Source organism: Homo sapiens, chromosome 6 (genome assembly GCF_000001405.40).
Source record: "Homo sapiens chromosome 6, GRCh38.p14 Primary Assembly".
Classification (NCBI taxonomy): domain Eukaryota; kingdom Metazoa; phylum Chordata; class Mammalia; order Primates; family Hominidae; genus Homo; species Homo sapiens.
The window spans coordinates 55910935-56395515 of record NC_000006.12 but is presented as its reverse complement, the minus strand read 5'-3'; the positions used below and the strand labels follow the sequence as shown (position 1 = coordinate 56395515).

General features: G+C 36.7%; 1 protein-coding gene, 2 long non-coding RNA genes and 2 pseudogenes across 16 annotated transcripts, besides 5 other annotated features; 3 read left to right on the top strand and 2 right to left on the bottom strand.

The window, feature by feature from the left end:
• Positions 1 to 1387: 1387 nt before the first annotated feature.
• Positions 1388 to 338926, top strand: COL21A1 (collagen type XXI alpha 1 chain). 14 transcript variants are annotated; one of them, XM_011514925.4, is made up of 32 exons: positions 147936 to 148129; positions 164382 to 164455; positions 169605 to 169656; positions 212860 to 212985; positions 215387 to 215938; positions 224388 to 224556; positions 224651 to 224867; positions 227219 to 227392; positions 228533 to 228610; positions 230694 to 230702; positions 231010 to 231093; positions 238567 to 238629; positions 253533 to 253586; positions 253678 to 253731; positions 269367 to 269420; positions 269896 to 269949; positions 271224 to 271277; positions 271401 to 271454; positions 293991 to 294044; positions 317943 to 317987; positions 319984 to 320037; positions 321231 to 321284; positions 324718 to 324771; positions 326399 to 326470; positions 328186 to 328221; positions 330894 to 330938; positions 333835 to 333867; positions 334479 to 334625; positions 334721 to 334775; positions 335298 to 335498; positions 336274 to 336351; positions 337672 to 338926. In XM_011514925.4, the coding sequence occupies exons 4-32, from the start codon at positions 212898 to 212900 to the stop codon at positions 337857 to 337859; spliced, it is 2874 nt and encodes a 957-aa protein (XP_011513227.1). In that variant the 5' UTR covers positions 147936 to 148129; positions 164382 to 164455; positions 169605 to 169656; positions 212860 to 212897; the 3' UTR covers positions 337860 to 338926. The 14 variants fall into 14 exon arrangements, 11 of the variants coding, with proteins under 11 accessions (XP_011513226.1, NP_001305681.1, XP_011513227.1 ...); NR_134850.2 differs by lacking the exons at positions 164382 to 164455; positions 169605 to 169656 and adding an exon at positions 286704 to 286728 and having other exon boundaries at positions 238567 to 238621; XM_047419383.1 differs by lacking the exon at positions 164382 to 164455.
• Positions 115761 to 116262: an enhancer, noted in NCBI's record as "NANOG hESC enhancer chr6:56144052-56144553 (GRCh37/hg19 assembly coordinates)". NCBI's record gives its function as "activates a minimal SCP1, AML or CMV promoter by ChIP-STARR-seq in naive H9 embryonic stem cells {active_cell/tissue: H9 hESC(naive)}" and the evidence as "EXISTENCE:reporter gene assay evidence [ECO:0000049][PMID:30033119]".
• Positions 116984 to 117491: an enhancer, noted in NCBI's record as "NANOG hESC enhancer chr6:56142823-56143330 (GRCh37/hg19 assembly coordinates)". NCBI's record gives its function as "activates a minimal SCP1, AML or CMV promoter by ChIP-STARR-seq in naive H9 embryonic stem cells {active_cell/tissue: H9 hESC(naive)}" and the evidence as "EXISTENCE:reporter gene assay evidence [ECO:0000049][PMID:30033119]".
• DHFRP6 (dihydrofolate reductase pseudogene 6) lies at positions 118721 to 119086 on the top strand (annotated as a pseudogene).
• Positions 148036 to 148535: an enhancer, noted in NCBI's record as "OCT4-NANOG-H3K27ac hESC enhancer chr6:56111779-56112278 (GRCh37/hg19 assembly coordinates)". NCBI's record gives its function as "activates a minimal SCP1, AML or CMV promoter by ChIP-STARR-seq in primed H9 embryonic stem cells {active_cell/tissue: H9 hESC(primed)}" and the evidence as "EXISTENCE:reporter gene assay evidence [ECO:0000049][PMID:30033119]".
• Positions 148536 to 149037: an enhancer, noted in NCBI's record as "OCT4-NANOG-H3K27ac hESC enhancer chr6:56111277-56111778 (GRCh37/hg19 assembly coordinates)". NCBI's record gives its function as "activates a minimal SCP1, AML or CMV promoter by ChIP-STARR-seq in primed H9 embryonic stem cells {active_cell/tissue: H9 hESC(primed)}" and the evidence as "EXISTENCE:reporter gene assay evidence [ECO:0000049][PMID:30033119]".
• Positions 348631 to 348925: a silencer, noted in NCBI's record as "tiled region #6371; HepG2 Repressive non-DNase unmatched - State 24:Quies". NCBI's record gives its function as "represses a minimal TATA promoter and a strong SV40 promoter by Sharpr-MPRA in HepG2 cells {active_cell/tissue: HepG2}" and the evidence as "EXISTENCE:reporter gene assay evidence [ECO:0000049][PMID:27701403]".
• On the bottom strand, positions 376150 to 382708 carry LOC105375100 (uncharacterized). The gene is made up of 3 exons (XR_926894.2): positions 382677 to 382708; positions 377826 to 378238; positions 376150 to 376429 (listed from the first exon to the last, which is right to left on the bottom strand). It is a non-coding gene; the product is annotated as an uncharacterized LOC105375100 (long non-coding RNA).
• Positions 382709 to 411403: 28695 nt separating this feature from the next.
• Positions 411404 to 437332, bottom strand: LOC107986539 (uncharacterized). The gene is made up of 2 exons (XR_001743880.1): positions 437000 to 437332; positions 411404 to 411523 (listed from the first exon to the last, which is right to left on the bottom strand). It is a non-coding gene; the product is annotated as an uncharacterized LOC107986539 (long non-coding RNA).
• On the top strand, positions 454796 to 455763 carry NPM1P36 (nucleophosmin 1 pseudogene 36; annotated as a pseudogene).

The following is a 484581-nucleotide window of genomic DNA, read 5'->3' as shown; positions in this document are numbered from 1 at the left end:
TTTCATCTGCAGATATGTTGGTGTTCCAAGTAGACAGGGATTGTGGCTCTACCCATGTGCAAACCTGAACCTATGGGGATGCTGTTATCCTGAAGTTTTCCGGAAAGGCTGTCTATGGGTGCACCCATGCCGACCTCCTGTGGGAGAAGACCCAGCTGTGTCTGTAGTGGTGGATAAGGGGGAAAATAATTCCCCTTCTTCAAGACACTTCATGAGCACCAGGGCTGCCAGACCATTGTAGAGTCACAGGCTTCTCCTCAACCTCCTTAGCCCAGCACTTCACCTGTGCCTCTGCTGAAAGAGATTTTCTACAAGCAGAAAAGTTTTGGGACTTAAGGCCTGCCACCTGGATTCTTTTGTCCCATGGGGTGTTCCCTTAATGTGGTGCACTCCCCCTTCCCCTAGGAGTAGGAGTCCCTGAGAACCAGACTACTGTGAATGCTGCTGCTCCTCTGGGTCTAGCCACCCAGTGGAGTTGCCACACTCAAGGCTAGTACTGGGGAATGTCTGCAAGGGATCTAGTGATGTGATCTATCCTCAAGTCTCTCAGTAGCAGGTACCACCAGCAGCACTGGTGGAGGTGGCAGGGGGGTGACATAGACTCTGTGCGATTCCTTGGTTATAAATAACCTTACTGTGTTGGCTTTCTCAAATGCCAGTTGTAGTCATGATGAACTGGTCAAATGGACACTCAGAACTTCCTAGTCAGCCCGCTTGTTACAGGCAATGGCGATAGCTGAGGTCATGTACAAGTTTTCTCCTTCCTGGGCACTTCATTATGCTACCCGGAGATGCTGCAATGGATTGTGTCAGTTGGCCTCCAAACAGGAGGTGATGCTTGCAAGAGAACACCAGCTGAGGTGGTAGTGGTGGGATTTGTGCTTGCCTTATGTTACCCAGGAGAGGTACTTTGGTCAGTTTCAGGCAATGGGCTACCCCATAGAGCTCCCACAATTTCTGTCCTTTGTGTTGAGCTGCAAAAGCAGATAGAGGGGTAAAGCCAGGTAGGTGCTGGGTCAGGCAAGTCCATGCTCTAGCTCTGCATGTGTAAGACAAGCAGAAACCCCAGTGGAGGTCTGTGGCCAGCTCTCTGGCCTCTGGGGTTATGTTCCAGGAAGTAGCACAGCTGTCTCTGTTGCACAGAAGTTTACATCGGTAGTGGGGAATAGCAGGTAGAGGTAAGCCACACTCAGCTCCCACACACTTGGCAAGGCAGGCCTCACATCCGCAGGGTTCCACTAGCAGCAGCTAGCTAAGTTCCAGGCAGTCTGGGGGCAGGACTCAAAACTGCCACAGGCCATAAGCTTTCCCAGTGGAGATAGCAACCATAGCTTTCAGGCCACGCCCCTCCCACTCCGCCTATGAGGCCAGGGCACCCAGCTCCTGCATTGTGGCTGCAGCACACTTCCCACTCACACCCCTGGTTCTGGCCAAGGGAGTTCATACCCACTCAAAGATTATATTACGAATTTCAGATGGGAGCTTCTCTCAACCTGCAGCCACCACATGAGTTAGCTGGCCGACTTCTGTGAGGTTCCCAGTGAGGTAGGATCAAGAATGGCTTCGGTTCATACGGGTTGGAGATTGGGCATGCATGTGAGGCTCTTCTCGCCGTTTCTACTTTTGTATTTCCCACCGCTCTCTAAGTCAGTTCCATTACTGGGTAGGGTTCAGGCCTACTCCTGTGGCCTGTATTGCCAGGTCCGCCAGTAGGAGTGTGAGTCCTGGAGGCAGTTTATCCCTCTGGGGACTAGCACACTCTGGGGACTGGCAATTTTCTACCTGCCTCATGGTGTAGGCTGCAGCCTGCCGCTTATTTCAAAGGGCCTGTGGTTTCTTTCAGTTTTCCTGTTAAGTTTGTGTTGCTCCTTGGTAAAATGTTCACAGCATGAATCTCTATACACTATTTTGTCTTTCCAAGTGGGAGACGCATGCTAACAATTCCACCAATCCACCATCTTCCACTTTGTTGATTGTTTCCTTTGCTGTGCAGAAGATTTTGAGCTTAAATGTGACTCCATTTATCCATTTGTGCTTTGGTTGTCTGTGCTTTTGAGGTCTTACTCCAAAAATCTTTGCCCAGACCAATATTCTGGAGAGTTTCCCCAATTTTTTCTTTGTGTTGTTTCATAGTTCAAGGTCTTAGATTTAAGTCTTTAATCTATTTTGATTTGATTTTTGTACATCGAAAGAGATGGGGTCAAGTTTCATTCTTCTGCACATAGATATCCAGTTTTTCCAGTACCATTTATTGAAGAGACTGTCCTTTCCCCAATTATATTCTTGGCATTTTTGTTGAAAATGAATTGACTATAAATCTGTGCATTTATTTCTGTGTTCTCTCTTCTGTTCCATTGGTCTGTTTGTCTGTTTTTGCCAATACCATGTTGTTTTGGTTACTATAGCTCTGTGGTATAATGTGAAGTCAGATAATGTGATTCCTTCAGTTTTCTTTTTTTTTTTTTGCTAAGGATTGCTTTAGTTATCCTGGGTCTTTTGTGGTGTCATATAAATATTAGGACTTCTTTCTTTTTCTGTGAAGAATGTTATTTGTATTTTGACAGAGATTGCATTGAATCTGTAGATTTCTTTGGGTAGTTGAACATTTTTAACAATATTGATTCTTCTTCTCTATGAACATGGGAATATATTTCCATTTTTTGTGTGTCCTCTTCAATTTCTTTTATCAATGTTTTATAGTTTTCATTGTAGAGATCTCTTACTTCATTGGGTAAGATTATTCCTAGGCATTTAATTTTATTTGTAGCTATTATAAATGAGATTACTTTCTTGGTTTCTTTTTCAGATTATTCACTGTTTTTAGAAGTGCTGCTGAGTTTTGTGTGTTTATTTTGTATCCTGCAAATTTACTGAATTCGTTTACTGAATGAGTTCTAGTAGTGTTTTGGTGTCATCTTTAGGGTTTTCCAAATATAAGATCATATTATCTGCAAATACGGATAGGTTGACTTCCTCCTTTCCAATTTGGATGCCCTTTATTTTGTTCTCTTGTCTGATTGCTCTTGCTAGGACTTCCAGAACATGTTGAAAAAACAGTAGTGAAAATGGGCATCCTTGTCTTGTTCCAGATCTTAGAGAAAAGGCTTTCAGTTTTTCCCCCTTCGATATGATACTAGCTATGAGTTTGTCATATATGGCTTTTATATTGTTGAGGTATGTTCCTTCTATACCCATTTCTGAGGGTTTTTATCATGAAGGGATGTTAAATTTTATCAAATTTTTTTTGTCATCAATTGAAATGATCATATGGGTTTTGTCCTTTGTTCTGTTGGTATGATATATCACATTGATTGATTTGTGTATGTTGAATTATCCTGGCATCCATGGGATGAATCCCACTTGATCATGATGCGTGATCCTTTTAATGTGTTGTTGAATTTTGTTTGCTAGTATTTTGTTGCGTCTATGTTCATCTGAGTTATTGGCCTGTAGTTTTCTTCTTTTGTTGTGTCTTTGTCTGGTTTTGATATGAGGGTAATAGTGGCCTCACAGAACAAATTTGGAAGTATTCCCTTCCTGATTTTGGGGAATAGTTTGAGTAGGATTAGTATTAGTTCTTCTTTAAGTGTCTGGTAGAATTCAGCAGTAAAACCATCAGGTCTTGGGCTTTTCTTTGCTGGGAGACTTTTTAATTACAGTTTCTGTCTTGTTACTTGTTGTTGGTCTATTGAGTTTTTGTATTTCTTCATGGTTCCATGTTGGTAGGTTGTATGTATAAAATTGTATAATGTATCCAGTTGTTCTATAACATCTATAAATGTATCCAGTTTATCCAATACATTTATACATCTATAAACATATCCAATTGTTCTAGGTTTTCCAACTTATTGGCATGTGGTTGCTCATAATGGTCTCTAATAATCCTTGAATTTCTGTAGTATTCGTTTTACTATCTCCTTTTTTATCTCTGATTTTATTTATTTGGGTCTTCTCTCTTTTTTTCTTAGTCTGGCTAAAGGTTTGTCAATTTTGTTCATTTAAAAAGGTTTTTAAAAAACTTTTCATTTTATTGATACTTTGTGTTTTCTTAGTCTCGTTACATTTATGTCTACTCTGACCTTTATTATTTCTTCTATTAATTTTGAATTTGATTTGCTTTGCTTTTCTAGTACTTTATGATGCATTGTTATTTGTTTGAAGTTTTTCTGCTTTTTTGATGGAAGTGTCTATTGTTATACACTTCCCTCTTGGTACTGCTTTTGCTGTATCTTGTAAGTTTTGGTATGTTTCACAAAATTTTAAAATTTCCTTTTTAATTTCTTCATTGACCCAGTAGCCATTCAGGAGTGTAATGTTTAATTTCCATGTGTTGGTATAGTTTCCAAAATTCCTCTGTTACTGATTTCTAGTTTTATTCTATGGTGGTTGGAAAAGTTACTTGATATGATTTCAGTTTTTCTGAATTTTTTGGGACTTGTTTTGTGACCTACCATATGGTCTATCCTTGAGAATGTTCCATAAGCAGAGGAGAAGAATGTGTATTTGGCAGGTACTGGATCAAATGCTCTGTAAATGTCTATTAGATCCATTTGGTCCATAGTGCAGATTAAGTCTGATGTTTCTATGTTGATTTTTTGTCTGGATGATTTGTCCAATGCTAAAAGTAGGTGGTTGAGGTTCCCAACAATTATTGAATTGGGGTATATCTCTCTATATACCTCTAATATTTGCTTTACATATCTGTATGCTTCAGTATTGGGTGCATATATGTTTACAAGTGTAATATCTTCTTGCTGAATTGACCCCTTTATCATTATATAATGACCTTGTTTGTCTTCTTCTTTTTTCTTTTTTTTCACAGTTTTTGTCATGAAATCTATTTTATCTGACAGTACAAGTGTAGGTACTCCTGCTCTTTTTTAGTTTCCATTTGCATTGGATATTTTTTCCATTCCTTTATTATCAGGCTGTTTGTATCTTTATAGATTGAATTTCTTGTAGGCAGCATATAGTAGGGTCGTGTGTGTGTGTGTGTGTGTGTGTGTGTGTGTGTGTGTGTCCATTCAGCCACTCTATGTATTTGATTAAGGGATTTAGTCCAGTTACAGTCAATGTTATTATCGATAGGTAAGGACTTACTACTGCCATTTTGTAATTTGTGTAAAAGTGATTTTCTCTGGTAGTATGTTTTAATTTCTTGCATTTTTGTATGTGTGTCTCTGTTATATGTTTTCATTTTGTGGTTATCATGAGGCTTGCAAATAACATCTTATAACCAATATTTTAAACTGATGACAATGTTGATGATTGCAAAACAAATAAACAAACAAACACATAGCAGAGAAAACTAAAAAAACTCTGCACTTTGTCTCCTACCTCTTGACTTTTTGTTGTCTCTATTTATATCTTTTTATATTGTCTATCTCGTAAAAAGTTGTTGTGGTTATTCTTTGATTGTTTTGTCTTCTAGTCTTTCTACTAAATATATGAGTGGTTTACACACTAATTGTAGTGTTAGAGTATTCTGTATTTGTTTGTGTATTTACTATTACCAGTGCGTTTTATACCTACAGATGATTTATTGTTGTTTATCAATGTCCTTTTCTTTAAGATTGAGGAACTCCCTTTAGCATTTCTTATAAGACAGGTCTGATGTTGATGAAATCCCTCAACTTTTGTTTGTCTGGGGAAGTCTATTTCTCCTTCATGTTTGAAGGATAATTTTGCTGATATAATATTATAGGTTGGAAGATTTTTCCTTCAGATGTTGAATATGTTATCCCATTCTCTCTTGCCCTGTAAGGTTCCACTGAAAAGTCTGCTGTGAGATGTATCAAAGCTCCTTTATATGTTATTTACTTATTTTCTGTTGTTGCTTTTAGGATCTTTTATCCTTGACCTTCGAGAGTTTGATTATGATATGCCTTCAGGCAGTCTTATTTGGGTTGAATCCACTTGGTGTTATATAACCTTTTTGTACCTAGATGTTCACATCTTTCTCTAAATCTAGAGGGTTATGTGTTGTTACTTTTTTGAATAAACTTCCCACCCCAGTATCTCTCTCTACATCCTCTTTAAGGCCAGTAACTCTTAGATCTGTCATTTTAAGTCTACTTTCTTGATGTTGTAGGCATGCTTTTTTTTTTTTAATTTTTTCTCCTTTGTATATTTTTTGTTTTGTTTTGTTTTGTTTTTTGAGATGGAGTCTTGCTCTGTTGCCCAGGCTGGAGTGCAGTGGCGTGATCTTGGCCCACTGCAACCTCCACCTCCCACGTTCAAGTAATTCTGTCTCAGCCTCCCAAGTAGCTGGGACTACAGGTGCACGCCACCACACCCAGCTAATTTTTGTATATTTAGTAGAGATGGGGTTTCGCCATATTGGTCAGGCTGGTCTCAAACTCCTGACCTCAGATGATCCACTGCCTCAGCCTCCCAAAGTGCTGGGATTATAGGCATGAGCCACCACGCCCAGCCTCCTTTGCATATTTTTATGTAGTCTGTCTTCAGGCTCATTAGTTATTTTTTCTGCTTGATCAATTCTGCTCTTGGGAGACTCTGACACGTTTTTCAGTTTGTCAATTGAATTTTGCAGCTCCAGGATTTCTTGTTGTTTGTATTTCTCTTGGTACATTTTTTCTGATAGAATTCTGAATTCCTTCTCTGTGTTATCTTGAAATTCGCTGAGCTTCCTCAAGACAACTGTTTTGAATTCTGTCTGAAAGGTCACATAGTCTATTACTCTGAGATTGGTCACTAGTGCCTTATTTAGTTTGTTTTCTGATGTCAAATTTTCCTGAATGTTCTTCATGCTTGTGGACATTTGTCAATATCTGGGCACTGAAGAGTTATTTATTTCTATCTTTGCAGTCTGGGCTTGTTTGTACTCATCCTTTTTGAGAAGGACATATTCAAAGAAGATTGAGTGTTGTGATTTAAGCCTGTAGTCACTGCAGCTGCAGCTGTATCAGCACTGGGGGCAGAAGAGGACAGGGAGTTCCCCAAATCCAGAAGCACTGTCACTCTTGCCAACTCCTAGAGGCACAACATTGGACAGCATTGGTTGACTTGGGTAAAATAAGGGAGAATTCCTAGGTTATCCTGAAAAGTCTCTTGCTTTTTTCTCTCTCATTCCTCCAATCAGCAGGAGTCTCTGACCATGCTGGGCTGCCTGGAATTGGCAGAGGGGATGTAAGCACTCCTATGTCCACCACAGCTGGCACTGTGCTGGGTTACACCTGAAGCCAATGCAGTACTGGGTCTCACCCAAGGCCCGTAGCAACTACTGCCTGACTACTACTGATGTTTATTCAAGACTCAAGGGCTCTTTAGTCAGCAGGTGGTAAATCCTGCTAGGACTAGATCCTTCCCTTCAGGGCAGTGTATTTCCTTCTGGCCCAAGGTGGGTTTAGAAATACAATCCAGGAATTAAGGCTTGCAATCAGGGGCTTTGGGAATCTGCTTGGTGCTTTATTTTACTGTGGCTGAGCTGGTACCCAAGTTGCAAGACAAAGTTCTCTGTACTCTTCCCTCTCCTTTCCCCAAGTGGAGGTAGTCTCTCTTGGAGCTGAACTGCCTGGAGCTGGGGGCGGGATGATGCAGGCACTCCCTTGGCCTCCACAGCTGGTATTGCACTGGGTCATGTGTACCCCAGGTCCACTGCTTATCAGACCAGGTCAGCACTAAGGCTTGCCCAAGGACTGTAGTTTTTGTGGCCTGACTGCCACTCAAATTTATTCTGGGCCACAGGTCCATGAGTCAGCTAAAGGTGGAGCCAGCCAGGACTTCTGCTGGGGATAATTTCCCTCTGGTCCAGGGCTTATCTAAATGCTCCCTCCATGGGTACCAGCAGAAATCTGTTTTGGGTTGTGTTTCACAACACTGTGACAGGGCTACAGGGAGTTCCAGTGCAAAGTCCCACACACTCACTTAGGTCTCTTTCTCCCAAGCACACAGATTCTCCTTCCACATGTATAGCACTGAGGAGGGCTGGGAGAGGGGTGGTGTAGGCAATGCAAGACTGTCTTTCCTACACTATTCAATGCCTCTATCCTTAATATTATGTTAAAACCAGGTACTATGATTGCTTACCTGATTTTTTTTGGTGTTTGTGAAGGTGCTTTCTTGCATGGATAGTTGTTCAATTAGATGTTCTTTCAGGGGGACAATTGCTGAAGGGTTCTATTTGGCCATCTTGTTCTGTCCTCCTCTTGCACAGACTTTAAAAAATAATTCTCATTGGAATCCATATTCCCAAACAGCATGATAAATCCCTGGTGCTTGACTTGTGGAATGTTATGTAAAACAGGGTGACGAATATTTAGAGGCTAACATGGTTTAAATTAATTCAGTTAATTAACAATTAATTTGTAAATAATGAGATTGAATTGTTTTCATTTAAATTTTGTCCTGTCTCAGCTGTCCCTGAAATCAGAGGAGCTTATCCTTAGAAGCATTTAACGCATGCAACATCAGTTTTAAGGAGCCTTGAGTAAATTTCACTTGATAAACCCTTTTGACATTTGCAAGGTGAGTTCACTTTTAAGAGGGAATGTTTGTGCTGGGAAGCACTCTAGGCCATCTGGCCTAACCCTTTCATTTTAGGAATGAGGGAGATGGAAGGGCTTTCACTTCTCCCTTTCTTTCAAACCACCACATTCAGCTGGCTCCAAATTCTTACAGTTTTACTTTCTAAATATTTCTCCAATTCATCTTTTTTTCCCTTTCCCTACTGTTTGTTCATGAGGTCATCAGATTTAATCTGGAAAACTGGCTTTTCTACTTTCTTTTTGCTTCCTTTAAAATCCTTCTTACATACAACCTTCAAATTCAGTTATTTAAAAAGAAAATCATAAAAAGATGCTCAGAATCATTAATCACTAGGGAAATGCAAATCAAAGCCATAACGAGATCACTTCACACCCCTTAGGCTAGCTATAATATAACTTAAAAAAAAACAACAACAACAAGTTTTATCAAGAATGCGAAGAAATTGGAACCCTCATACCTTGTTGGTAGGAATGTAAAATGGTAAAGCTGCTGTGGGAAACAGTTTGGGGGTTTCTTAAAAAGAACTACTACATGACCCAACAATTCCACTCCTAGGTATAGTAAAAAAATCTGAAAACAGACATCAAACACTTGTACATAGAAGAAACTGAAAGAAGGCACCCAAACACTATGTATAGCAGCACTATTCACATTAGCCAAAAGGTGGAAACAACCCAAATGTTCATCAACGAATGAATGGATAAACATAATGTTTCATAGCCCTACAATGGGGTATTATTCAGCCATAAAAAGGAATGAGGCCAGGTGCAGTGGCTCATGCCTGTAATCCCAGCAATTTGACAGGCTGAGGTGGGCAGATTGCCTGAGGTCAGGAGTTTGAGACTAGCCAGGCTAACATGGTAAAACTCCATCTCTACTAAAAATACATAAATTAGCTGGGCGTGGTGGCAAGCGCCTGTAATCCCAGCTATGGGATTGACTTATGGAATGTTATGTAAAACAGCTTCCTGTTTTACATAACAGGGAAGCTGAGGCAGGAGAATCGCTTGAACCCGGGAGGTGGAGGTTGCAGTGGGCTGAGATTGCACCACTGCACTCCAGCCTAGGTGACAAGAGCGAAATTCCATTTCAAAAAAAAAAAAAAGGAATGAAGTACTGACACATGCTGCAACATGGAAGAACCTCAAAAGCATTATGCTAAGTGGAAGAAGCCAAACACAAAAGGTCACATATAGTGTAATTCCTTTTATAAGAAATATTCAGAATAGGTAAATTCACAGAGATAGAAAGCAGATTGAGGGTTGTCAGGAGCTGGGAGGAAGGGAGGGGGAGTGGCTACTCAATGGGTACAGGATTTCTTTTGGGGTGATAAAAATGTTCTGGAACTTGATATAGATGGTGGCTGCACAACACTGTGGATGTACTATATGACACTGAATTATATGCTTTAAACAGTTAATTTTATGTTATGTGGATTTTATCTCAATTTTTTAAAAATGTCAGAAAAAGTGGAGGAGGAAGACTAAAAAAAAAGAGTCAGAGTGATACAATGTGAGAAGGACTCGAATTGCCTTTGCTAACTTTGAAGGTGGAAGGGGCCATGAGCTAAGGACTGTGGCCATGCTCTAGAAGCTGGAAAAGGCAAGAAAATGGTGTCTCCCCTCAAGCTTCCAGAAAGGAATGCAGCTCTGCCAACACTTTGATTTTAAGCTAGTGAGACCTGTTTCAGACTTCTGACTTACAGAACTGTGAGATAAGTTGATGTTGTTTAAGCAGCCCAAACAAAACGAAGCAAAGCAAAAGACCTGTAATTCTTAGCATATGACATCACCTCCCACCAAAACTTTTCCAAGATACTTCATTGCTACTAAAAGACAATACACCATGAAAGCCACACTCAGATTTGATCCCTACTAACCTCTCCACGAGTCTAACACGTCACTCCTGTTGGCGGTGCTACCCTTTCTAGTGCTTCCTTTCCATCACCCTTGGCCTGATTTTCATCTGCTTCTGCAGGACTCAGTTGAGACTGCTCCTCTCCAGGTCATGTTAAGTTTCCTTCCTCAGTGCTCCATAGCATCTCGGAAGTGTCTCTATCCTTGCAATTGTGACCTTTGGCTTATGTGCTGATTATGTTCTCCTGGAGGTCAACATATATCCTTGAAGCCTCAGGACCTATACCACATCCTCCCTCAATTCCTGCAGAGCATAGTGCTTATAAAAGTTTGTTGAATGAACAAGTGTACAGAATTTAGTCCACAGAGGAAAAGTGGCTTATAAGTGTTATTAGCAGAAGTGGGGTTGAGTCTTCTCTCCAGGCTGGTGCTCTTACCAGCCGCCTAAAAATATTCAGAAAAAAAAAATTTGCCCTGTAATATTATCAGATAGTTCTACACAGAATCTGTTGTTTGTGGGCCAGAATACTTAAGAAAATATTACTCTTTCTCCTTGTACTTTTCCTTTCCCAGTTCCCCGAATGTAACCAAACCCTTTGGTGTTCTTTTGGCTTAGAAAAAGTTTTTATTATGGACCAGAAGCAGAAGTTGTCAGTAAGAATTTATCTTCCTGGCTTTTCTTTTCCTAAAGCCTCAGCTTTGACAAGTTTATGCAAAACATTTTAAGGACAATTAGAAGGAGATAGATTTTTTTTCCCACAGATCAAAATAAAAGGTCAAAGACATGTAAGTATTTGAAGTAGATGAAAGGGGAGAAGGAAAACCCATGCCCTATTGCATGGTCAAGGCCTGTGCAATTGGAAGGACCTGCCAGGGAGGGTGTGAGAGTGGTAGTTGTACCTTAGGTACTGTACCCCACTCATGGTGCAGAAGCAAATAAATGCCTGTTCAAGGAAGCACTCTGGGCTTGGCTAACGAGGATGACAGGGCACTAGGGAGACACCAATCATTAAGTGTCTTTCCCCCAATTTCCATGCACTGCCTAGCCTCTTGGACTCTGGTGTGACTGTATGCTGAGAAGGGGCTTTGGAGGGATGGATGCACCACAAATTAGTGCGAAGGGGGCTAAGAATTGTGCCTAGTTTAATCTAAGGAAAAAAATTAATCTATATTTCTCACATCTTTGGATTTGTGAACTAAGATTAATACACACTTAAATATTGATAAATGGATGAAAGCCTCGAGCTATAGAGGAAAGGGGGATCAAAACGAATCCCTCACCCTCAAATATCTCTTCTCGAGACCTGTTTTATTGCCTGAAATTATCACATTTTGGTTTTTTTAAAACTTATTTTAATAAAGTCACTGAAGGAGGCAAGAGTATATGTTGCAAGGACTGTTGAATAGAAAGCCAAAAACCTGGGTCAATTCCTAATGCATTGAACCAGACTGTGAAGGAAGTAGTTTGACTTTGATGTTAGCCCTCTGGGTGGTGCTTCTGCCCACTTCCTCTGCCCATCTCCAGAATAAGCTGTGTTTTCAGGCCTTTTCTTTCCTTATCAGAATCTGTGAGAATAACCCGGGAAAGTTTCAGGAGACCTACTCTGTCTTCAGGTACCTACCTGGGTTAGGAGAAGGAGAAGAAATGAATGTGACACATAAAATCATTAACAGACATCAACACTGTAGTGTGGAATAGTTTATCAGATCATCCAGTCACCTAAGAAAACAGTTCTTGCAATGGAATGAATATTTGTGTCTCCCCAAATTCATATGTTGAAACCTTAATCCCAGTATGATAGTGCTTAGCAGTGGGGCTTTGGGGAGGTAATTAGGTCATGAGGGTGGAGCCCTTATAAATGTGATTAATGCCCTTATAGGAAGGGGCCAGAAAGCTAGCTAGTTCTCTGTCTGCCACGTGAGGATCCAAGGAGAAGGCAGCTGTCTGGAATCTAGAAGAGGGCCCCTATCAGAACCCAACCATGCTGGCACCCTAATCTCAGACTTCCAGCCTCCAGAACTGTGAGAAAGTATATTCTTATTGTTTAAGTCACCTAGTCTATGGCAATCTGTTATAGCATCCTGTATTGACAATGTTTCAAGGGAACAGTGGTTAGAAAGGAGAAATTCTGATTAATTGGGAGGAGGAGGAAGTTATTAGCAAAGGTTAGGACTGTGAGTACTGTTGAGGTATGGGTCGGGGGACTATGTGAGGAAATGTGTGGCTGCAGAGTAGACTGTTCACAACCAATATGGCAGAAGCACCAGAGCCTCTGGTCTAAGGAGAGGCAGTGCCTTGGTTTGGGCTGCCATAACAAAATACCATAGGATGGGTGGTGTAAGCAATAGAAATTAATTTTCTTAGAATTATGGAGGCTGGACATTTGACATCAGGGTGCCATCATGGTTTGTTTCTGGTGAGGGCCCTCTTCCTGGCTTCCAGCTGTTTTTTTGCAGTGACCTCACAAGACCTTTCTTGGTTCCTGAGCCTAGAGGGTGAGGGAGAGGAAAGGATCTTCCTCTCTTCCTCTTCTTATAAAACCACCAATCCTATCAGATTACTGCCTCTCCCTTATGACTTCATTTAGCCACAATTACCTCCTAAAAGCCCTATCTCCAAACACAGTCCCTTTGAAGGTTAGGGCTTCAACCTATGAATTTTTGGAGTGGGCTAAGGGGGACACAATTTAGTTCATAGCAGACAGAGAAAGAAGGAGGTGGGAAGAACAGAGAACCTATCTCATAACTTCACCTCCAGTGATATTCGTTTCTTCATAACGCTTTCCTCTTTAAAGAACAACATATCCACTTCATTTTTCTAATGGAATTATGAGAATATAGAGAGTACAGTGCTTTTGTTTTTACACAAAAGACAAATGTTTTCTAATAACCAATGGTGAACTAGAAGGGAGGCCTTGAGCATTCCAAACACATTTCTAGGGCACCAGAACTCACAAACGTGGGATTAATCACCAGACACTGAAAATTCAATGGTACTATTGTGTAGATGACACATAATAAATCTCACCAGTCCTGACAGGCGTGACCTATTTACTGCCCTAGTGGTGGTAAAATCGAACCCTTGTCAAACAGGATGCTTTTGTTAGTTCCTTTTTACAGTTTAGTATCCATGTCATCAGGAATAATTTGCATCTAGGTCACAGATTCATATCTGTTGCTGAAGTCAAATTACTGGTGAGGAAGATTGTGGGTAAGGAGAGGCTTTTGCGTGGTGGCATTGTGCAAGAGTGTTGCTATCAGAGTCTGAAAATCAACCTTCACCTGAGATTTGACAAGTTGAGGTGCTGGAAGTGTGACTTCCAATTTGGAGTCAGTTTGTCACTTTCAGCTTCATTAAAATACAACTGTGGACAATCTTAGCTGATAATTGACAAAACATTCCTTATTTTGCTAGAAGGTTGGTTCTCATTCTTTTAGGGATGCTCCCAGTCAAACTTGATTAAAGGGAAAGTTTTATATAATTGTTAAAAGCAACTTTTGTAGCTTATGTTCGGTGAAATTTAATGTGACACCCAAAATATAACAACACCCTTGCTGTGTGTTTTGTAACAGGAATAGTGAAAGCTTTCATGCATTTCTTTGTAACTGAGGCCATGGGCTTATGCCATCATCAAATAAATATTTCAAGGATAAAGTGAAATAGTACCCCAGAGAGTCTAATTGTGCTCCTTTGAAGTAACAGTCATATAATCTCTCTTTGCCTCTCTACCAGGTGGGTTTTATTTGAGCGGATGGAGAGATAGCTTGTTTCTGCTTGGGCAGAGGTCCACAAACCAGATGGCAGGTAATATCTGAATTTAGGTGTCTATTCCACTCATTCATTTTTTCCCCTTTCTAACTAAATCACAACAACCAGAGGCATATAGTAAATATAAATTCGTAAACTCGACCACATAAAAATTAAAAAAATTCTTGCCCCCAAAATAAGCAAAATTAAATGACAAATGACAAACTGGACAAGATAATTTCATGGTATAAACAAAGAGTTAATTTCCTAAATATAGCAGATTGGCATCATTTATAGAACATAACATAGTTATGTTCTATAAAGTCACTGAGAAACCTGAATTAGCGACTGCTGAACTATTGCTCCTATGGGAAATAAAGGGTTAGTTCCCTGTGAGAGCCTTTGGTCACAAGATTTTCCTCAACCAATCAATATGTAACGTTGTTCTGTATGTATTTCTATTTAAAGACACCTTACCGAATACATATTATTGTTATGTATTTTTTAGTATATAATGTTCATTAACATTGAACTCATGGCCAACAGTGCTATAACTCATGCATTAAAGAAGCTTATCTAACACCTGGATTTTCTCCATAGGCACACCACAGCCTTCTCACCCTTAGGAACACTAGACAGCTCTGCAGCCCTACATTTAGGGGCCATTTTCAACAGCAACATCACCAGTAAAAAGCACAAAAATGTGGAAAATGTGGAAAATATGGCACTAAATAGACCATGAAAAGGACACTTGTTTACAGTATGAGAACTGGAACAGGAAGGCAGAGAGTCACCTTGTTTGACCTCAGCTAACAAATGTTTTGCTGCTCTGTGCCTGTCTGTGAGTGACCACGAAGGCCCTGTGAGTATTGGTTTGAAGATTACAGATAATTTTATTGAGTAGATTTGCAAAAAAGGAATTCATGAATAATGAGGATCAATTTTATATTTAAAGGGTTTACAAAAAGCAATATGAAAAAGACCACCTGCCCATTAGAAAAAATGGGCAAAGGCAGTCATATTAGTCCATTTTGCATTGCTATAAAAGAATACCTGAGACTGAGTAATTTATAAAGAAAAGCGGTTTATTTGGCTCACAGTTCTGCAGGTTGTATAAGAAGCATGGTGCCAGCATCTGCTCAGTTTCTAGTGAGGCCTAAGGAAGCTTATAGTCATGTGGAAAGAAAGGGGAGCTGCTGTGTCACATGGCAAGAGAGGGAGCAAGAGAGAGGGGAGGAGGTGCTAGGGTCTTGTAAACAACCAGCTCTCGTGTAAACTAGAGGGGGTTGCACCAATTCATCACCAAGGGGATGGCATCAAGCCATTCATGAGGGATCTACCCCAGGATCCAAACATCTTCTACTAGGCCCTACCTCCAACACTGGGGATTGCATTTCAACAGGAGATTTGGAGGGGACAAACACTCAAAGTATATCAGTAATGAATAGACAGATCTCAAAATAGGAAAGACAAATGACTCCTAAATATATGAACAGATGCTCAACCTCCCTCATAATAAGAAAAATTATCACATTAAGTTAAAATTATATTGAGATGCCATTTTTAAACCTATCAGATTATCAAAGATAAAGAATTTTAATAAACTATTGTGTTGAAGAGATAGTGAGGAAATAGGCACTCTCATACTTTGCCTATGTGTGTATAAAATGATACAATATTAAATACGAAATCCTATGCTCTTTCCCATGACCACGTCTGGTACTTGGGGATACCAGAGTACTCTTTTCCCTACCCCTGCCCCTTTAAAATTACAGTTTTTGATGTTTATGTACATATGTTTCTAGGCAGGAACGTAGGATGAGGAGGAGGTAGAAGAGAGTATGCAGTATTGCTTTATCCTACTTCTCTATATTCATCTATATCTTATTTATATTTAATTATATCTTCCTGCTAGTGGACACCAAGCATTCCTGCCCTGGGTCTTTAATGATAAAAATCTAGGTCTTGCATTCTCCCCATTTCGGATCAGCCTCAGGCTATTTTCAGATGCCTCTCCTTTTTTTCTGCTGTTAAATTTATCTGATAGAATTCTGAATTCCTTCTCTGTGTTATCTTAAATTTCTTTGACCTTCCTCAAAACAGCTTTTTGGGTTCTGTGTCTGAAAGGTCACATATCTCTGTTTCTCCAGGATTGATTGGTCCCTGGTGCCTTATTGCATTTGGTGAGGTCATGTTTTCCTGGATGGTCTTGATACTTGTAGATGTTCATCTGTGTCTGGGCGTTGAAGAGTTAGGTATTTATTGTAGTCTTCGCCGTCTGGGCTTGTTTGTACCCGCCCTTCTTGGGAAGGCTGTCCAGATTTCTGAAAAGACTCAGGCGTTGTGATCTAAGCTGTATCTGCTTTAGGTAGCCTCCCAAGCCCAGTAACGCTGTGTGGTTCTTGCAGACTTGTAGAGGTACTGCCTTGATGGTCTTGGACAAGATCCAAGAGAATTCTCTGGATTACCCAGAGACTCTTGTTTTATTTTCTTACTTTCTCCCAGACAAACAGAGTCTCTTTCTGTGTTCTGAGCCACCTGAAGCTGGGGGTGGAGTGACACAAGCACTCCTGTGGCCACCACCACTATGACTGTGCTGGGTCAGACCTGAAGCCAGCACAGCACTGGGTCTTGCCCAAGGCCCCCTGTAACCACTCTCTGGCTATTGCGTATGTTCGCTTAAGGCCCTGGGGCTCTATAATCAGCAAGTGGCAACGCCAGCCAGGCCCATGTCCTTCCCTTAAGGGCAGAAAGTTCCCACAGGCCCCAGGCAGGTCCAGAGGTGCTATCCAGGAGCCAGAGACTAGAGTCAAAACCTTGGAAGTCTACCTGGTGTTCTATTGTACCGCAGCTGAGCTGGCACTGAAATCACAAGACATAGCCCTTCCCATTCTTCCTTCCTCTTTTAAAAGGCAGAGAGCTTCACCTGTGGCCACTGCCTCGGCAGGCCCACAGGGAGTACTGCCAGACTACCTCCAAAGTACCCTTAAAGTCCAAGCAAGGGCTCCTCTATCAGCTTGTGGTGGATGCTATCTGGCCTGGGACTCATCTTCAGGGGAATGGGCTCTGCTCTATCCCAGGGCGGTCCAGAAATGTCATCCAAGAGCTGAGTCCTGGGATCGGGGACCCCAAGAGCCTGCTTAGTTCTTGGGGCCCCACTGTGGCCAAGCTAGTACCTAAGGTGCATGTCAAAGTCTGCTTTTCTTTTCCATCTGCTTTTCTCAAGCAGAAGGAGTCTTGCCTTATAGCCGCCACAGCTGGGCATGTGCTGAGTCTCACCTGAAGCCAGTAAGTCTCAGAGTCTCACCTATGGCCCTCCACGTAGTACCTGGGTATCGCTGCTGGTTATTTGGGGCCCAAGGGCTCTTTAGTTAGCAGGTGACGAATGCTGCTAGGACTGGGTCCTTCCCTTTAGGGAAGCAGGTTCCCTTCTGGCCCAGTGTGTATCTAGGAATGTTGTTCAGGAGCTAGGGCCTGGAACGGGACCTCATGACTCTGACCAGTGCCCTATCCTGCTGTGGCTGGCGGTATCCAGGATGCAAGACAAAGTCCTCTCTACTCTTCCCTCTCCTTTCCTTCAGTGGAAGGAACATATCTCTTTTGGAGCTGCAAACTGTGCAGCCTGGAATTAGGAGAAGGGTGATTCCAGTACTCTCTTAGTTGCCGCAGCTGGTGTCTTAGTAGGTTGTGTGCCTCCTCAATCCACTGTCTCTGGGCCCAGTTCAGCCCTAGGACTTGTCTAGGAGTTTCAGCCTGGACTGCCTTTCAAGTTTATTTAGACCCCCAGAGTGCTTTAGCCTGCTGTGGCGAGGCTTGCAAGAACTCAAGTTCCCACCACTGAAAATGGTGATTCCCCTCTGGCTAGGGCTAGTTTAAATGCTCTCTCTATAGGTGAATGTCAGCTGAGTTTGGTTTGGTTTTCCTTTCTGCTGTAACAGGACAGCACTGAGTTCAATGGGTCATGATTGCTGCACTTTCCCTCTCCCAGAGCACTGAAATGCCCTTCTCTCCACTCACACCATCACTGCTGGAGGAAGGGGGAAAATGGGGGAGAGGGGAGTGGGGAATCGGGGATTGGGGAGGGATGACATCTGTGATTTAAGACTGTTTTTCCGGGCCGGGCGCGGTGGCTCACGCCTGTAATCCCAGCACTTTGGGAGGCCGAGGTGGGTGGATCACAAGGTCAGGAGTTTGAGACCAGCCTGGCCAGCATGGTGAAACCCCGTCTCTACTAAAAATACAAAAAATAAATAAATAAATTAGCTGGGCATGGTGGCACATGCCTGTAGTCCCAGCTACTCGGGAGGCTGAGGCAGGAGAATTGTTTGAACCTGGCAGGTGGAGGTTGCAGTGAGCTGAGATTGCACCATTGCACTCCAGCCTGAGAGACAGTGTGAGACTCTGTCTCAAAAAAAAAAAAAAAGACTTTTTTCTACCTCTCGTGTGACTCTTTTAGTGATATGAAGTTAAAACCAAGTACTGTGGGTGCCCACCTGATTTTTGGTTCTTATGAAGGTGATTTTTTTCTATAGACAGTTGTTAAATTGGTGTCCTTGTTTGGGGGGGGTGGGGGGTGGGCGTCGATTGGTGGAGCCTTCTATTCTACCATCTTGCTCTGTCTCCTCCTTTTTATTTTCTGTAACTATTCAAAATCTCAAGACCCCTATCCTATTTCAACACTTCACATCAAATTTTCATAGCTCTTAACTTATGGAGAAAATTGAAGCCATAAAGTATAAAATGTCTTGACTTCTCCCCTATCTCTAAAAGATTTGTCTAGATATCTACTTAGCCTTACTTTTCCCCCTTATAGATGAAGGATGAAGTTTCTTGAATCCAAGTTCAACTTGCTAGAGCCTGCCTCTCTTTGTTCTCTGGCAGGTTGAAACTCTCCTTCTCTACTGATTTATTCCCCTCTGCATATAAATATTCTCACATTTCATTAAAAAAAAAAAAACTTTCTTTACCTTGTTACCACTCTGGTTACTGGTATTTCTTACTCATGCTTCTTTTCTCAGCCAAGCTTTCCAAAAGCATGTCTTCTCATCCTGCCTCCTCTTCCTCCGTTTTCTCTTCACTGTGGGTTTCACAGTAAGCTGGTGTCCACAGTCCCACTCCTTGGAAACTGTTATGCCAAAGGTTATACTTGTCTTCTCAAATGTTGCAGCCAGTGGAGAGGTTTTAATCCTTATCTTAAGAGACCTCTTATTGGATATACAGTGTTAGCTAGCTAGTTTTTTCCTCTTAAAACCCTCTACTCCTGTGGCTTGGGTGACATCACTCTACTTGTTTTATCCCACTTCTTGAGCACTCCTTGTCAGAAGCGAGTCTTCCTTTTACCCATTAAACATCTATGTTCTGGAGAATACGTCAGCTACCCGCAGCTCTTCTTACCCTATTGTTGTTTCCTAAACAACCAAATCCACTAGTTTTATTTACTTCCAACATGTTAAGCACTAAACTTCCATCTCTAAAAGTGAACCCTCCAGCTATGAACATATTTGATATCTATACCTGGAGGCCACATAAGAACATGTCTAAACTGAATGCAATATGTCTGCTACCCTCATTCTCATTCAACTTGCTTTCTTCCTGCCTTTAATTTCCCCATGAGCTCTCCCCCACACCCACCCCAAGCCACATGTGGTCAATAATGAAGTCTTTCAGGGAATATTTTGATTTGATTTTGCATCAGTCGTGGTCCTGGCAGGAACCTGATGGCATGAACAAATGATGTGACTAAGGAATATGAAAACCACTGTGTAAAGGGACTTGTTACAAAGTGTGGGCAGGGCTTAGGGGAACCATAAAATAATGGCACCATGCACTGGACTAGAACAGCAGAGAGTGCCCACCACCCTCATCCTGACAGGGCAAGAAGAAGGGGAGGTGACTAGAACCTGGAGGCCGTGCCTTTCCAGAGAAGACTGCTTGGTGAGAGCTGTCATCTGGCCAGGAAGGAGGCAGGGAAAATAATCTCAGACTCACTTTCCTCCTATCCTTCTTCCACGGGTGCCTACCACTGGCTGAACTCAATTGGAAGCGAGTGGACAAGGAGCTGATTCAGTCAGTCCATACGGTTCAGCCTCCTCAGTTAGAGAGCTGGGTGGAGAAGTGAGGAGGGTGGATCTGGAGGGCCAAGTGGAAAATATCCAGGACAGACTCCTGTGGGGACTCAGCATACAGCTGTTACTATTTATACTAGGGTTTTGCTGACCTTGATGTAATTTCATACTTTTCCTTTCTCGGTCTCTAACATTCTTTCTCTTTTTCCCCTTTGGCTCTGGCGTTCTCTCACTTTTCTTTCAAACTGGCTTTCTGCCTCTGGCTGAGTCCATATGTCCCAAGAGTTCTGGCATCATGTAAGGCTCTACTCAGGCATGTGGTGGGATTCCTGTTCTCTGGGACAGTGACACTAGATGAGGGTTGAAACTGTTTATTTCCCTCAGCAAAGTTTCCTGGCAAATTTCCACCTGGAGAATCATCTGTTCATGAGAGTCTAAAGAATCTCACCAAGTTCTAGGTGACCAGAAATGAGTAATTAGATGGGAGGGAGGGAGGGATTTTGTTTAGAAGCAGTGATTTCCTAATAATACCTAGATGTTACTGAATGTCTTTTTTACAAACATTCCAAGGTTTGGAGACATGAAAATATAATATCTTTTTTTTTTTTTTTTTTTTTTGAGACGAAGTCTCACTCTGTCACAAGGCTGGAGTGCAGTGATGCGATCTTGGCTCACTGCAAACTCCGCCTCCCGGGTTCAAGAGATTCTCCTGCCTCAGCTTCCCGAGTAGCTGGGACTCCAGGTACGCGCCACCATGCCCAGCTAATTTTGTAGTTTCAGTAGAGATGGGGTTTCACCATGTTGGCCAGGATGGTCTCAATCTCTTGACCTTGTGATCCGCTAGCCTGGGCCTCCCAATGTAATATATCTTAGTTTGAGAAATCCTACACACAAGATCCCTTTTACTTATCATATTTCTTGGTTCTTTCACTTTAAAATATCCTATTTTGTTCTACTGGGGAGGTAGAATTAGCAAACAAGATGTCTTCAATTATTTGCAGCTTGGCATTTGTGGCTGTCAAAAGGCTGGTAAATAGGAAAAAAATTCTATGTAAGAGGAAAATGCTTATCATGGATGCCTCTTTTCTTGGGGAAATGTCACTTCATCCATTCCGTAAGGTCTTTGTAAGGTGGTCTTCCATGAGCTCCATCATCCTTAGCCATAGAAATGGATATTTCATACAAGTCGTGCCAAAAAGAAAGTATCCTTCCTCTAGCAACATGTCTGGGGTAGAAGTGAGCATGTGACCCTTAAGAGATCAATAAAAATCTTTTCCTGGATTGATGTACACACTGGAAGAGACACACTCCTTTTAAAATAGGGTGGCTAAGTTGGGAAGGTGTGAATCTGGGGCAGCTATTTGTAGTCAGGTTCTTATTTGGAAGCTGTAGAAATCCACTCTGGATGATTTAAGCAGAAAATAAATTTATTAAAAGCCTGTTTACGAGGAGATGTTGGTCAAAGGATATACAATTTCCGTTACACAGAAACAATAAGTTCAAGAAACCTATTTTAAAATACCCTCACTGGTTAATAATAATGTATTATATTCTTGAAAATTGCTAAGACAGTAGATTTGAAGTGTTTTCAGTACAAAAAAAGTATGTGAGGTAATGCATATGTTAATTGTCTTGATTTAGTCATTCCACTATGTATACATATTTCAAAACATGTTATACAAGATAAATAGGTACAATTTTATATGTCAGTTAAACTTTTTTGTTTGTTTGTTTTTTGAGACAGAGTCTCGCTCTGTCACCCAGGCTGGAATACAGTGGCCCGATCTCAGCTCACTGAAACCTCTGCCTCCTGGGTTCAAGTGATTCTTCTGCCTCAGCCTCCCGAGTAGCTGGGACTACAGGCATGTGCCACCACACCCGGCTAATTTTTGTATTTTTAGTAGAGGCGGGGTTTCACCATATTGGCCAGGCTGGTCTTGAACTCCTGACCTCAAGTGATCCACCCGTCTTGGCCTCCCAAAGTGCTGGGATTACAGGCATGAGCCACTGCACCTGGCCTAAACATTTTTAAATAAAAAAATTAATTTTTAAAATAGCTTATTAGTAAGTAGCAGATGGAATCCCTAGGGTGGCCAGAGCATCAGGTACTATGTTCACCAACTGGAATATGGCTCTAAATTATGCCTCAGGCCTGGTCCGGTGAGGACACCATTGCCATCATGGCTGAGCCCTAAGCTCTCCAGCCCACAGACCTGACACTGAACCTGGGATGCTGGACATCACATTAGTGCAGCAGCTGCTGCTGTTGCCCCCAAAATGTGAGTTCAACAGGGACAAGACCTCAAAGTTTCTTTTTTTTTTTTATTTTGCTTTCTAGCTCCAAATTTAGGGGTAGTCTGGGTTATATGCCAGATCCCCAGCTGCAAAGGCATATGGGAAATCAAACATCTGACATTTTCAGTTTTTATACTGGGAGGGCACACGCCTCACCAAGAGTTATGAGGCAGGAAATTCCCTAAACATAGAGAGGAGTTCCAGATGCTACAGAACAAAAGAATGACCAATACCATTACAACAGCCACCTTCCCTATCATGGGAGAACTGGACTGCAGAATTAAGCCAACATAAAGGAGGGAGAAAAACCAAGAGATGGAGAGACAGACAAAGCCCAGATGACATTATTGAAGCCTCTGAATCTAGATGTTCCTGAAGCTTTTTTCCCCCCACTCCAGCCTTACATAAGCTGATAAATTCCCTTTTTGGCTTTAGTTACATACTCCCTTATGAGTTGAGCGTCTGTCACTTGTAAACAAGAAATTCCTGCCTTATATGGTGCTGTGTTCATTATTAGTGTAGAAATCATATTCTTGCTTCTTTATTGGGGCATTTTTACAGAGTTCTCCCTGCCAATACTTTCTGAATACTCTTGATGCGTTGACACATGGACAAGCCTGAGTGAGGAGGAAGAGAACCACCATTCCTGTCAGCCAGCCTGGTAGGTTGGCCAGTCTCTCCTTGTCCTGTGTAAATGCTTTCTCAGATCAAATTATCCAGATTTTCTCTAATTTTGCTCCTGTCTCCTGTATTTCAAGGAATACTGTTCTCAGCTAATGAGAGCATGAAATCCATGCTCTATGTCCAGTTGCAGGGTCAAAGTGTCTGCTTTGACTGTCTCTAAGATTTGTGGATTTGTACAGGAATCCATTTGTAAACATTTGATTAGAAGCCGGCTCCTTCCTCTCCAGGAGTTGGCATATCTCTGGCCCTGTTGAATTAGTGTTCTGGTGTAGGACACACCTCAAGGATTTATTCTCTGGGGGAATAAACATCTTGGAGCTGTCCCCTCATTTTCTGGGGCACAATACTTGTTGCCTTGTCCCCCTTCACTTTGCTAAGCACCTCTGGCCTCCCTGTTTCTTGGGTCCAACCCAGTCACAAGGGGACTCAGCCCAGCTCTGTGGAGCAGGGACTTGGGTGTGGATTCTGGAAACTCCTTTCTGCTTGTCCGATCATCTTCACTTCTCTGATGGCCCAGGGAGCTGAGGCCTTTAGGGGTTTAGCCCAGGAGAAATAGATGAAAGGTCAAGGAATTCAAATAACATATGAATGGAAAGTCTAAGGTCTTCTTGGCACCCAAAATGGTACCCACTTCTCCTGAATGGCTCAGACACTCCTGTGGATATAGTGTTCTTTCATCTGATGTCAATGAGAGGCTGAACTGCAGATTCTGCATGTCTCTGGCACTTCTTGGATTTATGAGGATGGGCCCCTCTACTCAAACTGCCCTTTCCTGGGGAACCCTGAGAAGTTCCAGTCTACCCAGGAGCTGGTGAACAGGCAGAAGAGGAAAGGCCTGGGATGGTCCACGTGAATGGGGGGAACTTGGGTTGAAGGCCGATATCTCTTCACCTTGGTTGCCCCTGAGGTGGGGCTGGGCACCTGACTCTCCTGGCATGCCCTTAAGCTGATAAAGCATTGGTCATCAGAATGCAGCAGATTGGGCTGTGATTCCTTGTCATTTAGATGAGCTGAAGCCAAACAACTCATAAGATGTCTCTTATCTTACCCTATCCCAGTGTACAAATGTAGTCCCTAAATCCTCTTTCTGCATTAGGATTTTCAGTGAATCTACTGAATAAATAGCAGATGCTGAAGAACTGAGTGACGATACATTTTTAACTTTTCAAACAGCAACTTGATGGCATTTAACTTCTCTTGAAGCTTCCAGACTCTGGAATATATCACACTTATTGGCTGAATTTCCCTTTGAACCTGGAGGGTTTTCAGCAGACATGAGTAACTGGTGAGCAGAAGTTGTGGTCAGCATGTGGTGCAGATCCTAGAGGAAGGGAAAGCAGGTTTTTAAGATGATCATTCAATTCTTCAAGGCATTTCCTTTTTCCATAAAAAGATTATATATTAACCTGATTAGAAATATGTAAATAAGCTGCCTCCTTCCTTTTATTTTCATCTGTTGCTCTGCAAAATCCATTCTTTTTCTGGGAATGGAAGGAACTGATGTAATTGTTCTGTGTGGAGGACAATGAAGAGCTATTGGATCTTTGCCAAGTACATTTCCTGCCAGGGCCTGTTCCTGCACTCAGTTTAATTATGAGCAATTGTTTGGGCTGTGATGTGAAGAAATATTAGAGAATGGAAAAAAAGAAGACCAGAGTTCAGAATATTATGCTACAACTGATTCATGTTTTGGCAAGAACTCTTAACTAGATTTTATGCTTTCGCCTTGTGATGGTATCATAGGGAGCAGCTTTGCCATATAAGCACATAAAGCCCAATTGTACGGTTTATTTTGAAAAGGTCCAAGTAAAAGCATTTGAAAAATGCAGGAATAACACCAGCTATAGGATAGAGTTCTGTGTTAATCATGTGCAGTGCCCTCACAGAGGGACCGCAGTTATTTTAAACTGCATGTTAACACCACCTGTATTTAGCTGGTGTGTCAAATTTTATTGCTTAGCTTTTCATATATTTGACAAATCTCACATTTTACAGAGAGGCTCTGATTAATTCTCACGGTGTGTGCTCAGAGAGGGACGTGATGCCGGTGGAAGCTGAACTCTGAGGAAGGCCGGGAACAGAGACAGGTTTTTCCAGATCGGGATCTGAATCAGGCAATCCAGGAGCCTAGTGTCCTCAAGCGGCCACTGCTGGGAACGTGAATGTAGGCGAGGACCTGGAGATCAGACTCCATGTGGGCCGTTGACCTTTTCTGTTTTTTTGATTAATAAAGGAAAAGACAAATACAGAAAAGCATAACAAGAAATTTAAAGTAGCCTAAAATCTCACCACCTAGAGATAACGCCTATATGGCCTCAAGTCTTTTTCTAGCTTATGTTTACACGTAAGCATATATTTTTGAATAATTACAACCATTCAACATAAACTGTTTTGTATGATACTTTTCCAATTAAAATATATCATGAGCATTTCCCTTGCTTTTAATTCAAATGAAAGAAGTTTTAGTAGCTGAGTGTGATTACCTTTAATAGCTGTACATTCACTCTGAATATCAATTGGTTTTGTATAAATATTTACTGTGGCTGTTTTAATTAGTTTCTGTTTGAATATCATTGAGGTTGAGCAATTTTTTCGTATTTATGGCCATTTATGTGATTCTTCTTTGGCGAATTGGCTATTTACATCCTTTGCCCATATTTCTATGATGGAGACATTGAATTAATTCTAATTGATTTAAAAGATCTCTCTCTGTTGAACACATTAACTCCTTTTATCATATCTTATAAAAAAAGTTTTCACAATTGTTTCCTTTCTTATCTTGTTCAGGATTCTTTTAAGATGGGAAGATTTACATTCTTTTGCAGTCACATACATCAGTTTTTTTTCTTTATTTTTTTTCTACCTTTATGTCCAGAAAAGCCTCTGGGTCTCAACATCAGACACTTTTTTTATCAATATTTTGATTCTTTCATGGACACAATTTTACATAACACCCTCTCACATCTTAGATTTCTTTTGCTGTGTGATATGTAGGATGGTTTTTGATGGGTCCTGCGTTTATCTAGTATTCATTTTGTTTTGAATTGACTTATGGCTATTCTTACCCTGTTATCAGACTGCTTGAACTATTATAACTTTATAGTATGCCTTCATTATCTTCTAGGGTAAGTCCTTCCACTTTTTACTAGTATTTCCATCTTTAAAAAGCCACCAATGATTAAAATAACACTTTTACTTAAGTGTTTTGAATTGAATTTTGTCTTTTGGCTATAGTTAGGAAAGATGACCAAAACAATTGGTTCTCGATATTCAGCTAATAGTAGATACTCTGGATTCATACTTAGTATTTATTTGCATTGATTTCTAAGCAATCTGTACTCCACCTAGCTTGTTTCCAAAGATGGCAGAAAATACCATGCTGCCCATTCTACAGATAGAGTCTCAGCAGTGAGCATATTACATTTTTAATGGAGAAATTATGTGGACATTTTTCTACTGAAATAGTCACAGTTAAATAAAATGAATGGTATACCAGCATCCAGCATATATTTGAAGACTGCTGTAGAAGATTAAAAATTAGAGACCATTGAAAATTTCTCTTCCTCAGCACCACTGAGAATAGGAACAGGAAATGTCCCAAGCGACACTTGCTCACAGAGAATTAATGATAGGAAGTGACCTTGAAGCTTCGTTCCCAAGAAATATAAACAAACTTTCCCTGGCAGCCAATGGCAGATAACTCTGAAACAAAAGGAATGTAAGTGAATTTTAAGGGGGGTGAGGAGAAGAGGTTGTGGAGTAAGAACCTGGTTCCAACCATGACCAACTGGAATTTTAATCAAATAACAAAGTGGTCACTGCCCTGGATAGCCACTGTTGTGCTCTTAACCGAGATTTTCTTCTAACTGTAGACAAATCAAGCCATTTCACATTGAATTTTTTCCTCTGCAATGCATGAAGCTGTGTAATCATCCACCTAAAATTATCTTATGAAAGAAGTGTCATTTCAATTCTTTTTGATTTGTCCACATCTCTGAAGAACACACTTTTGATGTGTATAGGTGCAGAGATTTAAAATTTTATATTTGTCTAGTATATAAAAATTATAGCTCAACAAATGAGAGAATAATTTAAAATGGTTAGGTTGTCCTAGAATAACTTATTTTAATGTTTAGAATTATTTATGAAATAAAAAATTACAAATATTCTGCAAATACCCCCCTGCTTAGTTGAGTCAAAGGACAGCTTGTTGAATAATTTCTGGTTAGAGTGCTGAGATTAGCACAAATTAGAAAAGGTTAAAATTTTTTTTCACAGTAGTTTAATTGAAATGATTGTGCGCAAATGCTTTTGGGTGTTTATGATATACCTTTAAGAATTGTTTCTTCCAGGTGCAGTGGCTCATTCCTGTTACTCCAGCACTTTGGGAGGCCAAGGTGGGCAGATCACTTTAGTCCAGGAATTCAAGACCAACCTGGGCAACATAAGGAAACTCCATCTCTACAAAAAATTAAAAAATAGCTGGGCACAGAGGCGTATGCCTGTAGTCCCAGCTACCCGTGAGGCTGAGGCGGGAGGATCTCTTGTGCTCAGGAGTTCGAGGCTGCAGTGAGCTGTGATTCCTCCACTGCACTCCAGCCTGGGTGACAAAGAAATACAAAAAAACAAAAAATTGTCTCAGTTCCAAGTAATAGAAAACTAGATGAATTAGCTTAAACAATGAGGATATTTACTAACTTACATAACAAGGAATTCAGAGGTTAATGTTCCAGAGAAGATGAATTCATTGGCTTGGTCATTTAGGTTCCTACTTTCTGCTGCTCTGCCATTCTCAGGGTCTGAGAGGGATTGGTTATCTCCCCTTATTGTCTCAAAGCGTCCTTTGTAGACACAAAATTATACTGTAGAAGAGTGGGAGTGTTTTCTCTTGTTTCTCTTGAGAGGGAGGAAATTTTTTCTAGTAGTCTTCAGAAGACTGTCCTTCACAGGTCATTGGCCAGATCTAAACCAATTGCCCACTCCCAGACTAATCACTGGCAAAGGAAATAAACTGACTGTAGTTGGTTCAGACCAATCAGTTTAGACTTGGATCACATAGGGAAGGCGTGAACATGCAAGCAAAGAGTATTGAGATTCTACCAGCCAGGAGGAAGGGAGAGGCTATTGTGTAAACAACAATCAGCATTTGAAAGTGATTTCCCATATATTATATATGAACAGTAATCAGTGAATAATGGCATTTTAAATCAATTCTAAATATTTTAAAGTTGATTTTAACTAAAATGGAAAAGCTACTAAATTAACATGTTTCTGATGAGCCATTAAAACTTGTATTTATTTGTAAGATCACAGAGACCTTACATAGTCTTAAAATATTTACCATTCTAGTAAAGGTCTAACTCTGAAAAGATTATATTTTTTGTTAAGTAAATTGAGGTAAGGTTTAGACGGATGTGTTTTTAATAGTACAAAGGACACCCTAAAATCTTAGAAGTACAGTTATACTTACATGGTTGAACAGTTCTGCTAAGCACGCAAACTGGCCCAATGGGAATGAAACCATCTTACAAACTATTGCTGCAATAGTTGCTAAAAGTGTTGTGCTGTTTTTCTTGCTGTGAAACAGTTTTCCACTCGTGGAAGTGTGGAAACACTCATCTGGAAGAAACTTGAATTTATCCTTTTGAGAGGTGTTGGCCTGCAGTTCAGACCAAATCCCATCAACCTAATTGCTCCTGCCACAGGGCCTCAAGAGTAGAGAATGCTCCCTTTGTAACCTGACAGAGGGGGCAGAGCTCCACAAGATCTATTGCTTGCAAGAGAAGAGAGAAATATGACTTTACATGACATCTTCCTCCCAGCTAGTTGCTTTTTTGGCACTACTTAGTTGTACATTGGGATTTTTTCTGCATTCTAAAAAACATATTTATTTTCAAATGGGAGTAGCCCATTCTTACTCCTGATTCTCAGCTTCTGAGAATTGACATGATCCCAACCAGACACTCGTCAGATTTTCCTGCTGCGGTACTTGGCTGTCAAAGCTAAAAGTCAGTCCTAGTATAAGACCAGTGATCTCTGACTTGCAGAGAGGGTTGTTATGGGAGGAGGGAGAGCACTGCTCAGGCTCAGACTTGGCGAGGCTGTGTTGTAATCAGGGTTTTGTATGTTGAGCGAGACTGTCTCACCTTTTAGTTCTTTTTTGCACGTTCCCTCCTGCTGTGGCTTCAGTGTCTACATCCTTTTTATCTCTTTCCCTCTATCAAATCTAATTGCAGAAAAGGAATCCAGTAAACTCCATAACATACAAGGGTAAATGCTATAAGGTGAGAGACACATTTGCATTAACCTTTTCCTTGAATTTTCAAGTAAGACAAATCTCTAAGTCAAAGATTGCATTTCTAATTGTGACATTTGGGTTTTCCAAAAAAGCCAGGAAGAAAGGTTGTCTTTTTATTCTTTTTTAGGGATTAGAATTCTTCTTGCAGTCCTAAAAAAATCCTTCCATATACTGAGGTGGCATCTTAATCTATAAGGGGCTATAGTGAAAGGAAAACAGGCTTGGAAAGAAGTGGTTGTTATACATGGTGTAAAGATTCAGAGTTAAACCCATCAGGTCAATGAAACTGCTCGATGTCATACCCACTCACCACCCTCCCAGTCTGTGAGGCATTGACATATAAGAATGGTGGGAGCATTTTATTACCACATTGGAACCCACAGTTTTATAACTTTGGGAGGCCTGGTAACTTTAGTGCATTAGACTATTGGGAATAGAATTGAGACAGGAATATTTTAGAAAATTATAAACACTGAATTTATGTCCTACCTATAGCTAAAGGGGAGGGGAGGCAGCTTACATTAAGACATCCTAAGCAATAAAATAGCAAAACCACGAAAAAAAAGATTCAAGAACCAAGAAGTTAAATGGTAAGGGTAGGATTATACCAGAAAATTATTTATATTAAACTATTCTTTGCAGCATATAAGTTAGTGCTGAACTTAGAATCAAGAAGAAGTTGAAAGGTACACAGGTCTGCTTTTCTTCCTTGTCTAGCCATTAGGGGAGTAGAAGAATTCTAGTCCTCAGTTTAGGAAATAATCCATTATGCAAGCTTTTATGTGGGGGAATATTCGACAATACAGAGGATAAGATGATTTATTCCTGTGAGTCATTTTGGTCAAGTGTAGATAGCTATTTAAGATTAATAGAGATTTGAAAATGTGGGGGAGAGGTTTGTGGTGAGCTGTAATTGTTTTTATTCCTGATAAATTTGATTCCTGGTGGTTTAGGATTCCTGAGATTAAAGGGGTTGCCTTAATCCATGTTAGGAACCCCAAGAAGTATGTTTCCTGGACATGTTATGTATGAAGCAAAGTTCTGGGGCAATAACATGAGCATCCCAGAGTCGTCTCTTGGGGAAAGGATTTTACACATGCTCACAGAGTTCATAGAGTATTCAACTCACCAGTGACTCAGAAACAAAAATGGAACCAAAATACTTTCTTGAAACTCATATAATCCTTCTTGTATAAGCCTTAAATGGTGCCCAATAATAGCTGTGGTAAAAGAGACTGTGTCCTCTGTGTGAGAAAATAGACTGCTTAAATTTCTGAATCTTTTTTTTTTTTTTTTCCTGGGCTCTTTACAGAGAGAGATAACATCTAGCAAATTGGGTAGAAAAAAATCATAGCTGCTCTTTGTAGTCTTTACTGAGGGAGAAGTAAATTGTTGCCCTAAAGCCAGGCAAGATAAAATGAAGGGCACCAAGCTCAGCTGTCTGAGAACCAGGCAAGGCTTGTGATGGGAAAAGCAGCATAGCACAAAGCCCCTTTCACCAGCTGCCTGTGCCATTCAGATGGTTTGCTATGGATGGAGATAAGTTGGATTTATGGGAGAGGGTCTCCCCAAAGGGTCTAGCACACAATCCTCTCTTCTAGACAAATGGGAAACCTTATTCATCTGTTAACAGCATCCAGGAGAAAATGGCCCTTGAAGATAATATCTGTGAAAAAGCATTGTGTGCTAGTCAAAGAAACTGTTTGTTTCCATGGAGGTAGAGGAATCATTGAGGGTTTTAATTTTTGCCTGCCTCTTTTCTGAAAGGTCGCCGCCTAGGTTTTCTCATTTACAGCACCTGACACTGCTACTTCTGCCAGGATCCATTAGTACTGTCTCGATGGTTCCCTCTGCCAATTACAAAGAATTTAACATTAATGAGGGGCTGGGGCACTAAAGAGCTCATCAGCAGCAACTCAAGGGACAACTGGGAGAGGCACACACTCCGTCAAAGATGTAGATATTTGTTTTTTCTATTCTAATGAAATCACACAACACTCATTGTGCTCATAATGCACTTATCTTGGCAGCTTTCCAACCTATTGAACGCTTGCTGATTATGTCAGCCATCAAATTTGCTGTCCAGTGCAAACTCTGAGTTTGTCCAGGTCTGTCTGTCCCAGTAATTACCTGCCCATTGATCTAATTTTTGTTCTGACTTGTCACCTATTAGCAATATAGGCATTCTTGCTTTTAAATCAGAGGTTCTCAGATTTCTGAAGTAGTTCTCTTCCAAGGAAGGCACAGTCCCCTTGGGGGTTGTTTGGGAATGTGTCGGGGGGTATTTTGGGTTGTCCAGTCAGATTTTATCAGGCAGAGAGCAGTGATGCTAAGCTTCCTGAAACACACAGGACAGACCTGTTCAGTATAAGATCTCCTCACCCCAAATGTCCAAGGTGAGTTTAAATGGACAAATATTACCCAATACCTCCCTCTCAGTCCTGATGGCCCCTCCTAGGAACTTCACTTATCTCTGGATGAAGCAAATCTTCTGAAACACACAATCACCTGGTAATGCCACAGGGTGACTGACCTCAAAATGGCTCCCACAGTGATCTGTGGCACAACAGGACCACCTAAATGAGTCCAAAGACCTGGATTCAAGTCTCATTCTATCATTTCCTAGTGGTGTGGCCTCTGCTGAGTGACTTAACCTCTGTAAGCCTCAGTTTTCAGATCAGAAAAATGAAGATATGAAAACATACCTCACAGGGCTGTGCAGATTAAAATAGACGATAAGTGTGCAATCACTGCAAATAAAAAGCTCCATACACATGATACTTATTACGTGTATATGACCTGCTGCTTCTGCTGTCTGAGACACTTAGGAGAACGAGGCCTAAGCCTGGTTCCCAGAAGGCTAGGAAGTGAGCTTTGCTCTCCAAAATCATGCATTCGTTTATGAGTTTAGAGAGGACAATTTGTCTCTCCATTTCTTGGGCACATATGTAGGACACTCATTTTGAAGGCTGTGCATAACAGATGTCAAACATTCATGTTTCTAGGAAGAATGCCCCAAAGAAGTTACTGATTGTCTCTTCTGGCTTTTGGTAGTGCCTGGCCCTGATGGAGATTCAGGGCAGAGATGTTGCAAAGAAGGTGGGAGAAAGGCATCATTGTGATAAGCCCTGGAAATATAAGGGGCAATGTGGGCGTGGGGGGTAGGGTTTGCTGCCAAGTGGAAGAATTAATAAAGTTTTCAAATACGCACCGGCCCGGGACCTGGGATCAAACACACAAACAGCTAGGGACTTGCACAGCAACAAGAGAAGGCTGCTGAGGTTCTTAACAGAGGGGCCTAGGTGGTAGAGGTGGTGGGAGTGGGGAGGGCTGATCCAGGCAGACTGTGTATAAATGCTGGCAGGAATTCAGGAATGAGAGGGGTTGTGCCCGTGTGGAAAGTAGAGAGAGGTGTCTTCATGGTAAGTGGACTGGGGGAGGAGCATATCTTTGAAGGAAAGGCCGAGAAGGAGATGTCAGAGGGAGAGCCAAAATCAGCGTTTCTTAAACATGGGGCCACTGCTACTTTGAGTAAATTTAGTAAAATGTATTTGAACAAATTTAGTAAAAGTCTCAATATTTTAAACCATTGAGTCCTTTACCTACTGGTCTATTTATAAATCAGGGATCCCAAATTATTGGCTTGATCAAATTGGCAAAATTACTTATTTTATTTAAAATTAAAAAATAATACATACTTATTGTAGAAAATTTAGAAAATAGAGCTAAGCAAAAATAAGAAAACTTAAGGCACTCATAGTCCCACCACACAGAGATAACCATGGTTAACATTTTAGTGAGTTTTCTTCAGACACGATTATACATTTAAAATATAATAAATGAGATCATACTTTATATAATTTTTTTCACTTGCTATACTGCTAGTATCTCTCTAGCTTGGCTGAACTTGCTACTTGTCAATGGTTTGTCATCTGGCAATTTCAGGGTGCCCCTGTGGTAGTAGGAGATGGTGGACGGGTCGGGGGTGGATTGGGCAAGGGTTTCCAGGGGCAAGCGCTCATTGTGTTCAGTTAACCTGGAGACCTGATTCATATCCTCTTAGTGACCAGGAAGGTGACTGTTCCTGATGGAAGGCCAAACAGCCAGAGAGCCAAAGGAAAAGGTTACGTCTGTTTGAAAACAATGCTTGATATCCTTGTGGATGAACCATGGACACTTTGAGCTGTGCTTCCTTACACAGGCTTCAGTAGAAATGCTACTTAAAGAGATATTGGTTGCCTTTGTGTTGTTTATGTTGTAGAAAAGAACACACACACACACACCACACACACACACGCACACGCACATACGCAGCCATCACTCATAACCCCACAGAGATAACTGCTTTGACTTTTTGATTTTTTTTTATGCTTGGATCTTTCGTTCCTAATTTAAAATAATTCTGCCAACCAGAGTTTCCTATTATTACCATTTTGGTGCCATTATTTTTAAAACCAAAATTGTAGTTATTCTGATTTGGAGCTTCTTTATCTTCCTGTAGTAACCAAGTGTTTTCCTTAAGCCACTGGATAATCTTCTACATCATTTCAAACAGGTACCTGATAGTCCACTGAATGGATTATAAGGATGAAAAATAATCCTTTGTCACTGAGCATTTAGGTTATTTCCAACTTTAGGCTTGTTTTCCAATAATGTTTATAATATTAAAAATAAAATTAAGCAAATAGTTGTGCAACCTGCAAACAAAATCATGATCACTGAATACCCTGGTTATTCTTTTATGAGACGGAGCATGACATGGAAGAAACTCAGGAGACGGACATCCCACTGGCTCTGCTTTTGAGGATGTAGTTTAGTCTCATCCTCGTTTTACAGTGTAGAGAACTGAGAGTCAACAAACTTGAGTTACCTCTCCCAACCACAGAACAAGCAAATCATAAAACCCGAAAGTCTCTGACTTGCTGTCTTATGCCCTTTATTTGGTTAATATTGATTGATTGATTGATTGAGACGGAGTCTTGCTCTGTCACTAAGGCTGGAGTGCAGTGGCGCAATCTTGGCTCACTGCAACCTCCACCTCCCAGGTTTGAGCGATTCTCAGCCTCCTAAGTAGCTGGGATTACAGGCACGCGTCACCACAACCTGGCTTATTTTCGTATTTTTAGTAGAGACGGAGTTTCCCCATGATGGCCAGACTGGTCTTGAACTCCTGACTTCAGGTGATCTGCCCACCTTGGCCTCCCAAAGTGCTGTGATTACAGGCATGAGCCACTGCGCCCAGCCTATTTGGTTAATATTTAAATCCAATATTCTTAGATCTAAAAATACAAATAAGAAAAAAGGTGAGGGTTGTTGCTGATAATAATTCCAGCATCCTTTCTACCTGAGACTTATAGAATCATATTTCTGTTATTTAGATACATTTCCACTTATTTTAGGGATGGTGCCCTGGAAAGATACCGTATGTATTTGGTGTTGTCAACCTACACGATTTTGGTTTTAAATCTTTTCAATGCCTTTTTAAATTCATGCTGGCAACTTTTTGCAAAAACGTTTTTACCTGTTGCTATTGCATTATTCCATCCCCTTCCATTTTGGTTTCTATTTCTGTTAACTCTTGCCACCACATCATCACTCTGAGTCCTCAGGTTCACAGTGTTTATTATGGCTTAGACTCTTCTCATATTTAATAAAAGGGCCTGTTCATGTCTTTCATCGGGTTTGCAATAATCTCAGTATCATGCACATCCCTGAGTCTAGCATCTGTTCTCCCTGACTTTGCAATTTTGAATTCTGCTATTGTAACCTTCAAAGTGGTCCACATCACATCAGTGTGAAGTCGAACAGATGCCATGGCACAATGCAACTGGCTTTACTCTCTTTATGTGCTCAACCTATTCGGTGGTAGATGTGACACGACCCTCCCTCCACTCCCCTGTCACTTTTAGTAGTCTAAGCCTTCTGCTTTCTCATCACCATTGTATCTTCAAGGACTTCCAATTCCAGGAGAATGATTTAAAATCCTGTGAAAAAGAATCAGTGCTTCAAAACCTCTCTCTGTCATTCTTTTTAGGTCAATAGAAATGTTCATTTATGTGATTATTTGCAGTGCAAATACGATTATTCAGTGATGTTTTGAGCACATCATATCTTGCTAGTTTATTATTCCACAGTTTGCAATGACTCTTTGCAGAAGGAAGATCACAAATTAGATTAAGGAATATGTTTCATTTCCTTCGATCTAGGACACGGATAGGACTTCAGAGACTCCAGCAATTCTCCTTTGTCTTGCTTTTCAGACTCACATAATAGAACATCAATCTTGCAAAGGATCTCTCTGCCAAAACCACTGAGTTTAATTTAATGCACTACTTGGTCAAGACTGGAAGTCTTTATCTTCCATCCTCCATTAATATATCAATCTTAAGCATGACTGAAAAATGGGTACATTACTCGTAAAGATAAATTTGTGCATGTGCTCAGAAATGTCTCCTTTAGAATAATCAATAACAGATGTCCGATTGCCTCATATTTTCAGGTTTGAAATGTGACTTTATTAATGTAATAACGAATTACAGGACATAAACAGAAAAAAACCCAAACCAACCAACCCCCACCTACTTCCATGATCTGATTCAGGGAACTGAGTTGAAGAAAGGTATTGTGAGGTGCTTTGGTGCCCTCTGGTGGGTAATCATCTGAACAACACAGACGGTGTTTTAGTCATAGTTCATTTTGAAGGGGCCTTGGAAATCTGTTCCAATCCCCAAACTATAGGAGACAAAACAGAGCCCACGGGGCCCAGTGACTGGTGCAGAGTTCCAGGAAATCGTAATCCCGTGTCAGTCTAACTTGAAGCATTCTTGTTAAGGTTACTGGATAAGTATATAATTATCATATATTTGAAATTGTTTTCAGAAAATATTATCAGAAAAATTCTTCCACAGAGTAATTTTGGTGTGGAATGATCTGATGTATTTTATGATAACTTTTAGACAATGAAATTATATTTTAGAAGTGAATTATAGTCAGTTTAAATACTTACTAAATTCTATGAAAGTTTTGAGAAAAATTATTCAATATATTATAGATAGAAAATGTGACATTGATAAAATAGAAAAATTGCCAAGCTTTAACCAAACATCTGTTGAATGGAATTTTTTTTTTAACCATTGGGAAGGGAAAATACACCACATTATACTGTTGGATAAGACAAAACTTCTACACATATTCCTATAGCTCTATTTATCCATTTGACCATAACGTGCATTTTCATGCAATTTAAAATATTAATAAATGTGACTTTTCCAGAATATTTGGAGATTTTAGGCTTTTTTCTTTCTTCTTTAATTTATATTCTTTGAGTATCTCTCCTGACTTGGGGACATGTTTGGTAGAATTCCATATTTTAATGCTAAACTTTTCTTCTGATACAATTTAAATTCCAGCAAGATTTAATCAAAACTGCTAGAAGCTTAAAAACATACAGAATTGAATTATGGATTGTGTATACCAGTGGGTTGGAGTTGTTTTAATTTCTATTTTTCTTTCTCTTTCTGCCTCCTTAGGCTGTTGAATTTTACCATGTAGACAAGAGATCTAGGGAAAGAGGAGAAGGGAAGATATAAATCAAATTACACTTTGCAATCATCGTTTGAAGATTCAAATTCAGACGTGAAATCAATTGTTTAGAGAGGACATTTATGTTCAAATTGTAATATAACATCGTCTGTCTCAAACTTGGTTTGGGGTTTTTTTTTTACATATTAAAATTTCAGATTATCTTCAAATGTTGCTTGATTTGATTCAATCAGATTTGGCAACTAAAAAGTCCTAACAACAACAGCAAGAACATCTACATCTCGTTGAGAATGGACTAGGTGTGAGCCACTGCACTTGGCCTTCTCTATATTGCATTCCCTGAAACCTAAAACCGTATCAAAAGTGACACATCATCATTTTATATACCCCTTAGAAAAAAAGTGCAACTGAAATATTGCTAAATGATTTAATATCACATAGAATGTCATTGTATATATATTGAAAGAGCTGTATTAGGCTTAGCTAGACATTGATTCTTTTATCAGATATCACTCTTGTGCATGTATAAAAAGGTAAGTACGAAGAAATTGAGGTATTTCTAAACGTTTTTTGCATTCAGTCTATCTTCACTGAATCACTCTGACTCAGAATTGTTGAGGTTCTTGTTTCACTACCAGTATTGTCTTCTGTGGGTAGCACAGCATTTTTTAGAAGATGCCTATTATCTCCCATGCCACTGATACCTCTTCTGCAAGGCTTGGCATGCCGTGAAGCATTCTTGAGGTGTCAGCAGAAGGTTTCCAGAGAATAACCAGGACCCAAACTCCTTTCTCAAATGGTTCTGAGAACTTTGTTATTGTTTTCTGTCATTGCTGAAGATAATTAAAATTTCTCCGTGGCAGAGCCCTGCTGCCCAATTACAAAAATAACATCAACAGATCAATCTCCACAATCCTGAAGCAATCATGGCAGCTTTGATGATTTTGGTACAGGATGTGGTGAAAAATGTTATGGAATTCATCTTTATTTGTTTTTCAGAAATCACAATCAGAGCCCACTTACATTTTATGCGTACTTTCACACATTGTGTAGTGTCTTGTGTATTTCTTTCACCTCCACTGGAAGTTGAGTTCCAGTCATGCTACCAGTGTTAGCGAGTTTGTGCATGGACAGGCGATGATAGCTACATGCAGCTACACTCTTACGGATGGCAATTGTAAGATGCTGTAGATTGTAAGATACACTTCCATTTTGGAGATGTCAGACATGGGGAGACATAATTTTTTGAATCAGTGAAGTATGATGTGGTACTCTTTAATTTCCATTATAACCTTGTGAGGTAGATACTGTTTTCTCTAATTTACGGATTATTCAGTGAAACTATAGCACTAAAGGAAGATTTAAGAATACAGAGAACAGACTTTGCAAGAGGAATGGTTGCTTTGAGTTAGTCCTTTCTAAGCAATTAGAAGAAATGAGGAGTGATTGTTTCAGTTCATGGGACCTGGTATTAGGTATGTATCCTATTTACAAAGAAGTAAATTTATGATATATATTGTCTTTAGTGGGCCCAGAAAAAAAATGCACAGAATACTGAAGAATGTGTAAAAGTACTGATAAAATGTAACTGACCTCTAGTTTTGATTTCTGAAAAACAAATAGAGATGCATTTCATAACATTTTTTTCATTGTCTCCTGTACCAAAATCATCGAAGCTGCTGTGATTGCTTCAGTATTGTGGAGACTGAACTTTTGATGTTATTTTTGTAATTGGGCAGCAGGGCTCCTCCATGGAGAAATTTTAATTATTTTCAGCAAAGATCCAAAAGCTTCTTCAGAGAGAAGTGCTTCACAGCAGGAAATGGTGGCTAAGAGATTCATCCTATCGAAACAAGAATGTGTCAACAAATTTTCCCAGGCGTGTGCCAAGGAACTGCCTAAGGAATTTAAGCTGCCTGCAAGTTGTCACCATCTGGCCACAAAGGATACCTTTTATGAGAAAATCATGTTGTTATTCCATAAGGCAGTCATTATTTTATGTTGGCCACATTTCATGCAACTCAGCCCTCTGTTTTTAATGTGAAGACATTGGGTAGAAGTAATATCTTTTTGTCTCTTTGGGGGGCAGAGGGGAGTGAGTACCCCTGACATATAGTGGGTAGAGGCCAAGGATGTTGCTAAATATGTCGCAGTTCACAGGACAATCACTGCCTCTCTGTCCCCGCCCCCAACCAGGAATGATCAGGCCCAAAATGTCAATAGTGCTGAGATTGAGACATCTCAGTCTAGCCCCTTATAGTACTTCAGCTCCTACAAAATAGCATCTCTTCTGGAAAGCCTTTTGGGTGCCTCTTCCATGAGCTGCCTGGCATCCTATGCTCACTGCCTTCACAGAACTCATTATTCTGTTCTTGGTCTCTATTATGTCCTTAGAAACTGGCATTGTGCTTGAATACATTACATTGGTTACAAATGAATGACAGAAATTTAATTAGAACTAGCTTAGGCAAAATAAAGAATCTCAGGAAATATTGAAAAACCCAGCTTCAGCAAGGTCCGAATCCATTTCCTCCTCAGCTTCTGCATCCTAGTCTTCCACTTTTTTGGGAGCTTCAGTTTGATGGCAGAGCCTCAGTTGAGGGCATATATGTTTAGGAGAGTAATGAGTTCTTTTTCTTTTAAATTGCAACATACAAGATGAGAAAAGGTCTTTATATTGTTACAGGGAATTGCCAACAAGAATAGAGAATAGTATAAGAATATCTTTGGATCCATCAGCTGGCTCCAACAACCCTCAACTCATGGTTTATCCTGCATCATTCATATCACTACATGCTTCCTCCATCCTTCCCAAGCCCCTGGAGAAATTTTATCTACAAAAACTTGTTTCTGAAAGACAGGACTCTTAAAAATCACAATACCATTATCATACCTTAAAAATGAGCACTATTTCCTTAATAACGTGAAATATCCAGCAATGTTTACATTTTTATGATTTTTAAAATTTATCCATTCATCCATTTATAATTTACAGGTTTTTTGGAGGCAGGATTCAAATAAGGTTTATGTGTTACAATTGGTTGATAGACCTCTTAGGTCTCTTTTTAATCTACAGGTTTACCCCCCACCCCGTCTCTCCCTTTTTTTTCCTTGTAATTTCCTCACTGAAAAACTGGTTATTTGTGCTCTTGTGTTTCCCACAGTCTGAATCTTGTTGATTGCACCCCCATGGTGTGGTGCTGATTAATGAACTTCTCTGTCCACTGTGTTTCTAGAAATTGGCAGTTACATTTAGAAGTATGATCAGATTCATATTCAATCCCCTTGGCAGCACTATTCCATAGCGGGTGTCAGTACTTCTATCTTAAGCTTTGTAATGACTGTCTCTTTTTGTGATATTAGTAACCATTTACCTATACTTCATTAGAGATTGCAAAGTGGTGATATTCCAATCCTATCATTCCTTCTTAGTTAATTAGCCAGTATAATCTACAACGAGAACCCCCTGAGTCAATTCTTAAGTCCCTCTGAGGTTTAATTTGTATAGGAATGGCAGGATAAAGGCCCAATTATTTTCTTAAAATAGTAAGTTGAACTTTTTATTACTGTCCAATGGTGACCAATGAGGATTACTTTTTTTCATAGACTTGAACTTGTTGGATATGTTTTCTTCCATTGTATATATCATCTCATTTATTTATTTGTGAAAGTCTCACTCCATCACCCAGGTTGAGTGCAGTGGTGCGATCACAGTTCACTGCAGACTTGACCTCCCAGGATCAAGAGATCCTCCTCGCAGTAGATGGGGCTGCAGGCATGCACCACCATACCACACCATTTTTTGAGTCGGGATCTTGCCATGTTGCCCAGGCTGGTCTCAAACTCCTGGACTCAAGTAGTCCTCCCACTTTGGCCTTCCAAAGTGCTGGGATTACAGGCATGAGCCGCCATGCCCAGCCATTGTATTTATTATTTTTATTATCATTAATGCTCAAGTTAAATTCTTCTATCTGTGGCCAATGGGAATCTAGTCATGTCAGCTCCTGTGTCTTTTTTTGTTTGTTTGTTTTTCTAATTTCAGCAGCTTTATGATTTTATTTCTAAAATGGCTACTCTTTTTGTCATTAGTTTTACCTAGCAATATAAATGCATGGGTTGATTTTCTCCTTTAATTTTTAAGATACATTTTTAATTGAAATATAGCATATATTCAAAAAAGCACAATTTATGAAAGTATAGCTGGAATATGCATGGGACAACCACACCTGTATAACAACTATATCAAGAGACAGGTTTTATTACCAACACACTGTTTGCCCTTTCTGGTCATTATCCCTTCAAAGATAACCACCACCTGACTTTTAGCCCCACAGATTCATTTTGCCTGTTTTTGACTTTATGTAAATGAGATCACACAGTTTGTTCTTTTTAATGTCTGGTTTCTTTTACTCAACTTTATATTTGTGAAATTCATCCATGTTCTTGAGTGTAGCAATAGTTCATTCTCTGTTATCAGATGTCACACCTCTTGGACAGATTCCCTACTTTCAAAAATCTTTTAAAAGCATTTAAATTATGTTTTATATTTTGTTTTTAATTGACACATAATAATTATACATATCTATGGGGTAGAGTGTGATATTTAAATTTAAAAATTATGTTCTCTTGTATTTCTCATGTTTTAATTTTTTTTGTTCTACTTTTTGTTGATTTTCTCAGCTTTATGTTTAAGTATTCTTCTGTTCCCTGTAGCATGTTTGTTTTGTTTGTCCTTTTTGTTTTTGTTTTTCCTGATGATTTTGGTCTTTGTCTTTTATTCTATTGGCATTCTTAGGTAATTTCTAACTGGTTATTCACATTTTGATATTAGGGCTAAACAGCCATATGGAAACAACTATTGGATGACTGGATGAAGAGCCAAGTTTTACCTAATTGATTCATAATAAACCACTCCAGGCTTAGTGTTATAAGACAACACTAGTTTTTATTATCTCGCATGATGCCAAGGGTTGAATGAACTAAGCTAAGCTGGTTCCCATTCAGGGTCTCTCATGTGGTTGCTGTAGGAATGTCTGGGACTGGGTCATCTGGAGGCTTCTGACCTCACAGAAGCTTCTGGAAGCTTCTGGCTCCTGGGCCAGGAAGACTCAAATAGCTGGAAGCTGGAAGTGGTGGGGTTCTTCAGGCATATCTCTGTCTCTCTGTGGTCTCTCCAGTCTGGCAGCTGTGGAATAGGTAGACTTTTTACATGGTAGCTCAGGGTTCCAAAAGCATGTGTCTTAAGGTGGACAGAAGCTGTAGGAATGGCCTCTTCTTATCTAGCTTCAGAAATCATGCAACATCACTTTCTATATAGCACTGTAGTCAGTAGAAGTGAGCTACTAAAGCCAGCCCATGTTCATAGGGAGCAAAATTGAACTCCACTTCATGATGGGATAAATTCCAAATAATTTGTAGGCATGTTTTAAAACCACTAGAGTCACGATCTGAAGATCTTTTCTTCTTCTTTTTTTTTCTTTGAAACAGAGTCTCGCTCTGTGGCCCAGGATGGAGTGCAGTGGTCGATTTCGGCTCACTGCAACCTCCACTTCCCCGATTCAAGTGATTCTCCTGCCTCAGCCTCCCGAGTAGCAGGGACTACAGACTTGCGCCACCACGCCCAGCTAATTTTTGTATTTTTAGTAGAGATAGGGTTTTGCCATGTTGGCCCAGGCTGATCTCAAACTCCTGACCTCAGCTGATTTGCCCGCCTTGGCCTCCCAAAGTGCTGGGATTACAGGTGTGAACCACTGCACCTGGCCTGAAGATCTTTTCTGTAAGACTCTTGAGTTCTTCCTAAAATAAATTCTCCATTATACTAGTGAGGATAGGAGGCAGGTCAGAGTTGAATAGTTGTCTGCTAGTATACTTAATGGAGGAAGGAAGGCGATTACAGTTTGCTTGTGACTGTCTCATGATTTACTATACAAATTTTCATTTAATCTCCCCTTCTTCAACTGCATTTTTTCTTTTTTTTTTCCTTAGTTGCATTCTCTGAATTCAGATTCCCTGGGAGCTCTGGTGTTTTGCTGCGTGGAGCCAGGGAGTTTAACTGTTCCAGCCGATCTCCATTTTCTGACATACACCTATTTGACTTTTTGATACTTGGTACCTGGGAACCATGAGTCTTTCTGGGTGTTCTGGAAACCTTCCTTTGCCACTCTAGATTTACTCTCCATTCTTCTCCCACTTGTCCACAAGACCGACTATGTGGACTACACCATGGGCCTCCCTTATGTTCTGGCTTTCAGGATTAGTAACAGTGCTGTGCTGAGCCATAATGGAGCCTGAGGAAAAAGGAAAAATAATTCATAGTGATCCTGCCCTTATTTAAAATTGTGATATTTTGTTCATCATGGATTTTTTGCATCAATTTTGATTTTAAAAAAATAATGCAGTAAAATATGTTTTCTTTTTTGAGATAAGGTCTCACTATGTTTCCCAGGCTGTCTTGAACTCCTGAGCTCCAATGATCTTTCTGCCTCAGCCTCCTGAGTAGCTGGGACTACAGGTGTGTACAACTGCACCTGGCCATTAAAATATCTTTTATATTGATTACTGAGTTTTTTGGTCCCCCTATCTTTTAAATTTTGTGTCCAAAGTGAGTGCTTCATTTACCTCACACTAGTCGCAGCCCTGACATTTAACATATCATGTTGTAAGACTCTATGTCTTGTTAAAATCATCTGGAGAATGTTGATTTTTGTTTGTCTGTTTTATTTTTGTTTTATCAAGCAATCAGCCCCATTAGGCTGCAAGGTCTATTTCACCTTCTTCCAGCAGTGGTTCCAATGTCAGTACAGACTTCAAAGAGGCCTGCCTCTGGCCACCCAGGATTAGTTTGGGATGTGAGCATGGAATATGTTGCACAGTTCAGTTCTTGAGGCCTTTGCTCTGCTTCTTTGGGTGCATTATACACATGTGCAGCTTGGGCTGATCCCAGGACTTGGGTTGGTTCACATGCAGATTTAGGATTCCCCTCTCCAAAGTCTCTCCTCTCTGAGATTTCAGCAATAGTCTCTAGCTCCCAGGTCCCCCATTTACTGGTTCTCTGTCCAGAAAGATGGATTTTCTTAACAGTTTTAGCTTCATGTGCTGGTGTGCAGTTACATGTGACAGGGCCTGCCCTTAGGAGAAGCTGGGAGAGACAAGAGAAAGGAAACAACGGAAATTCCCCCTCCCCGTACTCTTTTCACAACGGGGACCCCCTTTTCTGTATCCCTCTCAGCATTGTTCATTGCACTACAAAAATATTTGTTAAGTGTATCACTTTCTTTGGCAGTGGCCTTCAAAGAATACAACCAAGAACCCAAAGAGAGTTTAGCAGTGCTGCTAAAGTCATACAAAGCATGGGTTCTTTGCATCAAAGTGGGCAGCTTATTATTTGCTTAGAGCCTAGAGTCCTTGCTAGGTTGTTAGCTTCATGCCTGAGTTGTCATGGCTCTGTCTCTAATGCATGGCAGAAGGCCGGGCACAGAGTAGGCATGAAGCAAATATTTGCTAAATGTTAGAGAGACAGACTCCAGCACCATAGCCATTTAAAGCTTGACTACAGCAAATTATGTTTCCAAGTTTTAAATATTCAGCAATAAGCTAATGTTACATTATGCAAGTGTCTTTATTTGTCATGACAGAAACGGGGACCTCCGGTAGCTGGGTTGCTGCAGGAATGGGCTGAGTCCTAGGGTGTGGGCATTTCGCACTAACGCTGTAACTTGGCTCTGTGCTGTTCTTCTCTAGTCCAAGGCCCTAGGTTACTAACTTATGGAAAGTAGCCCCAACTGGTGGGGAGTCTCAGAATACAATTCTGGTACACATCGGGCAATGCTTATATCTTCTTCTTCTATTAATAGATCCCCAAGTCATCCAGGAGAGAGCTACTAACACTCAAGGCCCCTTATGGAAGGTCTAGAAAACAAACTTAACTAAAAAGTTAGCAGTGTTCTTGTTGAGTATATTTTCCCCGAAATGTATTTTAGTTTACCTTTTGTTTATTCATTTAGTAAACACTGCTTAAAGTCTGTTTTGTGAGCAGCAATATTTAATACGCTTTTGAGGGATGAAAAAAAGGATCTATTGAAAAAGATATAATCACTGCCCTGTCCTCCCTGTTTCTCCCAGCTAACATTCTTCTGGAGGCCAAAACCTATAACCTCCCATGTAGTACAAGTGCCTAAGAGGTCACCAATCCTCTATCATCCTCTCTGTTGCTCCTTCACATCACCCTTTTCACCTGCCCATGCCATCATCTTGTGCAGTCTTGACCCTGCTAAGTTAGTGGCAGGCCATGTGACCTTGAGTACACTTGCCCCTGCTCCCCAGTTTGGAGTGGACTGCAAGTGTATATTGAATCCTAGCTGGTCAATTAGATTCCTTCTGATAATTTTGACTGGGGGCCATGTTCTGAATTGGCTAGTCTAACATGCTGATGTGCATTCAGACATAGAAGCTGCCATTTTGAGCAGACTTTCGGGAGTTGGTGGCTAATTAGTAAGGGAAGTGCACTGCTCTGTCTGCTACAGAAAGACAAGGAAAACAGAATGCAGACAGGATCCCAACAGAGTTCACATCAGCCCCCAAGAGAGATGGAGAGAGAATCCTGCTTGGTTCCTAATGATGTCCCAGGCCCCCATCAGGCTGCTGTCCTCCTGCCCTTGGATTCTTTATGATAAAACTCCCAGTAGTGGCAACTTGAGGAGATTTCTAGGTTGTTTGCTTTCTTTTGACAACAAAATGGTCTTTCATTAAAATGACAAAACAGAAGGTAAGGCAACCTAAATACAAGTATAAGCAATAATGTAAAAGAAGAAATAGAAATGATTTTGATGGGTTAGTTTAAAAGACAGGCATGTTCATTTTATACCACTTCTGACTCATTGCTGTGCCTCTTCTTACATTTCTAAGAATAAAAATTAAAAATCAGTGTCCTGCAATTTTAAATTATTTTATTTCTGATTGGTGATTTTAATGAATTTAAACATGTAGAGATATACCTATTGCCACTTTGGTGATAGCTCTTAACATCCTTCATTTTTTTGGTCAAAAACCACTTTCTGGCAAGAATGCAACTTCAGATAATTATGGCTTTGCACTCTGAGTTTGCTTTTTAAGAGTTATTTTGATTTATGATGACTCAACATCTCAGTCTATGTGGTTAAATTTTTTTTTTTTTTCAGGGGGGCGGGTCTTTATGGTTTAGCCAAGCTTTCTTTATTAAAAACATACAATTAAAAGAAATGTGGTTTCATTTCTTACCTCAATCCGTTTTACTTCATTTGGGTTGTTCAGTATTAAGTTGTCCAACCATAAATTTCCCGTCTCACTAAATTTATTTTATCAGTGCAGTGGATTATTTTCAAGGTTCATTTTCCTAGTGCCCTAGCCAAGGCCAGAAAGAGGGTATTTTAAATTTCTCTTCTTCAGAAGCTATTCTTTGCTCTTTTCTCCACTTTAAGGACATTTTTCCCCTTTAGGAACACTCTAAAAGGAAGGTCAGTGTTCTGTCCTAAGTGACAGAGACATGTTTAGCATCTTCATCACTCAGTTTAACCTGTCTAAACTTTCACATTGAATTTTTACCCCATCTTGGTCCATCTGCTGCAAATTAAGTGGATACACCTATCCCCTTTGCTTTTTCAATTTCAAAGATAAATGATGTGAGGATTCTAATGATACATTCTGGCTAAAACAAGAAAGTCCACTTATATAGGATTGGGAAAGATCCCACTTCCTGTCTTCACAAAGGAGGACAATTGCCCTGTTATCTAATCCCAGTGTTCTGAGAGAGGCTGGCCCCAGCTTGAACAGAAAAGCAGAAAAATTTGCTTCCCCTTCCTCCCCTCACCTTTTGGACCAGGATTCTTTGTTGACTTCTGTTATTGGCTCTTTCTGGTCTCCCAGCAAGTTGTCGTCTCCCCTTGGCCTCTTTTGTTGTCCTAGAATTCTTCCCAGCCACCTTCCCATGCTACAGAAGAACCTCTCCCTCCTTATTCTCATTTTACCAGAAATCTTACCTCTGCTGGAAAAATTTCAGTTGATGGCCAGGTGGAGCTGAGCCTGTGTTTCCCCTAAGACTCCTGTGCAGTAGCTTATGTGGAAAGTGTTTCCAGGGGACAAAAGTTGGGGTAATGGAGAAAGTGAAATGAAAAAGAGGAAAGGGCAATTCAGAGGTGTGCCCTGAGTTGGTCCCCACATATCCTGGAATTTTCACTTCACTGAAAATCCTTTCTCAACTCACCGAGCCACAGCTATGTGCCCTTATGTCTCTACTTCAATATGATCACCTCCCTCTCTGGACTCTTAGCTTCTTAAGGGAAGAAAGCAGATTTCTCCATTGTGCCCTTCCTACATGCTAAAGCACATGGCCCCATGTAAGTACTCAGAAACGACATATTTGTTCAATAAATGAATGAATGAAGAGGGCCCTCTCTTGCTGCTCCAATCACAACAATCATGTGACTGCGTATTCCTCCTCTGTATATGCTGGTCCTGCCTACTCCTGTATGTAGTAATGTGAGCCATAGTGAGTGCATAAATGAATGCACAAAATAGAATATGAAATGATAATATTTTTTAAATATTAAATTGATATGTTTTTAAATTTCTTTAACTTATAATACTTCTCAGCTACCTGTACATAGAATCAATGGGTTTTGTTATTTCTGAAAAATAATAGATACTCCTACTCCAGAGCAGAGAAGTTATTTTTTGGTTTTGGTTCTCAGAGCTGACATTCTTGAATCTTTAGTAATACAATGTCTTATCATCAGAAAGAGATTTTCTAAATCCCAAAAGCTTCCCTTTACTCATCAAGAGTCAGCCTGATTCAAATCAGAGTTTAATTGCAATGAGTGGGTTCTGACCCTGGTTGTGTATCAGAATTACCTGGGGAGGCTTAGAAAATACTAATGCTCAGGCCTTACTTCTAGAGACTCTGATTCAATTATCTGGTCTGAGATGTAGTTCAGGTAATACTGCTTTGCTTTTTTTTTTTTTTTTTTTTAAATGCTTCCTAGGTGATTCTAATGTGCAGCCCAATAGGAGAACACTTCTGTAAACTGTATTGTTTGAAGGCTGGATAAAATGACTTTTGGTAAGACCCATTGCATGCAGGAAGGATAATAGAAGACCAGGGCAAGGAGATCAGACAGGAATGACTTGATTCCCTTGTGAGAGTTGAATCCCGGTGAGGGGGTGGGAAAGGGCCAGTAGGAACACCCAGAAAGGTTGGGGGATTCCTGGTGTGGGTCTTAGGCATGGCTTCTCAGGTGTTTCACAGGAGACTCCCAAGCCACAGAGGGAAGCCATGAATTCAATATGGTGCTGAGTATAGGGCTGCCGGGAATGTCTGGGGAATGTCTGAGGAATGTGACTAAGTAGATGGACCAGAAGGCAGCCCGACAGAGCGCATCATTCTTCAGTTTGGTGCAGCAAAGGCAGCTGAGTGTTCCTGGGACCCAAAAGCAATGCAGAAGTTGTGGTAGACTGTTAACTGGATAGACCTGGAGTTGAGATGGGGAGACTGCTGAGTGCAGGGGCCTCCTGCAAGAGGCTGTGGCAGGGACTGCTGAGTGCTACAGCGAGTGACATCATGACACCCAAGAGACCAGGAGGGACAAGATCCTCGCAGAGGATAGAGGCTCACCCACTGGAGACCAGCACAAACCTGAACATTGTTTTTTGCCTGAAACTCCATCTGCTGCTACCCTGAGTATAGGAATGCCTCCCTCTGCGTTCAGGCATGACTCTGAGAGGAGCGGTACAGCTCTCACTGGGAGGTGGAATTTTGAGTGGGATTAATATTCATTCCAAATCAACTTAGGCCAGTACACACTGTTTTACACCATACTGAACTACTTTTTATTTTTTAATGTGTTTTTCTTCTGCTATCATTGAAAGTAGGAACGAGAGGGCTTATAATAAAGAAAGCTATGCTTCTTGTGTGTTTGGATTGTGGTATGTAAATTTGTGATATGCTACAAAGAATATAAGAGATGAGTTTAAATATTGACAAGGTAGAGCCAAATAATTTCTCAGTACTATTTCACATAAAGTAGCTTTTAGTACAACAGAATGATATTCAGTAGTAAAAAAGAGACTGCTTATTGCTATACCTGCAACAACGTGAGTGGAACGCACAAACAATGAACAAAAGCAGCTAGACCCAAAAGAGTACATGCTGTATCAATCCACCAAATAAATTTGAGGAATAGGCAAACCAATCTATGGTCAATAGACAAACCAATGTACAGGATTAGAAGTCAGAGTATCAGCAATTGCTGCTGGTGGGGGTGTAGTTATTGAGTGAATGGTCCTTGAGGAAACTTTCTAGGGTGATGAGTAAGTTCTATATTTTGATCTGCGCATTGGCCACATAGATGTGTACATATGTGAAATGTCATTGAGTTGTCCAATTTGAAATTGTGTATTTTACTGTATATAAATTATAATTTAAAAAATACTACAAAAGGTAGGAGGTAAATGAAGAAAACAGTTCTACTCATTTTTCACCCAAAGACTTGGGCTAAATTGTCAGAGTATAAAGCCAAGTGTTGAAAAGTGAATGGTGACAGATAGAAATATACGTGATGCTTAAAACCACCGAGGGTTGACTCAGTCTGGCCCCTGAGTAGCAGAGAGAGAAGACAGAAAGTTTAGACATGAGCAATGAGGAAAATGTGTTTTACCAGAAGGCCCCTGGGCCTCCTCTGACAACTTCATTCTCTCTTGGAAATTTTTAGATCCCATTATATTACCACAGCATATTTCCAAAACTCTCCTGGAATTGATTTGTTGAAAGACACACTGGCTCCTTCAAAATAAAAACTTAGCTGTCAACACATCCTAATGGCATTTTGGGGGAAGAAAGAATGGTGACATAAGGGGCCCAGGAAGATGTAGCGATCAGGCGTGTGTACGTTCTGAGTCCTTGGGAAAGCTGCTTCATTTCATTGTCATGTAGTGGGAAGAGCATTGGTTTCAACATCAAAAACGTCTGAGTTCAGCCACTGACTTCTCCATTTCTATCTGGGTGATCTTAGAGAAGCTACTTGATTTTTCAGAACCTTTGTTTCTTCATCTATAAAAAGGAGATAATTCTTGTACAGATAGTACTATGAATATAAAATTAGATCATATATGGGCACTTGGTATATGATAGACCCTCAACAAATGGGTATTTATTGTTATTGTTCTTAAAGGACTGCAAAAAGCCACCTACTCAAATATCTCCCCCCAGCAGTCATGCACCTTATTTCACAGTTGCATTCTTTTGGGAGTGTCTTTCTACTCCTAACTCAAATGTTTCCTATTGTTCCCACCCAGAAGTAATCCGTGTTGCTCTTTGGTAAGATAAGGATTATAACCATCATCAGGATAAACCAGATTCTGCCTTTTGTCACCCTTGTTAACTGGTAAGGTCTTACAGGATAAGTTCCTTGTTCACCTGTGCATCCCACAGAGGTCCAGCAGTGTTTCATGTAGGTAAGCACCTAATGTTTGTGTAATTCGAAGGATACTTGTATGAGTCCATCCTTGCATTGCTGTAAAGAACTACGTAAGACTGGGTAATTTATAAAGAAAAGAGATTTAATTGGCTCATGGTTCCACAGGCTGTACAGGAAATATGGTTAGGGAGGCCTCAGGAAACTTATAATCACGGTGGAAGGCAAAGGGGAAGCAGGCACGTCCTACATAGCTGAAGCAGGAGGAAAAGAAAGAGAAGGGGGAGGTGCTACACACTTTTAAACAACCAGATCTCATGAGAACTCACCCACTATCACGAGAACAGCAAGGGGGAAATCTGCCCCCATGACCCAGTCACCTCCCCACCAGGCCTGTCCTCCAACATTGGTGATTATAACTTGACGTAAGATTTGAGCTGGGACAGAAATATGGGGTAAATGAAATAACGAATGAATGTGAAATCTGCTATTATTAACTGAACTCTCATCCAACTTATTATAAACAAATGACATGAATCTTAATCTGTTATGTAAATATACACATGATAATACATTGTTTATCATTAATGTACAGAAAAATGTTGTTTTGTAGTTAGACAAATGCTACTTTAATTTTTACTTGAATATCTGAAAAATTTAGTTTCATGGAATTTTTTATGATATTTATTTGTAAAACATCTCTTTTCTTTTTCTTATTTGTATAGCATTATCATGAAAGAAAATAGGACAACTGCAATTCTTTTGGAAACATTAATTCTGGAAATAGAGTTTTTGGTATTTTGATTATAAGAGTAAGTTTTAAGAGATTGTTAGTATTATATGATGGCAGGCATACTGTGGGTAAATGTCCTTGGTGAAATATAACAAAAATTCAGTTGCTTTATGTTAGCGATTATAGGAAAAATAATCCTTTCTTTGATTCCCTGTGCTATCTAGGAATGCATTTCATTTGAGTAACATTAGCCACAAAAATAAAATGTAGAAAAATTTTGAAGGCAAATTTGAATTTTGAAATTGGAGTCACTCTTCACAATGAAAACTGGCCAAAATAGTCAAATATTGTTATCCATCACTGTCTCAACTTCCCATTGGTTTACATTTTTGTGTGTGTGAGACAGTGTCTTTCTTTGTCACCCAGGCTGGAGTGCAGTCGTACAGTTATGGCTCACTACAGCCTTGACCTCCTGGGCTCAATCCTCCCACCTCAGCTCCCCCACCATCGAGTAGCTGGGACTACAGGTGCATGCCACCACGCCTGGCTAATTTTTAAATTTTTTTTGTACAAACAGGATCTTGCTATGTTGCTCAGTTTGGTCTCCAACTCCTGGCCTCAAGTGATCCTCCTGCCTGGGCTTCCCAAAGTACTGGGATTACAGACATAAGCCACTGTGCCTGGCCTACAATCAATTATTATTGTGAAGTTGACTTTGCTTCTAAATCAGAAAGAGGCATCTGAGACAAGCTGAAGTAACTTCTAGCTCTATCCCAGCAAATGAGTAAAGAGCCACAAACAAAAACAGATAGTCATTCACCCAGCAAGAAAGAGCCACATGTGGTCGAAATAAAGTTTCAGCATTTAAATTATGATGGAAGTTGACAGTTATTGCTTCCGTATGTGAGAAGCATGCAATTTTTTAAAAGCTTGGCAATAATTATTATTGCAGGTTCTGGAAGTTTTTACAAGGACAGACTAGGAAGGCTTCTCAGGCAATGAAACTAGACTGAAAAGCCTTACCTTGCTCAGGTAAACTGCTACTCCTTAAAGCAGAAGGTAAAATGTAACTCAAAGAATTGTAAGCTTTTTTGTGGATCTTTTCAAAGACCAGATACAGACATTTAGTTGCTTGCTAAAAGGCCCACATGTCTCTCTGGGTGGTCCCTATGGTGATTACTTTTAAAGGAAATCTTTCCTCTAAACCTTGGGGTATTTTACAGATGGGTCCCCAGGAATGCAAACATCATTTTCCTGGGACTGTCTTGAGAAATAATCTGAGGTTCTACTTGATAAAGGCAAGGATTCTGCTCACATAAAGATGATTTGTAGCTTGAAATTTTATTTGAATTGATCAGCTATGAGTTGTCTGCAGTGGTCCCACAGTACCAAGTAACAGGAGAGTCTCTTACCTACTGAGAAAGTGACTGGAATCCCAGGAAAGTTCTAGCTGAACATATTCTGCTGGATTCCTGCCCCACAAGTGCACAGACCTTTCAGGGTGGTGCGTTGGCAAAAGTATGAGCATGGAAGAAAGAAGATTCAGATCGTGGTTCTCTCAGTCTCTTTAATTTGCAGAGTTGGGCTTTACAAAGCATCCATGCCTTCATTTCCTTTTCCATTAAAAGGAGATAACAAGATTAATTTTGAATTTCTTTTTCCAGCCCCAGTGTTTACTAGCCAAGCCATTTTGTGCAAATCACATGTGAGTGTTTCTCATCTGAAAAATGAAAGCAGAAATGACATATATAGTCGATGGTAGAATTCTGATATATGTGAACATGTTATATAAAGCATAAAGCAAGGCATTGATTTTGTCTTCTTAGTGTAGCATCAGTGAGGCCAGCACACAATTCAGTTGTCCTCCTCTGCAATCCCTTTGCCCACTCCTGAAGAGCATTAATGGCTAAGTTTCATCCTCAGGTCAGTGGGATTTTTGCAAGAACAAATAATATGGGAGTTAGGATGAACCGCATTAAAACAACAATCACTTACATGGTCTGTTTGGAACCCAATGGTGCAGTCATAATAATCCAGAATGTTTAGAGGAGTTTTTGTAATAGAAACCATGTATATACATGTCCAGAATCAAACTTCTGTTTTCCAGAAGTTTGGCTGCTTCTGACTTACCCGCCCTTTCCCCGAGGTACAGCAGAAACCACGTTATTCCTTTTCTGAAGTTTTTATTTGCAAAAGCTAGAACCACAAATTACAATGTATAAGCAGAACTTCCAAACCAGCACCAAATACAAACTTTGTTTAGCATGAAATACAAACACTGGAGCCCAGTCACATGCTATTTGGAACAGGGGAGGGAAAATGATCATTTTTAAATCTAGTGACTATTAATGACATTTCAGTATCATTTTTTACAAGTGTAATTTTTTTAAATTTCAAAAATATTTTTATCATTATTTTTTGTGATTTTTAGATTTAAAAACATAGACTTTACCTTTGAGAGCAGTTTAACATTCATAGCAAAATTGAAAGGAATGTGCCAGAGGCCTCTCATATATGCCCTGCCACCATGTATGCACAGGCTCCCTCACTATCAACTGCCTGCACCAGAGTCGTCCACTTGTTACAAGCCATGAACCTACACTGACACATCATTATCCTCCAAAGTCCGTGGGGTTCACTCTTGGTGTTGCACATTCTATGGGTTTAGACAAATGTATAATGACACATATCCATCATTGTAATAGCATACAAGGTAGTTTCACTGCCATTAAATCCTCTGTGCCCCACCTATTCATCCCTTCCTTTCTCCTAATCCCTGACACCACTGATCTTTTTACTGTCTCCATAGTTGTGCCTTTTCCACAATATCATATAGTGGGAATCATAGAGTGTGTGGTCTTCTGGTCTTCTGACTGGCTTCTTTACTTTCATTTATGTTTCCTCCATGTCTTTTCATGGCTTGGCAGTTCATTTCTTTTTATCAATGCATAATATTCCATTGTATGGATTTACCACAACAAATGTAATTATTATTCCATCCTTGAATAATGGAGTTTATTGACATTATCTGAAAATAAATTCCATCATACCTTATCAAAATTTTCAAATGTGCTGAGAAAAATTTCTTGGATTTTCTGTTTCCCACAAATGTATTATCATAATTTTCCTTATATACCGATATTCTTTTCTTTCATTCAGTTTTAAATTTCTTATTTCCAAATGTATTCTCTCTTCTCTTCTGGAGCATGGAAGTCTAATATTGGGATCCAGCTTCCTGTCTGTAAATAGAGCAATGTAGCTCCTTGGAGATGAGTTTTGAAGTGGTGACCATTGCACAGACCACAAACGTTATGACTCTATCATGTCCTGGAAGTATGTTTCACACACCCATGAAAGTGCCTAGAGCCCCTAGTACTGTAGGCATAAGGAGACATGAATGCTGATTTTGTGTGTTCAATCAACAAAGGGGTCTGATTTCTTTCCACTTGCTGACACCTTGGGCTGACAGAGAACATAGATTACTTGCTCCATGAGCTAACAACTCCTCATGGAAAAATATGCAGGTAATTTTAGACTGGAATCCAACCCAATCTAAAATCACTTGTGGATATTAACTAATTTATCATGATTTTCAAATGACTCCAGTGTGAGAAAAATATTGGAAAACGTCGTTCATTGTTAGGAAGGTGTTCAGTAAGGTATTAACACTAGGGAAAGCCAAATTGCTACTTGAAAATAAACACAGCCAACAGAGAATCTCTGAATTTAAAGGTCTAGTGGGAAACTGATCAAATAAGTGTCTTCAAATAATTATATATGAAATATTCCACTAGTCCTTAGACCTAGCTGGTCCTCCTCTCCCCATCAACCAGGAGAAGTGGTGAAAGCATTAAACTTGGCCTTGAAAAGCTGCTGTCCTTCCCCAGCTGTATGACTTTGTGGCAGGGCACAAAGTCTCCCTCTCCAACCTCTGTATCTGTTTTGTCTCCTCCTCCCTGTGTGCCTTGCCCCAAGTCCCTGCCCCACCACAACTTCTCCTTCAAGTTTCCTCCATGTCTTTTCATGGATTGATAGCTCATTTCAGTCCCATGATCTCTGTAGTCCTCAAGGAGAAAGACCACAGCCTTGTGCTGAGAATGGAATGGAGGAAACCCAGAATTGCTCCCAGGTGACTGATGAACAGGCCACTGAAGCGGGAGGGGTGAGGTGGGGCTCAGGAAAAATAAATCTAGATCAAATAAGAGAGGAAAAACAATGTATCTCTAAAGAAAAATATTTTTAATTAAGATGTGTTTGGCATGTACGGTTCTGAGATGGCGTTTTTTTTCCTCTCTGGGGTATTATCCAGTGCTAGGATATTGAGCCTCTCCAATCCTGACTTAGATGTCCAAACTACTGGCACAAGTAATCCCATTTTTTCCAAAAGTGTGATATTGACTGCATCATATTATCTTTTGGAGGTTTTTCATTTGTGACTAGCTGCTTGCATTTATATATTTTTTCCGGTATTCTCCCTATAAACTTATCCATTATACAGAAAACATTAAAGAATGATGACAAAACCAGATGTGGAAGGTATACTTTCAGTTGAGTTAAAGGGAAATATTTTTCTTATGATTCTGGAAGTAGCCAAAGCTGGTTTAGATTCCACTCATGGTGTCTGCACAAGCTTTAGTTCTCACTTTAACTAAACACTGGTGAATATAAATGTCTGGAAATCTACTATAAAGTTCAAAAGAATGTGGCTTTCAAAAGTGAACTGAGTCGCTTTAATGAAGTGTGTGCTACCCGGAGTTTTTCCTTCACTAACAGAGAGAAAACCAAAGATTTGGTAATATTGACTATCAACAACATAAATTCATATTCTAGATCAGTAATTCAAAACTCTTTTGTTTTTAAGACTATTTCAGGGGTGGAAAACCACATGAATCCTCATTATACCAACAAGAACCACAACTACAAAATAATTCTGAAAGACCACTAGCAAAATAATAAGGGTAGTACTACTTTCAGACACTGTAGGAGGTTTTTATTAAACGCAGTAATAAAATTTATGTTGGATAATAAAACATAGACGTTGCCATCTAATAAACCTTTACTAATTTTAGGAAACCAGCCTGTGAACTAAAAACAAGTCCCTCTGACCACCAAACAGGCTCCCATAGCCTGCAGGTAAAGCAACCTGATGAAGGAAGAAGGCTTTGGAGCCAGGTCTGGGTTCCATTCACACCTCTGCCACTTGATAACTGTGGTTCCTGGGGGGAAGTGATGCAGCTTTTCTAAGTCCAGTTTCCATCTGAGAGGATGATGATGATGGCTAATATGTAATATGCTATGCTTCATACATGCTACAGAGTAGTTCCTATTGGCTTGGGAAATGGCTACTAGAGACAAGAAATACTCCCTTTTATAAAGATAGTTACAAAAAGAGATCTGCTAAGCAGTCTTTTTAGGGATCATAAAGAAGCATGTGAGCTGCTTCTGCCACCCCAACCATCATGGGACCACCTTTCTCCCCAGAAGTCTATATAAGCAGGAGACAAGAAGATCCAGGGACTCATTCAAGAGAGGAGTTGAGAATCCAGTATTTATAGTGAGCCATTACTTTCTCCCTTCCTGTGAATGTGTCTTCTCCCACAGACAAGCAGAGGCTCCAAGAGAATCTCTTAAAGTTATTAGAGAAGCCCCTAAGATGGAGCCCTGGCCTGTTATACAACTGCTTATGTAGCAGGCTGGCTGGTCTTCCGCCTGAATCTTTGATCAAAGGGAGAAGAGATAGAGAGGGAGATGGTTTGGCTGGCAAAGGTGAATGAGTTTTCACTTGGTCCATTGGACACTGTTGAAAGTACCTGGGCTTAGGCCACCTTGCAGGGACCCCACCCCAAAAGCAAGATGCTGAGGGGTAGATGGCCAGGGTGAGAGGGGGCAGGGCTCAGAAAGGGTCAGGGTGGAGCCTATCTCCATTGTCAGAGAACTGTGCAATCAGGAAGCTCCAGTGCTCTGGGAAGTATGCTGCCTTCTAGAGAGTATGACAGCCAATAGGTATGGAGCACTACTAGCTGGGTTAGAGAAAAGTGCCTCTTCTCCAAAGCGCTGGAAGAGAAATAAAGTGGGGTGGCATAAAAGAAAAAACCCCTCACGCCTGTAATCCCAGTGCTTTGGGAGGCTCAGGCGGGCAGATCATGAGGACAGGAGTTCAAGACCAGCCTGACCAATATGGTGAAACCCCCGTCTCTACTAAAAAAATACAAAAATTAGTCAAGCATGGTGGCACACACCTGTAGTCCCAGCTACTTGGGAGGATGAGGCAGGAGAATCGCTTGAACCCGGGAGGCGGAGGTTGCAGTGAGCCGAGATTGCGCCACTGCACTCCAGCCTGGGCGACAGAATGAGACTCCCTCTCAAAAAAAAAAAAAAAAAAAGAAAAGAAAAGAAAAGAAAAAAACCCCTTTTCTTCCTCACTTTGAGTGCCATAAGCTAAGGGAAGAGATGAGCATTACAGTGAATGTGAAACTATGTTTTTAAAATCGATCTGGTCTAGGTAAGGCTTTTAAATTTGAATATCTGCAAATAATCCCAAATCAATGGAATCGCTCCAAAATACGGTAAAAGAAAAGTTTGATATAGCACACAAGGAAGACAGCCTATGAAGAGAAAGGAAAGCTTTTCATGTTTGTATTCCACTGAGTTTAGACACAGTTACACATGCATTATCCCATTTTATCTTCACTAGAATTCTGTGAGCTAGATGTTATCTCCACTTCACAGATGTTAAGACTGAGGCACTGAGGGAGGCCCAAGATGGGCCTCAATATGGCCAGGGAGAGGGATGTCTGACTCCAGAGCTGAAGCCCTAAACCAGAAACCTGGATTGGTGGTTGAGAATAAGAATTAAGAACCGCAAAGGTCTAAAGCATTTTGATCATGATAGTTTTTAGTGTGGTGTGACACTTTCATATAGGCCTAATGGCTATTTATAGGCAGACCCCCTTGAAGAAATAATTTATTCTCAGAGGAATATATCCTTTCATTCTCCAGCCTTGCAGAGTAGGACTATAGCTGGAAGATCTTAGAACATTGCAGGCCTTCAGTAAATGGTAGAAGTTGCTGTTGATACAGCAATTTTCATTATTATGTGGTGGAGCCCTTCAGATACCCATTCTAAATTAAAAAGGTTCATTGTCCAGAAAATGTTTAAAAATAGGGGTGTCCAACATTGTCATGTCCACTCATAGTTGTTATTTTGGTGGATCAAGAAGAGCATCCAGGAAAAGTGAGTTCGTAGAGCACATTTGAAAAAGAAATAGATATGAGACAAATATCTTGGAAGAGTGAGCTAAGGTCTGAGCTAAGAGCAGTTCCATGAAACAATTAAGGGTGGCAGGGGAAGATTTGTGGACATTTAAATGTGAAAAAAGGCATAGAGAGTATTTACTTAGTCAAAACAAAGCAAAAGTGCCCATATTGGTTTTGCCAAAATAACTGGATGAAAAATGATCCACCCATTGTTTTGGGCTAGACAGTACCAAATAACTGGTTTGACGTATTTCTTTTTCCCACTGCACTGACCAAAATTTTGGTTGAGCAGACACAACCTAAATCACAGAGCAGTGAGAATACCAGGAGGATAATTTTACAGATGCTGCTATTGGTCCTAACAATAATGACAGTAACTTGAATTTGTATAACTCCTTAAGAAAAACTGTTTTCACATAAATGATCTCATTTGGTTGAAGCTGATTTCAATTTGTGTTCTTCAGTAATTCACTGTTACATATCCTTGAGGAAAACATGGCTGCAGGGAAAAATAGTTAATCTTGGTGGTTTTGAAGGAACTCACAAATCTCTAAGGCTGGCTTATATGCCCCCATTTTCAGGGATCTGGGTAAAACATTTTTAATATCAGAATATTTTCTTATAATCTGTTTTTGTTCTACCATATTTAGTTAAAATCTCCTAAAGTGAATAGTATCCACATAGACTAATTAGATTAAAAATAAAACAGGATACTCCATATCTTCGGTTAAGTTACTTAACTGCCCTAGGTATGCTTCAATGTTCTAAACTTAAATTATATAGGAATTAGAATTCATGGAGTATTCCAGTTGTTCTCAAACTTAAGCTGAATCAGAATCACCTAAAGGACCACTTAAAACAGATAGCTGTGCCCCAGCCCCAGAGGTCTTGATTTGGTCAGTGGGGAAGTGGTCAGAGAATTTGCATATCTAACAAGTCCCCAGCTGAGGCTGATGTACTTTGAGAAATCTGGGGGTCTTCAGTGAGTTAATTTATGTGACTAAAGTGCTTCTCAAAGAACTTAGCACACAGCAAGTGTTTTGTAAATGTTAGCTGTTATTAGCCTTGTCTGTTGTCCTCATTATTGTTGCAATTCTCTTAGTCATCATCATCAACGTCATGGAATAGATGATAATGCAATGAGTCAATAGCAGAGAGTCCCCCAGACTCTCACAGTTAAAATAATGCAGTAACACAAAGTGGAGACTGTATCAGCATTCCTTGGCAATTACCTTGGAAGAAATTAAACTAGGTATCCATGGCAGGCCTCCCTGTAGGTAGCTCAGCCTGGCTTCTCCATACAGTTGTGGGAATAAATAAAGCCCAAACAAATGAGAAAAGCAGAGGCCATTTATTCTGAAGTTGCTATAGCAAGGGAATTGGCCATTGTCACTTGTGTTTTGGCAAGGACACAAAGGCAGGCAGAGGAGTGGGAAAACTTTAAAGTGGAAAAATGAAGAGTTTAGGTATGCCCCAGTTAGAGACTGTTCACATAGTGGGGCTGTAAGAAGGCTAACTAGAAGTGGGGCATCCTATGTGATTGGTTAGAGATGCAAATTTGGTTTTCTCTGGTTGGTCCTAAGTTGAAAGAGGGGACAAAGATTAGAGAAGCTGTCAGTTATAAATTAAATCCTGGCTATTTCGGGCCGATTGTTACAGGAGCTGTGGCTTAATTTCTGGGATTGTCACTAGAGATAGCAATCTGATTTCCTGCAAGTTTGACTTGTAGCAGGCTGATCTGGGCTGTTCATTATAGGTAAGGGGGTTGGTTCCTGGGAAGCTTGCTGCAGGTTGTGAGTGACAGTTTAATTTTTATATCTAGCCTGGCCATTGTCCATTTGTATATTTAGTCTTTCACAGTGCAGAGACCATCTATAGAGAGAGGAAGTTCTGACTGCACCAACCAGTGGTCCAACTCATGTGGTACTTATAGCCCTTATGACAGCTCATAGATTGACTCATTTTTGCATCATCTATCGTTAGCCCAGTTAGTATTAGTCTATCCAAAAAAAACCAATCCATTCTTGGCACACTGGCAAGTTGTCTTTTTTTCCTGCTGCTATAACAATACCAGAGACTGGGTAATATACAAAGAAGATAAATTCATTTCTCACAGTTCTGAAGGCCTGGAAGTTCAAGAACATGGTGCCAGCATTTGGTGTGGACTTTTGTGCTGCTATATTTGATGGTAGAAGGGCAAACATGCACTCAAGACAAAAAGAGGAAATTGGTTTGAACTCATTCTTTAATCAGGAGCCCTCTCCCGTGATAACTAACCCATTTTCACAATGATGCTTCATCCACTTATGATGGCAGAGCCCTCATGACCTAATCACTCATTAAAGGCCCTACCTTCCAATAGTGTTATACTGGCAATTACATTTCAATATGAATTTTGGAGGGAATATTCAAACCACAGGACAAGTCAAGACTCTGAGCCAACCAAAACCAAGGAACAGATCCTATAATTTACTGAATTATAAGCTAATGCTTTGTGACAAGCCTCTTGCTGGCCATGCAGCCATCTTTCTATGGGAAACAAACTAATCTCATTGTAGTTTACAATTAACTTATGATTATATTTATTTTTACCGCTTCTTCATGCCACCAAACCAGGGCCAGAAGTAATAATGCCAATTATAACTCAAAATTGTTGTGTTTTCCTTGTATACTAAGCTAAAGTGTGCAAAAGTGCTTTACATATGTCATTTAATCTCCACAGACGTGCTCTAAGGTAGGTAGTATCATTATTGTACTAATGAGTTTCAAATTCAGCAGGTCTGGGATTGGGCAGCCTAAGAACTTGGGTTTCTACGTTCCCAGTTCATGCTGGTGCTACTAATCTTGGGGGTCCTACTTTGACACCATGTTTCTGGAGGGCAGATGGACAAGTATATACATAATTAGAAATTGTGATGAATTTTACAAATAACAGAAAGGACCCAAATTCTGTTGAGTAGTCATGGAAGGTTTCTCTGAATAAGTGACTTTTTATCTATTCCCTCTTTCTATAGCTCTTAGCTACCTGATGACTCTTTACTGAAACTCCATACTGTCATATGCAAAGCATACACTGTATCTATCTGATAAAGGACTTGTAACCAGAACATATATAGAACCCTCAAAACAACAGAATCAGAAATGGGCAAAATATTTAAACACAGATTGGATCAAAGACGACGTACAACAGGAAAATAATCCCATGAAGAGATCCTCAACACCATTAACTATTAAGGAAATGTAAATTAAAGCAGCAGTAGATACCACCACTCATCTATTACAATGGCTGCATGAAAGATTCACCACACCAAGTGATGGCAAGGGTATGGAGGAACCGAAACTCTCATATGCTACTGTTCGGAAAGTAAAATGATACTTTGGAATATAGGTTGATAGTTTCTTAAGAAACTTAACCTACATGATCCAGCCATTCAATTACTAGGTATTTCCCAAGAGAAGAGAAAGCATACATCCATACAAAGACTTAACACGTGAATGTTCATAGCAGCTTTATTTGTAATAGCCCAAAACTAGAACAACCCCAATGTACATCAAGTGAATGAATAAAATGATTGTGATATATTTATACTATGAACTACTAAGAAATAAGCAATTAATAAACTATTGATATACATTACAATATGGATAAATCTCAGAATAATTATGCTGATCAGAGGAATCCAGATAAGGGTACATGCTGTATGAGTTTATCTGTATAAATTTCTCAAACACTGCAAAGTAATCTATGATGACAGGAAGTATATTAGCAGATGCCTAGGAAGGGGAGGGTGGGAGGGAACAGAGAGAATTGGAAATGAAGGGTTGAAAGGAACACAGGAAACTTTTGCAGGTGATAGACATGTTTATTATGTTGATGTGGTGATTGTTTCACAAGTATGTATATTTATCAAAACTTATCAAATTGCATTCTTTAAACATGTGTAGTTTATTGTATGTCAGTTATACCTCAATAGAACTGTTTCAAAAAATTAGAAAATATGGCACTTTCTAATCTCAGAGTGGAAAGAGCTTCTGAAGCATAAGTGCAGGATAAAAAGAGAAAAGGTTAATAGATTTAATGAAATGAAAATTTAAAATTAAACAACATGGAAAACTAAATGAAAAATGACAAGTTGGTAAAATATTGAGTAATATGTCCAGACATATCTGCTTATAATTTTTAACACCTAAAGAGTTTTTACAAAGTAGTTGGTATGAGAACATACCCATTGAATAATGGGCAAGGAACATTTAATAGGCGGCTTGTAAAAGGAGAAATAAAAATGGTTAAGAAACATTTAGAAGTTTTTATTTTTTAAACAAATCACACAAAAGCAAATTATAACTGAGTAGAAAGATGACACTCTCTATCTAGTTAATTGACATGGAGTTAAAAAAAAACATATAACCTAGTGTTGAAAATGGTGACAAGAGAATAAACAGTCTCCGACCCTACTCTGCTAATGGAAGGGCAAACATGTAACCCTTTTTGGCGGGGGCGGGGGGGCTATTTGGTGACATGTATTAAAAACCCCAATCCTTTGAGACATAAATTCCATACCATAGTAATCTATTCAAAGAAAATATTACTAATGTAGCAAAAAAAAAAAATGTTTTACCCAAGTTGCAGCTAGATTCAACCACAACTAAATGATTTTTTGAACGCACTTCTGAATATTCTTCTGGCTATATCACATTAGTGATCCTCTAATATAGTCCTTACCAGCTAAGAATTTGCATTCTAAAACAAGGAGAACTACAAAACACTGATTAAAGAAATCATAGTTGAAACAAAAATGGAAAGATAGCCCATGCCCATGGATTGGGAGAATCAGTATCATCAAAATAACTATACTGCACAAGGCAATCTACATATTCAACACAACTCTCATCAAATGACCAAAGTTATTCTTCACAGAATTAGAAAAAAAGAATTCTAAAATTAATAGAATTAATTAATTCTAAATTAATACCTACAGCATTGTACAATAACAACTAGAAAAGGCAGTATACTTCACTGAAGCTTGTCTGGTAACATCACTTCTGTGTTATAATGGAAGGTTTTTTGTGATGTATGAAACTTGTGTTTTTTATATATAAATGAGTATATTTAGTGTTGTGGTAATGCCTGTTTTTATCTGTAAATAGTTAAGTATGTACACGAAGCAGTACTTCTGATTTATTGCAGTGTTCAATCCTAGCTTTTATTTTTATTCTTAAAACATTGTTTTGCTTTCGATTTTATGTACCTTAGTTCTGAGTTAGACCTGCAGATGCGTACAGATAGTTCATATTTATGTTCACATTTTGGGAACCAAAAAAGAGTTCAATTAGCCAAAGCAGTCCTAAACAAAAAGAATAAGGCTGGAAGCATCACGTTACCTGATTTCAAATTATACTAACAGGCTTTAGTAACCAAAACAGCATGGGTACTGGTATAAAAATAGACACATAGATAAATGGGACAGAATAGAGAATGCAGAAATAAAGCCACATACATACAACCAACTGATCTTTGGCAAAGTTGACAAAAAAATACACTGGGGAAAGGACATCCTTTTCAATAAATGGTGCTGGGAAAACTGCACTGTCATATACAGAAGCGTGAAACTGGACCCCCATCTTTCACCATATAAAAAATTAACTCAAGATGGATTAATGACTTAAATATAAGACCTGTAACTATTAAATTGCTGGAAGAAAATCTAGGAACAACTCTTCTGGACATTGGCCTAAGAAAGAATTTATGACAAAGACCTAAAAAAGAAATGCAACAAAAACAAAAATTGACAAATGGAACTTAAACTGAAAAGCTTCTACACAGAAAAAAAAAATAGACAACCTGCAGAATGGAAGAAAATATTGACAAACTATGCATCCAACAATGGACTAATATTCAGAATCTACAAAGAACTCAAACAATCCAACAAGAAAAAAACCAAATAACTCCATTAAAAAGTGGGCAAAGGACAGGAGCAGACATTTTTCAAAAGAACACATATAAATGGTCAACAAGCATATGAAAAAATGCTCCACATGACTAATCATCAAATAAATGCAAATTAAAATGACAATGAGATACCATCCTACACAATTCAGAATGGCTATTATTAAAAAGTCAGATGACAACAGATGTTGGCATGGAGAAAAGGGAATGCTTATAAACTGTTGGTGGGAATGTGAATTAGTACAGCCTCTATGGAAAACAGTATGGAGATTTCTCGAAGATCTAAAAATATAACTACTCTTTGATTCAGCAATCCCATTACTGGGTATCTACCCAAAGAAAAATAAACCTTGACATCAAAAAGTCACCTGCACTCACATGTTCATCACAGCTCCATTCACAATAGCAAAACCATGGAATCAAGCTAAGTGTCCATCAATGGATGATTGGATAATACAGGAGACTCCAAACTGTGAGTGGGTGGGAGAGAGGCGAGGGATGAAATATTACTTATTGGGTACAATGTTTATTATCCATGTGATGGGTACATTAAAAGCCCAGACTTCACGACTGTGCAATATGTTCATGTAACACTGCCCTTGCAACCCTAAATCCATAAAAATATAACTAAAACATTTGTATTTGGCTTTATATCAGAGGAGTAAAGGAATGTTTCTCTACCTGGTAGTCCAGTTTTGCTAGCAGAAAAATAAAAATAAAGGAGTAATTGCTATCTGAATATTTTTATTGATGATTTACATAATTAAAGAACATAGTTAATACTAGCCAATGCGTTTTTAGTGTTTAAAAATGTATTCTCTCTGTGTTTATTTACAACTATTTTATTTTTGCTTTACCCTCCTAATATAGCAGTTAATTTGGTTTATACCAAAAATCTATCTTAATAATTTCCAAATTTTCAAATTATTTCCAAATAATTCAAAAATTTAATATTTAAATAAATGAATTATATTTTCTTAAACATGCCCAGTATATTTGGAGATTAATGTACATTTATATTCAAAGAAAATCAATGTGTGTTTCACAATATAGAAAACCAAGTGTGCTTGTAGACTTCCACTGATTTTAAGATCTAATAGAGGTTATATTGAATAGAAAACTTTTAGAAGAGCAGATAATTTTAGTTTTTATGAAATTAGTTTGTGGTATGATACTTCATGGTCAAATCAGCTACAGAAAACTTAGTAAGAGTCTTCAAAAGTTCTATCCTTGGAGAAAATTAACCTTGTGGTTATGACTGCATTCTGTATGTGTCTGTCATATCTTTTCCATGCTGAAATTACAGTGGTCTAGACTATGCTAAGAATCACATGCTGATATATGAAGCCTTTATTAAACTTAGTTCAGAAATTGGAGACTACATGCTACACCTATGGGAAGTCCTAGGGGACTTTTTTGAACCTTCTCTGACAGTTTGATGCCTTCCAAGTTCGTGGCAGCCTTATTTAAACCTGTGACCGGAGTTTGTGGGACTATCTCGGCATATTGCTACACAAACAGCTGTTGTTCCATGCATGTTCTCAGCTGAAAAACAGTAACATTTCCTGACAAACAATCTTTTTCATTTCCTCTCACCCCTGAACTAAACTGTTGTAAAGAGGGGAGAAAATGCAGCTGCCCTACATTATCCAGGCAGCAACATAAAAATCAAGATAGGAAATGGTCCAATGTGGTTATACAGATTTGGCTTTTGAATGTGAAATACATTTCCCTGACTTCCTTCACCCCTGACTTTCTCCATCCATCTCTTTCCTCCCCCACAGCCATGCAACTGGGGCAAAGCTCAAAGAACCAGGGAACCAGTGATAAAAGGATAGCCCTCATAATTATTAAGTGTGTGTGCATCTGTGTGTGATTATATGTACACACAAAATATTTAAGATAGTCAAAGTTAAAGAAACAAGTTTGACATGGCAGTAGACACATGTCATGTAATAATGATAGTGATACTAGCTGTAATTTTTGAGCCTGTACTATATGCCTTACACCGTTTAAAGCAATTTGTAAATAGATACTGCTTTTTTCATTTTAAAGATGACAAAACTGAAATGAGAAAGCCATACATTGCTTGCCCTGTGGTCACACAACCCGTGTGCCAAGTTGGGATTTGAATCCAGGCTTGTTCTTACCCTAAACCTGGGCTCTGAAGGCTCTGAACTATACGACTCTTCCTTTGGAATTGTCCAGATGACGCAGGAGCCTTGCTGCTACTGGAGTATTTAGATTCAGCTGGTTAAGTGGTCATGGTGTTAGGAGCTGCACCCCCAAAATGACCGTCTGTGAGCTTGATTAGCAGAGTTTGCCAGTTAGTATTTTTCTCCCTGTCTGCTATTTCGAGGCATGTTTTTCTGTTATATATTTTAAGATAGTGGGTGGGAAAACATGCTGTAATAGTAAAGTTCAGTACTTACAAAGTAACTCCTTTTTGTTTTGGATATGTTTGTGAATGTATAGCTTTCATCAAATTAGAAAGAAGTTTTGTTTCTGTGACTCATATTAATGCTTCATTATAACTTGTTATTTATTCAGGTCTTTCCTGGACTTTGAGGATTTTGTGGAAAATGTGACAGGCAGGGTCTCTGCTTTATTTTTTTCCTTGTATAATAGAAGACAGATATATAATCAGTGAATAGTTGATGAATTGTAACACCTTTCAGTTGTTTAGTATAGGTGAAGTACTGTTTTATGCCATACCACTAGTGTGATGGGGAAGTATGTCTTACAACCAATGGCAATTGAAGAGACAATTATACTCTGGCTTTGGTAGTGGGAAAGCTGTTCTGCGTTGTACCTAAAGTTCAGTATGCATATTGTATTATCAAATTTGAGATAGGACAGACTATTAAAATATATTTAAGAGTTTTTAATGGGAAAGAACTCATATTTTAAAAATAGTTGACCTTAAAAGTATTTGCAGCTGTCACTGTGAAAAGACAAGTTTACATACTTGGTTTATATAACTATTAATTTATTTTGACTCACATAATTAAGGATCTGAGAAATAGTTCAAGAATTTTTAAGGGTAAATTGTGAGCCCCTTAAAACAAACATTTAAAATGACCCAACTCCCAAATGTATGATGGGCAGCCTGACCCCATATTTATGCGTTTGTAATCTGTCTTATATCCACGAAATAGCTACTTCTAATCAGGCTATTATGTTAGCCTGATTCCAAACTTAACCATTTCTCAGAGTGACTTTTCTCAGCTGCAGGTGCTGGGTTAGTCCCATTGTGAGATGGTTTCCTAGCCAGGCATTCTATGGATGGTTGTCTCATTATTCTTCATAGCAACCCTAGCAGGTAGGTACTGTGATAATTTCCATCTACATTTTGAAGAAACCTAAGCTTAGGCAGGACAATGAGTTGCCCAGGAGTATCTAACTGATGGAGCCAGGATTTGACCTCAGGCCTACTTGATTTGTTGAGTTCAAATCTCAGCCACGATTCCAAACTGGGTATGGTTCTGAGCAGTTTTCTAAGTGCCTCCTTGGCTCCAGACTACTGTCTTGCCTTGGGCTCCTCTACCTGGGGCTTCTGGTCTCTAACCTGATACCTGATATTTCTCCTTTTGCTTCATGTTCCCCTACACCACATGTAGGCATCTGGAAAAATGGCCACCTGTTTGTTTCTGAATCCATCACCTTGGTGTCTTCCATTCCCCAGGCCAAACACTTTTATTCTGCTGTCAAAATTCACTATAGATCATGTGGTACGAGGTTTACATTTTTATTTACTTTTGTTTAAATGAATAATATTTTATTTCTAATTTTGATATTTTCATATTTTATTTAGTAATTTATCTTTATTTCATGAAGTATTTTTTAACATTTTTAATTTTTTAACATTTTAAATATTTTATTTAATGAGATAATTATTTATTTCTACTCACACATAAAAACAAATTCATGAAATCTAAAGCTCATCTAAAACCAAGTTGTTGAATTTAAAAAATAATTAGAGTTTTAGAGCATTTGACAATATATAATATTAATAGTTGCACAAAAGGACCAAATCAAAGTAATAAAGTTTTACATCATCTACTACAAATTAGAATGTTAACTTGATCATACTGGTTTACATAAAAAGGGAAAAAGTCCATTCTGAAGATATATGCGTCTCTATAAGTCATTTCCTAAATATATAATTGGTATGTAAGAATTCCCCCTTTTCTGTTAAGATTTCCCTTTCATTGAGTCCAGCTATCCAGTGGAAGTAACTTTTAAAGGCAGATTCAGGTGTGAATGTCTAGTGTTATGTAAAACTAAATCAGTCCTGTGTTGCCCACCATTGTTCCTAATCTAGTCAAGATAGAAATGAATATGTGTTTTTAACTGAACAGATGAGCTGTTTATTGAATTAAGTTATTTTATTAAAGGTTTCTACAATTTCCTTCCTAACCTAATCAAAATGGTCACTTTGCTAAAAATTAATGTTTTGAAGAATTCCAAAAGTTGTTTCAACTAATCAACAGGTAAGATTGTAAAATTGTCAATCAGAGAGAAAAACATGACTGTTATTTTGATTTGTCATGCTATCTCACATTAGTGTGATACACTATCACTGAATTACAAGTAGATTAGTTTTTGTCCCTCTGGCAAGATTCGAGAGTCTAATGAAATTGGAAAGAAGATAATTTTAGGTAAGACAGAAACAATGGGTATGCTACAGCCCATGTTGCAGCTACTTTCCGAAGTGGGGAATCATTATTATCCTTTTGCTTCTAACTCAATACATTTTTATAATTTTCCAGGTTATTTGAATTAATATATGTGAATTACAGATTGCATTTTTAATATAGTAAATTTTAGCTAACTGAATAATTCAGTTATTCAAAATAACCTCCATTGATTACTTTCAGTATGTTCAAAAGGTTTTTAAAACTTAATTATCTTTTCAATTTTGTATATGTGCACTTAATTAAAATGTATAAAGAACTTTGATAATTAAAGACAACATATCTAATCAAATATGATATTAAATTAGAACCATGTGTTTCCCAGTTTTGTTTTATGTTAAAATTCTTAATCAGTTATCATAATTAATATTATGTATTAATATTAATACTTGTATACATACATATACATAATATATTATGTATATACATATACATAATATATGTATGTATATACATATATTATATAATATATAATATATATTATATATATTATATAATATATAATATATATTATATATATTATATAATATATATTATGTAAATATATATATTATATTTATATATTATATATTGTATTATATATAATATATTATATATTATATATAATATGTATAACATATAATATATAATATATAATATGTATAATATATATTATATATTATATAAATATATATAATATATAATATTTATAATATTATATATAATATATAATATGTATATATAATGTTACATATATTATATATTATATATATTTATATTATCTATTATATATAATATATTTAATATATAATATATTATATTATATATTATATATAATAGATTATTATATATAATAGATAATATATTATATATATTATAGATATATATTATAGATAATATATTATATATTATATATGTATTATATATTTATATATAATATATAATATATAATATATTACAGATATAATATATAATATATATTATATAATATATCAGATATATTATATAATATATAATATATATCAGATATATTATATAATATATAATATATAATATATATAATATATATAATATATAATATATTATAATATATATAATATATAATATATATAATATATAATATATAATATATAATATATATAATATATAATATATATATTATAATATATAATGTAATATAATATTATATAATATACATAATATTATTTAAGGGAGAAAAAAAATCTTTTCCTCATCTTAGGTTCATGACCAAGGCTCCTATAACAAAAGACAGACTAACAAGAGAAAAGCATGCAAATTTATTTGATAAATTTTATGCAACATAGGAGGCTTCATGTAGAATAAAGACCCTGAGAAACAGGTGAACCTGAGTATTATTATGCTGGGCTTGATGAAGAATGAAGAGTCATGGAGAAACAGGATAGCGCAAAAAGGGTATGATCTAATGGTAATAAACTAGGAGAAACTTGGCAAGATCTGTTTGTTCATATTCTTTGTGACCCTTCATCTTCAGAGATAAAAGTACTGTGTATATAGGAAGGCATCTTTCATATGAGGGTCTCTTGATCTGCTTTGGGGCAAGATAAGAAAATCCTTCCTAGGTTTACTGACCCGCTTTAAGATAGATGGTGAGGAGGAGGTCAGAGAGACCTTCCTGCACGTGCTATTTTTCAAATACCTTCAGGTTATCAATGTGCCAAGTTTCAATGATTTGGGTAGTATGTTTTGAACCCCATCAGTTAGATATTCGTGTAGAGTGTCCAAGTGATTATATTAATGTAATATACTTGGGGGTCCGTGGCTGTTCAGATGAGGTAGAACATCTGGTTCTGTCTAGTTTCACCATGATCAGATGTGTGCAGGGTGGGTACTACTCCCAGCCAGGTATCCAGGACCCTACTCCACCTCATATTCGGGTCGGTGAATGGAGAGATTGCCTCCATGAGAGGGTCAGAGGGGGATGTTAGGCAACGTGTTGAGGCAGAGATGACTGTCATTCCTGCTGACGATTCAAGGCAACACACAGGCTGCTCACTGGACCATAGAAAGAAGGGCAACTGGACACTGATTTGGTGCTTGTGCCTGTGGTGGCTGGAGACCTCTTGTCCTTACTCTGCTCCTTTCTAGATAGTTGTGGTATGTTTTATTTAGTCTAAGGGAAGGAAAGGCTTGCTCTGCAAGTTTCTATCTGAGTCCCTGTGCCATGTTATGCTTAGAACTCAAGAAGTGGGCATTGAAGGCTGGTTGAGTTAAAGGAGAAAACCCTCAGAGATTGAAGGATAATGGACTCAGGGGTGGGGAAGACCATAAAGAAATGCTTTGAATTACTATCTCACTACATTAAATTAATGTTGATCTCTGTGCCATACTTTTATTTCCTACATCTGTGTTTCTGTGAGGATTACCTCCAACCCAAGAGCACAAACCATTATTTTTATAAGATAATACTACCAGCCTTTATAATATCCCATAAAATGATGTATTTAATAAAATACCAGAACACACTGACCAAGAATCTTTGCTTGACCAAGCGTTAGTCAGGCTGCCCTGAACCCTCTCCCCATCTGTGTAGCTCCTTATATAGTTTTAGAAAGTGTTTTCTAACATTTTTACTTCAGGCTACATCATAGTAATAATTATTAAAGTCACCGAATGCTTAAGTAAATACTTATTAACTGTAGTGTACTAACAATGTACTATTGACCTGTAAGCTGAGTATTTTCTGCTATTTTAGATTGAACACTTAAGAAAGAGCTACTCCTTCAAAGAGGCAACATTTATCTTAAAATTATGACATCACTGTAATCCCAGCACTTTGGGAGGCTGAGGAGGGTGGATCACGAGTTCAGAAGTTTGAGACCAGCCTGGCCAACATGCTGAAACCCTGTCTCTACTAAAAATACAAAAATTATCTGGGCACAGTGGTGTGCACCTGTAATCCCAGCTACTAGGGAGGCTGAGGCAGGAGAATGGCTTGAATCCGGGAAGCAGAGGTTGCAGACAGCTGAGATTGTGCCATTGCACTCCAGCCTGGGTAACAGAGCGAGACTTGGTCTCAAAACAAACAAATAAACAAACAAAACATCATTTGAAGCATACCTAAGGAAAAACAATGTGAATTATCTTTGAGTTTGTTTCCAATTAGCTATTAACAAGTGATTTTTCAAGAAAACAATATGAAAAACTTTGATGTTCATGCCATATCTGTAATTCTCTGCTTAAATGTTTCTTAATCATGCACAAATGAGTATAGGCTTTAAAAATACTTGAGAATTTTTTAAAATTTATTTTTAGTTTTTATTCTTGTAAATTCAAAGGATACATGTTGCATGGATATATTGTGTAGTGGTAAAGTCTCATTTTTATTGTAACTATCACGCAAATAGTGTACATTGTACCCAATAGGTAATATTTCATCCTTCACCGCCACCTCCTATCCTCCCACCTTTCTGAGCCTCCAGTGTCTATTATTCCACTCTCTATGTCTGTGTGTACACATTACTTAGCTCTTATTAATAAAAAAAACTTGAAAATTTAAAACTTGTATTCTTTGATGACTTGACTTTTTTTTTTTTTTTTTGATAGCAGAGGATGGTTTTGATCCATCGACCTCTGGGTTATCAGATTATTGAAAACTTTGATTTCAAAGGATTTACCTGGCATTTTGGATTAAATATTAACACAAATAAAGGATTAAACCTGTCCTCAACAGTCAACTATATAAGTTATACAGAGAACAAAATAAGGGTCAACCAAATGGAATATCTTGTATAAGTTTAAGGTTTATAAGAATCAGGGATAGAAATGGCTAGTATTCACTTAGTACACCTGGGAATAGTAGTGTAGTGTTTGTCAAGAACTATGAATTCTCTGAGATTTTACTTACTTTCAAACACATCTTTATTAATAAAAATAGGAGCCATTACAATCAACACATTTTTGCCAATGAGAAATAAGTTTGCTTATTCCTGTAGCATAAAAATCTGTGCTTTGGGATTTGACAATCTCCTGGAAAGCATTTTCTGCATTCTCCTGGTTGTGGAAGTGTTTTCCCTGCAAAAAGTTGTTGAGACGCTTGAAGAAGTGGTAGTTGGTTGATGAGAGGTCAGGTGAATATGGTGGATGAGGCAAAACTTCGTAGCCCAATTTCTTCAACTTTTGAAGAGCTGGTTGTGAGACATGTAGTTGGGCGTTGTTATGGAGAAGAATTGGGCCCTTTCTCTTGACCAATGCTGGCTGCAGGCATTGCAGTTTTCAGTGCATCTCACTGATTTGCTGAGCATACCTCTCAGATGCAATGGTTTCGCCTGGATTCAGAAAGCTGTAGAGGATCAGACTGGCAGCAGACCACCAGTGACCATGACCTTTTTTTGGTGCAAGTTTGGCTTTGGGAAATGCTTTGGAGCTTTTTCTCAGTCCAACCACTTAGCTGGTTGTTGCCAGTTGTCATATAAAATCCACTTTTCATTGCATGCTGATTTAGAAATGGTTGGTTGTTGTTGCATAGAATAAGAGAAGATGACGCTTCAAAACGATTTTAAAAATGTTTCGCTCAGCTCATGAGACACCCACTTATTGAGCTTTTTCACCTTTCCAATTTGCTTCAAATGCTGAACGACCATAGAAGAATGGGTGACGTTGAGATCTTTGGCAACTTCTCTTGTAGATGTAAGGGGGTTCAACTTCGATGATTCTCTCAGTTGGTCATTGTCAACTTCTGATGGCTGGCCACTGCGCTCCTCAACTTCAAAACTCTCTTCTCCTTTGCAAAACTTCTTGAACCACCACTGCACTGTACCTTTGTTAGCAGTTTCTGGGCCGAATGTGTTGTTGATGTGGTGAGTTGTTTCCATTGCTTTACGACCCAATTTGAACTCAAATAAGAAAATTGCTCAAATTTACTTTTTGTCTAACATCATTTACATGGTCTGCAATAAACATAAACAGCAAGTAAGAAATCATTAGCAAAAAAACATAAAGTGAGAAATGCCCACTAAAGTGATGTATAACATAACCACATTTATTTAAGAATGTATTCCAATATCAAATGGCAAATGCCAATGCAAAAATCTCAATGACTTTTGCTCCAAACTAATGTGTAATAGGCTTCATTTTAGGAGAGGAACTCTGAACCTAGAGAACCCAATTTTTTTTATAATGGGCAACAAGCACACCTTTGTTTGGGAGGCAGATACTATCTCTTAATTTCTAGGACTGGTCAGTATACAAAAATTCTTGAAAACATGGTCTAAAACAAATGGCAATCAATGCCTTGACTCATAAGATGTGCAGAAACGTGAGAGACCCATGGGGAATTGATTCCCAAACATGTTGTGAGGAAGATCTGTGTTTAATTAGAAGCTCTGCAATTTCTAGCAGTTCTGTACTCCTAGTGGATGAGCTACTTATTATTTTCCATGTCTAAAATTTGTTTTTTTCATCAGTGAAAGTTAGTATTTTTTCAATTAATATATATTGAATCCCCACTGTGTCCAGGCACAGTTCTAGGCATTTAAAATAAAGTAGTAAGTAAAGCAGACAAAAGTCACTCTTATGGAGTTTATATTTTAATGAGTACATATTGGTCATAAAAAAAATCAAAAGTATATAGTGAGATGAAGATGTAATTGCTTTGGAAAAAGTAAAGCAGAAAAGAAAGGAAGAGAGTCCTGAGTAGAGTGTGTTTTTATTTTAGAAAGGTATTAGGGTTTTTGATAAGGTGAACATTGAACAGAAATCTGAAAGATGTGAAGGTACAAGCCACATGAATATCAATGGAAAGAGATTTCTAGGGAGGGGAAGCAGAAAATGTGAAATTATTAGGCAGACCCTGATTGGTGAGTTGGAGAATTAGCAAGAAGGCTGTATAGCTGGAGTGGAGGCTGTAGGAGAGAGAAGAAAAGGAGAGTGGGAGGGGTGTGTGTGTGTGTGTGTGTGTGTGTGTGTTCAGATTGTGTAGGACCTTGGGGGTTATCATAGGGACTTTGAAATTGACCCTGGATAAGATAGGAAGGTATTTAGGGCTTTGAGTTTGGAAGTGGCCTGGTCTTACTTTAAAATACAATCTTGAGTTGAAGATATCCTGGTGGAGAAGCACAAGGAAAGAAGCAGAGAGGGCTCTGAGGAGGCTTCACACTGATGTAAGAGAGCTGATGGCTATATGGAACAAGGTAAAGATACCAAGTTTTAGACATATTTTGAAGGCAGAACCAACAAGATTTGCTGAACGATTAGATATAGGGTATTAGGGGAAGAAAGGAGTCAAGTATGACTTTAGGGTTTTGGACCTTCGAAGGATGGAGTTGCTATTTATTGTAATATATAAGATTATGTGAGACATAATTTGGGGGATGGCAGAAGGTAAGATGCCAGTTTAAGATATGTGTTGCTTTGAGAGACTTATTAAGTATCCAAGTAGAGGTGTCAAGTAGGTGGTTAGACACCCAGGAGTCTGGAGTTGTCAATATCTAGATGGTATTTAAAGAGGTGAGCTGGAGGAAGCCACAAGTAACCAGATAAAAAAGATAACATGTCTAACTATTGATCTGTATGAGGCCACAAAGTTTAAGTTTAGGGAGAAATTCAAATGGAGGAACTAGTACAGACCTGGTCTAATTAAGGTAGAGGTGTTAAGGATCCTGCCAGACGTGACCTAACACAGCCTGTCAGGTATATATTCCATGGCTAAACTCCTAAGCTTTCATGGAGAATCCATAAAAAACTGAGATTTTTAAATTTGGTAGTCTAATCAGCTTATTCAAGAACATAATGCTCAGGCTGATCTCTTTGTCTGCCAACTAATCAATTTACTCAAAAATGTACAAAAAGGCCGGGCCCAGTGGCTCATGCCTATAATGCCAACACTTTGGGGGGCCAGGGTAGGCAGATCACCTGAGGTCAGGAGTTTGAGACCAGCCTGGACAACATGGTGAAACCTTGTCTCTACTAAAAATGCAAAAGTTAACCAGGCCTGGTGGAAAGTGCCTGTAGTCCCAGCTACTTGGGAAGCTGAGGCAAGAGAATTTCTTGAATCCAGGAGGTGGAGGTTGCAATGAGCAGAGAGTACACCACTGCACTCCAGCCTGGGTGACAGAGTGAGACTCCGTCACAAACAAATAAATAAACAGTACAAAAGATCTCTGTTCCAGGCCACCTGCAGTTTTTTTCCACCTTTCCTTCCCCTCTTGACTCTGCCTACCAGACAGGTGTGAAAACTTCTGCATGCAAAATAACTAAACACACTGCCAAACAACTATCTAAATGTCTCTGAGTTACTTCTTGATAATGGAGAGATGAAAAGAACCAGCAAAACAGGTTAGGAAAAGTAAAGGAGGGCGATGTCCCAGAAACTGAAGAAAGTGTTGAGAGAAGGGTGCGATCAACTGTGTCAAGTGCTGCTGGAAAGTCAAGGGAGGTGAAGACTGAGAATTGACTATTTGATCAAACATTGTGGTTGGTTACCATGGCAAGAGCAGTTTTGGAGATGAGGCAAAAGCTTCAATGAAGTGGGTTTAAGAGTGTGTGTGTGTGTGTGTGTGTGTTTGGGGGGAGGTGGGGTAGGAAGGAATTTTGGACAATAGGTACAGACAGTTTGAAGAAGTTTTACTGAAAAAACGGATTCAAAGAAATAGATTAGCAGCTAGTGAGCTCAATACTAGACATATACTTCTTTAAGATGGGAAAATTTATAGCATATTTTGGATGGGAATAATCTATTAGAGAAGGAAAAATCTATTAATGAAGTCAGGAGAGGTGTGCTTGAGAAGGTAAGAGGAAGAGGATCCAGTGCACAAGAGGTAAGATTGAACTTAGTTACATAAAGGAACCACTCATCAAGTGCAGCAGGAATGAAGGCAGAGAACATGGACAGAGATGGAGGATAAGTGGGTAGAGGTAGTCAGGGGAGGGCATGGAAGTTTTCTCCTGATGGCTTATTTTATTTCCCCCTGCAATAGAAAAGGGAAATGTGGCCATCAGCTGAGAGTTATAAGAGTGGTGAAGGTGTTGAAGGGTTGAGGAGAGAAAAAATCTGAAAAGGGATTTAGGGGAATGGGGGAGTGAGTGCACTAGGAAGTCCAATTGGACTTCTAGGTAGCACTAAGGGTTAGTGGACACATATTTAACTTAAGAACAGTCAGGATGGTTGAATATTTTTTAGCCATGTTCACTTTCACAGGTACAGGGATAGGAGTAAGTAGAGTTAGATTTCACCAGAGTGGGAGTCATACTAAGAGAATATAAAGAAGAAGAAAGGGGTTTGAGGTTGTATGCAAGGGAAAAATAATGATGGACCATGGTCATTAACATTTTTTTGTGATGAAAATAATTAAAATCTGTCTTGGCTATTTTCAAATATGTAATATATTGTTTTTACTGTGGTCATTATAATGTACAATAGATCTCTTAAACTTAGTGCTAACCGATTTTCTTTTTGCACATGGTACTTAATGTGTTACTGTATTGTAATTATGTGAGCATATCCTTGAACTGTCTTGGAGTCAAATTGTAACTTTGCTACATGCCTGCTAAGAAAAACTACAATTAAAAACACGCTTAAAAATTGTAAATAGACTATTCTTATTTTTTTAAGAAAAGGAAATATAGTTTTGTAAAAATACTCCAAGAGATCAAGTAGGTGAAGGAAGGTGGATCATGAAGGCGGCAAGGGATGGTGAAAAGTAGAATGAATGGTCGCATATCTACTGCCATTGAAATACCTGTGGGATAGGAGTACTAGAGAAATTGAGCTGGAGATATACGAGGTGGTAGTCAGAAGGTGATATGTTTAAAATTGAGATTATGAAGGGATTCAGTTATTTGTAGTGACCAATGCCATTGGTATGACCATGGAATTGGGGGTTGAGCCAGGATGAAGGACATGATTTACTGAGGAGAGGAAGGTGGTCAATGAATTAAGAGGCTGGGGTATTGGAAGAGTCATCTACATGATTTTGAAATTTCTAAAAGTTATGAGAGGAGTAACAAGTGAATAAGGAACTAAAATCTTCACATACTGAGGAGGAATCACCTAGGGGTCTGAAGATGACTGCAATATAAGAGGCATTGTGACAGTATGGGGGATTGCAGCAGAGAGCCACAGTGTTATTGAGAAAATAAAGGGATAGAAGCTTATAAAATATTTTGCATGGTGCCAGGCATGTAGTAAGTGCTCAGTATATCATTTTTGAGATTCTAGTTTTAGTTTCAGCAGTAAAGAGCTCAGAACTCATCACTCTCACCTTTACTACAAGAAGAAGCTGAACAAATTGAAAACCAGTGACTTTTCTTGGTCTATAAGCGAACCAAGGTTGAGGGATAAACTGCCACCCTGACATCTGGAGAGAGAGGTGAGTGCAGACAGTCACAGCTGAGATCCGCTTACCTGGAACAGAAGGTGCTAGAGCCATAAACTGGTGCTAATATTTACATGATAATTTTGATTCATTGCTTGAATTTGAGTGTGAAGTAATCTAAAAGTGAGAAACTCCTTGGGGCTGCAGTCTTTGTATACTAAATGACACTTCTGAAGCAGAAGAAATATGCCCCAGTGACTAGACTGGGCTTGAAATTTTGTACACCCTAACCCAGCCTGCTGTTCAGAATTTTAAATGTCAAACTACTTCATCTCTTGAAGTATTTTTATAAAACTATATTTCCTTTTTATAAAAAATAAGAATAATTGGCCTTGTGCAGTAACTCATTCCTGTGAACTGAGGGCACTTTGGGAGGCTGAAGTGGGTGGATCACTTGAGGCCAGGAGTTCAAGACCAGCCTGGGCAACATGACAAAACCTCATCTCTACTAAAAATACACAAATTAGCCAGGTGTGGTGGCACATGCCTGTACTCCCGGCTACTTGGGAGGCGGAGGCACAAGAATCACTTGAACCTGAGAGACAGAGGTTGCAGTGAGCCAAGATCACGCAACTGCACTCCCGCCTGGGTAACAGAGACAGACTCTGTCTCAAAAAAAAAAAAAAAAAAAAAAGTCTATTTAGAATTTTAAAAGGTGTGCTTTTAATTGTAGTTTTTCTTAGTAGGCATGTAATAAAATTATAATTTGACTCCATGGCAGTTCAAGGATATGCTCACACAACTGCAATATAATAATGCATTAAGTACCATGTGCAAAAATACTGGTTAGCAATAAGTTCAAGCAAGAGATCTGTGCACATCATAATGATTACAATAAAAACAATATATTGCATACTTGAAAATTGCCAAGAGAGTAGATTTTAATTATTTTCATCACAAAAAAATGTTAAGAATGTGAGGCAACACATGTATTAAGTAACTTGATTTAGCCACTTCACAGTGTATACATATATCAAAACATATTGTATACCATAAATATATACAATTCTTACTTGTTGATTAAAAATAAATTAAAAAGAGAAAATTGGTTAGCAATGGCATAGCAATTAGCATAGGTGTGTTTTGTTCTCCCAGATCTATTGTGGTATGACTGACAAATAAAAATTGTATATATTTAAGGTATTCACTGTGATGTTTCAATAGACACATGCTTTGTGAAGTGATTACTACAGTCAAGCTAATTTAACATATCTATCACTTCACATACTTATCTTTTTTTTGTGGTGAAATTACTTGAGATCCCTCTCAGCAAATTTTGATTATATGATACATTATTATTAACTATGGTATGCTTTTTAAGTTCCTTTTCATGGGGAATAGAGAAGAACTTGATTGACCTAACTCAGGCAATTGCAAAGATCTATGTGCAAAAACAGGTAGAGGAGGGGTAGAGGGAGGAGCGGGAGATGAGGAGGAAGAGGGAGAGGAGGAAGGAAGAGGGAAGGAGAGGGAGGGATGGCGGAAGAGAAGGAGAGAAAAGTCTCAAAGGAAGCTAAGAACAGCCTCTAGGGAAGAATAGAAACTGTAGTTTGGAAATGGGAGATTCAAGATTCAACCCGGATCTAAAGATGGGCCTTTCTGTTGGTCCTTCAGAAGGAATAAGAGATCATCACTCTTTCTCTTCTTTTTACGTATTTCTTCCTGCAATTAAATGACTAATTCTCTCCATACTTCTAAATTTAACTTTAATAATGAGATAATCTTATCGGTGTAGCTGTCATCCTTGGCCGTGTTTGTAGAGAACTCTTCAAGCTGCCTCATAGGTGACTGGTCAGCCTATGTGTTCATCTGCCCCGTGGGATCAATCAAAAGGCAGGCATGTAGGCCCGAGGGGCAAGGAAGCTCTCACAGGTGGAGAACACAGTCACCCCGCTCAGGGCCTCTCCATGAGGAGATATTCCTTCAAAGGAAACAGAATATAGCTGTCTTGTGTTTTACAATCAGACATCTGGATGAAAAGAGAAAGTCAATTAGTTATTTGAGTTTACATTCATGTATTTACCTTGTTTCTAGACTGTCAAAATGTTTATAGCATTTATTACACTGGCTTTAAATAATTATCGGTTGCATTGATTTTTGTAAAGTTATGTAGTCTGCGTTTGCGGTAACACCCCATAATACTGCTTGTGCTCAGAGGTTCCAGAGATTCTTGTCTACAGGTGCTCAAATCCCAAGGAACCAAAGAATCTGTGTTGCTGTCCTGCCCTCTAGTGGTTTTGCTTGGGTTTACAGTTACTGCACTGCAACTTTCTCCGCTAATTCAAAATTACAAGGGAAACTGTGTTTTTGTTCCATTTAGAGAATGCACTAAGAACCATAACATCACAATATGTTTCTATTTCTTCTCGTGGGAAAATCACAAATGGTACATAAAACTCTGATAGGAAATCCAAAGTTGGAGCTATGAAAACTGAGTGTTTTGAACTTTAGAAGCTTTTCGTGTTGTTAAAATTATATAATGTTAGGAATGGAATAAAGTTTAAGATCACTGAATTCAACCCAATCACTTTGAAGTTGAGGAAAAAAGCTCCAAGATTTAAATATCTTGGCCGAGGTGTTGCAGACAATTTACATTAGAACTGAGCCTAGAATCTGGGTTTCCTGATTCTAGGAATCTTTCTTTTATACAACCCATATCTTACAATTAGACTTACTCAATGGGAAGAGGGCTCAAGGTCCAGGCTGTTATCAAGAAAAAAAGTGTGACATCTCCAACAGGAAAATGAATCTCTCTTTTGTTTGAAGGAAGGAGAAGATATATACCCTTTCTTTGTTGGGAAAATAATACAATTTAAAAGGATACCTTCTGGCCAGGTGCGGTGGCTCACGCCTGTAATCCCAGCACTTTGGGAGGCCAAGGTGGGCAGATCACAAGCTCAGGAGATGGAGATCATCCTGACCAACATGGTGAAACCCTGCCTCTACTAAAATACAAAAAATCAGCCAGGGGTGGTGGTGCGTGCCTGTAGTCCCAGCTACTTGGGAGGCTGAGGCAAGGGAATCACTTGAACCCAGGAGGTGGAGGTTACAGTGAGCTGAGATCACCCCACTTCATTGCAGCCTGGTGACAGAGTGATACTATGTCTCTCTCTATATATATACCTTCTTTATTGATTTCAGAGTATTATTTCTTGGCAAAGCAGAAAGAGCAGAAAACAGACTGAATGGAGCAGACGCAAGTGAAGAGGAACTACAGGAGTCTTTCATGTTTCTGACCTCATGTGCTTTCTCTTACTCAAATAATAGGTCACTAGGCTGATTTGGCTGGGGCATCTGTTCCCTTTCTATCAAGGATCTAAATGGCTATGCTATGGACTGAATTGTGTTTTCCTAATGGTTGTATGTTGAACTCAAGGATCCAAATGGCTATGCTATGGACTGAATTGTGTTTTCCTAATGGTTGTATGTTGAACTCAAACCTCCAATGTAACTGTATTTGGAGACAGGGCCTATAAAAAGTTAATAAGATTAAGGGAGGTCATAAGGGTGGAGTCCTAATCTGATAACACTGCGGCCTTATAAGAAGGGAAAGGGAGACAATAGAGAGATCTCTCTCTGATTTGTGAAGGCAGTGAGAAAGAACTGTCTGTGATCCAGAAGAAGGGCTCTTACCAGAACCCAACCATGCTGGCACCCTGATCTTGCACTTACAGCTTCCAGAACCATGAGAAAATAAATTTCTACTGTTTTGGCATGCATCCTATGATATGTTGTTATGACAGCCCAAGCTGAGATAGGTTACAGCTAGGTAATGTGTTCACTAGTCTAGAGACTAGTGAGCTGTTCTCACTAGAGAACAACTAGTCTGTTCTCTGACTGCTCCATCCCTATCTTTTTTTGGGTAACCCTCACAAATAAGGGAGGACTGTTTTGTGCAGTGTATATATGAGGAATTGTGCTCCCCTACTAGAATCTCCAGATACCCTAGATCACTCCACTTGCCCTGTACTTTGGCCATTTTAATTCCTTACTAGCTATCTCTAAACTGCATCCTCCTCCCCTGCCCCACCTTGAATGATCCCGAGAAACCAGGGGGATTTGCCAAGCATGGATAAGTAGTCACAACAATTAAAGATATGTGCTATGCGGCCAGTCTTCCTAGTGCGGAAGGCTATGGATTCAACTTCCTTACTGACATCTCTGAAACTTTTGCTACTGTGGACTATACCCTCCTTGTAAAAGACATCAATTTCTACTGGCTCTCTTGCTTCCTTTCCAATCCTTCCCTCCTTTTCCCCTCAAGGGCACCATTTCCTCTGTATGTACCTCAGTGGTCTCAGTGGTACTGAGGTGCGCCAGATGGTATCAGTCCATTATTCTCATTCTAAATGCTTTCTCTTTTGGCAACCTTGTGTCTTATAATGTTTTCTTTTTCACTACCATTCATATTTTTCGGCCTCCCAAAATAGCTTTTTTCTTTCATTCCTGTCCTAAAATCTCTTCTAGCCTTCAATTCATGTATCCAAACTGATAGCTGTATATTATTCCTGGCTATTGTGAGCTAAGTATCTAAGTACCTGCTGGATATTTTTATCTGACCATCTGAGAGATATCTCAAACCAAACAACTTAAGTATCTGAACTTACAGTTTTCATTTACTGAATGTTCCTACTCAAACCTCATCATTCCCTGACTCAGAAATACCAACATGTTCCCAGTCACATGTGCCTGAAAGCTGGGAGTCAGTCTCAATTCTTTTACCCCTTCTCCCATGGCCAATCAATCATCAAATTCTGTGTTATCACCTAAGTAATCACAAACTGCATCCCTCCTCTCCTTCCCTGCTGCTGTTTCTCTAGTTGACACCTTCTTCCTTGCTTGTTTGCATTAACCTTCTAAGTCAACAATCGGCTTCCATTGTTGACCCACTTAAATCTTTTATAGTACAGCTAGATCAAACAATCTTAAGATCAGATGTGACTGGTTGCAAATGACAGAGCTGTCTTCAAAACAAGGCGCATATGGTCCTTATACTCTAGTCACTGCCTTTCCTTCCAGCCTCATCACCAGTCACCTTTTCAGCATGTCATATTCCAGATTCGCTGAATAGTTTTATAGTTCCCTGCTCACACAATTCTGTTGTCAGTTCATTATGCTCTTTTCTTCTGTTTATGACTTACTACCGCAAACCTTCAGTCCTCATCCTCGCTGTCATTTTTTCAAGACTCAGTTGAGGCATCCCCCACTCCAGAAAGCCTTCCCAATATTGCATTAGGATAAGTGTTTCCCCTTTGTGCTAACATAGAGTCTTGAACATCCCTCTGCCATTGCAAGGATCATTCTGTAGTTTCATGTATATCTGCCTTCCTCAGTCATTCCTCAAAGGGAGTGACCATGTCAAGGCTCAGCCCAGGGCCTAATGGGTCCCAAGAAGTGTTTCCAGGGCAAGTATTTAAAGTTAAAGCCTTCAGTTTCAACATCTTGTGGGTAACTATTTATTTTTACAGAAATACATGTACACACACACCATATATTTACACACACAACTATAAGCACCTTAAGTAGCAGTTCTCTTCAAAAGTAAAACCCTGTTTGCCTGTTATAAAAATCTGGAGTGGTACTACAGGTCCATTTAAAGAAAAGTTACTTTGTCACGGTGCAACCCCCTCATAAAAATATAATTATAAAGGGTTCCACTAGCTTTCTTCTCAATGTTCTTCCTCCTTTTCACTGCTTATCTGAAAAGGAACTGGAGCACACATTACAATAATTAGGGCGGTACTGCCTGAGCCCGAGTGACTCTCTGCCAAGGGGCTCTGATCTGGACCACTCCCTCATTATACTAGGAACACATGTTTTCAAACAAATGCTCTGATGTAGCAACTCATATCCTGGAACTAGTTTCTACACACTAATCCAAGAATTGTAATCTCTGGTTTATGCTATTTACTCACTATCTTTGTGTATTCATTTTGGCCAGGAAAAGGGTCATTGTATTCTGTAGAACTAGCATTTGATGGGCTAATATTAAGAGTTTTGAAAGTTTTCTGTTTATGGAAATGGTGCTTTTAAAATACATTGGCATTGCACTGCTAAATACTTGTTATATCTTTTAAAACCTAATAGCCGTATATTATTCCTGGCTTTTGTGAGCTAAGTATCTGTTAATTTGCTACATCTGTGCCAGGGACTAAAATCCATGGTTTACATGTCAACTCAAGTATGCTTATGGGTCAAATAGTCAAATAGATTTCTGGTAGAAGGAAAAAAAATCTATCAATGTATCTATTAATGTAATATATGTTTATATAATATGTTCTAAATATTATATAACAATATTATGGATATTCATATCAAATACATACATATATTAATATGTATTTCTTCATTTGGTCTGTATATATTCCTTAGCATTGGATGGTAAAGCTTTTGAGCAAGACTTACTTAACTAGTCAGACAAGTTATTTGGGCTGCAATCATGTATTTGTAAGTGGCCTCTAAGTAATTTTTATAAAAATAAAAAGAGATTTAATATCAGAATACCTCATTTAAATGAAATTATGAGTCAGTAATAGTCCTATTAAATACTATGGTATACAACATCAGGAGTGGTGAATTTATTTTTACTTTGTAGACCTCCCCACTTTTCAGGCATCAGTATGCCTTTAAGACAGTGGTTCTCAATCTTGGATATTAGCATCATCTGGGGAGTGCTAAAAATACTGATACTCAAACTCTTCTCCTAGAGATTCCAACTCAACTGATTTGGCTGAGGAGTTTGGCATTAGTGTTTTTAAAAACTCCCTAGTAGGTTCCAATGTGCGGCTGGTGTTGAGACCCCCAGCTTTAAAACTTCCTCTAGTGGCAGCAAAAAGATAGGCACCCAGGTCTTCCAAAGTAGTCCAAAGTAGCCAGGCTGTATCTGCAGGAATCAAGTCTCATTAGCTCAATTTTCTGTCTTACGTCTTCCATTTCTTTTTGCGTTTCTGATTACAGATGTTTAGTGTCTTCTTCCCTAGCTCTTGCTGTGCCTAGTTTATCCTCCAACTAACTGATCCTGGATTTTGATACTTGACTTTACCCTTTCACTCAGTTATCAATCTTGGACTTTTAAAGCCTGGGTACAAAGAAGAATAAAATACAGCCTTTTGTCTTGGAAAAATTCACCACTGAATTATGACTACAGTCTCCCTATTAATGACCTTGTTTTACCCTTATCTATTGTTATAATTAATCAGTGCATCCATCCATCCCTGCATCGATCTGTCCTTTCATTGAAGAAGTAATAATTGAGTGCTTACTATAATATATGTTAGGCAATATTCTAGGTTCTAGGGATGTCTAATGAACAAAGTAGACAAAAATGCATGCATTTATAGGCTTATATGTTCTAAAGACCATTATGATAGGATAAGGTGATGAACTGCTCAGGTCCCTTCAGAGGAGACTTTTTGACTCAACTGTTGCGAGTACTGTCAGTAGACATCTTTCCACTATCAGCCCTTTACAGACATTGCCTAAACTATGAGAGCTACCTGGCTCATAGTCACTGCCCCCCTGGGAGTACCTCACATCCAACAATAGAGGCAGAAATATAAAAATCCTGCTATTAGAGCTCAACATAAGACATGTGATGGCTATTTTATTCCAGAGCTACCTCTGGGGTTGTCTGAAAAATGTTGGACCTATACTGTTCAAAGACACTCTCTCTAAACTCTCTCATGAACATTCTACACGAGAAGTGCCATCTCAGAGTCTGCTTCTGAAGACCTCAGCCTGCAAAAAGGGTGATCTGAGGAAACCCAGTATTATTGGCCGGGCACGGTGGCTCATGCCTGTAATCCCAGCACTTTGGGAGGCCGAGGCGGGCAGATCACGAGGTCAGGAGATAAGACCATCCTAGCCAACATGGTGAAACCCTGTCTCTACTAAAATACAAAAAATTGCTGGGTGTGGTGGCATGTGTCTGTAGTCCCAGCTACTCAGGAGGCTGAGGCAGGGGAATCGCTTAACCCGGGAGGCAGAGGTTGCAGTGAGCTGAGATCACACCACTATACTCCAGCCGGGCGACAGATCAAGGCTGTCTCGGGGAAAAAAAAAAAAAAGATAATTGAGGACTGAGCGTGATTAACAAACAGCCGAAGGTCAAATGGAAGTCTCTGAATCTTCTCTATCTTTCTGCCCTCCATCCTGACTATGATAGTAAATCTAAAGCTTATCACATCCAAAGGGAAGGATAAAAATTAGTGCCACTCTTATGGACCTACTTCCCAGTGGAATTTGCTGTAATGGTGGAAATGTTTTATATTTACCCTGTCCAACTGAGTATCCACTAGCCACATGAGGCTACTGAGCACTTGATATGTAGCTAGTACAACTGAGAAATTGAGCTTTAAATCTTATTTGTTTTTTTGTAGTAAGAACATTTAACGAGATCTATCCTCTACAAAAATTTTGATGTACAATATATTATTCTTAACTATAGGTACAATGTTTTATGGTAGATATCTAGAGCTTATTCATCTTGCTTGACTGAAACTTCACGTCCTTTGAGTAGCAACTTTGCATTTCCCATTTCCCCAGTTCCTGGAAACCACTATTCCACTCTGATTCTATGAATTTGACTATTTTATATACCTCGTATTAATAGAATCATGCCATGTTTGTCTTTTGGTGACTGGCTTACGTCACCTAGTATAATGTACTCAAGGTTAATTTATTGTCTTAGTCCCTTTGGGCTAGTTTAACAAAAATATCACAGGCTGAGTCATTTATAAATGATAGAAATTGATTTCTCACAGTCCTGGGGGCTGGGAAGTCCAAGATCAAGGCAATAGTGTTCAATGTCTGATGGGGGCCTCCTTGTTGCATCCTCACATGGCAGAAGATGGAAGAAGATGGAAGCTGGTAAGCTAGTTCTTACCAGCCTTTTTCTAAGGCACTAGTCCCATAAAACCATAAGGGATTCTTTATGGGCTGTTACCAGCCCTTTTATAAGGCAGAGCCTTCATGACTTAATCACTCGCCAAAAGGCCTCACCTCTTGATACCACCGCAATAAGGATTTAGTTTCAGCACTTGAGTGTTGGGGGTCATTCACACCATAGCATGCATATTGTTGCATATTGCAGAATTTCCTTCTTTTTAAAGGATTAACAGCATCTCATTGTATTTATGTAGCCAGATTTCTTTATCCATTCATCTGTTGATGGACCCTTAGGTTGTTTGCACATCTTGGCTATTGTGAATATTTATTTTTAATTAAAATTAAAATTAAAGAGGGGGTGGAGCCAAGATGGCCGAATAGGAACAGCTCCAGTCTACAGCTCCCAGGGTGAGCGACGCAGAAGACGGGTGATTTCTGCATTTCCAACTGAGGTACCGGGTTCATCTCACTGGGGAGTGTCGGAAAGCGGGTGCAGGACCGTGGGTGCAGTGCACTGAGCATGAGCCCAAGCAGGGCGAGGCATTGCCTCACCCAGGAAGAGCAAGGGGTCAGGGAATTCCCTTTCCTAGTCAAAGACAGGGGTGACAGACGGCACCTGGAAAATCGGGTCACTCCCACCCTAATACTGTGTTTTTCCAACGGTCTTAGCAAATGGCACACCAGGAGATTATATCCCGTGCCTGGCTTGGAGGGTCCTACGCCCACGGAGCCTTGCTGACTGCTAGCACAGCAGTCTGAGATCAAACTGCAAGGCGGCAGCGAGGCTGGGGGAGGGGTGCCCACCATTGCTGAGGCTTGAGTAGGTAAACAAAGCAGCTGGGAAGCTGGAACTGGGTGGAGCCCACTGCAGCTTAAGGAGGCCTGCCTTCCTCTGTAGACTCCACCTCTGGGGGCAGGACATTGCCAAACAAAAGGCAGCAGAATCCTCTGCAGACTTAAATGTCCCTGTCTTACAGCTTTGAAGAGAGTAGTGGTTCTCCCAGCATGTAGCTGGAGATCTGAGAACGGACAGACTGCCTCCTCAAGTGGGTCCCTGACCCCCAAGTTGCCTAACTGGGAGGCATCCCCCAGTAGGGGCAGACTGACACCTCACACGGCCGGGTACTTCTCTGAGACAAAACTTCCAGAGGAACGATCAGGAAGCAACATTTGCTGTTCACCAATATCTGCTGTTCTGCAGCCTCTGCTGCTGATACCCAGGCAAACAGGGTGTGGAGTGGACCTCCAGCAAACTCCAACAGACCTGCAGCTAAGGGTTCTGACTGTTAGAAGGAAAACTAACAAACAGAAAGGACATCCACACCAAAACCCCATCTGTACGTCACCATCATCAAAGACAAAAGGTAGATAAAACCACAAAGATGGGGAAAAAACAGAGCAGAAAAACTGGAAACTCTAAAAATCAGAGCACCTCTCCTCCTCTAAAGGAATGCACCAGCAACGGAACAAAGCTGGATGGAGAATGACTTTGACGAGTTGAGAGAAGAAGGCTTCAGATGATCAAACTACTCTGAGCTAAAGGAGGAAGTTCAAACCCATGGCAAAGAAGTTAAAAACCTTGAAAAAAAATTAGATAAATGGCTAACTAGAATAATCAATGCAGAAAAGTCCTTAAAAGACCTGATGGAGCTGAAAACCAAGGCACGAGAACTACACGATGAATGCACAAGTCTCAGTAGCCAATTCGATCAACTGGAAGAAAGGGTATCAGTGATGGAAGATGAAATGAATGAAATGAAGCAAGAAGAGAAGTTTAGAGAAAAAAGAATAAGAAGAAATGAATAAAGCCTCCAAGAAATATGGGACTATGTGAAAAGACCAAATCTATGTCTGATCGGTGTACCTGAAAGTGACGGGGAGAATGGAACCAAATTGGAAAACACTCTGCAGGATATTATCCAGGAGAACTTCCCCAATCTAGCAAGGCAGGCCAACATTCAGATTCAGGAAATACAGAGAACTCCACAAAGATACTCCTCGAGAAGAGCAACTCCAAGACACATAATTGTCAGATTCACCAAAGTTGAAATGAAGGAAAAAATGTTAAGGGCAGCCAAAGAGAAAGGTTGGGTTACCCACAAAAGGAAGCCCATCAGACTAACAGCTGATCTCTTGGCAGAAACTCTACAAGCCAGAAGAGAGTGCCAATATTCAACATTCTTAAAGAAAAGAATTTTCAACCCAGAATTTCATATCCAGCCAAACTAAGCTTCATAAGTGAAGGAGAAATAAAATACTTTACAGACAAGCAAATGCTGAGAGATTTTGTCACCACCAGGCCTGCACTAAAAGAGCTCCTGAAGGAAGCACTAAACATGGGAAGGAACAACCAGTACCAGCCACTGCAAAAACATGCCAAATTGTAAAGACCATCGAGGCTAGGAAGAAACTGCATCAACTAATAAGCAAAATAACCAGCTAACATCATAATGACAGGATCAAATTCACACATAACAATATTAACCTTAAATGTAAATGGACTAAATGCTCCAATTAAAGGGCACAGACTGGCAAATTGGATCAAGAGTCAAGACCCATCAGTGTGTTGTATTTAGGAAACCCATCTCACGTGCATGAGACACAGATAGGCTCAAAATAAAGGGATGGAGGAAGATCTACCAAGCAAATGGAAAACAAAAAAAGGCAGGGGTTGCAATCCTAGTCTCTGATAAAACAGACTTTAAACCAACAAAGATCAAAAAAGATAAAGAAGGCCATTACATAATGGTAAAGGGATCAATTCAACAAGAAGAGCTAACTATCCTAAATATATATGCACCCAATACAGGAGCCCCCAGATTCATAAAGCAAGTCCTTAGAGACCTAGAAAGAGACTTAGACTCCCACACAATAATCATGGGAGACTTTAACACCCCACTGTCAACATTAGACAGATCAACGAGACAGAAAGTTGACAAGGATATGCAGGAATTGAACTCAGCTCTACACCAAGCAGACCTAATAGACATCTACAGAACTCTCCACCCCAAATCAACAGAATATACATTCTTCTCAGCACCACACCACACTTATTCCAAAATTGACCACATAGTTGGAAGTAAAGCATTCCTCAGCAAATGTAAAAGAATAGAAATTGTAACAAACTGTCTCTCAGACCACACTGCAATCAAATTAGAACTCAGGATTAAGAAACTCACTCAAAACCACTCAGCTACATGGAAACTGAACAACCTGCTCCTGAATGACTACTGGGTACATAACGAAATGAAGGCAGAAATAAAGATGTTCTTTGAAACCAAAGAGAACAAAGACACAACATACCAGAATCTCTGGGACACATTCAAAGCAGTGTGTAGAGGGAAATTTATAGCACTAAATGTCCACAAGAGAAAGCAGGAAAGATCTAAAATGGACACCCTAACATCACAATTAAAAGAACTGAGGAAGCAAGAGCAAACACATTCAAAAGCTAGCAGAAGGCAAGAAACAACTAAGATCAGAGCAGAACTGAAGGAAATAGAGACACAAAAAACCCTTCAAAAAATCAATGAATCCAGGAGCTGGTTTTTTGAAAAGATCAACAACATTGATAGACTGCTAGCAAGACTAATAAAGAAGAAAAGAGAGAAGAATGAAATAGACACAATAAAAAATGATAAAGGGGATATCACCACTGATCCCACAGAAATACAAACTACCATCAGAGAATACTGTAAACACCTCTACGCAAATAAACTAGAAAATCTAGAAGAAATGGATAAATTCCTCGACACATACACCCTCCCAAGACTAAACCACGAAGAAGTTGAATCTCTGAATAGACCAATAACAGGCTCTGAAATTGAGGCAATAATTAATAGCTTACCAACCAAAAAAAGTCCAGGACCAGATGGATTCACAGCCGAATTCTACCAGAGGTACAAGGAGGAGCTGGTACCATTCCTTCTGAAACTATTCCAATCAATAGAAAAAGAGGGAATCCTCCCTAACTCATTTTATGAGGCCAGCATCATCCTGATACCAAAGCTGGGCAGAGACACAACAAAAAAAGAGAATTTTAGACCAATATCCCTGATGAACATCGATGCAAAAATCCTCAATAAAATATTCACAAACCGAATCCAGCAGCACGTCAAAAAGCTTATCCACCATGATCAAGTGGGCTTCATCCCTGGGATGCAAGGCTGGTTCAACATATGCAAATCAATAAACGTAATCCAGCATATAAACAGAACCAACGACAAAAACCGCATGATTCTCTCAACAGATGCAGAAAAGGCCTTTGACAAAACTCAACAACCCTTCATGCTAAAAACTCTCAATAAATTAGGTATTGATGGGACATATCTCAAAATCATAAGAGCTATCTATGACAGACCCACAGCCCATATCATACTGAATGGGCAAAAACTGGGAGCATTCCCTTTGAAAACTGGTACAAGACAGGGATGCCCTCTCTCACCACTCCTATTCAACATAGTGTTGGAAGTTCTGGCCAGGGCAATCAGGCAGGAGAAGGAAATAAAGGGTATTCAATTAGGAAAAGAGGAAGTCAAATTGTTCCTGTTTGGAGATGACATGATTGTATATCTAGAAAACCCCGTGGTCTCAGCCCCAAATCTCCTTAAGCTGATAGGCAACTTCAGCAAAGTCTCAGGATACAAAATCAATGTACAAAAATCACAAGCATTCTTATACACCCATAACAGACAAACAGAGAGTCAAATCATGAGTGAACTCCCATTCACAATTGCTTCAAAGAGTATAAAATACCTAGGAATCCAACTTACAAGGGATGTGAAGGACCTCTTCAAGGAGAACTACAAACCACTGCTCAATGAAATAAAAGAGGATACAAACAAATGCAAGAACATTCCATGCTCATGGGTAGGAAGAATCAGTATCGTGAAAATGGCCATACTGCCCAAGGTAATTTATAGATTCAATGCCATCCCCATCAAGCTACTTTGTGACTTGCTTCACAGAATTGGAAAAAACTACTTTAAAGTTCATATGGACCCAAAAAAGAGCCCACATTGCCAAGTCAATCCTAAGCCAAAAGAATAAAGCTGGAGGCATCACGCTACCTGACTTCAAACTATACTACAAGGCTACAGTAACCAAAACAGCATGGTACTGGTACCAAAACAGAGATATAGACCAATGGAAGAGAACACAGCCCTCAGAAATAATGCCACGTATCTACAACTATCTGATCTTTGACAAACCTGAGAAAAACAAGCAATGGGGAAAGGATTCCCTATTTAATAAATGGTGCTGGGAAAACTGGCTAGCCATATGTAGAAAGCTGAAACTGGATCCCTTCCTTACACCTTATGCAAAAATTAATTCAAGATGGATTAAAGACTTAAATGTTAGACCTAAATCCATAAAAACCCTAGAAGAAAACCTAGGCAATACCATTCAGGACATAGGTGTGGGCAAGGACTTCATGTCTAAAACACCAAAAGCAATGGCAACAAAAGCCAAAATTGACAAATGGGATCTAATTAAACTAAAGAGCTTCTGCACAGCAAAAGAAACTACCATCAGAGTGAACAGGCAACCTACAGAATGGAAGAAAATTTTTGCAACCTACTCATCTGACAAAGGGCTAATATCCAGAATCTACAATGAACTCTAACAAATTTACAAGAAAAAAACAAACAACCCCATCAAAAAGTGGGCAAAGGATATGAACAGACACTTCTCAAAAGAAGACATTTATGCAGCCAACAGACACATGAAAAAATGCTCATCATCACTGGCCATCAGAGAAATGCAAATCAAAACCACAATGAGATACCATGTCACACCAGTTAGAATGGCGATCATTAAAAAGTCAGGAAACAACAGGTGCTGGAGAGGATGTGGAGAAATTGGAACACTTTTACACTGTTGGTGGGACTGTAAACTAGTGCAACCATTGTGGAAGTCAGTGTGGTGATTCCTCAGGGATCTAGAACTAGAAATACCATTTGACCCAGCCATCCCATTACTGGGTATATACCCAAAGGATTATAAATCGTGCTGCTATAAAGACACATGCAGACATATGTTTATTGTGGCACTATTCACAATAGCAAAGACTTGGAACCAACCCAAATGTCCATCAATGATAGACTGGATTAAGAAAATGTGGCACATATACACCATGGAATACTATGCAGCCATAAAAAATGATGAGTTCATGTCCTTTGCAGGGACATGGATGAAGCTGGAAACCATCATTCTCAGCAAACTATCACAAGGACAAAAAACCAAACACCGCATGTTCTCACTCATAGGTGGGAATTGAACAATGAGAACACATGGATGCAGGAAGGGGAGCATGGGACACAGGAAGGGGAACATCACACACCGGGGCCTGTTGTGGGATTGGGGGGGGGAGAAATAGCATTTGGAGATATACCTAATGTTAAATGACGAGTTACTGGGTGCAGCACACCAGCATGGCACATGTATACATATGTAACCAACCTGCACGTTGTGCACATGTACCCTAAAACTTAAAGTATAATGGAAAAAAAAAGAAAAAAGTTAAAATTAAAATAGCCACATGTGGTTAGTGGCTATTGTGTTGGACAGTACATATCTAAAGGGTGAAGTGGTAATCTCTGTCATATTTCCAGTTCTTCCCTTTGAGAAAACTGTTTCTGATGTCTGTAGTTAGAAGTAATCTTGTTCCTATCTTTATGTTTCTTGTTCCTGCTCTAAAAAACTATCACAAACTTAGTGGCTTAAAAGAACAGAAATTTATCATCTTCTGTAGGTCAGAGTCTGAAATAGGTCATATGGGCTAAGACCAAGGTATTGGTAGAAATGTATTCATGTCTGGAGGCTCCAGAGGAATCCATTTCCTTGCCTTTTCAGCTTCTAGAGAATGCCTGCATTCCTTGGCTTGTGGTGTCTTCTTCCATCTTCAATGCCAGCAGCATAGCATCTTCAAATTTCTTTCTAACTCAGACATTGTGCCTCCTTAAAATGATCTTTTTGATTCCATTGGGCCCACTTGGATAATCCAGGGTAATCTCATTTCAAGATCCTTAATTTAGACACATCTTTAGAGTCTCTTTTGCCATGTAAGGCAACATATTCGCAGGTTCCAGAGATTAGGATGTGGACATCTTTGGGAAACCATTATTCTGCTTACCAAACCATTGTAGCTATTCTGCCTTGCCTTATAATTTCCCATGTGCTTTTCTATCCACCTCCTTGAGAGTAACAATTGGGTCTGAATGATTTTTAATTCCTAGGTTAAAACTGTGGCTTTCATACCACAGATGCTCAAAATATGTTTGTCGGAATGAAATAAGATAAATAGAAAGACTATTTGATAGGTTTAGATTGGGTAAATAAAGCCCCTTAAGGTGGGTCCTGGTGTAGGAAATTGATTTTGATCATTTTCATGAAGTCTTCACCAGTCAATCAACCAAGCAATCAATAAAATAGATTTTAGAGCAGTATTTATCAATCACCAATTGAATAGAGACTGAATAATTGTACCCTCTTCTATTTATTTTGGCTAATTATGTGTCTTGGGCTAATGAAAGCAATGGAAGCCAAAGCCTGTTTGTATGGTTCTTTGGAAATTAAGTCAAGAACAAATAATGGTAGATTGACAGTTAATGGATTATGTCTCAAGAAAACATTTCACAAGGCCACTATGACATCTTAAGATTAAAACATTATTTGATGAAAGAAGTTAATGTATGAAAAAATATATTAAACATTTATATCCAATGAATGAGCAATTTACCCAGTTTTTTAGAAGACATTCCAGGACAAAAAATGTCTAATTTAAATTTTTAAAATAAAGTAAGCATTTAATAAAAGGTTATTTTTCAAAATGTAAACATACAAAAGCAAAGAGGATTATATAACAAACTCAGGTACCTGTTACTCAGCTTGAACAAGCAACTATCATCCCATGACTGCCTTGTTTTAATCTAATTCCACTCTCCACTCCTTATCCCCACTTCCAGCCTCTACTCTGATTATTTCAAAGCAAATCCCATAAAAATATCATTTTATCTGTACATTTAATCATTATACACACATTTAGAAGGATCTGTTAATGAATTTCCTCATATTCATGTTGGCTTCCGGCACATTTTGGCTACTCCATAATCTTTCTGGTATTTATTGTCTTTTCTTTACCTTATGTGGAATTTTGTACTGAAGGAAAAACATAACAACTAAATATAGAAAACACTAAGCTGGCTAGCCTTGTTTAATTTTCCTATTACTTCAATTCATATTTTAGAAAACAGCTTACAAAGTGGAACTATATGAGATTGCAAGTAGAGTTAAAACAATATTTATATTTTTATTTATCGGGAGAAAGGGGAGCTCTTAACCGCAGGGGAAATATGAATAAAAATATCCAAGTTCTACTCCCTTTTATTTTAGGAACATATTAAATAATGTTGAGGTAAGACATATCATTCAGTTGTAGAAGGAACATAGAGACCTTCTGGGATTAGGGAATATTCTGAGGGAGAATTTCTCAGAATAATAATTAGGGGAAACCAGAATTTTAACTGAGAAATAAGATATTGATGAAGATGGAAGTCTGATCAGAAAATATGAGGCCATAAAAATGTGATTTCACATGAAATATTTCTTATGGGAATGAAAATGTCTTTTTTTCATATGAGTCTGTATACAGTGATTATAAATGACTTTTCTCAATATATTAAATATATTAACAAAAGTGCACATTATTAAGGTGGTTGGGCTGGAGAATTACCTTATTGTAAAATTACATAATGTTATCAAATAGTTGTTTCTGTCTTTCTGCCACTTTTAACTACCAAGAACCACAGCTAATTTGTCCATGCAATGGACCTGAATCACAATGCTTTGTTCTTAAAGATATGACTTGAAATATTTGAGGGAACAAGTAAAATCAATTTTTCAAATCCAATTTGGCATTTGAAAATACATTAAGCTGAAACTCTCTGTTATGCCACTTTTCCCCAAAGCAGAAAGGTTCTATGTAGCCATTCCATTCACAGAGTCCTAAGAATTTTTAGCTGGATAGAATATATGAAGTGATCTAATTTAGCTCCGTGTTTGAACCCTGATGTCTCTGGATTAAATGTATTGCTAAAGGCCACACATCTAAAAAGCAACAGTTTGGAGACAAGAAGCTGACTTTCCTGCCTCCCAGGTTTGTGTCCCTGCTCTCTCTCATTACAAAAGATGAGGTTTTTGTTGCAAGTGACACATGAAGAAAATTATTTGATTCTGTTTACTGTGATTGTGTAGAAATTTGTACTTTGATACTATGACTTTGAATATAAGTTGTTTCAAGGAGTTATATGACTTTTAAGGTCCCCTTAAGCTCTAAGAGGATGATGATGTATTTGTAATAGCAGGTAGTAACTTGCATTTCTTAAATTGAATAAGAAACTTCAAAAAGATTAAATAGAGAGAAAGGAAATTGGAACTCTGCGTCTGGTCTCTGTTGCTGTTGCTGTTGATGGGGCTGGCAGTATGTTTATAGCTGTGCTGAGCAAGAATACTTGCAGCAATCTTCCCATAAGTCACCTGTTTCTCTGAAGACTCCTTCCAACTCCTCACCTTAATTAGAACTGGCTCTATCCTGAATATACCATCCCTTGCCACCAACTCTTTAGACCTTGGGGCTGAGAGTGGGGTGGTGTCCTTTTCACTCCTTATTACTATTTTTAGATCATTTCTCCTTCATCCTCAGACCACATGTCTGGCTCCCAGTTGCACATTATAGGTTACAGAGACAACAAACTCAACTGCTTCTGATTCCCATCCTCAACCATCCCACTGTCAAATCTACTCCCTGCTCTTACTGTTTCAGTGAAAGGCACCCCAAGTTTGCAACTGCCTGAGACAGACATCTGAGAATGATACACGACACCACCCTGACTTAACTGCATTCCATTTAACTCAAATTCTATTGATTTTAATAGTTAAATATATCTAAAATTGTTTTTTGTTCTGCAAACCTGTTGGCTCACATTAATTCTAGTCAACATCACCTCTCCTGAACTGTGGCCACATCTTCCGGAGTATTCCCTTCACCATTGGACTTGGCGCCTTCCAATCTGTTCACTTGCTTGGTGACAACCATGTGTGCAAGGTTTTTTTTTTTTTTAATTTAGCATCCGTATTACTATATTACTTTCATAAAAGAAATTGAACTCCAGGAAAACCAAAAAGCTTGCTCACACTGACACAACTCTTAAGTGTTAGAGCCAGATATTCTGGTTCCACACCAGGATTTTGTCATCTTCCAGATGCCCCTTCTAAGGTCTAGAGAAATGTGCACCCCAAAAGAATGAACAGTGCAGAATTGAGGCCCCAACCAAAGGATAAAAATGATAGACGGCTACCAGCTTTTAAACCCTAACTGTAACATAATGTTCAGTGGCTTGAAGGCAAAATTCTGAGTCATAATAATGGCATTTAGATGCCATCAGTCCAGAGTGTTGTGACCTTTTGAGAACCATAACTTCATTGTGTATAACTTGTTTCTACTTTCCAATATCTCATTTTATTATCATTGTAAAACATGCTTGTTTTTTAGGGATTTTACTTTTCACATTGCCATCAATAAAAAACCAAGTGATTCTTTGATCAGAGTTAGAACAGCCAGTTGCTCATGAAGCCAAATAAGTTACAGTCAGTAAAAGAGTATAGTAAATATTCTTAACTATTTTTAAGTACCCTTTACACACTTGGAATTGTTTCACAATATGCCAGAACATTAAGCAAAGTAAAAATGAGTATGTTGGCCCATATAAAGGGACCTGTCTGTCTTTGTAAGTCCAGAGGACTACTGATTAAATTTTAAGGTAGTGACAAGTAACCTCAAGTTTCACCTGATTTAAGCAGAAGAGAATAAAAAAAACAATGAAGTAATTTGAAGGGAATTCTGAGATTTGCAGGTTTTTTTGGGGAGGAATTTACTGAGATGACTTCAAAGGACAGGGAATATAGAAACCAGTTTTCACTTGTCCAGGCTTTTATTCATGCTGAGTAACTCATGCGCATGGCAACTTAATCTGTGTTGAGTCTTTCTTCTATTGAAATATGTTGTCATTTTGGCCTGCATTTAATTCCCCTCCTTTAAAAATTAAAAAATGTTTGGGCTCAGTATTGTATCTCTATGGGAGATTGGCAATTTAATAAAGCAGAAGACTATTATGATAAAGCTACAACAAAAGTTCTGCTGACTAAAATTTAAATAAGTGGGTAAAGAGTTGAAGGGCCTTCAGACAGCTCATGGATGGTAATAGCCTAGGTTGAGCCTAATTTGGGTTGCTAGTCATGTCAATGATGAAGAATATGAGGTTAGAAAATCATATTGGAAACCCATCTTTGATAAAATGTGGCATATTTCCATTCCTGTAATCCATTTCATATATTTAGTGCCTAGAGTACATGATTTCTCAAGTGTTTTATGGACACTTGTGGGTATTTTTCTAGAAACAAAATGTAAAATGTTGGTGGTTAGTATTATAGGAATTTTACATGAACCCCTCCAATCTCACCATCCCTGAATTTGTATATTTCTTCTGACATGTTGGTTCACTATAATTCAAGACACAGCCTAAATATTGTCATAGGAGGAAACCTGGGATAACATACAGTGTATATGTTAACAACCCAGAGTGAATGAAACAAATTACGAAATTGCCTTTGGATGTTTATTATAGGTGGTACCTGTCTGTGTATCAAGAGAAAATGAGAGGGAACGTAATACTTTAAACGTATCATTATAGATATGAGGTAATTGGAGATACAGCTAAGTATCATGGACCAAATTTTAAAGTCATTAGTAGATACAATAGTTTAAAGAAGTGATTGTGACCAGGAAGATTGGAGAATTGTTTTGCTTAAATATAGTTTTCACTGAAGACTGGAAAATGCCCTTGCTGTTTAACTATACCCATTGCAAGTTAATTGGATTGCCCATTTCTTATCTTCATTTAAAAATATGATATATATTGGATATGTTGTTACTTAAAAATTTTATGTTAGACAAGAAAAGAGTACCTACCATGTTTTAAGACAGATTTTGATTACTTTAATGCTGAAATATACTAATATTTACATTAAAATCAACCAATATCTCAATAAACTAGGAATGGAGGGAATTTCCTCAACTTGATAAAGAACATCTGTAAAAAACTTATAGCTAACATCATACTTAATGATGAGAAACTAGATGCTTTCTCACTAAGATCAGGAATAAGGCAAGGATGTCTCCTCTCACTACCCCTATTCAATATCATACTGTAAGTCCTAGATAATGTAAAAAGACATGAAAAGTAAATCAAAGGTATACCAACTGGAAGGGAAGAAATAAAATTGTTTTCAGATGACATGATTGTCTATGTGGAAAATCCCAAGGAATCAACAAAAAAATCCTAATACTAATAAGCAACCTTACTCATAGCAAAGTTGCAGGATATAAGGTTAATAAAAAGTCAATTTTTTCCCTATATACCAGGAATGAATAATTGAAATTTAAAGTTAAAAATATAATACTATTCAGATTAGCTCCAAAAAGAAATAAACAGGTATAAATTTTACAGAATATGTCCAAAATCTATGTGAGGAAAAGTACAAAACTCTGATGAAAGAAATCAAAGAAAATCTAAATAAATGAAAAGATACTCCATATACAATGAAAGGAAGACTCAATATTAAGATGTCATTTCCTCCTAACTTCATCTATGGATTCAATGGAATCCTAATAAAATCTCAACAAGTTACTTTGTGGATGTTGACAAACTGATTCTAAAGTTTATTTGAAAAGTCAAAAGACCCAGAATAAAAACATATTGAAGGAGAAAAGCAAAGTCAGCAGGTCGACATAGCTGGACTTCAAAACTTACTATGAAGCTACAGTATTCAAAACAGTGTGGTACTGGTGAAAGAACAGGCAAATAGACCAATGGAATGGAACAGGGAGCCCAGAAATAGACTCACATGAATGTAGTCAACTGATCTTTGACGAAGGACAAAGGCAATTCAATAGAAAAAAACCCAATCTTTTCAACAAATGCTACTGGAATAATTGAATACCCATGAGTAAAAAAAATAAAATAAAATGAAAAAGATTCCAAACACAGACCTTGCACCCTTCACAAAAATTAACTCAAAATGGATCATAGACGTACATGCAAAATGCAAAACTGTAGAACAGCTGGAAGATAACACAGGAGAAACTCTTAAGTGACTTTGACTTTTTTATATACAATACCAAAAACACTATTCATGAAAGAAAAATTGAGAAGTTGGACTTTATTAAAATTAAAAACTTCTGCTTTGTGAAAGACACTTTTAAGAGAAGGAAGAAACAGCCACTGACTGGGAAAAAAATTTCTGCCACCATATCTGATAAAGGGCTAGTATCCAAAATATACAAAGAACTCCTTTTAAAACTCAAAAATACAAAAGCAAATGACCCAACTAAAATATGAGCAAAAGATCTGAACAGACGCCTCACCAAAAAATAAACATACAGGAGATACTCAACATCATTTGTCATTTAGAGAACTGTACATTAAAACAATGAGATACCACTATACACATTATACATTTGTCAAAGCCCATAGAATGTGTAACACAAACAGTGACCCCTAATGTAAATTATGGGCTATCGTTAGTATTGCCGTATCAGTAGTGCATCAGTTGTAACAAATATACCACACTAATGCAAGATGTTAAAAATAGGTGAAAATATATGTGTGTATATGGGCAAAGGGAATAGACAGGAATTCTCAATATTCTGATCAGTTTTCTATAAACCTAAAGCCTAACATTATAAACAAAAAATATGTGAAATTGCTTTTCACTTGAATATACATTGTAGAAATATGCAATGTATTTTATATGCACCGTAGAACATTATGCATTATTTCTTGACCCTTTGAAAGTTTTTAATCTATGGAATGTATTGATTGATTTTCAGTTTTGACTGAAAATGGCAAAGTTAAGCCCTCACACAATGCAATAAATTCACAAAGGCAGTAGAGATTTGCTACTTAATTCAATCTTGCCTTTTTGTTTGATTCAGAGTCAAAATATAATTGTAAGTGATAGTCCCATTTAGTATAGTAAAGATAGGAGTTTAGTGTGATTATGACTGGTAGAGTAACATAACAATTTGAGTTCAGTTCTGGTTCAACTAAATTGCCATTTCAAATCAATTTTGTGGTTTTATTTTAATTACGTTTGACTCACCACATGCAGTTTTCACCATATGCACTTTGCAATAAACCAGGATAAATTCCAAAAGGCGCTAGCGCATCTCAGCTGTTACAGTTCAAGTTCAGTTGCAACTTAATACAATAGAAACCTTTCTTCCTTTCATAAAAGTTTCTCATGGCTGAATGCATTTTGCATAATTAGCCAACTGTTTGGAAATTTTCATGGGACTTTTTCATTTATTTTAATTAAATTTCAAAATCCAAATCATTATCAGCTTTCATGTGTCTTCATCATAAATTTTTCATAGTAATTCTTAGATTTATTTGATAATTTTCATTTTAAATCAAGATTCCCATAAGATATTTTTGGCAACCAAGTCAAAGCTGCCTAAGGAAATGTGAAAGTTAGAAGAGATTTTTATCTATAATCTCATGTTTTATTTCATTAATGATTAAAATTAATACATTTATATGACAGTTTAACATTGGGTTTTTCTTTTAATACTGGACACTAGGTCTTCTAGTTTCTACATAGTAAATATGATTATAGTGAGTTACACCTTTTTTGTTGTTGTCTGAAGACTGTCATAATATCTTTATCTTCATATTTATTCATCAGCTCATTCATCTACACTAAAAGAATCCTTAATGTCATATGTCATGGAAACTTTAAAAAACCTGAAAATTTCAGAATACATGACTCATAAAACATGTGAGAAAAAGAATCCTATATACAAGACAATGATCGTATAAAATGACATTGTTTTGGCAAATCTGGAACACAGATGAGAACTTTTGAATCAAAATTATTGACACTTTTTACATTACTTAATTTTATTTCACGTAAAAGTTGAAAGAGAATTAATAATGTGTTTAAAACTAAAAACTGAACATGCACAAATATACGGAAACTTCTGCTTTCACTGTAGATTCAATGCAAACTCAATCTTAGTGTATTTTAAAATTATGCAGAATCTTCCTAGATTTGAAAAATATCACTTTTTATTTGCACTTTGATATGAGCTAGTCTAATGATAAAAGCATACTATAAATTTTTAAGCATAAAATTGAATACATATGTATATATACTTTATATTAACACATACATGAATGCATCCTACTTTAAATGATGTTTTAATACAATTGTTAAAAGGATTGACAACTTTCAGGAATAATTATGCTTAAGATTTAAATTCAAAATACTAGACTTTACAATTACAATCTAAGCTTGAGTTAGAGATCCTCCACTGGGTGGCAGAAGCATACCAGGAATATTCACAAATAGACCCTGGCTCAGGGAATGTGTTGTCAGTGTGTGGATGTTACCTAGGAGAATATGCTGATGCCCCTAAGAAGGTCATGCACTGACCAGTTATTTCTTCAGCTGTGTCCATGTGTTGGCACTGAGCTACTATGTTCTCCCACCTGGTATCCCTTGTGGTGAACCAGGCACATTTGCCAGATGCCTGGTAGAGGGAGATACTCCAAGCTCTGGCTAACAGGGCTTTCTCTGTGAGAGGCTGAGGCACCTGCATGGGGGAAAAACAAAAAGCAAAACAAAACAAAAAACAAAAACTTAATGCCTGGACTTACTATTTCCCTGGTGAGTTCAAGAACCCAGACTCTCTTTGGCGGGGGAGGGGGGGGGTCCCTGTTTTGTTGATATTAATTACACCATATATAAATTCAAAGTGAAGTTTTTGAATTTACTCGGGCAATTAAGGAAGGACCAAGAAAAAGATGTTTGTAATAATTTTAAACAAAAGCAGAGTAACAGGCAAGAAAATATCTAACTTTAGAGATAACACCTTGACTGAACTCATTTCTTCATCCCATTGAAAATACTCTTTATTTTTAATTTTTATTTTTTTGAGACAGAGTCTCATTCTGCGGCCCAGGCTGGAGTGCAGTAGTGTGATCTCAGCTCACTGCAACCTCCACGTCCCGGGTTCAAGCTATTCTCCTGCCTCAGCCTCCCGAGTAGCTCAGATTACAGGCGTGTACCACCACACCCAGATAATTTTTGTGTTTTTAGCAGAGACAGGGTTTCACTACGTTGGCCAGGCTGGTCTCGAACTCCTAAAACTCAGGTGATCTGCCCACCTTGGCCTCCCAAAGTGCTGGGATTACAGGCACCACACCCGGCCTGAAAATAGTCTTTACATGTAAGATGATAAACCATGGTGAAGTAGTGGTTTGTATCTTCAGCATTAGGGAACGAATTGTGATTATTTTAAAATGGGGATTGCTGCCAAGCTACTGACTAACAGGAGATAACTTATTTTAGAAGTCAAGATAGAGTGACATCCTCTAACACAGGACTTTTCACAGTATAGTACATGTAAGAATCCCTTGGGGTTCTTGCTACAATGCCGAGTCTGATTCAGTAGCTGTGCCAGTTACAGCTATTGCCTCTCAACTCCAAACCCACCCTCCTAAGCTCTGCTTTGTGGTGTTGGAGCTAGACTCTGCGACCCGCATTTTGGCTCTTAGTCTCCCTCTAGCACCCACTACTTTGTGCTCAGCTTTTGCAGTAGTGGGTGCCAGGGGGAGACTGCAAGGCCAGAAGTGGGAGAAGGCATCCGCCTGTTTGCAGCTTCTGTATCATCCCAGCAATGCTGCTTCAGTCTGGCAGCAGCGGTTCCTTTCTGTGGTAGCAGCTTCCAGTTTGCAGTTTTTTTTCCAGTGCTCTCAAAATGAACTTCACCTTGCCCCTTCAAACACCCCAGCACTGGCCAAGAAACTGCCCCTTTCTCAGGGATCCAATCTCTTTCTTTTTGTTCCCCTAACTCTAGAGTTGGAGCTGCTTTCTGCAATTGTTACCTCCATAATATATTGTTAGAGTTTTACTTTTACTCTTTCAATTACCTAGTTAACTTTATCCCTAGTTAACAGTTCTTTATACAAGATTCTCACTGTTCAGATAACTGCTGTGGTTTCTTTCCCTTCCCTTGACCCTGAGTGATGCAGTAGGTCTGAGGTGGGGCCCAAGATTCTGCATTTCTGACAAGCTCCCGGGTAATGCCCAGTCGCTGGTCCATGGATCACATTTTTAGTGGCAAGCAGAAGTGCTATTCAAAGGTGTAGAGAAGTGGTTCTCGATATTTGGCTGCACATTTGAATCACCTGGGAGCTTTAGGCAAATAGGAATGGCCATATGTCACCTCAAGTGAGCTTGATTTAGTTGGTTTGAGGTGTTGCCTAAGCATTGGGTTGTCAGTGGGTTGTTAAAATCTTCCTGGCCGGGCGTGGTGGCTCACGCCTGTAATCCCAGCACTTTTGGAGGCTGAGGCGGGTGGATCACGAGGTCAATAGATCAAGACCATCCTGGCCAACATGGGGAAACCCCATCTCTACTAAAAATACAAAAAAATTAACTGGGCATGGTGGCATGTGCTTGTAGTCCCAGCTACTCAGGAGGCCGAGGCGGGAGAATCACTTGCACCTGGGAAGCGGAGGTTGCAGTGAGCCGAGATCATGCCACTGCACTCTAACCTGGGCAACAGAGCAAGACTTCGTCTCAAAAAAAAAAAAAAAAAATCTCCTAAGTGATTCTAATATGCATCTAGAATTGAGAATCTTTGTTCTAGAGCAATGGCTGTCAATCTGGGGGCAAATTTGTCCTCCTGAGGGGACACTTGGCAATGTCTGGAGACATTTTTGGTTGTCAGAATTAGCCGGGGGATGCTACTAGTATCAAGTGGGAAGGGGCCAGGGGTGCTGCTATGCATCCTGTAATACACAGGACAGTCTTCCATGACAAAGGATGATTCTAACCACAATATCAATAGTGCTAAGGCTGAGAAACCCTGATCTCTAGATCAGGGCAAGGTCAACCCAGCTCATCTCTTTATCTGTTTGCTAATTCATTTATTTATTCATTCTGTTGTGCCAAACCTCTGTTAACCTCAACAGGGGAGGCGCCACATTCAAGAGGCTGAAGAAGGGACCTAGAGCTGGCAAGTGAGACATGGGGTTTTAATAGGGGGTTACTTACAAAGAAGACAGTCCAGTGGCAGAGGGCTGGATTAGGAACCGCCTCATATTCAGTGGCGGTGGGCTGGACAAGGTATCAGCCTTCCTACAGTCCAATGGTGGTGGGCTACACAAGATAACTGCCCAGCCCAGTGGCTGTGGGCTGGGCAGGAAAACCAAAACCGCAACTGGTTGCAAACATCAGGCAGTTTATATAGCGTTTTCACATAATAGACTCCCCTTAACGACCTCCATCTGGCAACCTTCATTTAACCTAAAACTCAAGACCTCAATCCCCTGTACAGCCTGTGTTCCAAGAAAGGGGCCAGGGGCTAAGATGTTCCTATCAGGTAATCAATGACTCTCCAGGTTGGTATTCCCGGATTCCCTAGCTCAGAACACATATTCAGGTGCATCTAGCTATACAGGGTCATTCTAAGAGTATGGTTAAATTATTACTATCAAGGGCATTTATCCTACACACATATATCTACTGAGCATTTACTATGGGCTTTTCTAGATGCTGGAGACTACATAAAGTTTCAGAACCAGGTATTATCATAAAACCTTAGCAGAGAGAAAATAGTCCCATAATGTGCATTTTAGGTGAAGATGCACGCTCTGTTTGTTTGCTACTTATTATAGGTGCTGGAAATTAACTGTAGTTCAGTGCTTGCCAACATATGTACAAGCTGCAAGGATTCTCTCAGAACCCTTAGATGTTATGTACTTTGTCTCATTGTATATTGCTGGAAGGAACTCTGGCGTCACAAGAATGACAGTCCCAAAGTGGAGAGAAAGCTGACATGTTTATCGAAACTTTCTTTTAGCTGCTAGCATGGTGCTTAATGCATATCCTTAAGAATTGAGAAATTGGTTAATATCAGTAAGAATGAATGAGTGAACACAGTAATGAATAATTGCAACCAAGTGGGCCTGCACTGTGTCAGGAGCTTTGTTAGGCACACTTTACCTATGTTGCTTTTAGTCTCTAAAGGGGAAAATTTGTCTCCATTTTAAAGTTAATATGACCAAGACTTGGAGAATTTAAATAATATGGCAATTTTACATAGCTTAGGACTCAGAGTTTGTATCATTTTATAAAGTGATAACCCTTTAAGAATACTAAAACTTTTCATCCCAATAGGGAATTCTTGTAATTTACAGGGGCACAGACACTGTGATATACAGGTCAGAACTTTAAAATCATTGCTATGAGTATTGATAATCCTCTTTCATCACTGTACTGCTATCATTACCTCTGACACTTTTAGCACAGTATTGTCTATTCCTGTGCATCCCCAGGTTTCAGGAACCGTGAATGGCAGCTAATCATTAAAGTGCTAACTGGTTCCCAGATAGCTGGCCCTCGGGCTTCCTTGGTTTTGGCTTGTATACTCTGAACCCCCAAACAGATACTGAGTGACAGGTGATCATAAGCACCTGCCCTTTTATCTACTCTTTCTGCTCTTTCACTGGCTCTTGTATCTTGGCTGGCCCTTAGGAGGTAAGTGTAGTGTGAAAACAGGGAGTGTGACTTCAAAGTCAGCAAACACTGAGTCATTTTAAAATTTATTCATCTCTTGAGCATAATTGCAGGAATCATTTTTACTTGTACTTGTACAGTAAAAGTACTTGTACTTTTTATGATTTCGCTATAATTGTAACTAATTTTCTTCTTTATTTGTATTTAAAGTGTACCACAGCAATCCTAACCTGTATTATCTAGGGGAGTGTTTTCCACACCAGAGTGCTGTGAAACCCTTTAGTGGGTCATGCAGTCAAATAGCCAGCATTTCCTTTTTTTTTTCTTTTATTTTTTTAAAATGTAATAAGCTGGAGTAGAATAGAAACTATCAGCATTCCATGCAGAAAGATAAGTGTTATTTCATGTAACTTTTGCTGCATGAATGTTTGTACGGGGACCTGTATTAGCTTCCTATTGCTGCTGCAACAACTTGCCAAACATTTAGTGGTTTAAAACAAACAAATATGTTACCTTAATTTTATAGATTAGAACTCACTCACGGGTCTCACTGGGCTAAAATCAAGATGTTGACTGGGCTGTACTCCTTCTGGTGGCCCTAGGGAAGAATCCTTGTCCTTGCCTTGTTTAGTTTCTAGAGGCTACCTGCATTCTTTGGCTTGTGACCTCTCCCTCCATCTTCAAAGGCAGCAATGATAGGCTGAATCCTTCTCACATCACATCACTCTGACCTCCTCTGCTCTCTCCCTCTTCTACTTGTAAGAACCCTTGTGATTACTTACGGCCTATCTGGATAATCCAGTATAGTCTCCATGTCTCAAAGTCAGTTGATTAGAAATCTTATTTCCTCTGTATTAGTCCATTCTCACATTGCTATAAAGAACTACCTGAGACTGGGTAACTTATGAATAAAAGAGGTTTAATTAGCTCACGGTTCTCTAGGCTGTACAGGAAGCATGGCTGGGGAGGCCTCAGGAAACTTACAATCATGGTAAAGGCGAAGAGGAAGGAAGCACATCTTCTTCACATGGCAAATCAGGAGAGAAAGAGAGAAGGGGGAGGTGCTATACACTTGTAAATAACCAGATCTCATGAGAACTCACTCAATATCATGAGAACAGCAAGGGGAAAGTCTTCTCCCATGATCCAGTCACCTCCTATTGGGCCCCTCCTCCAACACTAAGGATTACAATTCAACATGAGATTTGGTTGGGGACACAGAGCCAAACATATCATCCTGTTTGCTGTGTAACCTAACATATTCACAGGTTCTGAAGATTAGGACACGGACATTTTTGGGGAGCCATTATTTTTTCCACCACAGGGCCACAATGTAAAAGAGTTTGAAAAATACAATCCTATGATAAAATATCCTGCTTCAAATATGTCAAGTAGTCTTGAAGCACCTCCATTTAGTGGCAGATCAAGTTCAACATCATGTCTTTCATATCTTTTAGCCTCAATGAGAGGATTGATCATTTTTGATTTCTATTAATATGGAAATCTACTCATAGATCTGAATGTCAGCAGTGATTCTCCCACCTTTTATTTATTGTTTTCCTAAGAGCAATTAATATGATAAATGAAAGATTAAAGTCAAATCAGTGTTATCTTCAAATAAAAGCCAAGAAGGTAACAAAATAAAGCTACTCTTTTCAGAAAAGAAAATTGAAATTCTGCCTTGAGATAGTTTCATCTCTCTCTAGGAACATTCTTTTCCTCTCCAGGCTTATTTCTATAGAATGTTAGGAGATGATGGCCCCTTCTCATACTTGTATATCACTTTATAGTGTATATGGTTGAGGATTATCTGCTTTGAGTATCACTATAACCCTGTGAGGTAAGTAGAGGCTATTATCCACAGTTTTCAGTTGGAAAAAACAGATATTAAGTTAATGTAAGTAAGACAAAAATAATTAGAAATTTAGGCATACCAATTCACAAAACCGTGTAAACATTTTGAGTTAACTTGTACTTGTTCAGTACTTACTACGTGCTCAGCCCCGTGCTAAATGCTATGGGAATATAAAAAAAGTAGCTTACATGGTATCAGCCTCACGGAACTTAGAATTTTATTTGGGAAATAAAATGCAAGTGTGCTTAAGTGTGCATGTATACATGTGTGCATATATGAGTGTATGTGTGTATGCATGGGTATTTGTATGTGTACGTGTATCTGTATATGAGTGTATTTGTGTATACATGGGTATTGGTATGTGTGCGTGTATGTATGCCTGCATGTGTGAGTGTGTTCACATGTGTTTGTATACAAATTAGTGTGTGTACATGTGTATTTGTAACTGAATGACAGTGATAGCGCAGTGCTCAGTGCATGCAGCTTAGTATCAAACTGACCTTTCCTCAATTCATTTTATGGATGGTCTCTTCTCTAACAGACTTGTTTTGAATTTGCCCTGTTTAAACCTTGCATAAACTGTATCATGGCCTAGTTTGTAGCCCAAACACTAAGATGGTTTCTGACTGGCCAGTTTTTAAGACTTATCAAGGGAGGCTTTAAATATTTTGCTTGTTTTGATTTTTCTGTTTCCTGAAACAGATTGAGCTAATGAAATCCAAATTTAATTAACTGCCCGTATAAAAGGCTTAGGGAAAGGCAAAAAAAAAGTAAATAAAATCAGCATTACTGTTCCCTTTCCATGTGAGAGTCAAAAAGGGAATCATTTGTGGCAGGAAGAAAAGAGTAAGCAAGCTGTGTTTGGGAGATTAGCAAAATTTATTGCAAAGACTGTGCCTTCAGGATGGTGAGATGGTGGGCTAATGAGGGAGGGTGGGGGAGGGGTTAGCAGGGTCCTGGAGGAAGGTTTTAATGAGTGGGAAGAGGACTTTGATTTGCTCCATAGAGATAAGGGAGCCTTAGGAGGGTAGTGGCTGAGAAAATTTTCAGTTAAGTATTACATTACATGAGTACTTGAGAAGACTATACCAATTTAATATAATAAATGTCGTCTTTTGGGCGTGTTTTCTTCTTCTTGTCCTAACAAAAAAGAAATGAGAAGAGAAATGAGAAATGAACCCCTTTAAAGTATATTTATTCTTCTGTGAAGGAATTGTTTTACCTACATTTACCAAGAAGAAAACCAATTTTTGTTGTTTGAGGTAAATTGCTCAGGACAAATGCTACTCCTAGTGTTTTATTCTAAGGACAATTCTAAGACCCTTTCCAGCCCTAAATTACATGAAGTTAATGTAATAAAGAAGAAGAACCTATCACATTTGCTAACTGATTGCTCTTTAAGAAAAAGCTATTTAAGATATTGATGAAATGCTTGAAAAGCCTAGTGATGGTTTCATTGAAATGTAACACATTGTCACTGAGTCTTATTCCGTGCCCAGTTATATGGTAGCTAGGTGGAAGGAAAGAAGAAGGAGCTCAGATATGAAGATGAATAATGCCTGGCACATAGCATCCATTGGATGAAGGAATGTATGAATGGTCAAGTCCCTGCTATTGATTGATTCTGTTTTCTGGGAGGGATAGGAAGAAGTATTGGGGACATAAACACCAAAATCAATAGAGTGCAGGGAGGGAAATGCTTGAATAGAGACTAGATAAGTGGCTCTTAACATTTAGCTGCACATTTGAATCACCTGGGGGCTTAAAAAGTACTAATGCCCAAATGCCATCCTAAATGAGTCTAATTTAGTTGGTTCAAAGGCAAAGAAAACAGAGGAGAGAAAACCATGTCCATGGACCCAGGAAGTCAGAAAAGCAAAGCACATTTTGGAGAAAGGTAAGTTATTTGGAGTGGGTGAAGTGTAGGGTGAACTAATCATAGCTGGAAGATGAACCTTCTAGACAGGAAATGGGTAGGTCGATGAAGTTCATCTCATTGCCAGCGTAATGAGATTGATTTTATTCTGTAGCCATGTGGGAGCTAAGAAAGAATGGTAAGGAAGGGTATAATAAAATTTGTGTCTTAGAATGGTAATTCTGGCATGGGTGGAGGGCGTGGATGGGAAGGGGAAGACACTGCTGTTAGGAGGCTATTGCACTAGTCCAGGAGAATAATGACATTGGGGATGGAGATGAAAAGCCATAGTCAGTAGACACTGCTGGGATAGACTCACACAGTCTTGTTAATCAAATGTGGTAAGTTGATGACAGAAAAAAACAACTACAACAGGATACTAAGATAACAGTAAGTTTTCCAGATTGTGCGTTCAAGTGTGAAGATCACTTTTTAACATTAATTTAAAAACTACAGGCCAGGTGCTGTGGCTCACACCTGTAAACCCAGCACTTTGGGAGGCTGAGGTAGGTGGATCACTTGAGCTCAGACGTTAGAGACCAGCCTGGGCAACATCGTGAATCCCAACTCTACCAAAAGTAGAAAATACAAAATTTAGCTGGGTGTGGTGGCGTGTGCCTGTAGTCCCAGCTACTTGGAAGGCTGAAGTGGGAGGATCCCTTGAACCCAGGAGGTGGAGGTTGCAACGAACTGAGATGGTGTCACTGCACTACAGCCTGGGTGACAGAGCCAGAACCTGTCTCAAAAAACAACAAAACAAAACAAAACTACAAACATTCACATCCTCATAATTACAGTTTTAGTATCTATTAATTGAGGAAATCACCTCACCCCAAGTAATTGGTTGGCTTGCCCCAGGTCGGCCACTCCTGTTATGTTTACTGTTTGATTGCTCTACTGCTGGAGAGAGAGAGAGAGAGAGAGAGAGAGAGAGTGTGTGTGTGAGTGTGTCTACAGATAAAATGCTACCCCTCATCTCTGCCATGCCTTCTGAGACTGCATCCTTTTTGTATTGGAATTTTTGAGTTATGACATATTCTTTCACAAGGTTTATTTAAAAATTTAGTTCCTCCTCCAAATGGCTACTCATAGCTTCGTGAAGTTTGCACACGGTTTTCTTTCATTCATCTGTTGGAAAATGGTCTCATTTTCTTGTTTGTGGTTCTTTCATTTATCACCAGCCCGTCACTGAGCACCAATTACAGAAATGATTTGCTTTTGGTATATGTCTTCCTTTAAAAAACAGTACATATTCATTGTAATTATTTTAAGAATGTAGGAAAGTTGAAGAAGAGAATAAGAATTATTCATAATAGTACTCTCTTGTGCTGTTAACTTGGTGTATTTTAAGTATGCTTTTGTTCCGTGCCTAAATTTATTTGTTAAGTTTGGAGATGGCTTTGTGCTGAATATTTATTCTTTTCCTTTTTTCTCTTAACCTTTATGATGAGATTTTTTTTCTACATGGTTAAATATTTGTCAAAAAACCATTTTAATGACTATATATTATTCTAATACATTTATTTATAATAATTTTTTGGCCACAGTTCCTTGTTGGACATTTTTTTTTTGCTTTTACAAATAATGCTACACTGAGAACCTTGCACATAAATCTTTATGCAAGTCTTGATTCCCTTAAGATAGATAGTTAAAAGTGGAATTACTGGGTTAAAGTGTCCTTACTTCAGAAAGTCTTTTTATACAGATTGCTAAGTTACTTAAAATTTTTTTGAATGTATTTATTGTGTTAGACTGTATTTTGCATACATATTTCTATAACATCTCATTATTGTAATAGAAGTTCCTTCAATGTTTCTTTAAATATGAAGGATTACTTCAAATAAGTACATCTATGCTGAGAAGGCCATTAAAACTTAATAGTAATTCAGGAGACTATTGACACAATTTTTACAAACAGGAGTTTATTAACTCAAGTGGCCATACAATAGGTTTGAATGTGATTTTCAGTAGTGGGGAATCTTACATACTGGATAAGAAATGATTGTTCTTGTTGGGGGACAAATCTATCATCCAGGTAAAGTGTGTGTAGATAATATGTGTCTTTGCAAGATGATTACAATTGACTTATACATTTCTTGGGAAGCTTTTCTATATTGAAAATTGTGTAAGACAAAGGTGTCTGGATTTGATTTATTTAATAAAACCCTCAAACAATGCATCTGGCAGAAGTTTTCAGGCTGTGCAATGTTCTGCATGCTGTTCTGACCACAGAGGAGCTTTCCCATGGTAAACATATGATAGACAAACTTTGAATTATTTATATGGTGTATCTGGCATCCAGGCCTCTTCATCTGACTGAACATATTTCATAATAATAGAACAATAGTATGTGTGGCTCTAGTCCTTGTACCTTTGTCTGTAATTTTAGTTTTTTTCTGGGAATATTTGCTATAAAATTATTTTTTGTTATTATGAAAAAACCATGCGTATGAGAAAAAACAAAATCTTAATGTACAAGAAGAAATTTACTACCATTCCTCAACAGGAACAAATTTCTTGTTTACCTTCTCCAGCTTAAAATTTCCCATTTTTAAAATTCTTTAGAATTCTATTGAAATCCTCATGATACCTACAACTGTAACAAAATTTTGATGGTAATTAATAGAAAGGCTTCCTAAGGTGATTTTCTAGTCTAGAAATACAGACTTTTGTGTATGACCCCAACCAATAGTTGCTTATTTGACATACCTGAAATTTGAAGGCACCAGTGCTTTTAATATTTCTCCAAAAATATTTCGAATGAAAACTTACCACATAGAAAATAGCAATTCTAAAAAACCCACTCTTGACACATCGTCTCACAGCAAAGTTTATTTGGTATTGACAAAAATTTCCTAAGTTTTTCTGGAATTCACTGTTTCTCCTTTTCAAGCTTCTTAGAATGTATTTTTCTATATCTTTCTTATGACACAACTTCTTCTTGTGGTGATGAGTTATTTAATTATAGGCTTTATCTCTTGTGACCAGATGCCATCTAATATATGCCTGTACTCAGTCTTCTACCTAGTCGATGCTCAATTAATACAAGGATCAGGTATTTCTATTATTTCTTAATTTTTCAAACTGAGATCTAGAGGCAACCACTCAAATCACAGGCCATGGAAGTGATGCTTCAGATTAGCAGCACAAAGCTAATGGGGATAAAGAAAGAGACAGACAAATCCATACTGTAATGGTGAAACATTCATCCACTATGCAAGGAGGAGGAATATCAGCAGAATTTGATATTTTACTTTGTAGGTAAGTAAAATTATAAAATTCTGGAAGTATTCTTGGCATCTAAATCTCATGGAACATTTTCTGCTTGTTGAGGTTGATGATAATGATAATAGTGGTGGTTGGGGTGATGCCCACTGTTACCTTTTTGCTTTTCCTCATTGCCATGCTAACTATATGTAAAAAGGACGAAACATGTTCTTAGTACCCTCTTGCAGTTTTTACTATTTATGACTTAAATGTGAAATGGCATTGTAAACTCTAACTTTATAACTGTTATTTGATATTATCATAGTTCATTGAAAGGCAATGATCTTCAAAGACATATGAAAGCTCTCATTTTCTTTTATTCTGTCAGCCCAAACATGCTAGGCTGTGGTCCTGTTTCTGATGTCTTTCCAATTAGGAATTAGGAATAGGAATACTTGGGATATGAAAGCTGGAGGGAAGACAGGGGTTTGAGATGTTGAGCTGTGAGGATCATAGGAAAGTGTGGTGTAGTAGGATGGACACTGGCTTTATAGTCAGGCAGATTTGGGTAAATTACTTTTTTTATCTTTATTTTTTGAGACCGGGTCTCTGTCTGTCGCCCAGGCTGGAGTGCAGTGGCACAGTCATGGCCCACTGCAGGCTTAACCTCTCAGGCTCCAGTGATCCTCCTACCTCAGCCCCTCTAGTATGTGCCGCCACACCCAGCTATTTTGCGTGTGTGTGTTTATTTTTTGTAGAGATGAGGTTTCACCATGTTGCCCAGGGTGGTCTTGAACTCCTGGCTCAATAATCCACCCACATTGACCTCCCAAAGTGTTAGGATTATAGTCGTGAGCCACTGTGCCCAGCCAGGGTGAATTGTTTCGACCCTATAAGGCTCAGTTTCCTGATCTGTAAAGTGATGAGAATAAATCTCTTTCATACAAAAGATTGTGTGCTACATTCCTGGCCTGGTCAAGAAGTATGCAAGCCACAAGTGTTTCCATCTTTCTTCCTTTCTTATATGCTCAGAGTCCTTGATTGGGCTTTTCTGGTAGCGCTTTACTCACCATAAAGACAGGTGAGCCCCTCAAGGGTAGGAATAGTGTCTTGTTCACTTTTCATCTCCAGCGGGCCAGGTCAGTGCTTGGCTGAGAGTGGAGGCTCCATGAGTGATAGTTACACTGAGCTGCATTCAGTTGTGCAAAGAATCCATAATAATATCAGGAATTTGGAGAAGCGTTGAAAAACTTGGAAGGAAGCAGAATCGAGCAATAAAAGCCTGGTCCTGTGCCATCTATCCAAACTTATTTCTTGATAGTTCAGGACTTAGTCAATACTTGTTGAAGGAATGATATTAGCAAGAATATTTGTAAAGGAATCCCACAGGAAAAGCTTGTGGAACTGAAATTAGGTGTCCTAGATGAGTCCTTGGTATGAACTGAACACAATAAATATTCATTGAATCAATGAAAAAAATGATTAAATAAATAGGAGATGTACAACTTGTGGATTGTAGGTAAGTAAAACATTATTTGGAAGGTAACGTATGTAGTGAAAGATGGTAGCTTTTTGTGTTCTGTGTGTGTCTGTATGTGTGTATTTACCACAGTGAGGAAGAGGAGGGTAAAGGAGGGGAGGAAGTGCATTCAGATGAGTCACTGAGGGACTAGGTGATTTATCAGGCTTAACTTCCTTGCATTGCTATTAAACATTAACCTAGATTACTGAAGGAGGTTGGTAGTCTTACAGATAAAGGGAAAGTTATCATCTGAATCACATAGTCAAGATGCAAAGCTATCTGACACTGGTAGTCAGAAGAAGAGATGGCATCTCAGTGTTCTCACTAGTGTATCTTTCTGGTTCAAAGCTGACAGACAATGTTGTTAATCAACATTCACAAAGACTCATTTAAGCACCTCACTTGATTTTTTAAGTGATTAAATGAATGCAGCTTTTATTTTGCACCTGAGATTTCTGAGTCACCCTTAAGTATTTCCAGAATTTTTCCTGCACAATCCTTGAGTTATCAAATCTGACAATTGGAATGGAATGGGCCTCATGAGAGCTGCATTGGAAAGGAGAGGCTGCTGCTTGATTGCCAAGAGAAAGACATTCTGGCCCCTGCTGTTGCTATCAGCAATTCCAGGAACTACAGGAGTCCCAGGCAAAGATGCCTAGCAGCCAACTTCACCACAAACTGTATTAGTCAGTTCTCACATTGCTGTAAATAAATACCTGAGACTGGATAATTTATAAATAAAATATTTAATTGGCTCACAGTTCCACAGGCTGTACAGGAAAAATTATGCTGGCATCTGATTGGCTTCTGGGGAGGCCTCAGAAAACTTACAATCATGGCAGAAGACAAAGGGGGAGCAAGGTGTCAAATATGGCAGGTGCAGCAAGAACAAGAGTGAGGTGGGAGGTGCTAACACTTTTAAACACCCAGATCTCATGAGAACTCACTCACTATAAGGAGATCAGCACCAAGAGGATGGTGCTAAACCATTCATGAGAAACATCTCTGTGATCCAATTACCTCCCACCAGGCCCTACCTCCAACATTGGGGGTTACAATTCAACATGAGCTTTGGGTGGGGACACAGATCCAAACATATCACAAGCCATTGAATCTATCTCAGCCTCATTCTACCCTCACTAATCCCTAGCTCAGCCTAAGCAACTTCATTCTCATGCATGAGCATAATTTATCTAAGGACAAGGAAATTAGAGTATTTCATTACTCTTTCAAGAAGGAAGGTGTTTAGAGAGATGAAGATATTTGCATATTTAGTGGGGTGTTTAATGAGGTATGTGGAGGTTCCAACACAGGTTCAATCATTCACCACCAATCGGTGTGACATGGGGAAATTGCTGCCATGAGCCTCATTTTCTTCATCTGATTGTGACCATGATCTGTTCAGCCAAAGAGTTGTTCTAGAGATCAGTGAAAACAGATGTGAAAGAGCTTTGTAAAATATACCATGCTGCATGAATGCACAAATATGCTTATTTTATAAAGTGCATATCTGAAGGAAAGGAAAAAAGGGAATGGGAAGAAAGAAGTGTCTTGGGCCATATGAAGACTTTAGCTCATTTGGGGAATGGTGGGGTATGCAGTGTTTATAGGCCCCTCCACAGGCCACACAGAATGAGAGAATGAGAGGACAAAGAATGAAGCGCTTATACAAAAGAGCTTTTTTTCTCTCCTCTTCAACCCCCTACTGTCAAACCTTTTGCTCCCTTCTGGCTTGTACACAGGGATGTGTCAGCTGGAATGCTTTTGGAGATCATTAAGTGTAACCCCCAGGCAGTTATCTCACAGTTGTTTAAACATCCCACCATTTATTTTAGCCTATTCACATAAACTGAATAAAGCGGGTCTAATGCTCCAGGGTGTGGATAATGGTGGTAAGAATTCTTATGGGAAAGGAAAGATGAGCGTTTCTGGCACTTGTTTACTTCTGTGTTTGCCAGAGAGAAAATATACAGAAACAATTCCAATCTAAGTGGCACAAAATATCCAAAGTTGTTTTGAAATAAAGACCAGATTTGCAGGAAAAAACTTGCCACTTTGAACAATATCATTATTTTATGCTTCAGCAAATGAAAGATGTTCCAGGAGTCTTTAATGTTGACCAAAATTATATAAAAACATATGAGAATTAACAAATTATGATTTAAGTAGGATTCCCATGCATTTGTGTAATTAGTACAAATACTGTTCCTTTGTCAGAAATATACATGTTAAGTCTGTATCTTAATAACCACCTTTCTGTCTCACTTGAATTCACCAACTATTACTAACATTTTTATGGTTCACATGCTTATCTGTAATTTATTTAGTATTTGCAAATTTCACTGAGAATGTTTAATATCTGAATGACTTACCCAAAATGTGATTTAAAATATGTGGATTTCTAAGATCAAGGAGTTAAGGACATTTAAAAAATCTGCTACACAGTTGTAAAATATCTACAAGAATTGGTATATTTTTATAAATTATGGTGCCACTCTTAACAGGAATGACTATTTAGTGTATTTGGTAGTTATTATGCATACATAGTAGTGCTAATGAAAATACCTCTTGATTAAATGACAATACCTGCTAGAGTGATGTATGCTAGCTGCAGTAACAAACAAGTCTCCAAATGTATAATGGTTCAAGTATTAAAGAATTTAATTTCTCACATAAAGATCAAAACACCACATATTCTCACTCATAGGTGGGAATTGAGCAATGAGAAAACCTGGACACAGGAAGGGGAACATCGCACACCGGGGCCTGTCGTGGGTTGAGGGGAGTGGGGAGGGATAGCATTAGGAGATATACCTAATGTAAATGACGAGTTAATGGGTGCAGCCCACCAACATGGCACATGTATACATATGAAATAAACCTGCACATTGTGCACATGTACCCTAGAACTTAAAGTATAAAACAAAACAAAACAAAAAAACAAAACTTACTGAACAACCGGCTGGGTGTGATGGCTCACACCTGTAATCCCAGCACTTTGGGAGGTCGAGGCGGGCGGATCATGAGGTCAGGAGATTGAGACCATCCTGGCTAACACTGTGAAAACCCATCTCTACTAAAAATAAAAATAAAAATAAAAATAAATTAGCCAGGCGTGGCGGCATGCGCCTGTAGTCCCAGCTACTCGGGAGGCTGAGGCAGTAGAATGGCGTGAACCCGGGAGGCAGAGCTTGCAGTGAGCTGGACCGCGTCACTGCACTCCAGCCTGGGCGACAGAGCGAGACTCTGTCTCAAAAAAAAAACAAAAAAAACAAAAAAAACACAACTCACTGAACAACCAGAATTAGCAAATAAAGTAGAGATGATTTGGATACTTGATGGCAGTTCTGTTTATAAGGAAGCCGTGAATCACCCAGGCCATCTTAAACTATTTGTGACAAGGATCATGCAGGACTTTTGAAAGTGACACGTGTTTTCCAGAAATTGATTTTGAGAAATATAAACTTCTGCCAGAATACCCTGGCGTTCTCTCTGATGTCCAGGAGGAGAAAGGCATTAAGTACAAATTTGAAGTATATAAGAAGAATGATTAATATGAAGGTGTTTTCTGGTTTATTTTAAGTTGTTCCCCCTCTCTCTGAAAAAAGTATGTATTTTTACATTAGAAAGAAAGACTTTTGTTGACTTTAAAAAAAAAAGATCAAAACAGGAAACCTTTTTAAAAATTATTTCAACTTTTATTTGAGATGCAGGGGTACATGTCCAGGTTTGTTGCAGGGGTATATTGAAGCTCTATTGCATGATGCTGAGGTTTGGGGTATGATTGAACCTATCACCCAAGTACTGAGTATAGTACCCAATAGACAGTTTTTCAACCCGTACTCATGTTCCTCCTTCTCCCCTCTGGTAATCCACAGTGTCTATTGTCCCCATCTTTACCATGTGTACACAATGTTTGGCTCCCACTTATACGTGAGAACATGTGGTATTTAGCATTCTGTTCCTGTGTTAATTTGCCTCTGATTTTGGTCTCTAGCTGCCTCCATGTTGCTGGAAAGGACATTTCACTCTTTTTTATGGCTGCATAGGATTCTGTGGTGTGTATATACCACATTTGATTCATCCAATTCACTGTTAATGGGCACTAGATTGATTCCATGTCTTTGCTATTGTGAATAGTGCAGGGATGAACATACACATACATGTATATTTTTGGTAGAATGATTTATTTTTCTTTCTTCATGTACCCAATAATGAGATTGCTGGGTCAAATGGTAGCTCTGTTTTAAATTCTTTGACAAATCTCCAAACTCCTTTCTACAGTCGCTGAAGTCATTTGTATTCCCACCAACAGTGTATAAGCATGCCCTTTTCCCATAGCATTGCCAGAATCTGTCATTTTTTGACTTTTTAATAATAGCCATTCTGACTGGTGTGAGATGGTATCTATCTCACTGTAGTTTAGATTTGCATTTCTCTGATGATTAGTGATGTTGAGCATCTTTTTTTCATATGGTTCTTGGCTGCTTATACAATTTCATCATTGGAGAAGTATCTGTTCATGTCTTTTATCCATTTTTAACGGGATTATTTGTTTTTTTCCTTGTTGATTTGTTTTAGATCCTTATAAATTCCGGATATTAGACCTTTGTCAGATGCACAGTTTGTGAATATTTTCTCCCCGTTTGTAGGTTGTTTGTTTATTCTATTGATCATTTATTTTGCTGTGCAGAAGCTCTTTAATTTAATTAGGTCCCAGTTGTCAATTTTTGTTTGTGTTACAATTGCTTTTGGGGACTTAGCCAAAAATTCTTTGTCAAGGGCAATGTAGAGAAGGGTATCTCCTGTTTTCTTCTAGGATTTTTATAGTTTGAGGTCTTATATTTAAATCTTTAATCTATCTTGGGTTAATTTTCATATATGATGAAAGGCAGGGGTCCAGTTTCAGTCTTCTGCATATGGCTAGTCAGTTATCTGAGCACCATTTACTGAATAGGGAGTCCTTTCCTAATTGCTTGTTTTTTGTCAGCTTAGACAAAGATCAGATGGTTGCAGTGTGGGACTTTATTTCTGGGTTCTCTATTCTGTTCCATTTGTCTAAGTGACTGTTTTTGTGCCAGTACCATACTGTTTTGGTTACTGTAGCTTTATGGTATTGTTTTAAGTCAAGTGCTGTGATGCCTCTAGATTTATTCTCTTTGCTTAGGATTGCTTTGGCTCTTTGGGCTTTTTTTTTGGTTCCATATGAATTTTAGAATAGTTTTTTCTAATTCTGTGAAAAATGACATAGATAGGAATAGCATTAAATTTATGATTTGCTTTGGACAGTATGGCCATTTTAATAATACTGATTTTTTAATCCATAGGCATGGAATATTTTTCCATTTTTTTGTTTCATCTCTGATTTCCTTCAGCAGTATTTTGTAGTTCTCCTTGTAGAGATCTGTCACCCCTATTGTTAACTGTATTCCTAGGTATTTCATTTTTCTTTTTTGTGTGTAGCTATTGTAAATGATGTTGTTCTCTTGGTTTTACTCTTAGCTTAAATGTAATTGGTGTATAGAAATGCTACTGAAATTTACATTGATTTTATGTCTTGAAACTTTTTTGAAGTCATTTGTCAGTTCTAGGCCTTTTGGCAAAGTCTTTAGAGTTTTCTATGTACAGAATCATATCATCAGCAAAGAGAGATAGTTTCATTTCTTCTTTTCCTATTTGGATGCCTTTTATTTCTTTCTATTGCCTTATTGCTCTAGTTAGGACTTCCAGTACTATGTTGAATAGGAGTGGTGAGAGTAGGCATTCTTGTCTTGTTCTACTTCTCAAGGGGAATGCTTCCAGCTTTGGCCCATTCTGTATGATGTTGCCTGTGGGTTTGTCATAGATGGCTCCTATTATTTTGACATAAGTTACTTCAATGCCTACTCTGTTAAGGACTTTTATCATGAAGGGATGTTGGATTTTATTGAAAGCTTTTTCTGTGTCTAATAAGATGATCATAAGGTTTTTGTTTTTAATTATATTTATGTGGTGAATCACATTTATCAATCAGCCTTGCATCCCAAGAATAAAGCCTACTTGTTTGTGGTGTATTATCTTTTTGATGTGCTACTGGGGTTGGGTTTGATAGCATTTTTTTGAGGATTTTTGCATGTATGTTCGCCAAGGTTATTGGTGTGAAGTTTTTCTTTTTTCATTGTGTCTCTGTCAAATTTTTGTATCATGCTGATGCTGGCATCATAGAATGAGTTAGGGAGGAGCCCCTCCTCCTCCTTGAATAGAATTCCTTTTTTGGAATAGTTTCAGTATGATTGGTACCAGTTCTTCTTTGAATGCCTGGTAGAATTTGGCTAGGAATCTATCTGGGCCAGGATTGTTTTTGGTTTATTATTACTAATTCAATTTTGGAACTTGTTATTTGTTTGTTCAAGTTTAAACTTTCTCCCTGATTCAATCTTAGGAGGTTGTATTCTTCTGGGAATTTATCCATATCCTTTAGGTTTCGTAATTTGTGTGCATGGAGTTGTCTATAGTAGCCTCTGAGGGTCCTTTGTATTTATGTGTGATCAGTTGTAATGTCATTTCTGTCATTCCTGATTGTGCTTATTTGGATCTTCTCTGTTTTCTTTGTTGATGTAGCTAGCAGTCTATCAATTTTGTTTATTCTTTTGAAGTACTAACTTTTGGTTTCATTGATCTTTTATATGAATGCATGCATCTCAATTTCATTCACTTCTTTTCTAATTTATTTCTTCTGCTATCTTTGGGGTTAGTTTGTTCTTTTTTTCTAGTTCTTGTAAGTGCAAAGTTAGGTTGTTAATTTGAGATGTTTCTAACTTCTCGATGAAGGTGTTTAGCACTATGAAGTTTCCTCTTAACACTGCTTTGGCTGAATCCCAGAGATTTTGGTAAGTTGTGTTGTGTCCCTATTTTAATTAATTTCAAATAACTTTTTAATTTCTGCCTTAATTTTTATGTTCACCCAGAAATTATTCAGGAGCAAGTTGTTTATTTGCAATGTATTTGTGTAGTTTTGAAAGATCTTCTTGATATTGAATTATATTTTTATTGTGCTGTGGTCCAAGGAAGTGGTTGGTATGATTTTGATTTTTTAAAATCTGTTGAAATTTGCTTTATGACCAAGCATGTGTTTGATCTTAGAATGTGTATTAGTCCATTTTCACACTGCTGTAAAGATACTACCTGAGACTGGGTAATTCATGAAGAAAAAAGGTTTAATTGACACACAGTTCCATATGGCTTGGGGAGCCTCAGGAAACTTAAAATTGTGGCAGAAGATGAAGGAGAAGCAAGTACCTTCATCACAAGGCAGCAGGAGAGAGAGAGAGTTCAGGGGAAACTGCCACTTTTAAACCATCAGATCTCATGAGAACTCCCTCATTATCATGAGAACAGCATGGGAAACCACCCCCATGATCCAATCACTTCCCACCAGGCCCCTCCCTCAACACATGGGGATTACAATTGGAGATGAGATTTGGGTGGGGACACAGAGCCAAGCCACATCATTACACCCCTGGCCCCTCCCAAGTCTCATGTCCTTTTCTCATTTCAAAACCAATTATGCCTTTGTAACAGTCCTGCAAAGTCTAAACTCATTCCAGCATTAACCTGAAAGTCCAAAGTCTCATTTGAGACAAAGCTAGTCCCTTCCGCCTATGAGCCTGTAAAATGAAAATCGAGTTAGTTAACTCCCAAGATACAATGGGGGTGCAGGCATTGGGTAAATGTTTCCACTCCAAAACAAAAGGGCCACAGGCTCCATTCAAGTCCAAAACCTGGCAGGGCACTCATTAAATCTTAAAGCTCCAAAATAATCTCCTATGACTCCAGGTCTCACATCCAGGGAATGCTGATGCAAGGGATGAGCTCCCAAGACCATGGTCAGCTCTGCCCCTGTGACTGCTTTCTTGGGCTGGTGTTGAGTGCCTGCAGCCTTTCCAGATGCTTGGTGCAAGCTGTCAGTGGATCTACCTTTCTCTGATCTGGAGATGGTGGCCCTCTTCTCACAGCTCCAGTAGGCAGTTCCCCAGTGGGGACTCTGCTTGGGGGTTCCAACCCCACATTTCCCTTCTGCACTGCCCTAGTAGAGGTTCTCCTTGAGGGCTCTGCCCCTGCAGCAGACTTCTGCCTGGATCACCAGTCATTTCCATACATCCTCCGATATCAAAGTGGAGGCTCCCAAAGCTCAACTCTTGTGTTTTGTACACCCACAGTCCCAACACCACATGGAAGCCACCAAGCTGTGGGGCTTGCACCCTCTGAAGCAATGGCCTAAGCTGTACCTTGGCTCCTTTGAGGCATGGCTGGAGCTGGAGTGTCTGGGACACAGGACACCAAGTCCTGAAGCTGCACAGAGGAGTGGTGCCCTGGGCCAAGCCCACAGAGCAATTTTTTCCTCCTAGACCTTTGGGCTTGTGTTTGGAGGGGCTGCTGTGAAGGTCTCTGACATGCTCTGGAGACATTTTGCCCATTCTCTTGACTCTTAATATTCAGCACCTAGTTACTTATGCACATTTCTGCAGCTGGCTTGAATTCCTCCCCAGAAAATGGGTTTTTATTTTCTACCACATAGTCGGGCTGCAAATTTTCCAAATCTTTATGCTCTGCTTCCCTTTTAAACATAAGTTCCAATTTCAAGTCATCTCTTTGTGAATGCATATAACTGAATGCTTTCATAATAAGCTAGGTCACCTCTTGAAAACTTTGCTGCTTAGAAATTTCTTTGCCAGATACCCTAAATCTGGTTTGCTGCTTGGAAATTTCTTTGCCAGATACCCTCTCTCAAGTTCAAAATTCCACAGATCTCTAGGGCAGAGGCAAAATTCTGTCAGTCTGTTTGCTAATGCATAACAAGAGTGACCTTTGCTCTACAGTTCCAGTAAGTTCCTCATCTCCATCTGAGACCATCTCAGCCTGGACTTCATTGTCACTATCAGCATTTTGGTCAAAACCATTCAACAGTCTCTAGGAAGTTCCAAACTTTCCCTCATCTTACTGTCTTCTTCTGCGCCATCCAAACTGTTCCAACCTCTTCCTGTTACCCAGTTCTAAAGTTGCTCCCACATTTTCAGGTTATCTTTATAGCAGTGCCCCACTCCTGGTACAAATTTCCTGTATTAGTCTGTTTTCATACTGCTGTGAAGAATACCACCTGAGACTGGGTAATTTGTAAACAAAAGAGGTTTAATTGACTCACAGTTCTGCCTGGATGTGGAGGCCTCAGGAAACTTACAATTGTGGCAGAAGGTGAAGGGGAAGCAGGCACCTTCTTCATGAGGTGACAGGAGACAGAGCATGAGGGAGGAAGTGCCACAGTCTTAAACCATCAGATTTCATGAGAACTCCTTCACTATCATGAGAACAGCATTGGAGAAACCACCCCTATGTTTCAGTCACCTCCTACCAGATGTCTTTCAGGACACGTGGGGATTACAATTTGAGATGAGATTAGGGTGAGAGAAACATACCAGGATGTTTCTTGTATATTCTGTGACTGGTGGGTGGAGTGTTCTGTAGATGTCTATTTGGTCCAATTAGTTGAGTGTTGAATTTAATTCCAGAATTCCTTTGTTAGTTTTCTGCCTCAGTGGTCTGTCTAATACTGTCAGTGGGATGTAGAAGTCTCCCATTATTATTGTATGGCTGTCTAAGCCTTTTCATCAGTCAAGAGGAACTTGTTTTGTGAATCTGGGTGCTCCGATGTCAGGTGCATGTATATTTACAACAGTTAAGTCTTCTTGTTGAATTGGATCTTTTGTGTCATGTAATGCTCTTCTTTATCCTTATTAATTGTTGTCAGTTTAAAGTCTATTTTAGCTGACATAAGAATAGCAATCTCTGCTCCGTTTTTGTTTTCCATTTGCGGGGTAGATCTTTCTCTATTTACATTGAGCCTGTGGGTATCACTACATGTGAGATGAGTATCTTGAAGCCAGAGGATGTTTGGGTCTTGTCTTTTTATTTAGCTTGCCACTCTATGTCTTTTAAGTGGGGCAGGGACATTAAGGGGTAGTATTGATATGTGAAATTTTATTTTGTCATTGTATTGCTAGCTAGTTGTTTTGTAGACTTGATTGTGTAGTTGCTTTATAGTGTTTCTGGGCTATGCATTTAAGTGTGCTTTTGTGGTAGCAGGTGTCGTTCTTTTGTTACCATGTTTAGCACTCTCTTAAGAACCTCTTGTAAGTCTGATTTGGTTGTGATGAATTCCATCAGTGTTTGCTTGTCTGAGAAGGATTTTATTTCTCCTTTGCTTATGAAACTTGGTTTGAAAGGATATGAGATTCTTGATTGGAATTTCTTTTCTTTAAGGATGCTGAAAATAGACCTTCAACCTCTTCTGGCTTTTGTGGTTTCTGCTGAGAGGTCCACTGCTAGCCTGATGGGGTTCCCTTTGTTAGTGACCTGTCACTTCTTTTTTTTTTTTTTTTTTTTTTTTTTGAGACGGAGTCTCGCTCTGTCGCCCAGGCTGGAGTGCAGTGGCGGGATCTTGGCTCACTGCAAGCTCTGCCTCCCAGGTTCACGCCATTCTCCTGCCTCAGCCTCCCAAGTAGCTGGGACTACAGGCGCCCGCCACTACGCCCGGCTAATTTTTTGTATTTTTAGTAGAGACGGGGTTTCACCGTTTTAGCCGGGATGGTCTCGATCTCCTGACCTCGTGATCCGCCCGCCTCGGCCTCCCAAAGTGCTGGGATTACAGGCGTGAGCCACCGCGCCCGGCCGACCTGTCACTTCTTTCTAGCTGCCTGTAAGATTTTTTTCTTTCATGTTGACTTTGGTGAATCTGATGACTATGTGTCTTGGGGACAGTTATCTTGTATAGTATTTAGCAGAGATTCTTTTTATTTCTTGAATTGGCATGTTAGCTGTCTAGCAATATTAGGGGAATTTTTGTGGACTATGTCCTCAAATATATTTTCCAAGTTGATTATTCTCTCTCCTTTTCTCTCATGAGTGTCAATAGTTGTAGGTTTGTTCTTACATAATCTCATATTTCTCAGATGTTTTGTTTATTTTAGAAGTTTTTGATTTATTTTTATGTGAGTTGATTTGAAGAACTGGTCTTTGAGCTCAGATTCTTTCCTCAGCTTGGTCTATTCTGCTGTTAATACTTCCAATTGTATTATGAAATTCTTGTGGTAAATTTTTCAGTTCAGAAATTCAGTTTTGTTCTTTCTTAAAATGGCTGTTTCATCTTTCAGCTCTTGGATCATCTTACTGGATTCCTTGTATTGAGTTTCAACTTTCTCCTGCATCTCAGTGAGCTTCCTTGCCATCCAGATTCTGAATTCTATGTCTATCATATCATTCTGATTAAGAACGACTGCTGGGTGGATACTGGGCTTGTTTGGAGGTAAGGGAACACTTTGCCTTTTTGAATGGCCAGAGTTCTTATGCTAATTCTTTCTCATCTGAGAGGGCTGATGTTCCTTTATCTGTGGTGTAAGTTGAGTATAGTCAATTGGCTTCATTTCTCAGTACTTTCAGAGGGCCAAGTCTCAGTACAGGATCTTTATTTGTGTCTGGATTCTTGCCCTTGGTTTCACAGGGGTATATATTGACAGAATATTTTTGGTGTGGTGGTTTGAGTTGTGATTCATTAGGTGGTCATTGAGAGTAGTGGTGGGAAGAATGGCTTTTACTTAGCCACATGGCTCTTTTGTATTTCCTTGTGTTCACAACCATGCTCTGTAGTGGGGGTTTGAGAGACATGATTCCCTCATCAGGTCTGTTCCTGGGTCTTGGGAAAGCTCATTCTGATCCCTGGAACCGCACCCATGTTTCCTTTATTAGATGTTCCGGGCTGTGGGGCTACTTTGGGTAGAGGCCATGGCAGGGCGATAGCTTACATTCTTTCTGGACTGGACCTATGAATGGAAGCATGCCCTGCTCCTGTGTCGGCCCATGAACCCATGCATTTCACCCTTCTTAGTGCTCTGAGAGTGTGGGCTCCTCCCCTGCTTTAGTTCTCACCACACATCTCCGCTTGAATTGACACTTCCAGCTCAGCGCTGTAGCTTTGGGATACTGGGAACGGCCTCTGGTTCCATCTTCCAGACCCTTGGGATCTAGCTCCAGTTGTGCTGGGGGATCCAAAGTGCTTTCAGGCCACTGGGAAAGTACTCAGGTGGAGCAAAGCACAAAGGCTGGGCAGTGGAGGCTGTGCTCTCAGGTCTGCTCAAAGTATGTTTTCTTACTGTATATTTTGGTCTCTTTCAGTGGGAATGGTGCTTTCTGGCTGCATCTAGTTGGTCATCTTATCCCCTCCCTGCAAATAAGAAATCTTCTTAGATAGGAGGCTCTCTTCTTCTTCTTCTTCTTCTTTTTTTTTTTTTTTTTTAACAGAGTCTTGCTCTGTTGCCCAGGCTGGAGTGCAATGGCATGATGTTGGCTCACTGCAACCTCCACCTCCTGGGTTCAAGCGATTCTCCCTGCCTCAGCCTCCCGAGTAGCTGGGATTACAGGCGCCTGCCACCATGCCTGGCTGTTTTGTATTTTTAGTAGAGATGGGTTTTCGCCATGTTGGCCAGGCTGGTCTCGAACTTTCTGACCTCATATGATCTGCCCACCTCTGCCTCCCAAAGTGCTGGGATTACAGGCATGAGTCACTGTGCCTGGCCAGGAGGCTCTCTTCTAAACTGTGTTTGGGGACCCAGGTTTTTTCCATCTTGGGGCTTACTTAACTTCAACAGTGATTTCTCAAGTTGCTGGGCTCATCTCTGTCAAATCAGTGAAAAGGAGAAAGCATGGAGGATTATGCAGAAAAAGTTTTTATGCACCAGGAACATTCCATTGGCCAGAATTCAGGCAATGTTACTAGGAAGAGGAAGCAGGTTTGATGAAGATCAGGACAGACTCTGCTGTACACTCTTAGAACAGTGCTTAGTACTTTGTTGACTCTCAAGGTATGTTGACTATTATTATTATCATATTGAATGTCAACTTACAACTTTCATGACACCTTATGTATTTTAAGAAATGTGAAGCATACAACATATTTTGGTGAATGTCTGCCATATAGAGAATTAAGATTAATCATCTAGACTTCTCTGTGGAAGAGGAGTTGAAGAGGATGCTCATTGTCTCTTCCTTAGGCTAAAGTCAAGCTTAAGTTAACAGGATTTAAAAAATATATATGTACATTCTGCCCGAGCTGTTTGCTGTGAATAATATATAGATGTGACTGAGTCAATATGAGCTATTAATAGTTAACTGCACAAAGGAAAGGAATAGTAAAATTATTTTCTTTTCTTGAACATAATTTGAGGTAAGTAATCTTCATTCAATACATTCTTTAAAGAATAAAGTGATTCTTAAGATTAGAAGAGCACCTTTAATATCCTTTATTCATCTCCTTCAGACACTGAGAATGAAAATATTACTAAAGTGGAGAGTTTATCTGTCTGTCTACAGATCTATTTGTTCTATTAGTCCATCTAAATTAATCTTACCAGAAAAGGTATGTACTTAGGTACTTTTCTTTCAAAGAACAGCAGTCATTTTAGCAGAGCTGAAGATTTTGCATTGCATCTAGCAGGAGTCAGTAAAGATTTTCTGTAAAATGCCAAGTAGTAAATATTTTAAGCTTTGTTGCTCATACAGTCTCTGTTCCCATGCAGTCTCTGTCACAACTACCCAACTATGCTACTACAGTGTGAAAGCAACTGTAGACAATATGCAGACAAACCTCAAAAAACAAAAAAACAAAAAAGATCATGGCTGTGTTCCAATGAAACTTTATTTATAAACACAGGTACCAGCCTAGATTTGGTCCAAAGGCTGTAGTTTGCCAGCTCCTTGTCTAGAACGTTCAGTACTTTTATATTTTCTAATTTTATATTAGATGTTTATGACATTCATGAAGCTGATTTATCTCCAGAGTTTGAATTTTACTTTTGCTTTGATTTTCGGTGGGAAGAATGAACATGGCCTAAGATAACACTAATTCACTGTCTTTTGTCATCAGCATTAATTAAGCTGTAAGTCATAATTGTGTTAGCATGTTTTGTTAGATTACAGGCCTATAAAGGCTACTGGTTACCCAGAGTAAAATTGCCTCGTTAAAAGCACTGGGACAGAGGCTTTAACAACTGCTGAGGCAGGGTTCATGGGCCTTTTTAAGTTAAACTTAATATTTAATAAACTTTAGTTGCGAATGTGTATTTACTTAATTTTTTTTTCTCATAGATAGATGGAATGTAATTTTCTTCTAAAGCTTTTGCTCTATAAGACTCCAAGTAGCATCAGTCATTTTATTCATTATTTAATGTTTTCAAACTATCTAGGAAGATATTTTTTCCTAAAATGTTTCTGTCAACAAGTAGTGTTAAATCCTCCCCCAAACAAACAAAAAATCCTTTTGAACATGGAAGAAGCAAATAAAAAGATCTAACTAAAAGATGTAGGTGGAGGCAGGTCTATTGTCCACTGAATTAAGATGGTATGATCTGTCACCAGTGGGAACCATGGGATATGGAGTCTTCTTTAGGTAAAGGGATTTTGAATGATGACACCTACAGCATTTGCTTATGCACTGTGTTTTTGAAATAGACTTTAGACTCACTTTGCAGTGGGGATGGGGAGTATCATTGTCTGCCCTTGAATCAGGCCCTTCTGGTAAGTGGAATAGGAGGAAGGACGGGAAAGGGACAGTTGTCTCCTTAGTTGGCTCTGTTGTAGCCCCTGGGCTATTGTTTCCCATGGTTTTTGGACTAACACTGACCAGACCCTAGTGATTCAAGTGTAAAAGGCATGCAAATTCTGGCTCCTCATGATAAACATGTATGTATTCCATTGCCTGTTCCACTCCCCACTTGGCATCTGTTCTGGACAATCCACCCCAGAGCTTCTTGTGCCTAGGATCCTCATCAAGATTTCTGGGACAGCCACTTGACCCATGGCAAACTCACACAGTCTTAATTTTCCAAGTAGCTTGAAGACTTCCGCTTCCAGCCCCTGTCTTAGCCTTGCCATCTCCTTTCAACTGTCCTCTCCTCCTGCTCAAATAAGCACAGTGAGAAAATCCAAAAGATCTCCATGTAAGCAGGCATCTACTGTGAAATGAGATCTTGGTATCTCCTTGTAGGAACCTCTACTTTCTTATAGTCTTTTTCACAATTGTTTGGGAGAGGCACCTTCTTTTTGCTATTGGTAGAAGAAAGAAAATGCCCTTCATCAAGAACTATGAAGACTCCTGAGCAACAGGAAAGTCTCACTCAACACACCACTTCAGTACGTTGGACTTAGTTGATGGTGATGGTGAAGGATAGAAGTGGATAGATTAGAAATATTTAGAAGATAACATTTATAGAACTTGGAGTTTAGATGATATGGATTAAATTTAGGGTGTACAGGAGAATGGTATGAAACAGAAGAACATCAGACTAGTATCGGATTGAGGTATATGCATAATAAATTCAGTTTTTGATATGTTGAATTATAGGTGGCTTGTAGGCATTTTATTGGAAATCTCACACGGCAATTAGTTAAATGGGTCCCAACTTTAGAGGCCAGGTCCTCAAGTAGACATAAATTTGTGAGTCATGTAAATAAAATCTTCTAGTGAGACAGTATAGGATGAAAGGAGGAGATTGTTTAGGATTGATTTTTGAGTGTCCAGGATTCTGACATTTAATTGTTGGGTAGATAGGAATAAACATCCCAAAGGGAATGAGAAGGAGCCACCATAGAAGTAGAAGGAAAGCCAGGGGATAGTATCCAAGGTGGACAAGATGCTTAAGTCTGAGAGAAGTGGTGGGATGAGAGTGGGTTTCTGGAGGATGATCTGTGGTTATTCTATTTATGTTGCTCCTACTGATGTATGAAGACAGTAACCAAATCAAAATGCAAATGGGAATGGACGTGTTATGAAACCCTTTTCTTGTGGATTTATTTGAAATGTTTATGTTGCTAAATAAACATTTATTCCAGCAATTTGCTTTCCATGTGTGATATAAATAGTTCCAAGGAGACTTCATTCATCATAAAGACATACGATAAATATGTCTTATGTGCTATGTATCATAAGGAAAACATTATAAACAGAGGAATTGTCCTATAAAGGAACATAATTTCATTGTTTATAGATATTTTCATCTTTGTGTGTTTGTGTGTGTGTGTGTGTGTTTGTGTATGAGAGTGGTTCTCTTTATGAAGCTAATACTATCATTTGTTCTTTCTTCTATGATTTTCTTGTGGTGTCTTTTTATGTTGTGTGCAGGATTAAGGATCAAATATCAGGAAAATGTTTAAATAACCGCATGAATTGTATGAAGCTTATTATAGCAAGAATGTTAAACAGCGGTTTTCCATTTCTCTTGATAGAAAACAAGAACACAGCTTCACATTAAGCCATAGAGTCTTGGGTAACAACAAAATAGAACTTTTGCCTAAAACAGAATTGTGGGTTCCTAGAATACAGAATAAAACACAGCTTAAGTGAGCTATGATTTGGGAATATTCTGGGGACATGCGCTTAGCTTCCCTGACTGTGGGCATTGTTTTGAGTGGGACTTTCTTTTGTAATGAACAGTTTTTGAGTTCTCTTCAGCTTAGGCATCTTTTTCACCTTGAAGATGGCAAGCTTCCAACGCTTGATACCAAGTGTGTGTTTTAAGTCTTATTTCCCACCACACCCTTATTTCCATTCTCCATTCACTACTCCATAGAGTATTTCAATACTCCCCATAGTAAAACCACAGTCTCCAAATATGGCCTTTGTGTCATTGGGTCAGACCTTTCTCTAAGTCTTTGGAAGATCTAGCTTATATGTTACTTCTGATGTAGACCATTCCAGAGTATCCTAATAAAATGGAACCTCTCCTTCATATTAATTTCTTTGGCCCTTTATGAAATACCACTGATTTAAAACTTATTCATTGATGCACTTATTAATTCATTCATTCAACAAGTATCTATTAAGCATACTATGCGTTAGACTCTGTATTTGTGATAGGTGCTAGGAATAAAGCAGTTATTGCTTTTGTGGAGTCTGCATTCTTGCAGGAGCGGAGTGGTTGGGATTGTATGGTTTAGGGCTAGTATTTTTGGGTTTGCATCCCATGTCACCTTCTAGCTGTGTAACTTTGTTCAAGATTATATATTTTAATGCATTAGTTTCTTCATCTGAAAACGGGAAATAAATTACAAGAACCTGAACCAAATTATTCTGAATTTGGTTGCTGTAGCACACCAGGTCTGTGTCCTCACCTTGCTTTCTAGCTGGAGTAGTCCTTATAACATCTTCCCTTGGGAATAGAACCAGGCTGCTGATGCTGCTACAGACCTGGGAGCTGCATAGTGGCTGCTTCTGGTATAGTTAGAGGGAGGTTGGATTTTTAGACTAATAGTAGTGCTTTTTGACCTCCCTGAATCTCTTGATTTCCTGTAAGTTTGTAGCTTGTCACAAAGCTGCAGCCAGCTCTGTATCCCAGTCCCTATTCTAGTATAAAATATACTAGTATATTTTATATTCTAGTATAACTTTGATGAATAAAATACAATTTTAGATCTACAGAGGAAAAACAGACCCAAATCTAATTAAAATACATTCTCCTTCTTTCCTGACACATTGCTGTCTTCTTGCCCTCCTGATTCCTGGGGATTGTCCACTTTCTACAGGGCTAGTATTATGCTTTTGGCTTAGGCTCTGTTTTCTAGGGAGCTCATACTAAGATACCATGTCATTGGCTTATTGTGAGGGTTAAATATAAATATAAAGTGCTCAGAACAGTGCCTGCCATGGAGTAGATACTTACAGTATTTACTAGCTAGCTACTGTTATTGTGGGAATAGTAAATGAAAGTACAGAGGATGGTCTAAGTTGAGAGAAGAAGGATTATTTAAGAATTTCAAAGAAATGCTATTTAAGCCAAAAACCTTAAGGTTGGGTAGGATTTTGCAGATGTGGGATTTAGGGTGGGACACATTTATGGTGACTATGTCAGGCAAAGGAAACATATTTGAAAGCCTAGGGATAAGAAAGACACCAGGTTTGAGAAATCGAATGCATTAATAAGTAAAATTTCTATCTGTTCTATTCAGTTGTTATTTATATATGAGTTTTGCAGAGACAGTAAGCTTATCAAGATTCCATTTTCTTTTCCATATTTCCTAATCCTCTTGCAGTTTTGGATAATAAAATGTGGAGAAAGTGACATGTGTCACTTCAGAGCTGAGGCAGGTAAGGTCCATATTCTTCCACTGATGCAGTGATCAGAGACCACATCTTCCACATGAATGGCAGACAACATGGTAAAGCTCCCACCACCCAATTCCCCAGGTAGAGCAGAGGTTCCCACTGAACTATGTGTAGTGAGAACAAGAAATAATCCCTTGTTGATTTAAGCCCACCATAATTTTGGGACTGATTTGTTATTGCAGTATTACCTGACTGTATTTGTCCATTCAGAATACTATCACAAGAAAAAACCCCTTAGACTGGGCACCTTAAATACAATAAACATTATCTTTTTACAGTTCCAGAGGCTGGGAAATCAATGACCAAGGTGCCTGTAGATGCAGTGTCTGGTGAGGGCTTGCTCTCCGGTCCACAGATGATGCCTTCTTGCTGTATCCTCACAAGGAAGAACAGGTCTCTTGGGTCTCTTTTAGGTGGGCACTAATCCCATTCATGAGGGCTCTGCCCTTACGACCTAATATCCCCCCAAAGACCCTACCTCCTAATACCATAACCATAGAGGTTAAGATTTCAACATGTGAATTTGGGAGGGATACAAACATTCAGCACTGACTTATCCTAACTAATACAATGATTAATCTTGTAATCTGACTATAATGTTAGCTTCTGGACCAGGAGCATGATTCGGGTGAGGCAGGCAAGAGAGGTGCCTAGGGTGCAAAACTGAGGGAGGCGCTCCTTCTCAGGGCTGTGCTAGTGAGTGCCAGGATGACCAAAGCAGAGTGAGGGAGAGGGAGAGGGTGGGGCATGAGAACTGAGAGGTCACGGCTTCACAGACCATTGAAAGATCTTTGGATTTGTAGTAGAATTATAGTCAGCTCCTTATTTTCTATAAAAAGTGAAGTGTCAAGAAAACCAAGAACCAGAAGAATTCATTAAGACATTGAAACTTGTCTTTCAAATAAATATATTTATTAGACTTGAATATGTAAGAAAAGAATCAAGAAGTTTGTGATTTACTTCTAAGGGTTTTTTAAATGTATAGGTATAGCTATAAAAGGTACACACACACACACATACACACACACACACACACACACACACACAGTGAATTAAAGTAAATTGTGCTCCAAAATGTGGCTTCTTTGAATACAAAATTGTCTTCCACTTTACTTTCTAAAAAATCTTCCCCCAAGATTGATTCCTTCCTTCCTTCCTTCCTTCCTGCCTGCCTCCCTTCCTGCCTGCCTGCCTGCCTGCCTGCCTTCCTTCCTTCCTTCCTTCCTTCCTTCCTTCATTCCTTCCTTCCTTCCTTCCTTCCTTCCTTCCTCTCTCTCTCTTTCTTTCTTCTTCTTCTTCTTCTTCTTCTTTCTTTTTTTTTTTTGATAGAGTCTTGTTCTGTCACCCAGGCTGAAGTGCAGATGCTCAGTCTTGGTTCACTGCAACCTCCACCTCCTGGGTTCAAGTGATTCTCCTGCCTCAGCCTCCCAAATAGCTGGGATTACAGGTACATGCCACCACGCCTGGCTAATTTTTGTATTTTTTATAGAGGCAGGGTTTCGCCAGGCTGGTCCCAAACTCCTGACCTCAGGTGATCTACCTGCCTCTGCTCCCAAAGTGCTGGGATTACAGGCGTGAACCATTGCACCTGGCCAGATTCCATGTTTTCTGTAATAATATAATAGTACCTCACATCTTTTGTTTAATTATTTTTATCCAAGCCTTTCTTGTGAGTTAAGTCCATGGTTACAGAGTCATTTAGAGTTGTGTCTTGAGGGAGGATAAAACATAATATAGCTTAAATTTACAATCTCAAGTAATATTCTCCTGTTAAATTGGACTCATTGGTTACAACTCTCTCTTACTTTTGTTGAGTTTAAAACATGCTATGTGTGTGGTGGGGAGGTAGTGGGTCACACCTACCCTCTGGGTTAGAATCTAAAGGTTAATGTGAGAAAGTATGCCATGCTTTCTTTCCTCAATAATGAGACATCTGAAAATGCCCAGAATGACTCCGGGATATCATATTACAGCATAGAAAGCAAAGGCTGAACTGGCTGTGTGCCATGTGTTTCTTTAAGCTCTAGTTATAAAGAGCACATATTTGAGTCTGAAATAATTGGTTTTATAAAAATTATCCTAAGTAGCAGCAATATTGTATGTCCTTTGCAGACTGACTGTAGCATATTGCTTTTGGGAAAAGTGCATGTTTTTCTAAGAAGCTATTACTTCAATTAAAGTATAATGCATAACTCTCCCAAGTGATAGGACATTTGAAAGATACTGCCAAAAGAGAAACAATGAGATGCATTCAGAGAAGACTATATTGGATGTGCCCAATTCTTAGAAAAATAAATGCAAGAACATCTAATCTCATCACAGTTGGATACATATGTTTTTGCAGACAGAATGTAATTTTCTAAAAATGTCAGCTGTGTATGTCTCATAAATACTGAAAACATATCCTAACATTTGGAAGCAGCCAAGGGAAGCTATGGTGATTTTAATTCAAATTTAAATACATAATTAGTGAGTGAGCGCTCAGCAATGATGGGAATGTACTAGAATGATAGCACCAGTGGTGCGGAGTCAGAGAGATGGATGGAAGGAAAAGCAACAAATGGAGATGGAGGGAGTGGAAGGCACTCAGTAGTCTAAGTAGAAATGCAAATGGAAGCATTGAAGAAGCAGTGGGGGAATGCAGTAAACTCCAGGCCAGGATGGTTCTGTCTCAGTGTCTGAGACCATCACAATCCAATGCAGAATGCTTTGAGGGATGCTAGAACTCATTATTCTATTCTCCCCTTCCCAAATCAGCTCTTCTACTGGCCAAGTCAGGGTATGTCCAAGAGTGTTCCTTGAGAACACTGCTTCTGCTGAATGTCTATGTGTTCCTATTAAAATAAAGGGGGAGTGCAAATAAGTTTGGGATACAAGGAATAAAAGTTAAATGGGTATTTTTAGTTTTGGATTTTGCAGAGCCCTTAATATGTTAATAATGAATTGTGAACCTTAGGAGATGGGATATTGTATGCAGCAGCTCTCAAAATATTCCAAATACAGATCTGGTTTTTCTTTTTCTTGAAATATCTCATAGGACATGTGTTTGTGAAACACATTTGAGAAACGCTGGCTTGGATGCCTGAAAATTGCCTATCAGCTAATTATTCAACTGAGTTAAGATATGAAGATTCCAAAGCTTCTTTAAAATAAATATAAAAATATTTCTGGAGGTCCTACAATGTGAGCCATTATCAGTTAAAAACTTGCCAGCACTGACTCAACAAGTGACAGGTAGCTTGTTACCTGTGAGCCAAAACAGGTCTAGAGATGTGCAAATAGAGTGCATGTGTGTGGGCTTTGACTGGTGAGCACTTAAAGTTAGAGGGGCAGAGCAGACAGCATCTTTATCTTGTCATAAGGCTGTGACCTTACTCCGAGGCTTCCCTTGTAATAGAGTGCATGTGTGTGGGTTTTGTCTGGTGAGCACCTAAGGTTAGAAGGATGCATTTGAGGTCCTCCGTTGGATGCAGGTAGAGTGGAGTAGTTGGAGGTGTTATAGTGCAAGTTCAGGGGAACTTGGCAGCATGCATTTGCTAAGTAGCTGGGCAGAGGCTGAAGGGTACCTAAAAAAAGAGCACAGGGCAGACTCTGACTTTGGGGCTAAAGTCTAAGTATTTAATTTTAAGAAGTATGTACTCCTGAAAATAAATAAATTATTAGCTCCTGCTTAAAAAAATGGTGTTGTTTAAAAGTTATTGCTAAAAATACATGTGAATGTTGTCAAGAATTTCAGAAACTCCAAAGTTTCTGAGTAATGTTTAAAGAATGAGAAAGAAATGAATATTTTTAGTCAAAAAGACACCCCTTAAGAATATCATTTTTATCATAAAATAAGATGTACTTATTGTAAAAAACTTCAAGAATATAAAACATTAAGAATAAAAGAAAAATTACCCATATTATCCATAATCTCAATCCAGAAATACCTGTATATTATCTTCTACTTTCCCTTTGTCTCACTGTATAATTTCTGACTGATTAAATAATGAACATAAATTTTAATTATAATACTATAATTTAATGCAAGGGTTGACAAATCTGACCGGCCACCTGTTTTTGTAAAGCCCATAAGCTAAAAATGGTTTTTACATTTTTAAATTGTTGAAAAAAATTAAAAGAATATTTTATGATATTTGAAAATTACATGAATTTAAATTTCACTGTTCATTAATAAAGTTTTATTGGAATATGGTGATATCCACTTATTTACAATTTTCTGTGGCTGCTTTCACAGGACAATGACAGAATAGTAGTTGTAAAATTGACAGCATAGCCTACAATATTTGCTATTTGGGTCTTTACAGAAAATGTTTGCTAACCCCTGATTTAACCAATCCACAATTTGGGGGCTTTGGGGGTTTTTTCTTCATTTTTTCTTGCCCATTATAAAGAATGTGTTACTATTATATTTATGTGTTCATATATTTATATCTTGCATATAAATATTTGCCTACTTTTGTGATTATTCTATTGGGTATTTTCCTAAAAACAGAATTATTTTGTTAAAGGGTATGAATATTTTAAGGCTTCTGCTGCATAATGCCAAATTTTTTCCAAAAAGCTCAAACTAAGTTATACTCTCACCAGAACCATATGAGAGCTACAAATATTTTCCTTTGGCAAAATAAGCTCCATAGTACCCTGCCTTAAACTATTTTAAGTTCAATAATAAAACAAAGTGTTAATCATGTCCAAACTTGCTAGTAATGGGAATTTTCTGGGGGAATAAGATTCACATGCTTTTTGATTTTTATCTCTTTTTTCAACACAGCACTACATTTATTCAGCTTCTGCTTTTGACACATCCTGTTGTGAGACCTCACAGAACTTGCTTACTCCCCAGACATTGTAAATCAGTGTTTAATGGAGAAATCTTTCTTTATATTATGGGAAATATAAGATTCATCAGAGTCTGTATCTGATTTTGTATAAATTTAAATTTAGAGCTCCTCTGTGCAATGACATGAATTTACTTGTATTTTGTATGATTGATTATGGATAAATTCTAACTGAACCTGCCCATGCTCATTTCTCCTTTAACTGATAAATTTATTGGCCTCTTGAACAATGAAGCATTGTTCAACTAACATTGAACATGTTAGTTTCACTCACATGTGGGACTGCGAAGAGTATAGCAGTGACCATGAAAGGGGCCTCATAACCCCTTTTTAAAAAAGGGGTTTTTAAAATTTTTAAAAAATATTATTTGGCCAGAGAAGGGAGAGAACAGATAATTAGGCTTGAAAATCTTAAGTCTATATTTTACCCTCTTTAATGTGAACTATATTGTATAGAGTACAGCTTTGAATCTCTTCTTATTGGAAGCTTTACTTTCGATACTGCACATAAGTTATGCTGATTTTGAGTATTTGCTTATCAAGTTTTCAACGATCTAATTTGATGCGAATTAATTTTTTTTTCTGTCCATGGGGAACTTTTTTAAAAATTAAGAAACTGTCACAAAACAAATTTTCACTTAGAATGAAAATGCTGGAATTAAGATACATTCTGTTAGGATTTGAAAGGAAAATATATTGTTGTTTATGAGATGAGTATTTTTCATCTCTGTTCACAACCTGTATCCACCAGAAATAAAGGTGTTGCATCAGAAGCCCTATAAGATCATCTTCAGATTAAGTTTTCCAGATTTGTAAAGAACACAGTGAGACTAGCTGGAGCTGAGAAGTGTTATGAGACCATTGAATTTAGTAATTAGTAATTTTAGCCTGGTCTTTAACCTCGGTGTCATCTAGAGAACCTTATTTCTTTGTTCAGCAACTATTTAATGGGCTAACGTCTCAACTAAAAGTATTCAAAATCTTCTTAACTTTTCTTTAGGAAAACATCAGAATAATTCATAGGGAGACTCTAGAAGCATCCTCTTATATCCTTAGACTTCAGCAATCACTGAGAACCTTGGGTGAGAGCCTTTCTTCCAGCTAAGCCAAGCAGACCTCCTAGAATTGTTGTGGTTCAGGTTCAGAAGAACCCTATGGAGCCCATCCTGTGCCGTCCCCTCCTCTCAGACAGCGGCTGCGGTGAGAAGCAGGGCTGGGTCCCTTTTGGACCTTACCAGGTACATTGCGGCTTTCTTGAATTCAGCCCCCAAAGGCTTATCAGACATGAGCTTTTAGAAGCATTGAGGGTGAAGCCACATCTTTCAGATACACAGGTTCCAGAAGATGACTCTGCCACAGCAGAGGGACTGCTCTGTTTTAATAACTTGGCATCCTTGTAAGTATGACACACAGAGAGCCAAGGCATTCATGCCCACCCATTGCTGCTACATAAGGCTTCCTAAGTATGCTTGTAGCCACAGAAAAATGTTGGCAGAGCAGGAAGGAGTTATTTCCCTCCCTGTTCCTTACAACAGTATGTAATGCAGGCAGCTGGCCTAATTTCTGAAGACAAGTTCTAGAGATAGCATCTGATAAAAAAGGCATGCATATCATTAAGAAAAGACTCCCTTCACAGCGCTCTATGCAATTAGACTGGGGCAAAATCCATACAAACACTAAACACACACACACACACACACACACACACACACACACACACCCTCTTAACAACAGTGATCACTCTAGAAGGTTAGGAAAAAAAGATTTTATACCCAGAATTGAAAGAGACAGTTATGAATTTAGAAGACCATTTATTCCATTACCTATGGTTTATAGAACACGAGAAATAAGAAAATGCAGGTTGTAATGTATGATTATGATTATGACTTGACCGACCCCACAGCAATTAGAGCTGGAAAGAGCCATAGACATCATTTCATCCATCATCCTAATTTTTCATATGACATATAATGAAATATCTCTTAAATTTAATTGAAGTGACCTGTATAGTAGAGTATTTGAAATTAAACAGAATTGAAATTTAAGGGAATGAGTGCTGAGTCATTTACCTGAGGAAAATAATGTGAGTTGGATCATAAATGGCTTATCATGACAGAAAAAAAAATCTAGGGATAATTAATGAGAATTTGTGAAACTAAGTAGTACAGGATTCTTTTTCTTTTTTAAAGCAAGCAGCATACTGTGGGATGTCTTCTTCAAGTAGTCTTCACTGATTTTCTTCATGAAAAATTACCCAGAGACCTTTGCAGCACTTGAAGAAATCGAGGACTGCTAAGAGAATAGCTGGAGTAATAAAAATATGACCTTTAAGAAAAGTTAAGGAGCTGGGATTTTTATAGCTTTTAGAAAAACACACCAAATAACTTCAATATTCTCAAATATTTCCCATTTTTTCACATACGCTCATACACATCCAACCAAGGGAGCTTTATAAACAATTATTTTGTTATGTATTGATAAGTTAACTTCAAAATTAATAGAAATTTAATTCTGTTATTGATCCCAGCCTGTTACTAACCACATCTGTAAAGAATCCAAGTACTTACAGAATCCTTGTTGATAAACCTCTATTTTCAAGTTTTAACCATAATTCAAGGGGAAACCAGTACTTACTATGTGCTTTCACTTTAGATACATTTCAATCAAAATAAATTAACTAACAAATAATGTATCTTCCCTCTGCTTTGAGGATGCCTGTATATAAACGATTTCAACACAGAGGCCAACCACCTCTTTGTCCTCCCTCTTAACTGGGTTACCACAAAGAAGCATCTCTCGAAGAGTTTCTGTAAGAAGAAGCCTAATAGGAAATCATCTCTTAGCTAGTTAGAAATAAGGTAGTTTCTTATTTTTACATGTGGTTTAATGTGAGGAAAGTTGAATTGGACTGTCAGCCCTAAGATAAAAATATGAGAAATGTGAGCTAAGCCCTAGGAAATATGATTTCACTCAATGTTCTCTTGGCCAGAAGAATTTGGGACTCTGAAATTGAGGATGATAAAATAGAATAATTATCTCCAAGTAGTCTCTGAGTACACTTCAGTGTATATTTGTGATTTTTTTCATCTTTACCTGTCAATTTGGGGTGTTACATCTGGATCTAAGAACATGCTTTCCGAAGTAAGACTTGCAGGTTACTTAACCAAATTAGAATCAGTCAAATTTCCTTGAGGTTTTGGACTTTTAAGAGAACTTATTAAAATAGTTATTATTGTTGCCAAGCTCTTTTAAGCATTTATATTTAGCATTTAAAGCAAAATATTTGAACAGAATTTAAGATACAAAAGGATTTTATATGGACATTCTGTTTTCTTAAGAGTCTTTCAGTATCTGAATTGCTTTTGCGTGTTCAATTTAGAGCTCTTCTGGTTGAGAGCGACAGAGACTCAATTCAAATGAGCTTAAACAAAAAATGCTCACATAGGGAAAAATACAGAAGTAGGCCTAGTTTCAGTAATGGCTGGATGTAGCTACTCTAATGATGTCAGTAGCTTGTTTTCTGTCTTTCTGGAGTTCTACTTTTCTCTGTGTTGGCTTCATTCTCAGTCAGTGTCTCTCCTAGGAAGATCTAGGCTTACATGGTACTTGGAGTTCACAATCTAAGAAAACAGCTAACTAACTCTCTTTTCTTCCAAAGTCCTGGAGAGACCTCTAACTGGCCCCATTTGGGTCAAAGGTTCATTTGTAAACCAGTCCCATGTGGACACTGGCAGGTTGAATGTCCCAGTGATGTTTTCATACGAACCAAAATCAAGGACTACTACAATCACTCCTGTAAAATCATAGGCCTCTGGGCTGTGATGTTTCTGGAAACAGCAGCCCAAGGTCTATAGTTCAGCAGTGAGCATCTGAAATATTTCCCAATTATTTTCAGGGTAGGGCTATGAATTCATGACCTGTGCAGCACTTAAAGAAATATCAGAGGTTGCTAAGAGAATGATTGTTGTAATGAACATATCACTTTTAAGAGAAGTCTGGAAACTGGGATTGTTCTATTTTCTTAGATAGAATACATAGGTCATATCTGCTTAGATAGAATACAGCTATTGTGTATTAGGCTCTTCGATTTATCCATCAAACTGGAGGTGTTTATAATCCAAGGATATTGTTGTTGAAAGGAGATAGAGGTGGCCCCTGTCATTCGTTCTAAAAAGCCCCAGGGAAATGGTATATCTTTTCTCTCCATGCAGTGGCTGTTTTGTTTCATTTTGTCCACCCAGCATTCATTTTTCCTTTTTATGGTAACAGCATCCTGATTTTCTTTGAGGATATTTTCTTCCCCATTGTGGGCAATTTTAGTAGGGCAGTAGAATTACATGCCCTACTCTCTCCTAATCTAAAGGGTCAATAGGTGACCCAAGCTAAACCAATGGAACTCACTGTCTTTATACATCTAGTAGATTAATATATGAAAAGGAAAATGTAGCATATTTATACCTTTGTTGGTATCCTTTAAAGATGCTAAGTAGTTCCTGATACCTGGTCTCTGCAGCTTTGTCTGATGCCTCTTTTTCAAAACTTAATTTTCCAGCCCTTCTGGGAGCTACTCATATATTTCCAAAGGATTCATTTTTTAAAAAATAAATTACACATAAACAGCTTTTGTGCTTGCAACCAGAGGGCACTAACCGATGTAGAAGTTAGGGCTAGAAGCAGGGTACTGCAAGTTAAGTTACGGAGCTTAACATGCAAAATTACCTAGTCAAAGGAAGATAGAAGGCAGAAAAGACTCCTCCATCCAGGCCTGGAAAGTTGGCCATTATTGTTATGCAATAAGGGAAAAGCTTGTTAAGCTGTAGCTTGTAGTAATTGGGAACTCAGACCACTTGAATCTTTCAGAGATGCAAAAGGAAAATGTGAAGGTATTGAAGTTTCTTGGCTACATCTTGTAATCTTCAGTAGGATCCTAGGAGAAATTGATACATTTAAGCTGAAGCTCATTCTGAAAGAAGAGAAAGAAGAAAGAAGGCCTTTCTAGAGATATTCTGCAACCTGCAAAACAAGATGGCTTAAAGCCTGATACTATGGAGTCTTGGACAGTTAGAAAAGCCAAATTCTCTGTCTCCTGAGGAAGTTAGTGTGATCAAAAGTAGCACAGTGGAAACTACGGAAGGAAATAAGATGGCAGAGTCCTCTGTTACTTCTCACTCCCTTCACAAATATCCTTGATTTAAGTTTTGCATTTACATAGGACTGCTAGAGGAAAAAGTGAGGACATTGTCATATTTTCTTGGGATAACCCTTCCTGCAAACCTAGAGAGAGCATTTGAGAACTGCTTGTCTTTGTGAATGGCCACTGTTTTAGAGTTAGCTATTTATGTCCTGGGTTAAATTTCATTCACTAGACTAGACATTTCATGAGGGAGGACAGGGGCTAGTCCTGTTTATAGGTTTTAGAAAAAGTATGCCAAATAACTTTAATATTCTCAAATATTTCCCATTTTTTCACATACACACTCACACACATCCAATCAAAGAGCTTTATGAACAATGAGCTTTTGCTCATAGCTACATCCCAAAAGTCTAGCCTGGTGCCTGGAATAAATAACATCAATTTATTCAGTATTATATACATTGATGTTTTTCTCCCTTGGACTTGTCACATTAGGTATTCATTCGATAAATATTTGTTTACTGTTCCCATGGGAATATAATGAGAAACAATGTAGATATGACACCTGCTCTTAGTGGTGCTGTGTGACTTAGGTTCACTGTGGTAGATTGATTAAATATAATTTAGTTGAGAATTTGAGACTTAAAATGCCATAATATAGTAGTCATTTAGGCTTATTCTTTTGAAGAAGAGGAAGAATTATTACCTTAGCAGGGAATTGAGGAGCCCTGAAGAATCAGGATAGAGGTATTTCTAAGAGAGCAATATATCAATTACAGCCAATCTTTATGTAACAGCATCTTCTATCTTGATAGCCTGCATTTGGATGAGGCAGAGGTGAGACAGAGGACTGTAAGGGAAATGAAGGGCTTTTTTGATCCCTTGTGTTCTAATTTTGGGGGTCTATGACTTAAATATCTGTTATTGAGGAGGAAGAAACAATATTGTAAATTTGGGCACAATAATGTTCTAAAACAAACATTGGGAAGTTTAACTTGGCAAGTATATTCTTTTTCCTAGTTTGTAAATTTAAACATTTAAAGCCATACAAGTATTTAGTAATTAAATAATATTAATCAGATATAAAAAGATACTCTCTTTACTAAAATGAATAGCTCAAGAAATTTAGACCTTGCTAGAATATATGGGTTTATGGTAACTGCATTAGTTTTCTGTTGTTGCATGACAAATTACCACAAATTTAGCAGCTTAAAACATCACAAATAGTTAATATCACAGTTTCTATGGGCTAGAAGTCTGAGTATGGTGATGCTGGATTGTCTGCTGAGAGTCTCAGTGGGCTGAAATCAAAGTGTTGGCTAGGGCTGAGGCTCTCATCTAGGCTCAGGGTCATCTTCTAGGCTCACTGGTTGTTGACAAAATTCATTTCCTTGTGGTTGTACAACTGAAGTCTCTGTTGTTCCTCAAGCTGTCAGCCTGGGATGGTTCTCAGATCCTAGAGGCTGCTCACTGTTCCTTACCATGTGACCTCCGCAGGCAGTTCATTACATGGATGATAGCTTTCCCCGAGGCCAGCCAAAGCATGCCTCTCTAACTTCCTCTTCTGTGAGGAAACCTCTCTGCTTTAAAGGGTTCAGGTGATCAGATCAAACCCATCCATACAGTCTCTCTTAATGTTAATTCATTTAAAACCTTGGTTATATCTGCAAAATGCCATCACAACAGTTTCCTAGTTTAGGTTAGTTTTTTCTTCTTGTCCTTCTTTTCAATTAAAGGAGTTGTCTTAAAGGAACCCTATGAATATTTCCCTAAGTATGTATGTGCCACATGGCATATTTTGGAAATGGGGATGATGAAATCAAGCAACGATTGTGCAGACATGTTTTAAAAAATTGTGAATTCACTTAGGACAAGAATAGTTCTCTAGAGAGCCATGACAAAATTTAGAGGAATATTTTACAGTTCAGTTAAAACCAGTGCATTTTATTTCTTATTTTTAATAACATCTTTATTGACCTACAATTCATGCATCATAAAATTTACCCACTAAAAGGGTACAAATCAGTGTTTTAAAACTGATATATAATTCACATACTGTAAAATTGACCATTCTAAAGTCAACAATTCAGTAGTTTTTAGTATATTCAAAATCGTCACTATCAGCACGAACTCCAGAGCATTTTTATCACCCCAAAGCAAACCCCATTCCCATTAACACTCACTCCCATTTCTTCCTTCTACCAGCACTTCATGTATTATAGGTATGGATTTACTACGTACTTCAAGTAGTTATGGATTTGCTTATTCTGAACATTTTATATTGACAGAATCATACAATAAGTGTTTTTTTGTGTGTGTGACTGGCTTCTTTTAGCTAACATGCTCAGGTTCAACCATGATTTAGCATGTAGTGTTTCATTCCTTTTTATGTCAGAATAATATTCCATTGTAGCGATATAACACTTTTCTTATCCATTCATCCGCTGATAGACATTTGGGTTGTTACTGCCTTTGGCTTTATGAGTAACATTCCTATGAATATTCATATAGAAGTGTTGATGTGGATATATGTTTTTGATTTTCTTGGCTATCTACTGAAGAATGAATTTGTCAGGTTATAAGTTAACTCTACATTGAACATTTTAGAGAATGGCAAACTGTTTTCCAAAGTGGCTTAATCATTTTTACAAGCCCACTAGGAATATATGAGTGTTCCAATTTCTCCATATCCTCCCTAACACTTATTGTTTTTCTTATTTTAGCCATCCTAGTGGTATAAAGTGTATCTGCTTGTGGTTTTAATTTTCATTTCCCCAATGGCTAATTATGTTTAGCATTCATTCATGTTCTCATTGGCCATTAGTAGATCTTCTTTGGAGAAACGTCTAAATACTTTGTGCATTTTAAAACTGTCTTTTTACTCTTGAGTTGTAAGATTTTTGTATATCTGGACACAAGAATCTAATTGTATAGATGGTATGCAAATATTTTCTTAGTATGTGGGCTGTTTACTTTCTAGATAGTGTGATTTGAAGCACAACATTTTAAATTTTGATGGAGTCTAACTTATTTTTTCTTGAATTGCTTGTGCTTTTGGTGTCATATCTAAGAAGATGTTACCAAATCCAAAGCAATGTTCTCCTATCATATTTTTGTAACAGTAGAATCTAACATGAATGAATAAGGAAATTCAGGAAATGATCATTTGAAGATGTTTGTATCACACCTGAATTAAGTGAGATTTAGTTATTGAAGAAGGCATTTCTTTGTGAACCTGTTCCCACAGGGAGAAATTAATTCACACATTCATTTAGCCAATATTTATTGAGCACCTTGTATATTCCAGGTATTGTTCTAGGCTCAGGGGACACAGCTGGGAACAAGACCAATTTCCTGCCCTCATAGAGCATACCTTGAGTTGGATAGGAAACACACACAAGCAATGAAGATATGAAAACCTTCAGATAGCAATAAGTGATCTGTTGAAACCAAAGTGGGGTTGGGCATTCCATTTGGATGGGATGTACAGGAAGGACTCACTCTCAAAGTGTCTCAAAGTGTCACAAAGAGTGGATAATTTGATGAACAGAAGCAAGCAACTATGATAAGGTCTGGGACAGAGTTTTGGAGGCAGAAGAAATGCCAAGTGAGATGAGAACACACTGGTGTGTATAAGAAAGGGCAAACAGGTCTTGTGTGTGTTGGGGTAGGAGGGGTGCACACGGGTGAGAAAAGAAGAGTTGCAGATAATAGGGAAAGCATATGAATGTTAAATAACTTTCTGGCTGCTCTGTGAAGAATGCACTCAAAGGGGCAGAGCAGACAGCATCTTTATCTTGTCATAAGGCTGTCACCTTATTCCGAGGCTTCCTTTGTAATTGCTAAACCCTTAAAGGTCACTGCCTACTTGACTATTTGAAAGTGAACTTCCCTCAGGTTTTGGAGCAGCTGTTACTTTTGGTTGAAAGCAAGGAACATCAGTCCGCTGCAACGTACCTTGGCGCCCCAGAGGGGGGTTCTTCTTGGGCAAGGGAGGCAGGCCTCCTTCGATCAGTGCAGGCGATGCTCTGGTGTTGCCCAAGTCTTTGCCTCCTTTAGTGCTTGCCCTTTCAACTGAGTTGCCTTTCCTGCTTTCCTGGCAGTCCCTTATTTTGCCTCTCTCCTCGCGCTTCCCTGGTCCTCCTTCACCCTCGTTTTCAATCCTCAATCGTGCATTTTCTGATGCTAGCAGGATTTGAACTGAGTGTTTCCACCAGGGCGACACTAGCAGTTCGCCCTTCAAGATCCAGATCCAAAATCCACCCTCTGGTCTTCGGCCAAGGAAAGGGGGCGGGTGGGGAGCGCGAACCTTATCTCCCGGGCTCCGCCTCCAGGGGGCTGAGAGCGAGTTTCTGAGCCTCTGAGCTCTGCACTGGCCGCTGCAGGGAGAACGGACTCCGGGCGGAGGGCAGCCAATCCGTTTCAGCGCAGGTCTTGCTCGGGTTGGGCTTGCCACTGCCTGGAACATACCTGTCCCCCTGGCGCAACACTCAGCTGGCTGCGACGGCAACCCCGAGCCTGGACACTGCGCCAGGTAAGGAGACACCTCCTACTCCCCTCTCGCTGCCAGAATGACATCTCGGGGGGCCTCAGGGCTGGCTCTCCAGGGGCTGCAATTTGGCATTTTGGGTTTCCTGGGGGTGCAGTCTTCTCCCTGCGCCAAAGCAGTTGGTGAACTGTTCGGTGAATTCCGCGCCCAGCTGGAGGCTGAGATGTCAGGATTTGTCTTGCAAAGTTACTTCATGTTAATGAATCTTGGGAGGTTCTCTGGGTGCAGATTCCTGCCTTGGAGTGTTTGGCTTCTGAGTACGATAACGTGCGTTGATTTACTCCCCTGAGCTCAACCCCACCCTCAGCTTTTAGCTTCTTGGAAGGGTCTCCAGCGTCCACACGTGGCGCTGAGCGCGCAGAGCTGTGGGTCTGGGGCTGTGTTGAGTGGGCCAGAGGTTCTTTACGGCTGCTGCATTATGGACTCACTCCGGGACCTTTAAAAAAATCGATGCTTGAGCAGCACCCCAGACCAATTACTCAGAATCTCTGGGGGTGGGACTTTGAGCATTAACATATTTAAAACTTTTGTCAGGTGATTCCAAAGTGCAGTCGAATATAGAAAGCAGCGAACTACAGCAGTGATTCGCTGTGTGGCATCTGGCCCGCAGCAGCAAGCACCTGGTAACTTTGAGAAATACAAACAAAATCTAGGGCTCTAGCTCCGCCCTAGACCCACTGAACCTAAAACCCTGAGGCTGGTGCCCAGAAACCTGTGTTTTAATGAGCCCTCCAGGTAATGCTAGTGCTTGCTCAAGTTTGAAAACTGTTGGGTTGGACCTTACTTAATCAGAGAAGACACCTGCAAATTTCCCTTCACCAAGGGAGGAGGCAACAGACCACTTTTCAGAAGAACCTTAGTTATTTATTAGTAGAGTTTTGCCCATATTGAAAAAAAAAAAGCATACTGGGGACTTTGAAAGATCTTATAAAGGGGAGACTTAAGCATCATCGAATAATTTTTAAGCAGTAGAATTTGTATACTTGCTTTAGGAGAGAATAGGAATTTTTCCTTTTCTAAAAGTTGAAATGAAGCCAAGGAAGAAATATACATGAGTCTTCCAGCTGTAATAACAGGAATCTTTGACCCCTGATGAAATGTTCCTGGATCATCACTGTCATCAGTGCAGGTTACAGCATTCATATGCGTATTTTGTCTTTTCCTAAAGTAGTTGAGGGTTTAAGGGATTCATGCCAATTCTCTTTAGTGAAAGGGAATTCAGTGTTGCAGGCCTCTGGATTATTGAAGTGGACCATTTTTTTTTTCTTTTTATAGATATCTGAGATTTCAAAATTTTGGCTAAAATAGTTCCAGCTGTTTCTAAGCCATTAGTTCAAAAATAGAATGACTTTGCAAATGGGCTTAAATGGATTAGAAATCTGACACTGGATAAGAAAATCTAGAATAGGCATGACTCCAATCCCAGCACATGCGTGCTGCAATGAACACAGGGCTAACTGTACCAAGACTTCCTGTACAGAGAACATTTATTTTCCAAACTGCTTTTTTTCTGTGCCAATTTGTGACTGAGGTATATAAACTTGTTAAGGGTTAGGTACTAAGCTTGTATTTAGAGAATCTGGGGGAAATTTAGATAGTGGTTAGGAACAGGAACTTTGGTCTGAGGCAGACCTGGGTTCAAGACCTGCTCTTCTGCTTCTCTGTGCTCTTGGATAGTTGCATAGCTTCTCCGAGCCTCATTTTCCTTATCTGTGAAATGTGGGGCGTACTAGTACACTTACCTCATAATTCACATTGTTGTCAGAGTTAAATAATGCTTCTAAAGTGCCTAGCATAGTAAGTTAAATATTTGTTAGCTCAAAATACAAACTCATGTATACACACCATCAAACAACATAATCCTCAACCACCTTAAAAGAAGATCTATGTTGATACATGATTAGATTTTTATTTAAATACCAACTGCACTCTTAGAAGGTGACTATATGGACATCCTCAAATTATCCTTATAATTTGATTACATACTTTATATGGAACTTTCTGGAAAAAGTTTTAGATTAGCTTCAAATCAATAGCCTAGGTTTTTTTAAGTCACTGTGGTGAAGGATTTCACCTTCTGGTAGCCTTTATAATGTATTAACATTCATATTTAAATAGCCGTAAAATCTGGTTCTTCAGAATACTTTTCTTTGTAAAAGAAAATCCAAATGAGAGAGCATCTAAAAGTGAGATGGTGTAGTCTCCAGGAAAGCTAGTTTAGAAGTACTATCTGGTGTTTCTTAGGTTCTTAACAGAGTGAATAAAGGAAACCCTATCCAGTTACATCATGATTTGTTCAAGAAAATATAAGAGGAAGCAAAATGAGGACACAGAGCAAGGACAAGCCTAAACTGGCAAAAAGAGTAGGTGAGGTAATGAGTCCTTTTCTTCCTTAGCTGCAATAATTTCAAAATGCTTCAAGTCACACACACATGCATACAATCAATTCCTTTCACATTATTTGATTGGAACTGATCTCTATTATCCTCTTAGGACCAAGTAGATCTAGTGAAAATATTTATGGTATTAATGCCAAAAAAGATGCCAAATGATTCTGTACTTTGAAATTAATTTCCATTCTCTTTTATTTTAGCGATAAGTTGAATAGTGTATTACTGAGAATGCCTTTTATGACTCATCTGGCATCTTTAAATGCAAGAGGTTGTAACCTGCTAATTACCAATCATATATGACTTCTATAAGACTAAACATAAAGCAAGTTCCGGCATCTAAGCACTTTAGTAAGTCCTCCATTCAAGAAATCAGATCTTCATTAGGATACTTTAAAAATTATAATTTAATGTTATTAAAATGATTAGAATTAGAATTTAATGTTATTAAACTAAATGTAATTCCAATTTATTATAAATAGGGTTTTCTATTTGACTCACTGTGGAAAGAGGAGGAGTAGCTGTGGGGATGAAAAAGAAGGTCAGAGGCATACCTGTTGTTGGGAAAAATGGAGACATATAGGAGCAAGTTCAGATTCTCAGTAATCAAATGCTGTGTTCTGGATAACTTAACTGAAAAGCTAAGAGAGTCTATGATGTTGCAATTCAGAGTGACAGATGGGGCAGCACTGCTTGCAGTGAATGGCCAACTAGGAATGATCAATATTGCAATGCCCCACAGTGACTTCATGACTCTCCTGTCATAGGTATAGGGTCCAGAGCAGATATAATCATAAAGAAGTTGTGCTTGGTTTACATAACCTGGCTCACTTAGAAATGTTCTGATGAGAGTTACCTGGCATTCATTTAGGTTCATTTTCAGGGCCCTCTTTGTTCCATAGTGGATGGTTTTACTATTAAGGTCAGTCTTGAAACTGTTGTGAGTAAGGCCTATCACAGGAAATGGATACGTGTTTTTATTTTGTATTTATTATCTTTGGATTATATTTCTCAGCATGCAATAGTAATTCTTTAGTTTGCTTCATTATTATTCTTGTGAGAAACAAAGTTGAAATGTTTATTTCTGGTACGTGGTCCAGTCTCATAGGAGGAAAATGAACCATGAGTCTAAATTCCCCAACTTTCTGCATAGACTCTTGGTTAAAGACAAGGTACTCTGCAGCCAGACTGCCTAGCCCTGAATCCTGACCTCATTACTTTCTAGTTGTTTAAACTTGGACAAGTTACATAATCACTTTTGCTTCTGTTTCCTCATTGGTAAAATTGGGGAAGTAGAACCTACCTCAGTAGGGCTGTTGTGAGGAGTAAATGAGTTAACATATGTGAAGTTCTTAAAACAGTGCCTGGCTCATAGTAAGTGCTTAATAAGAATTTGCTATTATTTTACTTTGGGCCTTAATGAATGCTTTAAGCTGAAGCTCTCTTTTCTGTTTTCACCTCTGAAAGTGAGATCCTAAAAGGAAATAGTAATTTAGGTTATTAATTTGGTGTTCCCATGATTTTTCTGTTTTATTTAATGGGATAATTTGTCTCAGAATAAGTGAGGTACTTAAAGTTTCTCAGAAAATAATAAATTTAGAACAACATTTTTGTAAGGTCCCAGTTGATACTACTGTGGCTGGCCAGAGACCACACCTAGGGAATCACTGCTTTAACCCACTGGTTAACCCACTTGACTGGACATTTGAATCACCTGAGAACAGTTTTTTAGACTGTGTTCTGTGTTAGAATGTTTGAAATTTATTGTGAAAAGAGTAAAGTAATCATGTCATTTATAAAGAGAGTCCCTGGAACATATCTACACACTATATTCATGGGATTCTCATGTACTCATAGAATTTTTAGAATGGTTAGGGATATTAGAATTTGCGTAATATAAATGAGGGAACAGGTTTGGAGATGTCATTCTTAGCCAAGGGCTCATGAAGAGTTAGTGGTGGCACTGGATAACAATTCATATTTTTTTAGTACTTTAATCCTACTTAGTACACTTTTCATTCAACTGTCTTGCATTCCAAAAAATCAGATAATGTTGACAAAGAGACGCACAATCCAACTTACAGAATACAACTGGAATACTACAGTTATACCTGTTCCACTTATCACAGTTTAATTTCAGGGACATTTACTTAAAATATTTCTTTAATTAAAGAGCACTGAAAGCAATATGTTTACAATGCCAAGAAAATAAATCTGAAGTTATCAGTTGTGAAAAAGATAATTTTTTCACCTTTGTCACTTCAAAGAATTCAATATAATTTTTTCTCCTTGTTGTTTCTTGGACATTTTGGTTTTTACCAATGAAATACTCAGATAAATCTTTGAAAATTTCAGGAAACATTGACAATTTTCTGAAGTCCAAGCTTAGTGACCTTCTGGGAATCCTGCCAGATGCTTGTGTTTGATTCAGTGCTTAGTTTTTGTTTGGACTTGTCTTGTTTTCATCTAGGTCAATTTAGCCATGATTGCAGTGTTATGCTACCCCTTAACTGTTTGTTTATGTACTCATTGGTGTCGAGAAGAAAAGACTAAGGACCAAGAAAAGAGATTTTTTTAATTCAAAGTAAAATGTTCTAGCGAAGTTTGAGCTTTTTAGAAAGTTCTTTTAAAAAGATTCTTTGGAATTTTAGTCTTTTGCATTAATTACGTAATGGAGTAAATAAAAGCACTCAAAGCTTATTTTTATATTTTTATGAGAACCTTTAAATTCATAGGTGATTCAATGGAAACAACTTATTAAAATATTAAATTAATATACTTTAACATTTTTAGACCTTGTTGTATACGTATTTTGCAACTTTATTAGGAAGAGAGAGTTTGGTTCCACTTATAGGGTATGTATAGGCATGTGTTTTCCAGCAGTACTCAGAAGATGGAATATTAAAGATAAAACAGGGAGGAACATTCCTTGTTAGTGTTCACCCATTCATCAAATAACTATTAAGTGTCTACCAAGTGGTTGGCTATCTTAGGTAAAGGGGATTCAGACAAAAAGTTGCTAAAGTCTGTTTCAGAGAGTCTATTAATAGCCAATCTGCTGTTTCTTTTTTAAAAATGAAAAACTCCCTTCAATTCATTATTGAAAAATATTTTGTAAATACCTTGAACAATGTAGAAGGCAAAATGCTTCTAATTTAAATTTAAAAACCTCAACAAGCATAGCATGATGTATCACTGGATTTCTTAAACCATTTTTGATTGTCGTTTGACATAATACTATTTATTAATCTTTAGAAAGTGTTCAATGTGGTTTGAAGTAATGTCTTGGCAACAAGTGGAGAGAGATTATCCCAGAGAGAAGCATTGTGGAGAAGGTAAATACCCAGGTCCTGAGAATCAGGCTGCTCTCCACCGTTTCCCTATTGATCATCACCTGTTCTCTTTGGCAGTTTGCCTTTGGATCATTTTACAGCTCTTTTACTTTTTTTCTCCCTGTTCAGATTCCTTGTTAGCTAGCAACACTAGGCTGAGTTTTGAAATGAGATAAAGAGAAATATCAACTAGGGATGATATGTGTCTCAGTTAGCCCAGGCTGCTAAAGTAAAATTCCATACAGCAGGTGGCTTAAACAACAGAAATTTATTTCTCATGTTTCTGGAGGCTAGAGAGTCCAAGCTCAAGGTGCCGGCCAATTTGGCTTTTGAAAGGGCTCTATTTCTGGCTTACAGAGAGTGATCTTTTTGTTCTTTTCTCATGATGAAGAGAAAGAAAACAAGCTCTCTGTCTATTTATAAGGGCCTACCAGTCCTGAGGGCACCAGTCTTGTTATCTAATTACCTCCGAAAGGCCTTGCGTTCAAATATCACCATGTTGGGAGTTAAGGCTTGTACACATGATTTTTGGGAGGGCAGCTTTCAGTTCATAGCAACATGATAATTGTTTTAACCAGAGTGGTATAGGAATGGACAGAGCTCCTACTTGGGTGCCTATGGAATGGGGAGGGAGCAGGGTTGAAAAGGGAAAGTAAGATGCAGAGCTCTTAATGGAAGCAGAGGCACTTGGAACCTAATTCAAACTTTTGTATTTTTGTAACGACAGCAAACATGTGAGTGTGAAGTGTGAGCGATAGGTACCTATAATCTAAATTATGTGTCATTTCTACACTACTATTTAGATAATGTTAATATTGACATGTCAAATACTAAATAAAGGCCAAGAAGACCCTGGGCTGGGAAATGGCTTCTCATCCAGCCTGCCACCAACTTACTGAGATGCTGGAAGCTTAGAAAAGCCTGCAGTAAGGAGAGTTAGACAGGTGTGCTTGCAAAGTTCTCTTTCATTTTGCCATTTGTATATTTTTCTTAGTTAAAAGCACCATTATAGGCCATCATGGAACATCTAAAGGGTTGCATCTGAGAGCATCTCTATATAGAGTTTAAGTCAGCATGAAGTCATTGGATCCTTTAGGAAATTGGTCTACTGAGAAATGTAGAGTTTATTTATTCCTAAGATTCCTATTGAGGTATATCTCAGTTCATTTTATGCTGCTATAACAAAATACTTGAGACTGGGTAATTTATAAAGAACAGAAATTTATTTCCTCACAGTTCTGGAGGCTGGAATCTAAGATCAAGGCACTGGCAGTTCTGTTGTCAGGTGGAGGCTGCTTCCAGGGTGGCGCCTCATGGCTGCACCCTCCAGAGGAGAGAAACACTGCATCCTCACATGGTGGAAGACTAAGGGAAAGCCAGCTGAAAGCTGCCTGAAACCTCTTTTATAACAGCTTTGTATTATTCTGTTCTCACACTGCTGATAAAGACATACCTGAGACTGGGTAGTTTATTTAAAAAAAAAAAAAAAAGTTTAATGGACTCACAGTTCCATGTGGCTAGGGAGGCCTTATAATCATGGTGGAAGGCAAATGACACATCTTGCCTGGTGGCAGACAGAGAAAATGAGAGCCAAGCGGAAGGGGTTTCCCCTTACAATACCATCAGATTCCTGAGACTTATTCAACCCCATGAGAACAGTATGGGGGAAATCATCCCCATGATTCAATTATCTCCCACCAGGTCCCTCTCACAACACATTGGAATTATGGGAGCTATGATTCAAGATGAGATTTGGGTGGGACACAGGCAAACCATACCAGGCTTTAATCCCATTCATATTGGAGGAGCCCTTATGGCCTAATCACCTCCTAAAGGCCTCACCGCTTAATACAATCACATTGGCATCATGTAAATTTTGGAGGGGACACATTGAAACCATAGCAACATACTTGAATGTTCACTGAGGATGGTTGTTACTGTGAATGGTGAGTAATAACAGCTTTTTCTTCCAAACAAATTGTAAACTCTTTTTCATGATGACTAAACAAATTTATCTTTGACATCTATGTGGAAATTATATAAAAAATTTTTTTCACTGGTCTTTCCAACACTTGAAAAAAAATTTTAAATTTGAATTATGGCTTTTTGTTGGAAATCATGTTTATATGAGTAATCAAATTATATTTTTGAGCTCTAAATTACATGTTTCCCAAAATGTTAACAGTTGTGTTTGGGTTGTGAGATGGTAGACGTTTTTATGCTTTTCTTTGTTTTCTCATGTGTATTTTTAAATACATGTATTATTTTTATGATGCAAAAATGAATACTTAGATACATGCTTTGTATATGGAAACATTTGGAATTATAATTTCAAATTCCTATACAAGTGAGAGATAATGATTGTTAGAATGTGATTAATTGATGTTCCTATAATTCATAAAGTACATGTTGTGCCAGATGTACTTAGACACTAATTAGAGATGGTAATATCTGGTGAAGATGAAATAATTATTTCTAAAAAGCAGAAAATATTATTACTCCTTGTGAATGCAAAAAAATAGTTACATGCTCTAATACATTGAGGCCATATAGAGTAATAGCTAAGATTATGAGTGTTGTATGGTTGTGGCTCTGACATTTACCACTTGTGTGACTTTGTGCATGGTGCTTGACCTTTTAAAGCTTAATTTGCTATGTGTCAAGTGTGTATTCAGAGGACCTACTTCATAGTATGGTCAGAAGGTTTAAATAAAACAATGCACATAAACCCTTTGGCATAAGGGCTGGCAGATACAAAGTATTCAGATTAGTTCAAATTAGTTATTATCATAAGTAATTTTCTCCTAAGCTTTTTCACACTTACATTTGAATCCCTATGTTTTGGAAAGCTTGTTGCTTCTTTAGGTGAGAATATTCTTCATGTAACTGAGGACCTGGAGCAGAGGCAAATCCAGATTTTAGCCATTATCCACCTAGTACTTGGGAGAGGGAACTGAGAATGCAGGAGAAAGGTATCTGCTGAAGGTGGCAGGGCAGTGGCAGCTCTATCAGAAGCTTTTGAGGTAAAGCTTTGTGGCTGTAGGTGTTGATTCTGGGGTCCATGAGGCTGTCAGTCTTTGCTGTAATGGCACAGTTGTAGTCACTGTGGTGGTTGGGTGAGACTGAGGGTATCCTCAGGTCTCGCTTGTAACTGCAAGTGGTTTGTGGTGAGCTCCTGGATTTAGCAATTGTGGAGGCTTTTTTTTTTTTTTTTTTTTTAAGAAGACTGCCCCGAGTTTCAGCATCCACTGCCTTCTCAGCAGGTGCCTTCATGCTTCTGCAGTCCAGATTTGCTGTAACAGTATAGATATGCATCAATTTATCCATTCAACAAATATTTATTCAGCCTTTTCCATAGAGTAGATGAGGTGCTAGGGATGCAGCCCTAAATATGACATGATTCCTGTCCTGGAGCACTCAGTTTGTTAGTCAGTTTCCCCTTAGATTCTCTGGATGCCATGATTGGTTGTCATATCACAAGGCTCCCAGCCCTAATCAATTGCTGCTTATAGTAGAGTACTTTGAGCAGGTTGTTGATTGTTTCATACCCAGTAATGTGAAGGCTAATAATTGGAATATGTGGTCAGATCTATGTTCTCCTCAAAACTGTGGTGAAGTCTGTGTATGTAATGTACATAAATTTTTACATGGTATTTAGACTAACCACGTAGTCTATTAAGCTAAAAATAAAACAAAAACACCATAATTGAATTGAATGAACTGAGGCTTTATAGAATACAGCTGTGGAGGCACTGGGAGAATCAGAATCAATTACTTTTAGACTATACATCTCAGAATACTGGAAAAAATGTGAATATTTTTGACCTCTGATTCATTCTAAATTAATTAAATGAATGTCCAGTTGCCTCTGTAGAATAGTTAGAGCCATTTATGTATGTGTGTTTCCTTAACTGTGCCTCTAAATATTTTTAATTTTCAGGTAGAGAGTGTAATTTCACATTCGACATTTTTGGCCAGACTTATGACATTATTAAATGCTAAGGTTGACTAATTTAATAAATGTACATTTTAAATTATTCTATGCCACTTTGGATATGGTTGCTAAGTTGAGTTCCAAATCTCCTTTCTAGTAACCTGTCATATTTTTGAGCCTTTGGCCTAAAGAGCCTAAGCGAGATTAGAGAAGCAATTATATTTTTACATTTTCAAACTTGATTTGAACACTAATGACTTAATTTAAAACCTAAATGTGTTTATGCTTTCTACTTTATCTACTCTTTCATTTTATCCCTAAGGATTAGCATTTATCATAAAGTTAACTGAGGAAAACATTTTCCTTTTTAAAAATTTCATTGTTTTTGTATTGCCAATGCTTAGACAGGGCAAACCTGTTTTACTCAAGGGAGTGTCCTCAGGTAATCAGGACAGTATAGAGCTGCAGACTTTTCAAGTTGCAATGAAGACATGTAGCCCTGGTTCTTTAGAGTGCACTACTTTGCTACTGTCTATTACTGTAGACTCTAGAGAATTTTAAAATTTGGCTTTTTTTCCTTTCGAATTTTTCTTTTCCTGGGATTTCTGTTTTCTCAGAGCCATCTATTGATAGGTTCTCACGTAAAAACAGGGAGAAAAAGGCACATTTTGCTCTCATCAAAAGCTGTAAGAATGGATTTCAGTTTTTATAACCATTGTTTTCAATAGGGAGTTGAGAAGTTTTAAATGGAAAAATATAGAAATTTTAAACTATCAAGATGGAGAGGCACCACCAGGAACTCCCAAATAGTCATTACTGTATATTTCATCACTTTCGCAGCAAGGAGGTATTGTCAGCTGTAAAAACATTGAATATATGCCATATGAGAACAAGAGGAGCAATGAGTAGACAAGTTTAATTTCAGTGGCCATTAGGTACTTAGTAGATTGAGGCAAGCCATAGCCAGATTGCTTATGATACAGTTGTGAGATGGACTATTTTAAATACAATTTTTAGAAAGCAAACTAATACTCTGTTTAATTGAGTTCCATATGGTCTAATGCTAGAGGTAAGCACTGTGGAAGATATCATCTGTTTTTGTCATGATTTGCTTCATGGAGGAGATGGGGCTTGACCCAGCCTTTTGAAGCATGCTTCAGTTTGAACAAATGTTTCTGTTTAGACACACTCTAGTTAACACAAGTCATAGGGCTGGCAGTATCCTACAAATTGTTGTTCGTGATATGAGTATTGTTTATCCCAACAATTCTTGATGCCTTAACCCCTCCCTATAGCATACATATTGAGCATAGTTTCCAATACCAAACACCTCCAATGATGGGAAACTTTCTATTTTAGGGAAATCCCCATCTATTGGAAACTTTTTTCTTAAACTGAAAAACTTCTCCCTGGAGTTTCCAGGCTTTAGACCTAGTTGTGTACTCTGGGAGTGACAGAAACAAGCCTTATTTCTTTTTCCATGTTCCCAGCATTTGAAGACAGCTAATATATGCCCCAAGTGGAACATCATATTCTGAAACCACTTCTTTGAGATGGTTTGTGTTTATATCTCCACTCTTGTCAGCCTTCCCTAAACACATTCAGTTTTGATATCTATGGCCATTGGTTGCTTAATAGAAAGGATGTAGCCGTATTCTTTCCTCAATGTAGTTCAAGAGCAAATTAATTCTTGACAGCCAGTTCACATGAATGAATTCAATTTGGTATCAGCTAAGACCATTTAGTCAACTCAGACCTGTTGCTGTTAAGCCACTTTATTCCTAATGAGCATTCTACAATCCAAATTTTGGATCCCAGAAGTTTTGTATTTCTTTTGAATTTTGCCTTGTTGCAGTGGTCTCTTATTTATTCAGTTAAGATTTTTTTTTTGTCCAAAGTCTTCTATTCCATCAGTTAGTCATCTTTCAAGGTATGCTTTGTCTAGAAATTTAATTTGCAAGCCATCATCTCCCTCATTCAAATTATGAATAACCAATTAGACAGGGAAAAGCATAGAACTCTAAAACATACCACCAGAAACCTCCTACCAGGCTGACATCAGGTGTTATTCTTCATTAGGGGGCCATTTAAATAGTCTTATATCCAACTGACATTAATTCATTTTCATTTTTGAACTATCACGAACAGTATTCCCCTGATGTCAGCCTAGTACAGCTATCAAAGAAGTACAGGTTAGTTTTATATGATCTATTTTTGACACTTAGCAAGCACTGCAGAGTGTTCAGTGACTCATTCCTTTTATAAGTTTTGTAAGTGCTCACAAACAGAAGTGAGGCTTAGAATATTAAACAATCAGAAAAGCCAGAACATCAGCCAATTGGAGTGGGTTCAGATCCAGTCAAAACAAATGTGCATACACAATCTGTACAGCAACCTTGCTTTGTACCAGCTGAATATAGGCCTGGTTCACAATTGTTTTTAAACTTCAGGCTTGTGGGTTTACCAGAGGCATATATATGCATTGCTATTCATAGCTATTTCTGTTCCCTTTTGCCTCCCATTTCTTTATTGCATATACAGATTACTTATACCAAGTTTCTGTAAGTTTATGGTGTTTATTACCTAGACCCTGAACATTAATCTATAAGCCACAAATTAAGGTGTGTTTTCAGATAAGCCTTAGAGCTATGAATGGAAATGGCTTATTTAAGGGACTCAATATAACTTGCCTAGTAGGAATGGAAGGTTTAGGTGCGGAGAAGTAGGAAATAAGATGTTTCAGTATGCACGAACTGAAGTCCTTGAGTGGAAGCAATCACTGGAGCAGGGGAAGATGTTGTGTTTTCTGGATGAGGGGCAGTGATCAGTTGGCTAAGAATACATTTGTCAATAGTCTGCCAAAAACCAAAAGGCCAAAAGAAAATGACCAATCAGGAGAAAGGATAGCTTTTAAGAGATGAATATGAGAAAGCATGACAAGAGTGATTAAGAGTGTGTGATTTTTTAAGCAGAGGAAGATAAAGGAGGGAAGTGCGAGAGTATGGGTGAGGGAGCTATTGAATTGGGAAATGAGGAGGTCATTAGTCTTCAGGTGAGCATTTCTGCTGGTGATGGAGATGAAAGTGCAAATTTTTTGTATTTTAGAAAAAAAAATCCTAAATGTGTACTATTAGGGAAAACGTTGCCTTTTGTATTGATTATGAAGCAGTGTTAAAAATGATGTTTAACAGTAAATGTGTCTTTAGAGATAATAGAAAATATAGAAAGTAAATAACTTTATAGAAAATGTTCATGACAAAATATTGAAAGAAAATGGTTACAGTTTCATAACTTATTTCTTAGGAAGTGCATCTTATATAAATATGAAATATTCCTTTTTGATCCTGTTTAATACTTTTGCTTTGAATTCTATTTTTCATACTATATTTATTTTCTTTTATTAGTATTTACCTAGTAAATTATATTTCTGCCCCTTTATATTCAACATTTTCTGTCACTGAGTTTTAGGTGGATTTCTTGTAAACAGCATATACAAAGACTTTAAAAAACACAATTTCAAATTTTTCTGGATTCCAAATAGGCAAATTACCCATTCAACTTTATTATGATTGCTAATATGTTTGGACTTTTTCCTTGAAGTTTACTTATGTTTTCTGTTTTTACCATGCTTTCTTGTCTTTTATTATAATGATTTTTTCTGTTATTTGGAATTGTTTGCTTTATTTTCCTTTTCTACCAGTCATCTCTGGAAGTTATAATCCTATTTATATCATAATTGTTATAATTACATTTCTACGTATTAACTAAAACATATTTTCCTATTAATGGCTGATTGGTATCAATTACCCCCTCATTGTTTTTTAGCTTCACTTTTGTGATGAGAAGTCTCTAGACAAGCTAAATTTATTTCTTTTTAGGCATCCTGCCTCTCCCCCAAACACTTAGGATTTTTTTGCTCTATTCTTTGAATTATAACTTTTCACAAAAATATGAAATAGGTCTTTTTTTTTTGCCTATTCAAGCAGCTTGATATTTGTAATGCTTTTTCAGTTTGAAGAATCAAATGTTAATTTAGCTCTGAAATTTTTTCCTTTACCGTTTCTCTCCTATATTTCTCCATATGTCTCTTTTTAGTTTTTTCTTCTGAATATTCTTCTGAAATATTTTGTAAAATCTGTGTTCTTTTGCATTGTAATCTGGTAGAAGTTTTCAACTTGATTTTCCATCTAGCTATTTCCATCTTCAACTATATCCATTATTAAGTTTTTAATTTTCTAAGATACTAATTGATTTTCTCTTTTTATTCACTAATATTCTTACATATATATTTGAATATATCAATTAGATTTAACTGAGTCCTTTTACTGTTATTAACTGTTTCTATGGCTGTTAATGTATTCATTGAGCTCATGGTTTTTCTTCATGTTGCTGGTTTTTATTGATATTTGTTCACTCTTATTTGTTGCCTATTTTCGTGTTTGCAATTTTGTATTTAAGACTATCTGGAGCTTGCCCCCAATAATTATAAAGTTGGGCAATGTATTAGTGTCTTATTTATTGGATATGGCTGCTTCTTCTCTTGGGTTTTGCTTGTGGGGAAGCTACCTGGGGCCTGTCTTGTCAGTCTAGTCTAAGTGCCCAAACTCATAGATTACTGTGGATACAAATAGAAGGAGTTGCACAGTGTTCAAGAGGCCACTCTTCCTCATTTGTGTAAAGTATATCCTTCTCTGAAAGGCACCTACCTCTGTCAGAGCACTTTTCTTCCCCCTGCTCTGAGAATTCTTTTACTTCCAGCTCTGAGTATTATTGTTCTTCTAATCTTCCCAGCAATATAGGCTATGGAGTTGTAGAGGTATCCCATTCAGTGTTAATCTGACAATATTCAAAAGCACCTGTAATTATAGAAAGGAACAAGAGTCATTTTGATATCTGCTTTATTACTTCTACTATGTAGTGAACATTTTGGACCAAGCAATATGTGGCTCTAGGGATCTTGTTTGCAATTTCTTATGAAAAGCATTTGGATGATGTAGTAAAATAAGAGCATCTCCTTTTGGATAAAGTCTGACATACTGTAATTCTAAGACTGCACTTGGCACATGCTTGAGAAATGTCTGTTTTTCAGGATGAACGAAGTCCAGTGCAGCTGTTTCTGCTTTACACCATTGAATCTGAAAGTCCTTATAACAGAACGTAGCCAACTGACTTTGGAGTGAACAATGAGATAGGAGAGTTTCCCACCTCATGAATCTCCTGCTTTGTAGGAAGCAAACTTGATAACAATACTGTCTTGAGTTTATACAACATAACCCCTTTTAGAGATCTGTTCTGCAAGAATTTTTCAAAATATTTAATGACAGTATCAATGTTTGTAATTCACTTTGTCACACTAGTCTAACATAGCAGAGTTTAAAATATCTTTTTAAACATTGCATATTGTTCTTGTTTTCTAAGATGTGAGGCAAAATATTTACTAATTAGAATGATTTTTAGTTCTCTTGAGTTGCTTTTTCCCAGGATGTTTTCATTTTTTACTCAGTTGGAAGTATAGTATTGTCAATTTTCAGAATGCCAGACATAGATTTATTCAAATATAAGAATAAGACACATTCCAGTGCCCAATTATATGTCTTTCCCAACTCTCCACAATTTAAGGTTATATGTACTAGTTCTCTCTTGCCATCCCACTTGGCAGATAGTCAACATTTGACTGTAGTGTTCATTTGCTAACTTTTTTTGTGTGTGTTGAAAACAATGTCAAATAGTTTAAGAAATCTCATATGTTGGAGTCCTAAACCATATACTGCAAGAAATCAGTTGGATTTTTGAAGTGCTTGTTACTCATTTAAAAGGAAGAACATTTTCATGGGATTATTTTTCATCTTGATAGCTTAGCAATCAAAAAACTTATGAAAAGAGAATGATCTGAATGTTACCGTATATGTCTTTGGAGCTCTTTAAAAGTAATAGAACTAGCGATAGATATTATAATTTTGATCATAAAATGTTAATTATAGAAAAGTCATAACATATTAGATCTAGTGGATCCAGTTTGAATAATGAAACTGAATGACTTTTTTTGCAGCTTAGAAAGCTGATTATTAACCATGTATTTACTAGTATACATAATTGGTAAAATATTTAAGACAATAGAATGGTAGCCAATTGGAAATGGAAGAGATTCTCAAATTTGCTTATCTTCTCAGCCCCTGGTTTTACAGAGGAGATACTGAAGTCTAGCCAGGCTTGTTTTCTTGCTCAAATTCCTGCAATGTCTTAGTGGTCTTGGTTGGGATACAGAGAGTCTAGTTCTCAGTACTATCCTCTTTTACCCACACCTAGCTGAATAACGCCAGGAAAGAACTGAATATTGTGACTCATCACTTTTAAAAAAGTTGCTGTTACCGAACTGAATATAATGCTTCCTTTACTAACAAATGCAGGATGTTTATCATTTTTCCATACCAGAGCTTCCTTTTATATGGTAAGAAATCGCACACCAAGTTATTTTTGAAGATAGTCTTTTTATTTTCCGTTCTTTTAAACATAGTCATGTTTTATTTGGGTCTCCTGAATGTCAGGATGGTATTAATTCACATTGATTGTTTCTTCCTCAGGAAACCTCTTCTGGCATCCTTAGTAAATGGCAGTAGAGTCATCTGGGAGGTAAAAGAAGATTGTACCATGTGAGGTGTGTTTTATTCTTGGCTGGTCAGCAAGCATTTTTCCTGTAGAAACAAAAGGCTGGCTTTTGAACTGGTGGTGCTATGAAGGGTAGGTAGGAAAAAGCATGGCAGTTTATTTGAGGGAAGGGTAGAAAACACTGATTGGAGCTCGTATATTTAAGTAAGCAATTATAAACCTTTCACATGGGTGATAGAAACTAAGAGTTAAGATGAATTTATTTTGGAAATGAAAAATTTGAAACTAAATTGATAAATGACATGTTTCCCATAAACATGTACAGCTAGCGTATTTCAAATTTGTATTTTCTCAGTTGAAAATAAGAAATAAAACATTTAAAATTGTGCAATATTAAGCATGTGGTAAGGAGTTAGATACTCATACAAAAGGTATTTTGCAATTGATTATGGTTTTGAAGTGTGATTTCTTCCCTTAAACATCAAAAAATAATAAGGCTGATAAAAATCATCACCTTATAAAACATGACAATACTTTATGTTAATAACAATACAAACTAAAAAAAATTATATTACAATTCATCCTCATCAAGGATGCCATTTGAATTAATATAAGAAGTATATCTTTTCCTTAAAAAAATAAAATGAGGCTGTACGGAATTAAGAAAAACTTTGGAAACTTGACTTTTTTTATTTTAGGAGAAATAAAATGTAATTATACTCTTAGCACTTGAAGGATGCTAAACATTGAGTTTGCTTTATGATATTTCTTGACTGATTTATCATTGAGAGACCGTACTATTAAAAAAGAGTAAAATGTTGACTGAGTTCTTTGAGATTGATACAAGATTCCCCCAGCCTTTCACAGAGTCATAGGACACTGGACTAGAAAAACCTAGTATGGAAATTGTTATGTTTCCATATATCTGGCTTAGTTGGGACTCCTATAGAAAAATGACTTTCAATTTTTTTTACAGGACCCACAGGAAGAAATAAATTTTACATTGTGACACATCTGTATTTATTCGAAATATGTATACCAAATATATCATAATATTTACCTTTTGTACATGCAATGTGCTCTGACATTTTCTGTTCCCTTCCATTCTATTAAACACTGTTGGTCATAGACCACTGAGTTGATTTCAAGATCAACCAATGGATCGTGATTTGCATTTTAAAAAACACTACCATAAAAATCCCTCCAGTTTTTTGTTGCTGCTGGTGGTGGTGGTGGAGGGGATGAATTTGTACTTATAGGAGATTCTTATTAGTTCTGTTTGTCAAATAAATTTCAGGTACACAGTCAGATTACGTTTTCTGGCCCCATGATACTCATGGCCAACGAGCTGAGTGGAAATTAACATATATTTCTGCACTGGAACATTTATTTTCAGTGTGAGAACCTCCAGAGCTCTTTACCCTTACCTTGGAAAATGACCATACTCCTCAGACTCAATCCTAAAATGAGGAATGTGGAGCAGAGCCACTAGACAGCTCATAGTGGACGTAGAGTATGAGCAAAAAATAAATGTTTGTTGTTATAAGGCACAACAATTTTTGGATATATTTGTTACTCAGCATAATCTAACCTCTTGTGGTTAGTGTACGATAATTCAATTATGTGTTTTGCTGGTGGAGCAGAGTCTCCTTTCGAGATATTAACTTTATCTAAAACATATGTAAGTTTAAAAATATGTTTATTATTTCTGATTTTAAAATAATGCATATTCTGTTGTTTTTGAGACAGGGTCTCTCTCTATTGGCCAGGCTAAAGTGCAGCAGTGCAATTCAAACTCCTGGGCTCAATGGTTCTGTCCTCTCAGGCTCCTGAGTATCCAGGACTACAGGCATGAGCCACCATGCTCAGCTAATTAAAAAAAATTTTTTTTTGTAGAGACAGGGTTTCTCTGTATTGCCCAGGCTGGGCTTGAACTCCTGATCTCAAGCAATTCTCCTGCCTCAGCCTTCTAAAGTGCTGAGATTCCAGGTGTGAGCCATCATACCCAGCCAAAATAATGCATATCCTTTATAGAAAAGTTGGAAAGCATCAAAAAATAAAAATTACATATCCATAATGCTATTATCTGGAAGTAACAATTTTTGACATTTCTATGAAAGAGATATAATATCACATAATTAGCTTACTATATAGTTTTGCATTTTTTTGCATTTGTTCTTTTATTGATATTTTTAAAATTGTCATTAAGTATTCTTGGAACATTTGAATTTTATGCCTCTGTAGTACTCCATCATATGGATGAACCAGCAATTACTTAGTTATTCTTGTACTTTAGTCATTTGTTTTATTCCATACAAGGAGTTTTAATGGACTAAAAATCTCACCCTTGACACTCAAAAGCAAACAGTAAGCCAGACCAGAATCCATGTCCACTCACTCTGCTTAGCGTCAGTTGCATCTCCCCATTACTCAAATCCTGGCACACAGGGGGTCTATATATTCACCTGTCAAGTAAGCATTTTCATCTGTCCATACTTTTTTAGAAAATTAAGCACAAATTTCATGTATGAACCATTTCATGTCCATACATGAAATTTGTGCTTAATTTTCTAAAAACTAAGATGCTTTATATTTCTTCTCCTCTACCCTCTAGCAGGAAAATTTGGTTTATATTTCCTGAATTCTTTCAGGGAAAGACATCACTATCTACAAGACGTTCAAGCCAGAGGCTGGGGTCATTCTCTTTCTCCTGTCCACTGCAATCAAACAGTCATAGGACCTGGCCCGTTTTAACTCCTGAATGCCTCTCAAATCACTTTCTGCTCTCACTGTCCTTCAGGCCCTTACTGCCTCTCATTTGACTGCTGCCATAAACTTTCCATCTTCCTGTACACCATTCTCCCTACTGCTGCCATTGTGAGCTTTCTAAAATGTGAACAAGAATATGTTTCTCTCTGCTAAAAATCCCTCCTGTAGTAAACTTTAAAGACAAAGTCCACTCCTCTTCACTTAATGCAAAAGACCATGTTCCTGCTCTGTTTCCTGAGTACCTGCCCCATCATTCATTTCCTTCACCCCTCACCCCTTTCCCACTCTCCATGGGCGGTTCACTTCATAAATACCTTTTCACTGAGCACATCTTGTTCTTTAGTGATTTTAAGCATTTTCAGGTACTATCTTCCTGTCTTCTTAAGGTCATCTAGCAAATCCCTGGTTTGCCTTTAATTCACAGATGAACTTTACTTCCTCTCAGAGAATGTACCCATTTCCTCTCAGCCAGCCAGGAACTAGGTATTCACTCCACCAAGCTCCCAGTGCCTAGCACATACCTCCATTAAGGTCTCTATTATTGTATTGTAGTTATATATTTGATATCTTTTCACAAAAACCCTATACTTGCTGAGGCTATCACTAGGCTTTCTCATCTGTGTATCCTCAGTGCTTTGTACATTGCCTGAATAATAGTAGATGACTGTGCATATTGTGGAATGAATGGATAAACAGACAAATAGTAGTGGGAAAATATGTATTAAATTTTATCTCTTGATGATTCTTTCTTTTACAATCTAAACAACCAAGCTTCATGTATTTTTCATATCAGAACCAACTGTCAAGACAGGATCTGAAGTTCATTTACTCTGAAGTGTAATAACTGATAAAAATTTATGTCTCCCAAGGGGGTTTTTATTGAACAAGGATGGAATGCTTAATCTAAAGAAAGGAACCTTACTTAGTAGAATTTCCCACAGGCTTAACAAGCGTATGGGATTTGTTTTAATTGGGGATTGGAGGTGGGACTTAGAGGTTTTCTCTTTACTCCAAATAGTCCATAGGCTTTGTCTAGATATGAGACCAGTTTTCTTGCTTGCTGGCTCACAGCATGAACTAGCATGTCATATTACACAGCACATTCATTTTTGTTTCTATTATACAGCATAGATCATATGAACTTCACATCTGGTAAACATTTGTACATTGAATGTGCAGCTGCCAAGAATTGTGGTTTCTTGGTAGCATCCCAGTGACGCTGAGTCAAGGTCACAAAACCAGCATTGCAGAGTTTTCATGATCTGGAACTGTATCCTGCTTTTACTTATTGAGAAAGTTGCTCTCTTAGTTCGTTTGAGGACCTGTCATGGCACCATTTTAAGTTTGGAAAATAACTTGGGCGATTCAAAGTCCATTATACTGTTTGTGGGCTCCCCCTATACGAGCCATCCCACAGAGATGGGAATCTTATCTACTTAAAAAAAATCCAAAGAAAGTATTTCTTAATTCTTCTCAGTGACCTGTTTTCAAAGTTTGATAGTCTCTTCGAAAGTTTCATTGTCATAACAACATAACTCTTCCCTAATTTAGTTTTATCACCTTGCACTGTTTTTTATGGAAGTGAGGAACATTGGATTTTCATATAAACTGCAGTGCTGAAGATACCAGTGCATTGCACCATAAAAGCAAACCAAACAACACCATCACACAAACAATTCAAGATAAATTAAGTTAGGAAAATGGGGTTTCACAGTGTGACTCAAATTAGGCTTGCCAGTTAGCTTTGGCCTCCAAATGGAAGTCTAACATTTTGGTGTGTGGTTTATATTTTCAACATCCTTAGTGAATTCTGTCTTGAAAAGCCAGATACCATTAATATAATGGAGGAACTGGTTTATTTTATATTGATATAATATATAAAGCTTTTAAAAATGTTTCATGATAGTTACCTTTTCCCTCTGGGATTATGAGGAAGAGGGACAAATATCTATCTCTTGAAAGTTACAGTAGAATCATTAGTAGATGTGTTCATATACATTAAATAACGAGGAACATTTTGTAAAAAGTTACTTTGCTCTTCTTTCTAGAAAGGAATGATATAACATTCCTATATTTCCAGGTGAAGAAAGCAAAGTGACTTTTTTTGGTATACACCTGACTGTAAAAGCTACCCTGTAGGTAATTCGGCTATGCCCTACACTTATTTTTCTCCCTGATGTTAAATGAATTAACAATTGGTAACATTCCTAAAATTAGATTTGAAAAGAAAAAGTCAAGATATTTGGATTCTTTAAACAATTCTATGTACTATTTGTACTCTTATTCTTGGGAAGAATATTTGAAATAAGGTGAGAAAAGGACATCATGAAATGCAGGCATAATACTCTTTGTAACTTCCAGAAACATGTACACCACAATGAAGACAGGATGCTCTGTGATTAATCTATTTAAACACTGTATGCTTCCAGGGATCTCCTACCCAGGAAACAAAGCCCACAGGAAGACCATCACATAGGAATGGTAAGACATCTCAGGCACTTGGGTGACTAGCTGTGTCTAATTTTACCTTCTGCCATTCTAGAATTACTCAAACTTAATTTCAAAATACTCTTTTTTGTTCCCGTAATTATTGTGTTTCTTGTCTTTTTAAAGTAATTAAATTTTAAAAAGACTAAAAAAATTAAAGGCCATGAATATGTTTAAAATTTGGAATCCTTTTGTTTTTATGCCAAAGTTCTCATCAGATTATTTTCTGATGTAGATTATTTTTCATTGAGTACCTGAAAATAGCACATCCTTTGGACAGGAACAAGCTGAAAATTTGCCCAAGTGGCAACCTGTAGGCAGCCAAATACCAGGTCTCTGCTGTCAAGTACATTTTTGTTGCCTTCATTCCACTAGCTACCATAGATTCTGTCTGGGCTAGAGTAGAGAACTTAGCTACTTAAGGCTTTCAAGTTTCCTTACTGAGGAGTGAGTAGTAGCCCACTCAAAGTGAAGCTCTAAAAGAGTTCAGAAATTTTGAGTCATTCTATCACTCAGCAGCAGGTGTTGGAATGAATGAAGACCAGTTGACCTAGTGGTTAGTTTCTTGATAGCTTGGGGGGTTTCAAAAAGATTTAAAGAAATGATTGTTGAGTACAGGGGCAGTTGTTTGCTTTAGTAGAAATCTTATTGTAACTTGCATAATGTCAAAGGAAAATGAAATGTTTTAAGGCTTTGTGGGGAAAAATTTAAAATTTGTGGCTTTGGAGGAGTCAGTGGTGTTTAAACTAATTTAGTGGTTAAAGTGATCATTTTTTAGAATTTGAGAAAAGGGCAATCTTTTCTGACTTTTTTTTCCTGGAGGGTCAGAATTTTGTTTTTCTTTCCCTGTTTATTACATTTTAGTTTTATGTTACAATTTACACTGCATGCATGGTATCTTGCTCAACAGCATTGCTGTTCTTTATCACCATGAGTTTGATGATGAGAGGTAGGTGGGAAAAGAGGTTGGTGTGATTTGGTTCACTAGTTGTGATAGGTTAAGTAGTACTTTTTGTTAAATAATGGAGTTTAATTTAACTATAATATTTCAGCATATTTGTCCAAATGAAATCCAGTATGTCATTGTTTTCATTTAATGGCCCATATTGATGTGCTTTTTCCATTAAGGGACTTGGTAAAACAGGGAAATATCAGAGAAAGAACGGCCCATAATGTCGATGTTTTTGTTTTGATTTAGTTACATCTGCTGATTTTTAGAAACCCAATCCTTTTTTGGTATTAAATATGATTTTTAAAAAATTCGTTTATGTCTCCCATATTCCAAAAAGACTGTGAATTATTCAGTAGCATCACTTATTGACATAAGGTATATGGGTTTCAGAATGAGAAGCATTAAAATAGTATTTTTGTTTTAATTACATATAAAATAAAGTACAGACTATGACACACTTTTGCTAAAGAAAATTGTAAGCCTCCACGTTAAGTCATGGAATTCAGCTATACATGGCTATTTGTTCTCTTTGTTTAAGAAGTAATTATTGTCTGTCTACTATTTTTATGTCAAGAACTATGAGCCTGAGATTTTACCCTACTTGCAAGCTAACTAGTCTGGTACAGTTTTATAGGTGTTGGCAGAGAGGAGACTGTTGAGTCAGGGACAAAAGACTTTATTACTCACAGCTTCATGTTTGCATTGGTTGCTTTTTCCCCTAAGCCCCGTGGGGTGATATGGAAGGACCCAGATAGATGCTATGTGCATAGTGGGTGTGTGTCATGGCTGAAGAACTCCAAGCTCAATAAATCCCCAGTCTTATAAAAAGGGTACTAGTAAATCTCTCCAATGTTTATACTGGAAAAAATTACCTTTCTTATTCCAGTCAGGAAACAAATTTGCCCTTATCCCAGGAGAGAGACACTGTCTCCCAAGGCTGTAGGGGATGTATCTCAACATCTTTGGGAAAATAGGTGGAAATAAGATGCACAGAACACTCCATGAGTATCTTCCAATACTTTACAGTTTAAAAAAATAAAATAAAATGTAAAATCTTAATGCATGTATCAATTAATTTACTTCTCATAAGGTGAAAGCCTTTTGGTGACTATCAAGATGAATCATGGCACATTTTGTTACTCTGGCAATAGCTAATGATGTTACACACTTGAGCATCTTTGATTTAAAGGTAGTTTACCATGAATGCATTATGCAAATATCATTCTACATTGCTTACAATTTTTATGTTTTTTTTAAAATTAATATTATCCCCTTACCCAAAACCCCAATGTAATAGCTGTAATTATCATAAGAAACATTTACTGGTGACTGCCAGAAAATTTTAATGTGTTTTGTTTGGCACATTAAACAAATGTGCTAAGCATGTAAAGAAAATTGCATAAACCTAGTACCTAAATTTTTAGAGGAATTTAATATAGTTTTTAAATTTAATGATTCAGTTACTTGGAAAAGCAAATAAATAAGTGTTTCAGTAAGTCATGTTATAGAATGAAGGATATTACTTATGGCATCCAAAGAAAGCCTGAATAAAATATGAAATAAGAAAGTACAGTCTTTCCCTTCATATTAGAGGGACACTTTTACTTTTCAGTGGGAAGACAAAAATAAGCTCAAGACAATAAAGAGGAAAATAATATTAAAAAAATAACATGCTCCTGTCCTCTCATCTACTGATGTTACTGTCAGTCATGATCAGCTTGACTTCAGATGAAAAGACAACAAATACATGAACTGATTATCCCAGAAAGTAATGTTGGAAGAACACGGTTTATCCCAGAAGTGACTGGTAGAGTAACAGCAATAAAAGCTTATCCAGGGATTCCAATTTTTTTTTTTTTGTTCTGAATAGAATGTGGATATCTCTTACTTTAATATAACTTTGTCAGCATTTAATAAAAAAAAAATACTGATTGAGTCACATGATACTCACTGGTATGAGAGCAAAAAATGTAAAAGGATGGTCAAAGTCAAGGACATAGATTAATCCACTCACCCTCCATTGTCAAAGCCACCAAGTAGGCTTCAGTTTTTTGGAAACTGTAAGTACTAATCTGTGTGACTCACTTTGAAATTCTTGCAAACATTCCCTGGGAGTCCCTTTTTTTTAAAGAATAGGAGCTTACACTGAATAAAAAGATATCTGATTGATAACCTCATGAAAATCCTCTAGGCTGAAAGCCACAGAATCTTTGTGTACATGATTTTTTTCTGAACCTTAAATGTAACCAGATGTATTTTCTTTTGATACTCTCCTACTCAACTGATTTAAATGAATGATTTGTCTTCTAATGGGAAATCTGTGTTTCATCATAGAAATGGATTACATGTCTTAAATTTAATTACTCCCTAGAGAAGCAATGCCTCTTTTGTTTTATATTCTTTAAATGTACTAAAGACTTATATAACAATTTTATTATAGGCATGAAATATTAGAGCTTTTTAGATGAATGGATGGAGAAACTTGAAAAATATAACCACCATTATCATGTGAGTGAGTAAAGTATAATAAAAATCCTCATAGACAACATTATTAACCTCCTATTTTACAATTAGTTGCCTGTAAAGCTAAAATAAAATAAAAGGAAAACACTTTCAATTTTTTTTTTTGAGACGGAATTTCACTCTTGTTGCCAAGGCTAGAGTGCAATAGCACGATCTCGGCTCACTGCAACCTCCACCTCCTGGGTTCAAGTGATTCTCCTGCCTCAGCCTCCCGAGTAGTTGGGATTACAGGCATGCACCACCATGCCCGGCTAATTTTTGTATTTTTAGTAGAGATGGGGTTTCACCATGTTGGTCAGGCTGGTCTCGAATTCCTGACCTCAGGTAATCCATCCGCCTCGGCCTCCCAAAGTGCTGGGATTACAGGTGTGAGCCACCATGCCTGGCCAACACTTTCAATTTTAAATGGACTCTATAGTTCATGGCCAAAGAATAAAAAGCAAATATAAGCCATGAAATTGTGTGTGTGTTTAGTAGCTTTCTCGATTTGCTTTTAAATTGTTTTTTGGCAATACTTAATCTATTTCAAAAACATTTTGATTCTGAAATAGAAGCATTACCATGGAAACACTGATAGTAAAAGAATAGAGCTATGTCAAACCTGATACAGAGAAGAATATCCAATAAATTCAAGTCTTTATAATATTTTATTTTTTATTTTTTAAAGAGAGTCTTGTTCTGTCACTCAGTGCAGTGGTGTGGTCATGGCTCACTGCAGCCTGGAACTCCTGGGCTCAAGCAGTTCTCTCACCTCACCTCCTGAGTCACTGGAATTATAGGTGTGTGACACGACAGTCAGCTAACTTTTAAAAATTTTTTATAGAGGCAGGGTCTTGCCATGTCGTCCAGACTGTTTTAAAACTTGTAGGCTCAAGTAATCCTCCTGCTTTGATCTCCCAAAGTGCTGGGATTATAAGCATGAACCACCGTGCCCGACCCTTTTCAATATTTTAAACAAATTGAGCTTTTACCTTAACTGCCTTATTTGGGCAGAGGAATGTGAACATGGTGGCTGATTCCTAGTTTGGAACCTAAGACTTACAAACTTCAAAGTCAGTTTCATTAATTAAGGTCCAATTATCAATCCTTGAGGTAAAGCCTCTATTTATTGACTAAATCAGTGATTTCTAATAGAGGGATTTGGTGCCACAGAGAAATTTGGTCATATCTGGGAACATCTGTGGTTGTCACAGCTGGAGGTGATGCTACCAGCATCTGGTGGGTGGAAGGATGCTGCAAACCTCCTAAAATGCATGAGACAGACTCCACAATAAAGAGTTAATGTGGTTTCAAATGCCAGTAGTTGAGAAACTCTGGACTAATATACATAACAGTACACTTAATGCATGAAGAAGAACTACAAAATATCAATTAACAAGAGGCAGATTTTTCCCTTAAGAATGGAATTGAATTGTGTAGTGGAAAGCAGAGGTCATATGACCTCAAAGGGACTTTGCTAAAACTGTGGGCTCCACCTTTTTGTGACCAGCTTCCTTTAAATATCTCAGAGCCTCTCTGTGCTCTTGTAAAATTGAGGTAATAGTATAGTTTCTACTTCAAAGTCTTGTAGGATTAAATAAAATAATATGTGTAATTGCTTAGTCCATTGCCTGGTTCCTATAGGATCTCAATAAAAGTCAGCTATTTTTCAAAGTATGACAATGAAGAAGAGCCTTGTAGCAATTAGAACTGTCTAAAGATAGAATGGTTTGTTTAGAAGGTAGCAAGTTTCCTCTTCTCGGATAAGTTCAAGTACAGTGCGGACATCTTGTGTCCTTCCGACTCTGTTATGAGTGAATGGCATTCCATCTTTCTTAGTTATACAGAACCATTCTTAAATAAAACATAAAGTTTTCGTAAAACATAAAGGTTTTTCACAAGTCTTTAGCAGTTAAGAAATTTTAGGTGAGAATGACACCAAATAAGCATAGACAACACTGATATTGTTCAGCAATTTTAAACTTCCTTTGTGTTTTAATACCAAATGATGACTAACTTTTTTGCAAACATATTCCCTTTGTTCCTTCTACTAATCAGTGTCAGTTATTTGCTTGGATTCCCCCAGGCTATTTTCTCTGCTTCTGTAGCACCAGAATTCTTTGTACATCTTTTGTGTGGTTATTGCCTGTTACAAGTCCTGGCTGGCCTGCCATTTATCTCTCCATATAACATGACATTAATTGTGCACTCCTTGTATGCCAGTACTGTGCAATGTGCTGTTTATGTATTATGCCATTTGATAAGCAGGCAATAAATGTTAATTCAATGTATAAATATGTTAGGCATAAATGCAATATTGATTGAGCTTCAATGCATTATATACCAATACAGTCTATTATTGAAAATTGAAAAAATAAACACCTTGAGCCCACCCTCTAAAAACTCTTTTTCTGAAGAAACAGGATAATTTGTAGTAAACTTCCTGTATACAGTTAAGTGCCTTGATTGGAAGAATTGTGATTATTATATCTTCATAACACCTCAGTGTTTATCAGGCATTTAATAAATAGAGGTATTCAGTAAATCAGGCACTCAATACATATTTGCTTGAAAAATGAATAAAGTGTAAGTCAGTGGATAGATGGGCAAAAATATTCATTGCAACAAGTCAGCTGCTTGACAAAATGCTATCTTAATTGGGTAATAAAATGAAATGTATCCTGATGATATCACGAATGATAATTGATGTGTATCATCACATCCATCGTCAGGATATAATAATATGCTTCAATTATGCAGTAGATGCTTTATTGCAATTTTTTTGTTAATAACAGTTTTGTAAACCAGATCATGTTTATTTATTTTAAATAATTTGAATTTGCAAAAAGTCGAGACGCTTGAAGAAATGGTAGTTTGTTGGCAAGAGGTCAGGTGAATAAGGCGAATGAAGCAAAAGTTTGTAGCCCAATGCCTTCAACTTTTGAAGTGTTGGTTATATGGTGTGCAGTTGGGCATTGTTGTGGAGAAGAATTGGGCCCTTTCTGTTGATCAATGCTGGCTGCAGGCATTGCAGTTTTCAGTGCATGTCATCAATTTACTGAGCATACTTCTCAGATGTAATGGTTTCGCTGGGATTCAGAAAGCTGTAGTGGTGTAGTGGATTAGACCGACAGCAGACCACCAAACAGTGACCGTGACCTTTTTTTTTTTTTTTTTTTTTTTGGTGCAAGTTTGGCTTTGGGAAGTGCTTTGGAGCTTCTGGGCTTGGCTCAACCACTGAGCTAGCAGTCGCTGGTTGTTTGCATAAAATCCACTTTTCATTGCATGTTACAGTTTGATCGAGAACTGGTTCATTGTTGTTGCATAGAATAGGAGATGACACTTCAAAACGATGATATTTTTGATTTTTGCTCAGCTCATGAGGCACCCACTTATTGAACTTTTTCACTTTTCCAATTTGCTTCAAATGCCGAACGACCATAGAATGGTTGACACTGAGTTCTTCAGCAACTTCTCATGTAGTTATAAGAGGATTAGCTTCAGTGATTGCTCTCAGCTGGTCATTGTCAACTTCTGATGGCTGGCCACTATGCTCCTCATCTTCAAGGCTCTTGTCTCCTTTGCAAAACTTGAACTACCACTGCACTGTACATTCATTAGCAGTTCCTGGGCCAAATGCGTTGTTGGTGTTGCAAGTTGTCTCTGCTGCTTTAAGACCCATTTTCAACTCGAATAAGAAAATCGCTCAAGTTTGCTTTTTGTCTAACATCATTTCCATAGCCTAAAATAAATGTAAAATGAGCAGTAAGTAATAAGACATTAGTAAAAAAAATAAAGCAATAAATGTGCATTTAAATAGTGTATAACATAACCACATTTATTTAAGAATGTATTCCAATATCAAATGGCAAATTTCAACAAGGCAAAAAAACACAATAACATTTGCACCAGCCTATTTCCATCTAAGAGGGAGCTGTTGTCTTATAGATTTATAACAATAACAAGCCATATGGTGATTTTACTATACAGTTAAAGAGCACCTTTTGATTTTAGGAAGTGTTGGGAAATGTACTAAGAACAAAACAATGATATGGCTAACAACTTTCATGAATTCTGTTGTTTTTCTTACTCTTTTTTTTTTTACAAAGCCATATACTTTTATGCTAGGAAATAATGTTAGAGGACAGTTCTGAGTATTGAATATTCATCAAGTGCATTTTCTTTACACTTTGAAAATAAGGTAATTCAGCAAAGTTTGACTATCCCCCTAATATTTTGTACCAAGTTTGTGATCCAGAAACATTTTTAGTGTATTCCTCTTAAAAGAGGGTACTAAATTGTATTTAGACAACTTTATAGTACAGACTAAGCAATCTTCTCATTTAGGGACACAGAATTTTAAGTACTTTGCATAGTGTGTCATAATATGTGAAGCTCTTGAGGTTTCATCATGACATGTCATTCTCATGTGAGACAGATTAGAATTGGCTTGCCATCCCCTTTTACATATGCAACCTCCAGCTCTCAGAGGTGCTTAAGCAATCAGGAGGATCACATACCTGGTGCTTTGCAGTTAGGACTGGAGTTAACTGGAGTTGGAATGGTTTTGCTCTGTGTTGAGAAGTGAGTGAAGTTTTCTTGTTGTTCCTAGGATACTACATGTGGGTGGAAGCCTTCTTCATGTTTAAGCCATGCACTGACTCCTATAGGTTGTTTCCAGAGCAATAACATTATGCCTTTTCCCATTTTAAGAGAGACAGTGTGGTAGATTGGAGAGAACACAGTTTGGGGAGTCAACGCACTGAAGTTCTGATATTGGTCTGTCATTATACTTAATATTGGTTAGAATATTTAACCTTATTGTGCTTCAGATTCTATCTGCTAAACAATGAAATTGGGTTGGAAGGACTTTCTGGTACCTTTCAGTCATTTGGTTTATGTTTTTGAGGAAAATTCTCTTTATTTTTCTATTTATAGGGAGTTTCTTATTGAAATGTATTTAATGTGCAGTCTTCTGAATTTCTGAGAAAATTCATGGTTGACAGTGCTGTGGAGGGTGAGAGCCACATTTGGGATGGAGTTCTGTTCAGACAGGTAGTTATCTGAGATAAAGCATTGACTTAATTGGTGATTTTGTTTCAGATGACCCAGGAGTGGGAACCCACCAAGTGGAGTCCTCCTTATTTATTGGTCCAGTTGTTTAGACAGAGGACACCATTCACTGGAACTAATATAGTGTCCATTTACAGAAATTTTAATTAAAAAGCTAGCAATATACTTTTATTACACTTGAGAGTATTACTCTGCAACACTATTTCTTTTTATTTGGAAACTTAATATATTTTCTAATTAGTACCCAAACTCTACACCTTAAAAGTTTCTTAAAAATATGGATTGGCCATATTTTTATTAGAATTTTAACATTTGAAGAATATGTGCACAACTGAATGTGTTTGCTTAATACAGAAAATACTTGTAGGTTGCTTTGGAACATCTAATCAGGTCTTACCTTCTAAATATATATTCTCATGTTCTTAATTTTCAGAAAGAAATTATTCTGTAATTATCTTGTTATTTTAGAAATAAAAGTGATACTGAGATAGATGATCTCATAAGATTTTTCATTGTTTAAAAATGCAAGCAGGTATGGAAAAATCCAGCTTAGTGCCCATGTGTTAAGAAGTTTTGGCCTGAGTAAAAAGATATGTCAGGAAAGTATAGCTTCAATATTCTACAGGTGGTTAGAGAAAAGAATTGAACTGGAATCTTCTCTTGGTCAGAGGCTGCGAATAATGTTGACCTAGCATTGGCTGTGTACAACTAGTGAGTCTCACATCTGTATGATGTTGACCCTTATCAAGAATTTCTTTTGATGATTCCCATGGGAATTATTTGGTTAACAGAGTAAAAAGAGATGGGGCAGAATTTTCAGCACATTTAAAAGTTATCCTAGTATGAATTGGGCTTTAAAAGACTTCTTTGGTCAAAAAAGGAAAGTTAGGCGTGTGTGAGCAGAAGAGGGATAAATTTTTGCTGTTTGTATATTTGGTTGTATCAACTTTTGGGTCTACTTGGTTCATACTTTCAAAGCTAAAATATGAATTTCCTAAAAATAAATTATCCAAAAATAATAATGTTGGTCCTCTCTGTAGGGTTGGATGTATCTGAGTTGGCTTGGTTGGTTGGAACACGGCCACTAATGCAGCAATAGGTCCCATATCGCAGTGGACAATATAGTGTTCCACATGTGTTCTGTCCACTTTGTCCTAGCCAGTCATTCCACTGATATGTGGCTCCAAGAGAAGCCATCAGAGAAAGTGTAGGTGGATTAGCATAAATCTATCACCATTGTGAAAAAATGAAACTAAATGTCTTACCAGTGACAGGTGAGCCATTAAAATACTTAATTGATTGCCTGTAACATGTAAGGAATTGTGAGGTTAGAGAATTATTGGCTTTAAACTCTGCCCTCAAGGAACTCACAGGCAAGTAGTCAAGCAGTTGGAATATATACACATATACACATGAATATGTAATACCTTACAGGAAAATGACAGATGACTGCTTGCAATTAGCAGATAATGCATTATAAGTATTCAGGAAAAGGAGATTCCTTTCAACCATAACAATCACTTGTTTTTCCACTCGTGCTTTTGCAAATTTTGCTGTTAAAAAATTTAAAGGAAGGGAAGAAAAATATTATTTATTTAGTTCTTACAGTTGGTTAGAGACTGTGGAAAGTGCTTTTATGCCATTTTACTTAGCATTTTACTTAACAACCCTTCAAGGTAGATGGGGTAGATTTATCCTTGCTTTTAGAGAGGAGGATAGTAAGATTCAGAGAGAATTAAGAAACTTGCTTTAGTCACACAGGGAGTGAGAATTTAAGCATGTTTTAACTGAAAACCAGTAGTTTCGACTATGCCATAGTTTCTAGTAGTATGTTCAGGGAAATGCAAAAGTGCTTAGATTTGGGCAAATCTCCAGAAACATTTCCATCTTGATCCATAGTTGCACTGCCAGGTGAGGATTGTGGACCCTTCTGCAAGTAGTGTATGAGTCTGGAGTCAGAAGGGTGTCCAAAGAGAACACAGCTGCAGGATAAGGTTTCCTACATCAGTCTTTGAAAAGCAGATATTTGGGATAATAAAGGATATGGAAGAAGAGAGGTGCTACCCACACTCTCAGAGATATTATTGCAATGGGTTGAAGATTTAGCAGGAGGTGAGAAAATGGACGGAATCAAATGAAGACTTCTGTCTCATCAGGCTTTGCCATGAGGGGACGGAAATAAAAGGACATGCCAATAAAAGAATCAAGGGAAGAACAATACTTTAAGTGTCAAATTTCTCAGTTTTGAAATTGCCTGCCACACGTATATAACATAGGACGTTAAGCATTTGTGAACATTGTTAGGAGATAGTTACTGGATGTGATGAAGAGCTGACCAAGGTTATGTGACTGGACGTTTTAATTTAAAGTTGACTGTTCAGCTATATATTAACCTGCCCTTTGGCTCTTTTTATTTGTTGTGCCTAAAAGCATTGAGTCACATAAAAGAAACTTACATGAAGCAAAGTCAAAGACTGGAGTCAATCCTGGGTTAATAATGAAGTGCTTAAATAAGGGTAAAAACTTTTAATAAATGGAAAACATAAGACAAAAATCTTTTTAAAATCATTAATGTAAAATATAACCATTTTGGTTCTTATTTTTGTTTTGCCTAACAACCATATGCCATGATCAAATGGATTTCTAATTTGCAAAAAATGTTCTAAATGAAAAAAAAAAGGGGGGCCTTGACTGTTTAGGGTAGAATGTTGAGTCTATTTTGGTTATCATGATTCAGTAAAAGCTATTAAACCCACAGACTCTGCTAGTCTGTAATAGAGGAAGTCCTTGTCCCTGTTCTTTCTCCAACATTGGAATCAGAGGATAACCATACTCTAGATTCTATTTATTCTGGCACAACTTAGTTCATTGGATTTGTTTCCAATTTAAATGATATCTTTGCCAGGTGAAGTTGGTAATGATTAAAGGAATTTAAAAATATGTATTCAATTCAGTGAGATGCTTTTCACATATTTAGCTATCATTTAGAAATTCCATTCATGATAGGATGGATAAATATTTTAAGTTGCCAGATTTATTTTTATAGTTGAAATTAGCCCAAATTGCCAACTTAAGTTGGATTGCAACAAACCAGTTCAGGGTTTCCATGGAAACATGATTTCATCCCATCTATGAAAACCATTTTGTGTTTTCTCCTTTATCATGGAACTTGAAATTCTGCAATGTTTTTCCTGTGATTCCTGCTCCAAGAAAAAGAAAACAGGTTTCCAATTATACAAATATTCACATTTAGCTTATTAAAGTTTAACTCCAAGGGACATTTTAATTTAGGGAGATAGACAATGGCTATAGCATAAAATCTTTCCTATTTAGGTACCACTTTGTGTTTTTGTTATTTTTGTTTTTTATTTTTAAATACTTGGGTCACCCTCCAGTCACAATTGTTCTAAGCTATGTTAAATTCATACTTCTAATATCCCTATTATTTGGTGTTTAGCTGATTTAGAAATCTTCAGGAAAGAGCTGTGACATTCTTCATTTTTACTTTCTCCCATGCCTGGCGCAAATAGGTTCTCAGTAAATATTTATTGAATAAATGATGGATCTGACATTTGTGTGCCTTCTGTGGGCTTAGCACTGTTAAGGGCTCTGTAGTACACACACGAAAAATGTATACAATATACTATTTTTTTTTCCGTAAAGGAGTGCTCTACGGAGGGAAAATAATGAAATGTATGTGCTTGATACTTATTATTTAACCTCATATATGCCAGAGTTTTACTATTTTGTTTAATCTTTACAACAATCATTGAAGGGCTAGTGAATTATACTGATGTCTTCAGATGAAGATACTGTGGCTAAGCAAGGCTAGGTAAGTTGCCCATGAGAGTGATTGTTGGGCCAAGGTTTGAATACCAGCCCAGCATTGGCAAGTACACTTGCTAGTTGGAGAGACAAGTCCCTCCACACAAAGCAATTAGTGAGCTAGGAGGTATTATTGGCTCTGAGGAGTTCAGACAAGGAAAGATTATGTAGATGAGGGTAATCATGGATAATGTAAGTGAAAACATCACTACATAATGAGCTCTATACCATATACTAATCAATACTACATATTTGTATTTTATCTATTGAAATAAAATGTCTTGGCTTTTGGACTTGTTTATTAAATGTATACAATTTTTTTTAAATAAGACTATGAAATGGCATACAGATACTTTTGTTGTAGAAACAACCAAAGGAATACGTGCAAATTGATTTATCATAGAGTCACAGAATATCAGACTGGTCAGTCCTCTACTTTTTAATAGAAAAGAAAACTGAGTCTAAGATAGCAGTCACACCTAATTTTTTCTTTCTCTCTTGCTTAAATTCATATGATGGCAGAATCAGGCAAAACTCAGTCTTCCAACATCCAGTCTAATATTCTTTAAGCTGTGTAATGCTTTCATTCTTTCATTTGCAGCATAGGTACCTATTAATGAATAAAAATAATTATAAGAATTTTGAGTATATATCATTCATTTTTTCATGCTCCAATAAACTATTATATAAACATGTTGTGGTGAAAACCATGCATTTCACATCCTTGTGAACATATTCTTAGAGATCATTGAGATGTTAAGTGCTCTATTAAGTGAGGTGAAAATGATGCTCTGTATCAATTCGTTACCTATTTTTCTGTGCCTTTTCCTTGGTTATATTTTGTTTCTTTGCTGACTCCAAGCTATAGTTTTTTCCTAGGTCTTCTCTTGGGTTCCATGTAGTGTTAAGCACTTTTGTTTTTCATGATTAGTTGTTTTCCTTGAAAGGGAAAAGTTTCAAGTTTAGAAAGATAATTATAATCATTCTTAAATGCTAAGTCCTTATCAATACATCATTAGTCTAACACTAGAATTTCTCGTATAAACCTAGAATCCCTCGGAGTAGGAATAGGTATTTTATTGGTAGCAAACCTATGCTATAAAATTTCTTATTAAGTAGTGTATATTCACAGTAAGAATAATATTCTTTTGGTGGGGGGCTGTGTTCCCGATTAGCAATTAACATTAAATAATATGTATCAATGGTGATCTCAGAATAGCAATCACAGAACCAGGATAATTCAAAGTAGAAAAATAATGATCCAAACTTTAAAAATGAACCTAATTAGAGAGTACAAATCAATTATACAAGGCTCCAAGAACCATAATGCATTTCTAGGAAACCCTCTATTGTATTACATATACAATTTGAATATAAGAAATGTTAATGAAGTACTTAGCACTAATCTTGCTTGCCCTTCTTAGAATTAAGAATAATTTAGGAGTGAATGATTTAGGTTAGACCAAATTTCTTAAACTTTCCAGGAAATTTGAGTTGATACCACCTTTTTCTCCAGTGCCTACGTCACAATTTAAAAATCTTTCAAACTCATCAAACTTGGTTAGAAAAATTTGAAAAATAATTACTCAACTCTTCCTTAGAATTGCTGACGTATGCAATGAACAAATATTCATTGGGTTTTGATAAAAGTGGTATAGATTGATGTATTTTATTAATTAGGCTGGCTTAAATTAGTTCAACTGGAAACTAGGGACTGGGAGAAGGGGCAATTAAAAAATAAGTAGTTTGAATTTTTAGAGGCTTACCCAGTGAAATAGCGTTTGTTTAAAAAAAATGGTGACAATCACAGTAATTTAATTATGTGTATCATACATTCGAGTGACATCTTCCTCTCTCCCCCAGTTTGGTAATTCTTCTAGAAACACTGCAAATCAGATGAGTTGTTTTTGCCTTTTGTTTTGCTTTGTTTTGAATTGAGGTAAATAATTCAATATAGGACTTTCCTGCCTGCCACGGCTGTTTACATTACTACCCTGCATGCTCTGTGAGAATAATGCTGCTATTGGCCACACCTAAGAACAGGAAAGAATATTTCTGACATATTTTTTAGTAACTCCAACTATTAAAAAGGTTTAAAGTAAGAGTAAAACAAGACTAACTGGGTTAATTTTTTTCTAACTCATTTTAGAAACAAATTAGAAATAAATAAAAATTTGTATTCAGAATACAAATTCCTTGGTGACTGTGCATTACAAATATTTTCTCCCACTGTGTGGCCTATCCTTTCATTATATATACATATACATATATATGTATATATACATATACATATATATGTATATATACATATATACATATATATGTATATATACATATACACACAAAATTTACACAAATATAGAATTTGCTCTTGCTATATAAAGATTATATATATTTATAAATAAAAGTATATATATAGAATTCTACATAAAGCTTATATATCCAGTTGAATACTTAAGGACTTAAAGGAAACACAACCACCTTGCTACTGTCACACACATACATTTTTTTTAAATGGTGAATATCATCTAATGTCCTGTCCATGTTCAGTTTTCTCTGATTGACTCAAAAATATCTATTTACATTCAATGGTTTAAATTAGGATCTCAACAAAGTCCACAACTGCATGTAATTGATGCCTCTTAAGTTTCCTTACCCTTGTCATACCATTTATTTATTGAATAATTTTAGAATTTCTAGATTTCACTGATTTTGTCCTCTTGGTGTCATATAACACAGTACTGAATTTCTTTTATTTAGGTAGCTATAGAGACTTGAGTAGATTCAAGTTTTACTTTTTATTGGCAAAAGCCATTCACAGAAGAGGGTGATGTGCTCCTCCTATTATATCTTGTTTGGAGGAATATATGTCTTATTCTACTTTAATGATGTTAAGGTAGATCAGTGGGTTCACATGTAGTACAGCCTAATGCATCTGTCATAAATTTTCTCTCTAATCTTCCACCTAACAATATTAGCAGCCACTGGTAGTCCTTGCCTAGATTTATTATTCATTAGGGGTTGAAAAACATGAATTTTGAATACTGTTACTCTAGAATTTATTGTTTCTCCATCATGTTTTATTACCTTGAAATATCATCATGTAGGAAAAGTAGGATAAATGTTTATTCTCTTTATTTGTGCCCATTTATTAGCAGCCTTCAAAGGTGACCCATCGTGTTTTCTTATATTTGTCATTGTAAGCTCATATGTAGTTCAAGCTATTTAAATTATTCTTTTTTTATTATTATACTTTAAGTTTGGGGGTACATGTGCAGAACGTGCAGGTTTGTTACATAGGTTTACACATGCCATGGTGGTTTGCTGCACCCATCAAATCGTCATCTGCGTTAGGTATTCCTCCTAATGCTACCCCTCCCCCAGCCCCCCACCACCCAACAGGCCCCAGTGTGTGATGCCTCCCACCTGAGTCCAGGTGCTCTCATTGTTCAACTCCTACTTATGAGTGAGAACACGTGGTGTTTGGTTTGCTGAGAATGATGGTTTCCAGCTTCATCCATGTCCCTGCAAAGGACATGAACTCCTCCTTCTTTATGGCTGTATAGTATTCCATGGTGTATATGTGCCACATTTTCTTAATCCAGTCTATCATTGATGGACATTTAGGTTGACTCCAAGTCTTTGCTATTGTGAACAGTGCCGCAATAAACATACATGTGAATGAGTCTTTATAGTAGAATGATTTATAATCCTTGGGTATATACCCAGTAATGGGATTGCTGGGTCAAATGGTATTTCTAGTTCTAGATCCTTGAGGAATCGCCACACTGTCTTCCACAATGGTTGAACTAATTTACACTCCCACCAAGTGTAAAAGCGTTCCTGTTTCTCCACATCCTCTCCAGCATCTGTTGTTTCCTGACTTTTTAATGATCGTCATTCTAACTGGCATGAGATGGTATCTCATTGTGGTTTTGATTTACATTTCTCTAAAGACCAGTGATGATGAGCATTTTTCATATGCTTGTTGGTTGCAAAAGCGTTTTCTTTTGAGAAGTGTCTGGTCATATCCTTCGCTCACTTTTTGATGGGGTTGCTTATTTTTTTCTTGTAAATTCATTTATGTTCTTTGTAGATTCTGGATATTAGCCCTTTGTCAGATGAGTAGGTTGCAAAAATTTTCTCCCATTCTCTAGGTTGCCTGTTCACTCTAATGGTAGTTTCTTTTGCTGTGCAGAAGCTCTTTAGTTTAATTAGATCCCATTTGTCAATTTTGGCTTTTGTTGCCTTTGCTTTTGGTGTTTTAGTCATAAAGGCTTTGCCCATGCCTAAGTCCTGAATGGTATTGCCAAGGTTTTATTCTAGGATTTTTATTGTTTTAGGTCTTAGTTTAAGTCTTTAATCCATCTTGGCTTAATTTTTATATAAGATGCCTATGTCCTGAATGGTATTGCCAAGGTTTTATTCTAGGGTTTTTATTGTTTTAGGTCTCAGTTTAAGTCTTTAATCCATCTTGGGTTAATTTTTTTATAAGATGTAAGGAATGGATCCAGTTTCAGCTTTCTGCATATGGCTAGCTAGTTTTCCAAACACCATTTATTAAATAAGGAATCCTTTCCCTGTTGCTTGTTTGTGTCAGGTTTGTCAAAGATAAGATGGTTGTAGATGTGTGGTGTTATTTCTGAGGCCTCTGTTCTGTTCCGTCGGTCTGTATACTTGTTTTGGTACCAGTACCATAATGTTTTGATTACTGTAGCCTTGTAGTATAATTTGAAGTCAGGTAGCATCATGCCTCCAGCTTTGTTCTTTTTACCTAGGATTGTCTTGGCTATGTGGGCTCTTTTTCGGTTTCCATATGAAATTTAACATAGTGTTTTCTAATTCAGTGAAGAAACTCAATGGTAGCTTGGTGGGGATAGCATTGAATCTATAAATTACTTTGGGCAGTATGGTCATTTTCACGATATTGATTCTTCCTATCCATGAGCATGGAATGTTTTTCCATTTGTTGTGTCCTCTTTTATTTCCTTGAGCAGTGGTTTGTAGTTCTCATTGAAGAATCCTTCACATCCCTTGTAAGTTGTATTCATAGGTATTTTATTCTCTTTGTAGCAATTGTGAATGGGAGTTCACACATGATTTGGCTCTCTGTTTGTCTATTATTTGTGTATAGGAATGCTTGTGATTTTTACACATAGATTTTGTATCCTGAGACTGTTGAAGTTGCTTATCAGCTTAAGGAGATTTTGGGCTGAGACAATGGGGTTTTCTAAATATACAATCATGTCATCTTTCCAAATATACAATCATATCATCTATTTGAATACCCTTTATTTTTTTTCTCTTGCCTGATTGCTCTGACCAGAACTTCCAATACTATGTTGATTAGGAGAGGTGAGAGAGGGCATCCTTGTCTTGTGCCAGTTTTCAGAGGGAGTGCTTCCAGTTTTTGCCCATTCAGTATAACATTGGCTGTGGGTTTGTCATAAATAGCTCTTATGATTTTGAGATAACATTCCATCGATACCTAGCTTATGGAGAGTTTTTAGCATGAAGGGCTGTTGAATTTTGTCGAAGGCCTTTTCTGCATCTATTGAGATAATCATGATTTTTGTCATTGGTGCTGTTTACGTGATGGATTATGTTTATTGATTTGCGTATGTTGAATCAGCCTTGCATCTCAGGGATGAACCTGATTTGATTGTGGTGGATAAGGTTTTTGATATGCTGCTGGATTCAGTTTGCCAGTATTTTATTGAGGATTTTTGTGTCAATGTTCATCAGGGATATTTACCTGAAATTTTCTTTTTTTGTTGTGTCTCTGCCAGGTTTTGGTATCAGGATGATGCTGGCCTCATAAAATGAGTTAGGGAGGATTCCCTCTTTTTCTATTGTTGGAATAGTTTCAGAAGGAATGGTATCAGCTCCTCTTTGTACTTCTGGCAGAATTCGGCTGTGAATCCATCTGGTCCTGGACTTTTTTGGTTGGTAGGCTATTAATTTCTGCCTCAATTTCAGAACTTATTATTGGTCTATTCAGGGACTCGACTTCTTCCTGGTTTAGACTTCAGAGGGTGTTAGTGGCCAGGTATTTATCCATTTATTCTACACTTTCTAGTTTATTTGTGTAGAGGTGTTTATAGTATTCTCTGATGGTAGTTTGTATTTCTGTGGGATCAGTGGTGATATCCCCTATATCATATTTTATCGAATCTATGTGATTCTTCTCTCTTTTCTTCTTTATTAGTCTGGTTAGCTGTCTATTTTGTGGATCTTTTCAAAAAACCAGCTCCCGGATTCATGGATTTTTTGAAGGGTTTTTCCTTTCTCTATCTCCTTCAGTTTTGCTGTGATCTTAGTTATTTCTTATCTTCTGCTAGCTTTTGAATTTGTTTGCTGTTGCTTCTCTAGTTCTTTTAATTTTGATGTTAGGGTGTCAATTTTAGATCTTTTCTGCTTCCTCTTGTGGGCATTTAGTGCTATAAATTTCCCTCCACACATTGCTTTAAATGTGTCCCAGAGATTTTGGTATGTTTTGTCTTTGTTGTCATTGGTTTCAAAGAACATCTTTATTTCTGCCTTCATTTTGTTATTTACCCAGTAGTCATTCAGGAGTAGGTTGTTCAGTTTCCAAGTAGTTGTGCAGTTTTGAGTGAGTTTCTTAATCCTGAGTTCCATTTTGATTCCACTTTGGTCTGAGAGACTGTTTGTTATGATTTTCATTCTTTTGCATTTTCTGAGGAGTGTTTTATTTCCAATTATGTGGTCAATTCTAGAATAAGTGTGATGTGGTGCTGATTAGAATATATATATATATATATATATATATATATATATATATATTTATTTATTTATTTATTTTGTTGAATTGGGGTGGAGGGTTCTGTAGATGTCTATTAGGTCCACTTGGTCCAGAGCTGAGTTCAAGACCTGAATATCCTTGTTAATTTTCTGTCTCATTGATCTGTCTAATATTGACAGTGGGATTTTAAAGTCTCCCATTATTATTGTGTGGGAGTCTACATCTCTTGGTAGGTCTCCAATAACTTGCTTTATGAATCTGGGTGCTCCTGTATTAGTTGCATATATATTTAGGGCAGTTAGCCCTTCTTATTGCATTGAGCCCTTTACCATTATGTAATGCCCTTCTTTGTCTCTTTTGATCTTTGTTGATTTAAAGTCTGTTTCATCAAAGACTAGGATTACAACCTCTGCTTTTTTTTTTTTTTTGCTTTCCATTTGCTTGGTAAATATTCCCCCATCCCTTTATTTTGAGCCTATGTGTGTCTTTGCACATTAGTTGGATCTCCTGGATACAGCACACTGATGGGTCTTGACTCTTTATCCAATTTGCCAGTCTGTGTCTTTTAATTGGGGCATTTAGCCCATTTACATTGAAGGTTCATACTGTGATGTGTGAATTTGATCCTGTCATTATAATGCTAGCTGCTTATTTTGCCCGTTAGTTGATGCAGTTTCTTCATAGTGTCAATGGTCTTTACAATTTGGTTTGTTTTTGCAGTGGCTGCTACCAGTTTTTCCTCTCCATGTTTAGTGCTTCCTTCAGGAGCTCTTGTAAGGCAGGCCTGGTGGTGATAAAATCTCTCAGCATTTGCTTGTCTATAAAGGATTTTATTTCTCTTTCACTTGTGAAGCTTAGTTTGGCTGGATATGAAATTCTGCGTTGCAAATTCTTTTCTTTACGAATGTAGAATATTGGTCCCCACTCTCTTCTGGCTTATAGGGTTTCTGCCAAGAGATCTGCTGTGTCTGATGGGCTTCCATTCGTGGGTAACCCAACCTTTCTCTCTGGCTGCCCTTAACATTTTTTCCTTCATTTCAACCTTGGTGAATGTGACGATTATGTGTCCTGGGGTTTCTCTTCTCAAGGAGTATCTTTGTGGTATTCTCTGTATTTCCTGAATTTGAATGTTGGCCTATTTTGCTAGGTTGGGGAAGTTCTCCTGGATAATATCCTGAAGTGTGTTTTCCAACTTGGTTCCATTCTCCCCATCACTTTCAGGTATGCCAATCAAACATAGATTTTGTCTTTACACATATTCCCATATTTCTTGGAGGCTTTATTCATCTCTTTTCACTCTTTTTTCTCTAATCTTGTCTTCTCGCTTTATTTCATTAAGTTGACCTTCAGTCTCTGATATCCTTTCTTCCTCTTGATCGATTTGGCTATTGATACTTGTTTATGCTTCACGAAGTTCTCGTCCTGTGTTTTTCAGCTCCATCAGGTCACTTATGTTCTTCTCTAAACTGGTTATTCTAGTTATCAATTTGTCTAACCTTTTTTCAAGGTTCTTAGCTTCCTTGCTTTGGGTTAGAACATGCTCCTTTAGCTTGAAGGAGTTTGTTATTACCCACCTTCTGAAGCCTACTTCTGTCAATTTGTCAAACTCATTCTCTGTACTGTTTTGTTCCCTTGCTAGCGAGTTGTGATCCTTTGGAGGAGAAGAGGTGTTCTGGTTTTTGGAATTTTCAGCCTTTTTGCACTGGTTTCTCCCCATCTTTGTGGATTTATCTACCTTTGGTCTTTGATGTTGGTGACCTTTGGATGGGATCTCTGAATGGACATCCTTTTTGTTGATGTTGATACTATTCCTTTCCATTTGTTAGTTTTCCTTCTAACAGTCAGGCCCCTCTGCTGCAGGTCTGCTGGAGTTTGCCATAGGTTCATTCATTCCAGATCCTGTTTGCCTGGATATCACCAGTGGACGCTACAGAACAGCAAAAATTGCTGCCTGTTCCTTCCTCTGGAAGTTTCATCCCATAGCAGCATCTGCCAGATGCCAGCCAGAGCTCTCCTGTATGAGGTGTCTGTCAGCCCCTACTGGAGGTATCTCCCAGTCAGGATACACGGGGGTCAGGGACCCACTGTGGAGGCAGTCTGTCCCTTAGCAGAGCTTGTACACTGTGCTGGGAGATTTGCTGCTGTCTTCAGAGCTGTCAAGTAGGGATGTTTACGTATGTTGAAGCTGCACCCACAGCCTCCACTTCCCCCTGGTGCTCTGTCCCAGGGAGATGGGAGTTTTATCTTATCAGACCCTGGCTGGGGTTGCTGCCTTTGTTTTTTCTTTAGAGATACCCTGCCCAGAGAGGAGGAATCTATAGAGGCAGTCTGGCAGCAATGGCCTTGCTGAGCTGTGGTGGGCTCCTCCCAGTTTGAACTTCCCTCTGGCTTTGTTTACACTGTGAGGGTTAAACCACCTACTCAAGTCTCAGCAATGTTGCATGCCCCTCCCCATACCAAGCTCAAGCATCTCAGACTGCTGTCCTAGCAGCAAGAATTTCAAGCCAGTTAATCTTAGCTTGCTGGGCTCCATGGGGGAGCGACCCACGGAGCTAGACCACTTGGCTCCCTGGTTTCCGCCCCCTTTCCAGGGGAGTGAACGATTCTGTCTCGCTGGCGTTCCAGGTGACACTGGGGTATTAAAAAAACAAAAACAAACAAAAAAACTCCACAGCTAGTGGGGTATCTGCCCAAACGGCCACCCAGTTTTGTGCTTGAAACCCAGGGCCCTGGTGGTGTAGGCACCAGAGGGAATCTCCTGGTTTGCTAGTTGTGAAGACCATGGGAAAAGTGCAGTATCTGGGCCAGAGTGCACCGTTCCTCCCATTACAGTCTTTCATGGCTTCCCTTGGCTGGGGGAGGGAGATCCCCTGACCCCTTGCACTTCCCAGCTGAGGTGATGCCCCACCCTGCTTCAGCTCGCCCTCTGTGGGCTGCACCCACTGTCCAACCAGTCCCAGTGAGATGAACTGGGTACCTCAGTTGGAAATGCAGAAATCACCCACCTTCTGTGTTGATCTTGCTGGGAACTGCAGACTGGAGCTGTTCCTATTCGGCCATCTTGCCTGGAAATTAAATAATCAAATGACTTCGTCTTTAGTCAATGGAAGCCTTTCAAATTGGCTCTTGGGTCCCGTTGATCTAATCCCAGTAGATTTTGACAGTTTTCTTGTTTTCAGAATGACAAGATATCTGTCTTATGTCTCACATGCCCCAGATCTGGAATCTGCTATTTTTCCAAAGAGCTTTGGTTCCTTTTAATGGAAAATGATATTTAGAAACTGCAATTGAGGTGCTAGAGTTACTTACTGATGATTTTATTCATATCACTTGATGTCTCAAAGAGTGCTCATTTCCATTCATTTCCTTTCACTGACTCCTCTTTTGTCTATGCCATTTATTTTGATTTACTATCCTGTATTATTTAACCTTGGATATGCTAACACTGTATTTTCTAAGTAGGCAAACCAGGCACATCCAGGACTGGAACTCACATCACTTGACTTGCTATCCAGAATTCTTTTTGGTGTATCATGAATGAATTGGAAGGTTAGATAGTTGGAGAAAAATTTTGACCTGAGTTAGAAATTTTATTAGTCTTAGAAGTTTTATTAGTTTTCCATTTGGAAACCAGTAAAATAAAATATTTTGACAATATTTTATTGTCAAAATTAAAGCTGAGTCAAGAAAAACAAGTAAGAAATTAGGCTAATTAATGTAATGTAAGAGGAATTTAGAGCTAGAGAAAAAGGCTGCATTTATAAGCAGAGTTTAAAATCACCAATGGAATCCTGTGGCCTGTTTTCAGTGCATTTGCTGGCACAGGCAAATAAAATACACTGTACACCATTTCTTGGCTTGTACTGGTCTCATTATATAGACATGTATATTCTTTTGTTGCTTGAATATTTAGAAGTTGCTATGGCCAGATTAGATTTTTAAACTATTCATGCAAACTCCAGACAAGCAAGTTACTGCAGTTCTCTCTTTCATGTGTGGTTTTGACGGATATTATGTAATATAGTGTACAACCCAATCAAGAAATACCTACCCTGCAGTGTGAAAACAGACTCTGAAACTAGCAGTTTAAATTAGATGGGGATGTGATAGTGGTTAAGAGATCACTTAGGTGGATACCACTGTAGACTAAGTGTGAGATGAGGAAGGCATTATCAGTGGGGTCAAATAAGAGGATGATAGAAGAGATGCTGGAAGTAGAAAAAGATCGAATTAAACCAACATTTATTGAGGGTCAGTGATTTGCCAAGTACGATTTGAGGCACTAATCATGCAGTGATGAAAGAGAATGGCAAAGTGGTCCTCCTTATGAGTTATCCATTAAATTTAGGGGAGATAAGGAAGATGGATGTGTGCTCTTGGGTTTTTAGCTTCAAAAATGGCTAGAAGCCAAGCCATTACTGTAGCAATGGGAAATGCTGTGATTTTCCCTTTTTCCTCCAGAAAAACAATACACAGTTTTATTAATTAATTGACACATCTATGATGCCTTTACCCCTGCATTTTTGGTGGTATACTCTTTAGTTACCTTTTCACACTACATTTTTAAAAAATATATCTTTCTTTGGAAAGAGTAAAAACTTCAGTCTTGATCATCTAGATTGAAAGATAGTTTAATCTTTCATCTGTACTATCCTTGATTAGGGTTAATCAAAATCAGTGTTTTAGGGGATTTCCTTTGATTCTGAACTTTTTCAATTGGAAATGGATTATTATTCTGTTCTTATACTTCAAGCCAGGTATTCAAATAATATTAAATAATATTCAGTAACTGAGGGAAGAGTAAACATTTTTATGAAACAAGTTTAAAAATGAATGCTTTAGTTTCTCATTAATTTTTAGTATACTAAAATGTAACAGTTAAATAGTGGGTTGGCTATAAGTCTTTATGCTTCTTATTCAAGCATTTATTGTCATTTTAAAAATTGAAATGTATTTTTGTCTATAATTATGACAATAGCTTCTATTTATTAAGAGCTCACTAATTGTCAGACCCATTTCTTTGTGGTTTCCATACTTTAACTTATTTCTCATAGCTTTATGAGAAATTAATACATATAAAGACACATACAAATGAATTCTTAAATTTTTAAATGCCGCATATCTACAACTATCTGATCTTTGACAAACCTGACAAAAACAAGAAATGGGGAAAGGATTCCCTATTTAATAAATGACGCTGGGAAAACTGGCTAGCCATATGTAGAAAGCTGAAACTGGATCCCTTTCTTACACCTTATGCAAAAATTAATTCAAGATGGATTAAAGACTTAAATGTTAGACCTAAATCCATAAAAACCCTAGAAGAAAACCTAGGCAATACCATTCAGGACATAGGCATGGGCAAGGACTTCGTGTCCAAAACACCAAAAGCAATGGCAACAAAAGCCAAAATTGACAAATGGGATCTAATTAAACTAAAGAGCTTCTGCACAGCAAAAGAAACTACCATCAGAGTGAACAGGCAACCTACAGAATGGGAGAAAATTTTTGCAGCCTACTCATCTGACAAAGGGCTAATATCCAGAATCTACAATGAACTCCAACAAATTTACAAGAAAAAAACAAACAACCCCATCAAAAAGTGGGCAAAGGATATGAACAGACACTTCTCAAAAGAAGACATTTATGCAGCCAACAGACACATGAAAAAATGCTCATCATCACTGGCCATCAGAGAAATGCAAATCAAAACCACAATGAGATACCATCTCACACCAGTGAGAATGGCGATCATTAAAAAGTCAGGAAACAACAGGTGCTGGAGAGGATGTGGAGAAATAGGAACACTTTTACACTGTTGGTGGGACTGTAAACTAGTTCAACCATTGTGGAAGTCAGTGTGGCGATTCCTCAGGCATCTAGAACTAGAAGTACCATTTGACCCAGCCATCCCATTACTGGGTATATACCCAAAGGATTATAAATCATGCTGCTATAAAGACACATGCACCCATATGTTTATTGCAGCACTATTCACAATAGCCAAGACTTGGAACCAAGCCATATGTCCAACAATGATATACTGGATGAAGAAAATGTGGCACATATACACCATGGAATACTATGCAGCCATAAAAAATGATGAGTTCATGTCCTTTGTAGGGACATGAATGAAGCTGGAAACCATCATTCTCAGCAAACTATCACAAGGACAAAAAACCAAACACTGCATGTTCTCACTCATAGGTGGGAATTGAACAATGAGAACACATGGACACAGGAAGGGGAACATCACACTAGGGCCTGTTGTGGGGTGGGGGGAGGGGGGAGGGATAGCATTAGGAGTTATAACTAATGTTAAATGATGAGTTACTGGGTGCAGCACACCAACATGGCACATGTATACATATGTAACCAACCTGCACGTTGTGCACATGTACCCTAAAACTTAAAGTATAATAATTTAAAAAAAGCAGATCATGATGCACCCATGCTTAAAACCCTTTAATAGACACACTTCGCATTTAGGAAAAACAATTCTAAACTGAACATAATGCTTGTGAATCATGCTACTTTACTTTAGTCCCTGTCATTCTTCGTCTTGCTCCCACATGCATGACTCACTGACCTTTCTGTTCCTGGGACAAACCAAACTTACTCCATCAATGGAATGGAAATCTTGTCCCCAGATCTGATCAAGTGTGGCTCCTTCATGTTGCTTAAGTGTCAGCTCAAGTGTTACCTTTTTAGAGAGGCCTTCTTTGACCTCCAAATCTAACAGAGCCCTTCCTCTCCTCCTGGCCTCAAGTGATACATTACTGTTTTCATTATACACTTACCAGTATCTGAAATGATCTCATGTATTTATTTAGTCTCTGGCACAAACTGCATGGAAGCAGATTCCTTATTTAGTTTTGTCACCTCTGAATTCCCAGCACCTAAAAGAGTATCTGCCACATAGTAGGCACTTAATAAATGTTTGTCGTTGAATGAATGTAATGGAAAGGATTCTGGGGTCAGCAAACTTGGTTTTTGAGTCTGTTGCTTTTGAGTACATGCAGGAGGCAAACCATATGACCCAATCAGGCCTTATTCTCTCAACATTCTCAAGATTAAATAAACCAAAGTTTTCTCAAAGCAGTTTTAAAAGTATAAATTTTAATTATCACAATAATCCTTTGATGACAGATAATATGAATCATTGTTTTCATAGTTGAAAAGGAAGATACAGATTACCAAGTTTACCTCTCTTTTTTCTAAGCATTAGAAAACCACTAAGAAGGATGTTCTTTAAGTTATAGTTAGTTAATGGCAGTGTTAACTCTATAATCTGGATTTCTTGGTGTCTATTTAGCCTACTATATATTCCATATTAACAGGTGAGCTCAGTTTAAATTCCTACATTCTGGTAAAAATAATTTCTTCTTTTTCTGTCACCCATTAAGAATTATTTATGTACCATTAAAAGGTTGATTAAAAAAAAAACAGAATTCCATATTTGAGAAGGTAGCATCTATATCAATATTCTTTACAGCCCAATTCACTAGAAGTGAGGCAAGTAACCAAGGACTTTCTGCTGTTGAGGATGTAAGCATCATTTAATGGAGACCCTACAACTGTAATAGTTACCATCACAAGCAGGCTTTAAGCAGTTCTGGATACAGGTTAGACCCAATTCTGCAGGTGAATTGCAGCACTGTACCTCTGTCTCTGTGGTAGCATTTCTCACAAGGTTTTGTGGGAAGAGTGGAGAAGGGAAAGATTCAATGTCTATGTCCAGGATCTCTGACTCCAAATATCATCCTAGTCCTTCTACATCTGTAGAGCCCCTTTCAGTTAATAAAAAAGAAAACTCATGTTTTAATTAGTAATGTCATTCTTGAGGGAAACCATTATTTTCCATCTTAGTTCACTCCTGCCACCATAGTTATTCCAAATTCATATCAAGACAAATTTTAAGCATACATATTCTAAAGCTTTTGGAAAACTAGAATATAGGCAAAGTGTCTAATGACCCATTTAATTTCTTACTGAGAAGGAAGATGAGCTATGATATAGTATTTCCAAATGACATGTGAAATAGATCTGAAAGCATGGCCTCCTTACTCTCCCTTTCACTTTTTGTTTCTTAATATAAAATACTTTTTGTTTGCTTAGTATGCCATTCATTGGTCTATGGATTGTGCTGCAGGCCTTGTTGGCCTGTATTCTTTTTTTCTCATTTTAATCATTATTTATGTGAGGTTTAACAATTTTACCCCAGCTTTTTGAGGTAAGACTGACAAATAAAAATTGTATATATTTTAGGTTGACCACATGATGTGATATAAGTATACATTATGAAATGATTACCACAATCAAGCTAACTAGCATATCAATTACCTCACTAGGTATCATTTTTTTCTGTGGTAAGGAAACTTGAGATCTATTCTCTCAGCTAATTTCAAGTATAAAATAAATTATTAACTGTAGTTACTATGCTGTACATTAGGTCTCCAGAATGTATTCATCATATATCTCAAAATTTGCACCCTTTGACCAACATCTCCTCTCTTCCTCCTCCCCAGCCTGGGTTAATCAACATTCTACTCTCTGTTTCTGAGTTTGACTTTTATTTTTTAGATTTCAACATGTGATCATGCAGTATTTGTCTTTCTGCGTATGGCTTATTCACTTAGCTCACTGTCCTCCAGCTTTATCCATGTTGTTGCAAATGGGAGGATTTCCTTTTTTTGTAAGTCTAAATAGTATTCTCTCCTGTGTGAGTGTGTATACGTGTACACACACCCCAGTTTCTTTATTCATTCTTCAGTTGATGAACACTTAGGTTGTTTCCATATCTCGGCTACTGTAAATAATGCTGCATTGAATATGGGACTATAGATACCTCTTTGAGATAGTGATTTTATTTCCTTTGGAAACATCTCCAGTAGTAAAATTACTGGTTCATATAGTAGTTCTATTTTTAATTTTTTTGAGGAACCTCTATACTATTTTTCATAATGGCTGTACCAATTTAAAGTTCCACCAACAGTGTACAAGTGTTCCCTTTTCTCCAATCTTCACCAACGCTTGCTATCTTTTGACTTTTTGATAATAGCCGTGCTAACAGGTGTGAAGTGGTGCTACTTTGATTTGCATTTCCCTGATAACTAGTGATGTAGTGATGTTGAACATCTTATATACCTGTTGACCATTTGTATGTCTTCTTTGGAAAATTGTCTATTTACATCATTTGCCTATCCTTTAATCAGTTTTTTATTTGCTATTGAATTGTGTGGGTTTCTTATGTATTTTAGATACTAATTCTTTATCAGATATATGGTTTGCAGACATTTTCTTCCATTCTGTAGATTACCTTTTTATTTCATCAATTGTTTCCTTTGCTGTGCATAAACTTATTAGTTTGATGTAGTCCCACTTGTTTATTTTTATCTTTGTTGTCTGTGCTTTTGTTGTCAAATACAAAAAGTCATTGCCGAGACCAGTGTTATTAAGCTTTTCCCCTGTGTTTTCTTCTAGGAGTTTTGTGATTTCAGGTCTTTTGTTTGTCTTTAATCCATTTTGAGTTAGTTTTTGTGTATGCTCTAAGGGTCCAATTTCATTCTTTTCCACATGGATATCTAGTTTTCCCAGCATTATTTGTTGAAGAGACTATCCTTTCTTGACATTTTGTGGAAAATTAGTTAACTATATATGCGTGGATTTATTTCTTGGTTCTCTATTCTGTTCCAGTGGTTTGTGCATCTGTTTTTATGCCAGTGCCATATTGTTTTAATTACTATAGCTTTATAATATAACTTGAATCAGGAAGTGTGATGCCTCCAGCTTTGTTCTTCTTGTTCAAGATTGCTTTAGATATTTGGGTTTTTTTGTGGTTCCATACAAATTTTAGGACTTAATTTTTCTATTTTTGTAAAAAATGCCATTGGGATCTTGATAATGATTGAACTAAATCTATAGATCCCTTTGGGTGGTATGGACATTTTAACAATATTAATTCCTCCAATTCATGAACATGGATATCTTTCCATTTATCAGAGTGAAGAATTGTATCTGTGTCTTCTTCAATTTCTTTCATCAATGTTTTAGAGTTTTCAATGTACAGGTATTTCACCTCCTTGGTTAAATTTATTCTTGAGTATTTTATTCCTTTTGATGCTATTGTAAATTATATTCCTTTCTTAATTTGTTTTAGGATAGTTCATTATTAATACATAGAAATGGCAACTGACTTTTATATGTTGATTTTGTATCCCACAAGTTTATTGTATGTACTTCTTTTAATACTTTCTTGGTAGAGTCTTTATGGTCTTCTGTAATAAGATTATGTCACATGCTAATAGAGACAATCTTACTTCTTCCTTTCCAATTTGGATGCCTTCATTTCTTTTTCTTGCCTGATTGGTTTGGCTAGGACTTCCAGTGCTATGTTGTAGAGAAGTAGTGAGACTGGGCACCCTTGTTTCTTCCTGATCTTAGAGGAAAAGCTTTCAGCTTTTAACCATTAGTATAATGTTAGCTGTGGATTTGTCATATATGGCTTTTATTATCTTGAAGTTCATTCATTCCATGCCTAATTTGTTGAGTTTTTTGAATTATGAAATGATGGAGAATTTTGTCAGATGCTTTTGTTTTGGTATGTATTTAGATGATCGTATAATTTTATTCTTTGTTTTTAATGTGGTACATCATGTTTATTGATTTACCTATGTTGGACCATCCTTGCATCTCAGGGATAAATCCCACTAGGTCATGCATATGACACTTTGAATGTACTGTTGAATTTAGTTTACTAGTAGGTTATTGAGAAATTTTACATCCATGTTCATCAGGGCCTGTGATTTTTTTTCTTGTAGTGTTCTTGTCTGGCTTTGTTATTAGGGTAAAGCCAGCCTCATAAAATGAGTTTGAAGTATTTTCTTTTCTTTAATTTTTTGGAAGAGTTTGGGGAGAATTGGCATTAATTCTCCTTTTAAAGTCTAATAGAATTCATCATGAAGCTGTCTGCTCCTGGACCTTTTCTGTTGGGAGGTTTTGTTTACTGATTTAATCTCTTTACTAGTTCTAGGTCTGTTAGGATTTTGTATTTCATCATCATTCAGTTTTGGTAAGTTTTAAGTTTCTAGAAATTTATTTATGTTATGCAGTTTGTTAGCATATAATTTTTATAGTAGTCTCATAATTTTTTGTGTCTCTGAACTATCATTTATAATGGCTCCTCTTTAATTATAATTGTATTTATTCAAGTTGTCTCTCTTTTTTTTCTTAGTATTCTAAGTTAACTAAAATATATATTAAAATACTCACAATTCTGCCCCTCTTTCCCTCCCCCACCACATTTGTTTCAGGAAGACAGAGAGACTGGGGCTCAGATTCTTAAAACCAGGGAGATACTATTCCTGATATTGTAGAAATTTCAACACTATTTTTACTTTTGGGAAAAGAACAACCAAAGACAAAAACTTTTAGCACCTAAATACACAAAGTATGGTCTATGGACCAGCAGAATCAGCATCACTTGGGAGCTTGCTAGAAGTTGTTTTAGTACGTTTTCTGTTGCTTGTAAGAGAATACTCAAAACTGCATAATTTATAAAGAAAAAAATTATTTCTTATGGAGGCTGAGAAATCCAAGGTCAAGAGGCCACATCTGGTGAGGCCTCCATGCTTGTGGGGACTCTCTGCAGAGTCACAAGCCCGCAGAGGGCATCACATGGTGAGGGGACTGAGCATGCTAGCTGAGGTCTCTTTTCCTTTTTTCATAAAGCCACCAGTCCCATTCCTATTCTAGTCCATTAATTTATTAATTTATTAATCCACTAATCTGTGAATGGATTAACCCATTCGAAAAGGCAGAGCCCTCATGACCCAATCACCTTTTAAAAGCCCTGCCTCTCAGTACTGCTGCATTAAGGATTAAGTTTTAACATGAATTTTGAGGGGACAAACATTCAAACTGTAGCCAAAATGAAGACCCTTCATCTACAAACTAAAGCTATGTAATCAGTATCTACATTTTAATAAGATCTCTAAGTGATTTTTATACACCTTAACATTTGAGATATGGGAATGCTAAAGGTCACCTGATTACTCTGAGTATCAAGGCTTTATAATTTTTTCGCTTGTAGAAATTCTGAGTTATACTACCCTATTTTGGGTTGCTAATTTACTTCTCTACCAAGGGAATAGGGACTTTTTTTCTTATTTACCATTTTGCATTGCCCCATACTAGAATTTATAAAACTTTGGTGCATGTTAGCATATGAGGAGATTCATTTATTTATTTTTAAAGAATAATTGGTCTCTTCCCCTACAATCTGAAGCTACTGGATTAGGGTTAGGGCTTCCATATGTTTAACACACTCCCTATTCAACTAAGTGTTAAAACTTGATAAGCCTAACTTCATTTGAAGTGTACATAAACATGTGTATAATGAAATATTTATGAAACACACCAGTTTTAATGATTAAATAACATGGTAATAATATGAATTTAGTATCCTTTTGTATCTTCTATTTTAATGATTGTCAATTTAAATTATAATAACATCAGGGAATTAACTTTGCCCAAAAAATCTGAATGAATTACATATAAATAGAAATACTGAGATATTTTTGGTAGAGGAACTTAATAACTTAATTTTGAGGCTTTTGGGAAGAAAGGTGGTGAAAATTTATTAGGACATGTTGTTACCATAAAACAGCACATCCTGGTGATGACTCACCAAAAATGCCTCTCAGCTGGCCATGGTGGCTCACGCCTGTAATCCCAGCACTTTGGGATCATGAGATCAAGAAATCAAGACCATCCTGGCCAATATGGTGAAACCCAGTCTCTACTAAAAATACAAAAGTTAACTGGGCATGGTGTCGCACGCCTGTAGTCCCAGCTAATCGGGAGGCTGAGGGAGGAGAATCGCTTGAGCCTGGGAGGTGGAGACTGCAGTGAGCTGAGATAGCACCACTGCAGTCCAGCCTGGTGAGAGTGAGACTCCTTCTCAAAAAAAAAAAAAAACAAAAAAACCTCCTTTTGTACCTTTATAACTCTTTATGCAGAGGGGTGGGCCTAATTTGGAAATTGACAGTAATGGACTAGTTTTTTTTCATTGAAGTATAATTTATAGACAATAAATTATACAGATATAACACATCTGGTTTAATTGCCTTAGATGAGTTCATATATCTGAATACTGACTTTGCAAATGTAGCCTATGTCTGTTACCCAGGAAGTTTACTTGTGCCACTTTCAGGCAAAGGTTTCCTGATTTCTAACACCATAGATTAGTTTTGCCTGTTTTGGGGCTTCATACAACTAGAAACATACTGTATGCATTATTTTGTGTCTGGCTTCTGTTATTAAATACAATGTGTTTTAAATTTATTCATGTTGTTTCCTATAACAGTTCATGATTTTTTGATTGCTGATTAGCATTTCTTTTTTTAAATTTTTTAATTTTTATTTTTTATTATACTTTAAGTTCTGGGATATATCAACAGAATGTGCAGTTTTGTTACATAGGTATACAAATGCCAGGGTGATTTGCTGCACCCATCAACCTGTCACCTACATTGGGAATTTCTCCTAATGCTATCCCTAGGCCCCCACCCCCTGACAGGCCCTGGTGTGTGATATTACCCTCCCTGGGTCCATGTGTTCTCATTGTTCAACTCCCACTTATGAGTGAGAACATGCGGTGTTTGATTTTCTGTTCTTGGAATAGTTTGCCGAGAATGGTGATTCCCAGCTTCATCTATGTCCCTGCAAAGGACGTGAACTCATCCTTTTTTATGGCTGCATAGTATTCCATGGTGTATATGTGCCACATTTTCTTAATCCAGTCTATCATTGATGGACATTTGGGTTGGTTGCAAGTCTTTGCCATTGTGAATAGTGCTGCAATAAACATACGTGTGCATATGTACCTACAGTAGAATGATTTATAATCCTGGGATTGCTGGGTCAAATGGTATTTCTAGTTCTAGATCCTTGAGGAATCACCACACTGTCTTCCACAATGGTTGAACTAATTTACACTCCCACCAACAGTGTAAAAGCATTCCTATTTCTCCACATCCTCTCCAGCATCTGTTGTTTCTTGACTTTTTAATGATTGTCATTCTAACTGGCATGAGATGGTATCTCATTGTGGTTTTGATTTGTGTTTCTCTAATGACCAGTAATGATGAGCTTTTTTCATATGCTTGTTGGCTGCATAAATGTCTTCTTTTGAGAAATGTCTGCTCTTATCCTTTGTCGACTTTTTGATGGGGTTGTTTTTTTTTCTTGTAAATTTGTTTAAGTTCTATGTAGATTCTGGATATTAGCCCTTTGTCAGTTGGATAGATGGATAGATTTCAAAAATTATCTCCCATTCTGATGGTAGTTTCTTTTTCTTTGCAGAAGCTCTTTAGTTTAATTAGATCCCATTTGTCAATTTTAGCATTTGTTGCCATTGCTTTTGGTATTGTAGACATGAAGTCTTTGCCCATGCCTATGTCCTGAATGGTATTGCCTAGGTTTTCTTCTGGGATTTTTATGGTTTAAGGTCTTATGTTTAAGTCTTTAATCTATCTTGAGTTGATTTTTGTATACGGTGTAACGAAGGGGTCCAGTTTCACTTTTCTGCATATGGCTAGCTAGTTTTCCCAACACCATTTATTAATAGGGAATCTTTTCCCTGTTGCTTGTTTGTGTCAGGTTTGTCAAAGATAAGATGGTTGTAGATGTGTGGTTTTATTTCTGAGGCCTCTGTTCTGTTCCATTGGTCTATATATCTGTTTTGGTACCCGTACCATGCTGTTTTGGTTACTGTAGCCTCGTAGTATAGTTTGGAGTCAGGTAGCATGATGCCTCCAGCTTTGTTCTTTTTGCTTAGGATTGTCTTGGTTATGTGGGCTCTTTTTTGGTTCTATATGAAGTTTAAAGTAGTTTTTTCCAGTTCCGTGAAGAAAAGCAATGGGCAGTGTGGCCATTTTCATGATACTGATCCTTCCTTTCCATGAGCATGGACTGTTTTCCCATTCGTTTGTGTCCTCTCTTATTTCCTTGAGCAGTGGTTTGTAGTTCTTCTTGAAGAGGTCCTTCCCTTGTAAGTTGTATTCCTAGGTATTTTATTCTCTTTGTAGCAATAGTGAATGGGAGTTCACTCATGATTTGGCTCTCTGGATTTTTTTTTTTTTTTTTGAGATAGAGTCTTGCCCTGTCACCCAGGCTGGAGTGCAGTGGTGTGATCTCAGCTCGCTGCAACCTCTGCTTCCCTGGTTCAAGCATTTCTCCTGCCTCAGCCTCCCCGGTAACTGGGATTACAGGCAACTGCCACCACACCCGACTTTTTTTTTTTTTTTTGTATTTTTAGTAGAGATGGGTTTCACCATGTTGGTCAGTCTGGTCTTGAACTCCTGACCTCGTGATCCGCCCACCTCTGCCTCCCAAAGCGCTGGGATTATTGGCTCTCTGTTTGTCTGTTATTGGTGTATGGGAATACTTGTGCTTTTTGCACATTGATTTTGTATCCTGAGACTTTGCTGAAGTGCTTACCAGCTTAAGAAGATTTTGGGCTGAGACAATGGGTTTTTCTAAATACACAATCTTGTCATCTGCAAACTGAGAAAATTCGACTTCCTCTCTTCCTATTTGAATACCCAGTATTTCTTTCTCTTGCCTGATTGCCCTGGCCAGAAGTTCCAATACTATGTTGAAAAGGAATGGTGAGAGAGGGCATCCTTGTCTTGTGACGGTTTTCAAAGGGAATGCTTCCAGTTTTTGCCTATTCAGTATGATATTGGCTGTGGGTTTGTCATAAATAGCTTTACTATTTTAAGATACGTTCCATTGATACCTAGCTTATGGGGATGCTAATATCATGCTAGGTATTAGCATGAAGGGGTGTTGAATTTTGTTGAAGGCCTTTTCTGCACCTATTGAGATAATCATGTGGTTTTTGACATTGTTGCTGTTTATGTGATGAATCACATTTATTGATTTGTGTATGTTGAACCAGCCTTGCATCCCAGGGATGAACCTGATTTGATTGTTGTGGATAAGTTTTTGATGTGCTGCTGGGTTCGGTTTGCCAGTATTTTATTGAGGATTTTTGCGTCGATGTTCATCAGGGATATTTGCCTGAAATTTTCTTTTTTTGTTGTGTCTCTGCCAGGTTTTGGTATCAGGATGATGCTGGCCTCATAAAATGAGTTAGGGAGGATTCCCTCTTTTTCTATTGTTTGGAATTGTTTCAGAAGGAATGATACCAGCTCCTCTTTTTACCTCTGGCAGAATTTGGCTGTAAATCCATCTGGTCCTGGACTTTTTTGGTTGGTAGGCTATTAATTACTGCCTCAATTTCAGAACTTGTTATTGCTCTATTCGGGGATTCAACTTTTTCCTGGTTTAGACGTGGGAGGGTGTATGTGTCCAGGAATTTATCCATTTATTCTAGATTTTCTAGTTTATTTGCGTAGACATGTTTATAGTAGTCTCTGATGGTAGTTTGTATTTCTGTGAGATCAGTGGTGATATCCCCTATATCATTTTTTATTCCATCTATTTGATTCTTCTCTTTTCTTCTTTATTAGTCTTGCTAGCAGTCTGTCTATTTTGTTGATCTTTTCAAAAAACCAGCTCCTGGATTCATTGATTTTTTGAAGGGTTTTTTGTGTCTCTATTTCCTTCAGTTCTGCTCTGCTCTTAGTTATTTCTTGTCTTCTGCTAGCTTTTGAATTTGTTTCTTCATGGTGTCGATGGTCTTTACAATTGTGTATGTTTTTGCAGTGGTTGCTACCAGTTTTTCCTTGCCATGTTTAGTGCTTCCTTCAGGAGCTCTTGTAAGGCAGACCTGGTGGTGATAAAATCTCTCAGCATTTGCTTGTCTCTAAAGGATTTTATTTCTCCTTAGCTTATGAAGCTTAGTTTGGCTGGATATGAAATTCTGGGTTGAAAATTCTTTTCTTTAAGAATGTTGAATATTGGCCCCCACTCTCTTCTGGCTTTGAGGATTTCTGCTGAGAGATCCACTGTTAGCCTGATGGGCTTCTGTTTATGGGTAACCTGACCTTTCTCTCTGGCTGCCCTTAACATTTTTTTCTTCATTTCAACCTTGGTGAATCTGACGATTATGTGTCTTGGGGTTGCTCTTCTCGAGGAGTATCTTTGTGGTGTTCTCTGTATTTCCTGAATTTGAATGTTGGCCTGTCTTGCTAGGTTGGGGAAGTTCTCCTGGAAAATATCCTGAAGTGTGTTTTCCAGCTTGGTTCCATTCTCCCTGTCACTTTCAGGTACATCAATCAAATATAGATTTGGTCTTTTCACATATTCCCATATTTCTTGGAGGCTTTATTCATTCCTTTTTATTCTTTTTTCTCTAATCTTGTCTTTTCACTTTATTTCATTAAGTTGATCTTCAATTTCTGATATCCTTTCTTCTGCTTGATTGATTCAGCTATTGATACTTGTTTATGCTTCATGAAGTTCTCGTGCTGTGTTTTTCAGCTCCATCAGGTCATTTATATTCTTCTCTAAACTGGTTATTCTAGTTATCAATTCATCTAACCTTTTTTCAAGGTTCTTAGCTTCCTTACATTGGGTTAGAACATGCTCCTTTAGCTTGAAGGAGTTTGTTATTACCCACCTTCTGAAGCCTACTTCTGTCAATTCGTCAAATTCATTCTCTGCGCAGTTTTGTTCCCTTGCTGGAGAAGAGTTGTGATCCTTTGGAGGAGAAGAGGTGTTCTGGTTTTTGGAATTTTCAGCATTTTTGCACTGGTTTCTCCCCATCTTTGTTGATTTATCTGCCTTTGGTCTTTGATGTTGGTGACCTTCAGATGGGGTCCTTGAGTGGACGTACTATTCTTTTCTGTTTGTTAGTTTTCATTCTGACAGTCAGGAAACTGTCTGCAGCAGGTCCACTGGAGTTTGCTGGAGGTCCATTCCACATCCTGTTTGCCTGGGTATCACCAGTGGAGTCTGCAGAACAGCAAAGATTGCTGCCTGTTCTTTCCCCTTTCCAGGGAAGCTTTGTCCCAGAGGGGCACCTGCCAGATGCCAGCCAGAGCTCTTCTCTATGAGGTGTCTGTCGGTCCCTACTGGGGACCCAGGATAAACGGGCGTCAGGGACCCACGTGAGGAGGCAGTCCGACCCTTAGCAGAGCTCGAACGCTGTGCTGGCATGTCCACTGATCTCTTCAGAGCCGTCAGGCAGGGAAATTTAAGTCTGCTGAAGCTGTGCCCACAGCTGCCCTTCCCCCAGGTGCTCTGTCCAGGGAGATGGGAGTTTTATCTATAAGTTCCTGACTGGCGCTGCTGCCTTATTTTCAGAGATTCCCTGCCCAGAGCTGCTGAGTAGTATTTCATTGTATGAATATATCACACAACTTGTATATTGATTGTCCTGTTGATAGCATTTGGGTTATTTTTAGTTTGGAATTATTATGAATAAAACTACTGTAAACATTGCTAAAGTCTTTTGCTGTGGACACACAATTTCATTTCTCTAGGTTACATATCTAGCAGAAAAATCATTGGCCATAGTTTAACCTTATAAGAAACTTTACCTAACAGTTCTCTAAAGTGATTACATCTGTTTTCAATCTCACCAACAATGAATGAATTCCAATTTCTTCACATATACATGTAAACATTGGATATTATGTCTTTTAATTTTAGCTATTTTTGTAGGTGTGAAATCATACCTTACTGTGGTTTTACTGTGCATTTCCCTGATGGCTAGTGATGATGAGTACTATATTATGTGCTTATTGGCCATTTCTGTATCTTCTTTTGTAATATGTCTGTTCAAGACCTTTTACTCATTTAAAAAAATTGTGTTGTTTTTCTTTTTATTATCTATATGTTTTCTGATATGAGTCATTTGTCAGAAATATTTAATGCAAACATTGGCTTGCATTCTTAAATGGTGTCTTTTAAGGAATGGAAATGTTTAATTTTGATGAAATCTCATGTACTTATTTTAAAACTGCTAGTGGTTTCTGTGTCCTGAGAAATATTCATCTTAATCCAAAGTTGTGAAGATACTCTCTTATGTTTTTTCTTTGAAGACTTATAGTTTTAGTTTTTACATCTAGATCTATGTTCCATTTAATTTTCTTATGTGAAATGAGGTAGGAGTCCAGGTTCATTTTATTCCATGTGTTTATTCAGTTGATTCAGCAATGTTTGTTGAAAAGACTTTCCTTTTCTATCCAACTACTTTGACATTTTTGTTGAAAATCAATCGACCATGTAAGTGTGGGTCTGTTACCGAAACTCTATTGTGTTCTGTTCTATGCCTATCTTTATGTCAATATAGTACCATGCTTTCTTGATTTCTGCAGCTTATAGTAAGTTGCTATGGTTTGGATGTTTGCCCCCTCTGAAACTCATGTTGAAACTTAATCTCCAGTGTAAAGGTACTGGGAGGTGGGTCCTTTAAGAGGTGATTGGGTCATGAGGGTTCTGTTCTCACCGTTAGATACATCCTTTTCATGGGTTAGTTTATTAGTGGGTTACCATGGGAGTGGGTTAGTTATCAGGAAAGTAGTTCTGTTATAAAAAGCCAGGTAGGTTCTCTCTCCTGAGCCCCCTCACCATGTGGTACCCTGCACCACATTGAGACTCTGCAGAAAACCCCCACCAGCTGTAAGGTCCTCACCAGATTTCGCCCTTAGACTTTGGACGTTCCAGCCTTCAGAACTATAAAAAATAAATGTATTTTCTTTATAAATTACTCCATCTCAGGTATTGAGTTATAACAACAGAAAGCAGACTGACATAAGTCAGTATCAGTTAATATCAGTTCTCCAACTTTGTTATTAAGAGAGTTCTTTTTCAAGACTGTTCCAATTCAAAATCATTTGCATTTTATATCTGTTTTAGAATATTTGTTAATTTAAAAAATTGGGATTTTGTTGAATCTATAGAACATATGTGGAGGGTGGACATGTTAATAATATTGAGTCTTTTAATTCTGAATATGGATCTCTCCATTTATTTGGTTTCTTTAATTTTGCAATGTTTCAGTACGGGGGTCTTTCCATATTTCATTAGCTTCATTTCCACATTTATAATACTTTTGATACTATTGAAAATGGTATTTTTTTCCCAATAAAGAAACCATTAATCTTGTGTCTTGTGACCTTGCTAAATTCACTTTGTTCTACTATTGTTTTTGTAGATTCCACTTTCTATGTAGATTATCACGTTTTCCATAAAAAATGATGGTTTTATTTTTTCCTTTATAATCTTTACATGTTTTATTTCTCATTTGTGCCCATGGCTGTAGCTAGAACTATCCTTGTACATTTTTGAATAGAAATGGTATGAGAATGTATCCTTAGCTACTTACTGATTTAAGAAGGAAAGAATTTAGTATTTCACAACTCAATGTGATGTTGTATGTCGATTTTTTTATAGACAGCATTCACATTCATAGGTTAAGTCCTACTCTTAGTTTGCTGAAAGTTTTATCATAAATGAGTATTAAATTTTGTTAGGAACTTTTGATGCTCTACCAATAAATTGAGATGTTCATGTGATTTTTTTTCTAGTCTCTTACCAAAGTACATTATATAAGTTGAATTTTGAGTGTTAAACCAATCTTGCATCTCTCTAATAAATCCCACATGGTCATGATATTTTAAATTATATTGCTAGATTTAATTAGCTAGTATTTTGTTTTAGATTTTTATATCCTTGTTCATAAAGAATAATGGAAAATTTACTTGTATGCTAAATCAATGGACTGTAATTTTCTTACTTTGTAATATCTTTGTCTAGGTTTTCTTTTTAATTAGGGTTATGTTGGCCTCATAATAAAAATTGGGGGGAGTTCACTTCTCCTTTATTTTCATTTAATTCCACCAAAACAAATAGTTTTATTTTATTTTTTTCCCTTGACTGTTTTGTAGAAATTGTTGGAAGAAATTACTGGTGAAGCTATCTGGACCAGGAGTTTTCTTTGTGTGAATGTTTTTGATTAATAATTTAACTTCTTTAACAAATAATTGGACCAATTTCAATAAATAGTGTTTTTCAAAGACTTTGTTCAGGCCGGGCGCGGTGGCTCACGCCTGTAATCCCAGCACTTTGGGAGGCCGAGGCGGGTGGATCATGAGGTCAGGAGATCGAGACCATCCTGGCTAACAAGGTGAAACCCCGTCTCTACTAAAAATACAAAAAATTAGCCGGGCGTAGTGGCGGGCGCCTGTAGTCCCAGCTACTCGGGAGGCTGAGGCAGGAGAATGGCGTGAACCCGGGAAGCGGAGCTTGCAGTGAGCTGAGATTGCGCCACTGCAGTCCGCAGTCCGGCCTGGGCGACAGAGCGAGACTCCGTCTCAAAAAAAAAAAAAAAAAAAAGACTGTTCATTTCGCCTGTCCACTTACCCTTTTAATGTTTATACAATCTGTAGTGGTGCTTTCTATTTGAATACTGACTTAGGCAATTATTTATGTTTTCTCTGTTGTTTCTTGGTTATAATTACTAAGGCATATCAATATATTTATTTGTCCAAAGAATTAACTTTTTAATTATTTATTTTTTAATTGTCTTTCAAATTTATATTTCATAGTTTTTTATACCTTTTCTACTTTTCTACTTTTTTTCTACTTTTTTATTGTAGTTTTTCTAGCTTCTTAAGGTGGAAGCTTAGATATTGGTTTCTTTTTTTTAATATATGCTTTTAAAGCTAAAATTTCTCTGTAAGTGCTGCTTTAGCTGTATCACAAAATATTTGATTTAAAAAATTATTCAGTTTGAAATATTTAAAAACTTTTCCTTTGACTTTTTAAAACTCATGGATTATTTAGAAGTATGTTGCTTAATTTCAAAGTATTTTAGGACTTTCACTTCTGAAAATCTATAGGACAACTACAGATCCTACAGATAATAGAAAGATGATAAGTGGACAGGTGAAATAGCCAAAGTCCTAGAAAAATACTATTTATTGAAACTGGTCCAATTATCTATTAATAAGTTACATTTTTAATAAAAAGCATTTCCGCAAAACTTCATATCCAGATGCCATCGCCAATATTTTCTAATTAAATGCCCTTTGGTCAAGGAACATAATCTGTATGGTTTCAATTTTTTGAAATCTGAGACTTGTTTTCTCTCCAGCATATTGTCTTTTTGGTGACTGTTTCATATGCATTACAAAACAATGTGTCTTCTTCTGTTGTTAGTTGGAGTGTTTTGTAAATATTAACTAGGTGAAACTGGTTAATAATAGTGTTGTCCCAACCTTCTGTTCCACTACTAATTTTTTCTGTTCTAATTAAATAATACTGAGGACTGGATATTAAAACTTCACATTATTTTTAATGTGTCTCTGCTTATTTTTTTTCATTTTTTGTTTCATATATTTAGAAGCTTTAATATTAGATGTCTACACATTTAGGATTTTTATCTCTTTCTGATTGAATGCTCAGTTTATTACCAGAAAATTTCTGTCTAAAATTCTTACTGCTGTCCCTCTGTAGGTAATGTATCACTTTTCCTCTGGCCACTTTTAGGAATTTTATATTTTATTTTGATTTTCAGTTGATTGAATATGATGTATGTAGGCATGATTTACTTTGTGTCTCGCTTGGGGTTTGCTGAAGTTCTTTGATCCGAGAATTGTGGCTTTCATTAATTCGGAAAATTTTTGGCCATGTCTTTTCAAATATTTCTTCATTCTCTCCTTTTCACCAGAAAAATTTACTTATATGCTAAATCAAGATCACTTGATATTGTTCCATAAGTTCTAGATGCTCTATTCCTTTTATCATGTTTTTATGCCTTGGGGTTTCATTTTTTGATAATTTCTATTGACTTATCCTCAAGTTTACTTATCTTTTCCTCCAGTGGATGCAGGTAAACCCGTTGCATAAACCATTTTCTGATGTTTGTTTAACTGCAAGCATTTTTCTTTGTATCTTTTTGTATAGTTTTCATCTGCCTTCTGAAATTTCCCACATCTTTGTACGTGTTTTCCATCTTATTCACTAGATCCTTTAATGTATTTATCACTGCCATTTTACAAACACTTTTTGCTACTTCTGATATTTAGATAAACTTTGGATCTGCTTATGGTGTTTTTCTCCTGATCAGGAATAAAAATTTCTTGCTTCTTTTCAAGTCTTGGCCACTGTTTTATATTTGAGGAAGTCTCTGGGTACCTGGAGAGGAAGAGGGACAGACTCTCTCTAGGCTGTTCTATACTGTTGCCAACTTTCTATGGACTACTTATCTACTCCGTATATTTAGTTAAGGCTCACCAGAAGGAACTGCTGAATGAAGGAATGCTTGTTGCGTGGCAGAGACTCCTCAGATTTCCAATCTGTTACACCAGCTTTGAGTGATTTTTTATATGCTGTGGCAAATTCCTTCTCATCAGTATTCCCTTTCTGCCAGAGATTAAAGCAGTTGTGAATCATTTCTATATGACAAAGGGTTAATAACTTCTGGAATTTGGTTCTTTTAGGTTTCTTTAAATTATTTCATTTCTGCTGGGCTTAAAAAGCATATGAATTTGTACTTTATCTGGTATGTACTCATTGTTGTGAATGACAATCTCTTGCAACTTTCTACATTCTAACCAGAAATGAAGTTCTTGGACTTATTTTAGATGGTGTATGAAAACTATGTAACTGAGTCTTTATGAATTAAATAAAACAGGTCTTAATGTTTACAATTACATCTTATTTTAAAAATTAAATTCCATCAGCTGTATCTTAGACATATTTTCACTAAATACTCTTTGAGTGTCCCTTAAATACAAACCCACGTTTAAAAGAAAAATGTTTGCTAATATTCAGATAGTAAAAAGAATGAGATAAGGTTCTACAGGCTACGCCCAAAGGATAAATTTGAGTAAATATTTTGCAAAAAGCTCAAATTTTAGAAAATGTGTATGCTTTTCTGAAGACAATTAAGAATTAAGGTTTATCATGGTCTTTAGCCACTATTCATTGTCCTCCTGCATTAATATATTTAACATTTGGCTGTTTTAAACAGATTTAAGTTAATTCTAATAGTCACAAAATTAGCTGTACTTCAATTGGCTCTTGTTTCAAAATGTAAATGTATAATGGCTAGATGTTGACTTTAATTAATATATTTAACTTGCCTTTTTTTTCCCCCTAGGAATCCTAAAACCAAAATATTAGAACGAAAACAGAAACATGGCTCACTATATTACATTTCTCTGCATGGTTTTGGTGCTGCTTCTTCAGAATTCTGTGTTAGCTGAAGATGGGGAAGTAAGATCAAGTAAGAACTATCAGCATTGTCCTTTTTTGTTATCAACAAATTAATCTGGAAATTAAACTAGGGGAGTTCAAGTAATGGTTTTAAGGATCTCATTCTTACTGTCTTTGATTCTGTAACTCCCTAAAATAAATGAATTGCTATGTTACTCATTAACTGAGAAGAAAAGCTTCCCTCAGAGATAATTTTGAGATGACTCTATGGCAATAGTTTATTCAATTAACACATCAAGCTTTGGAACAAACAGTCTGGTATTGAGTCCATGTTCAGCCACTTTTGAACTGCATGATAGGAAGATAAAGAAAGCCTTCTAGATTGGTTATCAGGACTGAATGAGATAATGCATGTCAAAGGCTTAGCACAGTACATCTCAGTGAATGTTATTATTGCTTGTAGGAAAGCTTGCCTATAGAGATAAAGAGCTATATTAATTATAGTTCTGTTACCCAGACTATCATTTAGAGATAGCACACTTTTTTTTAAAAAAAAGTTTGCTTATGTTCACATTTTAAAACTCATAAGCATCCTACTATAAATTAACTAAGGTCTCTATAAAAGTTAAATGAGATGGTTTGACAATTTGATTCAACTTGGCTTAAAATTTATTAATACAATAATATTTAAAGCTTGCTTAACACTTCTATAGTTTAATTCATGCAATCACTGTATAATGTGGATGCCCTTTCCTTTGTTTTTTTCTTGGGTGGAAAACGGGATTTTAATAAGTTAAGGGGCTTACCTAGCATCATACAGCTTGTGAGGGCAGTAACTAGTATTTGAACCATGTTTTTGCTCTTCAGTCCCATTCCTTTTCTATGATGTCATTCATCTCTCTAAGGAAGAGGTTCTCAGGATGGATATTATGTCTAGGGCTTATAAATGGCATTATTTGCTTGTATGCCCATGCTGTTGACTAACTTTACAGTTATGAAATACATGCTCTGTGGCCCTGTGACAGGGAGAAGGGTAGGAAGGGCCAAGAATAACCCTCTTAGAGTGAAAACCACTGAATCAGGTGGCACACAAACACTAACAGCTTCAGACAACAATGAGTCTCAGTATTTAGGAAGGGCCAACATTGAAAAGCTCTGCCAACAAGCTTTTCTATCCTTTCGTCTCCCTGCAAAAAAAAAACAAAAAACAAAAAACAATAAAAGCATAACCCTTTAATCCTAGTCCATCCAGCTTCCAAGCTTCCAAAAATAACAGAAAAATTGCATTCCCTTGGGTTAGGAAGTTTGCCTCTGGACAGAACTCCATTTCTGCTGTCCCTACTTTGACCTCTGGCAGTGGCCGCCATGGCAGAGGTTGTTGGAATTGTGTCCCTTACACCTTCTGAGGATACTACCACCTGCAGTAGAACACTTTAGGAATAATGTCATAATCACAGACACATTTTTGAGACAAATCCATATTTTGGCAATTCTTTTTATTTTTGGAACTTCTTGACTGCTATAAATTTAGGAGGGGATGGCAACCTAACTGTGGAAGGTCAGGAAAGGTTTTATGATAAAGCCGACAGGCAATCAGGGATCTGAAACAAGAGTATTAGTCAGGTGAAGAGGAAGACATTCTAATAAAAGGGAAGAGCAACTGCAAAGGCCCAGAGTTGGGAGACTGACACAGACTAAAAGATAAACTGGTTCGTTGGGGCAATTCCAATAGTTTGGAATGGCTAACAGAATGCGCAGAAAAGAACAGCTATATTTGTCTTCTTCTCTAACTTCTGTTCTTAAAGCAGCAATAATAGTTATTATTTATAGCCTGTATGATAATGAGATAATTTTATATTCATGCTTTGTTTTACATTTAGCATGTTAGCATTTGTAACAGGGGAAGTCTTTTTCTTTCCACAACTGCTTATAACTTGTTCAAATGTAACTTGCACCAAAGATGGTATTTTTTTTTCCCCAAAAGGACCTTAGGATGTGTTGACCAGATGTGTTTCCTGGTATCTTGAAACAAGAATCTCTATCTCTACTAAGCAAGGAATAGCTTTATACCTTTAACCATAGATTGTTAGTACAAGCTAATGCTCTGACATTATTCACTGAATATGAGACATCAGACCTTTAGAAACTCATCTTGGATATAATGCAAGAGTTGATTCATTGGGTGATCTTGGTTCATTTAACTTTTATCAACTATTAATATATCAAAGATGAAATTTTATTGGTTAGCTAAGTCCTGGAGTTGGTAGAAAATTTGTTTTTAATTTTTTTCTCCCTATTCACTGGCTTATATTTTTGTAATATTTCACGTTAGCATTAAGCTAAACATATTTCACAGACAATTTAAAATAAGCAATGATATTAGTGTATAGCTGAAACTCATATATTTAAAATCTCTCCCTTTTTGCTTTTTATATAAAAGATGTGCTATGATGGTTTTCTTTTGCACTTAGGTTGTCGTACTGCTCCGACAGATTTAGTTTTCATCTTAGATGGCTCTTATAGTGTTGGCCCAGAAAACTTTGAAATAGTGAAAAAGTGGCTTGTCAATATCACAAAAAACTTTGACATAGGGCCGAAGTTTATTCAAGTTGGAGTGGTTCAATATAGTGACTACCCTGTGCTGGAGATTCCTCTCGGAAGCTATGATTCAGGAGAACATTTGACGGCAGCAGTGGAATCCATACTCTACTTAGGAGGAAACACAAAGACAGGGAAGGCCATCCAGTTTGCGCTCGATTACCTTTTTGCCAAGTCCTCACGATTTCTGACTAAGATAGCAGTGGTACTTACGGATGGCAAATCCCAAGATGACGTCAAGGATGCAGCTCAAGCAGCAAGAGATAGTAAGATAACATTATTTGCTATTGGTGTTGGTTCAGAAACAGAAGATGCCGAACTTAGAGCTATTGCCAACAAGCCTTCGTCTACTTATGTGTTTTATGTGGAAGACTATATTGCAATATCCAAAATAAGGGAAGTGATGAAGCAGAAACTTTGTGAAGGTAAGCCTTAAAATGCCTTAATATAATTTGGAAGCAATTAATAATTGTGCTTTTTACATTTTGATATAATTTCTTCATTAACACTGGTGTAAATTGTTATATTTAATGTCAATTATAATGTTACAACATTTATAATGTTATAAATGTTATATTTATACTGTGAGCATAAATTTTTTGTGTTGTATGTATTTAGGATAAATTTTGGTTTTTAGAAATAAGTTACAAATCTATGGAAAATACAATATTTTGTAACATTTATTATTTTTCCTTTCAATTATAACATGTCTATTGTAGAAATTGTAGAAAAAGGCACAAAGAATAAAAATATATATAAATCACACATAATCATATCACCCCGTTAATGAGTTTTTCTGTACTTTACATTCTAGTTTTTTTCCTTTTTTCCCCAGTGTGTTTTAGTTTATCCTTCTGCCTAAATCAAGATACTATTGCATATATAATTTCATACTTTATTTTTGTATGATATACTCTTGTGTATACAATTTTTATACTCTATTCATAGGATAGCAGACAATTTCCTACTGTAATTTATTTTAAATTTTTCCTGTTTTTGTACATTTAGTTTATTTCTAAGTTTTGCTAATATAAATGACAAAAATGAATATTCTTGTACATAATTCTGAGCTAGAATTTCATTATTTCTTCAGAAAAAAGCTTCAAATTACTGACATTTTTAAAGTTGGGGGAAAACGTTAAAATTGCACTTTAAAAAGCTTAACTTCCCTTTCACAGAACATTTGAAAATAACAGTTTATTAATTATGTTTATATCATTTCATAAAATCTAACTTCATGTTCATGATAACTGCATGGTATGGGAAGGTCCCAGTTTTGGTAAATATTAATCCTATTAGGGCATAGATATGCTAATATTCAGATTATTTTAGGGGAGAGTAATTTTTTGTATCTCTTATTTTTAATATTATAGGCATTTAGTGTACCATATTAAAGTAATATTCATATAAAGTGAATATTAGTTTGTCTACAAAAACTCCCAAAGTGGGTGGCTTCACATTTGACAAAAAAATCCTGTGTGTTTATGAGTTAGGAAACAAATTATATCATTAATTCCTCTGTTTTCTTCATATTTGCTTGTGGGATATGGTAGAGAAAAACTTTTTAAATTTTCATATTTAAGAGAATATAGAAAATTAAACGTCTTCTTCCATGAAACTTTAAATAAAGGTACTGTAATAAGTACAAATCACCACCATAGTTCTTCTTTTTATGAATCTCTAGTAGTTAGATTTTGTTGACATTTATCATACTGAACAGGCCAATGGGATTTAAATTTTTAATATGTGGTCATATTAGTTAGAATTCTTTGATTTTGAAGCCAGGTATATTTCATTCTTAAAACAGACTTTTCCTGGAGAAATTTCACTTATCATTCATTTTTATCTTTAAATATAAATGTAACTGATAAAATGTTTGTTCAATATTTGCTTCAGAGACTTTTTCTGTGGATCTGTATTTTGGTAAATGCATTCTATTTTAATGATTCTAACTACACATGAAAGAGTAGATGTGCTTAGAAGAGTTAAACACTCTTTTAGTTAAAATGTATCATCTATAAACACAATCAAAATTGAAATCTTGCCAAATATATTTTCATCCACACTCGAAAAGATATAAATAATTTATGTGTCTAATCAGTTCACATATCTGTTGCACAATAGCCATCTTTTAAAATGTTTTTGAAAATGCACTTATGGAATTTATATGGATGTTTTCTGCACTCGACTTTTTTTTTTTTTTTTTTTTTTGAGGCAGAGTCTCGCTCTGTCACCCAGGCTGGAGTGCAGTGGTGCAATCTCGGCTCACTTCAAGCTCCGCCTCCCGGGTTCATGCCATTCTCCTGCCTCAGCCTCCCGAGTAGCTGGGACTACAGGCGCCCACCACGCCCGGCTAATTTTTTCTATTTTTTAGTAGAGAACGGGTTTCACCGTGTTAGCCAGGATGAATCTCTATCTCCTGACCTCATGATCCGCCCGCCTCAGCCTCCCAAAGTGCTGGGATTACAGGCGTGAGCCACCGCGCCCAGTCTGCACTTGACATTTTATACTGTATTAGAGTATGATTAATGCATTAAACTAAAACATTGCTATATTACAACAGCCACAAACCATGTAATCTGTATTTGAATCATTTGATAAATTCACATGCTTTTTCTTTGACACATACTTAACTTCTATGTTGAAGTGTTAACATGTAGGATGACCATTTCCTAATACTGTTTATTTTTATACTCTGCTGTAGTTGAATCACAACAAAATATTATTGAGTTAAATAATATTTACCACAGTTTATTCCATCTTTATGGACCTATTATTTCTCTGGAAGAGTTGTCTCTAATACTCTCCTTTCTCTGATAGGTGATGATTCCTTTATCTGTGTAAAAGACTTGTGCTGCTGCTGCAGCTACTACTGCTAGTACTACTACTACTACTACTTCTACTACTACCACTTCCTCTTCTACTACTACTTCTTTTTCTACTACTACTTCTACTACTACTTCCTCCTCCTCCTCTTCTTCTTCCTCCTCCTTCTCCCTCCTCCTTCCTCCTCCCTCTTCCTCCCTGCTCCTGCCTCCCTCATTCCTTCCTCCTCCCTCCTCCTCCTTCCTCCTCCCCCTTCCTCCCCCTTCCTCCCCTTTCCTCCCTTTCCTCCCCCTTCCTCCTCTTTCCTCCCCTTTCCTCTCCCTTCATTCTTCTTCTTCATTTTTCTCTTTCCCCCTCATATAAAACACATTAACATGAAACCTAGTCTTCTAACAAATCTTTAAGTGTACAGTATTGTGAATCATAAGCACAATGTTGTACAGCATATCTTTGGAACTTTTTCATCTTGCTTGACTGAAACCTCCCTCCTTCCTTCCCTCCCTCCTTCTCTTCCTTCCTTCCTTTCTTCCTCCTTCCCCCCCTCCCTCTTTTCCTTCCTCTTTCTTTCTTTCTTTTTTTTGGTAATGGCCAGCCTAACATGTATGAGGTAACATTTCATTGTAGTATTGATTTGCATTTCTCTGATGATTAGTGATGTTGGACATTTTTCATATACCTGTGGCCATTTGTGTGTCATTTTTGGAGAAATGTTTATTTAAGTCCTCAATAAAATTCCTTAATCAGTTTTTTTTTTGTTGCTGAGTTAGAGTTTATTATTTATTTTGAATGTTAACCTCTTATCAGATATATGGTTTGCAAATATTTTATCCCACTTCATAGATTGTCTTTTTACAGAGTTTTTTTTCTCCTTTGCTGCACAGAAGCTTTTTAGTTTGCTGTAATCCCAGTTGTCTATTTTTGCTTTTTTTGTTGCCTGTGATTTTGGAATAAATCCAAGAAATCATTACGAGGCTGATGTTATGAAGCTTTTCCTAGTTTTCTTTTAGAAATTTTATAGTTTCAGATCTTATGTTTAAGTCTTTATTTTGAGTTGTTTTTTGTGTATGGTGTAAAATAAGGGTCCAAAGTTATTCTTTTGCATGTGGATATCCGGTTTTCCCAGCACTATTGATTGAAGAGATCCTTTCCCCGTCGGGCAGTCTTACCACCCTTGTCAAAGATAATTTCATTGATGCATGCAAGAGTGTTTTCTGGGCTCTCTATTCTGTTCCATTTGTCTATATGTTTGTTTTTATGCCTTTACCATACTGTTTTGATTACTCTAGCTTTGCAATATATTTTGAAATCAGGAAGTGTGAGGCCTCCAGCTTAGTTTTTGTTTCCCAAGATTGTTTTGACTGTTTGAGGTCTTTTGAGGTTTCATATAAATTTTAGGAATGCTTTTTCTACTTCTATAAAAAACGTTATTGGGATTTTTATAGGGATTGCATTGAATCTGTAGATCAAGTTAGGCAGTATGGACTTTTTAAATAATATTGTCTACCAATCCATGAACACAAGATATATTTCCATTTATTCCTTCTTCAGTTTCTTTTATCAATGTTTTGTAGTTTTCAGTGTACAAGTTTTTGATTCTTTGGTTAAGTTTATTTCTAAGTATTTTATTTTTATGTTTTATAAATGAGATTATTTTCTTAATTTTCTTTTTAAATTGTTGTTACTGAATAGAAACACAACTGATTTTTATATGTTGAATTTGTATTCTCCAAATTTGCTTAATTGGTTTCTTCTAACCATTTTTTTTGGCATGGAGTCTTTTATGTATAATCATTAGGGTTTTCTATGTTTATGATCATGCTATCTGTGAACAGAGATAATTTTATTTCTTTTGTGATTTGAATGCCTTTTATTTCTTTTCTTGCCTAATTCCTCTGGCTAGTACAATGTTGAATAGAAGTGGTGAAATTAGGTATCTTTGTCTTGTTCCTCATCTTAGAGGAAAAGCTTTTAACATTTTATCATTGAGTGTGATGTTAGCTGTGAACTTTTCAAATATGGTCTTTATTATGTTAAAGTAGTTTCCTTCTATTCCTTACTTGTTGAGTGCTTTTATCATAAAATAGTGCTGATTTTTGTCAATTATTTTTCTGCCTCCATTGAGATGATCATGTTATCTTTTCCTTCATTCTGTCAATGACACATTTATTGATTTTATATGTCAAACTCTTTCATCCTGTGGATAATTCCCATTTGGTCATGGTGTATGATGTTTTCGATGTGCTGTTAAATTCAGTTTGTTAGTGTTTTATTGGGGATATTTACATCTATATTCATCAGGGATATTGGCTTGTAGTTTTATTTTATTATGGTATCTTTTTCTGGCTTTGGTATCAGGTTAATGCTGGCCTTATAAAAATAGTTTAGAAGTGTTTACTCCTCTTCAATTTTTTGAAAGATCTTAAGAAAGATATTAATTCTTCTTTAAATGTCTGGTAGAATTCACCACTGAAGCCACCTGGTACTAGGCTTTTATTGTTGGGGTGTTTTGATTACTGATTTAATTTCCTTTAATCTCTAGTTATAGGTATGTTCATATATTCTATTTATTCATGTTTCAGTTTTGGTAGGTTATATGTTCTAGGAATTTATTCATTTCTTCTAGGTTACCAATTTGTTGATATATAGTCGTTCATAGTGGTCACTTAAAATCCTTTTTATTTCTGTGGCATCAATTGTAATATCTCTTCTTTCACTTCCTGTTTTGAGTCTTCTCTGTTTTTACTTAATTTAGTTAAAGGTTTGTCAATTTTGTTGATTTTTCCAAAAAAGCAACTCTTAGCTTTGTTGACTTCTTTCCATTTTCTATTTTATTTATTACTGCTTAAATCTAAATTATTTTTTTCCTCCTGCTAACTTCGGGCTTAGTTTGTCTTTTTTTTCTGTAGGTCCTTGAGGTATAAAGTTGTTTATTTGATTATTTGATATCCTTTTTCTTTTTTAATGTAGGCATTTATTGCTATAAACTTCTCTCTTAGTACTGTTTTCCTGCATCTCATAAATTTTGGATGTTGTGATTTTGTCATCACGTATTTTCTAACTTTGTCTCTGATTTCTTCTTTGACCTGATGGCTATTCAAAAGTGTGCTATTTAATTTTTACATATTTGTGAATTTTTCAATTTTCCTCCTGTTGTTAATTTTTAGTTTTATTCCATTGTGGTTGGAAAATATACTGGTATGATTTCAGCCTTCTTAAATAAGACATGTTTTGTGATTTAACATGTGGTCTGTCCTGGAGAATGTTTCATGTGCAATTGAAGGGAATGTGTATTCTGCTGCTGTTTGGTGGAATATTCTGTATGCATCTGCTAGGTTCATTTGGTCTATAGTATTGTTCAAGTCTTCTATTTCCTTATTGATCTTCTGTTTGAATGTTCTAATCATTATTGAAATCCTCTACTATTATTGTGTTTCTTTCTATTTCTCCCTTCAGTTCTGTATATGTCTGCCTCGTATTTTTGTTATCATGATGTTGGCTGCATATATAATCATAATTATTATATCTTCCTGGTGAGTTGACCCTTTTATCATAGTAGGATATCTTTCTTTGTCTCTTGTTATAGTTTTGTACTGTGTGATATAAGTATAGACATCTCTGATGTCTTTTGGCTACCATTTGCATGGAATATCTTTTTTCATTTTTTCACTTACAGCCTATGTGTGTCCTTAAATTTAAAGTGAGTCCTTTTCATTTCTCTTTTCTTTTCCTTTCCCTTTTCCCTTTTCCCCCCTTCCCTTCCCTTTCTTTCCCTTCCTTCCCCTTCCCCTTCTCCTTTCCCTTTCCTTTGTCTCATTCTGTTGCGCAGGCTGGAGTGCAGTGGCATGATCATAGCTCACTGCAGCTTCAACCTCCCAGACTCAGTCAATCCTCCCACCTCAGCCTCCTGAGTAGCTGAGACTACAGGCACATGCCACCATGCATGGCTAATTTTGTTGTTTTTTGTTTGTTTGCTTTTGTTTTTGTTTTTGTAGAGATGGGGTTTTGCCATGTTGCCCAGGCTAGAGTCTTTCATAGATAGTATATAGCTGGATCTGTAGCTCTAAACCATTCAGTCTCTCTATGTACTTTGATTAAGGAGTATACTCACTTACATTTAAGGTAATTACTGATAGGGAAAAATTATTGTTGCCATTTTGGTAATTATTTTCTGTCTTTCCTGTAGCTTTTTGTCCCTCTTTTTTTCTTTTACTGTCTTCCTTTGTGTTTTATTGCTTTTTTTGTAGTGATGTCCTTTATCATTTTATTTATCTTCCGTAGGTATTTTCTTTGAGGTTATCATAGGGGTTACATGAAACATCATGTAATTATAACAACTTATTTTAAGTTGGTATGAAATTAAATTACATATAAATATTCTATATTTTTGCTACCTGTCCTTTGTTACTGATGCCACAAATTGCATCTTTTTATATTTTATATCTGTTAACATATTTTTAAAGTTACAGTTTTTAAAAATGCTTTTGTCTTTTAACTTTTACACCAGAATTAAAAGTCATTTATGCACACTGTTACAGTATTATAATATTGTGTGTCTGTCTATATATTTACTTTTATCTGAAAAATTTATACTATCTTATGCTTTTATGTTGCTGATTAGTATACTTCTGTTTGATCTTGAAGGACTCCTTGAGAATTTCTTATAAGGCAGGTCTGATGGTGATGAACTTTCTCAGCTTGTGTTTATCTAGAAAAGTCTTTATTTCTCCTTCATTTTTGAAGAACAGTTCTGCCAGACATAGCATTCTTGTTTGGCAGGTTTTTTCTTTCCTTTCAGCACTTTGAATATGTCATCCCACTCCTGGCCTGCAATGGTGCTATTGAGAAATCTGCTGATAGTCTTATCAAGGTTCCCTTGTACATAACAAGTCTCTTTTTTCTTGCTGCTTTCAAAATGTGATCTTTGCCTTTAACTTTTGACGATTAGATTACAATGTGTCTCAGTGTGGATTTCTTTGGGTTTAACTTAGCATATATTAGGCTTCTTGAATTCGAGTATCCATATCCTTTCCCAGATTTGGGAAGTTGTTGGCCTCATCTCTTTAAATAAGCTTTTTGTCCCCTTTTCACCCTCTTCTTTTTTTTTTTTCTGGAACTCGCAAAATGCATATATTGGTATGCTTGATGGTGTTGCTTAAATCTCTTAGGCTTTCTTCACTCTTTCTCTTCCTTTTTCTTTTTGTTTCTCTAACTGGATAATTTCAAATGACCAATTATTGAGTTTGCTGATTCTTTTCCCTCTGCTTGTTAAAGTCTGCTATTAATCATCTTTAGTAAATTTTTTCAGTCATTGTATACTTCAGCTAAAGTATATCATACTTATTACCTATATAGCTGACTATGTAATGCTAATGATTATTCTTAAGAAAATATTCTTTATAAGTATGATTAATATATAATTATAGATGAGATAATATGTCCGTCTGAAGAACTTTCATGAATAGATGGGACCCAGGTTAAGTTTTTTCCAGAGAGACAGACTAATGATATTTGAGCTATAGAAATATAAGCTGCTTGAACTGGAAAGAAAATCAAGAACAGAAAATACTTTTTACCCCTTAAATGCTAAGAATGCAAGAAAAGAATTTTAGTGTTCATTTTTGAATTAAATAAATTAAAAGCATTATCCAAAGTTGTATGACTAGTTAATAGGAAATCCTGGATGAGAATGATAAATCCTGTTCCATTGTTTTTCTTTTCCATAGGTGTTATATTGTCTCATATTGCTATTGTCTCAATTTTTTGCTAAAGACAATACATTAACAAATATTTATATTTTTGTTTTACTTTTATCCCTTATTTTTTAGAGAAAAAAGCATATTAAGATCTCACTCTTAAATGTGTAAAATACTTCTACATTTTCTCAGAAAATGTATTCATATACATTTATATACTATACATTTGTATACATATGTAGATTTTATAATTCTAATGATAGAATACTATATTGTCTAGTATTTCTCCCTTGATTTTTCTTTTATTGTTTGAATAGTCCATGATTAACCAACTTTTATTGCTTTTGCTTTATAGAATCTGTCTGTCCAACACGAATTCCAGTGGCAGCTCGTGATGAAAGGGGATTTGATATTCTTTTAGGTTTAGATGTAAATAAAAAGGTTAAGAAAAGAATACAGCTTTCACCAAAAAAGATAAAAGGATATGAAGTAACATCAAAAGTTGATTTATCAGAACTCACAAGGTATGCATTATATGTTGACACAACTTTTTTGGGGGGATATGTCTGTGGACATGTCAAGAATTCTTTAAGCTTACACTTGCTCTTCTTTTTCTAGCAATGTTTTCCCAGAAGGTCTTCCTCCATCATATGTATTTGTGTCTACTCAAAGATTTAAAGTCAAGAAAATTTGGGATTTATGGAGAATATTAACTATTGATGGAAGGCCACAAATAGCAGTTACCTTAAATGGTGTGGACAAAATCTTATTATTTACAACAACCAGCGTAATTAATGGCTCACAAGTGGTTACCTTTGCTAACCCTCAAGTTAAGGTAAAGATGCCTGGGATAATACCATGATTATGATATTCATGGGGAAGCACTATTGGGTTTATGTGTGTTGGGGAAAAGAGGGCTATAATTTTAACATGATTGGAAATATTTTTACTTTAAATTTTAATGTTTCTGTGTTGAAGAAAACTAACAAAGAAAGGAAAATTGTTTCTTGATCAATATGGGGACAAATGCTGAGGGGGAACTGACATATTTTGAGTGCCTACTACTAGGTACCAGGCACATTTAATTATAATAGCCATCCAATAAAGAAACCATTGCTCCCATTTTGCAGACAAACTAATATTCAAGGATGTTAAGTTCTCCCTCAAAATAGAACAGCTAATAAGTGATGACATCAGGAATTAAATTTTGGTCTAGTTGACGTCAAAGTCCATATTGGTCTGTTTTACACTGCCATGTTCTACAGGATATTTACATGAAGACATATCTGTTAGAATATTAAATACCAGATACATAATAGGTATGAAATTTACCTTAATTTAGGAGGACATTTTATTTACCCTAATGGAATACATATTTAATAGAATATACAAACTTGAAAAAGTTTATTTTCAAAATCATGTTTTCAGAATCCAGATGCAATAATAAAAGTAATTAAGTTTTGCTCATTATTATGATAGTCTAAAGCCATATTACACAGTTTAGGAAATATATATGGTAATATATATAAAGTATGCAATTTCTTCATTTAGTAATTATATTACATTTAAAAAATTGTTATTTGCTGTCTTCATTAAAGCCAGTGTGCCAGATTCTGTAAGAAATGACAAATGAATAAGGCATGTTTCTTACCTTCAAAGAGCGTATTTACAATAGGATATTCAAGGCAACTGGTATGAAATAGAAGTACAAAGTGTTAGTGGAGTGTGGATGGGAAAATGTGTTCTAACATAAAATAAGAGGAAATCTGCATAAATGAAATAATTTTTGAACTGGACCTTGAAGGATGTATAGCATTTTGATGGAGATGAATATAAGGGCGCATTAAATAAATGATTCAGTATTGAGTCATCAGGTGTGTAATAAAATGCAGGGTTTTTATTTAGAGAATGCAAAGTGACTCTCCTGTGTTTACAGTATAAGATGCATGGAAGAAAAAGCTATCTAGGTGTAAGCCCAATTTATGAGGGGCCTGGAAAGCCATATAATGTGGTTTGGACTTTATTCAGTGAATGTTTCATCAAAAGGTCTTGACCATAGTGTGTCATGGTCAAGGCAATCTTCTCTACTTCTTTTTCTTCTTCTGTCCATAAATAATACTTTCAACTTTATCCTTAAATTAGGCCAGGTCCTGGGGATACAGAAATTAATAAGATGGAACATCTCCCCTAACAGAACTGTAGGGAGAGAGATTAATCCTAGTGGTGATCTGAAGGATGGCTTGGAAATGAAAGGGTGAGAGATCTAGATAGATTTGAAAATTATTGAAGTAAAACAAGAGTTCCATGAGCCTAAATTATGGTAGTGACAATGCAAATGAAGAAATGAATTTGAGTCAAGTTGAAGAAATATATTGGGTAGAACTCTGCATCTGGTTAGTTACTGCAACTCAAAGAAAGAAACTTATGTTTAGAGGATGCTATTACGTAGGGAAATGGGGTCAAGAAGAAAACTCTGGGGGGTAGTTCAAGTTTATTTTGTTGCATACGTTGTTGGGCTAATTGTGAAACATCCTGAAAAATTATTCTACCTAGTATTAGAATTATAGGACCCACACATAGGAGAGGTACAGGCTGTTAGTGTAGACATGGTAGTTATTATATACCAGTGATAATTGGCCTGGAGGAATGGATGAGTCAAAGAGGGGGTGAAAAATGTCCAGAATAGACCTATGAGTAATGCCCTCATTAAAGGGTAGGTTGAGGGAGAAGAACACTCAGAGACAGAGAGAGAGAATGAGCAACTAGGGAGGAAGAAATGAAAATGATCAAGATTGTTTGAATTCCAGAAGTTGAGTGAGATTATCAAGGAAGATTGATTAGTTATGGGGCCCAAAGTTGCAATGAAATAAATGAGATGAGGCAAGGAGGGAAGCCATTTGGATTCAGAGATTATTAAACTCATTTATGATTTTGAGGTAGTTGCTTTAGTAAGTTGTTTGACAGTTTCTTTGAAATATGTAATAGGAACTCAGATAAAGATTAATGAAAGAATTGGTGGATAGCATATGAGGTCCACCTTGGATCAGGGTGAATTAATGTATAATACAGTCAGTCTGTGTGGGATGAAGTTTCTCAGCAATGGTTAGGAACAAGGGAGTAAGAACAAAGAAAATAAAATATTGTTAGGGGCTTTATTTATGAATCTTCCACACTTTCTTTTTGTAGACGTTGTTTGATGAAGGCTGGCACCAAATTCGTCTCTTAGTAACAGAACAAGATGTGACTTTGTATATTGATGACCAACAAATTGAAAACAAGCCCTTACATCCAGTTTTAGGGATCTTGATCAATGGGCAAACCCAAATTGGAAAATATTCTGGAAAAGAAGAAACTGTTCAGGTAGATAAATAATGATTTACTCTTTGAATTATATAGAATGAAACTTTTGCTGTCCTTTGTAATAGTTTTCACCACATTTAATCATATTTAACATACTTATGAATTCCCTTAAGTTGTTCACCAAAATGTGGTCAGTTCATTAGTGAAATTATGCATATGTATATGTATTAAAATGCAGAATTGGACTTAATCTATTTCATAAGAATATTTAGAAAAATGTTCCCCTGGGTTCAGGATAGAATTCTACATTTCTAGGAAACATTAATTTCATGTTTCCCAAGAGAAACATAGTTTAAGTAATAAATTTGGAAAAGAAAATATAGTTTCATCTGTAAGTGGGGCTATAAAAATGTCTTTGCAGCTGCAAGGATAAAATTAGATTAATTCATGTCAGGGTTCTTCACAAACAAAACTGTTTCTTAAAAATAAAGCAATTGTGGTATGTTCAAATTATACCTACAGAAGTTTTGTTTTGACTTTTTGATACCTCCTTAAACTGGAGTATCTGTATTTGGATGGAGAAATGTGTCTGTAAATGCCATTTCTAGAAAAACCCTTTATTTGAAAAGGTATGTCCCTCCTGCACTGTTTCTATTAAAGGAAGAGTCTGTCATTTTCATATACGTGTTTACACATGTGGTCTCTATGAATTAATGCTACATGTCAAATTGTAGTAAATATTTAAACATTAACAGGTGCTGGGCCTACTAATCACACAACACTCCATGCCAGCAACTAAATAGCGAAGACCAAAGATGGCTTCTTGAGTCCACCCTATACCATCAGGAATGTTGTGGAGATTTAAGATAAACACAGAAAACCTGGGAAAACTTTTAAGTGTCCGACAAAATGCTCTTTAGATTAGCTTTTAATACAGGAGTACTAAAAAAGCCTCACTGAGTTCTGGAAGAAAATCGATTTGCTCTTGGTGCTAGGGAATTTTTCTTTAGTAGTTATGTTGCATCACATCTTTACAGTGTAAAGTATTAAAATTTTGTATTTTCATTGTTTTAGCTAAATGCTGTGATGTAAACCTTACACAATTACTAACCATAGTGGATGTTTCTATGTATCTGAGTTGCTCTTATAAAACAATTAGCTTGTGCCTCAACTTTAATTCTACTGGGTTTATGTTCTTAGTTTGATGTCCAAAAGTTGCGAATCTACTGTGACCCAGAACAGAACAACCGGGAGACAGCATGTGAGATTCCTGGATTTGTAAGTAGGAGGGATTGTTTTTTTCCCAGATGTTGCTTTAGTACTTTCAAAGCAATAAATAAAAAGCAGATACTATCTGAGTATTAATTTAATATGTAGACTTAATTTTATTTTTTAATGTTAGTGGAAGTGAAGTTACATGAAGCAAAACATATTTTGAGGTTATAATTGAAATGAGATTGTTATGTGTCATTGTGCAAGTATGAATGAAAGACCACAAGGGAATGTTTTCTTGTTGTGTTTTGTTTTGTTTTGATTTGGAGTCTCACTCTTGTCGCCCAGGCTGGAGTGCAGTGGCGCAATCTCGGGTCACTGCAACCTCCGCGTCTGGGTTCAAGAAATTCTCCTGCCTCAGCCTCCAGAGTAGCTGGGATTACAGATGCCCGCCACCACACCCAGCTAATGTTTGTATTTTTAGTAGAGACAGGGTTTCACCATGTTGGCCAGGCTGGTCTCGAACTCCTGACCGCAGGTGATTCGCCGGCCTAAGCCCTCTAAAGTGCTGGGATTACAAGCGTGAGCCACCACGCCCTGTCAGTAATGTTTTTCCCCGTCGTCTATGACTATGACTATTCCAGTGCTCAGGTAAAGCAAGATGAGACCTGCTCCAGAAAAATGTAGGATGCTTTGAATGTCAGTGTGTGAAATACATTATTATACTTAATATAATCATGTATAATATAATATAACAATATAATAATGTACATTAAACATGTGGACAGAACACCCCAAACAGCACAGTTCTGAAGAGCAAGAAATAATTATTTTTCCTTTTCACTGACACTTTTTCTCAAAGTGTCAGTGAAATAATGAATAGATACTTTTCTTGTTGTTGATATTTAAGTAAAAATTTATTATAGTTCTAGAATATAAGCAGCGTTTCTATTTATTTAGCTATTTTCATTAATGTGTTAGGAGGAAAAAGATTATGAGCTAAAATATTATAGCATCGCATGGAGTGTGTGTGTGTGTGTGTGTGTGTGTGTGTGTGTGTGTGTAATCAATCCCCTTTCCCCTGGGCAAAATATTGGTGTATTACTGCTAGTGGAAATATGGTAGAATGTTGCACAACTTTTTGACAATGTAAATTCCCAGTGATATTTGAGTCAACCATAGTTTTTAAAATGTGTGTAGTTATGTTGTCATCATCTTCTTTTTTCCCATCAAATGGAATAACGTATGGATCCACATGTTCTAAAACCTTGAAGACACAGAACAGCACATTTAAAAGATCTGTAATCAAACAGAGTTTTCTAGAAAGGATTTATTCTGGGTTTTCTAGATAAATAACTGTTTAAGCACTATAGTTTTAGATATTTATAACTTGAAAGATAAATCTCTTTTAAAAGTGTTAATAAGCTATGGCATTTGAGAATTCATTGTGCATACTTCATTTATTGATGTCTCTGCATTGACATATGATGATTACCATTATCCTTCCATATGATGAAGCACAGCTTTAGATAGCTGATTTTGAATTCTCCCTTCCACTTTATGTTTTAATGTCTCCTTCCTTACTCTCAGATGTGACTTTCTGTGGCCTGTTTGCCTTTTGCACCTTCAATCCAACCTTCTTATTTTTGAACTAATTTTTATTGATTGGAAAGATGATTCTCCTTTTAAAATTGTATGTTATTTAATAAAACACAGACTATTTTAGGAGAAGCTCTCCTAAAGTGCAAGATTTTAATGCATGCAGTTTGTGACTTCCTCAGATGTGTTTCAACATTTTTTTTCTGGTTCTTAAATGATTTCCTAAAATTTCAAGACAGCATATAAATCTCATCTGGAGGTATTTTTTAATCTTGCATGGCTATTATATCAAGCAGCTCTGGTGTTCTAATTTTCTTCTTCTACTCACCTTAAAAAAATATATCCTTTCTGTATTCTCCTATATGAATGGAGTAGTAACATGTATAGATAGGTGACTTTTTAGGATAAATGCAGGGAAATATTTTGGTTTTTGTTGGTTTTCATACTTCATATATCTCTAATCTGGATGGTGAAATATCTGTAAATTAGGCTGATAATTTATAAATTTTATTTAAAACATTTTAAAACACATTTGTTGTTTTTCTTTCAGAATGGAGAGGTAGGCTTGGATACTATTGTTCCCCTTAAGGTAATATTTGTATTGTGGGACCACTTAGCTCTTTTCCAACAACTGTAAGTATGTATATTAGACAAATGGAACCCATTTTTATGTAACTTCAATGTATTTAATATTTATAGATTTTTGTGATTTGGAATTTCCTATTGGGTTGGGTTAGATAAAATTTGAAAGTGAATGTAAGATATTTTTGCCATTTTACACAAATATATAAATGCATAAACATACGTGTGCATGTACTTATATGTCTTTCCATGCTTGTTGTCTGTTTCCATTTTTGTCTTTATAGTGCCTTAATGGTCCCAGTGATGTAGGTTCAACTCCAGCTCCCTGTATTTGTCCTCCGGGAAAACCAGGACTTCAAGGCCCCAAAGTGGGTAACACCTAACTTGCTGTTTTTGTTAAAACACACAAACAAGAGCTGGGTAAACCATACAATTCCTAATCACCATTGATCCTGTTGAGAAATTTCTATCTGATTTCTTATAGAGTTTAAAACCTCAGTTTTAGTCATTTTTTTTCTAGAAAAACAAGTGTATTCTAGCCTAGATTAGGATACCTTTTGAACCCAAAACTGTATCTGTCATCCACATTAAACTGAGACAGTATTATTTGTTTGGTTGTTTTTTTCCCCCAAATACTGCTGCTAGATCCCAAGAACAATACTTCCTTACAATCTGGTAAAAAATGAAGAAAGGGCATTTGTGAAGACATGGTCTGAATTCTTAAATGTCTCAGTTCTTAATTTGTCAAAATAATTTTTGGATGGAAAAAATGAAGTAAGAAATTTCAAATTGATTTTATTATTGTGAGTTTGATATCTAGTTCAAAAATAGAGCCACATACATTTATTTCACTTAATCATGTACTTTTGGGGAGAATATTCTTTTAGTCATTTCCATATTTCTATATATGCGCTTGTTCCAGTTACATTTACATATTGATTTGTATACAAATGTACATATACATTTTTATATGATCGGAGCCATTGTGTGCGTACTACTTTATAACCGGTTGTTTTATACATAATATGTTCTGAATATTTTTCTATGCAATTTAATATTAATGACTAAATTTTTTTTTTTTTTTGAGACGGAGCCTTGCTCTATCGCCAGCTGGAGTGCAGTGGCGCAATCTGGGCTCACTGCAAGCTCCGCCTCCCGGGTTCAAGCGATTTCCCTGCCTCAGCCTCCCGAGTAGCTAGGATTACAGGCGATCACCACTGCGCCCGGCTAATTTTTTGTATTTTAGTAGAGACGGGGTTTCACCGTGTTGGCAAGGATCGTCTCGATCTCTTGACCTCGTGATCCGCCCGCCTCCACCTCCCAAAGTGCTGGGATTACAGGCGTGAGCCACCGCGCCCAGCAAATGGCTAAATTTTTAAGTAAGTTGTGCTTCTTGTGGCATCACTTAGACACAGCCTAAGTAAGACACTAAGAAGTGTAGTGGTTTGTCCATGATATATAAATCTTGTTTACTTAACATTATATTAAAATATCACCTAAATAAAATAATGTGTAACTTGAAAGCAAGTATGTTTCCCTAAGCAAAAAGATAATGTTTATGTGTATTGATCACCTCTTACTTGAAGCGACCATAATCATTTTTGTTAAATATGAATCGTAATGTTCATTTAGACTGAATTTTCTGATTAGCGAATTTTCTGAATTTTCTGCTGGTCCAAGATAATTTAATTCTTTCTATCTTTTATGTATGTTTTTCTATTCATTTTCAGGCCTAACCATTAAAATAAAGAAAGATATGGAATTTAAGAAGTATACATTTGATCTGTCATTCAAAGTAAATCTCTGTCTGGCTTTAAATTTGAATGCCATACATGATAATCAGTGTATTATTGTGAATTATTTTTAGATAGCATTTAGAAGAGTTAATTCAAATCATCTTTAAAGTAACCGTCTATTATTTTAGATGCCTTGACATAAAGGAGAAATACTTATAAAATTCTCCTGGGAGAATATAACCTGGAAGACACCTTGGTGTGTCCTACCAGTAGATTCTTTTAAAAATATATATGTTCATATAATTTATTCACCTTGGAATATTATACATAAAAGTAATTTGACCTGCATGAGATATAATGTAGAAATTAGAGACCCATGCTGTCTGACCTATCAAAGCCTAGAGTGCTTTTCTGACTCTCAGTGAGGTTCAAGCCACCTCTACCATCTCCAGGGTCTCCAAGGGGCTGTTCACTTTTGGGAGGCACCTGAAGCCTCTGCTGTTTTCTGATTGTCATTTGTGGTCCAATAGATGTCTTGTAGTGTCACCTATTTTTACTCATGTACTTTCTACACGAAATTTTTAGCACACCCATTGTCTTATCTGATGAAGCCTCTAATTTTTTAATATTTCCAAGTTTCATGTGTTTCTCATTTTCATTTTCTTTTCTTAGTCATAATCTAGCCCTATTGCCACCTACTACTCTAAGTGAAATTGCAGTTTTCCACCAATCTTCAAGTTGGCGTGCCTTTTTGATCTGCTTTCCATTTTCTTCAGAAAATCTGGCAGGAGGACAGGAACACACACACACTCTTCCATCCATTTAGGACTCTTTATCCTGGAAGTGGTTCCTTACCCAGAACATGGACCTGTATGTAAAAAACAGAATCCCTAGCAACACTCTAAGTTGCACTTCTTTTCTGGCTTTGAAAGTTGATAGGGTTTTAATTAGTTCAACAGAACCTGAATTAAAACAGATGAGACAAGTTTACTTTAGGTTCCACTGAGGCTTATTGGCCATTTTTGTTATATGCTTTCTGGAAAGGTTTGCAGAAGTCCATCAAATCGAGTGACCTGTAAAGAACAGATCTAGCTTTTCTATTAACCAGAAATAGAGTTTTAGGAGATGAGTGCGGGGTCGAGACTGAAACAGAGGAGAAATTTTTGTGTTGATAAATGGGGAAGTGCTGATTCTAAGATAGTTATTTTTTTTAAAGTTCTTTAGATTTCTGGAAAATATGACAACACTGTTGCAAAACCAGGTCAAAATGACAAGGTACACCACACTTAGACTTATCATTGTCATTGTAACTCTTTATCAGGCATCAAAAAATTATCTGTCACTAGACTGTAATCTCCTGGAAGAATGGCTTATTTTTTATCCCTAATGATAAACATAGGGAATGATTAATGAATCCGTTGGAATCATTTGTATATGCAAGCCCTTCTTTTGTTCACAATAAAGGTTAATAAAAAGAAAATTCTCCTTTGGCACTCCAGTCTGGCACAGTGCTTAATAGTAATACTTTTTGTTAAAGGAATTGTGAAATTGTCAAAACAATAAGATCCACCCCTCCCCCCATTTAACCTATATGGAACGCGCTTCTGTTCTGCGAGAAAGATCCAGGTCCACCCCAGCTTGCAGATAACTTCCTTTCAAATGACCCGTGCATGCAAATAACAGCTTCTTCCCCTGCTTCAGTAGCCAGAGGAACAGTTGTGGTAACAAACTCCTACATTTGCTCTAACCTGAAACGTTAGATGTATTAGGTCAGAAGTGGAAAGAAGACATTTTTGTCTTTTTTAGGTTAGGACAATTTTTTAATAACTTCTTTGCTCTGAGATACCATTTTACTATAGCCATATCTCTGTTGATAGCCTTTGTTACACCCTAGTAATTTTGCCAATTAGAGATTCATTGGGACTATCAAGGTACCCTCTGTCTAAACACAAAAGCCTTTGGAAAATTTCAAGGGCCAAGGGCATTTACATTTTTATGTTAAAATTTTTCAGACTGAGTAGAGTCCTCCTAGATTCAGGGAGTGGTACTTGGGTTCTGAGGGAGGAAAGAGGTTGATTTTCGAGAATGGAATAGGTCTTAGGTCAGATGCTCTTGTGGAGACCAGAGGGGTAGCATGAAGGCGTAAGGTTTTTTGAAATGAAGGCTTACAAACGTCGTATTTGGACTTATATGAAGTATTCCAAAGTTTTGCCTTGGATGAACAACTTAAAATATTAGCTTATTTTTATAAACATAACTTTTTCTTACTTTATTTATATTTACATTACTTAAGAGACCATATTCAGAGATGTTTTAGTTTAGTCCATGACATTTCCACTCCTGTCAACAACTTAAAAATCCTGTGGCACAAATTCAAACAAACATAAATAGATACTGCTTTTCAGCTGAGTACATATTTTTGAAAACTCAAAATGTACAATTGTTTCAACTAAATTAGAATAAGGTGGATTGGGAATTTAGTCACAGTTTTATAATAATAAGTCATGTGTCTAATTTAATGTATTGGGGAATTTTTTTTTCCATATTAAATTTTCTAGCATTCTTCAGTCTGGTTCTGATCAGTGTATTATTGTGGACAGGAATGGTAGTGTTTAGGAGCTTGGACCCTGGAGTGGAACTGGTTGGATTTGAATCCCATCTCTATCACTGCTGTGTGACCTCAGGCAACTTACCTAACTTTCCTGGCCCTCAGTTTTCCTACACAGAAAATGGGAATAATAAAAGTATCTGCTTCATAGGATTATTACGAGAATTCGCTAACTCAATATATGCAAATCTGTTGGACCAGTGCTTAGCACATAACAGTCAATAAAGGTTGAGTGTCAGCTTTTATTAACAGTAATAAAATTGGCTTTCTCTCCAGTCAGCTAAATTAATTAGGATTTTACTTTATTCTTCCAGTTTTATAGGAACAATACCAAACCTACCTGAGTTTTTGCGAATAACTTAGTGACAGCAATAATCAAAATAACCAGTAAAATCTAACAGCAATAGCAGAACCTACAAGAAATTATTTTCTTCTTGGGGCTGTTGACCAGTGTCATAAAGACTGTTGACCAGTCTTTATGAAGTCACATTGGATTTATCTTGTGGGTAATTTTTTCATTTGGGAACTTAATTTTGATTAACTGAAAACATTATTATTAAATATCTTTTTTATAATTGTATGCAGCATAAAAAGCACAAGTCCCTTTTCCGTGCCAAATTTTTATTTCAGCCTGATGATGATAGAGATTAAACCCTGTCAAATCCTTTTGATATCTTAGGTTTTGCTGATAATTGATATTCTACAAATGAGTGGGTAAATGACAGATTGTATTTGAAGCATATCAGACAAAAAGTAGTTATTGAATCTCTACTTGATACCCAGCATTGTACCAAAAAAAAAAAAAAAAAAAAGTAAGGCCAGGCATGGTGGCTTACACCTGTAATCCCAACACTTTGGGAGGCAGAGGTGGATGGATCATGAGGTCAGGAGTTCAAGACCAGCCTGGCCAACATGGCGAAACCCTGTCTCTACTAAAATTATAAAAATTAGCTGAGCATGGTGGCGCATGCCTGTAATCCCAGCTGCTTGGGAGGGTGAGGCAGGAGAATCACTTGAACCTGCGGGGTGGAGGTTGTGGTGAGCCAGGATCATGCTATTGCACTCCAGCCTGGGTGACGGAGCAAGACTCCGTCTCAAAAAAAAAAAAAAAATGTAATTCAGACTTTGCTACAGTCTCAATCCAAGTGATAAATGAAGACTAACCAAGGGAAAACTTTGAGAAAACACTAGTTATGAATAAGTGATTTAAGAGCTATCATAGCATTTCAGTAGAAAAAGACACCAGGAAAAAATGGAGTAAGAAAGTTGCAGTGAGGATAATTTTCTCTTATTAACTCTAGAGTGGAAAAAGAGGAAAATTTATTCCAGGGAAAAGAAAAACATGGAATTTCTTGAAAGGCAGCAAGTCCAATCAGCACATGGATAAGGAAGGATGGCAGGGAGGCTGGAGATTAATGTGCACCTTCTCAAAACAAGAGAGAAATTCTAACTCCCTAGAGACACAGAAAGTTGTTTCCTAATGCCCAGCCACCACTGCAAGTCCTTGGATTAGAATTACAAATTACATTTATTCAGCGAGACATTACATGGTTCAGCATTATTTTCCCCCCTTGGATTTACGGCTCTTCTTTCTGTCTTTTAAAAATGACATTTCCCTTCTTCTCAAGCCTTTCCTCAAGCTAAGCCTCTTGGGGGGCAGCTGCTAAGTGAACAGCTCATCCCTGCTTTATTGGTTCCTTATTAGAGTTCACTTAGTTCTTTCCATTTTTTTTCCTGTTGTTTCAGGAACAAATTTCCCTAGCCAGGAGTCTGAAGTAGTATTTCCATGAAATTTGGCTCTGTAATAGTACCCTTAATCACAGGGTAGGTGACTGATTTCTATGTGAATGATTTCTTGATAAAAAATAGTAAAGAGATCAGGCTCAGTAGTTCACAACTGTAATACCACCACTTTGGGAGGTTGAGGAGGGAGGATCACTTGAGCCCAGGAGTTCAAGACCAGTCTGGGCAACATATGAGACCCCACCTCTACAAAAAATATGAAAATTAGCTGGGCATGATGGCTTGTACCTGTAACCCCAGCTACTTGGGAGGCTGAGGTGGAAGGATCACTTGAGCCTGGGAGGTTGAAGCTACAGTGAGCTGTGATCACACCACTGCACTCCAGTCTGGGTGACAAAGCAAGACCCCATCTCAGAAAAAAAAAAAAAAAAAAAAAAGAAAAAAAAAAAAGAAAAAACCCACGAGTGAAGAATTAATAGAAATCATGTGCATCTATATAGGAACACCCTGATACTTACGGCAGTGACTTCATATTTTTCAGCAGGATGCTCCATTTAGACTTCACGAATTCAGAGATAGATACCTATGATATTTTTTAGTATTTTTTAGAATTAAATTATAAAACACCCTCACCTCACAAAAAGTGTTGCTTTCATGTTTTTTTTACATGGATGGTGACCATCTGAATGGTCAGTACTGGCCATTGGGCAACACGCAAGAGTTCCATAGAGTGTGACTGAGCTCATTGCCATGTGGTATTAAACAGTGTTCTTTAAAGATCTTAGGTTTTTGAGGATAAAGTTTTTTTTCTTCATTTAAATATTACATGTATTCAAGAATTATGGGACTTGGAATAGGGTTGTTTGGCCTGGGCCTTGCTCTCATAGTAATATTATGTTAATCTGAGATTGCAAGTATAGACAGTAACACAGCAACACACTTACAGGATTGAAAGAAATGATAGTCATGCAGCTTTAAACTTGAATTCTACATGAGAGATCACATGGTCTACAGACTATTTTTAAAATAAATATGAGTTAAGTTGTATTATAGGACATCGATATCTATATATGTAGAACCTATACGATATAATTAAGTCTATAGGCTGGGTGCAGTGGCTCACCTAGCAGTTTGGAAGGCTGAGGCAGACAGATCACTTGAAGTCAGGAGTTCAAGACCAGACTGGCAAACATGGTGAAACCCCATCTCTACTAAAAATATAAAAATTAGTTGAATATGGTGGCACATGCCTGTAGTCCCAGCAACTCGAGAGGCTGAGACAGGAGAATCTCTTTAACCCAGAAGGTGGAGGTTGCAGTGAGCCGAGATCGCATCACTGCACTGCAGCCTGGGTGACAGAGCAAGACTCCATCTCAAAAAAAAAAAAAAAAAAAAAGTCTTATGAGTCAAATATTGCTATCATGGAGACCATATTTGCTATGTCACTTTACAGTTCGTTCAGAATTCTAAAAATGTATCCTACCATAAATGTGCATATTTTGCATCAGTGGAAAATACTTTACTTGCTATAGTTATACTTGGTGTGGTCACATAAATAAATCATTGAAAGTTCAGTATAATAAAATGCATTATTTATTAAGTAAGCATTTAAAATATGGCTTTTTTTTTTTACTTTTGTTTTTAACATACAAAAAACCTCAAATAATGGAATTGGTTTTGAACTTTTATTGATCCTGACTGCACCAATGTGGCTGGTTGTTTTGTACTCAAAAGTTTGTTTGCTTCCTGCTTAGGGTGACCCTGGACTGCCTGGGAACCCTGGCTACCCTGGACAACCTGGTCAAGATGGTAAGCCTGTGAGTACTGAAAGCTTAGTCATCTCCGGTATATCTGGGATTACAGTGTCAAAGTAAAAGTTTTGCTGAGCAAATCTAAACAGACAAGGAAAGCTTTATTCATGACTGCTGCCATAGGAAGGAGAGACTGAACTCAACTCTGTTGGAACGAAAGGAGCTAGGGTGTGTGAGCACTAGGACAAGTTAATGGAAAAGTAGTAGAGGACTTTAGATGGGAGGTTGATCAGTATAGGCTTAAGCACATTGAGTTATTCCACAGTTTGCAAATGTTTTCCTCTGTGATCAGGCCATCTCCCTTTACTAATTGGTGCTCATCAAAGTTAGGTACACACCCTCCCTCACAGACTGGAAGATAGTGGGGACACTATCTTCCTTGATGATTACATTTCAAAGGGGTGGCTCTCAGGTCCTTGAGAAAGACATTTCTGGGTTATAAAATTGACAAGTAGCTTTTTAGAGTATTTACATTTCAGAGGAGCAGAGAAGGAATTTACAATTTTAAGTCCTCTAAAGCAAATGCTCTAAGGAAAAGGGAGGTCAGGGATCCACAGTCAGGAAGAAAGCTGCCTAAGTTTAGTCAAGTTGAAGAGAATGTTAAGGCCAGCTTGGGAAGAGAGTTAGTGTTCTAGTCAGCTTTTAGTTATCTTACTTCAAAATTGCATACATCTTTGCTGCAAAGAAAATATTGTCCAGTGAGTTCTCAGTATCATGAAGGGCTGGTTTTAGAAATTCTATTGTCTTTTCTCTGCACATCTGTGGAAGCTTTCAAATTAAAAACACTTTTAAAGGTAATGTTATTTTCCTAATAATGTATACACTGGGATATATTTATAGTCTGACTAAAAAATACAATATCCTCTAAGGCTCAAGGAAACTTAGAGATGTAAAGGGAACATAAATCAACTTTAAAGCACTTTAGGCAAATATTTACAGTTAAGTCACTATCAGCATGTTTATAAGAGTAAACACGAAGAATTAGCTTTTGGCTGGGCATGGTGGCTCACGCCTATAATCCCAGCAATTCACAAGGCTTAGGTGGGTGGATCACTTGAGACCAGCAGTTTGAGACCAGCCTGGCCAACTTGGTGAAACCCCATCTCTATTAAAAAAAAGAAATACAAAAATTAGCTGGGTGTGGTGGCACACACCTATAATCCCAGCTACTTAAGAGGCTGAGGCACAAGAATCACTTGAACACGAGAGGCGGAGGCTGCATGAGCTGAGATCATGCCAGCCTGGGTGACAGCACAAAAGTCTGTCTCAAAATAAAATGAAAAGGAATTAGCTTTTGAATGTTTGAATGTCAAATTATAATTGTCACCAAAATGAAGCATTTCCTGAGATTTTCTTTATCATGAGGCATTAATTCTTACCACGAAAGAGTGGGAATGTTTACATTGTGAATCAAAATTGTTCGAGGAATGAAAGAACCATAGATATAATGTGAAATCATCAATACCTTAACCATGAGGATGAAAGAGTTGCTTAAGTTCCTGAGAGAGATTTCCTAAGAAATTAAAAAACAAGAAATAAAACAAACAAACAAAAAAAACCACAACTAGCCAGATTTTGAAGAAGTAGTAATGTGCTGAGGCTTTTTATACTAGGGAAATGTGCTGCATGGGAAGAGGATGGATAAACAGGTAAACCTCTCTAGAGAAAGATTATCCAAAAAGGGAGGTTAATTATCCTTAGCAAACTAACACAGAAAATGAGATATTGCATCTTCTCACTTATCACTGGGAGCTAAATCATGAAAACATATGGACGCATAGAGGAGAACAACACACACTGGAGCTTATTGGAAGGTGGAAGGTGGGAGGGGGGAGAGGGTCAGGAATAATAACTAATGGGTACTAGGCTTAATACCTGGGTGATGAAATTATCTGTGCAACAAATCCCCATGACACAAGTTTACCTATGTAACAAACCTGCACATGTACCCCTGAACTCAAAAAAGAAAAAAGAAAGCAAACTTGGGGAAATTTTTTTTTTCTTAAAAAGTAGGGAGGCTGAAGGGGTAAACAAAAGTGGTAGCCACCTGGAAATGCAGAGAGCTAAGGTGATGTTGTGTGGTTGTTGGGGCAGCATTTTTTCAGCTGACACACAGGGATTCAGAGTGTGAGGGCAATCTACTTAGGGACTTTGAGAAAGACAGTGATTTGATCTGTTTTATGATTTAGAAGGATAAATATAAATGCTATTTGGAGAGTAGATTATATGGGGGCAAGAGTAGAAGAAAGGAGACTATGCAGGAGGTTGTTTCATGATTGTGAGTGGTAAGAGTAGTTTGTACTAGGGTGATACGGTGGGAGAATGGAGAAGTAGTCAGATTCTGGGTTATTCTTAATGGAAAGCTGACTAGAATTGCTAGCAAATTTAGATATAGGATATGAAAGGAAGAGAGGAATCAAAGAAGAATCAAAGGAGTATAGCTTGAGCAACTGGGTGAATTGTGGTGCCATTTACTGTACTGGGCAAGACTGGGGGAGACAGAAGTTTTATAGACATGTCTTAGTCCATTTTCTGTTGCATAACAGAATGCCACAGACTAAGTAATTTATAAAGAAAGGTTTATTTGGCTCATGATTCTGCAGGCTGGGAAGTCCAAGAGCATGACACTAGTATTTGGCAAGGTCTTGGCAGAAATTATCACAAGATGAGAGTGTGAGTGAGAGGTAGTGGAGTGGGAGTGAGCAGGAGAACAAGGGGGTCAGTCATCCTTTTTATCAAGAATTCACTCCCTTGGTAACTAACCCACTCCCACAATAAGTGTCTCCATGACCTAACTACCTCTTAAAGCCCCACATATTATTACTGTTACAATAGTAATTAAATCTCAATGTGAATTTTCAAGGGGGCAAGCATCCAAACCATAGCAGGGGGGAATTGGGACTATATTTTTGGACAGGTTGGAGGTGGCCAGTTGGGACTTATTTTCATGCAGATGTATGCAAAACCATGAGAGTGGATGAGATCACTTAGGAAGTGAATACAAATAAATAGAGAAGAGAAGGTGGCAGGGGACTGACCACAGGGCTCTCTTACAGGTGAAAAAGAGAAAGTGGGTCCAGCCCAGGAATTTGGGAAGGACTTATCGGTGAGATGGGAGGAAAACCAGGGAAGTGTCATCCTATTAGGTGTGTTATTGTTGTCAAGAGATCCAGAAGAATGAAGCCTAGACTAGACCATGGATTTGCTACACAGGAGTATTTGAGGACCTTGATGAGTAGGATTTCAGGGAGGGTAGTACAAACAACAGATTGAAATGAATTAAGCACAGAGAGGGAGATAAGAAAAATGGTGAAAGTGAATGTAGATTTTTTTTTTTTCTGAGAGATATAAAAGGAAGCAGAGACCCAGAGCAGTAGAATTGGGGCAATGTTTTAAAGTCAGGGTTTTTAAAAAATGGGAGATATTGTAGCATGTTTTTATAATGATGAAAATGAGGCAAAAGAAAAAAATGAAAGTTTGGAAGATAGGGGATATTTTCAGGAGGAAAATCCATAGGCAGGTTGGAGGGCGTTGATTCTAGTTAGAAAAGTAGAGCTTGGCCTGGATGGAGAGTGTGGGCAATTAAATCTTTATATGAGACAGAAGTCAAGCTGATAGCACTGAAATAGCTAAGTAGGCTATTTTGGGGGAATTTAATTGAGGGAATTATCATAAGACAGCTTCTATTTGAATGAAATTGAATTGAAGGAATAGACTCCAAACCTAACCTCTCCTCTTTTGTATTTATCTTCGACCCCCATTATATGCCAACATTTGCCTTATAATTTCCCTTATAACCCATTCCTTTCTCACTTTTACTTAAGATGTCATATGACTTTATTGCATTTCCTCACTGCAATTCTTTAATCTCACTGAAGATACTTCCCTGAGGTCCTATGTGAGTTTCGCCCTAATTACACTGGGTGAGCTGAGTTTTATAAATGTGAGCCTCCTTAGCCTGCAGACCCCTTTCCTGGGACCTACTTTTTCTGTGACTGGCAGCTGAAGTGCTGTACTGACTCCAGAGCCAATGCAGTTCACACACTGATGTCATCTGCTCATGCCTAATAATGACACAGAGCTCCCAGATGGCACTGCTAAATTATTTAGGTCTTCTTTTTAGTGATAAAAAAATCCTGGGTAATGTTTGGAAGTGAGTGCTGAGCAGGCCTTCCACAGGCTATCAGCCCTTGGTTTTCTTTGTTTAAAAAAAAAAATCTTCCCATGCATGAAGCACTGGAGGTGAATTATTGTTAGCCTGATATAATACTCATGGATATTACTCTATGACTCTGACTAAGTTATAATAGAATTATTTATTGCCTCATCTCATTTAGTACATGTATGTGTTTTGGTGTCTGTGTGTATGATTTTATATATAGATAACTATGGTAGTATCTGATAGTAGTCTCAAAGAAAAACACAACTGTGGTAGGAAGAATAATGGTCCCTCAAAGATGTCCACATCCTAATCTTTAAGACCTGTAAATGTGTTACTTTACATGCAAAAGGAACTTTGCAGATATCATTAATTTAATGATCTTGAGATGGGAGATTGGCCTGGATTATCTGGGCAGCCAGATATAAACACAAAAGTCTTTATAAAAGGGAGGCAGGAGTGTCAGAGTCAGAGAAAGAGAGTCTGTGATGGAAGCAGAGAGCACAGTGAGGTAATCGTGAGCCCAGGAACAATGGCAGCCTCTAGAAGCTGGAAAAGGGAAGCTCCCCTAGAGCCTCCAGAAAGAATGCAGTCTGGCTGGTACCTTAATTTATCTAAGATTCCTTTCAGACTTCTGACCACTGAAACTGTAAGGTAGTGAATTGGTGTTGTTTTAAGCTGCTGTGTTTGGGGTAATTTGTTATAGCAGCAGTAGGAAACTGATACATCAGCCCAAATCCTGTCTTCCCAAAGGTATGACTTTTTCTTAAATATCCAGCCCCTCCCCGCAGTGTCTCCCTACTTCCCCCATATTTCTTTTCCTCTGTAGGGAATGTGACGTTGGGTGGTCAGGCAGGAAGAACAAGCAAGCCTGGGAGCCAAAACAGCTGAGGGTCATTAGTATGTGTTCAAGGCCAGCACCCAGTGGGAGTGGGTAGGTGTGGGTGGGGCCTCTGGCTGGCTATTGGAGCCATCTGGACCAAGGAAACTTGGAAGGAACAATTTGAAGGGAATTCTGCTTTGTTTGGACTTGTTTCTGTGCAACCCCCCTCAATAAGCTATTTGAATCTCTTTCACACATTATAACCAGGCCAAGCCAACTGAAACTTTAAATAGGAAATTATTCCACTCTGGAGAAATACTAATTTTCATAATTGAAAAGTGCCTTCAACCAAAATTAAAGAGCTATTTCAGATCCTTCCATTTCTTTCTCAGTTCTTTGTCAGTTAAATAACCTCTATTATCACAGTGTCTGAATATATTATTGCTTTACAATTTTAACATTACAAAAGAGGTAGGGGAAATATTTATATATCCTGCCAGGTAATTCAGAGGAGTACAGCTACTGAAGGCATTACAGAGATTTATACATTGATTTGTTAAAGAAGGCCATATGTGGAAATAGCACTAGCTTATGAGTTTATAGAAGTTTATATTTTTACAGTGCTCATTTCTGGTTTCTGTTATCATTAGTTACTCTTTTTTTGTTTGTTTGTTTTGTTTTGTTTGAGACAGAGTCTTGCTCTGTCGTCCAGGCTGGAGTGCAGCCGAGCGATCTCGGCTCACTGCAAGCTCCGCCTCCTGGGTTCATGCCATTCTCCTGCCTCAGCCTCCCGAGTAGCTGGGACTACAGGCACCTGCCACCACGCCCGGTCAATTTTTTTTTGTATTTTTAGTAGAGATGGGGTTTCACCATGTTAGCCAGGATGGTCTTGATCTCCTGACCTCGTGATCCACCCGCCTCGGCCTCCCAAAGAGCTGGGATTACAGGCGTGAGCCACCGCCCCCGGCCGAGTTACTCTTTATGAAGTAAAGTACTTTACTAAAGCAAAAGCCCAAGCTGATCATTAGAGAGATCTGGGGTTGTTTTACTCTTTGCTGAGCATAGGCTGCTTTGCTTTTATGGGCCTCAGTTTCTCTGTTTGGAAAATGAGAAGATGGTTCCAGATGAGGCCTAGGTTCTCTCTAATCTGATATTCTAGGATTCCATGAAGACCATCATATTGGCTAAGAGAGAAGTAGACTAAGCTGTAAAATTCTAGAGATGATTTTCTATGTTAGTGGGCTCAGGAAGTGAGTTGGAAAAACTGATAGCTCACTGCTACCAATAGACAAAAGAGTGGATTGGTCACTGGGTCACAGTTCGTGATTCAGTTCCCCCCACTCTTGTGTGTGTGTGTGTGTGTGTGTGTGTGTGTGTGTGTGTGTGTGTGTGTGTGATGGAGTCTCGCTCTGTCGCCCAGGCTGGAGCGCAGTGGCGCGCTCTCGGCTCACTGCAAGCTCCGCCTCCCAGGTTCACGCCATTCTCCTGCCTCAGCCTCTCCAGTAGCTGGGACTACAAGCGCCCGCCACCACGCCCTGCTAATTTTTTGTATTTTTAGTAGAGATGGGGTTTCACCGTGTTAGCTAGGATGGTCTCGATTTCCTGGCCTCGTGATCCGCCCGCCTCGACCTCCCAAAGAGTGGGATTACAGGCGTGAGCCACCGCACCCAGCCAGTTCCCCCAACTCTTTAATGTGCCACTGAGTGAACTAGAGGTGCAGACAGGGGCAGCCTTCTATGGAGCATTAAACCTCATAGAAATATGAGGTTTAATATGAGGTCATCACAGGTGGGGAATTTCAAAGTTACGTGACTGATGAAACCACAAAAATATGAAGTACTGGTTGGGGGAAGGTTAATAGGAAATCAATTTGGATATGGAGGAAGGAGAAGGAAGGGAAGATGGCATAGAGTTCTTTAGACCATTGTTATGAGTTTGGCTTTCAGTTGGAGTGAGCAATGGAGTAACTGGAGTAGGAGACCGATGTGATTTAACTTATTTTTAAAAGAAATTACTTTGGCTTCTGGGTTGAGAGTAGATTTTAGGAAGATGAGCGCAAACACAGAAGGAGAAGTCAGGAGGCTCTTGTAACAATCCAGGGGTGAGAGGATGGCAGCTAGGGTCAGAGTGATAGTGGTGAGGTAAAGAGAACTGCTTGCATTTGGGGGATATTTTGAAGTTAGAGCTAACAGGACTTGCTGATCTATTGGATATGGGTTTGAGAGAAAGAGAGAAGTCAAAGGAGACTATGGATTCATGGGAGAATGGAGGAGATAGAACTGGGTGAGGAAAATCAGGAGTGTGGTTTTGGCAATGTTTAAATTTATATGTTAGTCATTCAAGTAGAAATTTTAGGTAGGCAGATGGATATAGAAGTCTGACATTTAGGATGAGTTCTCTTCTTGTGAAGTATCTTTTCTTGTCCTTTGCCTATTTTCTATAGGAGTGAGGGTATATTTCATATGGGCCAATAAGATCTTATGCATTAAGAGAATTAATTCTTTGCTATATATGGTGTAAATGTTTCTTCTGACTACTAATCTGGTTTATAATTTTGTTTTTAATTTTTAGAAATGTAAAATTTCCCCAGAATGTAATGTTTTCTTTTTATTAGTTCCAGTGTTATTTTTCTTTAGCATTAGCTACTCGTGTATGTTAATTTATCTTATTATGATCTTTAATGCCTATTAAGTCTTGATTTCACTGGGAATTTATTTTTGCATTTGAGGTAACATGAAGATCCAAAAAGATTTGGAGAACTTAGAAAATGAGCTATTTACAGTGAAATTCAACTGGAATAAATGTATGGGTCTTACTTGTCTTTGAGATGTTATTTAAGCTGATGAAAAAGGGATTAATGTATGTAATAGGGCTGCCTAAAAGGCTGATGCAATTTTTTGGCATAGTTTGTAAATGCATAACATCTGTATTGAGAGAGATGACAGCCCTGCTTCTGGAGTGTTAGATTTGCTTTAGAACTCTATACTTGAGGCACACGAAGGAACTGGAATTCATTCAGAAGTGTATAACTTGGAGTGGGCCAGAACTCAGAAGACAGCCTGTGAGGGAAGATTCACTGAACTTCAGGTATAATCCAAACAAGAGATGCTACTTTGAAATATTCAAGAATGGTGATAGAGTATAAGAGGACGGGGTGGACAAGCAGCCCTTAGGCTTGCAGAGTACACTTGTTGAGGGTGAGTAATTAAAAAAACAAGTAAGGCCTATGAGATAAGCTTATTTATTATGCTTTCCTTTTTCCAGACCCTTAACTGAACATGGTGCCAGTTGTGGACTCAACAGTTTAAGAGCTGTTGGGAATTTGGGGCTGAATGCCATGAAGATTAAAGAATTGGAAAATGGGATACAGCTGATTAAAGGCCAAAGAAATGGCTATTATTTAGCTTGGAGAAGAGAATTACAAGAGATGGCTTACTTACAAAGTATATGAAATACATTCTAGATAGAACAGTGTCTACCTGAACTCTCACCTCAGTTTGAACTCCTTGGCAAATAGATTTATTTATTTATTTTATGTGTTTCTCTCTCTCTCTCTCTCTCTCTCTCTCTCTGTCTCTTGTCTCACTAATAAGCTAAAATATGAACCATTTACTACAAATGAACTATCCTACCCTTGGGCAGTTTATTGCTTTTTTAGTTATTTAAAACTATGCCTTTATAAGGCTTTCCTAGAGAAAGCTTTAACCTTGGTGAAAAGGCATCGCTGTATGAAATGTGGCTGCCTAAGAGGCTGATATAATTTTTAGCATAGTTAGTAGATATATGACAACTGTATTGAAAGAAATGACAGTCCTGCCTCTTGGAGTGTTGGATTTGGTTTAGGACTCCACACTTGAGAGGCATGCAGGAACTGGAATTCATTCAGAAGAGCATAACTGGGAGCATTTAAAACTCAGAAGACAGCCTATGAGGGAGGGTTTACTGAATTTGCGTATAATCCAAACAAGAGATACTATTTTCAGATATTCAAGAATGATGCTAGAGAAAAAGAGGACAGGGAGGAAAACTAGCTCTCAGGCTTGCGGAGTATCTTGGCAGGGGTTGAATGGTTAGTAAAACAAGTAGGACCCATGAGATGAGCCTGACCAGCTAATTCATTTTTCTTCAACATTCTCCTTCTGTGAAAGTCGTATGTAGATTATTCCATGTTTATCTCACATGTCACTTAAATAGATTACTTAGATATATATTATAGGTAGTATATATAATAATGTGTGTAGACATGTATGTATATATATACACACCAATGTTATTGGTATATTAAATTCTTCAAAGAATTGGTCACTGACGCATCTAACATCTATGATTTTAAAGATAAGTTTGTGCATGTGAATGTAGGCCTGTTTCTACTATTAGAGTTCTCGGTTGGTGATAACTGGTTGAACTCAGTAATTATTGATTTGTTTGCTTATTTATTCTGTTCCTCACTCAGTCATATACCTATATTTGCTGGGTGTTTACTGTATTCCTGGCACTCTTCTAGGCTAAGGATATATAGCAATGAACAAAACAGAAAAAAAAAAAGCAAAAAACAACCCCCCAACCTTGTCATTTTGAAGCTCACATTCTACTGGGGAGAAATAGGTAATAAATGCACACACACAACATCAGATGGTGTTAAGTACTATGGAAAAAATGTAGCAGGACAGCAAGAGAGGAAATGAGGTTAGCTATTGATCGCCTCTCTTTGAGTATGAAAAGCACAATTACTAGAGATTTATGTTGGGAAGTAAGATTTACTAAAGATGGTTTAAGTTACCTTAGAAAGTTGTACATTCTCCTTTTGAAATAAGCTTAGTATAAGTTTAAGTGTAACCTAATTCAGGGAATAAGGCAGTTTACCAAAGTTTAATTAAATTCTGTGAATTTAAGGACCTAGTTCTATCTGCAGAGATTATTTGTCAAAGGTAGGCAATGTTTTTCATTTATGTGCTTAGCTCAAGGGAAATATAGGAAACTGGATGATGTTGCTCTATATTTATCTATCCACTGTTTACCTTTCCTATATGAGAGAGGATTAGATTTAGGCTAAATCTCATTTATAGTTAATGTAGTTTTCTTTAATTTGAAGTAGAAATGTTTTTGAGTCCTTTGTAAGACCCACGAGCTGTGCAGATAACCTCGTCTACCATTCCAATATGTTTTTCAGCTTGCTTCTGCTTATTCTCTCTCTTTTGGCTTTGTGGATATGGTATATCTTTTCCTGATGCATGGCATATTGGAGGAATTCCTCTTAGGCATTGTGCTTTCTTTAGTATTCCCTTGTCTCTTAGAAAAACTCCCAACTGCTTGCCCTTCACCTCCCATAGCAGTGTAGTTCTTTCATAGCACTTAGCTCAGGTGTAATTTTACATATATTAATGGAACTTATTAATGAAGTAATCTAAGCAATCAGTAAAAGCATATAAACCACTTGACTAATAGTTGGGTTAAGTAGCAAACTAGTTTCTATATTAGTTATACATAGAATGACAGAGATTTATTAATTTTCTTGAAATTTAATTGCATAGAGCTATAAAGCCTGCCAACAACAACTAGAAGATTCCACAGTGGACATTAAAAATACACACTTGGTTTTGGTTACCTAGTTACGTTGGCTGTGTACCCAAGACTATCTGTTGGAATTTTGGAAATCTTTGAAGAAAATTATTTAATGGAATAAACTTTAAATCACATTCTTACATTTTTAAAAGGAGGGTGACATCCAAAATTATTTCTTTGGAATTTATTCTTATTTTTAAGTTTAGAGTATTTCAAGGAAACTAATATCTCTACCCTCCTCACTACTTTGCAAAAATGTGTATATTTAGATTGGCAGAATATTTTATGACATGATTAGAATTGAGCACAGAATAGTTGGTGACCCTTGCACATTTGGGGATTTTATTTCCTTAATTTCCATTTCAATGCTATACATATTTCCTGAAGCTTTGTAACTATGAATCATGGAGGAAAATTAAATTGATTCTGTATTCTTTTCTTCAACCCTACAATTTGGCAGTGAGAATATTTTTTTCCCTAAAAAAAAAAAATGACTCATTTATAAAGAAGTTTTCTGTGAACATGGAAAAGACTTAAATACTGTCAGAAATCTTGCAGATGGGGGTAGGGTGGATATTTGGACCTGCTAATAAATGCAAAATGGCAAAATTCATGTTGAACAGTATTAACCACTCAAAGATCATAGGAAAGTTACAGTTCTAAAATGAGACATGAAACGTGTTCTGAAAAATAAGAACTCAATAAGGTATATAAAAAGCTTATTTTTTCCTGTTTTAAGGCATTTTCCTTTCTTTAAGGTTGACCCTGCTATGAGTCAACCAATGTTTTATTTCTTTTTCCTCTTGGAAATTGTTCTGTGTTGTAATATTCCCCTTTTTAACCTTTATTTTCCTGGTTTTTAGTCCAAAATTTGTTTTTCTGAATTTCATTCTATTTCTTCTGGTGTTTTGCCCTAGGATTCCCCCAGCTTGGATGTTGTTTGGTTTTCTTTATTTTGTTACTAACCATGTTTCCTGTAGCTTCTAAAACAGCATTTGAATTTCTTTCTGCAATTAGTACTTTAAGAATGCATCTAATTGTAACCTTAAAAATATACATATCACAACATTCTCAAATTGTGAGAAGCACTTATTATTCCTATATTGTAATTCCTCCAAAGATATAACAAAGAGAGCCATTACAAAATACACTGAGGCCATGTTTGCATGTTTAGCATTAGATCTGTATAATGTTGGAAAAGAGTTAAATCATAAAGATGATGACTGGACCTGCCATTCCCAATGTACTAATGGTGGCTGATAAGGCTGTGGAGTAACATTCTGCAGAAGTATTCTTGTGGTCTTGTACAATAGTCATTGAGTCTGAAGAAAAGAAAGAAACGCACATTTATTGAGTTCCTAACACCTGCCAGAATCTTCACCTGTGACTCCATTTGTTTCTTTTCAAAAGTGAAGTGGATAATAATAACAGTTTATGGTAAGAAACTAAGTCTTTGCTAGGCAAAGTGACTTAGCCAAAATCTCATAGAAAGTAAAAGGAAGGGCAAACATTCAGTGCAAGTTCTTTTCCAATTTCAAATTCATCGTCTTTCCACTTAACTGTGTTGCCTCCCAGGGTTTGGGGATTGATGACTCTGCCTGAGGTCACATTATGAGTCAGAGGTAAGCTGGGAACACAGTTAGGGCATCTCCAAGTTGTTTTAATCTGTTAAAATGAAATGCGTCCTCTATAACAAATACCACATCAACTTCTTCGAAGAGGAGAGACAGCACAGCAGCATTTGATCTTTTATGAAAGATTAATTTTCCTAAAAAAGTAGTAAGGCAGATATGACATTTGGCTTAACTTTTGAAAAACTGTAAAAGAAAAATAATTCATTAAATGTGAACTTTGCAGATGATCAACCATTTTGATCAATAGCCAATTTCCATGGTAACTTTCTTTTGAGGAATTTTATGAACATTCCTTTCCTCTGGGCACTCAGAATTCTAAATAATTTAAAAATAGTCTTGCAAAATGGATTTCTTTGAATCAGTTGAGTCAATCTACAATGATCAGATCTGACCCGCCATAAAGCACTTTCTGATAGAGAATGTTCCCACTGGCTCTATCAACTTACTAGCTATGTAACTTTGGGCAAGTTACTCAACTTCTGTGCCTTAATTTCCTCATCTGAAAAAAAGATAATTTAGAACCTACATTAAAGAGTAGTTGTAAGGAGGAAAGTGAATTCTATATTTGTACATTGCTAGCAGTGACAGAGCTGAGAGTGAATTCTAGGCCTATCTGATTCCAAAGTGGTTGAGGGAAGGAGATTCAGTGATAACTAGAGTAGTAGACATACAGGGCTGAGCAAATTCCATGTAGATTGAATTTCTTCTTACTTTTGAGTAATCCTGAGAACAGGAAACATGAGATTACTAAACGTTTCCATTTTCTACAGAAAGGTGCACAAACATAACATGATTCATTGGAGAAGGAGATTTTTTTTTACACGTTCATGTATAGAGTTGATGACTTTAAATTATTCCAATGTTCTATCAACAGAAGTGTGCCAAAGAATGTGTTCAATGCCAAAAATACAGAAATGAATTAAACCTGGTCTTTGATCTCAAGGGGGCTCATAATCCAGTGACGGAGAGAGTGCTAGTCTAGCGAACAGATGATGGGTTGGAAAAATGCACGTTGTTTTGTCTGGAGTATGGAGAGGTTGATAATCAGACTCATTGTTTCCTGGTGAAGTGCAATGGTTAAGGATTGGGCAAAGACACTCAAGAAAAAAGTTTGAATCTGAGAAGTCATGGAGAAATCATAACAATATATTCTGTGAAGAACTGAATAGAGTATGAAGGAAAGGATGATGGTTGGTGATAAAAAATTGTATAGTCGGCCGGGTGCAGTGGCTCACGCCTGTAATCCTAGCACTTTGGGAGGCCGAGGAGGGTGGATCATGAGGTCAGGATATTGAGACCATCCTGGCTAACATGGTGAAACCCCATCTCTACTAAAAATACAAAAAATTAGCTGGGTGTGGTGGTGGACGCCTGTAGTCCCAACTACAAGGGAGGCTGAGGCAGGAGAATGGCGTGAACCCAGGAGGCAGAGCTTGTAGTGAGCCGAGATTGCACCACTGCACTCCAGTCTGAGTGACAGAGTGAGACTCTGTCTCAAAAAAAAAAAAAAAAAAAGAAAAATTGTATAGTCATTGTCATTCATTCTATAAGTAACTGAGAAGGCAATTTACACAATAGAAAATGTAAATGCATGTAAAAGGAGAAAAACAATAAGACTGATCTTTCAGAGACAACTCATTACTAGAGGTAGCAAAGAATATTAGAAAGGATACTTGAAAATGTGAACAGAAAAACAGGGAATTGTGATGTCTCTAAAATTACAGTTAAAAACATATTGACAGATGAGTGGATGAATATGAAGACCAGTGCAGACACCCATGAATAGCCACATAGAAATGAAGCTTTTAGATTTATGAATGAAGATGTAATTGGAAACATTAATGAGATCTGTGTTAACATAGTTGACAATGAAGACTGGTACCCAAACAGTAAGATCTAAGAAAAATGGAGTCTGAATAAAGAATGTGAGAAAGATGGAACTTGATAGTGGTTATTATGTTTGTAGGTGCCAGGTGGTCCATTAACCTGACAATCAGCCCTAAGAAACCTAGATAAATGTTTAGAGCCTACAAGTTAATTTGGAGACTTTAGCTGCCATGTGCTAAACCAACAATAAATAGTTCAACTCTGTCTAAAAAAATTGTGCTATTTTATCAAAGTTCCAGTTTTTGAGGAGGGATGTCTAAGAAGCAGTGGGGATGAGAGTGACTTCTCTCATCCCCCTCCCCTAAGCAAACAGCCCAGCTTTGGGGGACCATGGAGGATATGTCATAACCACCTTCTTACATTTAACATCAGCAGCTTTCTAAAATGAGTAATTTAAAGATTGAAGAATAATATTAATTAAAGATTAATTTATTCTAGGGACTAACTCAGATGGCCATTAATTAGGTGGTTTACAAATACACATTTGTTTAATCCTCCAATCTCTTGAAGTGTTTCTCTCTTGGATATGTTGAATGTATTTCTGATAAATCCAGTACATTTCTTAAGAAACTGTGAACATTAACTCTCCTCTTAATTTAAGATTTTCTAAATATTTTTATTAATTTACAAATATTTAGGGCCCTATATACTTTTTAAAGGATTTCATAAAGATCAAAGGGTATGAATTCCTTATTAAGCATTTAACACTTTATTATTTTGGATTTGTCTCTAAGTGAAGTTTTAGGCATGAGAAACTTGAGATAAGAGTGAATTCTGAAACGAAGAACTTCTCTTGGTAAATATGATGAAATATTATTTTTTTTCTTTTTAAATTTTTCTTTAGGGATATCAGGGAATTGCAGGGACACCAGGTGTTCCAGGATCTCCAGGAATACAAGTATGTGATCCACTTATATACATTTTATAAATTTTATTTTTAGTGAACTAAAACCGATAATTAACAAAATTTTATTTTCTGGTTAATTTAGGGAGCTCGAGGACTACCAGGTTACAAAGGAGAACCAGGGCGAGATGGTGACAAGGTAAACACACACAAAAATGCAATCAATGGTGTTAGTCCCTCAAAGATAAAGGATGTTAGCTGTGATGGTTTCCATTCAATAGTCTGCGTCTTGGTGAATTCTAAGATTTGTGGGCTCAGAAATTTGTCAGTGGCTATTAGACAATAAAGCTTATAGAAGGCTTTATCACTACATAAAAGAAGTTATCATTGACCACTATCAAATGAAACAGACTTTGGCATTGCCCTATGCCATGTTCTCTCCCTGTGGTTAAGCTCCACAGGGAGTTACCTTCTTAGAGGGGAGTGGGTTATGTGAAAGGAAAGTGTTACCATGTTAACCTCAGATAGTCCAATACCCAAGGGACCATCTCCACAATTGGTATCTATCTGGCACGTGGCCTATTGGCTCAGCCACATTTTTTAGATTCCACATATAAGTGAGATGATATGGTATTTGTCTTTTTGTCCCTGACTTATTTCGCTTAACAAAAATGTCTTCCAGGTTCATTCATGTTGTTGAAAATGACAGGATTTCCTTCTTTTTTATAGCTGAATAGTATTCCATTATGTATATATACCACAATTTCTTTATCCATTCATCCATTGACAGAACTTAGGTTTAGGCCATGTCCTGGCTACTGTGAATAGTGCTGCAATAAAATGGGAGTGCAAATATCTCCCCAACATACTGATTTCATTCTTTAGTTGAGTTTTACACACTAAACATAAAAAGGGGGATTTCATTTGTACATCTTAAAATAATTGAACTAAATTTTTGTGGGAATAAATGTTCCTTACTTTAAAATAAAAGAATAACTATAATTCTACTAGTGGCATCTTATGCTGACTGCTTTATTGTTTTGGGTCATTATGTTGTCTTTTAAATATAGGTCTGTGAATTTTACAATGTCATACATTTTACTGGATAAGATAAATAAGATGTATATTTATGCAAGGTCTCTGTTTTCAGACCAGTTGTGGATTTTATTCAGAGTTGATTGTTTTCTGAAGTTCATTGTTGGGGTTAAACTCTGATTTGACCTAGTCATTGTGGGTCTAAAATCACCATGTACTACCTTCCAAGTTTCCGCTTCACATTCCATGTGGCTTCTGAGAGTTCTTTGCCCAGAGCTAAAATAATTTAGTAAGTTAATTGAAGGTTTTTCCTTGATTATTCCTTTATAACATGGTTACTTGATTTTTGGAAATGAAGGGTTAAAGAACATACCCCTGAGATGACTTTGACTTGTGGCAGTGCAGGATACTTTTCCAGGTATCACGCAGTCGCCTTTGGAAGATTGTTCCACACAATACTGTTCCCCATTAGGACATTTTCCCAGAATAATTTCCATTTTGTGGATTTTCTCCAAAGACTCCTACAGTAGGAATTTCCACTTAAGATAATTGAAATTAGATGTGCTTTCTTTCTGACTTTAACATTTGTTCTTCACATATCACACAATAGAATATACATAGATTTTGCAGGGTGTTTTTTCCTGAATTTGCAAAATCAAAAGGAATACTTACTCAGCAAATAGTCTTCAGTTGGTAACTAATTTTATTACATGCTTTAAAGCTATTCTTTGAAATCTAAAAAATACTTTAAATGCTTTAAAATACTTCCTCAATATTAAAAAACTAATATATTTAAATTGTATGGAGAACTAATTTTTGTTAAAACTTACATTAGGTGATGCTGGTTAATTGATATGTATTTATGAATTTTCAAATTGAGTTTGAAACTTTTCCATGGCAAATTCAATTTTACAGATGTAGGAAGTATGAGTAATTTATTTTTTAACCTATCCAGACTCTGTACAAACTCATTACTTGACTTTTCTGGGCTTAAGAAATAAAATGTCATAATTATATCTAGGGTATTATTGGAAGAATTATAGATTTTATTTTCTTTGTTAGTACATTCAACTTTTAAGTGGTCCCTTCAAAGCCTCACTTTCCCATTGTCCTCAGCATCCAGACCGGAGCACCATGTGATGGGTAAGACTTCCCTACCTGAATAAAGTTCCTTACCTCTGGGCCTCCAACATCGAAAAACTAAGTGGTTTTACAGTGATTTCTGTTATAGAGTCAGTCATAACCAAGGAACTCCAATATATATTTTGAGAGAACAGGGGTAAAAAAGCTAAAAAATGTTAGAGAATACATGTTAAAACAGTATGTTAGTGGTATTACTTCTTTCAGTGTTCCTGAAGACCAAACAAAAATTACCAAAACAGGGAGAGAGTCTACCCATGTGATTTTCTGATAACACCATGCCCAAACACTTGTGTGTGTGTGTGTGTATGTGCACAAGTGTGTGTGCACAAGTGTGCATGTGTGTGAGATTTGGGGGCTTAAAGCAGTTACAGATTATAGATTATAGGCTTAGTTCTGAATTTAGACTGCTTACCTCCCAAATCACACTTGTTAATCTCTTTAAACCTGGTTTTTATCATCTGGAAAGTGGAAGCCATAGTATTACTTACTGCCTAGGCTTTTTGTGAAGATTAAATGAGGACATGCATGTGGTTGGCCTAAATTAAATGCTATAAATTGGTGATGATAGTGATGATGATCATGATTTGTTATTGGGCCACCATTCTGCTGATTACTTAAGGCAAAATTTTTGGAAATATCTTTGAGTGATCCTTTATCCTTCCTCTCTCTGTTGAAGTGCTGCATCTGAAACAATCAGACAGAAATTCCCTAAATGTCTTCCCACTATGTCTACCCTCCTACCCGTATATGTACCTATATTCTGCCTTTCCTCCTCTTATTATGGGCGAAGTGTCCATGTGGAGTCCACAGGCCTCCTCTTGCAGTCTGGATCCCATCTTTTTCCATTACTTTGTGTATTAACTAGCCCTTCTCTTCTGTGTCAATAGTCATTTTCTTTTCTAGTTAAATTTTCCCAATAGCCTAAAGGATGATCCATTTGAAACCACCCAAACCTCCCCACTTCCTCTACCACATATCTTCCTTTAGCTACCAGGCCATTTCCCTGTTTCTCATTGTAGTACAAGTGCTCCAAAAGGTTTGCCTTTATTTCCTGCACATTTTCACTGCCATTTCTCTCTCTGACCCACTCTAGTAGGACTTCCATCCCAACCTTCTGCTGCATATTTAGATCACCAGTCTTCCATCTTTGAAATCCAGTAGTCAGTATTTTTCAATTATTTCTTCTTGTCTTGCTGTATGTCTCTACAGTGTTTGACACTGTTGACTATTCCCTCCTTCTTGGGACAATTTCTTCTCTTGGCTTCTGGGATACCACATGCTCCTAGATTTCTCCTTGCTGCCACTAGTTACCTTTTCATGTTTTCTCGTTGGCTCTTTCTCTTCCTCCTCCACACATTCTCTAAATGTTGGGGTGCCTCCAGGATTCAGCCCTGTCCTCTTCCCCTTCCTCATTAAGAGATTTTATTATTGTAATATTAAGAAGTATAAACATATATGGATATAAATGTATATATAAAATATATATGCATATATTTTATAATTATAGTAATAATTATTGATATGATTACTACTATAGTAAATAATAAGAATATTAAATACAGACATACACATATGCACAACCTCTTTTCTAAAAAATATTTTGCTTCCTCTGAATCTGGAGAAACTTGGAGTTGTTACAATCGGGTTTTCAGAAAACAAATTTCTCTACTTTTTATGGAAGTGGTGTTACTATTAGGTTGGTGCAAAAGTAATTGTGATTTTTGACATTACTTTCAATGGCAAAAACTGCAATTTCCTTTAAAAAAATCCTTTCCTCAGAGGATTTTCTCCCCAAACAGCACTAGCTTTGCCCTCCCTAAATATTCTCTGATATTAGGCATTGTTGAGTGTCCTTTCTGTACACATGGTGCTGACTTATGTGTGCTCAGGTTTTAACTAATTCTGTGGCTGCTTTTGCAATCTGGATTATCTCCTGATCTTTCAACCTTTTTTCTTTTAAAACTATAATATAGTGGATTTAACATCTTAGTTTATTATGAAGAACCATTAATTCCATGTCTTGCCTTATTTATTGGATGTTATTCCTCTTCTGTCCTGGTTTTCTCTTTTTTCTGTTGGTATTATAAGGAAACTTAAAACTTTTATTGAATTTTTTAGAATGCTTTATATTTTGTTGGTTCTAAACTTGATTTTTATCTTCTCTTTGGATGTCTTCTGTTGTATGGTCGTTGAGAAGCTACTGCAGAGACTCAGTAGTAGAAGTTTAGAAATCTATTTCTTTTGTAGGCATGAGTAGTTCAATGGTAATCCCAAACCCCAAATGGAATCCCCATCACTGTGTTAGAGAGAGGAATTATTTTAGTGGATTAAAATAGTTTCCCATAGGTCATTATTGCCTGAGCTTGTGTAAGACTTAGGATTTGTGTTTTTGTTGTTGTTTTTGCTTTTATTTTTTCTGAGAGGAAAAGAAGCCACGGATCTGTACAAAACTTTATGTATTGGGTGCTTTCACGGTTTTTACTGTGGTGTGTACCCTTTTCTATTTTATTCCTGATATGTTTTGCATCAATTTTGTCCATATGCATTCCCCTTTACATTAAATCCTCACAAAAAGTCCTGTGGGATTAGTACAGTAAGTCATACTGTGCTCATTTTAGATTAATTGTGAAGTAAATTATCCTCATTTTACATTTTGGAGAACTGAAAAATGAAGAGCTTAAGTCATTTGTGTCAAGTTACTCAAGGATCTAGGGGGTTGAAATAAAATACCTTGATCCCAATCTGGCTTTCTTTTTCCTGCATTTTTCTGCTTTGGCCAGAGTAGTTTTTCACTGTGTGACTTGTGCTTCTTTTAGTCTACTGCCTGCACTGTGAGAAGAATCCCTGAATGCCTGTCAAGAGCCAAGAAGATAGGCAGGGGAGGGAGAAGATGAATGAGTACCCACGGTCGTGCTGACTGGGCCATAGGAGTGTTCATGGTCTACATTTCTCTCTAGGGAAGAGGGATAGTTCATTGTAGATCATAGGTCATCAAACCTTTAAATTGCAAAATGTATTGCAGTAAAAGACTTTTGGACATGTAGACTCATATATAAAAATTATATATCTGTGCTACTGAGCAAAGTATTATGTGAATTTGAAACACACACACAAAGACATTTTTTAAAATGAATTTTAAAAATAGTAGTTCTCATGTTCTTTTACTAGCCCCAAAAATAATCTTGACCTGACTGAAGACTATGACTCTAGATCGGCTTAAAAGATGGACAGGCTCATCAAAGTTATATTCATCAGCCATGAAAGGTTTGGAAAGCAGCCTGTGGGAAGTGGAATTATCTTACTAGTTTGGATTCTCTTTGACTTTAATCACTTGTAAACTCTGATAGGACCAAGAGTGTGACTCCCCCAAATATTTGTTTTATTGAAATTTTCTTTGAGCACCCAAGAGTGTTGACTGTGTTTTGGGAAATGAAAACATTCTGTATATTCAGCAAATTATTATTAATCACAAGCAAGACAATAGGTAGGCTAGAGTAGCTTATGCTACAGTAACAAGCAAACCCACATGCTTGTGGCTTAAATCAAAGGTTTATTGCTCCTCAAACTACATATTTATCAGCAGCAGTGAGGAGCTTCCCATTGTCTTCACAGGGAGACTCAGATTAACAGATATTTCACCATCTAGATCATGACTAATTATGGTGGCAGGTGCAGAGAGAATCAAACATTGGCTTTTAAATCACTACCATTCATGTTTAATTAACTAGAGCAAATTGTGCAAACCACATGTATTTTAACAGATTAGGTAAGTATGATTTCCCATATGCCAGAGAGTGGAGAGGAATCTGGATATGAGTAAATAGTAGTTGTACCGAGAAAAAAATAGGAATGAGTTAAGGATGAATTGTTTCCTCAAAGAGGTTGGAGTCTGATAAAGGACATAACACAAAGTAACTGTATTTCAAGATAGTCAATGTTAAGTGCCAAAGAAGAAAGTCAAATAAAATTCTCTAGGAGTTTAAAGGAAAGTTAAAAATTGGAAAGGCTTCATGAAAGAAAATATAAAGAAAAGGTTAATCATAGCTATACGATGTAGGGACTGTTTTTATCAAATTTAAGAAATCTCAAAGATTGCCTTGGTTCTTTATTTATTATTATTATTTAGGCATTACCAATAAGACTGTAAGAAACATCTTTGAATATATTTCTCAGTAGTTTTTCATGAGTTTATCAACAGGAAAAGTCCTCGGAAGTGAAATTGATTATTGGATCAAAGGGTTAACTTCATAGTTAAACTTTGATTTAAATTGCTTATTGAGTTCCCAGAAAGTTGATTCTCTTTCAACAAGTATATGAGAATATCTTTCCTCACATTCTTATCAGCACTGTTTTTTTTTTAATTCTAATTTTCACCTGTATAGTTTAGAAATGATACTGGTTTGATTTTCATTGCTTTATTAGTGAGTTGGGTAAGGTATCTTGACATGCGATTTGGGGGCATTGTGTTACTTCTCTGTAATTTGCCGGTTTTCTCATATCTTTTATTTTCCTACTGGGCTGTGATCCTTTTAAAGATTGATTTTTATATGCATTTCATAAGTTGTTGTTTGTATGTGTGAAAATATTTTTTCTGGGTTGTATTATGTGTTTTTACTTGGTTTTTGGAATTTTAGCCATAGAGAAAATTTTCATTTTCATGTAAAATAGTTTTTTCTTCTTTTTTTCTCCTATCTTTGTATATAAATAGAAAGGTTTCACATTCTAGCATGTTGATTATAATTACTGATGATTTTATTTTTGTAATTTTATTATTTTATTTTTTACCTTTAATTTTTGGTTTTTGGAGTAAAGTTAGGTAAGCATTTGTATTAGTGTGTTTCCACTAATACAATAAAGACATACCTGAGACTGGGCAATTTACAAAAGAAAGAGGTTTAATGGACTTAAAGTTCCATGTGACTGGGGAGGCCTCACAATCATGGGAGGGGGCCTCACAATCATGGTGGAAGGCAAGGAGGAGCAAGTCATGTCTTACATGGATGGCAGCAGGCAAAGAGAAAGAGCTTGTGCAGGGAAACTCCCATTTTTAAAACGATCAGATCTCACGAGACTTATTCACTATCATGTGAACAGCACAGGAAAGACCCACCCCATGATTCAATTGCCTCCCGTTGGGTTCCTCCCACAAGTGGGAATTATGGAAGTTACAATTCAATTTGAGATTTGGGTGGGGACATAGCCAAACCGTATCATTCCACTCCTGTTCCCTCCCAAATCTTATGTCTTCACATTTCAAAACCAATCATGCCTTCCCAACAGTACCCCAAAGTCTTAAATCATTTCAGCATTAACTTGAAAGTCCATAGTCCAAAGTCTCATTTGAGACAAGGCAAGTCCTTTCCACTTATGAGCCAGTAAAATCAAAAGCAACTTAATTATTTCCTAGATAAAATAGGGGTACAGGCATTGGATAAATACTCCCATTCCGAATGGGAGAAATTGACCAAAACGAAGGGGGTAAAGGCCCTATGCAAGTCTGAAATCCAGCGGTGCAGTCAAATCTTAAAGCTCCAAAATGCTCTCCTTTTACTCCATGTCTTACATCCAGGTCATGCTGATGCAAGAAGGGGGTTCCCATGGTCTTGGGCAGCTCTGCTTCTGTAGCTTTGCAGGGTACAGCCTCCCTCTCGATTGCTTTCACAGTCTGGCATTGAGTGTCTGTGGTTTTTCCAGGTGCATGGTGCAAGCTATCGGTAGATATACCATTCTGGGGTTTGGAGGACTGTGACCTTCTTCTCACAGCTCTGCTAGGCAGTACCCCAGTAGGGACTCTGGGGGCTCCAACCCCACATTTCCCTTCCTCACTGCCCAAGCAGAGGTTTTCCACCAGGACCCTGCCCCTGCAGCAAATTTCTGCCTGGGCATCCAGGCATTTCCATACATCCTCTGAAGTCTAGGTGGAGGTTCCCAAACCTCAGTTCTTGACTTCTGTGCATCTGCAGTGTCAACACCACATGGAAGCTGCCAAGGCTTGGGGCCTGCACCCTCTGAAGCAATGGCTCATGCTGTACCTTGGTCCCTTTTAGCCATGGCTGGAGTGGCTAGAACGTAGGGTACCAAGTCCCTAGGCTGCACAGAGCAAGGGGGCCCTGGCTCTGGCCCATGAAAACATTTTTTCCTCATAGGCCTCCAGGCCTGTGATGGGAGGGGCTGCCATGAAGACCTCTGACATGCCCTGAAGACATTTTTGCCATTTTGTTGGAGATTAACATTCAGCTGCTTGTTACTTATGCAAATTCCTGCAGCCGGCTTAAATTTCTCCGCAGAAAATGGGATTTTCTTTTCTATCACATTATCAGGCTGCAAATTTTCCAAATTTTATACTCTACTTCATTTATAAAATTGAATGCCTTTAACAGCACCCAAGTTACCTCTTGAATGCCTTGCTCCTTAGAAATTTCTTCTGCCAGATACTCTAAATAATCTCAAAGTTCTACAAATCTTTAGGGCAGGGGAAAAATGCCACCAGTCTCTTTACTAAAACATAACAAGAGTTGCTTTTACTCCAGTTCCCAACAAGTTTCTCATCTCCATCTGAGATCACCTGAACCTGGGTTTCATTGTCCATGTCATTGTCAGCATTTTGGTCAAAGCCATTCAACAAGTCTCTGGGGAGTTCAAAACTTTCTCACATTTTTCTGTGTTCTTCTGAGCCCTCCAAACTGTTCCAACCTCTGCCGGTTACCCAGTTCCAAAGTTGCTTCCACATTTTTGGTTATCTTTTCAGCAGCACCCTACTCTACTGGTACCAATTAATGGATTAGTTCATTTTCACACTGCTGATAAAGACATAGCTGAGACTGGGCAATTTACAAAAGAAAGAGGTTTAATGGACTGACAGTTTCATGTGGCTGGGGAGGCCTCACAATCATGGTGGAGGGCAAGGAGGAGCAAGTCAAGTCTTACATGAATGGCAGCAGGAAAACAGCCAGCTTGTGGAGGGAAACTCGCATTTTTAAAACCATCAGATCTTATGAGACATATTCACTATCATGAGAGCAGCACGTGAAAGACCCGCCCCTATGATTCAATTACCTCCCACTGGGTTCCTCCCATGACAAGTGGGAATTGTGGGAGGTACAATTCAAAATGAGATTTGGGTGGGGACACAGCCAAACCATACCAGCATTCTTATTTTATGAAATCATTTTTCTAAATAAAGAGCCAGTTGCCATAGTATTCATGGAATACCACTTTTTTCTCCATTTATTTCCATTAAATTTCCACTTTCATTTGGGCCTGGTGTTTTGGCTTTACATTCTGTTTCATTGACCTGTCTACATCTTCTCCATTGCAGAATTGTTTTAATTATTGTCACTTCATGATCTGACTTAATATTGGCAGGGCTAATCCTTCCTCATTATTCTTTATAATCAAAATTTCCTGGCTACTTTTGAATACTTATTTTTCCAGATAAAGCTCAGTATCTTTCCTTCAATTTTTTAGAAATTGCTATTCACATTTCAGTTAGGATCCCTTTGCACATATGGATTAGTTTTAGAAGCATTGACATCTCTCCAATTGCTATTCAAGATTATGGCTTATTTTTCTTTTTACTTCAATCTTGAATTTTTTGATATTAGTCCCAAACATTATCCAATTTTATTTTAACCTAAAAATTTTTTATCTCTTTTGTTTTTATTATAAATGGAGCCCTTTAAAAATATATTTTATATTGGTTATATTATATATATAAAAAGCTATTTATTTTTTATATTTTTAAAGCACCAAGTGAATTCATTTCTCTTACTCATTTAGGTTATTAGATCTATTGACATATTAGAGGTATAATCTTAAAAATAATTTTTCTTCCTTTTATTTTTAGCCTTATTTCTATATTTGTCTAAATTTGTTGGTAGTCCAGAAAAAGTATTAAAAATAGTGCAAATACAGGGTAACTTTGTTTTCATGTTAAGTCTCCAACAGGCAGAGTCTCTTTTAGTTCAGGTTGGTGGTTCCTGTGGTATTATATAATAACTCTCTCAACAGCATATAGTATATGTATACGTGTGTGTGTGTATTTGCAATTTTATGTTTTTGACTTTTGATTCCAGCCAATAGCAGCATCCACAATCTTGTTTCAATCACATCTCCTTCTCTACACTTAATAATGGGTGACCTAAATTAATCAGGCATCCACTACACTCTTTGTTTACTTTTCATGCGTCACACTGTCCAGCTTGACAGGATTTATTGAACCTCCCCTTAATGGACTCAGAGATTTTTAAGGATGGTGTTTATAGCCACATCTTTGATTTCATCCCTCCCAGAGGCTGAGTTTTACTGGACTTTTATTTTTTAAAAGCATTCACCATTACATTAGAGATGAGAAAAACAATTGTATCTCCCAATCCCAGTGTTTTTACACTTGGTCTATTTCTTTTAATTACTACTTGCAACCTGGCCAATTATTTTGTGAGCGCATATATTTTTTAAAATAGTACCTTGTCAAATACTTCCAATAACAGTCAATTCATAATATATATTTACATTCTGTTTTCTCAGTTCTTTACCTCTAGCTATAAGTTCATTTGATACATTATTTGCCTTTGCAAGTTATTACAAGCAAGGCTTTTTATCAATTATTTCACCACAATTTTACATAAGACACCATTTTTTCAACCTTCAGTAATTGTTTTTCATTGCTCACTACCTGTCCCCAAAGCCAATGACATATATACATTTTAATATTGTTGTTTTGGCAGCCTCCTATTTCTAATATTCCAACTGTACTAATTAACTTAGGCTAAGCTGCATTATAGTAACAAATGACCCAGTGGCTCAGAGGCCAACACAGGAGCCATTTATCTTTTATGTTACATGCCCATCCTGGATAGGCTTTGGCCCAACTTTATCTCTTCTTTGCTATCCATTGCTGTTAAACCTTATAAATAACTTGATTGAGTATAATGTGTTTGAGCCATACTTTTTTGTGTTCCATATTTTGTACATACTGTTTCAATATTCCCCAACAGTTTTGCTGACAACTTGTTGCTGCTCGCTCTCTCCTTCTTTCTCTCTCTCTCACACTGATTTATGTTAACATGAATACTACACCTTTTTATTATACTTAAAAATCTTCCTTCGGCACATAAGAGTAGCTTTGTCCAGACCTCGTATTTTTTTCTGTCCCAACATGAGTGGATGTTCCTAGTCTTCCTACTTCATCTGAGATCTGTTTGCCATCTCCAATAAAAGAAAGTTTGGATATTATGTCTTTTATAACCTATAGCCAGAGAATGGAAGTCATAGCTTGGACTTTGTTCAGCCTTAATAGGGAATCTCAGCTTACCTCTTTCTTCTATAGTTTTATTAAACATTCATTACCCAGCTAAATTCCATCTTATTAATAGTATATCTTAGTCTAGCTCTACCTTTAACTGGTTATCTCAATGTAGTGTTTTCTAAAGAGTCAACTCAGATTGTTTTCTTAACTCCAGTCCTCTTTCTCTCTCTCAGAACTCTGCCCATTCCTGCTCCAAGCAAAAGGGAAATATATATATATAATATACATGTATATAATTTGAAATTTTAATTTCAAATTTTAAATTATAAATATGTAATTTGAAATTTTATATATATATATATATATATATATATATATATATATATATATATAAAACCCTGTCATGAATGCTCTCAGGGAGGCAGAACCCCTGCTATGCCCTGCTTCAGCTGTGTTCCTCAGTGTTGAGTGAGGAATCTTCAGAACCTGAAGAACACATTCCACCACACCATTGAGCTTAACCAAAAACAAGCAAACAAAAAACACATTCTGGATCTTAGATATAAAATTTCTGAATGACACACACAAACACACACACACACACTTTGAATATATATATTCAAAAGGTAGTTTGGGTTAGGTTCTTGTATTAGGAGTTCATATGGTAGGGGAAAGAATACCCAGTTTTCTTGTGTCATTTGGTCTTCCCCTAAAATTTATTTTTTCTTTTGTCCTCTGTTTGGGTAAATTGTTGAATTTGGGGAATAATTCGTTCTAGGGTGTTATAGGCTTTTATTGGGTCTTTTCTCTCCCTACCTATCTTTCTGTCTGTCTGTCTCTCTCTCTCTCTCTCTCTCTCACACACACACACACACACACACACGCACGCACGTGACAGAGGAAGCAACACACACACACGCACGCACGTGACAGAGGAAGCAATTATTCTTGAGAAAGACATTTAGTATAAGCTAAAAAATATGATTCCTTTTAGACTGGAAACATAGTTATTCTTTGTATTTGTTAGGTGGGTGGCAAAGATCTATAACAAATAGACCAAATGCAGTAGTTTAAATGAGAAAGAAGTTTATTTTTCTCATATAATTGGTTGTCTACAAAGTCATTCAGGCACTTGTGTTTTTCCCTCTTGTTGCTCTAGTCTCTCTGAGTGTTGCTGTCACTTATAAAGTCAAGGTTATATCACCAGTTACTGTATTATCTGCATTCTAGGATACTGGGAAGCTGAATCCTAAAATTAGAAGAGATCTGATTTATATAACAGAGGCCCCCCTTTTGCCAGTACACACACACACTTATATGTACACATGCACACATATGCACAGATACTCCACAGGTTCCGGAAATGATAATATCAATGTTTCTAAAGTGGAGGTGAAAGCAGAGCTAAAAATGCAAACATGACTGAATGTCCATTTAAGAAGAGTTAAATCCCACTATCCCTTCCTCAACTCTGTGTAGCCAAGTGAATCTGTCCTCCACCGTAGCAGAAACACGAAAGTTTATTTTCTGGAGAAGAGAAAGCTGAGGGTCTCTAGCCTGGGGAGAGGAGGGAGAGTTGTACTAAAATTAAAACAATAGGAGTAGGCTGAGCATGGTGGCTCATGCCTGTAATCCTAGCACTTTGGGAGGCCGAGGCAGGTAGATCACCTGAGGTCAGGAGTTTGAGACCACCATGGCCAACAGGGTGAAACCCTGTCTCTACTAAAAATACAAAAATTAGCCAGGCATGGTGGTGGGTACCTGTAATCCCGGCTACTCAGGAGGCTGAGGCAGGAGAATCACCTGAGCCTGGGGGGCAGAGGTTGCAGTGAGCCGCGATCACACCACTTCACTCCAGCCTGGGCGAAAGAGCGAAACTCCATCTCAAAAAACAAAACAGAACAAAAACAATGGGAATTGGTGATAGTTTACTCATGTGGCGACCTCCTTCTCCTCTTTCTCTACGTGGCCTCCAGAATGCGGTCAGCCAGTCCTATAAACTAGAGACATAGAAGATCCTTGTATGGGAAGTCTACTGACATCTAGAACAGCATCCAATGAAATGGCACAGCCAGACCACATTACAGTGAAGTTCAGAGTCATTGAACTCTACCCACGGAGAGATTCTCCTATCACCTTCCATATGAGCTGACAATAAAGAATCACCAAATATCACAGGAACGTTAAAGATCAACAAACAGAAAGTCTTGGAAGAAACTGATACAAGACAGGGAGAGGAAGACTTGAAAAAACCCTGTCATGAATGCTTTCAGGGAGGCAGAACCCCTGCTACACCCTGCTTCAGCTGTGTTCCTCAGTGTTGAGTGAGGAGTCTTCAGAACCTGAAGAACACATTCCATCACACCATTGAGCTTAACCAAAAACAAGCAAACAAAAAACACATTCTGGATCTTAGATTCTGACAGTCCCTGAACAATCTACCCCAATCCCATTTCCAGGGTTTGCCGTCCCCTTTCCTGCCTTTGTCTTCCTAAAGACCTTCCAGCACAATTGTGTGTCCACCCCTATGCTTACAGGTGGCTGAGAGGAGCCTGTTTATGTGACGTATGGATGGGGATGGAGCTTGGAAGTGTAGTCTGGGATGTCCACGTTTATGGGCATGAGTTCTCTATAGATGAAAAGGCCTATAGAGTACCTAGCATAATGGATGATTATAGACCACACCAGTGTATAATAGCATAATACTTCAAGACACTGGAAACAAGAGGAAGATCTGCAAGCTTCTTTGGGAAAAAACTGCACCAGTCCTACCATCCCTACCCTCCCACTCCAGGCTCCAAAAAACACACAAGAAACAAAAGGCTACATACAAATGTTCAGGAATCAGACTTCACACGTCTTATTAGTGACATTGAACTCAAGAACTGAGTGAAGCAGAGCCTTCAAACGTCTGATTTAAAAATTCTAAATTATCATCAATTATATAAATGAATAGAATAAGGACATTTTCAGAGATTTAAGGTATCAGAAAGTAATCTCCCGTGTATTCCTTCTCAGGAAGCCATTGGATATTATATTCCCCTAAACAAGATAATGAACTCAGAAATAAAGAACATCAAATTCATACTGAAATGAGACAGGTCTAGGAGATATTTATTAAAGAAAAATTTTCAATGCAAATGAATACAATCAGAAGTGATTTTGACAGTTGGAAAGATTTTGGAGTTCAATATAACAATCAGTTTATAGGAAACTAAACGATTAAAATGGCCATATTTGACTCCAGGAAAGATAAACATTTGGGCAAGAAAAGGCAAGTAATGAGAATATATTTATAGCTTATCTGCAAGTCTTAACAAAATAAACCCTGACTACTGATTTAACCAAAGCTGTAATTGAGGATTAAGGGGATTTTTGTCTGTTAGAAGTGGAGATGGGGAGGAGGTGTTGGATGCTATGAGAGATTAATCCTCTGCATTCATGGTGGGAAGTCAGTAGATAATGAAGAAAATGGAAAATGTAGCTATAACCAATGGTTTGGTGATTTGAACTCAAAGAGATGTGGAGCTTTGGAATAAAAAGAGTTGCCTTTGGAGGGTTCTATAAGCCTTGAATAAATATATCACTCTTTAAATCATATGAATCAATAACTTTTATAAAAATTATATCAGTCACAGATGATATAATCTTTAATATGTCTACCAGACAAGCTAGGAGTATAATTGATTGCTTGTGTGTAATCTTAATTTGTCTAGATAAAAGTGAATCTGACCCAAATTTTGCCATGAAAGTCATTGGTTCTTTATTTACTATGTCTCCACAATTAAGATTTTGAAGCTAAAGCAGTATCATCCAACATATCCCACTGAACTAAGTACTAAACTTATATCTACTAAATAACAAGTTGTTATGACTTTTCTTCGTCTTTTCTCTTTTGGAGAAAACTTATGGCCTTCATGTTCATAGACACATATGAACAGATACCTTCTATGAGTAATTAGTAAGATAAGCAATTTTTAAAAATTCCACAGAATCCTAGTCTGTGTTTAGACTTTATGCTTAGGGCCTTTCATTACTGAGCTGGATTGGACCTCAGAGGTTAACTGTTTCCTGAGTGTGTTGGGATTAGATCATTTCAATTAATTCATGTGTCTTGCCCCTGTAAAAGCCTAAGACTTTTTCAGAATAGGTGGTGGCTAACTAAGGGTGGAGTCAGGATTGCTAGTGAGATTTTCTTAGCTCCAAAATACTTATCTTCTCTGATTATAAATGAAACCCTGAAAAGTAGGGATAATTTTTCATAGAGATAATTGAATGCTGATATGAAATTAACTGTTTGCAGATAGATTTGAAGTGGATTTTGACAAGGGTGAGGTTGAAGAATAGATGATGATATTGTTTAGGCTGGAATGGTTTTTCTTTGTAATTAATTTCAGTTTTATTTTCAGGGTGATCGTGGACTTCCTGGTTTTCCTGGGCTTCATGGCATGCCAGGATCAAAGGTTGAAGAAATCTGTTTCTTTTAAATATAGCAAAGCCATTTTTTAATTCAAATATAAAGTACTTTTATATTACAAATATGTTATAAATAAATGTTCATATATAATTAGAGATAAAGTAAACAATGGGCTAAGATTAATATTAGTTTATATAAAACTTTACAAAATTCCCTTTAAAGTTTCCAGTTATAAATATATGATTTTATAGTATTTAAAAATTGATGTTATACTGTATACAAGTTTTCTTAAATATAGGCCTTAAACTATAAGCCTTGTTATAGCACTAAATGTTATTTTTTAAATTTTTCTTTATAAAGCCTGGAAATGAGGGCCTTTTAAAGCAAACTTTAAATTATTTTATTTCTATTTTGTTTTGCTTTTGGCATATTAAACTCTTTTGCTTATAATCTGTATTTTTTCTTTATAAGAAAAATATTCATATTTCTTAAATATTCACTATTTATATTTTGTCTTTTAGGGTGAAATGGGTGCCAAAGGAGACAAAGGATCACCTGGATTTTATGGCAAAAAGGGAAGTATAGATCACACAACAAAGTATTCATATTGAACTTTTAATGTAATGGAAACAGAAAACTAGAATTGCAGTTCTAACCCAGCATTAGAACAGTTAGCTCTGTTCACCCTTCTTAGGGGATTAATTCAGAACAATGAAAAAAGAAAAAAAAGAAAAAAAGAGCTGGTGACTGCAGACTGCTATGTATGGTATCCTATAAGATTATGTTGTATTGTTGATCATTCTGAGCTTTTAAAAGATTTACAGGCCGGGCGCGGTGGCTCACGCCTGTAATCCCAGCACTTTGGGAGGCCGAGGGGGGTGGATGATGATGTCAGGAGTTCGAGACCAGCCTGGCCAACATGGTAAAACCCTGTCTCTACTAAAAATACAAAAAGTAGCTGGGCGTGGTGGTGTGAGCCTGTAGTCCCAGCTGCTCAGGAGGCTAAGGCAGGAGAATCACTTGAACCTGGGAGGCGGAGGTTGCAGAGAGCCAAGATCACGCCACTGCACTCCAGCCTGCGTGACAGAGCAAGACTCCGTCTCAAAAAAAAAAAAAAAAAAAAAAAAAAAGATTTACAGATTTACAGTGAGAGATTCCTTAGGAAGCAGTAGCTGCTTAAAAACCGTGTCCACTGAAGGCCGGGCGCGGTGGCTCATGCCTGTAATCCCAGCACTTTGGGAGGCTAAGGTGGGCAGATCACGAAGTCAGGAGATCGAGACCATCCTGGCTAACACGGTGAAACCCCGTCTCTAGTAAAAATACAAAAACAAAATTAGCCAGGAGTGGTAGTGGGCGCCTGTAGTCCCAGCTACTCGGGAGCCTGAGGCAGGAGAATGGCGTGAACCCGGGAGGCGGAGCTTGCAGTGAGCGGAGATTGCACCACTGCACTCCAGCCTGGGCAACAGAGTGAGACTCCGTCTCAAAAACAAACAAACAAACAAACAAACAAAAAACATGTCCACTGAAATTTGATGTTATGGGCCTTTCTAGTTCCTCACACTGAGGGAAGAATATTTAAAATACCCATTGCTTTTTAATTTTGCCAAGATGTTATTTCTATGTTTAGATGCTTGTAATGATAATTCTGCATCTATCAACATTTTTAATGTCTTGATATTGCATCCACTGGGTTGGTAAAATAGTGCTTTGCAGAGTCAACATGAGTTGTAGTTCCATGAGTTTTTACTACATAATGATGTTAACTTAGTAGCTTTTCTATTTAAGTTTTGGTTGGAACTTGAAAACATTATTGTAAAGATTGTGTTTTAAGTGTTTGTTTTCGATACAGGGTGCAAAAGGTGAAAAGGGGAATGCTGGCTTCCCTGGCCTCCCTGGACCTGCTGTGAGTTTGATAGAAAAAAGCTCTTAGTATTTTGCTTTAAATAAAATCTATCTTATAGTATCTGTCTTTAAAGAGAAAAAATTAGTGCAAAAATATATTAAAGCATATGTATTTATTTTTTAGGGAGAACCAGGAAGACATGGAAAGGATGGATTAATGGGTAGTCCCGGTTTCAAGGTATTTATAAAAAAAAAAAAAAGGACAAAACAAAAAGATTTTTGTATCTTGAGAGGAAACATAAGAAAAATGTACCAATATTAAAATTTTTTAACATGTGGCATTGGGATAAAATTCATGAGCTAAAAGGTTTTTTACGTGTAATTTAAAAATGCTACTGAATTTCTTTTGACTTTATTGTGGACTCTTAGGTGTCAGAAGTGAATCATAGGATATTACAAGGTTGAACTTCTTCAATAAACCCTTCAGATTGGTTTATTTGGCAGGTTAGAAACAGAGGTTCTTTTCTGTGTCTCCCAAAGATTGAGGTTTCAGTGGGCTGGGAAACTGTCTTCTTAACCCCGGCTTCTTTATCAGTTGTGTGGTATGGGCATGAGAGCATTAGAGTAAGTGGGGAACTGCAAAGTGTCAATAATTCATTGTCTATGAAAAAACTCAAGGGCACATGCCCTTGGGGTGGTCCATTAGCACCATCATATTCTTAAAGTTAGGAGTTAGCTGATTTGGATACCTAAGGAGAAGATTTGTATAAGCCATCAGAGCTGAAGAGGCCATTTGGTCAATCATTGGACATAGGGATGTTATCTTGTTTTCTAACGGTCAGTTCTTTGAATCCCAAAGTTGCTCAGAAATTCAGTTCAAATTTTCTTGGTCTGTAGGTGTTTTCCAAAGGAAAAATTATTCATTTATTTACTTCAAGTGCTATGAAAGTTTTTCAAATATCCATGATTCTTCGAAGAGTATACTTTGAGGCAACACTTCCTAAGACAGTAGTAACCTGACTATAAAATATGGGAGCCCATTTTAAAGTCATTGGTTCCTTCTTGTTAATTATGCTTCAGTGGTTTCATATTTTCTCACTTATTTAATTGAACAGATTTTATTGATATTTATTAGAAACTAGACATATAGAGGAGAATAAAGCCATCATGGCTTCTACTCTTACACAGTTTATAATCTAGACTATGTGAGAGAACACAGACTTTATCTTTGCCTGCAACCTAAGCATTCATTTTAATTAATATTTTGTCCTCTGTTAGCATAAATCCATATACCCCAAGAAATGGGACTATTCTTTTTGGGAGGCAGGAGAGCTTAGAGAATAGAATGGAGTTGGATTTCCAGCTTGCAATGACTTTCTCTAACTAGCTGTATGTTCTCTGGCAAATATTTTGACAGTTTCTATTTCGAAAATAGAGTAAATGTTACCTATCTAGAATGGTATGAAAGGGACTTGAGTAAGACAAATCACCCAGCACAGTTCCTGGCAAAAAATAAGTGTTAAATAAGGAATTAGTTCTTTTATTCATTTCCTGATTTGAACACAGCTTTAAGATTCCTTTTTAGTCTTAATCTGGGTAGTATGTGCATTCATGTACCTGCAAATGTAAACATCAGTTCACTGTTTTCTAGCAGCTATATTGCTATATAATTGAAATACCATAAAATTCACCCATTTAATGTGTAGAATTCAATAGTTTTTGTGTATTTACAGAGTTATGAAACCTCATTAGAGTCAATTTTTAGAACATTTTCATTATCCCATAAAGAAACACCATGCCCTATTAAAAATACAAAAAAATTAGCTGGGTGTGGTGGTGGACGCCTGTAGTCCCAGCTACTCGGGAGGCTGAGGCAGGAGAATGGCATGATCCCAGGAGGCGGAGCTTGCAGTGAGCCGAGATGGCGCCACTGCACGCCAGCCTGGGCAACACAGCCAGACTCCATCTCAAAGAAAAAAAAAAAAAAGAAACCGCATGCCCATGTAGTGGTCTCTCCCCATTTCTCAACAAGCTACTACCCGTACATTAAACCCTTGGCAACTATTACTCTGTTTTCTGTCTCTGCAGATTTGTGCAGATTTGTGTATTCTGGACATTTCATGTAAATGGAAAGATGTAATATATGGCCTTTTGTTCTTTCAATTACCATGACATTTTTGTGGGTCATTCATGCTTTGGCTTGTATCGGTAGTACTTCATTCCTTTTTAATGCTAATAGTATTTTATTGTAGGAATATATCACTTGGTTCAACATTTTGAGGTCAGTTCACTCTTGATATTTGCCTTCCTTATAGGTTCATACTACCCTTCATATTTGACCTTGGTTATGTCTCCTATTTTCTCATTAGCATGGGTCTCCTAAAAACAATGAAGTTTTTCTGTCTTGTCTGTTTGTAAATTTTTAATGGAAACATTCATGAATTGAAAAAAAAAGCTATTTACTTTTTTTGTTTAAATTACTTTATTTTTAACAACAGTTTTAGGTTTATAGCAAAATTGAATGGAAAGTGCAGCATATTCCCACACATCCCCTGCCACTTCCCAACCCTGTACACAGGCTCTCCCATGATCAACATCTCCACCAGAGTAGTACATTTGTTACAATTGACACATCACTATTACCCAAGGTTCATAGTTTATGTTAGAGTTAATTCTTGGTATTGTACACTTGACAAATATATACATATGTATATATATACATATACATATATATATATACACATATACATATGAATATACATATATATGTATATGTATATATATATACACATATGAATATACATATATATGTATATGTATATATATATACATATGACAAAATAACCTTGTAGTATCACAGAGAATAGTTTCACTCCCTTAAAAATCCTGTGGGCTCTACCTTTTGATCCTTTCTTCTCTTCAACTACTCACAACCATTGATCTTTTTACTCTCTCCAGGGTTTTTCCTTTTTCAGCATATCATATAGTTGGAATGATACATTATGTAGCCTTTTCAGATTGGCTTCTTGCTCTTAAGAATATGCATTTAAAGTTCCCCCATGTCTTTTCATAGTTTGATGGCTACCCTCCCCAGCCTCTGTAACCATCCTTCTACCCTCTATGCCATGAGTTCAGTTATTTTGATTATTAGTTCCTACAAATACATGAGAACATGTGATGTTTGTCTTTCTGTTCCTGGCTTATTTCACTTAGCATAATGATCTCTAGTTTGATCCATGTTGTTGCAAATGACTGGATCTCATTGATTTTTATGGCTGAATAGTACTCCATTGTGTGTATGTGCCACATTTTCTTCATTCATCTGTTGATGGATACTTAGGTGACTTCCAAATCTTAGCCATTGTAAGTGCTGCCAGAAACACAGAAGTGCAGATATCCCTTTAATATGCTGATTTCCTTTCTTCTTTTGGGTACATACCCAGCAGTGGGATTGCTGGATCATATGGTAGCTCCATTTTTAGTTTTTTTTTTTTTTTTTTAAATTGAGACAGAGTTTTGCTCTTGTTGCCCAGGCTGGAGTGCAATGGCATGATCTCAGCTCACTGCAACCTCTGCCTCCTGGGTTCAAGCAATTCTCCTGCCTCAGCTTCCCAAGTAGCAGGGATTACAGGCAACTGCCATGATGCCCGGCTAATTTTTGTATTTTTAGTAGAGACATTTCGGCATGTTGGCAAGGCTGTTCTCGAATTCCTGACCTCAGGCGATCCACCCTCCTTGGCCTCCCAAAAGTTCTGGGATTACAGGCATGAGCCACTGCGCCTAACCCATTTTCAGGTTTTTTGAGGAATCTTCAAACTGTCCTTCACAGTGGTTGTACTAATTTACATTCCCACCAACAGTGTACAAGTGTTCCCTTTTCTCCACATCCTCACCAGCATTTGTTATTGTTTGCCTTTTGGATAAAAGCCATTTTAACTGGAGTAAGATGATATCTCATTTTAGTTTTGATTTGCATTTCTTTGAGTATCAATGATGAACATCTTTTCATATGCCTGTTTGCCATTTGTATGTCTTCTTTTGAGTAATGTCTATTCAAATATTTTGCCCATCTTTTGATAAGATTATTGGATTTTTTTTCTACAGAGTCCTTTGAAATTTTTGTATTTTCTGGTTACTAATCTCTTGTCAGATGGGTAGTTCGCAAATATTTTCTTGAATTTCATGGACTATCTCTTCACTTTGTTGATTGTATACTTTTCTGTGCAGAAGCTTTTCAACATGATTTGTCCATGTTTACTTGGGTTACCTATGGTTGTAAGGTATTGCTCAAGAAATCTTTTCTGAGATCAATGTCCTGGAGATTTCCCCCAATGTTTTTCTGTAGTAGTTTCATAGTTTGAGGTCTTAGATTTAAGTCTTTAGTCAATTTTGATTTGATTTTTGTGTATGCCAGGAGATAGGGGTCTAGTTTCATTGTTCTGCATAGGAACATCCAGTGTTCCTAGCACCATTTCTTGAAGAAACTGTCTTTTCCCTAGTGTATGTTCTCGGAATCTTTGTCAAAAATGAGTTCACTGTAGGTATGTAGATTTGTTTCTGGGTTCTCTGTTCTGTTTCATTGGTCTTTGTATCTGTTTGTATGCCAGTACCATGTTGTTTTGGTTAATATAGGTCTGTACTATAATTTGATGTCGGGTAATGTAATTCCTCCACTTTTATTCCTTATGCTTAGGATAGCTTTGGCCATTCTGGGTCTTTGGTGATTCCATATAAATTATAGGATTGGTTTTTGTATGTTTCTGAAGAATGTCATTGGTATTTTGATAGGAAGTTCATTGAATCTGTAAATTCCTTTGGTATTATGGACATTTAAACAATATTGATTCTTCAAACCCATGAACATGAAATATTTTTTTATTTTTTGGTGTCCTCTTCAATTTCTTTCATTAGTGTTTTATAACTTTCATTGTAGAGATCTTTCAATTCTTAGATATTTAATTTTATTTGTGACTATTGTAAATGGGATTACTTTTTAAATTTCTTTTTCAGATTGTTCACCATTGGCATATAGAGATGCTACTGATTTTTGTATGTTGACTTTGTATCCTGCAACTTTACCAAATTTATCAGTTTAATAGTTTGTTGGTGGAGTCTTTAGGTTTTTCTAAATAAAAGATTATATCATCAGCAAACAAGGATAATTTTACTTCTCCCTTTCCAATTTGGATGCCCTTTATAACTTTCTCTTGTCTGATTTCTCTAGCTAGGACTTCCAGTACTATGTTGAATAAGAGTGGTGACAGTGGACACCCTGTCATGTTTCAGATCTTACAGGAAAGGCTTTTATTTTTTTGTCCCCATTCAGTATGATGCTAGCTGTGGGTTTGTCATAGATGGCCTTTATTATGTTGAGGTATGTTCCTTCTATATCTACTTTTTTGAGGGTTTTTATCATGAAGAGATATTTAATTTTATCAAATGCTTTGTCAGCATCAATTGAAATGATCATATGGTTATCTGTCATTCTGTTTATATGATGTATCATTTTGATTGATTTGCATACATTTAACCATTCTTTTATCCCAGCGATGAATCCCACTTGGTTGTTGTGATGAATGATCTTTCTAATATATTGTTGAATTTGGTTTGTTAGTATTTTGTTGAAGATTTTTGCATCAATATTCATCAGAGATATTGGCCTGTAGTTTTGTTTTGTGGTATGTTTTTGTCTGGTTTGGTGTCAGGGTAATACTGGCCTCATAGAAAGAGTTTGGAAGTATTCCTTCTTCCTCTATTTTTCAGAATAGTTTGAGTAGGATTGGTATTAGTTCTTTAAATGTTGGGTCAAATCCAGCAGTGAAGCCATCAGGTCCCAGGCTTTTCTTTACTGGAAGACTTTTTATGACAGTTTGCATCTTGTTACTTGTTATTGGTCCTTTCAGGTTTTGGATTTCTTCCTGGTTTAATCTCAGTAGGTTGTATGTATCTAGGAGTTTGTCCATTTCATGTATATTTTCCAATTTATTGGCATATAGTTGCTCATAGTAGCCACTAATGATCCTTTGAATTTCTGCAGTATCATTTATAATATCTCCTTTCTCATTTCTGACTGTATTTTATTTGGGTATCCTTTTTTATTTTCTCGGTTACACTGGCTAAAAATTTGTCAATTTTGTTTGTCTTTTCAAAAAAAACAACTTTTTGTTTCATTGATCTTTGTGCTTTTGAATTTCAATTTCATTGATTTCTGCTCTGATCTTTATTATTTCTTTTCTTCTACTAATTTTGGGTTTGGTTTGCCTTGCTTTTCTAATTCTTTAAGATGAATTGTTAGATTGCTTATTTGAAGTTTTTTTCTCTTTTTTGATGTAGATACTTAGAGCTATAAACTTCCATCTTACTACTGTTTTTGCTGTATCCCATAGATTTTGGTATGCTGTGTTTCCATGATTACTTGCTTCAAGAATTTTTTCAATTTTCTTCTTAATTTCTTCATTGACTCACTGGGCATTCAGGAGCATATTGTTTAATTTCCATGTGTTTGTATAGTTTCCAAAATACCTCTTGTTATTGATTTTTAGCTTTATTATATTATCGTCAGAGAAGATGCTTGATATTATTCCATTTTTGGAATGTTTGAAGACTTGTTTTGTGACCTAACCTATGGTCTGTCTTCGAGAATAATCCACATGCTAAGAAAAGAATTTATATTCTGCAGCTCTTGGATAAAATGTTCAGTAAATATCTATTTGATTCGTTTGGTCTGTAGTGCAGATTAAGTCTAATGTTTCTTTGTTGATTTTCTATCTGGAAAATCTGTCCAATGCTGAAAATGGAATGATGAAGTCTCCAGCTATTATTGTATTGGGGTCTATCACTCTCTTTAGCTCTAATAATATTTCCTTGCTATATCTGGATGCTTGGGTGTTAGGTGCATTTAAAATTGTTATATCCTCTGCTGAATTAACCCCTTTATCATTGTATAGAGACCCTTTTCTCTTAGTTTTTGACTTGAAAGCCATTGTGTCTGACATAAATATAGCTAGTCCTGTTCTTTTTTGGTTTCTGTTGGCATGGAGTATCTTTTTCCATCCCTTTATTTTTAGTCTATGTGTGTCTTTATAGGTGAAGTGTGTTTACTGTAGGCAATAGATCAATGGGTATTGTTTTTTCATCCAGTCAGCCAGTCTATGTGTTTTGATTGGAGAGTTCAGTTTGTTTACATTAAATGTTATTATTTATAAGTAAGGACCTACTCCTGTTATGTTGTTATTTGTTTTCTGGTTGTATTTTGGTCTTTCCTTCCTTCTTTCTTTCATTCCTATTGTCCTCTAGTGAAGATGATTTTCTCTGGTGATATAACTTAGTTTCTTGCTTTTTATTTTTTGTGTATTCATTGTATGTATTTATGAGCCTTACAGATATTATTTTATAACCCATTATTTTAAACTGATAACAACTTAATGCTATTTGCATAAACAAACAAACAAGCAAAAAGAAAACTAATAAAAACTTGCCTTAACTTTGTGCCCCTGGTTTTTAACTTTTTATTGTTTCAATTTATATTTTATTGTACTGATTATGTTTTTTAAAGTTGTTATAGTTATTATTTTTGATTGGTTCATTATTTAGTCTTTCTATTTAGGATAAGAGGAATTTACACACCACAGTAACAGTGTATAATATTCCGTGTTTTTCTGTGTGCTTATTATTACCAGTAAGTTTTTTACCTTCAGGTGATTATTTATAGCTCATTAATGTTCTTTTCTTTCTGTTTAAAGTACTGCCTTTAGCATTTCTTGTATGGTAGGTCTGGTATTGATGAAATCACTCATCTATTGTTTGTCTGGGAAAGCCTGTCTTTCTCCTTCATGTTGAAGGATATTTTTGTGGATATACTATACTAGGGTAAAGTTTTTTTTTTTTTTTTTTTTTTTTTTTTACCTTTGGCACTTAAAAAATGTCATGCATCATGCTACTCTCTCCTGGCCTGTAAGCCTTCCACTGAAAAGTCTGCTACCAGACATATTGGAGCTCCATTGTATGTTATTTATTTATTTTTGTCGTTTGCTGCTTCTAGGATCCTTTCTTTATCCTTGACCTTGTAGAGTTTGATTATTAAATGTCTTCAGGTAGTCTTTGGGTTAAATCTGCTTGGTGTTCTATAGCCTTCAAGTACTTGGATATTGATATCTTTCTCTAGGTTTGGGAAGTTCTCTGTTAACCCTTTGAATAAAGTTTCTACCTCCTATCTCTTTCTCTACCTCATCTTTAAGGCCAATAACTCTTAGATTTGCCCTTTGAGACTATTTTCTAGATCCTGTAGGCATACTCTATCATTTATTATTATTTGTCTCCTCTGACTGTTTATTTCCAAAGTCTATCTTCAAGCTCATCAATTACTTCTTCTGCTTGATTCATTCTGCTATTAAAGGACTCTGATACATTGTTCAGTATGCTAATTGCATTTTTCAGCTCCAGAATTTCTGCTTTGTTTCTTTGTAATTATTTCAATTTCTTTGTGAAATTTATCTAATATAATTCTGAATTCCTTCTCTGCATATCTTGAATTTTTTACAGTTTTCTCAACACACCTATTTTGAATTCTTTGTCTTAAAGGTTACATATTTCTATTTCTCTAGAATTGATTCCTGGTGTCTTACTTAGTTGATTTGGTGAGGTCATGTTTTCCTGAATGGTGTTGATGCTAGTAGATGTTCTTCAGTGTCTGGGCATTGAAGAGTTAGGTCTTTATTGTAGTGTTCACTGTCTGGGCTTATTTGTAGTCATCCTTCTTGGGAAGCTTTTCCAGTTATCTGAAAGGACTTGGGTGTTGTGATCTAAGCTGTTTCTGCTTTAGGGTACACCCCAAGCCCAGTAACATTGTGGTTCTTGCAGACTTGTAGAGGTACCAACTTGATTGTCTTGAACAAAGTCTGGGAGAATTCTCTGGATTACCAGGCAGAGATTCTTTTTCTCTTCCCTTACTTTCTCCCAAACATACAGAATCTTTGTCTCTGTTCTTTTTTTTTTTTTTCTTTATTATTATACTTTAAGTTTTAGGGTACATGTGCACATTGTGCAGGTTAGTTACATATGTATACGTGTGCCATGCTGGTGCGCTGCACCCACTAACTCGTCATCTAGCATTAGGTATATCTCCCAATGCTATCCCTCCCCCCACCCCACAACAGTCCCCAGAGTGTGATATTCCCCTTCCTGTGTCCATGTGATCTCATTGTTCAATTCCCACCTATGAGTGAGAATATGCGGTGTTTGGTTTTTTGTTCTTGCGATAGTTTACTGAGAATGATGATTTCCATGACATGAACTCATCATTTTTTATGGCTGCATAGTATTCCATGGTGTATATGTGCCACATTTTCTTAATCCAGTCTATCATTGTTGGACATTTGGGTTGGTTCCAAGTCTTTGCTATTGTGAATAATGCCACAATAAACATACGTGTGCATGTGTCTTTATAGCAGCATGATTTATAGTCCTTTGGGTATATACCCAGTAATGGGATGGCTGGGTCAAATGGTATTTCCAGTTCTAGATCCCTGAGGAATCGCCACACTGACTTCCACAATGGTTGAACTAGTTTACAGTCCCACCAACAGTGTAAAAGTGTTCCTATTTCTCCACATCCTCTCCAGCACCTGTTGTTTCCTGACTTTTTAATGTTTGCCATTCTAACTGGTGTGAGATGGTATCTCATTGTGGTTTTGATTTGCATTTCTCTGATGGCCAGTGATGATGAGCATTTTTTCATGTGTTTTTTGGTTGCATAAATGTCTTCTTTTGAGAAGTGTCTGTTCATGTCCTTCGCCCACTTTTTGATGGGGTTGTTTGTTTTTATCTTGTAAATTTGTTTGAGTTCTAAATGCCCACAAGAGAAAGCAGGAAAGATCCAAAATTGACACCCTAACATCACAATTAAAAGAACTAGAAAAGCAAGAGCAAACACATTGTCTCTGTTCTGATACACCTAAAGCTGGGGATGGAGTGATACAAGCACCCCTGTAACCACCACCACTATGCTCTGGGTCAGATCTGAAGCCAGCACAGCACTGGGTCTCACCCAGTGTCTGCTCTGACCACTCTCTGGCTGCTGCCTATGTTCGTTCAAGGCCCTATGACCCTACAATCAGCAGGTGGCAAAGCCAGCCAGGCCTATGTCTTTCCCTTCAGGATGGTGAGGTCCACCAACCCCCAAATGGGTCCAGAAGTTCCATCTTGGAGTTAGGGACTAGAGTCAAAAGCCTTAGATGTCTACCTGGTATACTGTTGTGTTGCAGCAGAGCTGGCACTTAAACCACAAGACGCAGTCCTTCTCACTTTTTTCTCTCCTTTCAAAGGCAGAGGAGCCTCACCTCATATCCACCACCACCCCTAGCCATGAGGAGTACTGCCAGATGACCACTGACGTTTCTTTGAGCCCCAAGGTCTCATAAGTCAGCTTATGGTGAATGCTGCCTGGCCTGGGACTCACTCTTTAGGGCAGTGGGATCCCCTGTGGCCCAAGGCAGGTCCAGAAATGCTGTCTAAGAGTCGAGTCCTGGAATTGGAGACCTCAAGACTCTGCTTGGTGCTCTACTTCCCCGTGGCAGTGTTGGTACCTAAGGTGTAATACAGAGTTTCCTTTAATTTTCCCTTTGCTTGTCTCAAGCAGAAGGAGTTTTACCCCATAGCCACCACAGCTTAAGGCTGAGTCTCACATGAAGCCAACAAGTCTCAGAGGTTCACCAAGGCCCTTGGTGTAGTACGTAGGTATCGCTGCTAGTTATTCAGGGCCCAAGGGCTCTTCAGTTAACAGGTGATGAATGCTGGCAGGACTGCATCCTTTCCTTCAAGGCAGTGGGTTTACTTCTGGCCCAGGGTGTGTCTAGAAATGTCAGAAATGTCTAGAAATGAGCTAAGGCCTGGAAAGGGGGCCTCTTGACTCTGGCCAGTACCCTATCCTGCTGTGGCTGAGCTGGTATTCAAGATACAAGACAAAGTCCTCTTCACTCTTTCCTCTCCTCTCCTCAAGGATTATAGAAGGAAGGGGTCTCTTTTGGATCCATGAGCTTTGCAGTCTGGGGTTAGGAGAAGGATGCTGTCAACACTCTCTTGGCTGCCCCAATGTGGGTCTCAGTATGTTGTGTGCCTCCCCAGTCTACTGTCTGTGGGCCTAGTTCAGCACTAGGATTCTTTTATGAGTTGCAGACATTATGGCCTAGGCTCCCTTTCAAGTTTACTTGGAGACTGAAGCGCTTTGGCCCTTGGTGGTGAGGTTTACAGGCACTCAAGTTCAGACCACTGGGATGGGTAATTCTCCTTTGGCTGGGGCTGGTTTAAATGCTTCCTCTGGGCCTAGCGCCGTGACTCATGCCTGTAATCCCAGCACTTTGGGAGGGCAAGGCGGGCAGATCACCTGAGGTCAGGAGTTTGAGACCAGCCTGACCAACATGGAGAAACCCCATCTCTACTAAAAATACAAAATTAGCGGGGCATGGTGGTGCATGCCTCTAATCCCAGCTACTTGGGAGGCTGAGGCAGGAGAATCGGTTGAACCTGGGAGGCGGAGGTTGCAGTGAGCCGGAATCACGCCATTGCACTCCAGCCTGGCTAACAAGAGCGAAACTCCGTCTCAAAAAAAAAAAAAAGAAAAAAGAAAAGAAAAAAAAACTTCTTCTGTGGGCAGGCATCAGTTGAGTTTGGTCTGGTTTTCCTTTCTGCTTTAACAGGAGAGCACTGGTTTCAGTGGTTCACAATTGTTGTGTTCTCCCTTCATTAGCACCCAGAAATGCTTTCCACTCCATGCTGCCTCTGCTGGGGAAGGGGGAGGGGTGGCATCGGTAATTCAGGATTGTTTTTTCTCTCTCTTCAGTGCCTCTTTCAGCAATATGGAGTTAAAACCAGGTACTGTGAGTGCTCACCTGATTTTTGGTTCTTTGAAAGTGTTTTTTCTTTGTAGATAATTGTTAACTTGGTGTTCTTGCTGGGAGGGGGTGACAATCGGTGGAGCTTTCTACTCCATCTTGCTTGCCTCCCTCCTGATTTATTTTGAATTAATTTATATGTATGGTATGAGATAAAAATCAGGTCTCATTTTTTTCCCATAGGGAGATTCAGTTATTCTAGCACCATTTATTGAAGACTTTCATTTCCCTTTGAATTACATTAGAACTTTTGCCAAATATGAATTGATCAATATGTGGGAAACTATTTTTAGATTCTCAATTCCATTCCACTAATTTATACCCATATTCTTTCCTCAACAACGCAGTCTTAATTATTATAGCTTTAAAATAAACCTTGAAATTGTGTGGTGTAAATCCTCTAATTTTTTTTTTTTAGAAATCATAATGATATTATAGATTTACATAAATTCCATATTATTTTTAGTATCAGTTTTAAAATTTTTACCAAGAGAGCCTGTGGGATGTGTTAAAGTTTTTTCTTTTTCTTTTTTTTTTGAGACAGAGTCTCACCCTTGACACCCAGGCTGAAGTGCAATGGCACGATCTTGGCTTACTGCAACCTCTGCCTTCCAGGTTCAAGCCATTCTCCTGCCTTAGCCTCCTGAGTAGCTGGGATTACAGGCACCTGCCACCATGCATGGCTGATTTTTTTTTTTTTTTGTATTTTTAGTAGAGATGGGATTTCACCATGTTGGCCAGGCTGGTCTCAAACTACTGACCTCAGGTGATTCACCCACCTCAGATTCCCAAAGTGCTGGGATTACAGGCATGAGCCACCATGCCTGGCCAAAGTTTTTAGTGTGGAATAATTGTAGATTGCAGAAAAGTTGCAAATATAGTAGAGAATTCCTCATACCCTTTATCCAACTTCTGTTGAAGTTAACATTTTATATTACTATGGTATATTTGTCAAAACTAAGAAACCAATATTGGCACATTACTGTCAACTGGACTCCATACTTTATTTGGGTTTCATTAGTTTTTCTACTAATGTAATTTTTCTGTGCCAGGATCCAGTCCAGGATACCACATTACATTTATTTGTCATGCCTTCCTATTTCCCACTGATCTGTGATAGCTTATGAGTCATTTCTTGTCTGTCATGACTTTGATGGTTTTGAAGAGTATTGACCAGGTATTTTGTAGAATATCACTCAGTTTGAGTTTGTTTCATGCTTTCCTCATGATTAGATTCAGATTATAGTTTTTTTTTTTTTTGGAAAAGGATAACAGAGGGTTCAAGTGTCCTTTTTATCAAATCAGAATGTACATGCTACCCAGATGAAAATTCATTGGTGATATTAATGATGATCACCTGTTTTATAGTATTTACAAGCTTTCTTACTACTTTTTCATCCCATATTCTGTTCTTTGGAAGCAAGTCACCAAATTCAAGCCCTACTCAAGGTGGGGTGTAGACTTAAGCTCCAAATCTTAGAGGGAAGAGCATCTTCATGTCTCTAAATTTATTTGGGGAGAGTTGCCATCTTAACAATATTGAATTTTTCAATCCATGAACATGGTATATTGTTTCACTTATGTGAGTTTTCTTTATTTTATCTCAGCAAAGTTTCATAGTTTTCAGATCTTGTAAGTCTTCTGTTAAGTTCATATCTAAGTATTTTATTGTATTTCTTCATACTCATAAATAGACTTTGAAAAATTTTTCAGTTTGTTGCTAGCATATGGAAATATTGTTAGTTTTGGTATATTGATTGTATATCCTACAGTCTTATTAAATTCACTTATTAGTTCCTGCAACTTTTTTTGTTGATTTCTCAGGTTTTTCTACATAGATGATTATATTGACTACAAATAAAGACAGTTTTCTTCTTCTATACTAATTTATATGAAATTTATTTATTTTAATAGTTTTATTCACTAAACAAGCCCTCAATACAATAACAAATAGAAGGGATAAAAGCACATATTTTTGCCTTGCTTCTGACCTTAGGTAGAAACCATCAGTCTTTTAACATTGAATGTTAGTTGTTGGTTTTACATAAAAGCCCTGCATCAGGATGAGAAAATTCCCTTTTATTCCCAGTCTATTGAGAGTTTTCTTTTAAAATATCATGATTAGATGTTGAATTTTGCAAAAAAAAAAAAAAAAAGCTTTTTCTGCCTTCACTGACTTGATTATATAATTTTCCTCTCATATTTTCTTAATATACAACATTGATTTTTGTATGTTACACTAATTTTGCATTATTGGGATAAACCACAATTGGTTATCTTATAATATTCTTTTTATACATTACTGGATTCAATTTGCAAATGTTTTATTTCATATTATTTGTGTCTATGTTCATGGATGATTTTGATCAGCAGTTTTCTTTTTCGTGATATTTTTGTCCAGCTTTAATATCAAAACAATACTGGCTTTTCTTTTCTAAAAGCATTTGTGTAGTGTTAGTGTCATTTCTTCTTTATATGTTTGGTAGAATTCACCAGTGAAACCCTCTGGGCCTGAGCTTTGCAGGTGTGTTGTGTGTCTAAGGAACATTTTAATTAATAATACACCTATTTAGATTTTATCTTTCTTCTTGAGCAACCTTCAGCAATTTGTACCTTTCAGTGAATTTGTCCATATCATTTAACTTGCAAATTTCTTGGCATATTTTGTTTACAATATTGCCTTATTCTTGTCCTTTTAATGTCTGTAGGTTTTTAGTAATGTCCTTTATTTCATTCCTGATATTATTTTGTAATGATAATTTCTTATTGATACTTTACAATTGAAATCAAGCACTGCAGAATATTTCCTACTCTTCCCCTCTGTCATTTGAGCCTGGTTCTTTTTGTTCTTGGATAACTTTCTCTTATTTTTTTCCATGGGAATTTGTCTGTTTAAGCATTCTTTCTCTCATAGGGTCAATAATAATAAGCTTCACTCTCCTAGGGAACTATTATTTCATCTATATTTTTCAAGTGACTTGTATAAAATTGTGCAAGTTCCTCTCATGATTTTTAAAAAGTTTTCTCTGTTTTAATGATTATTCTCCCTTGGTCATCATTTCTTACTTTGAATACATATGCTTTCACTCTCTACTTTTCTTTTTTTTACTTTTATATGTTTCTGGTTTCCCTCCTGTGTTGGATTTTTTCAAAGATCCAACATTGTAATTTGATTTTTGACTTCATTAAATTTTTGTTTTTTACTTTTATCCTATTTTATTTCTTTATTCTTTTTTCCTACATTTTTTCTAGCTTTTGCAATTGAGAATTGAATTCATTTACATTCGTTTTTTGTTATTTTTTATCTAAGTAGTTAAACTGAATATTTTTCTCATCTTTGTTTGAGTTGTATCCCCTTGATTCTGATATGCAATGTTTTCATTAACTTTTTTTAAAATAAATTTTGTAATTCTAGTTTTTCTCTGTTTCCTAAAAGTTGTTTAAAGAGTTAAAAGTCTTTTTAGGGTGAAAATCCTTTTATTTAGATTTTGTTGCTAATTTCTGATATTATTGTGCTGTATCAGAGAATGTTTGTATAATTTCTTCTTTATAAGTTTTAGTGAATTTTTTCTTTGACTTATTGTATGTTTAATTTTCAGGAATGTTCCCTGTGCATATGAGAAGGTAAATCTCTATTTTCAGAGTGTAAAACTCAATATACATTCATAAGAACTACCTTATTGAATATCTTATTTAGATCTTCTATAACTTAATTCTTTGTTTGTTTGGCCTGTCTTGAACAGAGAGTGGTATATTAGTGTCCTATTATTCGTGCATTTTTGTCTATTTTTTCTTTCACCTTCTGTTTCATGAATGTAGTTTCTACGTTATTCATTGTATAGATATTTTTAACTCCTACATCTTCATTTTGAATTGTGGCTTTAGCATTATAAAATATATTTTTTGTTTCCTTTAATAATTTTTCACTTGAATTTTACCTTCTCCAGTATCAGGATTACACGTTTTCTTTTTATTTTTATTTGCTTGCTGCACCTTCGCCCATCCTTCTATTGTCTAGCTTTAGCTTTTTGAGTCACTTTGTTTTAGTTGTGTCTCTTGTATCAAGTGTAGAGTTGGTCTTTGCTTCTTAAAGCAATCTGAATTTTTTTATTTTAATAGATTAAGTCTATTTTCACCCATTGTCTGATAGGTTTGGTCTTATCTCTGTCAAAATACTCACGTTGTAATTTTGTTATTATGTAAATTATGCTATACTGACTATATTTCTTTCTCAATGTGTTTTTGTTGACTTTTCCTATTCTGCTTTTAATTTCTTTGGGATTTAGGAAAATTTATATTTTTATTTTAGTGGTCTTTATACTACGTTTACTATTCCTTGTAAATATCCGTTTCAGAATTCTGTTATTCTCCCTTTACATACCTTGAGCATCAACTCTTTGTTGTGTTAAATTTAAATTATACCCTATTATCTATGTGGAAATTAATGAATTCTATTTTCTCCTTTTCTTTAATCTTTTCTTCTTGTTTATTTCTACCTTATCAGATTATATAATATTTATAAAATACTTTTTACACTTTATCTTTGTTTCAGATCTGCAATTAAATATACTCAGTGTTTGTCACCAGCACCTTTACCAATATTCCACGGTCACATTTGGGTTTAATAAAGGTTTTCCTCCTTTGGAAGGGCTTGTGAATACAGTATTCTGAATTCTTGATATTTTAGTATGTTTTTCTACACTTTTATTATTTGAATGACAGCTTGGCTACCTATAAAACCCTTGTCTCACCACTTTTCACTGTTTTTTTTCTGAATTTCTTAGAAATATTGCTTACACTGCCAACATGTGTGTTGCTGATGCCAATCTAATTGTCTTTCCTTTGTGACTCTTTTTCCTATGAAGATGAGAGTTTAAAACAAAAACAATTTTGCATTTAAAGTCTAATAGCATATGTTTCAGAATTTAAAATCCCAGTTACTCCAAAAAGCTTTAGAAAGGAAGATTCAGGGATTTTTTTTTTTCTGGAATGTTCTTTTGAATTATAGTTTTAAATATAAATTCTGTTACTTTTTTTTGGTTTGTATCTCAAGGACTCCAATTACAGATATATTGAAATTTATTTGTCTTCTATCGTTTCTGAGCCTTTAATGTGTTTCAAAAGTCTATTTTTATTGGCTATGCTTGTTTTCTCCTCATTGACGTTTATAATTTTAAGTGAAATCTATTCTCCCTTGGTTTCTAGTAATTTAATCATCGTTCTCATCTGAGATGATTTTGTCTTTTTGATTCCTGAATAAATTCTTATTTCATATCTTCCTTTTATACATTTTTATTCTGAATTTTTTAACTAATAAAAATACTTGGCCGGGCGCGGTGGCTCACGCCTGTAATCCCAGCACTTTCGGAGGCCGAGGTGGGTGGATCATGAGGTTAGGAGATCGAGACCCTCCTGGCTAACACGGTGAAACCCCGTCTCTACTAAAAATACAAAAAAATTAGCCGGGCGTGGTGGCGGGCGCCTGTAGTCCCAGCTACTGAGGAGGCTGAGGCAGGAGAATGGCGTGAACCCGGGAGGCGGAGCTTGCAGTGAGCCGAGATGGCGCCACTGCACTCCAGCCTGGGCGACAGAGCGAAACTCTGTCTCAAAAAAAAAAACTTGTATAATGTTTGTTAATCCAGGTTACAGTATTTTGTTTCAGTTTTCTTTATGTTTATTTTTGTGTGAGGAAAATATGAAAAGTTTTTATTATTTTTTTCTTTTTGTTCTCTGTTTTGGATATTATCTGCCAATTCTTTTCAAATTTGAACTATCCTGTATATATTTTGACCTGTAATAATAAACAGGGTTGTACATGTTTGGATAGCTTGCTGGTCTTCTTAGTTGTAGATTCTCTCTTCTTTTATGTATAATGAAGTTAGAAGTTTCTTTAGTTAATGAGTGCTGGGTAGGACTTGGTGTGTTTTCTGCTGGGGATGTGGAGGAGTGAGAAACATAATGTGTTGATTTTAGATTCTTGTGGCACATTCACGGGAAGAAGTTGAGTAAGCAGTTATACACAGATAAGAAGCTCCATCTTATTTAGAGAAGGGGAAAGAATGGGATATAGAACAGAGTTGTAAGGAATTATCTTAGATTGAATGAAGGACTCCTGTTTACTGTAATAAAATAAAAGGAATGGATGGGTGCAAATGCAGGTAAGTGTGTTGGTTTGGTGGCAGAATGTTTGTATCCTGTTTTTTCTTAGAATGTTGGCAGAAGGAGAAAAAAGCTTTTGTTGATTGGAGAATATTTTATATAGCAGAAACTTTCTATATACATGAAAAATGTGGCAGAGAAGAGATAAAGGAAATATAGAAGTTGCATTGAAGTCCAGTTGAAGCTGGAAGTTATAATCTGTATGATTATTATAGTATTTTTCCTCCGTAGCCATACTTTGAACGTAAGCATAGGCTGAGGCTATTTTCAGTTTGGTTTACTCAACACTGGAATTTGCATAAACCAGTATGGTGGATGCAGAGTGAGGTAAAGGACAAGAATTTTAGTTAGAAAGTGGTTGAAATAATTAAATGTGGTATTTAAGCTGGATATGCAAAGAACCAAAGACAGAAAAGGAGAGATTATAACAAAAGGCGTAACTCATTGGATATTTCCAAGAGCTTGGCTCTTTTTACAGCACTGTACATGTATTTTCTCATTAATCTCATAAATCATTATCAGTTGTAAGTGGAAAAAATTTATCCTTTCACAGATGAGGAAACAAAGAACTAGAGTAAATAACTTGTCCAAGGTGACATGGCCATAACAACAACCAATGAAAATTCTGCTCACCAACTGGTTGGAAATCATGTTATACCCAAATATTCTCTCCTAGTTATAGAAAATAATGATGAAACTATTGACCCTACTGTTTTTAATGATATCTTAACTAGAATAAAGAAGGATTGGCTTTATGTTTAAAAATACTCATTTTGCCAAAATTATAATGACAAACTATAGCAGTTCAAGTATTGAAATAACATATATTATTTGAAAATAATATAGCCAAAAATACATCGTGAATAAAGGATTGTTAAAACCTCAACTTTTTGGTGGCAGTGGATCTCCCTTTCTGTGCCAAGAGTTGCATAAGGCATTTTCACAAAGGCTCTTATTTTATTTTCCTAAAAAACAAATCTATGAAGTTTGGAGTATTAATGGCATTTTATGCATAACATCAGGTTCAAAGAGAGGACGGGATTTAGTTAAACATGCACAGCTAGTTCCATGGCAGAGTGAGGGTTCCAGGTCTAGTTCGTATGCTCACTGATGTGCATGATACCTTCCAAATGTCCTGTCTGTTTACTTGGTCAGCTAGGAGAAGCTTCCTCAGTCTTACATCTTTAATACATCCGCAGGCATGCTAGTGATTTGTTTACAAATGAAGAATAAACTATGCCATAAGATCAAAGTCAAAATAAAGTGTTTCCTTAACAAAGCAAGGATCTTCCTCAAAATTAAACTATATTTTCATGATCAGTAAACCATACCTTCCACCTGATTTTGAGGATTGCTATAAGCAAACTAAATTACTTTCCATCCTTTTATTTTTTTGGGGTAAATACCAAAGACCACAGCATGAAAGGAAATACACATGGAATGCAAGTTTCACATGCCTGGTTTTAGTTAAATTTCCTTTTTTTTAAAGAACTGTCTTGTTGTGGAATAAATCATTTTTGACGTTAGCTGTAGAAATTAGATTGAGAAATAATGTTAAGCATGACATTTTCTCAATTATGTTATATCAAGAAGGGAGTTAATAACAGAATAGAAAAACAATAAATCGGATATGAGACCATGTTTTATACTTTTTCAAATGCCAAACAAACTGACCTGCACCAGGTTATCCAGGTCATAAAAGTAATCAAGTGATCAGGTTAAGTTCTGGTAACAATATTAAATTTCACAGGCTGGTTGTATCTTGCATTTGATTATTTCAAGGAAAATGCCAAGTAGAAATTATCCTTTCATTTCTTGATGAAACATTATTAAAATCCATTATTAAAAAATGAAGAGAGTGTTCTTAGGTAAAGATGACTGGCCATTATCTTGTAATAACTAACTGCATAATTGTCCAACAGTAAATGCTAGCGCTTTATCCACAAATGTTTTTCCCATTTCCTTTATCCCTTTGAAATAGAACATTGAAGAATAAAGAGTCTGTTCCTCCTTCCTTGATATACTCCAATGATTGTAAAGAAGGGTACTTGTAGTTTTATATTATGTTTGGCACTAGTCTAAGTATTGTAGGTGATTAAAAAAACTCCTATAAATTATGTTTTCTACCTTTAAAAGAATGTGCAAGTCAAGCAAATAACACATATAAACAAGACACCTGCTGAACAACTTAGCATAATAAAATTCAGTGCTAAGTGAAAAGCTATATAATGTTATACTAGTTCATAGAAGAGAGGGATTCATAAGTGCAGAAAGAGTCTGTAAGTCTGTTTTGAGATCTGGGCTAGAGTAGTGTTTCTCAAAGTGTTGTCCAAGACTAGCAGTCTCAGCACCTTCTGTAAACTTATTAGAAATGCAGATTCCAGGGGTTGCCCCAGACCTACCATATCAGGAACTCTGGGTTGGGGTCCACAATCTGCAGTTTAACAAACCTTCCGGGTGATTCAGATGAAGTTAAATTTTGAGAATCACTGCTATAGATAATAAAGAATGTGATATTTTATTCAGTTAATATGTTAAGTGTCTAATATAAAGTAAGAAGAACATAATAAGTTAAATCCTCAAATAATTGTGGAACTTCATTATTGATGAACCTTGCTGATGGCTACTTACGTTTTTAAAACTCCTGATAATTAAAATAAAATGATATTAGGTCAATGGACAGATAGAAAAAAGTAGAGATTTTATAAATCAAAGTAGTCATGATTTTATAAATCAAAGTAGTCATCTAATCATGTATTTTGCCATTACTTTTAATGGCAAAAACTGCAATTACTTTTGCACCAACCTAATAATTTCAAATTAATTGTTTCTACTATTTGGCAAGTGCCTTACCCTCTTTATTTTAAATACAGAAAATTTAACCACAGATTGTTTTATAAGTCACATATGACAGTACCTGGAAGTAGGAGAAGTTAAATGATCTAATGACTTATAGCAGGGCTGGTTCTCAAATGGCTGCATTAGAATCACCTGGAAGAATTATTAACACAGATTGCTGGCCCCCACCCAGAGATTCTGGCTTAATATGCTGCAGTATGGCCTGAAATTTTATATTCTGAAGAAGTTCCCATGTTAAATGAAGAAGTTGATCTTGCCTGGTCTGAGGACCATATTTGAGAACTACTAATAGGAGAGATTCCTTCTGACTATTGATATGAGTGTTAAGTTCAGATAAAATATTGCATTATTTCTTCATAGTATTAGGATCTAACATATCCCTTGTCTTGAATTTTTCAGGCTTTTTAAACTAGCTTTCAAACTAAGTGGATCCAACATTTTTTCCTCCAATATTTTTATATGCTTTTCTGTAGAGCTATTGGATTAGCAGTAACTTCTCTCCCTCTAATTTGGTTAATTTTCAGGAAAGCATTAATCTTTGCTCCTTCTATTCTCAACTAGTGTTTATAAATAAAACTGGTATAGATGAAATATTTGGCTTTAGTTGGCATTTCACAGTTCTAATAAAATGCAGGAATTCATACAAGTGGGAGAACTGTTGTTTATGTAATGTGATATGGTTGAATTTTTTTCTAAGTACTGATTATGTTTGCCAAATTTTAGAGGTGCTTCTGTGCTTTATTTTCTATAATTTTGGGAAATTCATTAGAATATGAAATTATGGATGACAGTGTTATAATATGCTTCAGTGCATTGCATTCTTAGACTCTTTCTCCCTTAAACTTATTTCAACTCAGGTATTTGAGACATTTACGGGAAAAAATGCTTTTATTTTACCTCCTATCTTGCTTTCATCTAGGATAAAATGTTCTTTCTGGTATGAAACAAGTGTGGCAAATTGCTTGCAGAGAACTTTGCTTGTTGTGATGCAGCATTTTGCTGGACAGAAACAAATGCATGGCTCATAATGACTGTTAGATTTCAAAAAGTCTGGGGTGTGTACATGTGTGTATATGTGTCAACAGGCTCTTCCTTGCTATCCTTTATTTTGCTCAGATAGTTTAATAGTTGTACTAATCTGCAGATATTATACATTTTAGGATTATATTCAGCTAATATTTATTGTTTTAGTAGAAGAAGTGTCAGATACATTTGTATTCACTAGCAATTGATTCATTTAGGAAAAAAATTTAGCTTCCAAAACGTAGATGTAAAATAAGATGCTTAACCTGAGCATAGTAATGTAAAGGTATATATCACTAAAAGCAATTATAATTTAACAGCTACCTAAAATATGCATTATAGATGTTTATTTTAAATACGTATATACTAAAGTGCCAGATAATTTCAACTAATAACCTATAAATAACTCCATTCCTAATGAAAGTTTTGTTTTTACTTTAAAATGTAACTCTTTGAAGGCAAGGTCAAATTAGGTCCAACATAGTGATCAATTTTAAAATAAAAATGAAAAAGTATATATGAATAGGACTGATATAGAATATTGGTCACATTTACCTTGGAAGTAAGATGGTCTATTCTCATAAGAATGACTATACAGTACCACAGTTATTTAATAACTTAATTATCTGCCATTATGTACACATTTTTGTTGTTTATATAGTCACTTTATGAATTTCTGAAAAAGTTATTTGATGTCAGGAAAAGTTAATATCAGTAGTCCAGAAGTAATTTTAATTTTTCTGTTTGTATTTAATGTTCTTTAATATGTAATGTTATATATTGTTATTTTGGTAAGCAGACCTCAAAACTGAATTCTCTATTTCTTTTTGTCAAATCATTAAAAGGGAGAAGCAGGATCCCCTGGTGCTCCGGGGCAGGATGGAACACGGGGAGAGCCTGTGAGTACCTTCTCATTTCAGTTCTAAAAGATGAAGTTCTTTTCCTGTTACGAAATCCTTTTTGGTTATTTAAATTCTTCTCTCAGATGCCCTATTATTTGTTCAGTGACTTCCAGATTTTAGATGTTGTAGAAGCTGCTTGTGAAACACCATAAAATATTGAAATGTTGAATCCTCTTTTAGAAACCAGGAAGAATTTTGCAAACAGTGTGAGTCACAAACCACAAGCACTCATGCCCAAAGAAATGCATGGTTAACACAAACATCATGGTCTGTTGCTGAGCCTTCAGTCGATGTCACTTTACCACTCATCTATTGTTTCATAGTATACTCTTTGGGATCTTGTGTTCAATAAAAATCAGGGGTAGAGAAACATGACTAAGAAAGTACTGAATCTGAATCCTAGATATCTACATTTTTAGCACATGTCCCAGGTGATTCTGAACTTCAGGTGAGTTTTAAAAATATAGTTTGCCCCCACATTTTATTCCTACAACTCGTGGCCAACATTTAAATACCAGCAGATCTTATTTTATTCATCAAAGGTACCTACCCTCAAGAAATTTGAAATTTGCCTTGTGCGGAGCTAGGTTAAGAACTGAAGTAATAGCTGAGGTGTATTTGTATCACATTTATCACAAAGTGTTCAGTTGAGATTTCAGAATTTAAATATTGTACATAAGAGGGAGAGAGGTATCACCAAAGCTTCTTAAATAGGGTAGAGGGATTAAACTACTCTGAAAGTTACTTAATAAAATTTTCGTTGAATTTCATCTTGTGTATGATTATGTACTGGGCCAAGTTCTATATAATGCTATTACCTTCCAGAAGCTTATAATTTAATTTGGAAGACTGAAAAAAATGATGCAAATAATTACCAACTCTTTATATTATGTGCCAAATATGAATCTCATATGGAGTCAGAAAGCCAGGGTTTGGAGATGACTACTGCTACATTTCAGCAGTATGAGCTTGGAGAAGTCACTTCACATCCCTGAATATTTTTCTCTAAGTGTGAATAGTGTAGATGCTTATAGTGCTTACTTCATAGGGTTGTTGTGAAGCTTACGTAGGAAATTTTTAAAAATTGTAAAAACATTGCACAAATGCATGGGGCTATTCTAAGTGCTGAAAGAGTATAGGAAGGTAATCCTGTTATTGAGGTGCTTGAAAAAATTTTACCAAGGGTTTGTGCCAGATTTGTTCATGAAAGGATGACTGGGAATCAAAGGAAGACAGGAAAGAGAGAACTCATCTGAATGAAGACACATATGTGAGATGGTTAAAGGTGTGCCCAGGAAATAATGAAATGATCTTAATGAGGTCCTGAATCTGCAGAGAAGGGTCTCTGTTGCGTGTTAGAAAGTAAAGGTAGAAACTTGGCTAGGGCCATAAAATGGAGAACCTTGACTGCAAGTTTGAAAAGTAAACCTTATTCATTTGTCATTGAAGTTTTGTGAGAAAAAAAGAGAACATAGTAAAAAGAACTGTTTTAGAGGCAGTGTATGAGCTCCTGGTGTGTGTGGAATGATTGGAAAGGAGAAGAAACTGGAAACAGGGTGCTAGTTAGCAGGCTCTTTTGACAGACCAGGCATGAAGTAGAAGGCCTCGACTAGGGTATTAATAAGCATGGAGTGGGTTCAATAGGGTAGCATGAGCTCAACATATGTGAGCCATAATTGCTGTTATTTAAGAAAAATTATGAGACTTGGTAACTGGATATAAGACTGGGTGTGATTATTTGTTTATGTTATTGTTTCAGAATATAAAGTAGGTGTGTGTGTGTATGTGGGTGTGCGTGTATGAGGGAAAGAGCATAAGAAACACAAAGAGAGGTGAGAGAAGGAAAGGTTAATGGGAAGAAAAGAAGGAAAAAGAGGAAGAGGGAAATAAGAGATAATAGACATGAGAGCTTGGATATAATTTAGGATGTGAAGGCTGGGTGCAGTGGCTCACGCTTGTAATCCCAGCACTTTGGGAGGCCGAGGCGGCTGGATCACGAGGCCAGGAGATCGAGACCATCCTGGCTAACACGGTGAAACCCCGTCTCTACTAAAAATACAAAAAATTAGCCAGGCGTGGTGGCGGGCGCCTGTAGTCCCAGCTACTCGGAGAGGGGCTGAGGCCGGAGAATGGTGTGAAACCGGGAGGCGGAGCTTGCAGTGAGCCGAGATGGCGCCACTGCACTCCAGCCTGGGCGACAGAGCTAAACTCCCTCTAAAAAAAAAAAAAAAAAAAAAAAAAAAATTTAGTTTGTGACTGTGTTCTAAATGTTTGTGAGTTAGTTATTTGGAATCTGTAATTCATTCTCCCGTAGAAACAATGTTAGAAAGGGCAGACTGACCGGCAAGTCTGTGTAGACCATAATTCAATGTGAGGAGCACGTATTTACGTTGAACATGATACTATTGAAATATCTTCATAAAACCTAAAAAGATAAAAGAAATATTAAACATAGGCCGGGTGCAGTGGCTCACGCCTGTAATCCCAGCACTTTGGGAGGCCGAGGCGGGCGGATCATGAGGGCAGGAGATTGAGACCATCCTGGCTAACACGGTGAAACCCCGTCTCTACTAAAAATACAAAAAATTAGCAGGGCGTGGTGGCACGTGCCTGTAGTCCCAGCTACTCGGGAGGCTGAGGCAGGAGAATCGCTTGAACCTGGGAGGTGGGGGTTGCGGTGAGCCAAGATCGCGCTACTGCACTCCAGCCTGGGCGACAGAGCAAGACCCCGTCTCAAAATATATATATATTTATATATATTTATATATATATTTATATATTTATATATATTTATATATATATTTATATATATTTATATATTTATATATATTTATATATATATTTATATATATTTATATATATTTATATATATATTTATATATTTATATATATTTATATATATTTATATATTTATATATATTTATATATTTATATATATATTTATATATTTATATATATATTTATATATATCTATATATTTATATATGTATATTTATATATATCTATATATTTATATATATATATATATTTATATATATTTATATATTTATATATTTATATATATTTATATATATATTTATATATTTATATATATTTATATATATTCATATATATATTTATATATTTACATATGTGTTTATATATTTATATATATTTATATATTTACATATGTATTTATATATTTATATATATTTATATATTTATATATGTATTTATATATTTATATATATTTATATATTTATATATGTATTTATATATTTATATATATTTATATATTTATATATTTATTTATATATCTATTTATATATATTTATATCTATTTATATATCTATTTATATATATATTTATATATATTTATATATATTTATATATTTATATATATTTATATTTATATATATTTATATATTTATATATATTTATATATATTTATATATTTACATATATATTTATATATATTTATATATTTATATATTTACATATATATTTATATATATTTATATATTTATATATATTTTTATATTTATATATATTTTTATATATTTATATATTTATATATATTTATATATTTATATATTTATATATATTTATATATTTATAGATATTTTTATATATTTATATATATTTATATATTTATATATATTTATATGTATTTATATATATTTATATAGATTTATATATATATTTTTATATATTTATATATATTTATATATATATAAAAAATATAAAATGAGGAGTGCTTAGAAGATGCTTTCCTTTCCCATGGCTGCTTGTTTCTCAGTTTTATCGCCAAGCAGACACTGATTTGGGTTTGTTTTTGCCCTGCCTGCTCCCACTTTATTCAAGACTTATTCCTGTCTAGAGTTGTTGCACTAGAATAATTTACCATTCCAGGGAGTGTGGCCCTTTAGATTTTAACCATTTCCTTCTTTTCTTTTTTTTCTTTCCTCCCAATATTCCTTCCACCCCTGTAATGTTTAGCTTCAGTGGTGAGGGAAACACAGTGACTGCCTCATGGAGGCTTACAGCCTAGTTGGGGAGATAGATGGTAAAAGGATAAGCAAGCAAAAACTAAATTACCAAGTTCAAAAAGATAGACAAACAAGGTGCTGAGGCAAAGAATAATGTGAATGGGGTAGTAGACGTTATTGAGATGAATTTTTTCTCCTAAATCTAGTGGGTAAAAAACTGGGAGTTACTGAGTGAGACTCTCCCACTCCAGCCCAATGGATTGGGGAACACAGGAGAGGTTCCTTTACTTCTTTTCTTCCATTCCCCTCTCTTTCTTGATGAATAGCAAAGAGGAAGCCAAGTTTCCTATGCCAGGAAATGCATCCTGTTAGGAAAGCAATTCATAGGTTAAGTGTCTCAAATTTGCTGATGTCTGGAAACAATTCTTCTGGTCTGTATTTTCTTCCAAATAAGAACAGATAGCGTAACAAGCTATTTTTTTTTTAACAATTAATGAAAACTTGGTTTTTATTATGCTGTGCAAATGGATTCTTATCATTTGTGGAAAAGCTTTGAAAATAGAAAAAAAATCCATAAAGTTTATATATTTTGTGACACAAAGAAATAAACATTCTTCCATTGTGTGGAAATAATGGTTTTAAGTAGTTGTAATAAATGACTTGGCTCTACTATAAAGGGCATATTCACTTTATTCTATAATGTGGCAGCCAAGAAAATTAATGGAGTTTCACATGGAAGGACAGAAGCTCTTGGAAAAATGCTTTAAAGCTAATTAAACACAGCTTATGTCAGTTTAATGGTGATTCATCCCTGTAAGCAGATTGATACATATGAACACTAACTCCCAGAATTAAAATTAATGGCTAGCACTATAATTTATTAGGAAATGATTATATTGCTTCAAAATACAAGTACATTCACATGTCAGTACTTTGAATTTGAAAGCTAGTATTTGTCAATCCTAAAAGTAATTTACTTTCTAAGTAGTAAATTATACCTAATTAACTTCAATTCAGGAAACTGTAAACTCAGGTCTAACACCAGATAGATTTATTATAACTTGTTTCAACCATGAATTGCTATGTTTAAAGATTATATTCTTTCAATTATTCAGCAGTATTTACTGAGTGTCTACTTTGTGCCAGACATTGTACTAATTGAGGAGAATATGAAGATTAATTAATCATGGCCTGGCCATCAAGGAGTCAAATGAGCCAATAGATGGCAACACAGTATGAATGGTATGAACATAGGTATGGGGGGAGCCTGAAAGGCTGTGGAAGATGTGTATAACCTTACATGAGGCTGTAGGCATTGTCGAAAGGTATGCATTGTTTAAAAAAAAAAAATGCAGGCCAGACATGGTGGCCCATGCCTGTAATCCCAGCATTTTGGGAGGCCAAGGCAGGTGGATTACTTGAGGTCAGGAGTTTGAGACCAGCCTGGCAAACATGGTGAAATCCCATCTCTACTAAAAATAAAAAAATCAGCCAGGCGTGGTGGTGGGCGCCTGTAATCCCACCTACTCGGGAGGCTGTGGCAGGAGAATTGCTTGAACCTGGAAGGTGGAGACTGCAGTGAGCCAAGATCATGCCACTGCACTCCAGCCTGGGTGACAGAGTGAGACTCTGTCTCAAAAGAAACAAAAACAAAAAAACCAATATTATGAGATATAATTCACATACAGTTCACCTATTTAAAATGCATAGGGATGGCTTCTTAAAAACACAACTCTCTTGGCCAAATTCTGGATGATAAATATGAGTGTGCTAGTTGTTTGGCCTGGCAAGGCAGGAGTGTGTAGCATGCATGTTCCAAAATATAGAGGCAGAAGAAAGCATACTCTGAGAAGAACTGACAGTAGTTGAGGCTGCCATGCGGTACATGAAAGGGAAGTGACAGAAACAGTAGGTGAGCTTTTAGGGATAGATAGAGGCCAAACCAGGAAGGGCTTTAGGTGTCTGTGCTGTTTGCACTTAATTCTGAGAGTAATGGGAGCCCTACTTCCCTACTTAAAACTTTTGACTGGAAGCAGTTAGTGAGCTCTGTCACCTCTAGTAACAACTAAAGTGAGAGTGGTCAGAGTTGGGAGGGGGAGAGTGGGACGGATTTGAAATGAACTAAACAGGTACTAGCAGGGCTTGAGGATCCATTAGATGCGGGTAAGATAAGAGATGACTCTTCAAAAGTCTTACTGCATGGATGGATACAGAGGAACACCACACAGTAAACAGGGAATAGAACACAAAGAACCAGTTTTGGCTAGTGCAAGTGATCCTAAAGTATGTTTAAATGGAACATATCTAAATAATAACAAAGGCATTTAAAGAGAAGGTCTATATTTTGGGATAATTAGAAAATAATAGGCTTGTAAAAATAGAAATTAATAAAATTTCAATAAAAAGTTGTGGGTCAGATCCAAGGAAATTTTAGATGAATTTCTGTAAATACTAGTGGTAGTAGGTTAAAAAATGCCTCCCCCTCAGAAATATCAGATCTTAACTTCTGAAACCTGTAAATATGGTTTTATTTGGATAAAAAGGTCTTTGTAGAAATGATTAAGTTAAAGATCTTCTGATGGGGAGATTATCTGGGATTTTCTGGTGGGCATGAACCAGTCAGTTGAAAGTTCAGAGCAACACTGAAGTTTCCTAGAGAAAGAAGAAATTCTCTCCATGGATTACAGCGTCAGCTCCTGTGTGAGAGTTTCCAACTTACACCTCCTAATTGCCTGTCTCATGGATTGGTATTTGCCTAGCCAGTCCCCACTCTTGCATAAACCAATACTTTGCAACAAATCTCTGCCATGTATATGTGTGTATACATACATTCATATATCTCAGCTGGTTCTGTTTCTCTGCTGGAACCCTGACTGATGCAGATTTTGTTTCCGGGAGTAAGTACCTAAGTACCTAAAATGTAGAGTGGCTTGGGAACTGGGTAATGTATAGAGGCTGTAAGAATTTTGAGACACATGGTAGAAGTAGTCTATATTGCCTTGAACAGACTACTGGTAGACATATGAATGTTAAAGATTGATAGTGAGGGCTCAGTGAAGAAGTGGAAGTCATGTGGAGAAAGCCTTTCTCATCTTAGAAAATATGTATAGCATCATCAACACACTGTTGCTAGATGAATGGACATTAAAGACACTGTTGATAAAGGAGGAAAGAGGAACATGCTGTAGGAAACTGGAAGAATAGTGACACCTTGTCATAAAGTGGCAGAAAATTTAGCTAAATGATGTCCTGCAGTTGTGTGGAAAGTAAGACTTCTAAGTGATGAACTTGTATATTTAGCTGACGAGATTGCCAAGCAAAGTGCTGAAGATAGAGCATGATTTTTTTTTTCTTACTGCTTATAGTAAAGTGTGAGGAGAAAAAGATATTTGAGGAAAGAACTGTTAAGCAAAAAGGAGCCAGCACTTGGTGATTTGGGAAATATCCTGCTTATATAGATTACAAAAGATGTTAAAATTAGCAGATTCACTGTTACGCAAGCATGCTGGAAAAAAGGTTAAGGTTGTGGCTAGACAAAGTTTGCTAGTGCAAAAGAGATTAGGTACAGGACTCATGAATCCATTCAACCAGCCCAGTGGAAGCCACATATAAAGATATGAGACTATCCAGGAAAAACCTGGGGAGGAGCCTCTTGTCTAATTGTGTAAATCCTCATTATATATACAGGAAACTTACAAGGTTTTGATAATGTTATATCAGCAGAAACTCTGCCAGTTTGGAATGAAAGGTACAGAGACAAGACAAAGTGAGGGAAGGCTGTTGGACGCTCAAAATTTTTATAGGTAGGAAGCAGGCTGATAAAACTACTCAACTTCAATTATGTACTATCTTTCAAGTAAAAAAGAATAGTGGTTCCAAGGCTGGCAGGGCCTCAAGCCCAGAGGGGTATTCCTAGGTCATGAAATCTGATGGAATTTTTTCTGCTGGATTCAACATTGCAGAGGGTCAGCGACCTTTTCTTCTTTTTGAATGGGTATGTTGATAACTTATCCTTTGCCTGTCTTAACATCGTAATCGGGAAATAGATAACTTGCTCTGTAGTCTATAGGTTCACAGATGGAAAGGGATATTGTCCTAGGATGGATCATACCCATACCTGATTTAGATAACAAGATTTAGGACTTCAGAGCGATTTATTAATTTAGATAAGAATTTGAAATTCACTGTAAATTGTTGAGACTTTTGTGGACATTGGATTGGGGTGGATGTATACTGTATGTGGGATGAATGTGAATCTTTGAAGGCCAGAGGGTAGACTGTGTCAGGCTGAAAATTACCCTTCCCCGAGACATCAGCTCTTAATCCCCAGAATCTGTAAATATTACCTTATTTGAAAAAAAGGTCTTTTGTAGATATGAATGAGTATCTTGTCATAGGGAGATTATCTTGGCTTATCCCAGTGGACCCTAAATGTCACACTAGTGTCCTTGTAAGAGAGAGGCAGAGGAAAATTTCACATAGGGAAGAGGAGGGAGTAATGAGACCATGGTGGCTAAGATTGGAGTGATGTATCCACAAGCCAAAGAATGCTGGCACTGACCAAAAATTGAGAAAGGCAAGTAATGGAATCTTCCCTTGAGCTTCTGGGGGACACACAGCCCTGAAAAGACTTTGACTTCAGACTTGTGCATTCCAGAACTGTGAGGGAATAAAATTCTGTTGTGTAAACCAAGTTTGTGGTAATTTGTTACAGTAGCTATTGGAAACTAGTACACTAGGCTTTTCATTTAGTCTAATTCTTAATCATTTTATGTAATGAACCTATATAAAAATGTATGTGAGTATGTATTGGTGTATATTGCAAACTGTTGGTAGCATATGTGTTGATCAAAAATATTTGGGCTTCAGCAAGTCAATAAACAAGTCTGTTTCAATGACAATTTGAAAGCAAGACTCTTCAGTCAATATTTTCTATACTATCAATTTTGTTAAATTATCATGTATTTTTAAAAACTTAATTTGTCTATTTCTCATTTTCCTACATTTTTCATTGTTGTATTTAGTAACTTTTAGCCCATATTTCTTCTCTGTGTTATCATATTGTAAATTTGAAGCAATTAAATGGATGATACTTAATGTGCTATATATAATAGTTAAACAATATATAAATATGTATGCGTAAAAAAGGATCTGCATGGATACAAATCGTATGGTTTAATTATGTTTCAATTACTTCGCTTATTTTTCCCCAGTTGGGTTTTTGTTGTCTGTTATGTTGCATTTTTCTTGCCTTTATTTTATGTTCTCCCATGAGCATAAACATAATAAACATAAACATATGTTCTCCCATGAGCATAAACAAAAATAATTATTGTTTTTGTACTATAACAACAATTGAGGCCTAGATTTTGAGTGCTTTTTAGTGTTTTTTTTTCTTTTAAAAGATGCCAACTTTGCTAGACTACATTTTGGTTTTTATTCTAAGAATAAAGGACAAGATTGCTTCAAAGAATCCTTAATATTTTGGAAATTTCTTTTCCTAACTTAATATTTTGGAATTTTCTTTTCCTAAAATCACTCTGATTTTATCTTGGGCAGCTAGGTGGATGGTGAGGACAGAGCAACATGAGGGCAACAGTAGAATAAATTTACCAGTAGTTGAAAAAACCGTAACAGAAAATACTCATTTTCAACTGAATTCAATGTTAGACCAAGTTATCATGTTGACGAGTTAGTCTTCTTTGGTCAATTCTTGCCAACCAAATTATCTGCAGAATAGTTTCCACTGCTGCTTTGTCATAGCTATTTTTGTCCTGGTGCTCAATCCTGATGGCATGTTGTATTTGGTGTTAACATTTTCATCAGGCAATCTAAATCATTTGCTTTCTAGTTCTCTGCTCACCAGCTAGCCCCATTGTGTACAGGGAGCCTTATGGCTCACAGTGAAAATTTGTAGGCAGGGACTGGGTTCTACTGTGAGCTGAGATCCCTGGAGCTCCATGAAAAGGAGAAAAAGAATGCCGTGTTTCCTGGATCTATGGAGGTGAGTGCATATTTCTTAATGAAGGATGGCCTTAGCAGTTTTATTTTGGAAATGTTTGCTGTCTCATTTTTCCAGGAATAAAGACATGGGGATCACTGTAGTGTAGTTGAAACACTGGCTCATAGAGGCTTTTATTGTTTCCTTTCCTCATGCCTTTCAAATTCTTGCTTAACCACATGTTATGCTTGTCTTTATGATGTAATGTTTACTGCTGAGCCAGTCCAAGTTACCATGTACTTAAGAGACAAGTAGATCTTTTGTTTAATCACCTTTTCTGCAGCGTGATTATTTGGCATATCAGTTTTATGCATATATGCAGAAGACATGCATAAAATTATTGGGGAACATTAATGATGAATTGCTGTGATAATTTCCCATGTGGAATTACCAATCTACTTTGTGATGCTAGTAAAGTGGAGGTATCTTTATTTGCCTGCTTGACTATATTTTTTATTTAGATTGAAAAGAAAGAGGAGAAAAACCCACTAGTTCTATTATTGTTTTTACTTGATTTGCAATTGTATGGTAAGATGTTTCAGTCTTTTGTACAGATTTGTAATACTTTTTCTCACCCCTTTTTCAGGCTCCAGGAGTGGTACATACCAAGTATGTGCCGAGTAAACCAACTTTAACTTGAAACTCATATATCTGCTATTACAAATTTCACACAGCAGTTCTTAGTGTGAAGGCAACCCACATGTAACAATTTGGATAGTACAATTTGAAAATTCAATTGTATTTATTATTGTAATAATGTAATTATGTATATAATTATTATAAAACAATATTACTACATAAAACTATTATAATAATTTATTGTCATAGTAATTATGTTTTAAAATCTAATTGAGAATAACTCTTATAATGCATTTTGAAATAGGCTTTATCTAAAATAATGTAAATGCTCAGTTTATCTGTAGGATTGACTAAATTTGTAAGCAATATCTGTAACTTTTTGGTCTTCTACAATATGACAGTTGGCAATGTAGTGACTGTGAAAATATTGTGTCATTAATTTTGACCTCACACACAAATGTTGGCTCATTATCTGTACAAATTAGTTAATAAAGTCCCACCAGGTTTAATCACAGATCTGTTTTATTCTTTCCTATCATAAATGACATAAATATCATTGACATAGCAAAACTGGACTACCATCAAACAATAACATAAAGTAACATTGTTGATTTTAAATTTAGAAGCTCTGTGTCTACGGCACTGATCATTTTTTTGTGTTGTTCTAAGAAATCTTTTTTTCTTCGATGGAGTCTTGCTCTGTTGCCAGGCTGGAGTGCAGTGGCACGATCTTGACTCACTGCAACCTCTGCCTCCTGGGTTCAAGCAATTCTCCTGCCTCAGCCTCCTGAGTAGCTGAGACTACAGGCGCGTGCCACCATGCCCAGCTAATTTTTGTATTTTAGTAGAGACAGGGTTTCACCATTTTGGCCAGGATGGTCTTGATCTCTTGACATCATGATCCGCCCTCCTCAGCCTCCCAAAGTGCTGGGATTACAGGCGTGAGCCACTGCGCCCAGCCAGAAGTCCTTTAAATTATTGTTATTGTAAGAACCACTGATAAGCATTAACGTATTTTATTTGATTTTTTCTCTTTTCTATCCATTTCTTTATAATTTGAAAGAGGCTTTATTGAGCCCTGAAATTTCAAGAGGAATAAATGCAATTGCAAATATGAGATGATGTATGATTAATTCTTAGAATGGATAACATATCCTCTAAGTAAATAGAATCTCATTATTGTTTATGTAGGCTCAGTAGTCTCACTGGTATGGGGACTGATTATATTCATCTCTGATTTGAAGAGAATGGATGAGAGGAAACTTACCATGTATACAGGATATCAAGTCTAACTTTTATGGGTTGATGTCATGTAAACAGACTTTGACTTTAACAATATGGATTTGAATTTTTTGGGTCCACTTATATGTGGATTTTTTTCAATACATATAGTGAAAAATTTTTTTGGAACGTTTTGACAGTTTTAAAAACTTGTAGATGAACCATGTTGCATAGAAATATTTTTTTAAAATAAAAAGTTATGCCATGAGTGCAAAAAATATATATAGATGTTAGTCTGTATTATTTACTATAATAAAAATTTAAAATTGATCACAACTTACATACACAAACATTTACAGAACATACATAGTGCCATTTGCAGTTGAGATAAATGTATACAAATGTAAAGATGCAATATTAAATCATAACTGCCTAAAATTAACTGTAGTGCATATTGTATTACTGTAATAATTTCATAGCCACCTCCTGTTGCTATTTTGGTGAGCTCAACTGTTGCAGGTATCAGCTTAAAATGCCATGTGATGCTAATCATCTCCATGGGAGCAGTTTGTCTTTCCAATAAATTGTGTATTACAGTAAAAAGTGATCTCAGCCGAGTGTGGTGGTTCAAGCCTGTAACCCCAGCATTTTGGGAGTTAAGGGGGGCGGACCACTTGACCAAGCCCAGGAGTTTGAGACTAGCCTGGGTAGCATCGCAAAACCCCATCTCTACAAAACATACAAAAAATTAGCCAGATGTGGTGATGTGTGCCTAGTGCCAGCTACTCAGGAGGCTGAGGTGGGGGGATCACCTGAGCCTGGGAGGTCGAGGCCCCATTCAGCAGAGATCACTCCACTGTACTCCAGCCTGGGTGGTAGAGTGAGTGAGACACTATCTCAAAGAAAAAGATCTCTTGTGGTTTTTTGCGTATTTTTCATTGTTTAGTGCAATACTGTAAACTCTGAATAACATCATGAAACACATAGGAAGTGCCACTAGTGATTTTGGAAGTGCTCCCAAAAAGCAGAAAAAAAGTTGTGACATTATAAGAAAAGGTTTTATTGCTTGATATGTACCATAGATTGAGGTCTGCTGCTGCAATTGCCCACCATTTTGAGATAATACAGTGTAAGGACCATTGTAAAAAAAAGAAAAGGAAATTTGTGAAACTGTTGCTGCAGCTATGCTGGCAGGTGCAAAAACTTTGTACTTTTTGCAAAATTCCTTTTTGTCTCATATTGAAAATTCAGCTTTTATGTGAATGCAGGATTGCTATAAGAAAGGCATACTAATAGACACAAATATGATTTTTAAAGAGCAAAATTATTTTTTTTTGAGATGGAGTCTCACTCTGTTGCCCAGGCTGGAGTGCAGTGGCGCAATCTCAGCTCACTGCAACCTCCACCTCCCGGGGTCAAGCAATTCTCCTGCTTCAGCCTCCTCAGTAGCTGAGATTATAGGCATGTGCCACCATGCCCAGCTAATTTTTGTATTTTTAGTAGAGACGGGGTTTCACCATGTTGGCCAGGCTGGTCTTGAAGTCCTGACCTCAGGTGATCCACCCACCTCGGCCTCCCAAAGTGCTAGGATTACAGGTGTGAGCCACTGTGCCCGGCCTAAAAAGCAAAATTATTATATGATAAATTAAAGCAAAACAAAGATGAAGAATTTATCAATTCTCCAGCTTTTTCAAACAAAAGCTGGAGAATTTAATGTCAGCAAAGGATGGTTTGATAATTTTAAAAACAGGTTTGGCTTAAAAATTGTCAAACACAGGAGAAGCAGCTTCTGCCAACAAAGCAGCAGCACAAGCATTTCCAGATGCCACTAAGAATCTCATTGAGGAGAAATGGATATCTTCCTGAACAAATTTTTAATGCAGATAGAATTGTCCTACTCTGGAAGAAAGAAATGCCACAAAGGACATTTATTAGTAAGGAAGAGAAACAAGCCCCAGGATTTAAGTCAGGAAAGGATAGGCTAACTGTACTGTTTTGTACAAATGCAGTTGGGTTTATAATCAGGACTTCCCTTATCTTTAGAGCTGTTAACTCCCAAGCCTTGAAGGGAAACTATAAACACCAGCTGGCAGTCTTTTGGTTGTATAACAAGAAAGCCTGGATGACAGAATGCTTTTTCTGGATTGGTTCCATCAATGCTTTGTCCCTGAAATCAGGAAGTACATTGCTAGTAAGGGACTGCATTTTAAAGTTCTTTTGATATTAGACAATGTCTCCAGCCACCCAGAACCCCATGAGTTCAATACTGAAGACATCTGAATGGTCTACTTGCCCCCTAAGACAATGTATCTAATTCAGCCTCTAGATTGTATAATAAGGAGGACCTTTAAAGCTTATTACACATGGTATTGTATGGAAAGGTTGTCAATGCTATAGAAGAGAACCCCAGCAGAGAGAATGTCATGAAAGTCTGGAAGAATTACACCACTGACGATGCTGTCATTGTTACAGAAAAAGCCATGAAGCCTGAAACATAAAATTCTACTGGAGAAAACTGTGTCTAAATGTTGTACATGATCTTATGACACAACCAATCAGGGAAATCACAAAAGAGATTGTGGATATGGCAAAACAAAACAAAACAAAACAAAACAAAACAAAACAAAACAAAACAAAAGGTGAAGGGACAAGGGTCCCAAGATATGGATCGTGGAGAGATTCAAGAGGTAACAGACACCAAATCAGAGGAATTAACAGAAGACAACTTGATGGTGATGAGTGGCTCCAAACCAGTGCCAGACTATGGGAAGAAGACAGAGAAGAAGCAATGCCAGAAAACAAATTGACATTAGACAAGCTGGCAGAATGGTTCGGATTATTTAAGACTGCTTTTGACTTCTTTTACGGCATGGACACTTCTATGATATGGGTACTGACACTGAAGCAAATAGTGGAAGAAGGATTGCTGCCTTATAGGAACCTTTCTAGATAAATGAAAAGCAAAAAATCGGGCAGAAATTACAGTGTGCTTTCACAAAATTACACCCAGTGCGCCTGCCTTTCCTGCTTCCCCTTTTACCCCTTCCACATCTGTCTCTGTCACCCCTTGAGACAGCAAGACCAACCCCTCCTCTTCTTCTTCCTCAGCCTACTTAACATGAAGATGATGAGGGTGAAGACCTTTATGATGATCCACTTCCACTTAATGAATAGTAGATATATTTTCTCTTCCATATTATCTTAATAACATTTGCTTTTCTCTAGTTTCTTTATTGTAATAATATAGTATACAATACATATAACATCCAAAACACGTATTAATTGACTGTTTATGTTATTGGTAATGCTTTCAGCCAAAACTAGGCTATTAATAGTTACATTTTGGGGGAGTCAAAATTTAACCGTGGATTTTCAACTGTGCAATGGTTTGGCACCACTAACCCCTGTGTAGTTCAAGGGTCAACTGTATATAAAAATCGTGTGGTGGGTTAAAACTCCTAAAATCCATTAAAGATAAGCACATTTAATCATGACAGGCAGAGTGTTAAGAATTTTGTTCAAAGGTTATAGCTTGGTGGAAAAATAATGTATATGTAATGGTTTTTAAGCAGAGGCATAAAATGGATTATTTTAAAATTTAATTAGTAGATAATCGTAAATTTAAAACCCCTGATGACAATCCAAGCTTAATACCTATAATACAGATAGTTTTCAGGAGAGTCTCACTTATATATAAATAATTTAGATATTTTTATATATAATATAAAATATATGAGACTATATGTAAATGAGAATCTTGAAAATTATCTGTATTATGAATATAAATATATTTATATATAAATAAATGATACTCTCTTGGAAATGATCTGTATATCTCTTGAAAAAAATATATAAAGAACACTATTTCTCAAGCTCTGATCCACAGAGTACCTCAAAATTACTAGAAATGCCTATTAAAATTCAGTTTTCTAGGGGCCATTCTGCTCCTGATAAATCAAAATTTGGGGTCAAAGCCCAAGAAACTAGATTTTTAATGGCAACTGCATGTGAGTCTGATGTAAAGTTTAATAACTACTGATATAGAGACTTTGAAACAAGTAGATCAAAAAGAGGAATATGAACACAGTAGGAAGACAAAAGTTACCTACTGGAGGAGAACAATCAGTTTTAGTGATATTGGTACAAGAAAAGAATTCTGACATTTTAATATTTTTCAGACCATACATGCTTTAATATGTATTTGTCTGGTTAAATAAGCTTTGATGTTGTCATAAATGATAATATGAAATTATATTTCCAAATGGGTTCGGTTTCCTTTGCTTATTTATAATATTTTGTGTTTTGTTTATTGACAAAAATAACAAGAACAAATCTATTTTGTAAAACAAAAATACATCTATATGCAATTGAAGAGGACTAAACTTGCTTATATGAGAGAGGTAAATCCTTACAAAGATAGAAATTAGATAACTTAAATTTATTAGTTTTATTATACCTTCAATTTTAATGAAATTTTTAGGTTATTATTTTTTCCAGATTTAAAAAATTTTATGTAATAGACAAAAGTAACAATCTGTAATTATAGATCTAATATATTACCATTTTTTGTTTTAGAAAAGTTCTATGACTGTGGGAAAATGGGGGAAATGGTGCCTGGGAAAGCTGATTTTGCCAAATGTCGAATTCCTAGCTCTCCTGTGAAAGAAAGTGCTCCTTAAACACAGCATTATCTTTCCCTGAGCAATATGAATGCCTTTGTCCAACACAGTGTACTTAGCAATATGTGAAAATTATCTGCAAGAATAACTCCCAAGGCATGAAAACTTAGCAAATGTGTTACACAGGGAGATCATAGCAGGGAGGTGTATTAAGATCTCCCCAGTATTGATTTCTGAGTCTGCAGTATAATTCTTTCCAGTTGTTCTAGTTCTCTTACCAAATGATAGCCGCAACCTTTAATATCTTTACTTTTTTATTTTGAAAGACCAACGTTTAACAGTAATTTCTTGAATGATTTAAATGTGAGGAAAATAACTCTTAGACATTTTTTGAGAACTTTTTAAGACAAGAAATTTGTGTGGGCCAACTTTTCATTTGTTTATTATTATGTATTGTATATTTGACTACATTTTATTAGTTTTATCTAATCCTTTTGTTCATTATTTATCACTTCTTACATATATTTATTTACTTAGTTTATCTTAAGTACTCAAAAAGTATAGAAGTTGTGTTGTAAATTTGAGTCTGCTTTCACTTACCCAAATTCCATTCCCATTCCCAGCAGTAACAATTGTTACTCATTTAATGAGATTATGTCTGGACTTTTTCTTTACAAATACATAAGAACATACACAATTTTTTTAAACAACAAATTGGATCCACTGAAACTTTTATTTAACTTTGTAATATGAACATTTACCATATAAGGTTATAAGACAATATAAAATCTATCTCATTTCATTTATAGCATAGCTATAAAGCAATCTAATCTCTCTTATTAATGTTTTTTATATATATATATTTTTTCTGCATACTTAGGCAATATTTTCCCCAAGGGATATATCCCTATAAGTGTGACTACTGGTTTAAAATATAAATTATGGTTTATTCCTGAATTTAAGTAGAAATGTCTAGTGTTTCACCAAATCTGATGTTTAAAATGGGTTTCTGATTGATTCAGACTTTGGTTTCAAATATTAGTTCTATTCCTAGATTATTGGGAGTTTTCACAAATATTGCATGATAAATTTTTAATAATGAATCTTTTGAGATGATTTTGTGTGTTTTTCTTCTAAATTGTTAATATGGGAATGTTATTAGTATAGTATATTATACGGATATATTTCTTTATATTGGACATTTCTTGCATGCTGAGACAAACCCTACTTAGCCATGCTCTACTTTTGTTCTGACACATGGCTATATTTATCTTACTAGCCTTATAGTAAGTCCATTTGCATTTATTTTAACAAATTACATCAGCTTGTAGATTTCTTTTTTAGGTATTATTATTGACTTAGTATTAGTAGCTTCATAATTTGAATTTAGATGATCATCCTTTTAATGCCTTGGAGGAATTTAAATTACATAGAAACTATCTGGTCCTCAGATATTAGATAATATTTCTGTGGTAGGCAAAATATGACAACTCCCTCCTCTCCCCAAAGATAGCCATAATTTAATCCCTGGAACCTGGTACTTTCCACAGCAAAGAGATTTTGTAGATGTGATTAAGGTTAATGTCCTTGAGATGGAAATTTTATTCCAGATTATCTAAGGAGGCCCAATCTGATCATGAGTAATTGAAAGTGGAAAAATACAGAGCAGGAATGGGGCAAAAAGATGTGACTGAAGAAGGACCTGACCCATATGAAGATAGAGAAAATGAAGGATAGATTCCTTGGGGCTGTAAACCAAGGAATGTAGTTGCCCCTGGAAGCTGGAAATGGACCTCAAGTTTACAGCCAGTAAGAAAATGGCTACCTTGGTCCTACAGCTGCAAGAAACAGAATTCTGCCAATAACCTGAATGCACAGGAAGCAGATTCTTTCCGAGAGACTCCAGAAAGGGGTGCAGCATTGCTGATTCTTGGAATTTAGCCCTGTGAGACCCATGCTGGACTTCTGACCCACAGAACTGTAAGATAATAAATGTGTGTTGTTTTAATTGCACTAAATATGTGGTCATTGGTTATGAATCAATAGAAAACATATTTAATTTTTTTTACTTTAATCAATGCTTGTCAATTGTTTCATTATTTTTATAAGAAAATGGGATTTATATTATATAAACATAAAATTCACAATGGGCTGTGTTATGCAATAACTAGTATAGAGATTTAGATGGAATAGCATACACATTTCAAAAATATGAGGTTATAAATAAGATATAGAAGATATTAGATTAGATACAATTTTAAATACCTAGTTATTTTTATCGTATAAATTAAGTTTAAAAATTCACTTATTAGTGTGTTTTCTTTATCAAACTAATTTCATTTTTTATTTGGTGGGGATGGTTAATGGTGCTTTAAAATATTTTGGTATGATTACCTCTATTATATATAAAATTCAAAAAAAATAGTAGAATTTTCCGGTTTCTCTGGAAAAGATTTAACTTCTATTTTAACTTCTATTCAACACCAAGTTAAAGTTTCTAAAGTTAAAAAGGGTCTTTGAAAAATTCACTTTTAGTTTTCTTCTTAATGAGAAATTGACCATAATTTGTTTTGAGTTATGTAGTAACAAAAAATGTACCCCAAAAATGTGGTAGGTACTTTTCAGGCTTTCAGAGGATCAGAGCCCATTTTAGAACAACTCTGGTATTATTTTGGAAATTTCTCTTTCAAAATGGAATTGATTTTAAGTTTTACATATGTCTATACATACATGCTTGTTTGTTTGTTTGTTTGTTTTAACACATCCATGTATTTCATATGCATTTCACTTACTGATATAAAGGGGTAGGTGGTTTTCCTGGACCTTTGGGCTCTGGTGGCTACATGACTTTCCCACCATGTGACAGGGGTCCCAGATCTCTTAATCCTTTCCCTTCCTCTCCAGATAGTCTTCGTCCTTGTCTGAGTTTTCGGGTTTGTTATTTTAATTTGCTAAGAATTTGAGATTTTGTCTTGTCCTGGAAAAGGATGCTTTTGCAACGTAACATTGTTCAGACTATTTTATTTGTTTATAAAAATGTAGAAATGCCTTTAGGTGTGGAAAAGAAATGCCAGTTACTGCAGTAGCCTTGAAAATGGCCTCCAAATGGCTTTTCCTTCCTATGATATCTTTGTTCTCTTTTTTTGTAGCCTATAAGGTGAAACTTGTGACACTTTCTGCTTTATTATAAACATGAGTAGCCTATATTTATTGGCTAAAGTATTTTCTACTTAAATTGTTTATCTTTGGGTAATTTGGGTCCTGTCCCAAGTGGGCCCTTGTCTACAGGCCAGGGTGAATAAGTTCATCCAACGTTCTTAGATTTTTTTTCCTTAAAGATTAATTACAGCATAATATGGGAATAGAAAACTGTTCATTTCCTTATCAAGGGTTTATTGCAAGTACTTGTATATTGGTTTCTTTTAGGTCTGGCAACTGCGAGTGTAAGTTACTTCTCCCTATAGTTACCTTACCACAGAATAATCTGTTGTAAATCATTCATAATGGCCTGCCAGTTACTGTGGAAAAAAAATAATTGAAAAACATTGCAGGGTTCAACTACAAATATATTTAATACTCTTGGTCATCTTTTTATGAACAAATAGTGATGAATTATTTAAAATATTTAAAAAGCAAAAGTCATGATAGTATTACTCTGTAATCAAGATCAGCCAAACATGAAAAGGAAAGGTATTGAATGGGGGGCAATGCCGACTTGTTGGCGTCCCCGAGTGGGGGACTTTAGATTGCTAGCATCATCCTACATATAATGGACATTTTTGGAAATGCAAGTAGGGAAAGGCAAGGTAGAAAGCCAATAAGAAAAAAAAAAAGAAAAAAGAAAAAGCCTTACAATGGAGAAAGAGGACAAAACGTAGAGACATGGAAAAAAGTTGACTTCAAGTATTTCACAACTTTCAAAGGTCAGGGAGGAGCTGTGAAGAGACAGTTATAAAAATTTGTTCATTGTCATGCCAGCACTGAGCTAAATATTTGTGAAAGCTAATTGATAGAATGTACCAACTCTATGAGATAGGTTTTATTATTTTCCCGACAAAGAAAACTGGGATTCAGAGATTTTACAGTTTAAATAACTGGCCTGGAGTGGATCTGCTATTAGGACATGGGCTGGCTGACTCCAGCATCTATTTTTTAGCTGCTTCCTATGGCTTCTACTATGCTCTTTACTGATAATCAGATTGGAATCTTTTTAGTTAATGAGAATGATACTTTCAACATGTGAATTTTTTCTTCATTGAATCTTTAAGAATGAATAAATCACTTCTTGATATAATGAAGAAAACATGTAATATACTTCTGATATTTTGATAACTGGATATTAAATATCTCTACCATTGTGTAGAAAGGTAGATAATTTGACATAAAAATACCATTAATAGTTTAGATCTTTTTTAGTGAATTGAAAATATTGCATTACTTAAAAGCAAATTTGATCTAAGATGGTCCAATTTCATAGATAAGTAAATACATTCATTACATATGGGGAGTATACTGTGATATTTTGTCTTTTCTAAGTAATATTGTCATAGACACATTCCCTTCATTACAAAGTATTCTCTAGGAAATAGAAGTCAAACCCTTTATTCTAAAGTATGTATTTCTATTCTTAACAACTTGTTTGTTGTACAGCAGTGGTTTAAATGGTTACAGAGAAGCTTCTAGAACAATTTTTTGTGTCAACATTCTTTAACCACAACATTATGCAGGATTTTCTGGTTGACTTTCTGCTCTTCCTCAAACCCAAACTGAAATCACAGAAGTAGAGGAAATATGTCCACTTACTCTTACTTCTTTCTGTCTTTACTTGGACATTGTCACAGTTGCCTGAACCCAAAACCACAGCGAAACAGAAAATAGTCTCCTTGGAAACACATTTGCTCTATAAAATAATTGTCACTAAATACTTTGCGATCAACAAACTGTTAACTTTCAAATGCTTTTGGATAATATTACTGCTAACTTAAAATTAGCAAAGTTTAGTCAATTTCAATACACATATTGGGAGCCCAGGAAAATATTAACTTGGAGAATTTTATTAACTAATATAGCTCTGAATGATTTCAGTTTCCCTGGTTAACCTCTCCCTCAATAAGCTGGTATTCTGTGCATGCTTGTGGTATTATATTAGTTTTGCCAAGAATTCCTTAGATAAATCAGGCCTATGTTTTGTTTTTGATATCCTGTAGTTTTTATATATTTTTACTTGGTATTTGTAAAAGAAGTAATAATTCTTAGCATAATTGGACATAGAAGATCCATTAGGACTTCATGGACATACATATCTATGAAATGTATGTAAATTTTTGGCCAGTTTGAGAGGATGAACAAAAAGAAAAGGAATTTTTTTATAGTCTGGAATCTCCCCCAAATAATCTTAATAGCAGATATATTGAAATAATGTAAGATTTGTGGCTATGTTCTACTACAGACCAAGCTCAGTATTAGAGTGTCTCAGATAAAAGAGTGTCAGATCAAATCCAAGGAGTAAACTGTGGGGAAATGGGCTCTCAAGGGCTTTGAGGAGGTGGAAGCCAAGGTGCTGTTCGTGGAAACCTGGGTATAACTGTTTTCTCCAGGGAAAGGATGTGAACTTGCTAACACTGGGATTGTCTTCAGGATATCTGTAACTAATTCTGCTAACATCACAGACTGTGTAAGGGCACAGGGACTTGAATAGTGATAAAAACTTTAAATAATTAAAGACTAGTAAGAAATTCAGCTTCTCAGGTCTGACACTGTCATCGGTAATCACATGTGCCCGTTAGGGACTCTGGGAGCCAAGGTTATTACATTGACAGAACTGTACCAGTTTTCCAGCATAGAACAATGTATAGCCACCTTCCTTCTGAGAAGAATTTACACACGTATTTTAGTTAAATTCAGAACTTGATCTCAACTTTTAGTGAATTTTCACACGTGTGTGGGTATTTGAATGGGAGGAGGTCACAGGGTGGTTTCACACCAAATTACGGTTCATTCAAATGGAGGCCCTTATTTTGAATAATGTTTATCTTAATTCATTGCATTGAGAATATACATTTTCTGCCTAAGAAGGTACAATTCATTTTATATTCATAACTCAGTGATTTTACTTTTACTTTATGTTTTAGAGTGCTTATTAGGTGTACTGTGATTGTGTTTTATATTGTTACTTCAAGGTATTTTTATTGTTTTCATATTATTCTCTACTTACGTTTATAAAGGCCTGTCTTTGCAACTAGATTGTGAGTCCCTTGTTGATAGTCATTGCTCACATACCACTTTTGTTCTCTGCAAATGGTATAGTGAAGTGGCAAACTGAATTGAGCTGAATAGAATCAAACTGAATTCCAATGTATGATTTGAGTTCAGATTTTAAAACTAGAACTATGTGTTTATGTCTTGCCCTATAATTGCGATTAGCACATTGATCAATAAAGGTTGTATTTATAAACTCAGGGTGTGAAAATAAAGATAATGGCAGATTCTCCCTGCAATAGAAGAAGACACTTGATCTCATTGTCAATGGCAGCTCTAGCACCTGCTGTGATTTACTGAAGAGTACTGCTTTCCTTTGGAAGGCCTGCTAGTGCAGAGGGTTTGCAAAGTCATACAGATGTGACCCAATTTTCTTGTCTTTCAGTGTCAATACATTTGTATAAATATAAATGTTGTTAACTGTTTCAGCTCAAATGTCACCAAAATAGGTGCTAAGAAAATGGAATAAAAAGCAAAAATTGATTAGTACAATCACTGTTTTGCATGATAAATGATCATGTTGGGTAAATGCATCAAAAGGCAGACAATAGAACTCTTCTGCAAGCAATAAATGTGCTAAATTTATTCTTAACTTGATAGAATTAACATTAATTTTTTCTGAATGTTGCTACAGACATGTGCATATGAGTTCAGCCACGTGAAAGAGTGACCTGTACTTCTTTATGTCTCTTCACAAACTGTGGTCTTCATATTCTTCATGATTGCATCAGTAAGGGAGTTATTAAGAGAAAAGATTGCCATTTTTTATATGAATATTTAGGTTCTTGGGTATTTCAAGGCTCAGGTGGGAGGCAATCATTTAATTAAATTAATTTTTAACTAAGGTGGTGACACTGAGGGCTTGTGGAACTGTTGCGCTAAATCAGAACTTATATCATTTAACAGATTTTCTTGCATGATTCATTAGAATACAAGAATGTGTTCAAATGAAACATCATTTTAATTTTATCACTCATGTGTTGGGGTGCAAGAACTGAGATGAATTTCCTCATAGTTTCTTTTTCAAAAAGCCTTTATTTAAAGCTCTAAATATCAGTAATATTCATATAATGCTATATCTCCTAAGTTGTCTTTTCCATATTGGATTATTACAAATAGCAATATTATAATATGTATACATTTGAAAATATGTTATTTACCAGTTAAAATTCCAATTGTGACTGTTTCTTCTTTAATGATAAAGTCTTCAATTTTTTATAAGTTAAAAATCTATTTTATTTGTTTTTAGGGAATCCCAGGATTTCCTGGAAACCGAGGATTAATGGGCCAAAAGGTAAGTATTCATGAGAGTTAGCTTTGGGCCTGGATCTGCTCATTTAATGCATTGTTGTCTACAATAAAATACAGTTTTACATTTGTGGTAACAGTTAATTTTTCAAATATTATATAATTTTAGAAGACGTTGTTTTGGCTTTACAAATTTGTATATATTGTTTTGTGGTTGTTTTATATAGATAATATTAATTTAGATTTACATTATATGCTTCCTCCTTTACTTTGTTACTTTTCAACTTTGTTCTCTAACATAATTATGGCATAATTTACTTCTTTATAGTTAATTTACTTAACTATATTTTTGAATGTCTTTTTAGTACAGATAGCTTGGTAATAAACTTTCAGTTTTTATTTAATTACAAACTTCTTTATTTTGCTCTTGTTTTGAAGGACAGTTTTGTAGACTATACAACTCAAGGTTGACAATTATTTTCTCTTAGTAAATTGAAGATTTTCTTCTATGGTTTTTTTGGCTTTCATTGTTAACTTTGAAAAATCTGCTGTCATTCTAATTATCATTCTTTTGTAAGTGATCTGTTTCTTTCTTTTGGAACCTTTTAAGGTATTTTATTTGTTTTTAGTGTTCTTCAAATTCACTACAATATGTCTAGATATGGATATCTCTTTATTCATCTTGCTGGGAATTCAGTTTGCTTCTTTGCTCTGTGGAATTATTTCCAGTAGTTCTGGAAAGAATCACCATTATCTCCATATGACCTCTGCTCCATTCTCTGTTTCTGGAATTCTGGTTAGACATTTTATTTTATTTCTTCTAATTTTATGCTCTACATCTCTTTTTAGCATTACCTACCATATTTCCATATTTTTGGTTGTCTTACATTCTGGTTAAATGTTTTAGATATACCTTATAGTTTACTTATTCTTTATTGTGTCTAATCTGTTAGAATGATCAATTGATTTTTTTTAAAAATGATAAACACTCATAATTTTCACTTTCAGAGTTTATAATTTTTTAAACCACAACTTTTTGTTCTTGAAGTCTCTTGTTATATTTTCAGTACTAATAGTCTTTCATGATTCTGTTTTTTTAATTTAAAAAAATCTCATATCTAATTCTAAATTCTGTTTCTAACAATTCTAATATCTGCAGTTAATTATTTATTACTTATTATTCTCATTCCTGTATCTTGCTGTCTCTTGTTTCTATATTGTTTATCATGAGCTCATTGCTTCATCTTAATTTAGAGGGTGTCCTGTCAGCCTAACTAGGAAATGAAGACCTGCCTTTTGCTGGTAGCCATGGATACCATTTCAGCCCCATTTGAAAGTGCTGAGTCATCATAGGTATTGAAGATTCCTGCTTCCTTTCCATGGCTGGCCAGCATTCAGTTTCCCAAGAGCTGAAGATCCACCCTCAGATACTTCCACTTTTCTTGGCTTCTACAGTTCTGTCTCTGGCATGGTTTCTGTATAGTTCAAATTCTCATAATTATAGCCCCAACTCAAAGTATATTTCATTAAAATGAGAGATCTTTGAATACCTCTCCTACTTCTTGGAAGACCAGCACTCTCTCACAGAGGATGTTCCTTCTAGGATTTTTGTTCTGGACTTAGAGGACCTAGTCAGCCGCATCCCTGGAAGTTGAAGTCTAATGCTGTTATTTTTTTAGTCTATTTTTCTTTATTAATTTATGTTCACTATCATATTTCTTAAACTCTATGATAAATAGAAAAATTTTTCACCTGATTTTTATTTCTGTTGTTTACCAACTCCATCTAAGCTACTAGGTCTTCCTTTGAAAGAATGGCAAATGTTACTACAAATGTCATAATAAAAATATTGAGAGTAAATCCTCAGACTCTATGCCAAGGTCTTTAAGGCCTTGCTCCTTCCTTACTGTAGTGGAAGAGAAAGCAGAAAAAGGTGAACTGATTGATATTCAATTGTCATTCCATTGTGCTTTGGCAGAAGCTTTCTTGAAATAAATTGATAATTTACAATTTATAATGTTTTTAATGTTTGATTTTTTTAGGGAGAAATTGGGCCTCCAGGACAGCAAGGAAAAAAAGGAGCCCCAGGGATGCCTGTATGTTGATGTCATTATCATCATACATCAAAGTGTTTGCAGTGTTGCTACTACCTACTAGGAGTTCATATTCGAGAGTTCATAAAAATGTAGGGGATACAGCAATAAAATATTTGAGGTCCATGAATTCCATTCTGTTGTATGAAACATATTATGTCTATGTGCATTTTTCTAAAAGAGTAAAGATTTCTTCAGTTTCTCAAAAAGTTGGCCACCCAAAAAAACATCAGGGACCCTAACTGTAGATAAATTAGAAAACATGTATTCTAGCTATTAATTTAAAAATACTAAGTACCATTAAGTCTAAATCTCAGTGATTTTTTTATTTTAAATTAAATTTACAAACATATTACACTAATGGGAAAGAATATGTATAGAAGACATAGTATGGGAAGCTCCTAAAACAGAGTAAATTATTTCAGAATTTTCAAGAGTGAAGATGGCATATGAAACTGATTCAAAATTATGAAAATTCATGTGTGCAAGAATCCCCCCCCAAATTTTAACTTTATTGCTAGAAGTGATGTTGATTTTAATATATGAATCAAATTGTCTGTTATAGGTTCATATTGAGATTATATTTTCTAATGATATAATTTTTTAATCCCTTTTCCTTTGTAAAGTGTGTTAAATATGTATAATAGTATTTAAAGTAGAATCTAAATTAAATCAAGTCCTAATTGAAAGAGTAGTTATCATTTTTTATTTTGAATGTTATGATTAAAGATACGGCCATTTTGTACCCTGAAGAAAGATTATCCAGAGAGTTTATTAGAATGTAACTCTTTTAAAATATTGTTCAAGATAATAGAATTCTAAGTAATGTTAATCAGGATAACATCTATGAAGACACCTAATTTTAGCCATCCTAACAAAAGAAAAAGTGTAGAAAAAAAATTTTCCTTTATATTTTTCTTTTACTAGCTCTCCATTTTCTCTATTTGTAGTTTTTGTAAGCAATAGAATCATAAGCGCTCTGCTAGCCTTCATGCTATCTTGCATAGTTTGATTTTTTACTTTTATTATCCTCTATGGATGTATGGTGGAGTAATTTTCTAAATATTGTATTATATTTTCAGATCTGTATTATAATTTAGTGAATTAATTATGAGAATGTGTAACTTGGAAATTGATTTAATATTTTTTAATAATCTTCTCTAAGTTACTCTTGAAATTCCTTTTTAAAATTGTAGGGTTTAATGGGAAGCAATGGCTCACCAGGCCAGCCTGGAACACCGGGATCTAAGGTAAATATGATAAAATAAACAAGACTGGGAACTTTGTATAATCACAGTGGCCATTTATAACTTTGATGAAAATTTTACTACTACCTTGATTGTATTTTAAATGTGGTTTTTATTCTATGAAAAAAAATCACTTGTAAGAATTAAATCTGGAAAGGCTCAGCCTAAGAAACAGGCTAAAGTAAAGCTCATCCTGTTATGTTGGAAAGGGTCCAGAATCTCCTGCTGCTCAGCCCCCTTCTCCCTTTTTGGTGTCTTGGTGTCTAGTATTGAGGAATACTAGAGCTCTATAGAGCTCAGTGCCAAAACCACCAGTCTAGAGCATTCATAGTTATGAATAAGAATATCTCTTACAATATCAGTTTTCTAGTCTTCTTTTTGGTATTTTTATTTAGTGGAATGTATATAGAGTGCCTTGTAAATTATACTAGTTCTGTGAGTAAGAGCATATTATCTTTACTTTTAGATTTTAAATAAGTAAGGCAAGCTTAACAAATATATTTAGGATATGAGGTTAGTTATTCTCAAGGTAGAACTGAAACTCTTTGAATGTCATTATTTGACCATTTCCTAGCTATATATAATCCTGTGGTACGATAACTATTTTGTTTTCTTGGTTAACCAGAGGATCAGACAAAACACTCAGAAAACTGTTCCCAACTATTTTGCAAATAGATTCTAGGACAGCCTTCTAAAAGGAAGTGATGGAATTGCTATTTTAGAAGCAGTCAACCTTTGACTAAGCATTGCCTCAGGGGAATAGACCCTGGCATATGAGTAGATGACCTACTCTATTTTACTTTTAATTTCTAAAGTATTTAGAAAAGAGAGAGAAAAAAAAGACATGGGAGCCCAATAATGAGAAAAGGTAGCTGCTCTTCCATCAGTGGTAGACCCTTGTGGATCCTTGGTGTATTGTGGGCTCCAGCAGCTATAGGTACACACAGAGTTGTGTGTGACTGACTTGCTGGAATGACTGAACTTGCTAAGCAGGTCTCCACAGTTTCTCAAGGTCATTTTGTAAGAAAATACCCCTTATTAAGTGGTGCACAATGGGCTCTCTCAATGTCTTTTGGATTCTCTAATTCTTAAGAATGCAGCCTAAAATTTCATCAGCTTTTTTTTTTTTTATTAGATACACCACACTGTTGACTCACACTGTGTTGAAGGTCAATTGTATCTGTTGGACTTTCCGTAAAAGGTTTTAGAACAATGTGTGCTGTCTACCACTTAAGCAGATTCTGCTGATTTGGCTGGGTAGGCCAGTGAGGATTTCCAGTATCACAGTTTGTTTATTTTTACATGAATTACTCTAAAGTTGGTTTTCTGCATCTTGTGCTTGTACAATTATTTTGTTAAAAATAGATCTAAGAAGTTAAAATTACACATATTAAAAATACACATAATCTTTTCAATAAAATATTTTAATTTTTTTCTTGCTGTATATTAGGTGTTGGAAACTTTTTCTGAAAAGGGACAGAAAGTAAATATTTCAGGCTTAGAGAGCCATACAAGTCTCTGTTGTAACTACTCAATTTTATCATTATAGTGCAAAATTGGCCACAGGCAATACCTAATCAAATGGGTATGGGGTGTGGCTATGTTCTGGTTAAACTTTAAGAACTTGCATTGGGCTGGATTTAACCCATGGATCATAGTGTACTGACCTCTATATTCGTTTCTTTCTGCTAGTTTTGTCAGCTTATGTTTGTGGCTTGTGCTGTCAATATCACTGATAGAAGTTCTAGGGTGAGACAAAAACGTATTCAGTAGGGCAGAGATAAGGCTGAAACTGAGGCAGATCTTTAGAAAACCTCTAATTTATATTATAATACTTAAAAATAGCTGCAGAAACATTTATAAGCCTATTTAACTATACTATGTTTTGGTTTTAAAAAAATCTGCCCTTTACTCGGTATGTATCCAAAGGAATATAAATCATTCTGTTACAAAGATACAAGCACACGTATGTTCATTGCAGCACTATTCACAATAGAAAAGACATGGAATGAACTCAAATGCCCATCAGTGATAGACTGCAAAAAGAACCATGGAATATTATGCAGCCATAAAAAACAACGAGGTCATGTCCTTTGCCAGGGATATGGATACAGCTGGAAGTCATTATCCTCAGCAATCTAATGCAGGAACAGAAAACCAAACATCACACGTTCTCACTTATAAGTGGGAGCTGAACAATCAGAACACATGGACACAGGGAGAGGAACAACACACACTGGGGCCTGTTAGTAGGGGAGGGAGGTTGGGAGTGGAAGAGCATCATAAAAAATAGCTAATGCATGCTGGGCTTAATACCTAGGTGATGGGTTGATAGGTGCAGCAAACCACCGTGGCACATGTTTACCTATGTAACAAACCTGCACATCCTGCACATATAACCCAGAACTTAAAAAGATAATAATTATCTAAATAATATTAAAATATATTAGCTTTATCGAGTCAGATAACTTTCAACAAATCTCATGTCTGTGAATTTCAGTTTAATAACTTATAAAATTAGAAATTTTAAGGAATCATTCTGTGGTTCAATAACACTGTTATGTGCTAAATGCTTTAATTAAATCTAATGTGATCTTCACATGTTTCTTACCATGAGCAGCCTACAAAACTTTTTTAAAAGCTGAAAATGGCATTGGTTTGCCTCACTGATTAGTAAACCCAAGTTGGTTGTGGGTAATTATTGTGTTCCCCTTCTAGGTGTCACACCAACCTGCTTAATTATGGGCTTTTGCCAGACATTGGGTTGTGATATCAGGTATCAAAGTATTTGAAAACCAGAACTACATTTGACAATCTCTCCTTATTAGCCAGAAGACTTGTTTTCTCTTTCTCTATCCACTTTTCCTTTTCTGTATTACATTCTTTGCCCTGTCAACTCAGCCTTGTACTCCAAGTTTCCATCTGTTAGAAAGAACTGCACTGGAATCCTGAAAAAGCACAAACTAAACATTTTCTGATTCACACTTCTTCAAAAAAAGCCATTGTGCATTTGAAGCTACTTTTCTTTCCTTCAGTTGCATACTGAAGATGAGTCCTACTGAGAAAGTGAGACAGGATAATGATGAGGATCTCAGCCCGGAGGATGCTGTTAAAGTACATGTCTCCCACCTGTGCAATGTGGTGGCTGGACTTATTAGTGCTGGCCACTAAAGATTTGACTCTCCTCCCTTATACTTGAAGCTACCAGCTTTAACACAGGTTTTTAGAGAGGCTTATGAATATGTGGAACCCCTTCCTTGCCTAAAAGATTTTTTCATTTTTCTTAATACATAGGTCTAATGTACAGAGTCTATCAAACAATCGGAAAGTTAAAAATGTAAAAGTTATTTTACATATATTCCCTTAAGTGTCTATATCAGATATATTATGACAGAATTGTTTTTAAAAAACTCCAATGTTTTTGATGTGTTGACAGGGAAGCAAAGGTGAACCTGGAATTCAAGGGATGCCTGGGGCTTCTGGGCTCAAGGTAATTTTGATGCATTTGAAAATATTTTCAAAGAAATTATAATGTAAATTCCCCTCATTATTTAAGAAAATTAACATTTTATATCTCTGAAGAGATACATGAAGTTAAGGATTACCTTTATCATGAAATTAAGGTACCTGAAATGAAATTGTCAATACAGTTTCATTTCTGTTTTTTAGATACTTTGTCATTGGATAATAAAGATATAAACTTTGGCTTAATTTTTTGAAAAATTGTAAAATTGTAGGCAAACATGAACTTACTTTCTGGTCCAGAGAATAGATTTCCCTTAAACAGCTGAAAACAGGAGCATGTAGTTCTCATGAATGATACTGTTCTTTGTTTGCTTATGGGAGTTTCATCTTTGATATAGAACTCACAATAGCCTTTACCAGTTTCCTCCAAACCACATGGGTTGATGTTTATTTCAATGGGATTTTTAATACACTTCCAACCTTCAAAAATCTAGAGAATGATTTGATGGCTAGGAAGTAAGTACAGTAAGCAAAGAGAATAAAGCCTCCTTTTCTTTTAAAAAAGAGAGTGATCTTTAGTTGATGTTACAGAGTTTTGGACTAACGGTAAAACACAAAACGAAACAGAACCATGAAGCATGTTCAGGATTATGTTGCATCTCTTACAAATATATCCTAAATATGTCAATGCATTATTAACACGTGCTTGCAAATAATTTATTTAAGACTTTAAAACAAAAAACTTTATTTCAGAAAGGACAATTCCTATAGGATGATGGAGAGTGGAGAACTGGAATTAAGATAACTCATGTAATACACCCTGTACTGAAAAATAGCTCAAGAATTTATTTCTAACAAAATAATATTCCACATATGTAAATAAATACATATAAATAATTAAATTTAACTACCAGGATGTTCATTCCAATATTTTTTATAAAAACAAAAATTGTGAAAACTGTAATGTTTAACAATAAGAATTTTATTAAATAAAATACAGTTGATAAATATGGATACTCTTCCATAATTAAAACTTATGTTATGAAAAATATGATAGCATAAGAACTTTATAATATTAATATATTTAGAGATTAAAAGATAAAATTATGCATGTATATGAGCACATTTTATTAACTATATATGTGTGTTTATGAATTAGAGTTAGAGAAAAAATACATAACAAAATAAAAATATTGGGTTATAAGATTTTTAATAATTTTTATTATTTCTATTATTTTGTAACAAGAAAATAAGCTTTTTTTAAAGTAGCAATTTGAGAAAAAGCAGTTTCAAGGAGAATAAGTGTTAGTAAATAGGTAAACAAAAAAGAGATACTTGTGTTTATTATTTTTACAACTTTATTATTTCGTTTATTATTGAAATTATAAAGTATCATAAAAATAACAAATATTTACAGAATTTTAAAATATGAAATGCTGTGAGAATTTTTCAACTGGAAAAGATAGAGAAAAATACAAGAAATTTTACTGGGATTCTAGTAAACATTTTATTCTTTACTATTTCTGTAGTAGTAACTGTCAATACATTTTTTTAACCATTCATTTTAAAATTGAGATATGTAGAGATAAAAACAGTGGTGCTTTTCATAAGCAGTAGATCTGTGATCTTTCTGGAATTTCTGTGTTACATAGGGAGAACCAGGAGCAACGGGTTCCCCAGGAGAACCAGGATACATGGGTTTACCCGGGATTCAAGGAAAAAAGGTATGCATTGGTTAGGAGATACAGTTCGCTTTTAACCAGTTACTTGCAAACAAGTTTTTCTTTTGTGAAATTCTTAAAGTAGGACTTGTTATTAATATATTTTTAATGATAAAGTACCCTATATATTCGATGTATGTATAATATGTTCAGCCCCATGCTAATAGCTGTGGCATCTTTTATATACCCACATGGGTATTGTCTCCTAGATGAAGACCTTAGAAAAGACATGCAGATCAGAAAATATGAATGTACAATTAAGTAATATCCTGTAAATTCAGGTTTTTTTCACAAACCAGGGGAGCTAAGAATTTTTTGAGGAAAATTGTCCAATGTCAGGCATTCCTATCAAAATGCAAATACCCCTCTTGCCAAAACCGGATCAAATTCTGGAAGGATAAAACTTGTGTCCAAAATGTTTGACCATGAAGTTCCTATCTATGAAACAATTATGTTACATAGAAGTTTATTTAAAATTAATTTAAGGAGTTTAAAAATGCAAGTCAAATATACTAATTTAAAATATTTTGGCAAGGAAAGACAGTAAAACTAGGTTCTCTCTCTCTCATTTTGGTCAAGTAAGGGAAACTTGACTTGTATGTATATAAATAATATATGCTTTTATTTGTTTGGAGGTTTTGAGCAACAATTGATGCCTGTGTGCCTGAGAAGTCCATGCTACTGCAAATACAAATGTTTCAGGTTAAAAGTAAATCTATCGGTTTTTATTCTGGAAAAGACACAAACTCTTATGTCTCCATCTTCATGTCCCTTGCTATTTATTTTTCAACATCTTATTTTCTATCCCTCATGTGTTGTCTACATGGTGCCTAGATCATACACAGTATGATCCTTGGGCTTTTTGTTCTGATGATCAGTAGGCAGCACTAGCTGAGACAGAAGTGTCCCCACATAACAGCCATCAAGTGTTAGACTCTTAGTAAATGTTAAGTAAATCTACTACGAATATATGTTTGGGATGAAGAGAATTTTCTTGTTCAGAACTTGTTGCCATTTAAAAGAAAATCTGTATTTTTTTGTTGAAATGCAAAACTGTACTCTATGTTTAGATAGTACGGTGAAGTATTAATAGAAAGGAAATTTGGAAACCGTGTCCAAGTTTAGCTTTGGGCAGGTGCTTAACTGGCTGTTTCATTATCTATAAAAACAAGGGCATTGTATAAGTTGGTTTCTAATTTCCCTTCTAGCTGATAATCTATAAAACTTATTTTTATGGAATATAATTTTTCTTCCAAAAGCTCACTTTTGAAATATATGTTTTCTAAAATAGCACTTAAATGTTATGCTTTACTTTATCATTGTTTCCTATAAACTTGTGGCTACTAATAGCTTAATGGAAGATTTTCAGTTTGATTTCATAAAACAACATTTGTCAAAATAAGTCCTCTCTTGTTAGTTTGTCTAACCTAAAACTGTGAACCATGTAGAAGTTTTCTCCTTTCTGGGAAATTAAAGATTGTGGTGAAATTTCTTTCAAATGTAGGAGCATACAAAAGTGTTCTTTTACAATATCATTTTGACATAATGTGGTTCTGCTCCCTTCCCAAGTATTGTGTTAGGAGTCAACTTCTGTGTATACAGGCACTTGTGGAGTTTGCACGAGATGTTGTTTTTCTTCAGCAGAGAAAAATATATGTTTATTTGAAACTGTACAGAATATGCTAGATTATGATACAGATCAAACTGCCTTTTTGTAGGGGGACAAAGGAAATCAAGGTGAAAAAGGTATTCAGGTATGTTGTTTGCTTTTTTTTAGTAGGCTGAGCAATAAAATCAGAGCTTTTAAAAAGTTCTTATTTTACTTTTAAATTCCTTTCTGTTTCAACATTAATATAAAGTTGTTAAATCCTATTTTCTCCTTTTGCTATTGAGCTTTTCAGACAAGACCAAATTTGACTTTAAAATTCCTCACCACTTTGCTGTTGCAGAAAACTTAGAAACAAAATGATTCAACAAAATAAAGACATAAATTTTATTATATACTTCTAATATGTATTTATATACATATATACATATATATATATACCACATACACACACACACACACACATATATATATATATACACACACACAGTGTGTTTCCAAAAATGACTTGAAATTGTTTTATGGCAAAAGTTTGATAAAAAACCTTTAACCCTAAATATAAAACATATTCAAATCAATATGTGAAAGGAAAATTAAACCAGAAAATTATAACAGGCTAGGGAAATCTAGGGTGATTTAGAAAGATATTTAGTTTTGGGTGTCTTAGCAGCAAAGGCAAAGAGGAGACCTATTTTACTACTTCAGGAGACAAGGATAGTTTCACCTCAATTAAAGTGTCTATGGAATGGGTTTTTTCATTCACTGAAGACTGACTTTTGAATAAGATGCCACTAGCTGAGTCAATGAAATAGTTATCTGGGATAAATTATATCTGATGTTCTTTCAACCTTTTAAGTTTTAGAAATATAAAACTTTTCCAACCATAAATTACCAATCAAGTGTTCAGACAGTATTTTAATGATGTTTTTAAGTTTGTAAGTCTCAGTGATAGTGTCTGAGCTTTGCTATGCAGAATAAGCTGAAAATATAAAGAAAAATACTCTGGACATTTCCACAAATGTAGAATTCTGAATGCTGTAGAATTTCTGGAATCGTAACAGAAAATTTCAAATTGAAATAGTCATAGGCAAAACTTGCTATATCCACAATTATAACAGTTCCTATTAATGAACTTATTCTTCATAACATACATAAGATGTTTTAGAGTGGTATGACAAAATTCAGTTGTTTTTTAGACAATTTTTATCGAAAATCTTCAAGTACTATGATATAGGATTCCTTTAAGTTAAGATTGAAGTTGGGAGTGAGGTAAATGTTAAGTAAATGTCTGTGAGCTCTAGACCCATATATTCTAATTTCCTTCTTGGTACTGCATTTAGATGACTCATGGGAACCTCAGGTTCAGTATGTCCAAAACTGAACTTGTCATCTTTCCCCATAAACCGCTTCGTACTCACAGATTTCCTGTCATGATAATCGATGCTAAATATCTCTTGAACTTGACACCTTCTACCTCTCCTGACTGTACTAGTTATTTCTTGTCAGGGGTCCTGGGCTACTGCAATATCTTCCTAACTGGTCTCCTTGAGTCCAGTCTACTTCCTTCTTCCACACTTTTACTTGCATAAAATAGCTAAGCTATATATCTGCTTAGGAGTCCTTTAATCGTGCCCCACACATGTTAAGATAAAGCCTGTGCCATCAAATGCCTTCTGGGCTGACTGAATCTTTTTTAGTGTTATCTCTTGCCACTCCACCCATTCTTATCCAATCCTGCTCTGCTGCTATAGCCAAAAGAAACTACCTGCCTTTCACCTGTGTCTTCTCTCCCTGATACACCCTCCTATCCTTTCTCCAATTGGCTACCTCTTACTCACCCCTCAAGGCTGCACAAAGGATGAGTCACATTCCCTACCCTTTCTGTCAGATGCCCCTTCCTAAGTTCCAATAATATCCAACCCAGATGTTTAATTATACATTGTAGACTTATCAGCAGTATTTTCATCATTCTAGATTTAATTGCTTATCTCTCTTACCACACAGTGAGTGACTTGAAGGCCACAATGATATCTTTGTTTCAGTGTCCCTAAGTGCCAGCAAATAGGTGCTGCTCAAAAAATGTTAGCAATTCACTTAATTAAATTGATGAATTCATTACTAGGCAAGGGTGATGTAAAATTGTAGTCACTAGATCTTTCATCGATTACCTTATCTAGGTGTATGTCTTCCTAGAAACTGCTAATTATTTTGCGCAATAAATATAAGGATGAAGTAGTGCTTCAGAGTCTAGCATAATGTCCCATGAATGGTAGATACCCAAAAATACTTATTGAATAGATAAATGTGTTTATACCTTTATTAATTTTTCTGTTATTTATGCTGCTTTAAAGCTCTTCATTTAAATGGCTTTTTTTTTACTAAAATGTGACAGTATATTTTAATTTTTAAAAATAAAATTTTAAAGAGATCTTCTTGTCCTCACATGTCCATAGTCAACAATGAACATAATTGCCACTGAAATTAATAAAATGTCCATATACATTGACTTTTTAAACTATTTTCCCACTATTAATATGGACTTAGAAGAACATCCTCATTGTCTAGAATTATTTACATGTTTCACCCAAATCAGTAATTTGTTCCTTATCTCTGTCCACTTTAACTATAAGATTAGGATGACTTTTCTTCTTCTTTTTCGCTGAGTAACTGATTTTCCCATCTCTCACATAATTTATATATTTGTATCGCTGCTTTTGTTACGTTTCTTCTGGAACTCAAGGTAATACATAGTTTGTATTGCATATGTGATTGCATCGTAAGTGTGCAAACTAATCAATAATGTTTTTTTTTATTTTAAAGGGTCAAAAGGGAGAAAATGGAAGACAGGGAATTCCAGGGCAACAGGTATTTTTTGGTTTTCTTCTGATAAAAAATGAAATAACAAGTCACATAACTGGACAATGCTGAGAGAGGATTACTTGCAAATAAAAATGGGTGGGGAGAAGGACAATATAGTATGCATTCTAAGCATATAAGGTTGAACATGTAGGTAGTGTGGTGATAATGAGTTTCTTTCATTATTTGTTTTGTGTTTTCACTTTCCCATACTGATAACACTGGTGGCTCTGAATTTTGTTTTTTAATGCGTCCAAGCAAATGACTGCAGGTAGAAAATTCCACCCATTTCTTGGGGGTAGTTATTGGCCAGAGACAGCCAGTCACACAATGGCAGCTTGTTCATCCCTGCTGGTTTGTCTTGCTTTTCTTCTTGAAAATCAGTTGGGGCCACATGTGGTGGAGAAATGTACTTGTTTCCCTTTAGTTTGTTCAGAGAGACAATTTACTGCTCTGGAGATATATTAAAATGCTATCCTGAGAGACAGTGTTGTAGAACAGACACACAGTAAGATGGCTTTGCTTCTTTCTTGACTAAACTGTTCTCATTAGGTGATGTTTCAGTGAGATTGCCATGTGACTGTAAGTTCAGTCAGAGCCAAAGTGGACGGACAAAGGCATAAAGGAGATTGGTACTTAGATAGCATGTTTGCTGCTGTGTTGCTTGTAGCTGCAGAATGCTGGACATGGTTCCAACTTGATCATGTCTGAAAGGGCAAGCTGGATATGTGAGTCCTCCCATGGGGTGGACCTCTTTCTCTGAGGGTGAGTGGGAGAAAGATTCTGCAATTACACCAACTCTGGAGAGAGTGGGATAAAACTGGGTAGTGATGTCTCCAAGGACAGGGGTCTCTGTGTTCCTTACTTGGAGGAGTCTGAGAGACCATTGGGAAGAGTGTAAGCATAGGGCCCCAAGGTTATCTGCAACGTGGGATGGAAGGGGAGTGCCAGATGTTAAGAAGAATTGAGAATTTAGAAGCTAACAATAAAAGTAAAAGTAAAAGTAACCAAGAGGAGGAATGATTGGAATTGCCTGAGTACAATTATGTTCAATAAAATGTCTTTCAGTTTTCATGATCCTCCACTTGACTCAGACCCACTTGATGACACAAACAACTCCATCCTATTCCCCAACCTGGCAACACAGATCAACTCTCTGAGTTTCCTTAAGTCAATCACAAAACATCTATAAACTGCTATTCCCATAGGACCTTCTTCCCTTCATTTAACCTCTACAGCCCAGACCTTTTATCAAAAAATGTTACTTACAATAACTCTCAGAAAAGAAGGATATTTCCTTTAGAATTTGAACTCACAACTTAGCTAGCTCACTGGCTTATGGATCACACTTTCTCTAAGTTTCCACTAACTTTTTCACTTCTCAAGGAAAAGAGTGTGTGTGCTCTCCTAAGGCAGGATTTGGGTTCCCTAGAAAGCTTCTGCCCTAGATTGGTTGGAAGCTACATTTCTCACCACCAGGAGCTTAGCCTACATGGAGTACCCAGGGCCAGAGCAGCTGTTGCTTTTCAGCAGCTGAATAGTCATCCCAAACTCTTCATGTAAACACAGTCTTAGTTACCTGTCACTCTACCAAGCACAACACATGTGTATTTTTTGGCCCTCGTTTTGTGAATGGAGTCAAAGTGAATATTTCTCTCAGAGAATCATCTTAATGTGTTCTCAGATGACAGCTCTTTTTAGTTTTAGCTCTAATTCAATTCCCATATTGAGAACTTAACTGTTTTGTCTCTCTTATGTTGGTCCTAGTTGTTGGATTATATCTTGTAAGGATCACTCCCGCATTTCTTCAGAAACAAAATTCAAGTATGACCATACAAAGTTTGTTTTACTTACTAAAAGATTCATATATAAAAACTAAATATTTGGTGTTTTATGATGATTTTTATTTAATTCTTTTCTTTGTCTAATTTGGATAGCCATGTTTGAGGAGCCTGAAAATTAATCAACAGATATACCCCAACTCAGACTTCATTGTGTGCAACATTATACATTAAATTTCATATTAAATTGCAGAACACTGATTTTTTATTTTAAAGTTGAATAATGAAAACCTACCTGTTATTAAAGTTTTATCTTTTTTCCTGAGTGAATATTAGGAGATTTTTGAGCCCAGGTGTACAATGAATTTCAAAAATGGAAAATGTTAATACCTTTCCTGAGAGTTTTTTTCCTCTATAATACACCACTGAAATAAATATGGAAAAGAGGAGTGGGAGAGACTTTAATGGAGCCATCCAGATGTAGCTAGTAATTATAGTTGAATGAGCTTCATGCATGGGCTCCCCAGTGTTTATATCACTGTGAAAAAATACCATCTTTTAGATGACATTGCTTCTCTGGTCTCTTAATTACTGGCAGTGAATGGTTTAAGCACAGGACAGCTGGGAGTTTTCTGTCTTACTAGTCACTTTTAATGGTATCTTTGCTTTAACCCATCCTTTGTCAATAGCAACCAATCAAAATTTAATTTTAAGAACATAAACTTGGGAAAATACACTAGTCATCTTAATCACTGAATACAAGAAAAAATATACCTAATATTTAATCTGATTTGAGTTTTTATTATTATTAAAATAGTACTATATTTTAAATTCAGTAGAATCCCATTCTTACCCACATGATTCAACCTGCAGCATTTGAAAATATTCATATCTAAGAAGGAAACAGTTAAGCAAATTAAAATTTTTATATTATTCAGTCAACATATTTCCTAGTCATTAGCCTTCTCTAAAAGGCAAAAAGGGTCTGTAATTCTGTCACTAATGCTATCAATATTTTCCAAATTGAAATTTTAAATTTAATTAAGTATGTGGTAAAAGGTGGATGCCACATTACAGTACTGTAGCTTGCACATTTATTATATTTTTTCTATTAATTTTCAAAGGGAATTCAAGGCCATCATGGTGCAAAAGGAGAGGTATGTTTCTTCATATATTATGCTCTCTTGCTCTCTTTCTTCGGTCCTTTTTGCTTGGGTTTCAATACTATATAAATCTAGCTTTTGAGTAAAAACCAGAAAACGAAATGTTTTTCATCTTCTTCAGTAGAAGTTCCCAATTAATTGTTTTCAGAATATGTACATTTATACTGAATTTGATATGAAATGTGAATTGTCAATATTATTGGTTTTTCTTCCAGACTTGGAGCTGAATTTTTTCTCCATATTTTTGAATAAAGAATATTGTACATTTCTGTATCTGTCGGACCCACTAAAATGCAAGCTCCTTGTGAATAGGACTGTGTTATGCCCATTGTTTTATCTCTGGCAGTATGCGTATTACCTATACAATATACTCAATCAGTTGTGGATACTTGTAGGTCTGGCTGGTTGGATGGATGGATAAATGACAGTTTAATATGACATGAAATTTCCCTTCTGGTCAATGACAATATTTCCGGCTATTCCTTACATACCTTACATATTTACATATGTATACATGCATATTCACATCCTTAACGAGCTTCATGATGCAATTATACCTCCTGAAATATTTAAATAGAACTTGTAAAGATTTCTTTTGCTTTTAGAGAGGTGAAAAGGGAGAACCTGGTGTCCGAGGTGCCATTGGATCAAAAGGAGAATCTGGGGTGGATGGCTTGATGGGGCCCGCAGGTCCTAAGGGGCAACCTGGGGATCCAGGTCCTCAGGGACCCCCAGGTTTGGATGGGAAGCCCGTATGTATTCTGCTTCTTTCACAGTTATTACATTTTCATTGATTTTTGCTCATGTTCTTTATGTGCATGTTATAACCCCTAACACTTTGATGCAGGGAAGAGAGTTTTCAGAACAATTTATTCGACAAGTTTGCACAGATGTAATAAGAGGTAGGTATCAAATATAGCATTTTAATAACTTTTCTCAAATTACAAAAGTAATACAAATTCTTAGGACATATTGTAGAGGATATAAGTGAGGTGAAGAAGAAAACAGATAACATTTATAAGCCTCATCTACTTTTCTTCAATGAGTATTTTTATAAAGATTTATCATATATACTCTTTTATAATCTTTTTAATAAAGACATTTATTATTTTGCCATTATTTGAATTTTCTTTTGTAGCATATTTTTTGATAATTTAGTTCATAAATATGAATATAGTCCACCAATTTCTTTTGGGGGCACTTTCACTTTTTCCCCTATTTTAAGCAATTGCTCTAATAAAATTACCGCACAGAGCAATGAATATTTCCATAGTCAAATTCCTAGAAGTGAAATTATTGGCCAAGAAATATGCACATATTCAATGTTCGTAGTTTTTTCTCTGTAAACTGAAAAAAATTAAAAATATAATTAACACCAACTCACCATTTAAACATAAGGGATGGGGTTTCTTTGTTTTTGAAAGCCCAGCTACCAGTCTTACTTCAGAGTGGAAGAATTAGAAATTGTGATCATTGCCTGTCCCAACATGGCTCCCCGGGTATTCCTGGGCCACCTGGTCCGATAGGCCCAGAGGGTCCCAGAGGATTACCTGGTTTGCCAGGAAGAGATGGTGTTCCTGGATTAGTGGGTGTCCCTGGACGTCCAGGTGTCAGAGGATTAAAAGGTATGCAGTTAGTTTCAACAAGAAAATGAATTTTAAAAAGTCTTTTTTTAAAAATTCATACCCTATATCCATTTAATAGTCGAGTTAACTTTTTTCATGATAAAAAAATCTGTAAATGCTCGTCTTTAAATAATTTGCCAACTGAATTAAAGAGAAATTATTTTCTTAATGCAATATTCTCAAAAAGAGAAGTCAAATTTATGAACACATAAACTTACAAATTAGAAAATGTTGCCAATGTACTGAGAAATTTTGCTTGAGTCTAGAAAAGTTTTTAAATAGAAAATCACAGATGCCATTTCCTTTATTTTGACTTTGGTAACTTTCTGCACTGTTACCTTATTCATTTTTTTTTCTATTATAGGAAAAAATAAGTTTTGTGATAAAACTTCCTAATAGCCCAGAATTTCTCCTTGCCTTTGAATGTTTATGTGAAATGTTGATTGATAATTCTTTCCTTTTTGTTTAATAGTATATAAGCAATTTAGATGTTTCATAAAGTAATTTTAAAAAACTATGATTAACACAAAGGGCTAATAATTCCAAACCATTTTCTTTTCTAAATATTTGATTCCCATTAAGTCTTGGATCTAAACCACTGATCATTTTAGAAATTATTGCTTCAAAACTTGTTTTCCATTAGTAAGAAAAAATAGATGGCAAGCTGGTTTTTAAAAGACATTTTTCTTTCATGTGTATATTAACAGCTTTGAATGAAACAATCTAGAAGGCAGTGATTTTAAGTAAACTTACTCAGATGTTTGACACCCTGCAGGCCTACCAGGAAGAAATGGGGAAAAAGGGAGCCAAGGGTTTGGGTATCCTGGAGAACAAGGTCCTCCTGGTCCCCCAGGTGAGAATTGCTACCTGCTCATAAGTGTTACTGCTCATTTTGCTTTAAGAAAAGTCATCATAGATCTATGTGAAATAAATTGAAACTGAGACATCTGTTTTCTTTTTTGAGTGATTCACATTTAACACACTGAAGTCTAACTTCTGGAATATTTTTTCATATATTATCCTCAATTTATGAATCCTTCAATATTATCTCTTGCTTATCATTTAGATAGTTTAATATCTATTCCTTAGAAGAGTTCTAGAATCATTTTAGTCACCCCTGCTTATCTGGTGTATAACACTGTTTAGTCTTTATGACTCTCAGGGAAGCAGAGAAATGCTGAAGCGGTTAAGTAATCTCTGCTAGCTGTGCAGTTTAACTCTGCCATGTCTCAGTTTCCTCATTGGTAAAATGGTGATGATAATGTTATCTCCATCATGACGTTATTGGGAGATTAAATACTTTCTATATGTAGTGCTTTCAGAACAGTGCAAGACAATCACAGTTATGTTTTCAATAAATGTATGCTATGATTAGATGTTATTAATAGGCTTTGGAGTTGATCAAATGACTTAATACTATTTATGTAAAATACTTTGAACAACACTTACAATTGCAGTTAAGTGGTAAATAGATGTTTATTAGTAGTAGTAGCAGGGAGTAGAGGAGTAAGAAGTGGCCCAAACCACTGTGCTCCTTCCCAAAATCTGAATATTTTTTGTTATTTTGAATCAACTTTAAAAGGCCAGTATGGTAAGCTAGCTTTTGTTTCCTTGAGCATGCTAATTGAACTAATCAGGCTATGTTTGACAAATTAGGGCTTTAATACCTATGAGTATTGATGATATTGATGACTATAATACTAAAGTAATAAGAATAATGCATTTAGATATGGAAACTAAAAATATGTATAATAGAAACAGTTTTTTGTTGCAAATACGGCACAAAAATGACTCAGCTTTGGCTTACGTAGGTATCACCTGTTAATTTATAATAATATTGGTAAAAGATAGGCTGAAAGGAAGAAATAAGATTGGACAATACACAAAATGGAATATTATAATGTTAGCTAAATGTTTTAATCAGTAGCATGGTTACTATGTTAATATGCTTAGCCTAGTTTTCAAAAATTACTGATAACTTTAACTTTTGGATGGTTCTTTTCAAAGCAGAAGACATGTAGAATTATCAAGAAAATGCCTCTACTATATAATTAGTGCAAATATATAAAATATTCAAGGTTTTTTTTTTCAGTTTAAGTTTCTTGCAGAATTGGCTATTTCATTATAAAAAACTAAAGTCCTCTGTTTACGTCTTGCCAATGTCCCATCTTAGGTCCAGAGGGCCCTCCTGGAATAAGCAAAGAAGGTCCTCCAGGAGACCCAGGTCTCCCTGGCAAAGATGGAGACCATGGAAAACCTGGAATCCAAGGGCAACCAGGCCCCCCAGGCATCTGCGACCCATCACTATGTTTTAGTGTAATTGCCAGAAGAGATCCGTTCAGAAAAGGACCAAACTATTAGTGTCTGATGCCTCATTCAGCAGCCTAGGCATGGTGCTTTTTCTGTGGTCTTTTGCATCTCAGGAAGATAACCAACAGTAATCCCTTGAAAAGAAACTTAAGTACCTCGGTGTTTTTATTTTTTTTTTCTTATGGAAAAAAATATAAAAGATCACATATACTGATTTTAAAGGCTCCTCAGTCATTTGGAGCCCTTGGATTAGCAGCATTAATTAAATCTCAAGGGTTTCTTGTAAAGTCCATTTATGTTAATCAAAGTTGAATATAAAAATCCACCATTGCCTGTTAGCCAGTCAGTTTTAGTCACTGTGAAATATTTCACATTCAGCCTCCATGCAGTAGAGATTTGAGTTTAATTTCATGTCCATGTGACTTTCATGTTTCCTATCTCATAGCTCATGCTACTACATAAGCCAAAACATGTATCTCATCATTGGAAGTAAGATCAGGGCTGATATTCACCTGGGATAGACAGTATTGGTGAACTACTCATTTACTACAGTGTCTCAGCCTTGATAAGGGGCAGTGGATTGCCTGTTGTTCGGTGTTGTGAATAGCACCTCTGAATAAGATTAGAGTGTTTCTTAATTCATTTCAAACTCTAAAATTAGATTAATGGTGGTGCTAAGAAAGAGTATTAATTACTTTGGGAATGGTCAAAATTAACATTAAAAACATTTTAGACAAAAAGTTTCATTGTACATTCAAAGAAAATGTAAGTTTGGAAGTACTAAAAGACTATTTTATACTTGTTGATTAATCGGAATGTTTGTTGTATGCCTTCATTTTCCATTTCACTTATATGTGTATGTCCATATATGTTAATTTTCATTGTAGCAAAGCTAATGGAAATAAAGCTAATGCTCTAGTTGAAAGAAAAGGAAAACTCCTGAAATCCTAGAATGTCTTGTTATTTTTAGCTGACTGTAAAATATTATGAACAGTCTTTGTGTATTGTGCTTAATGCTTTTGTAAGAAACAGAATTTGAAATATTTCATCCTTGTCATGCTCAAAATTTTGTTACATGCTTGTTATTCAGAGTATAATAAAGTTTTGTACAGGCCTGATTACAATGTCTTTTTTTATACCTAATTTTAACTGATTGTTGAGTATGGTATGTATATTGCATGGTCATTTATTCAATGGATATAATTTATGAAATCATTCAGCCTATTCTTAAAAAATGTGTTCACCTGAAATAAGAAATTACAAATTGAATTGGTGTGCTACACACCTGAACAGTTGAAACACTTGCTTCCTAGCACAGTCATGGCTGTTGCCCAGTGTTTAACTTTATTGTCGTGCAAATTCTATTATTTTGATGAGGACTTTGGAGGGGACTAAAATTTATGATGTTTAGTGGCTGAATGAGCATAAGGCTTGTTCTGGTGTTTTATCTCCAGTAAAGGCCCAGGTATCTGCTTAAGCCAACAAACCTATCACCCCTGCTTTAATTATGACATTTGCTTCTAAGAGCTGGTAAAGAATCAGAATAAAGCCATTTGGTATCATTGATTTATTCATCCAACAGTACTCACCACATGGATAGGTTCGGTGCCTGGGATACAATGGCAATATAGTTAGAATTTGGCCTGAGGGAACACATGTATAACGAGACACAGGTAAGTGTACAGGTGATTCCAATATATTAATTCTAAGAATGGAGAAAATGCAATTGAAATGTAAAAGATGATGTTATGGACTGCATTGTATGCCCCCGATTCATATATGGAAGCCCTTACCCCCAATGTGACTATATTTGAATATAGGGCTTTCAGGAGGTAACCAAGATAAATGAGGTCATAAGGGTGGAGTCCTAATCCCATAGAATTGGTGGCTTTATAAGAAGAGGAAGAGGTTGCTCTCCCCTACTACCCTCCCTCCCTTCATCTGCTTCATCTACCTCATGGCCTTCTAGCTCTCACATCCAGGGAAGACTATGTGAGTACATTGTGAAAGGTGACTCTCTGCAACCTGGAAAAGGGACCTCACCAGAACCCGACTATACTGGCACCCTAATTTCGAACTTCCAGCCTTCAGAACTGTATGAACAAAAATTTCTGTTGCTTAAGCCAGCAAGTCAATGATATTTTGTTATGGCATTCCAAGCAGAGTAGTGCAGATTATAGTAGGCTAGGAGGTATTGGCATAACTAAGTCATGTAAAGATAATGAAAATGAGCAAAGGGTGGAGGGTTAGAAAAAGCATGAAGAATTCCAAGAACAACAAAATCTATGGAATGTAAACTATATTTACTTTCAGTATTTCTGCTTTAAAATTTGGCATCTCAGGATGAAATATTTCCATAATTTAGCATGGCATACATTGTGTCATAGTTTTGCCTTGGAGAAATTTAAGACTAACTCATAACACGCTGATTTTCAAGAATGAATAGGTGAATAATCTTGCTCTGCAAGTACATTTTTGCAACATAACTATGTTACGTGCTCAGCACCATGTTACGTGAAAGGCCTTTTAGTGTGGTTGCTGAGAGCATGGCTTCTGTCCTGAGATTTCCTGCATCAAAATTCCTACGTTTTGTTTCTAGCTGCGAGGCTTCAGAAAATTTATTTACATCTTTGTACTTAAATTCTTTCATATGATAAGTTGAGGATATTAATAATACTTACTTCATAGTATTAAAAAGATTAAATGAGAGAAAACAAAAGAAATTCATCAGTGAAATAAAGTCATACAATTTACTAGAACTAGACAGAAAATATGGGGTTACCAAATCTTTTTTTTTTTCTTTTTTTTGAGACAGTTTCGCTCTTGTTGCCCAGGCTGGAGTGCAATAGCATGGTCTCGGCTCACTGCAACCTCTGCTTCCCAGGTTCAAGTGACTTTCCTGCCTCAGCCTCTGGAGTAGCTGGGATTACAGGGATGTGCCAACATGCCTGGCTGATTTTGTTTTTTTAGTAGAGACGGGTTTCTCCCTGTTGGTTAGGCTGGTCTTGAACTCCTGACCTCAGGTGATCTGCCCGCCTCGGCCTGCCAAAGTGCTGGGATTACAGATGTGAGCCATCATGCCCAGCCTTTTTTTTTTTTTTTTCTTTGAGATAGAATCTTGCTCTGTCACCCAGGCTGGAGTGCAGTGGCACAATCTCGGCTCACTGCAACCTCCGCTTCCCAGGTTTAAGTGATTCTCCTGCCTCAGGCTCCCGAGTAGCTGAGATTACAGACACCCAACACCATGCCCAGCTGATTTTTGTATTTTTAGTAGAGACAGGGTTTCACCATGTTGGCCTCAAGTGTTGGTCTCAAACTCCTGGCCTCAAGTGATCTGCCTGCCCCAGCCTCCCAAAGTGTTGGGATTATAGGCGTAAGCTGCCACGCCCAGCCAAGGTTACCAAATCTTGAGAGTGAAAAAATTTTAAAAGTACTAAAATCATTTTATATGTGTGTAACTGATACTGAATAAAGCTGATCTGACTCATTGGCATTCATCCTGAATGTCAATTCAGAATGAAACTCTCAGTCTTAAGGGTAAAAATCATTCTCAGTAAAGGCTGTCTTTGCATAATTTCAACGATTTTCCTCTAAAATGTAAAGTAGGGTCAATTTAGAAAAAAAAAAAAACCTTTAGGATTTATAGTCTTGTGGTACTATACTTTGTCTCTGGTGCTTAGAACTTTGCTAGGTGCTTGATTTAATTTTTGTCATGAAGAGATTTTCAACTGAAATTGAGCTGGGAGAACTCAATTGAGAACTCGTCCTTCGGTCCCCAGTAGAGGGCAGCCACACACACACACACACACACACACACACACACACACACACACACACACACACACTATGATAATCTCTTCTTCATTATATTAATCTTGTAAGTCTTATAAGTTATAACTATATATCTTTAGCCTGAACATTTTCTCATTTTTAAAAGTATGGCTAGATTTATTTTCTTACAACTTAATTATTCCAAAGAAGAAAAAAATTGTTCTCATAAGTTGAATACCTAAATCACAATTAAGCCGTTTATATTTTGATGTGTTGCCTATCTGCTTTACCTTTGCATAGTTCCATTTGTTAAAGTCCTCAGCTAGGAGGTTTGGTTAATTCTTCTGATTGATAACGTTATCGCCAAAGGCAAGGTTCAAAGCTCACTCCTGGTAGTCCTAAATTATAGATCTGGCCTATTGGCTGTGCCTCACCTTGGGGAGGCAGAAACTTGCTCTTATCATTATCTACAGATTGCAATTAATAGTCAAAGGACATGTCACCATAATCCAGGCACAATAGGTTGTATGAAATAACACAAAAGGTTAGCACCTCTGTGCCTAAAGCACTGAGAGCCTCGTCTTTGAGGACTGGGAAACAGAATGGGGAACACAGAGGGATGCCTCAGATTCAGATTCACTTCTGTAGTTTTAAGGCGAAAGACCAGAAATCAACTCATAGTTTAAATTTAGCTGCAAAGATTTATCTTTGGAATATCTTAACCAAAGTTTTATTTTGCCCCTAATAACACATTTGAAATAAGGAACATAAATGATAACCCACTGTGTTATTCCTGGGTTATGCCTTCTCAAAAGTAGGTTTTCACAGAGAAATTTTACAGATTCCAAAATTCTCATATTAGTATCTGTTTTAGCTTACTTTAAGTTCAGGGGTGCCTGTACAGGTTTGCTACATAGGTAAACTTGTGTCATGGGGGTTTGTCATACAGATTATTTCATCACCCAGGTATTAAGTCTAGTACCCATTAGTTATTTTTCCTGATCTTCTCCCTCCTCCCAACCTCCACCCTCCACCTTCCAGTAGGCCCCAGTGTGTATCGTTCCCCTCCATGTGTCTATGTGTTCTCATTATTAGGCTCCCGCTTATAAGTGAGAACATACAGTATTTGGTTTTCTGTTCCTGGGTTAGTTTGCTAAGTTTAATGGCCTCCAGCTCCATCCATCCCTGCAAAGAACATGATTTCGCTGGTGAGGTTGTGAAGAAAAACGAATGCTTATACACCGTTGGTAAGAATGTAAATTAGTTCAGTGTGGAAGACAGTATGATGATTTCTCAAAGACCTAAAACCAAAAATACTGCTAGACCTAGCAATCCCGTTACTGGGTATATACCCAAAGAAATATAAACCGTTCTATTTTAAAGTTGCACGCACACATTATGTTCATTACAGCACTATTCACAATAACAAATACATGGGATCAACCTAAATGCACATCAATGATAGACTGGATGAAGAAAATGTGGTACATATACACCATGGAATACTATGCAGCCATATTGATATCTTAACTAAAAATGACAACCTGAAATAGCTGACTGTAGGATCATTTTGAAGAAGGTAAGAACTGACATGCAGTGCAAGTGTTTTCCCATTGCATCCCCTGTTCAGTTGCTACTTCAAAATAATATTTAAAAATCAAATTTAGAAAGTGTCTATAGCTGTGATTGACATTCAAAGAATCATTAATTATGAGATACCTTATTTTGGGGAAACAAAGGTAACAAGAATCCTGTGGCATGTGATCTTGGATAAACTTGATAACTTCTCTGAATTTGTTTTTTTTAGTAAAGCAAGGGTTTAAATGTACACTGGCTGTACATTAGAAGCACCTAGGGAGCTTTAAAAGAATACCCTTGCTTGTGCCCCACCCAGAGGTTCTAGTGTAATTGGATTGGCTTCCAGGTGGGTTAACAGTTTGTATAAAGGCCTTGAGCCTGAGAACGTAGCTCAATGGGAGGGAAAGTAATTCTACATTTTGGGATTTCAGGAAACTGATGGTGGACAGAGGTAAAAGATAAGTGTAGAGATGCTGGGAGTAGGAGAAGGGATGAAGAGGGAAGGAAGAGATATCAAATATCTTGCAAAATTTTAAGGAGGAAGTAGCATGAAGAGATTTGCATTTGAAATAGATCACTCTGGTCGCAGAAAAAATACAGTAGTCCCCCCTTATTTGAGTGGGTTATGTTTCAAGACCCCCGGGGGTGCCTGAAACCACAGACAGCACTAAATCCTATATACACTGTTGTTTTCCTGTAAGTACATACCTATGATAAAATTTAATTTATAAATTAGTCACAGTAAGAGATTAACAACAATAGCCTATAATAAAATAGAACACTTATAACAATATACTCTAATAAAAGTTATGTGACTGTGGTCTCTCTCTTACAAACACACACACACATAATATTTTATTGCATGTAAAATTTTCCATCCAAGGCTGGTGGTAGGCAACTGAAACTTTGACAATTGAAACTGCATGTAAGGGGGTGACTACTGCTGATGAAACCAAGCAAGAATGCAAGGGGAGAAGCTAATTAAAAGTCATTTCAGTGGCACTGAGGATGATGGTGAAAATAAGAGGAGTATGAGACAGAAGCAGAGGGTTTACAAAAAAAAAAAGACCATCAATTTATTAGTTCTACTATAATCATGGTGAACTTCCAGAATGTACACACAGCCCCCCCAGTGACTTGAGGAAGTTGGAGGCTTACCATTAAATAGTGTGAAATAAATGCCTGAACAAAATGTTTTAGGCTTTGGATCTTGTTGTCGGACATAGAATAAGCTTGTTTGCAGGGATAAAGGCCTCATCTTAGGGGCCTCTCTTGAAATGTTGGCAGGGTCAGAGTGACGACTCTGGTCTGAAATGTGAATGCAGAAATATTCCTTTCAACTTCAACTGGGACAAAATGCACCAGTCTGTTTTTTTCTCTACCTCTGATAGTGACCAGAAGTCTCCACCCGCAAGTCTTATTCACAACAAGGTTTTACTGATTACAACAGTGAAATTTATCTGTTTCTCTCTGATGCTTAAGGATTCAGGAGAATATTATCTTGCTGGTGCTGGGATCCTTTTGGAACATCTAATTGTTAAAGTGCAGTGGCATATGTCAAAACCACAGGTGTCAGAATGTGATGAATGAGCTTTGTTTTTATGAAGTGACACTACAGTAAAATGAACTATATTTTATGAGGAAATGAAAGTATATGTAATGGGTGTCATTTTGGATGGAAATTCTCTGTTAATCCAATTAGCTGTTTAAGATAAAAGGATACACTTTAGTCTCCCCAGATCATGTGCAGTTCCTCTAAATTCTAGGAAGAAACACCAGAGCCCTTCAACCAGAATCAGTAAGTAGAAGCTTTTAGAGACATATCCTAGCAATTGTTTAGTGGTTGCTTGGAAGAATGCAATATCTAATTTAGATGTGATTTTCCTTGCCTTAAGGATGAAGCAGTGAGATTAAAGGAGTTGTGGAGTAGAGGAGTAAATGAGGATCTCTGTGTGTGGGTTGGATTTAGAGGAAAATCTGTTTGAAACTGATTTTTCCATCTGTGACCTCTCCCAGGGATTTTGGAGCAACAAACTTGAATTTGTAACTTTAATAATGCTTTTATTTATCTTGGAATTGACTGTATAAAGTATGTGCATTTTATTCATTTTAGATATTAAAGAACCTCACGTGCAGATTTTTCATGGTTACATAGGAATTAAAGAGAACAGCAAGGATTCAAATCTAAGTCTTGTCTCCAAAGATAGGGTCGACTTCTTTCATACTGTCTTCTCCTATGAGAACTGAAAACGAAGTGATATAAGCCCCTTGTATCCCTGGTTTAATTTAAGCGGTTTTCACCTGCTTCTCCTCATGGTGAATTTAGTGATTAAAAAAATTCTTAAAAAAGCTCTGAGCTCACCTTAAGGATTATTAAAAAGGGGAGAAACTTGTGCAACAGTGTCCAACTCATTTGTCAGTCATTTGTGGTCACTCTATAAGGCTCTTACTGGGAATGTCTTTGTCTGGCAATAGCTAAAACAAAAATATTTCTAGATCCAGAGATTAAGAAATACACTTAATAACTCATCCTAAATGAGAAGTCAAGAAGTGATAGAAACTAAGAAAATCAGAAGTATTAGATGTAATTACAGAAATGCTGTCAGAAATGTATTGTCTTAAGGTTCATTAAACTTTGGAATTAGAAAGAATTCACTGGACAATTGAGCTTTGAGGATTTCTCAGTGCTTTGAAAAAGGAAAGGACTGTTTCCTTCACAATTGAGGGGCAAAAAGGAGAGGGGGAAGCTTGTTTGGTATGAAGTGGCTCACTGGAAAGAGAACATCCTCAAGTTTAACTTGGAGAGGCTTAACCCTAGTCAATAAATAGACTTCAGATAGTATTTAGAAAGGAATGAGTGGGAACATAGAAGAGTAGTGATTGGTGTTTGTATGGTTTTCATGGAGAAAAACCATGGAGAGTACATTTTCATGACAGCAGTGAACTTACATGTATTCAAAGATGAATTTCCTTATGCTTACATAATGAAAGACTGAAATACAGTCGTATTTCCCCATGTTTTATTTCTATAATTATGAGTCCAGGGAAACAAAGGGCCTAGTTAAAAAAAAAAATTGAGAGAATAGTGGAGAGTAAGGAGCAGGGTGTAATGGCTGAAGATGGCTTTTATCACAGATCTTGGGAGTTAACTTTTCATTTTTAGATGCAAAGTTTTAAGGTTAATTAATATTTTGTTTCTACCAAAGAGTAATGTGGAAGAAACAGAAAATATTTGGTTAAAGATGGTGGTCGCTGTGGATAAAAAGAAAGAATGTTAAGAACCAAGCAAACATTTTCTAAAATTTTTCTTTAAAAGTTTAGAAACATCTAAAATTATTTCCCATTTACCTGAAGGAGGATTATCAGGATGCCTGTAATCCTAGGATGGTGCTGAGTTCTTTTGATAATAACATATTTAATTCCACTTAAGACAACCTACTTTTCAGCTTCTCTAAATTTAAGTGAAAGCAGCTATTCTGGCTTTCCTTTAACTGACAAGGACTCTCTCACACCTTGTGCAGACTTGGGAAGTGGGGAAGATCTCATTATAGGAATAAGTGGCACCCACGTAGGAAAAAGAGGGAAAAAGAGAGCTAGCGCTGACTAGTTTTACCCCACACCATCCCATGATTCTCTTGTTCATTTTAAGGCGAACTAGTAAAATTTTAGAGGCATAAGCTCACATAGGAAATGATCGCTATCTCCAATAACACCCAGAGAGTAAAAGAGATGAATGTTATTGCCTGTCCCCATGAAATGTTAATGGGCCCTTGCAGGTTTTAAGAGTCCTAAGAGCCTGGAGGAAAGACATTAGTGCTGAGCTCCCTAAAGGAGAAAGTTACATTAGGAAGCCACAGCAGAGACACTCACAACAGCTATTGATTCAGTGATTTCAAAAACATTCCACCCTGAGTCTTCACAGCTTCCTTAGGAGTAGGTAATGTTTTCATTTCATAAAGGAAAACACTGAGCTTCACGCTAATAAGCAGTGACAAATCTAGAATGCAAACTCAGATCTGCCAGGCTCCAAAGCTCCTGTTTTCAGTTTTACTATAACTAAAGCATGTTCTCTCTATTGTTCCTGTTTCAATACAATACTTAGTTGGCAATTGGAGGCCAATTAATTATTCCATCACTGTGTTGGGCAGAATTTTTCACTGCACTGAATTTTTTCTACCTTTTGGAATGTTATTTGCAGGTTTCATTCCGAGTGACTATTCCAGGTCCTTTTTTGGACCTCTCCCAAGTGTTCTTACTAATATCCTATATAAGGCCCCATGATAACATTTTTTGTTTTTAATCCTATATTGCAATTGTTCTTTGTAATTGCAATTGTCCCTATGAGACAGTGAGCTTGTTAAAGGCAAACCTCATGCAGTGTTTAAAAATATGTTCTGAAGTACACCTTTTGCCAAAGTTGATTTGAAATTCTTTTTGAACCATATTTATTAGTATAAAGATCACATAAAGGAGAATTATGATGTGGCCTGTAGTGCTAGGATTTGGGTGAATTAATAGAGTAAAATTCTTAGATGAGTAGCTGGAACATAATAAGTACCTGATAATTGTTAGTTATTATTATTACAACTTTCTGATGATTGGCTTATTTTATTAGGTTCCCCCAGTAATGTGAAGAACACAAAATGGGAACCAGAAGTTCTTTAATATCCCAGGTTTGGGACAGACCTTTTAACATTTCCTACCTGTGCGGCCTTGAAATTTGTTGCGATAAGCCTCAGTATTTGAAAGGGAGTCGCTGTGATAAACCAAATTAGTTGTGATAAGCCTCATCTTTGAAAGGGAATAGCAATAATATTTCAGGATTGTTTCCAAATATGATAATTAAAAATACATAACAATTGTTCAACACACAGTAGGCTGTTGTTATATGATTACCAGTGGAGACAGCAGTTTTACATTGGCCTCTATATTGTCCTTTGTGGCTAATTGCATACATATTGAAACAAATTTGAGCCACACAGACAATTATCAGGTCTCCTCTCTTCGATCCTAAACGTCTCTCTAGTCCTCTGTATAACAGAATTAATGCAGTCTCTTCACAGAATGTCCTACCATCAGTTAACTGTGAATGTGTAAAACAGAATTCGATATTTTCACCCTTGCTACTTAAATGCTGTTGTCACTGTTGGTGGCACCAGTATTACCCTGGGTTAGCCAGGGAACTGCTTTCTTTTTTTTTTTTTTTTTTTTTTTTTTTTTGAGATGGAGTTTCACTCTCGTTTCCCAGGCTGGAGTGCAGTGGCGTGATCTTGGCTCAACGCAACCTCCACCTCCCAGATTCAAGTGATTCTCCTGCCTCAGCCTCCCGAGTAGCTGGAATTGCAGATGTGCACCACCACACCCAGTGTATTTGTAAAATACAAATTTGTATTTGTAAAAATACAAAAAAAAAATTTGTGTTTTTAGTAGAGACGGGTTTTCACCATGCTGGCCAGGCTGGTCTCAAACTCCTGACCTCAGGGGATCCACTCGCCTCAGGCTCCCAAAGTTCTGGGATTACAGGCATGAGCCACCGTGCCCAGCCCACTGCTTTCTTTATACAGTGACCGAACAGGCTGCCGCCGTCTAGCTGTGGCTTCTGTGGTCACTGTTGGCAGGGCAACAACTTGTTGCTCTGTTCCTCTGCTTCCTGAAATATGTGATAACTTTTTTTCCTGAATAAATCTATTCAACTTGATTAGGATTGTTTAGAATCAAGCCTCACCGTTGCTGAGAATTGCAGCTAACTGAGAATTTTTAGGACATTTTGGGGTACACTTTGTAAGTTACTACTCCTATTTCATGTACTCACTCATTAACTCATTAAATAACTCCATAGAGAAAAATAAAAGTATTTGCTTTCTTCTGTGATTTCGGAAAAAAAAAAGATTTGTATTATTTCAATGAAACTTACTACATCTATGTAGAAAGGATGTGTTCAAACTTTTTTCCATTTTAAAATTTGCGCAAAACAATAAGCAATGTGGTGTCCCTTTTGTTAACACTGCAAAACCCTATATTGCTTTATAGGAAATGGGAAAATAAGGCTTTAAATTTTAAGCACTTGGGCTAATTTATGCCCTAAAAACACTGAACATTAGATAGAAAATTAGTCAGTTTGGGGAAAAAGTGGGGAAGTGGGAAACAGGAAAAAAAGACACATATGTTGCTAGGGAAAATTATAATTCACAGTTTCATTTTTTTCTGATGTTCCAGTAATTTAATATTGGTGCTCTAAAGATATGGCCATGTTATCTAATTGTCAGTGGAATAATGTGATTTTCTGGCACCAAATTCTGTATTCCACAAGAGTAACTGCTAATAAAATTAAAAGAGTTTGTTCAATATTAGAGATTCTGGTCTTTTGGCATGGAAATTAAAGAAAAGCATTCAACCACATAACTTTTTATGCCTAGTATTTATCTAATTTCTACATTGGAAATTGGCAAAGAAACATTCTTTCCCAAATATGTATTTATATGAAAATCTGTCTAAATGCCTATGTAATGAAATTTGTACATGATGTTACTCAGAGGAAAGAAAATTCTGAGGACAAAAATAATTGCAATGGTTTTGTAGTTTTGATTACACAAAAAACACTTCAAATAAAAATAGACAAATCCAAATAAATCAAATAATTATTCCACCTCCTCATTTTACAATTTTGAAAGAGACTGAAATTGACCTATATTCTATTTTTTCTGCGTCTTGCCTTTCTCTTTTTTCTCCTTTCATTCTTTTTGCTTATAAAAAGCTTCAAATAGAAACTGAAACTTAATTTTGTTTACTGTGTATATTTAATAAATATAATCAGTAACTTAAAAATAAATTTTATTGAAGTATAAAGTTTACATACAATAAAATGCATCCATTTTTAAGTCTGTATTTTGATGGGGTTTGACAAACATACGCACCCATGAAACCATCACCACAATTAAGATATAGAACATTTCCATCACCCTTAAAAAGTTTCCTTGTGCCTTTCCCCAGGTAATTTATCCCTCCTCCAGGTCCAGGCAATCCCTGCTCTGCTTTCTATCACATAGATGATAATTTTCTTTTCTAGAGTTACATAAAAATGGAATCATCCTTTATGTAATCTTTTGTTTCTTGGCATCCTTCATTCATTATAATGTTTTTGAGATTCATCTATGATGTGGTATCAATAGTTTATTCCTGTTTTGTTACTTGGTAGTATTCCTTTGTATGACTGTATTTTTGATTATTTATTCACCTGTTTATGGACAACTGGGTTATGTCCAGTGTGGGGCTACTCTGAATAACACTGTTATGAACATTCATTTACAAGTCTTTGTGTGGAAATATGTTTTTATTCTTCTTAAGTGGAGTTATTGGGATATATTGTAAGTATATTCTAAACTTTGTCAGCAACTGTATTTTCTGGATACAAGTCCTTTGTTACATATTGCAAATTTTTTTTCGTGTCTGTGGCTTGCATTTTTATTTTCTTAATGTAGTCCATCAAAGAGTAGAAGTTATAAGATTTTTATAAAGTACAATTTTATCAATTTTTCTTTTATAATTTGTACTTTTTTATGTTCTATTTAAGAAATCTTTACCTATCCAGAGATTGCAAATATTACTTACTTTGTTTTCTGCTAGAATAGCACTGTCCAATGGAAGCTTATCCAGTGGAATTTTGATTGGGATTGTAATAAATATATTGGTCATTTTAAGGAGAATTGACATTTTAAAAATATTTAGTCTTTCCTTCCCTGAGCATATCTCTTTATTTACTTATCTCTCCATTTTATTTTTCTCAGAAACGTTTTATAATTTTCATTGTATAGGTTTGTGCACATTATTTAACAAAATTTATCTGTAAATCATGTTTGTGGATGCCATTATAAATGCCATGTTTTAGACATCGTTTTCCATTTGTTCTTTGCTAGTTTATCAAAATACTGTTGATCTTTTGTATATTGACTTTTATCCTTGGACCTTGCTAATAAATGCACTTGTTATTACTAGTTCAAGTAGCTTTTTGTAGAATTTCAAAGAATCAGATAGATATTAGTTATATAAATTTTCTACATTTCCCCCATTTTCTCTTTCATTACTTTCAGCTCTTACATTTATTGCTTTACTCTCTGACTTACTTTGGATTTAATTTGCTCTTTTATTCTAGCTGCTTAAGGTAGATATTGTTTAATTGAATTTCTTTAGATCTTTCTTATTTTAAGAAATAAGAAAATCAATTTTACTGTAAGCATCATTTTAGTGAAATTTTAAAATCTTGATATACTGCTTTTTTATTTTCATGAAGCTCAAAATATTTTCTAATTCCTCTTGTGATTCCTTCTTTGACAGATGGTGCCTTAGTCAGTTTCCTGTTGCTTATAACAGAATATGTGAAACTGGGAAATTTATAAAGAAAAAGAATTTATTTCTCATAGTGGAGGCTGGAAAGTCCAAGGTTGAGGGGCACGTCTGGTGAGGGCATTCTTTCTGGTGGGACCTGTGCACAGACCCGAGGCGGTACAGGGTATCACATGGCAAGAGGGCTGAGAGTGCTAACGTGGTTGCTCAGGTTTTTATTTTTCTCCCTATGAAGCCACCAGTACTCCCATGTAGCCCATTAATTCATTAACTTGTTAATTCTTTAGTCCATGAATAGATTAATCCATTCATGAGAGCAGAGCCTTCATCATCCAGTCACCTCTTAAAGTCCCCACCTTTCAAAGCTGCCACATTGGGCATTAAGTTCCCAATACATGATATTTGAGGGACACATACCAACCATAACAGATGGTTATTTAAAACTGTGATATTTGATTTTCACATATTTGGATATGTTTTAGATGTCCTTGTGTTATTGATTTCTAATTTAATTTTGTTGTCAGAAAACAAACTCTATCAATTCTTTTAAATTTAATGAGACATTTTATGAAGCAGAAAATGGTCTGCCTTGGAAATACATCATTTGCACTTGAAAATAATGGGTATTCTGCTGTCATCAGATTGAGAGTTCTATAAATAAAGCCATATTGGCTAATAGTATTGTTCATACTTTCTCCATTCTTAATAATCTTGTATCTACTTGTTCTCTCAGTTCCTGAGACAGGAGTATACAGATCTCCTGTAATTGTGGATTTGTGTTTCCTTTTAATTCTGTCAGTTTTTTGCTTCCTGCATTTTTTAGCTCTCTTACAGTATGCACACACATTTAGGAATGTTATGTCTTCTTGATGAATTGACCTATTTTCATTATAAATGCCCCCTTTTTATCCCTGATAAAGTCCTTCTTCTGGAGTATACTATCTGACATTAATATAGACACCTCAGCATTCTTTTGAAAAGCGTTTGCATAGTAATAGTTTTTTTCATCCTTTGACTTTATCTTATCTGTATCTTTATATCCAGAATATATTTCTTGTAGGCAGTCATTGGATCTTTCTTTTAATCCAGTCTGGTAATTTCTGTTTTTACTTGGAGTATTTAGATCAGGAGTCAGGAAACCTTTTCTGCAAAGAGCCAGATAGTAAACAGCTTAAGCCTTGCAGGCCATATGGTCTCTCCTTGAATCTACTCAGCTTTAACATTGTAGTGTGAAAGCAGTCATAGGCAATGGGTAAACAAACAAGGATGGCTGTGTTCCAACAAAACATTATTTACAAAAACACTTGGCAGGCTGGATTTGTCCCATAGGTTGAAGCTTACCAACCAGGGTTGGACCACTTAAATTAATTAATTTTTAATATGGTTAGGTGTATAGCTATCATCTTTCTATTTTTTTGTTTCATCTGGTCTTTATTTCTTTTTCCCCTTACTTGTGCCTTCTGATGTGATGAGTATATTTTAGTATTCCTTTTTATCACCATTATTGGATTATTAGCTACACTTATGCATTTTATTTTTGTAGCAGTATCTCTAGGGTTTGTAGCATACATTTTTTAATTTAATATAGTCTACATTAAAATAATATTATGCCATTTACAATATAATGAGTATACTTTCTTTTCCCTGCTCATCCTACATGCTATTGACATACATTTTGCTTCTACCTGTTCTATAAATCCCACAGTACATTTTTATTATTTTTGCTTTATATGGTCAATATTATTTTAAATAACCTAAAAATGAGAAAGAGTATTTACCCTTCTATTTGCTACTTCTGGAACTCTTCATTCTGTTGCATAGATTCAAATTTCCAACTGCTATCATTTTCTTTCTCTCAGGAGAGCTTCCTTTAACATTTGTGGTAGTGCAGGTCTGCTGGTGATACTATTTTGGCTTGCATATTTATGGAAAGAAGTCCGCAGTTATTTCTATCTTTGATCTTTTGTTTATAAGGTGTCTCTTTTCTGACAGCTTTCAAGAGCATGCCTTTATCAATCGTTTCAAGAAATTTTATTATGCTGCTTGTTAGTCTACACCCATGTGTGAGTGCATGCATTTTATGTTTATCTTCCACGGGATTTGTAGAGATTCTTGGATTTGTGATTTTATAGTTTTCATTAAATTTGGATGATTTTTCACCTTTACTTCTTCAATTATCTCTCCCTTGTTGACTCCAATTTGGCATATGTTAGACCAAGTAATCTTGTTCTGCTAATCATGATGCTCAGCATTTTTTTTTCCTCCCTCTATGCTTCACTTTGGATAGATCCTATTATTAAGTTTTCAAGTTTACTGTTTTTTTTTCTGAAATGTCTAATCCACTGGTATTTCCATCTAATAAATTTTTATTTCAATATTGTATTTTTCTGTATTTTTCATCTCTAGGAATTGTATTTTTTATATCCTTTCTTTTGATCTGCTTTAGATACATGCTTCCCTTTATATAGTTGAACATAGTCACAACATCTATTTTAATATGCTTGAATAGTAAACTCATAACCTATGTCATTTCTGTTTCATTGCTTTATTGAGCGACTCTCTTGTTTCTCAGAGACGCAAAGGGGTTCAGAATGAGGGGGGTCATTCTCCCTGACTTTTGCAGAACCCTCAATGCCTTAGCATATTTGTGACTGGGTTTGTTAATGGTATTGTGAGACTTTAGCCTTGGCACAGACATTGGTGTGCTCATGATGTCACACTCAGAAATGGGAATGACCAGAACTGATCAAGTAGATTTGTGGACATCAGATAGTTTGTGCCCCAAGGGAACATGAGCAAAAGTGGAAGAATATATGAATGCCAGATATCGTCTATAACTGGCAGGCTAATTATGACTCCTATGAGCATTACCAGAAACATTTGTAATATGTGAAAAGTTCTGAAAATATAGGAAGAGGCAAAAACACAAACTTTGGTTTCTTGGCATTGCAACTTTGTATCCACAGATAAGTATTTGGAACATGTACAATTTTTAAGAAGGAATGTGGCAGACACTCTTGATTTCCTCCCCCAAAGACATTCTATTTCATTCCTTTCTAAGACAGCTGCTAGTTTGTTCAGGCAGCAATGCATTTAAGCCAAAAGGAGAAATGTTTTGGATGAGAAGTAGATCACTGCAGTCCTAATCCATTTTGCTATCTCTGAAAAACTCCTGGGAGTCTCTGATCAAAATTTTCTGCTCTGAAAAGAATGCAGCACGGGGGAACTCTTCTTGCTCCTTCCTTTTCTTTCTGCTATAATTTTGTCATATGGGGCTACAATGCCTGGATCTGCTGTTTTACGTACACTAGGGGAAAGTGTTTCTGACACATTGAGGATGGAAGTTTAGGAAGATAGAACCGTAAACATATTATTGAGCTACTAAACCATCTCTAGGACTTTCTACCGCTAAACTTCTTGTTAACTCAATGGCAGATGTCCTTTTAAAAGGTTTTAAGCCACTGTTAGTTTATATTACTTATATTCAAATGTGGGCTAAATGATACTGATACAACTTGTGGGAAGGAGTTTCAAGACTTATCATGAGTCATCTTTCTGATGAAACTTCCACTGCTATAACCTTGTTTCTAAATCAGTGGGTAAATTATGCATACAGAAAATTGGCTCTACAATATACAGTCTAACTGCAGCTGAGAAAAATGTATTTTCAAGTTTCGCTTGCTGTTAGGTATAATGATACTAGTTTACCATTTCCCAAAGAGTATTCCATGAAATGCTAATTTTAAACAAGGCATATCATATGAACTATATTAGAGAAATGGAAGGAAAACCAAAGCATGTTTTTGAACAGCAGATCTTAGAGGCATGAATATGCCCATATACATTGAGAAACTCTAAAACAAAGATAGATGTATATTTCCAAAACTTACTTGAGTGGTGAATCTTTTATTCTTAAAGATTTTACTAGTGTAATATTCTTCAGAAACAGTAGTGTTCTTGAGGAACACTAATTAATGCAACTTTTGTATATTTCTTTTTTTGTTAAGACAAAGAAAAGCCTATGTTCTATATCATCTTTACCTCATGAATAATGTATTTGTTCATCCTGTATACCCACCTTTTAAAAAAATGATGATATTCTTTTTTATTTAAAATAGGGAAAAAACTCAAACTCATGTATAGTAATTTGATTTTGGAAGCATAAAAAGTAGGTATTAGAAAAAAATCCAGTAGCAAGCTTACATACAGTTTAAAGATATTATTGAATATTTGGCAAACACAGTTGTTATTAAATGAAACTTATAGCAAAGCAACAATAAAAAAGCAATTAAAATATTGTTTAAATGACTAAACAAATACATTCATAAGAAAGAGAAAGGTGCTCACAATGCATAGGGCTACTGCCATCTTAAATAAACAAATATGTGTTCAAGAGATTGTGTAAGGATGATGAGAACTTTCCTTACATATATAAAAATGTGAAATCTGATACTAAACCTCAGTATGTCTCTTTGATGATCATGTTTGTAAAATGGGCAGTTAGAATTAAGAAAGAAAAAAGAGACTCAATTTATCCTTTGTGTCTGATTTTTTGAAAGATATGAAGGAAAACTCTGAAATTTTCTTATGCAATGAACCCTGGATTTGTTGTAAAAGCAGGTGCCAGCCCCCTACCAAATTAGCCAGTCTTGGCATATGAACATTTAAATGTCCTCCTTTAAATTTGCATTCTATGCCAGCTCAGCTTCTAATTCAGCTTCCCTGAATCACAGCCTAGCTATACTCCGATAGTATCTGTGTCTACTTCCAGCAAAGCTTAGCTTCTGTGGTTTTAAGCTGGATGAAAGCAAATACAGTACCATGTTACATAGCAAGTTATAAACTTATAGGATTCATTATCCCACATGATGGTGCATAAACAAAATTGGAGAGAAAGCTTTGAGGGACTTTAAGTTCAGAATAAGTTGTGTATTTAGTCCGTTCTCACAATGCTATGAAGAAATACCTAACACTAGGTAATTTATAAAGAAAAGAGGTTTAATTGGCTCATGGTTCTGCAGTCTGTACCTGAAGCATGGTGACGTCAGCTTCTGGGGAGGCCTCCGGGAACTTAGAGTCATGGTGGAAGGTGAAGTGGGAGTGAGCCATCGCATATGGGGGAAGCAGGAGCAAGAAATAGAGAGGGGAGGTGCTACACGCTTTTAAATAACCAGGTCTTGTGAGAACTCACTCACCATATAGTACCAAGGCGGGATGGTGCTAAATCCTTCATGAGAACTCCACCCCCATAATCCAGTTCCCTCCTATCAAGCCCTACCTCCAATACTGGGGATTGCAATTCAACATGAGATTTGGGTGGGGACACAAATCCAAACCATATCAAGTTGTAAAGAGATACTACAATATTCAGATACAATCATCTCCCATAGTGTCCTTGAGGACCACTTCTGAGACAACTGTAGAAAAGCCAACTGTTTCCTGACAACTATTAAAAAAGTAGAGGAGTAGACAAATAAATGAGGGAGTAGGGAGAGGTGGAGAGAGAGAAAGAGAGAGAGAGAAAGAGAAAGAGAATTAATATGTTGATCATGAGAAAAAGGGGAAGAGAGTAACATATATACAAGAGTACTTTCAAAAGTTGAGTGAAGTCCCATACTCTTTGCGGACTTCTGTAGAGAGTACAGGAGTTGGCTGAACTTTGAAATGAGGACAATGGGTGTCTCTAATGTTGCTGTAAGCACCACAACACTGTATTTCAATCTGTGTGTGGAGAGAGTGGTGAAATCCTCTTGGAGGTGGCTATGACTGGAAAGAATGACCTTAACCCATTGTAGAAGGCCACAGCTCCCTCAATGTTTATAGCCACCAAACACATCATGTATTGAAAACACATCATGTAGAACTTTAGATACAATTGTTTGAGTTTGAAATTAAGTGTGTATGTCTATAGCTTTTGCAAAGAAAGGAAGGAAAGGAAAATAAGAAGTAGGTTATAAAACACTTGTATTTCTTAAAACAGCCTGTTAAAGCAATGGTATGCTTGGAAGAAAAATGTTATTGGTATCATTACAGAAATCTCAGTTTAGAAAGTTCACAAATTTGTGAACTAAATAAGCAACTATTTTTATCTCATTTTACAGAAGGATGCAGAGGCATAGAATCATTGACTTTCCTAATGTTAAGTACCCAGTTAGTAGTAGAAAATATGCTGTAAATTTTATCTCCTAATTCCCAGTGCAATATATTTTCTTGTCCTCTACTGCCTCACTCTGCTCATATCAAAATAGCTCTTAAAAATTCTAGTGAAATCTATGAAGTCACTGGAGTTCAACTTAAGATTAATAAACAACGTAGTTTTGCTAGCCTTTGAACAGGTACAGCACATATTACAGACCCTGCATTTGAACAATAAGAATTTAACATATTTATTTTAATAGACTGGTATGCCTGTTGAATTCTTGAAGTAAACATTTTTTCCAATTGTGAACTTCATTATATAATTTTTTAAAATATCAGGATTAGAGCACAGTTGATTTTTTTAATTGATATATTTTAGACAATGTAGCACATTTGTATGAACTTTGAAGCTGTTCACTCAGGGGATTACAAGTATTTTTTTTTACTTGGATTTTCAAGATATGAGAGTCTTGGCACAGCTTCTTCAGCTCTGTCTTCCAATAAACAGTCTGAATAACCATGACATTGAAGGAAGATCATATTTGGAACTAATTTTACTTTAGCTACTGCTTTTCAGAACATGCATTTCCAATTCCTCTGAAATGTATATAATTCCTCTGGTCTTTGAAACAAAATTAAAAGATACTATAAATAGACTTGAAGGTTAGAATAAAAAGTAAAAAGTTAATTCTTTATCACTTAAAAAAAAAAACCTTGTTTGGACCTTTATTCAAACATACCAGCTGTAACAAGATATTTTTGGGACAGCTGGCAAATCTGAATATGAGCTGATGTTGTAAGGTACGGTTAATTTGTTAAATTTGATGACAGCATGATGTGTGTGTTTCAGAAAATTACAGATTTAAAGGTGTAGACTGAAGTATTTATGATAATAAGATTGTAACAATATTAATAATTATTAATGTTTGGATGATAGATGAGGAAGTCTTTATATTATTATTTCTAACTTTGTGTATGTTTGAAAATATCTAAATACAAAACTTTAAAAAAATAAAAAGCAATGAATGGGGGTGGCAGATGGGATGTGTAAAAGATGTTGTAAGACTAAATAGGGATATTAGAGATGGCTTCACTAAAAAGATGACTTTACAGCAAAGATTTGAAGTACATATAAGAGAGAGCTATGTGGATCTCTGTGGAAGAACATTCCAAGCAAAAGTAGAAGCTAATGCAGTGCTGTGAGGTGTAAGTATAACTGCCCTGTTCAAAAGATACGAAGACTGACCACTGGGAAGAATAAGAAATAGGTAAAATAGTGGTAAAATAGTAGGAGGCAGTCAGAGAGTTAACATGGATGGGTAGGGAGGAGAGGGAATGCATTCAGAACCATATCTGACAATAAATTTATATCCAAAATACATAAAGAATAGCATACCTCCAAGCCAGAAAGAGAAACAGGCAACCCAATAGAAAAATGGGCAAAATACTTGAAAAAGTACTTCATAGAAATAAGATGAATGGCCAGTAACAACATGAAACTGTGCTCTAGTTCATTAGATACTAGAGAAATACAAATTAAAACTACAATGCTATACCCCTACATTTCACAGAAAGGTTAAAATTTTAAAGGCAAGCAATACTGGGTATTAGAGAAGAAACAGAATTAGTGTGTAAGCTGGTACAAACTGCAGTATCTACTAAAATTAAAAATATGCGTATCTTATAAGCCCGCAAGTAATATCTAGGTATATAGCCAAAAGAAAAGCATGTATGTCAATGATAGACTGGATAAAGAAAAGGTGGTACATACACACCATGGAAAACTATGTAGCCATAAAAAGGAATGAGATTATGTCCTTTGCAGGGACATGGATGGAATTGGAAGCTGTTATCCTCAGCAAACTAATGCAAGAACAGAAAACGAAACACCACACATACCGACCTGTCCACTGATTATTTGTGCACTTTCCTATATTTCCTATACTACTTCTACGAACAATTAAAAAAAAATCCTATGGGAGCATCTTTACTTCCATCTCCTGAGGTACCAGTACCATATCTAGCACCCAGACTGTGCTGCCCAGCCTGCGTGCAGCTTAATAGATGGTTAGTTTTCAAAAGGAAAGAGTAGAAGACTTGCTTTGTCAACCTACAGCTATTACCTCTGCATTTCAAGATACAGAAAGGTAGATAGTGAGTTCAATGACTTGTGGGAAGGAGAAATCTATTCCAAAGAAACTGAGGAAAACAGTTAATAAGAAATGAAAATATGACGAAACCCAGCTTCCCCTCAGCTTCATAGATGTTAGTAATATACCTTGATGTGTCTTACACAGCAGAACATTTTTGTATAATTTTATAATGTCAACTAAAAACATTGGCATTGTTTTGGAACAAACAGTTTAAAGAGAAAGAAATAGAATATTTTAAGTATAGACATTATGAGCTGTTTAAAAGCCAAAAGTTATAATATCTTTTCAAACTGAAAATGAAGATGTCACTGAAACATGCTGCAGGTTTTAATTTCCAATAAAGTAAATATTGATAGCTATAACCCATATAAACAAAATGCTCCTTGGGGTCTTCAATAAATTTATTTTATTTTGTTTTTATTTATTTAGTTTTTAGTTTTTTTTTTTTTTTCTAACTTTTATTTTAGGTTCAGGGGGAACATATGCAGGTTTGTTATGTGGGTAGTTTGCATGTCATGGGGGTTTCATGTACAGATCATTTTGTCACCCAGGTAATGAGCATAGTACCTGATAATAGTTTTTTTAAAACAGTAAAGTGTTCTTGGGACTAAAATTCAAGGAAGCCACTGTGGATTATCCCCAGACTTGAAGGGTCCATGCTTATTGTTGTGCCATTGTTGTGAAATTCCACCCTCCCATTCAAATGTTTCCATGATTTAAGAACCCAGTTTTCAGTGACTTGAATAGGTTTGACCCTCAGGAGGAAAGTTGGCTTATTTCCTTCTTGGCATTGTGGAGGTTTTGTTTATTTTGTTTATTATTGTCATTTCTTTTTAAAACATTTTAAATCTATTTATTTATTTATTTAGAGATTAGGTTATAAGACTGGGTAGTTTTTGTGTTTTGGGTAGAGACACGGTTTTGCCCTGTTGCCAGGTTAGTCTTGAACTCCTGGGCTCAAGCAATCCACCTGCCTTGGCCTCCCAAAGTGCTGGAATTATAGGCGTGAACCGCCTTGACGGAATATTATTTCTTTTTAAACTTTTTATCATTTTACTATTTTTTGTTTCTCTCTTCATTTTTTATTTATTATTTTCTCTTTCTTTTCTGTTTTCTTTTTTTCCCTTTTTCTCATTTTAAAATTTTGAACTTTTTGTCTAGCATTGTGAGTTTTTTTTTTTAAATTATACTTTAAGTTCTAGGGTACATGTGCACAACATGCAGGTTTGTTACATATGTATACATGTGCCATGTTGCTGTGCTGCACCCATTAACTCATCATTTGCATTAGGTATATCTTTCTTTTTTTTTTTTTTTAGAACGGAGTCTTGCTCTGTCCCAGGCTGGAGTGCAGTGGCGTGATCTCAGCTCACTGCAACCTCTGCCTCCCGGGTTCAAGCGATTCTCCTGCCTCAGCCTCCTGAGTAGCTGGGACTACAGGCATGCGCCACCACACTCAGCTAATTTTTGTATTTTTAGTAGAGACAGGGTTTCACCATGTTGGCCAGGATGGTCTCGATCTTCTTACCTCATGATCCATGTGCCTTGGCCTCCCAAAGTGCTAGGAGGCATTGGGTTTTGATTCCATTATAAAGATTGGTTAGTCAGGTGGACTTTGGAAGTGACTTTCTTTTGAGGTGATTTGGACCAAGTTTCTCACCCACTTTTCTCAATCTTAAGCTAATCCTGGGACAGCTTAACTCTAAGCCAGGAGTAAGGCCAATATGCTGCAAAACCTCTTTGCCAGCCAGCTCTGCCAAGGAAGAGACCCATATTGGCAGCTACCAGTTTCTCAAGACCATAGCCAAGGTCTTGAGACCATGGCTAAGGTCTTTCAATTACTTTTTTCCTACTCAGGATGTGCTGGACCCAGGAAAAAAGTAATTGAAATAAAAAGTTCATTGACCAGACTAAACAGAAAGAAAGAAGGAATTTCTAGAGGTAAGTTGTACATACAGGGAGTATAAAGATCTTGAGCTTCTCCTGGAGCCTGAGAAGATAATATAGGAGATCAGCAAGATGCAGGAAGAAAACAGCTGCCAGTGCAAGCTGAATCAGAAATACATGCAGCTGTGCATGCATGGTGCGCTGTGCCAAGAGGATTTTATGCAGTGGAGGATAAACAGCAGTGACTACGCTAGTGTATTTCACTTGAGGCCCTTCTCCTTTCCTGTCTTTCTCCCTCTTTTCTCCTATGTTTGTCCAGGAGGCAAGACAGTTCTTTAGGACAAAACATTTCATCTAGTTATTGTCAGAGAAGTGGGTCTCCAATTTTCTCAGAAGAAAGGGGCACTGGTATGAAAAACATCTTAATGACATCACAGTAGCTGCCTTCTACGACTGCACAGTTGCTCTCCATTGAAGAAACTTTGGCTTACAGAAGTAAGGGATGAAGATGACATCAGTCCTCTGATGATGAATTCTGATTTTACATTTGAATTCAAAATGTAAAACCACAATACACAAGGATCTTGAGTAGCCATTGTGCATCTAAATGCTTCTAGTATGCTCCGCTCATAACAAATGATTTACCATCCTTTTCCTCTTAAAAAATACTCTTGGGGATTTTGATTTCCAGTCTGGCTTATAAGAAGCTTACAAGTCACCACTCTATTCTAACAATAAGTAAAAAGCCAAGCAAAGTGAAAAATCAGCAACTGTTTTTAGATCCACAGAGAAAGGAGGTAACAGGGCAAACCACTGCTCCCCAGACTGAAGAAACTGACAGGGGAATACAGAGAATCACAACTTACTTGAGAACCTGCTAATAGAAACCTCTGTGGGAATCAGTGCCAGGAGAAACTTGGACTATTATAACTGATGAATTGCTGGAGGCTCAGTGTTGACAAGTCTGAGAGATAAGAACTCTAAGGGGACCGTGTCATTAAAAGACCTCCACACTTTTGTGATTTTGATCACCTGAGGCTCTGTAAGGTTCTCACAGTGAATATCAGAGAAAAAACCTCTTGTGCTTCCAGCAGAGGGAGGGGCAATGGAACCATTTAAAAACCACCATACATTCTGTCCTTCTTAACAAAATCTGCTTGAAAAAAAGCAAGTATTTAACTGGGACCTAATTTTCTGGGATTTTATTAGAGCCTAACTGACCTGGGAAATGAAAATATCCAACTCCAGCTCTAGCCATCCAGTTCTACCTAAAGGGGTGAGGAGTGGGGGACTGACAGACACTTGTGAAGTCCACAGTCCAGGGGAACATGCTCACTAAAAGACTAGGACCTAATCATAGGACTACAGAAAATGTCGCCTTCACTGACACCTTACCAGCCCATTACTAAAGGCCTACTGACACTAGTTCCTTTTACCCAGTAGTATACCATGTTTGACTATTAAGAGCATTATAAGCCACACTAAAATTCAGACAACGCAATTTGAAGAGACAAAGCAAGCAGCAGAATTGGACTCAGATATGACAGTTATGTTGTAATTATCACATCAAAATTTTTAAAACAATTATAATTAAGATACTAAGGGAGCTAATGAATAAGGTAGGTCGCATACAGGAAGACATGGATAATGTAGGCAGAGAGATGAAGTTCTAAGAAAGAGCTAAAAAGAAGTAACAAAGATATTTTAAAAACACTGTAACAGACTAAGGAATGCCTTGGATGAGCTTATTACTAGACTGGTCATGGCTGAGAAAAGAAAAGAATCTCTGACTTTGAGTATATTTTAATAAAAATCTCTAAAAATAAACAGCAAAGAGAAAAAAGAGTGAAAAAACACAATAAAATTTCAAAGTTGTGTGACAACTCCAAAGTTAACACAGGCATAATTGGAATACCAAGGGAAAAGAAAAGGAGAAAGAGGAAATATGTAAAGCAACATTAATAGAAAATTTTTACAAATTAATGTCAGAAACCAAACCATAGATCCACAAAGCTCAGAGAACACCAAGCAGGATAAATACAAAATAGCAACATCAAAAACAAAACCCAAACTACACCAAGGAATATCATTTTCAAACTAGAAAATGTCAAATATAAAGAAGTAGTCTTGAAAGAAGCCAGAGGTGGAATAAAACAACACCTTACCTATACAGAGCAAAGATAAAAATTACATTTGACATCTCAGAAAGCATACAAGTAAGAAGAGAGTGGAGTGAAATATTTAAATTGTTGAGAGAAACAAACACCAAATTAGAATTTTTCACCCTGAGAAATTATCTTTCAAAATGAAGAAGTCAAAGATTTTCTCAAACAAAAATTGAGGGAACTTATTGTTGGTAGACCTGCTTTGTAATTATGTTAAAATAAGTTCTTTAGAGAAAATAAAGGTCATGTAGGTCAAAGACTTAGATCTACACAAAGAAAATAACAACAGAGAAGGAAGAGGTGGAGGTAAAAATAAAAACGTTTATTTTTCTTATTCTGAATTGATCTAACAGATAACACTTTGTTCAAAATAATAATAGCAATAATGTATTTGACTACACTTATGTATAGTATATTTTCTTATCTATTTTTAATGTATAAATAAAATAAGTGACAGGAACAGCAATAATACAAAGGAAAAAAAGGGAGGAATTAGGATCATTTTGTTAATGTTAGGTACCCACGGTACTTGTGAAGTGATATAGTGTTATTTGAACATGGACTTGGATTAGTTACTAAATATATAATGCAAACTTTGGGGCAATTCAATCATTAAAAAATGCTCAGTGGAAACCACAAAGGCTTAAAGAATAGAAGAGAAAAACAGGAACAAAGACCAAGTGCAATAAATAGAAAACAATAACATATATGGTAGATATTAATCCAATCATTTTTTGTTTTGTTTTGTTTTGGTTTTTGAGACAGTCTCACTCGCTCTGTCACCCAGGCTGGAGTGCAGTGGCACGATCTCGGTTCACTGCAACCTCCGCCTCCCAGGTTCACACCATCCTCCTGCCTCAGCCTCCCGAGCAGCTGGGACTACAGGTGCCCACCACCACGCCCCACTAATTTTTTTTGTATTTTTAGTAGAGACAGGGTTTCACCGTATTAGCCATGATGGTCTCGATCTCCTGACCTTGTGTTCCACCTGCCTTGGCCTCCCAAAGTGTTGGGATTACAGGCGTGAGCCACCGCGCCTGGCCTAATTCAATCATTTTAAAAAAGTAATTGGATTTTAAATTAAAAGACACAAAAAATCAAAGTGGATTAAAAAAAAGACCCAAATATATGTTGTCTACTAGAAACCAACTTTAAATATAAACACACATATAGATTGAAAGTAGATGGATAGAAAAAAGACATACCATGTGTATTAGTCCATCCTCATGCTGCTAATAAAGACATACCTGAGACTGGGTAATTTATAAAGGAAAGAGGTTTAAAGGACTCACTGTTCAGCACGGCAGGGGAGGCCTCAGGAAACTAATGATCATGGTGGAAGGGGAAGCAAACATGTCCTTCTTCACACAACAGCAGCAAGGAGAAGTGCAGCTTTTGTAGGAGAGCAAGCCCTTTTTGTCCTTGGATTGATTTTTAACTCCTTTTGCCATTTTTGATAGTTTCTACTCAAGGGTACATTGTTGTAAAACAGGGAATTGTTCTCATGAAATGGAGTAGGGAGCAGCTACAGAAGGATAACTTTTTTTCTTTTTTTCTTATCATGTTCCCTTATGCCATGAGTTAAGGGCCACCAAAGTGCAATGAGATGCCATATGGCAACAATTTCTTTATTGAGAAATAATTTGTCCCAGCCAACCTAGCAGTTTGCCATTCCTTTTCTCTTTCCTTTTTAAAGTGGAGAATGGGCCAGTCTGAAATATGGAATCATATCTATATCCAAAGGCATACAAAATGATAAAGCTCTGTTACCAGGATAATTTGCTTTTGAATATGTTCATAACATCAGTTTTCCTACTCAAAGACATGAGTTTTCCATTTCTCTTCTACTAGATTTTCCTGGGTGAGCGTTTCACCCTTAAAATTTGGCTAAGTTTTCTGTTCTCATAAAAGATACAAACTTAGCAAACTCCTATTGCTCAGGTTTTTTAAAAAGATATTTAAAGTTCTTTATAATTTTTATAAACTGTTATCACTGTCCCATTTCACCTCCTGGTCTGCACCATGCTTCTCATAAATGATGTGTCTTTCTGCACCATAGTTCTTTCTATATTATGACATATTTGCTAAGAAAGCATTTTGTTGTTGTTAAATGTTTCATTAGGCAGCAACTGAAATAGAGCTGCTTAAATGCAAGCTTATTTTGCACTCAGTGGGGAAACCTTTGGGGTAAATATTTCTGGCACGGGGCTTGTTTAAATCCCAGTTGTGCTATAGGAACTTGCACTGGATAGAGGCTGCCAGTCAGACTAAAAAGGCACAATTGCAGTAGGCATCATCAAGTCAACATCTTGTCATGAAAGTTAGAGATATTCATTCTTATGTGTGAAATTTTAATTAGAAAAATCTTCAGGCTGAACATCATTTATAGATCAGGAGTTCTCCCATTTTTATTACTCTTCTCAATGGAAGATGATAAAGACATGTAAATGGTGTTCTGACTGGAGCACTTATTGGAAAAGATGTAACCTTATTTTGGCTTTCCTGGTACTTAAGACTACATCATATTACATGTAAATGGCCCTTCTTCTCTAGGGTCAAAAGTCATAATAATTAGTCATCACTAATGCTTGATAAAGTGAAAGAGAAAAGAACTAAGCATCAGGAAACTTGAGTTATGGCCCTAGTTTTCCAACTTTCTGACTTCAGACAAGTGAACTTAATACGGGCTTAATACTGGTTGTGAAGATTAAATAAAAATAAATAAAACTACATCTAGGGTTTACTAAATGGAAATAAATGGACTTTTGGCTCAAGACCATGTCACAGTGGGCCTATCAGGTGAAAACTTAGCCTCCTACTATTTACCTCCTGTTTAAGAATTATTGTTAGATTAGATATACTCAGCACATTTCCAAAATGACATGAAGAAAATGGAAGAAGAGTCAAGCAGTAGACACTGCAATACTAATTCCCTGCCAAAATGTAAGAAGTACTACAACTCCAGGGAACTATAGAGACTCATTCCACTATCAAAAACTGTAAGATGAAGATGTGGCTATTTTTATTACAGGCTCATTTAGCTTACCTGTTTTACTTGGGTCTTGGAGAATAAAGGTTATGTATGTAGGCTTAGTAAATTGGTAACTCCATTGTAGATGTAGTCTCTGAGATGGTTGGGATCTGTGTTCCTGCCCAAATGTCATGCCAAATTGTAATCCCCAATATTGAAGGTGGATCCTGGTGGGAGGTGATTGAATCATGGAGATAGTTTCTAAGGGTTTAGCACCATCCCTCTAGTCTCGTGACAGTCCAGCTGTCTCGTGATAGGGTTCTCACGAGATCTGTTTGTTTAAAAGTATGTGGCACCTCCACACCACCTCCCCTTCCTTCTGCTCCAGCCATGTGAAGATGCCTGCTCCAGCTTTGCCTTCTGCCATGAGTGAAAGCTGCCTGAAGCTTCCCCAGCCATGATTCCTGTACAGCCTGTGGAATTGTGAGCCAAAACTCTTTTCTTTATAAATTACCCAGTCTCAGGCATTTATTTATAGCAACATAAGACCAGACTAACACAGTCTTTACCAGATCAAATTAACACGCCCTTCATAGTTGATTGATCTGAAAAATGCTATTCTCACCACTCCCATCCCCACCCCTCATTTCAATAACTAGTTCTGAAAGAGTTGCTTCCACCCAGCAGAGACAGCAGTACACTTTCAGGGTCAACAGGAATAGCTTCAATAGATACAACATTGCTCCAGTTTCTTAACCCTGATTTCAGGAGGGCACTAAAACTAGAGATGCCAAGGGTGATCAACGAGTCCTTGATAATGGAATTGCAGATTGAACTATACTGTAATCTAGTCTTATATTTTATGTTGTATAGCATCCAGATTAATATAATCTACCAGGTTTGGGTAGTATAGTCACTGGCACTTATCCAGATTAGTCTGTGTGAAGAACTTCTCTAGGTTTAAATATATTCGACTGGGGTGGAAGAGGAGCATTTGGGCTTCCAGAAACCTTGACATAAGTTTCAATCAGATTTTTCACCTGCAATTATTTTCTTTTTTAGGGGAACATGGACATTTATACCAACATACCAACATTTATTAAAGGACAATTGTCCTGATCCCTTTGCCATATTCTGATTGCACTAACTTTTTTCTATAGTAGGATAAGAATGTCTTACTTAGATAAGTAAACCTTATTTTACTTATGTCTGTGTCTACTCTCACCGATAGTCTGAAATGACTGTAAATCTTTTCTAATATGAAGGCTTTCCAGCTCAACATGGATGTTCCTTCATAAGAGCTCACCAGGTTACTGACACTGCTAAGTACCTAGGTTTTCAGTGGTAGTACCCAATGCTGACACCACCTCCCTCCCCACTTCCCATTTCCTGACCTATCAAACTACAGTTTCATACTCTGGAGGATTGGCAGCCAGTTGATAACATATTAATATGATGGGCACTTTCTATCGTGGACAGGAAAGCCCTTTGCTCTTACTGGAATACACACGTGGATTTAGATATGCCTTTTCTGACTACCATGCTTCTGAAAGTCCTTCCATCAGATACATCCATGCAGGTCTTAGATTTAGAAGTGAGCAATGTGAGAATGTGAGGAGATAGCCACATTTGGAAGATGTGATTTGTTATGGTTGATGTCACAGGGGACTGCCAAGATTCCCTCTTCAAGGTTAAGGCACTCATCTTGCAGTTGCCATGAGTGTTGCTGCTGATAGCAATCAGCTTAGTCTGTCTCTGAGTCTTGTTCTTGGAGGGCAGCCAAAGAAAACCTGTCTCTGTCCCCTCTCCAGACAGCTCATATCTAATGACTGGTAAATTTGGGGGGCCAACCTCTTGGTCTAAATTGGGGATAACTCTGAATGTTCAAAGCTCCCTAAGGGCTTAACTATGGCCTCTGGTACAGTTTTCTCTCTCTACCCAATGTTACTGCCTTCACTCTCTTACAGGTGTTGTTCCTGAGAGTGTTTTCTGATAAACTCCTTGCACAGAAATCTCTACCTCAGAGCCGGTTTCCCCAGTAATCTGACATAAGCATCTGGCTACTAGAGAGGTGACGTATAGTGCTTTTAGGGAGAAGCAGTGTGAGAATTTCTAGCATCTGGTCCCAGACATTGTTGGGATTGTTTTATTCATCTTTATTAGTTTTATTCTGAATGTGCACCTGAAGTTTTCTGGATCAGAGATTTATTTATTTATTTATTTATTTATTTATTTATTTATTACCTTACAATAAATAAGCATGTGATTCTCCCTTACTTTAGTCCTTACCTCTGGGGTGATATGATGAAAGCCAGGTGGAAAAATCTTGTATATGAGTAGCTAAATAGTTTCTCAGTGAGAAAAATGAATTCTCTTCTTCCATACAGGAGGAAGAGACAGCTGTTTCCCCCTTCCCTCCAGAAAGGGGGAAAAACCTTTGCCCTGCAGAGATGGAGTGCAAAGGATCCTGAGTACTCACTCTCACCTTCTGGAATGCACATACATCTTTACAGGGGCTGCATAAGCCTTGCATATCTCTCTGGTTTTTTGTAAGCTATGGATTTCTCCAAGGTCCTGGGACTCATTTTCTCTTAAAATGTAAACTACCCAGAGTTAGCTAAATCTCTCTGGACTTCTCTCACTATCTACTCCACTGTAAATTAACTTCCCAAGCCTGGCTCTTATCCCAAGATGCTGAGTTTTCAGGAAATATATTCAGAAAGCCCAGACAGTGCAGAAACAAAAATATTTCCTCTACATCCCACAGCTTCATGGTTGCTGATTAGAAGCATGAGTGTTTTTATTAGATAAGATTTTGTGATGTGTTGGACTGTATATTTTCAGACTCTAACTTTCTTAGGATCTTAGAGAGTCTATGAACTACATAATATTCTATGATAAATTACTTTTGTAGTTAAAGTAGCCAAAGTAGATTCTTTTGTGTTTGCAACTAAGATTCCAAGCAGATAAAGATAACATTTGAATAATATTCTAAAACATGCAAATAAAGCTACACATTATATATTGGAAAATACATATTCAGTAAAACTATGAAAACGTGTGGTAATAATAAACATCGAATTCAAGATTACTTGATGGTAACTTTGGAAGTTGAGGGAAGGGAAAATTTGGACTAATATAGAGTATGCAAGAGATATAGCCATGTTGGTAATGTTTTATTATAAGTGAAGGGTACAGGGATAGTCACTGTTTTTTCATTTATATCTATACATCTAACTTAAACATACACACACACACACACACACACACTTTATAATAATTTAAAAATATCTGCAGAAAATCTTTTAGTATAAAAGCTACTACAACAAAGAAGCTCCCAAATATTTTGACTTAAAGAAAAAATTAATTTATTCTTCCCTCACATAACAATCCTTAGATAAACCATATTGTTGAGAAATCTCAGATCCGCACAGTGATTCAGGGACCCAGGTCTCTTTTACCTTATTATTCTGTCTTCCCCCAGGGCATTGTCCTCATCTGTATGCTAAAAACTGGGTCACAGGTATGTGCATTCCAGTGCACAGGACAGGAGAAAAAATAATAAATACCAGTATTAAAACAAAACAAAGACAAGGAAATGGCTCACATCATCTCTATTTACATTGCAGTGGAGAGAACTCTATGTACATGGCCAGACTGGGCTGCGAAAGAGTCTGGGAAGTGTCTTCCCAGCTAGACTATGTGCCCAACGACAATATTTTGTCGTGGAAGAAAGCGAAAGTGGATTTTGATGAAAACTAGCAGTTTCTTCCAAAGGGATTTTATGAAAGCTGTATTCAAAAATGATTTAATAAGATATAAAAAATCTGCGTACAACTTTCTTCTCTGCTCACAAATCTACTAACATTATCAGTCACCTTTTAATTTCACTTCAGAGGTAAAATTCTGTATCTTAGAGTCAGAATAACTCTGGAGAAAATACCTTGTCTATCTATCTCATGGAGGGATCAAGGACTTCATGTGAGTAACAACCTACTTAAGACTTCAGAGGAAAATAACTAACTTTCATAACCCTCCTCACTCCATCTCTTGCCACTATTTATCAACACTGCATATGAGGAATGTGATGATCTTCCTCAAATTAGGAAAAGGTTACCTTGGCAGCAGTGTTTCTAAATTATTCCCTCCAACTAACTAATCCTGATTCCTGTCCACGCTTAAATTTTTAGCCCTGGTTTTCTGAAGCAGAATTTCAGCTGCTCAATTAATTAGTTTGTATATTCAGCACAAATTTTCTCTGAATATTTTTTATTTTTGAATATTATTATTTCATTTTGGAATAAAACAATTGTTAGGTAGAAAAATATGTTTTTTTAAAAAAATATTCTACTCTTTTCAGCTATAAAAGTACCAGATAAAAGGAGGTTTAAGTGACAGGCATTCCCCTCTCATTCCACTATCAGGGCTTCAGTAGGTTTGGGACTTTAGTTGGAGTCATAATTTTAGTTTTGGGTTAACACAGATCACTAGATAACATGAATTCAGGTGTTAAAAACAAACCAAAAAGAAAACTTCAGATGAATTAAATGTAACAGTGTTTAATTGAGCAAAGAACAGTTCAAGAATTGGCAGTCCTTAGAACTAGAAGAGGCTCAGAGAGCTCCACTCAGCAATGTGGGAAGGCGGCTTTTATGGATGGAGAATAGAGGTGAGGTACAGAAACAGTCTGATTGGTTACCGCTTGATTGGTGACAGCTAGGCATTTGCCTTGTTTGAACATGATCCAATCAATAGGAAACCCGTGATTGACTAAAGCTTGGCTGCTTGATTGGCTGAGACTCAGCTATTTGTTACAAAAGTAACCTCCTAAAGTAGGCTTTAGATTAGTTTACATACTAAGGTTGCAATTCCCTCTGAAAGGACTGAAACTACAGAGGCATCCTCAGGCCACATGTAGCTGAATGTAACACAGTTTTGGTTTAAAACACTCTCCATTAAGATGCCTTGCCTTGCTATAATCACTATAGTTTTTCTTTCCTATTGTATGTTGATATCCCTTCCTTTAATAGACTACATCCTTTTTCTCCTTTGCAAGATTGGATATAAACAAAAAATTGATAGATTTGGATTTTAAAAAATGATTTATTAAGTGCCTTCAAATTATTACACATGGTATATAATCCTTATTAGTGAAGGGAATAGACTGTATGTCTTCTTAGACAGACCTTGTAACTGTGTTTGATGTTTTATGTTAATGTCATGAGACTTCTTTATGGAATTATTTTAGCTACTAGTGTGAAAACAAGAAACAATGATTTCTTCTTGAAACACTTTGACATTTTGTTTTAGTAAAACCATGTGTGGCGTATAATTGTAATGTTATCCAGTAAACACAGCTCTTAACAAGCTTTCAAATCAGATTTTATGACAATTAATCCCGAATTATTTCTTTTCATTAAATTTTTCTGAAAAAACTGCCAAGATGAGTTATATATTCACAATGTGTATATGTTATCAAAAATCTTAAGTACTTATTCCTAAAATGCATGAGTGCAATTTGCACACATTTATAATTATAGAACTGATATTTTATCTAAATTATTTGCATAACAGTGAAAATTACGGCATAATAAATATTAAAAGGCTGAACTGGAATACAAGAGACAAAGATCTAGACTAGGGTTAACAAATAGCTTCAACTCAAGTATGAATTCCAAATAACAAGGCCTATCTGGAACACTTTGTTGAGAATGAGTTTCGGGCCACATCTATGTTCAGCAAGAAAAACACTGATTAGCAATTTTTGCCATGGATAGGTATGGAAAGCAGTGTGTACTGGGTAGAGGGAGGAAGTGGTGAATGTGTGGCATCCCTGTCCTAAGCCACATTGCCCACAACTAACCAGCTGTGTGATTTTTTCCAAGTCCTTTTTTCAGCTTTGTTATTTGTAAAACAACAGGGTTGGACTTTATCATATCTAAGATTGTTAGACTCTATAAATATTTTATGTAAATCTCATAACTTCTGTGGTATCTAGATAGCCAATTATTCATATTTTTCCAAAGCACAATTATTTCATTAAAAATGAAATTATTTCTCCTATTTTCAAAATTCTTTCTATAATTTTAGTCTTTTTCAGAATATACTAACAGATACATTAACAGACAACACGTAAAGTAACGGCTGCTGAACCAGAAAAATATGACAAACAAAACGGAATGCCCTTAAGACAGGATATTGGGCCAAGTTCTATCATAAATCTACACATGAGACTTTCAGTAAGACATTCTCTCCAAAATGACGGGGGAAATTTAGATCTTGATGGTTATATCTGTGTCCAACTTGAGGGATAAAAAAAGAAAGGGATTGAAATAATTCAGAGTTCTGGCCATTGTTCTTTGTTATGCTTTTGGTAGACTTTGTAAATAGTCTGAATTAGACTCCAAGAAGAAAGACCACACAGAAAACCAATCTTTCATCTCATTCCAGCTTTACAAGTCAGTTTCTCCATTTCTTTTGATAATGAATACACATTTAAGAGAAGGAAAGTGGCTATTCAAATTTCCATGGTCTCACCATTCAGCAAAGAATGCCATGCTAATTAGATTACCGTCTCTCTGTTCAGGGTAACTGCTGCCTCCTGACGCCCTGGATAGACACTGAAGTTTTGAGTATCATTTAGTGCCTAACTATGAACCAAAAATACTGCTTCTTTTAACTAGAAAGGAAACTTTCAGGTTCTCTATTAGATTGTTGGTGATTTTTGTGTATTAGTAACTGCATTGATAGATGATTCAGGATTCATGAAAAGTCATAGTAAATTATAATCCAGGTTTATCCCCCTGTATTATGTCAAAAAGTAGATTTCTAAATATTTTATCGGAGTTTTTCTTGGATCCAATATCTCTTTTAACTTGGCTTAATTACAATATTCATGTAACTTGGTCTCCAGGAACTTAAAAGGCTTACTGTGTCTGTCTTCCATCCCTATTCCTTAGTGCTGCCCTATTCTGTAGAAGAATCAAGTGGCAGCACCATAGATAATGGTGTTTTCTCACTTTTGTTTTCTTTTTTCTTATTGTGAGTTCTTTGTAGAGTCATAAAAGTGCTAGGATTACAGGCATGAGCCTCTGTGCTCAGCCAGAACTGGCATATTCCTTGAGTTAGAGAAATTTAATTAGGGGGCATAAATTTCTGCAATCATTATCTTATACCTGAATTATGGTTGAAATGATTTTATGGATAGATTCTATGTTTTTCTTTTTATTTTGTCTAAATCTGTAGAAGATTTTTTTTGAAATTCACCTACATTGCCAGTGGCAGAAATGTTACTTTCTAAATTATACCTTCAGAAATAGAAGTTCTTCAGCCTTTTTTTTCTGGAGTGACCCTAGTGATGTGACTTACTTCTACCCTATTATCTCTCTCTTTCAAGCATTAAATTCTTGGAAGCCAGGTTCTTAATGTCCCAGTTCAGGTCAGAAGACTACCTATGAATTAATTAATAATATGGTCAGGGTGTCTGGTCTCTTAGCCCAAAAATGATTTCAGAACACTCACATCTGTATGTTAAAGAGATTCCCAGAAAAGAATGAGTTCTTATGAATTGATCTTCACCCCTTCCATACTAGTTATCCATTGCTATATAATATATTAGTGCAAATGTAGTGGCTTAAAACAACATACATTTATTACATTACACTTTGGTTAGGTCAAGAGTCTGGGTATGACTTCACTGGATCTTCTGCTTCAGGGTTTTTTATGATGCATTCAAGGTTTTGGCCAGGGCTAGGGTCTCATCTGAAGGCTCTACTGGGGAAAGATCTTCCAACTGGATAAATTGGCCAGAATTCAGTTTTTCAAGGGTTGATAGATTGAAAATATCATTTCCTAGCTGGCTGTTGGCTATATTTTATCATGTGGATCTCTCCAACATTGCACCCTGCTTCATCAAAGCATACAAGCAAAGAAAGCAACAGAGAGAGTCAGCTAGGAAGATGAAAGTTACAATATTATTTAAACTAATCATGGAAATGATATTTTATCACATTTGACACTTTTATTGCTTAGAACAAGTCATGGTTTCTGTCTACACTCAAAGAGAGAAGATGACACAAGAGAATGAATACCAAGAGGCAAGGATCATTGAAGAGTGATATCTGCCACATTCCCCACAAGCATTGTTAATCAACCATAAAGGCCTTTATAAATTAGCTTGACAAGTACTAAATATCAGGCATTAGTTAGATGCTTAGGGATCAAATAAATAGACAAGATTCCTTCCCTTGCCCTTATAAAATTATAGCCTAGCACATAAGATTTTAACATAAATTTAATATAGAAATATATTCCTCTATTTAAAACCTTTCAACTGCTTTGTGTTGCTCTGAAATTAAAATAAAATTTCTTATCATGGCTAAGCAGGGTCTGTGTTATCTTATACCTGCCTACTTTGACATTTTCATCTTGTGTTTTCCCCAATGTTCTACTATGCTCAACCCATATTAGCTTCTCATATCCCAGGATATGTGTATGTTTGAAAACATTTTTTTAAGTTTTCAAGTGAAGTGATGCAATCGAATTCCTACCATTAAGACCTCAGTCACCCAAAGAATGCCTAGCTTTAAACAATATAATTTCATACTGTAACCTCTTAGATAAACTAGTCATCAAAATATACCCTTTGGTAATAAACTGCATTGAATTGCTTTCTAAGGTTGTTAGTTACATTGGTTGATTGTTGAAGGCAACCATCCAAAGATGAATGTTTTGATTTAAAGAAGCAACTCAACTAGCCCTCAAAATGTTTGGAACACTGTGGAAGTGTTGAAATTATTCTTACAGGTCACATATGCCAATAATATTTTGTTTGTTTGTTTTGTTTTTCCTGCATCACCTAATGTATTCTTACTGAGAAACCCAGAAGAAATTCTCTCTGTTCCAAGAAAACTTCTATTTAGTCATTGTTTTTACCTCATCTTACAGATATCGAATTGTAAAACTGATCAGAATCCTGTTTCTTTGTCAAAAGACCCCTTTGAAGTCACAGCTACAACTCAAACTTACATAATCTGACTCCAAAGTCCATGGTCTTTCTTTCCTTTGGAGTTTACGTATTTTCCCCTAAGTCCTTGTTTCTTCTTTAGAGTTCACCCAAATTAATAAGAAATGCCTGCATTAGAAAACCTCCTTTTCGTTTTTAGTTTAGAGTCCATCAAACTACAACCATGATCTATTTAAGATTCTGGAAGATTTGGAGTTACCTGTATTAGTTCCCTTGCACATTTTCTCCACTTGTTACTTTGATATAAAAAAATCTGACCCAAGAATTATGAATGAATAAAAAGATAGAAGAAAATTCTCTTCATTTCCCCCCTTCTTTCTTTTCTCTTGCACTTCTTACTTTTCTTCGATTTCTCCCTTCACCATCCACCCTATATATGATATTTTTGTCATACCTATGCTTAAGGTAGAATACATAAACTTTGAACAACAACAATAATAACAACAACAACAAAAAACAAACACACAGAAACCAGAAATTCTCAGGTTCCATGATAAAGTCTGTAGAGTTGGCAAATTATACATACGCTTGTGGCCTTCCTTACTTTTCCACATAACTGACTATGTTACTTGAGAATATTTTATTGGTGTTGCCTGGAATAGAAGAAAAGAGAGAAGTAAAAGGAAAGGACAGAGAAGAATGACTTCATAATTAGCCTGAGGATACAGGCTTTCACAGTGTGAATTACATATGGAGTAGTGTTTTCAGTCAAGTGAAAACTTACTTACAAATGGGTTTAGCTACACGTTTTAGGTCTCTAAGGGACCTTGACTTTTACTTATGTTATTTAAAGATGATTGCTCTCTGGGTAAGCCAAGTTGCGGCCAAGAGAACAAGGCTCCCATGGCTCTCATGAACGTGTTGAGATTTATTTTCTCTGGGTGGCCTAAGTGAGTACTCGTTCATTCCAACAAATCACCCCGTTTTCATTTAGAGATTCATATGTTATAATAGAATACCCAAAGAAAACTGGAGGAATTAGTAATGATATATTTTGAGAACCTTCTTACCATAAAACAAATTGAAAACATAGGGCCTGTTGTATATTTAGATATGTAGAAAATTGTAGGAGATTACCTAAAGGGATAATAATTTTGAAACCTAGAGCAAGGTGCTAAAGAATTAAAGTATTTCTCTTCCACATTCATTGATAAGAAACCACCAAAGAAGTTACATTTAGGATTAACAATCTGTGTTATGTTGATTTTCATTTTTGCTGTTAGAATTTATTTACATTCATCCCATCCCATTTAAATGTAATTTGTTCATTTATCCATTCAATTGATTCAATAAATATTTCTTGTGTGGTAAATACATGCCAGGTGTAGGATCGAAATATACATAAGTTGCACTATCCTGCTGCAAGGAATTTATAGACCATTGAGACTGTGAGTCTCTGAGGAGCTGCTCCCTCTCTCTTCACCCCTCCTTTTACTTCATAGGAGTAGTAGAGGAAAACAATGATGAAATAGGATTTAATGCTATTTTGAAATTAAAAGATATATATCTAGAGTATGATACACTCATATGATCATATTAGTTAATTTCCTCAAAATCATCTAATTCCATATTTATTAATTTGGGCTGGATATCTCCCATTTGTCCTTCCAAATCCAGTCCTCACATCAAATGGTGTTCTTGACTTCTGGCTTCTTCAAGCTGGGTTTTATCAATGAGAAGCCCCAGTAGATCAGATGGAGGCTGGAGAGTAAGGTCAGGGTATTGATCCCTTCCTCCATATTTGTAAATAAAATTTTCCTAGAATGTTTCTATTTTGAATTTTGGGAACCTGATTATTGCAATGTCCATTCAGTTATTGTATCATGTTTTATTCATTTATTTGCTTTCTGCCTTGTCCTGAAAAGATCTAAGAAAATTCAGGTAGTATATTTTTATTGTTATTAAATATAAATTTTTAATTTTAAACTATATAAATATTTAAAAATCAGAAAATAATGTTTTTTCTTAAATCAGTAAATATTTTCTCACCTGTTTTCATATGCTTTATGATGATCACTATAAATTACAAAAATACAGATCAAAATGGGATTAATAAAATTGTGTCCTAAACGGAAATAATTTACTCTTCGGCCTCTTTGGAACTTCTTGTTCTTGATTTTTTTTTTCCCATTCATCAAAACAGAAATGAAATAATACTTCTTTTATTTTTTTATTTCAATATTTTCATGGTCTTCTCTTTTAATGGAGCATGTGTAGTCTCACAGTATGACAAATTTGGCAAGATGCCTTAAAAGAAGCAGAAGTAACATTGCTTGGTCAACAGGTGTTCTGTTATTCTCAGAGGCTCAATCAAGTGACTGACTTAAAAGTTCAAATGAAGTTTAGCAAACTTGCTTTAGACGAAAGAACATTTTTTTGTTAAGATGGCTCAATGAATACTTCTGAAAGTACAAAATAAATAATGGTAGATTAAATAACTTTTTAATTATTATGTATCACAAATGTTTAATACATTCCTTTATATTTAGTCCATGGAATATTTTGATGTGTATACAAACAGATTATGATTTATAGTCAGCAGGATTAGAGTATACTCTGGCTTTCTCAAAATACCACCTTTCAATTGTATAAAAAATTATAACAATTGTCTAAAATTTCTCCAGGTCTAAAGCTATAAAACATCAAAACTAATCAGGGGTTCTTAACCTAGAGCCAATTGCCTTTGGTCTTTGGGTAGATTACAGGGGTTTCACAAAGCCCAGGATATTATATGAGAAATATTTATCTTTGTTATACATTTGGACTTTTCTGAAAAGGGAGTCCAAACCTCCCTAAGAATCCAAAAGAGGGTAAGAAATACTAGTTTAATTTTTACTGAGCATGGTCGATTTTATTATTGTTCTCAATATTCAGAAACCTTACATACGGGCCCTGTCAGGCCTCTGAGCCCAAGCTAAGCCATCATATCCCCTGTGACCTGCACATAAACATCCAGATGGCCTGTTCCTTGCCTTAACTGATGACATTCCACCACAAAAGAAGTAAAAATGGCTGGTCCTTGCCTTAAGTGATGACATTATCTTATGAAATTCCCTATCCTGGCTCATCCTGGCTCAAAAGCTCCCCTACTGAGCACCTTGTGACCCCCACTCCTGCCAGCCAGAGAACAACCCCCCTTTGACTGTAATTATAAATCTTTTAAAATGGCCCTACCCTTATCTCCCTTCGCTGACTCTCTTTTTGGACTTAGCCCACCTGCACCCAGGTGATTAAAAAGCTTTATTGCTCACACAAAGCCTGTTTAGTGGTCTCTTCACATGGACGCAAGTGAAATTTGGTGCCGTGACTCGGATCGGGGGACCTCCCTTAGAAGATCAATCCCCTGTCCTCCTGCTCTTTGCTCCATGAGAAAGATCCACCTATGACCTCGGGTCCTCAGACCAACCAGCCCAAGGAACATCTCATCAATTTTAAATCTGGTAAGCAGCCTCTTTTTACTCTCTTCTCCAACCTCTCTCACTATCCCTCAACCTCTTTCTCCTTTCAATCTTGGTGCCACACTTCAATCTCTCCCTTCTCTTAATTTCCGTTCCTTTCCTTTTCTGGTAGAGACGAAGGAGACGTGTTTTATCCGTGGACCCAAAACTCCGGCGCCGGTCACGGACTCGGGAAGACAGTTTTCCCTTGGTGTTTAATCACGCAGGGACACCTGCCTGATTATTCACCCACGTTTCAGAGGTGTCTGACCACGTGGGGATGCCTGCATTGGTCCTTCACCCTTAGCGGCAAGTACCGCTTTTCTGGGGGGCAAGAACCCCCCAACGCCTTCTCTCCATGTCTCTACCCCTTCTCCACTTTTCTTGGGGGGCAAGCACCCCCCAACCCCTTCTCCTTCACCCTTAGCAGCAAGTACTGCTTTTCTGGGGGGCAAGAACCCCCCAACCCCTTCTCTCTGTGTCTCTACCCCTTCTCGGCTTTTCTGGGGAGCAAGAACCCCCCAACCCCTTCTCCTTCACCCTTAGTGGCAAGTACTGCTTTTCTGGGGGACAAGAACTCCCCCAAACCCCTTCTCTCCACGTCTCTACCCCTTCTCCACTTTTCTGGGGGGCAAGAACCCTCCAACCCCTTCTCCTTCACCCTTAGTGGCAAGTACCGCTTTTCTAGGGGGCAAGAACCCCCCAACCCCTTCTCTCCATGTCTCTACCCCTTCTCCATTTTTCTGGGTGGCAAGAAACCCCCAACCCCTTCTCCTTCACCCCTAGTGGCAAGTACCACTTTTCTAAGGGGCAAGAACACCCCAACCCCTTCTCTCCATGTCTCTACCCCTTCTCCGCTTTTCTGGAGGGCAAGAACCCCCCAACCCCTTCTCTCCATGTCTCTACTCTCTCATTTTTATGGGCTTGCCTCCTTCACTATGGGCAACATTCCACCCTCCATTCCTCCCTCTTCTCCCTTAGCCTGTGTTCTCAAGAACTTAAAACCTCTTCAACTCACACCTGACCTAAACCTAAACACCTTATTTTCTTCTGCAATGCCACTTGACCCCAGTACAAACTCGACAGTGGTTCCAAATAGCTGGAAAACGGCACTTTCAATTTTTCCATCCTACAAGATCTAAATAATTCTTGTCGTAAAATAGGCAAACAGTCTGAGGTGCCTGAAGTCCAGGCTTTCTTTTACACATTGTTCCCTCCCTAGTCTCTGTTCCCAATGCGACTTGTCCCCAATCCTCCTTCATTCCCTCTTGCCTGTCCCCTCAGTCCCAACCCCAAGTGTCGCTGAGTCTTTCTAATCTTACTTTTCTACAGACCCATCTGACCTCTTTCCTCCTCCCCAGGCTGCTCCTCGCCTGGCCGAGCTAGGTCCGAATTCTTCCTCAGCCTCAGCTCCTCCACCCTATAATCTTTTTATCACCTCCCCTCCTCACACCCAGTCTGGCTTACAGTTTCGTTCTGTGACTAGCCCTCCCCAACCTGCCCAGCAATTTCCTCTTAAATAGGTGGCTGGAGCTAAAGGCATAGTCGAGGTTAATGCTCCTTTTTCTTTATCTGACCTCTCTCAAATCAGTTAGCCTTTAGGCTCTTTTTCATCAAATATGAAAAACCCAGCCCAGTTCATGGCTTGTTTGGCAGCAACCCTGAGACGCTTTACAGCCTAGACCCTAAAATGTCAAAAGGCCGTCTAATTCTCAATATACATTTTATTACCCAATCCGCTCCCGACTTTAAATAAAGCTCCAAAAATTAAATTCCGGCCCTCAAACCCCACCACAGGACTTAATTAACCTCGCCTTCAAGGTGTACAATAATAGAAAAAAGTTGCAATTCCTTGCCTCCATTGTGAGACAAACCCCAGCCACATCTCCAGCACACAAGAACTTCCAAATGCCTGAACCGCAGTGGCCAGGAGTTCCTCCAGAACCTCCTCCCCAAGGAGCTTGCTACAAGTGCTGGAAATCTGGCCCTGGGCCAGGGAATGCCCGCAGCCCGGGATTCCTCCTAAGCCGCGTCCCATGTGTGTGGGACCCCACTGAAAATCGGACTGTTCAACTCACATGGCAGCCACTCCCAGAGCCCCTGGAACTCTGGCCCAAGGCTCTCTAACTCCTTCCCAGATCTTCTCGGCTTAGCGGCTGAAGGCTGACACTGCCCAATCGCCTTGGAAGCCCCCTAAACCATCACGGATGCCCAGCTTCAGGTAACTCTCACAGTGGAAGGTAAGTCCGTCCCCTTCTTAATCAATACAGAGGCTACTCAGCCCACATTACCTTCTTTTCAAGGGCCTGTTTCCCTTGCCTCCATAACTGTTGTAGGTATTGACAGCCAGGCTTCTAAACCTCTTAAAACTCCCCAACTCTGGTGCCAACTTAGACAATACTCTTTTAAGCACTCCTTTTTAGTTATCCCCACCTGCCCATTTCCCTTATTAGGCTGAGACACTTTAACTAAATTATCTGCTTCCCTGACTATTCTTGGGCTACAGCTACATCTCATTGCCACCTTTTCCCCCAGTTCAAAGCCTCCTTCACATCCTCCTCTTGTATCTCCCCACCTTAACCCACAAGTATAAGACACCTCTACTCCCCCCTCAGCGACCAGTCATGCACCCCTTACCATCCCATTAAAACCTAATCACTCTTACCCCACTCAATGCCAATATCCCATCCCACAGCATGCTTTAAAAGGATTAAAGTCTGTTATCACTCGCCTGCTACAGCATGGCCTCTTAAAGCCTATAAGCTCCCCTTACAATTCCCCCATTTTATCTGTCCTAAAACCAGACAAGCCTTACAGGTTAGTTCAGGATCTGCGCCTTATCAACCAAATTGTTTTGCCTATCTACCGTGTGGTGCCAAACCCATATACTGTCCTATCCTCAATACCTCCCTCCACAACCCATTATTCTGTTCTAGATCTCAAACGTGCTTTCTTTACTATTCCTTTGCACCCTTCATCCCAGCCTCTCTTCTCTTTCACTTGGACTGACCCTGACACCCATCAGCCTCAGCAAATTACCTAGGCTGTACTGCCGCAAGGCTTCACAGACAGCCCCCATTACTTCAGTCAAGCCCAAATTTCTTCCTCATCTGTTACCTATCTCGGCATAATTCTCATAAAAACACACGTGCTCTCCCTGCTGATCGTGTCCAGCTAATCTCCCAAACCCCAATCCCTTCTACAAAACAACAACTCCTTTCCTTCCTAGGCATGGTTAGTAAGATTAGAATTCTTACACAAGAGCTGGGACAGCATCCTGTAGCCTTTCTGTCCAAACAACTTGACCTTACTATTTTAGCCTAGCCCTCACATCTGCGTGCAGCAGCTACCGCTGCCTTAATACTTTTAAAGGCCTTAAAATCACAAACTATACTCAACTCACTCTCTCTCATAACTTCCAAAATCTATTTTCTTCCTCACACCTGACACATATACCTTCCGTTCCCTGGCTCCTTCAGCTGTACTCACCCTTTGTTGAGTCTCCTATAGTTACCATTGTTCCTGGCCTGGACTTCAATCCGGCCTCCCACAGTATTCCGGATACCACACCTGACCCCCATGACTGTATCTCTCTGATCCACCTGACATTCACCCTATTTCACCATATTTCCTTCTTTCCTGTTCCTCACCCTGAACACACTTGGTTTATTGATAGTAGTTCCACCAGGCCTAATCGCCACATACCAGCAAAGGCAGACTATGCTATAGTACAAGCCACCAGCCCGCCTCTTAGAACCTATCATTTCCTTTCCATCGTGGAAATCTATCCTCAGGAAATAACTTCTCAGTGTTCCATCTGCTATTCTACTACTACTCAGGGATTATTCAGGCCCCCTCCCTTCCCTACACATCAAGCTCAAGGATTTGCCCTAGCCCAGGGCTGGCAACTCTTAACTCCCTCTTAGAGTGGATAGATGATCTTTGCTGGCAGGGGACCCTCCGATACTTTCACCCTGATGAAGTTCTATTCTTTACTTTTATACTCACTCTTATTCTCATTCCCATTCTTATGCCACCCTCTACCTCTCCCCAGCTATCTCCACCACATTATCAACCTTACTCATTCTCTCCTAGCCGTTTCTAATCCGTCCTTAGCGAACAACCACTGGCTTTGCATTTCCCTTTCTTCCAGCGCCTACACAGCTGTCCCCGTCTTACATGCAGACTAGGCAACATCTCCTGTCTCCCTACACCTCCGAACTTCCCTTAACAGCCCTCACCTTTACCCTCCTGAAGAACTCATTTACTTTCTAAACAGGTCCAGGAATACCTCCCCAGACATTTCACATCAGCAAGCTGCCGCCCTCCTCTGCACTTACTTAAAAAACCTTTCTCCTTATATCAACTCTACTCCCCACATATTGAGACCTCTCACAACACAAACTACTATTCCTGTGGCTGCTCCTTTATGTATCTCTCAGCAAAGACCCACTGGAATTCCCCTAGGTAGCCTTCCACCTTCTCAATGTTCCTTTACTCTTCATCTCCAAAGCCCTCTTCTTGTTTACTTATATCCAGCCCCGAAAATAACAGTGAAAGGTTGCTCGTTGATACTCAATGTTTTCTCCTACACCATGAAAATCGAACCTCTCCCTCTATGCAGTTACCTCATCAGTCCCCATTACAACCTCTGACGGCTGCTGCCCTAGCTAGATCCCTAGGAGTCTAGGTACAAGACGCCCCTTTCAGCACTCCTTTTCATCTTTTTACTTTGCATCTCCAGTTTTGCTTTGCACAAGGTCTCTTCTTCCTCTGTGGATCCTCTACCTACATGTGTCTACCTGCTAATTGGACAGGCACATGCACACTAGTTTTCCTTACTCCCAAAATTCAATTTGCATATTTGGACCAAAAGAGCTCCCTTTTCCCCTCATGACACCGATACGACAAAAAAGAGTTACTCCACTAATTCCCTTGCTTGTCAGTTTAAGATTTTCTGCCTCCACTATTGCTCTCGGTACTGGAATAGCAGGCATTTCAACCTCGTCACGACCTTCCGTAGCCTCTCTAATGACTTCTCTGCTAGCATCACAGACATATCACAAACTTTGTCAGTCCTTTAGGCCCAAGTTGAATCTTTAGCTGCAGTTGTTCTCCAAAACCACCGAGGCCTTGACTTACTGCTGAAAAAAGAGGACTCCGTATATTCTTAAATGAAGAGCGTTGTTTTTACCTAAATCAATCTGGCCTTGTGTATGACAACATAAAAAACTCAAGGATAGAGCCTAAAAACTTGACAACCAAGCAAGTAATTACGCTGAACCCCCTTGGACACTCTCTAATTAGATGTCCTAGATCCTCCCAATTCTTAGTCCTTTCATACCTGTTTTTCTCCTTCTCTTATTCCGTTTAGTTTTCAGTTCATACAAAACTGTATCCAGGCCATCACCAATAATTCTATATGGCAAATATTTCTTCTAACAACCCCACATATCACCCCTTACCACAAAATCTTCCTTCAGTTTAATCTCTCCCACTCTAGGTTCCCACGCCTCCTAGATGACGATAAGTATGTCATTGGTTTTGGTTATTAAAAGATGGGTGAACATGATTTGTCTCCTGTTTGAGCAAAGCTATAAGACATATTGTAGTTTCAGCACTTTCTGATTTATCTCTGCCATCAAACTAGTTATATTCTAGAGAGAGGCTGCTCCATCATCCTGGGTCCTATGATGGAGCAATAAATAAACTTTTGAGGGATTGCTTTGTGTCTGCAGCAAAAATTACCCTAAGCTTACTGATAAGTAAGGTGGCCAATTTCCACATATTTTCTAAGTAGGCTAAACCAATCTCCTTGTGCCTGGGTTAAATAATAAATCAGTTAAATTTTCATTCTTATTTTCTGAGCCATTTCGTAATGACTAGTAAGTCACCATGTAAAATTTCACCTCAAGGCTTTCCCTCTTTCAAAAACTTTTCTTGAATCCTTTCTTGTTAAAATGTGTTTAAATACTTCAGCTTCCAGCCTAGAAGTAGTAACAGAGGATGAAACTACCTCCCCTCCTGGAACAATAGCAAGAAAAAGAAAAATACAGACAAAATTTACGAAACAAATGTTTTGAAGATACTGGACATTAGGCAACAAAGGACAGTGGGCCCTGAGAGACAGGAAACAAATGATGTGAATCTTACCTAATAACAATTCTTCAATTGATTTATTCATCTACTAATATTTAAAGTTGAAAATTAGTTTAGCCCATTAAATAGTAAGTTTAAACCCAGAAACATTTTTTTTTCTTTAACATTGAAGGTATTTTCATTGCTTGGCTAGCCTCACCAAAAGAAACAAGAATGCCATTTAGACATATGTAGATTTAATGCTAAAATAGCTGAAGTCATCTATTCTGCAGCCAATTTGTGGTTTATTAAACTCTAGAAAAAAATTATAGTCAGATGACGAACAGCTTCTGAGTGTGAGTTATCTTTGAGGGTTTTAAAAAACTATAAATAGAATTGCCATACAATCCAGCAGTCCCACTCCTGGGTATACAGTAATGCACCACATAACAATGTTTGGTTAACAGTGGACTACATATACGATGGTGGTCTCCTAAGATATCATACTGTGTTTTTACTGTACTTTTCCTATGTTTAAATATGTTTAGATATGCAATACTTACCTTTGTCTTACAATTGCCCATAGTATTCAGTACAGTAACTGCTATAAAGGTTTGTAGCCTAGGACCACAGGCTATACTATATAGCCTAGGTGTGTAGTAGGCGATGCCATCTAGGTTTGTGCAAGTACAGTCTACGGTGTTTGCACAATGGTGAAATTGCCTAACAAAATGTTTCTCAGAACATATCCCCATTGTTAAGTGATGCACGACTGTTTATTGAAAGGATTTTAAATTAGTATTTTGAAGATATATCTGCACTCCCATGTTAATTTCAGCTTTATTCACAATAGCCCAGATATGAAAGCAACCTAAGTGTCCATCAATGGATGAATGGATAGATAAAATCTAATATAAATACACAATGGAATACTATGCAGCCTTAAAAAAGGGAGAAATGTCATCTGGGACATGGATGGAACTGGAAGACATTACACTAAGCCAAATAAACTAGGCATAGAAAGACAAATACTGTATGATGTCACTTATATGTGGAATCTAAAATAGTTGATCACATGGAAACAGAGTAGAAAGGTCATTACTAGAGGATAAGGGAAAGGGTAAGGGTTGGGAAAGGGAAAATGTTGATAAAAGGGTGCAACATTTAAGTTAGACTACTGAGGAATAAATTTTAGTGGCATATTGCACTGCATGGTGACTACAGTCAATAATGCATTGCGTATTTCAAATTGCTGAAACAGATTTTTAACATTCTTACCATTAAAAAAATGATAAATTGGTGAAGTGATGGATATGTTAATTAGCTTAATTGAATCTTTGTATAATGTATACATAGATCAAAACATGACATTGTACCCCATAAATATTGTCAATTAAAATTTAAAAATACATTTAAAAACTCGAGAATTTCTTATCTAAAAGAACTTCTGCATGAGTTGGCTTACAAAATTCTGTTTGTTTCTCATTGCATTTGGAAATTCAAATTTCATCCTAATATTAAAGTATGACACTTTTGCTATAAAAAGATTAAGAACAACTGAAAATTCCTTCATTGAAATTAAAGATTTTATGACCCTGGGATTCCATTAGGAAATAATACTCACAGCTTTCTATAGGCATACATTTGAGGAAATTTTTAGTTGGTAATTTTATTTAGAAAATCACAAAAGTAGAAAATATATGACATTGTGAATGTGGAAAGTTGCTCTCAAATATTAAGATTATTAAGATTATGTATACGAAAGTTTTAAAAAGTAGAATGTAAGATAATTTCGAAACTTTTGAGATTGATTTTGGAATAGGAGGATCTCTCTAATGAGACAAAAAGCAGGAGGGAAATGGGAAGCAAGACACTAGATTTTATAGGCAGATCAGACACCAGCAGCTGTCTCTAGGACTTCGAGCAAGGTAATTAAGCTTTGCCTTTCTTTCTTCATTCTTTTCTTTTTTTTAAAACTTTTATTTTAGGTCCAAGGGTACATGTGCAGGTTTCTTAAATAGGTAAACTGTGTGCCATGAAGGTTTGGTTTACAGGTTATTTCATCACCTAGGTAATAAGCCTAGTATCCAGTAGGTATTTTCTTTGATCCGCTCAGTCTCTTCCCTCAGGTAGGCCCCAGTGTCTGTTCCCCTTTTTGTGTCCATGTGTTCTTATTGCTTAGCTCTCACTTATAAGTGAGAACATGTGTATTTGATTTTTCTGTTCCTGTATTAGTTTGCTTAGGACAATGGCCTCTAGCTCCATCCATGTTGTTGCAAAGGACATAATCGCATTCATTTTTATGCCTGCGTGGTATTCTAAGGGTGTATGTGTACCACATTTTCTTTATCTAGTTTTCTATTGACGGGCACTTAGGTTGATTCCATGTCTTTGCTGTTGTGAATAGTGCTGCAATAAACTTACGTGTGTATGTATTTTCATGGTAGAACAATTTATACTCTGGGTATAATTATACTCAATAATGGGATTGCTGAGTCTAACAGTAATTCTGTTTTAAGTTGTCTGAGGAATTGCCTCACTGCTTTCCACAATGGCTGAACTAAGCATTGTATAAGCCTTCCCTTTTCTCCTCAACCTCGCCAGCATCTGTTATTTTTTGATTTAATAATAACCATTCTGACTGGTGTGAGATGGTATCTCGTTGTTTTCCCATTCTTAAAGTGAAAATTTTGGAAGTCTCTCCCCACTAGAAAATGAATGTTATGAAACAACATAAGATAGCTTTCCAAAGAAATAAAATGTAACTGCCATCAATTTCAAAATGTTACAAAGCTTTCAAACAATTACCATGCTACAGTGAAATGTGAGAAAACAAAATAAATCTGTAGTTTTCATTTTGAATTCAAACTCTTACTTATCCGGGAATAGATTTTTCTAGAGCTAGTCAGTTTAAGCTATTGTAATATATGAAAATGCTATTAAGTTCAGTTTTAAACATTTTGCTTTTTCTTAAAAATAGATACATAGACACACATGCACAGACAGTAAACATTAGTTAGAAACATTAGTTGGATAAAGAATTAATCTGTATGCATTTGATGGTATTTATATTCTTTATTCTCTAGAGAATACACAGAGAGGTATGCACACATCTGTATATCTTGGCCAGCTTGAAATCCAGCTTGGTGCTGGGAATGGGTGAGGAGTTGCTTCTCTGCTTTCTCTGACAGTCATTTACTTCAGATTCCAAGAAGTCATCAATTTTATTTTAAATTGGTGAACATATTTGGGATTGCTACTGCACAAATATACAGCTGCTAGAAATGTTGTAATCAATATTTAAGGCAAAATAAATGGATAATGTCTAAAAGTTGAGGGCACTTGAAATTTTGATGTTTTACTGGAATATACATTCAATAGACAATTATAAAAATTGATACATAAACTTACAAATGAGATTCTACATATGCATTTTTAAGTAAAATCATGAACAAATCTGACTCCAGATGGGGTCACTTATTTTATTTACCATATATTTGAGCATCTCAGCTTAAAACTGTGGTTTTCAAATAGCTGTAGTAGGAATATTTTCATCTGGATAATTAATGCCAGCAACTCCCAAAATTCAGTGGCTAAGCACAATAAGAGTTAATTCATCACTGACACCCAGTTGTAGGATGGGTCAGTGTATTAATCCATTCTCACATTGCTGTAAAGAACTACCTGAGACTAAGTAATTATAAAGAGAAGAGAGTAATTGGCACATGATTCTACAGGCTGCATAGGAAGTATGGCTGGGGAGGCCTCAGGAAACTTACAATCATGGTGGAGGGTGAAGGGGAAGCCGGCATATCCTACATGGCAGGAGCAGAAGAAAAAGAGTGAAGGGGGAGGCGCTGCACACGTTTAAAAAACCAGATCTCATGAGAATTCTATCCTGAGACAGCACTAGGGGGATGGTGCTAAGTCATGAGAAACCACCCCCATGATCCAATCAGCTTTCACCAGGCCCCACCTCTAACACTGGAGATTACAATTCAACATGTGATTGGGGCGAGTACGCAGAGGCAAACCCTATCAGTCAGGTAGCTCCTTTGTTGGCTGCCTTTGGTCAGTAATTCAGGGGTCCAAGCTTCTTCCAAAGAGTATAGTGGCTGTAGCATTTGAGAAAAAGGAGAGAGAGTGTATGGAGGATATCTCTGGAGGTTTTTGGGCCAGACCTGAAAGTGCAGCATCCTCTTCCTTTCACACTCCATTGGTTGGAATCAACTCAGATGGCTTCAGCCTAATGGAAAGGATGGCTGGGAAATACCATTTTCCTGACTGCCCAGGAAAAGGAAACCTGATTGGAAGATCTAGTCATTCTCTGTTACAAGGAAAAATTGTTAACATTTTTTAATCAATATGTTTTTATCCTTCTCTCCCCAAACTCCTGTTTCCCACCAACCATTCTGCCCTTCTCCAGGCAAGGAAAAAAAAATGTATGGCCTGAGAAAAAGTGAATAAGACATAAGAAATGCTCTGAACAAATAAAAAGAGGAAGTTGTAACATGTGTTTGTAGGGACTCAGTGGATGGTAGGAAAAAGGAAAACAGAAATGAGAAGGTGGTTTCTTATAAGTTTCTAAATTTAAAAACCCTGAAAATCCTCCTGGTAAAACACGGAAATGCTAGAGACACAGTATTCCTTAAAATAGATAGAAGAGCTCAAAAGAAAGTTAGGGAAATACTTAGGAGGCAGAAAATGAAGTTTTGATGGTCTGCATGGAATGCTCCAGGTACTCTGGCCATGGGTAGTGGTGTGCTGTCTTAATACTCCAGGGACTTGGGTTGTTATACCTATGTGGCGGTAGGAGATTGGGTCCATGTAAATTATGGAGTTGAAACTAAAATCTCAGTATAACGTCAAATCCTTTGGAAGGCTAAAAGAAATGCACCTGCTGGGAAAGGAAGATGATAAAGAAGTTTTCTATGTTAGTCTAAATTCTAGGTGATCTAATTAAAAAAAAGCTTCCTTTTGAATGTTAGAAGACTCTCTACTGATTTTATCGCTTATATTTATTACCCCTGTTTGTTATTTCAGGAGGTGAGAAGTGCTATGGTAGCAAAGGGCAGAAAGAAAAAGAAAAACAAATATTACCAGTAAACGAATACTAGTAAGAAAGTTGTGTTCAAATTTAGTTCCATTTTGTATTAGAAAAATGTGTGATTTCAGGCAAGCTAAGTCACTCTGTTTCTCTGTTTGTAAAATGGGATAATAATATTATCTCCTCAGTTTAATTTGAGAGTCAAGCAAACGCAAAGTGATTAGAACTATGTCTGGTATAGTGAAAATGTTAGCTACAAATAATAACACACAATGTACTTTATTAACATCTAATGGATGTTATTAAGATAATACATTTAAAATATTGGAACAATTTAAAAACACATTGCCATTTTATTAGATTCAATTATGCATGAATTCATCTAAGATATTCATATGGTCACAAGTAAACTGAATAATTTTGTTTCTTCTTTATTACCCACACATTTCCGGTGCCAGATGCCACAGGACATTTCTGAATCATGACTTTTATGTCTTGCATCATTGTGCCTTGATGCTGGATGAGTTGGTGTAGTATGATAGTTCCTGAACATCATGTGTACACTGAGGTGGTTAACGAGTATTTAACCATACCAGAGAATGACTTCAAACTGCATGAATATATCCCACCAAATCAAAACTAAAGGAATTCCCCAACTGAAAATACCCTTAGCCAGATCCCCTGAATGCCCATGGTCACTTTAGCACCACCCAACATGAGGAAAAGTATGACGCAGAAAAGGTCCTTGTGGAAAGAAACAGGAGTTTCACCTGGTTCCAGTTAAATGAGCAAAAACATATCACCATGTAAATACACTGCTGGGGCCCCTTCGAGGGCCTTGAAAGATATCCATGCACATGAAAGATCCTGAAGTTCAAGCTTTGCTAGTGTTACAGTAAATATAATTTGAGTAGAAGACAATAGAATTTGATAATTGCAGGTGCAAAATCCAAATTAACCTGAACTGCCCAGAGTGTAAGCTCCTGAAGAGCAAGGCCAGGACAATTTAATGTGTTTTTCACAGTGCCAGGAATGATACTTATCTTTGTGGATACTAAACAATTAATTACTTGATTATTAGTTAATTATTTCCTTCTACATTTTAATCTTAAATAATTTAATTTTATAAACCACACAATTATACACTGTACATTTTGTTGTCTAATAGCATATTCTGTTACAGCAGTAGAAGGACAATATGTGATTTCTAACTGCCAGAATAGACTCTTTTTTTTCAGGTTTAATTACCATTTGTGCACTGTCATTTGTATTAGGCATCAGAACATCTTCCTGGACTTCCGCTGAGTGGGTTTCTTAATAGTGAATCATGAATGTCAGCTGAGTATTTCTATGTTTAACTACTGGATTAAATAGTTGGAGGTTATTGTTAGAATGTTTTGCAGAAAAATTTAAAAATTACACTTAAGACTTTTTGACTGCTATTGTTCTATGGACCTTGATTCTGGACCGTGTTTGAGTCTTTTAAAATTTTTTTTAAAAAGGCTACGTGTTCTCCAAATCTTGAGATTACAGATTATTAAAAGTTTCACATTTGCCGGGTATGGTGGCTCATGCTTATAATCCCAGCACTTTGGGAGGCCAAGGAGGGCGGATCACCTGAGGTCTGGAGTTCAAGACCAGCCTGGCCAACATGAAGAAACCCTGCCTCTACTAAAAATACAAAATTAGCTAAGTGTGGTGGTGCATACCTGTAATCCCAGCTATTTGGGAGGCTGAGGCAGGAGAATCGCTTGAACATGCGAGGTGGAGGTTGCGGTGAGCCGAGATCGCGCCACTGTACTCCAGCCTGGGCAACAGAGTGAGACTCTGCCTCAATTAAAAAAAAAAGTTTCACATTTCTGAGAAACTCATAAAAATATTGATAATAAAATTTATAAAAAATCTAGTTAATAATTACTTTAATCTACTTATCTCTGGTATTATTTCTAATTACTTTTTTGCAGAAAAGATCTATTAAGTAGATATGGGCTTGTCATTGGCCTTTGTTCCTTCATAGTTTCTTACTTCAAAGGAAGTTAAATCTCTTATGGAAAGGCTAGGCTGCCTTCAGTTGTTTTATAAATGGGTGCTCCACTACTCTGGAAACAATTGTTTCATTCCACATATTTTGAACAGTCCCCCATACTAAATGATTATGGATCTGTTATATAGTGGAAATATGTTATTACCCAGTATCTGCAAACACATTTTGAATTGACACTTGTATAACTTCACTGGGCATCCTGTTCATGAAAATAACTGATGCACCTGATATTTATTACTGATGAATCAAGATTCCATAGTTGGTGTCCAAAAAATAACAAAAGGAAAAGTGTCAAAAGATCTAGTGAGCAACTTGTTCATGTTTCTTCCTGGGATAAATCTGAGGCCAGCTTTGCAACAGAATCTTCCGGGAATTAGGAGGGAGTCATTAATCCTTCAAACTAGGATGTCAGAATGTTCAGAAAACACCTCACATGCATAAGACCTTTCTAAACTTTCCAGATTATAAAGGGCTTTCAGAGACTTTTGTTCAATACGTGATGCAATAGAAACTTAGTCGTAATGCTCCTGGGAGTAAGTTTGGAGTCACTCATCACTCATCCAACAAATTCCAAGAAATCTTTATGGTCTTATTTGACCAATTGTTCGACCCCAAGAGGTCAAAGTTCATCAAATTCAGTTTAATACATAATATGATGTGTGTATAGGAATTAATTCCACAGGACAAGCGTTCTTTAAAAACTTTAGCCCATACATGCAAAGGAGGTTTTTACCATTGATGATGGTAGTGAGTATTTAACTCAGAAAAGTTGGTCATTTGAGTGAATGTTTCATTTTTTGCTATTACTAAAACTCAGATGCTTTGTTTTCTCATGGGAAATTTCTTTAAAAACATCTCTATTCTGGGAATGGCTTTGGAATTTACACACCAAGGTTAATATAAAATGTCTTGGACAGTATGAGAATCATTTTTAATCTATGACAGAAGTCATGCTGTGGGAATTCTGTAATAGAAATTATAATTCATTCTGCAATCATGTCTTAGATAATAAAAATAGGTAACGTCCATTCCTTGCATCCAATTTTAGTTTTTCTCAGATCTAAAAATACCAATTCTATCTTATAGAATATAAATTTATCATCAACATTTACTAAAATGAATGAGGTTTGATGTAAGAAGTGTTTGATTTGAGCAAATTAGGTAGAATTAGTTCTCAGTATAGAATAAGAGGATTCAACATCCTCTCTTCTTTTCCATTTTCCTCACCTAACCCCAAAGTATGTAAGAATGAAAAGAAAAAAACTAAGCATGTAGCAGGTATTCTATAAACGGCAAGGCATCAGCAGAAGTCAATATCTACTCTTTTAAAAAATAACACACTTGGCTGGGCGCGGTGGCTCACGCCTGTAATCCTAGCACTTTGGGAGGCCGAGGTGGGCGGATCACGAAGTCAGGAGATAGAGACCATCCCAACAAGATTAAACCCCGTCTCTGCTAAAAATACAAAAAATTAGCCAGGCATAGTGGCGGGCGCCTGTAGTCCCAGCTACTCTGGAGGCTGAGGCAGGAGAATGGCGTGAACACGGGAGGCGGAGCTTGCAGGGAGCCGAGATCCTGCCACTCACTCCAGCCTGGGCGACAGAGCGAGACTTCGTCTCAAAAAAAAAAAAAACACACAAAAAAACAAAAAACTTGTTACTTATTTTCTGATTTAAAGGGAGTACTATACATTTTTATGTTAGATAATTTGGAAAATAAAGAACCAAACAGAAAAAACAAATCTCATTTAAAGCACAAGCCAGAGAAAGCTACTCCTAGCATTGATGTACAACTTTGTAAATATTCGTGTATGAAGGCATATGTTTTGCAGATATTCATGTGTACATGCAACTGAGAATCTTGTTTTTTTAAAAAACTCGTCATGTTCTTTGTAATATTATTAATTTTTTATTTAAATCCAAGAGAGCAGACATATTTTTCTTTTGTTCATTGATGTCTCCCAGTAGACCATCAATACTCATTTGTTGAACTTACTAGTACAGAATGATCTTTATTTACTAGTAAATATTCTCTTAAAACATCACATTTACCAGATACATGATAGTCCATTGAGCAATGCACTGTAACTCATGTAACAAACATACTATAGCTGGCCATTTAGTTTGTTTCAGAATTTATATGTATAAAATTACCAGAATATCTCCTGTGCATATATTCTTTCTTTGTACAACTTTGATTATTTGAGATAAATGCAAATGCTGGAAATGCTTGAAATTCATGATTTTTAAAAGGCTTCCATAAAAGTTACATTATATTATAGCACTCCTTCAAGGAACTATCAATAGTGTTCTCCACCTCCTCTATCCTTTAATGGACCTTCCCTCTCATAGTATCATCTAGAGGGTGTTAGAGGGATTGGTCCCTGTGAAGTCATCCTTCAGGCCAGAGTGAATGGCTCAGGGATACGGACCCGTAACTTAAGCCATTGAGGTGAGAAATATTTTCTTTTTCAGAACTATTAGAAAAACCATTCTCTTGGCTTCCTGGTACAAAGAGGAAAAATACAGCTGTGGGAATTGCTACAGTCCCATGCATATGTGGAGATAACATTAGGGTCAAGCAGTCAGGAGAGACAAAAAGAACCTCAATTTTTATATACTGGGCCAGTTCTCACTTGAAACTTTACTTAACTTTAAACTTTTCAGATTCTCGAGCCAAAAAATTCCTTCCTATTCCAATGTGGGGCAAGTTTTCTATTAGCTTAAATATAAAGATACTGACATGATAAATATCCCCTGCAGTGTATAAAGGGATCTTTTTCCCAAACTCTACTCAGTATTGGTTATCATTATAAATTGGGTGATTTTATAAGAAGCATATTCTATCTCATGTTGATTTGTGTTTCTTCTGTTGCTATCAAAGGTGAATATTCTGCATATGGTTATCAGCACTATTTAATTCTTTCTTGGTTCTAGTTCCTTGTGAGGTACTTCAACCATTTTGGTTACATGACATATATCAGTATCTTTTTGTTTGTTTTTATATATCTTCTTATTCTGGAAGAATTTTAGGTTTGCACAAAAGTTGCAAAGATATTGCAGAGAGTTCCTGTATACCTTTACTCTCCTTTCCTTAGTATTAATATCCCACATAACCATAATACAGTCATCCAAACTAAGAAATAAATATTGGTACAATAAACACTACTAACTAAACTATAGACTCTCTTTGGGTTTCAACAGATTTTCAGTAATGTCCTTTTTATGTACTGGAAGCCAATCCTTCCAGTACATAAATTTATTTATCCTTGTTAGTTAACTCCTCTCTGAAGACAAGCTCTTAGAATCAAGTTTCACCTAATTAAATAAATCACCCATGAACATAAAAAGTGCTAAGTGATTCTTAACATTAAACAAACTGGAGGAAGATCTCTGTATGGTAATACTTTCATTATTTTTGTTATTACTGTCTATAATAATACTCAGCAAGGATGCAGAATGATACATACAAGGTTAACTCTGTGTTTGATCAGTAAGTAGGCTAGTTCTATGCTGTGAATGCAAGATGAATAAAATAATTTCTGAGGTCCTGTCTAAAGTTGGATTCACTTTGGAATAAGGACTGAACTTTAAATGTTAGAACATGAAAATTGTGTTTGGGCTCCTTGTCTGTAAACTATCACTTTACTAGGCATTCCAAATTTAATATGCTTAACAAGGAACACTTGATTGCTTCTTCCTCCCTCCTCCCTGTGCTCCAAACTGTTTTTCCCCTTTCTTAATAGGTATTAGCATCTTCCACCCTATTGGAAGTGTGGTCTAAAACATAGTTGTTACCCCTCATTTATCTCTTCCTCATCCCCTACATTGAATCCATCCACAGGTCCTCTCAGCTGACTTTCCAAATTAAATTTAATTCCTCTTCAACTGTTAAAATCCTTGATCAGGCCATAATTGCCTCTTATTTAGATTACTGTAATAACTTCCTAATTTTCCTTTCTGTGTCTACTTTCAACAGTATAATCCATTAACCACATTGTAGCTGGAATACTATTTCAAAAATGTAAATTATGGCTTAGTTCCACTTTCTGGCTTGAAAATCTCCAATAGTTTTTCATTTTCCTTGGAGTAAAACCTGATCATCTTCTTTATTGCTGACCAAAAACTGCTACAAGTTCTGGGTTCTGACTACCTCCTAGCTTGATCTTTTATTGTCCTTCTCCTCACTCAGGATGCTCCATCTACACTGGGTTTTGGTTTGTTTCTCAAACATACTCAGCTTGCTGCAGTCTTGGGGCCTTGCCCTTGCAAATCTCTCCAGCTGGAATACATTTTCTTTACAATGTCTCAAGGCTGAATTTTTCCTTGTTATTTAAAACTCATGTTCAACTTAGTGAGGCCCTTCTCATTTAAACTGCAACTGATGTATACTTGTATATTTATTTGTCTTCTGCCTCTATAATTCCATGAGAGCAAGAAATGCGACTGTCCTTGGTGCTGGTACGTAAGCAGGACATAACAGGCATTCAATCAATGTTTGTTGACTGACTGAGGGATAAAAGATAAAATAATGTCAGTTTAGCTAATTGAGAACAATTCTGGTGAACTGGAGAAGAGAAAAAGAAAAGAAAATAGAACTTTTATTAATGAGTAGAAAAGAGAACTACTTTGTGAATTTTTCATGACAAATCTGAAATTATCTGAATTGTTACCTTAGGGCTAATTTATGGGCTTCTATTCTATAGGAAGAATCACATTTTCCAAGATTGTGTCAGCTGTGGACAAAAAAGCAATTGCTAAGTGATTCAGTTCCAGAAACCATTCTTTCTTTTTCTGGGATAAGGGAGGTGTATATGTGTAGGAAACTTTGAGTGCTTTTGAGGCAGTGGATTTTTACTTAACTCAGGCAAATGGAACTAGGTCCAGTGTTTCAAAAATATAATTGGAATATGTCGTCCTTACATTAGCGTTTATTCTAGGCAGAAATCTTAATGGAATATATGGTTTTAGTGTTTCATCTATAATATATTTTGAAGGATCCCAGCAGAGCAAGATGGTCTAACAGAAGACTTCACCAATCAGCCTCCTTGTAGGAACACCAAAATGATCAACTATCCACACAGAAAAGTACCTTCATAAGAGCCAAAAAATAAGGTGAGCAATCGCAGAACTTGGTTTTAACTAGCCAGGCAGTGTCTGTGTGGGTCTGAGGCAGTGGTGGCCATAGGAGGAGACACCTTTGCTTGTAAAAAAGGGGAGGGAAGAGTAAGAACTTTGTACAGAGTAGGAAAGATGGTCTTGAATTGCCAATACCACCCCTCCTCCACCCCCTGGCAGCAGCTGCATGGCATGGAGAAAGAATCTGTATGCTTAGGGGAGGGAGAGTGCAGTGTTTGTGGAACTTTGTGATGAACTCAGTGCTTCCTTGACAAGGCAGAAGGTAACACTGGGCAGAACTCAGCTGGTGCCCATAGAGGGAGCATTTAGACCAGCTCTAGCCAGAGAGGAATCGTCCATTCTAGCAGTTGCAACCTGAGTTTCAGCTACCTCTACCACCATGGGTTAAATTGCTCTGTGGTCCTAAATAAACTTGAAAGATAATGTAGGCCACAATGACTGAAGTTCCTGGGCAAGTCCTGGTCCTGTTCTGGGCTCAGAGCCAGTGAATCTGGAGGGCATGCAACCTAGTCAAACAGAAGCCAGGGTCACCAAGGTAGTGCTTACACCACCTCTCCCCCAACCCCAGTCAGCACAACTCACAGCTCCAGGAGCGATTTCCTCTTTCTGCTTGAAAAGAAGAGAGGGAAGAGAAAATAGAGCTTTGTAGGCTGGGTGCAGAGACTGGTGGCGATTTTCCCCTGCCCTACAGATTTGTGGAACTTTTAATTTGAGGGAGATGATTAGGCAGAAGATATTTTTAAGCAGCAAAGCATTCAAGATGTAACCTGGCTGTTTCTACAGGCAGTGGCTCATGCCTGTAATCCCAGCACTTAGGGAGGCCGAGGCAGGAGGATCATCTGAGGTCAGGAGTTTGAGACCAGCCTGGCCAACATGGTGAAACCTCACCTCTACTAAAAATACAAAAATTAGCTGGTTGTGGTGGCACTCACCTGTAATCCCATCTACTTGGGAGGCTAAGGTGGGAGGATTGCTTGAACCTGGGAGGCAGAGGTTGCAATGAGCCAAGATCGTGCCACTGCACTCCAGCCTGGGCAACAGAGTAAGACTCCATCTCAAAAAAGAAAAAAAAAAGAGAGAGCTTTGTTTTGCAACTTGGATACCAGCTCAGCCACAGTAGGATAGGGTACCAGGCAGAGTCGCGAGACCCCATTCTGGGCCCTAGCTACTGGGTCACATTTCTAGATATAACCTGGGGCAGAAGGAAACATGCTGCCTTAAAGGGAAGAACCTAGTCTTGGGAGGATTCATCATCTCCTGACTAAAGAGCCATTAGTCCCTGAATAATCAGCAGCCATATCCATGCAATACTTGCAGTGGGCCTTGGTTGAGGCTCTGAGACGTGCCGGCTTCAAGTGTGACCCAGCACATTCCAAGTTGTGGTGGCTACAGAGACAGACTCCTGCTTCAGAAAAGGAGACGAAAGAATAAAGGGAGCCTTGTCTTGCAGCTTAGGTACTAGCTTGGCCGCAGTAGGGTAGAGCAGCAAGTGGGCTCTTGGAATTCGTGATTCTAGGCCTTGGCTCTTAGATGGCCTTTCTTGACCTTTTTTGGGCCAAAGGGGAGCTCACTTCCCTTAAAGGAGAGTCCCAGGCCTGCAAACATTCACCACAAGCTGATTTAAGAGCCTTTGGACATTGAATGAACATTGGTAGTAATCAGGTAATGCTTGTTATTGGCCTGGGCTGGTGGGGGCCACAGGGAGAGATGCTTCTCTTTGTAAAAAGGGGAGGGAAGAGTAAGAAAGACTTTGTCTTGTGGCTTGGGTGCCAATTCAGCTGCAGTAGAGGAGAGCACCATGGAGATTCCTAAGGTTTCTGACTCTGCACTCTGGCTTCCAGATGCATCTCTGCACCTCCCTGGCATTGAGGGGGAGCTTGTCACCCTGAAGGGAAGGAGATAAGCCTGGCTGGCTTTATCACCTGCTGTTTGTAGAGCCCTAGGGCCTTCAGTGAACATAGGCAGTAGCCAGGCAGTTATCATGGGCCTTCTGTAAGGCCAAGGTCTGACACAGCACAGTCCCAGTGGTGGTGGCCACAGGAGTCCATATGTCACCCCTCTCCCAGCTCTAGGCAGCTCAGCACAGAGAGAGAGAGACTCCATTATTTTTGGGAGAAAGTAAGGGAAGAGAACAAGAGTCTCTGCCAAGTAATACAGATAATTCTTCTGGATCTTATCCAAGACCACCAAGGCACAACCTCTATGAGTCTGCAAGAGCCACAGTATTACTAGAGTGGAGTGTCTTATACTGCAGATACAGCTGCAGTGACCAAAAACATGGAGCACAACACTTAAGTGTCTTTGAATACCTGGAAAGCCTGCCCAAGAAGGACAAGTGAAAACTAACCCAGACTGTGAAGATTATAATAAATGCCTAACTTTTCTATGCCCGGACCTCCAGAATATCCACAATCATCAAGACCATCCAGAAAAAGCATGACCTCACTAAACACACTAAAGAAAGCATCAGGATCCACTCCTGGAGAGACAGATATATGTGACCTTTTGGACACAGAATTTAAAAAAAAACTGTTTTGAGGAAACTCAATAAAATTCCATAAGGTATTCAGAATCCTATGAGATACATTTGACAAAGAGATTCAAATAATTAAAAAGAATCAAGCAGAAATTCTGGAGTTAATAAATGCAATTAACATATTGAAGAATGCCCAAGAATCTCTTAAGAGCAGAATGAATCAAGCAGAAGAAAGAATTAGTGAGCTTGAAGCAAACTATTTGAAAATATGCAGAGGAGAGAAAAGAAGAAAATGAAAAAGAACGAAACACACCTACAGGATTTAGAAACAAATGTCTCAAAAGGGCAAATTGAAGAGTTACTGGCTTTAAAGAGTAGGTTGAGAGAGAGAGATAGGGGTAGGATGTTTATTCAAAGGAAAAATAAGAGAGAACTTCCCAAATCTAGAGGAATATATAAATTTTCAAATATAAGAAGGTTATGGAGCAGTGATATAGTTTGTCTCTGTGTCTCCACCCAAATCTCATGTTGAATTGTAATTCCCAATGTTGCGGGAGGGACCTGGTGCAAGGTGATTGGATCATGGAGGCAGATCTCCCCCTTGCTGTTCTTGTGATAGTGAGTTCTCATGAGATCTGATGGTTTAAAAGTGTCTGGCCTTTCCCCTTTAGCTCTCTTTCTCTCTCCTGCTGTAACATGGTAAGACGTGCTAGCTTCCCCTTCACCTTCTGCCATAATTGTATGTTTCCTGTGGCCTCCCAGCCGTACTTCCTGTACAGCCTGCAGAACTGTGAGTCAATTAAATCTCTTTTCTTCATAAATCACCCAGTCACAGGTAGTTCTTTATAGCAGTGTAAGAATTAAATAATACAGAAAATTGGTACCTGGAGTGAGGTATTGATATAAAGTTATCTGAAAAACATGGAAGCAAATTTGGAACTGTGTAACGGGTGAGGTTGGAACAGTTTGGAGGGCTCTGAAGAAGACAGGAAGATGAGGAAAAGTTTAGAACATCCTAGAGAATTATTGAATGGTTTTGACCAAAATACTGATAGTAATATGGACAATGAAGTCAAGGCAGAGGGAGGGTCTCAGATGGAAATGAGGAACTTATTGGGAACTAGAGTAAAGATCACTCTTGCTATGCTTTAGCAAAGAGACTGGTGGCATTTTCCCCCTGCCCTAGAGATCTGTGGAACTTTTAATTTGAGGGAGATGATTTAGGGTATCTGGCAGAGGATATTTTTAAGCAGCAAAGCATTCAAGATGTAACCTGGCTGTTTCTAAAAACGTAAACTCATATGCATGAAAAAGAGATTATTCCAAACTGGAACTTATATGTAAAAGGGAAGCAGAACATAAAAGTTTGGAAAATTTGCAGGCTGATGGTGTAATAGAAAAGAAAATCCCATTTTCTGAGGAGAAATTCAAGACAGCTGCAGAAATTTGCATAAGTAAAGAGGAGCCAAATGTTAATAGCCAAGGTGAAAGGGAAAATGTCTCCAGGGCATTTCAGAGACCTTCACAGCAGCTCCTCCTATCACATGCCCAGATGCCTTGGAGGGAAAAATGATTTTATAGGCCAGGCCCAGGTCTCCTCTGCTCTCTTCAGACTTGGGACATGGCATACTGTGTCCTAGCTTCCCCAGCTCCAGCTGTGGCTAAAAGGGGACAAGATAGAGCTCAGGCTGTGGCTTCAGGGGGTGCAAACACTACATGGCTTCCATGTAGTGTTGGGTCTGCACGTACATAGAAGGCAAGAGTTGAGACTTTGGAACCTCTGCCTCAATTTCAGAGGATGTATGGAAATCTGTGGATGTCTAGGCAGAAGTCTGCTGCAGGAGTGGAGCCCTCATGGTGAACCGCTACTAGGGCAGTGTGGAGGAAAAAATGTGGGGCTGGAGCCTTCACACAGGGTCTCCACTGGGGCACTGCCTAGTGGGGCTGTGAGAAGAGGCCCATTGTGCTCCAGATTCCAGAATGTTAGATCCACTGACAGCTTGCACCATGCACCTGGAAAAGCCACAGTCACTCAATGCCAGACTGTGGAAGTTGCCATGGGGGCTGTACTCTGTAGAGCCACAGAGGCAGAACTATCCAAGGCCTTGGGAGTCCACCTTTTACATCAGTGTGCCTTGGATGTGAGACATGGAGTCAAAGGAGACTTCAGAGCTTTAAGATTTAATCACTGCCCAGCTGGATTTCAGACTTGCATGGGGCCTGTGGCCCCTTTGTTTTGGCCAATTTCTCTCTTTTGGAATGGAGGCATTTACCTGATGCCTGTACCTCCATTGTATCTTGGAAGTAATGAGCTTGTTTTTTATTTCACAGGCTTTTAGGCAGAAGGGACTTGCCTTGTTTCAGATGAGACTTTGGACTTGGACTTTTGGGTTAATGCTTGAATGAGTTAAGACTTTGGGGGACTGTTGGGAAAGCATGATTGTGTTTTGAAATGTGAGAAAGATATGAGATTTGGGAGGGGCCAGGGGAGAAATGGCATGGTTTGTCTCTGTGACTACTTCCCAAATCTAGAGGAACATATAAATTTTCAAATACAAGAAGGTTATAGAACAGTGATATAGTTTGTCTCTGTGTCTCCACCCAAATCTCATGTTGAATTGTAATTCCCAATGTTGTGGGAGGGACCTGGTGGGAGGAGATTGGATCATGGGGGTGGATTTCCCCTTTGCTGTTCTTATTATAGTCAGTGAGTTATCATGAGATCTGATAGTTTAAAAGTGTGTGGCACTTCCCTCTTCACTCTCTCTCTCTCTCTCCAGCTCTGCCATAGTAAGATGTGATTGCTTCCCTCTCACTTTCCACCATGATTATGTCTCCTGAGGCCTTCAAGCCATACTTTCTGTATAGCCTGCAGAACTATAAGTCAATTAAACATCTTTTTCTCACAAATTACCCAGACTCCAGTAGTTCTTTACAGCAATGTGAGAATGGACTAATACAAACAGCAAGCAGATTTAACCCAAAGAAGAATACCTCAAGACATTTAATAATCAAACTCCCAAAGGTCAAGATAAAGAAAGCATCCTAAAAGCAGCAAGATAAAAGAAACAAATAACATACAATGGAGCTTCAACACACCTGGTAGCAGACTTTTCAGTGCAAACCTCAAAGGCCAGGAGAGAGTGGCATGTCATATTCAAAGTGCTGATAAAAAAGCCCTTTTAATCCTAGAATAGTATATCCAGTGACAGTATCCTTCAAATGTGAAAGAAAAATAAAGACTTTCCCAGACAAGCAAAAGTTGAGGGATTTCATGAACACCAGACCAGTCCTACGAGAAATGCTAAATGGATTTCTTCAATCTGAACAAAAAGGATGTTAACAAACAAAAAGAAATCATATGAGAATAGAAAACGCACTGTTAATAATACATACATAGAAAAACAGAGAATATTATAACACTGTAATTGTGGTGTGTAAACTACTCATATCTTAAGTAGAAAGACTAAAAGATGAACTTATCAAAAATAATAACTACAACAACTTTTCAAGTCTGCACAAGATATAAACAGAAACAATAAAAAGCTAAAAAGCAGGGGGACAAAGTTAAAGTGTAGAGTTTTTATTACTTTTCTCCTTGATTGCTTGTTAGTCAGTTTGTTTATGCCATCAATGTTAAGTTGTCATCAGCTTAAAATAATTGGCTATAATAATTGCTGTTGTTTGCAAGCCTCTATCAATACACAAAAAATAAAAAAAAAAGAAATTAAAACATGCCACCAAAGGAAAAAACCTTCACTAGAAAGTAGATATGAAGGAAATAAGAGAGAAAAGACCACGAAAAAACCCCCAAAAAACCCCCACAAAATAATGGGGGCAAGTCTTTACTTACTAATAATAACATTGAGCCGGGCGCGGTGGCTCACGCCTGTAATCCCAGCACTTTGGGAGGCCGAGGCGGGCGGATCACGAGGTCAGGAGATCGAGACCATCCTGGCTAACACGGTGAAACCCCGTCTCTACTAAAAATACAAAAAATTAGCCAGGCGTGGTAGCGGGCGCCTGTAGTCCCAGCTACTGGGGAGGCTGAGGCAGGAGAATGGCGTGAACCCGGGAGGCGGAGCTTGCAGTGAGCCGAGATCGCGCCACTGCACTCCAGCCTGGGCGACAGAGCGAGACTCCGTCTCAAAAAAAAAAAAAAAAAAAAAAAAAAAAACATTGAATATAAATGGACTAAACTCTCCCATCAAAAGAAAAAGAGTGGCTGACTGAATAAACAACAAGACCCAGTGATCTTTTGCCTACAAAAAACACACTTTCTATCCTTTTATTTTCAGCCTACATGTACCTACAAAGATACACCCAGGCTGAAAATAAAAGAATAAAAAAAGATATGTCATGCCAATGGAAATCAAAAAAGAGAAGGAACAGGTATACTTATATCAGACAAAATCGATTTCAAGAAAAAAAGCTATAAGAAGAAACAAAGAAGGTCATTATGTAATGAAAAAGGGTTAATTCATCAACAGAATATAACAATTTTAAATAGATATGCGCCCAACACTAGGGCATCCTGATATATAAAGCAAATATTGTTAGAGCTAATGAGGGAGATATACTCTAATGCAATCATAGTTAGAAACTTCAAGATGCACTTTCAGCATTAGACAGCTCATCTGAATGTAAAATAAACAAATAAACATCAGACTTAACCTGCACTATAGCCCAAATGGACCTAAGACATATTTACAATACATTCATCCAATGCCTGCAGAATACACCTTCTTCTCCCCAGCATGTCAATCATTCTAAAGGTAGACCATATATTAGGCCATAAAACAAATCTTAAAACATTAAAAAAATTGAAATTATATCAAGTATCTTCTCTGACAACAACAGAATAAAAATAAATGAAAGAATCAATGACAGAAATCAATGAAAGAAGAATTTTAGAAACTATACAAACACATGGAAATTAAACAATATCCTCCTGAATGACTGGTGGGTCAATGAAGATATTAAGAAGGAACTTTAAAAATTTTCTGAAACAAATGATAATGGAAACACAACATATCAAAACCTATGGGAAACATCAAAAGCAGTACCAAAGGAAATTTTATAGCTATCAGCACCTACAGCAAAAGAGTAGAAAAACTTCAAATACACTACATAATGATGCATCTTAAAGGAATAGAAAATCAAGAGCAAACCGAGCCCCAAATTAGTAGAAGAAAATAAATAATAAAGATCAGACCAGAAATAAATGAAACTGAAGAAAACAATACAAATCATCAATGAAATAAAAAGTTTTTTGAAAAGCTAAACAAAGTTGACAAACCCTTAGCTAGACTAGTTAAGACAAAAAGAGAGAATACCTAAATAAATAAAATCAGAGATGAAAAAGAAGACATGACAACTAATGCCACAGAAATGCAAAGGATCATTGGAGGCTACTATAAGCAACTATATGACAACAATTGGGAAATCTAGAAGAAACAGAAAAATTCATAGACACATACAACCTGCCACGATTGAACCATGAAGAAATCCAAAAGCTGAACAGACCAATAACATGTAATGAGATTAAAGCCATAATAAAAAGTCTCCTTGCGGGGTGTGGGGGAAAGCCAAAGACCTGATGTCTTCACTGCTGAATTCTACCAAACATTTGAAGAAGAACGAACACCAATCCTACTCAAACTCTTCTGAAAAATAGAGGGACTACTTCTAAACTCATTCTATGAGGTCAGTGTTATCCTGATGCCAAAACCAGACAAAGACATATCAAAAAGAAAACTAGTGTTCTCTGATGAACATTGATGTAACAACCCTCAACAAAACATTGGCAAACCAAATTCAACAACACATTAAAGAGAACATTCATCATGACCAAGTAGGCTTTATCCCAGGTATTCAAGCATGGCTCAACATATGCAAATCAAATAATGCAACACATCATATCAACATAATGAAGGACAAAATCCATATGATCCAATTGATGCTGAAAAATATTTGCTAAAATTTGACATTCCTTTGTGATAAAACCTTCAAAAAATTGGATATAGAAGGAACATGCCTCAGCATAATAAAAGCCATATATGACAGACCAACAGCGAGTATCATAGTGGACAGGGAAAAATGGAAAGCCTTTCCTCTAAGATTTGAAATATGGCAGGGATGCCCACTTTCAGCAATATTATTCAACATAGTACTGGAAGTCCTAGCTAGGGCAATCATTCAAGAGAAAGAAATAAAGGGCATCCAAATTGGAAAGGAATAATTCAAATCACCTTTGTTTGTAGATGATATAATCTTATATTTGGAAAAACCTAAAGACTCCAGAAAAAAACTACTAGAATTGATAAACAAATTCAGTAAAATTCTAGGATACAAAATCAACATGCAAAAATCAGTAGCATTTCTAAATGCCAATAGCAAACAATCTGAAAAAGAAATCAAGAATATAATTGCTTTTACCATAGCTACAAATAAAATTAAATACCTAGAAATTAACTTAACCAAATAAGTAAAGGATCTCTACAATGAATATTTTGAAACATTGATTAAAGAAATTTAAGAGCACATGCAAAAAAATGAAAAGATATTCCATGTTCATGGGTTGGAAGAATAAATATTGTTAAAATGCTCATACTATCCCAAACCATACTATCCCAAACCATGTACAGATTCAATGCAATCTCTATCAAAATGCCAATGACATTCTTCACAGAAATAAAAAAAAAGCTATCCTAAAATTTATATGGAACCACAAAAGGCCCAGAATAGCCAAAGCTATCCTGAGCAAAAAGATCAAAAGTGGAGAAATCACATTACTTGACTTCAAATTATACTGTAGAGTGAAAGTAACCAAAACAGCATGATACTGGCATAGAAACAGACACATGGACCAAAAAAACAGAACAGAGAACGCAGAAACAAATCCATACATCTACAAAGACCTCATTTTCAATAATGGTGCCAATAACATACATTGGGGAAAGAAGAGTCTCTTCAAGAAATGGTGCTGGGAAAATCGGATATCTATATCCAGAGGAATGAAACTAGACCCCTGTCTCTTGCCACATATAAGAATTGAAACTAAATGGATTAAGGACTTAAATCTAAGTCCTCAAACTATGAGAGTACTTGCAGAAGATTTTGGGGAAACTCTCCAGGACATTGGAGTGGGCAAAGATTTCTTGAGTAATATACCACAAGCACAGGCACTCAAAGAAAAAATAGACAAATGGGATCATGTGAAGTTGAAAATCTTCTGCACAGCAAAGGAAACAATCAACAAAGTTAAGAGACAACCCATGGAATGGGAGATAAGATTTGCAAACTATCCAGCTGACAAGAGATTAATAACCAGAATATATAAGAAGCTCAAACAACCCAATTAAAAAATCCAATAATCCATTTTAAAAAATGGACAAAATATTTGAATAGACATTTCTCCAAAGAAGACATACAAATGGTAAACGGGTATATGAAAAGGTGCTAAGCATCATTGATCATTAGAGAAATGTAAATCACAACTACAATGACATATCTTCTCACCCCAGTCAAAATGGCTTTTATCCAAAGACAGGCAATAACAAATACTGCTGAGGTGTGGAGAAAAGGGGACCCTTGTACACCGTTGGTGGGAAAGTAAATTAGTATAACCACTATAGAGAATAGTTTGGATTTTTCTCAAAAAAACTAAAAGTGTAACTGTCATATGATCCAGCAATCCTACTGCTAGGTATCTCTCCAAAAGTAAGCACATCAGTATATTGAAGAGCTATCTGTACTCCCATATTTACTGTTGTACTATTCACAATAGCTAAGATTTTGAAGCAAGCTAAATGTCCATTAGCAGACAAATGGATAAAGAAAATGTGGTACATACACACAAGGGAGTACTATTCAGCCATAAAGAGAATGCAATCCTGTTATTTGCAACAACATGGAAGGAACTGGAGGTCATTATATCAAGCGAAATAAGCCAGGCACAGAAAAACAAACATTGCATGTTCTCTCTCATTTGTGAGAGCTAAAAATGGAAAGAACTGAGTTCATGGAGATAGAAAGTAGAATGATGGTTACCAGAGACTGGAAAAGATGACTGGGGGTTTGGGGGAAGTGGGGACGATCAATGGGTTCAAAAATATGAATGACTAAGGCCCAGTATTTGATAACATAACAGGGTGACTATATTCAATAATAAGTTAAATATACATTTAAAAGTAACTAAAGAGTATATTTGGAATGTTTCTAACACAAATAAATGACAAATGCTTGAGGTGATGGATACACAATTACCTTGATGTGATTGTTAGACAATGTATTCCTGTGTCAAATTATCCCATATACCTCATAAATACATATACCTCTTAAGTACCCACAAAATTAAAAATGAAAAAACATTTTGGATGTTATTCATTTCTGACATAAACGTTGTTTATGTTTTATTACTTGTTGAGCATTTTAATACATAAAAATGAATTCTATTCCCCACTATTTATATATTTACTTATATCCTTTAAGATTCCAAAAAAAGGATTTAATGCTGATTCCCCTGCTGCTTTATATTTTATATATATATGTTTGTATATGTGTATATATATAGATATATATGTGTATATATGTATATATAGATATATATATGTGTATATATATAGATATATATGTGTATATATGTATTTATATAGATATATATGTGTGTATATGTGTGTGTGTGTGTAAATTTGTGATTTTTAGTGGAAGGTCAATTTGGAAGTTACTGGCTATAGGCAGAGTTGTTCTAATGGCCTCTGATAATCAGAATATGTTACTCACCACAATGAACATCTTTAATGTGTTTTAATTTCCATGAATCCTAAGAGGTAACTCTTAGTGTTTGAGATAGTTTAAGATACAGAGAGGCTGTTAGTCTGAGGATGTCCTGTGTCTCATAAGGTGGAATGGCATGTGCTAATGCAAAAACATTTTCTTATTACTACAGGTGTTATCACCCCATATTTTGTTTCATAGGGTGGTAACTTTGCTCTTTTAAAGCATGCCCTCCATACTTTACCTTGGAATGCTTCTTACCATGCTCACAGAAAACTGAAGTTACACTGCTATAGTCTTTAAGATCCCAGAACGCAGATTAATCAAGTCAGAGAACCAAGCTGGTGTTTTCTATTGTCTTTATCTCTCCTTTCCTCCCTCTAACTGATATGCAGTGCATGTCTAATGGCTGTCAGGGCCTGTGCAAAGCACCGACAATATTCGGTTTGAAAAAATAGAAATATTTTCTGCCCTCATACAGTTTACAAATAATAGGACAAAGTAGGCATTAATCACAGAATCACATGAGCATCTGATCAGAACCTGAGACAAATACTATGAAAATACAGCTCAAGCTTCCCTAAGAGTAGAAGGATCTGACTTTCCAAGAGGCAAGGTGTGGCCAAGGGATAGATGGTCTTCCTCGGGAAGGTGATGTTTGTCTGAGACAGGAAGTATGAAAGGGAGGTCAATAGGGGTGTAGAATGGAATGGAGTGGCCATTTAGAGGTGTAGGGAATATTCCGGAGAAATTTCTAGGTAAAGAGTAGCATGTGTAATAGCTCTGGGGATTGAGGGAGGCATAATATAGGCTCTTAAGTGAGCTAGTGAGCCCCAATGCAGACAGTGAGGGAAAGGTAGAGGAAGCGTTCCTTAGGGAAGAACCTGAGAGGCATGGAGAAATGGACAAGAGACAGCACTGCATGTTGGAGGCTGGGGAAGTGGAGAGAAAATGTGCATGGATGTAGTGGGGAAATGGTTGTCTAGTGGGAACTGTACCCACTTTTCAATTTTGCCTAAGGACAGCCTTCCCTTACACCTATGCAGTTTTCTGCTTAAGAGTTTATACATCCTCCCACAAACCCATAACCTCAGATTAATCATGAGAAAAACATCAGACAAACCCAAACTGTGGCAGATTTTACAAAATACCTGACAACTACTTCTCAAAACTGTCAAGGTCATCAAAACCATGTAAAATCTGAGACACTCAGAGCCCAGAAGCACATGACAAATAAATGTAATGTGGTATCCTGGACAAGATCCTGGAACAGAACAGGACATTAGATAAAAACTAAGGAAATCTGAATAAAGTATGGACTTTACTTAGTAATATCAATTTAGGATCTTTAATCGTAACAAATATATGATACTATTGCAAGGTGTTAATAATAGGGAAAACTGAGTGTAGCGTATGTGAGAACTCTCTGTACAATCTTGCACTTTTCTGTAAATCTACAATTATTCTAAAATAAAAAGTTTATAAAGAAAAGTTCTCGTAATTCAGAAAATGAATTTTGAGGGTTTCTGAGCGCCAGCAGCCCAAATCCCCAAACTATATGATATGATTTGGTTCTGTGTCCCCACCCAAATCTCATCTCAAATTGTAATCTCCATAATCCCCATGTGTTCAGGGAAGGACATGGTGGGAGGTGATTGGATCATAAGGAGCAGTTTCCCTCATGCTGTTCTCATGATAGTGAGTGAGTTCTCATGAGATCTGACGGTTTTATAAGTGTTTGACAGTTCTTCCTTGACATTCTCTCTCTTGCCTGCTGCCATGTAAGATGTGCCTGCTTTCCCTTCCTCCATGATTGTAAGTTTCCTGAGGCCTTGCCAGCCATGTGGAACTGTGAGTCAATTAAACCTCTTTTCTTTGTCAATTACCAAGTCTTGGGTAGTGTCTTCATAGCAGTGTGAAAACACACTAATAAACTATATATGCTAAAATTTCTGAACTTAACGGATCAAATACAATAATTCTATTGAAGATTCCACCACTTTCTTCCTTAAACAAAATAAACATCTCTGCCACACATTCTGAATTTGTTTGATGAAAGTAAAATTACTTACATTAAACCTTGCATTCTAGTCATAATAAGCCTTTTTAAATTCTCTAACCAGGTTATCTGAGGCTTTTATCTTCCTTGGCTGATCCCACTACTAGAATATACTTTTGTTTTTTCTGGGCTACAATAATGCTTACTCCTTTTTGGTATGCCTGCCAAGCTTTAGTGATAGTTCCTTCTAGAAGCTATCTCTGATTTCTTCAAGTGTGTTTCCTTTCTTTCCCCGTCGCTCCTTTTGCCTCATTCTATCACAGCACTAGTCACACTATTTCAGGGCTAATTATTTACTTTCTGTAAGCTCCTAGGCAGGAACCCACGTCTTATTCAATGTGATATTCCCAATATCAGTCACAATTCCCATGACTACAGCAAGACAGTCAAATAGTTTGGTTAAATGAATAACTGAACAAGTGTTGGTAATCCCTTTAGGATACCTTGAATCATATCACAGGTACTGTATAAATGCACAAGGATAACATCTAAAAACGTATCTCTTGCTCACCATAGGATGCTGTGATGAGAAGATTTTGGCTACAACAAAAACAGATGGCTCATCAAGACTGTCAAATGGGTCAGTTGGTATCCTGGGCATCACATCACAATGAATTTTGGATTTTCTTCCTAAATGAAATAAGCAGAAGTCAGTGGAGCATAAACCACCCCCTTCTGCCCCACCCCCCGCCAATGGAAATTGAGAACAAGGGTATTTGGCAAAGAAGTTTATTAAGGACTTGGTAGAACAATTATCTCCAAACTTATTTTTTCTTAAGGGATCCACCCTTGAGACGTACAATTACTGCTCTATTTAATCTTGTGACTCACTGTATCAGAGGAGGCAGAGGTGCCTCCCAAATTACGAAGCAGCTTGGAGGCAGCTGGGAAACTATTTCATGCTTCCTTATGGGTTCAAGCTATGCTGTCTGACAATTTTTCTTTGTCCTCTAGAGGTGTGTCCTTTGAGGTCTTCCTGCAGCTGGGAACCCAAAGCATTCTAAGGGCCCTGTGAGGCTTGTAGTACCCACTTTCCTTTTCCCCAACTCACATAGCATTTATTTTGGGAAAGGAGGGTCATGTTCCTCATTAGTCATATTGTTGACTGTCCCTTGGTCCCCAGCCCCAGAGTATTAAATGGATGGAATGAATCGGATTTAGGGCACTGTGCTAGAAGGATGGGCGTGGGTAGAGAGGGTGGTGGGATATCATGAGAAGCAAATGGAGTTTCAAAAAGTAGAGTGGAGAGTCTCACAGAAGAGCTCAGAAAGGCGTTGTTTTGGAGAGTGCTTGAAACAGTTAAGAAGGGAATGGGATTCAATTTCTTAGGGTTCCTTTCTTGGACTTTAAAATGTATCAGATTTAGTTCACAGCCTTGTTTCCTGTGGACATCTACATAAAGACAGCAGTGTCCACTCAGCGGCAAGATGTAAACTGCTCAATTAGCAATGGCTGATGGTTCAAGCTGGGTGTGAGAGAAGAGAACAATGAGGAGCAGGGCAGGGGAAGTCTGCAGTATATGCCAGAGGAAAGTGACTCTGGTAAGAGCCAAGAAGTGGTGTTTGAATTAGACCAATAATAAATCCATGAAAATCCATGCTGGCACAAATCAATACTAAATCTTCATTACTTACAAATTTAGTTGTAAGAAGAGAAGTTAAAGCCAAGATGAAAATGCCAAAGGAAACTAAAACACTTTAGTCAGCCTACATTTTTTTTGACTTCCTTAAGGATTCTTATACTAGCTTCTGATTCTGCATTAGCAAATTTGCGTATCAGCTTACTACTTACTGCTTAGAACCCTGTTGTCTATTGTCTTGTTAATAAATTGAGATTTCAATTACCAGAGTTACATTCCAAGAAAATGATCAAAAGATGATGAATAAAAGATTATTGTTAATCTTCATGGAAGAGAAACTCTACCTTGTTGACAGGAATTAGTTCTTTTATTTTAATCTTTGATTTCTAATTGATACCACTTGATGATGGATGTTGCTGGATGGGAGTCAAGAACAGAAAAATAGCAGAGATAGAGGTTGCATTTGTGTTTCCAATGGGAGCAGTTTTTCAGGTGACATTTTTTTCAGATTTGCTTATTATTAACCTACAGCTTCTTCTGAAAGTAGCCTCTTCCATCAAGCTGGAAGGTATTGCACTCTTTCTCTCCTTATCATCTCCAGGGAAGAAGTCTTGAAAAGGTAGACCTTCCATTAGCTTTATTTCTCTACCTCTCTTTCCTTTTTCTGCCTACAGCTCTCTGACTTCACTCTGACAGTTCACTGACATGACTATCTCCAAGGTCACATGTGACCTCCTGATGAACAAATCCAGACAGTGCTTGCAAGAATGTATTGTATATGATTTTTCTGTTCCATTTGACATCAAGAAGTCTTTGTATTTGTTGAAACTTTTCCTTTGTTTCTGCTTTTCTGATCCTTCTCCTGAGTGAATGCTCTTTGTCATTTTCTTCTCTCTTATTCTAACATGTCATTTTCTTCTCTCTTATTCTAAAATGGTACTGACTTTGGTCTTATTCTTTTTGTATCTTCTACACTTTTTCTCAGTAGATTTTTTGCTTGTTAGCTATACATAGACCCCTCTCAAAAATGCATGATCTAGTCAAAACCTTCCTTTTGAGATCTCCACAAAAATTTCTGACTGCTTTCTAGATAGTTGCACATAGATATTACACAGGTCTTCAATACAACTTGTTCTTCACAGAATTTAGCATTCTTATGCCATGTGCATAAATCTATTCCTTTTCTAGAATTGCAAATTTCATTTGATGATAGTGTTGTTTAACCAGTCCCCATGCCAGAAAGATATACAAGGTCAGTTGTCCCATCATTCTGTAGATCCAATCTGTCCCCAAGTGAAGTGGATTTTACTTCTACACCTTTCTCTCTGTGTTTTAAAAACAATACAAGTAATAGGTAATTATTGTTAAAAATTATATGACCCAGAAACATAAGGAAGAAAGAGAAAAAAATTCTCCTTGAATCTGTCTGGTCCATAAATCCCAGATTGCACAATAAAATTCTGTCCACAGCCCAAAGAAATAGCACCCCTTCAGCCACTCTTTGGGTCTGCCCTGTGCACACCCATTACATAATCTACTCTGGGTAAGATGGGCCTAGAGAAGTAGAACTACACAGGGGCTTCAGTGAATCTGTGTCTGAGACACCCAGAGTATGATGTGAAAGGTAGCCCTATTGCATTGCCCATGGGAAGGAGAGTAATCCTGGCCAGAGGGAGAAGGGTTGTTGCTGGAAGAGGCCCAGATGAAGTGCAGGGCTCAGGGCAGAGAACCCACTTGCCTAAGGGTAGCAATAGCTCATAGTGTAATGCAGGTTTCATTTGAATTAATGCAGAAATTGAGTAGGGCCGAGACTACAAATCATTTATTTTGTTTTTTATTCATTAGATATTGAGTTATTACAATAAACTGAGTCCTGTCCATGTACAGAAGAAACGACTGGTGAGAAAGCACAATTCCTGTTTTCAAGGAATTCTCATTCATACAGAACACCTTAAGGTTTTATGTAGATCTTTAGCAAAGTGGTTGGGCAGGCAGACTATAATATTAATATGGAAAAATTCAGTGGTGACTATATTTCTGTGAATATTCTCTAAGTATTATAAATAAATGTCATATTGCTAATATCAGATTTAAGGACTGTAATTATTTCAGAGTTTAAAATGAACCAAGAGTCTATTGTTATGTAAATTTTATCTTTAAGAGAAGGGAAACTTTGGGCTTTAGTTCAGGATTGCTGATATCCATTATTTTGAGTGCACTGCCCTCTGGTGGTTTGAAAAGCACTGTTTTCATTTTTGTTGGTTTTCCCTAAGGCTCCCTGGAAAGAAAAGATCTAGGGGTCTTTGTTGACAAGATTTTTGACATTGTGAATTTTCTCATTCAGATTTGTTGTTCTACTTATTCCTTTTTTTTCTTGCAAAGACTTCCATACTTATTCAAATTATGTTAAAATAAAATTGAGCAAAATAACTACCTCATGGAGAATTGTAAACAACATTCTGAGAATTGCAGAACCAGTTCTAATAAGATTTGGAGAGAAATACCTCGTTAAAACATTTTAAGATTTATCAGAATAAATAAACATGAAAGAATGGTCCAGAAACTCTGCAATGCTCACCTAAAAGAGAGGAGGCTTTCAACAAAATACAAATACAAAAAGTATTATAATACAAAAGATATTATAAAGATACCGTAGTATGAAAACCGTGGAACTACTGTCAAAATAGACATAATGATAAATAACATAGAACTAAAAAAATTACAGTTACAATTTTTTTTGGTCTTAAAAATGTAGCATTTCAAGGCTATTAGCCTATTTATCAAATAACATTAGAATAACTGTGCTGCTTGGAAAAAAATTTGAAGTGATACTTCAAGCTTACATTAAAACACTTGATATGTTGAAGTTTAAAGAAAAAAATAAAACTAGGAATATTACAGAGAAATAATTATGTTGTCTTGGGTTGTTAATGGCCTTTGAAATGACATCAAAATCACAAACTAAGAGGAAAATTTTTGTTGGTTTGTTACATAAATAATAAAATATATTGATAATAAGTAATATAGTGTATGGCATTAAAAGCAAATGCACAGAACAGAAAAAACTGCAATATATGATGGAAAAGGTACTATATAATAGTGCTGTATAAAGAACTTACATATTCATGAGAAAAATTTCAAGAAGAGCCAATTCATAAAGAAGTATTAAAGGAAAATGAACAGAAAATGCTTTATTTTGTAATCACAGGAATGCAAGTGAAAATAGCAATGCAAGATTATTTGTCACATATCAGGTTGACCAAAAAGGAAGCATTGACAAAGTTCTGGGTCATTTTGGGGAAATAGGAATTTCATATACTTGTGAATGAAGTGTAAAGCAATGTCAGCTTTTTTGAGAGTAGTATTGCAGTGCAACATGAAAATATACTTCAAACATAGCAATTCCAATTACAATAATTTTCTAAGAATGCCATCACAAATCTGAGCAAAACAATGTACTTTTAGATTGTTTACAAAGCTGGTTGAATTTTGTGTCATCTTTATCTTCTATTTTATGTTTTTATACATTAGTCTGAATTTTAAAAATTATTTCCACTAATCTTTTAAAATTTTCATGGAATTGACAAATAATAATTTTATTCATGTGTCACCTAATGACAGGGATTTCTTCTAAGAAATGTAACCTTAGGGGATTATATATCTTTAGGCATAGTATGTAAGTACAGTGTACTAAGTACTATAAACTGTAAGTATACTGTATAGTAGGTTATGAAAGTACAGTGTGTAGTAGGTTATATAAGTACAGTGTATTTACATAAACTTTAGGGCACTGTGTAGTAGGCTATGTAAGTACACTGTGTAGTCAGCTATGCCATCTAGGCTTTATGTAACTACTTTATAAACCTAGATGGCATAGTCTACTACACAACCGGATTATATGCTATAGCCTATTGCCTCTAGGCTAAAAACCTGTTCAGCATGTGACTGAATACTGTAGGCAATTACTACACAATTTGTGTATCTACACAAATCTAAACTTAGAATAGGTTATGCTCTATGATGTTATAATAACTAGCCCACTAGGCAATAGTAATTTTTCAGCTTCATTATAATGTCATGAGACCACTGTTGCATATTGGTTCATTGTTAACCAAAACATTGTTATGTGGTGCCATTACTGTATATATTATATATTTATGAGGAATAGTGAATCCTTACTATAACAAGTGTCGTGATAAATGCTGGAGGTACAATGAACAAGATGAATCCACTTAGTTGGAAGAGTTTTCTTTGCTACTTTAAAAATTAAGTAAAGCAATGTAATTACTTACATTTACTTTGGCAAATAGCTTTAAAGGGTTAATTACAGCTTTATATTGTTTGTAGAATAGAGATTCTATTAAATGTAGAATGCATGAAAAATCTCTGCAAACAATGAGCTATAGATTTTTATAGGACCTTGTGTTATATCTTTGTATCTGCATGCCTATCTTTCCAACTGTACAGTAAACTCCTTTAAGGCAACCATGTATCATTATTTTGTCCAGAACTCTTAACGCAATGGCTTCCATATGGAAATTGTTTAGCAGTTATGTGCTTTGGAGCTGAGATGAAAGCTAAAAACACATTTTGGATTAAGAACAAAGAAATCTTGACAAATTGTAAGCAATTCAGTTTTCACTCTAGTGTTAATTTAGCCCCAAATACATACATTTCAACTAGAAATCCTGTACCTTGAATTCTGCTTTTAGTTAGTTCTTTCTCAATAAAAACAAAATCACTGATAAACCTGAATCTAGTGGCAAAGTTTCTAAGTTCTGAGCTGGGATGGCCTGCATTTCTCATTTCCCAGTGTCTCCTTACGTGGGGTTCAGTTCACTTCTTCCTTCTTATTAATAAGGCAGAAAGATCTTAGTTTTTGCTAATATACTTACTCAGCATATAGTCTTTGTTAAGTAATTCCTATCAAACATTTTGTTCCCATTCTGTTTTTTTTCTGCACAATTCTACAAAGTATGGGAATTTGGTGAGGCAATGGAGAAGTACTTCAAAACTCTCTTTAGAAGCAGGGGTGTAAACTAACAGACATTTCCTGGTGGGTGACACCATCATACTTTCTTTGGAATACGATTAAAATACACCTCCTTTGGCAGCAGCAAGAGGGTTTAACCATTTTACACCAAAATTCACATAGATGACATATGTATCAGTTTGTAGGTATATACAAACTCGAGTAATCATTTATTTTGAGAAGTCCTTGTTGAGTATACAGCTATACCCAGTTTGCAAGTGTTTCTGAATTGCAAACATGTGCTTTATATTTTGAGACCTAGTGAACCACATTCCCCTAAGAATCTGCTAGCAAAAGTGTCAGAAAGCTTCTCAGCATGTTAGTTCCTCTCTGTTATTTCTAGTTAAAAGTGTTTAAAAAGAAAGATGCCTTCACCAGCAATACTGAATATCTATACTTTAACTATCACAGAAGAGGTCTTGCTGCTGTTTTGGAGAGGACCTTTTAAACCCAGCTAAAGGACAATTATGAGGAATTGCTCACTTTTTGATGGTCATTCTTTTGTTTTGAGACGGAGTCCCTCTCTTTCCCCCAGGCTGGAGTGCAGCGGCGCAATCTCGGATCACTGCAAGCTCCGCCTCTCGGGTTCACGCCATTCTCCCGCCTCAGCCTCCTTAGTAGCTGGGACTACAGTCGCCAGCCACCATGCCCAGCTAACTTTTTTTTTGTATTTTTAGTAGAGACGGGGTTTCACCGTGTTAGCCAGGATGGTCTCGATATCCTGACCTCATGATCCGCCCGCCTTGGCCTCCCAAAGTGCTGGGATTACAGGCGTGAGCCACCGCGCCCGGCCTTGATATTCATTCTTAATGAATCTACCATGTCTTTTGATGAGAGAAAAATCTGGACTCTTTTGAGGAACAATTTTGGAACAATTGCTAAAATTTTAGATAAATGTATACTACGACCAGTCAATTCTGTTTTCAGGAGTCTGACCTATAAAAAGATAAGGACAAGTGAGTAGTTACAGGTATAATTAAAAATGTTTATTTTAGTTTTTTTGTGATAGCAAAACAAAAAATAAGAAAAATCAGTATAAAGGCTTATCAATAGAAGAATGGATAAATATATTTTGTTATATCATAATGTGAAATACCAGACAACTATTAAAATGGAAATTAAAAAGGCGTATATGAACTGACTTGTAAAGACAGACATATCCATATACTGTGAAGTGAAAAAAAGGAATTTTGAAAATATGTATTAATTAAAAATTCTTGACATAATAAATGAGTTCAGCAAGATGGCAGGACACAAAATTAATATTCAAATATTAATCACATTTCTATACAGTAACAACTAACAATCTAAAAATAAAATTGCCACAATAATTTCATTCACAATGGCATCAAAAGGAATAAACATACTAGGGAATAAATTTACCAATAAAACTTCAAGACTTGTACCATAAAAACTACAAAACATAGTTGAAAAAGTTGAAGAAGATCTAAATAAATGGAAAAGCATTTCAAGTTCATGAATCAGGTCAGAAGACTTAATATTGTTGAAATAGCAACATTTTTCAAATTGATCTGTAGATTCAATACAATCCTTACCAAAATACCAGTTGGATTTTTTTCCCCTAGAAATTGACTAGCTTATCCTAAAATTCATATGGAAATGTAAGGGACCCAGAATGGCCAAAAAATTCTTGAAAATGGAAATAAAATTGGAGAACTCACACTTTCTAATTTTATTTTTTATTTTATTGAGACAGAGTCTAGCTCTATCACCCAGGCTGGAGTGCAGTGACACCATCTCACCTCACTGTAACCTCCACCTCCCAGGCTCAAGAGATTCTCCTGCCTCCGCCTCCCAAGAAGCTGGGATTACAGGTGCGTGCCACCACACCTGCTTAATTTTTTTGTACATTTAGTAGAGATGGGTGTTTTGCCTTGTTGGCCAGGCTGGTCTTGAACCGCTGACCTCAGGTGATCCACCTGCCTCGGCCTCCCAAAGTGCTAGGATTACAGGCATGAGCCACTGCACCCTGCCATCTACTTTTAAAACTTACTGTAAAGCTTTAATAATCTAGACAGTGTGGTGATGGCAAAAATATAGACATGTAGATCAACATAATAATATAATATAGAGCCCAAAAATAAACCTTTACTTTAGTAGTCAATTGATTTTCAACAAGATAATAAAGCAATTCAGTGGGAGAAATATTCTTTTCCACAAATGATGTTGGGACAACTAGATATCCACATTCAGAAGAATGAATTTGGAGCCTTATCTCGCATTATATCCAAAAATGTACTCAAAATGAACCAATGAACAAAATGTAAGAGTCAAAACATAAAACTCCTAGGGAAAAAAAACAAAACAAAACATAGGAACAAATCTTCATGACCTTGGATTAGCCAAGGACGTCTTATATATGAAACCAAAACCACAAATGATAAAAGAAAAATAATTAACAAGTTGAACTTCATTACAATTAAAAATTTTTGCTTCAGACAACACCATCTACATGAAGTGGTATCCCATCTACAGACTGGGATAAAATACTTGGAAATCATGTATCTAATATGGAATTTGTATCCAGAATATATAAAGAATTCCTATAACTCAATAACTGGAAAGCAAATATAATCCAATTAAAAATAGTCAAACGATTTGAAATAGATATTTCTTCCAAGAAGATAAAAGAATATTCCATATGCACACTAGTAGATGTTCATCATCATTAGACATTAGGGAAATGCACATCAAAACCATAATGAAATACCTCTTTATAACCAGTAAAATGACAGTAATATTAAGTATAGACAAAAGCAAGTATTGATTAGCATATGAAAAAATTAGAACTCTTAAGTTTGCTGAGAATGTAAAATGGTGTAGCCACTTTAGAAAATAGTTTGGCAGTTTGTCAATGTTAAACATAAAGTTACCATATGGCCCAGCAATTCCACTTCTAGGTATCTATCCAAGAGGAATGAAAACAAATGTCCATAAAAGACTTGTGCACAAATGTTCATAGCAGAATTATTCACATGAAACAAAAAGTGGAAACTACCCAAATGTCCATTAACTGATGAATGGATAAACAAAATATATTATACCCATATAATGAAATAATATTGGATAATAAAAGGAAAGGAAGTACTGATACATGCAGCAAAATGGATAAACTTCCAAAACGTTCTAAGTGAAAGAAGCCAGACACAAAAGACCACATATTGCATGATTCCATTTAAAAAATGTCCAGACTAGGAAAACCTACAGAGACAGGAAATAGATTAGTGGTTGCCTATGACTTGGGGGTGGGGGCTGGGGGAAGAGGAAATGACTGCTAAGGTTTCTTTTTCAGTGGATAAAAATGTTCTAAACTTTGAATGTGATAATGGTTGTATAAAACTGTACAATCACTAAGAACCAATGATTTTAAAAATGAATAAATGTTATGGTATATGAATTTATTCTCAATAAAATTAAAAAAGCATTATGTGTAACAAGATTCAATTTTTGTTTAAAAGTACATATATATCTATGTGTTTAAATATCTATAATTTGTTTAAATATATGTATATGTATTTAAATAAGCATAGAAAAAGATGGGACTATATACATTCAGGAAATTGTTAATGACTCTAGGGAGGGAGGAGGAAGGATTGGGAGGGAAGTATTCAAACACTACTTTATTCAATTCTGATTTATTTTAATATGTTTTAACACACAAATTGATTTAGTGTTTCTTATAAGGAATAAGTCTATCATAAATACATACTCAATAGATTAGTATAATACATCATGAATGTAGCTCTTGTTAATGATGGGATCTGTTCATTCATTTGTCAATTAATTATTGACACTAGACTATGTCCTGGAGATAAAAAGGTGAATGATATAGTTCCTGATTCCAAAGAACTTACATCTAGTTGATACAGAACTATAAAAACAAATCATATTTATAACTTGAACACCCTTTCTCTTTTAAAAAATCACTATTTCTCATAATACTATTTTATATCAAGTGGGAAAGTAATATAATTTTTTCCATATCACTATTTAAAAATCACTTTTCTTTATAACATTAAATAAATCAACCTTAAATCTGCTTTCTCTTTTATATAAGATTAACAACTACAGTGTTTTCTTGGATGCATGGACATTATGAAAACAAAACCCTAGCATACTGCATTTACTTCTACATCCCTATACTATAAGTATTTCCCTATCCTTTAACTTTCCACCCATTTTTAGAATGAATTATAAAAATTATTTATCTGTATAAGTTATTTTATCTCTGTATCTATCTGTAGAATGAACCGATAGTTGGTTGTCAATAGCAACAGTAAGAGTTCTGAAGCAATGAAAATGAACAAACTTCAGTTAAGCTTAATTTGCAATAAATAAAGAGTATTTGTGTAGTATTCACACCTTTTTTCAGTAGCTTGCTGGGAAAATAATTCAATTACAGTTTATAATTCTAATCAGGTTCACTTCAGTCAGATGAATTCAAATAATTCATGTATCACCCTGTTTCTCTGTTTAGTGATTTTCCATGTATCAAGTTGTCACATTTGAAAATGTAATAGTATTTTACAAAATTAAAAATATCTGATATAGGGAAAATGTATAATCTTTTGGAATTGAGGTTTGACATACACAGCACCAGACCAAGATTTTTTAAATTATGCTTTCTTTATATTTTTAGATTTCTGTTAGTATAGGCATTTTCCATGCATGCATTTATTCGAGATACATTTATTGAACTGTTGCTAAATTCCACACACTCTTTTAGGTAATGAGGAAGGGAAAGTGAGTAGGATATAGTCTCTGCCTTAAGGACTCATGGTCTCTCTAGAAAGATAAATAATAATGGTAAGAAGCAAAGTGGTAGAAAGTGAAATGAAGAGGTCCATACAAAGGTGATAGCAAAGAAATCATCAAAGAAGTATCTGAACATAAAAATGTATTTAATTGAAGTACACACAAAGAAAAGGAACGAAATAATTTTATTAACATATTAGTACAAAACTGATTATTTATTGCAGCAAGAATCTTGAAATCATAGATAAAAAATTAAAAAATTTAAATGACTTCAACTTGGATCTTAAGATGTTAATGCATTGTAAGAGGAGATATCTTATTTAAAAACAACTCAAATTTAAATTATATTTAAAAATTTTAATGCTATGGCATCATAAGTCAAAGCAATATTGATACTTTCTATTTTTCTTTTATTCCTCTAGTTTAAAAAGTCATTTAAAAGTGAAAACTGAAGTTGCTTTTGAAAAAAAATTCTTTTTTAAAAGTAGCCCCTCATGTTACACAAGTGTATTAGTTGTCTGATCTCTCCACCTTTTCTACTTTCATTCAAAATAGAAAGGTATGTCAGCATCTTGCTGCCAGAGTCCTTGACTCACGTGTCCTTTGAAACCCTTTATCATTTCAAGTTATAGTTATTTGTAGAGACATTTTAGCTTGTCCAGACTATAAGCTCCTTGATGACAGGAGCTTTGCCTCTTTATTCTTGCATCTGCCACAAATCCAGCGTAGTTCTTGTAGAAATAGGTGCTCTGTATTTATAGCATGCATAAATAATCTGCTACTAATCTAAACTTGAACTACTGAAATTTACATCTCTCCTAAATGACAAATGTTGACTTAGAAATATTTCTCTAAAGTCCCTGGAAAAAATTAATCAGAATCTAAATATATCATATCACTTCTTCTGTACAGTCCAGCGCAACTATTCTTCCAGGCCCATAAAAGTGTCTGGGACATTTGCCACAATGTATTACTTTAAAATTTAAAGTTTCAGCACTTTTGAAACTGTTTTCCCTTTTAAATGCTTTCAGAATAGTTAGGATTTTCTGCCACAAGGTAGCACTAACAAGCACACTACCTTGAAAACAAAAAGGATTCACTGAGATCTAGACTCTTATTTCCAAAATAACCTGAAATAATCAACTAGATCTAAATAACATTAAACAGATCCACAATTAAATATTTGAAGAGACAATGACATGCTTTGGAAATTTGTTAACTTATTGCAGTTCATCAAGTATAGATGCCTTTCATTGTAACTGGCAATATTCTTTTTTGTATGACTAAGAAGGAAAATACATTGCCAATTAAACAGTAATACAATGCTTTCTTATCACTTAGAAATTTTATTTTATACTTATTGAAAAAGTTATTTTGTAATTATTAGACATAGACATTTACCTTACATTACACTAGACTGTTTCCACATTTTTCTGGGTATATGGTAACTTTATTCATTGTTGAATCATACAACAATCTTTTTGAGGGCATTTTGTGGCGATTACACTCAAGATACATGCCCCAAATGCACAAAACTATTAAAATTGCGACCAAAGAAATAGCTATTATGAAGTTGGTACATGCTTAGGCATAACAGTTGTATTGGGAATGACACCAGAATGACAGTAAATTTAAGATGGCTGATTAAAATACCAATTTCAGAGGTCATTGACTATTTTGTTATGAAATAATTTGAAGTTAGAATGAATAAAATACAGTATGTTTAACTTTTCCTGTGTTAATTCAACTCAAACTTTAGGTGATAATTGAAAGCCCTGTTCCAAGTTTTGAACTCCTTTTCCCACAGCAATGTCTATTTTTACTGTCCTTTTGAGAAAGCTTGTGTCCAACCTAGTCAAAAAGAGGCCTTTAATTTGCTCTCCCACTACTACTGAACAGTTAGAAAGACACACATTTTAGTGTCTGACTGAAATATTTCTTCCAACTCATGAGACTAAAGATGAAATGAAGAGACAAGTTCACGGTCCTCTGAGGTTAAGTGTTCTATGACTAGATTCTTTCCAATCACAGAAGTAATTTTCAACTTTGATCTTTAAAGGAGTAAGATATAGGCCCCAACCCCAAAATCATCTTTCTAATTGTACTTAGATTTTACTTTCTGTGTCTTACCAGTGTCTTAGAAGGAACTTGGCATTTGAGACTTTTCTTGCTTTGGCCAGTGCTAGAACATGGTCTCTCTCTCTCTCATATGGTTGAAGGCTTATTGGAATTTCAAAAAAATGTCCATAGGAGATCCCACTTTCCTTAATTCTGTATTTAATGATTCCAATTTAGCACAAACATTAGGATTCAAGAAAGGTTATATATTTTAAATATACTTATATTTTAAAAAATATAAATATATTTTAAAATATATATTTTATATAAATTATATAAAAATATTAATATAGTTTATATAAATTATATAACATTAAAAATATTTTATATAAATTATAAACATATACATTTATATATTTTAAAACATATAAATGTATATTTTTTAAAGTTCTAAGAAAGACAATAAAATCTCAATATAGTACAAACTGAACCCATCATTTTTCTTTTAATCTTTTAAAATTCTGTGTGCTCCCTCTTGAGGGTTGATGATAATTGCCATTCACTCTGTTGTCCAAGCCAGAAACCTGAAACATTCAAAGATTTGTCCCAGGGAGGCTCTTATCTCAAGTCTTTAATTAATTGCCTGTCTCCCACTCTAGGTTTTAAGCTTTGATAGGACAGAGATCACGGTTATCGTGTTTACTTTTGCAACCTCACTCCCTGGTACATAGTGTATATATTAAGGTAAAAACTCAAATGAAAATTCACTTACTTTGTGCTTTAAGCAAGTGAACTCAGTTATTTTTAGTCAAGGACTGAGGTTGGAGGGAAACATGGATTTTAATCTCCTACATTAAAGATTTTATTTTGTGCTTATTTTATACCTTAATAGGGCAAACTCATGTATGGTGCCTAATAATTACTTAAGACAATCATAGTATATACAATATTTTAGAATTAAAAGAGAACTTAGAGATCAGTTTATTCTAAATACCAGGCCCAAGGATGCTATATATTATCTGAATTTTTAAAAAGCAACAGCAATGATGCAGGGGTTGGGCAGTAGGGTTGACTTGAGTTTTCTTTGTGTCTCTGGGAGTCTAGTGTTGCTAACAGAATGTCTTCATAAACAAATTAAAAATTGTTGGGTTCAACTTACTTTCTGATAAAAAGTTAAAGAATCATTTATATCTGGCTCTGACTTTGGCTGGTAAAGTTAATATGTTACTGATATTTTGACATTGAAATTTAAAAAATATCTAAATGTGGATTTCTTTTCTGGGGTATAAAAAGCACTTCGGAGGATATTCAAGACTGTTACAAGTGAAATGAGAGGGAAACGTTACAGAAAGTTAAGCCTTTCATTTCTTAGTTTTGACAAGCTAAATCCAAGTAGTAAGAGGCAAGATAGTATCCTAATAAAGCATGCCTCACTGGTTATAATTGAGTTTATCTGTTCTCATCTCTAGCACATCCAGCTGCCAAGAATTTTAACAATCGCAGGAGGATTAGGGAAGCTGTATACAGTTAGGCTGGTTAATGAAGTAAAGTGTTACAAGAAGTAAAGTGTTACAAGATGGGAAAAACATTCAGCAAAAATTGACTTTGGTTTGAATATGTCATCTATTTGCTTCTTATTTTGAAATAAATTATGTAGGAAGAAATGTTATTATCCTCTATACTTTCTATTTACTGTCTTTGTTGGCATCAATTGTTCACTAAAAATATACTTATTAATAGAAAATATTTTATAGAGAAAGGGAGCGAGGAGTGTTTTAATACCTATGGAATCCCTTCTAAGTGCCAGATATGTTAGGTGCTTAGAGCTTACAGTAACCTTATTGGATGGTTCTTATTATTTCCATTTTAGAGATGAGGAATGTGAGGATTATGGATGTTAAGTATCTTGCCCATAGTAAACTGGAAACCAAGATGCCAGGTGGAAGAGTCTGGATTCAATTGCAGGTCTGTCTCAACACCAAGTTGATTTTCCTTCTACTCCCTTTTGGCCACTTCCCACTCTACTACTGCCCTGTAAAACATTTTGCATGTGTTCTAACTCAGATTTTGGCTCAGTGCATGGAAAATTGCATCTACAGGACATCAGAGCATAAAGTTAGTCTTTCTTGCTATTACAAACATTTTCTACTACAATAGTAAATCAGAGAAAGAATTGATCACATTAAAATGATTCTTATTGTTTGCCCCAGAACTACAATCACATGTTATTATATCCCAAACAAATATACAACATTTTAAAAGTGGTTAAAATAAAAACAATAACTCTTTTTGAAGGATAAAAAGAAATATGATATGCTGGTACAGGTAAGCAATTGGGAATCCTAAAGGAATATAATTTGGATTTAATGTATCTTCTCATGTTCTCGTCCCCTACCATTACCCTATTTTACAAGAAAAATAAAGAATAAAGGTAGTTTACTTTATTTCTCCTTCACCCTGAAATCTTCCCTATTTCTATTACAACAGCTACTATGGCTGCCAGCAAAACTTTCTCTGGTCTTTTGAGCTTACCAACCAGCTTCAGAAGAAGGGATCAAATGGTGTGTGTGGAATTCTTTTCATTATTAAAGAACTAGCTATTACTTGATCAGAATGGAATTTGTTTCTCCTCTTTTAGGGTAGCAAATGGTTAAAGGATAATACAATTTAAATCAGAGGAAAATCAATAAAAATGTCATCATAAAACTAAAAGTTAAGGCTAACATACATAATGATAAATTCAAAACCGTCTATCTAAGACTGAAGTTATTAATAACATATGCTTAACCATAATTTGAACAATTTTATTCAAAATAAATAGTTCAAGTACTTAAGGAGGCTTTCCATTATAATTGATTTTTATTTTTAAAGTTTAACAACCATATATCTAATGTAGTAATTACTTTAGAAATGTATACAACTTGGATATTATTTAAATATTCAGAGAACTCATTCCAAATCAAAGTGATATATTTGAAGCCTGCACTTCTTTGGGTCAACATTCTTATCTGAAACGTAGGGAAACCTACGTTAAAGCCACAAAATGAAATTACCCATGTTAATGGCTTATGCTTAAATAATAATCTTATAACATGACGCAACAAATACAATAAATACTAATTTTCTCACAGGTAAGTTTTTACATATGTTCAGTGAGTTTGTTATTCAGTAAAATGAGTTAGAAAATAGCTCTTTCCTTAAAAAGGGCGATTATAGCACAGGTTTTGATAATTTAATTAAATGTAGCCCTTCAGTTTACAGTCATTCATTTACACAGTATAAATCTTAACACATCCACATCACAGCACCATAATCAATTTAAGAAAATATTAATAACAAAAAACTACTCCAGGTTCCCAAAATGTTAGGCTAATGCCTTAAAGTGATTATCTTCTAGAGTACCTGTGAAAAGTATTCTTTTAGTTAGTTGGCTTATTAAACAGTAAGAAAGAAAGATGCTCTATATAACCTACAAAATCACATAAGACTAAAAAAAAAACCTTTACAGCTCAATATATATTATGTTGTGTCCTTGATGGTTTGAGAATTGACATATGTTAAATAGAACAAAACTACAGTTGTATTTTCTTATAGAATGGCCTAGATTCTAAGACTGTAAACTTCTCTCATGAACTTTGTTCCTAATTCCCTAATTTTTTGTTCCACTTAAGAACCCAAGAGTAGGAACAATTGGGAAGATTCCTATTTCACCACCTAGAAAAAAATCAAAGCTCTGCTTTGGACATGATCTTTCCTTTTCATCAGTAGTGTGGGGTTTTAGGAGAGGTTAACCATGACCACATACCCAAATCCAAATTTGGAACTAATTGAAAGATAGGTATAGAAGTCAGACGTAAGATGGGGAAAATACCAGCTTCAGAGGAGACCGAACCTGGAGAGACAGATGTGGTGCAGGCATGTGGCCACGCTGGACCTTCTAACCTTGATTGGTGAAGTACATAGGTCTGTCCTCCCAGTTGTTGGAATCACAGGCCTCCCTGACAGGGGCAAAGTGGTTTCTCCTGATAGTGGAGAGGGCATCTGTAACTGGAAGATACGTTGCTCTAATGGAGAGCTCCAAAAGTTGAGCAGGGTATCATAAAACTCCTTTTCCCAAATTCCCCAATCCAAAAAGAAGAGTAAGAGAATGAGCAAAGAATGCACTTACTAGACAGTATAAATTTCTTTCTCCCTAAGACAAAGGTAAGAGTGGGAAATGTGTGTTCTCTCTCAACCCTAAATTTGCACGAGAAATTGCTGCCTAGTCGGCCAGTGCGGTGGCTTACGCCTGTAATCCCAGCACTTTGGGGAGGCCGGGGCGGGTGGACCACGAGGTCAGGAGATGGAGACCATCCTGGCTAATACGGTGAAACCCCGTCTCTACTAAAAAGACAAAAAGTTAGCCAGGCATGGTGGCGGGCACCTGCAGTCCCAGCTACTCGGGAGGCTGAGGCAGGAGAATGGCGTGAACCTGGGAGGCAGAGCTTTCAGTGAGCGGAGATCACGCCACTGCACTCCAACCTGGGCGACAGAGCCAGACTCGTCTCAGGAAAAAAAAAAAAAAAAAAAAAAAAAAAAAAAAAGAAATTGCTGCCTAGTCATTTTGAATTTACTAGGACAATAGGCAAAAAATTCTGTGTTAAGTAATGTTGAGCATCAGGAAGAAAGGGGATTGTTGCAACCAAATGGATGCGTGGAAACCAAGACTGGGATGGAGGGTGGAGGTGGGTGGTGGAGGGAAGGATGCCCGGGGAATACTTCATTCTACTGCTATAGCCAATAGTAAACATTAACACAATACTACTGCATCCTACACAGGCTTCTTCAGAACAAAGGATAAAGGTTTAAATCACCCCGCCAGAGGAAAATCTTCACCAGCTGAAGGTGGCCGAAGGTAAGGAAAATAGGGAATCAATGGTGAAGGAGAAAGTATCAATTATAGTTTAGAACAAGTTGCTGAAAATGAAAACTCTGGTCTCTCTATTATCCTTAATGTGTTTCCTCTTCCTTTTCTTTCTTTTTCTAGTACATCTAGGGTGTATTTACTGTTTTGCCCAAAGGTTGTAGAATATTGGGAAGGCACTGTTAAGAAACTATGAGAATGAATATTTCCCAAGATTCAAGATTCAGGGAACAGAGGCCCTACAGCATTACACAGAACATTCTCTTATTGATGGTCCTTACTCTGTGAAAAGTTTGTTAACTTCAAAGAAATATAAACTTTCTATATCACTAAGTATAGAAATACTCTCTATGTTACTAAGTATATCTTGTATAAAAATACAAGATAGAGCAAAAAACAAAAAGAGCTCTGCATTTGAAATAATTAATAGAACATAGAGAATTGTGGATCTCAATGATGATTTCCATCTTGTTAATGCCTGCTTGTAACAAACTGAAAAAATTAAATCAGAAATAAGTGAGGGTATGATATTTTCAGAAAATAGCAACGGATAATAGACTTTACTCCATGAAGTCCTGTTGTATATATATATAAATTCCTAACCATTACTAAATATCACATTTTTATTTTCAAAATAATTTTTATATACAACACTAAAAGAGATCAGTTTTAGAGGGTGCTTCTGGGAAGCATACTTTCTTCTTAATCAGAATGCTTCCTTAATTTGGGGGGATTCTCCATTTTTGGTCTTCCTCTTTTGAGCTGTCATTAAATATTAATTTCTAATATCCAAATACATAACTGGTGCCATCCCTATGGAAATAAAGAAGAGATAAATGTAATGCAAATGCCTATGGTAGTATTTAATAAAATATACCTTTCTGGTGTGTTCCGATATTTTAATCTGGTGTTTTGCCGCTAATGGATCCAGTTAGATTTCATATGAATATTCCTCCCCTATAAAATGCATCTTTAAATATATATTTTTCCTTTCTCTCAGCATGTTTATTTTACTATATCATTTTTTCTTTATTTTAAACTTTTCTTTTCCACCGCTTCTTAAGAAAAATCATTATTCATATGGGGCAACAAAAAAAAGAGCTGGCTGGAAAGAAAAATTTGATGGAGGCTAACCGAACATGAAAATTGAAAATCAAATGGGTGAACCATATTCAGAAGCAGACAAAGAAACTTTTCCTGGTAAATGTTTCAGGACTGAAGTGGCTTTGTGAAGAAATTGGGAGAGATGGTAGATAGTTTAGAAGTGTGTAGCCCCCTTCCCCTCCTCCCCGCTTTATTGCTCCTGCTCCCACTATGTGAGATGCCTGTGACCTCCCTTTGCCTTCTGTCATGATTGGAAGCTTCCTGAAGCCTCCCCAGAAGCAGAAGCCACTACGCTTCCTCTACAGCCTGCAGAACTGTGAGCCAATTAAACCTCTTTTCTTATAGATTACCCAGTCTCAGGTGTTACTTTGTAGCAATGTGAGAATGAACTAATGCAAAGACTAAGTTATAAAATGAAGGGAAGATTTTACTTTTATGATATGGATTTTTAAATAAAGCTGTTCTAGTGACATCTAAAATAATTTGTTACTTACCTGAGATTCATTAACTAATACAGAGTGCAAGGGTTTTTGTGTTGTGCAATGCAGGTACTGCAGCGTATTATTTAAATAGTGTTCCTCATTTAGCTAAAAATCAGTGATCAGAATTGAATGATTCGGTTTAAAAGTGTACAGGGCTAGGGTAGTGAAAAATAAGTTTGTCTGTTATATTCAGAAGAAAAATTAGAATTCTTAAAGTGACTGTTTTGGGGAGCCAAATTTTTTACTTTTGCTGTTTTCAGAATAAAAGGGTGTCATAACAAGGGCCTCTCTGGATTTGGGCCCAGAACAGTGTGATTCTGTTCCACCCATGCTGAGAGCCACCTGCGCATGTGTGGAAGCCTATTCACAGTCTCATGTTGGCATCTCTGCAGGTCTTTTTTACACAGAGGGGAAGACATCTATCTCAGATATCTAGAGTGGCCAACCATACCAGTTTACCTGGGAGTTTCCTGGGATTTGGGACCTTCAGTGTTAAAACCAGAGCAATCTCAGATTGCTCTGGGGTAGAGGATTAGACATTTTACCACTAACACAGAGTGAGTAAAGAAACATTGTGGCCACTGTGTATCAATGAAGTGGACTTAATGTCCTGATGGGAGCCAGATATTTTTCTTTATCTCTCAGCTAATCCTTCAGAATCAGAAGGTGGCAGGTCTGAAATCTTCAGATAACTTCTTGCCACACCTCTTTGATCACGGAGTCATTAGATCTTTCACCACTCCCAGAGAATGAGCAAAAGCCCCCAGTTATCTTGATCACATTTCAGTGATGATGTGCAGTGCAGCTCACATCAGAGGCAGATGTGTTTCCAGGAACCTCAGTTGATGTGCTACAACCAGGTGGGTGATTATCCAGAGGCATATACTTATTTTAGGCATTTCCCTTTGGCAAAGTTTAGAAGAGAAAGTTGTATTAATCTTCAGGCATAAGTAGTATAATCTGTCAGCTTGGGCTGTCAATCTAAATGACAGAGAGAAGCTCTCTAAAAGAAAATGATAGTTATTTGGGAATAGAGCACTGTAATGGGAATGTGCATGCCACAGTGAACTCTGCATATTCAGAGAGGTGAAGACAGGCAAAGGTTTTTAAAGGAAAAAATGAGGAGCATTACATCATTATTCTTGGCTACAAGGATCAATAACAAGAGTGGCGCCAGCTGGAGGTTGGACAGGCAGTTGCAAGGCAGATGTCCTTGCAGAAGTATTTCTTGTATACGTTTGTGATGGCCTTTTTGCCAAATTGTGCTTTCTGCAGTCTTCTGTGATAGTTCTTGTTATCAGTCATGTGTGCTCGAGAACTTTCCATTCTTGACTTTTCCTGGCTCTATTTGTTAGGGTTTCTTTTTTTTGTTTTTGGTTCTTTTCACCAAAAGTGAGTCTATATAAACTCTAACAACTTTCATAGGGCAGCAGAACCAAGCTGTCTTTTGGATGTCTTTCTGTGAGAGGATCTGATGACCAGATATTTCTGGAATTAACTTTGCATTTATTAATCCTTGAAGCATTTTTGGGGTTCTGGTTCAGAAGGTAGCCTGTGTATTGTTGTTGCCAAAATCTCTTCAGCAGAAATAGTAATTTGACATGGATTTTCTGATTAATAATAACAATAACTTAGAGTCTCCCTTAATTCTGAAATTTATGGTTCATTTGTTGAATACTCTGTTATCCTTCACTTCTACGTCTGTCAACTTCTGCTTGTTTCCCTCCAGCTCACAATTTTATTGAATAAACTTCTGTTGTAGAAATATAAGTTGTCTGATAGAGCTATTTAAGGTTCTCAATTTTAAGCTTAGGGTTTTTCTGTGAATATCCATTGGAATTTTGGCCAGTTTTGGTTAAGAAGTGTCATGTTGCATTGTGTTTGTTTGTTTCTCCTACAAGACAACTCATTTTTCAGTTTGAACTGGAAAATAGTCTCTTTATCATCGATTTTTGTTAACATATTTCATTTTCCAGAGAGAAAGGAGAAAGGAATGGAAGGGAGTGGAGGGGAGAGAGAGAGAGAGACAGACAGAGAGAGAGAGAGAGAGAGAGAGAGAGAGAGACATAGAGAGAAAGAAAAGAAAAGAAAGAAAATTTAAAAAAGAGAAGCAAAGAAGTAAAAAAAAAAAAAGGCAGGTAGGCAGGCAGGAAGGATAAAAAAATAAAAGAGTGACAAAACATTCTTTATTTCTTTAAAGAATGTGGAAGATCCTCTAATTAAAGTGTTGTGTGTGTATAGGGCTTTAGTATTCGGGTGAAGAAATGGCTATGTCCAGCCTGCTGTTTGATGTGGACTTCCTGGGCTGTCTGTCTGTTGATGAGTCTCCATAGGATCCATTTCTTGGCCTGGGTGGCTTAGAATCTAAATTTTATCATTTTACTCAGGTATGATCAAGTTTCTAGCGAACTCAATGAATTCAATTAAAATATTGATTGAAGGTCATGTCTGCTCTTGTACCATCTAGCTATGAAACAACATTATAAAAGACAAAGTAATTTGAAAAAGTTTTAGAAAATAATTAAAATAAATCAAGATCCTACTGTCACAGGTTCTGCATTAATTATAATTGGGAAAGGTATCAATCTGAGTGAGATGTTTCAAATGCAGATGGAAATGTTAAACAAAACCAATGAGGTATTATGTATTGTTCTGGAAAATTCTTTACAAAGATTTATGGTATCTGTATTCTTATTAGCATCATGCCAAAAAAGTGACATTTTCACTTCTTGTTCCTAGAAAGTCTGATTTAATTTGGCCTATTAAAAGCATGCTATCAGTGATCAGTTTCCTTCTACTGGCACATTTTACTGCCTTTTTTTTTTTTTTTTTTTTTGAGACGAAATTTCACTCTTGTTGCCCAAGCTGGAGTGCAATGGCGCGATCTCAGCTCACTGCAACCTCCGCCTCCCGGGTTCAAGTGATTGTCCTGCCTAAGCCTACCAAGCAGCTGGGATGACAGGCACGTGCTACTACACCCAGCTCATTTTGTATTTTGAGTAGAGACGGGTTTTCTCCATGTTGGTCAGGCTGGTCTTGAACTCCTGACCTCAGATGATATGCCTGCCTCAGCCTCCCAAAGTACTGGGATTACAGGTGTGAGCCACCATGCCTGGCCACTGCTTTTTTTATTATTTGCAATTATAATTAAGGTTTATGATCTTCAAAAATAAAATCTTGAAAATATTAAAAATAAACCATAGCATTTAAAGTATGCAAAAGCTCCTAAATATTGAAGTCTAATTATTGTTTTTCAGCAGTCTCATATTTTAATAAGGAGCTGAAAATATTTCCATGTACTAATATTTAGCTCTTTCTACAAAGGATATTTTACAGCCTAGAAGAATTATAGAGCCTGTGTAAGTACGAATTATATGAGAGAGGACAAAACCATCTATTTTATATATCATGTGATAAAATAATCTATTTTTATATATATTATAAAAATAGATCTTTTTATATATAAAATCATATTTTTTATATATATTACAAAAATAATATAATTTTATATATATTATAAAAGTAGATCATTTCATTATGAAATTCTCTATAGATTTTTGTTTTTTCTCATTTCTCATCATATATGGCTTAACAGTAATGCTGTATCTCTAAAACTTGATGACTTGACATGTAGCATCTAAATAATTATTATGTTGTACAATAAACAGGGAAAGTCACTTAACTTCTTTGGCCTTTTCTATTCTTTAGAATGAAAGTTAAAACCCCTCTAGCATGTGGAGTTCTTGGATGAAATGTGCTTTGAAGTAAAATGGTTCCTCTGTTTACTTAGTTTGACATTACTCAGCCTTAGGACTGTTGAGTTCTGTTTATTGAAAAAGGTGTCTCAGAATGAAGAATATCTTTTACCAGAGATGCAATTCTTGTGTTTGCCTTAGAGCCGTGCTTATTGAGCACACGGTCTTGTCATAATAGGCACTTGATTTATATTTATATTTACCCCTCTTCTGTGATATTTGCAAAATGAATATGCGACCTGTCATGGGAAATTTCTGCCTTCAATATCTTTCTTTTCCTAATCTAAATTTATGGGAGAATCTGTGGGACTGAAATTAATGGAAATTACTCATGTTATTAGTCCAGATTCCTGACTTTTGTTTCCCTGTCACTGGTAAAACTTCAAGACCCGTTTCTTCTGGGTATAAATCAGGTATGACTAATGTGCTTGGTAAGAATAATTTAATCAATTATTTTGTTAAAAAATACCTATTTATCATGACATGGAGCAAGTCATGGATTCTTTTGCAGCCTAATTGTGAAAAAGACGCAGCTCAATTTCAGAGCTCTGCTCCCTGTCCTCTAAGCAAGCAAGGTTAAGTATTATTTGGCACGGCAGAACTTAGAGAATTCGGGATGATAGTAGTGGGTGCTGCATGGTAGTTTTGATTTAGAACTAGAAGTTGACCAATGTGTTGTCACTGGTTTGTATCTGGCATTGAATATTTCATAACTTGAAGTTTACATCCTTACTTGTGAGACTCTTAAGATCTATAAAGAAGAAAAAGCATATGAATTTTTTTTTTTTTTTTGAGACAGGGTCTTGCTCTGTCATCCAGGCCAGAGTCCAGTGGTGTGATCTCAGGTCACTGCAACCTCCACTTCCCAGGTTCAAGCAATCCTCCTGCCTCAGCCTCCTAAGTAGCTGGGATTACAGGTGTGCATCACCATGCCCGGCTAATTTTTATATTTTTGCTAGAGACTGGGTTTCGCCATGTTGCTCAGGTTGGTGTCAAACACCTAGGCTCAAGTGATCTGCCTGCCTCAGCTTCCCAAAGTGCTGGGATTACAGGCACCACCGTACCTGGCCAGAAATTGTTAATAAAAGTCAACAATCTTAACAAAATAGAAGTAGTAATTTAAAATTTGATAGTAAAATTTATGTTTCAAATTAAAAGTCAGCATCTTTCTCTTCAGTTGTAATGAATGGTATAAAAACTGCCATTATTATCATTATTAGCCAGGCTGTTCCAGAAATATTGGCTTATGCAGTTAGGAAGGTGCACAAAATAAATGGTAAGAAGGCAGACTTCAGCCTTTGCAGATGTTAAAATTACACAACTGGAAAACATGAGAACATGTTTTCTGAACTAAAAATAAAAATACTAAACGTGATTACAAAAGTGAGTAAGTTATTCAGAAAACAAAAAGAAATATAAATCTTCATCCAAATAATTACTGGATAAAAATATAAAATGGAATAATATATTGTAGAAACAAAAATAATTGTGCACTACCGATATCAAGATAGCTATAAAAAACTTTAATGAAAGGCATGAAAGAGACTGAAGTGAAAGTAAAGATGAAGACATACTTTGCTCCTGGACAAGAAGACTCAGTAGTATTAAGTTATTAACACTGTCTTAATTTATACTTCCTTAATAAATTTTTATAATGCAATCTCAATAAAAACAAGGTTATTTTTAGTGAAAGCAAAGTGATATTAATTTGAAAATAAACTAACATTAAAATATACAGAACTATTTCTAAGAAGATGAATAATAAAGGTACAGTAGTCCCAACTCAGTGTTACAATATTTTATAATGTGGGAGAAACTAAAACTGTGCTTTACTGGAGTATGAATAAGCAGATGGATCAGGAAAGAGAACAGAGTCCAGAAATATTCATAAGTGTGTTTCTGGCTGAGAGCGACTTAATGAAATCAGAACAGATCTAATCACTCACTTGATGCAAATTACCATCTTCATTGCAGCAGAATAAACTGGTTCCAGTTTATTTAGGTCATTTAGGTTTGGTGATAAAGGAAGAGCTACTATCAGCCTCCCTGTATTCCTTTGTGTAGGTATTTTCTCTCTTTCACCAAATCTAAATTTGTTTCCTCTCCCTCTCTCTCTTTTAATCCATTGCTTCCTATTTGGGGCTTTTCTACCATTATCATGGAGTTGTTTTTTAAAAATGCAATCATTTGTGCCCCTTGTCTCCAGGACCAAACGTTTATATTAAAAGACATCAAATGTACTCAAAGGGTCTTTCTCTAAACCAACATATAGGTAAAAAATGTATGGGGATAGATCTTTTTGTTTAAAATTTTTAGAGAAGCAATATATTTTTATGGGGCTTAATTTTACAGCGTTTGTCAATTAACCAAGTTACATGAACTGGAATGAAAACATGCAGGTTTCCTGTGCTACGCACCTTAAGAGCTGTGAAAAACAGCAAGACCTTGGCAAAGATTGTCTTCAGAAGACGAGCAATCTGGTTTCAGTAGGATCTCTCCATTTCGTGCAACTCATCCTCTATCTCTTAAATCCTCTGCCTTTAAGCCTGCTCTTCTCTGCACCTTACAGCCTTCCCTCCTCTTCCAGTATATAGGCTCCATGATTCAGCTGATTTCAGAGTCATGCCTGTTTGCTCGTGGATTTTCTTAAGGATCTCAACTTCCTGAGGCAAAGTTGTGCAGATGTTTTTCATCAAGCTTTGGTCAACTGAAAGGAAAAAGTGACATTTGCCAAACTATTTATCTGTCTTTTAATTCATCCTTAGATGGCGGGTCATGAGTCAGCATGGATTGTCAACAGTCTGTATCTTAAACTCTTTTTATTAAGTTTTTATCTGTGAGATAGACATCATTTTCCATTTTCTCACACCAGTGGCTAGTACTCCATTGGCTGAATTTATTCCATCTCCATCAATTTCCTTCCTTATTACACATGCCCCTAGATTCAGAGTCAGTAGCAACCCCCATCATCAGTACACTGCAATTATTCAGAACTTTAATTTCAAACATTTTGTAAGTGAAAACTTCTATGTCTGAGACTTCTGGCTTAGTTTGGTTTGCTCACTGACCTGAGTATTATTATAGGAATTATTAAGAAATTATTTTAGGCAGATAGAAAGGATAAGGGTTCCCTTGGTAAGGTTTTTTTTTTTCTTTTAAAGCAGCTCCAGAAACATTTCTTGTCTAGCAGAAAAGCAGCTTGAAGGGCCAGGCTGGCAAGCTTTGATAAGCGAATGCAGGCCATTAGAAACTGGGTCCATCCAATACGGCGATTCCGCCCTCTTCTCCTTGTCACCCCCTGTGGCAACCATCATGGCTGTCCCCAGATAACCCCACATATGCAGGACATCACGGCACCCTGCATTTGCATATTTAAAGGCTAGGGTGAGAGGGCCAATTTTTTGGCTGGCTACGTGAATGACATACCTGGTCAAACCAATCCCCTGGGCCCTATGCAAATCAGACATCACCTTCTCCAGCCTCCTAGTATCCTAATATAACCGCCTGTTCCTGCCTGCCCCTGCCTGCCCCCTACCACCCCAGCACTCGGGGTTTCTTCTCTGGGCTTGGAGCCCCCTCCATCCGTCTCTGTATGGGGGAGCTTCTTCCTTCTTTATTTTTTGCCTATTTAACTCTCTGCACCTTAAAACCACTCCATGTGTGTCCCATATTCTTTTATCTAAATCGGCGTGAGGCAAAGGACCCTGGTGTTCCTCCAGTCATCGGAGCCTTATCAGTATGTTGCTCAGCCCAGCTGTTGATTTCTCTTCTGTGTTCTTCTTACATCTGATATTTTCTTCTCAAGCAAAGGATTTTTATTTGATTTTCTCTTTGTTAGCTTGGCTTCATTAAAGGAATTTGTTGCCTTTGAAAATTTTACTGACTTCCTTATAAGTTTAGCTGAGCAGAAATAAAATGTAATATAATACTAGTTCTATTATCTGCTATTTAGAAGACAGTCTCTATACACTTAAGAGATGTTTAAAAATACTCTAGCTTCCTTCAAACTTAATGTATGTCAATTACAAATAATTCACTTGTCAATTCCAACTTGTAATTAATATCAAATGTTGTCAGTCGTTACCATGTGGCTGTTTAAACTTGTTATTTCTTTCATTTCAAATTCCCAGCATTCATTTATTATATAAAGTGTGAATGAGATTCTTAAGAAATAACTTGGGATGAATTTTTAACTTATTTATAGACTATGCCAGTGGTTTGCAAACTTTACTATTTATCAGAATCACCTGAAGGCCTTGTTCTAACCCTGACTGCTGGATCCCACCCACAGTTTCTATCTGGTAGATCAGGGGAGGGGGTAGAAGAATTTGCATTTCAAATAGATTCAGGTGATGCTGATGCTGCTGGTCTGAGGATCAGACTGATCTACATTCATGTAAGAATTTTACTAACATTTTTGTTTGCATCTTTATTTCACTTAGTTTTAAAATTTCACCAACATACTCCATTTCCTAAGTTCTAGAATCTGATGTTTTATATGTAATGCTATATATTAAAGCTCTTTACAACACATACATACACTAAGACGTGTTCCTGATCCTCTTTACATATTCCAATTCCTTTTCCCAGAAACAAACATTTTCTACCCTCAGAACTCCTGATGAACATTAGATCAGGCTGGTTTTTTATCATCTAGGGCAACAATTGGTATCTGAAAGAACTGCAGTATCAAAAACTCTAATACTTGGGAATAAAAGAGGACAACAAAGGATAAATACCAAAGTAGGTGTTAGAATAAAAATGCCTAAATAGAATAATGGCATGTTTGAAGTTGCTGGGCAATTTGAACATTAGTGCCTAGAAATCCAGGAAGTCACCCAGGAGCTGAGTTGAGGAAGGTTTGGCCCTAAGTATACTTATAAACAAAGATAATCCTACAGATTCAAAGCAATAGCTATAAACAAATATCTGTTTTGAAAGAGCAGAAGACTTTGGCCTTACCTAGTGAGTCAGTGTCCAATTTGACTGTGTGACATGTGGACTGTCTTCTCTCTAGAGAAAAATTGGACACCAGAAGCTGTCCTTGCAAGGCTCTACTGGCCCTTTGTCATCCAGGAAGCCTTTAGGCAATGGCTTGACTGTCATTCCTTGTGAAGTCTCAATTGCCAGGTGTATTTTATTGTCTTGAGAACCTGCTGATTCTTTAAAACCACGAATTCCTCCAACTTCCCATGGTTCTCTTGGGGGAGTTCTATTATCCCAGTTTTTTTTCTGCAAGACAAAGCTCCTTTTCTTTTTAACACGTCTGTCCTCTTTCACATTATTATGAATCTCATTACCTAAGTGTTGAATCTTTTTAAAAGTTCCTTTTAATTATTTTATATAATTATTTAAAATTTTCTGCCTTTTAAAAAAATGCTTGAGTCTTATTTTTCTATTTCATACTGATTGGTTCTGTTTGTAACTTTTCAAGCTTTTCATTGTAAAGATGATAATAGAAGCAGTATATTTCACAGATCATGTGCCTCATGATAATTGAGAAAATCAAAGCCAGCTCAGTAGCAATAGATGAAAAGAAGAAAACATAATTAATGTTATATGTTGGTATCTAAGGAAGCTAATAATAACTTATGCTACTTTCTTCACCTCCAAAGTTCAGAATTAATTGAGAACTAAGACACAAGTGTCAGGCCTGTCAAGATATCAGTCTTATTACAGATAAATTTAATAGGAACTGTGGATGGGAACAGGGGGCCAAATGAAAATTTCTAATTTCCCCTTCTAAGTTTAAATTACTATCTAATCATAGACTGGGATGACTACAGCTTCATTCCTCACCCACCCCAGCTTCATCACAGTGTGTGCCACGAGAAACTTAATGCTTGATGATTAGTTCTTAAAACTTGGAGTTGCTAAAACTGTAAGAAAAATGAAAACAGTTACCTAAAAGAACAGAATTTGCTAACAGGATTTTCAAAAACCACAAAGTAGATGGAGTCTTTACTTGAACTCCATAGAATTAGCTTGGAAATAGTAAAATGAATGAGTTCAGATATATAGATGAATTAAGAGGACTTGCAAGCAATGTACATTGCTAATATCAATTGAACTCTTAGAGCTAATTTCATGAGTTTGGGCTTTCATCCAAAATTATTATCTATAAGGCAATGGAACACTGTGGAGAACAATTCCATTTGTAATCTGAAATAGCTCAGATTTATGGATTGTGCTGGTATAGCCACTCAGAATAAAGATGTCCATTAGGCATGTTCACATTGAGACCATTTCAGCATTTAAGTTCAGCAGATGGACCACAGAGATCTGCCAAGGGAAAGAACTTGATAAGCCTGGGAATAATGCCATTGCCTATGAGGACAAATTTCAAAGGAGGATTTTTGTCTACCTGTCTCCAATTAGCCTAATGAACACACATCTATATTTTAGGGCCCTCTGGGCACTTGGGCAATATGTTCAGTTCTCTTCTGGACTTCATGAAGGAAGCTGAATGTTGTGATTGCTTACTTTACATATTATTTCAACTTGAATAAAAATTAGTCAAGTTTCAAACATCTGTCAATAATTCAGTTCAATCATTTTAAATCATTCGTTAACATTTATTGAAAACTAATAGATACCATACATCATGAGAGTTATTGGAGACATAAAACTGAATATTACATAGTCCCTTTAATCAGGAAATTCATGAGCCCTTTGCAAAGATAGGCTTGAAAATGAATATTTAAAATATAGTATAATACTACCACAATACTAGTGACACAAAGGTACGCTAACAGCACAAAATAAGTGACCACCTTAGGAGAAATCAGGGAAGCTTTTATAGAACTAAATATCAAGAAAATAAATTTGTACAAGGTACTTCCACAACATTCAAATAATATCTCTAGTGTATCATGTACAATAATTTTTGAGATAAAAAACTTTTGATAATATTAAACAATGCTCATTGCAGGAGAAAGATAATTTATATAAAGGTATTTTATTACAGAGAAGAAAGTTGCTGACAAGTAAATGTTTTGTTTTTGTTGTTTTTAATGATAAAAGGAGATGGCATAATGTAAAGGAAACTTGTGAATTTCCCTTGACTTTAAAAATATAAATTTCAAAATGAGCCCAAGGTGAAATGTGCAGATTCAGCTGATGAACTCTATTCTTTCCTCTATGTTTAGGAATTTTGTTTGTAAAATATCATGAAAGAATATTTTGCCAGTATATATAATGAGAAAGCATAAAATGAAGGGGTGCGTGTGCGTGTGCGTGTGTGTTTATTTTAAATTTGGAAGAAGCAATTTACAAGCCAGGTTGTACAAATGATTGTTGTTCACTAGATGGCAGAATACGAAAAGAATACTCTGGCATAGTAAGATAGTACTCTGGTTTCATAAGTGTGCTAGTTAGTTTGATTTAAGGGATTTCATAGCACTGCAAAATTCCGTGATTCATTAAGTGACATTAAATAGATGTGAGTATTTTGAAATAGCCTCTGCCACAGATGAAGGTAGTTTCCATAAATAAACTATAGCATCTTAGATTTGTACACGACCTTTAAAATCATTCCCGTTTTATCTGGCATGCTCCCAAATCTTTGCTTTTTTCTGTGTTTTCTAGGACAGTTATTTTCATTGCAATCATCCTGGCTTCCCAACTCATAAACCTAGGAGGTATTCTTGAATCCTTCCTCCGTCTCGCCCACCCTTAACACAATATTAAGTATCAGGAACAAAGGTCTATTGCTGTACCTCCTCAACAGCTGGACTTTTTGATAGTGCCTCTATCATATCTATTTCCCCTAATACATTCCAGGCACTGCCCCAGTTAAGCTGTCTTCATCTGTTACACAGTCTATTGTAATTGTCTCCTCTCCATCTCTTCTGCATTGAGTCTTGGTGTGACCAAGCTAAACTCCATATTGTCTCAGCATGAGCTTTCCAAAACCCCGTTTTCATCACATCGAGCTATTTAAAAAATGCTACAGGGTTCACTTTTTACTCGTCAGATGGGCAAAACATTTAAAAACAAAATTTGATGAAAACTTGACGTCGCCAAGAATGTGCAGGTAATAGACACTCTCGTGATGGTAAAGCTATTAAACATTTTTATTTATGATGAGCACTTTTGTGTTATTTTTCAATATTAGAAATGTTTCCTTTGAACAATTCCACTGGTACTGGTTTTGTTGCAGCATTATTTCAAAGACCCAAACCTGTAAATAACCTAAACATTTATCACTATAGAAATATACAAATATCTCCTTCCAGTTTGGAATGTTCACATAATGGAATACTTTGCAGTCCCTAAGAATCAAGTTGTGTTGTTAAGAAAATATCTTCAAGGTATATGACTAATTGGAAGGAAAGGGTGCAGAATAAAATGTAGAGTATGTAATTTGTATTAGAATATTTGTTTCATTTTTTTACACACATACAAACACATGTAAATATATGTAGCACTGTAGCATAGTTTTCAACAGCATAGGTCATTTTCCCACACATGCATACAACATATGTAGATACATGAAGCACTGTAGCCAAGTTGTTAAGAATATAGGTCATGGAGCCATAATTGCTAGGTTGAAAGCCTAACTCCACCACTTTAACAAGCTCTAGGACCCCGTGCCAGTTAGTCTTTCTGAGCTTCCGTTTTCTCTTTGTTAAATGAAAACTATAATCATAACTACGTAATAGGGCTGCTGTGAAGATTAAATGGGTTAATAAATATAACTTACTTTGAACAGCATTTGGCATACACTAAGATCTGTATTACTGTTTTCTATAAATTTGTACATTAATCAACTTGTTTCTGGAAGGTAAGTCAAAGGGCTAATTAATCTTTTCATTAAAAATAATGCAAAAATACTATTTTAATAATAATAAAAAGGGGTAGCTTTTTAAAAGCCTTCAGTGGTTCTCCAATGCTTCAGGAAGAATTTCATATTAATGGGCATATCGTGAAATGCCTTTCATGACCATAGTTGTCTCCTTGTTCAGCTTCAGCTTGTCACTCCCCTATGCTATATCACACGCCTCATTCAACATTGTTTGAATCTATGATGTTCTTCAGACATTCTGACAACCTGCCTCTCCCTCCTTCAGACTTCTGAGTGACGTGCAAGTGTGTCCAGAATTGGTGGGTTCTTCGTCTCACCCACTTCAAGGATGAAGCCACAGACCCTCATGGTGAGTGTTACAGTTCTTAAAGATAGTGTGTCCGGAGTTTCTTCCTTCTGATGTTCGGATGTGTTCACAGTTTCTTCCTTCTGGTGGGTTCGTGGTCTCTCTGGCTTCAGGAGCGAAGCGGCAGACCTTCGCAGTGAATGTTACAGCTCTTAAGGCGGTGCATCTGGAGTGTTCGTTACTGCTGTCTGGAATTGTTCATTCCTCTTGGTAGGTTTGTGATTTCCCTGGCCTCATGAGTGAAGCTGCAGACCTTCGCAGTGAGTGTTATAGCTCATAAAGGCAGTGCAGACCGAAAGAGTGAGCAGCACCAAGATTTATTGCAAACAGCAAAAGAACAAAGCTTCCACAGTGTGGAAGCCAAACGGAGTAGGTTGCTGCTGCTGGCTCAGGCAGCCTGCTTTTATTCCCTTATCTGACCCCACCCACATCCTGCTGATTGGTCCATTTTACAGAGAACTGATTGGTCCATTTTACAGAGAGCTGATTGGTCCATTTTACAGAGAGCTGATTGGTCCATTTTGACAGGGTGCTGATTGGTGCATTTACAATCCCTGAGCTAGACACAGAGTGCTGATTGGTGTATTTACAATCACTGAGCTAGACACAGAGTGCTGATTGGTGCATTTACAATCCTCTAGCTATACATAAAAGTTCTCCAAGTCCTCACCAGATTAACTAGACACAGAGAACTGATTGGTGCGTTTACAAACCTTGAGCTAGATACAGGGTGCTGATTGGTGCGTTTACAAACCTTGAGCCGCACCTTGAGCTAGACACAGAGTACTGATTGGTGTGTTTACAATTCTTTAGCTAGACATAAAAGTTCTCTAAGTCCGCACTAGATTAGCTAGACACAGAGCAGTGATTGGTGCGTTTACAAACCTTGAGCTAGACACAGAGTGCTGATTGGTGTGTTTAAGAAACTTGAGCTAGACACAGAGTGCTGACTGGTGTGTTTACAATCCTTTAGTTAGACATAAAAGTTCTCCGAGTTCCCACCCAACTCAGGAGCCCAGCTGGCTTCGCCTAGTGGATCCCATGCCAGGGCCGTGGGTGGAGCTGCCCGCCAGTCCCACGCCACGTGCCTGCCCTCCTCAGTCCTTGGGCAGTCAATGGGACTGGGTGCTGTGGAGCAGGGGTCAGTGCCTGTCGGGGAGGCTCAGGCTGCGCAGGAGCCCACTGCAGGGGGGAGCTCAGGCATGGTGGGCTGCAGGTCCCGTGCCCTGCCCCGCAGGGAGGCGGCTGAGGCCCACTGAGAATTTGAGCGCGGCGCGGGTGGGCCAGCAGTGCTGGGGGACCTGGCACCCCCTCCACAGCTGCTGGACCAGGTTCTAAGACCCTCACTGCCCAGGGCAGGTGGTACCAGCAAGCTGTTCAGAGTGCGGGGCCTGCTGGGCCCATGCCCACCCGGAACTCGCACTGGCCTGTGAGTGCTGTGTGTAGCCCCAGTTCCCACTCGCACCTCTCCCTCCACACCTCCCCACAAGCAGAGAGAGCTGGCTCCAGCCTCGGCCAGCCCAGAGAGGGGATCCCACAGTGCAGCGGCAGGCTGAAGGGCTCCTCAAGCGTGGCCGGAGCAGATGCCAAGGCCGAGGAGGCACTGAGAGTGAGTGAGGGCTGCCAGCACGTTGTCACCTCTCACAAGGCTCTCATGTCAGGCCTGAGGAAAGCCTTCTCTTGCACACCGTGCATCATGTGCACTCACAGCACAGTATTCCTCTGTAATAGAGCTCATCCCCTTGGTAGTTGCTCCTTTAAATACCTCCTCCACTTATTGTGACATTTGAAGGCAGGAACTATGCCTTTTTATCTTTAGATATTTATTGTTTGTCACAGTAACCAAGTATTTGCCTAATAAATGTTAAATTAATAAATAAATAGAATGTAAACAAAATTCCACCCAAAATCCAGAAATGCCTTCTAAAACAGTTTATCAGATATCAGAAAGCAGAAACCTCTCTAGGAATTTCAGAATAGATTATGGGAATTGGTGACATAGGTGTAGGAATGCTTAAAGAATGTAAAGGCAATACTAAGGTATTTAAGTTGAATGACTACAAGAAGAAGCTAGGATAAAACAGGGAAGAGGCAGGTTACAGAAATGATGAGTTTGCCTAAAGGACTCTGTGAAGCTGGTGCTTTGGAGCTCTGAGGGGAGCTCTATTCAATTTGCAATGGGATTCTGAAGAAGGTGTGTTGAGGGGGTAGGGGTCCTGGTGGGTGTCAGACCTCTTTCTGAAGGGGTTGAGACCTGGTGGGACTGAGAATGCTGAGACAGTTTACAAGTGGGTGCTTGGATGGTCCCAGGCTAAGACTCAGTTGGTGGGCATATGGCTTAGCTGATTCTTGGACTGCCAAAGTAGTGCTGCTGGTTACTGCTGGTGTCTCTGAGGGGGTGTGGTGAAGCTGGTGCTAGGATTGTGGCAGGAAACAGGGAATGGGACAAGTCCGCAGCTACAGAGGCAATGCTGGCAGGAAGTGGAGAACAGGAAGACAGACCTTTCTCCCTTCCTCAGAGCCTTCCAGTTTTCCCCCATTGCCTACCATTGGAAGATCTTAACAGGAAGCTAACTGGCAAGGGAGTGTGGGAAAAGTAGTTGGCAGAGTTTTAGCTACAACATAACAGAGTAGAATACAGAAGGTTTGAATTTTGGTAAAAGACAATAGCAAATTAACTAGCTCCCAAAATAATTATACTAAAGGTTTACTACCCATCCCAAAGTTGGATTTGTAGATCTCTCATATCATTGACAGTGTCTATCTCTCCTTTAAGCTTCTGTCTCAGAATTTCTACAAAATATCTTGTATTTATATAACACTTTATGATTTTTCAGTGCAGTTTCACATATGTTATCTCTTTTTCGGCTTAATGACAAAATAATTATTTCTATGTAATCTATTTTTTCAGCTTAGGTCACCCTGTACTTCTTATAGAAATTTTGAGGTTTTATTGTTAATTTTTTTCAATTATTATTTGAAAATATCTTTAGCCTCAGAAAATTTGCAAAAAGAGTTCAGAGATGTATTACCCCAGCAATGTATGAATGTGCCTGTTTACTCCATAGCCTTGCCAACAGGACGTGTCCTCATATTTTTAAAACTTTGCCCTTTAAAAATGGTATCTCAGTGTTTTTTAAATCTACATTTCTCTAATTATAACTGAGTTTAAACTTAAGGTGCGTAGCACAGGAAACCTCAATTACTAAGAGTTCTTTATATATTGGGGATTTTATCCCTTTGTTTGTGGTATAAGTTGCAAATATTTTCTACCAGTTTGTTCATTGCTTTTCGAATTTATTTATTGTGTTCTTTACCATGAAAACATGTATTTTCTTTTAAAATTTTTATACAGTCAAATTTATCAATCTTTTCTTTTATTATCTCTGAATTTGGAGTTAAGGTTGGATAACCTTTTATTACCTTGAGGTTAAAGAGGAACTCTTCCATATTTTCTTATAGTATTTGTGTTATTTCAATTTTTATATTTAGATTGCTAATCCATTTGGAGTTTATTCTTATGTGTGGTGCAAAGTATGGATGTATTTTTCCCTTTTTCTAAATGACTGCCAAATTGTCCCTGCACAATTTATTAAAATGTTCATATTTTTGCTGGTGATTTAAGATGCCATCTTCATCATCTTCTAAGCTTCCATATGTATTTGGGTCTAGTTTGGGCTTTCTATGGTGTTTCACTGGTCTATTTTTCTTCATGAGCCAATACTAGGTACTATGCTGTTTTAATTATAGAGACTCTATATTATGTTTTATTATTTGATTGGGCAGTCTCCTAGTCCCCACTCATAGTTCTTTGTCCACGTTTTCATGAATATTTCTGCATGCTATTTTTCTCTATAAATTTTAGTATTAACATCTCTAACCCCGTAATATGCTTATTAGTATTTTTATTGCCATTGCATTACATTTATAAATTAATAAAAGGAGAATTAACATCTTTATAATGCTTCATTTTCCTATCTAAGAATAGGGAATTATATCCCATTTGTACAAATCTTACTTTGTGTCCTTTCGGCACGTTAAATTTTCTTCTTTCAGGTTTTGCAATTTCTTAAGTGTTTTCTAAGTATTTGATATTCTCTGTTGCTATTACAAATGAAAGTTTCTCTACCTGTATAGCTCAACTTGGTTATTATTTATTTAATTTTTACATCAATTTTATATCCTGTTACCTCAATTAATTATTTTTGTTTTGAGTTAGTTTTATGCTTGATTCTTAGATTTTCTAGGTATACTCTTATCTCATCTGCAAATAGTTTTACTTCTTTCTAAACCCATCATATGCCTCTATTTCTTTTGTCTAATTGCATTAGCTAATATCTCTGTTACAATGTAGAATAGTAGTGGAGAGAGTAGGCATATTTGTAGGCATATTTGCCTTGTTACTGATATTGGGGAAACATCTTCTATGTTTCTCTACTAAACCAGACACTAGCTTTAAAACTAAGATGTACACATTTTACAATATTAAGAAATATTGCTCAATTCCTGCTTTTGAATTTTATTTTTTATCATTAATGGGCATTGGATTTTGTCAAAGACTTTCTTAGCCTCTGTGGTGACAGTCATATGATTTTTTCCATAGATTTATTAATGTGGTGTATGATATTAATGGATTTTCTAATATTGGACCACCTTGCATTCTTAGAATAAATCTACTTTGTCATTGTGTACTATTTTCAATATCTGGTTTTGGATTATGTTTGCTAGTGTTTTACTTAGTATTTTTTACATATGACTATATGAGAGATATTGGCCTGTAATTTTCTTTTTCAGTCTTTATCAGGTTTGGGTGTCAGTGTAAAATTTGTTTCATAAAAGGACTTTGAAATTTTCCCTTCCTTTTCTCTGGAATAACTTATAGAGCATTGGACATTTCTGGTATTTGAAGGTTTGGCAGAATTATCCTCTAAAACCATTTAAGGTTTTTGCGTGTGTGTGTGTGTGTGTGTGTGTGTGTGTGTGTGTGGTGTAGTTCCTGTTGTCAATTGAATAGTGACCCCCAAAAGGATATGTTCAAGTCCTAATTTCTAGAATCTATGAAGATGACCTTATTTGTAAAAAGAGTCTTTGGGTCTTTGCAGATATGATTAAGGTAAGGATCTTAAGACAGGATCTTGGATTAGAGTGGGCCCTAAATCCAATGGCAGGTGTCCTTATAAGAGACAGAAAATGATAGAAAACACAGACAGAGAAGAAGGCCATGTGAAGATGCAGGTAAAGATTAAAGTTACGCTACCACAACCCAAGGACTGCCCAGAGCCTCCAGAAGCTAGAAGAAGCAAGGAAGGATTCTTGCCTAGAAACTTCAAAAGGAGTGTGGCCTTGCCAACCTTTGATAGTAGATTTATGTCTACAGAGTGAGATAAAAAATTTTTGTTTGAAATTATCAAGTTTGTGAAAATTTCTGACAGCAGCCTTGGAAAACTTATACAGTTTCTTAATAACTGTATTAATTGTTTGGAGATTGGTCTTTTAAAGATTTCTAATTCTAATGAGGTGAATTGTAGTAGTTGGCATTTCCCTAGAAAATTATCTATTTTATCCAAGTTTTAAAATGTATTTGCGTAGATGTCGGTAAGTTATTCTTTTCTGATTAACAATTTTTTCTTGTTTATTTTTCCGTTGACATTTCTTGTTTCTTATGATTTCTTTTGTTTCTGTTGATCAATTTAGGTTGTGGTATCTACGTTTTTAATTTTTTCAAAAAATCCATATTTTTGATTTATTTTCTGGATGTACTATTATTACATACTCTGCCTCATTATTTTCTTTTTTTCCTTTATTATTTCCTTATGTTTTCTTTTGGCTACTTTGTTACTCTGCTGTTCATTTTTTAGTTTTTTGAAATGGGAAATAAATTCATTTATTTCAGTTATTTTATTTTTACTGACAAAAGTATTTAGTATTATAAGTTTTTCTTTAATCACCACTTTAAATATATCCCATGGATTCTGGTATGTACTGTTTACATTGTCATTGTCGTTATTTTCACCTAATGTTGTTTAATAGAAGTTTTTTGTTGTTGTCATTGTGTGTGTGTTTTAATTTTTGTGTGGAAAGACCTGTACTTGAAAACGTGAGTAAAATGTACCCAAGTCCCTAACCCACATCTTATCGTATGTACAATGACTTTCCTGTGACCTCTCAGGGTTCTAGAAAAGAGCTAGCCCAAGGTAGGTTAGCAACACTCAGTCTGAGAAATACAAGTATTTAGGAAATTTCATCTGTTGGGTCCAGAAGTAAAATATTAGGGAGTGAGGCAATTGGTCCCATTTCCTCTTCTTTATTTTCAGCTGTATCCAAATAAATACACTTTTTTAATGCTCTTCTTTTCATACTGCCCATTGTGAAATATTTTGATTAAAACATGTAAGTAGACTATATAAAAACTGAAACAGGCTAGACTCGAACTACAAAAACTAGCTCAGAAGCCAATTCTACACCATAAGTTTATTAAATTGAAACTTTTTTTACATTAGAAATTAGTTTTTCAGGAATTACAGTTGAATAAAGAGTAAGAATATTAGAAACTATTTTGGTATGACATTTTACATATTAAAGTGTCTAATTGAGTAAGTTGTATGACTTTATAGATTCACTAGCTTAGCTGTAATTTTGATATTTAGATGACATATAAAACCAATAATAGATACATTCAAGGATACAGAAGATATCTTAGGAAATTTTCACTTAATCCTAAATTTGAAATCTTTAATTAAATTATTTGAGAATATCATCTGGCTTTTCTTTTGTTATCAGCATAAGAGGTACTGTTGCTCTTAAATAACACCTTTCCTGACTCCTAACATACAGTACGAATGTTTGAATGTTGGTCTAATTTATTTGAGATTAGTTCTAAATGAAGTAAAAAAATTAAATAAGGCTGACTTATTAAAGCGCTTAAAATATAGTATGAAATAAATCAAGTCTCTGAATTCTTATGCTTAGATAGAAAAGCAGTGTAAGTAAAAATAATATCCTAGGCCTATTAAATTATCATTACAATATTGTAGGTATTGAATGGACATGGTGAGTGGAATGAAAATAGTTCAAAATCCCCTTTGAATAAAAATAAATCAATGACATATTTAGAGACTGCAAAATTGAAAAGAATAATTAGTAATGTCTGTTGAAACTCAAAGTTTAAGATGAGTTTCAGTAGCAAGTTCATCTTTGATTGCTTAATAGGAATTTAACAGGCTAGTAGTATTCTCAGTAGTAATGTGCAATTGGATAATATAACTCAAACGTAAACCCCCTAGAAAGCGTTGAACAAAATAAAAAAAATATACTCCATTTTATAAGTAAAATCAACTGCTCGATAACTACGCCAGATTTATAATTTAGAACATATAATTGGCCATCAATCAAGTATAGCACAACAGTTATTGTGTATTTTAAATAAATGCTGAAAGAGAATAGTTCAACAAATCATCTAAAGTTTATTTGGATGGTTCATGGGATTTGGAAACTGAGAACTGAAATTTATAATGTAGGCTCTTTAAACCTAAATCCTGCATTGAATTGTGTTGGTAGAACCACGTAAATGTAAGTTTTGGTCAGAAAAGGGTGATTAAACGTGCAGTTTCTAGATGAAATTGAGAAAGGAAACAGAATGAAATCTATCTCTACATAAACACATCATGCCTTTTATTAACAATACTTCCACTATACAGGATAAACTAGGAAGATTTGTAATACCTGAATCCTAGTATTCAGTAAAAACAAGAAAAATGCAAATCATAATCCAGGATTTTACTAGGATAAATGAGAGATTATTTGGTTGAAAGGACCATTGTGTGGAAGATGAGGAAGAGAAATAAAAGTTCCAAACAAGAACTCCAAGAGACATGAAGAGGCAGTGGGGATGTTATTTTCAACCTGTCACCTTCAACTCTAGGAATATACAGGGACAATGGGGAAAGCAGACTAAGGGATGGTAGTCTTCTTGTCAATCTGACAGAATATCATTTACATTTCATTAGGATGAGTTTGCACATTGGTGTTTGGAAGTTTCCCAGTAGTTATTTCACTATCTTAGGTGTATCTACATATATATATATATATATATTATTTATATTTACATACTTTTCTAGAAACTCCTGAATATTATCACGCTATCTGATATTTTGAAAAACTGAACTATTTTCTGAAATTTTCTGATGATTTCTTCTCTGTTAACACAATTCTATGACTTGAACATTTGTTAGTTCCCGGTGGTGCACAAGAATGTCAGTGAGTCACTAAATTGCTCTAGAAACATTCAAGCTTGGAAGATCTCAATTCTATGAGGCCAACACTTCCCAGAACACCTAATTTTATCTAAAGTACAAACCAAATATCTCCCACATAACCGTTAAGAATTTTAACAGAGAAATTCTAAAATCATATAATTCCTCTCATTCTCCATTCTTTAAACTTCACTAGTCATCCACTTCATCCACTTCAGAAATTGTCCAAAAACTGTGCTATCTGCTGCCAGAGAATTAAAAAAAATAAGCAGAGGAGAGTTATGCCTTTAACAAATATTTACTGAGAAACTACTATGTGGCAAGAGTATAGGATGGTGTTTAAATATTATTTTAATTCTTCATAAAACCTCCAGAATGTATGCTTCAAAGTTTTGTGACAGAGGAAAGAATCCTGTGAAAAACGAAAACAAAAACAAAAACAAAAACATTAAATCCATATCCAATCTGGCTAAGTCTGCTTTTGGGAAAACAGTGACAATGCATCTGAAACAAAAGTAAATTTACCAGATGCCCCAAAACAACAACAACAAATTTTAAAAAATCAATTTTTGAACCTTTTAAAGACATTTTTGCTTTGTTTTCCAGTATTCCAATATTGTATTCAAACTTACTCATATTTTATATAAATTTTGAATTGTCACTTAGTTTTTAAAAGGCAAAAGTCATGTTCACACTTTAAGGATTTTTATAAAATCCAGCTTCATCATAAAATATTTCTATTTATGAATGGGATTTTGGTTTATTTAATCTTTCTTTCATTTTCCCTTGCTAACAACCTTTTTTTTTACCATATTGGAAATATATATTTGTCATATTAATTGAATATATTAACACCTCACGGTCATCTGACTTACAGAATCAGCAGAGTAATTTATAAATTAGTCCTTTCATATACTCTTGTCTTCTCAGTGCTCTTTTAATATTCTGGTGCCAGAAAACTATTAATGTGTTTGTTCATTCCTTCATTTATTCATTCTCTCGTTTATATTGTAGACTCTAATGGAAATATCTGTTTATTGTTTTCTTCTAAGACTTGCAGCTGTCTCCTCTGCTTAAAACCCAATAAAGAATCTGGACTGGGGACTAATCAAAGCAGGCTTTCTATACATGGTGAAAAACTGCAGCATTTAAAACTTGGTTTCTGCTAGCAGTCATGTATTCTTTTGTATGAACTAGAGAAATGGACAGAGAGTGTATAAATGAAAGAAATGTGACAAGAAGAGAGATGGAGGAAGAACCTTGGCAGCATTCGGTTCCCAGGTTTCAGTTGAACCTGACAGCCCACTCTATTTCTGCTGTTGGAACTGTGAAAAGTCTCCGTTTCTTTTCTATAAATTCTCGTACATTGAACCTAGCCTCAATGTGGAGCCTCTTAATTGTAAGTAATTCACTTCTAACCAACATAATTTAATTTTATTAAATGAATGTTACTGAATTTCTAATGGTAATGGGCTATGTAGTAGGCTCTGGGAAACAAAGATAAGTAAGACATTACCCCAATTGCAAGCACCCTTAACTTACCCAAATGCTCGCAAGCACAAGGGAATGCAGACAGCGTATCTTAAACACTGGTGAATTTCTCATAATACCTAAAAAAGTCAATAGGGGTCTCTCAAGATTCACTGAACCACTTTTCACAATGAATTTCCAAAGTATTTATGAGCTTATACATTTTCTTTTCATAATAGGTTACACTAAGCAATTATATGGGAGTGAGTGAGGTGGATTTTGCTTTACAGTGCCAAAACATTTGCCATCCTCTGAGATGCTGAAAATATCTTCTCCATAATATAAGAGTTGAACTTTCCATTTCAAATATAGAATCATCATTTGAACGATTGTATTAGTTGTTACTGAGGGGACTGCAGTATACCCATGCAATATTAGAAGGCTGTAAGACAAGAGATTCCCACACAAGTCACTTGTGTATATACCAAGACTAAAGGACAATTAATCTGTAAGAAATAGAAAAACCTAGATTAAAATGAAAATGTTGCCCATATTCCTGTTGACAATATTGACAATATTCTCATTGAAAGTAGAATGAATGGCTTTTTCTTTATCCCTCGTTTGAGTAACTAGGGTTATGTTAAGAAATTTTTAACTGGTGAACAGAGATTAGTTCTTGACCTTAAAAATATTTTGCTGATTCCTCTTATACAATTAGTCCCTTTGTCTGAAGCTGCAAGTATGCTATGTGTTCAAGGTCAGCTTAAATGTATTGTCAAGTATAGATAATTAGCCATCTAGGTGATTAAGGAAATTAAGTTAATGAGACTGGTTACGTGATGTCCCCTGAGATAGGAATCTGGTGAACCAGACATGTGTCTGTATTATTTCGCCAGGGCTGCCATAAGAAAATACAATAGATTGGGTGCCTTAAACAACAGAAATTTATTTTTTTCATAGTTTTGGAGGCTATAAGTGTGAGATCAAGGTGTTAATACTTTTGATGTCTTCTGAGGCCTCTCTCCTTAGCTTATAGATGGCCTTTTTCCCTATAGCTTCACATGGTCTTCCCTCTGTGCATGTTTGGTATTTGTGTCCTAACATCTTCCTACAGGGACACCAATCAGATTAGGACCCACTCATATGACATCATTTTACCTAAATTACCTTTTTAAAGATTCTAGCTCCAAAAGCGGTAACGTTCTGATGTTCTGGGGTTAGGACCTTAGCATATGAATTTTGGAGGGATACAGCTCAGTCCATAACCATAACAGACAGCTTAACTATATTGCCATCTACAGATGATTAGTGGGTAGCTTATTGAAAAAAACAGGTTAAGCCCTGGTGTGATTCTGTCCTGAGGAGCTGTTCTCTGGAGCAGTAGTTGTTTATCTCTGTCCACCTTCTCTCCCACCTAAGTGAGTGCCACCACCCCATGGAAGATTCAATGGACATGGCAATGAGCCCCCTGAGGCCTCAGAATTATCTTTTTGGTTGTGAACTAAAGGCCGGCAAAGATGATCACTTTAAGGTGGATAATGGTGAAAATGATTACCAGTTATCTTTAAGAATGGTAAGTTTAGGGCCCTGTGGAAAAGATGAATTGTGCATTGTTGAAGTAGAGGCAGAGAGTTATGAAGGCAGTCGAATTAAGTAACACTGGCAACTTTGAAAATGCCTGTACAGCCAACAGTTTCCCTTGGGGGCTTTGAAATAACACCACCCATGGTCTTACAGTTGAAGTGTGGTTCAGGGCCCGTGCATATTAGTAGCTGAGGAGGAAGATGCAGAATCAGGAAGTGGAGGACAATGTAAAACTCCTAACTATATCTGGAAAGCAATCTTCCCCTGGAGGTGGTAGCAGCCTTCCACAGAAAAAAGTAAAACTTGATGCTGCTGAAGATGATGATGATGATAATGAAGATGATGATTTTGATGATGAGGAAACTGAAGAAAAAGATTCAGTGAAGAAATCTGTAGAAGATATTCCAGCCAAAAATGCACAAAAGTCAAATCAGAATGGAAGGACTCAAAACCATCAAAGCTAAGATCAAAAGGTCAAGAATCATTCAAAAAACGAGGAAAAAACTTGTAAAACACCAGAAAGACCTAGTTCTGTAGAAGATATTAAAGCAAAAATGCAAGCAAGAATAGGAAAAGATGATTTTCTTCCCAAAGTGGAAGCCAAGTTCATCAATTATGTGAAAAATTGCTTCCAGGTGACTGATCAGAAGACTATTCAAGATCTCTGGCAGTGGAGGAAGTCTCTTTAAGAAAGCAGTTTAAACAGTTTTCTAAAAACTTTTCTTTAAGTTTAGGGGTACATGTACAGGATGTGCAGTTTTGTTACATTGGTAAATTGGTGTCATGGGGATTTGTTGTACAGATTATTTCGCCACCAGGTATTAAGTCTAGTACCCATTAATTATTTCTCTTGATCCTCTCCCTCCTCTCACCTTCCATTCCAATAGGCCCCAGTGTATGTTCCCCTCCATGTGTCCATGTGTTCTCATCATTTAGCTCCCCCTTATAAGTGAGAATATGCGGTATTTGGTTTTCTGTTCCTGCATTAGTTTGCTAGGGATAATGGTCCCCAGCTCCATCTATGTCCCTGCAAAGGACATACTCTTGTTTTTTATGGGTGCATAGTATTCCATTATGTACATGAACCACATTTTCTTTATCCCATCTATCATTGATGGGCTGTTAAAAATTTTCTCTCTTATTTCATTTTTGTAACAGTTGATATCTGGCTGTCCTTTTTGTAATGCAAAATAAGAACATTCCCCACCATGTTTGTTAAATGTTGTCCAGGTTCTGCTGCTAAGAATATGTTGTCCAAAATGCCTGTTTAGTTTTTAAAGATGGAACTCCATCCTTTGGTTTTAAGTTTGTGTGGAATATTAGGATAGGGCAGTAATAGAGGTCAGACATGGAAATGGTGGGACACGGAAATGCACATATGAAATAAACTCGTAATTTTAATAAAGTAAAAAAAAATACACACACAGGTTAATGAGACTGGCTGTGTGATGTGTCCTGGGATAGGAATCTTGTCAACCAGACCTGTCCTGTTGCTATGTTAAAGGGGATTTGGACCATTGAAACTGTGGTTGCCCAGGCCTGGATTCAGGTGCTTGGAAATACCGGGTTTTTTTGTTTTTGTTTTTTTTTTTCTAAAATCTGGTCCCGTTTTAATTCACAGTTTAAAATTTATTTCTTAAATTTTCCATGTATAAAAAAGTATTGACAAACCTAATCAATGTCATGAATTAAAGTATGTGTGTGTATATAGCTGTATGTGTACTCAATTTAAACGTTTTGTGGATGTTCATTAAAAAGAACTCTTCCAACTTTTGCTAATAGGGAGTTGGCTTCTATAATATGAATAGGTAGCTATTGTGTTTTTCTTTAAGCATGGTTCCGTGGAGAGTTGCATTCCCTGCTAAGCACCAAAAACAGCCCACTCAGTAGAAGAGCTGCTAACCATCAGCTATTAAGTAGTACTGCCTCTAAAAAAAATGAAAATCAAAAGAAGAGAGCCATCTGGGATATAAGAAAACGTTTTTATGAGTCTCCACAGGCTCCTTATAAGAGTACATATACAAGGAGGGAAAGAAGTCCAAATCTTCGGAAAACCAAAGGGTAATTTAGAAAAAAGAAAAATAGTGTACTGAAAAGAAGGCTAACAAAATTATTTAATGCTTACCATATGACATTTAAAGTTAAAATTGATTTTGTTGTTAATCTGTTCGTATGTTTAATGTTTACTTAACTGTGTGTTTATTTTTAAATATCTGTTTTCAGCTTTTCAATGTTTTCCCAAATAATTTTTCTATGCAGTAAACTATGTATGATGCTACTAGAATTTTTAGGGGGTCAGGGAGTTGGTAGAGTTTATACTGACTGAGCCACTGGGTTGAGTAAGAAGATTCTGGGAAACTGTAAGTGCTTTATGATCTCCAAAATCTGTAGCACATCAGCAAATGTTTGAGGAATACAGTATCTTCCATTAACTATAGAAAGACTATTTAAAGGCAACTTATTAATGCAATACAGATTTTACAAATCAGCTATAAAAATGGATCATCTTCCATTTAATCAGCTATTAAATATGGGTCTAGAAAAATTGGATGAGCCTTCTTGTATTCAGAGGGAAAGAATTGGTCAAGTGCCATTTCTTTGAAATAGTACCTCTTGATCATCTGTAGCAACACAGAAAGAGACAAACTAAAGTAAAATTAATGTAGAATCTTAGAAGCTGGAGTAGCTGTTAGAAAAAACTGTCTATGATTGTTGGCTTTCTAAGAGTAATGATGTCTTATGCCTTGGCTCATAACCAGGGAAGAGCAAGGAGGGAAGCATTCATTTGAGTCCAGCTCTTGAGTAGCTCTAAATAATAATACATATTTAGGATGTTACCTGGTAGGAAAGTAAGAGGCCCAACCCCAACTCTCAGTTGAATACTTCGGCCATAATTCTTGGACACTCCTTATCTTAACTCCTAGCTGCTCTAAACATTAAAAATGCCTATACCACCCTCTGAATTGTAAGCTGATTGTGTGTGTGTATGTCATTTTTTGTTTCTTCTACGAAGAGTTGCTAAATTCAGTAACGGAAAGTGATGCAACATGGATGAATGTAATTTAAAAAGAGACATATAGGCAGTGTTGCATAATAGGAGTATGAGCTGAAGCATCAGGCTGTTGGCTGGGCATGGTGGCTCATGCCTGTATTCCCAGCACTTTGGGACATCGAGGTGGGAGGATATCTTGGGCCGAAGGGTTTGAGACCAATCTGGGCAGCATAGTGAGACACTATCTCTACTATAAATCCAAAAAATTAACTGGCTGTGGCGGCATATGCCTGTTGATCTCACCAGCTACTTAGGAGGCTAAAATGGGAGGATTGCTTGAGCATGGGAGGTTGAGACTCTAGTGAGTTGTGACAGCACTACTGCACTTCAGCCTGGGTGACAGAGTGAGATCATGTCTCAGAAAAAAAAAAAGAATCAGACTATCTAGGTTCAAACTCTTGTCCTGTCAGTGTGATCTTGGGCAGGTTATGTCATCTTATCTTGCCTCAGGTTTCTCCTCTATAAAATGGGTATAAATATAGTGTGTCTGCCTTGTATGGTTGTAAGAATTAAGTCTGAATACTATGATATACATAAGAAATCATATTGGAGTCATATTTATCATATATTGAACCATTTATCATATGGGAAAAGTGACAGCCAGCCTTGCTTACCAGATAAAGTTCCCACCTATAATTAACCATCCTGGTAATTTATCAAAAATGTATCAAATTTAAAAACCTACCAAAAAATCCTGCTAGATTTTTTTGTTCTATCGTAAATATTTATGGTGTGCCTGATCTTTCCTGATAATTTTAATCAAGACCTGTATAAGTATGATATGTTTGTAGGAACTATGGGGATTATCTCCATACCTCAGTTGCTCCAGAGAGCCAGCTTCCTTCCCTCCTTTGCCCCTCCTCCTTCCTTCCCTCGTCCTCCCATTTTCTTCTCTTTTTCCTTTTATTTGTCAAATGTTTATGTACCCAATTTAAAGCATTACACTAGGATTTTAGACATGAGTAAAGCCAAAGCTTCTAACTTCAATCAACTGACAGTTTAGGCTGACTGAGGGGACTGAGTTTGTGGCACAGTTAAGTAAACAATCGATTTCAATAGAGCCTGGTTACTGCCATCCCAGGATGTGGCACAGAGTTTTAGGTGAGCTATCATGAGAGGCATTTAACCCAAACTGGGGCAACATTCTAGATGAGCATGTGGAGAGCCTTGGGCAAAGCTTCCTGAGAAGGATAAAAACTGATTCATCCTGCAGACTGAAAGATGAATTGGCCAGATTTGGGTGGGAGAGATAGACTGTTAAGGGATGGAGGAGTTGGAAGACATGGTCTAGAGCAATGTTAGTTGGCATGTTGAATAATCTAGAGGTGAGGCGCTTGACATATTGGGAAGACATAAACAGATCAATGAAGTGAATGAGTCTGGTGAGATATGAAGGAGGGCCAGTTAGTAAAGGCCTTTTTAGTCCATGCTAAGGAGCTTGAACTTTTTTCAGAAACTTTGAAGAGTCATTAAAATTTAAGGCAGAAAAATGGCATCACTTGATTTGAGTTCTAGATTGCATCTTCCTAGCACTGTGGGGAATAGATTTGAAGGATCTAAGATTGGAAGTAAGGAGGCTAGTTGAAAGGACATTTTAGCAATGTTTATGAGAAATTGAAGCCTAGGCTAAGGCAGTGTCAGTGGGGTGAGTGACGTGGATAGAATTGAGAAGTGCAGTTCTCAGAACTTGGTGGCTGCTTAGATTTGGAAAGTGAAGAAAGAGGGAATCCATCAGGATGACATTTGCTGATTAGACTGGGGAAACTACAGGTAGTAAACCCAGTCACTGAGATAAGTGGATAAAGGTATGGAGATGGCTTAAATTCATATCTCAGGCTTTGAATGTGAGCTGCCTGTAGAATATATCTATAGAGTCTGGAGCCCAAACTATGTGGAATATAGAAATAGATTAAGGGACCATGAGGATATAGATGATAGTTGGAGACATGGGATTACATGTAGCATGCAGGTAAATGGTGTGGAGTGAGATGATAACAAGCTGAAGACAAAGGGCTTTGGAGCGTCTACATCTACAGTGTGGCTACACTTTCCATTTGGCAGATGAGGAGGGATACTGTGCGCTTCTGTCAAGATATTCAGTGAATATGGGAACGAACATAGTCAAGTCAGGATAACAGCCATAAAATTCAGAAGAGCAATTTTGTACATGAACATGAAGGGGCAAAGAACTAGGGTGCCGAAGAGAGGTCACCAACTGAGAAGGCTGTGGCAGAAAGTTGATCTCTGAGGAGAGCCAGGTTTTACTTAAAGAATGCAGGTGCAGAGAGCATGCAGGGAAAGGTGAATGAAGGTGAGCTTGGTTTAAATAAATAGAATGAAGATCTCAGGTCAACAGAAATCATTGATTGTGAAGGTAACAGTGGGAAAATGGATTTTTGAAGTAGCATAGCAGTGTAGACATGATAGTACCAGAAGATGAAACATGGTCAGAGAGGTGAGAGTGTGACAGTGACCAAGGATGTTAGTAGAGGTCTGATGTAAAGATGCTTCTAGCAGGTCCAGGCTGAAATGGAGTGAGTGCCTTTTGACATTTGCAGTGTGAGCCTTGGTGTCTTGCCACTGCAGACTTCCTTCCTAGCATCAGAAACTTGGTTTTATCAAATGTTCTTGTGACTGGATTGAACTAGACACTTTCCTTTGATTCACAGTTGAGAAACTTAGCAGAAGGTAATTCTGAACAAGCCCATTCTGCTTCTGCCCGGTCCCCAACTCATTTTTTTTTTTTTTTTGAGATAGAGTCTTGCTCTGTCACCCAGGCTGGAGTGCAGTGGAACAATCTCAGCTCACTGCAAGCTCCGCCTCCTGGATTCACGCCATTCTTCTGCCTCAGCCTCCCGAGTACGTGGGACTACAGGCACCTGCCACCACGCCTAGCTAATTTTTTTGTGTGTGTTTTTAGTACAGACGGGGTTTCACCGTTTTAGCCAGGATGGTCTCCATCTCCTGACCTCGTGATCTGCCTGCCTCGGCCTCCCAAAGTGCTGGGATTACAGGCGTGAGCCACCGCTCCCGGCCCCGGTCTGCGCCCGGCCCCCGTCTCCAATTCTTTAAGGATGAGAGTGTTTTCATTCATATGGTGCACCTAAAAGAAGGAAATTAACCTTTCTTGAGAATCTACTATATTTCCAGAATTTTGAACCTCTTATATTAGCTCCATTATTTTACATATAAGGAATTAAATTCATCAGGTATAAGTAACTTACTCAGAGCCACATAGGTATGAGGTTACATAGCAGTTCTCTCATAAAGGAGCTTTTGTAATTTTCTACCATGTTATTATGGTTCACACTTGATTCTTTTAGTTAAAAAATTGGCATTTGGGAAGAAAAGTCCTCTCCACTCCTACCACTGTGGCAAGTTAGTTATCATCAGAAGAAAAAATAATCACAGTTATTATAAAAATAGAAGTTAAAATTCATTCCCTGCCTGTTATGTTCAGGCAATGTGCTAATCACCTTTTATGAATTTTTTAGGTTAAATCGAACAGCAGCTGTATTAGATAAGTATATTGCTATCCTAAACTTATAAAAAAAGAAAATTGAGGCTTAGAGAGGTTACTTAACTTACCCTGTGTTATATAACAATAACTGCCAGAGCCAAGAACTTGAATCAGAGCCCTTCAACTTTGAAGCCTGTTCTTTGAAAAAGTGGTCCTGAATTTAGTACTACATAGAAGTATTTTTATTGAAGTCTAATGTCATGTGTTGGCTGTTGGCTTTTTTAGAGCATTGGCACTTGAAAAAGTTGCATTTGTTGAAGTCTTTGTTCATTAGGTGGTTCAATGCTCTGTATGTAAAGACAGATAGGATAGGGGAAGAAAAAAACACTAAGCAAATTAGAGATGAGAAAAGAGAAGCAATCACTGATAAAGAGGAAATTAAGATAATTAAAGAATAGTAAGTAAAATTTCATGCTAACAAACTTGAAAATTTAGAAGAAATGGACACTCTTCTAGGAAAATACAGACAACACAGGTAAAACTAAGTTTACTAGAGTAGAAATATAAAATCTAAATAAAGAACCATGGAAGAAACTAGAAATTTTGTTAAATAATCATCACAGAAACTAGTGCCAGGTCTGGATAGTTTTAACAGGAAAACCTAGAAGCATGAAACATTTCTATATGGTTTCAACTGTTCCAGAGCCACCCCCTACAAAATTTGTCAAATGTATGTATTTTTTTTTTTTTTACAAATACAACATTTGTAACACAGCACAGAAAAATAAAACCACAGACTAATTGCAATTATCGGTATTTACTACTATTTATTTCAAAATGTGAAATATTAAGCAAATCAAAACATATAACAATACTAATTTGCCATAATTATAATCTGGAGGAGGAAAAAATGATCAAGTTAATAGATATTAAAGGATTATAAAATAAATATACATTCCCGACAAAGAAAAAAAATTTGTGAAAGTATATATACATTATTTATATGATTTTAAAAATATAAATCTTAAAACAATCAGCAGCACTGTGTATGATGGTGAAAAACTTGAAGCTGTTCCAATACTATCAGGAACAAGTTAAAATGCTCATTTTCACTACTATCAGTTAATATTACTCAAATGTATTTAAACAAAAATAGCAGATTATAAATTGCAAATGATATACCAGGTTTCATTTTGTGACTATATTCCATAAGAATCATAAAAAATTATTAGAATCACTACTTATTATACTAACATTTATCGAGCACTTAAAATCACTGTGAAAATTACACTGCATATTTTATCAAATTTAATCCTCCTAATATCCTTATGAGGTAGATTCCATTAAAATCATAATTTTATAGCTAAGAGAATTGGAACTTGAATATATACTTGAGGCTTCACGGAGAACACAAGGCATTCTGTCAGAGCCAATCTCAAGCCCATGGTTTCTTGTCTGACTCAGAACAATGTCTTCACATCAGTGCTGTACTGTTGGAACAAGAGAGTTCTGTAAGATGGTTAGCAAGGGACAAATGCATACGGTCTAGCTCATATATAATATCTACATCTATATCTATACTATCTTGGGAAATGTAACAGGAAAAGTATCACTTTTTACAATAGCAACAACAAAATTATAAAACAAAGTAAAACAAAACAATGACAATAAAATCCCTTAGGATAATTTACCAAAAAATATTATATGGAAGTGTGTAAAGGATGACTTAATAAATGGGAAGATATATCTTGTGCTTGGATGGAAAGCCTCTATGATATGAACGCTTCCTAAATTAGTCTATAATTCAACATAATTCCATCAAAATGCTAATGTTTCCATTTGATAAAATGTTTCCATAGTTTATTTGAAAGAAAAAAATATAAGACTCAAGAAAATTATTGAAAAAAAATGTAATAATGGGGTACTTGCCTTTCTAAGTAATGTAGGCATATGAATTTTTCACCCCTGCTGGTTTATATAATGGAGTACTATCTAACTCTTAGTATGATGTATATCCGTATTCATACACATATAACATATTGAATTGAAAAAGCAGAATAAAAATAACATGTATAAAATAAAATTGTTTATGTGAAATGATATACGTCTATAATTATTTGTACACATAGAATTCTGGAAGAATGTGTACCAAAATGTTGGTGAATGTCTTCGAATAGTGATGCTTTGGTAGGTGGTTGTTGTTTTTTCCTAGATACTTTTTGTATTGTTTACATTTTGTAAAATAGACATCTATTAACTTCATAAAGAGAAAATATACATAAAAAAGTAAATCAATCATTTGGTGAATAATGTTAGATCCAAATACATGAAATCAAGGTTTGCTGTTTGGCTTGGAGGAAGAGGTTCTGGAGAAGTGGTGGGAAGTGTGCTTTTCCACCAAGTGCGTTTTATCACACTAATTGGCATTTTGCTAAGCCCATTGTTGATTAGTCTAATTGCCTCTAGCTGGAATACTAGGTATTTGTTATAAAAGTAATACTAAAAAAATTCACTGTTAATTTCTCAGATCATTGCGTAAATTATCTGCCTGTGAGACTGTGCTACTCATCCACCTTTTTGTAGGAACAATCCTGTATCTCTACGGAATAACAGTCTACTTTTAAGCTTCTTGGCTTTATGGGCTCGAATTCATAGCCATAAATGTTACTATAATGAACTTTACAGCTGTTAGTTAAGTATTCTTGGAAGAGGCCAGTGTGTTCAAAGATAGAAAAACTGGAGAAAGAAAAATATTTATCTAATGTAAAATAAGAAGTGTGAAGGTGATGTGACACTGCAGAAAATTTTAGAAAAGTTATTCAAGCTTTAGGGATAGCTTCTTCCCTGGGTAGCCACATATGAAGCAAAGTAAGGTGTTTTGTCACTCTAATGTATTGTAATATCTGATATTTTCATCTATTACATTTTTCAGTGTGCTATAGGTCAATATCATTACTAATATTTTGAGCATTACTTTGTCATTAATTGTAAAGGTGGGTTTTTTTCTCCTACATATAATCTGAAGAGATTTCTTATCTTCTCCAGTATAATTTAATTAAATTTGGAGTTCATAATATTTAGCAAAATTTGTTTCTGGCTTGCTTTTATATATGAAACATATTTTAAAGAAGTAGTTTGGAGAATATATAACCCAGGAAATAATTCAAAAGTTTATCTGACATATTAAGAAACAGAAGAAACTTGGAGGGAAGGAGATGTTAATGAAGCTTATATCTTAATAATTAAAGTAAAATGAAAGATAATCCAACAGGTAGATAATATGGACTACACAGAGACCTATCAACTCAGTTTAATTTATATCTTTATTAGCTTTTAATTATCTTAATAATTCACATTTACCATATGTCCTTAGCCCAAATAACTTTACATTTATGCAGGATCTTCCCTTAATCAAAATCTTTACAACTTACAGAACAACTTCATGTGTATTATCTTATTTTATCCTCACAAAACACTTCTGAAGACTGAGAAAGTACTGTTAGTCCCAAGTTATAATGCATACTATTATCATTATTAATAATTCTAAACTTTATAGTTTAAAAAGTAATGGAGGTTGGGCATGGTGGTTCACACCTGTAATCCCAGCACTTTGGGAGGCCGAAGCGGGCAGATCACCAAGTCAAGAGATCAAGACCATCCTGGCCAACATGGTGAAACCCCATCTCTAAAAATACAAAAATTAGCTGGGCGTTGTGGTATGCACCGGTAATCTCAGCTACTCGGGAGACTGAGGCAGGAGAATCACTTGAACCCAGGAGGAGAAGGTTGCAGTGAGCCCAGATCGTGCCACTGCACTCCAGTCTGGTGACAGACTGAGACTCCTTCTCAAAAAAAAAAAAAAAGGAAGAAAATCCACCTATAATCTCACCACATTACAACTATTTCCATATATTTTATTGCTCTTGAAGTCTTTGACTATATGTGTATATGATATATAGTATATACAGGAAGATGTACTCTAGTTCATGTATTCAACAAATATTTTGTGTGTGCCTATAATTTCCTAGGTACTAGAAATTCAGAAGAAAAGACAGATCATGTTTCTGCCTTCATGGAGCTTACATGCTAGCATGTAAAGTGGCATGCAGATACATCAATAGTTACCACGTTAGGTAACGATAGATAAAGAAAGGTAAAGGAGACAAGGTAGAGAGTGAAGGAATGCTGTATTTTATGAGGTGTGGTCAGGAAGTGGTTCTCCGATGGACTAACATTTGAGCGGAAACCTGACTAAAGTGAGAGTGTGAACTCTAAGCATGTGCAAAGTCCCTAAGACAGGTGTCTTCAAGAAAAATCAGAAGGTCCATATGGTTGGAGAGGATTGTAGGTTAGGAAAATATTGTTAAGGCAGAGTATATGTGTGTGTGTGTATATATATATGGCAGTATATATATACATATAAATATATATATGGCAGAATATGTATGTGTGTGTATATATATGTATATATTTATTAGCCTGGGCATTGTGTGTAGGTAACCTAGAAGGTCCCTGTGCCCTGCTGCCTGACATACAAGTGATTAAAGGAGCCAGATTGTCTGAGAAGGCTGTAGAAGAGTGTGTCTTGGTGCCATGGAGGGGCAGTAGACTTTAGCAGATGATGCTAGCACAAAGATCAAATGAACCAGGTGGGACCAAGCACATCTCAGCAGATAGGGGCAGATAATTTCTCAGTGACTAATTGAATGAAGCTTGATTGTAGGGAAGCATAGCTTAAACTCCTGAGACCATAGATTTCCTTGAGAGGGAAGCAGGAAGAATGAAAACAGGAATAATTAAAAACTCAATGAGTTTATGTAATACAGTATCTGAATTACAAATACCCAGAAGAGATTGTTGAACTTAAAAGAACTAAGCTACCTTGAAAGTATTTGAAAGATTGTTTTATCTACTGAGTAAAAATTGAAATTTGAAACAGGATGACATCCTTTTTAGATTTTAAAAGTGCATTTTTTTTTACATCTGGGTTATAGTTTGCAAATTTAAACTCTTGCTGTATTAGTAAATTTGGCATACTACACAATACTGCACAATAAAAGACTTATCATAATGTGTGCATGCTGTCATGAGTCCAAACTGATTAATTTCTAGTTTTTAAATCACAAACCACTTTCACAAGAGGAGACTCTCAGAATTTCCACAACTCTTCTTTATTTTCATGCCTCTGAAAATTTCTACTCATACCTTAGTGTGGTCATATTATGGTTCCAATTCCTCCTAGAGAACCTCTAATGCATCCCTTCAAGTCCTTCAGTATCCTGAACTCAGCAGCCCCTGCCTTGGCATTTTTCTAGCACAAGGAAAAAGAACACTGGGGGAGGGAGGATACGTATGGGAGGTTTTGTGGCCCAGGCCTGAAAGTGATGCAAGTCACTTCCACTCATATTCTAGAATTGAGCCACAAGGCACACACAACTGCAAGAGAAATTAGGAAATGTGATGTCCTTTGACACAGGGACAAAGGAAGCTTTTACTACCCTAATCATGACTTTCAACTAATAGTGGTCAGGCACATTATAATTTAATCATCTTGGATAAAACATAATGTAGGTCACAGAAATATTAACCTAATTTTCTATCTATACTGATTTTGCTGAGGTAAAAGAAAATTCTCTTTTTATAAATCAGAGACTATTTTTAAAAATGTCAGTTAGAATGGTGATCATTAAAAAGTCTGGAAACAACAGATGCTGGCGAGGATGTGGAGAAATAGGAATGCTTTTACACTATTGGTGGGAGTGTAAATTAGTTCAACCATTGTGGAAGACAGTGTGATGATTCCTCAGGGATCTAGAACCAGAAATACCATTTGACCCAGCAATTCCATTACTGGGTATATACCCAGTGGATTATAAATCATTCTACTATAAAGACACATGCACACATACGTTTATTGCAGCACTATTTACAATAGCAAAGACTTGGAACCAACCCAAATGCCCATCAATGATAGGCTGGATAAAGAAAATGTGGCACATATACACCATGGAATACTATGCAGCCATAAAAAAGGATGAGTTCATGTCCTTTGCAGGGACATGGATGAAGCTGGAAACCATCATCCTCAGCAAACTAATACAGGAACAGAAAACCAAACACCGCATGTTCTCATTCATAAGTGGGAGTTGAACAATGAGAACACATGGACACAGGGAGGGGAACATCACACACCAGGGCCTGTCAGGGGATGGGGGTGGGGAAAGGGGAGTGAGAGCATTAGGACAAATACAGAGCTTAAAACCTAGATGATGGGTTGATAGGTGCAGCAAACCACCATGGCACATGCACACCTACGTAATAAAAGCACGTTCAGCACATGTATCCCAGAACTTAAAGTAAAATAAAAAAAAGCATAAAAATGTCTCCAATGTTATAAAATTTGCATTTGACTCAATTTTCACTTTCTACAGCTCACTTTGCTGAATAAAATGATTTTCCTCTGAAGCTGGGTTGGATAATAATATGAATGACAAAATATACCAAATTATCTCTTGCTCCCTACCTTGAACCTCTTTTCCTAGACTAAATTGGTATATTTCCATTATCTCCTAAAGTTTTCTTTCCTATTAAAGGAATGTAGTTACTCTACACATTTTCACCTTCTGTTTCCTTTTCCTCATTCTGTTCAGAAGACGTGAATTATTGAACTGACTGGTAAATTTGGGAAGGAGTAACCTGGGCACACTCAGTTCAGCTCCTCTCACTTCCCTCTTCGGGAGCAAGTGTCCCTGCAAGAGGACCCATTCATTTTGAGCTTCCCCTTCTCCCAAATTGGGGTTATATATTACACATGGAGTGATAAAGCTTTGTCATAGAACCAATATTTGGAGTCTGGAACTTCAATATATAAACAAGGCTTTTAAAACATTGGTGGTTATAGAGCATTTATTACTGCTAAGTCATGGGCAAAAGGCTTTGAATCCTAGGTAGCACACAGTTTTACTTTGGTTGGTGTCTGTAGATTAGTGGATTTTTATAGCAATGGGATTTTTCAAGCTTAAGAAAAGTCAAGGAGTCATTGAAAGTGCAACAGGAAAGCAACCAGGCTTTTGTGGGTACAAACTAGAATACCTATACAAAAGGGAATCCTTACAAGTCTTTGAGGCATGGTGCATTGAAGAAAATTTGCTTTCTTTAAACTGGAAAGACCCTAACACTTGTAAAGCTCTACTTGCAAATATCCTTAATGCAATGATTAAACAGGCAGTGCTAGGTCAAATGTCCCAAATTTAATTAAGAGTCAGGGAGAAAATTTGGAGACATAAACCCTGAATTCATATGGCTTGTTCACAGACTTAAGAAAAATGTAATTATTGCAGGTTGACGTGCAGGCATTGGCTTCACCAAGAGGAACCAGGCCTAAGAATTGTATGCAGTTCCAAAGTGGAGGAAGAATTGTATGCAGTTTGGAGAACACATGGGCGGGGTACTAAAACTCATGAGGACCCTGTACACAGTCCAGGGTATAAGCATCAATAATAACGTCAGTTCACATATCTGCTGAGGTTGATTCTCCAGTTGAAACAAAGGTAGGGCAATGACTATATTCTTTAATTGTCAAGCTTTCAGGCCTAGGAAAATTCCTAACAAGAAGTAGGAGCATTATCCTTGTGGGTTCCAAATGGCAATTATCCTTTTCTCAACCCTAAATTCAGTCTTTTTACAGTTATGTGACTGTGTAGCTACTCTACTCAAGAGAAGCTCACATTTAAAAATCATTTAATATAAAATGAAACAAACTACCATGATTGAGAGTAAGCAAAAACAATAATTAAGATCCTCAAAGGCTTAATAATCTAAAATGACTATTTATAAATTTTTTTGAAGAAATAAAGATACACTAGAAAAACATGCCGAGAAAAAAGATGATAAAATAGCCAGCAGAATTCAAAAAGAATCAAGGAAAGCATCTAGAAATCAATAATGAAATGTTGAAGCTGAAGAATTAATAGGTTGAATAACATATGAGGCACAGGTAGGAAATAACTAATAAACTAGAAGTTACATTCATTAATTCAATAAATATTCACTGAGCACCTGCTATGTGCATGTTTTAGTCCTTTGGAATATATCAGTGAACAAATCCGTTAGGGAATTTGCAGTCTTATGGGAAGTGAAAGACAAAAGACAGGAGAAATAGATATAATGTATAATATTTTTAAAGGTAGAAAATTCTATAAAAAGAAAAAAATAGGTATGTGTAAAAAGTATTAGGTATAAAAAAGTAAAAAGGAAGAAGAATTTTAAATAGGATTAACAGGGTATCATTGAAAGGGTAATAATTTGAGCAAACATTTGAAGGAATTGAGGGGGTTGATCTAAGAACAGGGCCCTAGAATATGGCAGAATAGTGCCATATGCCCACTAATCCATTAAAATTTCCCCATCAGCACACAGGAAGAATACTTTCCCAGACCTCTTGTATCTAGGTAAAACTGTGTGAGTAATTCTGACTAATGGAATGAGTGTAGGAGAAATTGAGTCATACATAGCGTGTTCTCTGATCACAATGCAATTTAGTTTAAATCCAAGAAGCAAAAAGCAAAATTCAAAATGCATGAGTTTGGAAATTAAAACACCTTATAAGTAGCTCATGGGAAATTCTAATAGAAATCTAAAAATATTTTGAACTGAATGATAATGACAAAAGAAACAGCATCGAGAGTTCTAAAGCACATGTGAAACTTTGATATATTCACAAATGTGACATTTCGAAGCAGTAGGGTAAGTAGGAGTTCTGGGATTATTTGTATACAGATGGAAAAACAAATAAAATTAGATCCCTGCCTACAACATACTAAAATATCATATCCAGGTTACTTAAATACTTAAATTTGACACAAAAACCTTAAACTTTTAGAATAAGGTGTAGGAAAACATCTTTCTGGCCTGAGAATAGAAAAGGATTTCCTAAAGACGATACAAAAATTGCTAATCATAAAGAAAATTATTGATATATCTTGATTTATTAAAATTAAAAATTCCTCATGACATAATATAAGACAAATAAACCACTAACTGGGAAATGATATTTTTCATACATATTGATAATAAATTATTAGTATCTGGAACATATAAAATGGTGCTACAAATCAATAAGAAAAAACAAATGAATAGAAACCTGGGCTAAAGACAGATATTTCATCAAATGCAAAATATGTAAGACTAAGAAACACATAAAAATATGTATAAGCTGCTCACTAGTCAGAGAAATTAAAATTAATACCACAATAAAAGGTCATTTTTCACGAACTCTTGGTTCTTGTGTTTACTAAGCGGTAGAAGAACTGTTGCAAAGTAAGATGATATATTCCTTCATACTTTTTGTCTAGTAGTTATTGTTTTATGAAGCCAATTAAATAATAAGATTAAACATTGATTTTTTTCATTTATTTATTTAACAAATATTTATTGAATGTCTACTATGTGCCAGGAACGCTGCTAACAATGTACCATTTTGTAACACAAATCATTTATTTGTAGAAATATGATGCTTTACAGAAATATCCCTAAACATTGTCATATTTATTTATTTATTTTAAACTTTAAGTTCAGGGGTACAAGTTCAGGTTTGTTTTACAGGTAAACTTGTGTCATGGGGGTTTGTTGTACAGATTATTTTGTCACCCAGGTATTAAGCCTAGTAACCGTTAGTTATTTTTTCATATCCTCTCCCTCGTCCCACCCTCTACCCTTCACCCTCCAATAGGCCCCAGTGTGTGGTGTTCCCCTCCATGTGTCCATGTGTTCTTATTATTTAGCTCTCAATTTTAAGTGAGAACATGTGGTATTTGGTTTTCTGTTTCTGCATTGGTTTGCTAAGGATAATGGCCTCCAGCTCCATTCATCTTCCTGCAAAAGACATGATCTCATTCTTTTTTTATAGATGCATAGTATTCCATGGTGTATATGTACCACATTTTCTTTATCCAGTCTATCATTGATGGGCATTTAGGTTGATTCTATGTTGTTTTTATTGTGAATAGTGCTGCAATGAACATACGTGTGCATGTGTCTTTATAATAGAACAACGTATATTCTTTTGTGTATATACCCAGTAATGGGATTGCTGGGTGGAATGGAATTTTTGTTTTTAGGTCTTTGAGGAATTGCTACATTGTCTTCCACAATGGTTGAACTAATTTACACCTTCACCAATAGTGTGTAAGTATTCCTTTTTCTCCACAACCTTGCCAGCATTGGTTATTTTTTGACTTTTAAGTGATAGACATTCTGACTGGTGTGAGATGGTATCTCATTGTGGTTTTGATTTGCATTTCTCTAATAATCAGTGATGCTGAGCTTTTTTTTCATTTGATTTTTGGCTGCATGTGTGAAAAGTGTCTGGTCATGTTTTTTGCCCACTTTTTAAAGGGCTTGTTTGTTTTTATTTGTCATTGTCATATTAAAAGTCACTTTATTGGTTTACATTTATTGTATTATCAAATATGTTTCCAGAATAGTTGTATCAGCTTATAATTTTACCAATAGTAGATGATGTCAGCACTGAATATTACTATTAAATGTATTTACTCTATGTAGGGAAAGGATATTGATTTTTAAAAAGAAGAAATACGCATCATCATTAACAAAGTAAAAAAATCACAGTCTCACTTGTATGTAAAGAAATGTAAATTGCGAATTAAGCAGCAGCATATTTTGTTTATTAGTTTGGCAAAGATTAAAGGATGAAACCAAGTGTTGGCATGAGTGGAGAGATATGAAGAACCACAGACATAGCTCTTAGGAGCAAATATTGGCACAGTCTTTCTAGAGGAAAATGGTTTCAAAAGGTTTAATGGGTGAAGTCTTTGACTCAGAAATTTCATTTTAAAGAATTTTTCCCTTAGGAAATTAATTATACAGATGCACAAAAATGTCATGTAGAAAACTATTCCTTGATGAATCCTTTGCTACAGAAACAAATTGTAAACAGAACATCAAGAAAAAGTTTGTTTAAATAAATTTTGTTATTTTTATAGTGTGGGATGATAAACAGCTATTAACAATAATTGTGTGGATATTTATTAACATGAAAAGATATTCATGGAACAGTAAGTGAAATAAGCAAGTTTTAGAACAATATATATTATATGTATTTCAAATGCTTATACAAATTTACATATGTATGTACATGTGAAACATGAGAATGCAGATACAGGAAAATATAAACAGTGAATATCCCTGGATGTTGGAATTTTAAGTGATATTATATAATTTTTTTTCTTTGGGGCATTTTTATTTTTAATCTTTCTTTTATTAGCTGAACATATATTAGGTGTATAATAATTTTTACAGAACCCAACTTTATTTGAATGGCAAAATGGTGACATCATTAACTTATATTATTTGAATCCTCTTGAAGTTGAATTTTGCCCAGTACTTATTTCCTTGTTTTTCTTTTGTGATTTGTATTCTCACATTTTTTTTTACAAATTTTTTATTAGTAGTTTTTTTCTTTCTTGTAGAATTTAGAGGTCTTTATATATTTACAGCAATACAACTTGGTTTCTTATTACAATCAAATTTAAATTTCATCATCTGACCAGATGTGCATACATAGCAATACAAATCTAACTTTGTGTAAGTCTTCATAATGTAGAAAGCATTTTCTTGCACTTATCACAAACAGCCCACAACAACTAATCCAAACCATCACAGCCCAACTCAAGTCAAAAGTGCCGTTCCCTGTTCTCACAGTCATCAGGTAACCTGACTTATTTCTTCAGAGACTGAAACTCTTTCAAATTCCTTCCTATCCCACTTCTGTGCCCTCCCCACTCACAGTCACATAGACATTTATCTATGTCTATATATATGTCCCTATCTCCATCACATGCACTTTGGTGGAGAGAATTGCCCTTCCACCTGTGTCCTGGATCCCATTCCCTGCCATCTCTTTAGTGAACTTCAATCCATTGGTAATCACCCTAGTTCTTCTGTATGCTCCTCTTTGTTGCTTTTCTTTTCTTTGTATATAAGCAAGTTAAATTTCCATCTGACTAAAATAAAAACAAAACAAACCCACTCCCCAGTGCAAAACCCAAGTCCCTCCTTGAGGTTTCCTAACACAGCTAGTGACACAAAAGATTTATGATCCTGTTGTGCTCCAAGCATTTATTGAGCACTCAAAAAGAGTCTGGTACTACACCAGTTTCTAGAGCTACATAGATGAATAAGTTACACACCTTTGAGGACTTTACCATTGTCCTTTGTGTACTTAGGGCTTTGGGTGCGATTGACAGAATTCTTTTTTTTTTTTTTTTTTTTTTGGGACGGAGTCTCGCTCTGTCTACCCAGGCTGGAGTGCAGTGGCGCGATCTCGGCTTACTGCAAGCTCCGCCTCCTGGGTTCACGCCATTCTCCTGCCTCAGCCTCCTGAGTAGCTGGGACTACAGGCGTCCGCCACCATGCCCGGCTAATTTTTTGTATTTTTAGTAGAGACGGGGTTTCACTGTGTTAGCCAGGATGGTCTCGATTTCCTGACCTCGTGATCCGCCCGCCTCTGGCCTCCCAAAGTGCTGGGATTACAGGCGTGAACTACCGCGCCCGGCCGACATAACTCTTACAGTGGAGATTCATTCGGGTATGAACAGCTGTGAATTCTACAAGGAAATCCTTGAATAAAGGAGGAAATGACTAATTAATTAAGTGAAGATACTAGACCTTGTTCAAATATGCAGAGGGGAACTATGGATGTCAGTTGGCTAACAAATGCCATTGCTGCTTTTTCCTTCTCCATCAAGATTCTGAAAAGAATATGATTGTCACATCCATGGAGAGCCAACTTCTTCTCTTTTTACTTCGATAAAGGCACAACAGACAGTTTTCTATATTTTTTGTCTTTCTTGGCCTCTCTGAGACATCTGATATTTGACTATCTCTCTCTTTCCTAAAACCCTTTCTCCCTCCAATTTAAGGTTGCAATGATGCCCACTGCACCCCCACCCCCAACGCTGCTTTTTTCCCGACCTCATTTATGAACTTCTTGTCCTCAGTCTTTGTGTCCTGATCTTTTTTCATATTTTTCCTGGCCTATTTTTGTCTTCATCTACAACTTCTACTCCCATATGTATTTTAATAGTATTTAGTGAGGAATGGATTTATAATTGCTTTAATCCACCGGAAATCCTAAGCAAACTGAGTAAAGGAGAACTTGTATCATTTCCAGTATCTAATGTCCAGTAAGCACTAGAAAAATCCTGAACTCGACCTGGATTTCCTACCCCAAATCTCATCCAGATATTTCCATGCAATTCGTCCAAAAATAATTCTGGAACCATCCTATTCCTCCATGCACTAGGATGTTACATCAGGAATATTTGAATGGGTGCTTTCATCCTCCTCCAATGACTCTTTGTTTCCTTTTAATGTGATTTTAAAAAATTACCTGTAGGAATAAAACTTCCCCTGGATGCTATGATAATTCAAGGATACAATTCTTAATGTAAGTGAGAGTAACTTAAAACAATGCAATGTGCAACATAAGGTAACAATTTTTTTTTTAGAATAAGCTTATATAGTTCAATGGTACAAGAAAACTTATGCATGTATATACAGTCATGCACCACATAAGGATTTTTTGTTCAACAATGAACTGCATATAAGATGGTGGTCCCATAAGATTACAAAACCATTTTTCATGGTATGTTTTCCATGTTTAGCTATGTTTAGGCACACAAGTACTTACCATTGTGTTGCTGTTCCCTATATTATTCAATACAGTAACATGCTGTACAGGTTTGTAACCTAGGAGCAATGTAGCGTAGGTGTGGAATAGGCTAAACCATCCAGGTTTGTGTGAGTACACAATGATGAGATTGCCTAAGCATGACGCATCTCTCAGAACATATCTACTTTGTTAAGCGACACATAACTGCACACACACACACACACACACACACATACAGGTATACAGATGTATATCTTTTGCAGAATGCTTTAGAGACATCACATAGCAGAGTACAGGAAAGGGCAGGTTGCTACAGCCTTGACAGTGTGTTTCAGCTGGTCCATGTGCTGCAGGTCCTATGTCTGTGTAACAGACAAATTGTCTGCTCAGTTTACTACCGTGCCCTGCTCTTCTGATTTCTTTCTGGTTTGCTAAGGAATCTCCATGGAGCCCATGACTACCGCATGTGTGCAAAGGGAGGAACAGCCTTTTTTCCCCAATGCCCTGTCCAGGCACTCAGGTTATCTGGGCAGGGAGGGGCTGAGGAACTTCTGATTCTGTGTCTCTTGCAGAAAGGTTGACGGAGAGATGAGGCCAGCTTTCGTCAAGTGGGCACAGCCAGTAGGGTTCTATTAGGGTCTTCCTGGTGGAGGACCCTGACTCTGATCTTCTTGTCTGCCTGCCAGACAAACCTGGGCACATTTGAACCATATCAAATTGGCTTTGTATTAGGTGTGCGGTGTGCGTGTATGTGTGTGAATTTCATTCTTTGGGAATATAACTTGATATACTTAAGTGCAATATATAAACATTCAATTACTTTAGGCCTCTAACTTTTAAATACATTTCCAGGAAAGCAAACACATGTAAATAGAGGACTTTCTGTACATGCATATAATGAAATGCCTTGAAAGAATATAATAAAAATGTAACAGTTTGTTTCTAAGCATTATGCATGCTTATTATTGTCTCTGTTTTGGTCTTTATAGTTTTCCAAATTTTAAAAATAATCATCAAATATTACCTACGTATTTCCTATCCCACTTCTGTGCCCTCCCCACTCGTAGTCACATAGGAAACATATCATGACTAAGAAACTTTAGTCTTTTTGTGTTAGGATCAGTGGCCTCTAATTTGCAATACTTAGCAATTAATTGATAGTTTAGTGTAGATAATTATTATTAGGATTTGATTTTTAACCCTCACTAAGAATTGTTTTTCTGATCTTTAAATGGTCATTTTACTAAATTTTTGCAGGATTTGTTTTAAAAATAAAAATTTTATAGGCAAATACTTTGGGTATTGCTCAATCAGAACACTTTATTCCATCAAATTCTCAAGCTTTTGACCAAAGAATGAAATCATGATGAGATCACTCAAAAGGCAACCTGGCACTTTAGAAACCATTCCACACACTATTTAAGAAAGACTATTATCTATGCCAATGAAATTACGATGACTAATAGTTTTAACATTTATATTATTATGATGCATTAAAGTCCCTGTCTAATTATATCAGCGTCTCAGCATGATATATAAATCTATTTTGTCAGAGGATGTATTACCTTCATTTACCAGAATGAAAAAATATAGATAAAATTTAAATGATTCACCCAAGGACATATGTTATTTTAAACACCGGGAAATGGGACTCTAATCTCTAACATCTAATTAAGTGCTCTATTTATTAGCATATATTCCTATTAAGCATGTGATTTTCATTAAATAATCTTATAGAATTAATTTATTTGAAATAGGCTTGTGATGAGTAATCAGAACTTGACTTTCCTTGTACCTGTTAGTTTGGATTCTGAAAATTACTCAGGTCTTTATAAAGGAGAAGAGATAGGATATGGAGAGATATCATATACTAAGGAATACATCTGAAAATGTTTGAAATAAAAATTTTGTGATAAGAATCTTTCTTCCAAATTTTAATTATATTTAAATTGATGACTCAAATTTTGAAGCAAGGGAGAAGTATCATGTGGAGAAGCTTTATAAATGTTAAACATTTGCTTCTGATTTGAGCAACATTCTGTCAGTGTTGCAGCTTTCTTTCTTACGATATCTTTGTTCTATTTTGTTTTAGTCCGTTGAAGCCAGGAAAAAAGTGAAAAAGAGAACATTTTAATATTTTTAAAATCTGGGTGAAGTTTGAGATACATGAAGGGCTTACTTTATTATTTGTTTTTAGTTGCTTTGTTCACTTTTAGTTTTAATAAAATGTGAAACAAGACAAAACTCTCTGGGGTATAAGCCTGTTTATTTTATTGTGCTCTGTTTAGTTATTCAAGGGAAAAAAAGTTACAGAAGAGTAATCGTTGCCATCTGTTGTATTTGAGTAAAATCTAGCCCAAAAGTCAAAAAAGTCATGGCAACAACTTATAAAAACAACTGCAATAATATCAACTCACTATGGTTACTGGTGAAACTTTATTTTTCTCCCAAATGAAGTAAATTTCCTCAGAGGATTATTTTAACATTTGATTTATATCATTATTAAATTTGCCTCCAAAATCATCAAAATCTCTAATAACACTTCTATTTAACTCTGCCTGATAGGAGATTAGCAGATTTTCCTGTCACTCTGACTCAAACCTCATCAAAACTCCCTCTTTGGAGAGTGTTATTTTTAAGAACTTCTCAGGATATAATTTTAAGGAGCAATGTATGTGTGGGTGTGTAGGTGTATACATTTTCCCATAGTATTAAATGGCTACTGTTACTGGCAAATATGAAGTGCATGCAAATTTGGTGAAGTATAGGGTTTTTATTGTGACTTAAAACATTGTTCATATAATGGTATTGCCTTAGGCCATATTTTTGTCATGTTTTCCTTTAGAAATTGTAGTTGTAAAATATTATGTTGTCTTTAAGATAGACATATTTTATACCAGACTGCTCTCTCTAGAGAAAATAAAGGTATAATATGGCATCACTTGGCTTCTTTTGAAATCAGCAGAATATTGAAAGACACTCATTGGAATTGCCTATGTATTTACTCACTTTGATATTTGAAAAGGGAACTCCAATTGCCTCTACCAAAGGAAAAATGACCTACTACATCCATATATAAACACTTAAAAATTGCAGATTTAACCCCTTCTAAATGTTTTTTAAAACATAATCAGAGTTATTGTAGACATTCAAAAATATAGCATATTTTAGAGAAATTAGCATAAAACTTACCATGAAGTGGGATTTAATTTTTTTCTCTACTTTTATTTCGAGTGAAGTAACTACACAAAGTGAAAAATTAATTTAAATTATTGATACTAAATTTTCATTTGAATGTAAAATTACTATGTCTACTTTTAATATCTACAAAAAGCCTTGTGATTCATAAATAAGAAAAAACGTTTGAAAGTACTTGGGTGTTTTTCAGGAGAATATTTTTATGTATACCTATTATTGTAAATTATACATTAGTGAAATTTGAATTAATTTGATTTACAATGTTCGCAGGGTTTGTGTATGTACGTATGTGTTTTGTAGTGAAGAAAAATATGTAGAAGAAAAGTGCACTCATTTATCTAACACATATATTGTTCACTTATGTATGAGGCAATGTGCTAGGTGTTGTGTGGGATTCATAAATTAGCTTTAAGAAGTTTACAGTCCAGATCACGTAAGGAAAATAACATGTATACATATCTTTGCATACCTATAAGTAAATATAGAATCATATTTTTAATAACGAACATTATTTCTATTATAGTCCCCATCACGAAAACTATTTTTCAGCTATTTCTAGGAGTCCATAGATGGTGCTCATAGATGTTTAGAGTAAGGTGATTTAGCCACAGTAGCCATGTGCCATTTTTTCTTTTTCCTCTGAAACAATTTGATTATGCATGCTCAAAAATCCTGGTAGGTGACTCATCTGGGCTACTAGTTGTTATCAAAAGCTTTAATTTTGTGCCTCCCACTTGTTGTCTCTTTTCATTCTCATAGGCCCCATGGGAATTTTTATCCTGTGCCTCCAAACTTATAAGTAGCAAAGTGATTGATAACCACAGGGTTTATCTGAGTCTGCCAAACTTGCTGTTGGACCAACTACTGAAAATGTGGTGTCAAAGAGACGTTGTAGCTGAAACTGCTAGCTGTGTGAAGACCCTTTGTGAGCTGGGAAAGCTGGTGGTCTTCAGGCTCTATAGCTATGGTATGCAACCTCAAATATGGAAAATTGTTTCTACTTTTATGGTGTGTATACCAATAATATTCAGAATTTTAGTGAAGCAGTCATTTATTGTTGCTTGCCAATAGTAGCTCCCTATCTCCCTGGGATTTAGACATAAATAAATCCTCAGGAATAGGAAAGGAAAACTGTATCAAAATCACCTGGACCCTCTGATAATGAGAGCATTGCTATTGAACCAGTTTTGTTTTTCTATATGTATTTATCTTTGGTTAATTTCTTTCCAAGTGCTTATTGTCTTCTTGCAGATATGTTACTTGTGCACACCTAACCTGTGCACACCTAACCTGTGCACTTGTGCACACCTAACCTGTCCTGCCAACCTGATGGAACTTGTCTACATTTTAAAGTGAGACCACTTTGTACATACCTGGGCCCCCTATGAGAGTTCGCAGACAAGGAGGTATACGGCTTAAGAAAAAAAAAATTTGTCTAAGAAGATTTCATAACAATGTAATATTTGAGCTGATATTTAAGAGAATTGAGGAGAGAACACGACCAGATATGCAGAAATTAAAAAAAAAATTAAAGTTGTAAATGGGTGCCAACAAAGCCAGTTGTGTAGCAAATTTTAAGCAGAAAAGGTTTAAATTAAAGGCCTACAAAATGTGTGGAGGGCTAAAGGAGGGGATCCCATCCTGGCCCTCCAGGGAAAATTTCCAGAGCATGAGATAATTGATTCACCAAAATTTCCTCATGCTTCCGTATGGTTGCTATGGGCACTACTAAGTTTAAGACTCGAAGGGAGCTGATTTCCTAGGATTAGAAAGCTGTACCTGCCAGTACTCAGGAACCTGAAGAGGGGACAGTGGAATGATTTGCAGGAACATCTCACATCCGACAACTTTGCCTCCTAGCAGAGGAAGTTGACCTCAGGCTCACTTGTCCCATTATAAATATTGTGAGATACATCTAACTGTTGGTATTGTGTTTGTATTCAGAATCGTGCCTGAAAGATAGATATGGAAAAATTATACCATGAAATAAATATATTTACATACAGTTAAATAATAATATATAACAGTTATATATAATTTAATAATATATTATTAATAATATAATATATAATATATAATTTATATAATATATAGTAATATTTACACCATGAAAATTGACAAATAATACACATCAGACCCCCCACCACCACTAAGAGCCAGCCGATTTTTAAACATTTATTAGTACATCCCTGGTACATTGACTCAATCCATATTATCTTCCATATTTTGCACAGTATATATAATATGTAAATAAAATATACAATACAATTAGAATATTATAAGATTAGAATTTTGATGAATTATTTGGTGTTGACAAATATGAAGCTATTCCTTTTGTAAATTTTTGTAAATAATCTTATGAATGAAGGCACTGGACTTAAGCCACTCTGCTGTGATATATTAAGGAACCAATATATATACATGTTTATTATAAATATACATGTTTATATATAAATATACATGTTTATAAATATATGTAAACATGTAAATATATGTTCCTATTAAAAAATACCACATTTATTAACAACCTATGTCTCTGTCTTGACCCAGTTTTACAGTTTGAAGCTGGCACGAAATAAATATTGTATACATGGAATATGATGCAGCAACTAATTTTTTCTACCATCCAAACATCACTGATAGTATCTTAAGTTGAAATTTAAAACATCATTAATGGTGAGGCAGTTTATTTGCATGAAAATAAACATCAGTTTACATTACAATGAAAATTCTAATATTAGCTTTAAAAGAACTTGTATGTAAGCTAGGAGAAAGGATTTCAATTAGCCTTTGACTTTATAATTAGTTAATAATAATTAAATGCATTTTCATTTGAGCCAAAATAATCTTTTTTTTTTCTCTTAAATTTCAAAATGTTCTTGAGTGCCTCATGGAAATAAACTGAAGAAAAGTTAAAACGGCTTGGTTGTTTTCATATAACCAAGGTTAGGCCTTGTATGGAAAGGACATTCTATCCTCTTATAAACTGCAATTAAGGGCACTGAGGAGATAAAACTTTTAAGAATGGAATTAACTGTGTCATGTAGAAATAATGACAGAAAGCATCTGTCATCACGTGAGCTCTTGATATTTATTGAGCACTTAGAAAGAGTCTGACACTGTACTTGACCCTAGAGATGAAAAAGTCACATAATTTTGAGCAGTTTACAGTTGTCCTTTTGTATTTTTTGGGTCCTAAAATTGATTGACACAACCAATGAAATTGGAGCTTCTCTCAGGTAAGGGCAACTTCTGTGAATTTTGAGGAAAATGTTTGAATGAAAGGAATCATGGATAATTACTCAAGTAAAGAATGAGGATAATCTCAACTCTGCAGGAGAGAACACTGGCTGTCAGTTAGTTGTAAGGTCAGCCTACCTGATGGGACTGTAAACAACTCAAGCACAGCTGTCTGTCCTGCTGAGTGCAGGGTGGTGAGCTGATCCTGTGAGAAGGGGCTTACCCCTGAAAACTTTGTAACAGGAAGTAAAGTGAGCCCTGTAAGAGGAGAGTCTATAGCCAAGGTCTGTACTTGACTTTGGGGAAGTTACCTCCCTTGTCTCTGTGAAATCAGGGAGTCTTGCCTGTCAACTATTACTAAATATTTGCTTGGCTCATTTTTGTTAGCATCATGACAAATGGGAGAGAGTCAGCTTGTTTAGATGGGCTGATATCCCACATTTTCTGAGTAAGGACTTGAGCCAAGGAGGGCTGATATACTTAAAAATAACCAATTCCTAGTGACATTGGCTTCTTTGATGCTAGTGTTACAAGGATACACAAACCAGTGTTAGCCACATGAAATCCCTGAAAAGTTAGCGTTACTTTCCTTCTTTTTATTTTTATTGATTGATTGATTGATTGAGATGGGGATTTTGCTCTGTCACTCCAGCTGGAGTGCAGTGGTGCGATCAAGGCTCACTGCGGCCTGGACTTCCTAGGTTCAAGTGATCCTCCTGCTCAGCCTCCCAAGTACCTCTGGGACTACAGGCATGTGCCACCATGTCCAGTTTTTTTTTTTTTTTTTTTTCAGAAATAGGGTCTCACTCTGTTTCCCAGGCTGATCTGGAACCCCTGGTCTCAAGTGATCCGCCCGCCTTGACCTCTCAAAATGCTGGGATTATAGGTGTGAGATACTGTGCCTGACCACTTCCCTGATTTTTAAAATGTTTAGTTGAAAAAATCTATTTGAGGGACTGTCAGATAAAATGATTACCTAAACACTGACTTCTAGTTCCTCCTCTTATATTCTCATCTGTAATGACAAAAATAATAGAATGAGGGGAAAATACTGTAAATTTGCCATAACATTTCAGGAATTTGTGCGTGATGGTATAGATTGATGAGAACTCTGAGAGCCAAATTTGAAATTTTCCCTTTTGGTGAAGTAGGTTAGCACAGAGAATTCTGGAAGACTTCCACAGAAGGCAAGAGCACCACTGGGAGAGGAGAAACCTTCCACTTGGATTCATTTTCACTGTTGTAATTTCAGACATTTAAAATAACCTGCATCCAAGGATCCAAGGGCCCCAGATACCTGACAGTAAGGTGGGAACATTATTTGGCAGCTCCACACTTACAAGATCCTTCTAAAAGTAATGAAAGATAGAAAGTTAAGAGAATGGATAGAGAATAAATGAGAACCTGATTCAGAAACAGTTAAAAACACAAAAGTAGTTGGCTGTGTGAGCTAAGAAAATTAAGCATGCAATAACATAATTAAAACCTGCATTAAAAGTTATCAAGAGTACAGTCTGGTATCACTCTGATGCAAGAAAGTTAAATTCTCATAAAAAGTCTAGAGGTTGAGGATTAATTTCAAAAACTGTAAAAAACAGATAGCAGAACATGAATATAGATCATTGCTCTTAAAACAAAAACAAAAACAAAAACAAAAAAACAGCTTCTGCACAGCAAAAGAAACTATCAACAGAGTAAACAGAGAGCCTACAGAATGGGAGAAGATATTCAGAAACTAGGCTGGGCATGGTGGCTCACGTCTGTAATCCTAGCACTTTGGGAGGCCAAAGTGGGAGGATCCCTTGGGCTCAGGAGTTCGAGACCAACCTTGGTAACAGTGAAACCTGTGTCTACAAAAAATACAAAAATTAGCCGATCATGGTGGTGTGTGCCTGTAGTCCCAGCTACTCCAGAGGTTGAAGTAAGAAGATCCACTGAGCTCTGGAGGTCGAGGCTGCACTGAGCCATGATAGTGCCACAGCACTTCACCTTGTGTGACGGCTTAAAAAAGAAAGTTTTACTGTTTACTGTTCTTTAATCTAATTCCTTAAGTTGCACAATTAGTACATTAGTTATCTACCTTTCTTCTTATATAAGCATTTATACTGTATGTTTCCCTTTAAATTCTGTTTTACTTACATTTAACAACTTTTGTATATAGTCTGTATATATCAATTTTAGATGCATATTTATTTCCATTGTATTTTTAATTGACTTATGAGTTAACATGTGTCTTATAATTTTTTAAATAAAATTATACAACATTTTATCTTATCCACAATGATTTCTAATTTACTTACATTCTGATCTGAGGATATATTCTGTATTAAATTACATATTTTTAAAATTTGTTGAGACTGGATTATGGCCTATTACATGATCAGTTGTCTGCATTTAACTTAACAGAATGTGTATTCCTTAATTACCAGTTTAAAGTTCTATATAATCCCCTTAGATCAAGCTTGTTAATTGTGCTCTTTAAATGCTCCATGTCCTTTCTGGTTTGATTGACTTATCCATTATTGAGAGATATATGTAAATGCTCCCACCATGTTGGTGGTTGGTGATTGTTCCATTTCTTTTTGTGATGTTCTCAATTTTTTTTTTTACCTTATCTGTTTTGTAGCTATCTTATTAAGTGCATAAAATTTTTAGGTATTTTATTTTCCTTGTTAATTAAAACTTTTATTAGGTTGTAAATCTCTTTATGACAAATCATGCTTTTATAATAGCTTTAAGGTTCATTAAATTTTAGGATATATCTTACCAATAATACATAGCTTGATTTTAAAGTCCAACCAAGCTCTCCCCTCTCCCCTCTCCCCTCTCCCCACGGTCTCCCTCTCCCTCTCTTTCCACGGTCTCCCTCTGATGCCGAGTCGAAGCTGGACTGTACTG

What these genes read in the sequence shown, in the direction of transcription:
- COL21A1 (XM_011514924.3), top strand. Translation starts at nt 212,898, where the DNA reads ATGGCTCACTATATTACATTTCTCTGCATGGTTTTGGTGCTGCTTCTT. An exon ending in CTGGATTTTATGGCAAAAAG is followed by an intron (nt 269,950 to 271,223) that starts GGAAGTATAGAT and finishes TTTTCGATACAG; the next exon opens with GGTGCAAAAGGTGAAAAGGG. An exon ending in TGGGTAGTCCCGGTTTCAAG is followed by an intron (nt 271,455 to 293,990) that starts GTATTTATAAAA and finishes AATCATTAAAAG; the next exon opens with GGAGAAGCAGGATCCCCTGG.